This window comes from Triturus cristatus, chromosome 6 (genome assembly GCF_964204655.1).
Source record: "Triturus cristatus chromosome 6, aTriCri1.1, whole genome shotgun sequence".
Classification (NCBI taxonomy): domain Eukaryota; kingdom Metazoa; phylum Chordata; class Amphibia; order Caudata; family Salamandridae; genus Triturus; species Triturus cristatus.
Window position 1 is genome coordinate 254,094,023 of NC_140589.1, and position 576,716 is coordinate 254,670,738.

Genomic DNA, 576,716 nt, shown 5'->3' on the forward strand with positions numbered 1-576,716 from the left:
GTCAGAGTCGCCGGCAGAAGGTCACTGGAGTTCAGTGGAGGTACTGCCAACCCAGCGGTTACAGTCACAGTTGGTGGTATGAATATACTGCTTTGGATGGAGGAGTACTGCTGACTCAGTTACTGTTGCGGTCACTGGGAGCAGGGGTCTGCCGTGGAGTTCTGTAGACCACGCTACCCTAGAAGTCTGGAGGTATACTTAACCATTGGAATGAAGTTCTTTCGGGCCCAGGACTCAGGTACAGCAGGCTGTCATGAAGCACCTGATGTAAGGGTACCAGAGATGCTGGGTGATGTTAGTCGGTGTTCACTGCCAGCGGTCAGGCCACAGGTGAGTTGTAGGGCAGACCGTCAAGGAAGAGAGTCGGTCATGCTGGTGTTGCGATCATAGGCCATCAGAACTACTGGTAGGAGAGTACAGGCTCTCAGGAACGGGGCTGTTACCAGCATCAAGCGTCTTTCTAAGAGGATCCACCAGTTGGTTGAGGGCTTTGGGACTGCAATCTTTCTTTGGCACTGGTGAATCGCGTCAACACAAGTGCCAGTCCTCAACCACAGTGGTTTCTTTACCGGCGAACGTCAGGGATCTTGAGCCTCTAGCCCAAAGAGATGTTTGGGGCAATTAGCAAAGGCTGCAATGTCTCCAGGGTTTCTTGCAGAGTTTGCAGGTTTCAGGAATGACAGACGATCCAGTTTCGAGTCTTGCTTGAAGCTGGCAGGGTTTACGCCGGTTTCTGTGCAGTAGGACTCCGTTCCCAGTCCGTCAGCGGTCTTCTTCCTTCCTTAGTCCATTGAATCTGAAGTCAGGTTCGTGGGGACCCCTTAAATACTAATTTTCTGCGGCTTTGTAGGGGAAGCCAGACAGTAGCTAATGGGCTGCTTACCTATAGGGTGCCTACACCCTGTTTATGCTCACACCATGTGGGGAGTGACCATACTCTGACTTCTAATAGGATACTATCCCCATGCTCAAAATGGCAGATAGTGAATACTGGGTTCTACCTAGCCTGTCCCACCTCAGGGGTGGTAGGGGGAGAGGTGTGTCTACCTCCACCCTATACCACTCCTCCTAATTTACCTAAGTTTCTCACCAGCCCTCCCGCTAAAAATGGGGCAGGACTGGGGGTCGCCATCTGCTTCTAATAGCAGATAGCTGGGGGCCGGGTTCAAAGGGCGGTATGTCCTTTGAACTTCCTTCTTCTACCAAGGCAGATCCTGCAGGGGAGGGAGGTGTGACCACCTTCCCCCAGAGCAGGCTTTGTTCTTTGGCTCAGAGAGTTGGGGCTCTCTACCAAGGGGTCCCGAAACATGTCTGGTAGTGGCAGGCTGGCTAAGACTAGTCAGGAAATACACTAGGGATCGGTAGGTTACAGGGGATCCTCTAGGAGGATCTCCTGGTTGAGGTTGTTAGTAAATCAAACCCTGGGACCAGCTAGGATTTATTATGACAAGATGTTTGGTACCAAACATCCCCTTTTAAAGAGAAGCCATCATGAAGCTAGGATGCTCGTGTTGACGGGTATCCAGTCCATGTACTCTTTCTGGCTTCCCTGTGCACTTACAATACTCCAGAATGGACTGAGTATTGTAGGGAAAACCCTGCCCATGCTGGGGGACCACACCAAGGATATAGTGCATCCTACCTTAGGGCCATTTGGGCCCTCTAGAACTGTGTCTTATCTATACCTAATGTAGTGTTATGAGGCATGACACACAGGGCTGTGTATCATGACGACTCTTCGGTTTAGTCTTGCACCTGGGCACACAGCCTGTCTTAAAGAGGGGTACCTAGGGTACCTTCTTCTGTCCAAATGCCCTTGGTACCAGAGTATCATTTACTAGGGGCTTATAGGGGAACAGAAGCTGTGCCAATTCTGATATATTTTTAGGGCAAAGAGAACAAGAACTGGATGTCAGTACCATGCACCTGATTTCTTGGGCTTCCACAGGATGTTACAGTCTGTTGTAACAACCATGCTCGAACCCATCTGGAAGAATCACCTTGTAATTATGTACAGAAATAGTAATGTTAGTTTGTTTTCCTTTGTACGTTTTGCCAATGCTTGTTGTTAAACTGTGCATCAGTCTTGAATGACAAAAACTCGATGGCAATAATGGTAAAGTATTTTCATTGGTCTTGTGTGCTAAAACTCCTCACAGGTGCACGTTTTGGTAGCAATGAAATCATTAGGCTTTTGTCTTTTGCTCCTGCTGCTGTAAACGTGGGGCACGTGGAATAATTCTTATTTGCACAGTTTAGAGGCGCACGTTACAGAACATGCTGTATTTCTGACAGTTGAGCTCACGTTCCCTTCAGACAGTTGAGCTCACGTTCCCTACTCACGTTCCCTGCAGGCAAACCAGCATTAAACCAAACACGTGGAACACTGGTTCCTCCGCATGCTAACCCCACCCTCCAGCTACTTTATTTAAAGCCTGAAACCCCTACAAAAGTGCTTACGCTCGTTTTTCTACCAACGCTTACCTGAAGGCAGAAAACTCTCCTCTGTGATCCTGCATCGGCTCCCGAGTCCTGCGAGGCATCCGGTCCGGTCCAAAGTTCTTCCCTCGTTGCCACGGAGACGCCTCAAGCTTCCCTTCTGCAAATCTGGAGTCACATTAAAAAGATTCCTACGGAGAAAAGGAAACAAAAGAGAAAGCATTCAGCAATCAGTGAGTAACCGGCTGGCTACTACAAAATAACTGTAAGTTTCTCGGACATCGTTTCATTATTCTAGTTTAACTAATACTTGGCCAAGTGTTAGAGTTAGTGATTAAACAAGCACAGAACAATGCAAATATAAAAGACAATACTTATCTAAAGTGGATTTTCACTCTGGCGCAGCGCATTCTCCTAATCCAAGGTGCAAAAATCAACCCTACAGAACAGAAAAAAGAGACATTTGGATTGATAACTTTTGGCATTTCTTAGACTATTACTTGTGAGTATTTACAAAGCAACTTTGAGCATCATTCAACAGCACCTTGGCATAATCAGGTTAACCATTCAACAATAATCAAGAGTTTTACTTTTATCTTTGCAGATGTATATTCCACATTGTGTTCAGGTGTAGATCAGAATATTGGGCCAACAAGGTACTAAATATATGTAGATATATGTATATCTAATTCTTGCAAATCTTATGTGCTATGTGCTAAAATCATGTTGTTCTTTATTTATTACTAGAACTGTGTTTTCATGAGAAGCCTGACAAGAGAGCACAGAGCACACTGAAAGTCGGAGTGTCTTTTTGTTTATTATTTTGTCCCAATTCCCCCTTCCCTTAGGAACTTAACTTGGTCCAACTGTGTTAAATATTCAGTTGAGTCCAGAGAAAGTTCTTGGGGGAAGTCGAGAGCTATCCACGCATCTCTCAAGTTGAACAGCCTGCCTTTCAGGTGAGTGAAGGTTAACACAGGAGCAGATGACAATTCCCCAATTCCCAAACTCCACTACAAGCCAAAGATTAATTCACTCTCAGTAAAGAGGGGAAAAGGGGGATGGGATAACAAGAGAGACTCCACTTCCATGCCTCTTCTTCACCTGATCTTAACTGGTTCTGTTAGGCATCTGTAAACACAAATGACAACTATTATTACTTGAGAACCGCTCCCTGAACCCCATACAGTAGTACCACTATGCGTTTCCCCAGCTTCACCTCCGCAGTGGCTAGCTCCTCTCTTAATATTAGTAGCAGTAATACTTGTATTGTTGGATAATACTGTTAATTATGCTCTTTTAATTGTTTCCTTTACAGCTGGTAGTTGTAGAATTCCAATGGTAAGGATAATGTATATATATATACATATATATGTATATGTATATGTATATATATATATATATATATATATATATTTATTTCTACATACGAAGGCGTAGATGGAAGTTATGTATAAATGACTGAAACTGCCTTCACAGATATTAGTGCTATTTCTGTGAATTCCAATGAAAGTCTCTATTTAGACTGTCATTGTATTTTATAGTAATGACTGAGCAAAGGTTGTACTATTTATTTCTTCAGGACTTTGTACTGTCAAAATAATCTTCTCTCTGCTAAATTACGCTCTTACAACTGAAGAATGCAGCCTCTTATGTAGCTAGCTGATTCAGAAAATAAATTTTTACTGCTTAGGAATGTCCATGCTCTGCTGCTCAAAAGTCTTTGCCGGAAATTGACTGCGCACTGAATTATAGTTGATTATAATTGAGAATTGACTTACTTCTCAAATGACACAAAGCTTCTCTCAGAACAAACTCACAAGTACTCGGACCTGCTGTTGAACTGAAATTGAAGAAAAATTCCACCAGACGGCGACGCTGGAAACTCCTGCGGGTGCTTCTTCAAAACTGCAAGAAGGTGTCAGGCGGAGATACGCTAGGAAAAGCTTCTCCCCTGACTAAACTAAAAATCGGAGAACGCGCGATTAAGAAACACAGCCGTTCACCTCTAACAGATGGTTGAAGTGCGCCGCACGTTAAACGTGTGAGCTCGAACACCTGTACCCTACTCAAACTACTCTAAAACACTAGAACTCTCACCCAAGGATCAGGGTTACCGCTGGCAGCCGCCATCTTAAGAGTGTGAAAGGAACCTGCACTGACATCTAAGGGGTGAATCGGCAAAGCCGATTCCAGGGATAATTAAGTAACTTCTTGCGCCTAAAGCCTGCCTTGGGTGGAAAAGGCAATGAAACCGTCCAGCCATGACACTGGAGACCTGGCTGGCAGGGCGCCAGTACGCCTACAGTTGGAAGTTACATCGGTCATCAGACAAAATGTGGGGGCCAACCATCCAAAAAGAGGCAATCATACATGCCCCCCAAACGAAAGAGAAAGAGACCAACCTTCCCCTAGAGAGTCTTCATCATCTAAGTGGAAGAACCTGGAAAGGATATCTGCCTTAGCATGGGCAGTCCCATGTTTGTGTTCCACTACAAAGTGATGCCCTGTAGGGAGATGGATCATGTTAGCAGTTTGGGATTTTCACCTTTTATTTGCATAAGCCATCATCAGAGAGGTCTGTGGTTGGTTTGAACTAGGAAGGGATAGCCAAACCTGTATAGTCTCATCTTATGCAGGGACCAAACCACAGCAAAGGCTTTCCTCTCAATGGTACTCCAATGCTTTTACCGGGGGAGTAGCCTTCTAATAATGAAATCTACAGTCTGGTCTTTACCCTGGTCATTTATTTGGGATAGGACTGCTCCTGTCCCATGTTCGAAGGCATCCGTCTGCACAATGAATTGCTTGGTATAATCTGGAGCTTTCAGAACAAGTACAGAGCACATTGCAGCTTTCAGAGCGTCAATAGCCTTTTGACAGCTCACCTTCTTCGGCATTTGCTTAAAATTTAGTTCTGTGATAGGTGCCACAAGGGGGCTGCATTTCTTCATAAACCTCCTTTAATACCCAGTCAAGCCAAAGAAGGCCCTGACTTGAGTCTGAGTAAATGGAGCCACCCAGTCTGGAATAGTCCGGATCTTGGGTTGTAGGGGTTGAACCTGGCCTACACCGACAAGGTGGCCCAGGTACACAACCTTTCCCTGCCGATACGGCAGGAAAAGGTTGTGTACCTGGGCCACCTTGTTGGTGCCACTTGTGTGCCTTGATAGTGAGGCCTGCACTGTGCAGAGCCTCTAGAACTTTTGCGAGGTGGATCAGGTGATCCTGCCAGGTGGAGCTAAATTCCAAGCCAGCAAGGACTTTGTTCAGCAGCCTCTAGAAAGTGACAGGTGTTTTTTTCAAAGCAAAAGGCATAACAGTGAATGGATAATGCCCATCTGGGGTTGAAAATGCAGATTTTAATTTGGCTCCAGTGGTCAGACCTATCTGCCAGTTCCCTGATGTGAGATAAAAATTACTCAGATATTTGGCTGACCCAAGACTGTCGATCAATTTGTCAGCCCTAGGGATTGGATGAGCATCCATCTTGGTCACTGTATGGAAACCCCAGTAGTCGAAGCAAAACCTCATTTCTTTTTTACCACCCTGGGTATGAGGTTTGGCGACTAACATGATTGGGTGCTTTCAGAGAGTTTGATGACACCAAATTCCAGCATCTTGCTTTCCTCAGCTTTGATGCTTTCCTAGACATGACCAGACTGCCTATATATGTTTTTTTGACAGGGTGGTTTTCACCAGTGTCCATGTCGTGGGTACACCAGCTAGTGTGACTAGGGGTCAAGGAGAAGAGATCAGCAAACTGAGCAAGGACTTGCCTGCAATCAGCCTGCTGGGGGGCAGTTAGGGCGTCTGAAAAGACCACTCCTTCCACCGACCCATCTTTTGGAATGTTGGACAGGAGGTCAGGGAAAGGATTGCTCTCACCTATAACCATGAGCAAGGTCACATCTGCCCTATCATAATAGGGTTTCAGGCAGTTTTCATGGATGACCCTCTCGGGGGTTCTTGCATTTGCCAAGGTCCACCAGATAGGTGACCTCCCCCTTTCCTTTTAGAATCGGGTAGGGCCCACTCCACTCATCTTGGAGAGCCCTAGGAGCCACAGGTTCCAACACCCATACCTTCTGCACTGGTTGGCACAGCCTTTTGTTCATACCATTTCTTCTGGAGCTCCTGACGCGTCTCAAGGTTTTGGCTTACTTTTTTGCATGTACTCGGCCATCCAAGAGCAGAAGCCCAGTACATAGTCCACAACGTTTTAGCGCAGCAGGATTGCAAGTAACTCCACTCCAGCCTGCATACTCTTGGCGATACTGGAGACTAAACAGGACTCTCGAACCTTTAGAGACAAGCGCCAAGTCTGCCTCTCTTTCTTTTTCCTTTATCTATGCCTGGATTGTTCCCTCTTTTTTTAACAATGAAGTTTTAGTCCCTGTCGGCCCACATCCTTTATTAGATAAATTATGCTGCTGGAAAATTGTGTACATTTAATATCTGGGACACCATGCTCGGATGATATTTAGAGACATCATAGTTTTTAAACTTTTTTATTATACATATAAAGTATTTCCTAATTGTAATGATTTTAAATAATCAAACAATAAAGTAAATCAATTAGTCCACTATGTCCTGCTTGGGTTGGAGAGAGGCATCTTCCATCCTTCAATAGTCCCCTGAAAGGATGAGCAAACAGAAGTTCAAATGGGAAGAGCCCAACTTCCTTCTGTGGTAGTTCTCTGTAGGTGCAGAGCAGGCATGACAGCAGGACATCCCTTCTCTTTCTGAGCTTTTCAGGAAGTCCTCTGATCATACCTTTCATGGTCTTGTTGAATTTCTCAACAAGGCATTACACGGGGGAGTTTACGGGGTAGTAAACAGGTAGGTCACCCAACATTCCTTTGATATGCCAGACATGAAGTTAGTACCTCTGTCTGATACTACCTCCTTAGGAAAGCCCACCTTAGTAATAATACCCATTAGAGCCCTAGCTACTGCAGGGGCAGTGGTAGTCCTAAGAGGAATAGCCTTAGGATATCTAGTGGGATGATCCACTACCACCAGAATGTAACTATTTTCTGACACTGTTGGAGGGTCAAGGGGACTAACTATGTCAATCCCTACCATTTCAAAGTGAACCCTGGGAGTATAATTAAGGGGGTCTTTGGGGCCCACCTGTCTTGCCGGTGGCTTGACAAGTGGGGTAGGAGATGCAGAACTCCTTCACCTTCTGGTTCATCCCTGGCCAGTAGAAGAGCCTGACAAGCCTGCTTTACATTTTGTTCTAGCCAAGGTGTCCAACTAGTGGGATGTCGTGGGCCAACGTGAGGAGGAACTCCCTGAATACCTGAAGCACAACCACTCAACGAGTGGTACAGGTTTACAATTTTTGGCCTTGATGGAAAGGATCCCATTCTTCCAGAAGGTTTTGTGGGTACCACTTTCCTCACCACTTTCCTGTGCAACGGCTTGCTGTCGCAGTCTTTCAAGAGTGAAACAGGTTCTCTGCCACTGGCACAGACCTTCTCTAGAGGGTCCTCCTGGGCCCCAAAAGCTCAGCCTCTTAAGACTTCAACTCCTGGGCCTCAGTTACCTCAGGGGCTGACTCATCTTCTCCCTGAGGAGGGAGGTCGAGTGTCAGAGTTGCAGCTGGTTCCCCAGTCTGTGTGCTTTTTCTCTTGGAGGGTTTGGTACCTTTCCCAGGTTCCAACACTTTTTTGCACTCTGAGCTTTGCTTTTGCTCAGGGTTTTGCACACACCCAGAGTGTGATTCCAAGGATCCCAGCATGGATCTTCTGTTCTACCTCAGCCCAGGGAGAGGTCTCCAAATCATTGCAAACATTCAACTTACAGTGTCAGAGAGTCTGCCACCTCTTTCATACCAGCAAACCCTTCCCCCCAGTCAAAGGACACCATCACCATGGGATGGTTTGTCATCACATTGTCAGCATTGGTGACTGGATAGGACCTTCCAGGCATGTATTGATCGGGGGAACTAGAATCTGAGTTACCATGGTGACACTAGCACCAGTGTCTCTCCACTCTTCCATCCTAACCCCATTAACAACAGGATGTGGTCTGTATTTTAGCCTTTTTGTGGGTCAGACAGCTAGAGTGGCTAAATCCTTCTTCCCTACTATAGTTGCCTCAGCAGGCTCTCTGGTGCAGCCAGTTCACACCTGAGATCCCATCTGGAAATTAGCAACTGCAGGTACTGTAGGTGGATTAGAGGCATTCTTTTTGTTTTTACAGCTAGGGTCTCCAGTTCGGAGTCCCAATGACCTACAGTCATTACACAAAGCCTTCTTGGGATCCCAGTTCTTACCCTGGGACCCACCCTTGGGCTGTGAGGGATCTTGAGATCCACCCTGCTAAACAGGTTTTTGGGGGTCTGATAAAGACTCTTTGTTTTTAGGGTTACCATCTTTCCCAGGGGGGGGGGGTGCTTTTGGCCTCTTTCATTTGGTCTCTCCCACCAGTGGTAGTTCTGGTCACCTTTGTTTAACCCAATGGTCTACCTTCTTCCCAAACTCCTGAGGAGAAAGTGGACCCAGGTCTACCAGTTGTTGATATAACTTGTCATAACAATCACTCAAATTACTCAAAAGATGCTCTTTCATGATTAAATTGTAAAGCCCTTTGAAGTTGTTCACCTTGTTACCTGATAACCAACAAGCCTTTTGTTATCACTGAAAAGTCTACAAATTCCACCCAGGACTAACTCTGAATTTTATTTTGTATTCCTCAGTTGTAAGGCTGTAGGCCTCAATCAGAATACCCTTCATGAGGTCATAGGACCTTGATTCTGCCTCAGTTAATGTCAGGAGTCTATCCCTGCATTTACCCGAGAATAATTCCCACAAGAGAGAGCCCAGTACTACTTCTCTTCTTCCCTAGCTACATAAGTTCTCTGTAAAGCAGTAAAGAATTTGATGATAAAATCACCTTTGGCATATGGGTGGACAATTCCTTTGGGGAGTTTTAGGTTAAAAGGCTTCTCTCTCTCCCTATTTCATGGATGCTGGCACCAAAGATGGGTCCTAGGCCCATCTCTCTTCTTCCTTCTTCAAGGTCCATGAGTTGAGCTTATAAATCCAACTTCCATGCAAATCTTTCTAATTCGAGATACACGGCTATGTGCCCTAGTGTTTTCTGTGGGGACATGTTTGTGTCAGTTCTCAGGGGAGCTGGCAGTTCTCTGAGATGGGCGGTTTTAGGTCTTTTGCCAATTTTAATACCGTAGCCTTTACAGACGGTCCTGCACAGGGTGTGGTTCAGGTCCATGTAGAGGGTCAGGTCGAGCTCTTGATCCTGGCTACTGGTTTCAGGCATTATCACTATAAAATGGGGACCTATACAAAAATCTACAAAAACTTTCTTTGTCCTAACTCTAGTACGGATTTTTTAATTCCTGACTACTTCTTTCAGGAACTTAACCAACGCCCTAGCATTTAATTGTAAAACTTTGGAAAAAAGAGACAAATCACCCAAAAAATGACTAAATTAAAAACAATTTTCCGTAAAGTATGGGCAGGTTATTGGGGATCCATTGCGGGGGAGGGCCGGGGCCCCCGTTGGGGTCCGCAAGCCAGCTCCGCCTCGACAGATACTTCAGCTGTTTTGAGGTATAGGGGGAGGGATGGGGGAAGTTGGGGTACACATGATATGTTTGCACTGCACTTTTGTCACACACGGTCACCATTTGCACACTGGCTAATAGTTATCTCACACAAAGAGGTCCAGAGACCTTTCGATGGCACTCCCCACAGATAGGGCGCATCTCCAGGCAGGAGACCTTTGAATAGTGAGCTGGAATGTCAGAGGGGCACTGGACAAGGTCAAAAGAGGGGCCATAGTCCACCAGGCCAAACGATACCGATGCTTCAGGAGATGCATTTAATGGGTACTTAGCTTTATGCCTCCTCCGCTAGGGTTATATTCAAGTGTTTCATTCGAGCTTCACTAGGGGGTCCAGAGAAGTTGTGATTTTGCATCACCGTGGGTCCCTTACAAGCATATCAAGACATGGACAGCTATTCAAAGGAGGTACATACTTATTGAGGGTACCATCCATGAGGAACGGGTGAAGTTGGGCTGTGTTTATCCCCCCCGCCGCCACAATGGGAGTTAGTCGAGCATCTCACGACCCTGTGGGTCGATATATCGGAGAGGTTGGCAATAATAGGGGGAGATTGGAATGACGTAATGGACTCAGCCATAGATAGTTAGAGAGCAGGGAGATATTCCACTGTCCACCAAAATACCAAATTGAACTCCTTGGCGACAGGACTGGGATGGGTGTATTCATGGAGGCAGATGCATGGAACGGAACTGGGATATACATACTTCTCGACATCTCATGATTCGTACTCCCGTCTTGACTATATTTTTGTACCACTGGGAGTTGTCGGAAGGGTAAGGGCAGTGGAGATTCTCCCAAGAGGTCAGTCCGACCACTCCCTAGTGGTTCTGATGGCACAGCTGGGTCCTGAGAAACCGCCTTTTCGTTGGCGTCTTCCCCCATGGCATCTGCAGGACAAGAAATATCGAGAGCACATACGGCAGGCACTTGGGCAATATCTAGATATGAATGTGGGAACGGTAGCCGAGGCTGCGACTTTGTGGGAGGCCATGAAGCCCACCTTGAGGGGGTGTACATTTCATTCTGCGTGGTGGAACGTCGCACACGGCGGGAATCTCTTCTGTGGTCCGAGGCCCGTTGGCTAGAGCAGAGCAGTAGGGGGAGGGAGGGAGTCTGATATGCCTTCAGCTGGTGTTGGCGCGACAACCCCATGCAGATACCCTAATGGATGAGGCCCGCCTTGCATGGCTAGTGTCCCATAGCAGAATTTACCAATGGGACGACAAGTCCAGTAAACGACTGCATAGACTGTGCCAAGGGGCCTTACAGCCCCAGGTTCTCCCAAATATACCAGGCCCAGATGGATGGGTCTTGAGTGACCCATCCCTTATAGCCGAGAGTTTCACTCATTACTTTGCAGAACTATACACCCCTAGGGAGCTCCTGCAGGAAGATGTGATATGTCGTTTCATCCCAGATTTACCGCATCGCGCCCTTTCTGATGAGGCATGAGCTGATCTTGAACTCCCATTCACCAAGGAGGAGATTTGCACTGCGTTGGGAGAATTGAACTCGGGAAAGGCGCCGGGTCCGGATGGGTTCCCATGTGAATTCTTTAGGAAATATTTTTCCAAACTAGGGCCGCACTGTCTCCAAGTGGTCGACGAGACTAGAGATCGGGGCTGTCTGCCGCAGGATTGGAGACACGCGGAAGTGGTTGTATTCCATAAACCAGGCCGGCCTCCAGGCCAACACGCCTCATATCGCCATCTCAGTGCTGAATGTTGAGGCCAAAACTCTGGCTAAAGTGTTGGCTAATTGCCTTCAATCTCACATAACCACCTTGATTCATCCCGACCAGGCAGGCTTTATGTCCCAGTGGGCTACACGTCACAATATCCGACAAGCGCACAATGCCATAGCCACAATCCAGTGAAGGGGTGTGCCGGCAGCTCTTTTATTGGCTGATATGGATAGGGCTTTTGACTACCTCAGCTGGGTGTACTTGTTCGCACTCTTAGACCGCCTAAATATTGGCCCGCGATTCTTGTCATTTCTAAAACTGTTATATACGGATCTCACAGCGTAATACAGGTTGCTGGATCCACATCCTTTATGTTTTCAATTGGAAGAGGCACCCGCCTGGAGTGCCCCCTGTAGCCATATCTCTTCGCTCTAGCGATGGAGCCCTTGGCGGCATGCCTGCGAATGGATGCGCAAGTGTTGGGATTTGAGTGGGACCATGGGCTCTCGGACCGCATCGCTTTGTATGCAGACGATGTCCTATTATTCTTAAGGGACATGAATAGGATGGGGCCAAGGCCGCTTTGCATTATGCTAATTTTTGGTGAATCATCGGGCCTTTTTATGAACCCGGGTAAATCCACATTGTGGGTGCTGGGGGGGAACTGCGAGACTAGGGTCTTGGGCCTCGGCAGTACGGGTGACAACAGAGGGTGTGAAATATCTGGGTGTATTCCTATAAGATCAGCAGAGAGTAGCATAGGATAGAAATATTGTACCAATATGGACACGGGAGGAATAGGGAGGAAATGAAAACGAGGTCACACATGCCTCTTTCTATCTACGGCAGATCTGCAATTTTTAAATGGTATCGCTGCAGCGTCTGCTCTATCAACTGCAGAACCATCCTTATCCAGTGCCTCCTTCGTGGTTTTGTGAGGTCAATGCAGTGCTGGGACAATTTCTTTGGGCAGGGGGGCTTCCAGAGTGGCGTTGCGGACTTGCTTTTAGTCAACGTATTGTGGGGGGCTCGCCACGTTGGATGTTCAATCGTATTACATGGCTCTGCATCTCCTGGTGCTGAATGAATGGTGGTATGGGGACCGGGAAGACCCCACTTATGCAGTGGAGCAGAGGTGTATGGGGGAGTCCACCCTACATAAAAATTAATAATAATACTGCCATTTATAGAGCACAAACAGCTACCTCTGAAGAGGTGTCCCAGCGCTATAGCATCAGGTGGCACGTGAGAAAGCATGCAACGTAACAAAAGTCCTGGGAGATTAATCTTTATTAAAAAGCCATGTTTTAGCTAATTTCCTAAATTGCGTTTCCGAGGTAATCTGGCTGAGGGCATTGGGCAAGGCGTTCCAAATCATGGATGCCCTGAGCATGAAAGATCTACCTCCCATCCATGCTTTCCTGACTCGAGGGATACATAGCAAGTTCTGCGAGCTAGACCTAAGTAGACGCTCCTGCTTATATGCACCTAGCCTATGATTCAAATAGCTGGGGCAAGTACCAGGGAATGCCCGAAAGGCTAGGGTTAATGCCTTGAATTTGATCCTATTGATGACCGGCAGCCAATGTAATTCTTTCAGATGCGGAGAGATATGTTGTCTGAATGGGACACGTTTGATCAATCTCGCAATCACATTCTGAACCATTTGCAATTTCTTTATCTGGTATGCCAGTAGGCCCAGATAAAGGCCGTTTGCGTAGTCCAAGCGAGACGTTACTCTGGCAAGGACCACAACCAGCCGGTAGTTTTCAGGCAAAAGATGTAAGACTTTTCGCAGTTTTCTCAGCCTGCTGAATCACGCTCCTGTCACCTACTGAATTTGGGCTGAAAAAGAAAAATCTGTCTGCCATTCAACTCCCAGATTTTTTGCACACTCTGCAGGGGCGGGAGGACAGCCCATTTCCTCCGGCCAACAGAGATCTGCAATGGGTGATGGATTTTTACCAAAAAACAACACCTCTGTTTGGTCCGCATTCAGCTTGAGTTTGTTGTTATTCGTCCATTAAGCTATATCCTTTAAGCAGCTCTTAAAATTCTCAAAAGAATCGCTCGACTAGTCTTTAAAAGGAAATACCAACTGGGCATCGTCGGCGTAGGAGTTTGCCTTCACCCCCAGTTGGCAATCAGTGAGAACAGGGGGGCCAGATAAATGTTAAAAAGTAGAGGGCCAACCCTTACATAACCCCACACCATAAGTGCTTGCAATTGGACTGGTGCGGTTGAAGTGCCACCCTCTGCGTGTGCTTATGGAGGAACGATTTTAGTCACTCCAGGACAGTACCGTGTATCGCAATGTCCGAGAGGCGCTGGACCAATATGAGATGGTCCACCGTATCAAAAGCGGCTGAAAGATCCAGGAGCACCAGCATAGCTGATGCCCCTGAATCCAGCGCCATCCTGACTGAATTCGCCACCTCTATCAGTGCTGTTTCAGTGCTGAAACCAGCACGAAAGCCAGATTGGGTGTCATGCAGGATACCATGGCTCTCAATAAAATTAGATAGTTGTCTCTGCACCATCTTTTCAAGCATCTTGGCTGGTGAGGGCAGCAACGAAATCGGTCTGTAATTATTCAATTCTCCTGCATTCACATTGGGTTTCTTCTTGAGGGGAAGGAGAGTGGCGTGCTTCCATAAGTCAGGAAAGATGCCAGTAGTAAGCGAGGTGTTCCATATTTCAGACAACACCTGGATAGAAGAGTTAGCCAGCTCTTTCCACAATTTCGGTGGACAGGGGTCCTCTGGTGAGCCAGACTTACAGCCCTGGATCGCCGCCAGTGCATCCTTCTGTGAGATCTGAGTGAATTCTGAGAAGAAGGACCTGGGTATCTTCCTTTTAATTATGTCAGATTTGACCGTTTCAACTATAGCCGAAAAGGAATTGTAGACCTTACGGATTTTGGTGTAAAAAAATCCGATATTTTCTCACATAATTCCACCAAAGGTTGTGCGTCAGTCAACAGCTCACGAGGTTTAAGGAAAGCGTTTATCACCTTAACCCCTTCCCTGTGGGGGTAATTCCCCCACGGTGCGGGGGGGCCGCGGCGCCGCTGTGCTCGTGATGAACTCAGCACATCATGACTCACAGTAGAGCTGAGCTCATCACGACCCCACCCACTGATTAATTCTCCTGCACAGGCGGGGAATTAATCACGCGTGGGCAGGCCGCGGCTGTTATGACAAACTCAGCTCGTCATGAGCACAGCTCCACTGTGACTCATGACGAGCTGAGCTCGTCATGAGCACGGAAGGGGTTAAAAACAGCCTTGCCAGGTTTATCAGCGTTCTCAATTCATTTAGCTATATAATCTCTCCTCGCTTCCTTCATTAATTTATGCATTTCTTTAAGCGATTTTTTATATATTGTTTTAGCTGCGCTATCATAGTCCACTCTCCCCCGTCTCTCAAGACGCTTACATCTGCTTTTCATAGCCCTTAGCTGCTCTGAAAACCAAGGGGCAGAAGGTGATTTCCTAAAGGATTTCATAATTTTTGCTGGAGCAGGGGATTCTACTGCAACCGCAACCCAATTATGAAGGGTCACAGAGTCTACATTAGGGTTGTTAGAAAGTGCAAGTTGGCTGGCCAGCTGCTCCGGGCTTAAAAACTCAGCTGTCAGCCTTTTCCAATTTCTTATCATGAAATATCGAGAGCTATCCACTAGATGGGGTTTAGCCAAACTAAAGGAGAAAGGCACTAGGCAATAGTCAGACCACTCCAGCTGGCATGGGGCTTTAATTTCCAAGGCTGGAATGTTGGAAACAAATCCAGGGTATGCCCTGCTTTGTGGGTAGGGTGTTTAACTCGTTGGGGTAAATGTGCTCTTTCAAGAGAAGAGACTACCTGCATAGCTCGCGCGCAGGAGGAGTCATTAACATGTAGATTAAAGTCCCCAAGTACTATGAAGTTGGAGAATAAAAGGGATTTCTGCGTGATATAATCGCAAAGTTCAAGGTGAATATCAGGCATGCAGTCAGGGGGTCTATAGATTAACAAGCCTGCAAAGGAGGTTGTAGGGTTGGTCTTATTACAGAAATTAAGGCCCTCAATCACATCCTTATTCTCCAATGCTGAGCAAGCTATCTCCCAGGCATCCTAATTTAATTTAATTTAATTTAATTTAAAACATTTATAAAGCGCAGCGTGCACCGAACGGTTTCTTGGCGCTAGTGGAGGGGATTGGCTACAGAGACAGAAGGGAGCCCGGGATTGGGCCGGAGAGGGGGTTTACACAGGGAATGCCTGATTAAAAAGAAACGTTTTTAGATCCTTACGGAAGGATAGATAGTGGGTAGACGCACGTAGGTGGTCTGGAAGGGAGTTCCAGAAAGTGGGGGCCAAGGTGGAAAAGTTGGACCCACCCCACTTTTTGCGTCTGAAGCGTGGGATTTGGAGAAGGGACTTGGAAGAGGAACGAAGTTGTCTAGAGGGAACGTATTCTGTTATTAGTGAGGAGATGAAAGCAGGTGCGGTGCCTTGACGAGCCTGGAAAACCATGCAGGCGGTTTTGAACAGAGAACGTTCCTTTATCGGGAGCCAATGAAGCTCCCTGAGGAGGGGTGTGGAGTGGTGGTAGCGTGGGAGACCAAAAACCAGTCGGGCGGCTTGGTTTTGGACCACCTGTAGCCTCCTTAGGCTGTATGCTGGTATGCCGTTGTAGAGGGCGTTGGCGTAGTCCAGTCGTGATATGACTAGAGCGGCCATGATCATTTTGAGTGTCTGGGGGGAGAAGAAGCGAGCGACAGTGCGGATAGTTCGGAGAGTGAGGAAGCAGGAGGAGACTACGGAGCTGATTTGAGAGTGGAGGGTAAGCTGATTATTCATTTTAACCCCCAGAGTTTTGACCGTGGTAGAAGGAGTGGGGGCAGGACCAAGGGTAGGGGGCCAGAAGAGAGAATTCCAGGGACTGGAAGAACCTCCGGTAAGAACCAACTCGGTTTTGTCCGGATTCAACTTGAGATGGTTATGGTTCATCCAGTCCCTGATAAATGTCATGGTGTACTGGAAGCTGGAAACAGAGAGGGGAGAAGAGGATAGATCAAAGATGAGCTGGAGGTCATCCGCGTAGTTAAACACGGTGACCTCCAGCTGTTGAAGAGCGAAGATGAGGGGGAAGATGTAGAGATTGAATAGTAGGGGGGACAAGGAAGAACCCTGGGGGACACCACACGTGACGGGGAGTGGGATGGTTGTAAAATCTCCGAGCCGGACCGCCTGAGTGCGGTCCCTCAGGAAGGAGGAAAGCCACACCAGGGCTGCTCCCTCAATTCCAGCCGCCTTGACACGGGACAGTAAGATGGTGTGGTCTACCGTGTCAAATGCGGCCGAGAGATCGAGGAGTACCAGGGCCTGGTGTTTGTTATAATCCATACCCTTCCTGAGGTTGTCCAGGACTGATACCACGACTGATTCAGTCGAGTGCCTAGGTCAAAAGCCAGCCTGGCGGGAAGCCAATCCCCCATTGGCCTCTACATGGGTGCTGAGTACCGTGGTGACATAACGTTCCAGCACCTTGCCCAAGTAGGGCAGCAGGGAGATGGGGCGGTAGTTGGCTGAGATGGATGGGTCAGCGCCAGGTTTTTTTAGGATGGGCACTATGGTGGCTAATTTGAGCGTAGGGGTCACTACTCCCTGCGCTAGGGAGCTGTTAAGAAAGGTAATGGGGGGTTCAGGACAAGAGGAGTAGATTCGTTGGAGAATTCGCGCCAGACATATGACTGCCGGAGAGCCTGACTTTACTTTGGGGAGTAAGTCTAGGAATACCTCTTCAGTGATGGGGGGGATGGAGGTGAGAAGGTTTTGAACAGTAGGAGGAGAGGGGTCGACATAGGCTGATGAGGGGGGGGGGATGTTGGCTTTGATGGTAGCGATCTTATCGAGGAAGTAAGTGTTTAGTTGATTACAAAGGGGCTGGGATGGGGGGATTTGAGGTGAAGCCTTGTCGGAGTAAGCCAAGTCCTGCACTATGCTGAAGATCTCCCTAGGTTTGTTTTCGGCAGACATTATTTTGGTTGAGAAATAGGAGGTTTTGGCGGAAATGATTGCGATCTTATAGTCGGCGAGTGATTTCAGATAAAGGGATTTGAGTGAGGGACAATAATTTTTCCTCCAGTGCCTTTCTGCCTGTCGAGCGGACAGCTTTAGTTCTTTTAGGTGGTCATTAAACCACCTGTTAGACTCCTTTGGTCGCCGGACGGAGATGCGGCGCAGGGGAGCCACTGAGTCACAACCTCTAGCCAACCAGGTATTGATAGTGTTGGCTTGGGAGTCGGACGAGAGATCGGAGAGGGATGGGGTAGAATTCTGAAGGTGAGACATAAGAGTGGGAAAGTCAACTCTATTCCAATTCCGCGCCCAGGTGTTTTTAGCGTGGGGAACTTTGGATATCGGGTTGAGAGAGACGGAGAAGGAAATAAGGGCATGGTCGGACCAGGGACAGGGGGAGACCGTCACCGGGGAAACTGGAAGATTAAGAGACCAGACCTGGTCAAGAGTGTGACCGTGAGAGTGAGTGGGGACAGAGATGTGTGGTGTGAAATTTAAAGATGTGAGAGTCTCTGTGAATTCTTTCGAGGCTGTACACTCAGAAGGGTCCGAGGGCCAGTAGTTGAAATCCCCTAATACCAAGACCGAGGCATAATTGACCACCATGTTGGCCAAAAGGTCTTGAAAAGCCGGCAAGAATAGAGGCAAAGACTGGGGAGGACGGTACATTAGGAGACAGGTGATAGGAGGGGAGAGGGCGAGGGAACGAACAGTGAGGAATTCAGTGGAGGAGATGGGGGGAGAGGGGATGGGTTGAAAATTTAGTTCCGACCGAACAATGATCGCCACTCCACCGCCAACCCTACCTGCTGGGCGGTCAGCGCGTAAGGCCACATAGGAGGGGGGGAGGGTAGCCAAGAGAACAGGCAGGGAAGAGTCACAGAACCAGGTTTCGGTCAAGAGCAGTAAGTCAGGCTTTTCAGAATCAAGCAAGACAAAGCGCTCATGATGGTGCTTGACCGCAGACCTGGTGTTAAGCAAGAGGATGGATAGTGACGGGGTGGGAGGGGAAGGACCGGGTGGGAGAGGGCATTGCGGGAAACAGACGGGCGGAGAGAACGGCAGAGTAGGAGTGGGAGAGGGTGCAATCCCTAGAGAAGTAATATGCCTGCGGACAGAGTCCGAGAGTGGCAAGTGGCCCTGGAGGGTGATAAGCTCCTCAGAGGAGTAGGAGATAAAATTGGCATGGAGTCGTGCCCCTAGCCCCGTCCGGCCGCGGACGGGCGCAGACGGGCTTGCCTTAGGCGCGCCTTCGGCGCGCAAACGTCGCGCTCGTCCGCTGCGCTTCCTACCAAGACACATGCTTTATGCCGATGGGTCGGGGGGGTTGGAGGGGGTGTGGCCAGCCGAGGGGGCGTGTCTCGCCTCGCCCTCGGGAATGGCGGCCGAAGGAAGGGAGTCGTTGCAGCGAGTAGCGCTGTTTCTGAGAAGCCAAATGTTCAGGTAGGTGGGGGTAACAGTTAAAAAACACAGTATCACATCACAATGATTTTAAAAGTAATTAGTCCCCGCTCCCGGCTTTTCGCCACAGGAGCCAATCGTGAATACGGCACCTAGCGTTGGCGCGCTCTATTTGTATGTTTGGCGGGGGGCGTGGCCAGCCGAGGGGGCGTGTCTCGCCTCGCCCTCGGGAATGGCGGCCGAAGGAAGGGAGTCGTTGCAGCGAGTAGCGCTGTTTCTGAGAAGCCAAATGTTCAGGTAGGTGGGGGTAACAGTTAAAAAACACAGTATCACATCACAATGATTTTAAAAGTAATTAGTCCCCGCTCCCGGCTTTTCGCCTCAGGAGCCAATCGTCTCATCAACCTCGCAGTGGATAGCACGGATTGCCAGCGCAAATTGAGTGTGGGTGCTTTTTTAAAGTTAGAGCAGCGCGCAGAATTGGCAGCGCGTTTTTTAAACAGAGCGCGCGTTTCCTCGTGTAATTACATTGTCTTTTTTAAACATTTACTAGCGTTAACGATCGCCAGAGTAGCACTTACTTGCACTCTAAACTGTGACCTTCACTGCGCTTTTCGCAGGCCGTTAGCCGTCAGTCCGGGACACTGCAGCACCGCCATCTTGGGGGTAGTGTAGAGGACTCTGGAGAGGCGCCACTTCCGTGTGTGCTCTAGTTGGAGACACAGGAGGCGGGGCCCCTACTTAAGACGAGGGGAACAAGCAGTTCGTTCCTTGACATCGTCTCATCAACCTCGCAGTGGATAGCACGGATTGCCAGCGCAAATTGAGTGTGGGTGCTTTTTTAAAGTTAGAGCAGCGCGCAGAATTGGCAGCGCGTTTTTTAAACAGAGCGCGCGTTTCCTCGTGTAATTACATTGTCTTTTTTAAACATTTACTAGCGTTAACGATCGCCAGAGTAGCACTTACTTGCACTCTAAACTGTGACCTTCACTGCGCTTTTCGCAGGCCGTTAGCCGTCAGTCCGGGACACTGCAGCACCGCCATCTTGGGGGTAGTGTAGAGGACTCTGGAGAGGCGCCACTTCCGTGTGTGCTCTAGTTGGAGACACAGGAGGCGGGGCCCCTACTTAAAGCTGCTATGACAACGCGCAGCGGTGACGCGCAGCGGAAGCGCCGTCTCAGCGCCGGAGTCACGCCAGAGTCCAGCCCGTCTGTGCCCGTCCGGGCCCAGACGGGCACAGGGCAGGATACTATGGCGAAACCTAAGGATGCGATTCGTTCCTACGATCGCACAGAACTCATGGCTCTTCGGCATGCATTGCCTAACAGCGAGGAACTTCTTTCGCGACGCTCTTCCTCCTCTTTCGTCAATGAGGTAAGGAGAAATCCCTTGGCCCCTACAGGTAAAAATGACCTGGCGATAGGTCTTCTGAATTGCAGATCCCTCCCGCGTCATGCGACAGAAGTCAGTTTGCTTATCCAAGACTCTGCCCTAGACGTTCTGCTGCTAACGGAAACGTGGTTGACCCCTAGTTCCGATGCAGACATCGTGGAGGCCCTTCCGCCAGGCTACCTGATTTGTCATGTAGATAGACCAGAAGGGCGTGGAGGTGGCCTCGCCATTATTTACAGGAGTCTGTTTGTTTGCAGGGCACAGAATGGCCAACTCTCGGATTGTGAGAGCTGCCATTTTTCCCTCAGGATATCCCCGACTGTGTCCATATCGGGCCTGCTGATCTACCGTCCCCCAGGTGTCGTGGGCAATTTCGTGAGCTCCCTAGTTGAATCAGTTACGACTCTGGCCACATCAACGGCCAATTTTATGGTGCTGGGCGACTTGAATCTCCACTTCAACGAGCCCACTGACCAAACAGCTCTGGATCTCCAGAGCGTTTTAAAAGAGTGTGACTTGAACCTAATCAATTCTGGGCCCACTCACGAAAAAGGACATTTACTCGATCCGATGTTCTCGAACATCCCTCGCCTCACGGCAAAGCCCGCCCTCTCTCTCCCTTGGTCAGACCATTTCTTGGTCCCAGCCTGTTGGCTAATCGATCCACTACCGACACGTACCAAACAGGCTTTCCTGGTGGACCGAGCTTGGTCCAGATTGTCGGTGGAGAAGTGGACCTCGAAATTGGAAGAGACGATCCCTCCTTGCGCGTCGGATCCAGCCACGGCCGACTCCAACATTAACAACTGGCTATCCGCCTCCCTTGATACTCTGATCCCGAAAAAGAGAGTCCAAAAGAGGGAGAAACGGGTTGGCTCGGCTCCGTGGTATTCGGTAGAACTACGCACCCTTAGGAAAGGATGTAAAAGGATGGAGAGGCTATGGAGGAAGAACTGGGACGATCATAGGAGAGAAGAATATCGTGCTGCAATGAGGGGCTACAAGTCAGCTGTACGACTTGCGAAAGCTCTTTTCTTTGAAGATCGGATTAAATCCGCCTCTAGCTCCTCCAGGGAAAGTTTTAGAGTGCTCAGAGAACTGCTCAAAGTTCCGGAGCCGGTTGCCATGCATGAGAAACAAAAGAGCACGGAACTAGCGGAGTTCTTTAACACGAAAATCGAGAAAATTCTAATCTCTCTTCCCCAGCCCAGGTTATCGCAGGACCACGGCAAACGAACTGGGGGAACTCAGGATAGAGATAGCGCTCCCGGCCTGGACATCTTCGGCCCAGTGCTAGTGAGCGACGTCATCAAAACTCTATCGCTGATTAAAAGTGGCTCCCCCATGGACCCGGTCCCTATGAAGTTTCTTAAACAGGTAACAGCGGCCATTGCAGCCCCTGTGACTGATCTAATGAATGCCTCTTTCACCCAGGGCCTGGTCCCACCCACTTGGAAAATGGCAGTTGTTAGGGCTCTATTAAAAAAATCCAATTTGGATCATACGGTCCTTTCGAATTTTAGACCTATTTCATTGCTGCCGGGCCTTGGCAAAGTCGCTGAGCGACTGGCCAACAAGCAGCTGTCTGCCTTTTTGGAGCTGAATGGTCTTCTTCGGCCCTCTCAAACTGGATTTCGCCCGGGTCAGGGCACCGACACAGCTTTAGTGGCGGTCGTGGATGAGGCCAGACGGATCCTAGACACAGGAGGATCAGTGGCATTGATCCTCCTGGACCTCAGCGCAGCATTTGACACCGTGAGCCATCAGTTGCTGATACAGCGGCTGGCTGAGGTCGGGGTGTCTGGGATGGCTCTGCAGTGGCTGAGTTCTTTCCTATCGGATCGAACGTACCAGGTCTGGGATGGATCGGAGAGATCTAAATCAATCCCCCTCCAGTGTGGAGTGCCACAGGGCTCCTCGTTGAGCCCTACATTGTTTAATGTTTATATGGCCCCGCTGGAGGATGTAGTCTCCCCCTATAACATCAAAATCGTCAGTTATGCTGACGATACGCAGCTAGTCGTTTCTCTGTCCCATCTGGCCGACAACCCGGACATTTTGAAGTCCTGTCTTGTGGATGTCCACACTTGGATGGGAGAGTCCTCCCTCAAACTAAACGGCTCAAAGACGGAACTACTGCTGCTGGGGAGTAAATCTACCCTCCTTCCCCCACTCAGCTGGCCTGGTTGTATGGGTGAACCTCCTGCCCCCAAGGAAGCTATTAAGAGCCTTGGAGTCTGGTTAGAACCGGACCTGTCACTCCGTACCCACGCCAAGAAAACAGCAGGAGTGTGTTATGCCTTACTTAGGTCGGCTCGGAAAATCTTCCCTCTTCTTCCGTTAACATCAAGGAAGTTGCTGATTCAGGGTCTCATAACATCTCGACTTGACTATAGCAATGCTATTTTCTTGGGCGCCCCTGAATCTACCTTTAAGATCCTGCAACAGGTCCAAAACGCGGCGGCAAGGCTGCTCATGGACATCCCGAGGATGCAATCTGCGAAGCCGGCTCTAAAGGCATTGCATTGGCTCCCTGTGCGGGAGAGAGTGACTTTTAAGGCACTTTGCTTGGCTCATAAAATCCTTTTAGGGAAAGGCCCCCTCATCCTAAAGAATCTTGTCACGGCTTACAAAGCAAGCAGAACGCTGCGCTCAGAGAGGCAACATCTCCTATTTGTCCCTAGAGTAAAAAAGGCCCGCGCTGGGGGAAGAAGATTCTCCTTTAATACAGCAAAGCTCTGGAACTCGCTCCCGCTTAAACTACGCGCTGAGACCTGTACATTGCGCTTCCGCAAAGGTCTTAAAACCTTTTTATTCCCTGGATAACGTGTCATTGCTGTTCTCCATCTTGGATTGGATGTTTGTCGGGAAGCGCCGGGATGCCCAAGGGTAGCTGCGCGCTATATAAGATTTTAAATAATAATAATAATAATAATAATCGTGAATGCGGCGCCTAGCGTTGGCGCGCTCTATTTGTATGTTTGGTGGGGGGCGTGGCCAGCTGAGGGGGCGTGTCTCGCCTCGCCCTCGGGAATGGCGGCCGAAGGAAGGGAGTCGTTGCAGCGAGTAGCGCTGTTTCTGAGAAGCCAAATGTTCAGGTAGGTGGGGGTAACAGTTAAAAAACACAGTATCACATCACAATGATTTTAAAAGTAATTAGTCCCCGCTCCCGGCTTTTCGCCTCAGGAGCCAATCGTGAATGCGGCGCCTAGCGTTGGCGCGCTCTATTTGTATGTTTGGCGGGGGCGTGGCCAGCCGAGGGGGCGTGTCTCGCCTCGCCCTCGGGAATGGCGGCCGAAGGAAGGGAGTCGTTGCAGCGAGTAGCGCTGTTTCTGAGAAGCCAAATGTTCAGGTAGGTGGGGGTAACAGTTAAAAAACACAGTATCACATCACAATGATTTTAAAAGTAATTAGTCCCCGCTCCTGGCTTTTCGCCTCAGGAGCCAATCGTGAATCCTTCAAGATAATTGCTACTCCACCTCCTCTTTTTTCTCCTTCCCTATTTGCGCAGCATATTTTAAAGCCAGATGGAATAGCAAGTGCCACTGCAGCAAGAGTATCATCCTCCAACCAGGTTTCTGTCAAAAACATGATCTCATACTCCATCTCTGCCAGAAGTAACCACAAGTCTTTCACATGCTTTGGCAGGGACCTGCAGTTTATTAGGCATGCCATCTTGTACTCGACGTCTCTACGTAACTCTCTACCGCCGGCCACTCTGGTGGTATTTCAGGTGTGGAAACAGTCCCTCCATAAGATGGGGTGGTGGAATAAGCTGACTACGGAAACCCCACTGTGATATAATGGTCATTTGCCGCAGCTGGCGGCGTTATCTGGCTTTCGAGGTTGGGATAATATATGAATTTGCACTTTAGGATATGTGATGCGGGGTTCGGTACTGAAATCATTTTAAGACCTTCAGCAGAAGTACCAGATGCCAAGAACCCAGTTCTGTAAATACCTTCAATTTCGGCATGCTATTTATCCTAGCATCTCGGTGTTAGAGGCTCTTCCTGAATTCGGTCCGATTGAGGCCAAAGTTTCCATGGGTAATTTGCAGGACCATAAAATATCGAAGATCTATCAATCACTGGTGACCCATAGCTCCACTGCACTGGATAAACTTCGAGAGGCACGGGCTGGGGACATTGGCCACTTAGATGGAGACGATTGGATGGACGCATTTGCCTCTCCTAGGGGAGTTGTGTCTTATTCAATTTAAATACCTTCACTGGGTTTATTATACCAGGCTCAGTCTATGGAGGGGGGGCCTGGTGACATCCCTCATATGCCTACATTGTGGTCGTGAGGAGGGGTCACTAATTCATACAATTTGGCACTGTACAGCACTCACGAAACTTTGGAGAGAGGTATTGGTCTGCTCAGCGGAGGTGTTGGGGTGGGAGCTCCCCTCCTTACCAAGATTGGCCATTTTGCCTATCATGGAGGGATTAGGAGGTAACATATATAAGAGGCTTCTATTACTGCTGGGGCTGACACTGGTTAAAAGAGATATAGCAAGGCGGTGGAAAGCGACAGCCCCCCCTTCTCTTTCGGCATGGAAAAATGGGCTGGATTTTAGCATGGGGTTAGAGATCCTGATATTCAAAGCCAGGGGATGCCCACAAAAGCACCCCAAAACCTGGAAAAGGTGGGCGGATTATTGAGGTCTAGACTTGGACCCAGTGACCCCGGTGGATACATCTGTATCAATATTGATATGCAGGCTTCTGGGGTAATGGATCAGATATGTGGTGAGGTAATTGATTTGTCGGGATGGGTGATGTGGTGGCAACCGAAACGCATGTGTGTGTTAGTGCAACGGTGGGGGTTCAATACGTCTACGTTTTATTGTGGTTCATGACTATGATGATGATAATAATGTATAAACTGTCAAAGACAATAATTTGCAATGTTTGTTGAGGCAGGTGTTTCCTGGGTTAAGGAGCACTGCACTGTATATGACCACTGGCATAATACAATTTGTTTAAAAAGCAAATACAAAGTCATCGATCCCCCACTGCACCACTAAAGGTAGGAGACTGGTTATCTGTTCAGTGTACTAAAACAAAGTACACTATGTAGGGAATCCCAGAATCCCCATTAGGTGGTATAGTGGTAAAATAGATTTTACTAATGGTCTTTTTGTAGTAGTGTGGGCGAGCAGTTAGGCTTATCCTGGGGTTGTGCTAAACATTTGTTGTCACAAATACAGGCAATAAATGAGACACACACTCAAGAATAAACTTGAGACCAATTTGTATAAAGATAACAGAGATCTTTACAAATATTAATGAAGGAATATACTTTGTAGAGTAAAATACTTCAATAAATACTTTGTATACTATAGGAATCGAAAAAAGGAAATGCAGTTCAAAGGTATGCAGTACTTTTGGTATTTAGGCACTTGGCAGTCAATACCATCAACATATTTACCCTTGCGGTCGGCAGAGAGTAATGGAAGTGAATGGAGTTCAGCAGACTGCCAACACAGTAACCGTCATGGTAACCAGCAGCACGTCACTTGAGTTCAATGGAAGCACCACCAACCCAGCGGTCGGTTTTGCTGGGATGAAGTTGCTGCTTTGGATGGAAAAGTACCGCTGACTCAGTTACCACTGCGGTCACTGGAAGGAGGGGTCCGCTGTGGAGTTCTGTAAACCACGCTACCCTGGAAGGCTCGAGGTCTGCTTCACCGTCAGGGTGAAGTTCTTTTGTTATGTTATGTTATTTGCACTTATTGAGCGCGCGATTACCCTCGGGTGTCCTGGCGCTAAGTACTGGTTACCTGGGAAGCTAAAAGAGAGCTACTGCAAGAAGAGCCATGTCTTCAGGCCCTTACGAAAAGACAGAAGATCCGGGGCAGTCTTAAGAGAAAAGGGAAGCACATTCCATGCTCGAGAAGCACAAAGAGTGAAGCTCCTGCCTCCCTAATTAACTTTTTTTACCTTGGGGACTTGCACTTGTTTAGCACTGGTGGAGCATAACGCTCTACCAGGTGCGTACCAGTGGAACTTTTGCTTAAGAGATTCAGGACCGATGCCATTAATGGCCTTAAAAACTATACAGAGTGCATTCAAGCGGACTCTTTGTTTTATCGGAAGCCAATGTAATATCTTAAGCTCTCCTTTCACGAAAGCAAATTTAGGTGTTCTGGACAGCAGTCTGGCTGCTGCGTTTTGGACTAATTGAAGCCTATTCATGTGTTGTTTTTGTATGTTCAAATATAGGCTATTACAATAGTTCAAACGCGACGTTATGAGGGCCATGACTACTGTCTAAAGATTGCTCTCGGTCAGAAAGGTCTTAATTTTCCTAATGATTCTAAGAATCATGAAGCAAGCTGAGGTCACCAGGCTTACTTGATCACCCATAGTGAATGTGTTGTCCACTAATACCCCGAGGTTTTTGGCATTCCTAGTAGGTACAGGACAGGGTCCCAGGTCTTCCGGCCACCAGTCCGGTGTCCATACCAGTGGATTATTCCCAAACTTTAAGACCTCAGTCTTGTTGGAATTGAGCTTTAAGCAATTGGAGGACATCCAACGAGATATAGCACTCATGCATTCATGGAAATGGTCCCCAGTCTCTTTCTCCTCTCCCCTGGTCAGCGACAACACTATTTGTGTCGTCAGCGTATGAGGTGAGCTGAAAACCAAATGATCTGATAACTCCTGCCAATGGTGCCACATATATATTAAAAAGAGTTGGGCTAAGAGAAGAGCCTGTGGCACCCCACAGGGGAGTGTAAATGGTCTAGAAGAATAGCCTTCCAGATTCACAGTTTGAGACCTGTCAGCTAGAAAAGATCGTAAAAGTTTCCAAGCTGGGCCTTTGACACCGATCTCAGACAACCGGTCCATCAATAATTTATGATGGACCATGTCAAAGCCCGCGGACAGGTCTAATAGAATTAGTACTGCACTACCTCCTCCATCAACGGCCTCTCTAATTTCCTCAGTGGATTTCAACAGAGCCAACTCAGTACTATGATCTGCCCTGAACCCATATTGCGACGGGTCCAATGAGTTATTGCAATGGAGAAATGCACTGAGTTAGAAGTTCATCTCCTTTTTCAAAGTTTTAGCAGGAAAGGGGAGCCGCGAGATTGGCCTGTAGTTATTGGGGTCCTTTGGGTCCAGTATCTGCTTCTTCAAAAGTGGAGGAACACAAGCTTGCTTCCAGATGGTAGGAAATATACCAGATGAAAAAACATTGTTTAACAAAGTAGTCAAGGCCATTCCAATCACTTCAGGCACTTTTTTAATGATCCACGCAGGGCAGGGATCACTAGGGGCTCCTGAACGAATCGAGGTCAGGACCTTGATTGTCTCTGATACCTCCAGTGGTGAAAATTGATCAAATTCCAATGAAAGGACCACTACTGCCAGCTTTATTCATATTAGAATTCAACTGTGCCATTTTATTAGCTTCAGTGAAAGAGGAGAATATAATTTCAACTTTATGTTTGAAAAAGTCTGCAATTTTTTCGCAAAATGGTAAGTTGCTATGGCTCCTAGGGGTAATTGGAATAGACAATTTTTTAATAATGCTAAAAAGTTCCTTTGAATTGGACTTAGCCAAAGCTATCTGAGTAGAGAAAAACTTTCTTTTAGCTTCCAGTAGCAATTGTTTATAAATAGTGATGCAGAGTTTGTATTCTTTCTTATCTGCTTCACTATAATTTTATCGCCAAGCCCTTTCTAACAATTTACAGTCCAGTTTTTTAGCTTTAAGTTCTTCAGAATACCAGGGAGCCGATGGTATTGCTCGTTTAGGAATCCACTGTTTCCTGTGAGCTAATTGATTACAAGATGTGGCAAGCCATTGATTGTAGGCCGCAGCAGCGTTATCCACTCCCGAGGGAGGAGGTCGCATCGAACTACTAAGGGAATTACCAAATTTATTATTATCCAATTTTCCCCAAGCTCTGGTCAAAATCTCCTGAGCTGGTTTAATATTGGCTAAATGACTTCCATAGCCATTCAGTTCAAACTGAATGGCACATGAGATGGGAAGAACTGAAGTACAGACAAGATCATGGTTGTTTGAGTAGATGCTATCAAGAGTATGTCCTTTATCATGCGTAGGGGCCTTCACCAATTGTTGGAGGCCTCTGGCACCCATAATTTGCTCCAACCGATTGGTGTCAGTGTCCAAATGGTTTTCTAAATAAAAATTAAAACCACCCATTACTGTGTAGGATTCTAAACATAATCCCTCTTCAAGCAAGGTGCCTACTGTCTCCAAAAATCCATTTTTAGGACCCGGTGGGCGATATAATTATAGACCTTTAAAGGTTCTATAGTTTACCGAGTGAATGTTAAAAGCTAATGCTTCACATGTTGTATTGGAGATCGGGAGAAAGTTGGGCCCCAAGGAGTCATGGTAAATGACAGCAAGCCCTCCCCCTTTTTTATCTAACCTATCCAGGGTATAGCAATGAAACCCAGGAGGGGTTGCCTTCACTAGGTCAGGTCCAGAAGCATTGTCTGTCCATGATTCCGTAATGAAGGCCAACTTTACCTTTAAATCCTCTAACAATAACGCACATTCTGTGCTATGCTTGATTAGAGATCTAGCATTTAGTAAAATACATTTTAAGGCACCTCCACTGATTATGTCCATCTTATTGCCTATCACAGCGCAAGGACCATGTGCTGGTAGGTTATGAATGCACGGTAGTTGTTGCTGGCATCTAAGGCAGGAGAGACTCTCCATACTTTTATCCATGTCAATTAGAGGATTAGAGAGACAACATAACCTACCTTTGGCTGGGTTTAGTCCATGTAGCTCTTTATTGGTAAGCTTTATGAGTTTTGGGGCGAACTGGCCAGGGGAACTGGCCCTGAGCCCGGCCGGCGCGTGGATGGGCGCAGACGGGCTTGCCCTTGGCGCGCCTCTGGCGCGCCAGCGGCGTGCCCGCTGCGCGCATCCGCTGCGCATCCATGTCCGCATGCAGGCTAAATAGCCCTGCTTTCACACACTAGATCGCTGACCTGCTTTTGCCAATGATTCGACGGTTCGAGCCCACCCTCCTCCAGTCACACTTTTAAAACGTGGTGCCAGTAAGTAAAATCAAAATATGAGCAGGATTAAAATGCAAGAGAGCAATTAAAATAAGCCTAAAATCTAGAAGAGGTCTCACCTGGCGAGCACTCAACACAGCTTCGCCAGGGGACCAGCGCTGCGCGTTCGTGTCAGTGAGCGGGCTAAATAGCCCCGCTTTCACACACTAGACGGCTGACCTGCTTTTGCCAACTACCCAAAACCCTCAGACAACAAACCCAGGAAAAACCTTTTCGAAAACTGCTAAAGACCTGGATCTTTAATCTCCCGGACGATCACTCCAAAGCTTCCATCTAATCCTCTTGGACTGGCTCACTTAGGTTCCCTAGCGCCAAGATGCTCCCTCCGGAGCGAACGTCGCGCTCTATAAATACCCCACAAATACAAATACAAATACAAATGATTCGACGGTTCGAGCCCACCCTCCTCCAGTCACACTTTTAAAACGTGGTGCCAGTAAGTAACTGGGGCCCAGGACTCCAGTACAGCATGCTGTCACGACCATGCTGTCATTATCCTTATCATGCTGTGAGTATCCGAGGTCTTGGGTGATGTTGGTCAGTCTTCACTGCCAGCGCTCAGGCAACTGGTGAGTTGTAAGGCAGACCATCACAGAAAAGAGGCAATCGTGCTGGTGTTGTGGTCATAGGCCATCAGCACACTGGCAGGAGGGCACAAGCTTTCAGGAACGGGGCTGTTACCAGCGTCAGACATCTTTCTGAGAGGATCTATCCATCATCCATTTTAGGGTGGCCTTGGGGATTACAACCTTTCTTTGGCAGTGGTGAGCTGCGTCAACACAGGTGCCGGTCCTCAATTCACTGTAGGTTCTTTACCGGCGGATGCCAGGGACTAGAGCCTCTAGACCAAAGAAAGGTTTGGGGTTGGCTCCGTAGCATGACCTTCTATGATCTGACAAGTGAAGGGTATCCCTCCCTCTTGCCCCTTACAGCCTGTCCTAAAGACATTTGTGCTCCACTTACCCCTCGGGCACCTCTTAGTGCTCCTCCCTTGGACGGCTCCAGCCAGAACACCGACAAGTAGTGTCCCTGTAGGAAAGTAGGATCTGCTTTCATAGTTATCCCCACTTTTTGCAGGTGTTATGCCATTTTCTGACAGGGATCCTGCTAATCAGGTCCCCAGTCACTGTAATGTTTCTTTATATCTGAGATCACTGCACTTAAACCTATAAGTCACCCCTATGGCAGGCTCTTCAGTCCTGGGGGCAGGGTGCTTAGTTACAAGTGGGAGGGTGCCCCTGCATGAGTAGGGAACCCCTACAAACCCTGGAGTCCATTTTCCAGGCTTTGTTACTGCAGTCAGCCATGTAATACATATAGTGGGCATCAAGTCAATTACAAGCTGTCTAACTATATATTGTCTGCCCTGAAACCGGTCATCAAACATGTTGGAATCTTACCCCATACTGATTAAAATGTTGAATGTAGGATCCCATGCATTGGGGGGCTCCTCTAGGGTGCCCTCCTGTATTCCCGTACCAGCCTTTCAGAGTCTAACAGCAAGCTAGAGCTGCTTCCGACCACAGACCTGATTCTGCCCTCCTGCTGCTGAGCCAGGCTCGAGCAGGGGAAGGTAGAACAATAGGTTTCCTGTCGCAGGGAGGTGTGACCACCTCCCCAGACAGGACTTAGTGCATTGGGCTGGGGTGGGGTCTTGCCAGCGCCACCAGACTGCTTTGAAGGGCACATTTGGTGTCCTCCTTGCATACTGCAGTTTGAGCCAGTTCAGGGAGCCCTTGGCTCCAGCTTCGGTGCAAAACTAGACAAAGAACATGGAAGTATCCTCCCCTCTGTCCAGCCCCTCCTCTGGGAGGAACCCTTGAATCATCCCAACCCTTTCCCTAGGGTACTTAAGGGCTTACCTGTGGGTGGCTCTTCAGATTCATTGTGGGACAAGATTCAAACTCGAAACCACTTCAACTTCAACCGTCTGGGCACCTTAGACTTCATCTGAAACTGAGACTGCATCAAGGAAGACTCCTGCTGCTTCTGGTCTCGCTGTTCTGCAAGTCTTCTTCATCATCTGTGCCTGTGCTTCATCCAGGTTCCTCTCTAGGCCTGTGGGCATCGAAGACACCCAAAGGAATCTCCCTTGGAGTGAAGGAGTCACTCCCCTGCATCTGCAGGCACCGCATTGAAGCTGACCGGTCTGCTGCTCCGGACGCCTTACGAACTCCGAAAGGCTCAGCAACGCAAGTGGTGGTTATGCAACTACCGCGAGGTCTGACCTGTCCTTTCAGCAAGCTGGAAGCCAGTATTCCTCGTCAGAACTGCTAGAACAGGACCCCTGTGCACAACATCAACTTGCCTTTGCCAACGCTAGTTGACTTTGTCCTTCAGAGATATTTGGGCTTTAAGATGCTCCAGCCTCCAGAATCTCCTCCTGCCAAGATCTTTGTCCTCACCACATCCTCTGCACAGTGGGTCTGCATCTTTGGTGAGCTGCTTGAGGTCCTCTGGTGACTCCTGTGCTTTCGGCCTGTGGGTCCTCTTGAGGGTCTCTTTTAGCTTCAGTGGGCTCCGCTGCTTGCTCAGGGTTTGCTCTGACTCTCCTGCACTTGGTGAGTGCCTTGGACCTTGCTGGTCCCAACGCTGCACCTTTTTTATTTACCACATCAGTTTCTGCTGTCAAGGCTTGTTGGTGCTCCCGCAGGACACCAACACCCTGGTTCTCGACTTCATTCATGGGACAGCTTGTGAATGGCTCCTGGTATTCCACAGCATTGTCTGGTCCTCACAGCTGCAGCGACAAGGTCAGCGTCATCTCTCCTGCATCTTCTGTCATCAGTGGTCATTGGTGCTCTGTGCATCCTGGTCATTCCCAATTGACAGACTCTGTCCCCTCTGCGTGCAGGTTCTCCTCTTCAAGAGTCCATCCTTGGATTCCACCGGACTCTTTCACCATCTTCGTCTGCTGCATCTTTTCTGAAGTCCTCCATTTTGGTCTACAGCGGTTTCCGCTTCGCATCTATGCACCAGGCTTCCCTGGTGTAGATGACCTGGTTCCTGAGGTATCCACAGGTGGGGTGACTCTCCAACCTTCTGTCTTCCAAAGGGTTTCTTCAGGGTCCACTGGGAAGGGTTCTTCTTCTTAACAATTGTAACCGCAACTGTCCCATTGACTTGCATTGAGTATGCAGCTGTGTTTCCACTCTGCACACAGCCTCTGTGGGGTTCCCGAGTACTTACCTCGGGTGGTTACTTGTTTTCCCAGCTTTTCTGAGTCTTCTGTTCCAAGTGCCGACTTCGGGCGCAGTTCACATTCCACTTCTTTAGTATATGGTTTGGTCTCCCCCTTGAGACCACTGTGTATTTGTGCTTACTTACCTGGTTACATTTGAAATATTGTGTGTATTGTGTTGATATCTTCGGGTAGGAGATATGCCAATGTGTTTGTGAGTGTGTATAATAAATATACCTATTTTTATAACTACACTGTGCGTTTTTTTTTAATTTAACCTACACTATATGATTAGTTCTGGTAAAAAAAAAGCTGTTTAACACTCCTTCTAGACTGAGCCTGAAGGCTGCTCTCCACAGCTACCACTTAGAGAGCTTTCTATGGTTGTCTAACACCCCTAAAATCACCATATGGGTTGTCTGAATTAGTGAAAGGTGCTTCACTTAAATAAATGTGCACCATATACTAAGATAGCCTCCTACAGTCCCATACTCAGTTCCATCATCTTACTTCATAGAGTTCTACCCTTACGGTGTGTTACTGAACCCCCTCCATAAATATCTGCTGGTTAGCTGTCGCATACTGTCCTTCCTGAAATGCATTTTATATATGCAGCAAATCTCACAAAATCTTGTAATGCAATATGTTATTTACTGCTCGTCACTACTGTTTTCTGTTTCTGTACCATTATATTTAAACTCAAAATAAAGGATTTGAAATTAAAAAAAGGAAGGTTTGGGGCAATTTGCGAAGGCTGCAAGGTCTCTGTGGTTTCTTGGAGGGTTTGCAGGTTTCAGGAAGGACAGCCGGCCTGGTTGCCGAGTCTTGCTTGCAGCTGGCATGGTTTTTGCAGGTTTCTACACAGCAGGACTCAGTTCCCAATCTGTCAGCGGTCTTCTTCCTTTTTCTTCTTTGGTCCGTTGAATATGAAGGCAGGTTCTTGGGGAGCTCACTAAATAAATATTTATGGGGCATTTTTGGGGAGGCCAGGTAGTAGCCAATGGGCTGCTTCACTTTAGGGTGCCTACACCCTGTTTCTGCTCACCGCACATGGGGAGTGAACATACATTGACTTTTAATAGGCTACTATCCACACCCACAAGATGGTGTATAGTGTAAAGTGGAGTTTACCTCACATGTTTCACCTGAGTGGTGGTACACGGGGGAGGTAGACACACCTTCTAATTTACCTAACATTTCCACCAGTCCTCCCGCTAACAGTGGAGCAGGGCTGAGGATCACCATATGCTTCTAACAGATAGCTGGGGGCAGGGTTCAAAGGGCAGTATGTCCCTTGAAGTTCTCCGCCCAGAGTAGGCTTTGTTCTTGGACTCCACAAGCTGTCTACCCAGGGGTCCAGAAACATGTCTAGTAGTGGCAGGCCCACTAAGAATAGTCAGGAAGCACACCAGGGATCGGTAGGTTTCAGGAAATCCTCTATGAGGACCTCCTGGGTGAGGTTATTATTAATAAATCCAACACTGCAACCAGCTAGGATTTATTATGACAAGATGTTTGGTAGCAAACATCCCCCTTTTGCAGTGAAGCCATTATGAAGCTTGGCTACTCGTGTTGACAGGTATCCAACCCATGTACTCTTTCTGGCTTCCCTGCGCACTTACATTATTCCAGACTGGACCGAGTATTGTGGGGCCTTGCTTGGGGCCCACGCCTAGGATATAGTGCACCCTGCCTTAGGGCTATTAAGGCCCCCTACAGGGGTGACTTACCTATACCTTAAGCAGTGTTACGAGTCACAACACACAAGGCTGTGTGTCAAGTTGACTCTTCAGTTTGGTCCTGCACATGGACATGCAGCCTTCGATAGCAGCACTGCCTTGTCTGTATGAGGGGTCCATAGGGGACCTTCTTCCTTCCCCATATCCTAGGTACTGAATTACCATTTACTAGGGACTTATAGGGGAACAAAAGCTGTGCCAATCGTGGTACATTTTTAGGGGAAAAGAGATCAGGCGCTGGGGACCTGGTTGGCAGGGTCCCAGCACGCATACATTTAGAAGTTACATCGGTCACCAGGCAAAAAGTGGGGGCTAAACATGCAAAAAGAGGCATTTTCCTACAGTACTCCATATCAATCGTGTCAAACCCCACTTTGAGAGGTCTGAGCTCACAGTGCTGTTGGTGACAGATTAAGAGGAGATAAAACCTCTCCTTGACCACTTAGACACCAAGGAGAAAAATGGGTATGAGGAGGGAGTAATCATTTCCTCCAGTCTCACTCCTGAACAGCAGAGAGACAGCCACCGAGTGTTGTGACAGTACTCCTCTCTGTTCTCCCTTATTCCTGAGACTTCCAGCTGTGTACCCATGATGTGGACACTGGACAAACTCCTTGTTAAGATTAAATCTTACAGGTTGTCGGATAAGGTTAGGGCCAGCATTGAGTGAAGTCTCTAAAATGTTGGAATTGGGGGTGATTGAACCCTTCACTAGCCTGTGTCAAGTCTGTGGTGCTGGTAACAAAAGCTGCCCCACTAGGCACCACACCTTGACTGAGGTTCAGAGTGGATTATGATGTCTTAACTCAGTGACAAAGACAGATGCTCATCCTATTGCCCACGTTGATGAGCTTATTGACAGGTTAGGGTCTTCCCTTTATATAAACACCTATGATCTTACATCAGGGTACCGGCAGATTGTGCTAACTGAAGGTGCCAAGAGAGGTCTGTCTTCTCCACTCCAGACGGCCACTAACAATTCTGTGTAGTTCTCTTTGGACTCAAAAATGCCCCTACCACCTTCCAGAGTTTGGTGAACCAGGTCCTTGCTGGCATGGTGGCCTTCTCAGCTGCTTACCTGAATGACATAGCTGTCTACAATAGCAGCTGGAAGGGCAACCTCATTGAACTCTAGCAAGTGCTTCAGGCTTTGCAACAAGCAGGCCTGACTACCAAGGCCAATATATGCCAGCTAGTGCAGGGGTCTGTGGTGTACATGGGACCCAGGTGGGCAGGGGTAAGGTGCAGACCCCTCCAGGCCAAGATAGAGACTATTGTGGCCTGGGAGTACCCCAAGACCCAGACTGAGGTTAGAGCATTCTTGGGCCTCATTACTGGGGTGTCTGGTGACAGAGGTATGCACCCTGTCCAAGCAGCACAGTACTAAAGTAGGATTGTCAACGGAGATGGCACCATTGTTGCCCCCTTGACAGAGCTGACTTCTAAGAAGCAGCCCAGAAATATGATAGGCACAGAGGCATGCCAAAAAGCATTTGACTTGCCGAAGGAGGCCATGTTTACAGCCCCTGTGCTCAGGCCCCCTGACTTCTCCCAGGAGTTTATCATTCAGACAGATGCCTCTGAACATGGCATAGGGACAGAGTTATCACAGTTAAATGAAGAGGGCCTGGAGCAACCTGGAGCCTTCATCTTCAGGAGGTTACTCCCCAGGGAACAAAGGAGACTAGCTATAGAAAGAGAAGCTTCCTCTGTGGTCTGGGCACTGAAGAAGTTGAGGTCGTGCCTGTTTGGTACTCACTTCCTGATTCAGACTGGCCACATGTCCCTCAGGTGGCTCATGTAAATGAAGGGTGAGAATCCAAAACTGTTGAGGTGGTTCATTTCCCTACATTGAATGAACTTCAGGGTGGGACACCCACCAGGCGGAGACCATGCAAATGCTGATAGTCTATCCAGGTTCTTCCGCCTTAGTGGTGAGAACTCCCCAGAGTTTGGGTAGACCTCCTCACTTTCAGCTGGGGGGGCACATGTTAGACCTGTCATCCTTAGGGCGGTCTTCCCCACAAACGTTTTGCCTGCCTACCTCCACTTTTTGCTCTATTTGTTTGTATGCCTTAGTACTCTGAGCACTTTACCACTGCTAACCAGTGCTAAAGGGCATGTGCTTCTCCCCTAAACTTGGTCACATTGGTGAATACACAAGTGACAAATTTAGATTTCTTGTAAGTCCCTGCCAAACTGGTATACCATATACCCAGAGCCTGTAATCTAAATGCTACTAGTGGGCGTGCAGCCCTGGTAGTGCCACCCACGCAAGTAGCCTTTTAAACCTGTTGCAGGCTTGTCATGGCAAGGCCTTTGTGTGCAGTTTACTGCAACTTCGCCTTGGCATTTAAAACCACTTGTCAAGCCTTAAACTCCCTTTCTATTACACAAATCACCCTGAAGTTAGGACCTAGGTAGCCCTCAGGGCAGGGTGCTGTCCAACTAAAAGGTAGGACACGTACTTTTCAGTTTTACAGGTCCTGGTACTGAAAAACACCTACATTTGTTTGGCACTACTGTAATGCTTACTCTTCTCATAGGCCAGCACTGGGAATTCCTTAAATAACTTTTAAGCTATAATTCCTGATCAGAAAGGAGTAGCTGCATCATGTTTTATATAATTGGAATGGTAATGATAAATCCTCTTTAATGGTAAAGTTGGATTTAACATTACTATTTTAGAAATGCGACTTTTAGAATGTGGGCATTTCTCTGCTCTTAGTGCCTTGCAGTCTATCTCCAATACACGCCTGTGGTGGGGCGACAGCTATACTTTGTGCATTTCCTCTAGACAGCCACAAACACAGGAAGGGTGGGTGTGACAGAGAACACATCGGCATTAATTTGCATTCTGATAGCTTTTCCTGTGCAGGAAGAGAGAGAAACTGACACACCTGACTAGGCAGTAACCTGCTTCCCACACAAAGGGCTGTTAACCCCCTACTGATAGTCTTGAGCCAGGACTGGGAAGAAAGTGTGACCTGTGCACTTGAAGGGCCTGCTTTGAAGTACACTAGGGGATCTGTAAAGGTGTAAGGAGTAAAGACTAGTGTGCTACAAGGATTGTACCTCTGACAGAGGCTTTGGAAGAACTGCATTTCTGCTTTGCTGCCCAGTTTCCTGCTGAGGACAAGGACACGCACTGGACCCATCTCACTTGAACCCAGAGTGACTCCAAGGGCTTGCTGTTTTGCCCCTTGTTCTAAAGTCTCAGGGCTATCAACAACTTCCTCAAACACTGCAACAGCACCTGAACTCTACCATCTGTGAGTCCTGCCCTGTCAAGTGGTGCCAATCCAGTCCTGTGTCCTCAAAAAGTGACATCATCTGTACAGAACCATTAAAATAGACACAGTGATGATTTTGCACCGATTGGAACCAACACATTGCCCTTCAACGCAGATGCAGGACTTGATTGACAACATCACTTCAGCGGACTGTCCAGCTTGATGAAAACACAGTTCCAGCTCGTAAAGGGGTTCGCCGATGAAGCCTTCATCGCCTGTGAGGTTTGGAACAGACGCATTGAGTCTTCGACTTGGACCCTTCCTCTATCCAAGGTATTTTTTCAGCGGGCCCTTTGTGAGTCCTGTAGATGGTCAGCCTGTACTTTGGATTTACCCCCATCCAGCGCAACCTTACATGAGTAACCCATAAGCGCTATTTGCTTCTAAGCAGTAGAGTTTGATTGATTGAGAGTGAGTGAGTGAGTGAGTGAGTGAGTGAGTGAGTGCGTGAGTGCGTGAGTGCGTGTGTGTGTGTGTGTGTGTGTGTGTGTGTGTGTGTGTGTGTGTGTGTGTGTGTGTGCGTGTGTGTGCGTGTGGTGTGTGGTGTGTGGGTGTCTGTCTGTCTGTCTGTCTGTCTGTCTGTCTGTCTGTCTGTCCTTGTGGGGACTTGGGTGTGATAACACACTCACGCTGTGGGGACTTGATTGCACTGTGGGGACTTGAACCCAAGTCCCCACAAGGCAATGTCTTCTAAATTACAAAAAATGACTTGAGGAACATCTGTGTCAATTTTGACAACTTTTTTAAAAAGTGTCTTGTGGGGACCTGTGTTTCATCAAGTGTGTTGATATTTTTGCTCAGGTCTGCCCCTGTAGATAGGAGGCGGTACTGCAGCCTTAAACACACTTTGCATTTAAACACACTTTGCTTACTGGAAACACATACTGGCAGCAGGAAGGACAGACTCTCAAAGGAAAAGTTGCATACTCAGGTGATTATCCAAATATTTTTCATGCAAATTAACCATTTATTTATTTATTAAAATAAAATGTTGTTTTACATGAAGCTATTGAATTTAGATTTTTTTGTGTCTGAAAATTGTTAGTGGTTATATAAACACTGCTAAAAGGCAATTTTTGCCAGTTTTGAATCCCAGAATACTTAACAATTGCCGTTTGATCCTTATCTGCAATTAAAGAATGATGATGCACTACACTACAATATAATATAAACTGATTTGATAGTATTTAGCAAATAATCTAAAGGTTTTATGTTGCTTTGCCTTTTATTTTTTACATACCACTATGCACTATGGAATATGTTCTTTTATAGGATGGCTAGATGAGTGAGGGACTAGTGTCGCATTGCGCTTATGCCCATTGCATGGCCAAGTTTATTTTTAACAGAAAAGATATGCTTTTATAGAATTAGTGAACTTGTTAGAAGATATGTTTAAATACAGCCAAAATATGTAATTACATTTAAATCATTTAAATTGCTTAATTTAAAAGCTGTTTATAAAGCTTTCCTAATGAAAACAGTTTATCGATATTCCTAAGGCTGGGTGAAAAACAATCATATAAAAATAAGGTGATGTTTGTGATTAGTCAGCATTTTGGTTTATTTTATTTTTTTGCAATTTTATATAGCGCACACTCGACCAAAAGGTATTGGAGCGCTTTAAATGAGCACCAGATACATTACAAAAGGACATATTTATTTCTGTTTTAGGCATGGGAGATTAAATGATTAAACTCATCAGACCTTAAAAGAGAGAAGTGCATGTTTGGCTTGATTCTAAAATCTTCGAGCCGTTTTGAAAAAAAGTATTGAATTCTCAACAGCATCTGTAAATACTCCCTGCTTTGATAGGAAACTCAAGGAAGGACTTCAGGATGCCTGATCAGAGATGCAAATGCACCTCTACCCATAACAAAGGGGCCAAAAGCACAGCAAGAGACCCTTGCTCTCTTAAGCCTGACTTGGGGAAGGTCCTGCTTCTAACACACCTTTCTACAGAGAGGCAACAGGAAAGGGCTGAGGGTTGCGAACCCAGGCTGTCTCTGCACAGCCACAATCTATGAGCAGTTAAACAATTGCAAGCATTACACAATGTATGTTTTTAAAGGCGCAGCAAAAGTGAATGAGTACACATTGTTTCATTTGTACTTAAATTACCACAGCTCCGCTGTGAGCTTGCGCAGACTAAAAGTTTTACATGTCTCTCAAATCCCTTCATAAACTGAACGTTTGGAGTTACTATTCTGCATTTTTTAAGCTGTTCACATCTTCAGTAGTGTGCACTAGAAATGGGAATATGGAAGGAAAAACAATTTAAATGGCTGGGAACTGGAACCCATAAGGGGGCAAGCAAGGAGAAATCTGAGAAAGGAGATCGTGGGAGGTCTGGAGCATGTGAAGTGAGGAGGGAGAGAACATGGGAAATCAACAGCACTAGACGAGAGGAGAAAGGAAATGCAAAGATCAGAGAAAGGAAAGGAATGGAAGGGCTAAGGTGGAATATATGAGAAGAGAGAAAATTAACGCAGCTCATATATCTATTGCACCAGTCTGTACACTATTAGAATGAACAGTAATGCTGAATACCACTACACAGTGTATCATTAGGGTTACTTTAGAATTCCACATTACATAGACGCCAATGAATTTTCTGTACTACCAAGTCTGACTATGCTGTTTACACGAAAGAAATACACACAGGACCAAAAATGGTTTTCATAAGGATGGGTGTAAAAAGTGCAACTAACAAACGCACAATAGTCATTTGGACATGTACAACGTATGTGCACATGTCCTACCTACAGCCACAAAGTTAAAAATACCAATGTATTCTGACAAAAATCGATAAAACAAAGGGTTATGTTGGAGGATGTGGTTAGGCCTGCAGGAAGTTAGAAGGCTGGTACGTAAACACAATTTGGTGTGGTATGATATGAGTATTTAGATAACAGTTATTACCCTACTGAGGGGCTGACAGGTAGAATACTACTCAGAATGGTCAAACATTAGAAATGTTGTCATGCGAGAGTATTTACAGATTGCCAGGAATAGGGATTACAGGTTGTCATTCTGTTTGTGACAATCTATAATGCAGTTTTTCTTGTGTCACTTATTAAATATATAGATGTTAGATTTATATCAAACTGATCTAAAGGTATGTTCAAAACATTAGTAACTCTGTCACACACACAGAAAATGTTCAATTGCCATGCTTTTGTCACACAGTTGTCATGCCATTTCTGAAACATTTAAATAAGAGATGTAGGTCTCAAATTAAAGAGCCCCGGATAATTCATATGAGTGGTATCTTCTTTTTCTAGAAAAATAGGAATTATGAGGTTTATCGTAAATACAGCACCCCTGCAATTTCCCCACATACATTTTGGGAGGTCAAATGTCCTACACATACTAGGGCAAAAATGGCCAGTAAGTACAGAGCCATGTGAATGTTTGGGCAATTAAGACTTGCTTTGTCATTATTCAGCATTTCTTTTTAATTGCCAGTCAACCGGGGGAAGGGTTTTTTCCTCTATTATCTATGACACACTATTAAAGTCACTGCTACACATTACACTGTAACCAGGGCCACTGGAATTCAGTGGCATAAGGTCATCAAATTATGTGTCAGGTTAACTTAATTATGTAGCAAGAAAAGGCATATTATGTAGCATAATGCTGCAGGTTTTATGATGGTATTACTTGATTATTTTGCCTTTTTGGGCCATGTTAACACTGCCTTAGCAAAGGTTTCACCTCATTACTACCACTTTAACCTCAAATACAGTAAAACCTACTGAAAGATGACAGTCCACCTCTGCAAACGGCCTTCCATTGTGCAGCAACACGTCTCCGCTTATTTATCAGTTTGAACTAGAAATATTTATTTGTTAAAATCTATCTGTAAATTATGCAGCAAATGAAGGATTATGTGGCAAATACAGCAAATCTACAATTATGTGGAAATCGCTGCAGCCACAGAATCACAGAATTTCGGAGGTGTAATGTGCAGTACTAATCGTTTGTACTGGATACCTATCAGAGAATGAATCACAAGGGATTAATGAAGTATATGAACCTGTTCCAAAACAAGCACCAAGCACTTTATTGCACGGGGCAGCCGGGGACTACATCCCCCATCATCCTTAGTGTCAGGAGGCGCCCGCACCATCCCCTACACGCCGGAGGTGCATAATGGCATACTCGGGCTCCCGCGGTGGGGGACGCGCGCAGGTGTGCCCGGGCAAAGGACTGGCCTGTCTGCGCCCGTCAGCGCCAGGAAGAGGGAGGGCTGGGGCCCCCCCTTTCACCTAACAACTAACACCCTTATGCATCAAGCCAAAATCCAGTCGGTAAAATACCGATTCCTTATTAGCTCCCGGTATTAAGTAAAAAATACCCAATCCCAATGCATCAACCCAAAAGCAGAAATCGGTATTTAAGGAATCCTTAAATAGCGATTCTTTAAATAGGGATTCCTTAAATACCGATTCCTTAAATAGCTCTTGCATTTAAGGAATCCCAAAGTGAGATTCCTTAAATGCAATGCATCAAAGTTAAAAAATTAGCGATTTCGCTAATAAGGGGAGCAAATTACCATGAAGATGAACTGCATGGTAATTTGCAAAAACTTTGAAAAATGCACTTTTGTGCATTTTTCAAAGTGTCATGTTGCGCACACACATGCCCTTAGAGCATGTGTGTGTGCAACATATGTGCACATATCATTTTCAGGGGTGCAACAGGGTGTCCTTTTGACACCCTGGCACCCTTGAAAGTGCTCCAGCTATTAGCGATTCGGTAATACCGAATCGCTAATACAGAATGGCTTTACATTCATTCCTATGGGCCTCCAAGCCCATAGGAATGAATGGGTAGGTATTCCTTATTACCGATTCGGTATTACCGATTCGGTAATAAGGAATGTTAAGGAATCGCTATTTGAATAGCGATTCCTACATGCATAGCCTTTTGCTATTCCTTATTAGCGATTCCTTATTTTCCGCTAATAAGGAATCGCAAATGCTAATGTTGATGCATATGCCCCTAAGCGACTAAGGGGCATATGCATCAACATTAGCATTTGCGATTCCTTATTAGCGAAAAATAAGGAATCGCTAATAAGGAATAGCAAAAGGCTATGCATGTAGGAATCGCTATTCAAATAGCGATTCCTTAACATTCCTTATTACCGAATCGGTAATACCGAATCGGTAATAAGGAATACCTACCCATTCATTCCTATGGGCTTGGAGGCCCATAGGAATGAATGTAAAGCCATTCTGTATTAGCGATTCAGTATTACCGAATCGCTAATAGCTGGAGCACTTTCAAGGGTGCCAGGGTGTCAAAAGGACACCCTGTTGCACCCCTGAAAATGATATGTGCACATATGTTGCACACACACATGCTCTAAGGGCATGTGTGTGCGCAACATGACACTTTGAAAAATGCACAAAAGTGCATTTTTCAAAGTTTTTGCAAATTACCATGCAGTTCATCTTCATGGTAATTTGCTCCCCTTATTAGCGAAATCGCTAATTTTTTAACTTTGATGCATTGCATTTAAGGAATCTCACTTTGGGATTCCTTAAATGCAAGAGCTATTTAAGGAATCGGTATTTAAGGAATCCCTATTTAAAGAATCGCTATTTAAGGATTCCTTAAATACCGATTTCTGCTTTTGGGTTGATGCATTGGGATTGGGTATTTTTTACTTAATACCGGGAACTAATAAGGAATCGGTATTTTACCGACTGGATTTTGGCTTGATGCATAAGGGTGTATGGGGCATATTATCAAGGATGGCGTTAAAAATTATCGCCGGTTTAGCGGCAGAAAACTGCTGCTAAAGCGGCGATAAAGGGCTTGATAATATGCCCTTGAGAATTCCAATAGAAGTCCATGTTCTGGTGTGAACAGTTTGAAAAAAGTTCCAGGATGGATATTGAAAACTTGCAAGAATTCAACTTTATTTAGCCTCTTCTTGTATTAGATGGGTTTTCCTTCTTGTCAAACCTTTACCAAATGTCAGGTTAAAGTTTTTGGTATGGAATTGCATTCAACAGTTTCCTAGGGAACGTTTTTGGTGCATCTGCAGGAAATATGCACCTTCGTGACGTATGCCTCTATCCCTTTAATGTAGCACAGACTGAGCCACAACTTATTACAGACATGCGCTCTAAGGTTGGGCTTACATATTTGTTGTTTTATCTATGTATCTTAGCAGTGCTGAAGACCATGTGCCACCCACAGGCTAGCCCCTGGGGGTAGTCGTTCAAAGCAACTCAAAGCACTGTTTGTGTTACTTTAAGGGTTACTCTCCAGCACAATACAGGTTTGCACTGGAAAGTAAATACTTTATCAACTCTATGTGCAATTTTGCAGCAGCACAAAGTGTTACTAAATCTTCCATACAGAGTCAAAAAACCATTGAAGAAATAGGCTCACTTGGTATCTCTCAACAATGACTCATGAAGGTGGCCTTAGTCTGGAACTATTGCACTCCCTAAAATTGCAGCTCCATCACCTTGATAACCAGCACTTCCTAAGGCTCACCACTAAACAATACATGCTGCAATTCAATTAAATAGCTAATGTAAAAACTCTATTGCCAAGGCCAACTCTTTCCAACACAATCTGAACAGTATGAAGCTTGAAGCCTTCAGCAATTGCTTCTCGAAGTGATGGAAACCATGCAGAAGTACTTGTGATGACATTTATTTTAGCCCACTTTGAATGAAAACATGCCCTGTCACTGGACACTTTGCCTCCACCAAAATGTGGGGTCCTCTGAAGACAAGCAACTGGTACAATGAAAATCAGAAAAGTCGACTCGGGGCACTTAAAAACTCTGTATCAAATCAGCCAACTATCAGAATACAGGGCTTGACATTTTTACTCCAGAGGCTATAAAGCAGTGTGTGCCAGAAAAAATAAAACTCACTTCCAGGCCAGCACCACTGATCCCAATAACTCTACCATCAGGGGCTTTAAACATGCCATTATGAAGGTATGGTACAGGAATATTATTGCCAGAATATCTAGTCATAAAAACGTTGGCCTCGATATTGTTCATAAAAGTATTGTCATATTGGAGTTAATACAAGAACATCTACACACAGTGAGATAATATGTTTTAAACAATATGTATAACATAATAATGTTTTCAGAATTATGTTTATCACAATATTCTGATAGGCAACCCATTATTACTTCCATATTAAAGAAACTCACTGCTGATCAGGAGGATGGTGCAAACTACCAAGCCATCTACAGCCTTGTCTGTGTTTCAAAGTCAACCACACCTATTGGTACCCACCAAATATGATAATTGATTGACTCATTTATTATTTACAGAGAACATTTTACCAATCCAGGCAGAGTAGTCTGGGGCACTGCTTCCTGGATTGGCACCCAGGGTGATAAGATAGATGACTCGCTCGCTGTTGCAGTTAGTGTGATGTTTTAACTCCAAAGGTCTTGCTGTTCTTGTAACTTTGGTCTGGGCACTGGGCGATGGTAGCCCGGTGACAAGTCTCTTCATGATCACTGTATCTTTTACATCATTCATTCACACCAGTGTGCTATGTTCCCTCTTAGGTGCGCTTGTGCACCCGCGCATATAATAATAGTGAACGTCTATGAATATATATTTAAATATCACTATAATATATGTACATTTAAAATATTTGAACTGCTTAAACTGTTCCTGGAGATTTCCAAATTAAAACAGTTTGTTGCCATTCTTAAGGGTGGGTGACGAACAATCATAACAGCATTGGCAAGCGAATAGGACTTGCCTATGCAAGAACTATTGACTTTGCCAATGTGTTTCAGCCATTTTGTACACGGGCATGACTGCTGTTAAACATGGCTAAAGGTTAGTGGCATAGAGGAGAGTGGCATGGAGTGGATTGTTGTAGAGTGGAGTGCCATACAGTTGAGTAGAGTGTGGTAGAGTAGAGTGGTGTAGAGTGGGGTGGAGCAGTGTACAGTAGAGTGGAGGGCTGTGGAGTGTCAGAGTGGAGTGTGGTGAAGTAGAGTGGAGAACCGTGGGGTAGAGTGGAGAGTTGTGGGGAGTCATGGAGAGGTATAGAGTAGAGTGGAGTGGCATGGAGTGTTGTGGAGTAGGGTGGACTGATGTAAAATGAAGGGGCATATGGTGAAGTGGAGAGTTCTGGAGTGGCATAGAGTGGAGGGGAGTGTTGTGGAGTGTCATGGAGTAGAGTGGCATGTCATGGAGTAGAGGGTTGTGGACTGGAGGGTCATGGAGTAGAGTGAAGTGTGGTTGAGTAGAGTGGAGTAGGGTGTAGTGGAGTAGAGTGAAGTGTGGTTGAGTAGTGTGGAGGAGGGTGTAGTGGAGTAGAGTGAAGTGTGGTTGAGTAGAGTGGAGTAGGGTGTAGTGGAGAAGAGTAGAGCAGAGTGTTGTAGAGGGGAGTGGCACTGAGTGTCCTAGAATAGGGTGGCTTAGAGTTGGGTGGAGGGATGTAGAGTGGAGTAGATTTCAGTAGTGTGTCATAGAGTAGAGTGGAGTGGCATAGAGTAAAGTGGCATGGAGTACATAGAGCGAGTTGCTTAGAGTGTAGAAGAGTGTCCTACGGTGTTGTGGAGGGGCATAGAGTGGAGTGTCATAGAGTGGAGAGTTGTAGAGTGGAGGGACAAGAGTGATAGGGCGTAGAGTTTCATGATTAGAGAGTCATAAAGTGGAGTGATGTTGAGTAGCGTGGAGTAGAGTGGCATAGAGTGGAGTGTCGTGGAGTATCATAGAGTGGAGGAGAATGGAATAAAGTGCTGTAGGGTGGAGCAAAGTGTCCAAAGTGGAGTGGCATAGAGTTCAGTAGAGTTGTGAACATTAGAGTAGAGTAGAGTGGAGTGGCGTAGAGTGAAGTGGCGCAGGGTGGCTTAGAGTGGAGGGGCGTAGAGTGAAGGGGCATACTGTAGGGTGGAGTAAAGTGTCCTAGAGTGGGGTGGCGTAGAGTGGAGTAGAGTGTTGTAGAGTGAGTGAAATATCATAGAGTGTTGTGGAGTGTCGTAGAGTGGAGTAGGATGCAGTGGAGTGGAACAGAGTGGAGTGTTCTAGAATGGAGTGATGGAGAGGTTTGTAGAATGTAATGTCGTAGAGTGGAGTGGCAGAGAGTGAAGTTGCTTAGCATATAGTGGTGTAAAGTGTTATAGACTGGAATAGAGTAGAGTGGTGTAGCATGACATAGAGTGGTGTAAAGTGCAGGTTCATTGAGTGGTGGGGCATAGAGTGTCATAGAGTTGGGTGGTGTGGAGTGTCAGAGTGGAATGTCACCGAGTGGAGTGGGATAGAGTGGAGTGTCGTAGGGTGGAGTGTCAGAGTATACTGTCGTAGATTGGAGCAAAGTGTCGTAGATTGGAGCAAAGTGTCATAGATTGGAGTAAAGTGTCGTAGATTGGAGTAAAATGTCGTAGATTGGAGGAGAGTGTCATAGAGTGGAGTAAAGTGTTGTAGAGTGGAGTCTAGTAGAGTGCAGTAGAGTAGCGAACAGATGAGTAGACTGCTAAACAGCTGAGTAGAGTGGCAAACAGTTGAGAACAGTGGCGTAGAGTGGCGTACAGTATATATAATAGAGTAGGTTGGTGAAGAGTAGCGTACAGTGGAGGGGTGCACAGTGGATTGGCCTAAAGTAGAGTGGAGCAAAGTGTTGTAGAGAAGGGGGGCACAGAGTGGCATAGAGTGGGGTGGCATGGAGTGGAGTATTGTATAGTGGAGTATTGTATAGTGGAGTATTGTATAGTGTGGAGTGGCATAGAGTGAAGTGTCATAGAGTGCAGTGTCGTAGAGCAGAGTAGCCATAAAGAGTAGTGGTGTAACATAGAGGGGAGTAAAGTGTTGTAGTGTGGAGTAGAATATAGTGGTGTAGAGTGGCTTAAAGTGGTGTAGAGCAGCATACAGTGCAGGGATGTAGAGTGGAGGGGCTCAGAGTGGAGTGAGGTAAAATCAAATAGATTGGAGGGGAGTAGAGTGTCACAGAGTGCCATACAGTGGAGTCTCATAGAGGGGCACTGAGTAAAAGGGTGTAGAGTGGAGGGCCATAGAGTGAATGGGTGTAGGGCGGAGGGACGTAGAGTGGCATGGAGAGTTATAGAGTGTAGCGTCATAGAGCAGAGTGTTGTAGAGTGGAGAGTTGTAGAGTGGAGGGACATAGAGGGGAGGGTCGTAGAGTGGAGGGTCAAACAGTGTAGGGTCCCAGAGTGGAGTAAAGCACCTTAGACTCAAATTGATTGGAGTGAATTGGCATAGAGTGGAGTCACATAGAGTTACATAAAGAGTTGTAGAGTGGAGTGTCTTAGAATGGGGTGGGTAGAGTGGAGTTGAGTGACCTAGAGTTAAGTGGCTTGGATTAGCGTAGAGGGGTGTTGAGTGTTCTAGAGTGGAGTGGAATAGAGTATAGTGTCATAGAGTGGAGTGACGTAGAGTAGGGGTTGTAGAGTGGAGGGGCTAGGAGTGTCGTAGAGTGTTGTGGCATAGAATGGAGTTACATAGACTGTCGTCGAGTGTAGTGGCATAGAGTGAATTATCTTGGAGTGGAATGTCATGGAGTGGAGTGGTATAGAGTAGAGTGGGACAGAGTGGTGCATCGTAGAGTACAGTGGCATAACATTAAGTTGATTAAAGTGTCATGCAGTGAGTAAAATGCTGTGGAGTAGAGTAGAGTAAACTGAAGCATATTAGCATGGAGTACAGAGTGGAATGGAATAGAGTGGCATGGAATGGCATTGAGTGGAGTGCCTCTGAACAGAGGGGCAGTGTGGAGGGACGTAGCGTGGAGGGGCATAGAGTAGAGGAGCATAGAGTCGAGGGGCATAGACTGGATTACACTGGAGTGGAATAGAGTAGTGACACATGGAGAGGTGTGGAGTAGAGTGTCGTGGAGTATAGTAGAGTAGTGTGGAGTGTCATGGAGTGAAGGGTTGTAGAATGGAGGGTCGTAGAGCAGAAGGGCGGTGTGGAGGAGAGTGGATGGGCAAAGAGTGAGGTAGAGTGGAGTGTTGCAGAGCGGAGAAGTGTAGGGAGGAGAGGCATACAGTGGAGGGGCATAGAGTGGTATAGAGTCATATAGTGGGTAAGAGTGGAGTGGTATAGAGTGGCCTAGAGTGAAGTGCCATAGAGTGGTTTAGCATAGAGTGGAGTAGAGTGTTGTAGAGTGGAGTGGCGTAGAGTGGAGTGTCAGAGTATACTGTCGTAGATTGGAGCAAAGTGTCGTAGATTGGAGCAAAGTGTCGTAGATTGGAGTAAAGTGTCGTAGATTGGAGTAAAATGTCTTAGATTGGAGGAGAGTGTCATAGAGTGGAGTAAAGTGTTGTAGAGTGGAGTCTAGTAGAGTGCAGTAGAGTAGCGAACAGATGAGTAGACTGCTAAACAGCTGAGTAGAGTGGCAAACAGTTGAGAACAGTGGCGTAGAGTGGCGTACTGTATATATAATAGAGTAGGTTGGTGAAGAGTAGCATAGAGTAGCGTAGAGTGGAGGGGTGCACAGTGGATTGGCCTAGAGTAGAGTGGAGCAAAGTGTTGTAGAGAAGGGGGGCACAGAGTGGCATAGAGTGGGGTGGCATGGAGTGGAGTATTGTATAGTGGAGTATTGTATAGTGGAGTATTGTATAGTGTGGAGTGCATAGAGTGGAGTGTCATAGAGTGCAGTGTCGTAGAGCAGAGTAGCCATAAAGAGTAGTGGTGTAACATAAAGGGGAGTAAAGTGTTGTAGTGTGTAGTAGAATATAGTGGTGTAAAGTGGCTTAAAGTGGTGTAGAGCAGCATACAGTCCAGGGATGTAGAGTGGAGGGGCTTAGAGTGGAGTGAGGTAAAATCAAATAGATTGGAGGAGAGTAGAGTGTCACAGAGTGCCATACAGTGGAGTCTCATAGAGGGGCACTGAGGGGCACTGAGTAAAAGGGTGTAGAGTGGAGGGCCATAGAGTGAATGGGTGTAGAGCGGAGGGACGTAGAGTGGCATGGAGAGTTATAGAGTGGAGCGTCATAGAGCAGAGTGTTGTAGAGTGGAGAGTTGTAGAGTGGTGGGACATAGAGGGGAGGGTCGTAGAGTGGAGGGTCATACAGTGTAGGGTCCCAGAGTGAAGTAAAGCACCTTAGACTCAAATTGATTGGAGTGAATTGGCGTAGAGTGGAGTCACATAGAGTTACATAAAGTGTTGTAGAGTGGAGTGTCTTAGAATGGGGTGGGTAGAGTGGAGTTGAGTGACCTAGAGTTAAGTGGCTTGGATTAGCGTAGAGGGGTGTTGAGTGTTCTAGAGTGGAGTGGAATAGAGTATAGTGTCATAGAGTGGAGTGACGTAGAGTAGGGGTTGTAGAGTGGAGGGGCTAGGAGTGTCGTAGAGTGTTGTGGCATAGAATGGAGTTACATAGACTGTCGTCGAGTGGAGTGGCATAGAGTGAATTATCTTGGAGTGGAATGTCATGGAGTGGAGTGGTATAGAGTAGAGTGGGACAGAGTGGTGCATCGTAGAGTACAGTGGCATAACATTAAGTTGATTAAAGTGTCATGCAGTGAGTAAAATGCTGTGGAGTAGAGTAGAGTAAACTGAAGCATATTAGCATGGAGTACAGAGTGGAATGGAATAGAGTGGCATGGAATGGCATTGAGTGGAGTGCCTCTGAACAGAGGGGCAGTGTGGAGGGACGTAGCGTGGAGGGGCATAGAGTAGAGGAGCATAGAGTCGAGGGGCATAGACTGGATTACACTGGAGTGGAATAGAGTAGAGTGACACATGGAGAGGTGTGGAGTAGAGTGTCGTGGAGTATAGTAGAGTAGTGTGGAGTGTCATGGAGTGAAGGGTTGTAGAATGGAGGGTCGTAGAGCAGAAGGGCGGTGTGGAGGAGAGTGGATGGGCAAAGAGTGAGGTAGAGTGGAGTGTTGCAGAGCGGAGAAGTGTAGGGAGGAGAGGCATACAGTGGAGGGGCATAGAGTGGTATAGAGTCATATAGTGGGTAAGAGTGGAGTGGTATAGAGTGGCCTAGAGTGAAGTGCCATAGAGTGGTTTAGCATAGAGTGGAGTAGAGTGTTGTAGAGTGGAGTGGCGTAGAGTGGAGTGTCAGAGTATACTGTCGTAGATTGGAGCAAAGTGTCGTAGATTGGAGCAAAGTGTCGTAGATTGGAGTAAAGTGTCGTAGATTGGAGTAAAATGTCTTAGATTGGAGGAGAGTGTCATAGAGTGGAGTAAAGTGTTGTAGAGTGGAGTCTAGTAGAGTGCAGTAGAGTAGCGAACAGATGAGTAGACTGCTAAACAGCTGAGTAGAGTGGCAAACAGTTGAGAACAGTGGCGTAGAGTGGCGTACTGTATATATAATAGAGTAGGTTGGTGAAGAGTAGCATAGAGTAGCGTAGAGTGGAGGGGTGCACAGTGGATTGGCCTAGAGTAGAGTGGAGCAAAGTGTTGTAGAGAAGGGGGGCACAGAGTGGCATAGAGTGGGGTGGCATGGAGTGGAGTATTGTATAGTGGAGTATTGTATAGTGGAGTATTGTATAGTGTGGAGTGGCATAGAGTGGAGTGTCATAGAGTGCAGTGTCGTAGAGCAGAGTAGCCATAAAGAGTAGTGGTGTAACATAAAGGGGAGTAAAGTGTTGTAGTGTGGAGTAGAATATAGTGGTGTAAAGTGGCTTAAAGTGGTGTAGAGCAGCATACAGTCCAGGGATGTAGAGTGGAGGGGCTTAGAGTGGAGTGAGGTAAAATCAAATAGATTGGAGGAGAGTAGAGTGTCACAGAGTGCCATACAGTGGAGTCTCATAGAGGGGCACTGAGTAAAAGGGTGTAGAGTGGAGGGCCATAGAGTGAATGGGTGTAGAGCGGAGGGACGTAGAGTGGCATGGAGAGTTATAGAGTGGAGCGTCATAGAGCAGAGTGTTGTAGAGTGGAGAGTTGTAGAGTGGTGGGACATAGAGGGGAGGGTCGTAGAGTGGAGGGTCATACAGTGTAGGGTCCCAGAGTGAAGTAAAGCACCTTAGACTCAAATTGATTGGAGTGAATTGGCGTAGAGTGGAGTCACATAGAGTTACATAAAGTGTTGTAGAGTGGAGTGTCTTAGAATGGGGTGGGTAGAGTGGAGTTGAGTGACCTAGAGTTAAGTGGCTTGGATTAGCGTAGAGGGGTGTTGAGTGTTCTAGAGTGGAGTGGAATAGAGTATAGTGTCATAGAGTGGAGTGACGTAGAGTAGGGGTTGTAGAGTGGAGGGGCTAGGAGTGTCGTAGAGTGTTGTGGCATAGAATGGAGTTACATAGACTGTCGTCGAGTGTAGTGGCATAGAGTGAATTATCTTGGAGTGGAATGTCATGGAGTGGAGTGGTATAGAGTAGAGTGGGACAGAGTGGTGCATCGTAGAGTACAGTGGCATAACATTAAGTTGATTAAAGTGTCATGCAGTGAGTAAAATGCTGTGGAGTAGAGTAGAGTAAACTGAAGCATATTAGCATGGAGTACAGAGTGGAATGGAATAGAGTGGCATGGAATGGCATTGAGTGGAGTGCCTCTGAACAGAGGGGCAGTGTGGAGGGACGTAGCGTGGAGGGGCATAGAGTAGAGGAGCATAGAGTCGAGGGGCATAGACTGGATTACACTGGAGTGGAATAGAGTAGAGTGACACATGGAGTGGTGTGGAGTAGAGTGTCGTGGAGTATAGTAGAGTAGTGTGGAGTGTCATGGAGTGAAGGGTTGTAGAATGGAGGGTCGTAGAGCAGAAGGGCGCAGTGTGGAGGAGAGTGGATGTGCAAAGAGTGAGGTAGAGTGGAGTGTTGCAGAGCGGAGAAGTGTAGGAAGGAGAGGCATACAGTGGAGGGGCATAGAGTGGTATAGAGTCATATAGTGGGTAAGAGTGGAGTGGTATAGAGTGGCCTAGAGTGAAGTGCCATAGAGTGGTTTAGCATAGAGTGGAGTAGAGTGTTGTAGAGTGGAGTGGCGTAGAGTGGAGTGTCAGAGTATACTGTCGTAGATTGGAGCAAAGTGTCGTAGATTGGAGCAAAGTGTCGTAGATTGGAGTAAAGTGTCGTAGATTGGAGTAAAGTGTCGTAGATTGGAGGAGAGTGTCATAGAGTGGAGTAAAGTGTTGTAGAGTGGAGTCTAGTAGAGTGCAGTAGAGTAGCGAACAGATGAGTAGACTGCTAAACAGCTGAGTAGAGTGGCAAACAGTTGAGAACAGTGGCGTAGAGTGGCGTACTGTATATATAATAGAGTAGGTTGGTGAAGAGTAGCATAGAGTAGCGTAGAGTGGAGGGGTGCACAGTGGATTGGCCTAGAGTAGAGTGGAGCAAAGTGTTGTAGAGAAGGGGGGCACAGAGTGGCATAGAGTGGGGTGGCATGGAGTGGAGTATTGTATAGTGGAGTATTGTATAGTGGAGTATTGTATAGTGTGGAGTGGCATAGAGTGGAGTGTCATAGAGTGCAGTGTCGTAGAGCAGAGTAGCCATAAAGAGTAGTGGTGTAACATAAAGGGGAGTAAAGTGTTGTAGTGTGGAGTAGAATATAGTGGTGTAAAGTGGCTTAAAGTGGTGTAGAGCAGCATACAGTCCAGGGATGTAGAGTGGAGGGGCTTAGAGTGGAGTGAGGTAAAATCAAATAGATTGGAGGAGAGTAGAGTGTCACAGAGTGCCATACAGTGGAGTCTCATAGAGGGGCACTGAGTAAAAGGGTGTAGATTGGAGGGCCATAGAGTGAATGGGTGTAGAGCGGAGGGACGTAGAGTGGCATGGAGAGTTATAGAGTGGAGCGTCATAGAGCAGAGTGTTGTAGAGTGGAGAGTTGTAGAGTGGTGGGACATAGAGGGGAGGGTCGTAGAGTGGAGGGTCATACAGTGTAGGGTCCCAGAGTGAAGTAAAGCACCTTAGACTCAAATTGATTGGAGTGAATTGGCGTAGAGTGGAGTCACATAGAGTTACATAAAGTGTTGTAGAGTGGAGTGTCTTAGAATGGGGTGGGTAGAGTGGAGTTGAGTGACCTAGAGTTAAGTGGCTTGGATTAGCGTAGAGGGGTGTTGAGTGTTCTAGAGTGGAGTGGAATAGAGTATAGTGTCATAGAGTGGAGTGACGTAGAGTAGGGGTTGTAGAGTGGAGGGGCTAGGAGTGTCGTAGAGTGTTGTGGCATAGAATGGAGTTACATAGACTGTCGTCGAGTGTAGTGGCATAGAGTGAATTATCTTGGAGTGGAATGTCATGGAGTGGAGTGGTATAGAGTAGAGTGGGACAGAGTGGTGCATCGTAGAGTACAGTGGCATAACATTAAGTTGATTAAAGTGTCATGCAGTGAGTAAAATGCTGTGGAGTAGAGTAGAGTAAACTGAAGCATATTAGCATGGAGTACAGAGTGGAATGGAATAGAGTGGCATGGAATGGCATTGAGTGGAGTGCCTCTGAACAGAGGGGCAGTGTGGAGGGACGTAGCGTGGAGGGGCATAGAGTAGAGGAGCATAGAGTCGAGGGGCATAGACTGGATTACACTGGAGTGGAATAGAGTAGAGTGACACATGGAGTGGTGTGGAGTAGAGTGTCGTGGAGTATAGTAGAGTAGTGTGGAGTGTCATGGAGTGAAGGGTTGTAGAATGGAGGGTCGTAGAGCAGAAGGGCGCAGTGTGGAGGAGAGTGGATGTGCAAAGAGTGAGGTAGAGTGGAGTGTTGCAGAGCGGAGAAGTGTAGGAAGGAGAGGCATACAGTGGAGGGGCATAGAGTGGTATAGAGTCATATAGTGGGTAAGAGTGGAGTGGTATAGAGTGGCCTAGAGTGAAGTGCCATAGAGTGGTTTAGCATAGAGTGGAGTAGAGTGTTGTAGAGTGGAGTGGCGTAGAGTGGCATGGAGTGGAGTAGAGTGCCATAGAGTGGTATAATATAGAGTGGAGGAGCATAGAGTGGAGGAGCATACAGTGGAGGAGCATACAGTGGAGGAGCATAGAGTAAAGTGTTATTGAGTGGAGTAGAGTGGAGTGCCATAAAGTGGAGTGGAGTAGAGTTGAGTGGAGGGGAGTGGCATAGCAAAGAGTTGAGTAAAGCGTCATAGTGGTGTAGCGTGGAGTGTTAAAGAGTGGAGTAAAGTGGCATGGAGTGTAGTAGAGTGGAGTGGCATTGAGTGGCGTACAGAGGCATAGAGTGTCACAGAGTGAAGTGTCATAGAGCGACATAGAGTGGAATGGTGTAGAGTGTTTTATAGTGAAGTGTCACATAGTGGAGGGGCATAGAGCATAGAGTAGAGTGGAGTGAGAGTGAAGGTTTGTAGAGTGTCATAGAGGAGTGGCATAGAGTGGAGTGGTGTGGAGTAGTATACAGTGGAGTGGTGTAGAGTGTAGTGTAGTAGAGTAGAGGGCAGAGAGTGTAGCAGAATGGCATAGAGTGTTGTAGATTGGAGTGTTGTAGCTTAGGCTGGAGTAAAGTGTCAGAGTAGGGTGGTGTAGCAAGGGAGAAGTGGCATAGAGTGTCAAAGTAGCATCGAGTGGCATGGAGTGTCGTGCAGTGTCGTAGAGTGGAGTGTCAGAGTGGAGTGGTGGAGCATAGAGGGGAGTAAAGTGTCAGAGTGGAGTGGTCTAGAGTGGAGTAGAGTTGTATAGTGTCTCAGAGTGGAGTGCTGTAGAGTGGAGTGGAGTGGAGTGGAGTGGAGTGGAGTGGCCTAGAGTTAAGTGGCATGGAGTGTATTAGTGTGTCATAGACTGGAGTGATGTAGAGTGGAGGGGCAAAGAACAGTGTCATAGAGCGGTGTAGCATACAGTGTTGCAAAGTAATGTAGAGTGGAGTAAAGTGTTGGAGAGTGGAGTAATGTGCCGTACAGTGGAAAACGACACCAACCCAATCCTGGATCTCCTTAATCTCAAGCTCCAAACTGATAGCAAATCCACCATCAGAGGCATCCTCGCCTACAGACCTCCAGGACCACGCCCCAGCTTCTGCAATGCCATTCCCAACTTCATCTCCCTGCTCGCTATAGACTCCAGGGACTAAATCTTCCTCCGAGACCTAAATTTCCATCTCGAGGACCTCAACAACACCAACATGGCCATCGCCCCCACTAATCCCAGCATACACAAAAGATCCACCAAACAGGCCAGTTTGTACACCATGGAACTAAGAACCATGAAACGCAACTGCAAGCGACTAGAACGGAGATGGTGCACTAGCAAAGATTCCACAGACAGAGCCACCTTCCAGTCAGCCCTCAACCACTACCACCAGCACCTGAAGGAGACAAAAAAGAACGTCCTGGAGGACTGCAGCAAAGCCATCCCAAACCACAGCCCAGAACTCTTCAAAATCATCAGAGAGTTCTCCAACCCCTCAGCCACTGAAATCATCATCACCACTTGCCAGGAACTTTGCAACACCCTGCAAACTTCTTCCATGACAGTATCTCCACCATCTACAAAAACTTCGGACTCCAACCCACCCCCTCTGACCTCCTCTGCCACCTCGCTCCTACAAATGAGAGCCCTGACCACCTACTCACCTCCTGAGACCAGCTTACCAGAGAGATCACCACAGCTTCCACAAACCCCTGACCCACCACATCTTCAATCTTAGGAGCAAGAAAATCAGCAGCAAGCTTACTGCCATTTTCAATGCATCCATCACCTTGGCCACCTTCCCTGAATAATGGAAGCATGCAGAAGTCAAACCCCTTCTCAAGAATCCATCTATTGACCTCACCGAACTCAAGAACTACCATCCCATCTCTCTGCTACCCTTTCCCACCAGAGTCCACGAAAAAAGCCATCAACTGCTAACTTGCAGAACACCTGGAGAACAACAATCTTCGGGACACCTCCCAATCTGGATACCGCACCAACCACAGCACCGAAACTGCCCTGATCGCTGCCTCCAATGACTTCAAAACTCTCCTTGACCAGGGAGAAATGACGGCCTTGATCTTCCTCGACCTCTCTGCAGCATTCAACACTATATTCCACCACACCCTAATCAAAAGCCATCATCCCATCAGAATCCAAGGAGATGCCCTCAAATGGATTGCCTCCTTCCTCACTGGAAGAATCTAGAGAATCTGCCTGCCTCCTTTCACTTTGGGACCCAAGAACATCTGCGGCATCTCTCGAGGCTTGTTCCTCAGTCCCACATAGCTCAACACTTACATGACCCCTTTGGCCAACATCATTAGAGCTAATGAACTAAACATCATATCCTATGCAGCCGACACCCAGATCATCCTCTCACTCTCAGAAGGCCTCACCACCACGAGGGCCAACTTCCGCAGGTGTATGATGAGTATCACCGACTGGATGAAAAACAACTGCCAGAAATTCAGCACAGACTAAACAGAAGTGCTGATCTTCACCAACAACACCTCCCCATGGAAAGACTCCTCATGACCCCCCAAATTAGGACCCTCGCCCACTCCAACAGACCATGCTTGCAACCTCAGCATCACCCTGGACAGCAAACTCACTATGAAAATCCAGTTCAACGCAGTTTCATCAGCCTGCTTCCTCACTCTTTTCATGCTTCAGAAAATCTTCAAATGGCTCCCCGTCAATACAAGATGAACCGTCACTTAGGCCCTAGTCATCGGCCGCCTTGACTACAGCAACACACTCTATGCAGAAATCACCACTAACCTCCTGAAGAGACTGCAAATCATACAGAACTCAGTGGCCAGACTCATCCTCGACCTCCCCAAACAGACGCACATCACCTTTCACCTCAAGAAACTCCACTGGCTCCATACAGAAGAGAAGTCAATTCAAGATGCTGATCCACACCTACAAAGCCCTACACTGCCAAGGACCAGCATACATCACCCACTGACTGAATGTACACCAACTCTGCAGACACCTACACTCCTCCTCCCTCTCCCTAACACACAACCCCTGCATCCACCGAAGCAACAGTGAAGGGTGCTCCTTCTCCTACCTTGCTCCTTAATCCTGGAACGACCTCTCCCTTCACCTCCGGACCTCGATCTCTCTCCTAGAATTCCGGAAAGCACTTAAGACCTGGCTGTTCAACCGAACCCACCCGAAGCAGCAAGTCCCTTAGCACCCTCACAGATGATTAGCCACGCTTTCTAAATCCTGCTTGATTGAGTGATTAATTGGCAGTGATAACCTAGAGATGTTAGCAGTAACCTTAAACACCTCAGAAAAGTGTGTAGGAAATGGGAGCCACTTTAAAGTATTGACTAATTCACCTCCGTATGAAAAGAGAAAACCTGATTCTGAAAAATATGATTATTCGCAAGAAATTAAATACAGTTATAAGGAACTGGAACACTATAGCGAAAAATGTTAGAGACTATAGGGGCACTAAAAGAAAATAGGGATTAATCTGAAAAGACATATTTGTGGACCGATCTACGCTATTAAAGTAAGAGATCCCTCAAGCCTTTTGGGTAGGATATATAAATAAACTATTTGGTATTCATAACAGCATAGCTCCTGTGCTCATATTTGACTGTTCAGTTCTTATTGCAATTGAGGTGAGAAATTAAAAAGTGAGAGTGACTACGCTAATTGATTAATGGAATTTTTCTATAGCCGTAGGACCAGAAGGCCTAATTAAAAAACAATATGAAGCAAGCTCATGTTTGGTGCACTATGGTCTTAGTCTCACTTTTTCATGTCCTACTCGCAGGGCTTCCATACACTACAAGAGTGGAAGGGAGCACTATTGGTGCCTATATGTAAGAGGCTCAATAGGTTAATGCTTTGTATCACAGACTGCCTGTCCTGCTATGTCCACCTACCAAAATAATCTCCAAGATACTCTATTATGAATTACATACTTGGATAGCCATGAAGGAAATATTATCTAATAAATAGAAGAGCATGTTCACAATGTACAGTGAAGTGGCAATAGCACTCGTCGTTATCCAGAACTTTATAAGAATGTTTTTCTGTTGCATAGTGTGTTTGTCAACTTTTTTAGTCCTTTTGAGTGCGATGCCCAAAATAATTCTCTACTTGTCACGTGTCTGCAAGAACTAAAAGGTTCCCTACTGGGTCTTAAATGTTACAATGATGTGTGACTTCGATATGGTCGCACATAGCCCATGTCCTGAAAGGTGCCAAGGGTTGTTTGCATTCGGAGGCTTGTAGTCCTGCATATGCAATCAGAAAAATGATGCACTAATAATTCTTTACTCTAAAGAATAAAGCCATGATTTCATAGTCTGCTCTCAATGAGCACAGCGTTTTTTCACTCAACTTCGGGTTTAAGGAGAAGCTTGCGACGATCCAGTGCTGAAAAATCGTAGCACTTAATGGAATGTCTTTAAAGCAAGGTCAGACATTTTGCACATAAAATTCACAATAGGGTAGAAGCGCAAGCACATTCTAGACAGTTCCAGGTGTGCACGTTGCAGATAATCTTTTGCAGTAATGCATGAGTACAGTTTGTTTTTTGAATATTAACAGAGTTAATGTAGATTGTCTTTTGTTTTCACTATTTTAATTATTCTCCGTTTCTTCAAGAAATTGACTTGCAGACTATGTTTAAAAACAATTTCCAGGTCAGTCTTTCATGTGCTTAAATGCACCTTCTCCCTGGCCTAAGACTAGAAGCTCCCAGGGCCGTCACTGCAAACCCTTTAACATTACACTTTCGAAGGGGACAGCTCTATCCGTCCGATCCCTGCTCCATCCTCTGTGGCAACCCCTCCCCCTCCTTTCGATGTGCAAGGTGAGGGCTTACTTTGTCATTCTTGAGGCCCAGGAAGAGGTGCGAAGGAGCGCTGTCCCGCGCAGCTCTGAATGACAAAGAGCCGAGACCTTGACACTGCCAGCTCCAGCTGAGCAGCTTTGACTTCTGACCCCAGTGGCTGTAGATTTCTACCGACTGCAGTAACATCCCAAACTGGAGTCCACTAACATTAGTGCATAACACAATTTTAAAAGCAAATCATACTTTACGGTGGAAAAAGAAATAACCAAGTAACATTCTTTGCCTTATGTGATGAGGCTGGGCCCCACATCTGCAAATCCTCCCGAAAAACAAATGCATATTGCAATTCGATGTGATAATTTTTTTCATCAAGCAGAGCAAAGATAGCTCGGATTTTTACATTCATTTACGACAAATGTTGAAAATGTGCCAAGGTTTGTGTGTGTTGTTTTAATGGTCTTTTTTCCATATAATATACCTTTTAAAAGAACACCATATGAGTAGCATTTCTTTAAATTAAAAATCTTTTATATCGCGTGGTGTTCTGCTCCAAGGTCAATGACATAACTGTACATTAGTAGGTAGTATCTCTGCCTATAATAAAAAGTTGCATGACTACTGCTCATATCACTAACTTCTATTCTTGCCCATCTGGCATAATTTTTAGGCCACACATGGGGAGAAAGCATTTGGCCAGAACGAAAGCTGCTGTTGCTCACTCCACCTGTGTTTTTTTGTGATATTTCTTACCTCGAAATGTGTCCTCACATCAAAATTGACATGAGAACACATTTCACGCTACAATATAGCATTAAACGATGGATTTGTATTTTGCATCATTATGCTTTATTGCTCATAATTTTCCTAAAATTCCATGTAATTACACAAAAGCAAATTTCACATACCCCTCGCATTTATCTCATTTGGCAGGATCTTTGCCCAGTGCATGCTGCCAATTAGAATTCTAGGCCTCCTCTGATTGTTCCCCGTTTTGGAGTACATGAACGCAGAACGCCACTGCGCCTAGAACCATGTTGCTTACTATAGATATGTCGTATTCCTAACAACATTATAATTTGTGTGCCTATTTCTCACAGCTCGTGCTCCATCCATAGGCCCTGTTCCCCAAAACAAAATACAAGCACCTCTCTAGTAACTCGCGCATGATAAAACATTTCCCACATACAGTGATAAATGCAACACTCTGTGAGCCACGCACTCACTGATGGTGTTTCATGCTACCCGTCCAAAAATGTGCTTTGGCACCCCACGTAGGAGTATGAAGCGCTGTGTAAGTGCTATAGTACAATACAATGCAATGATAGCAGCACCCCAGTCCTTACTACTGGGAGCAGGCTGCTGTTGGCTCTTAACCCAGCCTATGCCTGATACCACTGAACTGCTGTGCTTGTGCTCTATGCTTGGCTAGAATTTGGCTGTAGTGATCTCTTTTAGTCTGGTGCCACTCTACCTGCTTCACTAATAATAGCAGTGCCCCTGTGCTCTAACCTGGGAGCAGTTTGCACTGTGATCCTTAGCCATCTGGGCCATAGGAGTATGTTGTACTGGGCTCCTTACATTATTATTCCTGGATTGACTCTACCTGCAGCACTAATGTTAGTTGCATTCCTGTGCTGGAAGCATACTGCAGAGGGATCCACAAACATCTAAGCCTCAGCGCCACTGCACCTGCTCAGTCCCCATCTCTGGGGTTTCCTATCAGTTCTCTCAGAAAAACAAACTTTAATAAAAGTGATGATTGGTTACCGCATTTACATCAGCCAATCGTATAGATCCCTATTGAATTCTTTCATGGAAAATCCTTAGGTAGCTCCACTAGGAAGCTTGGCTGTGTACAGCGGAGTGGTATAGAGTGGCCTAGAGTGTCTAAGAGTGGGGTGGCATAGAGTGGTGTACATTAGAGTGTCATAGAGTGGTGTGGTGTAGAGTGGAGTGGAATAGAGTGGAGTGTCGTAGAGTGGGGTAGATCGAAGTGGCATAGTGCAGAGCAGAGTGTCGTAGAGTGAAGTGGCGTAGAGTGTTGTAGAGTGTCGTAGAGTCGAGTAGACCAGTGTGGAGTAGAGTGGAGAGGCATGAAGTGGAGAGGCATCGAGTGGAGAGGCATGAAGTGGAGAGGCATCGAGTGGAGAGGCATCGAGTGGAGAGGCATCGAGTGGAGAGGCATCGAGTGGAGTGCCATAGAGTGGAGTGGAGTGCCATAGAGTGGAGTACCATAGAGTGCAGTGGAGTAGAGTGGCATAAAGTGGAGTGGCATAGAGTGCAGTAGATTGACATGTGGTAGAGTGGAGTGTCTTACAGTAGAGTAGAGTGCCCTGTAGTGAAGCGACACAGAATGTCATAGAGCGGAGTGGCGTGGAGCGACCTAGAGTGTCGTAGAGTAGAGTGTCTTGAGTGATGTAGAGTGGCGATTTCCTTTTCTGTGCAAACTGTAATGTAGATGAAAGACTAATTTTAAACATTTTCATTTCAAAATCTTTAGGTTTCGATTGTAGAAATGCCACTTGACCAGCCACAAGTGGATTTTATTCTAATCATATGGGGCATACGCATTTTTAGGAGTTTGGGAAAAGGTAAACATTTTATTTGCCTGATATAACAAATCAAGATAATTAGTTTGTACAATCCAGCTGGACTTAACATACATATTCTTTATATCAATCAAGTGGATGTGCTGAAATCATTTTGTTTAACAGGATTTCGTGTAAGTTAGTTTGACGGTAATATGAAAATGCTGTTTTGATTAAATGCAATATCAGTTAATGGGGATATACCAAAACAGTATATCACAACTTGTTCCCAAAGAAAATAGCACTCCTGAACTTGCCATATATATTTAATCAACACACTACAACAAAACATCTAAGCTGAACTACCAGCAGCTAAACCCCTGATTCCAAATTCAAGCATTTAAAACTCCCTCATCTACACTGTTGCGTGCAAAAAAATGTAGGAGATGCACATGTGGCAGCTTGGCAAATGTCCTGAAGAAAAGCTGCTCACACCTCTGTCACCGAATGCTGTGCTTAATTTGTAATATAATAAGTGCTGGTGCCCAACATTTTGTCCCCGGCTGGCCCCATCAAAGGTTGGGGAGTCGAATACCAAGGCATAGCTCTGCCTTTCATTACTTTGTGTCAGTTGGGCGTTACAGTGGATGACAACTCATGAGTTTTTAGAAAGGAATCGAAAACGTATCTGTTCCCCTAATCACCTGTAATTACCCTCACTCCAGTCAGCATTGCTAGTGCTGGGAAGCTTGTTGTCGGGTAGCCATGCGCTTAATAAAACTGGTGAGCAGAATAGAACATGGGTGGCACTTGGACGTTCCCATGAATCCACTCATGTATTTTGCCGAAAACCTAGATTTATAAGGACTTGTAAACCTGGGTTTGCACCAAATTGGTGTATTTACCTGAAAGAGATGTAAAGAGGAGAAAAATCTTTATTGCTCCTTGTTACTTTCTCTATTCATGTTTGGTGCATTCTGCAGCGCACATAGAAAGAGGAATATGTCCCTAAGGACTGTTTTTGTAAAGGGAGGTGTCCCTTGCTTCACCAAAACAATCCTGCCCGTAATGCAGGCACCATTACATCATGTTGCAAAGGAGCCTGTATTGGCGATAGTTCTTGGGGCCTTGACATGTACTTCATGCTACTGGTTAAGTATATCCTAAGGGGGCCCCATATATGTTTTGTGTAGGTTTACTTGGTTGCATGGATGACATTAGGTGAGTTTAGTTGGCAAGTCTATTTCTCACACAGAAGACACTGGCCCAAGCTGACTCTGTTATTATTGAAGTACAAAAAGTGAAATTAGAAATGGTGAAAGAGTCCATTCAGAAAACAAAGGTGGTCACAACAGCTGGGCTCTGAGGCCTATTGTAGTAATCCCTAGATGGCTAAAAATTAGCGAGTTATATTAATTCCTGGCTTTCAGTACCAGAAGTACCATCCAGCTGGAAACATTTCCCTTCTCAAAGCAGAAGCCTAACAGTGTTGTGCCAAGCCCAACCTGCACTTAGCCCTATGCCTATCTCATAGCCCTAGGATTGTGCCCGTCTCATATGCGTGCACTGAGGAACTAAGCATCACTTGCAAACATATTAAGAACTATGTGATCGATTCTTGCATCTGTGGGCAGTAAGTATTAGTCACATATGCATCTCATGATACAGAGCAGGATCCGGACTGGATTAGTTACGTCAACCTGGTATGGGACTACTTGAGACCTTAATGAGGGGGTTTGACAATAGGAGTATGTGTAATTAAGTGCCAGAGTATGAGCGAGTCAGTATATGAATGAGAGTGATTGATTAAAAATGAGCGAGAGTAAAAGTTGGAGCCAGAGTGATTGAGAATGAATGATTGCTAGTGAGTGAAAATGTAAGAGTGACAGTGAGTGAGAATGAGTGTGTATGAATAAATGTAAGGTGGTGTGTTAATTTATTGTTCTGCTTGCAAGTCTACCACTGGCCCTGAAATACCAAAGGTAATTATTGGCTTATAAATGCCCCCCAGGCAAAATACTAGCTGGCATACTGAAGGCAATTCTCACCATAGCAGGTGGCAGGCATCTGTGAAACAATATAGGTACCGGGAAAGTATAGGCGATTAATGAGATCCATGATAAAATACTGGCACACATGGAAAATGCAGGACCTGGCACAGTTGAGGAACTGTTTGACTTGAAGCCAACCATTTCAAAAGGCTGACACTAGCTAGCTGGAGGTAGTTCTTCACCTAAGGGAGGACAACTGTGGCATAAAGGCATGACAATCATGAAAAAATGCGGTCACTGACACACTAGAGGTATTATTTCAAAACAGATGTTCCCCTCCCACTTCCCCCGCCCAGGTTTATGGATGGCATTAATGGCAAAACTTTGTCACTGCCATATTGTATGTAATTATTGGCATGCCGGCATCCATGGCATGTAGTGGGTAGCCATCTACACTTTGAAAAAAACGGAGAGCATCAAGATTCATTGATTAGGAACACTATAAAGGATTTTAATATTTAATGAGTGTCCCTGTGGATTTTGAGAAAATTAATGGTAAAATTGTGCTTCAAATGCAGCATTTGATCCCATTTTATTTAAAATGTTCTCAAGGGGAGACACCATAAATCAGACCTGAAGCCTTATATAAGAGGTCTGACTCACTCACTTCGCTCGCTACAATTGAGGGCAAATATTACTCCCCATCACTTTCAAAGATCACGCCAGCATCCTAATATTGGGCATTTCTGTGTAGTGTTGTCATAGTAATCATACAGCTATTTGGGAATTTCAGCGCTGTCAAATACTGTCCTGCCATTATGATATAGTTATGTGGCCTCACTTACTGGGAAGATTAATGGCATGGTCTCTTCTTGTGATGCCATTAAGGTAAAAGGGTGTGTCATGCATACATGCCAATAGACCCGATTCAGGCGGGAGACTACTGATTTTCAAGTTAAAAATTGCTTTATTTTAGCTGTCTGTCGCCTGAAATTGCATTTTCTAAAGTAGAAGTGTGAGAAAGTGCCATCTTTCTTGCATAGTATGCCCCCACTTTCGCTGAATTGCTGATGTACTTTGTCTGAGTGTGCCCTGGGCTCCTGCCAATCAAGTACCCAGGGCCTGTGTTCCTTCGTTAAAACTGCATTGACGCCTAAACCCAATTGGCATCTCTGGCAACATGTCAGCCCCTGGTAAATGGTACCATAGGTATCCAGGGCACTGTGACCAGAGAAGGACCCTAAGGGCTGCAGCACTTATTGTGCCACCCTTAGAGACCCAGTACCCTGACACACACACACACACACACACTGCCTTTGCAGGCTGAGTGTCTTGGTGCAGAACAAAACAAAGAGTTGACATGGCACATGTCCCTGTGTGCCATGCCCACATACACACTGCCCTGGTATACCTCAGTCACCCCTCTAGCTGGGTGCACTATGCCAGTGGTGTGTTTAAAGGTGCATGAGCCCTGTACCCCTACAGTACCCAGGGCCATTCCTGGGCATTGTAAGTGCAGTGCTGCCATTAAGAGTATATGGTGCTGGGAGGTCATCATCACGAACTTCACAGCACCATGATGGCTACACTGAAGACTGAGAAGTTTGGTATCAAACTTCTCAGCACAATAAACCAACACTGATGCCAGTGTGGGATTTATTGTAAGCTGCACGACAGAGGGCATCTTAGAGATGCCCCCTGAACCTAAACAACAACCAGAGTCCTGCCTGAGAGGCTGCCTAGGCTGCCACCCAGCAGACATGTTGCTGGACCCCTGGGTAGAGAGCTATCCGCTCTTGCGGGTCTGCAACAATGCACATCCTGGGAGAGGTGCTAGGTCTCCTCCCCCAGGATGGGCAGGGGAAGCTTCAAAGGCATGCCGCCTTTGTGAGCTTCTCCAGGCCACTTGCAGTACAGAGCAACTGGCCCCCACCGGTTCTGACCCCTACTCTGGCAGGAAGATCAGCGGGAAAACCTAAGTGAGGAAAGGGGGTGTGCCAGCCTCTGCCAACCCCACCCCTCAGGTGGGGGAGGCGAGGTGAAGCACAACTCCTGGCTCTCGCCATCTTGAGGATGGGGAGCCCTACCCAATCAGGACTAGGCTCCTGCCCCCCTCCCACTGGAGAGTGGCAGGCTAGGGGGTGTACCCACCCCAGGGAAGGGACCCATTGGTCCCCGACCTCTACCTACCTGTAACGCCCCTAAATTTAGTGTTTAGGGGCACCCTGAACCTTCCTTCCGCAGATCCCGAATTCGAAACAAGCAAGAAGAACAAGAAGAAAGACCTGCCATGCAGCTGCTAAAAAGAGGACAACACCAACTGACTTGGCCCCAGTCCTACAGGCCTGTCGACCCTCGAACCTGCTCCTGCTAAAACCCGGCGTCTCCAGTGGTCAGCAACCTCGAAAACCCCAGAGGACCTGGCTGCCATGTGCCTCTAAAAGGCTGGGACTCCCACAAGCAGTGGTTCTGCTCAAAGCAAGTAACAAACCCCTGGTGCCAGCCAGGAACCGTGACTACTGCACACTCTGCACCCGCCAAGCCCGGCCTGTTCCTGAGTGAACAAATACCCCGAGGATGTCCCCCGGCGACTGTGACCAAGAATCCAGCACCCAAGGACCCTCCTTGAGGCTCCAGACGATGCCCGCAGCCTCAGAACCAGGGACCCCTACAACCGCGACCAGCAGAGGGTAAGATTTCCCCACGCCAAAAGGCACCCCTGCACCCGGTGCCCTGCGGCCCCCTGTGCCCAACTCCTGGGTGCCTACCTAACCTACTGCTTCCCAAATACCTCTCGAAGTGGTGGTCGCACCTGACGAATCTCTGTCCCCGAGCTTGCAGCCTTTGTTCATCTGGTAACTTCTCCATTGCAATACATTGAGCGCCCGATGGCTCAAAAGTACCCTGCACCCAGCCGCCCGATTGCCCCTGGAAGTGCAAAACCTATCCTATCTTACTTCCCCACTTGCCCTGTGTAAGTGACCAGAAGCCCAGCTCCCACAGCCGCGTGGCCTGCCTGCTAGCAGCCATCAACCAAAGGCCCCCTGCCCGCCATAGGCTAACATTGGGCCTAACTCCCTCTGCACCCGGCTGCCCTTGTGCCGCTGAGGGTGTAACAACTGTACCTACCTGACCCTGGGAGACCCCTGAGTCTTTGCCCAGAATCTTAACTCTGCCAGTCGAGAACTTACCTGAAAGACGATAGCCTACTTTTTCTCCATAGGGTAACATTGACTGGTTTAACTTGGAAATTCTTCTAAGTGTCGAGTTTTGAAACATTAAAATATTCACTAAAAATCAGCCGATCAACGAAAATGAAATTACTCTCCTGTTATCAGGAGAGATCCTAGTGCTGGATCTTGGTGCCCAGCACTGACCCTGAAAAGTAATTACAACCATACTTACCAATAACTTGATTTTCCTCCATAGGATAACATTTCCTGGTTTTTGTCAGAAATTCTTCTGTGTCGATTTTTGAAACATACAAATATTCCTTAAAAATTGCCTGTGTAAAAAAAAAGATTTCTTTCAACTGTTTACAGGGATTGCACCAGGGTTGAATCCAGGATCCAACCCTGAGTAAGAAAATCATACGCAAATTAATTGAAATTGCATTTACTTACAAACTCCCATTGAGCTCAATGTTATAATTGTGTTGCCTATTGCAACAACTGTAACTATAGCATTTAAAAGTCTATTGCTTATTGAAAGTGTACAACTACAGCATTTTATTCTGAGAAAGTATTTTGATACCTATTGTTGGTTCTAAAATAAAACTACCATATATTTTTATATACAAAACAATTGGCCTAGAGTTCAGTTCTTGAGTGTGTGAGACCATTTGCTGATTGAGTGTGTACAACAAATGCTTTACACTGTCCTCTGATACTGCCTTACTGCTCGACCAAGCTACCACTTTAGAGAGTAAGGTTATATCTAACTTTAGCCTCTGCCAAACCTCTGGGCACTGTGGACTCTATGCACACTGAACCTTACTTTGGTTCAGTATATACAGAGCCACTTTCTTACAAGAAGTCAATGGGGAATTTTAATTCTCCCGATTTTTTTATTTTAAATCTCCCACGTCCCTGTCCTTAAGTGTTGGCAAGTATGGTCATGTCACTTTCACTAAAACCTGGCATTTTGGTGAGTCAACGTCCATGTGAAGTCTTTGTCGCAAGTGTAGCAATAAGTGCATGTTTAATGCTGAAGCCACATTGTAATCACATTATTGCACACACAATGTACAATAAACACATGCTGGACATATGCAGATATGCAGGAGCCACATGCCCGAGACTGCAGCTATGCAAAGAATGCACAGAAAGCACACTATGGTGTTTGTTGCTATGAACATGGCACTCCATGGAACTTCTGTTATGGAGGGATGCGTACCGAAGCTGAGCATGAGGAGCAGGTGCCACTGAAACCATGCATGATGCACATCTTTACACGCTGTCTGGGAATGTTAGACGCTGCAGATGAGGTTAGCAACTAAAATTTCAAGGCAATCTTTTGACAAAGGTATAATGAAGATAACAGTAAAACACAAAATGAAAACAAATGATGGTGTACAGAATGTGTGTCTATAAAACGGGTGACTCAGTGAGTAAGAAAGTATTAGTATTGAAAAAGAAATAGTACAATATTAAAACTAGAACAGAAAACGGGGGATGGCAATTGGTAAATTATGCACAGGTCACTGTACCCCCAAGCCGTCGTGTGACTGAATGGAAATGAAATTTGGATATTGCCAAACAGTAACAGAACAATGTTCGATGCATGCACGTGCACTGGAGGTGCTTTCGCAGATTCCTGACTTTACCTACTTTTCCAGCTGTAGGTAATGTAGGATTGTGGATGAGAATTTGACGGTAACATTGCAGCAACCTTTCTTCCTCTGAAGATAAGAAACACTTCCGTGCCCAGTTATTTGAGGCATCCCTCCCCCATACTCCTGTTGAGCTGTGGGTAAGAGTCTCTTTTGTCAACCTTTGCTGTCAGACTGTGGCAGAGAATCAGGTGTGAATGTGCTCTATTCCGAGTTCAGCATAAACAAGCATTTACAATGCAACGGTCTCGCCATTGTTAAAGTTAGAGCCATTGGCATTGCTCATGACATTATTTTTGTTTATGCTGGCACGCAAATTTCAATACACAGCGCGAGGCTGCTAGGCTGTCAGCATACACGGCAACGGGTGTCTTGTTACCCACTTTAGTTATGTTGCAGCTTTAGAGACACATTTGATCGCAGGTCCTATGAACGTGTATCATGTAAATAATACCATTCACAGCCCAAAGGAATATGCGGGATACATTGTGACTTATAAAACCATACTGCACGATGCTTGTGCAACCCTTGGCCCTGCACCCGCTGGCAAACTTAAACCAGCCACTTCTGGGAAACAACATATCAAGATAATAACGAGTACTTTCAAGTCCACGGTGCTGCAATGCATGGACTGAATGACGGTGGCCGTGTTGGGCCGCCGCGAACAGAGTCAATGCAGGCTGCCCAAAACAAAGGACTGCGCGGCCCAACACGACCGCCGATGGCCCAACGCGCCTCAGGCCGCAGGACAGCACTCCCAGCAGGAAATAGATGGATGTATTGGGCTACAGCAGATCACCTCTCCCGGGGCCCCCGCAGACCCCAAACGGAAAGCCCAATGGCAAGCCAGCAGTCTCCCAGGGTCACAACACACAGAGACAGCCCAGGTCGTCCCCAACCAATGGCGGTGCAGACCGTAACCAGGCATGGCTGCCGATGGTCCAACGTGCCCTCTGGTCACAAGCCGGCAACCCCGGCAGGGAACGGAGCAGTGCGGCATATCTCTCCACCGGGGCCCCGCGTAGATCTCAGGCGGGGGGCCCAGGGGTAAGCCGGCAGCCACTCAGGATCGCAGCACACAAGGTGATTACAGGCCGGCCCTAATTAACACGGTCACGGCCCGCGACTCGACTCAGCTGCCTATGGACCGGTATACCTCTGGCTCCAGGCCAACAGGCCAGCGCCCCAGGCGAAATTGTGTCGAAAGCAGTGGGACGGTTCCACCGCCCAGGTCCCTTTAATGTGCTGGCCGGGGGGAGTGCACGCCGCGGTACGATGCGACAGCCGAATTACAGGCCGCGTGCTGCTGCTCCCCTGGCAGTGCCACCACTCACCGTCCTCCCTTCACAGGCCGGGAGAGGTCAATTTGTTCATAGGAGCCGCTGAATACGCATCCAGCAGCGGAACTCTGTCCTCTGCACGCACTGGAGACGGCGTGCACGCGAGGCCAGGGATCAGGCCTGCGCATTGAAAATGTGTGCCACAGCTCCTCAGAGGCACAGGGGAAGATATCCACAGGTCCTGGGACATCAATAGGCAAGGGCGTCACCCAGGGACCGCAGGAGAGCTCGTCAGGGCCGATGGCAGCAGGATAAATGTCGGTTTATTGTGGGGCTACGGGAACTCTACAGAAGTACGTCCTTCATGTCTGACTGCTTAGCCACGCCCCCAGATCGTTTTCTTTTTGCCGTCTGGTTCGGACGTGTGTGCCTATGCTCTGGGTCGAGAGCGTCACGTTGCTCTGTTTGGTTCATGCTCACCCTCGTAAGTATTGTTTCTGATCACGTATTCCATCTTGCATTTCGATATATTGAAGCCTTTCTGTTTCTGCCTGAACTGCTGCACAAAATTTCCAGACTGAATGACGGCGGGGTACGGAAAGCCTGTTTCAACATTTATGCGTAAAACAAATAAGCCACAAACCCCACAGTATATACACTATGGTCAGACAAATATTAAATAACCCAATGATGAGTGAGTGCTTTTACCTGAAAGGGGCCTTGAAACGCCGAGCAGCAAGGAAGAGGCGACCCCACATCCCGCTCCGATAAAATGGACGAATCTTCCGACGCTAAAAACAAAAACAAACACGCCCACCACGTGTAAAAGGGGCTGAAAGGGGCGGGGCTTAAAAAAAGCGAAAGAATCAAAAAAACACGCCCACGATTCCAAAAAAGACGGGGCTTGTTTGGAGAGACAAAGCTCTTCTCCAATGGCTGACCAGCATTTAAGAGGCCAGCCAATGGAGAAGAGGGGAAAAAAAGGGGCGGGTTAAAGCCCCACTCTTAAAACGTTAAATCTCGCGAGCGAGACTGCGCAAGCGCAGCCTTCGCTAGCCGAGACATAAAAAAGGGTCGTGCGCTTGACGCTCCCAGCTCCATTCAGACCTGTTCCACTCCCTGGCACCAGCGCCCACAGAGCAGCAAACAATCGAAGAGAAACCCGGCAGCACAGAGCTGCAGCTGTGGGAAGGGAATCCGCTTGGGCTGTATGTATTGATGTCTGCACCCCTTAATGAAGCCATATGCAGACAAGATTAGCAACTTCAATTCCGGGTTATATTAAACTGTAACTTGAAGGAGATATTTCGTACTAGTTTATAACATGTTCTCAAGTGGAAAAAAAAAACATTTTCAGAACCGCATTTATTTAACTCTTTCAACCTTTTACCATGCAATACGACTAAGCCTACTTTAGAGGCAGGTGTCCAACAAAAAAATGGCAAGTGCACCTAATCATATAACTCAATTTAAAGACTATTTTCTGTTTTACGACAACACATATTTATCATATCAGGCCCTCTTTCGCCATATATACAATGCTGTGATGCTGCAAGTTGCTAGTTATCTACATTTTACTGCTACAATAATTTGTTTACAATTATAAAATGTTTAGGGCTCAGGTAATGGGCACAGCAGTAATCTGAATTTGAGAAATCTAAATCAGAGTGCTCCAAGAAGGATGAATATTCACACGAAAAGCATAATTAATGGCTTAGCATAAAGCCAGGTTATTTGTAGTTCCATGTCTGTTAAATGCCTGTATACAAATAAGCATCCAAAGTCTGTAATGTAGATTGTGAACAGTGAATAACGAATCTTGACAGAATAATGTAAAATCCTAGATTTCGCACCTTGTCACCTGGGTTGCAACTGAGTGTTCTGCGCTAGACAAAAAACATTTTGCAGATTGTGTACGTCGCTTTATCTGCACTCTTCACTATTACTCTCCAAGTTCCTATCAAATTTCAAATTCAAATTTCAAAGCTTTATTCGATATTCTGTATTAAATTCATAAAAGCATATAAATAAAAAAAAAAAACACACACCAAAAAATCACCAAGGTGAAAAACAGGATTAAAAAAAAGTGTTGATACAGATCGAGCATATCGTATTTGGTAAAAACAGATATAATAAAAACCATATAAAAACTGATGTGTACATGAAAAAAGTGCATTACATAGACTTTCTGAATTTTATCAGGAGTTTTAAAAAGCTGGATGTAGCGTGAGCCACTGAGTGGTTCTCTAGCTGTTGCAATCTCACATAAGCAGCTCTACAAGAGCGGAGGCCCCACTCTTTAAGGATTGGTCTCAAAATAATCCTTTGTGGAACAGAATAAAATTTACAAAATAAGAGACAGTGCAAATTAGATTGGGGCGATGAATCATCACAGGGGCAGGAGGGCAAGTCCCTCGACCAATTATTGCAAGATGGAAAAGTAACAATGCAGAAGAAAGTACCAAATCTAAAGCGTGTTAGCAACATCCTTGAGAAACAGGTTAGGTCACCAACGAGGTACATTTGCGGCCCAGGTTTGATGGTAATTTCCTGGTATGTCAACACAGTGTTTTTTAGTTTTTCTATAGTTCCTAACACATCCTGGTTTCTGCATTACAGTCACCACGGATGCTGCACATACTTTTCTGAGTAAAGCGCCTCCTTTTTGAGAAGCTCCTGCTACAATGATAGTGTTTTCAGTACAACGTCTAGCTAGTCCTGGAAATTACAGATCTAAGCTTCATTGAACAGATGATTTGCTGATGGGTTGCAGTCAGCCACTGTGGATTGAGGCAAGAGGAATTATGGGCAGAGGTAGACAATGACAACGTGAAGTGGGATGCTGGCGTGGGCATACATAAACATAGAGTGGTGAATGGAGAACACATGGACACAGGGGAGACAGGGGAAATTAGACAATAAAACATGGATCAGATAGACACAAGGGCATCCCATAAAACAGGGAGACATAGATGCGAAAACAGACACAGGAAGTCAAAAGAACATTGAGCTGCATAGACCGTGATATGGTGCGATGGACATGGACAAATATTAACATAGGGAGACATGGACATAGACGTGCATATGGGAGGCATGGGGACAGCAGGAAAACACTTTTGGACAGAGAGAGACAATTGCAATGAGACAGGGTTGCATTGATTCCAGTACATTGAGACACAAACATTGGGACATGAAGAAATGTGCCCTGGCGAAGAGACACCGGAACAGGGAGTCACAAATTCCAAGACATGTCCTTAGTTCAGGGCAATTGTAGAGAGACGGTACAGATAGCAAATCAAACATATATCACAATGGGACATTGTAACTTTGACACTAGTTTAGGGAATCAAAAACCTTTAAGATAACAAGAGAGAAACACTAGGAAGATATATAAGGGCCTGATTCACAAAGATAACTTTCACTTTTGAAAAAATGTAGAATTTTGAGAAAGTCTACTGTTTGGCTAATCACAAAATTAGAGTGTAAGTTACACTTTTGAGTACATTTACACTTAGATTGTCTGAATAGCCAAAAATCATTAAACTTATTCAGAAGTGTAAATGACTCAAAAGTATAAATTACTCAAAAGTATACAGCCCCCAGCCCCTTTGGCTTGGAGGAGACATGTATTGGGAATTGCCAGAAAGTAGTAAACATACTCAAACGTTTAATTACTCAAAATTGTGAACAGTCAAAAAGTAGTAAACTTACTCAAAAGTTTAATTACTCAAAATTGTAAGTTACTTTTGTAAATCAGGCTGATACACTTGGGCGCAGAGACATGGGAATTAGGACCAGGGGCCATATGTATGATCATTTTTAATGGTCACATACGGAGATGAGGGGCATCTGCGACTGCTAAAAAGGGTTGTTGCATGTATCAACCCTATTTTGAAAGTCAGTAGCCTGTCACCGACAAGCAAAATAGGATTTGCGAGTTGGTATTAGGAAGGGGTGTGCCAAGGGCATCCCTTCCTAAAAGCAAGTCGCAAGGGCATGTACGATTGTATTGTGACCCAAATGCAGTTGCAAAACAATCGCAGTTTACTGCCTACTTTGAGTAGGTGGTAAGCCGCTCGCAAACTGGAAGAGGTCTCCAAAGGACCCCTTCCCAATTGGGACTGGCCGCAAAAATGTTTTTTTAGAGCAGGGAGTGGTCCCATAGACCACTGACTACTCTTAAAAAAGTGAAACTGAAACATTTCATTTTTTTTTTGAAACGCATCACATTTTCCTTTGAGTAAAACAGGCTTCATTTTTAAAAAAAGTTGCTCTATTTTAAAAGCAAACAAAGACATGGGGGTCTGCTGTCCCTAGCAGGCTACCATCCCTGTGTTATTGCCCATTCCCAATGGGTCGCAAATTGCAACCTGCCTCATAAATATTGATGAGGTAGGTCAGTTGCGACCCCATTGGGAATTGCAAAATGCGTCTGAGACACATTACTACATTTTCTTTTACGACTCACTAATTGAAAGTCGTTAAAATTTACAAATTGCGAGTCACAAATGAAAATGGTCGTACATGTGGCCGAAAGTGGCATAAATAGCACTTTTGATCACACTGCAGCATAACCCAAACAACCTTCAGCTTTCAACAGTATTGAACAATGTAAGTGCAGCAGCCTTGCTGATAAGTGTTGGTAATGTACAATACAAGTGCAGCAGTACTCCTCTGATGTGTTAGAAATGTGCAATGAAAGTATTGCACTACTTGCTAGTCTTGGCACACACTGCTGAGAAGTGTTGGTAGTATCCCATAAACATATGGGAGCCTCAGTGAAAAAGGTGTCCCTGGCAGTTCTGAACTGGAAAAAATACGTTAAACTGTCCACTCAAAATAGGTTGGATTGTCTGAATCCAAAGTATCCAACTCAGTCGGGCTGTCGGTATAGCGTTTCCACTGGCACATCCTGCGCAAACACTGCTATCGGAAACATAATGGCCGCCCTGACTATAAATAAAGCATCAGTTTGGCAGACAGGGTACTATGCCACTTTTGGTTCAGGGTGCCCTCTCTGCCAAACTCAAAATCAGTCGATGGTCTTCCAGCTAACCTGCAGACTTGCACATTTCTGCTACTCATATTCAATGCTGTCACGCTAACTGCACAATACTTTCGTTGCAGCTCATTTGTTGGGACACTCCTAGTTTCACATCTTCCTTAAAATCATTACAGCTAGGAATCATGATGTAATATGTGCTTTACAAATGTAGTCAGTGACAGGATGCGTAGTAGTAAATTCCCAAAAGGTAGCTCAAATGTTTGAGTGTCAGTCTCAGAAATATGTTTTTAATCGATCTATCACAGGTATCAAATGAATAAGACAGCTTGTGAGGTTAATGTGTCTGCTGTAATTGTGCAAAACGTACCTGCTGTTGATATACAAGAAAGGATTTGATTAAATATCATACCACTCAGTAGTATGATTTTTCAGGGTGGGTCTGCCTTTTGGGAGGCAAGTGATTTTTTAGGGTGGGTATGTTTTTTTGGATGGCAAGGGAAATTTTAACGTTTAGGGTGGGTGTGGATTTTTGGGGGCAAGGGATATGTTAGGGTTTTGGGTGGGTATGGATTTTTGTGTGGTGAGGGATTTTTTAGGTTTTAGGCTGGTTATGGGTTTTTGGGTGGTAATGAATCATTTAGGTGTAGTGTTTGTATGGGTTTTTGGGTGACAAGGGATTATTCAGGATGGGTATGGGTTTTTGGGAGGAAAGTGCATTTTTAGGGTTTGGGGTGGGTGTAAGTTTTTGAGTGGTTAGGGATTTTTCAGCATTTGGGATGGGTGTGGGTTTTTAAGTGGCAAAGGAATTTTTGTCAAACATATTTTATTCGTTTTTATGCACAAGATACAATAGATAACAGGGGTTTCAAGGCATCCTCACATGTGGGCACTAGGTGCAATGAGGCTGTAAGTAGCTGCTAACACTGAACATTCCAAATCAGTCCAACCCAGTAGCATTGGAGTGCTAAAGGGGATTACAGTTTCTTATATGGATGGTTATGGGTTGTATCCAGAAAAACTATTGATGATAGCCAGTGTGGTAATAAGTGTCCCATCTTTCTTTTGCAGTGAGAATAGCCCAAATACCTTTTTCAAAGGGAGGCATTGGACAGCTCATGGTTATAAAATAACAATCCCCCAATTGGGGAAAAACAGGAACAAGAAAACAAGAGTGAAAAAACAATCCCCCCCTCCCTCCCACCCCCCCCTCACGGACAATGGTGGCGGCAGCTAACGCACAGCCGGGCTGGCTATGGCTGTGTGAGGCAGATCATAATTGGAAGAGATGAAGGGCCCTAAGCGACGAGGGGCATACAGCGGATGGTAGACCACGTGAAAGGAAGGCAACCAGCGGTCCCCACTGGAACTCAAAGTTCTTAAAGTTGTCTTGAAAGATAGATGACATACGCTCCAAACTGAGCAGTTTCCACAGCCTAAAGTGCCACAGGGAGATCGCTGGTGCCTCCTTCCTTTTCCAGGTGGCAGCCAGGGTAGCTTTTGCTGCGCCTATGCACAGCCACAGAATCGTTTTGTCTGCCCGAGTTTGATATTCAAGTGTAGAATCACGGAGACCCAAAAGGACCCCCGCCATGGTGGTTGGAATGGGGTACCCCAGTTTATCTTTAATATGCGAAAGGATTTCCTCCCAGAAAGGGCGAATAGTCGGGCAGTCCCACCAGATATGTTTAAAGTCTCCCAGTAGTCCTCACCCTCTCCAGCATCTGTCAGAGGTGTTAGGGAAGATCTGTTTGAGCCTAGAGGGGTGGAGGTACCAGTCCATCATGGACTTTAGGTGAGCTTCCCTTAAATCTGAAGAGTGATTAAAGCGTGTAATGTCTGTCCATGGGTGTCCCCATTCAGTATCCGAGATGGGACGTTGTAGAACGTCTTCCCAAGCGGACATGTATCTCGGTCTCGGGGAGACCGTAGTGGTGAGAAGAAATTGGTAGAGGAAGGAGATCGTCCCTCTCATAGTGGTGGTCTTGGTGAGGAAGGATTCGAAGCGTGTAAGGGGACGGGTGGCTGCATCGCGTATTGGTGGTGTTAGGGCCCAGTGCATCGAGTGTAGTGGTACCGTTCTGTGGGTCCCAGGTTATAGTCCCGCTGACAACTGTCAATGGTGAGAGGGTCATAGTTATGAAAAAGATGGGTCAGAGCAAGGCAGCCCCTCTCTCTCCAGGCGTCAAAAGGCCCCTCTTGGAGTCCCGGTGGGAACTCTGGATTAAAGTGGAGCGGGGTAAACGGAGAGGGAAAAGAGGTCCACCTCTCGTCTCCCGCCACGGCGTCCCACACCTTTAGCGTAGTGCGCGTGGGTGTTGCAATGTACTTGTTTGGGGGTCTATCTTTTTTAGGGAGCCATATTAAATCCCAGATGGTTCTGCCAGTCACGCTACGATCCATGTGCAGCCAATGTTTATCTGATTCCCCTTTTGACCACTCGACCAGAACCCGAAGCTGGGCTGCCTTGTAGTATAACTGGAGGTCAGGGAGGCCCACTCCCCCCTCTGCAAAGGAATTTTTAAGGTTTAGAGTGGGTGTGGATTTTTGGGGGGCAAGGAAAATGTATGGTTTTGGCTGGTATGGGTTTTTAGATAAGTGAAATTTTAGGGATTATAGTGGATGTGTGTTTTTCAGTGGTAAGATACGTTTTCGGGTTTAGGTTGGGTATAGTTTTTTGGGTGACCAGTGAATTTTTATGGGGTTAGGGTGGGTATGGGTTTTTGAGAGGCGAGGAATTTTTTAAGGTTAGCGTAGGTATGGGTTTTTGGGTGGTAAAGGATTTTTGGGGTTTAGGGTGCATGTAGGTTTTTGAGTCATAAGGAATTTTTCAGCAATTGGGATGGGTGTGGGTTTTGAAATGGCAAAGGATTTTTCAGGGTGGGTATGGGTTTTTGGGAGGCAAGTGAATTTTTTGTGTTTAGGTTGGGTGTAAGATTTTTGGTGGCAAGGGATATTGTACATTTTACAGTGTGTATGGGTCTTTGGGTCGCAAGGGAAATTTGAACGTTTAGGGTGGGTGTGGGTATTTGGGTGGAAGGGATTCTTTAGGATTTAGGGTGGGCTTGGGTTTCGGGTGGCAAGGGAACATTTAGGGATTAGGTCTGGTATGGGTTTTTTCGGTGGTAATTAATCATTTAAGGTTCAGTGTTTGTATGGGTAGTTGGGTCACAAGGGATTTTTTATGGTGGGTGTGCGTTTTTGGGTGGCAAGTGAATTTTTGGGGTTTAGGTGGGTGTAGGTTTTTGAGTGTTAAGGGATTTTTAGGGCTTAGGTGGATGGGTTTTATGGGTTTCAATGGAATGTTTTGCATTTAGGATGGGTGCCGTATTTTTGGTGGCAGGGGATTTTGAAGGATTTATGGTCTGTATGGGTTTTTGAGTCAAGGGGATTTTTAGGGTTTAGGGTTGGTGTGGGTTTTTGTTCGGCAGGGATTTTTAGGGTTTAGGGTGAGTATAGCTTTTTAGGTGATAAGGGCTTTTAGGGTTTAGGGTGGGTATGGTAGTTTTGGTTGGCAATTAAGTTTTTAGAGTGGGTGTGGGTATTTGGGTGGTAAGGGATTTTTTAGGGTTTAGGGTAGGTATGGATTTTTGGGTAGCAAGGGAAATTTTAGGGTTTAGGGTGGGAATAGGATTTTAGGTGCAAGGGAAATTTTAGGGTTTAGTGTGGGTATAGGTTTTTAGGTGGCAAGGGAAATTTCAGCATTTAGGATGGGTGTGGATTTTTGAGTGGTAAGGGATTTATTAGGGTTTAGGGTGGGTATGGGTTTTTGGATGATAAGGGAATTTTTAGGGATTAGAGTGGATGTGAGTTTTTGGGTGGTAAGGTACTTTTCGGGTTTAGGCTGGGTATGTTTTTTTGGGTGGCCAGTGAATTTTTATGGCGTTAGGGTGGGTTTGGGTTTTTGGGAGGTGAGGGATTATTTAATGGTAGGGTTTTTGGGTGGTAAGGGAATTTTTGGGGTTAGGGTCGCAAGGAATTTTAGAGTTGTAGCCTGGGTATCATTTTTTTGGGTGGTAAGAGAATGTTTAGGGCTTAGGGTGGGTATGGATCTTTAGGTGGCAAGGGATATTTTAGGGTTTAAGGTGGCAAGGGAATTTTTATTTTTAGGGTGGGTATGGGTTTTTGATTGGCAAGGGATTTTTTAGGGTTTAAGGTGGGTATGGCGTTTTGGGTAGCAAGGAAACTTTAAAGGTTTAGGGTGGGTGTGTATTTTTGGGGCAAAGGAAATGTTGTGGTTTTGGGTGAGCATGGGTTTTTGGGTGAGAAGGGAATTTTTAGGGTTTAGGGTTGGTATGGATTTTTGGGTGGTAAGGGATTTCTTAGGGTTTAGGCAGGGCATGGGTTTTTGGGTGGTAATGAATCGTTTTAGTGTAGTGTTTGTATGGGTTTTTGGGTGGCAAGGGATTTTTCAGGGTGGGTATGGGTTTTTGGGAGGCAAGTCAACTTTTAGGGTTTAGGGTGGGTGTAGGTTTTTGAGTTGTAAGGGATTTTTTAGCATTTGGTATGGATGTGGGTTTTTTAGTGGCAAAGGAATTTTTAAGATTTAGAATGGGTGTGGATTTTTGGGGGAAGGGACATTTATGGTTTTGGGTGGGTATGGGTTTTTGGATGATAAGGGAATTTTTAGGGATTAGAGTGGATCTGTGTTTTTGGGTGGTAAGGTATGCTCTATGATCCTCCTCCTCACAACTGTGGAAGAGAACACACTTAACATCATACAGAATACAAGTGGGTCACTTATGGTGAATAGCCATCATACAGCTTGATACACAGTGATGGGTAAGCTCAGAATTTCTAGGAATCTCAAGTTATCTCCCAACTAGTCTGTTCAACAAAAGGTTGTGTGTCATATTCTCAGTGGAATCCTCCTATACCTTTTACAGGTGAATTTCCAGTATATCCCATTCCATAAGGCTCCCCTGACCTACTCTCCCATATACCAATCTGTGTCTCCCTCCGCATTAAGCCTGCACCCAGTGGGCAAATTCCCTCATCAACTGCCTCATGATGGGTAGTCTGCTGGTTATCTACTTTGATACTACACATTTCTTTGCCACTACCAATCCCAGCTTTGTTACTTTACTGTTGGAAGGTGGTTCTGACACTTTGGGCCGCCCGGATTTTTCACTATTTGAGCACCTATTTGTTGAGCTGTTACTGTGGGAGAGCCTCATAAGTTGGGACTCACCCACAGTGAACTCATGATGAAAGAGACTGCATGTGGATTTTACTGGTGTCCCCCTAGCTTGACTAGGCAGCTGCACAGCAGATGCAGTAAGGGGCACCGGGCTGGTTACATGCAGACATGTGTACATGCATGTGCACACGTGTGCGGGCTGCACAGGGTAGACTCTTGGCATGCGCAGCCCAGGAGAAGATACAAAGAGAATGTTGTGGCAGGACTTATGCAGAATTGGGTGGTGACATGGAAAAGGCTCTATACAGTGGGAAGAAACATGCCAGGGAAAGTCGGTGTGCTTTACAGTGTTTATCCTATTATTCTCTTATGAGGATAGGGAGCACATGGGCTAGTTTCACTTTCCTAGGGCCTACAAATTCCAGACATGCACCAAATTCCACTGTAACCTATGTGAGTGGAAGTATTCTGCAGAGTCATATTTATACTGCTTTTGGGTCATCCAGAAATTTTGTATTTCTCTGAGTCAGCTCATAATCAGGGTCTGGCTGGGGGCTGACCCAAGCAGCCTGCATTAATGACCTTTCTTCCAGGAGCCAAGACCTCCTCTCCACGAAGAGAAGATGGGTGGAGTTACAGGGTAATCATCAGCAGTTGTCACTGGGTGCCAGGCACCAAGCTGCATCAGGGAGAAGGCAGCACTGGGGGGGAGGGGGGGGGGCTATCAGAGACCATGTGGCAGGATACCCTGGACGCCGCCATTTTGAACAAACCCAGAGGCCTGGGCAGGAAGGCGGGAGCAGGGGCAGAAAAGTGTGGTGTCGCTATGTGATAGGGCAAACAGAGACTTCCTGTCAGCCCCAGAATCCTGAACAGCGCCACAAGAAGAGTCCAGGACCAGTGCGCAGAAGCAGGGGCCTCTGCGCAGGGAGAAGAGAGGCCCAGGAGGAGAGCCAGGCGAAAGGCTGGTGCAGGGAGCCAGTAAAGACAGCTCCCTGCTGAATCCACCTTCCGTGTGACCAGGAGGGCAAAGGAAAGTGCTCCCAGTGGCTGGGGTGCGCCACCAGGAGCAAGAAGAGGCCAAGATCAACAAAATCGGCCGCCTGGGGGCTGACATACACCCCCCAGAAGGTAGGTGACCTCTGGAAGGACCGACGACAAAGTGCGTGGGGCTCCGCCATCAGTCCATGATGTGCCCCCCAGGGTGGGTCAGGTCCCAGGGGCTGCCCCCAAGAGAAGTAAAGTTGGGGTGCACCGTCGCGCACCCCGTGAAGGTACCCCCGCGCGGGGTGCCAGGAGCCCACCCTTACCCCGCAGAACATGGAGCCGGGGAGCTCCATCGTGCTCCCTGTGAATATGTGCTGGGGGAGGGGCCCAGGATCCCAACTCTGGGCCCCCTGTGAGGAAGGAGGCAGGGGAGCGGCATAGCGCCCCCGCGAAGATGACAGACGGGGAGCGCCGTCACACCCCCCTGCAAAAATGTGCCCCAGGAGAAGGCAAGGAGCACCATCTTGCCCCCCCTCAAAGAGGTCTCTAGGGGCCTGGGACCCCATCACCAGGCCCCGAAGCAAAGCCTGCATGTGGGGTGCCAGGAGCCCACCCTGCCCTCCGCAGAAGAGCGCAAGTCGGGGAGAGCCAGCACGTTCCCCGTGAAGGTGGCACCGGTGGCCCGGGACCCAATCTTCAGGCCCCGAATGGAAGGTGGAGGAAGTGCCGTTGCACTTCCCCGCAGTGGTGGAAAGGCACTCCCCCGAAAACCTGCTAGCGGGGGAGCAGCTTCCGTGTCTGCCCGCCGGAGCGGGCAGACCAGAATGCACACGCTGGCTCCGCGACTGCATATGAGGGTGCGGGCCGGGAGGGAGCAGGCAGGGGCAGCCGGGGGTGGGCTCCCCGGGCTGCCCTCCTTCAATCTGCCAGCACGGGGCTGCCTGGGTGGGACCGGGCCCAGCAATGAGGAGAGGAGCGTCCAGGGGTGGGCTCCCCGAGCCTCGAGAAAAACTCACCGGCAGCACGGGGTCCGATCACCGGACCTCCAACGATGTCGTGGAGTGGCCGGGGGTGGGCTCCCTGAGCCGCGGGAGCCCTCACCAAAAGCATGGGGTCCGGGTGGGACCGGACCCCCAACGATGTTGTGAATCGTCAGGAAGAAGGGCAGTGCAGCTCTCCCGGAGCAGCGGGGGAGCCACTGCTCTAATATGCAAGAGCACCCATAATGCCTTGCAGGTCTGGACCGGCCTTCAAGGGAAACACGGCAATTGCTCTAGTTGTGGTGGTCCCAGGAGGACGGAGTCACCACCACAGGTGTGATGAGGTGCAGGGGGAGCTGCAGGAGGATGCAGCCTCCCCCAGTCCAAAGAAGAGGAGTCCCTCCCTAAGTTTAATGGGGACATGAAAATAATAACCCCACAAGGGCTCAACCAGCATTTGAACACCTCATGGGCTGGAACATTTGTTCTACAGCTGGGGGTGTATTGCGAAATGCACCAAGGGATGAAGGACTGAGCTGGTGAAGAGGAATAATTGCACCACAAATGCATTTAACCACGTTATTTCTTTCAGAGGGACTGAATATCACATGTGCAATGTGAAGTACCTGTGTAAGGTGATGTCATAAGCAAAGTGGGGTTATGTTGCCAGACATTCCTGCTAGGGTGTCTGGCTGCATATACTTAATCCTGTGATTTCATCTGTGATGCCTGTAGGGGCTGTAATTGTAATGCATTCTAATGATCCACAAATGTGATGAGTACTGTAATTTTAAAGTGATGCTTAAACATGTGTTCTTGCTGCTGTGCTTAGGTGAAGAACCCAGACTGGTAGCCCTTAAGACGTAGAGGTGTATACTTCATGGTCAGTAGGAAATGCTCCGTCAGGGTTGTGTATCACCAGGGCAGGTGTACCTATTTTAAATGCTTGTTGAGGTAATGGGGTGGGTCGCCACTGGTATGATGCCAGTGCGCAGGGCCCTCACTCCAGGTTATGTATAACTAACTGCATCTGGGGGCATACATGGGAATAGTGGTACTAGACCCCACCTGCGGGAGGATTGGAGATGTTATGCAATGTCACAAAGTAATTCCAACAGCTTATGTATATTTGTAAATTAGTGCACAGTATTGAGTAGTATGCGTGTTTAATAAATGTACTCTTACTTTTATAAAGCAAAGTACAGACTGGACAATCAATTATTGCGTGTTATTTCTGTGCACCTGTAATGGTGAATACTAGCCCACACCACCTCCATTGAGTAAGACTCAGACTGCTCTGCAACGCTACCCTCTGAGAGTCAGGCGCTACAATTGGGTGTTTGGTTCCCAGTGAAGGACAAATGTAGTCATGTTATTTGTGCAGGCCTCACAGATACTGCCTCGTTTTCCAACATTTACTCATGGTTTAAGCATGTCTGGGGCGGGGCACAGAGCCAAATAAGCATAACTGCACCATTGGCTGCAGTGACACTCCAGTTAGGTCAACCAGCACTACAACCACCATTCTCCAGAAATCCTGTACCTTTGGCAGGTCCTTCACATGTGAAGATTAATACCCACTGCCATTCTGCATTTAGGGTAGCCCTCTGTTGTGGATGGATCCAATTTGTGCAGCTACCGTAGCATTACATAATCTCTATGCATACATTTATGAATCAAATTCAATCTTGCATTATGTGTGGCCTGTATGCAGTTGCTATGGATACTCCCCCCACTTGCACTACTGCAATTCCTCTTCCATATCACATTGTAGTTTAAGATTAGCTATACGGTCGCTAACGTCGAACCAGCAACATATTTAAGCTTGAGATCAATTTACCACTTCCATACATATCTGGCATCATCTGGTTTAATATATGTGTTTCAGGCTCCTGAAGGAATCCCGGCAAAGCTTGCTGCTGACAGCCCAGCGTACGCCAGAAATCAGCTGCTGGCCACACCCCACCTTGGCAAAAAGCCACATACATGACCATTCAACCATCCTCGTACAATTCTAGCAAACACTGAGGGATATCACCTCCACCTATGTCCTAGGAAAGTGGGCTTCAAGGCATCAAGGCTAATCCTAGCCCTCCTGGATCCCCCGTACAGAAATCTAAGCAATTTGTCTAATCTGTGAAAGAATGAATCTGGTATGCGCATTGCCAGATGCTGCAATCTATACAGAACCCAGGGTAATACTATAATTTTACTGATTGCTATGCGCCAATCAAGTACATCAGGAAAATGCAGCCATATGCACACACTACGGTCAAAGCCAGTCAGTAGTGCACCTACATTAAAGTCGTATATTTCAGTAACACTGGAGCTCAAATATCTGCCTAAATATTTAACCGGGGTCATCTGGACCCTTATGTTAGGAACGGCCTCTCTTAGCATATATCATTTAGAAGGGTATAGTAGTGACTTGCTAGCATTCAAATGGAAACCCGAGTGGTGCCCCACCTCAATATTCGTTTTGTCCATTGTATGCCATGCGACACATAGGTTTTTAATAGTCAAAGAAAATATAAGTCGACATACAATGAGATTATCACACGCCTGCCTTCCACTAATATACCATCGTCACGATAGTTAACATGTACTACCTGTGCTAGCGGCTCTATTACCAGAGCGAATATCATATGAGAGACATCCCTGTCTCATTCCTCTTTCCACTGCCCAACTGTCTGATCATTTATGGCCAACTTTCACTCTGGCTCTGCTGCCTGTGTACAGCAGCTCCACCCATTTAAGGTAATCAACCCCCGGATCATAGCGCTGCAGTGTGTCTCATGAAAATCCAGTCCACTGTATCACATGCTTTGTGGGCGTCCAAGCTAGCAATGGCACACTGTTCATCCCCCCTTTGAGTCCCGTTTTAGAATAAGAAATACCTTCTGAATGTCAGTGGAGGTTGTGTGACCTCTCACAAACCAAGCCTGGGCGAGTGTACAATCACTTCCACTGCTTTCGCTAGGTGTTGAGCTAAAGTCTTCCCCAGAATCTTGGCATTGACATTTATCATAGATAACCATCTATATGATTCACAGTCTGTGGGATCCCTCCATGGATTAGGCAATTCAACACAATAAAAGCGTCCTGAAACTAGCCTGGGAGAATCCTGTTCCCATTGCTTCCCTATACATGGGCAACAGAAGGGCACTCAGTAGCTCTTCATATGTTTGATGAAACTCTACTGGTAATCCATCATTTCTAGGTGCCTTACCCGTGCTAATTTTTCTTTTTTAAATCCTCTTTATTAAACAGAAGTGAACTCTTGCTCAGATTACAAGAAGTAAAAGAAAAACAAATTTTACGTCATTAAGAAGACTTAGATTAATACACAGGATTAGTTCACATAGGGTGTTTATTATCACTGTGCTGTGGAGAAGGTAACGAGTGGCCAAGCGGAGAGTACTCCCTGCCCAACCTATGTAGAAGTGTCTTAGAGTAATATGCCCTGTGAAGTATCAGTAATTGAATTGATCTGAAGCGGGCCCATATGACTACCTTTCTACGGCTTTGGATAGTCTCCACCCAGTTGTCATCCTCCAATGTTCCCATGTCCCTGGTCTCCTGCAAGTCAGTCAGCAAGTCAGGGGCATTGTTCATTATTTTCCGATACGCCACAAAGACAGCCTTAGTCTCCAACAGGGCAGAAAGGAAATGGTCCTCCAAAGGCGCTGCTTCTGATAGTTGGTTTTCCTCCAGGATGTGTCAGCATAAGGCGTGCCCTAACTGTAGATATCTATAATGCTCGGTCTCACTCACCTCGTACTCTCGGCACAGGACCTCAAAGGTTACTGTCACCTGTTCCCTCAACATGTTCCCCAAACGGCTGATATCTATCAGTGCCCAATTCCTGAAACCCTCCACAGCCCCAACCACCTGCAAGAGGTCACTGTTCCGCAATGGGGTTCCCCCACACCCAAGTATCTCGACACCTCTCTCCACATTTGCAACACTGTTTGAGTATGAGCAGGCAGGACACACTCGCTAGAAGATTTACACAAGGCAGCCTCGCAAATCCTGTTTACCATGGCTTCTCTGCCCACACGGAATGCCGGCTCGGCCTGATCTGCAAACACCGAGTCATTGACGGTCACTAATGCCGCAGCCCAACAGTATCTAAGAATGTCGTGCATGGCCAAACCCCTTTTGTAGACTCCCCACTGTAGTTTACGGTGCACAATACGGAAGCTACGGCCATCCCACAGGAGCAGTCTGATCTCATGATCTAGCCACTTAAAAATGTCTGGGGGGCCCTTGTAAGGAGTGTCCTGGAGAACATAGGGGAGATGTATGAAGGTCATCATTTTAAAAGGGGCATCCCTATCCATTAGTGGCAACGGTAGGGCTGTCATTTTGCCACATCTCTGTGGAACCTACCTAACCAGTTAGTACTCAAATCTATCCTGGGCTCTATGCCGGTTGCCCTTCAGGTGCATCTCTCTTGCAAAAGTACCAGGTCAGGGGCGTGCCTACACAGGTACTGGAGGACTATGGTGTGCTTGATCCTGCTACCCAAACCAATGATGTTCCAACAGTTCTGTGCCCCCCTCCTCTGCTACCCTGTAATGCAGGCTCAAAACTGCCCACCTCCCCAACCTGCAGAGCACCTGTTGCTCAAAGAAAACTTCTAAATCCAATGGGCCGGCCAGCACCCTTTCAATGTTCGATGTGGAGGGAGATCCCGGGGAATTGCCGTTACTTTGAGGTGACTCACTTCCTGATTGGGTCACATAGAACCGCCATATTGCTTGGGCTTGCGGTCTAGCCTTCCGCCACTCAACCAGGCCGGGCACTATAAGGGGAGGAAATGGTGCGAGCGCGCCGCTGGCACGCCAAAGGCAAGTCCGTCTGCACCCGTCCATGCCTCAACCACGCCAAGCGCCACAACTCATGGCCCTGGAATTGTAGAACATAACCACATCATTGGGTATTCCCGTGAAGAATTATTGGCCTGAAGACAATGTAATACTTCTGATATAGCCAGATGGTCATCTGAAAGTCTGACTCTTTTGAGCACTTTGTCTTCAGTGCCCACAGACCCAATCCAGTCCCCTCCAATAAGTAAAAATAACATCCACTGCCTGCTCTTAAACACTAGATCTCTGGTGAAACATCAATTAGAGTTTCACGAGCTTGCTCTTACATTAAACATAGACATTGCCTTTCTAACAGAGACATGGGCAGACGAGAATTCTGACCCTGATAATATTGCAGCTACACCTCCTGGCTACACTATTTTTAGATCAGACAGGCAACACAAAGGAGGCGGAGGTTTGGCGATTTTATACCGAGATAATTACAAGACTAGATTTGAACCATTACAAACTGTGGATCTTGAAGCCATGACCTTCTCTACTGAACCTCCAGACTCACTCGCTATCAAAGGAGTTCTTGTATACCGCCCCCCAGGAGATAGGAATTGCTTCATAGATAAAATCTGCTCCGTTATGGAAACCTTAATCACTAATGAACATTTTATGGTGTTGGGAGATTTTAATTTTCATTCAGAAAATATGGAAGACCCTAACTCACTTAAATTTATTGACCTCATCGACTCATTTGGACTGCCCCTAGTCAGTAAAGGTCCAACACACAAAGCTGGCCACATGTTGGATGGCATATTTTCCAATTGGGAGAATCTTGTGATATCCCCATCCCTCTCATTAACCTGGTCAGATCACTGGGTGGTTAATTGGTCCATGATGGTCACAATATCAGCACGGCACAGACCAATGGTACAACATACCACTAGCAGAGCCTGGCATAAAATCAAGCCAGATGCTCTGGCTGAGGCAATTGCCGCTGCCCCCTGCCAACTGGAGCAGGATGCAGTCGCAGATTGCAATATTGAAACCCTCTCTCGCTGGCTAAATGCCATGCTGGACAAAATAACTCCCATCTGCAGGATATCAAGAAAAAGGAAACTGTCCCAACCCTGGTACAATGAGAACCTAAGACTATCTAGACAGGAATGTCGTAGACAGGAACAAAGATGGAGAATACATTATAAGGTAGAGGAGAAAATTGCATACAAAGTGAAACTTGCAAAACATAAAAAAGACATTATAAAAGCCAAAACAGACTATTTCACTAAACAAATAAAACATGCCTGTGACACCAATAAAACTCTATTTTCGGTGATCAACAGACTGGTTAAACCTAATAAGGTCAGCCATATGGAATCAAGTAAGGATTTTTGTAACTTGCTAGCGAGCTTCTTTCAAAAAAAGGTGATTATCATCTATGACAATTTCACAAGTATTAATATTCAGAGCAAGTATAAATCCAACCCCAAGAAAGATATAACTAGCTTTTCTGAATTTAAAAAGCTGGTCAGATGAACAACTAATAGACCTTATTTTAACAATTAAGTCTGGTTCTCCATATGTCCCCTGCCCGCCCAGCATAATGCATCTGATTCCTACACAATTAGCAGTGTATCTGGGCTCTATCATTAATACAGTATTTGTCAGTGAAATTTTTCCCACTCAATGGAAATGTACCTCCATTCTTCCTCTTTTAAAGAAAGACAATCTTGATAGCTCAGAACCCGGGAACTATCGCCCCATTGCAAGATTACCCTTTGCTGGCAAGTGCATTGAAAATTTACTGAACAAACAAATTACTGAACCCATTGAGTCTAATTTATTATTAGACGAAACACAACACTGATTTAGGAAGCATCACAGCACTGAGTCAGCCTTAATTACTGGCACTGAAGATATCCGGTCAATTTTAGACGGAGGAGGAACGGCCCGCTGGTGCTGCTTGATCACTCGGCGGCCTTCGATACGGTCAGCTATGAAATCTTGGCTGTCCGTATGCCGGAAGCAGGAATAAAAGGCACTGCACTTGAACTCTTAAAATCCTTTCTAAAGAATCGGCAACTAAATGTAGCAATAGGCTCAGTAACCTCTAAATATTTTTCCTTACCACGTGGAGTTCCGCAGGTCTCTGCCCTGAGTTCCACACTTTTTAATCTATATGTAGCGCCACTTGCCTTGATAATAAAAAAAGCAGGATTTGTCCTAGCTTCCTATGCTGATGACACACAGATTGTGGTGTCTTAAACAAATGGAGAAAAGCACCCGGACGAGGCCTTTAAGATCTGTATGAAGAATGTGAGTGACTGGATGGACGTCAACTGTTTGAAGTTGAACGCGTCTAAAACAGAGGTTAGCATCTTTGATAATAAACCCTCCCTCTGGACACCTGACTGGTGGCCACCTGTACTTGAGGTGCTACTGGTACCCACCGCTAATACTAAGGATCTGGGCATTATTAATGATAAAGAGCTAAAATTTAAGGCCCAAGTCAGTAAGGTCACAGCCATCTCCTTCTCTATGCTATAAGATTAATTAATAAAATTAAGCAATATATGCACCAGAGGATCTCCTGAAAACAGTGACTCTGGCTTTGGTCTTCTCCCGCCTAGATTACTGTAATAGCCTTTACCTTACCATCAATTCAGGCCTGATCAACAGGCTTCAGATTGTACAAAATGCGGTGGCACGCCTCATCCTAAAAATCCCTAAAAATGTCTCAGCAAGAGAAGCCATAAAAAAAATTACATTGGCTTCCAGTCAGGCAGAGATTTAAGTTTAAAGTCTTATGCCTGGCTTTTAAATCATTACACAATCTGGGACCAACACATTTTAGGAACTAATTAAAATAGTATGTTCCCAATAGAACCCTACGGTCTGGAACAGCCAGGAACATGGCAATTACCCCCTTCAAGAAAGCTACCAGGGGAGGCAGGAGCATCTTTAGATCAGCAGCAATGCTGTGGAATACATTACCCATTACTTTAAAAACAGCACCCTCTTTGATCAATTTTAGGAAAGGTTTGAAAACTTGGTTGTTCACACAAACCATCTGAATCGTTCAACATGATTCCTGTTCTGTACTAGTGTTCTTACTGTTCTTAGATCATGTATAGCGCCAAGACGCCTCCGGGCATGAGTTGCACTTTATACATTTTAATTCAATTCAATTCAATTCAATCAGCCTATGGTACAATGTATAGAACATGCCAACTGCATCCCCACTAGTACATAGTTGATCCACACCTCTGTACTGCAAACATTACTAGTGGAATACCCCTTCCAACACCAGGCAGGTCAAAGCAGAATACCCACAGTACTTGTCGCCGACTTCCTGAGCTGAGCCCCGTTGATCACATATATAACTGTTCAGGTCCTGTCCATATGCAGGCTCGAGGTGGCCCGCTCCGAACTACCCCAGAGGGTAGACAGGATGTCATCTACTCCAGGGGATCTGTACCCTGCTGTGTATGTTCGTTGGCTTTGTGTCCCTTGTCTGGTCCGTCTCCACAATGTCCCGGCCCGTGTTCTCGCTTGCTCCTCTGGCCAGGGGTGAACTGCCCACCCAGACACTCCCAAGCCTCCTCGGGGGTGGGGGGGTTGAGGTGGGGGAGGTGAATGGTGAAGTGCCACGATTTAGCCTCTGCTATCACCCTCAGGCATGCCGGAAAGAGAATCATCTTTTTGAGGTTCATCTCAATGAGAACTTTTTTAACTTCTTTAAAACTTCACCTTTTTTGCTGCACATGCACTGTGAAGTCAGTGAAAAAAAGGATTGAAGTATTCACAAACATTCGGTCGCCATGTGATCGAGCAGCCTGTAGAATCCCTTCCCTATCACAATAGTTAAACACCCTCGCAATTATTGTCCTTGGAGTGACCCGCGGCTTTGGTGGAAGTATTGGCGCCCTGTATGCACTTTCAATCATAACAAAGATAGGTACTTGGGTAGGAGTGTTGGTAAGAAGGTCCTCATCCTCCAGGAAAAGTTCAACGCTGGGCCCCTCGGCCCCCTTCGGGATTCACCACCTTAACATTATTCCTTTTTGCTCTCCCCTCCTGGTTCACAAGCTTGGGGGCGACAACAGCATGTTGCTTAGTGAGGAGTTAAACCGGACTCTCAAGTCACTTGGTCATCAATTGCAGATGGTTGATGAGACTTGGCAGCAGTGACCTCAGTAATTTTTTTTAAATCCAGCCGGAGAGAGTGATATCTACTGATACTTCATATAGTTAAGGTTCCAGTGAGCCCTTAAGATCCTGGATAGCTGCCATATCCCCCAGTAAGGGCTTGCATACTGGGCACAAATCAGCCCTCGGGCCATTCACTGTGTCTCCCCCCATTGTTGCCCCAGCACAAGTCTGGGCAACGGCGTATTTGTCCATTTTATTCATCTCTGTGGGGGGAGGCCCTTTGTTTCTCACCATGTCAAAGAAGTCCTCAACCTAATGGGTCCCAGTTCTTCTGGCGTCTCAGCCCCCTCACCACCTCGCCTCTCAGGAAGAGTTGTCTGGCCCCGGGGTCAATCCACCTGCCCCACCCAGGAGCTCCCGAGTTCACTGACACAATGCTTGAGGTATTCACTGCCAGTCAACTCTCAGTTCAACATTCAAGGAGTCCAGCTCTCCTGCAAAAACATGGCACATGCACCCAGGGGGCCCCGCTGGGCCACCAGCCATGCAGGGCAAATGGTCATCAAGGCAGACTTAAAATCTCTGAATGTGCCCATTGGTGCCACTAGGTGCAGAGCCCATACCCTAATCAACAGTAACTCATTTGCCAAAGAAGGGTCTCAGAACGTATGTGGGGTGAGCAGAGGGCTAGCCAAAATGGGAGGAGTACTTGCCATTTACAGGTCCAGGCTTCAGGGTTGACCGGGGACCTCCTCGGTAGGTCCCAAAGAGCAGATTGCTGCACGCTGGTCCAGTCTCCAGAATTCTGAATACCAGGGGGCCTTGAGAAATACCCCATTAGGATGGAGGAATCACTAGCAACAGCAGTAGTTTGGGCCCGTGTGCAGTAAGCCTCCAGATCATCGCCTACCTGCTTCAAGGCCAAGTCACACCAGCTGCTGCTGGAAGCTACGCGGTTCTGTCACTGCTCCACTCGCTCTGCGGTGAAGTCAGCGTGAGGCAACAGATTACTCCCCAAGTGTCAAACCTCTCAGAGTCATACAGCAGGGAGGGAGAGGCTGAGGCACTCAGCTGACCCACCATCCCTCAACTGTCACAGCAAGCCGCCTCAGATTATGCCCTCCCCCGGCAGCACGTATAACTCTGGCGCTGGGGAAGCACCACAACCGTCTCCCTCGCTCCTCCATTGCTCCCCCGAAGCTTATGTTATGTTATGTTATGTTAAGGGTTTGTTGAGCGCGACAGCTGCCCCAGCAACGGGGCGTCCCGGCGCTAAGAACCATAGCATGACCTGTGGGGGGGGGAGAAGGTTTATAGGGGTGGGAAGAGGTGGGTTTTGATAGCTTTGCGAAAGGCGGCTAGGTTGTCGAGACAACGGATGTGGAGGGGAAGAGAGTTCCACAGTTTTGCTCCCAGCAGTCTGAAGGAGCGGCCCCCAATGCGGCAGAGTTTCGTGCGGGGGACCACTACTAAGTGCTGCCCCGTAGAGCGTAGATGGCGTTGGGGGGTGTACGGTGTTAACAGCGGGCGGAGGAGTTCAGGGCCATCCATTTTCAGGATTTTAAACGCCGTGGTCAAGGCTTTAAATTGGATGCGGGCTTCTACAGGAAGCCAGTGGAGTTTGTGTATTGTGGCTCTAGCCGAACACCTTCTAGGGAGGCCTATTATTGCTCTGGCCGCAGCGTTCTGTATTCGCTGGAACCTGATTGTCTCGGCTTTATTGGTGCCCAAGAGTAGGACGCTTGCATAGTCCAATCTAGCCAGGATGGTAGATTGGACAATGAGCTGCCGTGTTTTGTGGTTGAAGAAGCCTAGAATAGGATTAAGGCTTCTCAGCAATCCGATGCAGGTAGCCGCTACTTTTTTTGTGTGATTCTGGTAGTTCAGTGCAGAGTCGAGCCATACACCCAAGTTTTTGACCGAAGATTTAGGAGGGGGAGTGGGGCCCAACAGGGGGGGCCACCAGTGGTCAGTCCAGCAGCTGGAGTTCCTGCCTAGGAGTAGCACTTCGGTTTTCCCTGCATTAAGTTGTAAACAGTTTGCTGTCATCCAGTTGGCGACTGCGGACAGTCCATCCCTGAATCTTGTGGCGGAAGTGGAGGGCACCTCTGTCAAGGTGATAACCAGCTGTGTGTCGTCGGCGTACGACACCAGCGTGAGCCCCCATTCCCTAGCTACTGCTGCAAGGGGCTGCATGTACAGATTAAAAAGGGATGGACTGAGGGAAGACCCCTGCGGGACTCCCTGACCTATAGTCTGAGGTTGGGAGATAAACGGGGGGGCAGACACACAGAAGGACCTGCCCGTAAGGAATGATCGGAACCACTCCAGTGCTAGTTCTTGTATTCCAAAACTTTCCAAACGGCTTAGAAGGATATTATGAGAGACCGTGTCAAAGGCTGCGCTGAGATCGAGTAGTATCAGCGCAGCACTCTGACCGGAGTCCATAATCTGCCGGAGGTGTTCAGTGGTGGAAAGGAGGGCAGACTCCGTACTGTGCCCAGGCCTAAACCCGTGTTGGGAGGGGTCTAAGATGTTATTTTATGCTAGGTGGTTCATGAGTACTGTATTAGCGTGGGTCTCTGCCAATTTGGATACCCAAGGGAGCAGTGATACGGGCCTGTAGTTCTCCGGTTTAGTGGGATCTAGGGTGGGTTTTTTAATAATAGGCTTTACCCATGCTTGTTTCCAGCCGGTGGGTACTGTGGCCGATGAAAAGGAAAGATTGAGAAGTGTGGCCAGTGAGGGGAGAAAGAAATCTAGGGCTCCTAAAAAATAAGCTGGTCTCATGGGGTCAGAAGGGGCTCCCGATTTCACCCTTCTACAAATTTTAGCTAGATCATCATGAGTGATAGCTGGCAGATGTGTAAGCCTGGATCCTTTAAAGGGACAGTTAGGGGGGCTGGTGTAGATGGAGGAGTTAGGTGAAAAGGAATTATAAATTTTCCTCACCTTGTCAGTAAAGAATGTAGCGAGGTCTTCACACTGTTGGGTGGAGGAAATAATCGAGGCAGGGTTGCCCCCGGTTTGTAGCTTTTGGACTAATTTAAAAATTGTTTTTGTGGGGTTAGAGCTGGACTCAATTTCCCTGGCATAGAAGGAAGCACGGGCGATGCGTATAGCTTTATGATATATTTTGAGAGTGTTCAGATATAAGTTTTTGTCCTCGTTGCTGTATTCTTTTCTCCATTGGCGTTCCTCTCTTTTGCATTTTTTTCTCAATGTTTTTAAGTTCTCGTCATACCATGGATTGGATGGAGTAGAACGTCCTTTAGTCCATTTGTTCGGAATGAGAATATCAAGTCCTTTGGTAATCCATGCTTGGAAGGCGGCATATGACGCATTAACGTCATTTGTGGTATCAAAGTTCGGTTCTCCTAGTCTGGCCGGAAGGTCTAAGTTTTGGAGTTTGTGCCAGGGTCGTTTGAGGCAAGAGGTAGGCGTCGCCCTGTTGGGTTGGGTCGCGACTGATATCACGACTGTGACGAGGAAGTGGTCCGTCCAGCCCATGGGTTTAGGTGGATCCGCATTAGCTCCCGGGATATTGGTAAAGACCGGGTCAAGTAGGTGCCCAGCGGAATGGGTAGAGGATTGTATAAGGGAGGTGAGTTGTAAGGCTGCTAGGTCCGCCAGGAGGTTGCTGATGATAGGATCCGAGATGGCATCAAAATGAAGGTTTAGGTCCCCTAAGATCGTAAAATTTGCGGAGCTAGCGACCAACGCATGAGCTGACTCTAGGAGCTCCTCTATAAATTTGGAGGAGGGTCCAGGGGGTCTATAGATAAAAAGGCCAGATAGGGAAAAATGAGGGCTAATGGTGATTTTAAAACGGGCACATTCACAACCCGTAATATTTTCCTTTGAGAAGGAGCAAGAGTAAGATGTTCTATAGATGGCTGCAATGCCACCTCCTCTGGAATCTCTATTAATGGAGGTCATAGAGAACCCCTCCGGTAGCGTTAGGTTCGGGATGCTGGTCAGTTCGTCCTTGAGCCAGGTTTCACTCAGGAACATAATGTCTGGGTTTTCGTCTTCTAGTAGAGTTTTAACCTCCGCATGGTGTTTGACCAGGGACCGGACATTTAGCTGGGAAATAATGAGCGCAGTTTGGTTCCTTCTAGTGGCTTTGTATCGGGTAGGTTGTGGCTCAGGGGTGTGAAAGTTACAGGAGTTACACTGAAGAGCAGTCTGACCAATGTAACCCTCAAACTTGTCACAGCGTTGGCCTCGGTTGAGTGAAAGGAGATGATCTTTGTCATAGTAATAGGACGTCAGTATTTGTTGGGCAGGGTGACTGGCGAGAGGCGATGACTTGGCGAGGACGGGCGAAGACGGGCTTGCCTTAGGCGCGCCTTCGGCGCGCATACGGCGCGCCCGCTGCGCCCGTCCGCTGCGCGTACGGTAGTTGCACATTATTTGAGGGGGCAGAAGAGGGCGGGGGGGGTGGCCTCGGAGTGGGCGTCGCCTCGCGCCTCGTTGGAAATGGCGATCTTGTTTGCGTCCTCGCTCGATCCTACACCCAGCGTTAAATCTGCTGTGAGGTGAGTGAGGGGTTTCAACACTGTGGTCCAAAGTATGCCAGGAGACAGTGCAATGTTTAAAATACAAGGTTATTAGTGACAATACAAAGTTTAAAATAGCAGCCTCGTAAAGCTCCCGGCTTCCGCCTCAGGAGTGTACTAGGTTCCAGGTAAAAAACACTCTCAATCAGTGTTTATATACTCTGTGCGGGCGGGGGGCGTGGCCTCGGAGTGGGCGTCACCTCGCGCCTCGTTGGAAATGACGATCTTGTTTGCGTCCTCGCTCGATCCTACACCCAGCGTTAAATCTGCTGTGAGGTGAGTGAGGGGTTTATCCAGACCGGGCTATGCAGGCCAACCACCACTCAGACGTCGATCTCCAGAAAGCAGCCACACTAGGGGGGGCGTGTGCGGGGGTCCTGGCAACTCGTCACCCCAGTCACTTACCAGGTGAGATAAGCCACCATTGTTCAGTAGGCAGGAGCAGATGGGTGAGCAGGTGGCTGGGGATTTAGATTAGTAGCAACAGAGCACGCTAAAAATGCGGCCATCTTGGCTGACTCCTAGCTATGACACCATGCTCATATTTTTGATTGCTCATTTTTTTGATTGCTCATTTGATATCCCTGTCATCTATTGGGGTGTTCAATGGAGCCTGAGTAAACCCTAGGTAGATGTTCCTTGTCCAACACAGCTGTGATGCATGCCTCATCTCTCTGTTCCTGTTTTGCATAGAGCAGCGAGTACAATTCCACAAATAACAATTTTTAAATACCATGCACCCTACCTTGTGGGCTACAAGGCCAATATAGGAATGACTTATTAATATTGAAAAGAGAATCATTACCTTGTGAAAAAGGAATATTTTGACAGGCTGGAATGCAGGTTTAAACTGTAGCATTCAGGCGTTATTGGTAGGCCTGAAGCCACGTTTTCCTGTCACACTAATGGATGATCAAATAAGTGTACATTTAACTTTCCATGCGTGTATTTTTGCCAGTCAAGGATTGGCCCATTTTTAGATGTTTTAGGGGTTACAGCATATACACTGGGTAGTGCCCAGCAGTTCCCGGTGTGAAGAGTAAATACCAGCCATAAAATGCAGGAAAAATTAGGATGACTATGCAAAAAGTGGCATTTTCTCAGATTAGGAAAAATGAACATATTTTCCTTCCTAAACCCTGCCTCAAAGAGGTGTTTTTTTGTTGGTGGTGGAAATCACTGTCTACCACTTTTAGTAGATAAGGCTTTGCATAAAAAACCATGAGTGGTAGCAGGGGAACGCCCATCTACCACCAATGGGATGTCCCCTAGATGCAAATTAACAGAAAGATTAATTTACATAACTTTTAGGGCTACTTTCCAACACAGGAAATGTTTTGCAGTAGAAAGTAAATAGTTTAAGATTTTGCACTGATTTGTGTCACTTTGAGTGGCTTTGCAAGGGCGCTGTGTCTTGATAAATCTGTCAAAAAACATTGGAAAAATGTGAACAAACTGCACCCCAACAATTTTCTCAATTGCTTCTTGATGCACCCAACTGCTGTTTGGAAAATCCAGAATATCTTCAAACTGACCATGTAAAGAAAGTGAACACTGCACTGGGTACTATCGTTTCCCACTCCATGAGCATGAGGATGTGTTGAAGTTCAACAAGTAGTGCACTGAAAAACTACATCATCTAAACTCGGTAGACAGAGTGCCCAAGAGATATTGAAACAAAACAAAACTACGATTTGAATGAATTGGTGTAGAGAGTACCCCAGAGACTACCAATTAGGATGCAGGAGTCCCAAAATTGAATACTTCCAAGTCTACATTGTTGAGGTATATAACTCTTCCAAATAATTATGTTGTATCTACAGGGAGATGAGACCCAAGCAATTAGTCATTAATCTTCTTGGTACTCTAAATTACCTCATGTTGTTCAATACCAACATCTAAGCCATTAGAGTTGAAACCCCCTCCTCTGTCCCACTACCTCAGGTGCCATCAACACCCTTGTGCTCTACATATTTTAAGTTTATACCAGCCACAAAACATGAAATAAGAAAATCCCTGTCCTCCAAAAAAAGTCCTCAGTATCCTCGAACATTTGATGCACTAAATTGTCAATTTGTGTTTCCCTGCACTGACACTCATAAGTAAGTTGCTCAATACCTCCTCTTCATAATTGGCACAGAGCAGTCACGCTTAACTAAGAAGCACTATCTAAAGTATTTGTGTACACAACACACAGTAACACAGTGAACACACCACAAACATACTCCAAACCAGTTCAGAAAATAGATTATTTTATTAATAAAACGACCAAAACAGCAAAATTCCAATGAGTAGAAGTGGACATATGAACTTTCAAAGATTAAGTGTAATAATAGCGCTTAAAAGCAAATGTTGAGTGCAGGCCGGCTACAGGACCCACGAAGGGCCCACTGATCAATAGTACCATAATCTAGTCTCATAGTCCAAAATGTGGGGCAGAGTCGAGCGATGCGTTGATGATCCCCAAGCAGTTTCAAGGTTGCACTGGATTTCTCCATGCAATAGTGGTGATGCGTCAGTTCTGTGGACGAGATGCAGATTCTGAATTGTGGTGGTTCTGAATGTGATGCTCTGAGGCAATCCACGCTGGAGAGGCAATGAGCCGATCTCCAACATACAGTGGCGCTGGTTCAGAAGCGGTGATTCCAAAGGCGATGCAGGGGTTAAGAGTGCAATGAACCAGTCCCAGTCTTTGCAGGTGCAGTGATACATCAATCCCGATCAGCGCAGCTGCATTGATGCAGAGTTTCTTGCAGATGCAGAACTTAAAACTCACAGGGGCACTGGATTGGCACCACTTGGTACAGCAAAACTTACAGTAAGTAAAGTTCAGCTGCTGAGTTGAAGATCACAGTGAAATATTTGATATCCCTTTGACTTCAGAAACAGGAGGCAAGCCAACAAGCCCTTGGAGAGTACTTATGCTCTGGTATGTAGAGATGTAGGTCCATTCCTTCTCACTCCCGTGACCGAAGCAGCAGGCCAACACAGCAAACCAGTTCAGCAAAGAGGCAGCCCCTCCTGGCAGCACAGCAGTCCTTCTTCCTGGTACAACGTCCTCAGTTCCAGAAGTGTTCTCTTTTGGTGGTATCAGAGGCCCAGTACTTATACCTAGTTAGGCCTTTGAAGTAGGGAGACTTCAAAAAGATTCTTCGAAGTGCACAAGACCCTGTCTTTCCTGCCCTGGCTCCAGACTCACTCCAGGAGGTTATGCAATCCTTTCTTCTGTGGGGACAGAACATAGATCTTTCAGGTGTAAAGTATCATCTCCTCCCTACCATCCTGCTCAGGATGACCCATCCACATGCAGATTTCTGCTCAGTCACACCTACCCTTCCTTTGTGTGTGGCTCTGTAGAGGGAATGTAGGAAGCCAGCTGTCATGCACCCCATACATGAATTCCAGAGACAGGCAGAAGGCACCAAATGGTTTAAGAAAATACCAACTTTCTAAACATGGCATTTTCAGAACTGCAGTTTACAAAACCACTTCCCCATAAGTTGTGTTTTTAAATTGTGAATCGAAAAATAAAAAATGTGGGGGTCCGAGCGTCACTTCTAAAATGTAATAAGGCAATCCCAATATTATCCTATGGCAGAGATGGACTTTGCAGTAGTGAAAAACAAAGCTCAAGAGCTTTTCACTACCAGGATATGTTAAATTTAAAAGTATATGCTGTACATTTTAAATACACTGCACCCTGTCCATGGTTTGTCCAGGTCCTGCCTTAGGGGTGACCTATCGGTTATAAAAAGGAAGCTTTGGGCCTGGAAGGTAGGTTAACTTGCCAAGTCGACATGACAGTTAAAAACTGCACACCTAGGCTCTGCAGTGGCAGGTCCAAGACATGTTTACAGTGCTACTTAAGTGGGTAGCACAATCAGTGCTGCAGGTCCATTAATAGCATTTGATTTCTAGGCCCTAGGTACATGTAGTGCACTTTGCTAGGGACTTATAAGCAAATCACGTATGCCAATGGTAGAGTCATAATGTTACCATGCTTTAAGTAAAGAGCACAGGCACTTTAGAACTTGTTATCAGTGAGAAAGTGCCCAGATTCCTAAAGCCTGCAAAAACGAAGCCAGCACAAACAGGAGGTAAGAAGGCAAAAAGTTAGGGGAAACCACACCAAAGATGCCAGGTCTAACAACATATGTGAATATTTTTAATTTAATTAGCTTGTTTCTTGATCACATGACTGGGTGTAGCGGACGTTGGGCTTTTTGTATTCATTGTAGACAGCCAAACACAATGGGGAGCTTAGGTTGTTGTGTGTAGATTTAGATTCCGTATATAGGTTTCCCGATTTATGCACTTGTATAGGTACAATTCATATTGCCCTTATTTAGGCATAGAAAATCCAGCCCTTATTTTGGCACTATCCATGCTAACTAAATACAGGCATGGTCTCCTACATCCGACAATCCACGTCACAACGAGTTCTTGGAAAACCAGACTCTTAAGCCTTTAGGAATTTCCCGTGGTTGGATATTGATTTCTCCAAGAACTTATTTAGTATGCATGAACATCTATTCCTTCGAGGTTCATTCATGACGTTCCGATGACGGACTTTTACGTCAATACAGGCATTCCTAAACACCTTCAAGGTATAAATATACCTGCACTTGCCCTGGCAAACCACAGTTACGGCACGATCCAGCTCGACTGCCTACTTGCGGTTCGCCACAGCAAGTTCGGAAGGAAATCGAGTTCCAGCCTGACGCACTGACCAGATGCTGTCATCCTCTTCGCAGAGAATCCCGCTCCAGTGTTTCTGACTCCCCTTGTGGGGTGTTAGATATTGAGTCCCGGAAAAGAGATTCCAACCTCGCACATTCTAAGGTATGGAGCAGACTAGAACTTAGAGAAACATTTGGCAACTCTTGGCAAAACTAAAACTATAGCCATAGTTAGTTATACTTTAGAAAACACCGCCTACTTCTTACCTCATACTACACTTAGGTTAGGTACACTGGGGTAGAACTATTTAGAAGCATCAGATGAGTATTCCCCTTTTAGCCTGTGTTATTTATGTATGTATTTTAATTAATATATGTCATAGCTACAAACCATGCTATTGCAGTATTATTGCATCTTACTGCTAACTCTGTACAAATTGTACTCCACAGCCTGTCTTACGATTGTAGCAGTTCATAACTCTTGCATGAGAAATAAGACTGTTCAATAAACCCTTTTTATTGACACGCCCATCTCTCTATTTCTGTGCAACTCTGTAGAAACGAAGCATGCACGATTGACTGAGTGAAACTGTTATCTATTGTTTCCACGATTCTGAGATTGTTCCGACTCGAAGGGAAACAAAGTTGTCATGTTTATGGGGTTATTCGAGAAGTTTCTAGTGACCTCTGAGTTAGCTGGCACACACAAGTAATTAAGTTTAATGTACTCGATAGAGACATACTGACCTCAGTCCTATGTCAAAACTATAGTGTATATTATTTCAATGCGCAGAGCCTATCAGGGATATAGGAACTACACTACATGGCGCCCAACGGTTTGGTAAGGCACTAATTTAACTCTAGAAACTGAAGTAACTCAGTCGTGCTTTTCTCAGAGACCCCTACTCATAATACTCCATAAGACGTCTGGAGTGGGTAGGGATAATATCTGCCATAGCTGAGTAGGATAAAAATCCTATGTATTAGCTGTTTGGTTTGTTCAACGTTAAAGGATACAGTGTTCCAAAATATTGTGCACCTTATCTTTGTTCCCTTGAAACTTGCTCTAAAACTTTTATTAAACAATGACCGAAAACGGCACAAACACCGATACTGGTGGAGCTGTACCCGACGATAACGCAGCAGCAGCTTTTGATTATACAGGTAATGAAACCAATGAAAATGCGAAAATCATCACTCCAAATTTAAGGAGAGCCATCACTCTTAAACTTATAAAACATGGCCTAATACCAAGAGGTGGTAGAGCAGTTTTTGTGATAGAGGCACATGAATCTCACCAGACAGAGGTATTATATTCATGGATAGTATTCCCAGAATCCAGTAACTAAAACTTTCACTTCTATAAAGAAGATGAACCACCTGAGTATTATATTCCTTTCGAGGATATTGAAATTCCACTCACATAGCAGGAGCATGATCTCTGGTTTAAAGGTGCCCTAAAACATTACAATCACATTACCAGGTTCGGTCCACTAGGTAGACCAGGAGCAACATGGACGATTTTAGCCAGCTACACACCTCATCCAGACATTGTAGCAATGTCAGATGTAGAATTACTTAATCAGATACAAAATGTAATAGAATTACACAGTTAAACCACAACTGTCTGAAAGTCCTGAAAAGGCCTTTACTAAATACAATCCTACCTCTTCTTAAAAAAGAAGTGGGAAAATAACAAACAACATTCAAAAGAGAAAGATTCTCAATCCCGAGGTAGGTCTCCTCAAAAGGAGCCCTCTGAAAGGAGGTACAACTTCAGGAATAGGGATAATTTGAGAAAACCTGACAGATATCAAGATACTGATACGCGTTCCTCTCGTACCTTTCAGATATCATCACAGACATCCGAAAGAAGAGGACGGTCAGAGAACAAAGAAGAACGCGTGAAGTCCAAAGATGATCAACATGTTCAGAAAAACAAACAAAAACCTCAATTCTCCAAGAAGGTAGCAGGTCTTAAGATCAGACATGCCGAGGATTCTGAGAACGCAATTTAAGAACGTTGAATCGACTCAGACAATGTTGGACAGTGCAGCAGAAATTACAGTAGCTCGCCAGAACCTGAAGGGGCTTCTGGAGACAGTGGACATGAATGAGGACATTCAAGTTGAAACTGCAGACACCAGGGTTAGTTCTCCGCATAGGTTATATGAAATAACACTCCGGATGGAGGGAGACATACCAAGAAAAGTGAAAGCACTCTTTTGGGAGCATCTTTCAAGGGGTTATGATATACTTCTAGCAGAACGAGACTGGCCACCAGAATGTCAGGGAGTGCCCGCATGGCAAAGACATCATTATGCCAGCCTTCTCTAACCATGTTCCAATACATTTAAAATATACTGATGCCAGGATATGGGCAGTGGCCCAGGCCCCAGCATTATATAAGGATCATGTAGATGGAAGAGGACTCACCTCACCACAAAATCCAGTTAAAAAATCAATCAACTGCACAAAGGCAGTACTCAGTTAAGCAAGAATCTAAAAAACAAGTCAGGGAGATCAACTTGAATCAAACAACAAATTTAAACAAGGGTCAAAGTGAGGGACTTGGTTTAAGGACTGAAACACCTCCAATCCCAAATATACACAATGAAACCAACAAGAAGGTGCACAGTCCGTGGCAGAGCAAGATAGCAAAACAATAGTTAATGTAGAGAAACACAAGAGATCCTACAAATAATTGAGACAAGCCCTCCGCAGGAGGTAGGAGTCCATCAGCCCACCCTTATTGGCGGAGCCTCGTCATCTGGTACTCCTGGGAATCACTGTCTAGGCCCATATATGCAGATCCCCAGGGACTCTGCCCAGGTGCACCGGGCAGTGATACCCCAAAAGGAAATCAACTCCTGCCAGGGTCCGTACCCAAGTAGTTGAGGGCTCCAGTGATGTGCAGTGCAAAAGAGTGAAGTGAAGTTAAAAATGAATACTTGGTCAAAAAATATGTTTAATGTGGATCAACCAAGTTTCATGTCTAAAAGAACCTATAGTCTGTTATATATTTCTACAGGCTAGTCTTTGGTTCATGTGAGAGTGTGGTCGACATGTTTCAGCCGCTACGGTGACTTAACCCGGCTTTCATCAGGACCGAAAGAAAGAGCTACTGCAAAACTAATTACAAAGTGATAAAACTAAACCCATACACCAAATGTGAGTGTGGGATACCGGTGTGGCAATTGCCACCCTACCAAAAAAGGCTCAAACTAGAGCGTAAGAACGATGTCTTCATTCCCAGCTTTGTGTGGGAGAAAAGCCTCACCTCACCCGGCTGACTGCTCGGAGAAGGAGGCACCGCTCTGTCCGTCGATACCTCTGACTAGCTCACAAGCTGTCTAGGAGGTCCTAGACAGCTTGTGAGCTAGTCAGAGCCTTTTTTGGTAGGGTGGCAATTGCCACACCGGTATCCCACACTCACATTTGGTGTATGGGTTTAGTTTTATCACTTTGTAATTAGTTTTGCAGTAGCTCTTTCTTTCGGTCCTGATGAAAGCCGGGTTAAGTCACCGTAGCGGCTGAAACATGTCGACCACACTCTCACATGAACCAAAGACTAGCCTGTAGAAATATATAACAGACTATAGGTTCTTTTAGACATGAAACTTGGTTGATCCACATTAAACATATTTTTTGACCAAGTATTCATTTTTAACTTCACTTCACTCTTTTGCACTGCACATCACTGGAGCCCTCAACTACTTGGGTACGGACCCTGGCAGGAGTTGATTTCCTTTTGGGGTATCACTGCCCGGTGCACCTGGGCAGAGTCCCTGGGGATCTGCATATATGGGCCTAGACAGTGATTCCCAGGAGTACCAGATGACGAGGCTCCGCCAATAAGGGTGGGCTGATGGACTCCTACCTCCTGCGGAGGGCTTGTCTCAATTATTTGTAGGATCTCTTGTGTTTCTCTACATTAACTATTGTTTTGCTATCTTGCTCTGCCACGGACTGTGCACCTTCTTGTTGGTTTCATTTTAGATCAACTTGAATACCAGGGGGTGATTGAAACATGCACCTCATCAATGAACAATCCTTTGTGTCCTGTCTCCAAACCAGACAATACATATCGTCTAGTTTTGGATTACAGACACCTAAACTCATGTTGTAAAACATTTGCAGTGCAAAATGCACACAGTACAGCATTAATGAATAACATTGTGCGTAAAAAGTACAAAACCACATTAGACATTTCAAATGGTTTCTTTTGTCAAAATATTGCACCTGAAAGTGAATATTGGACCGCTTTCTCAATAATGGGGACCCAGCATCAATTTTGTCGACTCCCACAGGGGTTCAAGAACAGCCCAGGGTTATTCTCAGCGAGGGTAACAGAGTTACTACAAATCTATGTTGAAGAGGCATTGTCATATGTCGATGATATATATCTGACAGACGATGACCTGGACAGACACTTTAACAGAGTGAACACCAATATATTGGGCTTCGCCTCTGAGGGTTACAAATTCAACTTTAAAAAGTCCAGAATTGCCCTTCTCAACGTCCTTTTCCTAGGATATGAACTTTCAAGTGAAGGCAAAAGCCTGGCAGCCAACTTTTTAGAAAAGTGTGTGCTGCTCCAACCTCCAAAAACGCTGAAGAACTTAGTCGATTCTAGGTTTCCTGAATTTTGGAAGAACTTACATTCTAAACTACGCAGAGAGGGTTAAACCTCTCTATGAATTAATCAAACCTGATTTCAAAACCACAACATGGACACACAGAAATTCTGCGTTCACTTATAACAGACATGTTAGCAACAAAACACTTGCAAACACGCGTAAACGTACGCAACTTAGTGATCCAAATCATTCCAGGTCAATGCGGATTCACCTACTTAACTTTTAACGAAGGTGAAAAAGTACCCATTGCATACAAATCACACTTGTATACACAAGCAGAAATGAAATTCACTTCTACAGAAAAGATTTTGACAGCAGTTCAAACCGCTGTAGCAAAAGAAAGAGCCCTAGCACAGGGGAAACGAATAATGGTCGTGACTCCTGTACCAGCCTTAGAGGCAGTCACTAAAGTGAGCATACTGAATGCAAAAGCTTTACATACAAGATGGATACAATAGGTTAATTCTCTTGCTGCAACTGATGTTGAACATGTTTTTGATTCTTATTTAAAAACACAAGCATTCCTGCAATACGAACACGAATGTCCTCTGCCTACTGAAATTCTCCCTCTTGATCAGTACAAATTCATAAATTACACTGACGGATCTGCACAACCCGCTACGGAGAGTAAACAAGCTTACAGTGCAGCATGCTTGATCGTTAAAGGTCATATGCGTGATGGCAAATTAAGACCAATGGTCACAAAAACGCAATCTCTACGAGATTGTACAGCTCAGCGAGCTGAACTACAAGCATTCAAGATGGCCCTTGAAAACACAGATCGCGAATTCCCCACACTCATAGTGTGCGATTCTTTTTACTGTGTTCAATCTTACAACGAATATTTACAGAATTGGCTTCAAAATGATTTCAAAGATGCAAAAGGTGGCACAATCAAGCATAAGATGCTTTGGGAACAGGTAGTTCAGTTGCGAAACGGACTACAAAACACTCACGTGATACACACGCTGAGTCATTAATGTGATGGCGTTCACGTTGAAGGATATTCATTGGCTGATGAAGCTGCGAAAGTGGCTGTGCAAACAGCTTCCGTAGCTGCAATCACTCGTTCAAAAACTAAATTAGACAGTGAAATAATGCTGGCTGTCAATGCTTCAAGCAAAGGCAGCGGTGCAGCGTTACATAAAAAATTTCCACTCATATATAATTGATGCAAACAGAATCCTTGGAGTGGGGGATAGGGTATTACCATACATGGAACGAAGAGCAGCTTTGATTTACGAAGTACATCTGGGAGAGGGTCTGACACATCAGGGGATCTCTAAAACAATTTTAGAGCTAAAAGAGATGTACTGGTGGCCAGGAATGAATACACTGATTCACACTTTTATCAACGAATGCATAGACTACAATAGAGAGCGCAGTACAGAACGCCACCAGATACCTGACTATAACATAGCCAGCCCAGTTCAGACACCATTATTAGACAGCATTAGACTATCCACGTGCAGGCGTCCTCTAGGACAAATGCAGTCCCACAAACACTAAATCAAGGTACCTATGGATGTTGCCTCAGCGCTCGGCTGACGCTCGAACTGTTATAAAAGATTTGCGAGTCTTTATCTGCACATATGCAATTGGCACACTGCATTCTGACCAGGGCCCTGCGTTTAGCTCTCGAGCTTACAAGGAAGCCATGGCCAGTTTGGGCGTAGCATTGCGCTATTCTTCTCCATTCCATCCTGAGGGAAATTCTGTTGTGGAAAGAAAAAAACGGGACATAAAGCAGTCTATAACAGCTAGGGTATTAGGTTTGGGTGATGGGTGGGTCAAACACCTTTATGGGGTCCAACGCGCACTTAACAACTTGCCAAGAAGTTCTCTAGGGGAGTCACTCCATACGAAGTTCTATTTGGAACTAGAAAGTTGGTACCGGACCTTGATATGCGAGGCACAGTGATAGAAAATAAGAAATTGGATATCAAAGATCGTTTGGCTGTTTTACAGGATTTAAATGAACTGAGAACAAAACAGAGCAACATGCTCCTGAAGCTAACCATCACTGAGGAAAAATCGTCCGTCTCAACAAGGCCTATCTGGATCCCAAAGCTTGGTGATCTAGTGAGAGAAAATATCGCGGTTAAGAAGGAATTTAGGCCTTCATACAGACAACCAGTACCTGTCCTAGCAATCCACGGATCAAGAACAGTACTTTTGCCGCCCCTTGCTGGTAAAAAGGAGAAAAGATTTGTGTCCATCGACCTGATCAAACCACACTATGTGGCCGATACTAAGCAGTAGGCCACGTAGACTCCGCCAATGTAGCAGACGCACTCCTCTAGCTACAATCCAAGAGGTTCAAACTGAGAGACTCATCACCTTTGAAGATTCTACAGTGAGAAATAAAGGACTAAGCAACAATGCCATGGAACTTATACCTCTTGAGACCCAAATGACAGTTCGTCCAGATACACCTGTCTACAATGAAGTAACAAGTGATCAACTGGTTCCAGCCAATTCAACAAATCCTGAAGCAATTCCAACCATTGACAGAACTGCCTCTGGCTATTTTATGAACTTTGATACGTTTTCTGAGGATTCCAGCGAACCTGAAACAACGCCAGCACAAAGAACTTTCAAAGAACAAGCTACAGACTTTTTTTCATTTCTTGAAAAAGAATTATCTGGTTTCACCATTGAACTACGGATTGTTTTGGGAATATTCTTCTTTCTACTTTGGTTAGCTCTGGTATTAACCCTGGGTATGATGATAAATGGAAGATATATTCAAATGGAGACAGCAAGTAAAAGAGTGAACTTACTTCTCCAGCCACACAAAACATCCCATTGTGAAGTAAGAGACTTGTCAGCAGTGAATATCACAGCCGTTCCTATACATGATGGTATAGTTTGGGACCAAACTCAGTATGACATTTTTGGCCCGTCTGAGCTTTTGAAGATTCCACATTTATTTAAGATTTCATTAAGTGACTTTATTACCTCTAGTACCTTTTCTGGTGATTGGGACTTTGAGACTGTTAATAGCATTATGTCTGATCTAGAGATGTCCACTGTATTCATGAATCATGAATATTTAGAGTGTTCATCGGACTATGAACAAATGTATTGTTATAACCACTATGGTCATCATTTCTTGCATAAATCTGCAACGCCTAGAAATGTATTTATGTATAACCAATGGGAACATTGTCCTACACCTCCAGAGGGTAGCTCAAAAACTTTTGCAATTAAGTTTCCATATTTTTCAGGCTACAACTTGTCTAATCCGGCCATGTTTTACTTTACAAATGTGAACAAGACAGGAACAAAAAATATGTTAACCAATACGAAACAGATTTATTCTGCAGCCTTTATTGCCCAACTGTCTAGACAAGGTTTCGAATTTTGGAAAGACAACATTGAGACAAAGACTGTCTGGGGTAGAAAAGATTGGCAAGTACAGGGGGTAGAAGCTTTATTTAGGGCCTGTATCATCCCTGAGCAAATTATGTTTTTGAATGACACTGTCCAGCAAACGTCTTGCCTTGGATTAGCCAAGATCAAAGACCTGAACATACCTATACCTGCAAGAAATAGCACTACACCGGGGGAGGTCGACGTACATAATATTTTGCATCACAACAGATAAGATCCAGAATGGAAAAAATGGTTGCTCTGGCCCACAGACACAAACAACTGTCAAGATCGATTCCTGAATAAAACACAGGGTTTCACTATCAATAGGCCAAACCCACGCTATGTTCAATGACAGCATCCAGGGGTAGTAACAACATACAGTGTAGGGAAACTCTGCCTTGACTGGCTACAGAAAGCTACACTGAAGGATGTTAAACAACACTTAACTTTATTTCAAGAAAGCGCAGACCTTAGGGAATTCTTGTTAGGACCAAGAAAACCACGTCAAAAACGTTTCGTATATGCCGGTATCTAAGCTGCTTATAATGAAGCATGGAAGGTTACCCAAGCAAAGACTGCAGAACGAATACGAGAAATTGATTGTATTAATTTAGAGAAAACTCTCTCTGTAGTAGACAATAGGTTAACGACTCTGTCATCCAGAATATATTCATAGGACAGCATTGTGTCTTCTGTCATAGACATCATGGAACAAGACTTAGTCATGTTGCAAAATGGTCAGTCTAAACTACGTTCTATCATGCTATTAGGCTGGACGCTACAAGACGTGCGTGCAGGCTATGTGCCTTGGCATTTAATCAACTCTATATCACTGATTTCAGAATTCAATCTCACTGATAAACAGATCAGACTGGCACAAAGGGGGGCAGACTAAACTATGCTGAGCATTGAAAAACTGGTAAAGTTACCATTCACGGTGGCAGAAAAACCAGCTACTGAGTGGATCATACATGGTAAAATAACTCTGCCTGTTACAACTTTCTTTCCATTTTCAATATTGCCTAAAACATATACCAGTTGGCAAATATAAAAGGTTGGGTAAAGGATACATCAAGACATCCTGGGATTTACCTTCAACACATAGATGTTGGAGTGGGGTGTTTCTTAGCGGTGAAAACTGTGAACACACACTAAGCGAGTCACTCCTTTGTCAGGGTATTAACTTACACGGGGCCTGTGATGGTCCCACTACAAACTAATCCTGTCACCTGCAAGGTTCACCGGCTGCAGTGATTAATCCAATTTTTCGCCAACTTTCTAATGGGAGTTACATTATGTTGAATGATCACAGCTGCTATTGCATGTTGCCAGGTATTCCATATCTAGTTACGGTTACATCCAGGGTCACTTGCTGTATGCAAGTCTTGTTTCCACAAATAGATACAGTCAGGGAGTCGCCTTTATGGCCTTCACTGAACATCTCTTCTATACAAATTGATACTCTTAGCAGAATGAAAGCCATTCTTTTACAGAAAACAGTGCCACTGACCTAGGCCAGAGAAACCTATGATCTCCAAGTCTCAAGGACTTCTGCGGAGATACATACCTTTTTGTATACAAACTGCCCTGTATACATCTCAGAAATATTAGGTCGTATCTTAAACATGTCTGATACGAGCGGTATTGTACATGTATTTAAGAACGTGTGTGCAGGACTGTTAGCACCTTTTCAAGCAGTCCTCCGAATCTTTCCAAACTTTGTGCACTCTGTGTTTGGCGGACTGCCGCTCCTTTTAGCACTCGCTGCAGGGATCCTATTTTTGCTCCTACTGCTACGATATGGCAAGCCAAATCACCAGTGTCACTCCCAGCACCATAGAGAGAGCTCTCTTGGAGATGAAGTGTCGTGAGCGCACCGTCCAAATTTTGGGTTTACCTCGTCTACGAGAATTAAACACCACATGGATTCTGTCATTCAGACCAATCTGGAAAGATTGCATCTTACCTGTTCTACGCTGCCTGCTCTGCAGTGAAGAATACGTGCTAGACATCTGTCTAACACTCCAATCAGTCATGCCTACGGATGTCGATACTCTGCTGGACCCAGTAACGGCCCATGCTCTGTGTTGTCCCCAGTGGCTTCCAATCCTGATGACGGCATTCATTGAGATCTCACAGACGCAAATTGCTACTGCTGAGGTACGTGAGGAAACATCAGGCACACAGGTAACATCCGATTCGAACATTGCTGATGCGACCAATGCTGAAGGCGATAGTTCACATCTATGTGCAGTTAATCTTCTTAACAAGGTATTCCAACTTTCACCTACAACGGTAGACGACTTTTTGTCTACAGGATTAGAAGATTTCATGTTTTCTCCAGGCCCACAAACTGACTTTTGATTCAGGCACACAGTGTTCCGTTGAGACTCTTAATTTGGCCTTTGTTCTTTTCAGACAAGGGACTAACTTTGGAACTTTTCCCTATGATTAATTAAATTTTTCTAAATTTGTTTTTTTTTCACTTTTTGCCACAAGTAATCTGCTTATAGTAGAACTATTCACAGAGAACAGAATTCTTTGAAAATCTTCCAGGGACATTATGCCACCTTGTCATAAACAACAATTGATTTATGTAACCTGATATGAAATGGTTTCGGCCCTTTTTCTTCTGTATTAACGAGCTATTTCATCAAATGTATATATTTATGATTCATTCTTGTTGGCGTTTTTCAAATACACGCATATGCTTAGAATGAAACATTGCTTTTAATATGTACAGTACCTTATGCATAGCAATGGTTTTGTAATGCATTTTTAGGACATACGTTTTTAGATATCTTTTAGCGTGTTTATATATAATCATGCGATACTCTCTTTTAGACATGTTTAGTATGTTTATGATTTAGTAATGTCGTTCATAAGAAACTGGAGTGGGTGTTGTGTGTAGATTTAGATTCCGTATATAGGTTTCCCGATTTATGCCCTTATATAGGTACAATTCATATTGCCCTTATTTAGGCATAGAAAATCCAGCCCTTATTTAGGCATTATCCATGCTAACCAAACACAGGCATGGTCTCCTACATCCGACAATCCACGTCACAACGAGTTCTTGGAAAACCAGACTCTTAAGCCTTTAGGAATTTCCCTTGCTTGGATATTGATTTCTCCAAGAACTCATTTAGTATGCATGAACATCTATTCTTTGGGAGTCCATTCATGACGTTCCGATGCCCGACTTTTACGTCAATACAGGCATTCCTAAACACCGTCAAGGTATAAATATACCTGCACTTGTCCTGGCAAATCACGGTTCCGGCATGATCCAGCTTGACTGCTTACTTGCGGTTCGCCATGGCAAGTTCGGAAGGAAACGGAGTTCCAGCCTGATGCACTGACCAGACACTGTCATCCTCTTTGTAGAGAATCCAGCTCCAGTGTTTCTGAGTCCCCTTGCGGAGTGTTAGATACCGAGTCGCGGAAAAGAGATTCCAACCTTGCACATTCTAAGGTATGGAGCAGACTAGAACTTAGAGAAACTTTTGGCAACTCTTGGCAAAACTAAAACTATAGCTAGCTATACTTTAGAAAACAGCACCTACTTCTAACCTCGTACTACACTTAGGTTAGGTACACTGGGATAGAACTATTTAGAAGCATCAGATGAGTATTCACCTTTTAGCCTGTGCTATTTATGTATGTATTTTAATTAATATATGTCATAGCAACAAACCATGCTATTGCAGTAATATTTTATCTTACTGCTAACTCTGTACAAATTGTGCTTCACAGCCAGTCTTACGATTGTAGCAGTTCATATCTCTTGCATGAGAAATAAGACTGTTCAATAAACCCTTTTTATTGAAAAGCCTGTCTCTCTATTTCTGTGCAACTCTGTAGAAACGAAGCATGCACGATTGACTGAGTAAAACTGTTATCTATTGTTTCCACGATTCTGAGATTGCTCCGACTCTAAGGGAAACAAAGTTGTCATGTTTATGCGGTTATCAGAAACGAATCCCTTCTTGTGTATTCGAAAAGTTTCTAGTGACATCTGAGTTAGCTGGCACACACGAGTAATTAAGTTTAATGTACTCGATAGAGATATACTGACCTCAGTCCTATGTCAAATCTATAGTGTATATTATTCCAATGCGCAGAGCCTATCAGGGATATAGGAACTACACTACAAGGTGTCACTGAAAGGGCCATCACTGGCAGGATCGGAAGGTGGAACTGGGCCCAGAACCACTTATACTTGAAAAAGCTGTGGCCCATTTTCACACAAATGGCTGCATACCTCTTGTAGATAGCCAGGCACCAGGGCCAGGAAGATAGGTAACCTGTGCACTTTGCAGGCATGCCTCAAGAAACTTCACCCCACTTCAAAGGCACAGCTGGTAGCAAAATACTCAACCACAGACACCAACTCATCAGTACACTTCTGGACCTGTGGATACTCTTCGAGGAAGGGCTGTTGTGTTGCTGAAAGGACTGCCACTCTGCTGGAACTGCTGCCCTGCTTTGCACACATGCTGCCTCTTGACTGGGTGAGAAGAGAATTGGACCAGCAACTTCACCCTTGAACTCAAGAGAAACTCGAAGGGCTAGTCGGCTGACCTCCTGATCTGAGCCTCAGGGACATAAAAGGCTTCCCAACATCCTGTACCTGGACCCAGCTGCAGCGATTTCCTGCCCCCCCCCCTTAAGTGATGCCCCTCATGTCCTGGACCCTTGATGTGGCTCAAGGAGATTAATTCAAGCTTTTGGGTTCTTTGTGATTGTGAACAGGCCCGTTCACACCGCAATCCCATGCGTAGCTTCGGCAGCCTCCTCTTCTTGCTACAGCTACGACTGCGAGCTGAGAGCCTGGCCTGCTCTTTGCACTACACCAACTGCTGACCGCAACGCTCTCCCTGCTTCTTGAGGCCCTCTCCATTGCAAACAAGACTCTTCACACAAATTCAAGAAGGTAAATTTCAGCAGACCTAACCGAGAGACTGTAGCTGACCTGTGCTCCATTGAGGTCAGCCTTAAAGTGTGACTTTAACCCGGTCCAGCACAACCAGAGGTCCCTATTTGGTACTTTGTGGGTTTTGGCGCTATTTTCACTAAAATCTTTAAAAGTTCATAACCCCTGTTCTACTAATTGGATTTTTCTCATTTTGGTCATGTTGTATTTATTAAATTATGTTTTATTTTTCTAACTTGGGGTGGGATCCTTTTTGTGTAGTGTGTTTTACATTATTAATGTTCAAAGTGTTGAATAAATACTTTACACATTTCCGCTACGTTAAGCAGCACTGTTCTGTGCCAAGCTACAAGGGGGTTGAGCTTAGGTTAACTTGGGGTGCCCTTCTGTCTTACTCTGACAAGGATTGTATTTGCTGCTTGACCCGGGCTCACACCTCAGTCAACCAGTAACCCATTTTTCCACAATGTGCAAGGACCAACTCCGTAAAACGTTCTCCCAGTGCATCTTATACTGGCTTACTCATAATCAGCAGGTTGCTAAAACATATTTCTTCAGGCATGCATTAACCTTAAGGCAGACAGAAGCCTTCCTCTAAACTTGCCACAACTACCTCCTTCTCAACACTGGCCTGCAGGTTGTAAAACCATCTTGTTCACCACATGGAAAATGCTTACAAAGAGTACCAAGGTTTTACCCTCTTCTTTAAACCACACACAGCCACTATATTCTAGCTGGAACTGTTCTATATATTTCCTCAACTGTTATGAGACATGGTCTCCGAGCCAACCACTCTGACAATACCATCTAGTAGGTTTGTAGTGTTTCATAAAAACACCAGCTAAAACAAACAAATAAATAAATATTGATGCAATATGGGTGAAGTGCGCCTGCTGCTGTGTTTTAAAATACTTGTAGAGTGCTATCACATTATTGTTTTTCTGAAACTATGTTGCACACATAAAATGGCAATTTTATCCACATCGTGTAGGATATAGCGCTTCAAAAATAGAATACCACGATGTTATGGGCTGTATAAATTATTCTGAACCATTTAGAGTTGATAGTACTTTCCATTGGAAAGAACGACTATTATAAGTTAGGTATTTCAACCTAGGCTACAAGAAGGTCAGGCTTTTGGCTGCAACTCCCTTACACTTTCCCTGTCATATCTCTTTTCTTCTTTAAAGTATAACTTCTGGCAAAGAGGAGATTTCAGTAAGAAAGCTCACCTACAAGGAAGTGTACCAGGTGAATGACATTCATGGAGGCATCCAATGCCACCACTGACGCTTTCCACAATTATGATGTATGCAGCATATATAGAGAAATGACAAAAATGTGATACTGTGACATTTAAATACCTGCTTATCTATTGAGCATGCAGGTAATCTCTTTGCGGAAGGAGGCTCCTCAGATTCAAGTCTGTATGGTGTATGTGGAGCAGACATTGAAAACATGTCACATACATTTACCTTGTCAATCGTGGACAGATAAGAACACCAATCGTTTGGAGATTGAGGCCATAGAAACACGCCATCAATTTGCAGATTGATGCATCATTGAATTTTCATATTAATGCCTTGCCCCACGATTATCGATATGTGTGTGCATCGATGCTGCGCCTTTGAGTGGATACTTATGGCGTGTGACTGATGTCCTATTCCACTCTAGGCAGTTTCGAGATCATAATGGGTCTTTGGTATTGTTGTAACTTGAATTCCTATAATGCATCCTTTCCCCTGTTTACCCATTCCCTGCTGCTCAGCCAGTTTGAATGTGATGTGTGTGGTAAGTTAGAATTCTTGATGCGGTAGTGGAATGCTAGAGCGGAGAGAGAGACAGTTGGAATGTGTGGGCTGAGCAGCAAGGATGCTGCTCCTGGTGCTGCTGATCTTATTATCCTACTTACCATCCTGTAACTAAGCTTAATAAACCTCTTACAATGAATCTACTTCATGGCTACCTATGGGCTTCTTTTGGATTAGAACAGGAGTGAAAGGCCTTTTTTGTGCTTTCTTCTGCTTATTTGCTTTTCATTACATCCTTTCAAGTCATTTCCTATGACCCATGTATGTGTATTCGTTTTATGACTTTATTCCTTTAATTACTTTTGTTCTATATTGATTATGCACATCTGATTCTCTTTCATACATCTGATGTTATTATTTTTAATTGGTGTCATGGGCAGTTTGTAAATGTTGAGAATTTGTAGGTTGATTGGTCCATCAGCAAAATACATAAAGCATGCGGTGCCCTGCAATGTGCGTTTATGTGCCCTTTCATTTCCGCTCTCTTTTCATGGTGGTCTTCCATTGATGTTGCATTTGCATCTGTTATAAGGCCTGGCGTAGCCAATACCCTATTTTATAAACAAATACAAACAGGAGCTTTGGATCGGTCCATTTATGCTGTGAGCTTGTTTGAACTATCCTTTAGATGTTGACCCATGGAATTTTGAGTATGTACTGGTGCTTTGCTTTGAAAAGTTATGCATGTCGGAGTTGCGCTGGATGGGGTTTTCTTCCATGAAACCAGTGATGGCTAGTCCGTAGGGGACATTTCCCTCCCACGGCAAGCTGCAAATTATCAAAGGCATTTTGTTCTTCTTTCAGTTTGTATTTTATTTTATGGTAAATTGTTTGCCTTGTCTTCAAGTTTATTTCTCCTTTTTATGGGACAGGGCCGCAGCACTCCCTCTAAATGTCAGGCGTTGGGTGAGGACCTAACTAATCCAGTTGATTGGGAGGAATGAGATGCAAGATGAAATAACGTGAAGCACGCAAGTTTGGCTGACCCGTGACTTCCTATCTGTTAAAATGAAGTATTCCAAGTAGACGTGTCTTGTAAAAATAGATTATAGATTTATTCTTTAAGTTAATTCCTCAGATACAGGTTAAACAAAGAAAAGATCCATATTATGCCCCACCAGGAGCAGCCTCCTTGCTGCTCAGCCCATCCACTTCAACTAATTATCCCTTAAACACAAACACTCTAAGCATTCCAATGACCTCACTATTGGCTGAGGAGCAAGGCAGAGAATCACAATAGGGAGGATGCATTAAACAACAAGTATATTATAACACATCTCCCCCCTTATAATGATTATAAACAATCAAATGTATGCAAGATAAGACACACATACGACATGTCCAATAAATTAATCAGAAATTACATGCCCATCCAAACTAGGAAAAATAGGAAAACACAAATAAAAGTGTTCCATTCTTTAAAACAGTGGATGCACACCCACATGAACTCACACCCCATACACAACTTAGCACAGGGAATATCTCACCCCTCAAACAGTGGGTAACATAACTTAACCCACCTCACTTCACACAAGCAGGGTATCTATCACCCCGATAAACAGTGGGTATTTCACACCACCTCGCCTCACTCCCAAGACAACAACACACAGGGTATATCTCACCCCTCAAACAGTGGGTAATATATAACAACCCACCTCGCCTCACAACAAGGCAAAACTACACAGAGGTTATCTTCCAACCCTCAAACAGTGGATATCTCACACCACCTTGCCTCACACTTAAGGCACAATACTAACAGCAGGACCAGGGACTCCCAACCTTCTACTGCACTTACACAACTCACGACAGAACAAAAAAGGGTATGACCCAACCGATACCATAACAGGGTATCCTTAAACCCAACACAATCACAGGGTAACTCTAAACCCAATACATTCCCGCTAACATAGGGAAACTCAGACAAATGTAGCACACAACGCACAGTTTAAAGAACTCACACAAGGCAACAATAACACACAGGGTATCATCACAACCCTTTCACAATGGGCACCACAAAACCCACCAAGGAAAAGAACAACACACTTAAATAAAACATGGCAAACCATTATATCAAAATTGAGCATGGCATACATTTGACACAACCATTAGAAACATGCAAAATATTGAGCATGTGCCACCATGAACAACCAACAATGTCTCTTATTACCAACAGTGAACAAAATCTCACTCGAGTCGACCGATGTAATCGGCTTGTGAAACACTTCACCTCACAGATTAATTCAATTTCAGAGTCAAACAAGAACTTTGCCTCGGGCGGCTGCAACAGGGACTGCAGGATTGTTGAAGGAAACACTTTAAACACTACCTCTCCGAATGTTTTCTTTCCTGATGCCCTCCACTTCAGCAATGTCCATAGTCCAGCATGCACATCCATCCGAGAAAGTTGATGACGACAATTACCACCACAGCTGTACAAACCTAATGACACATACAGCAGGACTTGTGTAACAACAAACCCAAAGTGCATCTGGGGTGAGGGAACCAGAGGCATGGGGTACTGGGAGTCAGCAACCTCCAACATACATTTTTAAACACAACAGAGCTGCTCCCAGTGGGGTGATCTAAGTGCAAATGTTTCTTAGGTTGTGAGTGCAGGCATCTCACAAAAAGTGAAGGACTGGTCTCACACACCACCAGGTGTCATGCTTCATCATAGACCAGTCCTCGTCCTCTTAAAACTTGGTTTGATAGAGGGCGGGCATACACCTGACGACAGGGATGCACTTCTAAACTAAGTAGGGGTCCTTACAGAAAAAAGTGAGTTAAAAAGCCATTAGAGATGTCAATTTAAATTTAATATTGCTGGCATCTATATGATATTTAAAAATAGGGTTATCGGTGACTAGGGGATGTTATTGTCCACCCACCGATGTCAGTAGGGTCGACATGTTTCTGCCACATGGCCCAGTGGCATTCATCAGGACCTAAGGGAAAGAGCTGCGGGCTTCACTCTTACTAAACTGTCGTGAGAGGGTATCCAGTGTGTGGGATGACAAGATCACACTCCACTACGACATGGCCTCGGTATCTAAAGCCTGTAAGAAAAAACAACATGTATAGCGAAACATAGCAAATCACATAGAATTCGATTAACACTCCGACTCATGCATAGGTTACTAATTGTGAGTGGCGACGAGTGCAGAGCTTAGTGTCAGTCATCTGTACACTAGAAGAAAAATTGAGAAATGTTTCTCCATACGGCTTACCCTAAAGGATGGGACAGAGTGCCCCATAGGAGGATGAGGGCAGGAGACCCCTTTGGTCCAGCGCTAAAAACACAAATAAATGAGGAGAAAAAACAACATGATGCCAGTTGTTTACAAGGTGTTGGCAGTTGCTTAGTGGAACATGAACTGAAGCGCCAAAATATTTCAGAATCAAAGTACCTGAAAAGAAAATGGCGACACACTCATTCACACATTCATACTCTTACTGATACGTGATGCGATCTCCGCTGCTGCGCCTATGTGTCTGCTCCTCCTCTCCTCGTTGTAAAGTGAGTGGTGTGGCCTTTAGCTTTATATAGTGTCAGCGCTAGCGACATTAGGGTCAAAGATGGTAAATTGTATCTAATTAGCTGCCGGAGAGTAGGATCCGGTGTCTCAAAGAGTCGGGCTGAAAACGATCAGGATCGCTGCCTGACCTTCCAAATATGGGCTTCCGGTGCGAGCCCGGCCATCTATTATGCGTGCATTGAGTCATGTAGCACCCATGGCGGAGTCTGCATCATCTAGGTACTGGGCGTGGAAGCTAAAAAGTGTCAAATTCGGCGCATGCGCGTAGATGCCGGTGTTACGCGCATGCGTCTGAAATGGGAAGTGTGCGCTGCCCCGGAGCGCTTAATCCCTCATGCTTGATTTACTATGGAGTTACATAGTGCATAAGTATCTGGCACAGAATGTGGCACTACAGAGATGTCCCAGTCACGGGGGTGTTTTGCATATTAACTGAATGTGAATGGTGACAAGAGTGGTGGGTCAAAGACACAGCGTGAGTAGCAATAAAGTGTGGAATCTTGTACCAGGAGTAGGTGACTGGCAGACAGTGGACAGGCGAGTGCCTGTTGTGCAAGGTAGATACCCATGGATGGAAGTATGGCTCACTATGAGTTTTTAAATGATATTAGCAGAGATAAACCTCTTAAGTTGTAGGAGATTTAATCTGGGCATACATCTCACTGGTCAGAGCTGTTGTATGCACAGAATATGTATATAGCATGTACATACAGGCAGGAGTGGGTGCATGCTGGGTGATATATGGTGATTACCGTAAAGGAATATACAGTTTATTGGGCTAATTGTAACCATGGGATCTCATCATTGAGCCCTTCTTTCCATGTACGGAGGGGATATATCCATCTCTGCTCCCTGATGTGCAGTGGTCTTGTCAGATCCGTTTTATGTTTTTTCATTACTTCAAGGATCACCCATTTGAGGTATGTGTCCTTATGATTATGTTCCAGGAAGTGTCTGGTGAGTTTAGTGTTGGTCTTCTTACACCGTATGGTATTGCGATGTTTGTTGATGCGGGTCTTAATTTTTCGTGTGGTCATGCCCACATATTTCAAGTTGCATGGGCACGTCAGAAGATACACCACATTTTCTGTGTTACAGTTGGAAAAGTTGTTCAGCTGCCAAAGGAGCATTATGCCAATGTCTACCTCCTTGGTTGTCAAAGTATATGGACAGGCCACGCAGTTACCGCAGGTGTAGTGTCCTTTGAGTTTTTGTCTTGATATTGATATGGGAAGCGACCCCTTGGGCAAGGGTCGCTTCCCTGGGGGATAATTTTTGCACAGACTTTTCTGCCCCCCCTGGGGGCAGATTGGTCCACTTTCGGTCAGTTTCTGCCCCCAGGGGGGGGGCAGAAAAGCCTACTAGACACCAGGGATGTAGTTTTATTGATTTGGGAAGCGACCCCTTGGGCAAGGGTCGCTTCCTTGGGGGCATAATTTTCTGGAAGACTTTTCTGCCCCCCCCCCTGGTAGCAGATCGGTCGACTTTCGGTCCGTTTCTGGCCCGGGGGGGGGGCAGAAATGCACACTAGACACCAGGGAATTTGTGTAAATAAAAATGGAAGTGACCCCTTTTGCAAGTGTCGCTTCCAGGGGGCAATTTTTATAATATGTATTTGGCCCACCCGCCCCGGGACAGAGTAGCCTTTTTTTTCCTGCTGTTTTCTGCCCCACCTGGCAGATAACCCGATTGACCATTTGGGTAGTTCCATAGCATGTTGTAATGTTTATTGTTATATATTTTGTGAATTGCAATAGTAATGTTTTTTTTTACTTTTTTGTTCTAGGTGAAGGCTTTTGCTCTTTTCAGTTTGCCGTGTTGTTACTGGTGGTTCTGCTGTTTGTGTAGTTTGGTAAGAGACTCTTTTTTGTACAATGTAAATGTGTTTGATTTCTCTGCATGAATTTTTTTTGCAAATGGTGTAATAATAGCAGTATGTGTGTTTTTTGAGTGTCAAAAACTTTTTGCATTGGTGCTCGATGTGTATTTTGTTGTCTTGTGAGTAATTTGTTTTTTTTTCTTCTTTCTAGTTTGATATCGTTGGTTTTTGCTGTATCACTGCAGAGTTGGTTTCTGGTGAGTGCAGCTGTCTCTTGTAATTTGATTGTATAGTTTTTGAGTACATTGATCTTTGTGATAAAGGTACACATTTCTTTACTTACTTGGTTTGCACATTGTTGGTTGTTGTTGACTTGTTTGTGCAGTCTTCTATTTTAGTAAGTATAATGGCTAGCCGCAGGATTACTGCTCAGCAGGTTGTTGGTTTGCTGTTTGAGGCTTCCTCTGACCATGGTTCAGAGACTGACTCTGCATCTGAGGGAGAGGAGGCAGGGGACGATTCTGGCAGTGAGTTGTCTCTCCGTATGGAGTCATCGGATGATGAAGATACTCTTAGTGCGGATGAAGTGCCTGTGTTAGAGGAGGAGACTGATGTGCCGATAGTGCGGCAAGAGGCATCTGGGCTGCAGCCTGGGACTGCAAGGCTTCCCGTTGGTGTAGTGCGGCAAGAGGCTTCTGGGCTGCAGCCTGCGGCTGCAAGGCTTCCCGTTGGTGTAGTGCGGCAAGAGGCATTTGGGCTGCAAGGCTTCCCGTTGAAAGTGATGACCTCTGGGTTGCCCCTGGCATGGTACAGCCGGCATTGCCAGAGTTTACTGGTGTTCCAGGGTCTAGAGTGAATACTGAAAACCTTTTGCCGGTAAATTTTTTTCAGTTGTTTATGGACGATGTGTTTTTGGCAGAGATTGTTGAGCAGACTAATTTGTATGCCGAACAGTTTTTGAGGGACAACAGTGCCAGTCTTAAGCCACACTCTAGAGCTACCCGGTGGACTCCCACAAATGTTGAAGAGATGAAGAAGTTCTTGGGTTTAACTTTTTTGATGGGCTTGCTAAGGAAGCCATCAATGTCTTCATATTGGTCTAGCAGTCCCTTGATGGCAACGTCTATTTTTCCGGCAGTCATGAGTCGTGACAGGTATTTGCTTCTGCTTCGGATGATGCACTTTGTTGATAATGGTTTAGCGTTGCCACGAGATCACCCTGACTGTGACCGTCTTTTTAAGATTACCTGTCCTTGATCACTTTTTTGATCGATTTTCTGAGATTTATGCCCCTGGTAGAGAAATTGCAGTGGATGAGTCTTTGGTGTTGTTCAAGGGCCGCTTGGTTTTTAGGCAATACATTCCTAGTAAGAGGGCACGCTATGGAATAAAGCTGTATATGCTGTGTGACAGTAGGACTGGATATGTCTCTAATTTCAGGGTGTACACCGGTAAGGAATCTAGGTTTAACCTCCCTGGTTGTCCGTCCACTTTTGGAGTGACTGAGAAAATTGTTTGGGAACTTGGTAGAGGATTTTTTAACAAAGGCCACCATTTATATGTAGATAACTTCTACACTGGTGTGCGGTTGTTCAGGGAATTGGCCAAAGTGGACACTGTTGCTTGTGGCACAATCCGCTCTAACCGTAAAGGTTTCCCGAAAGAACTTGTTTGTCAAAAGCTTGTGCGGGGACAGTGCAGTGCGTTGCGTTGCCAGGAGCTTCTTGCTGTGAAGTTTACAGACAGGAGAGATGTCTACATGCTGACTACCATCCATGATGAAAGCACTGCACCTGTGACTGTTTGGGGTCAGGTCGCTGAAGCGCGCAAACCTGTGTGCATTTTAGACTATAATAGGCACATGGGTGGTGTTGACAGAGTAGATCAGAGGTTGGAACCTTACACTGCTCTTCGTAAGGCTTACATTTGGTACAAGAAGTTGGCTATCCATCTTTTCCACTTGGCAATGTTTAATGCTTTTGTTGTGTTCCAGGATTCTTGCCCTGAGTCAAAGATGACTTTTGCTAAGTTTCAGGAGTCTGTAATAGGCAGCCTTGTTGTAGTGGAACAGGCAAGTGTTCCTAGAGTTGGAGTGGTGGAGGATGTTGCTAGATTGAAAGAACGCCACTTTCCAGATCACATTCCTCCCACACCCGCAAAAGATTTTCCCAGTAGGAGATGTAGAGTCTGTTGGCGAAGAGGTTCGCAGAAGGAGAGTCGTATGTACTGCCCCGACTGTCCCTCTCATCCTGCACTGTGTCTCCCTGCTTGTTTCAGAGCGTACCACACGCGAAAGAATTTTTGGGAGCATTCATGAGTGGTAAAGTGAACTGCCTGGTCTGTATTCTTTGGAAAATTTGATTCTGTTTCAAGGTTGGTGTTAGTGCAATGTATTTAGTTGCTAATTTTCTGTTAGAAGATTTGTATCTATTTGCAATTTGTTTGTGTTTTTATTTTTTTCTAAAAAAATCCTAAATGTGATGGTGGTGTGTGTAGGCTTGCGCTTGGCTGTTGGTGTGTGTGGACTGGCACTTGGTTGGTGGTGTGCGTGGAATGGTGCTTGGCTGGCGGTGTGCGTAGACTGGCGGTGTGCATGGACTGGCGGTGTGCGTGGACTGGAGCTTGGCTGGCGGTGTGCGTGGAATGGTGCTTGGCTGGCGGTGTGCGTGGACTGGTACTTGGCTGGCGGTGTGCGTGGACTGGTGGTGTGTGCGGACTGGTGTTTGGCTGGTGGTGTCCGTGGACTGGAGCTTGGCTGGTGGTGTGCGTGGACTGGAGCTTGGCTGGCGGTGTGCGTGGAATGGTGCTTGGCTGGCGGTGTGCGTGGACTGGTACTTGGCTGGTGGTGTGCGTGGACTGGTGGTGTGTGCGGACTGGTGCTTGGCTGGTGGTGTCCGTGGACTGGAGCTTGGCTGGCGGTGTAGGTGGATTGGCGATTGGCTGCCGGTGTGCCTGGACTGGCGATTGGCTGCCGGTGTGCCTGGACTGGCGATTGGCTGGCGGTGTGCCTGGACTGGCGCTTGGCTAGCGGTGTGCGTGGACTGGCGCTTGGCTAGCGGAGTGTGTGGACTGGTGCTCGGCTGGCTGTGTGTGAGTAGTGACTTTCTGCTGGTCACTACACACACTGCTAGCTGAGTGCCACTCCACGCAATCCATCAGCCTGTGTAGTTGCTGTGTCTGGATTGTGGGCGTGTGAAAGTGATGGGCCCTTGAATGGCGCTGTGTGCTGGTGTGAGTTTTGTTATGTGATGGGCCCGCGGCTGGCGGTGTGAATGGTTTTGTATGTCTCACACGTATGAAAGGTGTATCAATGGCCTGTAAAGAGGTTGGTGCCTTGTCGTGGCTTTACAGCTCACGAGCTGTGAGTCAATAGTTCAGTTTCTCACCCTTTCAATTATTGCCAGTGCATTTCATTTCTGTGAAATCACTTGCTAATACAATTGTATCTACTGAACCATCACTCACCCTCGTGCCAAATCCAACCAGTATGTGTGTGTGCTTGCGGATTAGATGGCTGTGCAGTAATATTTGTCTTTCTGAAGCAGGGTGTACCTTGTCCCTTTTTGGTGAATTATGAAATGTGTTGCTTTTGTGCCTGGTGGTGCGAATGGTCTTGTTTGTATCACGTATGAAAGGTGTGTGAATGGCCTGTAAAGTGGTTGGTGCCTTGACGTGGCTTTACAGCTCACGAGCTGCGAGTCATTGGTTTGGTTTTTTGTGAATTTAATTATTGACAGTGCATTTCATTTTTGTGAAATCTCTTGTTAATAAAATTTAATACACTGAACCATGACTCGCCCTCGATCCAAATCCAACCAGTATGTGTGTGTGTGTTTGAGGAATAGATGGTTGTGCAGGAATCTTTGTCTTTAGTTTCTCTGCCAAGGTACACTTTCCATGCAAGAATAACCCACCAACTGTAGATATTGTCGAAAACCCATGGGAGTTCATGGTGATGTCTCTCTTGTGAATTGAAAAAGATTTTCTATCCCCAATGTCCTGTAAACCTCAAAATGTCTGCCACATTTTCTTTGCAATATTATTCCAAAATTCTCACGCTGTAGTAACAATAGTTAATCTGGTTTTGCAAGGGGGGTCACTTTGGTTTTTGGCCCGGTGCTCGGCGGCCATCTAGGGAAACCTACCAAACCCACACATTTCTGAAAACTAGACACCCGGCGGCTTCCAGGGAGGTATGGATTGCGTGGATCCCCCAACGTTTCCTTACCCAGAATCCCCTGCAAACCTCAATTTTTGCTGAAAAAAATCACTTTTTTCACACATTTTGGGGTGGGAAAGTCTTGGCATCACCGGGCTCACACAAATTTACCACCACCCAGCGTTCCCCTAGGTCTCCCGGTAAAAATGGTGCCTCACTTGTGTGGGAGGCTCAAGTACCCGCGGCAGGCAAGGGCCCAAAACGTAGTGAGGCGACATCAAAATGGCCTATCGCAAAACCACCTGGTTTTGCAAGGGGGGTCACTTTGGTTTTTGGCCCGGTGCTCGGCGGCCATCTAGGGAAACCTACCAAACCCACGCATTTCTGAAAACTAGACACCCGGCGGCTTCCAGGGAGGTATGGCTTGCGTGGATCCCCCAACGTTTCCTTACCCGGAATCCCCTGCAAACCTCAATTTTTGTTAAAAAAATCACTTTTTTCACACATTTTGGGGTGGGAAAGTTGTGGCATCACTGGGCTCACACAAATTTACCACCACCCAGCATTCCCCCAGGTCTCCCGGTAAAAATGGTGCCTCACTTGTGTGGGAGGCCCAAGTACCCGCGGCAGGCAAGGGCCCAAAACCTAGTGAGGGGACATTTGGGATAGGCAATGTTGATGTCGCCTCACTACGTTTTTGGCCCTTGCCTGCCGCGGGTACTTGGGCCTCCCACACAAGTGAGGCACCATTTTTACCGGGAGACCTGAGGGAACGCTGGGTGGTGGTAAATTTGTGTGAGCCCGGTGATGCCACAACTTTTCCACCCCAAAATGTGTGAAAAAAGTGATTTTTTCAGCAAAAATTGAGGTTTGCAGGGGATTCTGGGTAAGGAAACGTTGGGGGATCCACGCAAGCCATACCTCCCTGGAAGCCGCCGGGTGTCTAGTTTTCAGAAATGTGTGGGTTTGGTAGGTTTCCCTAGATGGCCGCCGAGCACCGGGTCAAAAACCAAAGTGACCCCCCTTGCAAAACCAGGTGGTTTTGCGATAGGCCATTTTGATGTCGCCTCACTACGTTTTGGGCCCTTGCCTGCCGCGGGTACTTGGGCCTCCCACACAAGTGAGGCACCATTTTTACCTGGAGACCTGGGGGAACGCTGAGTGGTGGTAAATTTGTGTGAGCCCGGTGATGCCACAACTTTCCCACCCCAAAATGTGTGAAAAAAGTGATTTTCTCAGCTAAAATTGAGGTTTGCAGGGGATTCTGGGTAAGGAAACGTTGGGGGATCCACGCAAGCCATACCTCCCTGGAAGCCGCCGGGTGTCTAGTTTTCAGAAATGCGTGGGTTTGGTAGGTTTCCCTAGATGGCCGCCGAGCACCGGGTCAAAAACCAAAGTGACCCCCCCTTGCAAAACCAGGTGGTTTTGCGATAGGCCATTTTGATGTTGCCTCACTACGTTTTGGGCCCTTGCCTGCCGCAGGTACTTGGGCCTCCCACACAAGTGAGGCACCATTTTTACCGGGAGACCTGGGGGAACGCTGGGTGGTGGTAAATTTGTGTGAGCCCGGTGATGCCACAACTTTCCCACCCCAAAATGTGTGAAAAAAGTGATTTTCTCAGCTAAAATTGAGGTTTGCAGGGGATTCTGGGTAAGGAAACGTTGGGGGATCCACGCAAGCCATACCTCCCTGGAAGCCGCCGGGTGTCTAGTTTTCAGAAATGCGTGGGTTTGGTAGGTTTCCCTAGATGGCCGCCGAGCACCGGGTCAAAAACCAAAGTGACCCCCCTTGCAAAACCAGGTGGTTTTGCGATAGGCCATTTTGATGTCGCCTCACTACGTTTTGGGCCCTTGCCTGCCGCGGGTACTTGGGCCTCCCACAAAAGTGAGGCACCATTTTTACCGGGGGAACGCTGGGTGGTGGTAAATTTGTGTGAGCCCGGTGCTGCCACAACTTTCCCACCCCAAAATGTGTGAAAAAAGTGATTTTTTCAGCAAAAATTGAGGTTTGCAGGGGATTCTGGGTAAGGAAACGTTGGGGGATCCACGCAAGCCATACCTCCCTGGAAGCCGCTGGGTGTCTAGTTTTCAGAAATGTGTGGGTTTGGTAGGTTTCCCTAGGTGCCGGCATGGCTAGGGTTAAAAAACTACAGCTAGTCACTTTGCCCAAAAAGGGTCATTTTTCACTGCAAAATTGAGGTGTGACCACGTTGCGTTTTGCGCCGTTTCCTGTCGCGGGCACTAGGCCGACCCGCACAAGTGAGGTACCATTTTTCTCGTAGGACTTTGGGGAACGCGAGGTGGGTGTAAATTTGTGGATCCACGCAGATTCCAGAACTTTCCATCCCAGAAATGTGGGGAAAATGTGTTTTTTTTGTCATTTTTTTTACGTTTGCAAGGGATTCTGGGTAACAGACCATGGTGGGAGGCAGTCAAGTCACCCCATCCTGGATTCCCCTGGGTGTCTAGTTTTCAAAAATGTATAGGTTTGCTAGGTTTCCCTAGGTGCCGGCAGGGCTAGGGTTCAAAAACTACAGCTAGTCACTTTGCCAAAAAAGGGTCATTTTTCACTGCAAAATTGAGGTTTGACCACGTTGCGTTTTGCGCCGTTTCCTGTTGCGGGCACTAGGCTGACCCGCACAAGTGAGGTACCATTTTTCTCGTAGGACTTTGGGGAACGCGGGGTGGGTGGAAATTTGTAGATCCACACAGATTCCAGAACTTTCCATCCCAGAAATGTGGGGAAAATGTGTTTTTGTTGTCATTTTTTTACGTTTGCAAGGGATTCTGGGTACCAGACCATGGTGGGAGGCAGTCAAGTCACCCCATCCTGGATTCCCCTGGGTGTCTAGTTTTCAAAAATGTATAGGTTTGCTAGGTTTCCCTAGGTGCCGGCAGGGCTAGGGTTCAAAAACTACAGCTAGTCACTTTGCCAAAAAAGGGTCATTTTTCACTGCAAAATTGAGGTGTGACCACGTTGCGTTTTGCGCCGTTTCCTGTCGCGGGCACTAGGCCGACCCGCACAAGTGAGGTACCATTTTTCTCGTAGGACTTTGGGGAACGCGGGGTGGGTGGAAATTTGTGGATCCACGCAGATTCCAGAACTTTCCATCCCAGAAATGTGGGGAAAATGTGTTTTTTTTGTGATTTTTTTACATTTGCAAGGGATTCTGGGTAACAGACCATGGTGGGAGGCAGTCAAGTCACCCCATCCTGGATTCCCCTGGGTGTCTAGTTTTTCAAAAGTGTATAGGTTTGCTAGGTTTCCCTAGGTGCCGGCAGGGCTAGGGTTCAAAAACTACAGCTAGTCACTTTGCCAAAAGGGGGTCATTTTTCACTGCAAAATTGAGGTGTGACCAAGTTGCGTTTTGCACCGTTTCCTGTCGCTGGCACTAGGCCGACCCGCACAAGTGAGGTACCATTTTTCTCGTAGGACTTTGGGGAACGCGGGGTGGGTGGAAATTTGTGGATCCACGCAGATTCCAGAACTTTCCATCCCAGAAATGTGGGGAAAATGTGTTTTTTTTGTGATTTTTTTTACATTTGCAAGGGATTCTGGGTAACAGACCCTGGTGGGAGGCAGTCAAGTCACCCCATCCTGGATTCCCCTGGGTGTCTAGTTTACAAAAATGTATAGGTTTGCTAGGTTTCCGTAGGTGCCGGCAGGGCTAGGGTTCAAAAACTACAGCTAGACTCTTCGCAAAAAAAGTGTAAATTTTCAGTGTGAAAATGTGGTGCGTTCACCTTAGGTTTTGAGCCACTTCCTGTCGTGGGCACTATGCCTACCCACACAAGTGAGGTACCATTTTTATCGGGAGACTTAGGGTAGTTCAGATTTGTAAAGCAACTGTTATTACCTATTGATTTTTGATGCATTTCTCCCTTCCAAATGAAAGACATTGTGTAAAAAAAAAAGTCATTTTGAAAAATGACCAATAATTGTCATGCAAGTATGAGTATTCCCAATTTCGAAAATGTGCAAATATGCACTGTTTCTAAACTCTGTAATTTGTTCCCATTTCAGAAATACATAGGTGTCTTTCATACCGATTTTTCCATGTATACATTTTCCCACAATAATTGCTATATACCCGGAACAAAAAAAAAAAACATTACAAAATGCTGCTCAGTTTTTTACTCTGGGTTCGTTGGGCTCTTGGTGAACCTACAAGTCCTATATATCCCCACAACCAGGAAGGTCCACCGGATGTAACGGTACATTGCTTTCAAAGAGATGTCATAATTCGAAGAAGTTACAGGTGAAAACGTTGACTCAAAAGGCTGCTTTTTTCAACAAATTTTTAATTTTTCCTATATTTACCTGTAAGTTTCTATAAAGAAACCTTGATGGATCTACACAAATGACCCCTTGCTGAATTCAGAATTGTGTCTACTTTTCAAAAATGTATAGCTTTCCAGGATCCATTATTGCTTTTCTACCCATTTCTACCCTTATCTGGAAGGAGGTTCAAAGCACAAAAAATAGCAAAAATAGGGTATGTCCCAGAAAAATGTCAAAACTGTGTAAAAAATGTTGGATTTCTGACAAAAAACTGTCATTCCCTAAAAGCTGGAGAAATTGTGATTTCAGCCCCACAAACCCTTTTTTGATATCATTTGCAGAGAAAAACCCAGACGCTTTGCAGCCACTTTTCCCCATTTTTCACAAAAAAAACAAAATTTTGCTGTATTTTGACTAATTTCTGGGAACCCTCTAGGAGAATCCACAAACCCTGGGTACCTTTAGAATCCCCATGATGTTGGAAGAAAAGGACGCAAATTTGGCGTGGATACCTAATGTGGTCAAAAAGTTACAGGGGCCTAAGCGCGCACTACCCCAAATAGCCCAAAAAAGGCTTAGCACAGGAGGGGAAAAGGCCTAGCAGCGAAGGGGTTAAACACACAGCAGGACCCCAAGTTCCTCAGATACCAAAGAAGAAATACCGGTTCGCTTCTAAGGAAAACAATATGGCGGCACATACTTGATATTATAATAATCAAACTGGAGGGAGAAGGAAGAGCTGCTGATCCACTCAGCTTCCTTGTCACAAGTATATAATAAATCAAAAGGGAGTGGATCACTAGTCCCAAAGAACCAGGGTGTGCAAAGGCAGTAAAGGTACTGTTTAAAAAACCCTCAATCACGTTATAAACGTTTCGGATGTTAGCGGTATATTTTCGTTCTCCGCTTCGTTATTGGTAACGTGACAGCATCATCATTGGGTTTGTTGTAATGCTTTCTCCACCTGGAGATCGTACCACTGGTTGTGTTGGTAGTGATCGTAAATGAAAAAGAGTGAGTTTGGTGAAGTGTTCAGTGGTGAAAAAAATGGAAATATTTAAAATCCAACAGGGCTAGTAAAAAATCTTTAATTGTACTAGATGTTGGAGAGTTTAGTAGATTCCTCAGTGTGCACTCAGGGGTGAGTTAGGACCCTGTGCATTCTAAAAAAGTGTCATTAAAAAGGTCGACATGTTTCAGCCCTTGTTGTGCCCCGAAGGGTCACACGGGCTTTCTTCAGGACCTAGGAGGTGAGACAAAGACCTGAAAATTCACAGGATCTTTAGGGTGAAAGGATTTTGGGTTAATTAATCCCAAAAGTAACTGTTCATTTGAACCTATAGTTGTAGTTCCAAATAGCAAGGTGGGGAAGGAAAATAAGGGGAAGAAAAACAGACCTTGTTAGAGTAAAAATAATTATTAGTGAGGATAAAAACAGTTTATATTAACATATTTCTCAAAAATAGACAGCCAACAGTCCGAAAATATTGGTTTTTTTAGTCTACAAGGTTGTCTGCAGCAACTGGAAAATGGCAATTTTTATGTTTGGAGTCAAGACACTAAAAGCGTCCCGTTTCTCATATGGCAAAATTCGTCCCTCCTTCAAATACTAGTAAGAGAATCCACATTCCATCTTGTCATATATGGTGTATTGAGCGCTCATATGTAATAATATCAAAAGTGCATCTGAACGTATCAAAATAATCATTATTGGATCAGGCTAGTTAGTAGACGTTAAAGGTGACAACATTAACATGGAATGGATAGCCTGTGAGGTCCAAAACTAGCTTACGCGTGTAAATACGGCTAAGCATAAGGAAATGCAAAAGGCGCGTAATAATGGCAGTAGTTCTGTATTTATTCGAGACAGTAGCGCTTATGTATTTACGAATGGCTCAGAAACGCTCATATATTTACGAATGGCTCAGAAACGCTTCGTTTTTTTACCAGATAGGTTATAGAAACAAGGGGAGCGGCACAATATTTTCCGTAATAATGGCAACAGTTATATTCTTACGCAAAGCAGTGGAGCTTATGTATTTAGAGGTGGTTTAGAAACTCAAAACGGCTTTTAAACTCAAGAGGAGCGGCACAATATGTTCCATTGTGATGGTCTACATACAAAGGATATACAAGTGGAGATGTTAAAAGCTGGAGCCCAAAGTGAAAGATAGTTACTGGCGCCAAATGCGATGTAAAAGAGCTTCCGTACCTGTTTCCCGTTACTGTGGGCAACAGCGGGTATGGAGTAGGGCGGTCGCTCGCGCTCTTCAGAGATAATAAAGAAACAGAGGGAGAGGGAATTGTCAAAGTATTGGTCAAGTAATACGTTACGGTTCTGTCGTGAGGTTGAATCCACCATCTTGCTAACCTCTTCGGCGCTGGACGAGGCTTCTGTGCTGACTCTGCCCTAGTTGACCCGGTACTGCCGGTAGGGCCTGGGAGCTCGCGTTATATGTGATTTAGAGCGCGTAGAAATAGTGGAAGGACTACTACGAGATGAACAACGTTGAATGAAAATACCTTTACGGTATGTAGTAGTCTTTAGTGATTCAGTATAGACAAAAAGGTGGAAATGGTGACATTGACGTATGTTGTTTTTAAATGTATGCAAAAAAGTAGTTATACAGAAAAAGGTGTTGTCGAAAAAACTGTTAACGAAAAAAAGGCTATAATCACGCCTGATAGTAACCTGTACCTCATTGTCAGCAGGAGGTATCCTCTGACGGGATAGTATATTATAAAGTCTCAGAATGTATAAGTAATGCCATGATTAGGTGTACCATCCCCTAAGTATTAATGAGGGTGGTATATGTTTGGCATGGTTTTGTATATAGGGGGTGTCTATTTTTGTCAATAAAGTTTCAGACAAAAAATCGGATCATCATTTTCTCAATACACTCAACCATGGTATATTGTCGTTCAAACCTTGGGTATTCGTACAAAGTCGATGGACCCATCTTTGTTCTTTTTCGAACAATACCTTCTCTGCGTGGTTGTTCTTGATAGTAAGGGTTTCCAAGATTACCCAACGTAGATCGTTGACAGTATGTCCTTGTTCCAGGAAGTGATTACTCATCTTTGTAGTGCTTCTCTTGCACTTGATGTTACTGCGATGTTCGCAGAGTCTCTGTTTCACCTTCCTACAGGTCATACCGATGTAGCGCAAGCCGCATGGGCATGTGATCATGTAGATAGCGTGGGTGGTGTTGCAGTTAGTGTGCGCTCTTATGGTCCAATTCAGATTGGGTGATAATTGTAAATTTTTGGTTGCCGTTGTCAGGTGGCAAACTGAGCATGACCCGCATGGAAAATGTCCTGTAACCGGTGTGTTGTGCCAAAGGCCTTGTTGGGTCTTTGTGGCTGGTTTTTCCAAAGGTCTCGTGTGTACGAGTATGTCTTTTAGGTTCCTTGTCCTTGTTCCTTGGTCAACTAGGGCAGAGTCAGCACAGAAGCCTCGTCCAGCGCCGAAGAGGTTAGCAAGATGGTGGATTCAACCTCACGACAGAACCGTAACGTATTACTTGACCAATACTTTGACAATTCCCTCTCCCTCTGTTTCTTTATTATCTCTGAAGAGCGCGAGCGACCGCCCTACTCCATACCCGCTGTTGCCCACAGTAACGGGAAACGGGTACGGAAGCTCTTTTACATCGCATTTGGCGCCAGTAACTATCTTTCACTTTGGGCTCCAGCTTTTAACATCTCCACTTGTATATCCTTTGTATGTAGACCATCACAATGGAACATATTGTGCCGCTCCTCTTGAGTTTAAAAGCCGTTTTGAGTTTCTAAACCACCTCTAAATACATAAGCTCCACTGCTTTGCGTAAGAATATAACTGTTGCCATTATTACGGAAAATATTGTGCCGCTCCCCTTGTTTCTATAACCTATCTGGTAAAAAAACGAAGCGTTTCTGAGCCATTCGTAAATATATGAGCGTTTCTGAGCCATTCGTAAATACATAAGCGCTACTGTCTCGAATAAATACAGAACTACTGCCATTATTACGCGCCTTTTGCATTTCCTTATGCTTAGCCGTATTTACACGCGTAAGCTAGTTTTGGACCTCACAGGCTATCCATTCCATGTTAATGTTGTCACCTTTAACGTCTACTAACTAGCCTGATCCAATAATGATTATTTTGATACGTTCAGATGCACTTTTGATATTATTACATATGAGCGCTCAATACACCATATATGACAAGATGGAATGTGGATTCTCTTACTAGTATTTGAAGGAGGGACGAATTTTGCCATATGAGAAACGGGACTCTTTTAGTGTCTTGACTCCAAACATAAAAATTGCCATTTTCCAGTTGCTGCAGACAACCTTGTAGACTAAAAAAAACAATATTTTCGGACTGTTGGCTGTCTGTTTTTGAGAAATATGTTAATATAAACTGTTTTTATCCTCACTAATAATTATTTTTACTCTAACAAGGTCTGTTTTTCTTCCCCTTATTTTCCTTCCCCACCTTGCTATTTGGAACTACAACTATAGGTTCAAATGAACAGTTACTTTTGGGATTAATTAACCCAAAATCCTTTCACCCTAAAGATCCTGTGAATTTTCAGGTCTTTGTCTCACCTCCTAGGTCCTGAAGAAAGCCTGTGTGACCCTTCGGGGCACAACAAGGGCTGAAACATGTCGACCTTTTTAATGACACTTTTTTAGAATGCACAGGGTCCTAACTCACCCCTGAGTGCACACTGAGGAATCTACTAAACTCTCCAACATCTAGTACAATTAAAGATTTTTTACTAGCCCTGTTGGATTTTAAATATTTCCATTTTTTTCACCACTGAACACTTCACCAAACTCACTCTTTTTCATTTACGATCACTACCAACACAACCAGTGGTACGATCTCCAGGTGGAGAAAGCATTACAACAAACCCAATGATGATGCTGTCACGTTACCAATAACGAAGCGGAGAACGAAAATATACCGCTAACATCCGAAACGTTTATAACGTGATTGAGGGTTTTTTTAAACAGTACCTTTACTGCCTTTGCACACCCTGGTTCTTTGGGACTAGTGATCCACTCCCTTTTGATTTATTATATACTTGTGACAAGGAAGCTGAGTGGATCAGCAGCTCTTCCTTCTCCCTCCAGTTTGATTATTATAATACTTAGCAGCGTGCAGCTGTGGGAGTTTCCTTTTTCCTCTCCCCCCTCCCTCCCCCCAAAGACATTGCCTGTGGTAGGCCATCATGTCCGAGAATCTAGGCTTGAGCTACTCCACGGAAGAAATTAATGCGATTCTGTCCCTTCCCTCGCTACTACATGACAGAGACATCACACAGACCCTAGCCCAGACTACCGACTGGGATGAGCTATCAGAAACAAAGAAAGAACAAGTGCGCACAGCCATCCATGGCGTAATTATGACAGAGTACCTACGCGCCAACGCAGCACCAAGAGGACTTTGGGTAAACAATGCCCCACGTATCTTCCTTCAAGACCTAGTCTTTCGTAAAGATTGGTCTTCCATCTCTTGGAAGTGCACCCGAGACTACCTAGTCCTCATAATAAAAACCGCCACACGCCTCACAGAAGAACTGACGATCAAAATACAAATACTAGAAACGAAAATTAAGAGCATGGTGCAATTAACTGTATACAAAAAAAGGTTGGAAGAAATCAATAAAGAAATGAACGAAACAAAAGACTACATTACACAGAACAAGATCCAGAAATTGGGGAAGGATCTGAAAAGATTCTCTATGGAAAAGATGCACCCCTACAGTGCAGAGGATTATAAAGTCCCGGATGACACTTTCGACAATTCAAGTATTTCGAGCACAGGCTCGACGAATAATGGCTCTGACTGGAGCGGAGAGGAATCTTATACACCGAGGAGGAACAGAGGTCAATACAGACGCCAAAACAGAAGAAGACCAAACACCTGGTTTAATCCTTACTTTGGCACACAGACACCCCAAATGCCCTTTACACCTTTCAACCCCAACCTTCCAGGCTGGGCTAACCCTTTCTATCCAGGTCCTCCACCTATGGGCCCTCCAGTAATGTCTGACATGGGATCCAACTACACGCATAGACCGCCTTTTTTAGGGAGAGGCCAGACAACCCACAGGTCAAGACGCAAAGGGGTCACCTGGTCAGACCAGCAACACCAAGTCCACACGAGGAGCATGACGGGCGCAAAAGCAGGGACAAGCACAACAACCTGATCTTCAACCTCACTAACGTAACACTCACCAAAGAACAAGAGGATGTTCTTAATAAAGGTCTTAGTTACGTACCCACACCACCCGTAGACATCTTCAGACTCCAGTGTGAAATGGCAGAATTCTGCAGGAAGATCAAGCTGAAAGCCTTCTTCAATGGAAAAGAAGAAATAACAAAGGACGGCGATACGACGCTCCGCCGGAAATCCAACTTCTGCCCACTTAACCACCAAGTTCCAGTAGAAGTACTAGCCTTTGAACAGGCTATAATGAAAGAAGTGGGGGATCTAAAAGACCAAACTAGAAGACCTTTCATGAACATATCTAACGCTGAACAAAGAGCACTAGACACATTACGACAAGATGAAGAACTAATAATCAAACCAGCGGATAAGGGAGGTGGTATTGTGCTTCTCCCCAAAGAGGGGTACCATCAACAGTGCATTGAATTACTTTCTGACGAAAAGTTCTACGAGGTCATCAGGACAGACCCAACCCAACGCTTACAGAACACCATTGCCATCATGGTTGATGAAGCAGAAACCAACAATTGGGTCTCCAAGACTGAAGCAGAATTTTTGATAACCAAGACACCAAGAATGCCTTACTTCTATTCTTTACCCAAAATCCATAAAGAACGACGCCCGCCACCCGGACGTCCGATTGTTTCTGGGATTGGTTCTATTTTAGAACCGTTGTCACAATTTGCTGACCACTACTTGAGACCATTGGTACAAAAAACTCCCACCTATTTAAAAGACACGAAAGACCTCCTGAACCTCCTACAGAATCTACAATACTCACAGAACAGAATGTTACTAGTGGGACTTGATATCGAAAGTCTGTATACGAGCCTCCCGCAACAGAAAACTCTGGAAACCTTAGAGACACTTCTCTTCGGCCAACAATGGGAACACAAGACACCGAGACATTTCGTACTTGAGTGCTGTAGGTTAGCACTTACAGAAAACCATTTTGAATACAATAAGATCATGTATAAACAGCGCCATGGTACTTCAATGGGCAGTACCTTTGCGCCGAGTGTAGCAGGGCTCTATGTCAGCAATTTTGAAACCACCTACATCCATGACCCCTCCAATCCCTTCCTGAGCCACATCGTCTTCTGGAAGCGTTATATAGATGACATCCTCCTGATATGGGAAGGAGACAATGAAGATCTGTACGAATTCCACCAATGGCTAAATACCAGGGATGACTGCTTGAAATTTACATACACAGCAGATCCAAATAAACTCGACTTCCTAGATGTCACTATCTTCATCGAAGGGGACAAATTACAAACTAAGACCTATTTCAAACCCACAGCTAAAAACAGCCTGTTATCATATAACAGCTTTCACCCACGTCCGTTGAGGGAAAACCTCCCGTATGGACAGTTCCTGCGACTCAGAAGAAATTGCAGTAACATCAGAGACTACAAGAGTCAAGCAATGGAACTAAGTGATAAACTACAAACCAGGGACTACCCCATACACATTATCAAAAAATGCCAGAAAAGGGCAAGGAACCAGCAAAGGGAGACCCTCCTAGACACCACAACAAAAGAACCCACTATGGATCTGCTGACATGCGTGAGCACTTACAGTACTGTGACAAACGATATCAAGAAAATCGTCAACAAAAACTGGCGAACTCTGACTTCGGGAAACTTGAAATGGCCAAAACCCAGATTCTCAAATAAAAGAACAAGGAACCTAAAAGACATACTCGTACACACGAGACCTTTGGAAAGACCAGCCACAAAGACCCAACAAGGCCTTTGGCACAACACACCGGTTACAGGACATTTTCCATGCGGGTCATGCTCAGTTTGCCACCTGACAACGGCAACCGAAAATTTACAATTATCACCCAATCTGAATTGGACCATAAGAGCGCACACTAACTGCAACACCACCCACGCTATCTACATGATCACATGCCCATGCGGCTTGCGCTACATCGGTATGACCTGTAGGAAGGTGAAACAGAGACTCTGCGAACATCGCAGTAACATCAAGTGCAAGAGAAGCACTACAAAGATGAGTAATCACTTCCTGGAACAAGGACATACTGTCAACGATCTACGTTGGGTAATCTTGGAAACCCTTACTATCAAGAACAACCACGCAGAGAAGGTATTTTTCGAAAAAGAACAAAGATGGGTCCATCGACTTTGTACGAATACCCAAGGTTTGAATGACAATATACCATGGTTGAGTGTATTGAGAAAATGATGATCCGATTTTTTGTCTGAAACTTTATTGACAAAAATAGACACCCCCTATATACAAAACCATGCCAAACATATACCACCCTCATTAATACTTCGGGGATGGTACACCTAATCATGGCATTACTTATACATTCTGAGACTTTATAATATACTATCCCGTCAGAGGATACCTCCTGCTGACAATGAGGTACAGGTTACTATCAGGCGTGATTATAGCCTTTTTTTCGTTAACAGTTTTTTCGACAACACCTTTTTCTGTATAACTACTTTTTTGCATACATTTAAAAACAACATACGTCAATGTCACCATTTCCACCTTTTTGTCTATACTGAATCACTAAAGACTACTACATACCGTAAAGGTATTTTCATTCAACGTTGTTCATCTCGTAGTAGTCCTTCCACTATTTCTACGCGCTCTAAATCACATATAACGCGAGCTCCCAGGCCCTACCGGCAGTACCGGGTCAACTAGGGCAGAGTCAGCACAGAAGCCTCGTCCAGCGCCGAAGAGGTTAGCAAGATGGTGGATTCAACCTCACGACAGAACCGTAACGTATTACTTGACCAATACTTTGACAATTCCCTCTCCCTCTGTTTCTTTATTATCTCTGAAGAGCGCGAGCGACCGCCCTACTCCATACCCGCTGTTGCCCACAGTAACGGGAAACAGGTACGGAAGCTCTTTTACAACGCATTTGGCGCCAGTAACTATCTTTCACTTTGGGCTCCAGCTTTTAACATCTCCACTTGTATATCCTTTGTATGTAGACCATCACAATGGAACATATTGTGCCGCTCCTCTTGAGTTTAAAAGCCGTTTTGAGTTTCTAAACCACCTCTAAATACATAAGCTCCACTGCTTTGCGTAAGAATATAACTGTTGCCATTATTACGGAAAATATTGTGCCGCTCCTCTTGTTTCTATAACCTATCTGGTAAAAAAACGAAGCGTTTCTGAGCCATTCGTAAATATATGAGCGTTTCTGAGCCATTCGTAAATACATAAGCGCTACTGTCTCGAATAAATACAGAACTACTGCCATTATTACGCGCCTTTTGCATTTCCTTATGCTTAGCCGTATTTACACGCGTAAGCTAGTTTTGGACCTCACAGGCTATCCATTCCATGTTAATGTTGTCACCTTTAACGTCTACTAACTAGCCTGATCCAATAATGATTATTTTGATACGTTCAGATGCACTTTTGATATTATTACATATGAGCGCTCAATACACCATATATGACAAGATGGAATGTGGATTCTCTTACTAGTATTTGAAGGAGGGACGAATTTTGCCATATGAGAAACGGGACGCTTTTAGTGTCTTGACTCCAAACATAAAAATTGCCATTTTCCAGTTGCTGCAGACAACCTTGTAGACTAAAAAAACCAATATTTTCGGACTGTTGGCTGTCTGTTTTTGAGAAATATGTTAATATAAACTGTTTTTATCCTCACTAATAATTATTTTTACTCTAACAAGGTCTGTTTTTCTTCCCCTTATTTTCCTTCCCCACCTTGCTATTTGGAACTACAACTATAGGTTCAAATGAACAGTTACTTTTGGGATTAATTAACCCAAAATCCTTTCACCCTAAAGATCCTGTGAATTTTCAGGTCTTTGTCTCACCTCCTAGGTCCTGAAGAAAGCCCGTGTGACCCTTCGGGGCACAACAAGGGCTGAAACATGTCAACCTTTTTAATGACACTTTTTTAGAATGCACAGGGTCCTAACTCACCCCTGAGTGCACACTGAGGAATCTACTAAACTCTCCAACATCTAGTACAATTAAAGATTTTTTACTAGCCCTGTTGGATTTTAAATATTTCCATTTTTTTCACCACTGAACACTTCACCAAACTCACTCTTTTTCATTTACGATCACTACCAACACAACCAGTGGTACGATCTCCAGGTGGAGAAAGCATTACAACAAACCCAATGATGATGCTGTCACGTTACCAATAACGAAGCGGAGAACGAAAATATACCGCTAACATCCGAAACGTTTATAACGTGATTGAGGGTTTTTTAAACAGTACCTTTACTGCCTTTGCACACCCTGGTTCTTTGGGACTAGTGATCCACTCCCTTTTGATTTATTAGGCACATACTTGATGCCATACCGGGTGGCCCACTGCGCGTCAAAGTTGCAGAGCGTCCCTAAGCAGTCCTAAGCTGCTCGGATACCATTATGTCAGAAAGGATCCCATGAAGACAGCACTGCAGGGCTGGAGGAAGCAGGCAGGATCGCGTGCAGGAAACCATGCACTGTTTATTTTTCAAACCACAGGGACAGCGGTTAAACAGCTGTTAGACCTGGCATCCTTGGCGTGGTTTTTCCTGACTTTTTGCCTCTACCTCCTATATTTTTGACACTGTGCTGGATTTCGTTTTGCTGGTTTAGATGCTTTGGGCACTTTGCCGCTGCTGATCAGTACCAAAGTGCAAGTGCTCCCTGGTTAAATTATTATTGTGATTGGTTATCCATGATTGGCATATTTGTTTTACCATTAGGTCCCAAGTAAAGTGCACTGAGTGTGCCTGGGCTAGTGATTAAAATGCTACTAGTGGGCCTGCAGCACTGATTGTGCCACCCACATGAGTAGCCCTAAAATGGTGTCTCAGGCCTGCCACTGCAGTGCTTGTGCGCAGTCTGTGAACTGGCATGTTGTCCTGGCGAGTGTACACACTTGCCAGGCCTGACACTTCCCTTTTCTTACATATTGGACACCCCTATGGTAGGCCCAAGGTACCCCCCTGGGCAGGGAGCAGTGTATGTGAAAGGTAGGACATGTACTAGTGTGGGTAACATGTCTTGATAGTGAAATACTGCCAATTTCGTTTTTCACTATTGAAAGGCTATCTTGCCCATAGGATAACATGGGGAATGCTGTGTAACATGTTTACCTGCATATCTTCCCATAACGGCAAGATAGCCATATGGAATCTGGTATCCCTGAACTCAGAATTTAATAACACATCTTTTAGTGAAGATGGTTTTTACATTCTAAGCTTGGAAAAAGCAATTTTAGAAAGTGGCTATTTTCTTGTTCAGCCTTTCTGTGTGCCTCTGCCCGTTTGTGGATTGACTGTCTGGTTTGTGAGTGACAGGGGCTGGGGTGGCTCCAGGAGACTGGGTGAGTCGGCACTAGGCTGAATAGACCTATCTGCATGTAGAGTGGTGGGGAGGAGTAGCACCTGGGTCTGAATAGGGCTGTGTCTGCCTTCCACAATGCTGGCTCCACCTCCTGCAGTGCGTCTGATGGCCCTGGGCCACACTCACAAAGGAAGAAGATGTGCCCTGGCAGAGTGCACCCAGAACTGGTTTGGACTGGGTCCAGGACCCCTCACACAGAAAGAATTAAGACTTTTGGGGTCTAAAAGTAGAGCTGAGACCCTTGTAAAATTAGATTAGGAAACGTCGTGATCAAGAAGGAATCCCTGCCAAAGAAGAACAGCTAGGAAGAATGAGGAACAGTGCTGCCATTGCTGAGTGTCTGGGAGCTGGCCTGCAGTTGCTGTGAATGCTGAGGAAGAGGACCAAGGGACTGTCTGCTGTGTCCCCCGTACTTGAAGAGGAGCTGTGCTGTGTGGTTTGCCCCCTCTGAAGTCCCTCTATCTCCAAGGGCCTGGGAAGAGTTGGCCTCCTGTTGTAAACTCAGAGACACAAAAGTTTACAAGAAGAAACCCTTTTTATTAACCTTGAGTGTGTGTCTCTGCTCCCAGACTGTGGCCTCCTGAACTTTGCCCTGCCTGCCTTTGTGCTCGGTACTCGGTGTGCGTATCGGCACACAGCAGGAGCTCTGCGCGAGGTGCTAATCCTCTGAGGGACAGTCTTAAACCTCGAAGGGGGCCGAAATCACCGCCACCGGCTCGCGGTCGAAAGTGCAGTACTGAGGGCTGGTATTGTGTCACCACCGGCCCCCGATCTCCAAGGTTATTGCGTGGCACTTGGTAAATCACTGCCGCGGCCTGCCCAAGGCCGGGTCCGTAATCTGAGCAGAGCCATGTTGCAGCCCGAATGAAGCCAGAGGGTTGCCTGGCAACCGGGACTCCCACCACCACGTCAACGCGACGCAGAGCCGAGGAAGGAAGTCCCGGCTCCACGGACACCGCGCTGCAAGAGGCCTTGTCTCCATTGAGGCCATACCAGAAAAGAAGGGCTCCAGTCTCGTCGGAGGCCCACAAAGGAGGAAACTTCACTGCAACAACTCCCCAGGTAAAACGCTCCCAGCTGTGCTTTGTTGGTGCGAGGCCAGGAGCGGGTGAAGAGCCAGAGTGGGGCGGGGCTTTGAGATTGGGCTGGCGCCCCGCCTAGACAACGTGTAAATCCGCTGGTGACTGGCACGCGTCTTGACGAAAAGGGTGATTTCGAGCAAAGAAGGCAATATTAAGGACAAGCGTCCGTCTGATGTTTAAAGGCAGTGTCCTTGTTGTGACTGGCGCGCACTCGCGCTTTTGTAAAAAGTGATTTCCCTGATCCAAGTTGAGCACACAAGTGTAGCACATTCCGTGCTATGGCGGGGGCATTTTGTCGTGGACAGCACCAATTTCTACAGTGATTCTCCTTAAGCCTGGGCATTGAGGAACACCGTATTTGCATTTTGTTTCTGAAGTAACTTTCTCCACGCTAGCAACAAGGGCACAGCCATACTGAGCCTACAGGAGCTTTTATTCTTAACAGTACCTTTTCTACACAAAATAACATTGCTACAGTGAACCTCTTTATTGACAACCCATTATTGGGTAAGAATCTATTTTTGTATGTGTTTTTTATGTCATTTTGACTAATCCAGACAAAAGTGATTTATATTTTTATAAATAACTTTAAGAGTGTCCTTTTGTGGTGTCTCATTATATTACTGTGAGTGTTGGTACAAATACTTTACACATTGCCTTGGGGATAAGCCTGTCTGCTCGTGCCAAGCTACCAAAGGGGTGTGCAGGGGTTATCAACAGTGTGTATCCCCCTTACCCTGACTAGAAGCAAGGGTCCCTATTTGGACAAAGGTACTTACCTCTGCCAACCAGAGACCCCCAGATCTAACATTGGTGGTCAGCGGTGAGGATTTGAACTTGTATTTATACTGGACCCACAGTGATTGGTGTACATCACTAGATTAGTGCAGACCACTATGAAGCCACATACTGAGAAGCCACATACTGCATTTTTCTTTTTGGTTCTATTTTTGATCTGGTCCTAAAGACTTCCACGCATCATGTCTCAGAATGGGAAAGCAGCAAGTGAAAAGGCTGAATTGGAGTTCCACATTGGGAATTTGTATTCCTATGAGGCACAGGGTCAAGACTGATTTGTATATGGCCATGTCTGAACTGGGATGGCGTGGTGAGCAAAATAACGATGGATTAAACCCAGATCTGTGACTGGGGGTGAACGTTTGCCAATGTGTAACATTCCGTCCATCATCTTGTGTGTTTTGCTGTTCGCCCTATGTGGGAAGGGTATGCCCAGACGTGTGCGTCCCGTGCTCACTACGCCACTGGAGTCAAGCTATCCTGGCTGAAGAGGGGTAAAACCCTCAAACCGGTCCTAGGATGCTTGATTCCGGGCCAGGGAAGACATGGCTTGGTACTTCGGGCTGGACTGTTCCCTTGAGGCACAGGGTCAAGACTGATTTGCATATGGCCATGTCTGAACTGGGGTGGCGTGGTGAGCAAAATAACGATGGATTAAACCCAGATGTGTGACTGGGGGTGAATGTTTGCCAATGTGTAACATTCCATCCATCATCTTGTGTGTTTTGCTGTTCGCCCTATGTGGGAAGGGTATGCCCAGACGTGGGTCCCGTGCTCACTATGCCACTGGAGTGAAGCTATCCTGGCTGAAGAGGGGTGAAACCCCGAAACCAGACCTAGGATGCCTGATTCCGGTCCAGGGAAGACATGGCTTGGCAGTTCGGGCTGGACTGTTCCCATGAGGCACAGGGTCAAGACTGATTTGCATATGGCCATATCTGAACTGGGGTGGCGTGGTGAGCAAAATAACAATCGATTAAACCCAGATGTGTGACTGGGGGTGAATGTTTGCCAATGTGCAACTTTACGTCCCTCATCTTGTGTGTTTTACTGTTCGCCCTACAAGGTAGACCAGCTTAAACAATTCTGCAAAGATTTGGGATGTCCCACAAGTAGCGCTAAAAAGGATGAGCTACAAAAGGCCTTGAAAGCCTGGTGGGAGGCCAAAGGAGCTGCAGGAGGAGATGATGCAGATGAGGAGGTGGATGACCAGGAGAATGGGTTTGGGGCACAGAATTTCGGGTGCCAAGAGCAACCGGCAAGGCTGCCAGCATCCATTTGTTGTGTCCAAATAATTATTCCAAGGGCCACACTTACCATTGGCCCGCAATATTAGGTAAGAAGGAGCAGTTGGCAACGTGGAAGGTTCAAACGTTTATTAGCCACCACAGAACTCTATATAGAGGAGCCTCGTCGATCCTCACCCATCAGGTGCGCCGAGGAAGACTGCTGGCTCCTTGACAGTAACACACTTTTATACATTATCAGTACAGCATACAAAACCATATATGTGGAAAAGTACCAGTTAGTCCTGGCGCCCCTAATGAGCTTATGCCTATTTCTAGTTTCGGTTACACATACAAAGGGTTACTATCTTTACAGAGAAGGTCGAAAGGGTGACTCCCTTCTCGTCCCAGGCCTAGAGGAATTTGCCTGATACTCCCTTTTAGCAGATGTGACCTTGCTTCTCAGCAACTCAGCCTGTCTCCTAATTAAATGCAAGGAAAGGGGAAAGCAGAGGGTGTGCGGAAAAGACCACGTGACTTCCAAGTGAGAGAGAGAGCCGCAATCCAAGATGGAGGCGGTTCGGTTTCTCGGCCCTTTTTGTCGTACTAAACATAATCGGGGATCTCGAACCGTTTAATACACCACAACGAGGTAAACTATCATTAGATATACTGCGCTAATCATATCGTAATATCTTGAATACCTCACATTCCACAGGGAGTCTCTCCCAGGAAGAGAACCAGAGGATCAGAGAACATGAGTTAGAAGTTTTGAAACTACAGAACCAAAAAGCAGCAATGGAGGAAAAACGATTGCTTTTGGAGAGTGAAAAGAGGGCAGAGGAGAGCAAGCACGCTCTGGCCCTAGAAGAAAATTAATTGCTTTTGGCTCATGAAATGAGCATGAGGGAGCTGGATATTAAGGCCAAGCAGCTGGAGTCCAGTTCAAATGGTGGCAGCGCACAGCCAGTGCAAGGGGGTACGATAAACATATCCAAGGATGTAGTGCAAAATTTCCAGAAGGAACAGGATATTCATGTATGGTTTGAATCATATGAGCTTGCTTTGAGGATGCATGATGTGCCTGAAAAAAGTGTGGGGGGGAGGGGGGAGCCTGTGGAAACATTTTGAGGTGTATCAAATGAATGTCTATGAATAAGGGAAGACAGGGAGTCAAGGTCATGTTGACCAGAACGGTGAGGATTCAGGATTAGTCCCTAAAAAACAGAAGGGATAATTGGTCATAGGTGGCAGGAGCATTAAATATAAAGAACAGGTACATGACAACACAACATACAATATTTGATATAGCTTGGGAGAAAGCAAACCAGGGTCTCGTATGCAAAAAGGCAGGACAAGGGACACTTGAGTGAAGCTTTTAGACTGAGTCGTACAGATATGCTGTCACTCACAACTGCTGTCCTCCGCCATTCCACGAAGACTGCTTGAAATGTGCTTCTGGAAACCATAAGTGACAAGGGATACGTGGCCTTTTTTCTCTAGAATCTCAGTAGTTGGAGTGTTATGTTGTTATTCACTGCACATGTACTATGTGAACAATAACTTAACAAATTTCCATTGATTATCAGTCTTATTAACGATCATAGTGTATCATCAGAGCACACTGCTCCTTAAAAGTCGTCCTTATTCATTTGCACATAACAAAAACAGTTTGGGTGGGTGCAGGAAACCAGTCAAACACAACTTGTGTAGTTCACGGGATATACATCTAAAATATCCCTGTTTGGAGGCAAGGGAGATAAAGTAGAGGGAGAAGGGTTGATTGGGGCGGCGACCAGATTCATACCGGGGTAGTCAAAGTTAATCATTTCTAATGTAGCAGTAATTCTGAGTCATGGGTAAGGCAGCTCTGTGGGAGGAGTTAGAAAGAAATTAATGTGTATGCCAGGCAAAAATCTCCAGAGCCTATGATCATTTGTGTGTAGCAATCACTCGCAAATAGTAGTGTTTAATGTTATAGCAGAGAAGTGTATTTTGACTGCAGTCCAGAGACATGGCTCGGGGGCTTGTGATTGTAGTCCTGCCCTCTCTGGTGATGGCTGCGCAGAGATGCGTCAGAAAATGGTGGTCCCAGTGGATGCCTTCGTGATAACACGCTCTAACATGATCTATAGGCTCTGAAAATGTTACCGGTCACACAGATGAATTGGCACATACATCTGCACACGTGACAGATAAACACTGGTCATGTGGCGTTATCTGCGGAGCCCTTTTAAACGTTATTAAGCGCGAAGCAAGCTAAGTTGCAGGGATAGATGCAGGTCACGTAACAAACCTGATCCCTTGACAAAGTAAGTGCCTTAAACTCTTGACACCATATGATTAGCAGGACCATTTTACAGATCTTACTGCAAAGCTAACTACTTGTTGTTTCCTTTCTAGCGCTGGACTTCAGGGAACATCCCTACCACAAAACCCTGTGAGGCCTCATTAATATATAAGCCATGTATGTAACTGACACTATTACCACTCTGTGTGCGCATGCCTTACACTGTCAATTTTAAGTTTGATTTTAATTGTATTTCTTCATCTGTCTATTGTGTCCATTAATAGTATACATTAGTGGCTTTGAGAAATTAGAATTGACAACTTGCGGGGTCAATGACACGCATTGGCATGCTTTACCGCACTCTAAAGGAATATTGTGCCTTGACAATAGGCCATCCAACATGGAATGCCTTTTAAGTTCATGACTATGACACTTATTCTCTCTTTTCAGGTATCACCTATATCGAGGAAAGTGTCTGAAGTATAGCCTGTATTTTTGCATGCATGCTTCCTTAAAATTGTTATGAATGCAGAGAAATAGACTGGCAAGCTCAACCACACCACACTGGGATTTATTACAGCAAAAACCATGTCCTGAAGAAAGCCTATTGACCCTCTTGGCTAGTTACATGACAAACATGTCAACCTTTTGATGTCAAGGACCATTAGATCCTGATGACATTCCACTGCTTTTAATCCTGGCCAAGACCTTACTCATTAGATCATAGTTTTAGGATCTATGCGGCAATTTTAATTTACTCACAAAATCCCTTGCCTTTCACCTTCTAAGTGCTCCGCTTACCAACATCAATCAATCCATTTGTAGAGCGCGCTACTTACCCGTGAGGGTCTCAAGGTGCTGGGTGGGGGGGAGGGGTGCTGCTAGTGCTCGAACAGACAGGTCTTGAGAAGTCTCCTGAAGGTCATCAGGTCCTGGGTCTGTCGCAGGTGGATGGGAAGAGTTTTCCATGTCTTGGCGGCGAGGTGGGAGAATGTTCTGCCACTGGTGGTCGTTCGGTGGATGCATGGAACGGTGGCAAGGGCGAGGTCGGCTGAGCGGAGCTGGTTGTTCGGGGAGTAGAAGGTGACTCGTTTGTTGAGGTATGCTGGTCCGGCGTTGTGGAGTGCTTTCTGAGCGTGGGTGAGGAGCTTGAAGGTGATTGTCTTGTTGACGAGGAGCCAGTGCAGGTCTCTTAAGTGGGCAGTGATGTGGCTGTGGCGGGGGATGTCAAGGATAAGGCGTGCTGAGGCATTCTGTATGCGTTGAAGTCTTTTCTGGAATGTGACTGTGGTTCCGGCGTAGAGGGCGTCGCCGTAGTTCAGCCTGCTGGTGACGAGGTCCTGGGTGACCTTCCTTCTGGTTCCGGTGGGGATCCATCTGAAGATCTTGCGAAGCATGCGGAGGGTGTTGAAGCAGGAGGAGGAGATGGCGTGGACTTGCTGGGTCTTTGAGAGTTATGAGTCCAGGATGTATCCCAGGTAGCGTGCGTGGTCGGTAGGGGTTGGGGTAGCTCCCAGCACGGCCGGCCACCAAGAGTCGTCCCAGGCAGATGGGGTGGAGCCGAAGATGAGGACCTCTGTCTTGTCTGAGTTCAGTTTCTGGTGACTGTTCTTCATCCATTCAGTGACGGCCTTCATTCCTTTGTGGAGGTTGGTTTTGGCGGTGGCGGGGTCCTTGGTGTATGAGATGATATTGGAGGTCATGCGAACAGGCGATGTTGGCGAGCTGTGCCATGTAGGCTTTAAAAATGGTGGGGCTGAGGGATGATCCTTGGGGTACGCCGCAGGTGATCTTGGTGGCTTCAGAACGGAAAGGGGGGAGGCGGACTCTCTGGGTTCTGCCGGTGGGGAAGGAGATGATCCAGTCCAGGGTTTTGCTGTGGATCCCTGCATCGTGGAGGTGTGTGCATAGGGTGCGGTGGCAGAATGTGTCGAAGAAGGCCGAGAGGTCCAGGAGGATTAGGGCCGCGGTTTCGTCGTTGTCCAGCAGGGGCCTGATGTCGTCGGTGGCGGCGATGAGGGCAGTTTCAGTGCTGTGGTTGCTGCGGAATCCGGATTGGGAAGAGTCCAGGATGTTGTTCTCCTCGAGGAAGTGGGTCAGTTGCCAGTTGCCAGTCTTCTCGATGACTTTTGCCTGGAACGGGAGCAGGGAGATGGGCCAGAAGTTCTTGTGGTCCTTTGGGTCCGCCTTGGGTATCTTGAGTGGGGCGTTGATCTCGGCGTGTTTCCAGCTTTCCGGTGGTCTCGAAGGAGCTGTTGATGATCTTCCGGAGTTGGGGTGCGATGATGGAGCTCGCTTTGTTAAAGATGTGGTGAGGGCAGGGGCCGGAGGGTGAGCCGGAGTGGATGGTGTTCATGGTTTTGATGGTGTCGTCGTTGACGTGGTTCCATGAGAGCAGGAGGCCAGTTTGGTTGGGGGTGGTGAGTGTGTAGTGTCAGCGGGTCTGGGTGTTGAAGCTGTTGTGGATGTCTGCGATCTTGCGGTGGAAGAAGGTGACTAGGGAGTCGCAGAGGTCTTGCGACGGCGGGATGCCGCTGGAGCTGGGGTTGGTGAGTTCTTTTACAATGTTGAAGAGCTCTTTGCTGTTGTGCGCGTTGTTGTTGATGCGTTCCTTGAAGGAGGTCCTCTTGGCGGTTCAAATGAGTTGGTGGTGCTTGCGTCTGGTGTTCTTGAGGGCTGCGTGGTTGTCTGGTGTCTGTTTGTGGCGCCACTTCTTATCGAGTCTTCAGCAAGTCTGCTTGGATGCCTGGAGGACGGTGGTGAACCAGATGGCTCTCCTGTCGGTGCGCCTCTGAGAGTTTCCTGATTGGGACAAGAGTGTTGGCACAGTCGTCGATCCATTGCCTGACATTGCGGGCGGCTGTTTCGGTGTCGGTGGGGCCAGCTGGTGGGTCTCGGGCAAGGGTGGTGATAAGTTGGTCTTCGGTGACCTTATTCCAGCTGCAGTGGGGGATTCGTTGTGGGTGATTGTGCGTGGTGTGTTTCTTGAAGGCGAAGTGGATGCAGTGGTGGTCGGTCCAGTGGAGTTCGGTAGTGTGGCTGAAGGTGACGTGGTTGCTGGAGAAGAAGATGGGGTCGAGCGTGTGTCCGGCAAATTGGGTGGGTGTCGTGACGAGCTGTTTGAGTCCAAGGTTGGTGAGGTTGTCGAGCAGGGTGGTGGAGTTGCTGTCGTTGGCGTTCTAGAGGTGGAAGTTCAGGTCACCTAGGAGGATGTAGTCTGTGGAGGCAAGGGCGTGCGTGTTGACGACATCGGTGATGGAGTCGCTGAACTGTGGGCGGGGTCCGGGGGCCTGTATATGAGGGTTCCTCTGAGGGTGGTGTTGGGGTCGATGTGGATCTGGACGTGCAGGTGTTCAGCAGTGCTGAGGGTGTATTTGGTGCTGGTTGAAATTCTGAGGGTGTTCCTGTGGACGATGGCGATTCCACCTCCTGGTTTGTTGGTGCCGTCTATGCGGGTGAACTTGTAGCCGTCCGGGATGACTATGGCAATGTTGGGTACCGAGAAAGGGTTCATCCAGTTCTCCGTCAGGAAGGCTACGTCCGGGGAGGATGAGTCGAGTAGGTTCCAGAGTTCGATGGCGTGCTTGCGGACAGAGCGAGTGTTGAGAAGTATGCATCTGAGATGGTTGTGACCTGCCCTGGTGGGAGGGGCAGTACGTGCCAATGTTCGGTGGCTGGTGAAACGGCAGCTCCGGCAGGAGAAGGGTCGGTACGTGAGCTTCGGAGTGGCTTGGAGGCAGGTGGATGATCGGCTGGTGTTGAGTTTGTTGAGGATGTTGACGTCGGGCATCATGGCTCTCGCGGGGGCCAGGAGGTCTGGCTCTGGGCACGGTCAAGGCGCAGACGGGCTTGCCTTAAGCGCGCCTTCGGTGCGCTAGTGGTGCGCCCGCTGCACTCGGCCGCCATTAAGAAGGGAGGTGGGAGGGAGGAGCAGCTGGGAGGCGGGTCCGGGGCCAATGAGCGAGCAAGGGGGGGTTGAGCCGCAGGGGACTCAGGGGCGGGAAAGGGGAAGAAATAAGAGATAAAGGAGATAATAAGAGAAATACAATGAATATTAACTAAATACAATGAGTGCGGAAAGAAAATACAGTGAGAATGAACAAAGTGAAAGAAAACTGCTGACAGTCAGATGGGGAGAACAAAAACGAAGGCAGAGGACTGGTGCGAACTCGCGGCAGCAGCGAGGGCGGGAAACACGGGCACAAACCGGTGGAGCTGTGCGGCGTGGGGAGCGACCTGCCTGGAACAGGGTCAAGGGTCGTGTAGAGCCCACCAATCACACTGGGTGATGTTGGTCCGATTATGAAGCAGGCCACAGGTGGTACCTGTGGGGTGAGGACCCAACAAATATATCCAAGAGATGTGGTGAGAGCAGTAATTTACGTGTGTACCAGTAAGCGATGTTGAAGAAAATATATATATATCAGTAGAGGACAGGAAAGGTTTGATTTATTTGTGACCACCTTTCATGGATTTGGGTTTCGGTAAAAGGACATTTGGCCCAGCATTTACTTCAAAGAGTGCAAACAAGCCCCTTTAAGGAAGATGTTGTGGCCAGAGGGCACCTTTTGTAGACAAGCCTCAGTACCAGCCAGCAGCTTCAACAACCCCACCTGCTCCTCCCATCATAGGACTATATCGTGAGCTTCCTAAAGTTCTGGTTGAAGGACGTCTACAATTTTTTGCAAGACGTGGACGATTTCAATATCAGACAACTGTGTCTTAGAAGTCCCAAGGACCGGATTCAGGATTCGCATTGCAGGTTAAGGGATCCTTATCTTAATAGACTACTACATTCAACAGTCAAGGTAGCTTCAACTTATAAGGTTGAAGGTATGTCTTCCTGTGCCTCTGTTCTAGGTGTGTGTGTGTTTCCTTGCTCCCTCACCTGCTTGCAAAAATCTACAAGTGTAAAAACCTCACTTCTGGGCATTTCATGAATCTGTATATGGTAAGGGATTGTCACCAGCTGGGAATTTTGTAGCCACCATTAGACCTGGCATCTTTTGGCGTGTTTCCCCTGTCTTTTTGCTTCATGATGTCCCAGTTTTTGCTGGTTTTATGTCTTCACACTTTCTCACTGCTGTTCAGTGCTAAAGTGCAAGTGCTCCTGTGGTAAACTGCGTTATGGATTGGTGTTTCCATGATTGGCATATTTATACTAATACATCCCTAGGAAAGTGCACTGAGAAAGCCAGGGCCAGCAGATCAAATGCTGCTAGTGGGCCTGCAGCACTGATTGTGCCACCCGCCCAAGCAGCCTTGAAAAGGGGTCTCAGACCTGCCACTGCAGTGTCTGCGCGCAGTTTGTATCTGCCATGTCGACATGGCAAGTGCACCCACTTTCCAGGCCCTAACCTTCCCTTTCTTGACTTGTAAGTCACCCCTAAGGTAGGCCCAAGGTACCCCTGTGGGCAAGGGTTTATGTAGGTTAAAGGTAGGACATGTACTGGTGTGTGTGGCATGTCCTGGTAGTGAATTAAAGCGCATTGTGTTTTTCACTACTGAAAGGCTATCTGTCCCATAGGATAGAATGGAAGTTTGCTTAGAACGCCTTTTAAGCATATCTTCCCACTGGGACAAGATAGGGCAATGGAGTTTAGTATGCCTGGACTCAGTATATGGTTTTTATGTTCTCGGTTTGAAAATACTACTTTTAGAAAGTAAGTATTTTCTTGCTCAGTCATCCTATGTGCCTCTGCTGGGTTTGTGTATGGACTGTCTGGCTTTGGAGTGACAGGGGCTGGGGATGTGCATTCTCTTTAGACAACCACAGGGGGTGTCAAGGTGTGTACTGCCTTTCCTGGATGAGTAAGGGCTGGGCTGAATAGACCTGGGCTGCAATTAGAGTAGTGGGAGATTTCCTTGCACCTGAATGGGCCTGGTCTGCCATGGATAATGCTGTCTCCACCTCCTGCCAGGAAGCCGGGCCAGATAGGACAGAACTAATTTGGGCTGGGCACAGACACTCTCTGCCCCGAAGAACAAAGGGAAATGCAGTATAAATATTGAGGCCCAGAATTTTAGAACTTGCTGGAATCAAGGAAGCTGCCATGAAGAAGAGCTGGAAGAACTGCCAGGAGGAGTACTGCCCCTTTGCTTTGTTGTTGCTTTGCTGGTTTGGCCTGCAGTTGCTGCTTCTGCCTTGGGCAGTGAAAGGATTGGACGGAACTTTCTTTACTTGTGCTGAGCATCTCCAAGAGCTTGAAGAAGAGCTTGCCTCCTGTTCTGAAGTCTCAGGGACCGCAAAGACTTAACCGACCTTTGGGTACCTCCTCTGGAACCGTGGTTTCAGTTGCCACAGAGGGGGAAATGCAACAGACTCCGTCACTGGCTCTGAGTCCTAAAGGCACTGCAAAGCCTAGACCCCCCCCCCATGGTATTTGTCACACTTTATCAATTCCTCATCATACTCCTCATCATCAGGGCACCGTCCTAATCTCGCAACGCAACCCTGGTCTCACCGACGAGAACGACAACCGCTGCCGCCACTGAGCCACTACTTGCAGCATGACCTATGGGCACCGCGCTCCGCACCACTTCGCTTCACTTCACCATCCTGGTCCCACCGACGCTGTCGCTGCGCGCTGACCATGACCGCATAAGTTTCGCATTGCAACCATGGCCAAGACCGGCCCGCACCGTGTCGGCCACAACACAAAAGGTACTGTTTACGAGTCTGTCGATGCCCCGGACGGAACTGTTGGACTCTGTTTTTTTACAGCACCGCAGTAGCACTAGACAGAGCTATTGACTTCAAGGAACTGTGTTTTTAAAGTATTCTTGCAAAGTGCACATTTTTAAAGTATTGTATGTTGGATTTCTGTCTTGTTGGTCTTGATTTGGCTATATCAAAATATTGGATATTTTTCGTAACTGACGTTGTGTCCTTTTGTAGTGTTCTCACTGTATTACTGTTGGTTATGTGCACATGTTTTACTACTGCCTCAGAGATAAACTTAACTGCTTGTGCCAAGCTACCATAGGGGTGAACAGGGGTTATTTCAGTAGTGTAAAACCATTGCCAACTAGAGTCCTCCATTTCTAATAGCCACAGATATCTATGCACCCATGCAAAAGTGAAATACAATTTCTTGCATAATTGACTAAATATTTGTGCATCTGAACTTGGACGGGATTAAGCCTTTAAAAATGGCGGGGCTGGGAAAACCAGAAAGCATAAAAAAGATCTTATTTGAAATTAATAATCAGGAACTTAACAAAACTTAGAACAACCCCGTTCCACCACATTTAGCTTGACATTGCACCTAGTTCCAGGTTAACCACAACCATTGACTTTAATTGTTGATTTGTTATTTTTTGCCTTTAAGGTCTCAAAACTATGACAATGAATATCATTGGTTTGCGTAAAATAATTTGACATTTTGCTTAGTTTTTAATTTTTCTAAGTTTTATTACATTATTTTGGTACTGCCTAAAACATACATTTGACAGGAGAAAAAGCCTGCATCTACTAGTGACAATACTACCAAGGATTGAGCAAAGTTTCTCATTCAATCTGTCTTTTGACCTAGCAAGATATTCCATTATTATGTTGGTGAGTTATGAGTTCCCAAATTAATAATTCAAACTCTCACAATTTGCATTAGTACAAAGCGTTTGGAAAAGCATTAGGACTAAATGGCACCCTCTTTGGGAAATAAATGATGTGGTAGATAGCTGGAATAGGAACATGATTACCTTCATTCTTATATTAAAAAAGCCCATATTTAAGTCAGAAAGCACAGATGCTATCAGTTACTTCAAACAGTCAGTTGTGCATGTCCCTTCTTAAAAAACGAAAATGTATCCTTATGAAAAATCATCCTGTTCAGGGAGAAGGTGTAAGCAAATCTAAGAAAATGTAGCTAGAAGCAGAGTAGGTGTAGGAGGGAGGCATGCTTATCAGAAGAAGCAAGGGGAACCCAAAGAGTTTGGTATTACTGGATTTATAAAGCTGTGTCCACGTCTATTTCCTCTGGAATGACAAGAGCTTTCCCAACTGACAGATGATACTGTGCTCAAACTAAGCTTATTAGACTACATCACTTATTCATTGCTAGTGACTGGAGATAAAAAATCACACGCTAACAATAACTGTCCAATCCTCGTGCATCCTTTGATCGCTGGAGGGGATATAATGTTTAAGGAGCATAACCTCCAAGCCATCGTCTTGTTGGTCACCACACGTGTGAAGTCCAGCAGGCTCCTGTTTTTATGCTTTCAACCATACCTACAAAGCTCACACTTGGCCACTTACATATGTGAAAGGGGCACGGGACCCACGGGTCTGGAACTTTAGATGGCGGTCAGCTTCAAAGCAGTTCCTAAAACAGATCTCAGGGGAAAAAACGGTCTCATTAGCATAATTAGACGGCTGCCAATGTCAGTGTATCACAGCCCAGGCAGAGAGGACAGTAGTCACTCTAAGAAAGGGTACTCTTTGTGTGCCTAATCGACCGCAGACCCCAGCCCTGTGGCCTTGTAACCTTAAGATGAGAGAGTAGGGTTGTCAACCTTAAGCCTATCCTGTAGGGCTTCATATAAAGGAAGTTCTTAGCCACTCTTTTCTAGTCTTATAACTTAATGTTGATATCTTTTCTATTGGTTCTTTTACTTCTTTTCTACTTGGCAATTTGAATTCACTGGCATATTTTGTCCTATTAATTTGTTAAAAAGTAGATAATCACCGATATCTTGCCATCTTTTATTACAATTCATGCACAACAGTTTCATCGATCTACATTTTATATTATACAATTAGTTTACAAACTCTTCATCTCGTTATTTCATACTGTATTTCTCAATGCAAGATATCTTTTCTGAAACAAAATACCAAAGACTAAAAAACACTATAAAGTCATTCTAGTTCATTCCATACAATAACTAACTTACTTGGCGAGTCCTTAAGAGAGAAAGGGCAGCAATGCCGCTTTACCAAATACAGTCCAATACAATTATGAGTACTATCCCTTGCCGTCCTCTTATCTCGAAACACTCTGACCAATGGTTATGGACTTTGCAAACACAGTTTTGGCTGCTATATGCTTTGATCGGGATACATACATCTCTTTGCTGTCTTCAAAATGAACCTGTCATCTGATAACACAATCATCTATATAGGTGTCTGAAAACATTTAAAGGTAGTGTATTTTTCACTAATTATGTAATTACTGAATATATTAATACCCTTAGTAACTGAGCCGGGTTCACGTCTGCAGAATTTGCCTCACCTGCTGCCAATCACATATTGGGTACACGTAAATTTGCTAAAACATGTTAGTGAATTGAAATGTAATGTACGTGATTTGACAATAAGATTGAATAAATATTGAGTGAGATAGCAATATAGCTCTAGGATTACAAAAGGTGGCCGAGGGAAAAATGTTGGGCTATAAATGAACACGCATTGGCAAAGCCAAAAGGTTTGATATTTCCATGAAGCCCGCATAAATAATAATAATAGTGGCAGGTCTGACCACCCATGTCATTGGCCAGAATTTAATCTGTTCTGAAATTCCAGACTGTGACCAGAATGCTATGCCTGCACGTCTTTCCACTAACAGCTATCCCACAAGCAAAAACAGTTTGCAGTACTTCAAGAGTATTGCTAAGTATGGCGAACGGCAGTACAACAAGACCTGACATTAGTTTCATGCCAGATGTGGGTATCTCATCCGGTTATTTTTTTTCCATTATTGGGTATATTTAGATCAGAATATATTTTTCTGTATTTTTCTGTATATATTTTGCTCACACTTGGTTTCAAGGAGACCATGATATGGGATAAAATTGTCTGGCCTGTTATAAAGAATACTCCAGAATTGCTGCACATTTATTTATTTATATATTAAAGTGTTTTCTATAGCGCAAAGGGGACCCAGTAGGGTGTCAGAGCACTTAACAGAGATATAGCGGCCCCGAGAATAAACTTACGAGTGAAGAGCAATACAAAACAGTGGACAGGAAAAGATATAAGCACTTACAATAATACCTGAGACTGAAAGAATACCTCTAATTACGTATTTTTACCATCAAAGGACTAAGGATTTAAAGTTTAACTCAGCGTTTGCCTCAGTAGCTTAACCTGATAGGGGACCCTGGAAGAGGCTGTATGGATCCCAATGTGCTTCACATGATTTTAATATAGCAATTGTACATTGAAGGTGTGGACATTAGGTAATGTTAATGTTAGTTCAGAAATGTATCACTAATGAGCACAGACATGGAAAGCTTGTTCAGTGCTATGGGGCTGGCCATTAGCCCGATTATGAAGGAAAGTAATAATGTGCATGTCAGTGAAATGCAAACTAAGGGTGGGCAGCAAACTTCGCGCAGCCGGCGGAGTTCATGGAGTTTTGCAACTCTGGCTCCACTTAGAGCACGGAGTTCAGCAAAAATTCCACCAACCGCTGCATGGTGGTGTTTACTGGCACTCAACCCTATTTGGCCCCAAATTGGATTGTGAAGGAGGCGTAGGCGCTACATTACACTAGCGCACAACACTTGTGAAGAGGTCATTTTCACTAGTTGAGACAGAGAAACAAACGTCACTCTGCAGTAAACCAAAGAGGGAGCAGATCAGTGGGCTGTTGAAAACATAGGTGGGTGCGCGGTCCGTTGCATTTTGCGCTCAAGTTCTAAGGAAGTTGTTGTCTCTGCAATGTATTTTGAGTGTCGGCGCAGTGTTACTGACGAGTCAACATAGTGCAAACGAAGGCAGGTGCTGTCAGAAATACAGGTAGCTACCGCAAAGGTAAGCGCCTTGGGATCGCTGTCGTTCTGTTGCTAAATCCATCAGCACTCATAACACGCACATATGTATGAAAGTAAAGTAATGCTTTATTGGCAAGAACTACAAATGCACAAGTTTGGCACAAGACTTTCCCCTCCCTCGCCTCCTACTTCCATTTTTTTCCTTTCACCTAGGCACGCTCGCCCTGCCTTTTCTTCCTCTCCTCTTTGCCGAGGTCATGGTTTGGCACAGCCTTTCCCCTCCCCCTTCTAGTTCTTTTCCTTATCCCAGGCCCACTCTCCCTACACCTTCTCTCTGCCAGTTGTAGACTGAGCTGGCTGTGTGTGCCGGGTCTATAAAGGCGGTCTGAATCCACCGCAGTCTCTGTTAAGAGATGTTAGACTTGGGATCTTTGGCGTGGTTTCCCTGACTTTTTGCCTCTACCTCCTGTATTTTTGATGCTGTGCTGGATTTCGTTTTTGCTGGCTTAGTGTAAGTGCTCCTTGGGTAATTTGTTGTTATAATTGGTTCTCACTGATTTGCATATTTGATTTACTGGTAAGTCCCTAGAAATGTGTACTGAAGTGTGCCAGGGCCTGTAAATCAAATGCTACTAGTGGGTGGGCCAGCAGCACTGATGGTGCCACCCACATGAGTAGCCCTGAAAAGGTATCTCATACCAGCCACTGCAGTCTGTGCGCAGTTGTGAACTGCCATGTCGACTTGGCAAGTGCACCCACTTGACAGGCCCTAACCTTCCCTTTTCTTACATATAAGGCACCCCTATGGTAGGCCCAAGGTACAGCCCTCGGCAGGGTGCAGTGTATGTGAAAGGTAGGACATGTACTGGTGTGTGTGTGAGATGTCCCGATAGTGAAACATTGCCAATTTTGTTTTCATTATTGAAAGACTATCTTGCCCCATACAATAGAATGGGAAATGCTTTGTAACATCTTACAAGTATAATTTCCCATTGGGACAAGATAGACAAATAAAGTTTAGGCTCTCTGAACTCAGAATGTAATAACATTTTGTACTAAACATGTTTTTTAAATGCTGTGTTTTAAAATGGCAGTTTTAGGAAGGAAGTTCTGCATTCCGCCCATCAATTGTGTGTCTTTTGCTTTCTCGCCCTAAGTGCACCAGGTATGTCCAGACGTGGGTCCTGGGGCTCACTGTGCCACTGGAATCAAGCTATCCTGGCTGAAGACGGGTGAAACCCCGAAACCGGTCCTAGGATGCTTGTTTCTGGTCCAGGGAGGACCTGGCTTGGCAGTTCGGGCTAGACGGTTCCCATGAGGCACAGGATCCAGACTGATTTGCATATGGTCCGGTCTAAACTGGGGTGGCATGGTGAGCAAAAGAATGATGGATTTAACCCAGATCTCTTGACTGGGGGTGAATGTCTTGATTTGTTCTGCATTCCTTCCATCAATTGTGTATCTTTAGTTTAAGAAAAGTAGGCATTTTGTTGTTTAACCATTCTGTGTGCCTCTGCCGGTTTGTGTATTGGCTGTCTGGTTTTTGAGTGATAGGGGCTGGGGATGTGCATTCACGGTAGATAGTCAATGGGGGGGTTGAGGTGTGCCTGGCACTTCATGGATAAGTCAGAGCTGAGCTGAATGGGGCTTGGCTGCATTTACTGTAGTGGAAGGAGATTTCCTTGCACCTGACTAGGGCCTGTCTCCCTTGCACAAAGCGGTTTCCACCCCCTGTTGTCATACTGCACCAGTGAGGGCAGAACTGGTTTGGACTAGGCTCAGAGACCCTCGCACAAAGCGAACAAAGACATTTTGGGGTATAAGTATTACACCTAAAACCCAATAACTTTAGATGACTTCTGGACTCAGGAGGAGCCTTTTCCAAGGAAAAGATCTCACGACCTATGAGGAGGAGTACTGCCCCTTTGCTGTGTGGTGTTTGCCTGCAGTTGCTGTTTCTGCCAAGGAGAGGACAAAGACTAGAACTTTGCTTTGAACCTGCTTGAAGATCTCCAAGGGTCTGTGTGTGCTGGCCTCCTGTTCTGAGTCTCAGGGACACAAAGACTTCACTCCCAGCTCCCTCGAACTCTGCAGCTGTGAGTTCTGACCTGCCAGGGGGTGCCTTTTCCAATTCTGGGCCTCTGGAGGTTGTTCCTGCTATTGGGAGCTGGAAGAAACACAAAGAACTGACGAAATGGACGCATTGCTCTTCTTGCGGCTGTTTTTCCGACGCAGCACCTCTGTGCGAGAAGAATCTCCATGTATCGCCGCTCCGCTGCCAAAACCTCTGGAGGTTGTTCCTGCTATTGGGAGCTGGAAGAAATACAAAGAACTGACGAAATGGACGCATTGCTCTTCTTGCGGCTGTTTTTCCGACGCAGCACCGCTGTGCGAGAAGAATCTCCATGTATCGCCGCTCCGCTGCCAAAACCGACGCAACGCCTGTTGCCGCTGCAAGAACTGCCGCATCGAGGGATAGCGGCTGAAAAAAACAATGCAGTGCCACTCACCGCCGCATCGAACACCAACGCATCCCAGATTCACACGCATCGTACATGTGCGGCAAGTTTTCCCAACGCATCGCCCGCAGACCAGAACCATCTTGGAGTGGACGTATCACTTCCCCCTACAGATCGGATTTGACGCATCACTTCTCCTGCGTGCAGCAGGACTGTCGTATCGCCTACCCATGGTCTCAACGCTTCCCATCTCTGCAGCCGTTTGGCCTTGTGAATTGTTACGCATCTACAGGTACTTTATGAGAAATCACACATCCATGATTTTCAATGGACCAAGTTGTTTGAAACCTTTCTGAAGTCATATTCTTATTACATGTATGTTGGATTTTTGTCGTTTTGGCCTTGTTTAGTTTAGATAAAGATACTTTATGTTTCTAAACTGGTGTGGTGTTCATTTGTGGTGTTATTACTGTGTATTTGGAGTACAAATACTTTACACATTGCCTTTGGGATAAGTCTGTCTGCTCATGCTAAGCTACCCAGGAGGTGAGCAGGGTTTATCAAAAGATGTTATCCCCTTACCCTGACTAGAAGCAAGGGTCCCTATTTTGACAAAGGCATACCTCTGCCAATTAGAGACCCCCATTTCTAAAAAGAGGCCTCTAGGGCATTTCCTTGAGGTGGGTGCGGTTGCTACAGCGGTCTCTCAGGCTAAAAGGTCCCAGAAGTACTGGTGTGGGTTGGTTGGATCACTTGGGGATATATACATATATGCAATACCTCTCAGAGTTGGCTCTGTGTAACGGTATGTCAGTAAAGTATCACACCAGTGCTGAGATCGCATGGCATACTCTCCGCGCAGAGGTCTCTTGTTGTGTGTGTTTCTGTGGGTCAGTGACCAGGCCATAACTACTCCGACCTTTCGCACAACTGCATGGAATTTGGTGGAGTTTTTCAGCAACTCTGCGGAATTCTGCAGAGTGAAACTCCGCGGGCTATGACAGGCCTACTGAAAATGCTCAGCGGGATAAACTATACAATAAATGTTTTACCTATGAATGTGATACTACATACTTGCATTAAACATTCGCTACTGCATCAGCGTTTTGTAAGAGGTTTTTGTTAGAGCTATGAGCGCAGATTTGAAAGTACGTCAGCTTAAGCCATTTAAGATATACAGCATGAAGTGCAGCACCGTTAAAATCCCGCAGCCAAATTCTTCCAGTACACTTAAAGGTACATAGCATGCACCTCGTTATGAAAGACTCGAGTGAGCAGACTCTGCTGGACGGCCTTTATTCAGTGTTGCTTATCATGGACACAATAAAACATGTTAGAAGTGAAGGGCTGTGTGAAGGAACAGTTCTGAAAGTAAAAATCAAGTTTTAAGTTCTTTTTTTAACTTTGTTCTTTTTTGCCATGATTTTTGTAAAACCTTCTTTTTGGGGGACTTTCCAGACTGCTGGCAATATCAAAAAAATAAATGTCTAAAAGCAAAAATAGTTTTTGGTGTCAAAAAGCACACACTGGCATAATAGTCCCTGGTACAGAATGGAACTACTCTGTCGATGTGCTCCTCGTGAAAGCTGATGGAAAATCACAATACCATCACTCACTGCAAAGTTAGACAATAGCTGATGTGAGCCTACCCTTTGCCCAATGCTGTAGTGGGTGAAAGAAAAATGTGAAAGATATAACAGACCAATGGTTGAAGAGGGTAAACTGAAAGTGTGTGCCTTTTAGTAACCAGCATTGGCATAGCCAATAGGTCTCGCCTTTGGGACATTATAAGTGTTTAACCATGCAACAGTTAATGTTGGTGCACCACGGATATTGTGCTGCATAACTAAATACTTATAAGTAGGCTGTCCGGATTTCGGTTAAAACTGACTCTGACCGAGATTACCCTACCGATTGCAAATCAGCTGACCCGGTTTGGACCGAGTATTGCTGAATTTTCCAAATTGGATTCACCACTTGGCCATTTGCACCTTTTGGCCACTTGAGGGAGCCAAAGCAGTACATATCGAGATCCCCACTTTGGGAATGCCGGTTTGCCCTAGTTAGCCCTACAGTGTCAACTACTATCTTCTACGGAGGCACCTAATGGCTTTCGGGCAGGATACAACAGCTGGCGGATCGGCCACAGACTTTCTGGCGCGATGGCGGCAATATGACTCGCTGATACTTGCCTACCGCTTTAGCTCCGCCCGCCCCGGTCCATCACGGCTTGTGCCGATTGTGTGGAGGGCGCGGCCGAGCTAGCTGACGTATTTCCTGGGTGGGAGGAGGGGAGGAGGGGAGGAGCTAGCCTGACTCCTCTACTTAAACACATGTGTAGGCGACCGCGCAGCGGACGCGCGCAGCGGGCGCGCCGCTGGCGCGCCGAAGGCGCGCCTAAGGCAAGCCCGTCTGCGCCCGTCCGCGCCGGTACGGGCCCAGGGGCCTGGCCCCCTGGTCCCGCGACTCCCAGAGATAGGATTATCTACACCAGGGAAGAGCTACTCATGTTATCCAAACCACTGAACCCTACATGCAAACATAGGCTAAATGTAGACAAAGACACTTTGAAGTGTGGGCACTGCCAAGCCAGCTTCAGGCCAGAGATACAGATTAATAATACTCACGTGTGGCGTTTGGCCCTGCTCAACTGCAGATCATTGGCCAAACACAAATATGAAATTAAAGATCTACTGGAGGAACATAAACTAGATGCCCTATTCCTTACTGAAACATGGCTTAACGAGAGTTCCACCCCAGATGTTCTGGATGCTTTTAACGTGGACTACAAGATAGTTAGACAGGACCGCTCGGGACGGAATGGAGGAGGTATTGCCATAATCCTTAAAGTCAATATGACATGTGACTTGCAACAAGCTGGAATTGATGACTGTGAAGCCCTTTCATACACGCTATCAACATTAGATGGCACCACACTAAGTGGTATTTTAATATATAGACCACCGGGCCCAGTCACCAAGTTCATACCAAGTCTAGTGGATACAATAGTGCAACCTGCCCTCAGACACAACAAATTTATGGTGTTAGGCGATTTAAACATACACTTTGACAACAAACAGGACGAGGGTATAAACCTCCTGTGTAAAGACCTACTCACACTAAATTTAGCCCAAAGGGTCACGACACATACCCACCAAAAAGGACACCTACTAGATCCCATTTTCACTAATTGTGAAGATGTAATGGTGGGACTTCCTTGTCCTATCCCATGGTCAGACCACTATCTAGTGCCTTTCTCCTTACCTACACACAGAAAACTCCCTAAACAACCCCACCAGAAAATAACTACTAGGAACTGGAAAAAATTTAATCCCACTTCCTTCTCGCAAGCTCTAATAGAAAGGGAACCTAGATGGGACAGGGACACAAATCGTGCAAATGACCAACTAGATTCGTGGATCTCTGAGACACTAAATGAAATAGCGCCATGGAACACCAGAATCCCTAAAAGGAGGGGTACAACTGCACCATGGTTCAATAATGAACTAGCCGTAGTTAAAAAGAAATGTAAAAAGCTGGAACGTATATGGAGGAAGAATTATTGTACCAAAGCGAGAGAGGAATACAAATATGAACTCAAACAATACCACTCATTAATCATGAAAACGAGAGGCACCTACTACACGGAGAAAATTAACGGAGCTAAGAATGCTCCTAAAGAACTATTCACTATATTGAAGTCGCTAAGAACTCAGAAGGAGCCGGATGAAACTCCTACCTCCAAAGAGAATTGTGACAAAGTTGCGGAGTTCTTTGCCTCTAAGGTTAAGAACATTTATGACACTTTTCCTACAGAGGCAAGACTTGGTACTAATACTTTTCAGGCCAACAACAAATACCGTGAAGTAGGCATATTGGACGAATTCACCGTACACAGCCTAGACGTACTTAAGGACACAGCCAAAGGAATAAAATCCGGCTCCCCCCTTGATGCCGCCAGACCGAATATAATTATGGAAGGCGCCAATACTATCATGCCCCACATTATGGACATCATATCCCGCTCCTTCCAAGATGGCATAGTTCCTGACAAATGGAAACAGGCTATTGTCAAACCTCTGAAAAAGAATTCCCGCATTGACCGCACGGTATTAGAAAACCTACGTCCTATCTCTCTACTACCTTTTACAGCTAAGATAGCGGAGAAAATATCTAATAAGCAACTTACTGACCATATAAATAAACATGATCTATTACACCTTTCACAATCAGGCTTTAGAAGTGCACATTCAACGGAGTCAGCCCTACTCTATGCCACTGAAGCACTGAGGAAACATGCTGATGAAGGAGATACCGCTGCACTGATCCTTCTCGATCTCAGTGCAGCTTTTGATACTGTATCCCATCAACTGCTCCTACAAAGACTGGAAGCATGCGGTATCATGGGTAAAGCTCTCTGCTGGTTAAAGTCTTTCCTCTCTGATCGTAGTTTTAGAGTGGCTCACGAGTCTTGTATATCAAAGAGCATGCCTCTCGAGCAGGGAGTACCGCAAGGCTCCATATTAAGCCCGACCCTCTTCAACCTATATGTAAGCCCGCTGGCCGAACAGGTCGAACAACATAATGTGTCTATCGTCTCATATGCGGACGACACACAACTAATTGTCCTACTGTCTCAAACAGATGAACTAGCAGCCACCCGTTTCTCTAACTGCCTATCAGAGGTTGCGAAATGGATGTCAAACCACTGTCTTAAATTAAATGGGAATAAAACGGAGGTAATGATTGTGGGGAAATCACCTACCATTTGGTCATCTGCCTGGTGGCCAGCTTCTTTAGGCCCACTACCCAACCCTAAAATGGAAGTCAAAAATCTAGGTATCTTTTTTGACGCAGAGCTGAATTTCATCAACCAAATACATAGGGTTGTGGGTAAATGTTATGGAGCGATCAAGGTTCTGAGGAAAATTCTGAACCTGATGCCCTCCAATGCTAGGAAAACCATTGTCCATGCAACAATAACTTCACAGTTGGACTATGGCAATGTTCTATATCTTGGAACTACCAAGGGAGGACTTGCCAAATTACAGAGGGCACAGAACGCTGCTGCTCGTTTGGTACTTGGCTTACCCAGAAGAGCTAACGCAGAGAAGGCACTGAAGAAACTCCACTGGTTGCCAGTAGGTAAGAGGGTCATTTTCAAGGCGTTATGCTATGGGCACCGCATCCTCATGAAATCCGGCCCTAAGTATCTGCACTCACTCCTTGAGGAATACAAACCTGACAGAACTTTACGTTCATCGGACAAGGCATTGGCTAAAATACCCAGGATACACAGAGCCAGGCAGGGAGCACGGTCCTTCAGATATCTAGCAGCAAAGACCTGGAACACTCTTCCAATAACCTTAAGAACAGAGACGTCTGAAATACGTTTCCGCAAACAACTCAAAACATGGCTCTATGGAAAAAAGAACTATTAGAGTTCTGATTATCATCTCCTCACTGCTATTTTCTTTCTCCTGTGTCATAGCGCGGGGACACACCGTTTGTGGTGTAACCAGGCGCTCTATAAATGTGTTATAAATAAATAAATAAATAAATACAAGCGCAAGTCCTTCAACTCTGCACTAAACCGAGCGGATCTGCGAACATAAGCGCCCGCTCGCAGGGAGGAGAAAGAACACTCCGAGAGACGGCAGATAACTGCAGGCACTGAGGCCGCGGCAGTGCGAGAAAACCGTATTATTGTTGGACCGCCCTAATCAGAGCGAAGCGCTGGGAAAGCGGGATATCGTGAGCAGACATGCCAACACTCCAGAATCAGGCGGGAGACTACCGATTTCATGGATATTCTCCCGCCTCCCGATTCCTGCAAGCAAAACCCCGATTCCTCGGGGTTTCAGCAGACAGGGCTTGGTATTGTGTAACGTGCTAATTCTTCCATCAATAGTCAGAATTGCGATGCAGGAGGTCTAGAAGAGGTGAAAAACTAACAAAGCCTCATTAACAAGCGAATGGTCTGTGAAGTACTGGGGGGGGGGGTGCGGTGGCTGTGTGTGTGCCCGAAGCGGTTTCAGCCCGGGCTGACGGGGGAGGGGTGTATGCACTGACCGCAACCTGCCAGGCCAGTGCAAACTCTTGCATCCCCCTCTTTCTCTGCCTGCCATTGCGCTCCATGCTTCTGAAAGGTGATAAAAAAAACACGTGAATTTGCTTTCTAATGTCCGATCCTGCAGCAGCACACTTCCAAAGTCCATACATGACAGAAACCCGATTGAAGGCCCCATTCTCCCGATTTTTTTTTTTTTACTTTATTTTAAATCTCCCACTTTGCTTTTCTGAAATGTTGGCATGTATGATCATGAGGCACGCTTTAGAAACCACAGACTGCTACTGAGTGCGCTGTGAACGGGCACAGGAGCGTGCAACACTTGTCTATACAGATCGGATGTAACAGAGAAAGCAACTGTATTAGCCCAGCCAAGAGATTACTGCCAGCAGGATTAAAGTATATTTAAGGCACACTGATGATGAGGCAAAGCAGTATGGACACTGCTGAGCATACTGCTGTTTAACTAACCTCAAATACGTTGTTGTGGAGATTGTGAGGCCTCTATTCATCCTCCCACTGCACCTACACTATCCTTCCACAGTAAAGCGCAGTAGGTGCTGGATCTGGACCCTTTAGCAGGAACGCCGCATTTTGCCCAGAAGGCATAAACAGGACACAGTTTAGTGTGCAAGCGGACTGTGCAGTGAATCCCTGACCAGTTTAAGCTTCACTGTCACGATTAAAAGGTCATGGAACTATAAATCACTGCTTCCTTGAAATTCAGAAGGCCCTACTCTATGCAAAGGGGTAATGTAAGGGCAGGAATGAACACCTGGGCAGGTGACCCTTGGCACGGGAGTATACCCGCCAGTGAGTTCTGCCATTGCTGCTCCAGGACGTGGAAAATTGCGATCATGGGGAAGACTGACACAAAACAAACAGGGGGATGGGATTGTTATGACTGGCATGATTGGGATGCTTCAGTGGGAGGGGGGAGGAAAGGGGGGATGTTTTACTGTTTATTGATATGCAGCACGACACGACAAATATATGAGATTTTGGTACAGGCTACACGCAGGAAGCAAAGTCTGCAAAGAGTACATTAGTGTAAGGTTACCCGATGTACCCATGTCACCGGGGACATTGTTCTCCTCGCTTGGATGTAGTTCAGCAACCGAATGCATTCTGGGACGTGTGGTCCTCGTTCACGTCCGTGGAACTAACGTACCAGAACGCAGAAAAAAGGCCCAGGCCTGGAGCACAGCATTTTTGGTGACCTGGGTCCTTGTGCATAACGCACTTTATCATCCCCACGTTCGACCCTAGGCGAGCGAGGGAAAACTCAACGGTAGCTCAGGCAAAAGCAGAGTTGTCACGGGACTCATGCAGCTAAAAATGTTTGAAAAATCACGACGTGAATTGTGCTACATAAAACAACATTTTTGAATGTCTGTATAATTTATTTATGAGGCGATTAAAGAGGAACACGCGTTTTATGTGGCCAGGACGTTGGAGCCTGGGTTTCAAATCCAAGACAGAGGATACTATGTCGTCCGAAGCTCCCAGTGATATTGTAGGGTAAATTATGAAAAATGATCCGAACTGTGAGACGTTCCTGGCTGCCACAAACGATTCTCTGTAGTTTGTACCTATATACCCTGCTTGGTCTGGTCAGATGGTGACATTCTGGCATTAATCTCTTCAGCACACATCATGATCGCCTTCTTATCCACTTTAAATGTCATACAGTGTGGTCCTTACCATGGCTGGGGCCTGACGAAGAAAGCAAGCAATAATAACAGCAAAGCGTTCCATAAACCCCTGGTAAAACACTGTCTCAGTTGTTTTTTATGGCGCAAAACCACTGAAAAGCACTGTTTTTTTGAGGTATTGAAATCACTGGAAAACACTGAAAAAACACCACCAGAATTTGCCAAAAATAGAAACTGAAAACAGGAAAGCCTACTTATAAGGTCCCAAAAGCAAGACCTATTGGCTATGCCAAAGCTTGTTTTTCTAGGCATGGATGCCAACAGAAACAGTCATCATTTCACCTATTTTTTAGTTAGCAAGGTTTGTTTAAGAAGGAAGTAATGTAACCCATCGTAGTTTTTCCCATTTCAATCTCAATGTTATGGGTTCACTCTGTCAACAAAAGGATTTAATTCACTCATAACCATGAAACTGAGCCCACGTGAGGGAAGTGGGATTCAAAGGCCTGCAGACCAAGTTTGTTCAGAATATCTGATTTTTCAGAACTACTATATTATGCAACTTATAACCACTCTCCGTATTTCAACAACCAGTTCGGAAGAAAAATATATTTTATTGGAAAAGCTTGCTGTGCTGGGGCCCGGAAGCACTGTACGGAACAGAAATTATTACACAATTTGGAGGATAGTACATTATCTTGCTGGTTTTCAAACTTGGGATGTGCAAGTCGCACAAGAATTTCAGTAGCAGGTACATTACCCCACTGAATTATTTTAGCATCTTAGAAAGTCAAAACTCGGTGACAAACAGAATAAAAAGGAATTTCTTACTGCATAATGTAGCAAATTTGAAAAACAGACATATCCTGGACTAATTTAAAGATAGTTTTTTTTGCTTGTGGCTGATCATCTTTGTCACATTTCCAGAGAAAGAAGACTATACGTACCTGAAGGATGAACAATTATTTACAATGTAGGCTATTTCCTTAAATGTATCTGTATTCACCACAAAAAAAATGATCATGTTGGTGTAGACTGTATTTTTTCCTACCGATGCACCTATACATTGTCAATAAATATGGCCTTCGTGATGGCAGTCCCAGCAGCAGACCTACTCTAGTGCCATCCGTTTCACTGTCCTCTATCCAACCGAAAGGTGCGTCCCAGACAGCGATGGACGATGACAAAGCAGTTCTCTGCGCCCTGCCGCCGTCTGTCTGGCAGAACTTATCCTCAAGAACGAATGCGCACCTCCATTCTTCTAAATCCGATAGCATGCTTACTGAAGGTCAGTCAGACCAGGGTCCTCCTCAGTGAGCATCACAACACTAACTAAAACATTAATAGGGCAGTGGCCTAGCCCAGGCATCCGCTGTGCTGAGCAGGCAGCACGCCCGGACACACACGGGCACACACTCGCCCCCTGAACGAGGCGCAATGATTTTTTAAATGGACAATCAAATGGACAATCAATACTCACCAGTTTACGAGCGCGCAGAGTGGGCACAAATAATTCTGCCATTATGCAGGCACGCAGGGACATTATTATGAGGCTCCCTATCAATAAGGCCTGCTCTGCAGTGATTTCAGTGTCACCCTCCAGAAGGTCAGAGGGCAAGGGCAGCTCAGGTCAGCTTTAGCAAACATTCTGGCGCAAACCAGTTAGTTGTACTGGTAAAATGTCAGCTGACCATTTACAAGTGGCTTCGGCTGGCCCCAGATGGGTCTAACTTTTTTTTATTTTCATACATTGCCTTTGTATGTCCAGTGGGAGAAAAACACAGGGAGGACACTACTGGACACAACTGAAAGCCAACGAAAGCTGTGAGACACCAATGACCAATTCGATGACGCACATGAACTTTCTCCGCAGCTGTTCCTTGGATGGCCTAACTATTTGCTGACAACTCGGTCCAGTGGAAGGCACATGCAACTGTCCACCTCACCTGAGTAACGAGCGCGTGCCTCGCTCCTCACTTACTGAAAACCGTGACTTGAAGAAACGGTTTACATCTCTTTCCTTCTTTCATTAAGTTGCTTCCCTGTGAAATGGATCCAAAAAAGAACCAGCGCGCGCCTCGCGCTGAAAGTTAAAAAAAAAAAAAAAAAAGAAAAAAAACACAAAAAACGAGATGGGAGAGGAGGAGGCAGCAGGGGGAGGGGAGAGAGGAGGGGGCATGTGGCTGTTTCCCTTGCGGGAGTGAGCAAGAACCATATGTTAAAGCTCGCTCCCGCAAGGGAATCTCCAAACGTGCACGCGCTGCATTCAAAGCAATGCAATGCGTGCACATTTTGCCTGCAAATTGTGCCGATGGCTAAAGGTCTTTTTCTATGCAGCGCATTCGCGCTGTGTAGGCGAGACCTAAAAACCAAGAGGTCTGCGAAAGCCAGTCCTAAACATGAAACATGATCATGTGGATACTGACACCAGTGCACTCCGTGGAGTTCCTGGTGCCAGAGCGGGCCTCTAACTTCACAGCAAGTTATTGTATGTTGCTGGAAAGCTTACATAATGTATGGCACCTTAATGAAGCCACTTACACATATGTAAAATAACGTTCTGCTCATTGAAGTTCAAGTGTTGAGACTGGAGAAGGACTTACTCTCCTTCGTAATGTGAAATCATATGTGGGCAGGTTAAATAATGCCACTAACAATGCCTGGCACTGCAAGCTCCAAATTATTCACATTTGAGGTCAGCCTAAATCACACTGACAGTCAATGGCTAAAGGGGGTAGACCTATTATCTATTTTTTATGCATGCTGCCTTGTGCGTTGACACACATTGTGAATGACACTTCAGCAAACCGCTAGGAAGAAATGCCAGCAGTGAGCTAGCCTAAATCCCTTTAATGGATATATTACAAAGTATAAATTACTATATTTTTGCCATGAATAATGCAAGCACCATTACATGCCAAATCTGAAGAGAAACAGGGCAGGGAAGCACGGATACCCAAATCCAGGCATGGGACTTTTCTCCGAACACATGGTTGCTCAAGTCTCCAAGGGCGGGCCAGATTATATGTTGACATATACGATTGTAAGAGATTGGCAGTGCAATTCGTATTTATGCCTTTAGCTGTACTTGTAATCCAGTGCATTGTTAAATTAAGATTGCCAGAGAAGATAAAAAGGATTTCAAAATATAGTCATTTCCAAAAATATTGTGTCCATACCTGGGCTTTCTTACCAGAAGACTCATAAATGAAGCCAATGGTTGCCTGGTGGTGCACATACCAAAATCGGACAGTAAACCAAAGGCTGACACATTAAAGTCCATGTTACCACTATTACTGGCGTGAACATCATGAGGACCACTTCTCTAATATTAGTTGTTTCATCAGCGACACAGCTAATGCTGGTTGGAAACTGGTCCCAAATTGTTGGAAGAGTTTAAGCTCAAATATGTGTATGTGTAAACTAGCAGCATTCCATGATCTCATTTTATTTCTATCCTTTTAATCCCAGTGACTGCCCACCATGCTCGTTCTCTTACCAACTCTTCCATGTAAGCTTAGTCTAGACAAGGACCACATCTCTGTTCTTTCTGAAAGCACCGGTGACTATTTTTACACGTATGTCCACCTCAACCATGTGCTGCTCCATCATACCACAACCATGACTCCCACTCCGTCCTAGAGCATCACGTTACTATGTTACCAAAATGCCCATATGGTGGGTATTCTAGTTTTATACAGCTACTAAACACACAAGTGATTTACTGTAGGCATACAGTATTTTTTAGTAACATAAGAGGCGTTTTCTGATCACAAATCCAATCAAACCATGCTTTATTTAACAAGTTTCACCATGTTAGACTTGAGGTTTTTTTTTTTTTTTTACAATGGAACCTGCCTTCGTTTTTATATTTAAACTTGATTCAATTAAACAATTGACAATTTTTAAATAATAAATAAATGTTAAAGTAATAAACACTGTCTTTCCACAGCACTAATAGGAGTGGACTATTGTAGCGTAAGTATGTCGACCCAACAGTTCTTTTTAGATAATCTTAAATGGTTAGAATATCATACCAAAACATAGAAATTCAAACACGTTCCATTTGTCATAAAACCAGAAACATAAATTCCAATCATTTTGCAAACGCTGCTATTTAAAGAACATTATTCTTTCTCCAAATAGTATTTTACCATTTACAGTAACTTTGAAAGCAGAAGGACGGCGAATTAACTGAACATACACATATGAACTACTGCTCTTCACTGCCAGCATTTTTCAAAATCCATACCTAAACTGCCTTTGTGAGGTAAATCGTGTCTCGGAGTCTTCAGAATTAAACCCAACACATATTTCAGTCGGAGGCCAACATCAGATTATGAACTGACACCAAATGAAATAACTATTTTTTCGGAATAGAATGACAGTTTATGAATTCAAAAGTGTCACCAAAATCAGTATAATTATTTTATCTTCCATTTCAAAACAATCTTGTTGATGTATGCATTTATGAGGCAAACATGGGATCCTACTCATATGTTAAAATGAGTAAATCAAATAAAGTGCTAATGACACTCAGACTTGGTATCCACCGGTACTGCAAATGGATGTTGTAAAACGTAAATTCCTGGAAAACAAAAATAAAATCTATTTAGCAATTGTTTTGTCAAAAGCTCTCTACTAGAAAATGATAAACACTGAGTTCTCAATGTTTATTTTTCGGTTTACACTTTGACTTCATTAAGAAACTTATTTTGCATTTTTTTTTTAAACAGTTTAATGGTTTGCAATTAATATTACTAATTTCCCTCATATTCATTTAATACATTTACAGTGTGAAGGGTAATCAGAAAAAAATAATAATAAAAAACAGCAGAAAAAAATTCTCCCCAAGCCATAAACCCCTCCCTAAGCAATCAGGCCATCATCATTAGCAGAAAACGCTATTAGAGGTCCTATCAGTCACACCACAAGCAAATTCTCCAGTAGTACAGGGTAACAGAGGGTCTGCTTTAGATCCACAGCTAAATAGGACTACCAGTTCTAAAATATTCAACCAGGCCAGAGAGGGCTAGAACCAGGCCAGATAGGGTTAGTCCTTTGATTCACTACCCTAATATACTTTCCTTGGGCAGTAATACCTTTGAAGGTGCTAGTGAAGCTACTGCCTATTGAATGCAAGCGCACTAATCTCTGCCCGGAAGGTGCACTTAAATATAGACATGTATATGGGTAGCAGTGATTACAGGTTTTTTTTTCACTAAGGGGTTCATAGTGACAAAATATACAGCGAGAGCTAAGTGCTAGTGGTTTATAACACTCACCACCAAAAGGTGAAAAACATGCCCTTTACTCAGTTACCAATTTACCAATTTATATTGTATAAGGGTTTCAAGTCCGTCCACCAATGTAAACAGGGTTTTAAAAATGTGCATTTTAAAAACAGAAATAAACACGGACAAGAGAAAGCACTGACATCTAACTAACAACTCACTATTTCAATGGCTGACTGTTGACCTAACACATTTATGCAGAGGAAACAATCTTAGAACAAAGTCACCCGGACAGAAGTGGAACTAGGATCGCTTAGGGAATGCATCCCAATAGCAGATACCAAAGGTGCTAGAAGGATAAGTTACTGACCTGTAATCCTAGTTCTCTTCCAGGGTTATACTCATCAAAGTCATAAGCACTGAAAAGTTCCGCATATTTGCGGGACCCTGGAGCATATACAAGTATATTATATATATATACACATATATGCATGTTGTCGACTAAGACACATACCTAGTATCCTCAAAACATATATATATATATATATATATATATATCAGCAAATTCCAAGCAGGAAATTAACAACGTACTCCACGGTTTCCCTATGCTTCAATTTATTGCAGGCAGACGCGTTTCAGTATTTCGCTTTTTTCAATGCCTAGTATGCATATCAGCTACATTGCCCCCATTTTAAAAACCCTTGTACGTTTTCCAATTGGTCATAAAAGAGTGCGGTAAGTGATGACGGACTGTATCAAATGCTTTTGTTACTGTGTCCGCCATATCAGCATGAATGATTCATATCATCTGCAAAGTGAGTATGGCTTTGTGCTCGTACAAGTTCATTATAGTAATGACTGCCACTCAGAAGAAAGAAGCACTCAAGCCTCTCTTCTACAGCATGCTAAATCTCACTCACCACATGGGGGCCAATTGAAGATAGTTCCTCGCCCTGCCGTACTCCCCTTCACCCAGGGGTATATCCACAGGTGCCGGTTTCGTAACCGAAGTCCTTCCATTTGTGGTAAATGACGACTTAGTGTCGATGGGTATCACCTTCCTGGTGATTGGCGGCGGTTCAGGCAGTTACATATCCACTATCCATCAAATGCCACTTCCTGCTGAACAAGACTTACGGGCGGGTGCTGTTGCTGTCACGCAATATTTTGTTCACACAATTCCAAGCAGGAAATGAACAACGCACTCCACGGTTTAAATATGCTTACATTTATTGCAGGCAGACACGTTTCAGCATTTCTCCTTTTTCAATGCATAGTATGCATATCAGTTACATTGCCCCCATTTTAAATATCCTTGTACATTTTCCTAATCGTCATTAAAGAGTACGATAAGTGATGACGGACTGTATCAATTGCTTTCGTTATTGTGCCCGCCATGTCAGCATGAATGCTTCATATCATCTCCAAAGTGAGTATGGCTTTGTTCTCGTACAAGTTCTGTAAAGCAGCACAGCAAATGACGGCAATACAAACCTTCTCTGAATTCGGACGCCCACTGGAGGGAAATCAATTTTTTTTTTAAAGCTATGGAGACCAAAGAGAACCCACTGGAGGGTAAGAATCTGCCAATTACATACTACATATACCAACATGCATCACTGAATCAAACTCACTTGAGAGGCCCACCTGGGCCAAGTTCAATTAACAGCATACAAATGACAATGTAATTGAAGCCTCTGTGAAGTTTCCAGCATTTGCCTATGAGTAAGAGGCAGGAGCCTCGAAACGCGTCAGGCTGCTAAATTCGAACTGGAATGCGGGTGCTTGTTTGCCTTTAAATGAAACCGTATGGTTGCATTTGCAGTCGAGTGCGTCTTTGCTATTTTGGGGCAACTTGGTTTACACATTTCACACTGCAACCCTGCCGTGGAGTGCTGCACCACCTCGGCAATGAATTGAGGGGCTGCGTGGCGTGGAACTATGTTGAACCTGTAAAGCAGCACAGCAAATGAGGACAATACAAACCTGCTCTGCATTCGGAGGTCCACTAGAGGGAAATACATTTTTTTTTTTTAAAAAGATATGGAGACCAAACAGAACCCACTGGAGGGTAAGAATTGGCCAATTACATACTACAAATACCAACATGCATCACTGAATCGAACTCACTTGAGAGGCCCACCGGGGGCCAAGTTCAATTAACAGCATACTAATGACGATGTAATTGGAGCCTCTGTGAAGTTTCCAGCATTTGCCGATGAGCAAGAGGCAGGAACCTCCATACGCGTCAGGCTGCTAAATTCGAACTAGAATGCAGATGCTTGTTTGCCTTTAAATAAAACCGGATGGTTGCATTTGCAGTCGAGCGCATCCTCGCTATTTTGGGGCATCTTGGTTTACACACACACACACATACATATACACACACATATACACACACACACACATCTAAATTTATACATACACTTAAACATGCAGCCTAAGACTATACAACAGGCTAAGATGCCAAAATTGCATTGGATTTTTCATTTAAGATAGGCACGTTTACAAAGCACTATAATATATAAAAACATGCACTCCTTAGTGTTTTGACATAGCCCTTTATTTTCAAGGAAAAAGGCAAGTAATAGTAGGCAACTAGCCCATAGGCTGCATAGAAAGAATCACAACAGTTAAATATACTGGCACCGTGCCTTTAAGACCTTCAGTAGCTCCCTGCTCCCATCAAACACCACAGGTGACAGTTAGGTCAGGTCTTTTTTACAGTGCACTAACATGGTAGGAATCATGAAGCAAGAACGAAACGCTACTATACTACAGGTATTCGTCTGGAGAGGTGGGCGGGTTGCTTATGACTTAGATGAGTATATCCCTGGAAGAGAACTAGAATTACAGGTAAGTAACTTATCCTTCTCTTCCAAGGGATACTCAGCAATAGTCAAAAGCACTGAATAGAATACCAATCCCTTACCCACTATCCTGAGGACGAAACCCATTATAGTCACATCAATACACTCCAAGGAGAACTTATCCAAACAGATTCCTTAGAGAGGCTTGCCCAATTTGAGCATCCACCAGAGTGCCAGAGTCTAAACAATAATGGTGAGTAAATGTGTGCACTGATCGTCATGGGGCAGCTTGACAAATCTCTGCATTGGGTACATTCCTGAGGAGCGTTGTGGTAGAGGCCTTTCCGAAGGTACAGTTAGCCTTAGGTTTACCAGGGAGATGTTTGTTAGAAAACTGGTAAGACAAAGTAATACACAAGAATATCCATCTAGAAATGGACTGTGTGGAAGCTGAAGAACCAGTACTTATGGGACCATAGTCTATAAACAGACCGTCTGATTTTCTTAAAGCCTTGATTTTGTCTAGTTAGAACTTAAAAACCCTCTTAAGGTTTAGCGAATGTAAAGCTAAAGCCCTTTCCGGAGGACTTAAAGAGTTCGGAAAAAAGTAGGAAGAGTGATCGTTTGGTTAGTATGGGAATCCGGGACCACTTTGGGTAGAAAACTCATAAGTTTGAAGAACCACCTGATGTGCCTGGAAAATTATGAAAAGTTCTTTAAAACACAAAGCTTGTATCCCGCCAACTCTGCGAGCAGAGGTGATGGCCACTAAAAAAGCGGCCTTGCATGACAAATGCTGCAGAGAGGCCTTATGAATAGGTGCGAATGGGGAACCCATCAACATTAAGTTCCCATAGAGGGGACGAGGATCTGATTGGTGGGTAGACTTTCTTTAAACCCTCAAGGAAGTCTATATGCTGTATTAGCCGCTAAATTAACTTTTATAGAGGAAAACTGAAGGACTGATTTGGCCAAGTACAGTAGATATGGTAAGATCACTGGCTCCAGACCCAGAATGGGATCATAAATCATTATTATTATTGATGCACCATAAGTAAAATCGCTTCCATTTGAAAGCGTACAACCCTCTGGTGGATGGTCTTCTTTATGATGTTCATACAGTCTGCAGACAAAGCTAGATGCCCATACTGGGGGATCTCAGGAGCCATGCCATCAATCTCAGAGATGAGAGGTTGGGGTGGAACACCTTCCCCCCAATGTTTGGATAGTGAGTCCGGTCAGCATGGTAACCTCCTGTGTGGGGTCTCGGATAGGTGAAGAAGGTCCGGATACCAACACTGGCGAGACCACTATGGTGTAATCAGTATCATTCTGGTCTTAGCCCTGTAGAGCTTGTTGATCACTAGAGAACGGAGTGGAATTAGTGGAAAAGCGTATAGTAATGTTGCGACCATTTGATCAAAAGTGCATTTCCTCTGGAGCCTGGTTGATGGAACCTGGATGCGAAGACGGGGCATTTTGCGTTTGTTGCGTCTGCAAACAGGTCGATATCTGGAAAACCCCATCACTGAAAGATGCCCTGCGTGACTTCGTTGTTTTGCACCCAGTCATGAGCTTGAATAAAGTTCTGACTTAGAGAGTCTGCATGGATGTTGACAGTACCTGGGAGATGAATTGCAGAAATGGTTAACTTCCTTGCAAGTAGTCACTTCTATATGGTTTGTGCCTCCTGTGAGAGGGGTCTCAACCTGGTTTGTCCCTGTTTTTTCAGGTAATACATGGTTGTGGAATTGTCCGTCTGAATCAACAGGGAGCGTGTGTGTATGGACGGGAGAAATGCCTTGAGTGCAAGATGTACTGCTCTCAGTTCTGGCACACTGATATGATAAGTCTGCTCCATCTCTGACCACAACCCTTGTACTAAAGCTTGGAAGTATATGGATGGATAGAAATTAGTTTCCAATTGCATAAATAGTTACTGGGTGAGTGAGTACATGCCTGGATGATAATGTAAATTAACTGGTTCGGAGTCACTCAACATACATCTCGAAAAATTAGCTCTTTTTTTGTTAAATATATGAAAATCTGAAGGATATCAATGGATGGCTCAAAATCTGTTTATCCATATTGGGGGGCAGGCTGCACATAACGGACTCCAGAAACTATTGACAGGTCTAAGCTCTTCTTCGTCTTGGCGAATCAGCTCAGCTGCAGGGTGTGCGGTGTTGTCCGCTCTATTGAGAAGCTACCTTGAGAAGTCTTAGAGGAATGATTCAACCATAGCACTTTTCTGGAGCTAATTAACCTTGTAAAATAGTTAAAACAAAGGCATTCTTTGATGATTCATGATCCTGGTGTGTAAAACACTAAACAACAGCTATCAATCACTTGTAATCCGCATGACATACAGTCTTCGGCTACACACTGAGAACAATAAAATGGCTGGCAAACCTAAGCAATGGGCTCTGGTAAGGCTTGTTCGTATATTGGTTTGATGATACACTAAAGGCCAATGGCAAAATGAATAATTATGGACGGGTTTGCTGCACTGGGCACACATACTATACAAGTTGTTGCATGTTTTGCAGATTTCAACAAAAACATTGTTTCAGGCTTCAATGGATCAAAAGTAAGTATAAAATTCATGTGATGCCACGGGGTGATTTGAGCGTGTTATAAATGGCATTAACTTAACATAACAAAGCTTAACTGGTATCCTTTCCGTTGATGATTGCTGAATAGAGGTGTTAAAAATGTACTAATGAAGGCAAGCATTTGCCAAAGCAGTATTAATATGTTCAAATGATAAAATTAGCAACATAACACTGCTACTGACAATTCCACATTAAGCTCCATAATTTGTCTTTTCTTTATGCTTTATCTTCTCAACCCTGCCAGATAATTTGGTTCTCATTGCCAAGGAATTCCACTTGCCATGGATACAATTCACGTCCAGTCATGAAGACTCCTTCAATCAACATTAGATGAGGGAACAAACAGTACGCTCTATGTCCTAAAAAGAGAAGTGCACTTTGTTAATAAGACACCAAAGGATGGAGAGTAGTGGTGACCATGGGCAGATAGATGCATCTGAAGGGTACAGGAGTCGAAACAGCAGTTGGACAATGGTCACTTACACTGTCCAGGAAGACAGAATGTACATTTGTTTTTTGCTTTTCTCCAAAGCAGTGTTGTCTGTTTTCAAACAAGACTGGTTAACTAGTTTCATCTATGGGTTCTATGAGCTGTGTTCTGGTAGTCGTAGGGGACGACCTTGCAGGACGCACTGTTATGTAAACAGCAAGGAGAAGGGAATTCATATTCAGTTCCTACATCTTTTGCTTCTACTCCACATGCTCTACCTAATTTTCTCTCATCTCAACGGCGGTGGTGAGCCAGGGCTTCCGGCTTTCACTACCATAAAAAGCAACTGCTATTGTTTGGCGCTGTAGAAAGCACTGATTGGTTGCTTGCCGACACAAGCATGTGTAATAACATGTGGATGCTCAGCAGGGTTGTCATCATGAATGCTTTCAAGCTCAGTGGTGTGGTGCGTCATGTGCAACTGAACGAATCCCAGTTATGAGTGTTGGCTCAGCGGTTGCCTGTTTTCATACAACACAACTCCATATCCTTTCCACCCAGGTGCATAATCAGTCACTGCTCCAATTATGACATGACATTAGTGACTACCATTTTTCAAGGTAAAAAAATCTCTCAGCAAAAAAAACACAATCACTAGAAAAATATTGTATTACAAATTCTGCAAAGCTTTCGCTATTGCTGAGTAAAAGCAATTAATCTAAGCGCCTGAAAGAGTGACAATAGAAATTGAGCATAACGAAAGAACAGCTCTCCAGCAGGTCTTGGCTCACGGAATGCCACAACTGAAAAGGACAACGTGGGGTATGTCGAATTGATTCATGAAAAGAACCACAAGGGTAGGCTTAATATTGTTTAGCAAACCTGAAAATGGCATTTACTGAAAAGACAAGAGTTACGCACAGCACTGTGGTCATAGCTGGAAAAAGTAGCCTCTACCAGCATATATATCCAAAATGCGAATTATGATATACCCTCCTACTTATCTCCATCAGTGAAAATGGCTATATGATGACAGAAAAGGTCAAGTCAGAAACAAGGTGCACAGAACACACCAAAGCCTAAGCATAGTCACCAAGTATAAAGAAATACAAAATCTCTGAATAAATAGAAAAACAACTGCATGCGCTAGAAAACCAGACCTAAGCCGGAAATTAGCATGGGAGGCATATTCCAGAGACAGAGGGCGACACTCCTGTCTAGAGGTTTACAATAAAAATATGCTGAAGACGGCAAACATTTCTCAAGTGTGGACGTCTCATGAATGTGGACGACAGTGGTCTTGAAGATCTTGTATGAATAAAATACCAACATTAAATGCAAATTGAGAAAAACGGGGCTGATGGTTGAAGGGGAGGTGACCACTGTTCAAGCAACAGCCACAATCCCCATTAAGGCAAATCACAAAAATTACTAAATTAACCTTGTAGGAAGGTGGAATCTGACTATATGGTTGCCCCCACTTTTTTCCGGGTGTTTTGCTGGTTTATGACTTAGTTGGACTGGGATCCTGCTATTCAGGGCCCCAGTCTATCTGCTTTCTCTGTAAAATGGATTACATGTACATTAGGTACTTATCTAATTGGATTCTGGAGTGCCTTATAAGCCCCTAGTATATGGTTTACTATGTACCTAGGGCATAGGTACCTCAGAGGCCTACCAGGGGCTGAAGCATCTATTATGCCACCCCTGGGAAGCACTCCAAAATGGCACCAAAGGTCTGCTACTGCTGCCTGGGTAAGGGTGTGCTAGCACCCCTTACAGTGGTATAGGCTACCTATATCCACCTATATATACAGACACATATAAACCTACAAGTCACTCCTATGGCAGGCCTTGACAATCCTGAAGGCAGAGTGCTTGGTTTTGTGTGAGAGGGTGCCCAAGCATGAGCTGAGCTCCTCTGCAGCTTTCGGAAATACTTCCTTATGGCTGTTCTGTGATCCAGCCATACCATATACTCTTAAGTGCATTATAACCTCGCAGTAAACGCTAACTAAGGAATGGCTGCATCAAAACATGTTGTGTTTGGTGTCAAACGCTTTGGAATACTACCCCCCCCCCCCCCCCCCACCCCCCGCCAGTTCTGGCAGCAGGGGTAGCATTCCACCCTTCTAGAGGGAGAGACATGTTCACACTGGTCTACCCGGTTAAAACTTTCCAAAGCCCGGGCATCACAAAATGGATGCCACTGCCACAGATACGGGACTGGCCTCCTACTGCAGAGGGAAACTCCGGCAGGGGAGGCCTGGACAATAGGTTTCCTGTCACAGGGAGGTGTAACCACCTCCCCAGACAGGCAGATGTGTATTGGGGCAGGGTGGGTGCATTCAGAGAATGCTTTTGAGACACTGCCTGGGGCACAAAAGGTGTCCCTGTGCATAGCCCAGTTCAAACCTGTTGCAGGGGCACTCAGCCCTTGCTCTGGCTTAAAACTGGACAAAGGAAATGGGTGTAACCACCCCTCTTTCCAAGCCCACCTATAGGTTGGGCCTTAGAATTAGTCCATCCCCTAAACTTAGTATAAGTATAGGAATCCAGTCCCTGGGACTTTGGATTACCCTGGACGAAACTCTACAACATATATCCTGGACCTTCGACTTTCTATCACGACTAGAAGATGGAAGAAATCTCCCTTGTGGATCAAGGAGTGACTCCCCTGCTTGGCAGGCACCAAAGAAGCAACTGACCGGTCTGCATCGCTGAAGCTCCCGCCGGACGCCAAAGTCTTTGCATCACCAGCGGTGGATTTCCAGGTCTTCCCCGAGGCTACCCTGAGTCCACAGCAAATCTGAGACCCGTGGCTATCGTGGGTGACGTGGAACCGTGACCCCTGGACACCGTGATCTTTTGCAGCAACAGCAGCTTCCTGGTCCTCCTCGAAGTTGTGCTTTGGGCTCCAAGTAGCCCCAGCATGAGCACCTCCTGCAACGAAGATTGCTGTCCTCCACTCCATGAGTGACCCGCGGGCCAGTTTCAAGTTCGACCACTCGAGGCTCCTTCGCGATCACTAGCCCGTTGGCTAGCAGATCCCGACGAAGGCAACTGCTTTTCTGCTTGGACTTTTCTGGTTGCTCCAGACGTGCCCTGACTTACCCTCGCTGGGTGAGTCCCTCAGACCTTGCTGGTCTACACCGTAGTCCTTTCTCTGAATTCCTGTGACTTGCGGTTGCCAAGGCTTGTTGGGTCCAATCTGGTCGCCGACACCGCAGCACTCGACAGACTTCGTGGGACAGCTCGAATCCGGCTCGTGGACTTAGTCGACGCCTCCTGGACCTCGTGGCTGAAGAGTCAAGACACTCGTCAACTCACCTGAAGCATCCGACATCTGTGGGCATTGGTCCATCCTGCCCTTGGTCACTGGCTAGTGATCCAGACCCTGTCCCCTCTGCTTTCAGGTTTCTTACATCCTAGATCCAGGCTTGGATCTCTTCGGACACTTTTCCCCTTCACGGCAGCAGCAGTTCTTTGCAGGCTTCCATTGCAATCGACGACGCCACGCAACACCAAAAGAAACCTATGCACCCGGCTTCCCAGGGTGAGGTAACTCGAGTACTCCGGTGCTCTCGTGGGTGCTAGCCCTAGAACTTCTTAAGTCCAAAAGGGTTTGGTCCTGACTTGATTAGAAGTGTCCCTAATCTTTAAGTTTCCAACCGCGACATTGCCCATAGAAGGTAACGGGAACCTGCGGTTGTGTTTACACACTGCATACAGTCCCCGTGGGTCCCCTGTGTCACTACCTTGGGTGGTTCCTTGGAGTCCCAGCGATTCTACAGGTTCTAGGCCTTGTGTCTAGTTCAGTCATGGTTCTTATACCACTTTTTTGGTATATGGTTTGGTACGCCCCTAGGGCCCAAACGTGTATTTGTGCTATTACTGATAATTGCTGACTTGTAAACAAAGTACTTTGAACTCCAGTCTCATAAAGAGACTAGAGGGGTGTGTGTTAACCTAAACACATATATTTTAAATATATACCTGGTGTGTTTGTCCTTTCATTTGATCATTCAAGAGATTATAGACTGGTAAAACAAACTGCTTTACATTCCTTCAAGACTTAGCCTGAAGGCTGCTCTCCATAGCTACCACTAGGATAGCTTTCAATAAAGGTTGTCTTTAACCTATCACCATAAGGGGTTGTTTGGACTGATACAAGGTGCCCACTAGAACTAGTGGACAGCATATATCAGGCCACCTTCTCACAAACCTGTGCTTAACTCTCTAGTAGCTTGGCAGTTTAACTCTTGGCACAAAACCAGTCAGACTTATCTGAGAGGTAATGTGCAAAATATTTATGCACTACTCAGACAGTAATAAATTAAAAAAACAGAGGAAAATTTGCACACCAATTTAGAAAAATACAGCAAATTTTAATACATTTGACACCAAAATGACAAAAAAAAACAATCAATGAAGTGGAGTTATGAAACGCCTCAAAGACTAGGCGCAAACCGCGAACATGGGTTACCACCAAATTGAAGCTGGTGGTAAACAGCTTCAATTTGTACGGTTGTATTTTGGTAGCAAAACATTCATACATGGCACAGTGAGTCGCTATTAGGAAAGAACGTCTTTAACACGCCCTTTACTGATACCGAATTGCAAAACCAAATTGACATTCAGTAACATGTTACCGAATCGCTATTTGGGATGTGTACGTGCCAAAAAGCCTTTTTGCGTTCACAAACAGGCCTACACTGTGAATCAGCCTGTTTGCAGCCAGCAAAAATGTTTGTACATGTGACTTCAAGTCTTTGCAAGGTGGAATAATATCTCTTAAATGGCCAACAGAATGCATATTCTCACTTACATGTTGTTTAAACTGCATGATTTAGAAATGCTTTTATTCCTGTATCTGTTCACCAATATAGGAATTTCACTAAAATGCATTCCCAGTAACAACGATTATCTGAGCGGATTTCAAATTTACATTTGTCGTCTTTATCACATTTGTAATTGAGATTGATACCAGTATTAATGATTAATTACATCTGAAAATTGTTTCTCCTTTGCAAGGCATGTAAAGCCATGCAGATTCTAACTTAGTAAGTTGATGTTGCAGCAGCATCCTCCATAATATTATCCCCAATTATATGGAAGAAGTTGAGACTAAACTGCTCGCTGAGATAAATTATCCTAACTGTTGTAGAATACACAATTGTTAGATCTCCTCCACTCATTGGCAAAATCATTTCAAACTACAATACAAAGATTATGTTGTTCAGCAGTATTCTCGCTGAAGTCTTCCCATTCTAGCATTTTCCTAGAGGAGAACATCTGTCCTTTGAAGGAAACTTGGCCTGAAAGAAACCCTGCATGTTGCTTCAGTACTTGAGCAACAGGGAGTTGGCTTGGACTTTTCCATCATGTCTGAATTCTTTTTAATTTCTACATCAGTGCCAGCCAGTGCCTCTACAGCTTTTAGAATCTCATTCTTTACAAATGGTGAATAAATTGAAATGTTTGTTAGTTCTCTACCATTCAAACTGCCAACAAAACCAACTGACGTCCAGCAGTTTGATTAATTTTTACAATGTCTAATCTAATTGAAAAGTCTCAATACTTTTGATCTATTCAAAGGTCAAAGCTTCCATTCCTTCTTTCCTCTCCTGGAAATATCAAAGAGGATATCCATCTCTTGTGATCTTTCATTCCTGAATTTGCTACTTTATTCATTGGAAGACAAACTTGATCATCACACCTTCTTTGGAATTTAGGTGTCCAGTGATGGTTCTATTGAATGCACTACTAGCTGATTTACCACTGGGTCATGCTGATTTAATACTAATTTCTCTTTCCATTTCCAGACTACAACTCCTACCTCTGCACTTGGAAATAATCAATTCTTTTGGACTGATGGCTCATTTTTTTCAAACTCTGTTTTTTAATTCAATATACTCACAATTCACGGCTGTGCTTTTTTAAAATATATATATACAACCTCTCATTTTGGCTTCTTTTTTGGTCCCATAGGTTGATAAGATTTGATCTGATGACAGTTTTATAGCACCGTAAAGGTATAATCTCCTCTTAACTAAAATAGGTTTCCTTGAAATATAAACTGATTCTTTAGTTGCTTTGTTGGTTGGGACAGTTAGATTATTTTACCAGTCAAATCTGATGTTGGATTTAAACCTACAGTCATCATCCCTCTTTATTTTCCCTTTTTTCAGGCCCATCTCCCTCAGCTACATCTAGCTCCTCGGACAAGGAATGCCCTGCTGGGTTAAGTGTCTCCAGTAAGGTTGGCAAACAGATATTAACTTTCTGTAGCGCCTAAGCAATATCCTTAAGAAAAAAAGATTGGTTATGTTAGTTTTTGTTATCCACTATAAGGGCTTCTCATATGCCCTGTATTCCCTGCATCAAGAGAAGCAAATCAACTAAAGAGAAAGCCCAAGAAGAACCAATGCCTATATTGCTAGTGGATAAGGAAAACAGCCTTCCCTTCCTCCAGAATGTCAACTCTAGGCCTTACATTCATACTCCTCTTGAGCAATGCCACCAAATTGCTGCTCGAATTTAAATTGAAACTGCATTTATGGGTTCCTGATCTATTCTGTTGGGTAGTGAACAAGCCGATATGTTATTTGGGGAAGATGATGAAAAATGTTTTGTTATGAAGTTCCTAGTTGACATTACCAATGGAGAGGGCGGAGTGCACTCTAAATTGAGTAAAGGAGCATGATTCTTGCCTCTTGCAACCAATATACTACTTTTACTTGGTTTTGTTTTTGCAGTTTTGGAAGAATTCATCTTTCCACCACCTGAAATTTTCCTTGGGCATAGAAAGTGGGGTTAGTAATTACTTGAATTCTCATTTTCTCTATAATCAGCTTAAATACAATAGTTAGTTTAGTCAAGGTTTATTGAAGTTGAGAAGGTGACATGGCACAGTATCTCTCAAATTCCAAAGAAGTAAAACTCTTGACAGATACTGCAATATTACTTAAGGGACTGAGTTCTAACCACAGACATATGGCACAAATTATTATACAACAAAGTAACTAAAATACTTAAAAGCACAAACCAATTTGCCGCCCAATGATCAATTAGCTTTACTAAGAAGATCAAGAGATCCTCTCTCTAGAACCAGCTGCATGTCCCACTATTTGTACACAGTAAAATAGAGGTCCTGGTTATCCTTTTAGTTTAGTCTCAAGTACAGAGAACCGGCTATAGCATGGAGAGCTATAGTGACATACTGAAGATATGCAATTGCTTCTCAAAAAGAACAATTGACTGATTTACCACAAATCCCTCTCCACGCACTTCCTACAAAGAGAGGCCAATAAGAGACAGGGGACAGTAGACCATACCCTGTCACTGGTGCTCCCCATGACTGTTTGACAGAAACTGTTAACAGAGACAGATCCAAGGGGGCTATGAAGAAACTTAAAAAATACATGTGCGAAAGTGCCATTTCAGGACACTGTTGTTCGCTCTCTGGCTTTCCACCTTGCCTGTAAGTACTCAGGCAAAAGCACTACATTACTAGCACTCCTGCCTCTACCTTCCTCCACTGCCACAGTTTAAAAAGTCTTCCAATTAGCACAGCATTCAAAATTGTCTTACTGTACTTAATTTGTAAGATTCCAGGCATTTACAACAGCCGTCTGGTATTTTTGCGATACTGGAGAAGCTTTGCCACTGAAAACTGTGGGCTTGCCGATTTTATCTAAAGCAATACACACAACAACAAATAATCGAAGAGAATCAGCAGAAAATGGTCAGTTGTGAGGGTTAGAAAATTCCAAACTTGCATTATTTGTTTACTTTAGGAGGCATATTCACAAACAGCATTAAATTCCTGCATAATTAATAAATATCCATTTCCTTATGTCCATCAACAGATTGATGAGATCTGGCATGTGTTGTGGATCTTTACTGGGGAAGCACTATGTCAATTCACTATCCTGCCTTGCTCGATTTCCTTCCTCCACAAGCCGCACAGACGCCACCTCAACCCATGAGCTGCTCAAATTCAATCCCTCAAGCATCAACAGCGGGTTCCATCAACACCAAAGGGCCCTTCCTCAACGAGGCAAGCAAGCAAGGAGTCTTGGGCGGGGGCACAAGCATTCTAGCTGCCTCTGCGAGGGTCCTTTCTGTTCACTGGCAGTGAACTTGAGGCGGGGGTGTCCTAACACAACACAGGTTATCCAACAAACTGCTAAAATTGCCAATGCTGCCAGTTGGCACAGAGATGCCAGTGGCTACTAAGGTAGTCTCGAGAAGCACCACCACGACTTACCCTTCACTTCCTCTCACTCTGTCTCAGCACCTCGCTGCTACTCCTTTGCCCTCCACTGCCTTCTGCTCCAATTCCTCCCCTTCTTATGTGGAAAAGTCAATACATTTCAAAACATGTGCCAAGAGCGAACAACTACTCCTTGCTTTACAAGACGGGGTTAGATATGTGGACCACTTGCTGCGGGGAGATGCTAATAGGTTATATCCGACTGCTGGCCCAAAGATAGCTTGAGGTATGATAAAACTATACATAGCTTGGCATATTAAAGGCTTATTTTATTAATGGTTCACAAAAGGAAGTTGTAGTTGCTGCAGGGCTATGCATGAAGAACGCAGTCACTGATAATCCAAGCCGAACATGATTCATGAGTTGTTATTCAAGAGAGGTATCAACCTTAAATAGTGGAGACTGGGGGAATTTAAACAGAAATATTAAACATACAGGCTGTTAAGTGGTGGAACAGAAAGGCACAGAGGTCGCAGAAACCGGTCAGACATCTATGCACATACAAGCAACTGTAATTAATCCAAAGATTATAAAATGCAATAATGTGACTTTTCCCAATTTAAGACAAGCATTTGCAATGCAATAGGTCTCGCATTAACGGGAGTTTAAGGTATTGGCAATGCAATAGCTTAAACTCCCGAAATTGCGAGACCTATTGCATTGCAAATATTTGGGGTTTTCACAAAAAAAGCATGTTTGTCAAGTTGATAAACAGATTTTTTTGCACGGTAAAAGCGTCCAAGCCGCGCTTTCCCTTTAAAGTCGGCCACGTACCTTTCTTTAGAAGCAGTTTGTGTAAAGAAAGGGGCTCAACCTCTATGAATCTGTAAGCGCTGCATGGGTGTCAGTAAACAAATTAAATAAGTGCGGACGCTAAATGCAGACAGCGCTGCTAAAATAAATAAGCGTGTTCGCTAAATGCAGACTTCACTGCTTAAATAAATAAGTGTGCCCGATAAATGCGGACCGCGCTGCTAAAAGAAAGAAGGAAATGCGGCCACTATAATTAAAGTGGACCGCCTTTAGTAAACATTAAAATAAAAGCGGGCGGTATGCTGGGAGGTAGTAGGTGCAATAGAGGAAGAGCATTAAATAAAATAGTGCTCACCAACTTATAATGCAGACAATGTAACAACACCAGTAAAAGGTCCAAACGTTATGTGAGGTTACAAATGCAGACAAGGCGTACCAAGGAGGGACTAACAAGCCTAATAATGAATCGGAAGCCCGCGTTTACGAAGGAGAATGACACAAGCCAATTACAAATATGGGCGGAGAGTGGGCATGGATTCTATTCCATACTCCACTACTGCATGCCTCAGGCTCAATCTAAAGAAAGGATCTCCCACACACTGCAGCCTCTCTGCAATAAGGGGGCCATCAGACCTAATGCAAGCAAAATAAACGAGCACCCGTACATCTTTTGTCAAATAAGAGTCACAATTGTGATGCAGTCGGCCATTTACACTTTTGTTTGCTTCACTAATGGGAAAGTGCCCTTTTACTGGACTTCTTAAAATGTTTGCACTAGGTAAAGTCTGATTACCAATTACTAAAAGGCATTCTTTAAAAGCACAGTTTAAAGCAGGGGTCTCCAACCTTTTCTGTAATAAGATCTACTTTTGTTCAATGAAAAACATCCAGAGCTACTAACAGTAATGGTGGCCACCCCTTCTAAGATGGTCAGCAGTGATAACATCAGGGCATTAAGCAGGGTTGCCATCAGTAAAGTTAAACAAGTAACATCACACAGTGATATTCAGCTACGTCATCCCCACCCTGGACAGGCAGCTAGTTCCAACAAACATGTAGGTGAAAAATTCTGTGCTTTAAGCCAAAGAGATCTTAGGAACCGGGCCACATGTATCACCAAAATAAGAAAATTAGATAATAGAAGTGATTTTCTCAAACACCCTGGGGAAAACAGAAAAGCAAATATATATTATGAGCGAGTTTCTCAAATATTATGGAAAAACAATCCCCGGTTTGTCCCTGGAAAACAGAAAAAGAAAGGATGACGTGATTCAACTGCGAGGTCCCTCACTCCAGAAAGCTTCCCCTTAAGTCTTAGGATTGAGGAAAAAAATGAGAAACAGGTATATTATAGCTGCTCTCTTGTGAGGCAGTAGGACACTGTACTACATCTACATGGACTGCAGACACCATTTCTATTCTTCGGCAAAGGCTTCTCCATTCAACAAGCATGCTCAGGGGGCCCTTTAACTATGCAGCAATGTTTTCACAATCCAAAAACATCCACAAACACCTAGCCTGTTCACTTTTCTGTGAATTGGAAAAAATATTGCCCCTAGAAAGACTGTTAGAAGAAAGTTAAGCATCATAATGGTGTAAGGATGGCCCAAATACAAATCATCAGAAGAAATGACATTTAGACGTAAATGTACCCCTGAAATCCTGACTCATACCTTCGTTCCCACCCCTGCAAACACTTGTGGCAGATGAAAAAGTATCGCGAATAAGAAGCTGAATAGGAGCGGGGCTATAATGCTTTGTTTTATTGTGTGCTTAGTTAGTTGCAGTGGGCCCGAAGGGATCCTTTTCTGTGAGTGCTCTGCTGACGTCATTTTGTGAGAGCGTCTGAGAATGAGAACGTCAGCAGTAGGTTACAGGCTGCTCCTTATAGAGCAGACTATCACATTATTGTCAGCTGCATTGCTTTGTTAATGCTACTGCTCCCTTAAAGAGGAAATGTGGTGATTAAAGATGACATTCAGATCAGAAAGAGAATATGTGTTGGGGTAACTTAAAAGTTGAAAAGGATGGGGAGGCTCGGAGCAAAAGCATTACCTTAACTTCTAAATATGTTTGCGTAAACTACTCCAGTAGCATACAAACCATACACCCAACCACCCACTTATTAACTTAACTTAGACTGAAGGGATTTCGAAATGCTACCTACTTTTGTAAAAAAATAAAAAAGGTTTCTCCCACCAGGGAAGCCAGCTCTTTCTATAAATATTGTCAGAGGGATACATAATCAAGCTGTGGTTTGCATAACCTCACATCGCTGCTGACAGGTGTTAAGAGGAAGCAAGCACCATCTCTTCTGCACAGTATCAAAAGGGAGACACGTACTGTAGAATAAAAACATTGTAAACATCTGCATGTTAAAAAAACTCCATGATTGCCTGGATCAGTAGTGGGGTTCTTCGGAGGGATGTGCAAAGTGTATTTTGTTGCAAGCTAAGTCGGACAAAGTTCCAGAGTTTGCCATCAGCGAAGGTTGCAAGGTTTCCTGGCTTACCTTCGCCCGAGCTCATTTTTTTTTCAGCGTAAAACATTTTCATGCTAATCGACCCCAACTAAGATAGAAAATGTGTGCAAAACACTCTTCGGCGTTACCTTATGCGAAGCTTTACTATGCAACATAGAAAATGTTAGCAGAACCCGTCTATGCGAGTTCTCCTTTTGCAGTTTTCTATAAACAACGGCATAGAGCACGGGGGAAAAACACCGACTTCTTCTGCGGAAGCATTTTGTTAATGTTAAATAAGGGTGTGTGCGGCAAACTGTCGAAAGAGTCGAATTTTCCAGGCAAAATTAGGAATAAATAATTGCAGGCTTCGTGAAATAGGGCACATTGCACCGCACTTCAGGAAGGCAGCAAATACATTAAAACAAGTACTACTTGCGCCTGACCAGCCCCTGTAAATGCGAAGAAACCACTCGACCTATCCATGCGTCCCGCTCTGCTGGTCTGCCCTGTTTCATTGAAATGTAAGCTGGCGGCGCAATGGTGCTTTGGGAAAATTATTCACTTCATATAGATGGAAACAGAGTTAACTGTTCAATTTGAGCTTTTGCCTGGAACCCAGAAAGTTTAACAAGACGTCAGCGGTTCTTTCATTTACTTGCTTCCCCGTGAAATGGATCCAAAAAAGAAGAAGCCCGGGAGTGGTGCGTGCGCGAGCGCACCACAGCGAGATTTGTGGCTTCAATTATCGTGCCCGTGTCTGGGCACGATAATTTAAACCACGTGACGGCCGTTGCGCTTAATAGACAAAAATTGAACGTAGCAATGCGCTCGCCTTTGGCCTATTGCGTGCTCTGTTTGTGAAATACACGCACGCACAAGCCAATCCCGTAACATAAAAGAACAAGATTCTCCCCACTGTTTAAAGACGTGCTGGAGTCCCCATATTCATACAGAAATGCACACTATGTGATTCTTCCCATAACTAGTCATGAATTAAGAGCTATTTGTTATAGAGCGGCACTGCTCCCATTGTAAGTTTTATCAGCTTATTGCTGTGCTTTGTATTGTTTTTATGGCTGCATTTTTTTTAAATTGTACGTTTGATTGTGGCGCCTTTTATGACTATATTAGCTTTATAAACTATATTGATGATAACTTTTCTAGCCCCAAACAGGTGTTTCATATTTAGCTCTCAGTGCAATTCATACGAGGGTTTGTTATGATCTTTGGATCAGTACTTATAGTTTAAATAACGTGTCAATCAGTGTATTTGTTACGGGACAGGACATTGACAAGTTTTCATACACTTTTTTAATGGTTTATAAGGTGGACTTTACGATATTCGGATGCTGTTGCGCCGAATGAAAAGAGCTGACACAATAATGCTACTTGGCACTACTGGTATTACTTGTCATCTGTAAGTGCACCCGGGTCTTTAACCTGTGCCTGTTTTTTTTAATTTGTTTTTTTTTTTATCACCAGTTAACCTTTTTAGGTATGGGGCTGGCAAAGAGCCCAGGAGAAAACTGATGAGGTTCTGTGTGTACATCAAACGCCAGAGCTCCCAAGATTCCCACGTCTAAACATGCATGAGCAATTTAAATAGTCCATGATTCTCACTTTGCAGTCTTGCTCATAAAACCAGAACTACAAATCCCATGATGCAAAGAAAAACCTGGAACGGATAAGCTTCTCAACCAATGACATGGGGAAACTCGAGAGCTCTAAATGCTGGTGTGATCACATAAATAACTGGGCATAATAGTCAGTGATGCTCAGGATCAACGAATGAGCACAACAGGGTAACTTCAGTGTGACAAGCAGCACAACGGGGAAGAACAACCGTCCAAGGATCCTAGCTCCCCAACAGCACCGCACTTGCACACGCGTTCACCCTATGCAGTTCACATCACGGCAGTTGCTGCCAAGCTGTCTGGGAGCCGGTGGCCTTTTACCTTCGCTCTTGCCCAGGATCCGGCAGACCAGGTTCTGCAGTAGAACGTTGGGGGAGCGCTGGTCCGGGTTCGCCATTCTAGAGCCTGGGGAGCAGGGCCCGCACACCCACCGGGTCCCTCCTAGGCTTCGGTTCTGCAGTTAACTACGGCTCGTAGCAACGGCGCCATTTTAACAAAACCCGCCGAAAGCAACACCGGTGTTTCGCCCACAAGCTCCCTCCCTCTACTCCCACAACTGACAGGGTTTGCTCTCATCACTTCCCCCTACGTCCAGTACGTTGCAGTGAGCGCGATTACTTAGTTCCGGGGAAGAAATTGGCCGGCGGCTTCCTTTCTCTTGCTGCTGAGTAAAAGCCGAGAAAACTAAAGGAGTGGCAATTTCGAGGTTTCTTGATAGTGGTGAAGCAGGTCGCGGGATGACTGTTTAGTAAGGGACGGATAAAACAAGCATTGGCCGCACGCGCGCCTCGCGCTTTAAGTTTAAAAAAAAAAAAGACCAGCCCGGCGGCGCGTGGCGCGCTTGGGGGCGGGGGAGCGGACCCTTTGAAGTGCTCCCAAAAGGCGGATTGCATGGCGGCACAATGCGCGTGATTGTGCGCGTGCTAGCCATGCAATCCGCTTTTTGGGAGCACTTTTAAAAGCCCCTATAGTGTCGCTTTGCGATCGCTCACGCGATAGCAAGGCGAGACCTAAAAAACCAAGCAGCCAGAAATAGTGTATCCTCATTCAACTCAGGAGCATAAGAGCTAAATAATGAACATGTGCCTACCCATGGATATTGTACTAAATCCACAACTATTAGGCCTCGAAAAATCTACTTGCTCACTCATTACGGCAAATCTGATATTATCAGGGTGAACTACAGTGCAAATATTAAAACAAGGATTTTTATGGCTCACATCCTCTCCAGCAAGATTTTGCTCAGGCTGCATTATCTCCATGCAGTTTCCTACTTTTGGGCTCCATTATGGTAATTCGTCCATTTCTTTAAAGCACTCGATAGACTAATTCAGTATCGGCCGTATTGGTGATTTGTCTGGTCCATCTTGCTTTCGGTGTGTTTCTCACATTTCAGATTCAGAGTTCACCCACTATACTTGTATTACTACTCAATACTTATGGGTAAAACCAGACACCTTAACCTCCCTGTCATAACTGTTCGTACCACTCAAAATCTCACTGTTTACTGACTCGCATACCATAATGGATGAGCCTCATACCACCAAACGAACAAGTTACTTACCTTCGAACAAGTTACTTACCTTTGGTAACGACATATCTGTAAGAAACATAGGCTAGTTTTAGATTTCTTTCCTTAGAATTGCCCCCAGGCGTCAATCTGGATCCGGAAAGTTTTTCGTCAGCAAGTACCCCTGCGCGTTGAAAGGTGGCGTCGGTCTGCTCCGCGTTCGTCGTGGTCGCCGGGATGACGTTGCGGTAGCTACTTAGACGCCGCCCTCGCGCGTTCATGTCAGTTATGTACATGACTTTCCATGACAGAAGCGCAGAGCCATGCAAGGCAATGACCAATGGTGCACAAAACTAGGGCCCTGAAAGGAAATCCTTAACCCTAGAAGTCAGTTCGCAGAACGAAGAGGATGGGTGGGGAGGTAAGGAATCTACAATTAACCTATGTTTCTTACAGATATATTGTTACCAAAGGTACGTAACTTGTTCATCTGAAAGAGACAGTTAGTTATAGATTCCTTACCTTAGAATGGATACCCCAGCAATACCAACCCCAGATGTGGGTCTGCGAACCAAGTTCACACCAGAAAGTCCTGGAGAACAGAACGGCCTAAGAAGCCTTCTCTCCGGACTTGGCTGTCCAGGCAGTAGTGTCTTGTGAACGTTTGCAACGATGCCCACGTAGCTACCTGACAGATGTCATTAACGGGAACTCCACGTCCCAAAGCAGTAGTAGCTGCCATCGCCCTGGTGGAATGGGCGTGCAACCCCACTGGCGGCTCCTTCTTTGCCAAGGAATAACAAGCTTTGATGCACAAAACGACCCATCTAGAAATGGTCCGTTAGTGCACATCCTGACCTTTTTTGGCGCCCACGTAGTCAACAAAGAGCTGGTCATCCACCCGGAATCGTTTTGTGCGATCCAAGTAGAAGGAAAGCGCACGCTTTGGATCCAGACGGTGGAGACCCTCTTCTTCTTTAGAAGGATGTGGAGGCGGAAAGAAGGTGGGCAATGTGATGGTCTGTCCAATATGGAAAGGAGTAACCACTTTGGGAAGGACGGAAGGAAGGAAGGAAGGAAGGAAGGAAGGAAGGAAGGAAGGACAACCGTGTCCGGATGAACAGTCAGAAAAGGAGGTTTAGAAGAAAGAGCTTAGAGCTCACTCACCCTGCGCGCAGAGGTGATGGCCATCAGAAAGGCAATTTTTAAAGTCAGAAGCCTGAGAGGACAGTTATGTAGCGGCTCAAAGGAAGCGCAAATAAGATATGTAAGAACCAAATTCAAGTCCCACTGAGGCACTACGAAGGCAACAGGAGGAAAAAGAGGAGTAATGCCCATAAGGAAGCGATTTACAACAGGGGACTTGAAAAGAGAAGGCTGATCAGGAAGTGTTAGAAGGCGACCTCAGAGGGGCCCGGAGGGGGCCCTGACTGGCCTGAGACCAACCCTCGAGGTATCGTAGCCGGGCACTGGCGGGAGACTCCTCAGGGGAGGAATCTCGTATCTAGGATCGTACACTCGGCACCACACGACAAAGAGACACAACACCGAGAGTTCTTAAGAGCAAATCTTTATCAGATCGGAGGGGTAAGATCTTGATGATCCGCAAGGCAATATATATACAAGTGGAGCGCGGGCTCAAAAAGTCTTGGAGGGGGGTTAGGAGGTAGCAGGACAGTCTTTGGGGGGAATGGATCAAATGCAGGAGCGTATCCGGCGCACAGTTCACAATCCTCGAACTGGGGGATACGCTTGTCGTCGTGGGGTCCGGCGGGACCAAGGGAGTCTGTGGGCACTGCGAGATACTCAGCAGGCTCGAGTACAAGTTCGGAGGTCTTACGATCTTCAGGGAGCCGCGAGTCACTCAGCAGGGCTCAAGCACAAGTTCGGAGGTCTTAAGATCTTCAGGGAGCCGCGAGTCACTCAGCAGGGCTCAAGCACAAGTTCGGAGGTCTTACGATCTTCAGGGAGCCGCGAGTCACTCAGCAGGGCTCAAGCACAAGTTCGGAGTTCTTACGATCTTCAGGGAGCCGCGAGTCACTCAGCAGGGCTCAAGCACAAGTTCGGAGGTCTTACGATCTTTCAGGGAGCCGCGAGTCACTCAGCAGGGCTCAGGTGGTTCCAAGGCGAATCTGCCCGACAGTCCCAGAGCACCCCTTGTTAAAGGGCGACTCCTTTGATGTCCGGAGTCTGTGCAGGCAGGGGTCTTGTCACCTGGGGGTCGCTTGTTGGGGGTTTCCTGCCATTGTCCTTTGATCCTTTCATGGCAGGGTCGGGAGGAGCCCCAGACACCCAGCAGGCGTGGAGCCAGCCCTCAGGGAGGCCGGCAGGTCGATCGAAACCCACCGTCCCAGGGAAGCGCAGAGGTGTGATGGAAACTGCTCCTCCCTCTCTCATCCCAAGGGGGGCGCGATGTCCTCCCGCCGGAGTGGCGCCTGTAGGCTAGAGTCGCACTGGGGCCGGGCGGCCATCTTGGTGCATGCAGTGGGCACGCGGGCCCGGGGTGGCCGAAGGAGGAAGGCCTATGGACGGGGGAAGTCCGGGTCATGTGTGTGTTCTGGTGGGAAGGATCGGCTAGGCCAGGGGCTCGGGGCTGGTGTGAGGTGCAGGGGTCAGGTCTGACTATGTTACGAGGGCCGGGTCCAACACGCGTCCCCCCCCAGCTGAAAGCCGGAGAGAACTACCCATGTTCTTGGGGGTTCTCTTCGCTAAGGCGGAAGAATCGGGAGAGGCCATCGGCGTTGGCGTGGTCCGTACCAGGGCGATGTTCCACGGTGAAATCCATCCCCTGGAGGGAGATTGACCACCGCAGAAGCTTGGGGTTTTCTCCTCGCATCTGCATGAGCCATCGCAAGGGGCGATGGTCGGTCTGGACCCTGAAATGGGTGCCGAACAGGTAAGGGCGTAGCTTCTTGAGGGCCCAGACTACTGCGAACGCCTCGCGCTCGATGGTACTCCATCTCTGTTCCCGGGGCAACAGCCTTCGGCTGAGGAAGGCCACGGGCTGGTCCAGACCCTGGTCATTTACTTGGGAGAGGACGGCCCCGATGCCATGCTCGGAGGCATCAGTTTGTACCACAAACTCTTTGGAGTAGTCGGGGGCCTGGAGGACGGGGGCCGTACACATTGCCGTTTTCACGGCATTGAACGCTTCTTGGCAGGCAGGGGACCACTGTATCTTCTTGGGCTGCTTCTTGGACGTGAGTCCCGTGAGGGGACCGACCAGGCTGCCGTAATTCCGGATGAATCTCCGATAGTAGCCCGTGAGGCCCAGAAAGGCTCGGACCTCTGTTTGGGTGGTGGGGGGTTCCCAGGCTAGGATGGCGTCGATTTTGGGCTGTAGAGGGGCGACCTGCCCGCTTACGACCTGGTGCCCCAGGTAGGTTACCGAACCTTGCCCAATCTGGCATTTGCTGGCTTTCACGGTGAGGCCCGCCTGGCGTAGGGCGGTTAGCACCCTCCGGAGGTGTTGGAGGTGCTCACTCCATTCGGAACTAAAAACTGCGATATCGTCGAGATATGCAGCGCTGAATTTTTCCAGCCCGGCCAGGACTCTATTTACCAGTCGCTGGAAGGTGGCCGGGGCATTTTTCATCCCGAAGGGCATTACGCGAAAGCGATAGTGCCCATCCGGGGTGGAGAAGGCGGACCGCTCCTTGGCTCCCTCTGTGAGCGCAATTTGCCAGTAGCCGCAGGTGAGATCGAAGGTGCTGAGGAACCGTGCAGCTCCGAGCCGGTCAATGAGCTCGTCGGCTCGGGGAATGGGGTGGGCATCGGCTCGGGTGACCTCATGGAGTCCCCGGTAGTCCACGCAAAAGCGGAGTTCCGGGGCGACCCCGGGGGCGGCTGCTTTTGGGACCAGGACCACGGGGCTGGCCCAGGGGCTGTCTGAGGGTTCGATCACGCCTAGGGTCAACATTTTCGAGACTTCGGCTTGGATACAGGACCGGACCCGATCGGGGACTCGGTAGGCTCGGTGTCTCACTGGTGGGCTGTCTCCGGTATCCACGTCATGGACACACCAGTCGGTGACCTTGGGGACCAGGGAGAAAAGGTCCGGAAACTGCCCTAGGAGCTGGCGGCAATCCTCACGTTGCTGGGGCGTGAGAGACGGGGAGAGGTTCACTCCTTCTACGGAGCCGTCCCTCTCCTTGGTGCATAGCAGATCCGGGAGAGGATCCGACTCTTCTTCGGACCCGTCGTCAGTGGCCAGTAGGAGGCTCAGTTCTGTCCGCACAAAGTGGGGCTTGAGGCGGTTCACGTGGAGGACCCGGAGGGGGTCCCGGGGTGACTGGACGTCTACCAAGTACGTGACCGGGCTCTTTCGCTCAACTACTTTGAAGGGCCCGGTCCATTTATCCTGGAGAGCGCAGGGTTTCACGGGGGCCATGACCCACACCAGCTGGCCCGGCTGAAACTCTACTAGTGCGGCGTTCTGGTCGTACCAGCGATTCATCTCCTCCTGACTCGCCTCCAGATTGGCCTCTGCCAATTCCCGGAACCTCCTAGTCTGATTGCGGAGGGTCAGGACGTAACGGAACACGTCTCGGGGGGTGCCTCGGGGCGCCGCCTCCCACTCTTCTTTGACCAGGCTGAGGGGCCCCCTGACGGGGTGCCCGTAGAGTAACTCGAAGGGGCTGAAACCCAAGGATTTCTGGGGAACTTCTCGGTATGCGAATAGGAGGCAGGGGAGCAGGAGGTCCCACTTACGCCGGAGGGGCTCTTCCAGGCCCGCGATCATCCCCTTCAGAGTCCGGTTAAACCGCTCTACCAGGCCGTTTCCTTGGGGGTGGTACGGGGTGGTGAACTTGTAGGACACCCCGCACTGTTGCCATAAGGACCTCATGTATCGGGAGATAAAGTTGGTCCCGCGATCGCTCACGACCTCGCGGGGAAAACCCATGCGGGAGAAGATCCCCATCAGTGCCCGGCCCACCACGGGGGCCGTGACGGTGCGCAGGGGAATGGCCTCAGGGTAATGAGTGGCATGGTCCACCAGGACGAGGATGAACCGGTGCCCCTGGGAAGTTGGGGGGTCCAGAGGTCCCACAATGTCGATCCCGACCCGCTCAAAAGGGGTACTGACGACAGGGAAGGGCTGGAGGGGAGCCTTGCGCTTCCCTCCACTCTTCCCACTGGCCTGGCACGTGGGACAGGACTTGCAGTGGGCTTCTACATCTGCTTTCATTCTAGGCCAGTAGAAGTGAGTCACGAGGCGACTGTATGTTTTGTCCTGACCCAAGTGGCCTGCGAGGGGGACGTCGTGGGCCAAGCCCAGGAGGAGGTTTCGGAAGCGTAGTGGTACCACCAGCACCCGGCCGGACCCTAGCTCCACCGACTTCTGTTCGCTGTACAGAAGGTCATTCTCCCAATAGACCCGGTGCGTCCCCGTCTGGTCGCCTGCGGCCTGGGCCTCTGCCTGTTGCCGGGGCCCGACCAGGGAGGGACAGGTAGCCTGCTCTCGGCAGAACTCCTCTCGGGAGGGGCCCCTTTCGTGGCGCCACTGTGCTAATTCGGACAGATCGCCTAACTCGGTGTCTGGGGTGGAGTCGGAAGGCGGCGGGTCGTTACTGGCGAGCGACTCTTCCGGTGGGGTGATGTGGGGGCCCTCGGCTGGGACCATCCCATCTTCAGTGGTCGGGGTGTCGTCGACGTCCCTCAGGGGGGTCAGTCGAGCCGCCATGGATCGAGTGGTGGCGCACACCCACTCAGGGAGGCCCATCATCCCTAGGTGGGTCTTGCGCTCAACTTGCCCCCAGGGGGAACTTTCCAGGTCGTTCCCCAGGAGACAGTCGACGGGCTGGGATGTTCTCACTGCGACCTTCAGTTTACCGACCACCCCTCCCCACTCGAAGGGCACCAGGGCTACCTTACATAGGTTTTCTGTGTTGTCGGCTGAAATGACAGGGCAAAATACGTTGGGGAGGACCTGGTCCTCGTGGACTAAATGGGTGAGGACACCAGTGATGCTGGCCCCGGTGTCGCGGAGGGCTTCTACTTGGTGGCCATTGATCGTGACGAGCTGGCCATATTTCTTTGTGTTAGAGGGCAGGAGGCTCCCAGGGACCATCTCCCTATCCCCTAAGGACACTAGGGCCATAGCGGCTGGTTCCCACTCCTCGGCCTCCTCAACCTCCTCCCCCAGGGCTACATTGGCTATCTGTCTAGCGGGGGGTGCTGCCTGGTTGGTGCGTGGGGCCATGGGGCATTCAGGGTCGTTGGCGTAATGCCCGGGCTTCTGGCAACGGAAACAAGTGATCGTTACCCGGTGCCCCCGTCTCAGGGGGGGGCCGGATACAGCTGGTGGGGGTGCCGGGAAAGGCGGAGGTTGGGACTTCGGGGGACTAGTCTGGGGCTCTCTCTGCCCTCCCTGGATTCCCCCCCCTCTCTGGCGGGGTGGTCCCTGACTGGCTCGGGGGTACTCTCCTACAGGGCCCGGGAGACCCGGGTGTTGGTCCAGCGATCCGCCTCGACAGCCAGCTTTCTCGGGTCCGTGAGCTTGCTGGCGTAGTTCCACAAAGCAGTTGGCAGCCAGGTGTTCCCATAACATAAGGTCAGTTAGTTCTTCCAGGGTGGTTACCTTGCTGCCCTTGATCCACCCATCGAAGGCACGGCTGAAGAAATTCACATATTCCACCCAGGTGGTACCCGGGATCTTCCTGCAGTCCCGGAACCGCTGGCGGAACATCTCTGGGGTGAGGCCGTACCTTGTGAGGAGGGCCGCTTTCATGTGTTCATAGGAGGTCTGCATGGAGGTGGGTAGGTCGAGCAGGGTGTCTCTCCCTTCGCTCAGGAACCGTCCCGATAGCCCAGCCCCCCAATCCTTCTGCGGGACTCGATGGGAGGTCATGGCGACCTCGTAGGCCCGAAACCACTGCTGAATGTCATCATTCTTGTAATATTCCTTGACCACATCCTTGGGGATGTGGACCTTCTGTTCCGTCGGGGCGGCCGCCTCCCGGTTCCCCGGGGGACGCGCTTCTTCGCTTCTTGCTTTCAGTTCTATCGCCTTCAAGCTGTGTTCATGTTCTAGTTGAAGTCTCCTTCCCTCGTGTTTTCGTTTGAGTTTCTTCTCCTCCAGTTCTCCTTGCACTCGCAACTGTTCTACTGCTAGCTTTTTCTCGGCTAATTTCAATTCGCCCTCAATTTTGAGTTTGGCTAATTCGAGCTCGTGATGGCGACTTTTTTCTCTGTCTGCGAGTTCCTCCGGGGATAGGCCCCCGTCTGGTACGAAGCCTCGCACCTGGTTGCTGCTGCGTTCTCCTTGGGAGGGTCCTGCTTCGTCGTGGGGCTCCACCGCTCCTTCTGGGCGGGAGGCTCCAGAATCCACCCAAGCTTTCAGTGCCTTTTGCATATCTTCTTTGGTGTTGAGACCAGTGGTAGCGATTCTGAGTTCCTTACAGAATTGCTTTAGTTCTCTGTGAGTGTACTCTTCCAGCTGTTCCACCTGGAACACGGTGCTGGCGTCGTCTTCTACGAGAACCACGGCGCTTCCTTCTGCCATCTTTGTCGGTAGTGCGTCAGCCGTTCACGGTACGATCTCTAGATTATGGGCCCGAATCCCGTCGCTTGCCACCAATGTTAGAAGGCGACCTCAGAGGGGCCCGGAGGGGGCCCTGACTGGCCTGAGACCAACCCTCGAGGTATCGTAGCCGGGCACTGGCGGGAGACTCCTCAGGGGAGGAATCTCATATCTAGGATCGTACACTCGGCACCACACGACAAAGAGACACAACACCGAGAGTTCTTAAGAGCAAATCTTTATCAGATCGGAGGGGTAAGATCTTGATGATCCGCAAGGCAATATATATACAAGTGGAGCGCGGGCTCAAAAAGTCTTGGAGGGGGGTTAGGAGGTAGCAGGACAGTCTTTGGGGGGAATGGATCAAATGCAGGAGCGTATCCGGCGCACAGCTCACAATCCTCGAGCTGGGGGATACGCTTGTCGTCGTGGGGTCCGGCGGGACCAAGGGAGTCTGTGGGCACTGCGAGATACTCAGCAGGCTCGAGTACAAGTTCGGAGGTCTTACGATCTTCAGGGAGCCGCGAGTCACTCAGCAGGGCTCAAGCACAAGTTCGGAGGTCTTACGATCTTCAGGGAGCCGCGAGTCACTCAGCAGGGCTCAAGCACAAGTTCGGAGGTCTTACGATCTTCAGGGAGCCGCGAGTCACTCAGCAGGGCTCAAGCACAAGTTCGGAGTTCTTACGATCTTCAGGGAGCCGCGAGTCACTCAGCAGGGCTCAAGCACAAGTTCGGAGGTCTTACGATCTTTCAGGGAGCCGCGAGTCACTCAGCAGGGCTCAGGTGGTTCCAAGGCGAATCTGCCCGACAGTCCCAGAGCACCCCTTGTTATAGGGCGACTCCTCTTTGATGTCCGGAGTCTGTGCAGGCAGGGGTCTTGTCACCTGGGGGTCGCTTGTTGGGGGTTTCCTGCTATTGTCCTTTGATCCTTTCAGGGCCGGGTCGGGAGGAGCCCCAGACACCCAGCAGGCGTGGAGCCAGCCCTCAGGGAGGCCGGCAGGTCGATCGAAACCCACCGTCCCAGGGAAGCGCAGAGGTGTGATGGAAACTGCTCCTCCCTCTCTCATCCCAAGGGGGGCGCGATGTCCTCCCGCCGGAGTGGCGCCTGTAGGCTAGGGTCGCGCTGGGTCCGGGCGGCCATCTTGGTGCATGCAGTAGGCACGCGGGCCCGGGGTGGCCGAAGGAGGAAGGCCTATGGACGGGGGAAGTCCGGGTCGGGTGCGTGTGTTCTGGTGGGAAGGATCGGCTAGGCCAGGGGCTCGGGGCTGGTGTGAGGTGCAGGGGTCAGGTCTGACTATGTTACGAGGGCCGGGTCCAACAGGAAGCCTAAGAAAGGCTGAATTAGCCGAGAGGTAGCCCTTTAGAGTGCCCAAAGAGCCCTACTGGGCGAAAGAAAGGAGGAACTAGAGGACCTCAGAAAGAGCGGCGGAAAGAGGATCTGCGGTGCACAATGCCACAAATTTGTTCCAGCTGCAGGTGTATACAGTCTTAGTGGAGGGATGCCTGGCTGCCAAGATAACATGACATACTTCGGGAGGCAGGTCAAACGACGTTATCTGCCGCCGCTCAATCTCCACGCAATGAGGTGGAGGCTGCACAGGTTCGGGTGGAGGACCGTCCCCTGCTGCTGCGACAGAAGATCCTCCCGAAGAGGCAGTCTGATCGGAGGATCGATGGCCATGTGAAGCACCTTGGGATACCAAACTCTTCATGCCCAATCCGGAGCCACAAGAATGGGTTGGGCCCGGTCATGCCTGATCTTCTTCAGCACTCTGGGTAGAAGTGGTATAGGCGGAAAGGCGTATAGAAGACCAACACTTCACTTGCGATGAAAAGCGTCGCCTATCGAGTGCCGCCTTGGAAATTCCATTGCGCGGAATTGCTGACATTGCGCGTTCTCTTCAGTGGCGAATAGATCTAACCAAGGCTCTCCCCAAGGATGAGACACCTTGCACCACCTTCGAGTGAAGATGCCATTCGTGATCAATCATGCACCTGCGGCTGAGTTTGTCCGCCCTGGCGTTGAACCACCAGGGATATGCCCTAATGTTCCAGCCATGTCCAGAGGCGGAGGGCCTCTTTACATAGAGTCCACAACCCCACCCCGCCTTGTTTGTTGCAGTACCATATGGCGGTGGTGGTGTCCGTGAACACCTGCAATACTCACCCCAGACAGAGGGAAGGAATGCTTTGAGTGCAAGACAAATCGCCTGAAGCTCCAGAAGGTTGATGTGGAGCCCGGACTCCGCCGGAGACCAGAGGCTTCTGATCTCCGCCTCTCCCTTGTGGCCGCCCCATCCCAGAAGTGATGCATCGATCACCACTGTGAACTATGGTTGGGGAAGGGAGAGGGATCAGCCGTCGACCCAGTTCTGGTTCGTGAGCAACCACTGCAATTGGTGTGCAGTGCGCTCCGAGATCTAGATGCAAGAGGACCAGTTTCCCTAATATTGTGCCCATTGGAACTTCAGGTCCCACTGCAGAGCCTGCATATGCCATCTAGCATTGTCCACCAGTAGGATGCAGGAGGCCATCAGGCCCAGTAGCTGGAGGATCATCCTGACAAAAACCTGGGACAGAGGCTGAAAGATCAGAATCATATCCCGATTGTTGGAGCCGGCCTCGTGGCGTGGTCCTGTTCCCCCTCGCTAAGCCGCACGAGGTCCCATGCACCTCGGGGCTCCTCCATTTTGGATTATACGTCACTCCACGTGACCACCGACGTGACCCCGCTCCACCCGGCCTCGGTCCCAGCGAGGCCCGACATCGAGGCGCCAACCCCTGGCCCGGGGGATACTACGAGAACCCTTCCCACTCCCGGCGGAGGGCAGTATCGATGGGACCCCCAACCGTCCTTCCACACCTAGGTGCGAGCGCCCCACAGCTCTCTGGGGCCTGGCGCCTCTCCTGCTGGGCGTCTGGCCGCTCCCTACCCGGCCTCTCCGCCCCCCCCCCCGGGCGCAACGGTCCCGACATCAAAGGGCTCCAGTCCTATATCTGGGGCGACCCGGCAACAAGACAACAGTTGTATCCCGGAGTCAAGAGCCCTGCTGATCGGATCGCGGCTGACCCTACGGAGAAAGACTCATCCTGAACCTACACCCTGAGCCCTGCTGACGACGTCGCGGCTCCACCGTGCTTAAAGACCTTCACGAACCTTTGGGGCCCTGCTGGCGCTGTCGCGGCCCGACCTTGTTGAACTTGCCATCAGAGCCCAGCTGACCTCGTCGCGGCTCGACCAAAGCGGACCTACCCCCGGAGCCCTGCTGACTGTGTCGCGGCTCGACCCAAGCGGAACTACCACCCAAGCCCTGCAGACGCCATCGCGGCTCTCCCCGTCCGAACTACTTCGAGACCAGCACGCAAGGCCTGGCGCAGAGCCTCCCCGTACCTGGCTGGTACTGAGACTGACCCGCTACCCTATCCCCCTAAAGACATTGAGACTCTTTTTGGATCACTCGATCCCACTGTAAATATTGAATGTGCTACCTTTGATAAAGAACCAAGATAAGCAACTGATACAGAGTCCGGTGTGGTGGTGTTACTGGGCCTAGTACGATCTCAGGAGAAGGACGTCTCCTAGGAGGCTTCTCAGCGGCGCTCGGCTATAACTTTGCGGAAGGGAGGTGGCTGGAGCAGTCCCCCCGACTCCCCGGTGGTCCTCCCTCCAACACCGATTATCTGGGACTCGCTGTTTGGGAGGATAGACCAGAAACTGTGTCGACTCCAGAACCGATCCGTTGAAGAGGAGCTTCTGAGAGGGAGTCAGGTGTGACTTGGGCACGTTGATGGAGAGCCCCAGCGAATGCAGGAGGTCGGTCGTAGTCTGGAGGAGGGAGACAACAGCCTGGGGCGAGCCCGCCTTCAAAAGCCAGTCGTCGAGATAGGGGAAGACTGGAACCCCTGATCTGCGCAGATGAGCTGTGACCACCGCCATCACTTTCGTGAACACCCGAGGGGCGCTGGTAAGGCCAAAGGCGAGCACAGTAAACTGAAAGTGCTCTTGGCCTACTGTTAACCGTAGGTAGGGCCGGTGGGCCGGCAGGACGGGGATGTGAAAGTAAGCGTCCTGCAAGTCCAACGCTACCATCCTTAAGGACTCTCGGGCTACGGCCAGGTCCTTCGGCCTCTCCACCACCCGCCCTGCGCAGTCTGCTTTTCGCCCCTTTCGTGGCAGACCTGCAGACAGGACCTGAGCTAGCGTCAACATTTTGAACTTCTCCTTCTGGATACAAGATAGGTCGCAGGCCATTGTTCTTCTTGGGAACCAGAAAGTAGTAGGAATAACAACCACAACCTACTTCTGGGACAGGAACTTGCTCGCTGGCCCACTTCGCCAAGAGTGCCGAAACTTCCTGTTGGAGAAGGGCCAGATGATCCTCTGACATGTGATGGTACTGTGGTGGTATGGATGGAGGGTAGTCTCTAAGGAAGGGACTAGCCCGTTCAGACTATTTGCAAAACCCACCTGTCCAACGTGATGGTGCTCCAGTGGGAGGAGTGGTGATGGCGAATTCTGCCGCCCACTGGCGATTAGTGGCCCTGACAGGTCGGACTAAGGGGGTTTGGAGACTGCGGCAGAGGGGGCTGTGGTGGACTGGCCCGTCCGCTGGCCCCCAGAACCACGGTGGTGGTTCCCACTTCCCCGGCCGCGCTGGGTCTGAACAGCTTGCGCTAGCTTGTGACTCTGGGTGGGACGTGGTGGGGCACCCCTTCTGTAGCCACGAAAGGGGCGAAAAGCAGAATGCGCAGTGCGGGTGGTGGAGGGGCCCAAGGACCTGGCCGTAGCCCGAGAGTCCTTAAAGTGTTCCAGCGCGTTGTCTGCCTTGTCGCCGAAAAGACGACGCCCATCAAAGGGCATGTCCATAAGAGTGGATTAGACATCCCCTGAAAAAACCATTCGACCTCAACCAGGCGTAGCGTCGAAGGGCTACCGATGTCGAAAATGTCCTGCCTAGTGAGTCGGCAGTATCCAGCCCACAGCGGATGGTAAACTTTGCGGAGTCTCTCCCTTTGGCAACTTCACGGGAGAGTACGGCCCGCGCCCCCTACGGGCATTGGTGCAGCACTTGCGCCGCCCTATCCCACACAGAGTTGGTGTAACGCCCAACAGTCATGCAGTGTTTACCGACCGCAGTCCTAAGTTGGAGGAAGAAAACCTATTCTTCCCAAGATGGTCCAGCTTTTTGGATTCCCGATCAGGTGGTGCGTTAAGGAATGTGCCTTTGGAGGTGGATGCTTGGACCACCAAGCTCTCAGGGGTGGGGTGTTGGGAGAGGAAAGTGGTCACCCGGGTCCGGGCAGTGGCGTTGGGCATTCATCCTATCCACAGGAGCCCCTGTGTTGGGCCTGGACCAGGTGCCCAGCCTAAAAGGATGTCAGAGAGGGCTTCATTAAACGGCAGCAGGGGCTCCGAAGAGCTCGCTGCCGGTTGAAACACCTCCGTCAGGAGGTTAGTCCTGACTGCCACCGTAGGTAGCTCGAGGTGGAGGGCCCTGGCTGCCCTATGCAACACCAAAGCATAGGACACTCCCTCCTCTGTAGCCACGGTAGGAGGAGACAACATGCCAAGGTCTGGCGAGGTATCCAGACCACTGGCTTCCCCCAGGTCCTCTCTCCAGGCCGGTTCACAGCCTAACTGGTCAGTTAAAGGGTATCCAGACCCCTTCCAGTACCCTCACCTTCCTTTGGCTGCCAATCTGGCCTAAAAGAGCCAGAGTAGAGCAGGGGCACAAAAGTACCCGCTGGTGCCGGATCCAGCGTAGGTTGACGCCGGTCCAGCTCCGTGTCTACATCGAGGTGGAGGTCTGGGTCGACGTCGGCTGGGGACACAGCCTACGCTGGCTGCGGATGGGGTGCTGGTAGAATCAGCCCCGGGGGAGGTGTAACTAGGTCGACCAGCGCCGATCCGGATCTAGGCCTGGATCCAAGGGGACCATGCGGTGCCGGGGCCGAAGGCATCAAAGGCCCAGGGCCCCCAGCCGAGTCTGCAGGGTCCGAAGACGCGCCGGCGGAGTCGGGCTGCCCAAAGATGGGATGCATTGCTTCATAAAATTGGTGAAGCTGGGTAGGGGTCGCTCCGGGTCCCGGGAAGGGAGGGAAACTGAGTCGACCCTTTGGGCTCCGCAAGTGGAGCTGCGGGAGGGGCACCACCAGCATCTCCCGTTGCTTCGGCTGAAGAACAGGGAGAAGTCGAAGAGCGATGATGCTTCTTCAAATTCTTCTTGTGCTTCGACTTACCTGAGGAGTGTAAAGACTTGGATGAAGACTGGTGGTGGCTCTGCGACCGGTCCCTCAACCTCCCTCGCGAAAAGGAGCTCCAAGGGCAGAGAGCCGACTGCCGGGTCTCGAGAAGCTTCAGGGACTGTTCCTGCAAAGACTTTGGATTCATGGTCTGGCAGTCAGAGCACGATATGGGATCGTGGTTGCAATCCACGCAAAACAGGCACACGGGATGTGGATCAGTCACTGACATCAGACGGCTGCAGAAACCGCAGGCCTTGAAACCGGGCAACCCTCGTGCACCAGGAGTCGAAGAATCAGCAAAAACGGTGTCGAGAAAACTCGACAAAGAGTCAGTCAAAAAGTGACTGGAGGCAACACTCTCTCAGGACCTGCGCTGGCTGGCGTGGAAAAAGAAAAAACTGACGTCAGCGCGCTGGCAACCACAATGCCAACAACGAACACTGAGCCGACCGACACCACCTTTCGACACGCAGGGGTACTACTGACGAAAAACTTTCCGGATCCAGTCTGACGCCTGGGGGTAATTCTATGGTAAGGAATCTATAACTGTTTCTTTCAGATAAAATATTTTGCCTTATGCCATTCCCTAAACTATATCCTCCTCGAAATCTTGGAGTTCTTTACCAGCTACTAAACATCAAAAACATGATCCTCCTAATATTTTCCTAAATACATCTCTAGTTCAACATTTGGTATAATCCGAAATTGGATACATCCCTATATCTGATCATGCACCCATCATTCCCGTAATTGATTTGATTTACGATTGTCCTCATAGCAACATCTTGAGGTTTAACAATTCATGACCTCATAATCCAGCTTATACAACTGTATTTAAAGATTTCAATACTGAGATTTTTGAGGTTCCTACAGCGTCTTTGTCACCTATTTATAATGTCTGGGATGCTTTCAAAGCTACAGCTTGCAGATTTAGAATGAATTTAGTTTTAACACAGAAAAAACTAGGCTTATGACAAATAATTTGACTCTAGACAAGATAACATTTAGAGCATCAATTCTATATGTCATATTCAGATCACACTCTTCATGAGTTAGTTAAAGCCAAAATAGAGTTTAGTAAGTCAACCATAGTTAAAACCTCAAATCTTCAAGTGCAAGATTTTATGGTCATCGCAATTAAACAAGCAAATTGATTGATAACTAGCTTAAAAACAAGAATGTGCGAACCAACGTGGATTCCTAATTAAACGATTCTGGTAATATTTTATATAAAGACAAAGATAGATTGAATCATTTGTGAAATTGCAAGACAATGTATACTCACCAGACTTTCCCATTAATGTTAGTACTATTGACTCTAAATTACACGCAATCCAAAGTTAAAGATCAATGCAATTTGACCTCTCCTAAACAAATCTTTTTCATGTCACATTTTATACAGGCAATGTCACTTTTAACACGTGGCAAGGCTTCTGGCCCTGATGGGTTTACTATTGAATTTTATTAGCATTTTCATGTACATTACTCCCTAAATTACTACAATTGTGTAATTATTTATTCTCTACCGGAGCTGCTTGTGAAACGTTTCAGGAAGCCATTATTTGTCTTATTCAAAAAGAAGGAAAAAAACCTAAAGTTTATAAAAGTTACAGGCCTATCACATTATGTTAACATGGACTACATACTTTTTACAAAATTGTTGGCTCTTTGTCTTGAACCTTTCTTGAATTGTTTGATTGGTAAAAAACAGTCTGGCTTCATTAAAGGGAGATTATCCTCGGATAATGCATGTTTAATTTTTTTACGTTCGGGCCAGGGCCACTCATTTGGATGCAATTACCATTGATGAAGAGAACGCATTTAATAGAGTAGGCTGGGACTTTATTCTTGAAACATTAACATGGTATGGATTTCTGCCTAAATTTAACTCTAAGCTTTCTTCACTTTATAAATGCCCAAAAGCTGGTCTTCATATTATTTGGTTGACATGAAAAAAAGTATCTTTAAAAAGAAAAGTTTGTCAAGGATGCCCACTTTTCCACTCATTTTTTAGTCTAGCATTAGAGCCCTTTTTTCAAAAATATGAGTTTCCTCTTATTTCTGGTTTCCAATATGGCCCTATTCAATTGAAATTAGTTGCAGATGCCATCATTTTTTTTATATAACTAATCCAGATACTTCTTAACCTCCTCTTTTACTGGAGATTAATTACTTTTCATATTTATCAGGGTATAAAATTAATATTGATCAGGCTCATACCGCCCCATCCCATTACTAAATTTCGAACCCAAACTGCTGGGGAAGTTTCTAGCGGATGGCCTTCGCACATATATACAAGATCTGGTGCATCCGGACCAATCTGGCTTCATGCCACAGCGGTCCACCAGACACAATTTCAGCCGTGCTCACAACGTTGTGGCAGAGGTCCATCGTTTGGGGCGCCCCGCAGCAGTCCTGCTGGCCGACATAGACAAGGCATTCGATTCGTTGAGTTGGACGTACCTCTTTAAGCTATTGGAGGCAGTTAATCTAGGTCCCCGCTTCAGGGCATACAAGAAGTTCCTATATACTGACCTCACGGCATCGGTCCGAGTGGCTGGCCACTGTTTGGCCACCTTCCCCATCCACAGGGGCACTAGGCAGGGATGCCCACTTTCCCCGCTTTTGTTCTCGCTGGCCATTGAGCCTTTGGCCGCATGGGTCTGCCTGGACTCTGTCTTACGGGGTCTGGACTGGTCTCCGGAGTGCTCAAATTGGATCGCGCTTTATGCCGACAACACCTTGTTTTTTATATCAGATCCCTGGGTATCCGGGCCCGGGTGTTACAGATTCTACGGACTTTCGGAGAGACCCCTGGACTCTACGCTAACCCATCCAAGTCCATTCTGTTTCCTATCTGCGGGGATCAGCGGTGTCAGGCTTGGCCCTCGCAATTGATCATTGCGAAAGCGGGATTCTGGTACCTCTGGGTGTTTATTGCGCGGTGCCTAATCGAAGCCTGGACACGCAATGATGCTCCATTGCTTCCCACACTCCGGGATGAGACAACGGTGTGGTCTCAACTCCCCCTCTCGTTATATGGCAGATCGGCCATTTTCAAAATGGTGTCTCTGCCTCGTCTGCTTTATCTGCTGTAAAATTACCCCTTTCCAATCCCCCCCGTCGTGGTTTTGTCAAATCAATGCATTATTGAATACGTTTCTCTGGGAGGGGGGGGGGGGGAAGGTGCGGTTCGGATGGCACTTGCAACATGTGTTCAATCTACCTACTGCGGTGGGATAGCGGCTGCCGACGTTCGGGCATACTACTGGGCATCGCATCTCCTCGTGATAAACGAATGGTGGTATGGCTCACAGGCTGACCCAGCTTATGCAGTGGAACGACTTTTCATGGCTGAAACCCCGCCGTTTTATTTCCTGTATAGTTCCTCGTCTCTGGTGGAGCTTCCTCCGGCATGTAGGACTGTCATTCAGATCTGGAGGCGAGTGGTCCGACAAATGGGATGGTGGGGCAAGCTGACCAGTGCAACATCTCTTTGGCAGGGCTCACAACTCCGGCCGGTCTCGACACTGGTGGGGTTCCATAGGTGGGATGACATAGGGATCTCCATGTTGGGTGACATAATGGAGGGGTCCACTCTCAAGTCCTTTCAGAGGCTACAGGAGGATTTCGACCTTCATAAAACACAGTTTCACAGATATGTGCAGCTCAGACACGCCGAGTCCCCTCTAAAGGGGCCTCATGACTCTTCCGGAGTTACACCCGCTAGAAGGCCAGCTACTTATGGGGTATCTTGGTGCCCTCAAAATTGGACAAATTTATCAAACAATCACTACACACTCCACCACCACTTTACACCGGACTCGGGCGGCGTGGGAGGCAGATGTGCCCACCCTGCCAGACGATGACTGGGCTGAGGCGTAGGCTAGCCCTCGTTATTCCGCTGTCTCCACCCGGTACAGACTGATCCAGTTTAAGTATCTTCACAGGATATACTATACACGTCTGCGCCTCTGTAGGATGGGGGCTATTCGGTACTCCATGTGCTTTCGCTGCGATTCGGAGGAGGGGTCGTTTCTTCATACTGTGTGGAGTTGCGTGGCACTACAGCACTTCTTGTCGGGCATACCGTCCTGTTTGGGGCAGGTGTTGGCATGGGACATTCCTGTAGACCCTATGCTGATTCTCCTACACAGCACTGAGGACATTGGGGGGAACTGATATAAAAGACATCTATTGTTCCTGGGTCTCACACTAGCTAAGCGCGACATTGCGCAGCACTGGAAGGCAACATCCCCACAGAGTATAGGTACCTGGAAAAAGGCAATGGATAGGAGTCTGTCGGTCGAAGTTGCAGTATTTCAGGCACGAGGCTGTCCGCAAAAGCACAAGAAGATCTGGGCACGCTGGGCCACATACCGAGGCATCGACTTGTCTCTCTTGGGTCCTCCGGTATCCCGAGACCCAATCGATAGACTGGTAGTGAGCAACTCACCAGTTTAGGGTAATGGTGTTGTGTAAGGGTTGAAGAGCAGGTTTGCCTTATGTTCATATAATGTTGTACATAAGGGGCAGGGGGAGGGGGCTTGAGTCTGATGTTCTGCAGACCTTCTTGGGGGTGGTTCTATGGTGCCTTGCAATTTTACAATATGTCTACCACATGTTTGATGCTTGCCGGGCTTCGCCCATTTGGCACTTTGGAAAATCAATAAAATTTGTTGTTAAAAAAAATATATATATGAATTTTGATAAAACTGAGGTTCACCACTCAAACACATTTCACAACAAACAAATATTTGAGGTTACTGTTTTTTGTTGGGCTCCTTCTAAAATGTATGGGTATATGTTATATTAACTCTAGTCATGACACCATCACTCTTAATTTAAACAATTATTTAAAAATAGAAGCCAGCGAACCATGTATATTATTTCTATGATACCACTTAACATTCCCACTTCCACTTTTAGGAAAATTGATGCCATACTTTCCGAATTTTTATGGAATGGTAAAAGATCAAGGGAAGCTTTATCTAAACTTAAGAAAGATTGCCAACATGGTGGGGTTAAATTACAGAAATTCCCTTTTCATCATCATGCATTTAAACAAAGCTCATTTTGTTGTTGACTAATCCTGGTTTCTTTTCACTTCTCTGGGTTGGAGTGGAGAAATCTCATCTTAACCCATTTTCATTTACAGAATTTTTGTCTTTTACATTTTACCACAGAGAGTATTTACTACACTTTTTAACTTGCCTGTAAACCTTATGACCCCATTTTAAGCTAAGGTATATCACAACAGGAGCTTGTCCTCCTCCATCTGGTTTAGTAAATATAATAAAACCAAAAACCAAATCTTTATATTGGCGGTCATAGAAAAATAAGTATAATGGGTGGATTCATTAATTTTTTCAGAACTCCTCGCCTTTATTTTTACTGAATTTCAGTCCAACACTAATTGCCCTCTGTCTTTCAGAAGTATTTCAAAAGAAGTTGTGGAAGACTTCTCCTCTTTTCATTCTCCTTCCTTAATGTCACTCTTTGACAAAAACCACATACTCCTACTAAAGGCTAATCTCAAGGCATCCGTTTTATATAAATGTATGTCTCTACCCTCCCTTACACTTAATCTGAAACTGAATTACTCTGGGAATGGGATTTAAATCTCTTCAGGTCTGTTGTGTTCTGGGACAAGATTTGGCTGATATTACATAAGGATGGAAGAGTTGCAAATATAACACAACCATTGTATTTTATTTATAATTGTTTTTTCCTCTCTACAAAATAACTTTCGAAATGTATAATACTGCTGCATCCACTTGTTGGTACTGCAATAGTATGCATTGTGATTTCATGCATATGCTATTTTTCTGTCCAGAAGTTAATATATCTTGGAGACAGGACTGGAAATAAATTAATGCAATTTTCCAGGTTAATAATTCCTTTGCAAAAACACTTATTTAGAGAACGAAATGGCTGAGATATGGCTTCAGTAAGTATCTTTTAACCACTTTATTGGTCTTTAGCTCAATATTACTTTTCGTCAAATAAGCAGTAATTGGATATACTCACTCAAAACACTAATTTAAAGCTTGGCGATTCTCTTTGTTATCATCATAGACTGGATGCTATCTGCATCATTCCAATGTCACTGTTCATTAAACGGGAAAGTTTATGGTTACCTGTCACTATTTTCTCACCATTTTTGGCGACATTTTAGGAAATAGTTAAAAAGTGATTATAAACCACCTTAAACAGTTTTATCTTTTCTGTTGGTATGTTTAAAATAAAAAAAAAATTGTTCATAGCTAACACAAATAGGTTTCTGGTTAGTCCTACATAGTCTACATCTACCTTTCTCTAGTTGCAAATAGGACTATTTCATTTAACCCATTGCATTAATGTTTTTTTTTATTTCCCTCTAAGTATTACTCATATGCTGCTTTTCACTATCTCTCTTATTATATTTCTTGTTCCTTTGTGAATCTTTTCTATATACTCTATGAATTTAATAAGGAATTTGAAACAAAAAAACAAACAAAATATTTATATAATATCAAAACATATTGGAACACTTTACTTGGTGATGAACAAATGATAAATATTTCCTGAAACCCAATTTCCACGCCATAGAGTTTCTATGCTACATAGTTTTATGAGTAAAACTGCATGACAGTGGAAGTCTGTGGTTATGTCTATCGAAAACGTGCTGTCTATAAATTACATTGTACTATCACATCATGTTATAGTAATGAATGAATTGCTTACCTTCGGTAACAATGTATCTGGTCTAGCCACATATTCCCTAACTTAGAATATCCCTAGGCGTCAGACTGGATCCGGAATTTTTTTTCCCCAGCAGTACCTCTGCACGCTGGGGGAGGCAGCCTCACCTGGCTCCGTCCTGATGTTGTCTACGGAAGTGATGTCATTGGAGCCATATAGGACCCAGAGCGTGCTGACGTCAGTTTTCCACGGTGAAACTTTTCTGTGCCACAACGCGGAGCCACAACAAAAACTGCGAGAGTATAGGAACAGTGTGTAAAAAAAGAGCGAAAACGAGTACTCAAGACATGTAGATTCTGAAGTGGGCGAACAGAGCACTTGCACCAGCAAAAGTCAAATCAAAGCGAAGAGCCGTGACCCCCCCCCCCCCTAAGAGGCAACGGCAGTGGAGACGAATGGCATGACAAACGAAGAACAGTTTGCAACTACAGTATGGAACTGTATGAAAAACAGTCTGTAACCACAGGATGCAACTGTAAAGGACCACAAGACTGGAACAACATGACTCACGGCAAATGACCAGAAGTGAACAACCACATAGAATGTTCACCACACCCCCCATAGCCAGAAACAGCTTAAAGAAACCCCACCCTAAAACAACTTGGTTAAACAAGCAGCAAGGTTTCATTAAATGCACGAAATGTAAGGCCTGTGTACATGGAGTAAACAGAGCAATATAGACTAGGAGTATCCAATAAAATCTGTAGGTTTCAGGGGTAAGTTTACATGCAAGACAGAATTTGCTGTCTACGTACTGCAGTGCCCGTGCGGCCTGCGGTACGTGGGCAGCACATTCTTAGAGGTCCATAAAAGGATTCTGCAACATTTGAGGCCAATAAAGAATGGAGATCGAACCGGGCCATAGCTCGACCCACCGAATCAGTGGTGTCCATGGCCAACCGAATGGAAAATTGCGCCATTTCTCATCCATCACGAATCAACCGTTCAAGGTCAGTCCGAGGACCCTCCGGAAGAGAGGCAAGAAGGCACTCGACTGAGTTCCAAATGGCAGAAGTAGCCCGTGCAAACACGCAAGATGTGTTCAGGGATCTAAGGCCTGCACTGGTGGAAGCAAAGACATGGCGGCCACATGACTCCAACCATCGAGATTCTCAAGTGGGAGGGAATGACGGAGGAGGGGCAGAAGGCAGCGAGACCGAAGCCGCCTGAATCACCAGCCCTTGAGCCCTAGGGTGGAGGGACATACAGACAGTGTCTTCTGGAGCAGGGCGATATCGATGTGCAATAGCACGATCCACCGGGTCCCCCGAAGAGGGCCTCGCCCAAGTCCCCAGAAGAACATCGTACAACGACTCACCAAGAGGCAACCAGGGCTCCACTTCAACGGTGCCCTGGTGGAGTAAATCCAGCAAGGGATCCGAGGGTGGCTGCACTTGTAAAATGTATGTAGCCCTGCGACCCACCCTCGCAAAAGCCGCACTAGCCACCGTGGTCATTCGAGTTGGAGACAACAGGTCATCAGTAGGGGACGGCATGAGGCTAATCCTGCCACCAGAACGTGAGGGCTCTACAGCCTGAGGACATCCAAGGCCCTGCCAGTGCATAGGGTCTCACCCAGAAGGGCAGCGAAACCCTGGGGGTGGCAATCTATAAGGGGCCTCCTTAGATTCGGCTCCCACATCCTCCACAAACCGATGAACCGCCGGGGACGGCACCGATCGACGTTGCCTCGACGTCGAAGCACCCCGAAGGAGCCTCCTCTGTTTGGCGTTGGATCGGCGTCGACACGACCTCCACCGAGGTGGGAATCTGCGGAGAGGAACAGAGTCGACTCGGAGTCGAGGACTGCGCAGCAGACTTAGCCGGCGCAGGGAGCCTCACAGGGCTGTGCGGAGACGTGGAAGGATTGGACGTGCAAGAAGGATGCCGCTCCAGTCAGTGTCCCGATGTCACAGTGACTCCGGAGCCGGATTTAGGGTGCTCAACTGGTGCAGAGGGAAAACCTGCTGGCAAAATCCTGATCTGAGCCCCTACCCCCTCTATAGGGCCCGAAGGCACGCCAGGGAGAGTGGATGACCCAAAGATGGCTCGCATGGCTCCAGAATAGGCTTCCATCTGGGCCCGAGTCGCCCCAGCTCCAGGAAATAGTGGGTAAGTGGGGGTCGACTCCTTGGAGGCCGTGTCCGGTGGAGACGGGGAGCATCGGGCCCCGCCGTCACGTTAGGTCAACGACCTCCGGGACTTCTTTTTCTTGTGCTTACCTGCGGCAAGAGATAGACGTCCGTGGGAATGACTCCGCAAACCTGTCCCGAACGGCCCCCCAGCCCCCGCACGAGAAGGAGACCGGCGGTGGGAGGACTCCGAACAGGACATCCGGGCGGACAGCAACTTCATGCGCCGTTCCCGTAGGGACTTCTGCTTCAGCCGGCGGCGCACTCCTCGGAGTCGTGGTGCTCTCCCAAGCACCACATGTGTGGATCCGTCGCCGACATCGGCCGTGTATAGGATTCACACGCTTTGAAGCCCGAAGGCATCACACACTGATCCCAGACGCCAAAAAGCATAGAGAAAGCCTGGAAAACAAAACAGGCCAGAGGTAACCGCTTCTGCGGATCCGCGTTTGGACACGGAAAAGAAGCAAACTGACAGCACGCCAGGGGGGCTTATATGGCTCCATTGATGTCACTTCCGTGGACAACATCAGGACGGAGCCGGGCGACGCCGCCCCCCGGCGTGCAGAGGTACTGCTGGGGAAAAAGTTTCCGGATCCAGTCTGACACCTGAGAATATTCTAAATTAAGGAATCTGCGGCTAGATGTCTCTATCAGATTTATTAACTAAAAGTAAGAGTTTTTAAACATGAACTGAGAAGCATTCGTGCTTGAACTGAAAGGCAAGTGAAGGGTCAGGTTTACGCTCTACGTGGGCTAGATATGAATTATACATGGAGCCAAAGATTAGTGTATAAAATCAAACAATAGTTTTTTTGTACAGCAGACATGCTGAGCTCACATATTTGAAGGTGCTCTCATATGTCATAATGATGAAAAAGGCGGCTCTGTGAAATAAAATATTTCCCTAGGATCAACAATTTGAGACCAGTTTATGGGTCAACAGCATTCCAGTTACGTCAAGTACATTATTCAAGTCATTAGAACATCAGATCTGGTATCATATTTAGGATTTTTTTGAGGCCTGACAATGCTAAATTATGGGGAGAACACCTGCTACCTTATTTACAGCCACACCTTTGATAGCTATGTTGAAAGCAAAGAAAGGAGGCCGTAATGCTAGTAGTGAACTTGCACATGAAATTAATAGGACCTATCAATTCCGTGGCAGAAATATTTCTTGGAAATATAAAAAAAGTGTTTTAACTTTATTGTCCCTTTTCCAGAAATACAGCTCAACCCCAAAAGATCAGAAAGAAATGGTGCTGTGCAGGTGTGTGTCTCAAGTTGACGTTTCGGTGGAAAGTAACATCCTTGGAAGAAATCTACAGAAATCCAAGGTAAAACCCAGTTAAGAAAATGAGAACAATGCTAAGGAAAAGAAATAAGAGAACAAAGTACCGCAGTTTGTCAGAACGAGAGCCAAGCGGAGGATTCAATTCCGCCAGCGGAAAATTGCTAGGAAATTTGGTAATTCTGCATTACTCTTGTAACGCAGAATTACTGATTAATTCAAATTCCACCACTCAGCAGAATTACATTATGCAGTGGTTTCTACAATGTAGAATTCACTGCATACCACTCAGCGTCCAAGCATACTCAGCAGTGAATAAAACCTTCAATCACTGCTGAGTATGCAAAGGCACTGAGTGGTATTTAGATGCGCTATTTTCATAATGAAAAAATGCACCCTTGCATCCTTTTTTTAAATTAAAATCTTTCTAAATACCCATTCCACCCCTTTGTGGAACCTGGCAGAATCAAACTCCGTCAATTCTGCCCATCGCAGTCAAAACGTGAGCAGGAGACCAGATGTGCTTCACTGGCATGAAAGGTCAGCTAGCTAACACAGTAATTAGAGGTGTAAGCAGCAGACAGGATGCACTTCCCTGGCTCAAAAGCCCCGTTAGTTCATTCTCTCACAGCATCAGCAATTGTCAGGCTGTGCTTTGCTCACTAGAAAGGCCAGGCCGCTGGTGTAGCCTGTCAGGGCATGAGCCCCTGAAAGTGTACCCTTCACTTACTTGAAATGCAACACATGTAGCACAGTCGGTTTAAAAAAGATGACAGAATGTGCGCATCACTTGGCAAGCCAGGCAGGCAGTGCAGTCTGCCAAGATGCACGTGCCTCATTTGAAGTGCCAGACAGCTAACGATGTCTGTCAGGGAGAGAAGTGGTGAGAGGATGTGCGTCCATCTTCCTGAAAGACCTATCAGGTTCTTACATGCCTATAGGTTATGCTACTAATTTGGCCTTTGATCTTTCAAGCAAGAGAAGCACACCATGCCGCTCGTTCAACCCTGGCAGACTATGTTACGTGCTTGACATTTTAAGCGAGGGAAACACTCCGTTAGTTCACACACTGAAAGACGGCCTGCCTGGCACTTTCTAATGAGGGAAGAAAGGACTGTCAGCAGCTGAACCCTGACAAACCAGGTTACCTGTGTGACATTTCAGTCAAGAAAAAGCATCCTATCAGCGCTTTAAATCCCGATAGACTATGCTGCCTGCCAAGCTTTCAAGTGAGGGAAGCACATGCTGCATTGCTTCACATCCTGACACACTGCAATAGTAGACTGGCATGTCAAAAAAGGGAAGCACATCCAGTCAACCTTCATTGTCAGGCATTCTGCACTACCTCATTCCCCGACTGTGCTACCTGATTTGAATTTTAGGTGAGGAAGCGCATGCAGTCAGTGCTTTCCGCCTTGATGGACCGTCTTACCGGTCCTGGTATTTCAAGCAAGGGGAAGCGCATCCAGTTAAATCTTCACAACGAAACGAATACGCTATCTTCCTCAAATTTCAAGCAAGGAAACACATCCTGTGAACACCTCAGATCCCCAGAAACTTCCCCTACCTGCCACACTTCAAGTAAATGAACGACTGCCTGCATTTCATGTTTGGCATTTCAAGCAAGAGAAGGGTGGCATGTCTGGGATTTATGCTCAAGAGACTTGCGTTCCCTGTATGGCATGTTAAGTGAGGGAAATGTATTCGGACATTGATTCATTCACTGAGAGACTGCTCTTGGGACATGGCATTTTAAATGAGGGGCGTGCCAACGAGCAAGAGCTGCAGATCATCATGTTATAGCTGGTACAGAGAAAGCACTAAGGCATCATCCTATGGCATCTGTGACAGAGTTTATACCCAGAGATATTAGAAGGAAACATTTGACTTACTAGAAGGTGGAAAAGAAGAGAAATTGCCTTGGCAAAACACCAAGACACATCCTGGCCAGCATTGATGAGTCATGGAAAAACAGGAAGAAATTCTAGTGTGCTAGATGGTACCCAATATACGCTGGGGTGGCGTGGCTTGGACAGCCAACATGGCAGCAGCATAATCCCCTAGCTCTGATCTGGCCTAATAAATATCAGTTCATGCCTTTTCTTTGGGGCACCATTGGGTACTCCTGGTCATGCGAGAGGCCTGTGCGGCGGTGGTGCACCGGGAAACCCCTTGGCCTTGTGAGCAGTATGTGAAAGCCGGTAAAGGCAAGCTGTGCGCAATGCTACGTCGGCCCCACGGGCCCCTCCGAGGTATCATGGGGTACCGGCAGTGAGCAGCAGAGCAAGAAGCAGCTCTAAGAGTGCCTGGCGGCCGTACAGCATGATCAGAGCTCTAGTGCTGCTGGTGGCGTGTGACAGCAACAGCAGGAGAAAGCAAGTATTTGGTGTCCCAGGCCTCCTAGAGACGTCTTGACTGGTGGGGCCCCCCACAACCCTGGGTGACGAGCGGGGACTTGGAGAAGGGCCGAGGCAGAACACATGGGTGCACAACGGCACCTGGCATGGATGGACCTGGTGGCGAGTCGACAGGGGCCTCCAGCCATGCAGAGGCCTCTGCCATCAGGTAGTGAGATTGAAGCAGCGCCGGCGCAGTTCATCGTCCAACGGGGAACGCAGCCCACGAAAGAGTATGCAAAAGTGTCTGGCTGAGGTGGGAACCTCGAACAGACCACAACTTTGACGCGGGGAGCACAATACCCAGAAGGGAAAGACTGCATATCGGGGTGCAAGTCGGCGTCCGACGGGTGGGATTGCCCAAAAGGCCCAGATAGCAGTGTCAACTGAACGCATGGCGCCACAGACCATGCTTACGCCTGGGAAGAAACCAGGACCACACAGGAGACCTTTGCTGCCTATAGACTCTTAGCATGCAGACACAGACAATGGTTCAAAGACTCTGCGCATCGGGTCCCAGCCGTGGCCTGAAGGGGAGGCCAGCCATGTTGAACAAAGGGGTGGGGGAGAATCACCTGCAGCAGGTCCTCTGTACCGGACCAGAATGAGGCCTAGGCCTGGTGACACGGGCCATGTTACCTCTGGAGTGGAAAATGCACTCACCAACACTGCTGGACAAGACACGAGTGATGGGCAAACCCAATATGAAGACACTGTCTCGAGGGGGAGGCCACAGGCGGTGAACCGTGTGACGCTTCAATTCACAATGGACAAAAAAACCAAATATGAAGACACTGGCATGAGGGGGAGGCCACAAGCGGTGAACCGTGTAACGCTTCAATACACAATGGACAAAAAACCAGAAGCCATCTCAGACTCCAAAATTGCGCTCCAGCAACAGACTGGGACAGTGTCTGTAGACCTAGGACTACTATGCGCAGACCATCAAAAAATGGCAGATAAGGTCGATTATGCTAATCTGGTCATTGAAGAATTGCAACTCGAACAACGCACCTTAATGACACAAGTAAAAGATCTTCTAAAATGCTTGACCACGCTGGAGAGACGCTCTGAAGATGCGGAGGGCTGAAACCGTCACAGCAATATCTCCATTGTGGGACTCCCGGAAGGGGCTGAAGGTGTGGACATTATCACTTACCTGGATAAATGGATAAGAGAGGAGAACGCCCAAGGACTGCTCACCCCCTTCTTTGCGCTGGAGTGGGTGCCCAGAGTGCCGGGGAGGCACCTGGCCCTGGGTCGACCCCCTCGGCCTCTGGTGTCAAAACTACTCCATTACAGACACAGAAACCTTCTATTACAGAGAGCAAAGACCAGTGATCCTTTCAGGCTGGAGGGTGGTGTGGTGACACTTTTCCGTGACTTTTCCGTACCTGTACCGGCAAGGAGAGCCTCCTTCCTTTCCATCAAAAAAAAGAGCTGAGAAACGCTGGCATATAATGATCACCCATATTTCCACCTGCCTGAAAATCCAAATAGACGGCACAACTACTTCCCATACGAACCCTGCTGGGCTAGCTTGAGAAATACTAAGCAGAAAGAAGGGAGCAGGGGGATCAGCAAGCGGACACCGTGATCCAAGGGCCAGTCCAAGAGGAGACACCGTGAGGGCTTCAGGTCGGGGCTCGTTGCCAGGCCGTCCCATGCTCAAGCTAACCGTAATATTGCAGCAGCGGTATTGGCTGGGGCCGAGCTTCAGAACAACAGCTTTCCGAACTCTGGAGACGAATTGCACATGGAGTGGTCCCAATAGGAGACAGATGCGGACTCTGATGACACCATCCTCAGAAAAGACCGTATAGCTAAAGTAACTCCCCAGAGAGTGGAAGAGCTACTATGAAGTTGGAAGATGTAACAATGTGATGCTGAATATACAGAGCCTGGGAGGGAGGGCGGGCTGGAATGGTTAAGATATCTAATTTGCCCACGATGGACATCTGAACATATAACTGACAAGGTATGCGTGGTGTCTTCCGTCGCTGGTTTCAGAGGTGGGGTGAGGCTGCGGCCGCTCTGTCAAAGAAATGTCTGAAGCTGTTGGTGCAGCGCGAGTGGACTATGACAATTACTCATAAATGCATTCACTCCACTCAGCGCCTCGGGCTGGAGTCGGACCGCGTAGGAGAAGAAACGTTGAGCCGAGGTGGTTGGAAGATGCCAATTTAATTTGTTAGCCTGTGAAATAACAGTTTACATTACCGTGCTATCAAAAGTCGTTCGGTGCTGATGAACTCTTTTAATATGATTTACTCACAGGGCATGAGATCCGGAATGGCCGCAGCGTTTGACATTGTCCATGCAAAGGAATGTGACACGCTGGAACACAAAAGTGTTGCAACGATGTTGATGCGATGAAGTTTTTGGTGCAGAGAAAAAAAGATGTGAAGATCTTCCAGATGCGTTACGCTTCTCCGATGTTGCGAGAAGACTCGACGCGTCAGCTGCAGTGGCGTCACCCTTTATGCGATGCGACGACAGCGACCTTGGCAGCGGCACTCTTCTCTGACGTTTGCGGAATGCTTACGCTCGATGCGATGTTGCAGCGGCGACACCCCTATACGCGATGCGACGACAGCAGCTCCGACGGCGGCACGCTTCTCCGTGGATGCGAGGCGCTTTTCTTGATGCGGTGCAATGTGACAGCTATGATGGCTGCGATGGCGACATGCTTCTTCCTCGATGCGAGACTCTTCTCTTGATGCGGTGCAATGCGTCTGCTACGATGGCGACACGCTTCTTCGGAGTTGCGAGACACTTCCTGGATGATGCGAGACGCTTCCGCTCGATGCGATGCTGCAGCGGCAACACACTTTACGCGATGCGATGACAACAGCTCCGATGGCGGCACGCTTCTCCTCCTTGAGTCGCGCTACCAGCTCCTTGAGACACGCAGTCCCTCAGAATGCCCAACAGCAGCAGACACTTACAAAGAACTCTGGGGAGCTGCGGGGTGAAGTTTGTTGTTCCTGAGACTTCAGCAGGAGGCAAGCTCTATTCCAAGCCCTTGGAGAGCTTTTTAGCACAAGTTGAAATAAAGTCTTTTGTAGTCTTTCTCCTCTCCTTTAGCAGCAAGGCAACCACTGCAGGCCAATCCCCCAGGTCAGGGACAGTACTCCTCCCTACAGCTTTCCCAGTTCCTTCTCCTCAGGCAGAGGTTCTTCTTGTCAATCAAGATCTAATTTCTTGGGAGCCGGGTCCCAATACTTATACCCCTAATTCCTTTGTTCCTCTGGGGTAGAGGGGGCCTTTGCCCAGTCCAAACCAGTTCCTGAGCACTTTGTCGACATGACTCTGCCTTTCTATTCAGGGTGCAGGGCAGAGACATCAGCCGCTCCACAGGAGGTGGAGCCAGCATTGTGGTGGCAGAGCACAGCCCTATTCAGAGTCCAGGTGCACTCCTCCCACCTATCTGAATGTCAATCTCTCTATTGACCACCAGGCTACCTAGCCCTGCCCCTTTTGGTTTCCCCAACCCTGTCACTCACACAAACCAGACAGGCAGATACATATCATAGCAGAGGCGGGCTGAAATGGTTAGGCAAGCAAATACCAACTTTCTAAAAGTGGTATTTGCAAACACAGAATATTAAAATAAACTTTACTAAAAGATGTATTTTAATATTCCGAGTTCAGGCATACTAAACTCGAATTTCTACCATGGTCCCTGGGTCTGTTAGGATCATAGGATGTAACAATTCTAACAGCCCATTCTGGCCTATGGGAACAGGTAGCGAAAATGGCTGTAATTCACCATTAGGACATGCCACACACATCAGGGCTTGTCCTACCTTATGCTTACAATGCACCCTGCCCTTGGGCCTACCATAGGGGTGACTAATGTGAAGTTAAGGGAAGGTTTAGGGACTGGCAAGTGGGTGCACTGGCCCAGTCAGCAGGGCAGTACCAGACTGCATGCAGGTTCCGCAATGGCACAACCAGTGCTGCAAGCCCACCAGCAGCATTTGTATTTACAAGCCCTGGGCACCCCTGGTGCACTTTACTGGGGTCTGACAGTAAACCAAATACGCCAATCATGGAATCCAACCAACATATACATTTTAAATAGGGAGCACTTGCGCGGTGGCACTGGTTGGCAGTGGCACAGTGCTCTGAGCAGCTAACACCAGCAAAACACATGAGGCACAGCGATAAAAAGTGGAAAGGAGACTCACGCCAAGGTGCCAGGTCTAACACGTGTCCCCTCCAGCTGAAAAGTGGGGAGAACTACCCAACCCCAGGGAGTTCCTCATCACTAAGGCGGAAAAATCTGGACAGACCGTCATCATTGGCGTGATCTGTACCAGGGCGATGTTCCACCGTGAAATCCATACCCTGTAGGGAAATGGACCACCTCAACAGCTTTGGATTCTCACCCCTCATATGCATCAACCATCTGAGGGGCCTGTGGTCTGTCTGAACCCGGAAGTGAGACCCAAACAGGTAGGGTCTTAGCTTCTTCAGTGCCCAGACCACAGCAAATGCCTCGCGCTCAATAGCACTCCATCTCTGTTCCCGTGGAAGTAACCTCCTGCTAAGGAAGGCTACAGGTTGATCTAGGCCCTCCTCATTAATCTGTGAAAGAACAGCCCCCACACCATGCTCTGAAGCGTCTTTCTGAACGATAAACTCTTTGGAGAAGTTGGGAGCCAAGAGCACGGGCGCCGTGCACCTAGCAGCTTTCAGGGCCTCAAAAGCTTTCTGACAGGTGTCAGTCCAAATCACTTTCCTGGGCTGCTTCCTAGAAGTCAGCGCTGTCAAGGGGGCAACAATGTTGCCATACCCCTTGACAAACCTCCTGTAGTACCCGGTGAGACCTAGGAAGGCTCTCACCTCTGTCTGGGTTTTGGGCGACTCCCAATTCAGGATGGTTTCTATCTTGGGTTGAAGGGGCGCCCCCTGGCCACTCCCAACCTGGTGCCCCAAGTACACCCCGGAACCCTGCCCGATCTGGCACTTACTCGCCTTGACCGTGAGGCCTGCCCTCCGCAGCGCCATCAACACTTCCCAGAGGTGGCGCAGGTGTTCTTCCCAAGTGGAGCTGAACACTGCGATGTCATCCAGGTAGGCAGCACTGAATGAATCCAGTCCAGCCAACACCTGGTTGACCAACCTCTGGAAGGTGGCAGGGGCATTCTTCATCCCAAAGGGCATAACCCGGAACTGGTAGTGCCCATCTGGGGTGGAAAATGCTGACCTCTCTTTGGCCCCCTCGGTCAAGGCGATCTGCCAGTACTCAGACGTTAAATCAAACATGCTGAGGTAGTTGGCAGCCCCTAGCCGATCAAGGAGCTCATCAGCTCTGGGGATGGGGTGTGCGTCAGTCCTGGTGACTGAATTGAGTCCTCTGTAGTCCACACAGAACCGGAGTTCGGGTGTGGCTCCCGGTGCTGCAGCCTTTGGGACCAAGACCACTGGGCTGGACCAAGGACTGCTGGAGGACTCAATTACCCCGAGTGCAAACATCTTGGAGACCTCCTCCTTGATGCATGCCCTCACCCTGTCAGTCACCCTGTAGGCCTTGTGCCTTACAGGTGTACTATCCCCAGTGTCCACATCATGGACGCACCAATCAGTGACACCGGGAACCAGGGAAAACAGATCAGAAAATTGTCCCAGCAGCTGGCGACATTCATTCTGTTGCTCAGGGGTCAGGGCGGAAGAGAGGATGACACCATTCACTGACCCATCTTGCTCCTGGACTGACAGGAGGTCAGGAAGAGGCTCGGTCTCCTCTTCTATCCCAGCATCTGTTGCCAAGAGCATGCCCACTTGGGACCTCTCCAAGTGGGGCTTGAGGCGGTTGACATGAAGGACCCTTAAGGGGTTCCTTGGAGACCGCAAGTCCACCAAATAGGTAACTGGACTCTTGCGCTCCACAACCTCAAAGGGACCGGTCCACTTATCCTGGAGCGCACAAGGCTCCACGGGGGTCAAGACCCACACCTTTTGTCCAGGCTGAAGCTCTACCAGAGTGTCATTCTGGTCGTACCACCGCTTCATCTCCTCCTGGCTGACTTCCAGATTTGCCTCAGCAAGTTGCCTGAATCGCCTAGTCTGATTCCTGAGGGCCAGCATGTAGCTATATACATTCTGGGGAGGTTTCCTGGGAGATTGCTCCCAGCCTTCCTTGACCAGACTTAGAGGTCCTCTCACTGGGTGTCCGTACAGAAGCTCAAAGGGGCTGAACCCTAGAGACTTCTGTGGCACCTCACGGTACGCAAAGAGAAGGCATGGCAAGAGGACGTCCCACTTACGCCTCATGGGTTCTTCCAGACCCATTATCATGCCCTTGAGGGTACGGTTGAATCTCTCAACCAACCCTTGGGGGTGGTAAGGTGTGGTGAACTTGTAGGTTACACCACACTCTTGCCAAAGGGATTTCATATATTTGGATATGAAATTGGTACCCCGGTCAGACACCACCTCTAGAGGGAATACCACTCTGGAGAAAATTCCCATCAGTGCACGTCCCACCATGGGGGCCGTCACTGTCCTCAGAGGGATGGCTTCCGGGTGGCATGGTCCACCAGGACCAGGATAAACCTGTTGCCCATGGCTGTCCTGGGGTCCAGTGGCCCCACAATGTCAATCCCCACTCGCTGGAATGGGGTACCGACCACAGGGAATGGCTGGAGTGGAGCCTTCTGCTTCCTCCCACTTTTTCCACTTGCCTGGCAAGTCTGACAGGTCCTGCAGTGAGTGTCTGAACTCCTGCGCATTTTAGGCAAATAAAAGTGGGTGACAAGCCTTTCAAAGGTCTTGTCCTGCCCCAAATGTCCTGCCAATGGCACATCGTGAGCCAGCCCCAGTAGGAAGGCTCTGAAGTCCTGGGGTACCACCAGCGCACGGGCTGACCCAGGCTCAGCAACCTTAGGCTCTGTATATAGGAGGTCGTTCTCCCAGTAAATGAAATGTGACCCAGACTGATCACCTGTGGCCTGGTCTGCAGCCTGCTGCCGCATACCCACGAGAGAAGGGCATTCTTTATGTGCCTTACAAAAGTCCTCCCTGGAGGGGCCTCCTTCCTGCTGCCAATGGGTCAGCTCAGGCAGGTCCCCCAGTTCAGCTATCTGTTCCCCGGTAGGCTCCAGGGCATCCTCCCTCAAGGTCTGCTTCCTCCTGGCCCGTGGGAACTTCAGGGGCCGGTTTCCCGCGCCCCCTGCCTCTTCTCTCTAAGGCCGGTCCCTGGGCCTCCCTCTCAGGCTCCAGGACCTCTTTAGCACCTCTACTTGCTGCCATGGACCGTGTGGTGACACACGCCCAATCCGGCACACCCAACATCTGCAGGTGAGCACTACGCTCCACCTTAGCCCAAGGTGAGCTCTCCAAGTCGTTCCCTAACAGACAGTCTACAGGCATGGCGGGCCTCACAGCTACCTGAAGAGTACCAGAGACCCCCCCCCCACTCAAAGGGAACCTGAGCCACCTTGCAGTGACTCTGTGTTGTCAGCGGCAACAACTGGATAGAATGCTCCTGGGACCACCTGCTCTTGAGACACCAGGTGACACTTGACAGCTGTCACACTGGCTCCTGTATCTCTGAGAGTTTCCACCCTACGGCCATTAATGGTCACCCACTGCCTGTATTTCTTAGTGTTATCAGGCAGCTGGGTTTGGGGGACCATCTCACAGTCTCCTAATGAGACAAGGGACATCTCTGCGGGACCCCACCCACCTTGGACTGCCATCTCCTCCCCCATGGCTACACTAGACATCTGCCGGGGGGGGAGCACCAGTGGGTGCTGGTTTACCATACAAAGGACACTTTAAATCAGAGGCAAAATGCCCCATGTTACCGCACTTGTAACATTTTATGGGCCCCTTTTGAACAGGTGGACCTGTCGGGGCCCCGGTCGGTTTCTGGGGTGGAGGAGGCCGAGAACCTTTCCCTTGGGGATTACTTTGGGGCCTTCTTGGGAACTCCCTCTGTTTACCCTTGTCCCCCCCACTCTTCTACTGGGGACCCTGCCCACCTTTAGCGGAGTCTCCCACTGGACCCTGGTGGACCCTGGTACTGACCCAGCGGTCCGCCTCCTCAGCAAGCTTTCTAGGGTTAGTCAGCCTACTATCAATCAGGTGCTGGCGTAGCTCAGGAAAACAATTACTGGACAAGTGCTCCCATGCCATTAAATCAAGAAGCCCTTGAAAATCATCAACCTTGCTACCCTTCACCCAACCATCCAGTGCTCTGCAAAAAAAAGTTACATACTCCACATACGTACTGTTGGGAATCTTTGTACAACCCCATAACCTTTGCCGATACAACTCAGGGGTCAACCCATACCTAGTCATCAAAGCTGCCTTCATATGGGGATAAGAATTATAATCATCTGAAGGCAAGTCTAGCAGTGTGTCCCGCCCCACACTAAGGAACCTTCCCCAAAACACCGCTCCCCAATCCTTCTCAGGGACCCGGTGGGAAGACATGGCTACTTCATAGGCTTTGAACCACTGCCCTATGACATCATTTAAAAAAAATATATTTTACCACATCTTTGGGTATGTACACCCTTGATTCTACCTGCACTGACGGTGTGCTGCCACCAGAGGGAGTGGGCTCTAAACTCTTGGCCTTTAGATCCAATTCCCTCAAAAACATATCATGTTCCATTTGGATTTTTTTCTCTTCCAGAGCCAGCTTTTTGCTTTCCAGCTCCAGTTGCCCATTTAATTTGAGCTTTGCCATTTCCATTTCGTGCATCCTACCCTCTCTTCTATCTGCCAACTCCTCTGGAGATAGACTTTTAACAGAAACACTGCTACCGGCAGGGGTAGGGGTTCTCCTTCCTCTTGGACCACTGGCCCTTCCAGCTGCTCCTCTGCATTATCATCATCAGTGGCATTCCTTGCTTCTACCCAGGCCCTCAGCGCCTTGTAGAACACTGCCTTGTTTTTACATCCAGTAGTAGAAACATTAAATTTCCTGCAGAAGAACTTTAGCTGTGATACTTTGTAGCTTTCCAGTTTCTCTTCTTCCCATTCCCATTCATTATCAACAGAGACTATGGATGCTGCTTTCTCCACCATGGTTAAGCTTGGCAGTACTCAAAAATAGACAGTCCCAAAAAGAAATCTACCAACAAGTATTGGTTGCGTTATGGTCTGCACTCACTAAGTAGTGTTCACCAATCACTGTACATGAGTCACAAATGCAAGTCCAGAATCCTAACCGCTGCGCACCAATGTTAGAATCCGGGTTCTCTGGTTGGCACAGGTAGGTACTTGTGTCAAGCAGGGAACCTTTCCTCTAGTCAGGGTAAGGTGGTACACTCCTAAAATAACCCCTGCTCACCCCCTTGGTAGCTTGGCACGAGCAGACAGGCTTATCTCAGAGGCAGTGTGTAAAGCATTTGTGAACACATACAGTAACCAAGTGACAACACTACAAATGGACACCACACAGGTTTTATATTAAAAATAACGATTCTTTATATAGAGTTACCACAAGACCATTAACCGACAAAAATACACAATACTGTTACTTTAGATGGTAGAAGGTTGCTTAGTTTTTTTAAGTTCTTAAATGCGACACTTTAAGGCAATGTACCTTTTAGATGCGACACGCAGGGCAACGAAAGTGTTGCAACGATGTTGATGCGATGAAGTTTTTGGTGCAAAGAAATAAAGACGTGAAGATCTTCCAGATGCGTTACGCTTCTCCGATGTTGCGAGAAGACTCGACGCGTCAGCTGCAGCGGCGTCACCCTTTACGCGATGGGACGACAGCGGCCTTGGCAGCGGCACTCTTCTCTGACGTTTGCGAGACGCTTCCGCTTGATGCGATGTTGCAGCGGTGACACCCCTTTACGCGATGCGATGACAGCAGCTCCGACGGCGGCACGCTTCTCCGTGGATGTGAGGCGCTTTTCTTGATGCGGTGCAATGCGACAGCTATGATGGCTGCGATGGCGACACGCTTCTTCCTCGATGCGAGACACTTCCTGGATGATGCGAGACGCTTCCGCTCGATGCGATGCTGCAGCGGCGACACACTTTACGCGATGCGACGACAACAGCTCCGACGGCGGCACCCTTCTCCTCCTTGAGTCGCGCTTCCAGCTCCTTGCGACACGCAGTCCCTCAGAAGGCCCAACAACAGCAGCAGGCACTTCCAAATAACTCTGGGGAGCTGGGGGGGGGGGGGGGGGGTAAAGTCTGTTGTTCCTGAGACTTCAGCAGGAGGCAAGCTCTATTCCAAACCCTTGAAGATCTTTTTAGCACAAGTTGAAATAAAGTCTTTGTAGTCTTTTCTCCTCTCCTTCAGCAGCAAGGCAACCACTGCAGGCCAATCCCCCAGGTCAGGGACAGTACTCCTCCCTACAGCTTTCCCAGTTCCTTCTCCTCAGGCAGAGATTCTTCTTGTCAAGCAAGATCTAATTTCTTGGGAGCAGGGTCCCAATACTTATACCCCCAATTCCTTTGTTCCTCTGGGGTAGAGGGGCCTTTGCCCAGTCCAAGCAGAGTTCCTGAGCACTTTGTTGACATGACTGACTTTCTATTCAGGGTGCAGGGCAGAGACATCAGCCGCTCCACACGAGGTGGAGCCAGCATTGTGGTGGCAGAGCACAGCCCTATTCAGAGTCCAGGTGCACTCCTCCCACCTATCTGGATGTCAATCTCTCTATTCACCACCAGGCTACCTAGCCCTGCCCCTCTGGGTTTCCCCAGCCCTGTCACTCACACAAACCAGACAGGCATATACACATCATAGCAGAGGCGGGCTGAAATGGTTAGGCAAGCAAATACCAACTTTCTAAAAGTGGTATTTGCAAACACAGAATATTAAAATAAACTTTACTAAAAGATGTATTTTATTATTCTGAGTTCAGGCATACTAAACTCGAATTTCTACCATGTTCCCTGGGTCTGTTAGGATCATAGGGTGTAACAATTCTAACAGCCCATTCTGGCCTATGGGAACAGGTAGCCTTGCAATAGTGAAAAACGAAAATGGCTGTAATTCACTATTAGGACATGCCACACACATCAGAGCTTGTCCTACCTTATGCTTACAATGCACCCTGCCCTTGGGCCTACCATAGGGGTGAATAATATGAAGTTAAGGGAAGGTTTAGGGACTGGCAAGTGGGTGCACTGGCCCAGTCAGCATGACAGTACCAGACTGCATGCAGGTTCTGCAATGGCAGACCTTAGATACATTTTACCAGGCCGCTTCTGTAGGTGGCACAACCAGTGCTGCAAGCCCACCAGCAGCATTTGTATTTACAAGCCCTGGGAACTCCTGGTGCACTTTACTGGGGTCTGACAGTAAACCAAATAAGCCAATCATGAAATCCAACCAACATATACATTTTAAATAGGGAGCACTTGCACGGTGGCACTGGTTGGCAGTGGCACAGTGCTCTGAGCAGCTAACACCAGCAAAACACATGAGGCACAGCGATAAAAAGTGGAAGGGAGACTCACGCCAAGGTGCCAGGTCTAACAAGCGACCTCTGCTATACAGGAATGCCAGAGCAGGGAGAGGGGTTTTAAAGCATGAAGCTTCAAAGGGGGAAGAGAACAGGGAGGGGAAGCCAGGTCCTTCTACCCACTAGCCCCTCTGAGATAGCAAGATGGCAGGAATTTGTAGATGGTTGGGGAGGAGAGCTATGGAAATTACCCATACTGGAGGTTGGTGTAACTAGCACAGGGGAGAGATGTGGCGCAGCAACCAGAGCGGCTGACTTCAGAGCACAGGGCTCACGGTTCAATCCCCATGGCCTGCTCAGCATCCTGTGCCTCTGGGCAATAGCTCACTTAATCTCCCAGGCCGCCTCTCAGTGCCTGGATACCATTAGGGGTGATGAGTTTGCGCTTCACAAAAATGGAATTATCAGGTCTTGCTCCTCTGCTGAGGTTTCAGCCATACTGAATTTTGGAGGAATAGTGCTTTCTGGGATAAGATTATGCCACACTTTGGAAGTGGTCATGCTTTGGGGTGTTGCCTGACACCTCATTGGACAGGAGTGCCCTCCTGCTTGACCGAAGAGAACACTGAATAAATATGCAAGAGGAGCAGAGCCTCTCAGATCTGCTGCCTGGTACTAAGAGAAGAAGACCTGCCAAGCTGGAAACTTGATTTGCACCATCAGTCCTTGCTTTCCGACTGACTGTGCCTGCTGCATTATCTGGAACTACAGCCCTTTGGATGTACCTTGCTTCAAGAGGAATAAAGAGTAGACTGCCTGCAAGCTACAGGTTAACAGAGCTCATCTGGACCATCACCACCCTGAATCCCCTGCCTGGAGTGTGTCCAGTGGATTTGTAAGAGTTTTGTCCAGATGCATTGTGAGAATTGTGATCTCAACCTTTCAAGGACCATCTTGAGGCTTCCAGCACCTTGGATTTTGTTTTGGACAGTTTGGATTCTTCAGCGGAACTTTAGGAAGACGTTCCAGAAGTTGGGAGCAACTTTGGAAAAAAGCTCCTTAAGGGGACCAACTCAACCCCAAGAGCTAAGCTGGCCACCTTCAACTGCGAGCCGGCCTGGCCTGCTAGTTCGTCCTGCTGAAAAGCTCCAGAGGTCCGACTTCCGGAGTTTGACAGTGAGCTCCCTGAAAAGCAAGCCGGCGAACCCTCATAGAATACGGACTGGTGAAGAGCATCTAGGGACCCCTGCAGACAAAGCTCCAGAAAAGTTTTTACGTTTGTAGGCAAAATTTCAACCAAGGCCTACCGCAAGGGGTATCCGAGCAGGGCTCCATCGCGGCTGGTCTGAAACTTTGATTTTGTCCCGGTCAAGCACCACCAGATGTCCCAGACTGGCACTATAGGTTTCCAAGTGCTATACAGTGCTAAATTAAAAAAAAAAAAATCATATCATGTTCTCGACACTGGATCTTTGTCATTTTGTTGTAATTTTAAAGACAACAATGTTTCCTATTATCATAAATTGATGTGGGAGTTTTATTGTGTGTTATGTCTTAATTATTTAATGAATTGGTATTTTTTAATGTTTTACATACCTGTCTCCTAAGTTAAGCCTGCCTGATCGCAGCCAAGCTACCCAAGGTTGAGCGTGGGAATGATTTATTGAGACCTTTACTGAGTGGTAGACTGTGGTAGTGTTCTTATTGCCAGTGGTAGATGTATATTCACCACTACTAACAACCCACTTTCCAACAACAACTATGGGTGCTATTACTTTAGAGCAATTTACAGTAGTAAAGTCTGCTTTTTTGCTTTAGTGAATTAAGGTGAATGTTATGGGTGTACTCATTCAGGATCTGAATGCCCAATAATTTCTTTGGGAACAGAAGACTGGCATCTCACAGTTAAAAACCCAATGATCTGAAGGGACCTTCTAAGAAACTGATATAAAATGTTAGGATGTACACTTCTCCCTGGGTCTATGAAGTGCGGGTATTAAAAGTCATCGATTTGGTGGAAAGAATGTTTCAAAAGCTGCATCCTAAGGAGAATCTGGATTACTAACATTATTAGATCTGTCCGTAGTGATCGACACTGTTGATCATCAGAATCTGCTAGGCTACTGAAATGTAGAACTCAGGAAGAAAGTCTTAAACTGGTTCTTTGTCTACATCACCAACCATTACAGATTGCCAAGATTGGCAAGTGGATGTCGAACACCTCAATCTGTGATATGAAGAGAATCTGAACAATTGGTACTCTTCACCGCTTTATTTTCAACTTGTACCTGGCACACCCTAAGTAGACACTTCACATCCTCAAGCATCAATATACGCCAATAGCGGAGGCTATGCAACTACATCCATTAGTGTCATCTTCACCTGTCAAACCGGTCTCAAAATACTGCAGCACTGGATATCTGTCAATTTACTGACCTGAACCCACAACACTGAATACCTCCTCATCAGTCCAAACCCCAAAAGCAAAATAAATGTACTGGTAGCCCATAGAAACAATGATCAATCTCAAAACTGCCCGCCTTTCATAGAAAGCTGTCCCCCCTCCCCCCACTGAAAATTTCAACACATGTAGCCAATCTACTGACCGTCACAAGGGGAAAATAAAAAGTAAGAAATAAAGACACTGCTTCTCGAGATTCCTAGTTTCAGGACTTCCCAACCGTAAAACAATACTTAATCGGAATAACAACCAATCTCTGCAAATCACTACCTGCTCAGAATCCAACTTACCCCTTGTCATTCTGAAAGCAACTACAAACACACCTTTTTTACAAGCATTTAAACCATATCTTTGTGCCCTGTAAACCCAGTTTCCCTACTGCATGTTGCTAAATGACTGCTTGTCTGTTGCCCAGTGCCCCCTTCTCCCAACAGCTTCGGTTCAACATTCCTACCAGATATTTCTCAAATTGGTTTTGGTTTTATATGTTGATTATTATACAAAGCCAACTAAAACAAGTTGGTATACATTTGTTATATACAACTTAAATAAAAATTAATGCCTTGACAGGAAAACATTATGTGCAGTGACGATCACACTGTCAATATATGTAATTCGGTTAACCAAATAAGATTTCTAAAATGTCTCCCTGAAATTAGTGATGCAATGACGATTGATGTGGTTATAACAGAAGAAAATGACGTTATGTTAATTGGGGTCAAATACCTGGATTGGGGACATGCAGTCATTGAAGTAAGAATTCTGGTGCATAAATGACAGCCATAAGTGCAGTCATTAACCCCTTCAGTGCCCGCCCCTTTCCCCGCCCTGTGCCGGCCGTTGAATTAGCGGGCGGGGTCTATTACGAGCTGGACTCGTCATGGGCACAGCGCCACCGCGGCCCATGACGAGTCCAGCTCGTCATGGGCACTGAAGGGGTTAAAAACATGTGGCGCAGGGGCAAACGACTCTGAAAACAAAAAAAAAGAAAAACTGTGTACAGTGTTTGCTCTGTGTGTGTTGATTTGTCTCAGTGATGATGAAAGGAACAATACAGTCAGGGATTAGGTAGGCATATGATGGGCAGAGCCACACATATGCTGGAGACTCATTTTTGTGCAGGCTCTGGTCACTTCAATTGAAACAATTAAGAATGGCCCACACTGGGAAAGAGGGCGCTGGACATAAAAGTGGCATTGTGTAAAGTTACCAAATTACAACTGATATACATGGACAACTATAAAAATATAGATGTCAAAGTAAACACAATAATGGCTCATAAATTATTTTGAGAAATCCTCTCAACTTTCCTGAATTCTATGTCAGGACTGGAGGCAAGGATTATGCTAATCTCACTTTCCTTTTAATACAAAATTTCCAAACAGCAGCCATTTTGAAGTTAACAACTCAAGAAAAAACTAATGTTCCCAGAAACCCTAGGGAACCATATCAAGTCCTTCTTCTAATGATGTCACTGGTGCCAATATAGTCCATCTTCGGTGTCCAAGGCTCCTCTTTCTTCACTGCTGCAGCCCAGTTAAGTCTTCTTGGCTCACTCTCTGCGATGTTTGCTTTTAAAATTGTGGCAGTTCACTATACTTTCTGATATTGTGCGCACAGAACTGTTTCTCAAACACAGGTTCTTTGTACTCAGTGCGCCTGATGTGTCTAGCTCTTAATAACAGGCACTGCAGTGTGGTCCACCACCCATTAGGGGGCGCAGCCGCACGTCACATCTCAACGGCTCTGTGACGTGCGTTGCCTCATACAGCTGTCAACACTCGCCGCTGGAGCCCTGTCGTACCGCAGCCTGTCAGCCTGCCTGCCTGCCTCAGACGCCCCTCGGGGTCTGTATTTGCCACTCAATATCTCAGACACCCCTATGGGATCTGTATTCATTCTATTGTGCGACACCATACGGGGTCTGTATTTTGAAGGTCGGGAGGACCGTTTGGGACACATTCAGGTAGTACTTGACCCAGTGTCCGGGTGGGGGATAAGTGTCCCTTGGGTTTGTTCCCATATATTGTGTGCCCCTGGCCACCCATATCCTCCGGGTCCGCCCCAGAAACGTTTACACGCCCTGCATGTGTAAAACCCAGGCTCAGCCTACAGCGCATGGGTATTCCCAAGGGCCCCTACAGTGTACTGTTAAACCAGTCTTGGGGCTTCATTTTTATACACCACTACACACCATGGAGTGTGATGTTTATCAGGAGGAGAATTCCTTATCCTTCTTCTAACAGGACGATGATTTCTATGAGGCGGTGGACACCTCGATTTATAAGGTTGTCAATGCAGCCATGGAGCACCTTAGGCTACGACTCTCTGAAAAAACTGTTCACAAATGCACAAACCTCCTCCAACCACCCCCTCAGGTGCCTCCGGTCCCCCTTCCGCCAGCCCCTCCTCCCCCAGCACCCGGGATACCCCTTCTCAGGGGACTCGCCCCCTCCCCAAGAAACAGTGCCAAGAAGGGGTATATCATGATGCATCTTAAGAAGGCCTTTCTTGACCTAATGCTCCCGATTGAGCGGTCAGGGGACCCAGTAGATAACTATCATGGACCTGACCAGCTTGCCCCAGACCAGCCAGACCCAGACGAGTCCCACAGGGGACCTGAAGAAGACGCGGGCCCCTCCAGTCCCTGGTGCCCTTCTCCATACCCTAAACCCAAACACGGGAGAGATTCAGATATGCTTTGACCTGGGATAGAGAATATCACCAGGTCCCACTGGGCTCCACTAGATAATGTAGCGAGGTACGTGGCAGCATGGCTCCGCAAGCCCTTAGAAAAGAGTACCCTAGCTGGAAGGGAAGGTTACCCTTACCCAGGACAATAAACCCAAAATGGCTTCTTCATGGCAAAATTTATTAAGCACTCTACAAAGGGCATCATTGCTCTTGGAGTTCATGCCAAGATAAACTTCTTGACGCCATAGGGTCCATGTCTAAAATCTTGGACATGGTGGAAAAGGCAAAGGCATCGGTTGCATCATTACGCCAGATGACCTTTCAGGATGGACCCAGCGCGCAATTGTGTTTAATGGGCAACTCAAATTGCGTGCTCTCCAGGGAACATTGACGATCTTTGCTGATTAAGATTGACCCCAAACTGAGCGATCTGACCTCATCGGAGGCAGGCCCAGTAGCCCAAGGGGGGGTTGTTCGGGGACTCCTTCGTGTAGGCAAGTTTGTGGCGACCTTCACATCACTGGATAAGGCCCAAGCTAATATCAGACGCGTCTTTACCCCAAGGGTTTTCCAAAGGGCCGGTCGTGCTAGGGGGTGCACGACCGGTCACTCCTACCCTACATTCTCCTCCAGGGAACAAGGTTCTGGGAGTAGGCAGTGGCAGAACAATGCTCACTACACAAACATCTACCCTCACAAGAGGTCAGGGATTCCGCAGGAGAGGGGTATTTAAGGGTGACAATGACAACAATTCCGACAAAGTGTAACTTCTTTTGCCCAGGTCAGGATAGGGGGCCGTCTGGCACTGTTTCTCCCAGCATGGTCTTCCATCACATCAGACGCACAGGTGTTACAGATGGTACAAGGGTTCCAGATAGAGTTCTAAAGGATGCCACATCAGGAGTCCAGACCACATCTCATCTGCTTCTCTCAGCATGCCACCGAGCAAATAGACAAAGAGGTAGGGGAGCTCTTACAAACAAAGTACCAGATGCTGCTCCCCCACGCATCCCAACAGCTAAATCAGCAAAATGTTTCTAGTGGACAAAGCAAATGGTGTGTTGAGATGGTTAAAAACTTTAAGGAGTTCAACAAGTGGCTGGTATACCGCCACTTCAAGCTCAACAGCATCTACCTCCTCAGGGATGTTCTCCTGCCCGTGGGTTGGATGGTGCGCCTGGATTTGAAGACACCTATGTGACTATTCCCGTTTTCCCTCCTCACCACCAGTTTCTCCAATTTGTCTGGTGCACCCAGACCTTCGAATTCACCAACCTCCTCTTCGGGCTGTCGTCTGCCTCTGATGTTTCACAAAGGTCGGCGAACCAACAATAGAGTTCTTTCGGGCCCAGGGGATACGACGCGTCTATTTGGACGACATTTTACTATTGACCCAATGCCCCCAAAACTTACTCTGCAACTCCGGACTGCAGTAAATATCTTGCAGTGATCAGGCTTTGTAATCAATGGAAAGAAGTCGCTCCTCTCTCTGACCCAACAAGGGTTTGTTCTACGGTTCACAATAGACTCTACTACAACCACCCTCAGCCTTCCATCTCGGAAAATGGCAAATATTTGACATGAGTTACAACAGACCTTGGCCAAGCCTCAGACCTCTCTCAGGCAGATAGCGTGCCTGGTTGGTCTTGTGTCCTCATGCCTTCAGCGATATTCCCTGGCCCCCTGCACTACAGAGCTCTACAGCACCTCACGGCCCATCATCTATGCAAAAGTCTTACGTACTACTAATCAGACCCCCGTCAGACAAAGCAAAATAAGAAATCGGATTCACCCCAGACTTGGTGACAGAGTCTGACGTCAGCCTCTCCAGATGGGGCGCTCAGTGTGGGGAATTCTCCACACAAACAGCTTTCATATCAATTGTTTAAAGCTCCTTGCAGGCTCGTTTGCAGTGCGTTGCTGGACAACGGACGGGATCCAATCCTACGTCCTACTGAAGATGGACAAAGTCTTCGCAGTACAATATATCAACCACTTGGGCAGTACCAGGTCAAAAGCCCTGGTGGACCAGGCAAAGGATTTTTGGATCTTTTGCCTAGAGATCACATCTGCGTGAAGGTGGAATACATTACAGGTCAATCGAACTAGGTGGTAGATTGGCACTCCCACAACTTTCACGTTGCAAGATTGTGGAAGCTGGACCCACAGGTCTTTTGACAACTCTCCAACAGATGGGACACTTTTTCGATTTATCTTCTTGCTTCACGTCTCGACGACCAGCTGTCCTGGTTCTTCAGCAGGATGCCGGATCCTCAAATAGTGGCAAAAGATGCATTTCGCCAGGATTGGTCCCAGGAGACTGGCTATGCGTTTCCCCCCCATTTCAATGATTACCAGAATGTCGGCAGAGGCACAACACCAGTGGGCGGACGTGGACTTGGTGATACCCTGGTGGGACGCTCAAGTATGGTTCCTGGTTCTTCTGAAACTTTCCTGGGATTCTCCAATCCCACTCCCCCTCTTTCCTCGGGTCCTGCTGATTCCAGATCTCACACCACAAAGATTGCTGATAGAATGTTCCCTGCAGCTGATGGTCTGGCGGATTGCAGGCAAAGTTGAATGCTGCCAGTGCTTTCGAGACATGCTGAACTCTTCCTCTCTAAGTCATGGGCGGATAGTACCACAAAACGTTACCAGTCAGCCTGGACGCAATGGGTGCATTGGACTTTGCGAAGGGGTGTGTATTCCGTGGGAGCAGGAGTTATCTAGATCTTAATTTTTTTTGTCTAGCTTGGCTGAAGAGGGGCTAGCCTATCAGTCCATTAACATATTCACGTCTGCCATCTTGGCAGGACACACTCCGATTGATGTTAGCCCCGTAGGGGAGCATCCTTTTGTTTGCCACTTACTTAGGGGGATACGGCTCTCCCTTCCCCCAGAGCCCCGGTATTCAGTACGGTGGAATGTCAATCAGCTACTTAACCTTTTTTTTAATCTTTCCAACTGAAGAGATTTCTGTCAGGAAAAGAGCTGTCGGCAAATATAGCAATGCTTCTTTGCCTGGTCTCATGCAGGCGGGTGTCAGATGTAAGAGCTCTGGACTTTTCAGGCAAGCTTTTTTCCCCAGAGGGAGTGTCATTTACGGTAAGTAGACAGACCAAATCTAATACTCCGGTAATATCATACGCTGCCTTTACAGATGAAACAAAGCTATGTATGGTTCAATGCCTCAAAGCATATGAGGAGAGGACAGTGGAGTTCCAACCTCCAGGTGAACTGCAACCCCTCATTGCTTTATGCAAACCATACGAAGCGGTGTCTTCACCTATTATAGGCCACGGGGTGCAGTGGGTTATTCAGGAGGCTGGTATCAACACTAAAATGATGGATGAAAACAAGATGCATGATAATTCCAGTTGAGCATGATTATCACAAAGAAAGTGAGATCCCTGGACACCAAAGATGGACTATACTGGCACCAGGGACATGCATTAGAAGGATTTGATATGGTTCCCTAGGGCTTCTGGGAACATTAGTTTTTTTATTGACTTGTTAACTTCAAAATGAGTGCTGTTTGGAGATTTTGTATTAAAAGCGAAGTGCGATTAGCATAATCCTTGCCTCGGTGTCCTTAATAGAATTTAAAATTACCTTCATTGTTGTGAGGCAACTTTTTATTGCTGTTTTATCCTGGATAAACCACTATTGCATTACCTGTTTCAAGGGTGTTGTGAACCACCTAATTCCACAGCTGCAGCAGGAGTTAACACTAGGCAAATTTTAATATTATTAATGTCCCTCTCATTCTAATCTTGGACTGAATGTAAGAGGATATGTTGACAGACATGCAGGCGATGGAAAGAATGATAAATTATAAAACTGGTAAAGAAAAAAGTGGGCGAGAAAGTAGAGTTTCGGTACAAAAACAAGATTGGAGGAAATGTGTCAGGAATGATGTAAGGTAAGGAGGATAGAAGAAAAAAAATTAAAGCAAGCATGGAATGATGGAAAAATGTAAGTAAAGAAGAAAATGAAAATAAAGTTGGAAGAAAGAAAATGAAATTGAAGACGAACGCTAACCGGAATGATGGACAACTAGATGGAACAATGGAAAGATGAAAGAGAGGATGTCACAATGGAAGGAAAGAAAGATGGCTGGAAGGATTGATCAGTGGAAGAAAAGGTGGAACATACATAAAGTGCTATATTCTCTCCTCCACTACTTAAGGAATGTAATGACATCAATGATGCTTTATGCAAAGTGGAGTCAGAGATAATAAGGGCTATTGACACGATCGCCCCGAGCAAAACAGCAACAATCTATGATAGAACGAGCCTTGTTCCATGGTATTCTGATAGCTTAAAGACGGAGAAAGCCGCCTGCAGAGTGAGAGAACGTAAATGGAGGAAATCAAAATCTGAGGAAGACAGATAGGCCTATAATATAGTACATAGGATGTACCTTAAGAACTGTAACATAGCAAGACGAACATTTTTAGCCACTCGAATAGATGAGGCAAAGGGCTCGTCGAAAGAACTCTTTAGGATTCTTAAGGAGTTTACTACTCTAAGATTAGGCAATCCTACTTGCCCCCCTACACAGGAATTCTGCGATAAGCTTGCTATGCATTTTAAAATTAAGATTGACAATATCTAGGATTCTTTTGAGCAGGTATCGGAGAACAGGGAAGAAATCCTAATCACAGATAACTCTTCGCTACAGAGACTGGAGACCTTTGCAACCATCACTAGGGAGCAGGTTCTACCACTACTGAAACACATCAAGGCCCCCCGTCTGATATAGCCCCTCCCCACATTGTATCTGACTTAGCAATAGAGCTAGTAAATCCAATTAATGAAATCTGTAACCTCTCTTTAGTAACCTCCTCTTTTCCGTCTAGATGGAAAAGAGCATTTATTAAACCTCTGCCCAAAAAACCATCAGCAGACTGCGCCGATTTACCAAAACTACAGAACTATTTCGCTCCTTCCCGGCTGCTCAAAAATAATGGAAGCTCTGATCAATCGTCAACTTTCAGATTATCTGGAACAGCATGACCTCTTGGACTCCTCGCAGTCGGGCTTTCTTGCTGGTTACAGCACAGAGTCCGCCCTGGTAGAGGTTAAATATACTATCAGCCTGCTGCTAGACGAAGGGACCCCCACAATGTTGGTCCTTTTAGATCTGTCAGCAGCCTTTGACACCATCTCTCACAGAAATATTTTGGATAGACTGCGAGAGATTGGTGTCACTGGGATGGCATTAGAGTGGCTGCGGAATTTCCTATCGGATAGATCTCAATGTGTACAACTGGACACCTTTGTCTCCCAGACTACATTGGTGGAAAAGGGGGTTCCTCAGGGCTCCATTTTAATCCCCACCCTGTTCAATATCTATGTGTCGTCTCTGACTACCATTATAAAATCTTGTGGCTCCCAAACCATCTCCTATGCGGACGACACGCAGGTGATAGTCGCCATAGAGAAGGACCCCACGGTGACCAGAGACAGATTTAAGAGCTGTATGATGAAAATAGCCACATGGATGAAAAACAACTACCTGCAACTTAATTCCAACAAAACTGAGATCTTATTCTTTGGTAAAGCGGAGGATTTGTGGACAGATGAGGAGTGGTGGCCTGGGGAACTTGGAGTACCCCCTCCCCAAAAAAAGGGTAAAAAAATCTGGGCATTTTAATGAATAATAACTTATCCATGGAAGAGCATGTTACGACTATCAGGCAACTGTTTTGGACTGATGCGCATTTTAAAAAAGGTCTTTCCTTGGATTCCTCTCTCCGCTAGAAGGGTTTGGATTCGGGCGCTTCTAGTCAGTAGACTAGATTACGGAAATGCTCTCCTATTGGGGATGGGGGAGGACCTGCTCTCTAGGCTACAAGTCGTTCAAAACACGGCGGCACGCCTAGCTTTAAATATACCCCCGCGTACGCCATCTTTACCTTTACGAAGAGAGTTACATTGGCTTCCTATAAGGAAAAGAGTACTATTCAAACTTTAATGCCTAGTTTTTAAAGCACTTTTTGGACAGGGACCTAAATGCCTTACGAAGAAATTAGAATGGTATACCCCGGCACAACAGTTAAGATCCAGTGGTCAAAAGCTCCTTCAAACGCTGAGAATTAAAAAAGTTAAGATGGGTGGCCGAGCCTTTTCCCATCTGGCTCCCAAATACTGGAATGCGTTGCCATTAGATCTGCGATCATGTCCTACCTTGATTATTTTTAAGCAACATGTAAAAACTTGGCTATTTAACTGAAATTCTCTGCTTTTAGACGCCTGCCTCCCATGCGCCGAGAGATCCCCTTGGGGATGATTCGTGCGCCATATAAATAATAATAATAATAATTGCATCACAAGCCACTTTTTTTATTTAATCAAATTTTCCTTTGGGTTGACTCAAACTCTCCTTCAGAGGTGAATGCGGGTTACTTTACTACCATTCAAGAAGTGGTTTAAGGTGGGGGCATTTTATTTTTCTGGCTACTCCCTTGACATGGATTGTCCCTACACCCAACTTATTCTACTACCTCTTTTCACCATTACTGCACTGGTTAGGTTTTTGGGCCATTCTCTTCAGTTATGTATCTACTTACTGTGCCTTTCGCCCCAACAGAAAAAACTCTATGGGATTGTCAGTTAGTTCTGAAGGATACTGATTTCTGTTTGTTGGGTGCATGGGTAGTGCATATCATACCCTGTACCTGGGGAGCCAGGCACTTGAATTCAAACAACAACTAGATGTTAATAGTTTGATATATCGGAGTTTAGTAAGTCTGAAATCTGTGAAATTTACATGACCGGCTGTAACAACACAACAAATCCTATAGGAATCTCAGCTTTTAGATATATGTTGATGGCTGAATAACATTGAACTCTGAAATGCATGCAAATGTATTAAGAAAATTATACTTACAATTTAAATAATCATTTATCAAACTTCGCCATTCGCCTTTTATGTTCTATTTGTTCTGATAGTTACTTTTGAAGCGCCAGACAATCCACGAAAGGTAGAAGCTTGTGCTGGGTCTTGAATTCTTTCTTTCCTTGACTGCTGAGGGCAATTATCACTTTTACTATCTTTTTTACTGTTGTAAGTGCTAGTTTCATCTCTTAGATTCACAACATTTAAAGGGGCGCTACTATGTTTCAGATTGTCCAGCCGGGAATTCTCTGAAAGGTTAGTCTTACTAGTGCCATGTTTAATATGTGAAAGTCTTAAAGCATTATTTTTTGCCCAAGTCATCTTAACTGGCTTTTTAGTGTTATCACTGGGTTTTGTGCCCACAGGTGTATCAAAATCAGGGGTCTTTCTTTTTGATCGCACAGCATGCCCCGCAGCTATAAGGTCATCAGCTAAATTGCTTCGTCCATGCGAAATATCCACATCTAGTGTAAGACCATGTTGGTATTTCTTAAATTGTATCTGAAGTTCTTTTTCCTTCAAGTAATTTTGAAAGTAAAGGATTGCTTTTTCTGTCCATTTTTCTAAATTAACAGGGACCACTTCACTTAATGTGCATGGATAAGCTAGTCTTGGTAAACAAGCAATATTTTCAGGAATAATTTTTAGTTGATCCATGTCCTTGGACAATACTTGAACAGAACATCCAAAGTCGATAAATGTTAGTAAGACAAAGTCTGCAGAAACATTAGAAACCTCTGCTCTGCACCACTGTTCCTTTAAGTCAGATGTTATTAAGCAGTGAGAACCAGGAGTGACCTGTTCCAATGGTAATATTGCCAAGTTATCTGGTAAGTCACACAGTAGTAGGCACAACTCTGTCATGATGTCAAATGAGTCTTCCAACTGAACGAAGAAATTGAAAGGGTCTGTGGCTGCACTTGCAAACCCAAGGTATGATTTAGCGCTGCTGCGTGTAATCCATGGAATAGAATGAACAGGTTGTACTGGAAATGAATGAGAGCCCTCCAAGTTGAGTGGCTCATTTTTCACTGTAGAATAAGGAGCCACACCTGAATACTGCATAAGTAGTTGGTCACCTACCAGAATCTCAACTTCCCATGTAGAAATGGCTTTCGAGTATCGCAGAAAAAGAATTTTCAAGACTTGAGAGGATAAGGAGTTCATTACAGATTTGAAGAAACACCTCCCAGTTCTTTTAAGCCATACCCATTTGCAAGCAACAGTTTGTTTGGGTATGCTTTGCAGAGTCCCGTTTAATATCTTTGCATTAGTCATGGACACCTTTTCAGTTCTACCATTATCCACAAACTCAACTAACATCATCTTCTCTTCAGAGAATACTTCCTTCACTTCAGCCCTAAACCATTTTAGGCTTTTTTCAGATTTTGTCAAACACATGATTCCATCCTTGATGTTTCCAACAGGCAGTGAATTTCCTTTTAACTTTGCTGCATTATCAAGGAGCACAGACAAGTATGTTGATTGGTTTTCTCTTGCCAGTAATGTCACGTAGAAAGTTCCACAATCAGACATACTGCTCAATTTTACTTTTTCTAACTGTCCAGAAGGTACTGTTTGATTTGGAATATAGCAGACATTGATGAGGTCGTCACCGGCCACCTGTAGATTTGCTTTGTCACATACATCAGGCAAAGTGGATGTGCAGACTTTGGGCCATTTTATTTCACTTTGCTTTAGCGCAAACTTATTTTTACTTTGTTCTTTGGTCTTGCCTAATGGAATGTTCTCTGGCACAATGTCTTCTTGGAAGGGCAGAAATTCCTCACCAACAGTCATGTCATAATTTATGTTAACTTCCCACCCATGTTCACACTCCTGAACAAAATGAAAACGAACAGGTTCATTGCCGATGGGCAATTTTTGGGAATCATATGGCAATTTTTCCGTAAAAGCAGCGCCATCAGGATTTGCACACCTACTTCCACTAAGAAATGCTGGGTGTGCAAGTCTTGGAGTGGTTAGGAATTTCACTGGAAGGTTGTACAATTCTGAGCAACGTACTACTGATGAATTTCCATAGTCTATAAACTCTACATCAAACATTTCATCTGATTTCACTTGTTTAACAACTGCTCGATATAAAGCAGCATCTTTTTCATACTCTGCTATAACCAGATCACCTGCTTTAAATGTTTCTTCCTTGGAATGTATTAGAGTGAGAGACTGAGAATTAAGCTCTTCTGCTATTTGTACTATAATATGTTCATCCTCCGCAAGATGAATGTAGAAATTTGATGGACTATTTACGTGAGACACATAGCCTAACACCTCAGAATTTGATTTAATATTTGGCTTAGGAAGATTTGTATATTGTGGTTTTGAGGAATACCTACAATCTTGCTGAGACTTACCACATTTCTTTGATGTAATCATGTTTGTATGTGAAACAAACTGTGTTCTAAAATCACTGGAATGACCGTCTGGTGGTTTATTGAAAGAAGCATTAAAAATAGCCATGCCGGTGCTCAAATTCAAAGGATTACTCGTATATGGACCATCCTTGCTTTTGATTTCATCTTTTTTTTCAAAAGGGTCTACGTTTTGTAACCCTTCACTTTCACTATCCACTGCTACATACACTGGAAATTGAACAACAGGTTTTATTTTAGTAATTGAATTACTATTGGCTTGTCCTTGCACTTCCACACAATCGGCCGAATGCATCGTCATCAGTTCTTTAATTTTTTTATTTATGTTTAGACATCCATCATAAAGTTCCAAAGACAGTTGCCCATCCATCTCCCTAGATATGATAACTGCCTTCAGAATCTTCCCCAAACAGTTTTCTTCAAACCACTTCACTACTTCTAGAGGAGGCAAAGTATCTGTGAAATCTGAGAGGTAACATTTCAAAGCTTGCATTGGTGTGTATAGTAACTCTGTGGCTTCTTTTGGAATAGGAAATACTTCGTGTCTTTCTACTGTTTGCTTGTTTCCAAAATCTACAAAGTATACCATTAAATGTGAAGATGATTGCATCGAGCATGCAAGTGCTCTGTACAAGTTACCATCTTCAAAATACTTTGCTATACAGAGTCTTAAATTGCTGTCTCTGGAAGAACCAACTGAATCGCCAATCTGTGCAACTCTACTCATCAAAGCATCTATAGTTTCACTGTTTCTAACAAGTTGACAATAGAATTTCTTTGGGCTATATATGTGAGTTATATATATTTCCTCTTCAGTTCCCATTTTAATGTTAAAAGAGGAGTACGTAAAAGTAAAAGGAGAAATGGAAGGTGAAAGTGGTTTTGAAGAATCAAAAGACCGAGCATAGCCTTTATCTATAAGAAATTCTTTTGCAGTATGAAAAGGGGTCTCTAAATCAACCACATTGCATAGGATTTTAGGCGTCACAAGCATCAGGGAGTAAATTGCGCACTTCAGCGAACCACCACTTGCTGAATCAAGGAAACTTCTAAAACCTGCACATGCCTCTTTAGTCCAATTCACTGGATCTGCATTTAAGGACTCTACTAGGTTGTAAAGGCTGCATCGGAATGCCTGACCTTCCAGAAGGAGAAAATCAGGGATGATACTTTTCAGATCTTCAACTTTAACTCTTTCTTCGAAACCATAATCTATGAATATTACATCTACTTCTTTTGTTGAGATTTCTTGAATCACAGATGCTCTGTACCACTTCCCATCCTCTAATCGCTTAGCAACACAGGCCATCTTTCCAAATTCATATGGCTCTCCTTGAACTCTATAGTGACTTTGTATTTGCTTCATTAAGCTCCCCAATGCTTCAGATTGAGTCTGTAATTGACACCAAAACACTCCTGGTGAGCACATGTGAGAACAAACAACTTCAATAACGGATCCGGGTTTAAAAACATGTTGATCGTAATGGCATATAGGTTCTTTATCTCTTAGAGCACTCATATTTTTTGAAAATATATTTCCTGAACTTTGAGGAGAAGACACAGGCTTTTCTGATACACAAATGACTTCTAATGCTATACTTTGTGGTTTACTCTTTGTGATAATATTGATTTGGGCGGATGTGTTCTTTGTGGTTTTCACTCCTTTTAAGTCTGATACAGATGTGCTTTCAGCTTTGGACAGACGAGAACAATCTGGAGTGGATTCCCAATATTCAGCATATCCAGCTTGAACCATCAGTGTAACAACATTAGGTTCCTCAGAAGTGTTTGTAAGGTGCAGGTCTACAACATATTTTTCATTTTGTTTTCCAAGTACATGAACCATGAGTGATTTTCCAAAAACTGCACTTTTAAAGAAGTCAGTTGCACTCTTTACCCACACTTCTTCAAGAGAGCATGCATGGGCAAGTGTACAACACATAGCTACTGCCGGGAAGTCATGAAATTCTTCAAACAATTTTTTCACATGACTATCAGGGATGGTTTCAGTGTTGCCAAAATCTAAAAAATAAACTGTTATTTCCATATCATGCACTTCAGATATGACCGCTCGGTAAAGGTTCATGTCCTTGCTATATCGTGCACAACAGAGCATGCCAGGCTGTGGATTTTCAAGAAGCATGTCACAAGCTTCACACATGGCATACTTTTCTCCAATATTTTTTATCATTTTTAAATATGCAACTTCCTGTTCATCAATCCGAACCCAAAAGTTAGAGGGATTTAGTACATACTGAACATAAGCTATGTAGACAGAATCTACTTTCATTTTCATTCTGGGATACAGCACTTTTAAACCCATTTCATTTTTATTGGTGCAGTCTCTTTCCATTTCTTGAGGCGCAGCAATCTCCACTGCAGAAGGTTTCTCATAACAGATTTTCTTTTCTTCCTCATTAGCAAAGACTTTATAGGGAGATTTAGGGGACCGTAGTGGGGGCAACTTATTTTCATGCCGACTTGGAGAAGGAATTGGTACATTCTTATTGAGTAATGTAACATGATATAAATGTTCTTCCTTAGAAAACTTGTCTACATGCACTAAAATAGTTTGCCCTAATAAAGCATGTTTAAATTCGCTAAGTTGGAAAGTTCTATGATTTTCATCTTGCAAAGTTAGACAAGATAAAGCGCATGGAAATGACATCATTGGAAATAAACGAAATTCAGGTTCAAGCTTGTGGACAGACTTGGAAGGCACAGATTCACTATACCCAAAGTCCATAAACCACACTTTCAATTTATCATCAGAAAGCAGCTGTTGTATAACTCCTCTGTGCCACCGTCCATCTTTCCGCTTTGCAGCGCACAACAATCCAAAATGGTCACATACAGCTTCTTTACTAATGGCTTCATAATGTAAGAACATAGCTGATGTTAAATTATCTAACTCTTGAATCCATGGTGAAATTCGGCAGTGAAACTGAAGTGGGCCAACAGCAGCAGTTATCTTGACTTTCTCTGTTGTATCAACAGAAAGACAAGGTCGTAAATGATCCACAATTTGTTGAAAGGTTGGAATAGTCTCTATGTAATCTGCTTGAATATGTTTTTGCTGAAGTAAATCTGGAATTTGCTTTTGGAAGGACCCTATTGGAAATTCCTTCAATATTTCTACAATGAGATTGAATGTATCTTTGTCAACATACTGTGCTAAACTCAATTTGACTACATCGTCAATTACTTTTGGTACTTCAAGGAGGACAACTTGATTGGGTAAAATAGCTTGAACATGACCTTTCACGTGTATTCCTAGGAGTGATGAAAAATAATTTGTAGCCTTGGAGGTCCATTTTTCCTCAGGTGGAAGAATGTTGGAAAAAATACCACAAACAATTTTTGGAGGCAGCTGGAAAATGTCACCACAAGCGGATGCAATGTGGGTAATATCAACCTTTAAAACCTTTCCAGTATCTATGAGGAAAACCTCAAACATTTCTCCTTTATTTTCCAAAATTCTTCCTCTGTGCCATTCCATAGAATCTTTATCTTCCACTAAGCAGAAGTCGCCAGCCACAACATTGTCCTTTACCTTGGGAACATTTTGTATCTCTTTCTGTAATATGTGGTAGTCAAATTCAAATTCAGAATTGTATTTGCCCTGAAATTCCACTAACACCTCCTTTGGTTTGCACTCTACTACAGATATCTTAAGGTCCATATCTAATGGAAATTTCGGCAGCAGAGGTACGGAATCCATGAGATCTGCAAGACAAAAAAAAAAAAAGTAAATGTTTGAAAGACTTCAGTCATTAAATACAAACTACAAAGATGAGTACAAATGCTGAAATATAAGAAAGTTACTTAGAATAGCACCCTCTGGGGTGTGTGTGTGTGTGTGTGTGTGTGTGTGTATTAGATTTATTTTAAATCCCTATGGTCTATGAACTGTGCTCTTGTTAGGGGCAGTTTACCTGTGTTTTTACCATTAATACGTCTGGTCAGGAGGATTCTACATGTCCACAAATTAAAAAATGTATCCCAACTTGTTATAAAATAAACTTTCAGCCTAACGTGAGCATTAGTTAAATGTACTCGTACTGGGAAGGAAACCCAGAGTTAAAACTTAAGGAAAAAGACACTAGAATGTCACAAGGTATTGGAATTCTTCTCTTCCACAGGCACATGAAATACCAGTGCCAGCGTGTGGATCTCCAAAAAAGTGCTAGTAATCCTTTCTGTATGTCAGGGTCACCTGCATCAGTTTAGACTCTGTTCAAGGACTCAAAGGTACAGATGTCTTTTGCTGTGGTAAGTCAAGAATCAGTTACCAAAGATACAACTGTAGCTTTGACCCCAATAAAGTGAAGCTGTTGCTTTGCTCAAGCAGGATAAACGATCTGATCTAGAAAATAGGAGGTACTTCTGGAGCGGTGTGGCAGCATTGCTTTGTACGCACAACATGTGCAGTATTATCGAAGCTAAGCAGCCACAAAGCTGTCTTTAACATTTATTTGGCACATTAAGACCCACCTACCAAAAGAAGCAATTTAACAATGACCTAGTATGTGGGAAGGAGGGCGCTTGAGAAATTGCCACAATAATTAAGGCTCTTTACTCTAGGACCATCACAACAAATTTCACAACAGTGTAAAAAAAGCATGAATTCATTTCTTAACACGGTGACTGCTGCAATTTCGGCCAGGAGATTTGCGGATTACTTAATTTCAAGTAATGTATACTAATGCACAATAGCCCTTCTGCAGTAAAACGCTCTACATCACCAGTTTAAAGGCATCTGTCAAGGCTATGTTTTTCTATGTTCATTCTATATGCTCCCATTGTGTCACATGGAATCCAGAAGAAACCAATTTTAAGCCCCTCTCCATAGATTGTTTAACCTATTTGTTTAAGTCAGCTAGTCATTACTCCGATAGATCTAAATAGAGGAATGGTTTAGCCTCAGGTGCATTAAGATTGTGGATGCTCATAATTATTCTGTTATAGATAAAATTGAGAATTCTGCATAGTTGTGGATTTGAGATTGTCTTTCACTGTCTATGAGGCATTTTGACTACATTGTTCTCAACTGACCTCACCACAATCAACTTGCAAAACTCTTTAGCAGACCTGCAAATACCTAATAAACAGAAAAAGCTTAATGCTATTTAGATTAAAATGTAAAAAAAAGAGTTGATGAATAAAAGATTTAATTTTGGAAAGTCTATGTTAGAAAGACACCAATAATACAGCAAATAAGGAGTTATATTTGATACTCTAACATGATTAAAAACATGGTAATCGCTCAAGCGAGATATGGACCATCAATTGTCCCGGAGGATGTTTGAAATAACTGCAGGGGAATTTCAGTTTTATCAGTCACACTAGTTTATGAAGCCAAAGTGGGTCCATCAATTCAATCAACACTGATATTTGATAAAATATTGTAGAGAATATTGAAGGACAGCCAGTATTTATAAATAACTACAAATCAGCCAAATCAAGTTTTATTTGAAAGGCATTTATGTATTTTCAAGAAATTCATCAAAAAAATCAAGGAGTGATAAGGAGTTTTTCAAAAAACGAGACGAAGAAGAATGAATAGACCCAAGCTGTAAAGAAAACCAAAAGAGAACAAAGGAAAAGACAGTGAAGGAGAATGTGGGCATCAATGGTATATTGGTTGTTGTTTATCAAAGACAGCAGTTTATATTCAGTACAATCATATACACAGGGAATTAATTAGTGTATCATAATTACAGAAAACTGTTGGCCTTTGTACATGTGTTGATGGTGTGTCAACCCTTGAAGGGATACCAGGATCTCATCAGGACTGTTTTGACCTGAGGTTGGCTGGTATTGTGGAGAGTCAAATCTGCATGGTAGGGACCCATTCTGGGAATGCAAGTAACTATTGGGCCCGTTTAGTAAAGGCGGCTCCTATCGAGGACTTGGAAGGGGCGAATGACCCCTAATTGTTTATTGCAGAGTGGAAGAGCAGCTAACGTGGGCTCCCGGTCAGAGGTGCTGTCCATCATAGACAGCATCTCTGACAGTGAGAGTGGTCTTCAGGATAAAAGGGAAGCCTTGCAAATAGGAGCACAAATTGGCCCTACATGGACATGGTCAGATTGCTCAGAGCCATACCCATTCCAAGTGATACACTGATTAATTCACTGTGTCCATGATTGTACTGAATATAAACTGCTGTCTTAGATCAACAACAACCAATATACCTTTGATGTTCACATTGTCCTTCACTGTTGTTTCCTTTGTACGATTTTGGTTTTCTTTACACCTGGGGTGTATTCATTCTTCTTTGTCTCTTGTTTTTTTAAAGAAACTCCTTATCACTCACAAATTGATTTTTTGATTAATATCCTGGAAAAACATTTTTATCTTTAAAAGAAAACCTGGTTTGGGTGAATCATGGTTATCTATAAACACTGGCTGTACTTCAATATTTTCTACCATTCTTTATCAAATATCAATTTTGATTGAAGTAAGAATATTGACATAAAAATTGATTCCACACAGTATGGTCTGTGTGACTAACTTGTTTTCGGAAATGAGTCCAATGTGAACACTTGTTCCAAGGATCACTTGATACCCATGTTCACATGGACATAAGGGTTGCTCTTGTTTTTGTTTAAGCATGCTAATGGAAAAACAGCATAGTTTATCAGTATTATTAAAAGAGACAGAAATTGTCACATCGTTGATATTCATTTTAGAGGATCAAGAGTTGTAGGAGACTTGTACACAAATTGGTCGCACACTGCTCGTCACACCAGCAAGGTGTAGGAGACTTGCTGATATACTGGAAATAATTCATTACAGTGAGCAAAAATGTTTGTGTTTTGCTTCTCCGATAGGAAGTAAACAAGTATAAGAAAATATTCAAGTTTCAAACATACTGACATGACCCATATCTTAAAAATCGGCCCAGGATGTAATACCAACAGTAAGCGACAGTAACCATTACCTCAGACTATCAAACACTGATAAGTCCTCAGTTTTTAAATGTCATTTAATAACTACTTTTGGTACTTTTTAATCTATCTGTTTTTCTGTGATGGATCAGCCAACCTATATTTTTATAAAAGGAATAGGCCTACAAATAAATAACCAAGGAAACACTGAAACATAGTCTATGATGCTGGGATGAGCTAGAACTGGGAGTGTATGGCAGCACCATGATGGGAAGCATCAGGAGTTGAATAGGGAGGAGAGCCACCAGGCCGGGATTTGCACACAAGCATCCGGAAGGAACTTAATGGGAAGCACAATAGGGCAGCATCATAGGAGGTGCGGGGCACCAAACGTGTATTAAGTGGTCCAACAGCAGAAGGAGGACAGTAACAAGGAGGGTAGGGTAGAGCTGGATCCAAGATCGCTTGAGATGGTATGACCAATATGGAGTTCGGACGACCCAAACTGTGAGAAGGAAAATGCATTAGGTTTGCTCAAGAGTCCTGACAAAAACATTAAACAATCATTGGCAAAATCAATAGTTCTCGCTTCAGCCAGCAGTTCGTGATTGTATTTTTTTCTGCAAGCATGTGTTACTGAAATATAAAACAAAAACAGGCCGCTACCTAAACATGGAGGCCACTAGACTCCAATAAAAAGGGACATTTTAGGAAACACTAGCCATTGCATATAATTGTAATTAAACAGAATGGTTGTATCCTGGACATGGTATAGAAATCCTTTTTAATTTTAACGCACATAATAGGAAAATATGATTCTTATAGGCACAAAGAAAAGTTATCATTGACTTTAAATTGCTCTAACCCGAAGACATAGTTTAAAAACACATGGAGGACTTAAAATACAAAAAAGGCTATAGAATGAAAGAAATGGCACTGGCAAAATAAAGTATTGGGTCAGCAGCTTGGCACTGAAGTGCGCTACTTTACAGGCAGATGAGCACATGATCAGGGGAACTACCATCTCTCACAGAGCACGAGAGCCAAATATCTGACCCATTTCATCATGCAGTGTTGAGCAGTCATTTAGCTATCGATCATAGCACCAGTGGGCACCATGAGACCCTGCTCTTAGTAGAGTTGATATCCACTATTGTATCAATTACATTATATCTAAACTGACACGAGAACATAAATCAACAGGGATTTTCATGCATCTCCACACACTCCTCATTGAACCCTACAGAACTGCCACATTTTGTTTTTTGTTCTCCTTTATATTAGGTACCCTATGGAGCAGTCAACTGATGTGGAACCATTCATCATGAGTTGTAAACCTGTGGTCCACGCACTTGATTAAATCGGTGCAATCCAGGAAAAATTCAACATATAATTTTTTATTGGGATTGGGTTTTACTGGAACTATCACCAATAAGCAGCAGCTTGACTTTGTCCTTTAACTGATGAAAATTGAGCATATTTAAAAATGGGTAAAAGGTCAATATTAAACTCAAATTAAAGAATTTGACACCTATCCTGTTGCTGCTACATCAATGTGCTGGAAACTATCAATTTCAAGGGTGAAGTAATAGAATAAAAAACAAAAATACATATTAAGCAACTATAAAGATTAGGCAAGGGGACCTTCTTTAGTGAGCTAAAGAATGATGATGGATTTAACCCAGATCTGTGACTGGGGGTGAGTGTTTGAAAAGTTTCAACACTCCGTCCATAATCTCCTGGTATGCCCAGACGTGGGTCCCTTGCTCACTTTGCCACTGGATTCAAGCTAGCCTGGCTGAAGAGGGCTGAAAGCACAAAACCGGTCCTAGGATGCTTGTTTCCAGTCCAGGGAGGACCTGGCCTGGCAGTTCGGGCTGGACTGTTCCCATTGGGTGCAGGGTCAAGACTGATTTGCATATGGCTGGGTCCAAACTGGAATGGCACGGAAAGCAAAAAACTATGGATTTAGGTCCAGATCTCTGAACTGGGGTGAATGTATGACAATGTTCTGCATTCTGTACATCAATTGTTCTTTTTGCATTTATCAGCCTATTGTCACCCTAGACCTGTTGGAGTTCAGGCAAGGTAGGAAGGAACATTTCAGTACCAAATTTGGGGGTAAGGTGGATGAGGGAAGGGTATGGGAGTCTAAAAGTCTCTCCTACTTCAAAGGCTGGCACCAGGTATTAATATTCAACACTCAGACCAACTCTTCAGTACACTCCTAGATCGGCGGAGGGCTCCCAGAAGAACAACCTTGTACTTAAGAAGACTACTCTGCTGCTTGAGGCCTGCTTTGTACTTCTGAATCAAAAGGTACTAATGAACTTGCCCCCCAACCTGTCAATGAGCTCATCAGCTCTGGTTATTGGATAAGCATCAGTTTTGGTAAATGAATTAAAGAGGCCCCTGTAGTTCACATAGAATCTCAGTTATTGGTTGGTGTTGGGGGCTGAAACAAAGATCACTTGCTAGACCAGAGACTATAGGAGGGCTCAATCACGTCCAGTTCCAACATTTGACACCTCATCCTTGGTGCTGGCTTTCATTTTGTCAACCCTCATCTGGAGCCAATTAAAGCGGGTGACTAGATGGTCAAAGGCTCGGACCTCCCCAGATGTCCTGCCAAGGGAAAAACATGAGCCAAATCTATTAGGAAAGCCCTATTGCACTGCACGATCACCTGAGCCAGGTGGGTTGCATACTGCAGGAAGACCATTCCAAGCTGATTCTTTTGCAAGTTACAGAGGGAGTACCACACTCTTGATGGTCTTAAGCCACAGGCTTAGGGCCAGAAAAATGGCGACACCACTGTTATTAGGAGAAAGGTCTCTTCTATAGGGAACCTGAGGTTCCTGAGCCTAGGTCAAGACCCGGCTCAGGGACCTCAGGTTCCCTATAGAAAAGACATACGAAGACTTCAAGTCTAAAACATAAAATTTTGTATTGCTTTCTGTATAAAATATATAAGATATGAATATATGATGAATATCACACAACTGGCTATGGTGCCAGTGAAGGATCTTATCGGAATAGCTAGGGCATAAGTTCATGGTATTTTAGCAGATAGATTCTCACAAAGACAAGGTACTCATCAAGGATCCCTCCTATCAACTCTTTTTTTTTCATTTAACAATTTAAGCTTTTCTAGAGATCATTAGAGGCCGTCCTATGTTCAAATGTACCCAATTCAATTTATTTAATGACAAGCCTGAAACTTAAGTGGATGATGTTATGATACATGCAATGGTAAGCGAACATACGCATAAGCCTCTTGCTGCTATAGAATCCAACTTCATAACTAAGGCTAAGAAGAGAAATGGTCTTGGAGCACAACTGGTATAAAATATCTACTGATTAAAACCCCAGGTTTTCAAATGTTTCATAAAGGGGGTTAGGCAAAGGTCAGCACAGAAGCATAAAGGCATCTTATTCCAAAACCTAGCAGCAGCAATTGAGCTAGCTCCAGCTCCAAAAGACTTGTCTGTATTCAGGGTTGTGTAAAACAAACACTGACTACTCCCCTGATCATCCAATACAAACCGCACCACTGATTTTGAACTGTGGGTAGGTCCAACATCTTCTTGGAAATAACTTGGCATCTTAACAGAGCACTGCAGTTGCTGAAAAGATGTTTGCTTGAAGAGGGTAGCAGGGAGCTCCATCAAAATTTGCCAGATTCTTGCAGACTAAGGGAGGATCTTTTTCAATATAAGGTTAACGACTGCTTACATACATTTGATAGAGACAAAGCCCCATGTTAGGGAGCTATTGAAAATAATGCAGACATCAATAAACTAGTTAACGGAGTAGGGTTTGCAGTGCTGAGGTCACTGGGAGAGGTTGATGGCAGGGACTACGAGAAAAAGTTCAAAAAATGAGAGGTAGTAAAGGGAACAAAGGAAAAAGATTGGGGTGGATGGCGAAACATGAAACAGCTTGACATTTTCCAGCAGGGGGTGATGGGGCAAGGGGTCACACAGGTGTGGGGCGAATAGCCTGTAAGCTAAAAGTTTCTTTGAAATTAAAGAATCTTGTTGTCAAAATAGGATAAGATTTTGCAAAAGAATTGTTTAGTTAAATTTTAGGCAGAGGAAAGGCAATACGAAAAGTAATACTTCTTAGCTTCCTGGATTTTCTGTTTATATGAAGCCAACAGTGACAGGCAGTAGTTTTTTCTTTTTTTGAATCTGTGAATAATATTGGTGCCATTTCCTTTCAGCCTGCTGACTTTTGGCTTTTTTTTCTTTGAATTATGTTGAAAACCAAGTGAAGGTGAGAATTCTTGCATGAGAAAGGCAATTATATCTGGAGTACAGAGGTGATGTTACAAGTGGTTGAAAACCACTGGGCATCCCTCATTAATGCGACAATTTTGGGAAGTGGAAATCTTGGCTCTTGAACAATTCAGAGTATTTGTGTTCTGGGGAGACCTATTACAATCTATTGTGTCCATAAACCTCTGGTGAAATTGTGGACTACGGAAGGCAGTTAACACATTGGCTAGAATAGCTAGATCTTTGAGCATATGCAGGATTTGATGTACAAGATCATATGCATGCAATCTGGTGGCAGATTTTCTGTCCAGAAGGCCTCATCAACTAGAAAAATGAGGACAATAAATGGAAGGGGTTTCATTTGGCTGTAAATCACGTTAGTGGTTTGCCAGCTCTAAAAAAGGGATGAATGGGAACAAGAGTGTAGAGAAGACACAATATTGCAGGAGATTGCTGAATTCGTTAAGGACCAGAGGCCCAATAAGAGGAGTTTATCTGACAAAGTTAAACTTTTTGGGGAAGTATGATCAGAACTATCTTTTGATGGAGTAATTTTGAGAATGAAAAAAACTGTTCGTCCATTTAACCTTTGAACAGTATACTGCAGTTGTGTCGCAAGAGCTATTTTGGCATATGACGTACTAAAGCAGTGATAAGGAATTTGTTTGAAGGCTGTGAGTGGATTCTGAAATTGAAAGCATGGTCAGGAAATATATGGAGTGCTCAAGAGCGGATAACTCTTTACAGATACTTGAACATCCAATTAATGAGGGTCATTGTCCGAAATATTCCATGGGAATCCATAGCCATCAATATCATGGGGTAGTAGGACCATCACTTAGATTTGTCATGGTAGTTATGGATGGCCTGTGGTTAAAGTGGTGCACAATGCAGATACTGATGCCGTTTTAGTATTCTTTGACCAGGTTTTTAGTTAAGAAGGCATTCCTGCTACGATTCTAAGTGGCAATGGAGTGCAATTTAAATCGAACGCAAGTAAGCAGTATTGTGACAGGAGAGGAGTGGAAGTGAAGACAACAGTTCTTTATAATCCTAGTGGCAATGGCATAGCAGAGAGGTTCAAACATGTCAAAGGGCATAATTCAGGCTGCATGTGCAAGTAGTTGGAATCGGGAGGTCCAATTGATGAAAGCCATATGGGTCTATACTGTTACCAGACATGAGGCCACACGATTGTCACTTATTTTTTATAATGAGGGGCAGGAATCCCAGAACTAAAGACAATCCTGGTTGGTTATTTGTGAATGTGTTGAACCTTGGTTGGTGGAAGTGATCAGAGGTACTATAGCAAGGGGGCATCAGAGAACCAAGCCATGACAATTGAGAAGTTATATTCAAGTAACGAAAGGCAGGTCCTGCAGGTCGATGTCTGGAGTCTTCACTGACTCACAACACTCTAAGCACCGCGCTCTACAGAAAATCCATTTCAAGCAATAACAATTCCATGAATGAAACCAAACCATGCAATTACACATATAACACATCCACCCCCTTTCAACAAAAAGCAAAAGAACAAAGGAAACCTAATAAAATAAATATTGACTTGGAAATAATGAATAGTTTATTAAAAACTCCCTCAAACCTAAAATGGAATAAAAGGATGTTTAAGACAAAAATAATATAGTATACAAAACAATATATACACAGCAGTATACCGCAGAAAATAGAACACACAACAGAAAGATTCCGCAATATTAAACACTCTTATCACCATTCCCCTCCACAATGTATTCTTTGAGCCATGCTAGTGGCTTCCTTTCTCTTTTAGTCCCAACCATCTGATCATCAAACTGAACGCCATCCTTACAAACACCATCTCTTGCCTCCCTGTACCCATACAGTTATCAACCACAACACAGTTCTCATCAACAGTCCTCTCTGTAATATTCTCCGTTACCACCACTTCTTTGCCAACTTCATTAAAATGTATGCATGTGCCTGAACTCAGTGGTATTTCATCATCTAAAGCATCATCCAGACAAGGGAATTCTTTTTTTGGTTCATCAACACTATATTCCACTAGTCTTGTGAACTCAATGCCACCCATTTAAGATTCCACACTTTACCACTTGTCGCCTTGACAACCTTCTTTAAAACTTCCACAACCATTTTAGGATTAAGGAATTTACGTTCCCCCTTCTGCAACCATGCCTGGTTTTTTTTATGCGCACCCAATTCCCCACTTTTATATCAACCTGTGGAACTCCATGCTTACAATCATAGTACGATTTGCTTCTCTAGTGCACTTCAACCAATCCCCACTTGGTCAGGGAACCAATTTTCCACAACTACACTACTCAACCACCCAGGGTTGAATTGTGTCCTGGGTCCCTTCCCCTCATCAACACAAACTGGGAATATCCAGTAATTTTGTTAGATGCCATCCAGTAGGCCCACACAGCCTTCATCACTTGCAGCTCCCATTCAACATTTGACATTACAGCAGATTGAATAACACCTTTATCACTCGGTTAAAACCATACAGTTCCCACTGGGATTATAAGGGGATGAGGTTCTAGGTTTCCCTCCAAACCTTTCAAAATACTCCTTAGCTGTATTGGATACAAATTGTAACCCTGTGTCACTAAGAATAGTGAACAGAATACCCTCTGAAACAAAATAGCATATACAAAATTAATTACAGACTCAAGTGTCTGCTCTGTCCACAAATCCCACCACAGGCCATCTGGTAAAAAGGTCTATCTACCACTAGTCCCACCAAATCTACTGCTACAGACTCTAGGGCTGTTTGGGTAGGTCACATACACTCATGGGGGGCTGGGGGGGGTCTTAGAGTGCGTAATGATTTGTCAGCAAAACCACACTTAGGACATTCCCCAACATATCTTTCCACCACATAATCCATACCATGCCACCAGAAAAAGTTTATTTTTGATTGTTATGGCAGCCTTTGTCCTAACCACCACAGAATGCCCTTCATGACAACAATTTATTATAGTTTTTATAACTTCCAGAGGAACTATTCTGTCCCCTCTTAAAATCACTTTATTATCCCTTGAAAGTTCCATTCAGACCTCCCAAAATGGTTTCACCTCTCTGCTAAATATCTTTCCTTGGCGAAGAATTCAGAATACACTTGGCTACTTCTAACAAAACAAAATCCTTTTGGTATTTTTGCATACCACTGCTCTTTCTTCATCGCTGGCGTGCCACAATCATGGACTAATGCTACTCAAAAATCATCCCACGCATCACTCACATTGTTCTAAAGGAGCAGGTAAACAAGATAAAGAATGGCAACAACACTGTCCTTCCCAGGTATACATTATTTTTATTATTAAGGAGTTTTATATAGCGCTAGCCAGACCCAAATGTATTGGAGCGCTTCACAACACTTTGTAAAGAGGAAAACACATAATATAGCAGTATTAAACAGGATGCCTTAAGGTGCAGTAGAAGACTTTGCGCGTTGTATAACGCTAGAGGCTGGGAAGCTACAGTCTCGTAATAGTGAGCACAGTAGTTCAAGCCACGCATCCTTCTGATCAGGGGGGATAATGGGGGAAGGAGTCCGGCTAGGAGTGAGGTAGAGGTCTTAGTTTCAAAGTGTCATTGTGCCATAGTGTGCACGCTTGTGAGTTTTGGTGGCAATCTATCCATTTGGGAGAGTACGCTTGAGGAAGAGGTCTTCGAGCTGCCTTTTGGATTTTAGAAAAGAGGGGATGGTACTGATATGAACTGGGATGGAGTTCCACATTTTGGGCGCATTTCCAGAGAAGGATCGGGCTGCGGCTTTTTGTTTGCGGTTTTTCGGCGGGATGAGGAGTAGAGTGTTGGAGCTCCTGAGGCTCCTTGTCTGACCAGCCTTTGTGAGTTTGGAGGTCAGGTAGGCAGGTTTCCCCTGTGTGGAGGGCTTTGTGCGTGAGGCAGGCAGTTCTGAAATTGGCATGCATTTCAACTAGGAGCCATTTCAACTCTGAGTGCGGGCGAGATGTGGTCATATGCTTTTACTCCGGTGACCATTCTTGTTGCTGCATTACGAGTTGATCGGAGGGGAGCTAGGTGTGATTTTGCTGTGCCTGTGAGGGTTGCATTCCCGTAGTTTAATCTGGAAAGTACCAAGGATTGTGTCGCTTGTTTGAGGTTGTTGGTCGGGATGAAGGGTTTTATCTTGTTGAGTCATTTCAGGTTGAGGAAGGCGCCCTTTGCAGTGTTCTTGATGTGTTTGTCCATGCTTCGTTTAGGGTCCAGGGTGATTCCCAGCGATTTAACGGAGTCGGCCAGGGAGAGATTGTCGTTGAGAGCATCAATTGCTTTTAGCCATTCTGCGACTTGGGGGTTCTCCGTGTTGTTGGAAATGAGGAGGATTTTCGTTTTGTCTTGATTCAATTTCAGGTGGTTTAATGAGAGCCAGTGTTGGACTTCTCTAAGAGTGTTTTTGAGTCTCTGGATGTCTTCGATGGAGGAGGTTTCAGGATTGATCTGGGTGTCGTCCACATAGAGTTGGAAGGGAATGGTGGATCTTTTGAGTATAGTGGTGAGGGGTTCCATGTTTATGTTGAAAAGTTGCGGAAAGAGGAATGATCCTTGGGGGACGCCTCTGCTGACAGGGTGAAGGTCCGACATTACTTTTTTAAATTTGACTCTTTGAGAGCGATTCTGGAGAAAGGAGCCGAACCAGTGTAAGACCACCTCTTCAGCACCTAGCCTTTCTTGGAGTACCTTAATGAGTAGTTGGTGGTCCACTGTTTCGAAGGCTGCCGATAGGTCCAGGAGGATGAGTAGGGAGCATTGGTCTTTATCCTGGGACTTGTGTATATCATCCATGATATTAAGGATCGCTGTCTCTGTGCTGCACCCTTTTGTGAAGCCCGATTGGTGGGGTCCACGAGGGTTGATGCTGTCCATGTGTTGAGTCAGTTGAAGAAGAACGCACATTTCCAAAGTTTTGGCCAGGAGAGGGAGATTGGAGACGTGTCTGTAGTTGTTCAAGGCATTGGTGTTCAAGCCTGTTTTTTTTTAGTAGTGGCGTGACTTGGCCAACTTTGAGGCAGTCCGGAATGACTCCGGTGCTCAGGGAGCGGTTTATGATCCTAGTCCAGAGCGGTGCTAGGGAGAGTTTTAGCTTTTTGGCCAGTTGGGCAGGAATAGGGTCCAAGGCGTGTGAGGAGGGTTTAGAGGTGGACATCAGTTTAACTATCTCTATTTCCGATATGGGGTTGAATGATTTCCACTGGTTGGGGGGGGGGGTGATTGGGTGTGTTGGCATCTGTTCCTGGAGCCGGGTTCCTATGGACGAGGTTGCGGTTGACGTCCAGGGAGAGCTCAATCTTGGAGATTTTGTCATTGAAGAAGTTGGCAAAGTTCTCACACAGGCCATTTGAGGTCTATCTTGTGGATACGGGAGTGGGCATGGAAGTTTGTTGCCTGATGAGGGTGAAGAGCTCTTTGGGTCTGTTTTTATAGTTTAAGGGCATTGCGGAAGAAGAAGGTTTTTTTGCGCTTGAAGTGGTTTTTGTACTTCTTGCGTGTTGATTTGAGTTGGTCCAGGAGGATTGGGGACAGATTGTTCTGCCAGAGTCTTTCTGCTGCTCGGAGTGGTCTTATTTTGGCGTTTAAGTCTGTGTTGAACCAGGATCTTGTGGGACTGGCCCTGGCTCTTTTTTGTTTTAAGGGGGCTATTTGGTCCAGAATGTTGATCATAGTGGAGTTGTAGTGAAGGGTGAGTTCTGTAGTGGATAAGTCGCCAGAGGAGATTTGGAGGAGAGAGCTGATCCTTTCTTCCAAAACGTCCATGGGAATCTGCTTTAGATTTCTTACCCAGTGGGGGTGGACTTGCTTGGGGGGTTTGCGTAGGATCGATTGGTTGATGTGGAATAGGATGATCTGATGGTCAGACCAGTCAACGGGCATGGTGCGGTCAATCGTGACAGCGTCAGGTTGGGGAATGATGGCATCCAGGATTGATCCTTTGTTGTGGGTTTCTTCTAAGCAGTGTTGGGTGAGGTTGTTGTTATGTAGGAGTTCGTTTAGGTTATGAATCAGCAGGTTGTTTTCCTTGTTCCAGTGAAGGTTGGGGTCTCCTAGAATTAGGTTACTGGCGTCCTGGAGTGCGCAGTTAGATATCAGATCTGATGGGTGTTCTCCAAATGAAGTGTTGCCTGGCGGATGGTAGAGGAGATGGCAGGATAGTGTTTTGTTTTCCCTCGTCTTGATGTTGGCGGTAAGACATTCAAAAGTGTTGTAATTGAGGGCTTCAGTTTCCGTCACAGACATTGTGTTCTTGTGTACGATTGCTATGCCCCCTCCGCGGTGGATTTTTCTGTCTTTGTTGAGGATTACAAAGCCTGGAGGCTCAAGCATGTCCATGATTAGGGAGGAGAACTCGTTTAGCCAAGATTCGGTCATGAACGTGATGTCTATGTCGTGGGTCAGGATGGATTCAGCCAGCTCTGTGGCATGTTTGATGGCTGATCTGCAGTTAATAAGCATGCAGTTGGTGCTGGTCTCTCCGTTTTTGAGTTTCTTCGCTGGGGAGGCCCTTGGAATGATCGTGAGGCATGCTGGGGGTCTTGGAGATTTGGGTGGAGAGCAATCTCTTCTAACTCCAGTGATGACCTGGATCTGTGGATTAGGGGTGGCAGTCGGGGAAGTAACGTAAGAGGAAGAAAGGTCTAAAGCTTCACACGTGGACACTGTAACTCTTTTGGGTCTTTGTGCCGGGTCAAGGAGTGGGGTTGTGTTCCAGCAGGGCCATGGAGCCCTGTAGGGCCGTAGGGTTTTATTGTTGGTAGTGGTGGGGGACGGGTGTGGTCTGGGCCTACGGAGTGAGGAGAGGCTCATTGTGATTTCTTTGAAGCCTAGTAATACCTTTTATAGTTGGCTTTCTAGCAAGGCGAGACGTAGCGCCCTTTACCCGGTAGGGGGGAAGCGGGTGTTCTGGGGAGGGACGTCTTGAGACGGCAGGAGCTTGTCATTGATAAAGTGGATTTTGGAATTCGCGTTGTCAGTGTTGTCTTTTTGGGTAGTCATGGGCATGGGCTGAGAGGGTTTACGTCGAGAATTCAGAGGCCTCAGCTTGCGTGTGGGAAGCGAGAGGGAGCTGGACGACTTAGATTGCGGGTTGGAGTAGCTAGTGGTTTGTTGAGGGGGGCAGAGTGAGGCGGGAGGGGGAAGGTTTCAGGCCACAGGGGGTTGGGGAGCCTCACGTGTGCCTTACCTTTTGCTAATGATTGAAGGGGGGTATGGAGAGCGCGCGGTCGGTGCGGGTGGGACGGAGTGGAGGTAGTGGTGTTCGGGGGAGGGGTTGGTGCAGTAGGCACCGGGAGCGGGATTGGATTTTGGTAGCATCCAGCTGGTCAGTCTGTCCGGGAGTAGGAAGTTGTTCAGGCTGGGGTGCCATGTGTGAGAGGAGGCGTTGCGTAGCGAGGGGAAGAGTGAGTCAAATGCATCTAGGTTGCCGTTGGTGGCTTGGATCAAATCAATACTGTGCCGTTGGAGTATAGGGTCACAACGGTGAGGCCACTCCGCATGAGACGGTTGCGGATTGTGGTCGTCAGTTGACAGCTGTGGGGGGTGTTCGTTGTTTTGGTTACGAGGAGATGTGTTCTGAGAATGGTGTTCCAGTTTTCCCGTCTATTTTTCCGTATGGAAAATTAGGTCCATTTTCCGCTGCCCTTTGGCAGAGCAGTGGTAAATGTCCGCAAATAGTGTTTCTGGGTGTTGTCTAATCAGCCTGTGTTTAATGTTATTTTTGGTTTTAGGGGAGAGGTTGGGGGAGAAGGTGATGGAGAAGGAGTTCGGGCCGTGTGGTTTTAGGTGGTTTTGTGTGTCACGGTAAGGTGAGATTGGAGTGACGGGTAATATTCTGTCTAAGATGGAAAGGGGGGGGGGGGGTGGCCTCTCGGAGCTTCTGCAAATAGCGTCTCCTAGGGAACCGGTGTCCAGGACATTCCAGCTGTGCCTGCAGAGGCTGAGGGTGTCGCTAGGTGATTGGATTGTTGGGGACTCACTCTAAGAATCAGGGTTGTCTTTGGTAGAGAGGGGGGGGGGGGGGGGTAACTGGAGGTTGCCAGCTAGCGGACAGGCCTCAAGTTGGTGTCAGGGACCTGTAATTGGATTACGTGGTCTGTGTCATTAGACTGCTGAGTCTGACGTGGTAGTCATATAGACAACTGCATTCTCGTGGATAGTCTGGCAAGTCTCGTGAAAGCATTCACTGTTCCTTCCGTTAGCAATCTCACCAAAGACTTGTCACACTGTATGATTAGTGGTTACCCCCATATGAACACTCTAAAATTGTCCAATGCCCATGCACATACCAAGGCTTCTCTTTCAATTATAGGATATTTTTCCTTAGCTGAGGATAATGACCTTGAAGCAAAAGAAATCACAGTTTCTACACCATCCATATTTTCCTGTGTCAATACAGCAACCAGGCCATTATTGCTGGCATCAGTAGTAATAATGTTAAATCTTTCCGGATCACAACAGCTTAAATTAGCTGCATTGGAAGTGCACGATTTGACTTCCCTGAAATCCTCCTCACAGTTTAGTGTCCACTCACATCTAGTCTTGTTTTTCAGCAGTTGACTGATATTGTAATGGCATTCAGCAAACCTGGATATACATTTTGCACAGTACTGTGCCATGTCCAAAAAGGGTTGGACTTCCTCTTTACTGCTTGGTGGTAGAAATGTTTCAATTGCATCCACTAGAGAAGGTTTGGGCTGGACTCCACCATACCCAATTACATGGCCTAAGTAAGTTACTGACCTGTGACGAGTCATATGGCAATGTGGGCAGAACTTGCCCAGATCGGGACCCTCGGGCACGAATTTGGTAAAGGCAGTCATTCTAGTAGTGGGGAAGACCACGCCCCCCAATCAGATACGGACGCTAATAGGCCAGCCACTGAGGCACTAGGGTGTCACAAGCAGGAAGTAGCAGAGGTGGCTCAGGACGGAGTACCGGAGAAAGAACAGACGGGAAAGAAAGGTGGAAGATGGCACCGTGGAAAGAGACCTGCAGGAGAGGAGGATACGAGCATCTATGCAATGGATGGCCCAATCAACACCCTTGACGTGGCGCAGCAGCCAGCGACCGTGAAATCCAGCCAAGCCCCAGGAAAAGGCGATAGAGACAAGATTGCCGTGACTCATGGACAGAGTCATGGACCCAGCCGAGTACTGAGAAAGGGTCCTCACAAGGTAATCTCTTGGGCCCAGGCGTGGGGGGGCACTAATGGGTTTTGAGGGTAGGAAGGAAGGCACAGGGCGGGATCTTGGGTGCACAAGTCCATCCAGGAGTACGGTCCTATAAACTGAGTAAAGGGGGTGCACGGGTGCATGTGTAGCAGAACCGGCAGGGCAACTGGTTTGATACATTGTATGGTGTGGTGAGGCTAGATGTCCCAGGGAAAAAGGCCTTTGACTAACAATCTTTCCTATATATGTTTTCCATGGGGGTCAAATCAGACGTACCAGAAAGGATAAGACCTCACTCCAGAGTATCCACTCCAGACGGAAAAACTAATTTGTGAATTCGAACTTACCATTATCTGTCTTCAGTACGCCTAACAAATATCTCTGTCATGAAAGAGATAATAAACCTTCCCCAACGTCAACTCCTTTTGTCTGGGTCATCACTGTTACCCTGTTACAGAACCTTTCCACAAATTTACATTTAGAGTGTTCAATCGTTCGGTGGGGTTTCTGTAAAATACTTTACATCTTCTGTAACCTTCCATCATGAACTTATTTGTTCTACCAAAAACCAAGATGTCATCCTGGAAGAACTTAATGCCACGATCCTTGAAGAATAGCTTCTGCTTCAACCTCTGGAACACAGCTGCAGTGGATGCTAGTCCAAAAGGCATCCTCTTGAGCTGGAAACAACCCACTACCATTTTAAATGCTGTCAAATGACAAGAGGAGACTAACGAAATCTGGTGGGATGCTAATGACAAGTCAATTGTGGAAAATCACTTTGCATCCTTGAGACATGCCACCATTTAATTCATCTTAGGAAGGCAAAAACAGTCCACCACAATGTTGTCATTTAAATGGGAATGGTCCATACACAACTTGATCTTATGATTGCTGTGGCGTGCCATGACCAAGGAAGAAATCCATTCAGAAGATTCCATGGGCTCCATGAAGCCCCCATGGCCACCAATTTGTTCAATTCATTGGAAACGTCCTCCTTTACTGTTATAGGGAGACTTCTAACCTTTTGGATTTTAGGAACAGCATCCTTTTGAAAACACCATCATGTGTTCAAAGCTCTGTAAATTTCCATGGTCTTACTAAACACCTTAGAAAATTTGTCGAGCATGGCTGTCCAGACTAACTCCTTCCTCCAACTACTAGTACTTTCTCCTCGCTGTTAGGATCAAGCGCAATGTGAAGGTTTCCTGGACTATTCATCCTAGCACAGATGGACCTCTCTTCACTGCATACAGCTTCCTTTAGTGGTTCTATTCTTGAAATTGAAAGTTAATCATCGGTAACCCTGCAAGTCAATTTTCTCACCGCTATAACTCTCAGGTTGCATATATGACTCTAACAGCCTTGTACTAATCCATTGGATATATTTGTTTTTCCAAACCTCCTCACTTACAATTGTGTATTTTGACAAACCTCCTCACTTACAATTGTGTATTTTGAGCCTGAATCTGCATATATCTTAATCGCAACACCACCAATGGACACGTTGCACTCTGGTTTATCATCTGATCATCAATATTTAAATTGAAACCCCCCCCCCTTTAAACTCATCACATTGGAGGACTTTGTGTCTGTATCTTGTTCCTCTTCTTACGATCTCCTGCACTCAACTATACATTTGATGCTTTTTCTCTTTCTCCTGCAAATTTTTGCGAATGCCAAATGATCCCATAATTGCTGCATTTTTGTTTCATAGCAGGGCAAGAATTGTCATATGCCAAATTGTACTTGCTGTCTCACCTATAACATCTGAACCCCTCTCTGCCAATTGTCTTGCCTTAACTTTACTTCCCAACAGTTTTATCCTTCCCATGAACATATAAGTTGTTCACCAGGTCATGCTCTTTCCCTCCTAGCTTTAATGCACTGGTGCACTTCAAAACATTTCCGCTTTCGTTACAATAGCTAAAATATAATCTAAAGGTGAATCTCCATTTAACCACAAATGCTACTGTATCGCCGGGTTACATGCGTGCATTACTAATTGATCTTTTTATGTGGGCACATTTAATTCTGTTGCTGGATGTGGAAGAACAAGTTCCCACGGGATCTTCCATACCTGCAATCAGTCTTACCCATTCCTGCAGGGGTTGCGCTATTGGAGACTTAGTGAGCATTTCACTTTGGGATGTTGCAGAGGGATTTTGCACAGTTTTAAACTTAGAGAGTGATTCCCGAATTTGGAGCGGCATCGTTCTATTCCCGATACAGGTATGTACAAGGGGATCACTACATGTCCCCATGGAATTCAGACTGGGACATTAGAATATACTAAATTATGACATACGATACCTTTTGGATCAATTTTTACTTCGGTAACGCACCGTTTGTCTCTTAGGTATCCCCCCCAAGGACAGAGGTCAGAAACAGGTAAGAGCCTTGGGCCTCACGTATGTGCATCGTATGCATGCATAGCCAGGCAGGGATACATTAAATAGCCCTGACAAAGGCCCCATACCCATTTCGGCTCCGAGTGCGGGCCGAAACATGTTGGCACTTACATACTAGGGTTAATCTAACAAACTAAATTCAACAGAGACTCTGGAATAACTTTTTATTCATACCATGCAAATAAAGGCATTTTTGGGGTATACCTGTAGAGATTCTTAACTCTTGACTCCCCTCCTGGACCCCTGCTTATCCAGCAATATTTTATCTAAAAACTCCCATTCCTTGGTTGCGTCAATCATGGTGTTTGCACCATACCAGTGTGTGGATAGGCGTCGATGATGAAGCATGAAACGATAACGTTGGGGCATCTACTCCAATATCTTTGGATACCCAAGAGATGCTAGGAAGTGGAATCTTCCTGGAACAGGATCCTTATTTTTCTTTCTTCAAATCAGTCCAGTTGCTCTTGTATGTGAAGACTTTGGGAGAACGCAGCTGGTCTCAGTCTTGTGAGAATAGTCCCGGTAATTGTGACAGTTGCAACACAGGCAGAAATTTCCAACGCAGGGCAGCTAGTGAGAAAGTCAAACACAGGTCAGTCTATTTTGGTTCTAGTGTCACGGAAGTGGTGGAGCGCAGAATTTCCTACTACCTTAGTACCCCCCTCGATGCTCAACCGGCGGGCACGAATGCTGTGCTCACCGCGGCCCAAAGCTGACCTTCGGGCTGCTTCTTGGCCAGTCTTAAGCAGATCTTAATGCAGAGTACAATCCACCCCAACTAAGTCCTCTTCAGCAAGGACTTTCCTTTCTTTGATTTGGAGAAACCCACAAAAAGCTGATGGTCCACTTGACAATCCGTACGCCAATCTATGCAATAGCTTGGACCCCATTTGGGATTCAACTGATGGAGACTTACTCCTGGTAGACTCATCGAGTCCCAAACATAGAAAGGAAACTACAAACGGTTCTGTTGGGTAGAACACTTGCTTTAAACCTATTCAGTATTAATCATGCATAAATGAGTCGAATACATTTCTTTATAGACTTCAGGATGGAACACGCATGGATTTTTTTATATATTAAAATAGTTTTTTACTCTTTGAATCATGTAGGGCTGTCAAATTCAATAATCATCAAATGACATCAGTGACATGAAGATAAAGTGACTAAAGTGCATCATAGTGACATACGTGACTAAGTGAAATTATACACATGTGGTAAAAGACATATAATATGAACACAACATACAAAACAGCTGAAATGAAGTCTGTCCTTTCCAATTTTTAACACATCGTCTCTGGTGACCCCGAAATAAGCTTTTTTATTATTTGGCCCGGGAGACCTGGTGGACATAGACTGAAATGAACGTTGACATTTCGACTCTGTAGTGTGCGCAAATAGGTGAGCGTCACAGCGGGTCTTCCTTAGGACGAGCAGACAACAAAGAAGGACAGCTAATTCCAATTATAGCTAACCACTCCCACGTCAGGTTGAGCGTTAGAGGGTAGATACAAATTCAAAGCATGCAACAATGTCCATGAAGTCTTCAGCTATAAGATTTGACTGAGAGAACAAGAGCGGTAGTGCACTTACCACACAATGTTTTACCAAGAGAAACCAGCTTGAGGTTTGGAGTCTCTTCAGAGAAAATTATAAAGGAGGAGTAACAAACCACCAACTCAGTTTGGATCTGGTGGCTTGTGTCAAATTCTACTCAACTCGTAGCAATTTGGGTTCTTCTTAGTAAGATTCTTCATAATGGACTTCACTATGAATAGGTCTCCTGCGGGAAAACACAACATTGTGTGGTAAGTTTGCATGAATAATACTGCATAGGTTTAAAGCAAGGGTTCAACCCGACAGAACCCTTTGTAGTTTCCTTTCCACGTTGAGCAATCCATGAGCCTACCAGCTTAGAGGAGTAAGTCTCCATCAGTTGAACTCCAAAAGGGGTCAAAGCTATTGTATGGATAGGCCCAAAACATGTCCTTAACCGCATCCTTCACAGACAAACCAGCACTACACACCAACAGCATCGTCACTTTTACCAGTTTGTTGACCCTCTCAACTAATCCATTACCTTGGAGATTATACAGGGAAGAACAGGCATGCCTCACATCAAGGGTGTCCAAAAATATTTTAATTTCATATGCCAACAGGTGTATACTATTTTCTGTGAGTAGAACTGAGGGTATGCCCTCCCATCTCACTCAGAAGATCAATAGTAGAATTAGTTGTAACACATTTCAATAAAGCTACCTCCACCCACTTGCATTTTGCATTCACTAAAACAGCCGCAAGCCTATCATGTCCAGGAAGGAAAGAAAAAAAGCGCAATAAAGTCTAAACAAACATTCTCCTATACCTCCCTTGCTTCAGACAAATGCCGTTCCTCATGCAATTTTCCTAAACTCACTCTCAACTGTTTTTCCGAATCTTTGAAAGTGTCACAATTCTCAACCCATTCTTTCACTTGGTTGTCCATGTGGGGCCACAAAACATTTCTCTGATTTCTTGGTGGTTAATGTATGGCCTAAATGTCCTTATGTGCCAAACTGATTAACCTAGTCCTGAGTTGCGTGGCACCAACCTTTAATTTCTCATCAACAAGCAATCATCATGAATAGATAACTCACCAACCACCTTTAAAAATGATTTCACACCATCAGGCAAAACTCTTTCTCCTGACCACCCCTCTAACTATCTTCAACACACACTTAAGTGTTTAGCCTGCTCAATGGCTTTGATCCAGTCTTCTTTTGAAATGAAATTCCCCAATCCTTCAGTGATATCCTAAAGGCTGGCAGCAACTTCCTCAGTAACTAACTCAGCCTTTTCCACAGCTATATCAGGCAATCTTAACAGACAGTCTGCCACTCTATTCTTCCATCTCGGAAGATATGCCACGTTATATTCATACTCCTGCAACTTAACAACCAACCTTGCCAGCCTCCCTGAATAATTTTTTGTACCCGAGCTGCCAGCACTTTGAGTAGAGGTTTGTGATCTCTTCTGAGGATAAACACGCCTCTGCAACCAAACAATGTCAATGGAGGGTAGTCCACTGACAATCAAGGGGTAAGGGAGGTAAGGGAATAGATATCTCCTCCCGACTAGAAATCCACTATCCTACATGTATATATCCAGAACTACGCTCTAGAGGTAATAAAATTCTTGCGTGGCGAACACCGCAGATTGCGGATAGGAAACAAATCCTTTTGTTATTTAACCCTCACACACCCTATTGGTGTCATGCTTCATCATTGGGTTCACCCCGACTCCTAAAGGTCAGAGTGGGCTCGACCGTATTACAGGGAGCTCTTAAGCTATGTAGGCCAGGGAGACTTAAAGATAAAAATCTAGTGGATATTAAAAAACTGTAAAAACGGTCTTTCTTGGAGTAACGACCCTCATAATCTGCCAACATGTTTCTGTGAAAAAAAAGTAAGGGCCACAAGGATCTTTCATCAGGGCTCAAATGGTTCCCTCCCAGGCACTGACAGTGAGAATAGATTATATATATATATATATATATATATTCACTGAAAAAACCATAGGTTTCACACATGTTATAGTTAGCGGAAATTTTACTGATAAAAAACCAGTGAAATTCCCCCGTTATAGTTTGTGTAGGCAACTATAACTCACGCGACCGCAATCCTCTGCTGATGCTAATACTGTATTTAGACACTTATTTGCCCATGTCTTCTTCCATACATTTTTAGCTATACATATATTTCAAATATTTTTTTTTCATAAAGACACATATGTCATCAGCAGAAGATTGCAGTCGCGTGAGTTATAGTTGCCTACACTAACTAGAACGGGGGAATTTCACTGGTTTTTTATCAGTAAAATTTCCGCTAACTATAACATGTGTGAAACCTATGGTTTTTTCAGTGAATTTGCAAGGTTTTTTAAATGCTAATTCCTAACTATAACGTGTGTGAAACCTATGGTTTTTTCAGTGAATTTGTACGTTTTTTTAAATGCTAAGTTACTTTACGCCATTCGTGGCGTGCGCGCCCACTTAACGCAGTTCGTTCCGTGCGCGCACGGTGCGCTTCGCGCACCGTGCGCGCACAGTAAGCACGCGGTGCGCTTCGCGCACCGCGCGCCCACTTTACGCAGTTAGTGCCGTGCACGCACGGTGGGCACGCGGTGCGCTACGCGCACCGCGTGCCCACGTTACGCTAGATGGGCCATGTACGCACGATGCGCTTCGCGCACCGTGCGCACATGGAGGACATATGATGCACTTCGTTTTGAAAGGTAATATTTTAATTTTTCGTAATTTTCATAAGCCATGCACAAATGGTGCCCTTCGGGCACCATTTGCACACGGGGTGGAGAGAGTGTTGTTAATTTTTTCTTTTATTATTTTTGTTTAAAATATTGTGGTTTTTCACACCTTCAATAAGCCCTGCACATTTGGTGGCATGCGGCCACCAAAATCACAGGGGGTGGGGAGAGTGTGGATAGTGTTTTTTTTTTTTACATTTTTTACCGTACGCGTACGGTAAGCGTAATCGGCGAAATTAGCGAAAAAATAAAAATTGCTTTTTTGGCCTTGGGGGGTCTTTGGGGACTCCCTCAACATGGCTATGTGTGTGGGAGCTGTCTAAACAGCCCCTTTATATGTTTATTGGTTTTATTTAACAACCTAGCTCTCAGTGCGAGAGAGAAAATGGCGGCCGCCGCTTCCTGGTTTCGGCTGTTTCGAATGTTTACTAAGATCTAAGAGCCAATCAGAATCGCGCTCGCGCACGCCACCGTACGCGTACGGTAAGCTTACGGTAAGCGTACCGTAAGCTGGCTCAGATATATATATTGATTTAAAGGCTATTTTCTCAGAATCTACTGAACAGATTTACACCAAACCTACAAAAGGCACTTCCTTGACCTGAGGACTACCTCTCTGCCAAATTTCTAGTAATTCTGTTCAGCCGTTCGGGCTGTAGCCCTGTCTAAAGGTCCTATGGAAAAATGCATGGGAAAAACGCGTTTTGGGACCCCCCTTTTATCTCAGCCCCCGCTTGACGAATCCCCCCCGAGACTTTCAGGGTAGGAGCGGAGCGGAGCGCCCCACCTATTTTGAGAAATTCGCGAGGATTCGTCATCCGGCGCCAAAGTTATTCAAAATAGAATGTTGCGGATTTCCTATGGAAAAGGGGTCCTAACTATAACTACCTACTGGCGACCGCCAGTAGGTAATATGATATATATATATATATATATATCCATATATCCCCAAGATGCCCACAGGCAAGGCCGCACTCTACAGACAGTTAGCAGTACTATTCGTAGGTCAGGCTGTCCACCGCATTCAATTGATTTCCAGCTCTTGTGTCAAAAGTTCTAGCCTGACATGTTTCAGAGCATGTTTGCTCCTTCCTCAGAGGCTTCGACCAAGAAATTTGTGCTGATTTGGACTCTTCCACATAATTTATAAGCAATTACCCGCCCTCTAATGGGCGCTCAAATGAGTTCCAACGCAATGCCTCCGCTAAAATACGGTCAGCCATAATGCACAGTTCGTTTTTTCATGTTTCCACTCACTAGAAACACAGCATCAGCTCGCAGCCTCAGGGAATTCTTCCTTTAGCTCCCAACTCGCCACACACTGGAAACATTTTCACAGAGGGCAAAAGAATACGGCCTGCAGTGTTTAAAAGGAACCACGTGGGTTATTCAAAAGTCAGAGACTCCTCCCGTGGTCAAGGCTTGCAGAAGCAGAAACGTTGGGAAAAGGATGCCTATTGCCTTCGTGCGGTGTGCCTCTTTGTAGTACAAGGAGGGTTTTGTGGTATTTATTACTGGAAGCCCCGCACCAGCCACACTGGCCGCCCTTCATGGTTCCGGTTCATTTTGCGAGGAGATAGACAGACAGATAGATAGTCCTGTCCGCTCTCTTCTCAGTGGGGATATAGGCACGGACCTCTCACCTCCAGGAATCAAATAACAAATCCCATTACACGAAGAGTGGGTGAAGCAGGTGGTTTATTTCCCAAAATTTAAACCAAGAAAATAACAGGACCAGTGATGATATATATACACACATATATACCACACCCACATACACGTTTCCAAGAGCTAAACGAACACCTTGATGACAATAAGTGGCATATGATTAAGACTCGTGGAGTCGAAACGCGTAATGCCTGGCTTATCACGGAATAAAGCAATTTTAACCAGCGCTGTTGGTGTGGCCTGTATTACGCTACTAGAAGAAGCGTGTGTTTCATGTGGAATATGAGAGGTGTCTAACACACCTGAAACAGGCCCCGATCAGAGAGGTAGCGGCGCTCCTTCTGTCAGGATTTTGTTTGTGAGCTAACGCTTTTCAGGAGTGCCCTCCGGCTGTGACATTGAACAGGGCTGAGGTTTCGATGGAAGGGCCACGTAAAGTGGCCCGCCTCAACTGAAAGAATGAACTTTTAAACAGCCAGGGTTTGTTGAAGGAATTTTTCCTGAGCACCTCGCGCTTGACAAAACTTGCCTAAAAGGTGGATTATGAATATAAGAACAACTCGGTGGTAGCGAGACTTACCTGTGATACACTATCACCGAGGTATGGAACTTTTCCTTGAAAGCAAAGTATTGCACCAGGTACACAGTGAAACAAGTCTTAGCTTTGCCAAGATAAACATTGAATACTATAAAAGAACGAGGCAGTCACAGAGTATTATGGGAAATGTAGTCCCGGTATTTTGGTAAAGAGTCCTATAATATTTGCAACAAAGGAAGACTTTTATTGGACACCACTATGGGGGTTAAATGTTGAACCTGATGTAAAATAACAGTACTACCTTTGTTACATCACAAGAATTGTGGGAAAAATTGCACATATAACGAAAATTTGGACTGCCTCTTTAAAAGTATTAAGTGGACAGCTGTCCGTTTTCAATGTCTATAAAGTTACGTTTCCAAGAGCTAAACGAACCCATCGATGACAATAAGTGGCATACGATTAAGACTTGTAGAGTCGAAACGCGTAATGCCTGGCTTATCACGGAATAAAGCAAATTATATATATATATATATATATATATATATATATATATATATATATATATTCACTTAAGAAATCATAGGTTTCACACATGTTATAGTTAGCTGGACATTTCGTGAAAAACCAATGAAATTCCCCCGTTATAGTTAGTGCAGGCAACTATAACTCACGCGACCGCAATCCTCTGCTGATGATATTACATCACTGTATTTAGTCACTTATTCACCCATGTCTTCTTCCATTAATCTTTAGCTATACATATATTACAAATATTTATTTTTCCGAAAGACACATATGTCATCAGCAGAGGATTGCGGTCGCGTGAGTTATAGTTGCCTGCACTAACTATAACGGGGGAATTTCATTGGTTTTTCACGAGTGAAATGTCCAGCTAACTATAACATGTGTGAAAACCTATGGTTTTTTAAGTGAATTTACAAGGTTTTTAAAATGCTAATTCCTAACTATAACGTGTGTGAAACCTATGGTTTTTTCAGTAAATTTGTACGGTTTTTTAAATGGCAAGTTATTAATATATATATATACATTTTTTTTTTAAATTTTACCGTGCGCGCACCGTGCACGCGCGGTGGGCACGCGGAGCGCTTCGCGCACCGCGCGCCCACCGTGCGTGCACGGTGCGCAACGTTCACGGAATTTTTTCTGTTTCCACCGTGCGCGCACGTTGCGCGCACTCCTTTTTCGCGAAAAAAATAAAAACTTTTTTGGGCCCTTGGGGGTCCTTCTGGGACCCCCTGACAAATACTAGGGGGTCAGGAACTGTCCAGCCTGCCTCCTTTTCACGTTCTCAACCTTTGTTTTTCACCCCCTCAGAGTGCGAGAGACAAAATGGCGGCCGACACTTCCTGGTTTCGACCGATTCGAATGTTTACTAAGATCTAACAACCAATCAGAATTGCGCACGCGCACGGCGCGCGCGTATAGATATATATATGCTTTTAAATGCTATTTTCTCAGGAAATACTGAACAGATTTACACCAGACCTGTAAAAGGCACTTCTTTGACCTTATGGCTACCTCTCTGCCAAATTTCACGTAATTCTGTTCAGCCGTTCGGGCTGTAGCTGCGACTAAAGTCCCTATGGAAAAATCCATGGGGAAAACGCGTTTTGGGACCCCCCCTTTTTCTCGGCCCCCGCTTGACGAATCCCCCCGAGACTTTCAGGGAAGGAGCGGAGCGCCCCATTAGTTTTGAAAATTTCGAGAGGATTCGTCAACCGGCGCCAAAGTTATTCAAAATAGAATTTTAAGATTTCCTATGGAAACTCGGTCCTAACTATAACTATCTACTGGCGACCGGCAGTAGATTATTTATATATATATATATATATATATATATATATATATATATATATATATATATATATATATATATATATATATATATATATATATATATATACACATACATACAAGTAGAGAAGGTGCTCCTGCTGGATTACCGGGACCCTTGGAGGTTGACATACATTCCGGCGGAGCCAGCCGGCGAAAATATCCAATTCAAAAGCCACGATTCAGTATGCTCTCAGTAAAGGAAGACGAAGTCCCCAGTGAAATTGCAGGTCAGGTTTAATTCACACAACGCGTTTCGGCACGCAGCCTTGATCACGTGTGAAAAGAAGTGAAACCAACAGTCTTACATCTCATTGCGGTCAAATGAAAATGGACAACAAAATAGGACTAACTCCGCCAACCAGACACAGACAAAGCCGTAATCGGCGGCCATCTTAGACTGTGCACGAACCTCAGTAGGTAAACAATACAAACAAATTAAAGTAAAGTGCATGGTCATAGTACTAGGCAGAGAAAATGAAAGATATAAATAGTGCCTGCTGAGTAAATCCCAAAGTGCATTCATACAAATATATGAGTATCTGGCACGATGCAAAATACATCACGGAAATATACTGCTGTCCACATCAAGGGATACAAAATTGTTGATCAGTGTCAACACGGTTTGTAGGTGGAACAATCACTCGTAAACTATAATGCAAGTGCATAGGTCAAAGATGCTAATGGTTACATGTCCGTCTGCTAGGTATTAACAAGAATCCATGTTGGAATGTGATAGGAGTGCAGAGAACGTGTTAACGTATAAATTCTGCGCTTAAATACACTGAAATAAATGTGAAGGAGGCAGGATCAGTGAAGGAGTGAGTGAGGTAAAATTGCCCAAGTGGGCATCGAACTCAAACATGATAATGTTGAACTCCACATTACAGACATGTCATTAAAGTCTCTGAAAGTAACACATAAGAGATAAATATAAGAGCTGTTGGTTAAGGATACAAATTGTGAGACTCATGGATAGTGCAGGTGAAATCAAAGGGAAAAGGGTAGGATGCCCGTGCAGGTGCTGTCAAGGGATGGGGACCCTTTCTTCTCTCCTGTAAGAAATACAAATAGATAAAATCTAGATTAAAAACATGAACTGTGGAATGAAAAACGTCATTCTAAAGAGGAGGTTGTCAGAAGAAATAGCAGCAAAGATTGTATATAAGAAAAGTTATGCAGTAGTTGACATCACGTACAGCATACATCGTCAAACATCAAACAAAAGAACATCTCTAGAATTACGAGTCAGTTTTAAGATGTATTGACATTTCCTCATCCATGTTAAGGCCTCCAGGGGTCTTGGTTTGGAACTCTATAATATACCTGGATTCTCTGTCTTAGGGCCAATACCCTATCTCCCCCACGAGCGTTCTTGGGTATATGTTCCAAAATAAGGTAACTCATTTCTGCTACATTGGAGTAATGTCGATCAAAGAAATGGCGAGCTACGGGATATTTGGGATCATGGTTTGTGATCGCTCTTTGGTGTTCCAATATCCTCTTTTTGGCTGCACAGGTAGTGCTACCAATGTACCAAAGATTGCATGTACACATGATGGCATAGATCACAAAATGGGTGCTGCATGTAAGAAATTGAAAAATCTTTTTGGTTACCCCTCGATATTCTAGTGATGCTTTGTATTTGCTGTATTTACAGGCTTTGCAGTGGCCACATGGGTAGAAACCTATCAATCCATGATCTGTGGTGGTGGGATAATTCATAATATCATTTCTGACCACCCAGTCACGTATGTTTTTATCTCTTCTATACGTGATGATGGGTCTGTCAGTGATGAGATCCCCTAGTGTGTTGTCTGCCTTAAGAATACTCCAGTGTTTGGAAACTATATGCTTTATTTTCTGAGAGTCAGTGTTGTAAGTTAGGATGAGGCGGGTCCCCGCCTCTCCTTGTTCTTCATCCACTGCACCAGTATCTTGTAAAGTCTCCTTGCGTTCTACTTTGTCTGCCCTGTCTCTGGCTTTGTTGAGGACCCAGCGTGGGTAACCTCGATTCAGAAACCTGGCAGTGATGTTATCTCTTTCCTCAAAATAAGAAGCAATGTTGTTACAGTTACGTTTTTCTCTCAGCAGCTCCCCATAGGGGATACTCCACTTGAGTGCCTCTGGATGGCTGCTGAGGGCATGAAGCACACTGTTGCCCGCAGTGGCCTTTCGGAACAGGGCAGTAACTACCTTCCCATGTTCAATTTTGAGGCTAACATCTAAGAACTCTGCTTTATGGGCATCGATGTTCCCAGAAAGTACAATGTTGTATTCATTGGCATGGAGAGTATCAATAAAGATCTCAGCCTCTTCTTTTTTGCCATTCCAGACAATGAACAAGTCATCTATGTAGCGACGCCACATGAAGACTTTGGAAAGGTGTTCCTGCAATGGGATCCTGCTCGAGATGACATGCTCCCAGTATCCCATGAAGAGATTGGCAAAGCTGGGAGCAAAGCAAGAACCCATTGCAGTACCGTTCACTTGCCTGTAGAGGGCGCCATTGAAAGAAAAAATGTTGTTTTGGAGACAGTATGTTATCATCTCCAAAATCATGAGGCTATGCTCACGATATTTTAATGGTCTCTGTTTGAGGAAAAATTCACATGCATTGAGACCTTGACTATGGTCAATTATTGTGTAGAGTGATTGCACATCTAACACAATAAAAAGATAACCGGGTTGCCATATCAAGTCATCAATCTTGCCTAGGAAGTCTTTCGTATCTCTTAGGTAACTGGGCAGAGATACCACATATTCCCTAAGAAAATAATCAACATATTTAGAGATGTTTTCAGTAATGCACCCGATGGAAGATACAATCGGGCGTCCTGGGGGTTTGATGTTACTCTTGTGCAATTTGGGTAAAAGGTATAAAATGGGTACCCTGGGATGATCTTTCTTCAAGTAACAAAACTCCTCCCACTCTAGAAGGCCCTTGTCTCTCCAGGTAACCAATTTATCACAAATACTGGTGATACTCTGATGGTAAATATCCCAGTTGGCTGGAGTATAGAAGTTAGTGTCTTCAAGTTGACGTAAACCCTCAAGGATATAGTCCTCTCTGTCTAAGATCACTATATTGCCTCCTTTGTCAGCAGGACGTATGATTATCTCGGTATCAGAGGCTAGAGATTTCAGTGCCTGTCTTTGTGCCCAAGATAAGTTGTTAACATTGGTGGAATATTTTTTGTTTTTACTAAATCTCAATTCAGTGAGTGATTTGATAATGCAGTCTTGAAAGGTGTCAATGTGGTCATGTGGTAAGGTGGGTATAAAGGTGGACTTGGTTTTGAAGGGGGTTTTTTCTATCCTACCTGTGCTAATTTCCATGTCATTTAACAACTGTGTGGCATTGGTCTCTGTTACCTCCCCATTCTCACTATAGGCTAATTCGGTCATGGCGATTAAGGTGTCTATATCTCCAATGGCCAAATTGTCGTTGTTATTGACTGTGTTAGCTCTATTGTTGGTATTAGGGCTTTGTTTTTTCAATATGTGCCATTTTTTTAGTTTCAATTTGCGCACATATTTAAACAAATCAATCCTAGTTTCAGTGTACTTAAATGTAGAGGAGGGACAGAAGGATAAGCCAAGGCACAAAGTTCTTTTTTCAATGTCACTCATGGGTCTTTTCGAAAGGTTAACTACTGTCAAATTTACCATGGTCATATCCATTAGTAGTTCCTGTTTGAGCGGGTTCTGCGGCTTCCCATGGTACCCCTTCCTCTCTCTGTTGAGCCATCGTTGTGCGAGTCTTTTTTCTATTCCTGCGTTTCCCCTGCCTCTTCCTCGTCCACGTCCTCGTCCACGTCCCTGTGTTTTCGGTAGTTGGTTTTCTCTTGTTGTTTGACGATCCTTTTGCAGGACCCGAAATTCGTCTAAAAAATTGACTTGTTTGGGGTTGTGTTCTTCTCCCGATGTGTTGCCTCCAGAAATGTCAGATTCAGTGTCACTCAACAAGATGTTATCATTGATTGAATTGATGGAATTGGTAGTCACGGCTACATTGCTTGTCGTGGTAGTTTCTTGTACTTTGTAGAGATGGTCATATTTTTTACTGAAAGTTAAAATCCTTCCACTTTCATAGTCGGCATAGTCCCGGTTCATCTTTCTAGATTTTCTTGCTTTTATTTCTTCCTCATGCTTGCCGAGACGTTCTTTCATAGGATCTAGAATTTTGCTGAGTGCATCACTGTCCATAAGTTGTTGATCTGTTTTAATAAGTCATCTCTATCTTGCCACGCATATTTAATGAGTATTTCCATCATTCCTTTCAAACTCAGTGCTGAGTGTTGTGACCACTCTTCTAGCATTTTGGGATTTGGGGCTTCATAAGTTGGAGTAACAAAGATCCGCAATCCTCTTGGTACCATGTTCTGGTCTACATAGTTTTAAAGGGAAATAGCTTCCCACCATTTTGACACTTCCGCTCTTTTCATTTTTTCCAGTTTTTTTATTTTATCTTCCAGCGCCTGTGTTGGTAAATCATTCTTATTGACCGTGCCTTGTCTGGTGATGGCTAGGTTTTTTCTGCTGAATAGCGTCAGTGCTGCCGCTCTCCTATCAGCCTCCTCCTAAATGTTGTCTGATACCTGACCAAGAAATCTTGGAAAAGGGGGATCGTCTTACAGTACCCTTCCACAGAATACGGAAGTTCCCTCTGCTGCCAAAACAGTTTTGCTAAGAGAAGCCCCGGACTGGTAGCATCGCATGCCGGGAATACACTGTATGATCGGTAATCGTAGTGGAAGTCCACTAGTGCGAGAAACCGAATCCAGTGAAGAAATCTCCTGCTATAGCTATACTAGGTGCTAAGGTGTAGTCAAGTACGCATACGACCGAGGGGTAAAGTCGCCCAGCTAGTCGTTAACCCGAGGTGGTGTAACTGTGGTTACACGCTCTCCAGCGATACAACTCCAGTCCCCCACCTAACAGGACGAACATTCAACGGGCAGGCTTACCTTGGGGTCAGCTGTACGATGAATTCTCCGAAGTCGGAGGTCTGCACACAAGTATTCTAATGTCCTCTGCAGCCGGTCCAAAATGTAATCCTCGATAAGTTATCCAAGTAGAGAAGGTGCTCCTGCTGGATTACCGGGACCCTTGGAGGTTGGCATACATTCCGGCGGAGCCAGCCGGCGAAAATATCCAATTCAAAAGCCACGATTCAGTATGCTCTCAGTAAAGGAAGACGAAGTCCCCAGTGAAATTGCAGGTCAGGTTTAATTCACACAACGCGTTTCGGCACGCAGCCTTGTTCACGTGTGAAAAGAAGTGAAACCAACAGTCTTACATCTCATTGCGGTCAAATGAAAATGGACAACAAAATAGGACTAACTCCGCCAACCAGACACAGACAAAGCCGTAATCGGCGGCCATCTTCGACTGTGCACGAACCTCAGTAGGTAAACAATACAAACAAATTAAAGTAAAGTGCATGGTCATAGTACTAGGCAGAGAAAAGGAAAGATATAAATAGTGCCTGCTGAGTAAATCCCAAAGTGCATTCATACAAATATATGAGTATCTGGCACGATGCAAAATACATCACGGAAATATACTGCTGTCCACATCAAGGGATACAAAATTGTTGATCAGTGTCAACACGGTTTGTAGGTGGAACAAATCACTCGTAAACTATAATGCAAGTGCATAGGTCAAAGATGCTAATGGTTACATGTCCGTCTGCTAGGTATTAACAAGAATCCATGTTGGAATGTGATAGGAGTGCAGAGAACGTGTTAACGTATAAATTCTGCGCTTAAATACACTGAAATAAATGTGAAGGAGGCAGGATCAGTGGAGGAGTGAGTGAGGAAAACCAACTACCGAAAACACGGGGACGTGGACGAGGACGTGGACGAGGAAGAGGCAGGGGAAACGCCGGAATAGAAAAAAGAGACTCGCACAACGATGGCTCAACAGAGAGAGGAAGGGGTACCATGGGAAGCCGCAGAACCCGCTCAAACAGGAACTACTAATGGATATGACCATGGTAAATTTGACAGTAGTTAACCTTTCGAAAAGACCCATGAGTGACATTGAAAAAAGAACTTTGTGCCTTGGCTTATCCTTCTGTCCCTCCACTACATTTAAGTACACTGAAACTAGGATTGATTTGTTTAAATATGTGCGCAAATTGAAACTAAAAAAATGGCACATATTGAAAAAACAAAGCCCTAATACCAACAATAGAGCTAACACAGTCAATAACAACGACAATTTGGCCATTGGAGATATAGACAACTTAATCGCCATGACCGAATTAGCCTATAGTGAGAATGGGGAGGTAACAGAGACCAATGCCACACAGTTGTTAAATGACATGGAAATTAGCACAGGTAGGATAGAAAAAAACCCCTTCAAAACCAAGTCCACCTTTATACCCACCTTACCACATGACCACATTGACACCTTTCAAGACTGCATTATCAAATCACTCACTGAATTGAGATTTAGTAAAAACAAAAAATATTCCACCAATGTTAACAACTTATCTTGGGCACAAAGACAGGCACTGAAATCTCTAGCCTCTGATACCGAGATAATCATACGTCCTGCTGACAAAGGAGGCAATATAGTGATCTTAGACAGAGAGGACTATATCCTTGAGGGTTTACGTCAACTTGAAGACACTAACTTCTATACTCCAGCCAACTGGGATATTTACCATCAGAGTATCACCAGTATTTGTGATAAATTGGTTACCAGGAGAGACAAGGGCCTTCTAGAGTGGGAGGAGTTTTGTTACTTGAAGAAAGATCATCCCAGGGTACCCATTTTATACCTTTTACCCAAATTGCACAAGAGTAACATCAAACCCCCAGGACGCCCGATTGTATCTTCCATCGGGTGCATTACTGAAAACATCTCTAAATATGTTGATTATTTTCTTAGGGAATATGTGGTATCTCTGCCCAGTTACTTAAGAGATACGAAAGACTTCCTAGGCAAGACTGATGACTTGATATGGCAACCCGGTTATCTTTTTATTGTGTTAGATGTGCAATCACTCTACACAATAATTGACCATAGTCAAGGTCTCAATGCATGTGAATTTTTCCTCAAACAGAGACCATTAAAATATCGTGAGCATAGCCTCATGATTTTGGAGATGATAACATACTGTCTCCAAAACAACATTTTTTCTTTCAATGGCGCCCTCTACAGGCAAGTGAACGGTACTGCAATGGGTTCTTGCTTTGCTCCCAGCTTTGCCAATCTCTTCATGGGATACTGGGAGCATGTCATCTCGAGCAGGATCCCATTGCAGGAACACCTTTCCAAAGTCATCATGTGGCGTCGCTACATAGATGACTTGTTCATTGTCTGGAATGGCAAAAAAGAAGAGGCTGAGATCTTTATTGATACTCTCAATGCCAATGAATACAACATTGTACTTTCTGGGAACATCGATGCCCATAAAGCAGAGTTCTTAGATGTTAGCCTCAAAATTGAACATGGGAAGGTAGTTACTGCCCTGTTCCGAAAGGCCACTGCGGGCAACAGTGTGCTTCATGCCCTCAGCAGCCATCCAGAGGCACTCAAGTGGAGTATCCCCTATGGGGAGCTGCTGAGGGCAAAACGTAACTGTAACAACATTGCTTCTTATTTTGAGGAAAGAGATAACATCACTGCCAGGTTTCTGAATCGAGGTTACCCACGCTGGGTCCTCAACAAAGCCAGAGACAGGGCAGACAAAGTAGAACGCAAGGAGACTTTACAAGATACTGGTGCAGTGGATGAAGAACAAGGAGAGGCGGGGACCCGCCTCATCCTAACTTACAACACTGACTCTCAGAAAATAAAGCATATAGTTTCCAAACACTGGAGTATTCTTAAGGCAGACAACACACTAGGGGATCTCATCACTGACAGACCCATCATCACGTATAGAAGAGATAAAAACATACGTGACTGGGTGGTCAGAAATGATATTATGAATTATCCCACCACCACAGATCATGGATTGATAGGTTTCTACCCATGTGGCCACTGCAAAGCCTGTAAATACAGCAAATACAAAGCATCACTAGAATATCGAGGGGTAACCAAAAAGATTTTTCAATTTCTTACATGCAGCACCAATTTTGTGATCTATGCCATCATGTGTCCATGCAATCTTTGGTACATTGGTAGCACTACCTGTGCAGCCAAAAAGAGGATATTGGAACACCAAAGAGCATTCACAAACAATGATCCCAAATATCCCGTAGCTCGCCATTTCTTTGATCGACATTACTCCAATGTAGCAGAAATGAGTTACCTTATTTTGGAACATATACCCAAGAACCCTCGTGGGGGAGATAGGGTATTGGCCCTAAGACAAAGAGAATCCAGGTATATTATAGAGTTCCAAACCAAGACCCCTGGAGGCCTTAACATGGATGAGGAAATGTCAATACATCTTAAAACTGACTCGTAATTCTAGAGATGTTCTTTTGTTTGATGTTTGACGATGTATGCTGTACGTGATGTCAACTACTGCATAACTTTTCTTATATACAATCTTTGCTGCTATTTCTTCCGACAACCTCCTCTTTAGAATGACGTTTTTCTTTCCACAGTGTTGCAGGGATTCTGCGTATATACAGAACTTTGCGTAGAACCCCAGGACCTCAGTGAATTGTGGTGTACCAGAAACTCACCTCAGAACCCAGAACCCAGTATCCGGCTAGCATAAGTGTCCCATTCGTTATCCGAGATTTAGCTCGGCGATCCCAATGAAAAGACAACCCAGAACAAGCTACTCAGTGTACTCTCAGGAATGGTGGGAATCGGAAATACCTGTTTGTATATTATTCTCACATCAGTCCACAACAAGAATCAACAGAGACACGGTGAAAATAAAAAGAGTTTATTTTTATAGACCACGTGTCCTAAGATGCAGTACTTTGGCTAATACAAGCAGACAAATGATTAAAATCAAAACCATCAGCATCGTTACAATACCATAGAATATAAAAGGGGTGATCATGTTATAATGACAGTGGATACTACCACCTTCCCTTTACTAAGAAGCTAATATTATTATTATGCTAATAGAAGGTCTCTTAGGCTTGAATAGGGGACCCCATACCTCAAAGATCAGCTTAGTGAAATCACATCACAGGAGCATCAGGAGTCTTCTCGCAGGAAGGCTCGTCTTCGGTCTGAATATTAAACATGAGGGCTGTAATATTAAAAGCACCAACTTTCAGGTATTTTGTAGCTGCCTGTGTGTTATGGCTAAATAATGGGTCGATCAACCTAGAGTGGAAAACATGCATTGTCTAACAACCCAGACTGTTTGTCACATCATGTACAGACCAAGGTCGCTGCGCAGAGCTCTGGATGGTAACAACAGATTGCTCTCGTGTGAGGCAAAGCTCGAGTCAGCAGTTTGTTTAAGCAATAACATGTGAACGCAGTGTCGTGCGCAAAAGCAGCAAGATGGTTTTCTAACATCTAACGTGGTTATGCTAACTTAACAATGTATGTACGTATTAAGGGAGTCCTTACTACAACAGTTCATGTTTTTAATCTAGATTTTATCTATTTGTATTTCTTACAGGAGAGAAGGAAGGGGCCCCATCACTTGACAGCACCTACACGGGCATCCTACCCTTTTCCCTTTGATTTCACCTGCACTATCCATGAGTCTCACAATTTGTATCCTTAACCAACAGCTCTTATATTTATCTCTTATGTGTTACTTTCAGAGACTTTAATAACATGTCTGTAATGTGGAGTTCAACATTATCATGTTTGAGTTCGATGCCCACTTGGGCAATTTTACCTCACTCCTCCACTGATCCTGTCTCCTTCACATTTATTTCAGTGTATTTAAGCGCAGAATTTATACGTTAACACGTTCTCTGCACTCCTATCACATTCCAACATGGATTCTTGTTCATACCTAGCAGACGGACATGTAACCATTAGCATCTTTGACCTATGCACTTGCATTATAGTTTACGAGTGATTGTTCCACCTACAAACCGTGTTGACACTGATCAACAATTTTGTATCCCTTGATGTGGACAGCAGTATATTTCCGTGATGTATTTTGCATCGTGCCAGATACTCATATTTGTATGAATGCACTTTGGGATTTACTCAGCAGGCACTATTTATATCTTTCCTTTTCTCTGCCTAGTACTATGACCATGCACTTTACTTTAATTTGTTTGTATTGTTTACCTACTGAGGTTCGTGCACAGTCTAAGATGGCCGCCCATTACGGCTTTGTCTGTGTCTGGTTGGCGGAGTTAGTCCTATTTTGTTGTCCATTTTCATTTGACCGCAATGAGATGCAAGACTGTGGCTGTGTGCCGAAACGCGTTGTGTGAATTAAACCTGACCTGCAATTTCACTGGGGACTTCGTCTTCCTTTACTGAGAGCATACTGAATCGTGGCATTTGAATTGGATATAGATATATATATATATATATATATATATATATATATATACATACATACATACATACATACATACACACACATATATATATATATACATATATACATACACACATATATATATATATATATATACCTGTGCTGCTTTTTTCTGTTATTATTTATATTTATTTTATTGTATTTCATTTTATTTTACTTTCCACACCAAGCATTTATAAGTAAGGCATTTAAATTTGTTTTTACATAAATGTAAAGAAAAATTATTTTTTACAAATGCCGGCCTCAATGTGGAGTGAGTCTGTTCTCATGTGTACCTATGACTCTTTCTTCTATGTCTATCTTAAAACCTGCTTGGTCATGCTTGGTTGTAAATGCCTTTATATGTAGCCACTTCCTTTCCTTGAAGTGACTTTGACAAAGACCGTGAGGTTGAAAACGCGTCAGTCAAAAAATGTTTCTCTTCCTGAAATCCTGAGTGCGACTCCTACCTTGTTGTTGTGAAGCTAGAGGGTTTTCTCACATTTCACAGCGGGTCCAGCGCCCGCCTGCTCGCACCAACCCCAGCTGGTGGATGTGGTCAGATGAAAAGCTGGTGCTTTGATGTATGTTTACTTTCCCGATTCCCGCCGCCGCTACGGAGAAATCTGTGTGCTGAACCTAACAAGCATCGGGACTGGTTTCCTGGCAACGTGAGGAGCTTCCAAGGAGAGTGGGTCGCGGAAGCGAAGGAAAATTGAGTTCAGCGTCGGCGGACTCTTTCCGCTCTCAGAGGCTCTGAAGCACGTCCAGTATGTCCCGTCTCTATGGTCGAAAGCGGCAGGGGTGCTCCGATCGCTGCCTGACCTAGTTGTGTCTGACTAGGTAAGGACGCAGGAACGGAGAAGGATTGCCACAGGAAGAGTTTATTGTTTTGAATATTTGCGTGGCAGGCCGTGCTGTTAGGTTGGCGGCATGTTGGGAGAAAAGACTGTGCCGTGACAGGAGTTCTCTTGGAGTATTTCTACGACGGGATTTCTAAATCGCTAAATCACCAAGTGAACCAGAGGACAGTGGTTTGTGTCGACTCCGGTAGCGGCTCACATGAGGAAGTAGTTTTAGCCGCACTTGTAACTTTTGACTGTCCCTTTTGATTGTAACTGCAACTTTTAACCACTGCAGTAAATTGTGATCTATGGTTACTACCTCCTTCCCGCAACACGATCCCCGCCATATATCGGCACCTACAAAGGACTAGTGGTACTGTATTAAGCACAGCCACGGGGTATTTTTGTTTGATTGAGAATACCAGCGATTACTGGTAGCTGCTTTTTCTTAGCCGACTACCCCCGCTGCATGACAGACCCGGGAAGTGATTGCCGGGACCAACTGCGAAAGTACATAGATCGAGGGATCGGTGAAATGGAGATATCTGGCTTGATATTTTGCATATGAAAGGTTTTGCCAGAGGGGATTAACGTAAGCGGCTATCTGCCGGCATGATCCATTCATCATGAGTGAGGCAATGCGGAAACGGATGGACGTTGCCAAGTCATTATTTGCCTTCACTGAAAGTGATACTAATCTAAATGAGGGGGCAGGAGGCGTCTTACTGGGCGGCAGCGCATCTACACTCAAACAGGAACTATACAGATTAGAGAAATTGTGCAAGAAGGAGATCAACAGGAGTTGGGAGGTTATTTCGCTCCACAACTACATCGAGGTGGAGCGCGTCCCACGTGGACTCAGATTCTGATTACACCTACTTATCAGAATCCCAACCCCAAACTCCTGGAGGAATGGTCTGCACTCATGGCCTCCACATGCAGGCAGATGCTGGAAATGCTAGCCAAATACGCAGCCCTCGAGCTGGAACAAGTGGAGGCAGAAATCAAAACACTTCGAAAAATGCTGGACAAGCATGAATCTCAGAGTGAGATCGTTTCCTTTCTAAAAGATATGCACGCCAGGCTTCTTAAGTATGAAGAAGGCATCAAATCCAAGAAGCGCTGGAAATTTATAAGGGACCGCAATGATTATGCCCAAGCCCGCATATTAACCTTTGGTCACAAATATGATTCAGCAAGGAGAGATTTTGCGCAATCCGAGATGACGCGCACTGTGGAACCTGGAACCTCTGAATCAAGCTCGGATGTTCCATCGGATCTGGACGAAGCACCTGGCACTTTGGCACCGGTATGAGGCCCCTTCCTTCACTGACTGAATACCGTTTTTTACAGGAGAGCCTGGGTGGAAGAAAGAAAGCACCCAGGGGAAGACGAAAAGGCAGAAACAACGTGCAAGAAAAAGCCAAACTAGGAGAGGAGGCGAAGGCCAAAGACAACGAAACGCCCTATGGGAAAGGACAACGGTGTTCCAAGCGCAACAAATGATGGGTGAGCAATCTAATGTTAACAATCCCTCTATCATTAACATCTCTTCCCACAACCTTACTAATGAGGAACGTGCTTTGTTAGAACTGGGTTTATCCTTTTGTCCCACTGCGAATTTTAAGTTCCCAAGAGCGCGCATTAACATTTTTGCTGTTTATAAGGAAATTAAAACTTATCAAAGTCCACTCCTTGAAACAAGGTGGGCTGTCCCTGCCTTAACACCGTTACTCAGTACTCAGAGCCCGGCACCTGACCCCTTGACTATATGTGACACTGATCTTTTGGCAGCGGCAAGAGAGATTGAGCAGGGCAGCAAAGACTGGGACACGGATAGGGATCTTTTGATCAGTGTGGGAATCACTATTGATCATGAATCTAGGAATGATTTTAAGCCCAAATCCAGATTCATTCCAGTGACCCTCCATGATGGAATCAATACTTATCATGAGATGATTCTATCGGAGCTCATGCAGCTCTGGGAGAAACAAAATAATTTCTTTGGCAATAATCTCACAGCTGAACAGAAGGTGGGCCTACTATCCTTGCAGAATGCCAATTCCTTTGTCATTAAGCCCTCTGACCAAAGGGGGGGGAACGTTGTATTGTGGGACATCAATAAATATAAGACCGAAGCAATACGGCAGCTGGAGTTCTCAGGCAGCTATTTAAGATCAAGCCAAGCTGAATACAAGAATACCATTGTCCAATATCATCAATTATTAGAGACATGGCTTGGTCAAGGGACCCAGAGACATAATGAATTTCTCTTTCTGATGACCGAGAAACCAGCAGCCCAGTGTTTTACATGCTCCCTAAAAGGTACACAAAGACCTTGCCAATCCACCTGGGCGACCCATCATTGCAGCCAACCAAAGCTTACTAGAAAACTCCTCCATATACCTTGACTTCTTCCTCTGTGACTATGTTTTTAATTTACCATCCAATTGTAGGGATACTATGGACTTTCTTTCCAAAATACAAGGCATCCCTTGGAAATCCTCCTATGTACTTGCCACCATTGATGTGGTGTCATTGTACACCTGCATCGAACATGATCTAGGCCTAGAAGCATGTAAATATTTCCTACGTAATAGACCCATGTCTATGTTTGATCACACTGGATATGCTGCATTTTTGCTTGCATAACAACTGTTTTTTATTTGGGGACACATGGTACAAACAGTACACAGGTACTGCGATGGGGAGTTGCTTCGCACCTAGTTATGCCTGTATTTTTATGGGATGGTGGGAGGCGGAACATCTCTGGCACCAAGGCAATGGATATTACTCAGATAATGTAATCCTGTGGACCCGCTACATTGACGATATTTTTCTGATATGGGATGGTCCACAGGATTTAATTGCTGGACTTTCCATTAATAGCCTCAATCTCAGGTTCACCAGTAAGATTAATACCACTTCCACTAGAACATCCAGAAATTCAATAGAAGTTCTTGATGACACTATACACACAAGCCGGTTCAGAAAGGCTACTGCCGGGAACAGCATTCTACACGCACAGAGTCACCACCCAGAAGGCCTTAAGAGAAGCATCCCTTACGGAGAGCTCCTCAGAGCAAGACGCAATTGCAGTACCCCACAGGCATTGTCCAAGGAACCAATAAACATGGTTGACTACTTTAAAACACGGGCTACTCAGGTAAAACTATTAGAGCAGCCATTGAGAAATCTTCCAGTAGAAACAGGGACAGTCTCCTGATCCCAAGAACACGAAGAAAGGACAAACAGGAAGTTAGGCTTATCACTACTTTTTCTAATGCATCCCAGGCACTGCATAAAATTGTCAGCAAACATTGGCACCTAGTCAGGCAGGATTCAGTTATAGGTAAGCTGGTTAGCCCTAAACCACACATCACTTACCGTAGGTGCAAATCCTTACAGGACACACTGGTACATAGTCACCTTACACAACAAGCCAAGAGAACAGGCACTTGGCTGAAGGAACTCCCCAGCTTCCACAAATATGGCCAGTGCAAGGCTTGTGCTAACAGCCAGAATGTAAAAAGTTACCCGTTACCAATTGGAAGGAATGAGAAAATACTTTCTTTTATTTATTGCAATACTGAATATGTTGTTTATGTTGTGACTTGCATTTGTGGTTTGCGCTATGTTGGTAGCACTGTGTTTCCTGTGAAGAAGCGTATACTTGAGCATCTCCGCGCCATCAGAAATAGGGATGTTACCTACACTATTGCTAAACATTGCGCGCTAGAGCATGGAGAGATTACTGATGTCAGCTCGAAGATCTCATTTTTTGGAATCGACAGGGTTGCAGTACATCCACGCGGAGGTGATCGAGAACACCGCCTGCGACGTTTGGAATTTGAATACATCATTCGCCTTCAGAGTAAGGCGCCTGGCGGCCTCAATCGAGAGGAAGACCTTCATGTTCATCTAGGATGAGGAGATATCATATACCTGTGGTGCCCCAACATTTTGAACACTGAATATATACTCTTTTTTCCTTTGGCCCACTTGCAGTCCCCGCCCTTTCCTTTCTCCTGCCATTCCATCTCTATAGACGTATTGCTTTGGCAAGTCTAAATTCAATTTCTCCCCAAATATTCCTTCGGCCGCGACTTCTTCGAGCGGCTGCTTGGTTGAATGGTATGCACAGCCGCCACGTCTTGATTCTTTATACACTGGGGGTGGGTTTTTCCCAGCATGATCCAAGCTTTTCCTTAGATAATTTTTCTGCTGATACACTCTTTGTGTGATTTTTTATCATTTTGTCATTCATGTTTTTACTTTAAATCCTTAGCCTAGCCATTTAGCGCCCACCCAGAGTAGTTGTCTCTTGCGGAGCCTTTATATTTATAGAACCTCCCATTTGGTAGGTACTATTTATGACACTTCAATTGTTTAGGTTTTGGTGTTTATTTCCACCAAGGCTATTTTGTTCGCATCTGCAATGCCACTTGGCAGTTTCACTTGCTCTGGACGTGCACCATTTCATCTTGGTACACAATCGATGGGATTATTCTTTCTTTGGCACACAGCGGTTTAAGCTTGCGCTAGTATGTTGGCCTGTGCTGCTTTTTTTCTGTTATTATTTATATTTAATTTATTGTATTTCATTTTATTTTACTTTCCACACTAAGAATCTATAAGTAAGGCATTTAAATTTGTTTTTACATAAATGTAAAGAAAAATAATTTTTTACAAATGCCGGCCTCAATGTGCAGTGAGTCTGTTCTCATGTATACCTATGACTCTTTCTTCTATGTCTATCTTAAAACCTGCTTGGTTGTAAATGCCTTTATATGTAGCCACTTCCTTTCCTTGAAGTGACTTTGACAAAGACCGTGAGGTTGAAACGCGTCAGTCAATAAATATTTCTCTTCCTGCAATCCTGAGTGCAACTCCTACCTTGTTGTTGTGAAGCAAGAGGGTTTTAATATATATTATATATATATATATATATATATATATATATACACAAACACAATTCAGTAATCGTAGATAATGTGTGTGACCGCACCCAACATGCAAGGGTGCTCATATTCCAAAAGTTGTCTAATCGCTAGTGCATGATAGTGACCCTGAGCTCAAATACCATCATTAGATCACATCTCGCCTAATAGGCGGTGTGCGTGAACTGTCGCACATTTTTTATTTTATTCTCATTAATGCATATCTCCTTGTAATAATCAAAGACGCTCAACCACACTGACTCATCTCCGATCAATAAATTCCATTCATAATGTATGCCGGAATTCTGTGTCAATCATAGTATGTGGCGTGCCAAGCATGGAGTAATCGTATGTCATACAAATCATCGGTGTGCACATCACTCATACAATAGTGGTGAAAAAGGCATCGCATTTGGTTCAATGACAAAGGACGTCTAAATTCCAATTGGTGTGTCCAATGGCGCTCAAAAATCCTTACCCTAATTCGGGGAACAACTGGTATCTCATGGATAACGGCACGGGCAGCCTTGTAGTCACACGCTGTTGGGAGAGTGAGAAACTACACCGTTAGACTCCCGCCAACATTATACAAATAGCACGCGCATTACCTTAATCTGACGTGACAGTAGTGAAACTGACTTACAACTTCAAAGGTCCTAACCCGTGGGCCACCAATTTGGTCTCCGTATATCCCAGCTCTATATATGCACAGAGCTGGTCTGAGAGCTCGCTTAAATGTACAAGCCAGACTTTCCGGATACGGGCGCGTGTAAAGAGCGGGGCTTATGCGAGATGTCATACGTGTGTGTGTGTGTGTGTGTGTGTTCGTGTGCGCGCGTGTGTGTGTTGACAGGAATACAGGAAACCACGGACGCTCATGGGGACTATAGTTGTGTTCGTGTGCACTACTAAAACATTATACTCCTATAGCTGAAATAGTGCTGGACAACAATTTTAAGGCTAAATCAAAATGAATATGGAGGGGGGAAGATTGAATCCTCATTCATGAGAAACCAAGCCCGTGCCCACAAAATATGGGTGTGTGTAGTGTTTAGAGATGTATCCTACTAGGCTGTGATCTGACTTAATGTGGAGATAGTTGGATCGTGCAACGTGCACAATACTCAGAGTATATACCATAGTATAGTATTGGTAATATATATTATCTAACTAGATTTATCAAATGCAGGGCCAGAGGGACGAGCTGCCTTCTTTTAGGTATTAGATTTTCTGGAAGAGTACTCTTAAAACCAATACTCGGAACAGTCATGCCAGATTCAGTGATCAACCATATCTCTCATTATAAACTGAAACTGAGTCAATTATAGTGTGCTCAAACCACAACCATATAATGACGTGTTGGTTCGTGCAATGTTAGCAAGGGAACACCTATGTTTAAATGGAAATAAGGGTAAATGGAGGGCTTCTGGACATTCACTACCAGATAACTGTTGGTGATCACAGGTAGTGACCCTGTGTAATTAGAGGGTAACCCAGAGTGGATTTAAAAATGACCGCTTCCATGATCCCATGTATTGATTCAGTTTCTGTTCAACATGTTTCATGGTAATGAGTTGTTCAGTCCTTTTTTGTCTGTACCTATTCTATAGACCCATCGTTGTTCTCTCTCCAAGAGTCTCTTAATGAGATTAGGGCCCTCTTTAACTTTTTCAATTATGGTCCATTGTATGTCTTGGTCGTCGTGATTCATTTAAACATAGTGGGCCGTCTGTTTGGTCGCTGGAATTTTACGTCTAATGGTGCTTCTATGTTCACCAATCCGTAGCTTGATTTTTCTGGTTGTCATCCCAACATACATAGAGTAACAAAGGAATATGATCATGTAGACCACGTTAGACGTATTACAGTTAGTGTGGTCTCTTTGCGCCCAATCAGACTTGAGACTTAGGTTAATGCTAGTGGTGTGCTTCGTAAAGGGACTTGCCACACAACTTCCAGAAGGGAAGTGACCCTTCACAGGTGGTTGATTCCACAAGGTCAATTGCCTCATGTGCGTGTTCCCAGTTGTCCGTGTGAACCAGTGTGTTCCGGATGCTACGATTCCTACTGAATGAAAACATTGGTTTCTCATATGTAAGTTTGTTAGACGTGCGAATGTGTCAATTTCCGTTAATGATTTTCTTTGTTATTGGAGGAGGAACTGTGTGTGGTAATACACATGAGTGCTTTGGTCTCTTTCCTGATGTTGGTTTCCAACAGGGCTTCACCTGGTGTACTGTGTGAAATCTTCTTGGCTTGCTTGATGACCTTCTGGGGGTAACCCTTCTCCTCCAATCTCCTGGTGAGGTTTCTGGCTTTTTCATTGTAGTTCAGGTTTCGAGCAGTTTTCTCGTACCTGAAGAAGAGAGATAAGTATTCTCCTCTTTTTATGATGCGCGAAGGTTACAGCTATCTGTTCCTTCAAAACAGACAGACAGATAGAAAGACCGATATAGTGAATCACTGTCAACGCCAGGGAGGGAATCATTTGAGCCCTGATGAAAGCCCAGGACCCTTGAGACCATTAATTTGTTGGCAGATTATTTGGGTGATAGGACCATCACTCCAAGAAAAACCCGTTTTTACAGTTTTTTTTTAATATCCAATACGTCCCCGTGAATAAAAGGGATACCTGGGGAACGACGTAGGATTTTTATCTTTAAGTCCCCAAGGCCTACATCTCTTAAGAGCTCCCTGTAATACGGTCGAGCCCACCCTGACCTTTAGGAGTCAGGGTGAACCCGATGATGAAGCATGACACCAATGGGGTGTGTGAGGGTTAAATAACAAAAGGATTTGTTTCCTTTCCGCAATCTGCTGTGTTCAACACGTAGGGATTCTATGACCTCTAGAGCGTAGTTCTGGATGGATACATGTAGGAAAGTGGATAAACACGCCTCCCCATAAAACACTCTAAAGTAGGAAGTAGTCCAGGCAGCAGCTAATTCTTCAAGTTCAACGACTGAGTAATTCTGTTCCGCATCGGTCAGTGAACGTGAGGCAAACGCTATGGTCTTTTCCTCCTAGCCAAGCATCTGTGATAAAACAGCCCACATTCCTACTGTGCTGGCATCCACCATGACAATGGTTTTCAAGTCACTTTGATAAGGTACTAACATGTGCAATATTGTCTTTCCGCCCAGATGAATTTCTTACCCTTCCTCAGTAACTCTCTCAGAGGCTCCATTTTATAAGCAATATCCTGTACAAATTTGGAGTAGTACACCGTTGAGCCCTTGAAGGACCGAAATATAACTTTATCATGTGGTGCCTCTGCATAAACAATTGCGCTCACCAAATTGACTTTGGGCTTTACCCCCCTCCCTTGTGATCAATACCACTGCCTCTTCCTTCTGCCCACAATGGTCTATTATATTGCCACAGCGTCTCTTGCCAGTCCTGTATTGTTGGTTTGTTGCCCCTGCCCCCCTTTCCACTGCCCTCCATAGTCTGTTGTGCGCCACTGCCCTTCCTGCCTGTCCAGTGTGGTCAAATTGTTGCCTCTGCACTCTCCTACCTGCCTTCAATTTTCAGAGTCTGTGCCCCTGGCCTCTGCCTCTCAACAGTATCCCAATGAACAACTAGATAGCTAACATTCTATATTTATTACAAAAGAGTGGAACGCCCGACTTCATCTTGATGTAATCAAAGCTGTAATACCTAGAGCATTTCCTTTAGCAATTACACATATGAGAGGGTCTTATTTGCATCAAAATTATGGTTAGTGCTCTAAAAAACTAAAATGAGGACATATTTTCTGAGTTTTCAAATAGGGACAAAGCACTTTTAAATTATTTGTAATCTTTATGTTTTTTTATCCAGTTGACCACTTGATTCAATGTTGCACTTAGGGGAGAGGAGGTGGTGTTACTTCCAGAGCTGCAGACTTTGCAACTGGAGAACCAGGTTGGAGTTTCTGCTTCAGCTCAACATTCTGTGATTCTGGTCAAATCACTTAATCTCCTCATGTCTACAACCAAAATGAATTTGATCTTGTGTGATGTAACCAATGCTCATGTAAAGCACTCCAATACCTGACAAGTCTGCACTATATAACACTGCAAAAACACAAAATAATAAGTGTTTTGCACACTTCTGTCATTGGGCTACACGTGGGCTACATCTGGGTGATATTTGTGCTGCATTTGGGCTCTTTTGTCTCTGGTGGCCATCTTGGAAGATTTATTTGTTATGAAGTTTCCTAATTTCCTCATTTACTGCAGTCTCCACAGTAGGAAATGCTTTCAGTTATTTACTTTGATTCCATCAAGAAGGTATTCAGATATGTCACACATTTGCCATAAATTCTGAATGTTAGCACGCTAGTTGCTCATTAGTTCACTGTAGTAAAGCTACCGCTCACCAGGGAAGTCTGCTGCTGGTATTCAAAGTGCATGTTTCAGTCTGCATGTCAGAATTTTTTTATGAAATAGAAGAGGATTAAAGAAGTCAAAATGTGCCCTCATTTTTTTTTCTTCAGCACTAATCATAATTTCTATGGCAAAATGAACCCCCTCATTGAGTTCCTTTTTAAATTAAATGTTTTAAGTGTTACCAGTTTATTCCAATCAAGATGGCTTCAGGTGTGCCATACTTTTGTCATAAGTAAGACAGTAAGCGCTCTAGTTGTTCTTAAGAACACTCTGGGACATTCTGTCATTGGGCTATACTTGGGCTACATCTGGGTGATATTTGGGCTACATTTGGGCTCTTTTGTCTCTGGTGGCCATCTTGGGAGACTTATTTGTTATGAAGTTTCCTAATTTCCTCATTTACTGCAGTCTCCTCAGTAGGAAATACTTTGTTTTTTACTTTGGTTCCATCAAGAAGGCATTCAGATGTGTCACACATTTGCCATAAATTCTGAATGTTAGCACTCTAGTTGCTCATTAGTTCACTGTAGTAAAGCTACCGCTCACCAGGGAAGTCTGCTGCTGGTATTCAAAGTGCATGTTTCAGTCTGCATGTCAGAATTTTTTTATGAAATAGAAGAGGATTAAAGAAGTCAAAATGTGCCCTAATTTTTCTTTCTACAGCACTAATCATAATTCCTATGGCAAAACGAACCCCCTCATTTTGTTCCTTTGTAAATTAAATGTTTTAAGAGTTACTACTTTTTTCCAATCAAGATGGCTTCAGGTTTGTCATAAGTAGGACTGTTAGCGCTCTAGTTGTTCTTTAGAACACTCTGGGAAGCAGCAGTAGAACACAAAGGAATCAACTGACAGTCTCTGCCCTTGTTGGATGTACATGTTTTACTGAGAATGTCAGACTTCATTCTCACATGACTGAGAAAGATAATGTGAATTTACAGAAAATAAGCTCTCAGTTTAGCTTATAGATCACCTTCCAAACCTCTGTGGGAAAAGCATGAGAAAATAGTTCTCTCAAACATGATTCATGATATCACAGCAGAAGGCTTTTTCACATTGCAAAATCACCTTAGAACACACCACAGATGTGGATTGTGGAAATTTTGACATTTTTGCGCTCTCCGCGGAACGCGAAAATGTCAAATTATCGCAATTTCCACAAGCGGAACGGAATTTTCGCCCAGGCCTAGTCTGCACATGGAAACAGAGGGCTGGGGACAAGGGGGCAGGAGCAGCAAGATGACCATGGAGGTCAGGCAGGATGGGCACTAGAAGCAAGACACACCATGGAGAGCAACAGTGAGAGTATGATAGCATTCACACAGACCATCGAGGGAAGGTGGGAGGGGGTCAGGGACAACTAGCTAAAAAGTTGTAAAAAGGGGCGTGGCCTCTGAACACCTCTCTGCAACTCCCTCAGGCCATGCCCCCTTCCTTCACCATTGTGCAAACGCGCCCCGTGGTGAGTTGTAAGTTGGGGAATTCATTCTCATTCAATACTGAGGGTCACTGAGGGCCAACTAGACCAACAGGTATCTCCAGTATACGCCAGGGAGATGCGTTGCAGACAGGTGTTCAGAGGCCACGCCCCTTCTTACACCTCACTGCAACGCAACTCTGTGGTACTTACTGGAGGTACCTAGTGGGCTAGTTTGACCCTAGGGACCCTTAGGATTAAAGGGGACTTAATCTCTCAACTTAGAACGGCCACAGGGCGCGTTTACACAGTGGTGAAGGGAGGGGACGGGGCCTGAGGTGATGTGTGCAAACACGCCCTGTGGCGCGTTTTGAGTTGGGGAAATAATTCCCCTTCAATCCTGGAGGGACCCTGGGGGCCAACTAAGCCACCAGGTGCTTCCAGTAAGCGCCACTGTGCTGCGTTGCAGAGAGGTGGTCCGAGGCCGTGCCCCTTTTTACACCTCTCTGCAACGCAGCTCTGTGGCAGTTAGTGGACATACCTGGTGGGTTAGTTGGCCCCCATGGACCCGCAAGATTCAAGGAGACTTTATCCACCAACTTAAGACGCCCACAGGGCATGTTTGCACACATCACCTCAGGCCCCCCTCCCTTCATCAGTGTACAAACACACCCTGTGGCGCGTTTTAAGAGGTAGTTTTAATCCCCCTGCCCTATTAAATACTAGGGGCTTACAGAGGAGGTCATGCTAATCACAAGGATACCCCAACGCATAGTGTTCCCTAGTGTATGTAGGTGTTTTCACTGTATTCTAAGTGTCTTTTAGCAAAGCACTGGCTCTAGGACTGGATAGTCAGTCAGTTACCACCAGTCCCGTCTGAAAAAGTTGAGGGTACAGGATGATTTTGTAACAAGGTTTCTTTCTGCTCCTCAGTTTGTTCTTATGCACGTCTTCCTTCTTCCTGCAATTTTATTCATCTATGAGGACTTCTGTTGCTTCTTTCTGCATTTCTTTTTTTCTTTGTGCGTTTTTTCTTCTTTCTTCACGTGTCCTAACTCTGCAGGCATAGTTAGAAACTAGCATTTAAAACACCTTAGAAATTAACTGAAAAAAAACCATAGGTTTCAAGCACGCTAAAGTTAGATATTAGCATTTAAAAAACCATTGAAATTCACTGCAAAAACCATAGGTTTCAGGGGCATTCTAGTTAGCTGGACATTTCGCTCGTACAAAACCATTGAAATTCCCCCGTTATAGTTAATTCAGCTAACTATAACTCGCGCGCCCGCAATGCACTGCTGATGACGTCACATATTACATCACTCATGACATGGTCAGTGACATCACTCATGACATCACTGATGACATCTCAAATGACATCACTGATGACACCATCCTTGTGATAGACCTCCTCTCACCCTAATATAACCTTTGATACACACATACAAAAATAGAAACTCAAATTTTCAAAACAATGGACATACCAAAACCAGTTACACCAACCCATTCAGTAATTCTAAGATCTACATACACATCCACTCATTCACCAACAGTCCTATATAGTCACTCATATATGTACTCACTCATCATATGTACTCTTACACCTATACATCCTGTTACACACCACCACTCATCCATAGAGTTACTCACACACAGTCACTCATGCTAATAAAGAATCAAACATCCATTTACTTGCATATACAATTATACACACACCACCACACTTACTTCTACAGAAACTTACACATACTTACTTCTTTTGAACAATCACTTATAGAAACACATACTTTTTCATACAGGAACTCTTCCAATCTCTCACTCTCACATATACTCACTTATATACACCAATTCTCACATATACTAGTTTAAAATATATGTAGTTACTAATAAAGACACTATTGAGACATTCACTCACTAACACACCCATACACACAAGCATCCACCCATACACTCCTGCACACATACGGTCTTCAACACATACAAATAGTGACTCACTCATTCATGCACGTATGCACTAAGTAATACCCCCCCCACTGAACCATACAGACACTCAGACACTCATACTGATACTCGAAAAACCAAGTAATTACCCATATAGACACTCATGTAGCTAGTCACCAACCCATGCAGCCACTTATACACAAAGTGACTGATACAGATATTTATATACATAAACATTACTCACTAACCCAAGTATTCACTAAGATACACTTAATCAGTCAATTACACAACCAATTTTTCATTAAAAAAAATCATCCATTTAGACACTTATATACCCATTTATTCTTCCATCGACCTTGAGATACACATACATAAAACGTATTTAATTTTCAGAAAAACACACATTCATTGGATGATGTCATGAGTGATGTACTATGTGACGTCATCAGCAGTGCATTGCCGGCGCGCAAGTTATAGTTAGCTGAACTAACTATAACGGGGGAATTTCAATGGTTTTGTACGAGCGAAATGTCCAGCTAACCATAACGCCCCTGAAACCTATGTTTTATATATATATATATATTCACAGAAAAAACCATAGGTTTCAGGCACGTTATAGTTAGGAATTAGCATTTAAAAAACCTCAGAAATTCACTGAAAAAACCATAGGTTTCAGGGGTGTTATAGTTAGCTGGACTTTTCACTTGTACAAAACCATTGAAATTCCCCCGTTATAGTTAGTTCAGCTAACTATAACTCGCGCGCCCGCAATGCACTGCTGATGACGTCACATATTACATCACTCATGACATGGTCAGTGACATCACGCATGACATCACTGATGACATCTCAAATGACATCACTGATGACATCACTGATGACATCATCCAGTGAATGTGTGTGTTTCTGAAAATTAAATATGTTTTATATATGTATATCTCAAGGTCGATGGAAGAATAAATGGGTATATAAGTGTCTAAATGGATGATTTGTTTTTGAAAAATTGATTGTGTAACTGACTGATTAAGTGTTTCATAGTGAATACATGGCTTAGTGAGTAATGTTTAAATATGTAAATATCTGTATCAGTCTCTCACTTTGTGTATAAGTGGCTGCATGGGTTGGTGAGTAGCTACATGGGTGTTTATATAGGTTATTAGTTGGTTTTATGAGTATCAGTCTGAGTGTCTGCATGGTTCGGTGGGGGTATTACGTAGTGCATAGGTGCATGAATGAATGACTCACTCTTTGTATGTGTTGAAGACAGCATGTGTGCAGGACTCTATGGGTGGATGAGTGAGTGTATGGGTGTGTTAGTGAGTGAATGACTGTCTCAATAGTGTCTTTATGAGTAACTACATATGTTTTAAACTAGTATATGTGACTATTGGTGTATATAAGCGAGTATATGTGACAGTGAGAGATTGAAAGAGTTCCTATATGAATAAGTATGTGTTTCTATAAGTGATTGTTTAAAAGACTAAGTATGTGTAAGTTTCCGTAGAAGTAAGTGTGGTGGTGTGTGTATAACTGTGTATGTAAGTAAATGTATGTTTGATTCTTTATTAGCATGAGTGACTATGTGTGTGAGTACCTCTATGGATGAGTGGCATTGTGTAACAGGATGTATAGGTGTATGAGTACATATGATGAGTGAGTACATGTATGAGTGACTGTATAGGACTGTTGGTGAATGAGTGGATGTGTATGTGGATCTTAGAATTACTGTATAGGTTGTTGTAACTGGTATTGGTATGTCCATTGTTTTTAAAATTTTAATTTCTATTTTTGAATGTGTGTATCAAAGGTTATATTAGGGGAAGAGGAGGTCTGCCACTCTATCACAAGGATGATGTCATCAGTGATGTCATCAGTGATGTCATTTGAGATGTCATGAGTGATGTCACTGACCATGTCATGAGTGATGTAATATGTGACGTCATCAGCAGTGCATTGCGGCCGCGCGAGTTATAGTTAGCTGAACTAACTATAACGGGGGAATTTCAATGGTTTTGTACAAGTGAAAAGTCCAGCTAACTATAACACCCCTGAAACCTATGGTTTTTTCAGTGAATTTCTGAGGTTTTTTAAATGCTAATTCCTAACTATAACGTGCCTGAAACCTATGGTTTTTTCTGTGAATTTCAAAGGTTTTTTAAATGCTATTTTCTAACTATGCCTACAGAGATAGGACATGTGAAGAAAGAAGAAAAAATGCACAGAAAGAAACAAAAGAAGTGCAGAAAGAAGCAACAGAAGTCCTCAAATACGAAGATAAGTGCAGGAAGAAGGATAACGTGCAGAAAGAACAAAAAGAAGAGCAGAAAGAAGCCTTGTTGCAAAATCATCCTGTACCCTCAACTTTTTCAGACGGATACTGGTGGTAACTGAGTCTGACTAACCAGTCCTAGAGCCAGTGCTATGTTAAAAGACACTTAGAATACAGTGAAAACACCTACATACACTAGGGAACATTATGCGTTGGGGTCCCCCTGTGATTAGCATGACCTCCTCTGTAAGCCCCTAGTGTATAATAGGGCATGGGGATTAAAACTACCTCTTAAAACAGGCCACAGGGCGTTTTTGCACACGTTAACTCAGGCCTCGTCCCCTCCCTTCACCACTGTGTAAACACGCCCTGTGTCCATTTTTAGTTGGGAGATTAAGTTCATTTGAATCCTGAGGGTCCCTAGGGTCCAACTAGCCCACTAGGTACCTCCAGTAAGTGCCACAGAGCTGCGTTGCAGAGAGGTGTAAAAAGTGGCACGGCCTGGACCACCTCTCTGCAATGCAGCTCAGTGGCGCTTACTGGAAGCACTTGGTGGGCTAGTTAGCCCCCAGGGGCCCTCAGTATTGAAGGGAAATTATATCCCCAATTTAAAACGTGCCATAGTGCGTGTTTGCACACGTCACCTCAGGCCCCGTCCCCTCCCTTCACCACTGTGTAAACGCGCCCTGTGGCTGTTCTAAGTTGAGAGATTAAGTCCCCCTGAATCCTAAGGGTCCCTAGGGTCAAACTAGACCACTAGGTACCTCCAGTAAGCGCCACAGAGCTGCGTTGCAGAGAGGTGTAAAAAGGGGCTTGGCCTCAGAACACCTGGCTGCAGCGCAGCTCCCTGGCGCATACTGGAGATGCCCGTTGGGGGCGCGTTTGCAGAGTGCTGCACGGAGGGGGCATGGCCTCCGGCACGATGCCAGTCTTTTATTTATTTTAGTTTTTTAAGAAGGGGGGCTGTTTGGTTCCCCTTCTTATTCTAATTTATTGGCCCTGATGACCCCATCCCCCAGGGCCAGTCTCCTAATTATATTTTTTTGACCCCAATCCCCAGGGCCGGCCACTGTTTTTTATTATTTTAAAAAAATATATATTTATAGACACACCTAGGACATGCTGGACAAACCGTACGTACCTATCACCATGACGATTTGCGTGATATTCATTAAAAGGCGACTATGCATGCAATGAATCCACGTGGAATGTATTTACACCACTAGTGAAGCTCTGACATGTCTGATGCCCTACCGTGCCTAATCCTGGTAGACACCCTTGTCGTTTATTTATACAAACATGGGTAGCTATTGACGTGCACATTTAATACACATGCACACCAAGCCATTCAAAGGGGATTCGACAAAAATTCGACCAAAACTATGCAAGAAACCCCCCTCACGGTTAATAAAACACACATCCACTGCCGGATGTGTAATACTTTTTATTTTACTCTCTGGAAAGGGGACGAACATCACTTGAGAGTCACAGCGTGCTCCTGACAGAGCCCAATGCTGTGTTACACCCATCATTGCCTGCCGAGTGCCACACACCTCTGTGTTGTATTCCACTAGCTAGTGCATATGCTATGACACTCTCTAGCCCATGTGCACTGTAACACCACCCCGTGAATATGTCATGCCACACTTGTCTTTGCACGGGTTATATTGCCCCATCTAACGTGCCTTTCTCGATGCCTATGTTATAACGCACAGTGCTATGCCATACATATTACAATCTGGGATCCATATCTTTGTCACAGTGCATATGCAACGTTACACTCCCCAGCACATATTTTATATTACAACTTTAGAGACTAGTTAGGTTACACAACACTGCCCTGTGCATATTACACTCCAAGGCGCATATCGCATAGCACGCGCTAGTGCCTGTGCTATCTCGCGCTCTCCCATGAATCTGTCATTGCGCACAATGTATTGCATATTATATTTCACGCCCGGTTCATCTTATATCACACTTTTTGGTGCATAGTTTATACCATACACTATATCTAGTTTTCATTTTCAATCGTGCTCTCAGGACTATGTTCTATATAACACTGTGTTCACCTACCCTTTTCACGGGCATTACATTTTGCGATAGGGGGTGGAGGGTCAGGGGGTGTTTCTGCCAAGTGAGCCCGGAGTCACAGTCACAAACGTCCTCTTCTTCCTGAATAAAAGTGAGATTATGCTGCATACTTGTTCATATTTTAAGTAGTTCGCACAGACACAATGTTTTAAAAACAATAAAGTTCCTAATACCCGCCTTCTCTGAACAGTTAGCTTGCTGCCCCATCCCCTTCCTCCCTATCCTCTGTTGTGTGAATCCATGGACTAGCCTCCTCCCTCCTGCCATGCATGGTCTGATGTGCTGCCACTGCCCTCAATTTAGTATGATGTACCAGTCCACTCCTCCTGCCCTCCATTGCCCAATTCTCTGCCCCATCATTGACCTCCTGCTTAAACTCTGTGCTTAGCTTGCTGCCCCTATTCTCCTTCCCCCTGCCCTCCGATGTCTTTGTGCATGCCCCTGCTCCATCCTTTTTGCCCACCATGTCCCATGGACCTGCCACTCCTATCTACTCTGAGTGTTCTGTTGAGCTGCCACTCCCCTCCCACCTGCCTAGCATTGTCAGATGACTGTAACCTGTCCCTGCCACCTCCACCCTGCCTGTCCACATGCCATGCCCCTATCCTCTTCCTCCTGTCCTACATGGTCCATTGTACTGCCACACCCTTCTGCCCTCCCTGGTCTGTTGTGCTGCAACTGCTCCTCCTGCCTGCCCCGTGTGGTCTGTTGTGAGGTCCCTTCCCCTGAACTTTCTTGTCTGTGCACAGGTCCTGACCCTTCCTTCTATCCTCCATCGTCCTTTGTGCATGCCCCTCCACCCTCCTTCTTGCCCATCATAGCCATTGTGCTGCCACTAACCCTCCCACTTGCCATGCATGGTCTTCTGTGCTGCCATGGCCCCTCCCACCTTCCCTGTGTGGTCAGTTAGCTGCCCCTGACCCCCTCCCACCTTCCCTCCATGGTCTGTGTGTATGCCATCACAGTCTCACTGTTGCTCTTCATGGTGTGTCTTGCTTCTAGTGCCCATCCTGCCTGACCTCCATGGCTATCTTGCTGCTCCTGCCCTGCCCCCTTGCCCCCAGCCCTACTCCCTCCCTCCTGGCTTGTCTGTTCCATTGTAATGCCCCTGATCCGTCCCTCCTGCCCTTTATGGTCTGTTATACTGCAGCTTTCTCTCCTGTCTGTCCATTATGGTCAGCTAGCTACCATTGCCTCTTGCCCCTCTGTTCTCTGTTGTCCATGTGCATGGTCCTGTCCCCTCCCTCTTGCTTTCTATGGATTGTTGTGCTGCACTCCCGTCCTGCATGCCCTGTGTGGTGTATTGTGCTGCTGCAAACCCTGATGCCTGCCCTGCAGGGTCAGTTTGGTGCACCTCTCCATGTCCCTCCTGTCCTCTGTTATCCAAGTCCATGTCCCTATCCCATTTCCTTCCATGATCCAATGTACCATACTTGCGAACATTTTGAACTTGGTAAGAGGGAGATTTTGAAAAAAAACTGGGGTATTGATTTTCCCCTTTGAGTTACATTGAAAAAGAGGATATTGTAGACAGGAGACAGATCAAATAAAGCCCATTTGAGCTTAAAAACATTGGACGTTTCCTGGCTGAATCGGGTCTGTTGGCATGTATGGTTGTACTACCATTGCCTCTTCCTTCTGCCCACAATGGTCTATTACATTGCCACAGCCTTGAAGGAGGGTAGATTTTGTATCACAGGGGGCCCCTGGCCCGTTCTGTCCACACCTGAAGTATGAGACCCTTGTCCTTGCCCTGCCAGCTGCATTTGTAGGCCATATTAAATTGACCAGCGGGTCCTGTGTTGCTATATAATTATCCTGAGACATCCTTACCACTCAGCCAGCATAAAACCCCTGTGTAGGCCCTTCTGTTCAATATGTAGGCCTCTTTGTTAAATTGACCATAGCTCTGCAATTTTAGTGTAGAGCAGTCTGAAGGCAGGTCTGCGAGGCCTTCTGATCCAAACTAGTAGCCCCCACCCTACCCGAGTGCTCCGTGCTCGGTATCAAAGTTCAACATCCCCCTGAAGCTGTCGACATACAGTAGGCTGCATCCTGGACTGGTACTTGCTTCCTGGGCAGGTTTCCCGCTTTTAAGGAAGTGGCAACCGCAGAGCGTCAAGTTAGGAGAACTGAGGAGATTTTATACATGAATATATTGAATTCCCGTACAATACCCATTATTTTCTGCTTGCTCTATGGAACTTACGATAAGCGATTGGCCTGAGAGACACCTTTTCACCCAGTCCATTGTCAGCATTAAGTGGGTAAATGACGAAATGTCTGGTAAAATCTGCAGACGAAGCTTTTGGGTAGCATACGTAGGTAGATGTAGCGTGCAAAGGAGCCCACAAAATGATATAAAAAGGGAGCACCCACAGATATCGACGGACTACCTCGCCGTCTGTATGTAGGTTAACAGGCAGTGCAGGTTTTCCCCAAGAGCTGGGAGCTCTTGTCTTCCTTTGCTTAAAATGTCTTGCTCTGCTTTGCTTGAAGTATCTTATTCTATTTTACCTATATGAAATGTCATGTTATGTTTAACCATTGTTCTCTTTACTTTTGCATTTAAAAGATTTTGTATTGTAATTGCAGGAATGCTTGCTCTAAGAGTAAACGTGAGTGTTCCTAGGTAACATTTTCCTTGGTGTAACTTGTTTCTCATGATGCATTTATAGATGTGTTTTCTCTCTCTCTCTGTCAGTACATTAATTGAGATACAGAGAATATTATGACAGCTGTATGATTATCTGGATTCTGTATTTTGTACTTTATGTCTCTATTCTGCGGTTTCTTTGAAGTTGCATCTTCTCATTAAACTGCCATTGTATTCTGCCTCCAATTCCATGTCTCATATGTCTGTTTTCTTCATTTTTGGAGCAAGCGTTCCTAGGCACCCCGGCTCAAATTAAGGTGCCCCTTTTGTCCCTGACTCACTCTCCTGCTCAGTTCTGTGGTGGCTCCCGGGGATCTGGGGACCGCCCCTAGCTTCCTTGACCCGTAATAGATCTTCCCTCCAACAGCCTCTCTTGCAAGTCCTGTATTGTTGGTTTGTTGCCCCTGCCCCCCTTTCCACTGCCCTCCATAGTCTGTTGTGCTTCCACGGCCCTTCCTGCCTGCTCAGTGTGGTTAAATTGTTGCCTTTGCACCCTCCTACCTGCCTTCAATTTTCAGAGTCCGTGCCCCTGGCCTCTGCCTCTCAACAGTATCCTAATGAACAACTAGATTGCTAACATTCTATATTTATTACAAAAGTGTGGAACGCCTGACATCATCTTGATGTAATCAAAACTGTAATACCTAGAGCATTTCCTTTAGAAATTACATATATGAGAGGGTCTTATTGGCATCAAAATTATGGTTAGTGCTCTAAAAGACTAAAATAAGGACATATTTTCTGAGTTTTCAAATAGCGACAAAGCACTTTTAAATTATTTGTTATCTTTATGTTTTTTTATCCAGTTGACCACTTGATTAAATGTTGCACTTAGGGGAGAGGATGTGGTGTTACTTCCAGAACTGCAGACTTTGCAACTGGGGAACCAGGTTGAAGTTTCTGCTTCAGCTCGACATTCTGTGATTCTGGTCAAATCACTTAGTCTCCCCATGTCTACAACCAAAATGAATTTGTTCTTGTGTGATGTAACCAATGCTCATGTAAAGCACTCCAATACCTGACAAGTCTGCACTATATAACACTGCAAAAACACAAAATAATAAGTGTTTTGCACACTTCTGTCATTGGGCTATATTTGGGCTACATCTGGGTGATTTTGGGCTACATTTGGGCTCTTTTGTCTCCGGTGGCCATCTTGGGAGATTTATTTGTTATGAAGTTTCCTAATTTCCTCATGTACTGCAGTCTCCTCAGTAGGAAATGCTTTCAGTTTTTTACTTTGATTCCATCATGAAGGTATTCAGATATGTCACACATTTGCCATAAATTCTGAATGTTAGCACTCTAGTTGCTCATTAGATCACTGTAGTAAAACTACTGCACCATGGAAGTCTGCTCCTGGTATTAAAAGTGCATGTTTCAGTCTGCATGTCAGAAGTTTTTAATGAAATAGAAGAGGATTTGAGAAGTCACTCAAAATGTGCCCTCATTTTCTTTCTTCAGCATTAATCATAATTTCTATGGCAAAATGAACCTCCTCATTGTGTTCCTTTTTAAATTAAATGTTTTAAGTGTTACCAGTTTATTCCAATCAAGATGGCTTCAGGTGTGCCTTACTTTTGTCATAATGAAGACAGTAAGCGCTCTAGTTGTTTTTAAGAACATTCTGGGACATTCTATCATTGGGCTATACTTGGGCTACATCTGGGTGATATTTGGGCTACATTTGGGCTCTTTTGTCTCTGGTGGCCATCTTGGGAGACTTATTTGTTATGAAGTTTCCTAATTTCCTCATTTACTGCAGTCTCCTCAGTAGGAAATACTTTCAGTTTTTTACTTTGATTCCATCAAGAAGGCATTCAGATGTGTCACACATTTGCCATAAATTCAGAATGTTAGCACTCTTTTTGCTCATTAGATCACTGTAGTAAAGCTACTGCTCACCAGGGAAAACTGCTGCTGGTATTGAAAGTGCATGTTTCAGTCTGCATGACAGAATTTTTTAATGAAATAGAAGAGGATTTGAGAAGTCACTCAAAATGTGCCCTAATTTTTCTTTCTGCAGCACTAATCATACTTTTTATGGAAAAATGAACCCCCTCATTTTGTTCCTTTTTAAATTAAATGTTTTAAGAGTTACCACTTTAATCCAAGCAAGATGGCTTAAGGTGTGCCATACGTTTATCATAAGTAGGACTGTTAGCGCTCTAGTAGTTCTTTGGAACACTCTGGGAAGCTGCAGTAGAACACAGAGGAATCAGCTGACAGTCTCTGCCCTTGTTGGATGTACATGTTTTACTGAGAATGTCAGACTTCATTCTCACATGACTGAGAAAGATAATGTGAATTTACAGAAAATAAGCTCTCAGTTTAGCCTATAGATCACCTTCCAAACCTCTGTGGTAAAAGCATGAGAAAATATTTTTCTCTCAATCATGATATCCCAGCAGAAGGCTTTTTCACATGGTGAAATCACCTTAGAACATACCACAATTCCTAAAATGAGTATGGTACCATCAACAAATGATTTATAATGTAACTAAAGTCTTAAAACCTTCTATTAACTGCAATGCTTTTTAATGAGGTGCTATCATGTATATTGGTCCCAAGATGGCTGCCAACACTTCTTGGATGAAGTGCTGACAGCCAATCAGATCTCAGGATGAGATGTGTGGTTAGGCTCCGCCCACATATATATATGCTTTTAAATGCTATTTTCTCAGGAAATACTGAACAGATTTACACCAGACCTGCAAAAGGCACTTCCTTGACCTTATGGCTACCTCTCTGCCAAATTTCAAGTAATTCTGTTCAGCCGTTCGGGCTGTAGCTGTGTCTAAAGGTCCTATGGAAAAATGCATGGGGAAAACGCGTTTTGGGACCCCCCTTTTTTCTCGGCCCCTGCTTGACGAATCCCCCCCGAGACTTTCAGGGTAGGAGCGGAGCGTACGGTAAAAAAAAAAAAAAAAAAAAAAAAAACACTATCCACACTTACCCCACCCCCTATGCTTTTGGTGGCCGTAGGCCACCTAATGTACAGGGCTTATTAATAGGTAAAAAAACCTAAATTTTGGCAACATGAAATTATAAAATCGAAATAAAAAAAACACTATCCACATTGACCCCACCCCCTGTGCTTTTGGTGGCCGAAGGCCACCAAATGTACAGGGCTTATTAAAGTTGATAAAAACCGTGCACGGAACGCACTGCGTTAAGTGGGCGCGCACGCCTCGAATGGCGTAAAGTAACTTAGCATTTAAAAAACCGTACAAATTCACTGAAAAAACCATAGGTTTCACACATGTTATAGTTAGCGGAAATTTTACTGATAAAAAACCAGTGAAATTGCCCCGTTATAGTTAGTGCTGGCAACTATAACTCACGCGACCGCAATCTTCTGCTGATGACATATGTGTCTTTATGAAAAAAAAATATTTGTAATATATGTATAGCTAAAAATGTATGGAAGAAGACATGGGCAAATAAGTGTCTAAATACAGTATTAGCATCAGCAGAGGATTGCGGTCGCGTGAGTTATAGTTGCCAGCACTAACTATAACGGGGCAATTTCACTGGTTTTTTATCAGTAAAATTTCCGCTAACTATAACATGTGTGAAACCTATGGTTTTTTCAGTGAATTTGCAAGGTTTTTTAAATGCTAATTCCTAACTATAACGTGTGTGAAACCTATGGTTTTTTCAGTGAATATATTATATATATATATATATATATATATATATATATATATATATATATATATATATATATATATATATATATACACACACACACACATACAGTTCCACAAGTTACCCACTGGTGGGCAGGGCGCACTCACTGATCGACGCTTCATATGGGCGAAGAAAAGTCAGGCACATCCAGCGTCTGCAGTGACCTGACGCATTTCGAGTATTCCACTCTTAATCCTAGGTTTCTCTGCTGCACAAACAACTGCCAACAAAATGGTTTCCAGCGATCTCCCTTTATCAAACTCTGGTGAGTACAGCTTTGCATACTGGGACTGGAAGTCCATACAATAAAACCCAAGTGGGCTGAAGGCAATTCTTGTGTACATAAATGTTCAATCATGGTTGCGAGGTCACTGCAGACGCTGGATGTGCCTGACTCTTCCTCGCCCATATGAAGCGTCGATCAGTGAGTGCGCCCTGCCCAGTGGGTAACTTGTGGAACTGTATATAATTCGGCCGACCCGGTCGAGGGGCGCACCGCCGCGAAGCAGGCGGCTCTGCTGCTGGACTGGTTTTCAGCGGAGCGGAACATACAGACGTATGGCTTGATTGGGAAGTGTTCGTGTTGGCGCAACCATGATTGAACATTTATGTACACAAGAATTGCCTTCAGCCCACTTGGGTTTTATTGTATGGACTTCCAGTCCCAGTATGCAAAGCTGTACTCACCTGAGTTTGATAAAGGGAGATCGCTGGAAACCATTTTGTTGGCAGTTGTTTGTGCAGCAGAGAAACCTATGATTAAGAGTGGAATACTCGAAACGCGTCAGGTCACTGCAGACGCTGGATGGGCCTGACTCTTCCTCGCCCATATGAAGCGTCGATCAGTGAGTGCGCCCTGCCCAGTGGGTAACTTGTGGAACTGTATATAATTCGGCCGACCCGGTCGAGGGGCGCACCGCCGCGAAGCAGGCGGCTCTGCTGCTGGACTTGTTTTCAGCGGAGCGGAACATACAGACGTATGGCTTGATTGGGAAGTGTTCGTGTTGGCGCAACCATGATTGAACATTTATGTACACAAGAATTGCCTTCAGCCCACTTGGGTTTTATTGTATGGACTTCCAGTCCCAGTATGCAAAGCTGTACTCACCTGAGTTTGATAAAGGGAGATCGCTGGAAACCATTTTGTTGGCAGTTGTTTGTGCAGCAGAGAAACCTATGATTAAGAGTGGAATACTCGGGGGCGTGGCTTGGACGGCAGTCGAGATGGCCGCCTGACTCCGTCGCTCCGTTGGTCCGGGGGAAGATGCTGCCCTTCCCGTGTCCTATGGGGATTGTTTGCGACTCAGGCTGAGCGTATGCTGCCGCGCAAGATGCCGGGCACAAGAGGAGCCCTCTGACACCAGCTGCGGTCCCTGCATAGGCGACCTTTGAAACATCTTGCCTCGCGGTGCGAAGCGAAGGAAAGGAAACAAGATGGCGCCTCCCCGCTAGTCCGAGCGGAGTATCCTCGTTCGATAGACCCGTGGTCTGCCTGCAAGTACCCTGCTTGTTCCTTATCTGATGGCTGTTTATTTTCACTGTTGGTGCCTTGCTGGCATGGTTTACTGGGCGCCTTTGCTGTTTTTGAGAGCGGATCGCCACTGCATCAACATGCCTGACCTTAAAATGGCGGCGGCGGTGACGGCGAGACGGAGCAATATCAAGCATTACTAACTTTAATTACTAGCATTAACTATACCAACTTATCCAGCGCTACTCTGACAAAGCCTTCCACAGAGGGGGTTGCCCGCAGATTTGCCAGCGCGACCCCGGTTCCAGCTCGTCCCAGGTCACGGTCTGTGTTTGCCCAGTCTCTCTCCCTGATAGCAGCGCGCTACACCGGAGCTTGACTCCCACTGCTCCCACTCCTGGTCTCATGAGCTCTGAAGCGCTCTAGGGTTGGAGGCTTGGGGAGGGAAGGATCCGTGAGTCGGACTTTGCCACGCTGTGCCCCGTGTCCCGTGCGCCCTGGGTGTGATTCAACCGGCGATTCAGCGGAGGGTAGGCTTGGGTCACCGGCCTGGGTGCGACTTTGGCCCTGTAGCTGTGGATACTTGTCCATCTTATTAAGACTCCTGCGGCCCCAGAGGCTCTGCCGCACGGCCTTTTGGTGGCTTACCCTCTCACGCCCCTGTGATTAGTCGACCGACTGCAGAGTTGTGTTCATTTGGCCTGCAGGTCTCACGGATACTATGCGATTTTCTTAAAGCCAGCCTTTCTCACCTCCAGTGCTCGGCGCTGTTGGAAGTCGACAGTCAATTTTGTCAATACAGTCAATACAGTCAATATTGCAACAGTGCAGGCCGGGGGCACAGGCCAGCTACACAGGCCAGCTAGTTATCCAATTGCTGCCACGACCTCCAGAATGGCTGATCGCGACTCTTAACTGGTTCACAAGAGAAACAAAGGGGAACCTTCACAGTCAGACTCTCCTGTCAAAATGAAACCAGATATCAATAGCACCTTGGAACGAATTCTGAAAAAGCTGGCCGATGTCCATGACTTGGCCAAGTCGACCAAACAAACTACTGACACCATACAACTGGAGATAACGGCCATCAGAGCAGACATGAATGCAGTGAACAGGCTTTCCGCTGCTGAACAGAGGATCAGTGATGTTGAGGACATTGTTTCCAAGTCAAGTAAGGAGATGAAAGCCTTTTCGAACACATCCTCCATGCTCCTAAGACAGACGGCCGAGTTGGAAGACCGCAACCGTAGGGGCAACATCCAAATTCTTGGGGTTCCGGAGGGTTCAGAGGATCCTCTGGGCTCCTGTTTAGCCTTTCTGGAGGATTGGATTCCTAAGTTCACTGGCATAACGTTTGACCAGCCCTTTGAATTAGACAGAGCACACAGAATCCCTTCATTCAAATCCTCCTCTCGGCAGGGGGTCCGCCCAATCATTTGTAAACCTCTCCGTTTTCGCCATGTAGAAGCATTACTGGCCCATGCCAGGAAAAATCACAACCTCAGCTGGAAGGGTAACAAAGCGCCCACGTTTATACGATCATTTTGATGGTTTTCACAGTTGCTTCCTCATTTGCTCTCCTTTTGCTTTCTTTTCGTCTTCTCTTTTCTTTCCTTGCCTCCTTCTGCCGGTTTCCTCTCTCTATCTGGCGCCTCCTACTCTCTAGACATGATAAGTGGCCTATGTACCGTATGCTTTGTTCGGGATGGGATTGTCCGGGTTCCAGATGTGGTATGCAGTTATGGTTGTATGTTTATATTGGCGCCCACATCGGGCCTGCACTGGGGTCATTAGAATTTTCACATTTTTCCTTATGTCAAGACCCACACTTGTTGAATTCACCATATAGATACATTACTCATGGCCATTGACAAACAAGGGATCCTTTTGAGTGATCTGAAGATAGCTTCCCTGAATGTCAAGGGCCTTAACCATCCTGTGAAGAGACGTAAGGTCTTGGAATATTTAGCCAAAACCAAAAGTGATATAGTGCTCCTACAGGAGACTAAGCTTTCCGAAGTAGACAATAATCTGGTGAAGGGCAGTTGGATTTCGCAATTGGCATGCTCATCGGCAGTTAAGAAGAAGCGAGGGGTCTTAACCTTGATCTCGAGATCTGCTAATATCACGCTAGAATCCTCCCAGCACGATGATGAGGGCCGCTTCTTGCTCACTCACTTGAGGAGGGGCGAAGACGTAATCCATGTGATCAATATTTATGGGCCCAACACAGATGATCCCACCTTTTGGTCGGACGTGTCCGACAAGCTAGATGGTATCCCTCGGGAAGATTTGATAATAATGGCAGGAGACTTCAATCTCCCCCTGGACCCGATAATTGATACAGTCCACTTGCCAATACCACCCCACAAGCGCACACGCTGAGCTCACCTCTATTTGCTCAAAATTTAACCTTAAAGACTCCTGGAGACTCCAACACCCAGACTCAAGGGATTATACTTTCTACTCGCCCCCCCACAATTCATACACTAGGATTGATTATATCCTTGTGTTCGGTGCATACACCAGCCTCATTGAGTCCTCTAATATTGCTCCACGATTGATTTCCGACCACTCTTGTATCTCTCTTACCCTGACCGGTAGCCACAGAGAACAAACTCCCAAACGGTGGCGGTTTAACAATGATGTCCTATCGGACCCTGAAGATAAAAAAAAGATTACGGAGGCCATTTCAGAATACCTTGACCACAACAAAGTGTCTGATACTAATATAAACACGCACTGGGACGCATTGAAGGCCACTATACGGGGGACAATCATTGCGATAAAAACTAAAATAAATAAACGATTGAACCAGGGACTTCTTCAATTGGAACGGGAAATTAGAGACTTAGAGACCGCCCATATTTCCTCCTTGAATGACTCCACTCTACTCTTAACTCTGACACAGAAGAAGTATGAATACAATAAGATATTGAGTGAACGAGCGGGGGTGTGGATTAATAAATTTAAGGCATTGAATCTCTGCGAGGCCAACAAGGCGGGGAAACTCTCGGCTTCATATCTTAAGCATAGACAAAATCAACACGTAATCTCTTCCATCAAGGACGCTAATAACCTAACCCACACATCTCACAAGGCCATTCTTAATACTTTCAAACAATTCTATCAGGACCTATACTCAAATAATCAGATTTTCGACACTGAGAAGTGCTCTACCTTTCTCCGTGATCTTAATCTGCCACGCCTCTCAGACGATGACTCTGCCATGCTAGCAATGGAAATCAGTAGCTCGGAACTAGATAAGACGGTCAGGTCCTTGAAGGAAAATAAAGCCCCAGGGCCGGATGGCTTCACGGCATCCTTTTATAAGTCTTTCCTAACCCAATTAGGTCCTGTTATGAAGCAGGTTTTTAATCATATGGCCGATACTGGACATACACCCGACTCCATGACAGAAGCAAACATTGTAGTCCTCCCCAAGGAGGGGAAGGACCCTGTTCTCCCAAAGAACTATCGGCCAATCTCGCTTATAAATGTTGACTGCAAAATTTATGCCAAAATTCTTGCGGTCAGACTCAATTCGGTCCTCCATAAATTGATAAGCAACTCCCAGGTAACCGTTTATCTAATGACAACACACGACTGTTATGCCATGTATTAGAAAACGCTACAACCAAAACTGTGCCCTCGATTGCCATCACATTAGATGCCGAGAAGGCCTTCGACAGAGTCTCTTGGCCATTCCTGGAGCGTTGTCTGCACTCCTTTAGCTTGGGTAAGGACTTTATTAAAATGATTATGTCACTCTACCTAAAACCGACTGGACGTATAGCTGTCAATGGGGTTCTTTCGGAACCCTTCCCCCTATATCAGGGCACCAGACAGGGATGCCCTCTGTCTCCATCACTTTTTCTTCTGGCGCTAGAACCCCTTCTTCAGGCTATCAAACTTAACAGGGACATTGCGGGTGTGGATATCAACGGCATCCGGGTCAAACTGGCCGCGTACGCGGATGACATTTTGATAGTTACAGAGCGTCCAGACTCCTCCATTACTGCCCTAATGGAGACGATTGCGGAGTATTCTCTGCACTCTGGATACAAACTTAACAGAGATAAATCGGAGGTTAAACCACTGAACGTTTTTTGTACTAGCGACATCCTGGGGGACTCTGGGTTAGCATGGCAGCCGAGTTTCATCAAATATCTGGGGATTGAATTTGGTAATAACATCATGGACACCCTGTATCAAAATTAAAAGGTACTCCTACAGAAAATTAAAACACTCCTGGAAACCTGGTCCCCTAAATTCATCACGTGGTGGGGGAGAATTGAAACTATCAAGATGATGGTTACTCCTTTAGTCAATTATCTCATAAGTATGTTGCCATTGCTACTTACCGATTCCTTTCACCATAAACTAGATAATCTTCTAACGTCCTTTCTGTGGCGTGGTAAATAAGCCAGAATCAGCATCCGTAAATTGAGGCTTGACAAGTCTATGGGCGGCGTTAACCTGGCAGACTTTCGTTTATACCAATATGCCTTTCTAGCGAGGCAGGGTTTGCTCTGGGTCTCTCCACCTGATCACTATATGCCGGTGTGGTTGGAGGTGGAAGGAGCTCTATTACAGAACATACGTCCTCTATCGGTTCTCACGGCCAACCGCCTTGTTGCCACCCACTCCAGATCCATCTTTAGGAACACTAAACTGGCTCTCTTAAAAGTTGACAGGTCCTTGGAGGTTGGTATGAGGGGATCCGATATGGAGTCACTTTGGCTTAACTCCAAGTTCCTTTACAATGGCGAGCCTTTACTCCTTGACTCTTGGTGTAGAAGTGGTATCTTTTTTCCACGCCAATTGACGGATGGCACATATCCTCTGACATTCAGGGATCTCCAAACCCGCTTCCACTTGGCTGATATCGAATTCTATAATTTCCTGAAGGTGAGGGCTGCCATTACGAAATCCAGAGTGTCTCCCAGCTCCCCTTCGCTTCCCACCTTTGTGGCAAAACTTAATAGGCTTGGTCATCAAGTCTCCCAAATCTATCGACTTCTGCGCCCAAAATCCTCCAAGCTTAATTCTAAGGTGGTAAGCTACTGGAACGAACTGTCTGATACTCAGCTATCCGATGTTTCTTGGCCCCAGTTATGGAGATCAGTCACACGTAATAAGATTTCCCCAGTCCTTTCCCAAACGAAATTTTGGCTATTACACAAAGCTTTTTGGACACCGGCCAGGCTGTTTTCTGTGGGGATCCGGGATGACGATGTGTGTTGGAATTGTAAGCAAGACAAAGGGGATTTGGCTCACCTTATTCTGCACTGCCCGATTGTGAAACCCTTCTGGGATAAGGTCTATCTGTTTTTGTATAAGTTATTTAACTGTCTTCTTCCTAGGTCCTTATCATCCGTGGGGACTGCTATTTTACAGGAGGACTTGCATTCCGAGGGGGATCGTGATCTCCTTGATCTACTGTTGATTTCTGCAGTTAAAATGATACTTACCAATTGGAAGGACACCAGCAAGGTCTCTTACAAGTGCTGGATGAACTGGGTCATTCATCTCAGGGGAGCAGATAATATTGTCCTACAACAGTCACCCTGGAAATCCTCCACGAGGAACATATGGTCTACCCTGGATGACTATTTTGCTTCTCATAAGCCGCCATGAACTCACTTTCTGGATGAAAAAAATTTGCATGTCGTCACCATACCATGGCTACTGACTAGAACGGACACTTGATGCTGCATTATGTTATATTTTTTGTGAAGCTAGAGGCGTCGGATAACTCTCCCTTCTCTTTTTCTTCCCCCTTTTCTGTCTCTCCATTCACCCTCTTCCTTCCTTTCTCTTTCTTTTTTCTTCCTCCCCCTCTTCGGGAGTTGGAGATTTCGGGGGGACATCACGGGCATGGTGTTCGTCTAATGTTGACAGCTATCTGCTGACCCAGTGAAGCACAGTCATGGGTATTCTGGGGCCCTTGCCCTGATCCCAACTCCTGTTCTGTTTTCTCTTTTCATAAACCTTTCAATAAAGATATTTGAAATAAAAAAATAAAATAAAAAAAGAGTGGAATACTCGAAACGCGTCAGGTCACTGCAGACGCTGGATGTGCCTGACTCTTCCTCGCCCATATGAAGCGTCGATCAGTGAGTGCGCCCTGCCCAGTGGGTAACTTGTGGAACTGTATATAATTCGGCCGACCCGGTCGAGGGGCGCACCGCCGCGAAGCAGGCGGCTCTGCTGCTGGACTATATATTTATTTTATACAATGACTGCCTGACAAGGACTGACACTGATTGACTGACACTAACTGACTACTCTCTACTACTCGTTCTCTACTGCTCGCTCTCCTCTACTGCCGCTCTACTACTCTCTACTACTCGCTCTCTACTACTCACTCTCTACTACTCACTCTCTACTCTCTATTACTCACTCTCTACCTCACTCTACCACTCTCTACCTCTATCCCTCTACCTCTCTATCCCTCTACCCCTACCTCTACACACACATATGCACATATATATATATGCATATATCCGCATTTATATATATGTATGTGTATATATATATATATATAAACATATATAATCTGCATATCTATATAAATACAAATATAAATGCATGCATACATATACATATATGCATACATATGCATGTTATGTACATGAAAGTTTGAAAAACACTAATAAAAGCAAAGCTAAAAAGCCACTTAATTTACAAACAGAATTGCTTTAACTTAAACGAGGGAGAGACCAATTACATTTTCAATGCTTATTTACTTTGGTTCCATCAAGAAGGCATTCAGATGTGTCACACATTTGCCATAAATTCGGAATGTTAGCACTCTAGTTGATTATTAGATCACTGTAGTAAAGCTACAGCTCACCAGGGAAGTCTGCTGCTGGCATTGAAAGTGCATGTTTCAATCTGCATTTCAGAATTTTTTAATGAAATAGAAGAGGATTTGAGAAGTCACTCAAAATGTGCCCAAATGTTTCTTTCTGCAGCACTAATCATACTTTCTATGGCAAAATAACCTCCCTCATTTTGTTCCTTTTTAAATTAAATGTTTTAAGAGTTACCACTTTAATCCAATCAAGATGGCTTCAGGTGTGCCATACGTTTGTCATAGGTAGGACTGTTAGCACTCTAGTTGTTCTTTAGAACACTATGGGAAGCTGCAGTAGAACACAACGGAATCAACTGACAGTCTCCGTCCTTGTTGGATGTACATGTTTTACTGAGAATGTCAGACTTCATTCTCACATGACTGAGAAAGATAATGTGAATTTACAGAAAATATGCTCTCAGTTTAGCTTATAGATCACCTTCCAAACCTCTGTGGGAAAAGCATGAGAAAAAAGTTTTTTCAAACATGATTCAGGATATCCCAGCAGAAGGCTTTTTCATATGGTAAAATCACCTTAGAACACACCACAATTCCTAAAATGAGTATGGTACCATCAACAAATGATTTATAATGTAACTAAAGTCTTAAAACCTTCTATGAACTGCAATGCTTTTTAATGAGGTGCTATCATGTATATTGGTCCCAAGATGGCTGCCAACACTTCTTGGATGACAGCCAATCAGATTTCACGATGAGTTGTGTGGTTAGGCTCCGCCCAGATATATATGGGATTTTGATTTTCTCAGGAACTACTGAACGGATTTACACTATTTAGGCAAAAGGCACGACTCTGAACCAAGGTCTACCTTTCTGCGCCAAAGTTGGTGTAATTCCGTTCAGCAGTTCGGGCTGTAGCTGCGACTAAAGGTCCCTATAGAAAATTGCATGGGGAAAACACGTTTTGGGACCCCCCCCCCCTTGACGAATCACCCAGAGACTTTCAGGATCGGAGCGGGCCACAAGTTTTGAAAATTTCACCAAGATTCGTCAACCAGCGCCAAATAGAATGTTGCGGATTTCCTATGGATAATAGGCCCTAAATGTAACTACCTACTGGCGACCGCCAGTAGGTAATACACAAAATATATATATATATATATATATATATATATATATATATATATATATATATATATATATATATACACACACACACACACAATATACATACACACACAATATGCATACACACACACACTATATACATACACACACACTATATACATACACACACACACACACACACTATATAGACACACACACTATATACATACACACACTATATACATACACACGCTATATACATACACACACAATATACATACACACACAATATACATACACACACAATATACATACATATATATATATATATATATATATATATATGTATACATATATACATATATACATACACACACACTTGTGTCATAAGGTGGGACAGAGTGGTGGGCATTCCGTAAGTGGCGTTGCCATTTTGATGAATTTCTCAAGGCAACGCCACATACTGGTGGACAACCTAGAGTGCGCCCGAGGAGGGAGTTGTGAGACATGCGTGCTTCAAATATAAAATTACTCATCCACACATAGTAGAAAATGAGATAGGGTTAACACATTTTCAATCAATTATTATCTGTTTGACTGCAATGGCTAACAGGAGATCAAGTATTGTATACTCTACTCTATTGAGAGTAAGGAGAAGCATGGACACTAGTGAACCTAGTATCACTGTAGGCAAGTCTAGTGTAAAAAGTTTTTAAATATGCTAGAAAATTGATCCAACACTTTCTTTCATTTATTAATCTGCAGCTGAAGAACAGGTTTTTGACGCCCCCTGGCATTTCTTTGCAGTTCCAGCATATGTTTGATTTGACTAGATGAACCCTGGTAGGTCTGCTTGGATTCTAGTATGCCCAGAGTAGAATGAAGATTTTAGGAGTGTAAAGAAGGGTGTCATTGTATGTTGTAGCACTTCAGTTGATATGATGGCCCAGGTTTGTTTGTTGGTGGTTCCCTCCCAATGCTTTGAAAAGGTTTCTTCTGCTTTGAGGAGAATGAAATGTAATAATTTGAATATCTTGGAGGCGGCACGACCTGATGATTGCTTTGAGTATGGTGCTTTTTTCCGGGTCACGTATTGGGCTGATTTTAGATATCTTCGCCTTTAATTTTTAGAAATGATAAAAATTCAGATTGATCAGGTTTGTGGTCATTAAAGCCAGCGAATGAAAGTTTTTGAAGGCAAAGAATAGACCCTTGACCAGTGAACTCCCTTTTTCATCTCTGTTGTGACCATTTATGGTGCACATTACAATTTTAAACTATTGTGCCTGTCCCTTTCTGCAGGGTCATGCCACACTTTGCATTCTGTTGCTGAATTATTTTTTGTTGGCTTTAAGGACTCTGGTCTGATAACCAGTGGTAAAGTAATTGTGCACTTTCTTGAAAACAAGATACAATTAGCCTACACCCAATTGGCACATACAATTTACTTACAAGTCCCTAGTAAACCTTTACCCAGGGCGTGCAAATTAAATACTATAAGTGGTTTGCAGCACACATTGTGCTATGGCATTTAAAAAGTAAAGCATGAGTAAATATGTTTTACATGATCTGATAGTCAAACTCCTAAAGTCAAGTTTCACTGTTGTATGGCTATCTCTCCCATAAACTAGCTCGTGATTACCTTATTGCACTTAATAAGTGATAACTTTAGTTTGGAAATAGATAGAGAAATGCTTCTTCCTCTCAAATGAATTGTAATTTAAAACCCTATTTAAAGAAAAAGTGGTATTTTACATTACTATTCTGAAAATGTCACACTTAGAAAGTTGGTAATTTTCTCCCTAAACCAATGGTGCATTTCTGCCAGTAACAAAGGACTGTGAATGTCTCTCCTGCAGTGTTATATGTATTCCTCCTCACATGGGGAGAAAAGGGTGTTAGATAGGAAGTTCCTCTGCTGAGCAGAAAGTCCTGGAGCGGCTGTACTCATTATTTATGAGCTTCAACGGTTAGCCTCAAGCTTTACCCAACCCATTCCTGTCTTCTAAAAGCTGCCTGTCCTGCCACTGACAAATGCAGCTCATACCTAGATCTGCCTGCCTTTGGGTAACCATGACAGCTTGGAGCCAAACCCAAGAAAGGGTAGACGAATGGGGCATCCACCACATTCCATCTGCCACTGGAGATAAAATTGGCTCCTTCAGAATCCCTCATCAGAATGTTGCAGGCCACGTCGAAGATTCAGACGAAGAAGATGGGCCCTACTTGCCTTGAACCCAGGCTCCCCAGAAGTGACTCCAAGTGTCAGTTGGCTGACCTCCTGTTTGAGCAGCAGGGATACGATAGCAGCACCAACTGGACCTGCCTGAGCGTTGCCGTTGACCTCTTCTGGAGTGAGTTATGATGCCCAAGATCCTGTACCATTGGCTGGCATCAGAGTTTACTCACCCTGAAATTTGTTGAAAATACAGACATTTTGGGCTTGAAGTGAACTCCTTGTGCTGAACATCGACCATTTGCAGCGAACACCACTGCAAATCTCCAGGAAAATCTGCACTTCACGCCAACACTCATCAGCCACCAACACGAAGCCCCAGCGACAAACTGCTCTTTATGCTAAAACACTTACCGTCAATGACACCCGACCTGCTCCTCGTACTAACAACCTTCTTGAGGCCCCACCACCGAGAACAGCTGCTCATGTGGACTTAGAAAGGCAACACTATAGCGGGACAAACCTGGTCCTTGTATCCAACCCGCCCTCCATCGTGGTTTGTCTGAACTTGTGCCTTACCCCCGGTCAAGAGTGACTCATAACCATGAGTTTGCAATTCGCTTTCTGGTGCTATTTTCACCTGGTGTCATTTCATTTATTAACTTTTACCCTATTTTTCTAAATTGATTTGGGATTATTTTTTCTTGTGCTGCGCTTTTACTTTAATATTGTGCTCTGCTGCTGGCCTCCACTGAAGTGAGTTCTCGATCTCCAAGTGGTGCCCTCCAGGTCCTGGATCAGAGTGTACTCAAACTTGTCCAACTAAGGGTTACCCCACAACCGACGCAGCATGAAGCAACCCGACAGGACCTCACATTGCAGCACCTCGCAACTCTTGATCGGCGGTCTCATCGGAATAGACACAAAGCGACGCAGGATCTTGCATCGCATTCCAACTATAACCGGGTACACTTTGCGGCGTGCTAAACTCGGTGCTGTACAGAGCCGGTGCTTATCGCAGTCAACCTCAGCTTGCAACTTTGTCACGGTCCAGCATGGCCAGATACCCCAATTTGGCACTTTCAATCAATCAATCATTTGATTTGTAAAGCGCACTACTTACCCGTAAGGGTTTCAAGGGGCTGGGGGGGGTGGGGGGGGGGGGGGGTTCTACTGCTACTGGTCGAAGAGCCAGGTCTTGAGTTGTCTCCTGAAATCCTGAAAGTCAGCAGGTCTTCGGCTTGTCGTAGGTAGAGGGGGAGGGTGTTCCAGGTCTTGGCGGTGCTGTGGGAGAAGTACCTGCCTCCGGAAGTGGTTCTACGGATGTGCGGGACCGTGGCCAGGGCGTGGTCAGCAGAGCGGAGTTTCCTGTTGGGTACGTAGAAGGAGAGTCGACTGTTGAGATAGGCTGGTCCGGTCTTGTGGAGTGCCTTGTGTGCGTGGATCAGGAGCTTGAAGGAGATTCTCCTGTCGACGGGGAGCCAGTGCAGGTTCCTCAGGTGGGGGGTGATGTGGTCGCGGGACGTCGAGGATCAGGCGTGCAGAGGCGTTCTGGATTCTCTGCAGTCTGTTGATGAGCTTGGACGAGGCTCCGGCATAGAGGGCGTTTCCGTAGTCGAGTCTGCTGCTGACTAGGGCCTGGGTGACTGTTTTCCTCGTGTTTGTCGGTATCCATCTGTAGATCTTGCGGAGCATGCGGAGGGTGTTGAAGCAGGTGGAGGAGATTTGTTTGGTCATGGTGAGTTTTGAGTCGAGGATGACTCCCAGGTTGCGTGCGTGGTCGGTGGGGGCCGGGGGGGGGGGGTGGTCCCCAGTGATGCGGGCCACCACAAGTCGTCCCATGCTGAGGGGTTGGACCCGAGGATGAGGATCTCCGTCTTGTCTGAGTTCAGCTTAAGTCGGCTTTCCTTCATCCAGTCGGCGACTGCTTTCATTCCCTGGTGGAGGTTGGATTTGGCGGTGAGAGGGTCCTTGGTGAGGGAGAGGATCAGCTGCGTGTCGTCGACGTAGGAGATTATGTTGAGGTTGTGCTGTTGGGCGATGCGCGCTAGTGGTGCCATGTAGACGTTGAACAGCGTCAGGCTGAGGGAAGATCATTGTGGGACGCTGCAGATGATCTCGGAGGCCTCGGACCGGAACGGGGGGAGGCGGACTCTCCGAGTTCTGCCGGAGAGGAAGGAGGTGGTCCAGTCCAGGGCCTTCTCCCGTATCCCTGCATCTTTGGAGTCGCATGTGTAGTGTGCGGTGGCAGACGGTGTCGAAGGTGGCGGAGAGATCCAGGAGGATGAGGGCCGCCGTCTCGCCATTGTCTAGAAGGATCCTGATGTCGTCTATGGCGGCGATGAGGACGGTCTTGGTGCTGTAGTTGCTGCTGAATCCTGATTGGGAGGGGTCCAGGATGTTGTGGTCTTCGAGGTGACGAGTGAGCTGGGTGTTAACTATCTTCTCAATGACCTTTGATGGGAACGGAAGCAGGGAGATGGGTCGGAAGTTCTTGAGGTCGCTCGGATCCGCCTTGGTTTTCTTCAGTAGGGCGTTGATCTCTGCGTGCTTCCAGTTCTCAGGGAAGGTGGCGGTCTCGAAGGAGAGGTTGATTATTTTGTGCAGGTGGGGTGCGATGGAATTGCTGGCTTTGTTGAAGATGTGGTGTGGGAGAGGGTCGGACGGGGATCCGGAGTGGATTGTGCCCATGGTCTTGATTGTGTCCTCGATGCTCACGTTGGCCCAGGTTGTCAGGGTGTCGTGGGCTGTGGGGTGCGGTGGGTCCGGTGCGGCGAGGTCTGCAGGGGTCGTCCGGGGTTTGAAACTGTCATGGATGTCGGTGAAAGAAGGTGGCGAGGGAGTCGCACAGGGCTTGCGATGGTGGGATGTCGTTGGCGCTGGAGCTGGGTTGGAGAGTTCCTTCACGATGGTGAAGAGCTCCTTGCTGTGTTGTGTGCGTTGAAAGCTTTGAGCTTTCTGGTGCCACATTTACCCACTGAGCACGACCTAGGGAATATTGGTGTGTCTAAAAGGGCAATCTAGCTAATTTAGGATTCCATTTCATATTCAGATGTGTTACCCAAAAACATGTCTTGATCAAATTAGCTCTGATAACACCCTAATTTGGCCTTTGAATACGATTTTAAATTTGAAAAGGTCAATAAAGGAATGTTGGATGGACATGTCTGTTAATTGATTGCAAAGTACAATAAAACCATTCCTTCAGGTTACCGTCTCTATGGTGAAGTCATGTGAGATGAACATTTTGCATCTACTCCATATTATGGCCTTTGATTTGCTGAGATCGATAAAATTTGACAGCAGTGTACACCCGGATATATGCACACATAGCAGCGGCACTACCAATAAATGCAATATTGATGTACACTGTAATCTATGCACTCACAATGATATCAATGCCAGTAAAATGCAATACCAATGTAACCTATGCACGCAGTAATTGCAATACCAGCAAATCAAATGTCGATGTACACCATAACTTATGCACTCAGAATGATATCAATCTCAGTGAATCCAATGTCGATGTATGATGTAACAACTGTACCTATAATGAGAATATCGGTAAATATGATATCAATGGCCGCCATGGTACACAAACGCTCACACAAACTCCTATCATTGCTGTCAGATTCATCCAAGATGATCTCCCCATCAACTCTGAGTCAGAGATACGTGGGCAGACAGGCCCTGCAACTCAAACTCAAGCCTACTGATTAACAGGTCATAGGTGGGGTTAACCTTTGTCCAAAGACAAACGAACAGGCAGAGAAAACCCTGTCCATCCTACAGATGGGTAGTCACATCACAAACATGATTGAGGGGATTGGCCCCCAAAGGCGTGAGTTCCCAAAGTTAGATGCCAGTTGTATTTAGGAACACTCAGCCAATCAGGACACAACATGTACACTGCAAGGCGTGAACACACACTCACCACACCGGACATCTGGCCACGCACACACTGGTTGTACTGGTTGTGTATGACTGATGCTTTTCAAACCCTTCCCTCATACTCTTCCCCCTCCTCTCTCTCCACTATTCCTTTTCAATCAAAATAATAGACTAACATGTACACCGCTCCATTTAATTTCATATTTCCCTGTACGAATTCCCCACTAATCCTGTTCAAGTTTGGGGCTCGCGTGCTACCCCCCAAAAAGTGCTGCAACACCTCATCAGGGATAGCAAGAGCTATATAGATGCAAACCCTTCAGTTTTCTATCCCTCCACTATCTTTTTACAATCGAAATAACAGACTAACATGTCCAACGCTCAAATGAAATACATTTTCATATTTCCCTGCACTAATTCACCGCTTAACATTCTTGGGTTCCTGAGTAGCATGCTACTGACCGAAAAGTGCTTCAACAACCCCATCAGGGCTAGCAAGTGCTATATAAATGCAAACCTTTCCCTCTCTAACCCTCTAATATCCTTCTCAATCCAAATAACAGACTAACATATCCACCGCTCAAATGAATTTCATATTTTTCTATACTAATTCACCACTAATCCTTTTGGGTTCCAGAGTAGCATGCTACTCGCCGAAAAAGCGATTTGATGCCTCGTCAGGGGTATTAAGCGCTATATGAACAAGTTACTTACCTTCGATAACATATGACATATGTTAGTTATAGATTCCTTACCTTAGAATTACCCAGGGGTCAGACTGGATCCAGAGAATATTTCTCTTGGCAGTACCCCTGAGCGTAGTTACGTGGCGTCAGTCGACTCCGCGTCTGTCGTCGGCATCGTAGTTGCCAGGATGACATTGCGTTGTCTACTTAAGACGCCGCATATGCGCGGTGACGTGAGTTCTAACACACCTTTCCACACCAGAAGCGCAGAGCCATGCAAGACAATGACAACTGGTGCTCCACAACTAGGGCCCTGGAAGGGTGTCCCTATCCCTAGAAGTCAGTTCGTAGAACGGGGAGGATGGGATGGGCGGTAAAGTATCAATAAATAACATAGGTCTCTTACAGATACATCGTTACCAAAGGTAAGTAACTTGTTCATCTGAAAAAGACTGTTAGTTATAGATTCCTTACCTTAGCAAGATACCCCAGCAATACTATCCCCGGAGGAGGGTCTACGAACCAAGTTCACACCGCAAGGACAGAACGAGCAAAGTAGCCATCCCTCCGGACCAGACTATCAAGGCAGTAATGTCTGGTGAACGTGTGCATAGATGTCCACGTGGCCGCCTGGCAAATGTCAATAAGTAGGACTCCAAGTGACAAAGCAGTAGCTTCTGCTGTGGCTCAAGTGGAAGGAGCTTGCAACCCCACTGGAAGTTCCTTTTTAGAGGAGCGTAGCAAATCTTTATACAAAGGACAACCCATCGTGAGGTGGTACACTTTAGGACAGCAAGCTCTTTCTTGACACCTACATAGCCAAACAAAAGTTGATTGCTCACTCAGAAATCTTTAGTGCGGTCCAGGTAGAAGGACAACACAAGTTTACGGTCCAGATGGTGGAGCCTCTCCTTCTGCTCTTTGGAAGGGTCCGGAGGTGGGAAAAAGGTGGGCAAAGTAATGGTTGTCCAATGTGAAGAGGTGTAACCACTTTTGGAAGGAACGAGGGTCTCGTTCGAAGAACCACTTTGTCCGGATGCACAGAGAAGAAAGGGGGCTTAGAAGAAAGAGCTTGAAGCTCCCTCACTCTGCGAGCAGAGGTGATGGCAACAAGAAAAGCAGTCTTCAGAGTAGGGAGCCTGATAGGACAACTGTGGGTAAGTCAAGACTAGGTTCAAGTCCCACTGAGGCCTTATGAAAGGAGATGGAGGAAAGAGGTGAATAATACCCTTAAAGAACATGATAACAATATGGGACTTGAACAAAGAGGGCTGATCTGGTAGCAGAAGAAACCAGACATGGCTGCCAGACAGCCTTTAAGAGTGCCCAGAGAAGAGCCCTGCTGGGCCAAAGAAAGAAGGAACAAAAGAACCTCAGAAAGAGGAGCGGAGAGGGTCTCCACAGCCTTTGCTGTGCACCATGGCACAAAGTGGTTCCTTCAACAGGCGTATACTGTCTTAGTGGAGGGACACCTGGCTGACAAGATGACATTACAGCCTTCAAGAAGAAGGTCAAAAGCTTCAACTGCTGCCACTCAATCTGGACGCAAAGATGTGGAGGCTGGACAGGTTCTGGTCGAGGACCATCACCTGCTGCTGCGACAGAAGGGGCAGTCTGATCTGAGGATCAATAGCTATGCTCAGGAGATTGGGGTACCAGACTCCTTGTGCCCAGTCCGGAGCCAAAAGAATGACTTGGACCTCGGTAGCAAAGTGTCCGCGACCCTACCCCGCCCTGTTTGTTGCAGTACCACATGACGGTGGTGTTGTCTGTGATCACCTGCACTGCCTTCCTGTTGAGGGAGGGAGGGAATGCCTTCAGTGCCAAGCAAATCGTCCGATGCTCCAACAGGTTGATATGGAGCGCGGACTCCACTGGAGACCAGAATACTCTGATCTCCACCTCTTCCAGGTGGCCACCCCATCCCAGGAGTAATGCATCGGTCACCACCGTGAGGTCTGGTTGGGGAAGGGAGAGGGATCTGCCTCTGACCCAATCCTGATTCGTTAACCACCACTGCAGTTTTTGCGCAGTTCCCTTCCGAGATCTGGACGTAGTCAAGGATATTCCCCTGATGCTGCGCCCACTGGAACTTCAGGTCCGACTGCAGAGCCCACATATGCCATCTGGCATGATCCACCAGCAGGATGCAGGCCATGAGGCCCAGCAGCCTCAGGGTAATTCTCACCGAAATCCGGGATAGAGGCTGAAACATCGGTATCATAGCTCGAATATCCCGGACTCGCTGCTCGGGAGGAAAGGCCCAAAACTGCACTGTGTCCAGGACAGCTCAGATGAAAAGGAGTGACTTGAAGGGAGTCAGGTGTGACTTTGGCACGTTGATAGTGAACCCCAGCAAATGCAGGAGGTCTGCCACAGTCTGGAGGAGAGAGACGACAGCCAGTCGTCAATATAGGGCAAGACTGGAACCCTTGATCTGCTCAGATGAGCTGCGACCACTGCCACTTTCGTGAACACCCGAGGGGGCACTGGTAAGGCCGAAGGGGACCATGGTGGACTGAAAATGCTCGTGGCCTACCGTGAACCGTAGGTAGCTGTAGTGCTAGAGGCACTCTTGTGGTCGGACACCCTGTGATGACCTTTGACTACCAATATTTTAACTTACTTTGGTGTGTTATTTTGTCCTAGCCTGAATGTACGATATCCTGCTAATGCTGGTTTCTCTTAAAAGTTTCTTTCTTGTAATCTTGCAGTCTTTCAGAGGGAGCGGTCACGGAGTAGGACAGCCTTGCCAAGAACAGAACGTGTGGGATGTGAATTTGAAAGCATAAGAGGGAGAGAGAGGTGTGGAATGTACTTTTTGGTCTCGAAGTGCAGTGATGCACAAATGTGCTCGGTGTTGTATATTGAGAGATGAAGTATGTGAATCTATACGCAGTTGTTCACAAATGTGCATAGTGTTGTACATTGGTAGAATTATGAAGTTCTTACTATTGGCTTTGACATGGCCTCATGTCATCCTGTTTTCTGGCTCTGCCTTGCTTCAGCTTTTTCTGCATGCACAGCAGCGTTTGCAAGTTGTTTGGGTTAATAACGTTCAAGGATTTTTTTTGTGAGAGATTGTTTAATGTACCCTGAAGGCTTTTGTGAGCTTCATCAAGATAAAGGCTGGAACATGCAAGATTGGAGAAGGGGACGTGAGAACTCCTTCCTGCCAGGGAATGCTTGCTTGGAAGTTGGCCAGTTCTGGTAAGATTCCTCTGGCACTGGGGGAGGTCTCTCCCGAACCTTCTAGTGTGTTTAGAGATTATAAAGCTGAGGGTTGATGACTTAGAAACCAGGATTTTGGAATCCGAACGGATGTGTCTACTTCGGAGAGTGGAACCCTCTTTGCTGAGGCTCTCAAACCCAGCTGTTTAATTCCCCCAGTCAGGAGTGGGCTGAGATGCAGTGTTTGCACCAGGTGAAGTATTGAGTTTTGACTAGTGCCATTGTGATGCGTGGTTCCAGTGGCTGTGGTCATTTGAAGTGCTGAGTTTTGGTTATTGCCATTGTGATGTTTGGCCAGTGGCTTTGATCATTTGAGGTGTTTTCTTTGTGATGTGCGAGTGAGTGGAGGTGGACATCCAAAGTAATCATTTGATGTATATATATCTTTCTGATCTCTTGCAGGACGTCTCAGTATATTTGCTTGAGTCTTACCTCATTATTTGCTTCTTGTTTATTAATCATTATTATTCATGCATTTAGCAGTTATTTTTACCAAGTGTGTTATTATTGCTTGCATATAAACATATATATCTCTACATATATTTTAATGTTGTGCATTTGGCCTCTGGGAAAGCCTTTTTGTTCGAGAGCATTGTATAAAATAAACCCCCAAGCCTTATTCTAAAAGAGAAAGTCCTTGCATTTTGTAAAATAAAACCCTATCCTAAAGGTGCTGTGTTATGTCTCCTGCTTCGCCGAGTGTTGACCCACTGTGTGGAAGATTCTGTATTATCTGAAAGGTGAAAGCAAGACAGTAGCGTCTGTGGGCTGGCAGGACGGGGATATGAAAAAAAGACATCCAGTCCAGTCTCCAGGGTCGAGGGTAGATAGTACCCGAGCCATGGTTAGCATGTGGAACTACTACTTCCGGAGCAAGCGGTTGAGGGCCCTGAGGTCTATGATAGATTGCAGGCCACTGTCCTTCTTGGGCACCAGAAAGTAGCAGGAATAGCAACCACAAACTACTTCTGGCGCAGGGACCCTTTCGATAGCTCCCCTGACCAAGAGAGCTGAAACATCCTGGTGGAGAAGTGCCAAATGATCCTCCGACAGAGATCGAAAGACGATGACATGGAGGGAGGGATAGTCTCAAAGGGGAGGGAGTAGCCCCTTCGGACTATCTGCAAAACCCACCTGTCTGACGTGATGGATTCCCAGTGGGGGAGGTGATGGTGAATCCCGCCACCCACTGATGGACCTGAAAGGTCAGACTAGGAGGGTTTGGAGGCTGCTGCAGGGGGGGGGGGCTAAGCTGGACTGGCCCACCCACTGGTTCCCAGACACGCGTAGCTGGGTCCCACGTCTGCAGCCACGCCGAGGCTGGGCAGCTTGCGTGGACTAGTGGCTGGACTGGGTCGGACGTGGTAGGGTGAACCCTTCCGTAGCCATGAAAGGGGCGAAAGAAAGACTGTGGCGGACGGGAGGACGCAGCAAGGCCTAAGGATCTGGCCGTCGCTTGAGAATCCTTAAAGCGCTCCAGCGCAGAGTCTGCCTTGTCACCAAAAAGGCGACGGGCATCGAAGGGCATGTCCAGCAGAGTTGAATGAACATCCCCCGAAAAACCAGGCGTTGCGCCGAAGGGTTACTGACGTGGCAATCATTCTGCCCAGTGAGTCGGTGGTATCCAGTCCACAGCGAGTCGCACATTTTGCTGCTTCTCTCCCATCTTACACGGCTTGGGAGAGGACAGCCCAGACCTCCTCCGGGCACTAGGGCAGCACCTGCGCAACGTATCCCGGATGGTATGGGAGTATCAGCCCAAGAGGAACGTGGTATTCACAGACCACAGGGCCAAGCTGGAGCAAAAGAACGTGCGCTTCCCAAGATAATCCAGCTTCTTGGAATTGCTGTCTGGGGGGAGCAGAAGGGAATGTGCCCTTGGAAGAAGCAGCTTGGACCACCAATCTCTCAGGGGAAGGGTGTTGGGTGAGGAGAATGGGATCACCCGGAGCTGGGCAGTAGCAACGGCGGGCAATCGTCTGTTCCACCGGAGCCCCTTTGCTGGGCTTGGACCAAGGGCTCAGAAGGAAGTCTGTGAGGGCTTCATTGAAGGGCCATAGGGGTTCTGAGGAAGTTGCCGCAGGTTGAAGCACCTCTGTCAGGAGGTTAGTCCTGACTGCCACTGTAGGGAGCTCTAGGCCCAAGGCCTCAGCAGACCTACGCACCACCACTGCATAGGACGCTCCCTCTTCTGTAGCCACGGTAGAAGGTCTGGTAAGGTGTCCAGACCACTGGCGTCACCCAATTGCTCCCTGCAGTCCGGTTCTTCCAGCTGGTCTGTCAAAGGGTCCAGCGACCCCTCCCAATCCTCATCACCACTCTCAGGGGGATAGGGAACACCTAGGATGAACAAGGGAACAAAAGTACCCCCCGGCGTTGGGTTCTTCGCCTTCTTCTTGTGCTTCGACTTAATCGAGGAGTGCAAAGACTTGGACGAGGTGTGGTGGCTCCGCAACTGTTTTCAAGGCCTTCCCCCTCAACCGAGACTGGGAACGACACAGAGCCACCTGCCGGGCCTCCAAGAGCTTTCGGAACCGCTTCCGCAAAGACTTCAGATTCATGGCCCGGCATTCGGAGCACAACTTCGAGTCGTGCTCCAGATACCAGAGGCCCACGAGGTGTGGGTCCATCACAGACATCTGTTTGTGACAGACTTTGCAGGGCTTGAAGCAGGTCTGACAATGGGACACCCCTCGCGCACTAGGAGGCGATGACTCAAAAAAAGAAGTTGACGAAAGTCAAAAAAGTTTAGACAAAAAGTGACTAAGGGATAAGCTCTATACGGATCTGCGCTAGGCTGGAGCGGAGAAAGAAAGAACTGATGTCAGCGCGCAAGGACGGCGTCCAAGTAGACACCGCAACGTCATCCTGGCAGAAGCAGAGTCAACCGACACCACCTATTGATGCGCAGGGGTACTGCTAAGAGAAAAATTCTCTGTATAAGGTCTGACACCTAGGGGGTAATTCTAAGGTAAGGAATCTATAACTAACAGTCTATTTGAAACACATGCAATTACAATACAATACATTACACCTGCCCTGCAACTCACGCTGGACAAGATACTGGCGGCCATAGAAGACTCAAAACAAATGCTTCAACAGCAGATTGGAGAAGTGGTGACACAAATGGGCCTACTTAGGGCTGACCATCACAAATTGGCAGACATGATTACGGCCACAGATGCAATTGTGGAGGAGATCCAGCCAGTGCAAAGGTCCTTCCGACATCCACTTGGTGCCCCAACGGACTGCGTTAAAATTCTCAAGCACAGAGCAAAAGATGACGATGTCCGGATTGCCAGAGGCAGAAGAGGGTAGCGGCATGATTGCCTTCCTCAAGCATTGAATTAAATCAGATTTAGCACCCTCTGACCTTTATTCACCCAGAAGCAAGTACACAGGGTCCCAAACAAACATCCAGCCCTGGGTTGACTGCCACGTGCTGATAACACGCAACATTAAGAGTAAAGTGAAGACATAAGCACCTCTCTTGTGACGAGTGAAAAGCATGAAGATTGTAAAATTTGGATTACTTTAGATAAAGAATTAAATAAACATGAAAACATGAGAGAGCAATAACTTTGTGGCATTTGTTAGATGCAACTTTAAGCACGCTGTGCATCCGGTTTGGGGTGGCAATCCACTCCAAATTTTTGTGATTTTTCGTAACATCGTGGTTTGGGCTGACCACGTTTCCGGGTTGCACGCCTTGGATGAAAAGAAATAATGCAAGTTGAAAGAAATGAAAAAATTTGAAAATAGGTGTGCACTCTGTCGCTTTATGAATGGATCTTATTACTTTTCGGCCCAACAGACGAGTAGCACCCATCGGAGGAACATGATGAACTTGACAAATTTAAAAACGTCACAAGAGAGACAATCGTACAAACATTTTTATTTAAATGGGACATACATTAGGATTGCAGTTTTCGTTTATTCAAATGTTTATTTAAAAATGCAGAGCGTGCCGCAGCATTATACGATCTTATTAGTGATGTCTAGATTACTTTGGTCAGAATATAAAATAAGCAACGTTTTTGACAACTGTGGGAGGGCGGGGTACTGTTTTCGGAACACTTCACATTACAGCGGGAGGAAAGGATAATAAGGGAGGATCATTTTTTGAAGCATGGCATGGAATTACGCTTGAGGGTGACAGCGGGAGGAGTAGGTACTAGTTGAGAGTGGAGGGTAAATGAGAACCGGAGGAACATTTAGATTTATTTCTCATGGTACATAATGGTGAACGTGGCGCATTATGGGAGATGTAGGTATTCGTTGAAATTGAAGGGGAGGAGATTGGAGGTTGAAGTATTGGAGGACGTGTAATCAATTGCAGGTGCAGTGTAGGGGTGGAGACAAACAAGGTTAAAAACAGAGAGGAGAGAGAGTTGGACGCTTTGTTCAGTTGGGAGTGTCGCTGTTAAAGGAACAGGGAGGATGGTTTCACGGACTGTTTTGAAAGGTAAAGGATTAGAATGAATGCTTAGTAATGCGGGCGCCAGTTAATTCTTAAGTGGTATACGTTTGAATATCACAGAGGATGGAATATAGCACTGAAATGTAGGAGGGTCGGGACAGTAAGAGTGTAGAATAAAGGGAGTTTTTTGTGGGTGTCCATAACACGGTAATGTTGAATTAGGAGTGCTAGTGGGAAAAACGTTGGTTACTGGCCAACATCACAAAAAAAGTAACTTTGAGGTAAACATGCAGTCTAATTGATGTATTTTACATTTGTAGAAAACCCCTGACGAAGGGCCGGATAATAGGCCCGAAATGCATTGGGAAACACAAGATCTATGATCGTGGATTAATTTATGTACACAGTCGGGTTGCAGGATAAGGCCTGGATGGGCATTTCTTTAACATTAAGAGTAAAGTGAAGACATAAGCACCTCTTTTGTGACGAGTGAAAAGCATGAAGATTGTAAAATTTGGATTACTTTAGATAAAGAATTAAATAAACATGAAAACATGAGAGAGCAATAACTTTGTGGCATTTGTAAGATGCAACTTTAAGCACGCTGTGCATCCGGTTTGGGGTTGCAATCCACTCCAAATTTTTGTGATTTTTTGATAACACGCTATCAGCATGTGGTGGTTATCCCGGGGGCAAGGACTTGCCCCTTACCTTAGTCCACGACTTAGTGGATAGCGATAATACTGTTGCTGGGCTGCTCGGGGTTGGGCTCAGTTTGTCTTTTTATTTTAGTTTTGTACATCCTAATGTCTGGGATTTGTCCGCGTGGGTGAGAAAAGCCCAGGAGAGGAGGACTGAGGCCCAGGGCACGCACACTTATCACGGCAGAACCACATGAAGGGTTTATGGTAATGTTGTGGAAAATTAGATGAATGGGGAGGGCAGCTAAGCATTCCAAGGTCCACGATTTTGAAGCGAAGTTCGTGTCTATATCGCCTTACTTCAGGAGATACACCTTACTAAAACTGAGGCACAGTGAATCCAGCGACACTGGCGAGAGCAGGTATATGCTATTGAGTACTCCGCATTTCTTCATGCGCCCGCCATTACCTCCAGAAGTACCCACCACTTTCTGGCTTAACAGCAAAATTTCAAATCTCAGTATCACTCTTGTTTGACTTTTCCTGTTACCGCTAGAGTGCAGCAGAGGGTCGTCATCGCAGGAGCAGGAGCGAAAAGCCGTGCAAACGCCAGCCGACATTCTCCGTGGTCCGCCGCTCGTGAGGCTTTAAGGGCTTTAAGGGCTCCGAGGTACCTTACCCCCTTGATACTGGAGGGGCAGGGATAGGTCTGAGGCCTGAGGTGGACCGTGGCGGACCGAGGCCGAGGCCCGTGAGGAGGAGCTGAACCCATCGTTTTCCCGGCATCACCCAGCTGATTAGCCGCGAGAGTCTCTTGCCGCGGCCGGTACCGCGATAAAGGATTATAAAAAAAAAGCGGCCGGAGTGAAATCCTGCTCTGCTCTGCTTTAGCGGCCGGAGCCGCAAAAAGGCTTCTTTCTCGCAAAGCGAAGGTCTGCCCCCTCTGTCAGCAGCAGTGGCAGGCGGCGCAGGTGTGGTGAACTGAGTATAAGGCAGCTGACTCCAGGGCTTCTCCTTCCCTCTGCTCTCCTCCTGCGACCCAGGACTCCCCAGCCTGGTTGAGCGCATTTGATCTGGGCGGCCGGGTGATCCTGTGTTGTGCTCTTTTGCTGTGTTGCTGCTACGTCAATTAACGACCTGCCCCGCCACAGCTGCCATTACCGCTTTCGCTGCTGCGGTCTTTTCCGGCCTTTCCCTGACGGCTGCTGCCACTAACCCTGTGCTTGACTGCTACCGCCGCATTGTCGTTACTGTACCTCCCCCGCTATTCTACCCTTGCGGAGCTCGGCTCGGCGCGGGACTTGGGGCAGACAGGCCTGGGAGGTCTGGGAGGTGAGCTGTATTGGTGTTAAAAGTAGAGGTGGTGGTGAAGGGCAACCCCCAAAGTATAAGAGGACGGGGGAAAAAAAAGCGACAAAGATCAACAAAGGGTCAAGGGGTCCTCCTGTTTGGGAGGTGTGAGGACCCCTTAGACGTCATTGGTATAATTCAAATCATAACTTAATCATCTCTTATTACGTCATTGAAATTTGCTGAATTCACATCAAGGTGCTGGTCAATGATGAGATCTGGACGCCACGCGGTGCTCTGCCGAAGTTAAAACAGCGTCACAATCCCAATGCATTAACCAAAGTGGGGTCACAGTCAAAATCAGACGAAAAAAATTAGAGGGCTACTACATCAGGGGACTGCCTGACTGAATTAGCTGAGCTGAGTGTACCACCTTCATCCCCCGTAGCCCCAGGGAAGATTCAGAAGATTGCCAACATTGACGCTCAACCGTCAATTAAGAGTTACTTTTTCAAGTACCACACTCAAAAGAAAAATAGAACTCAAAATAAGAAGGATAATGGCAACTCTGGTGTTGATTGCAGATCATCTTCATTTACTTCTCTTGTATCGTCACCATGTTTAAATAGTGCTCAATTGGGTGAAGATCTTGAGCTCAGGGGGGCGCTAGGTGGCGCTGGACCGACATGGCCGCACTTTTGTGAGGCTCCAACCGGCCAGGCAAATCACGATCCGGTACGCCGATCCTACAGGCCAGCAAATGACCCGATGACCATGCCGGCGAGTGCGTGGACACCTTAGGCCTCTTCCGGGCCAGTTTGGTGGAGAACGGCAGCCGGGAGGAGGAGAAATCGGCTCCTGTAGACCCGCGGCGACGGGACCATTGAGAGGGGCGGAGCGACGAGACGGACTCGGACGCTGCTCCAGGCCGGGGATCTTCGGTGACTGCTGGGCCACGGAGCTGGTGCAGTACTTGGACGCTGTGACTGCTGCGGACGCACCGGAGAGCGGGCCGACATCATCGGACAGTCTGGTGTAAGTGCTGGTGTGCGCTGAGCCTCGGAGGCGGTGAGATCGCTCCCCGCGAGCTGCCGGGGAGAAGCCTGCTGCGGGGCCCGGGGCGGCCATTGGTGACATTGGATCCCTCGAGCTCTGACGCTACTGAAGCGCTGCTGCCTGCGCTGGGTCCCGGATGCGCCTCTGACGGCCCCATATCTACCCCGGTGAAGACTGTGTTGGCTGGCGCGGGGCTGGGTGAGCGCCCGATCTGGACGTGCTTGTGAGAGGCCTACCCAGTGTGACACCACGACCCTGCCCTGAGCGCGTGCTTTCCTGCCGCAGCAGCGGGCCCGACGGGTGTGTGGCTGATTCTACGGGGGCTGGGGAGGCGCGGAAGACGCAGCGTTCCCTACTGACTGGGGGTCTGCGCCGATCACTTGGTGGCTATTCCCCGCCCGGCTGTGCCATTTGTTCCCGGCGGGCTGGCGTGGAGTGGTGACGCAGAGAGGAGTGTGCGCGGCCTGTGTTTGGTACCGACAGCGTGCATCGTCCAACCCACTCCCCGCTTGAACTGACCCCAGCGGGGGCAGCTACGATGGGTAAGACGGACACGAAGCAGTCAACGCTACCCTTCAGCTCCGTGAAAGGGAAAAAGACACGCGCACAGAATGCGGATGGCGGGGAGACGGACCCCGGCGTGGAGGATGATGTGGACTGGAAGTCCTTGCTCTTGGGCATGCAGCGGAGCCTAACCTCCATTGACGCAAAGATTGATAATATGAATGCCAGGCTGGACACGGTGGTGCAGCGACTGGATCAGCACGGGGAGCGGCTCGAGGAGGCGGAGGGTCGGATCTCGGTGTTGGAAGATGGAGCCGGGTCTAACACCACAAAACTCTCCCAGATGGACCGCCTCCTCAAAATCATAGCGGAGAAAAACGAAGATTTAGAGGCGCGTTCCCGGAGAAATAACGTCCGCCTGGTTGGCCTGGCGGAATCCAGTGGTGGTGGCCGCATGGAGGAGTTCATAGAGCGCCTACTGGCAGATAAATTTGGACGGGACGCGTTTTCACCTCAGCTGGTGGTGGAACGGGCCCACAGATCCTTGGGTCCTCGACCGATCCCGGGTGCTCCGCCGCGCCCGGTGATTATCAAGTTCCTCAACTACCGAGACCGGGACACCCTGCTGCGCCTGGCGCGTGAGCAGCAACCAATCCAGCACGAGAACACTACACTCTCTTTCTTCCCGGACTTCACCCAGATGGTACAGGAGGCCCGCCGCAAGTTTGTGGGAGTAAAGAAAAAGCTGCAACAACGCAACATCCCATACTCAATGCTTTATCCCGCTAAGCTCAAGGTCACGCATCATGGCAAAGTCCACTTTTTCGTTAACCCACAACAAGTAGAAGACTTCCTACGGGACCGTGGGTCCTCTGCGTCTCCGAGGCGCAGCCCCGGGGCGAGATCTGGATCCCGGTCCCCGACATCGGCTCCGGACTGATGAGTATTACACCATGTCGTCATAATGTCTACTTCTGTCTTCTCTCCTCTGTGTCCCTCTCACTTCTCCTTCCCCACTCTTGGCTGCTCCCCCCCCCCCTTACCTCTTCCCCAAATTTACTCATGCTTCCTTTCTGACTGTAAGGATGGACTGGCGGACTTCGCAAGCTGGACTGTTTGGCTACACGGGAAAGAGTGTCCAGTCCTTTGATTCCTGTCCAAATTGGGGAGGGATGGGGGGAGAATATGAAATTTGAGTGTCCCACTCATATCGCCACTTGTTATTCAGGAGGAGCTGGCGAGGTTGAGGTGGCTGCTATTTGCCTTGGCACTCCCCCTCCCACCCCACTTTCGCTCCCAGCCCTTTGGCGGCGGCGGCATAGTGGGTGAAATATCGGGATAGGGGAGGGTAGGTCCAGCTCACTGGTGCTACCCACAGAGGGAATACCCCATACGGATGGCTTTGTTTGATGGGGGGGTCGGGGGGGGTATGGTTCCCGGCAGGATTGGGCTGTCGCGGTGGGAGGGGGTGGGGTGTGGGAGGGATGGGTTGTTGAGGGGATTGTTGATTGATAATTTTTCCTCTGACGAGTTTGTTGAGTCGGTAGGAGAGGGTGAGGGGAGGGAATGTATATACAGCATTACACTGAACCATTGGACCAATCACACATATGCATTGGAGTTGATGACACGGCAATACATGTGGTGGTGCCTGAAGTCGGCAGTGTGTCGCCTAGTGGGTCTAGAGTTGGATGTGCGGCTGGCAGTTCGGGCATGGCTGAGAGCCGATCCGCAAACGGGCATCTGGCGTCAGTTGGTGTGACTGCCCAGGAGGGTGATAGGACTCCGCGCGACCCGCATAGTAGAGTGAATGTTCTGGCCTGGAATGTACGGGGGTTGGGTGACCCGCGCAAGCGCCGCCAGGTTCTGGGGTATCTCGATCGCCATCAAATACATATAGCGCTGCTGCAGGAAACGCACACGGACCCCCGGGGCGTGCCTCCCTTCGCGTCCCGATGGGCGTCTTATAGCCTATTCTCCTCTTATTCTACCTATTCTAGAGGAACGGCCATTCTGGTCAAGAAGCACACCCCCTTTGTGCCCCTAGGGGAAAAAACGGATGCCGAGGGACGGTTCTGTGTCGCGTGGGGCCGCATGGGCAACGCCACGATCACTATCGTGTCCTCCTACGGGCCCAATCTGGATGAGCCCACCCACTTTATCTCCCTATGGGAAGTTATATTGGGGGTAGGATCCACTCACCTGCTCTGGGGGGGCGATTTCAATGTTACCTTGAATCCGTCTCTTGACCGTTCCAATGTAGATACTCCCCACCACCCCCGCTCTCAGGCATATCTCTCTGACCTGCGGACCCATCATTTGCTGATAGACGCTTGGCGCCAGATACACCCAGATACGCGGGAGGGTACGCACTGGTCGGCGCTGCACTCCACGTGGGCTCGTTTGGACTACATACTGCTTTCTAGGGGCCTAGGGTCCTCTCTGCTGGTGGCGAGGCACTTACCTCGTACCTTTTCAGATCACGCACCGGTACTGATCACTCTGGCCAGGACGGGGTTGGTCGGGGCACCGCTCCCATGGCGCATGCAACCTAACATCCTCCGGGATGATCTATTCCTGCACGAAATGTCCCAGGAAATCACGGACTTCATAGATCGCAACAGAGGGTCGGTGGATAGCGTTGCGACGATATGGGAGGCATTCAAGGCCACTATGCGAGGGGTGTGCATCTCGAAGGGTTCGGGGGTGCTTCGCTTTCTTCGCGCCACTCTGGCTTCCCTGGAGCGAGACCTGGGGGCGTTGGAGACTGCCCCGGATTTCCTGGAGAACCCCGGAGCGCAGCTAGAATATCGCACTAAGCTCTCGGAATATAAGCGTACCGCGGAAAGGGAGGTCCATTTCAGAGGGAAACACTTCAAGGCGCGGGCATATGGGGAAGGGGAGCGACCCGGCAGATTCCTTGCGGGGGTTCTTCGCCCTCCGCAGGGCTCTAATCACATACTGGAGGTCAGAGCCTCGGATGGTTCCATATGCCGGGATACCCCCTCTATACTTTCCTCCTTTGTCTCACACTATTCGGGCTTGTACACATCCAGACGGGATTCGCCGCTGGAGATGTCCGACTATCTCTCGGAGCTCACTCTCGGATGGTTGTCCAATGCCCAGCGGGACCTCTTGGCGGCCCCTATAGGCCTAGCTGAAATCAAGGAGGCCATAATGCAGACTTCCTCCGGGAAGGCGCCTGGCCTGGACGGCTTCCCTATCGATTACTATAAAGCCTTCATTGACCCGCTTGCGGCGGTCCTGCGGGAGGTGTTCGAGGAGGCGAATGAGACTGGCTCGCTGCCACCCAGTATGTCAGAGACCCTGATAGTTTCGCTCCTTAAGCCAGGGAAACCCCCGGATTCCTGCGACTCCTGCAGGCCACTTTCTCTCCTCAACAGCGACGTGAAGATACTAGCCAAGGTTCTTGCGAACCGTGTTAACCTCCTGATTGGAGACTTGATCCTGCCGGATCAGTCGGGGTTCGTCCCAGGCAGGTCTACCTCCCACAATCTGCGGACCCTGTTCTCGGTACTGAATAATGCGGACCCCTCTCTCGCTTTGGTGGCGGTGTTCTTGGATGCCACCAAGGCGTTCGACTCGGTCGAGTGGGACTACCTCCATCTGATTCTGCGTAACATGGGCATGCCCATAGCCTTCTCCAGATGGACCCAAATCCTGTATCACCGCCCAATGGCAAGAGTTCTTATTAATGGGCGGGTCTCAGAGCCTTTCCTGGTCACTAGAGGCACTCGGCAGGGATGCCCACTATCGCCGCTCCTTTTTGCCTTGGCAATAGAACCCCTGGCGTCCCGGCTCCGGCAAAACTATCTCGCGGCTTCCTTGCGCTGTCAACAGAGGCAACTCTTGGTGTCGCTCTACGCGGACGACCTCACGCTGTACATCAAACACCCCCGGGAACACTTGAACCCCATTCTCAGAGAGCTTGTCCGGTTCTCGTTGTATTCGGGAATACACATCAACTGGGGCAAATCGGCGGTCTTCCCCTTAACTGCCGGGGTGGACAAATTCCCACTTGACTTCCCTTTGGAGTGGTGTGACACTGACGTGAAGTATTTGGGGGTGTGGGTCTCCAGGGACCGACAGGAGGTTATGCGTATGAATTATGGCAAGACTTTGGAGGACATACGTACAAGCATAGTTCGGTGGCTGACCTTACCGCTGACCATGGCGGGGCGCGTCTCACTTATCAAAATGGTTATACTTCCCAAACTACTTTATTTATTCCTTAATATACCGTTTCATCCGGGGGGCTATTTTTTTAGGGCTCTGCGGACGGAACTCATCCGTCTGGTGTGGGGGGGTAGGAGGCCGCGACTCCGATGGTCTGTGCTCACTCGCCCGTACATGCAGGGGGGCCTCGATATCCCGGATTTTGAGCTCTACTACAACTGCGCTCAGGCGCACTACGCGTATTATTGGTACCACCCTACCCCCTACATGCCACAGATTGCGGTAGAACACTGGTTGGCGGACCCTATCCCGCTGGAGGGCGCGGCCCTCGCGGAGATCCCCTCGTCTCGGGCGGATCGGAATCCCGTTCAGGCCACGGCTCATGCTTGGAGTGCACTGGCAGGCCATGTTGGTGTACCGTTTCTTTATTCCCCACTGATGCCTCTGGTCTACCATCCGGCTCTTCCACTCCTTGAGGAAGGTCTGTTCCAGCGCATCAAACTAAAAACGGGGATCGCGCGGTGGGGGGACTTATTCCATGAGGGTAGGTTTCGTGACCTCCCCCTCCTATTTGGGACGGTTGTCCCAACTCCCCTAGAGGTCTTTGCGTTTATTCGGCTGCGCAGTGGCCTGCAAAAAATACTGCCGGCATATCCGGCAGAGCCTGCAATCCTGGAGCCGTTCCATTGCCTTCTCGACTCCACCTCCCCGTCACACATGGTCTCCTTGCTTTACCGGCGCATCTACTCTCACGGACGTGGGGACGTTCTGAGGTCTCGGGCCGGCTGGGAAACTGAGATCGGCGCAGAGTTCACGGATAAACAGTGGGAGTACTGCTGTCTGCAAACAGAGATGATCTCCTCGAGTAGCAGGTTCCGCATTATTCACTACAAATTCCTACACCGCCTCTATTGCACCCCAGTCCAGATGCATAGGTTTCATCTCCGCGACAACGATCGATGCGATAGGTGTCACTCCCCGGGGTCTGATTTTTTACACCTGGCTTGGACCTGCCCGAGTATAGACGATTATTGGAACCAAATCTATGCTGCCTTGGGCGAAATGCTTGGAAACCCGCTGCATCCCTCCCCACTTCAGGCTTTACTGGGATACACCCGAGATATACCCAAGGCGGATCGGCGCTTTGTTACCTGTGCGTTGTTGCTAGCCAAGAGACGTGTGGCTTGTCGATGGGGGAGGGGGAGAAGCCCTAAGTTTAAGGAGTGGCTGCGGGATATGCTCACCTGTCAGGAGAATGTTCTACTGTATGCTGAATTGTTGCCGCCTGCGTCACGGCCCCCAGACATTTGGACCCCTCTGACGAGCTACCTCTCCGCACATGAGGACCAGGATGGGCACTCTAGTGTTGCCGAGGGATAGTGTTGGATGCTTGTAGGTGGCTGGGTGAAGTGGCTGAGGTACTCGTCTGGTGAGATTACGGACCGCAGGGACCCTGGGAGTCCTTGTATTCTTCTCTGGCCTAAGGGACTACTACGATCTAACGTTTGCCTCCAATGTAATGTAATATGTGACATGGTGATATTGCAGTGCCTCTTTTTTTTACCAATCCGTGTGATGCTTGTTGGTTTCCTCTTGCTGTATAATTTTTAAAAATAAAGAGTTAAAAAAAAAGATCTTGAGCTCAAATCTGCCTCGTCTCTACCAAGGCCCCGGCATGAGCCGGTGTCCCTGGTTTCGAACCTAACTGTAGGCCATTCATCTCCATTGAAAGATCCTAAAGCTTTTTCGGGTCAATTTAAGGCATTGGAAATGAGTAGCCCTAAGGAAAAGCTTCCAAAGTCAATTAAAGACACACAAGAACCAGCGCTTATCCTGTCGAAAAATCTACCAGTGTATACTGGAAGGCTGCAAGCACAAGCACAAATTCACCGTGATAATATGGTGGATCAGCTAATTGAGCAGCCTACCGATCTATGTGTGATGGTGAACCAACAAAATTTAGGAACGGAAGAGTCGAACAAAAGATCCACAGAGAGTGGAACTGTTGTATGTTCGGTAATCGAAATCTCCTCGGGTTCGAATCATAACGTCAGTGATGTGGCCGTAGAGGCTGATTATAATGTGTTTAAGCCACTTAATAAGGGTGGTGGAGATGATTTACTAAGCCCGATTGAACATCTTTCTTTAACTGGGGAAGCTCGTCCTATTAATTTGGATAAATCCAGTATAATTTTGGAAAATAGCTTTTGTATCAATAAGTCTGTATTGATTCCAGGTGTGGTTAATAGGAGCAATAAGGTTAAGTTGGATATTAATGAGAAATGTAAGTCTTTTAACTCTGCAGATTTATCTTTTCTAACAAAGTTTCATGGAAATTTTCAGGTAAAATCAGATACCCTGGAAAATAATGTTAGTAATTCTGAGTGTGGAGCATGGGATTGTATGCTTAATACTATGGATTCTATAACAAAAGCCCTTAATTTCCACTCTGACAAGTTAGACATTCAGGTAGATATTTTAAATACTTTAGCAACTCACGTTGTAGGAATTGACGCGAAGCTGTTTCAATTAACTAAGCTGATATCTAAAGTTCGAGCTGATAAAGAAAATCAGTTAATATCCTGCACGTGTGCCCAACTGATCGATAAAATCTCTGATCTGCCATCAATTGTTAGTTCTATGGTCCATAAAGTAAAACTATTATCCGGTAGGGAAGTTGGGACGAGTGATGATATAAGAAATATTGAAACCATAGGAAAAAATCCTCCGGTCCTAAAACTTTCGCCTCCGCGGAAGACTAGTGTTAAAAGTGGGGCCCCCGGACCCGTAGCTGGTAATATTGAGGTACCCTTAGAGGCATTACACTCCCCTAATTTAAAGATAAATCTGGAGGCAAATAATAGTAGCTCAATAGTAACTACGGTCACCGAAGTAACAGGAGTCCCTGAAGTATTATCAAAAAGGGCGAGGAAAAGATTGAGAAAAACACATAACAAGGCAGTACGGGATAAAAAAATAACTAATGGGGTTGCAAACAATAGCGGCCCATTAAACTTGAATTCCGGTCCCGCAGCCCTCTTCCCAATTTTTACACCTTTGACTACACCTCGAGCCAATAGAAAGGTTAAGCCATGCAGTAAAGCTGGAAGTGAAGGGATAAAGGAAGAGCCTATTTTAAATGTGGGGTCTAAAACCCAGACACTGTCAATCCGAGAGAACCAGGTAGGGCGAGATAAGCATATGCATGATTCACACTCTTATCAGGGTTCTGAAAACCTTTTCCAGAATGAGATCATCCCAGTTCAAGAATTAATAGGGTCTAATAATAATATACATACCTATCCAAAAGAAATAGAGTCCGTTTGGTCTAGAGATGAAGGAGTAGTCTCAAAAGGTGAGAAACATATGGCCATTGAAACAATTATAAACCTTTCCCTTACGCACAGGGACCAGATTAGTCCGAGAATACAGCCCTGTGTACATGACCAAAAGCTACCTTATGGAAAATTAATAAATCCCCCTCCTTCGCATCCTAACAAGAATGAACAGGTTGAGGGTTCCAGTACTCTGGTTCAATCTAAGCCAGGGCAGCCTGATCGTTTAATTCGACCGGATAATCCCCTGTTGGTGACTGCTGGGAATATGGATCAATCGGATTCAAGGTTTAGGAGCAATACTGATCGATCCGGTCCCCCAAATTACAGGATAGTTCCCTATTGGTGTCTGCTGGGAATATGGTTAGATCGGATTCAGGGCTTAGGAGTAATATTGAATCACCCAAACTGCAAGCTGAAAATCGAAAAGTGGTGTTCTGCCCCCTATATTCGACTCGCGGTTCACATGATATTTTGAATAGAGGGAATATTCTGAAATTACTAAAAGCAACTCCTGATCTTAAGGATGTTGCAACCGAAGACCTGGATTCTGTAGAGTTTAAGATAGATGGTGGTAATAGGGAGACAACCATCACGACTTGGCTAAAGGATGATATTGTAAAGAAAATATTAGCGAATTCTAAAAACTTTGCATGTTGGGGGATTAAAGTATGGAGACTACACGGTCTGCAATACCCGACCCCACTAATACCCATAGTGAAAAAGGAGGCCCCAAAACAAACTGCTGTTAACCAATTTAGAGTATTGAAAGGAGCTTCAGGTCCATCTTCAGCCCTAAATAGGCTAGGTGGCATTAAAATTAAAAGCTGTCAGCCAGGGTCACGTGTGTGTGAGGAATCAAAAGGGGTTCATGCGGCAGCTGATGACTGGAGTTGGCTTCCGGCTATTCTATCTGGAAAAAATTCAGCAAAGACTGATTGATGTTGGGGTACTTCATTCAATGCACCAACATCAGTCAGAATTTGTCGGGGTACTTCATTCAATGCTCCAACAGCAGTCAGAATTTGCTCTTGGAATACAAACGGATTGAATACTCTTGTAGAAGATGTAAATGTTGTAAGTTTTTTAAATTTGTTCGATATGTTACTTCTGCAAGAAACGTGGAATTTGGCCAGCACACCGCTGATCGGCTATTACGAATATTTGAATGCAGCGTGTAGGGAAGCTGCTTATGGTCGACCAAGTGGAGGACTTTCAATATATGTTTCTTTAAATCTTAAATGTTGAACACTATGAAATAGACCTTCAAGTTAAATGGATTCAATGTGTTAAATTAATAGCCAGTCAATCGTTGATCATTTTAAATGTTTATTTAAGTTCGAAAAAAAAGGTGCGATCACTTCAACTTATTGAGTTATGGGAGATGGTGAAAGTGCTATATTATGATCATAGGGATGCTCAGATGATCATCTCGGGAGATTTTAATACTCATCTTTTATTGTATAAAAACCGGGAAACCCTCTCAGATCTTCTATCCCAATGGTCTAATTGTGAATTTATTAAATACAATTTAACGATGTTGTATGATAGGGAGCATTTTCCAACATTCAATAAAGCCGACTGTCTTTCCATAATTAACTATACGATATTGTCAGATAAACTCGCAGAACAAGTTCAAAGCTATGAGGTTGTGCCAAGGATTGAGGGCGACCACAATCCGCAAGTTATTACGATCAATTTACCCTTCGAGTATTTACCAGAGACTAAAATATTAAGATCGGCCCCGGTCACTTTTAATTTAAAAAGGTTAATATGGAATGAGAAAACAGAGAAAGATATTATTGACTTTCTCTCTCTTCTAATCCTCAATGCGCGGGTCGAATACTCTGACGGAATCTCGATGATTGCCCTTTGGCCCACCTTATGTGAATCTCTATTGAATAAATTCCCCAATAGGGGACAACCTGGGGGTGGAATTTTGAATCCTAGGAACCCAGGTTGGTTTTCCCATCGTTTATTATATCTGAAACGGTCTCTTAATAAATCAATAAGATCAGTATATAGAAAAGCAAAGGGATCTTGTTACTTCATAACATCGCTTAAAATCAGCAATTTAAAGAGGGGTTACAAGAATGAAATCTGGAGGGCTAAACAATTGTATTATGAAGAGTCATGGGCTAAACTCCATTACGCATGTAAATCTAAGGACCTGAGAATGTTTTGGAGCATAATTAATAATTTAGAAAATGGAAATTTTAGAAATACAAGTGCCAATATAGATGAATTAAGCTGGATACATTTTTTTTATTAATAAATTAACTTCCCGAAGCCAACTGATAGAGGAGTTTGAATGTCTTGATTACAAAGGTAAATTGGAGCCAGTTGAAGGGTGTGACCCTTTTGGTGTAAGGGACACACCAGGCTCTGAGAATATTAAGTTATGGTCGGTAGATAAATTTAAAAAGGTTTTACTTAAAGTTAGATCAAATGGAGCCCCTGGACCTAATGGAATGCCGAACGCTATTTTTAAAGTCAAAATTGAGTATTGGCCAGAGTTATTAACGGTCCTCTTCAATGAAATTCGTAAGACAGGCTGTATTCCGGATTCATGGAGGGGAAGTATAATACAGCCGATCTACAAAAGTGGGCCCCAGGAGAATCCTGCAAATTATCGTTTAATTACCCTCACAGACGTAGATGCTAAAATATTCGCAAGTTGTCTGTTAGAGGAGTTGGAGTCTTGGGCGGAAAAAGAAGAATTGATTCCAATCTTTCAGACAGGATTTAGGAAGGGAGAATCGACTCTTACCAATTTGATTTTATTGTCTTTACTAGGAGAAAGAGCCATATGTAGGAAACAAAAATTGTACATTTGTTTTATTGACTTAAAAGCCGCGTTTGATTCTGTACCCAGAAATATTCTTTGGAAAAAGCTAATGAATTGGGGTATATCAGAAACTCTTTTAAAAATGATTAAATTATTGTACTCAAATACCTGGGTGCAGGTCAAAATCGGCAATGGTAGACATACTACCCGCCGCCTTGAGACAAATCTTGGGTTAAAACAAGGATGTGTGCTCGCTCCTTGTCTTTTTAATTTATTTATGTCTGATCTCCCAACCCATTTTAATGACGTAAATTCACATTCCCCTTCTGTAATGGGTAAAGAAATTGAATACTTACAGTATGCTGATGATACTATTTTACTTAGCCAAACTATGATAGGATTAAAAAGATTAATACATTCTTTTAATATATATGTAACCCAAAATGGGTTAACAATTAATATAAAAAAAACAAAAATTATGTTATTAGGAAAAGGCAAACTTGGGGTACAGGACTTGAGTATCAATGGTTTGTCTGTGGACTGTGTAAAAACTTCTAAATATTTGGGAATTACATTTGATGATCGACTATCATTCAGACAGCACTTCAATAACTTAGAGGCTAAAGGCTCCTCACTTGCCTTCGCACTTCGAAAGTTAAGAGATAAATTAGTATGCCCCAATTATGACCATCTACTTAAAGTCATGAAAGCAAAACTTATTCCCTCCCTGGATTATGGGTCTATTATTTTTAAGGGTAGAGACGTGAAAGTATTGGAGGCCATAGTTTCAAGGACATATAAATCAGTCTTTAGGATTCCTAGTCAGATTTCATGTGCCAATTTAAGATTGGAATTTGGCTTACGGAAACAGCTCTTGGTGCGTAAAGCATCATTTGTAAAAACACTATTGGCATTATCTCGAGCCAAGGAGGGCACGCTGGCCAATATGTGCTGGAGCGAGATTTCGACCAGTGAATACTCTAGAAGCTGGCAGGATTATTTAGCTGAGTGTCTCCTAAAATTCGAATGTCCCAAATTGGAAGACGAAACAAAGAGTAAAATGGATTATAAAAAAATAATTAATTCAACCGTCGCCTTGCTGTCAGAATTGTCGGATAAATAGGAGTTGAGAAAAAAAAAAACACTTTTGGTCTATTGCCAATTGTTTCGACAAAATGATGGCCCAACCTTATTTACTTTTTCATCACCAAAAACCCTTAATTAAGAAGAAATTTATGTTACTAAGGTTTGGAATTTATCCAACCAAAGATGGAACCCCTAAATGGGAGTTCAAATGGGCATCAAATATTTGCCGGCTGTGTGGGCAGCATGACGAAACCTTGCTGCATATTGTAACACTATGCCCAAAAATGATGAAGGAACGGAAAATAATTTTAAAACCTATTTTTAAAGAAATGGGACTTAGGACTTGTAGATCGGCATTAATATTTTGCCTAAGTGGTGTCAACGTCTATATTATACACCAATTTGTAAAATTTATACTTGCAGTGGAAAAGAAATTATGTAAGGTTGACACCCAAAGTATATGTTGAATTTGTTAAGGCTGTAAATGATGATGTTGCTGTTTTTAAGATGATGATGAATTAGCTTTATGGCACTTTTTAATTGTTTGTTTTTATAGTACTACTTTTAGATAATGTACTAATTGTTTGTTTTTAGAGTACTACTTTTAGATAACTGTTCCATTTATATTGTTTATTATTTTTATAGAATGGCACATGTGCACTTTATCCCTGAAAACAGCCACGTCCTGTAAACTATTTTAAAAATGAAATAATAATGTTGAATTATCCCGAACTGGAAAAAGTTAATTGATTGTGGTCAACTTTATGCATTGTATCCTGGAATGTTCAATTAGGTAATGTGTTTGGTTTGTATTTATTTCTGTCCTTTTTTTGTAATGGTTTTAATTAATCAACAAATAAATAGATATTCATTCAAAAAAAAAAAAAAAAAAAAAAAAAAAAAAAAGAGTACTCCGCATTTCTTACGGAAGTGCTGATCTGGAACAGGGGTCCCCTTTGAGATATTAACCGTTGCTACTGACAAGAAGGGCAGATATTTTCTGATAGATGGGAGGCTGGAGGGTAAACAATTGTTGATGGGCTCTGTATTAGCCCCAAATCAAGATCATCTGGCTTTTTTTCACTGGCCTTTCTCCGCGGCCAAGTACATTAGCAGTGGGGAACATTCTTCTGGGGGTAGGGTTGTAGGTTTCCTGTGTGAAGGACACGGACCCGACTGCTCCACTCTGCCCTGTCCGGAGGCCCCTACTTGCAGGCCAGTGAAGGCTCTTGCCGACTTGATGGGGAGGTGGGGGAATGAAGATGTGAGGACAGTGCACATTGGCTTACTCATGGAATACTCCTTTTATTCTTCCCTCTATACACTACATATCCGATTGGACAGATTTCTTTCTACCAGTCCACTGTATCCCCTTGTCCAACATTAAGAGTACCTTCGCCGCACTATATCAGACCACAACCCGCTACTGATGCATCTGCTGCTGGAGGAGGGCAGACCAGCAGTTACCATGTGTTGTCTACATCCCAGTACACTGGAAGCCCATACCTAACAGGATGTCCTCCACAAGGGCATGAGAGCTTATTTTGAGTGCAACCAGGGAACTGCATAGGACTGTCTTGAGGAATGTGAGGCCTTTAAGATGGTGGTGCAGTGGGTATTGTCTGGATGACTTTGTGGGCATCATGAGAGACCTCGAGCCGGATTGGACTACCCTGGAAGACACTATTCAACATGCAGATTGGTCTTGAACAGGACATGAGGTCATGGCTGGAAGAGGCTAGAGAACAGTATAGTGTCCTTTTACAAAAACTCTGATGCCATGGATACAAGGAGTATATAGCTAGGGACCAAGAGAGTTAGAGTTAGGCAGGGCACTTACTGGTGTGGTTGGTACCGCCGGAATGTCTGGGTTCTCCATTTACCCAGTTGAGCTTGCCAGGTGGAGATCTGGTGTTCTCTCAGTCAGCCCCTCTCTGAACTTTTATGTGACACTTTAAAGGAAGCAGGCTGGGTGTGCACCAGAAGCAATTCATGTCTTTATTCACACCTGGCGACTGCACGGACTCACCGAGGAAACAGTGGTGGGAATTGGAGATTCCATAACACCCCAGGAGAATAAATGTGCCATCCGCGACATGGCACGGGGAAAGACGCCGGCCCAGATGGCCTACCAGCAGCATTTTACTCTGCCTTTGCTGGAGTGTTTGTGACAAGGCTGGCTGCCATTTATGCCGCAGTCTGGGAGAAGGAGAAAATCTCGTCCTCCACTAGGGATGCAATGGTGTTCCCCCTCCCTAAGAAACAGACACCAGGGGCACTTGTCACGGCCAATAGGCCTTTGTCCATGTTGAACATGGAATTTAAGGTCCCGAGTAAGATCCTGGCAATGCGAATGCACCGACATAGGCACATGCTGATCCACTCGGACCAGTGTGCCTTTATACCAAAACGCATTACCTCCCTGAACTAGCAACATCTGTACATGCTCCTGCTCTGAATCGGCCTGGTGGGGAGCAGAAAGGATAGAGGTCGGTGGACCTGGAAAAGGTATGTGACATGGTGAACTGGAGAAAGTCATGCTTAAAATAGGGTTGGGACTTACCCCACTGCCAGGGTGCAGACAGGTGGTTACATCAGAGACTCCTACGTCATCCACCGGGGTACCAGACAGGAATGCTTGCTGTCTCGACTCCTGGTTGTGCGGACCATCAACCCCTTGGATCTACTGTGCAGGGAGCAAGGTTGGGGCATTGCCCTAGATGGAACTGACCACATTATATCTCTGTATGCTGACGACCTACCTGTATATGTTGCGAACATAAAGACTGATGTCCCATGCATGCTGGCATGGTCTCCAGACTGCGTCTTACCAAACCTAAAACAAATGTTTTTCCCCTGAAATTGAGACAGACAAGGCCTCCTTCACTGGGGCTGGATGTCTGGTGGGCCCCCCACATTTTCAGGTATCTGGGATATAGATTTTTCACACACTTGAAGACACCCGGGAGGGTATCCTGGGGCCCGCTTTGAGCTCCTAACATGGGTGTGCAGCCTTCTGGCTAAAGCTGAACCGCACCCCACGGATAATATTTACCGTGATCATGTTGCCCCAGGTGATTTATAATCTCACTAATCTTTCTGTATGGAATCCAGCTGGGTGGTTAAGACAAATTGACTTACTCCCCGAGAACTCATATGGGATGGGAAACGCAATTGAGAGGCCCTGGACATATTAAGAGTCCAATTTGGGGAAGGGGGGAGGGTCGCTGTGGTCACATTTTGAGGTCTAATATCTAGCTGCCCAGCTGCAGTGGATTGCCAGATGGTTGAATAGCATGAATTTGCCAGAACTTGGGCGACTCGGGGAGGAGCCCCACCAAGAACAATAATAGCGCGACTCTTGCACCAGATGCTCGGCAGAGGGAAGGATAGCCTCTTGTTATCCATGGCTTTCCGCTGTTGGTGCTGCTGTGTGCGGCGAGCGGAAGATTCCCCTCTTTATGCCTCGGACCTCCAGCTGGAGGGCGTGCCCCACGGGGAGACCCCCCTTTCTTTTCAGCAGGTCAAATGGTCGGTTGGACAGAGGTGGGACTGGTCACAGTGGGTCACTGCTATGAGGCCTCTACTCTGAAATAGTTGACAACTCTGACTGGGGCGTGGCCAAGATGGCGGCGACTGCAGACACTTTGTAATCGGGCCTGCCAAAAATCCGGCAAAATACCTGCAAACGTCTGCCACACATAGAGGCAACTGAAGTGCAGCGCCTCCGGACAACGCTGTGCCCTCCTGTAAGCCGAGGCTACTTGCATCGGAGCCTGAAAGGCGCGGCGGACAGAGCCACGACCCTAAGCTGCTGTGACTTGCTGGCTGCGGCCCGGCCTTACAGACTCAGCAGACGGTGTACGAGACCGTGCAAGTCCCCAACAGCGAGCGATCACGTCCGCAGCAGACCGTTGGACGACCGGTGCCCGCCCCGGTAGAGCACCGATGATGGTGAGGCCCGGCTAAAGATTTCAATAAAAGACTGCGAGTTGGAGGGCCGGGGGCGGCCGGCACTGGGCCTCTGCCAAAAGGCCTAACCTGGGCCGGCAAACTACCGCGTCCACTGGTCATACAATCGACGACCGCAACCTCCCCCCTTTGTCCGCTAAAAAGAAATACGAGACCCTCCACCAGCACCACGCGGCTCATCGCAAAACGTATGCAGTCGGGAAGCTCGTACGGCGCCCACTTGCGTGGCTATTCTTAAACACTCTGCTCTATATTGACAAATATAGGGGCATATACACCTCTAAACAAAGGCTGAACGGCAGCAGTCCTGCCCATAAGTACCTCAACAAGAGAGTGATAGACTTAGTTTTCCAACGGGGCCACTGTTACCTGCATTACTGGTCGACCACACAGCGTCCTAGCTCTCAACCTCGCAATGGGAAAGCCCAGAGAGTCTAAGATGCAGCCTCAATCAGGAGACGCAATAACCCAGGCAACTGGCACAGAAGGCATTGCGCAAACAGCAGCTCCGAAACCTGTAAACCACACAGGTCACTCGCATCGGGTAAATGAGTTAATGGCAGCGGTCCTAGATTTTAAGTCCACATTAGGCCGCAAAATAGACTCGCTCTGTGTCGAAATGAGATTCGTACATGAAGATAACAAGAAATTAAAAGACAGATTGGAGGAATCGGAATAGGCGTTGGCATCCCTGCGACCCACAGTGTCTACGGTAACGGACCAGATCAAATCACTCCAAAAATAGGGGGCATACCTGAAGAGCCAGGCAGAAGACCAGGTAGGTAGCTCCCGCAGAAACAATGTATGCATAGTGGGCCTACCAGAGCGAGTCAAAGGTCAAAGTATGGAGTTGTACCTCGAAACCTTGTTCTCCATGGACATTCTCAATGGCAAATACTCCAACTTCTTTTCAGTCAAACGGTGCAAAGAGTACCGGGTGCCCCCCTCCCCCGGGCAACCACCCCCCTTCCGAAGCATGTGGCCAAACGATTGTTCAACTATTGCGACAGGGATCATATCCTTCAAGTGACAAAGGCCCATGGCAAATTGAAAACGCCATGGTACATATACACCCAGACTACATGCTATCAGTACAACACCGCAGATCCTCCTACTTGTCAATAGGAGACTCCAAGACCACGAAATACAATATTCGCTGCAATACCCCGCCATGTTAAGCATTAGGCACAAAGACAGCAACATCCTCTGCTATACTCCTGAGGAGGCCTGGACCTGGATAGAAAAGAATGGTCTTGCACACGCCCCAACCGTATCATCGGCAGGGGCCCCACCACCCATGGCAAAACCCCCAAGCACACACAGGAACAGAGGTAAAGGACGAGCGCAACATCCAACCAAGGCCCAGACAGCAAGAGAGTGAGGGCAAACCATCAAACAGGAGGAACATCATGGTAACCCTGAATTCCCCTCAATATCGGAGTCTGAAATAAACACTACTTCAAAACAAGAACTTCATCTAACAGACTCGCAGGATGCGGCACTGTTGGAAGGAGGCCCAATAGTTACCAGGCAAAATAATGAACAGCTTGGGTGACTCCCCATGCAACATCCAAAGGGACCACACAGCATAATGGATGCAGATCACCATCAAAGGATCCAGTAAACTAGACTTTGGGCAGCAGTCGTAAGAATGAACCATGGCTATAGCAAGCATGAACTATGGCGTCCATCATTTGTTTGCGTAGCACTTTTCACCCGAAGTGGGATGGGTATGCCCAGACGTGGGTCCCTAGCTCACTGTGCCACTGGATTCAAGCTAGCCTGGCTGATTAAGGGTAATACCCAGAAACCAGTCCCAGGATGCTAGTTTTCGGTCCAGGGAGGACCTTGCTTGGCAGTTCGTTCTGGACTATTCCCATGAGGCAGAGGGTCAAGACTTATTTGCATATGGCTGGGTCTAAACTGGGGTGGCATGGTGAGCGAAAGAACGATGGATTTAACCCAAATCTCTCGACTGGGGGTGAATGTATGGTTTATTCAGCATTCCGTCCATCATTTGTTTGCGTAGCACTATGGTGGCCACTATACAGTCGAATGCGAAGGCCTGCTACGCCCCCACGCACGAAGAGTGGCTGATATAGGACTCCTATGTCTTTCTTTTCTCTTTCCGCTCATTTAATATTTCTTTCTACAAAATATCCTTTCATGCATATTCTTTTTTCTTTCCTTCTTCGTTATTTACAGTTTAGTCTATTCGCATTTCAGTGCATATGGCCTCTTGCCCATTGGCAAGCCGGCCTGGGGTAGGGAGTTGAGTATCACAAATGTTTATTGCAATCTGTCGGTTACGTTCCACCACACACTATGCGCATCACTCGCACCATTACCTTAACAAAAATAAGGGTTTAGACATTAGGGAGACGATCTGGCCTACGTGGGAGGCAATCTGGGTGCAGTCATATTTTCTCGCTCTTAGCCTCTAGCAAAGAAGATGAACAGTAACAACTACCTCCTACTAACTTGGAATGTAAGGGGACTAGCCAGATGTGTTAAACGTCACAAGGTACATTAATACCTACGCAGACATAAGATCTCAGTGGCACTGATCCAGGAGACACATCTCACCACGCAAACTCTCACATCATTGCGCAAGCGCTGGAGGGTACAGTGAGAGGGACTACATACTCAGGATATGTTCCTGCAAACAATGATCCAACATTTTGGGATGGGGATTATAACTGTGTTCACGATCTAGAATTAGACAGCTCACACCCGCCTCTCCCAGGAGCGCAATCCATTAGCCTAGCACAACACATGAAGGACTGGGCCAGTAACATGCAATTAAGCAAAGCCTGGCATAGCAAACATCCCATAGCACAAATTTACTCACACTACTCAATGTTCCATGACCTACACATGAGAATTGATGCAATATACTGCTCTGCGACTATCATATCCAAGGTGTCACATGCGGAGCACTTAGCCCGCACAATATCTGACCACTGCCTATTACAACTGCAGCTCTCGTGGGAAACACATAGAACCAGCATTCCGACTAGGCGCCTCCATTTAGAGGCACTCAAAGATGCAGCCCTACGCACATCCGTAACACAATCCATCAACTCTACTTTCAAACGAATGCAAGCTCTGTTACATACGCATTAAGGATAATGGGGTGACCCAGTGTCCCTCAGAACCTGGGTATTGGTAATATAGAAAACAATGGGTTTTCACACTTCCTTTTTCACAGTAAATGAAAAAAAATATTTCAGTTAAGAACACACCAAGAAAACACAGGTAGAGTTGATTTACTCTTATATTTTTCAAGAAGTATTGTATATTAAAATGGATGTCACAAATACAAGTAAATTGCGAAAATACAAAGCTAACTATTGTGAGAAGGTGCCATGTGGTGACTGGTGAAGTGAACAGTACACTATATACAAACCATACATATGTGAAATAAATTATAAGAATTTTGAATTTTTGTCCTGCCCCCTTATTTAACACATATAATGCACGATGCAATACTGATTGATTATTGGTCAAGGGAACTGTGTAGATGTGTGATGGGAAAGTGTCGACGTTTCGACCCTGGACACGGCAAGGAGTGGTAAGCGTCACTGCGGGTCTTCCTCAGGACTACGAAAGGAGGAGTGGACAGCCACAAAGGCAGAAACTTCAATCAAATGAAGTTGCGCGAAAAGGCGATCTATTGAAAGATCAAAAGGTCTAGACGTAGCGGGGATCCAATATTGGTCTCCAAAATATTAATTCAATTAGTTAGGTTCAGTCGCAGAGCATCAATTGTGCGAATTCTTCCTAATTGAATAAGCTGAAATCCTCCAGCATCAGGTTGGAGTCTTAATCATGGGCGATGCCACAGAAACACATGACATCCACCAGCCGGTTGGAGTCCCGTGTTACAGCCTTCACTGTATAAATGCAGCCAAGAATCAAAGTCAAGTGCTTAAGAGTAACGTGCATCTGTTTGTTCTTCCTCCGAGGATTTATTCCTGTAAAAGTTTATGAGCTCCGTCCATCATCTCCTTGTGTTTGCTTTGTTCGCCCCAAGTTGGCGGGGAATGCCCAGTCGTGGGCTTGTTTATTTTGCCACTGCTTATTTTGCCACTGGATTCAAGCGAGCCTGGCTGATGAGGGCTGTTAGCCCAAAAACGATCCCAGGATGCTTGTTTCCGGTCCAGGGAAGACATGGGTTGGCAGTTCGGGCTGGACTTTTCCCAAAAGGCACAGGATCAAGACTGATTTGCATATAGCGTCAGTGTCTGAACTGGGGTGGCGAAGTGAGCTAAAGAACGATGATGGATTCAACCCAGATCTGTGACTGGGGGTGAGTGTCTGAAAAGTTTCAGCGCTCCGTCCATCATCTTCTTGTGTTTACAATAAACCGATGTTGCGCAACCTCCTATTAGGGCAATATGTGCCTCAGATGGCCAACTGGTAAACACACAGAAAACGATGAATGATTCCTTCTATAAATACTATGCATCCCACTACAAAGCTCCCAACCCCGGTTCCTCTTCGATCATCCAGCAGTTGTCACACGCAACCCTCCCACAGATAAATGCAAGCCCAATACGCATCGCTTGAGGCCCCTATATCCGAAGCGGAGATCCGAGACCATTAAACTGTTAGCTAGTGGCAGCACCCCGGGATCAGATTGATGGCTATCGGAATTCTATGCAACTTACTCTGGACAATTTGCTCCCCGTTTATGCACTATATACAGGGAGGCATTCGAACGGTGGGAGCTCCCACCCTCCCTACGAGTGGCAATATTGCTAGTTAGGGACCTACTCCAAATGGTCTCTTATCGCCCACTGTAATAAATCTTGGGAAAAATATTAGCCAATAGATTATTGGAAGTAGTACAAATACTGGCCTATGACAACCAGAATGGGTTCATCCCAAGGAGAAATACCGGTTTAAATCTACGTTGGCTCTTTAAATTGCTGGAGTGGGCACGAACAGAAGCAGATTTGCCATGGATAGCTGCCTTAGACATCGAAAAAGCATTCAATACCCTGGGATGGCATTACCTACTGGCTGTGTTGGCTAGATTTGGCATGGGCCCCAACTTCCTTTGATGGGTAAAGATATTATATCCAAAGCCGCAGGCCGGAGTCAAGACAGGTTGCACAATTTATCCTTCTTTTGAAATAGAACATGGAACGAGACTGGGATGCCATCTATCGCCCATTATTTTTGGCCTGGCCATGGAGCCCCTGGCGTGCATGCGCCGCTACTGTGTCCTAGACTGGGGCATACAAGCGTATATGCAATGGCACATTGTTTCAAATGATGCGTTAATCTATCTGCGTGGCCAGAACACAGTTCTGCAGGAACTAATAGAGCTACTAGACGAGCATGACCGAATATCTGGTCTACGGGTCACTTGGTCTAAATCCGTAGTATTTCCAATGAAGTCCCGGTCTATTGATCAAAGACGTACTCTACCCTGAACCCCACTCACCTGGGCTTTTGACACCTTTAAATATTTGGGTGTCCAAGTATATCACTCTTAGGCAGACCTGATAGAAGGTAACTTGGGAAAAGCAATTACTAGAGCCCACGCTGTCCTCCCATTCTGGACGAGTTTACTTTTATCTCCCATGCCCGAGTCGCCATCTCTACTATGATCCTACTTCCTCGACTCTTATTTTTCTCAACCCTCCCCTACAGACTACGGCATACGTTTTTTAGGGACTTAAGAGTCACTTCTTGTGTCCCTGATTTAGGGTGGCTCTAGGACCAGTGGCACTACAAAAATTATACCTTCCTCGATCTGTATGGGGCCTAGGGGCGCCTAACTATGAGCATTATTATGCAGCTGCACAAATCCAATGGCCTATGAGGTGGCTTGCGAGTAGTAACCTAGTTGAACTAGACCCCTGGGCTGTAGCACTGCGACAGCCAGCCATGATAGAATGGCAATTAGGCTCCAAAAGACCATTACAGAAAACGCAGGGCAACCTCCTGATGTCAGCAGCTAGACATGGCTGGTCGAAATATGTATTACCTAGTCACCAGCCCTCACCATATGCTCCAAACCTCCCTCTCAAAGTGCTCACAAGCCTTTATACTTGCCATAGGCGCCCTGAACTGGAAACATGGCGGACTGCAGGACTTGATACATGGAGGGATCCATTTGTAGACTCGAATTTATGTGACTTCAAGAGTTTGATGGATGATTATGGGGTACCGCCGGGGACATTCCTGCTCTACGCAACACTGACACAGCAACTCCTCCTGATATGGGGTAACATGCGCAATGAACCCACTACATCCATGGGGTACTGCAAAACTCTGCTAACGCATGGACGGGGTAAAAAGGTGTTCACAACAGTTTACAATTGCCTCAGACCCGACTCGACACTCTTCCTAGCGCCACTGCACGAATACTGGGACGCGGCACTGACAAATAGTGTCACTGATGAGCAGTGGGCACAATGCATAAGCTACCTTAAAAATATATCCACGAATGCTAGGCTGAAATATACGCCATTTAACTACCTCCACCACATGTATTTAAAACCGCATAATAGACTAGCACACATGTAGTCTACTTCCAATGACATCTGCCCTCGGTGCCTAGCTGCGGACACGACATTCCCCCGTATGGTCTGGACATGGCCCGGGCTCAGGACATTTTGGAATGACACAGCTGGGACATTGACAGAAACAGCTGGCACTCCGATAGTAGCCCAGGCCCTACACTTTATACTTGGGATCACGAAACCTAACGCCTGACGCAAGGGTCTTAATGCATTCCTAGATCTGGTGCTGGGTCTGGCAAAATGTAGACTAGCCATGGCTTGGAAGTCACCTGCAGGCACTAACACGCAAGCATGGCTCCTAGCAGACGACGAGACCCAATTGACTAATGCCCCGTGAAAGCCCCTATAGGCTAACCCTATGCAATGGCGAGATTATTTAACCACTATAGAATCAAAATTGAGCACCACAAACCCAGTTTCATAATAAAACATACCACCACCCTACACCTCTAGAAGAAAAGGCCATAAATGCGATATACATAATAGGATCACCTATTGATCACACTCGAGAAGCTGGGGTTGGCGGAACCATACATTATCGCACAGAGCACAGATCTCCCCCTTACCATTGCCAAACATATACATAGGTACACATACCGGATTGCATACGGGCAGATACAAAATTTAGATTCACAGCAGATACGAACGGACAGCTTCGGACAGATACCATTACTAATGTTAATGATGTTAGAAAATAATAGAATTTCGGAATAGAATGTCAATATGGGTTCATGATCACAGTCAATACTACGGCTTGGCACCCCAACAAAGCTGTTCTTGCAACCGCATGTGAAATAATGTGCATATTGTCATTGATATAACATACTTGTACAAATTGTTGAAAATCAATAAAAATTTAAAACAAATGAAATAAAAACTCTGACTGAGGGACATGGTTTACCACTGGGTAAGCTCCTTAATTACAAACCAATTGTCCGGGGCAGTTAGGGCGAGACATATCGGACCATGCCTGGGTAAGAATGTTGGAATACCTGGAGAGGGTCTCCCGTTAAACCGGCCACAAATGTATACAATTCTCTCCATCAAACATACCTTACTCCCCAAGAAGCTCCCAGCTATTTATGGGGAGAAACCAAGCGCTGTACCAGATGTGCATCGCATCGGAGGAGGCAGACTTATGTTACATGACCTGGTCTTGCACACATCCGGGAATTTTAGACATCAGTAGTGCAGAGGCTGGCAAGATGCTGCAGAGGGACATTGACCTGTGCTTTGGAAATGCGCTTAGTGGGGTCCTTCATTAGACAAAAGCCCAAGAAAGTGCAGAACCACTTCACTGAACAGGCACTAGTGCTACCTAGGTAACAGAAACCATGCCATGAAAGTCGGCGATGGGTCCAATAGTATCTTGTAGGGAATTCTTGGTTAAAGAATGTGCACAGGCAGAAAAATTGGCTTTGCGAAGGGAGGAAGCAAGTAGAGTAGGGAGACACCCCATTGCACACCTCTGGTCTGAGGTATGAGAGCCTTCAAAAACCCAAATTAAAGGATTATGACCTCCTCTGACGCATCGGATTCAGAGACCGGTGGCAAGTTGCCTGCCCGGCAGATCACCTGATTAACCAACATGGCTGCACGTTGCATAGGTGGGTAGAGGGTCCTCCATGGGGGACTGTGGACCGTATTGCGAGTTGGCCTATCTTTGGGAAACTAATCCCTGGTGATCTGTGTACACGCTGTCTTCCTGAGTGTATGCTGGAGTATCCCAGGCAGGCACCCTGACCCTGAATGCAGCAAGTAAACGACTCACTGATTACTTAGACCCACTGTTTTAATTGTTTGGTTATGGTTTAAAGTATGTTCTGTGATATATGGAATAGTGTATGTTGTACCAAACTTATCCAGAAACAATGTCATAAATGGAGGGCTATGCCTTCCGGACAATTGTAAATTCAGCAGACTATGGAGGCCTGCATATGACTGTAACTGTTGTGATTTCGGACACCGCATGGACTTGGTGTATCCTGCTTTCTCAATGCTGATGACACTTGTGTACAGTTGGATGTGTGAAAACGTAATAAACATTTTAAGACAAATTAAATAAGTGTGCCTTATTGAATCTCAACTTTGGAAACACTACTATGGCCTCAGCAGTTCCAGTTTAACTGAAATAATACTAGGCCTGAGGGGTGAGCTCACGTAGTGCAGAAAACTCTGCTCCGCATATTGCAGCAGAGTTTTTTCCCCACTAGTGAATGGAAAGTTGGCGAGCGCGAGCTACAGCTCAGGTAGAATTTCTACCAGAGTGGCAGGAAGATCAGCGCAAACAGCAGTTCGCACTGCACTCCGCCACTTGCGGAACTACGCTCAGGCCTGAATAATTTGCCTTAAAAAAAGAGGATGAATAAGAATAACTTTCTGGGTCTATTGTCACATTATTAATTATATTTTCAGATTGTTTAGTAGTTCTGAAGATTGACTATAAATGCTATCTGAAGAGAATTCTCCCCAATAAGTAAAAGATCTATACATTTTGTAAAACATATTCCCATTGCAAGAAGTTGATGGGTCTTAACAATGAACAAGTGTCATAAAAACATGAACACACCAACATTGAGGTTAAATAAAGTATTGCAGACAAAACATTGTAAGGATCATTTACAACCTTGCCTTTGTATATAAAAAAATGCAATTAAACTGTTGTTATGTAAGATATGGTGTAATAATATTTTATAGATAGCTAATCTTTGTCCACTTATACGAAGGTTTTTCATGCAATTTAAATTCGGGCAAATTACAATAGGAGAAAATGTTAGGATAAAAGAGATGGGATCAGCTCTCAGCCCGATTGTCAATTTTGTGGAGCCAAGATACAGGACATGATTCATGTTCATGTTCTGTCCTACTCTGCTGTACTTGCAAATAAAATTCATTAGGCTTATATTGAAGATATTCAGTAGAAACAAACGAAGATGCATTTTATTTATTGTTAAATCCTCCTACAGTGAATATTTGCTATTGCCTGATAAAATTATTTGGTCCATTTCATAAATTGCAATAGGGTTTTTAGCTAACGTGTGTCCTTTAAGCATTTTTTACAGAATGAACTGTAAAATGAAATTTAGTATAGTTACTTTTTTATATTGGTTGAGACCTATGATTATTATAATAATGTTTTTACCCAAAATATATCCACTTATGTATTTTATTTGGATGAAATATGTTGTTTCTGTGGAAGCACTTCTGAAATAAATAAATACAAATATAAAAAAGTATGGAAGATAGGAGAAATTCTGAGCAATGAGCACATCTGGAGGGAAGGGCTGATGCCCTAGCAGGGCGATTTAACTGAGGGAGAAAGAGATAGGCGATCACTGAAATTTTTTTTTTTATTTTTTTTATTTTTTTTTATAAATCTGTTTATTTAACATAAAGAAATTTGGTCATGTTATACAATCTCGTTCAGTTGTCTCACAAGGTATACGTGCATCAGTTTACACAAGCGTCAGTACGTACTGTTCAAAGTATAAGGCGGAGTTATATTACATACATTGTAGGTCACACTGTACAGTGGTCTTCTGGGGAAGAAACAACTGGTGGTTCACATATCCCCCCCCGGTATGCATTCTACTTTGTCCAAATCAATAACCATTTTTTGGGGTACCCCCGTGCAACATATACAGTTTTCTCACGGACCATGCACCAGTCCATATCTTCCGTCCATTTCTTTAAGGTGGGAGGTGCAACGGCCCCCCACAGTTGCGCTATGTTGCGCTTGGCCACTGTCTGCCCAAGCGTGACCCACAACCTCCCGTGTATGGGTAGATCTGTGGGCTCCCACACATTCAGAAGGCATCTCTTTGCCTCAGGTAACACGGGCACCCCCAAAACCACACTCATTACTTTCAGCACGCACCGCCAGTAATTATGAATGACTGGGCACTCCCAGAGCACATGTAGGAATGCGCCCTGCGTTCCACAGCCCCTCCTGCACAGCCCGTCCTCACTACAGCCCATGTGGATTAATTGGGTACCAGATAAGTAGACTCTGTGCAACACCTTTAGCTGTATTAATTTCAACTTTGCAGAGATGGCCACCTCCTTAGGTGAGGAGAGTGCCTCCTGCCATTCCTCATCATCCATCTCCAAACCATCTCCTGCCCATTTCTCCCTGAGTGCTGCGAGGGGATCAGGAGTGTGGTGGATGATCTTTTTGTATGTGAGAGATATACATTTGTCGGGTAGATGTCCGTCTAGCAGTCTATCCTCGAGTGGGGATGCCTCAGGGATCTTCGTGCCGGCGCATATGGTGGTCTGCAGGGCACGTCTGATTTGCGTGTACCGGAAGTGTTCTGATGCCGCCATTTCGTATGTCTGTTGCAGTGTGGCAAATGGCACTACGCCCTCCCTCCCCCACAGGTCCCTGATGTGTGAGATGCCGATGAGGTCCCATTTTGCAAACCCTTTCGTCCGTCCCAGTGTACCCAGCCTCTCCGTATCCCATAGGGGGGTTGCTAATGTAAGTTTATTGGCCCATCCCAGGGCTTTAGTTGCCATATGCCAGACCTGGACCGCATGTTTAGTTGGGCCCGTGAGTGGGTATTTGTTCGGTCTAGAATATAGGGATCTTGTGAAATCACCCCCCCGTAGTAACCACCGATCCATCCCGTATGCTGGGTCCTCTCCACTGCCGTACTGGCAATGATTTATTGCGGCCAGGTGTGCTGCCCAATAATATTTCTTGATGTCGGGGAGGGCTATACCTCCGTCATAACACCCTAGCGTGAGCTTGCTTCGCGCAATTCGGGGTCTACCGTCCCACAACAAGTCTCTCTGTAAGGACTCGACCTCCCTAAAGAAGGTTTGTGGTACAGCGTCTGGGTAGTTTTGGAGAGCATACAAGAATCTAGGCAAAGCCATCATTTTGAAGAGTGCAGCTCTCCCAAGTAAAGATAGGGGCAACTTCTTCCAGACCTCCACGTCTCGCCTGAGCCTTTGCAATGGAGGCATCAGATTTTGGTCATATCGTCTCCTAGCGTCAGTGGTTATGAATATTCCCAAGTAGCGGAAGCCCTCTTTCGCGATCTGAATTGTGCATTCCTTCGGGAGGGCGGGGGCCGTTCCATGGAGCATGTAGATCACCGATTTGCTACAATTAATACGAAAGCCTGAGTTTCTTCCGAAACTGGAGAAAGTGTCTAGGATCACTCTGAGGGAGCGGGCAGGTGAGGCTAGATAAAGCAGTATATCGTCTGCATACAACGATATCCTGTCCTCCCAACCCTCAGTCCACCGTAGGCCACGGACGGCCACGTCTTTTGCGTATCCAGGCCGCTAGCGGCTCAAGTGATAGAGCGAATAGCAATGGTGACAAAGGGCAGCCCTGCCTTGTACCCCTACCAAGTGTGAAGACTGATCACTGAAAATTGAGTAAGAGCTATGTGTTGCTGCATTGCTACAGGCCAACAATTGTAATATGTGGGCACAGAGGAACATTTGCTCTTAAGACAAATAGTAGAACAGCATGGGAAAACCTGGAAGGGCATTTTCAAGGATTAGGGAACAATATTGAGGGAGGGTAAGTCATTAGGCCCTGGCAAAGGACAGAAGGGTGCAAATGGCATGCTAGTGCAGACTCTTGGGGAAATTTGGGGAGATCCAACACCAAAGGGAGGTCTGCAACCACGGAGCACATAATCAGTGCCCCTGGCATAGTAGGAAAGGTGGAGGGGTACACAGTGAAAGACAAAAAAAAGCAGTGGCATTAACACAATGTGGTTGGTAGAAGCAGGGCTTGACATCTGGAATTGAAAATGACTGGTCAAGTGGTAGGCAACCTTACATTCATATTCCAATATGAAGGAAGAACACAGTGTCTCAGATGTCCATTGTGGCCTCTCTCGCCCCATTACTGAGAACAAAAAGTGGGGAGCGTGTGGCAGCAGAGACAGCACTTCTGCATCAGGAGTAGTAATAGTGGGAGAATAAAAACCTTATTGTTTAAATTACTTAAAACTGGTATAATTATCAAACAATGAATATTTTGTTTTTTAATGCAAGTAATTAATAAATACAAATATTGAAAGTTTAAAAAATTTAAAAGGCAAGAAGTATCTTTGGCAACATAAATTAGTTAACTATGTGTAAAACGAAGGAAGGTCCTTAGAAGCAGCTGATGCTTTTTAAATGTGAGCCATTGTCCCCGATTCTCAGTTCTTTAATGGCACTGAATAGTTTGTTTACATATTTGCCACACCGAGCAAAACAGTTGAGTCTCTGCATTAGGAATCAGATATTCTGGATGGGTGCCTCTAGTGGCCCCAGACACTACCAACCTGTAGTGGAGCAACTCAAAAGTGTGGGGGGCAAAAATATCCTGATGGACACAAGCATTCCTGCGACCCTACAGAAAATGTTATTATGTGACAGACCAATCTTTTTATCCCACTTTTCCTACTTTTTCCCTCAGATACATTAACCGCTCTCTTACATCTTTGATGCCGCTTTCAAACAGAGAGAGGATGTGGCCTAACGCCTAGAGCTATCGACCTCGAAGCTGGGGAATCCAGTTCGAGTCTCGGAAGGGACGCTCAACATCCTTTGACTCTGGGCAAATCACTTAATCTCCATATGCCTACCAAAATGAATGTGTCCTTTGGTAATGCAACTGTAAAGTGCTCAGATACCTTCGGGTCATGTTCGCGATATATAAAACTCCAAAAAAGGAAGGGAAAAAAAAAAAAAACATTGGCCCAATCGTTTGGTCATATCTCCCAATGGACATCCCTTGTACTCCTAATCTACATCCCTCCCTCGATCTCGTCGTACAGCTTACAGAGCTTGGGCCTAGTATTTAGGGAAGCCACCCCATGCCAACATGAATACTCATGTGCTGATTGGAAATGCCAATGCAGAGAAGATGCCTTGTGCAATGTTCAAAGTCCCCCCCCATATCATATCATCTATGCCAGGGGTCTCCAACGAGTAGCTCGGGAGCTACTGGTAGCTCGCCAGTACCTTCAAAGTAGCTCTCAGAGGTGAAGTCAAGCCCAGTATAAAATTCAGAGAGTAGGTTTCTATTAAAGAAGGCAGCACTGCTCATCTCAAGACCCTTAGAGTGACAGTCACCAAAACCTATGGCAGTAACTCATACTTACACTCAAACACACACTGTATCGGCATATAGGGCCTGCCACTTGACACTCTGTATCCAATCTCAATATAACTAAGCCACAAGGAGATTGACCATGTACTAGTCCCTGCTTTATCAATCACAACGTGTGTGTGAACAGTAGACCATGAAAGAAGTAGGCAGCAGAAGCATGCGCAGTAATCAGTGCTGACCCACCAAACTGTGGGACTGCAGGAGTCAGAGTGAAAATGTGACAGTTGGGTGCATGATCAGCTCAAGACCTGAGGAGAACAGGGCATGATCCAGACCAGACAAAAAAATAAAGAGACTCATCAGCATTTATGGGCGTTCATAATAAACACTATTGTTTCCTGAAAGCTATGCCTGGTGTCAAGCCCCAGCAAATGTGTAAGCTAGCCACCATTATAAGGGTGTTATCTCCGATATAATTGTGTCAGTTCCTGGCATAATAGTGCCAATGGCATAATAATGGTCATCCTTTACTATTTTGGGTATTTTTGGTCAAGTTGTGGTATACTGGCAGCCATCATTTACATACTAGGAGCATGACTGGCCTACATTTACCTATTCCTGAAATATTAATGGTCATGACTGATATATGGTTTCTGGCTTTTCTTCTGGAAAATTGAGTTTGTTTGCCCAAAGTGGAAAGTGGTATTTGATAGAAAAATTTACATTTTCAGAAACTAAACTGATGAATGATAATTCAAGTTAAGCTGGGGAGACCTACTGTTGTACTTATGTCCTTTGTGCCGTAGGGCATGTCAAGATTTGAATGTTACTTCATAAATCAGGAGATTTGAATGTTGCTTCATAAGTCAGGTGGAGGCATTTTATATTGATGGAACGTTTTCCTGGCATTTCTGATGGTAACCGCACCTGGAGTACTTGGGTGATAACTACAGATAATCCTGCTTAGGGTGGTCATAGTGCAGTCACTGTTTTATAGTTATAAAATTGGGTAGTAGCTCAGGAAGACTTTCTTTGAGCAGAAGTAGCCCTCACTACAGAAAAGGTTGGAGACCCCTGATCTATGCAGAGCAGAGAACACTGATATGTGCAAAGACAGCCCTGATTGCGGTCAGTGATGACATAAGTGCCCTCAATCATAGTTTTGAGAGCCAGGCCATGGTATGGCATATTCACACAATTAAAAAAAAGACAAAGAGGTGGTTCTTGCTTCTACATTACAGCAGACATTATGCTCCAGAACAGGTGCAGAAGCATTCTGAGCACCAGGGGAATAAGGTGAACACAACAAGGCATGAGAGTCTCATGAATTAATTCTACCTCCTTAAAAAAATCTAGACCCGGTGATTGCAAGTCTAACAGACAGCAGTGGAGACATGTTTGTGAATGTGTTTACTGGAGGGAATTAAAAGGCATGTTGCCCTTCCCCAACAGCAACATGCAGATGTGCATATAAATACACCCATATGCAGGCAAAGGTCAAAAAGCAGGCAAATACAGATGCACAAATGCTCTTTGGTTTATGAATTGAAATGTAAACACAGCTGCCATACCTAGTTATTGCTAATCTGAATTTCCTAGTGTTGGACACCAGACAATAAACAACACTTCCCTCAATAGAAACTGTCCTATATGTAACCGCTACCGGTCTGGTCAGTCTCTATCATGAGCCCAAACATAAGAAACCACTTGTATGTGTGTACAATTGTTAGGGTGGAAAGGTTCACTGTACAGAGACCTAGTGTTGGAAATTGGGTTACTGATTGGGGGGGGGGGGCAGTTCTGCTCAAGATGGAATATCAACCTATATCAAGGTGAAACAAGCAAACCCTAAATTAACCTTAGCTTAACTCTAGTTAGTAGCTTGGCATAAAGCAGTCAGGCTGAACTTGGAGGCAATGTGTAAAGTATTTAGGCAGCACCTCAAACAGTAATAAAGTGAAAACACAACACAAGGAAAATCCCACACAAATTCAGAAAAAGAGAGTAACATTTAAAAACTATTTGGGAACAAAACACAAATATGATCAGTAGAACCAGAGATAAGCAAATCCAATGTTTTAGGTCAAAATAGTGCCTAGGAGCACAAAGCACCAACTATTGTTATCTGATCGTGTAGGACCCGGACAAAGTCGCAAGTTCAGGCAAACAATAATGAGGCACAGGCCAGATGCAGGGACCAAGTTAAGCCTGCTGAACAAAGTGCCGTAGATTCGGGTTGAGGAGCATTGCGAGATCCCACGTCAAGGATGCATTGTAAAGCGGCGGTTCAGAGGAACTGGAGTCCTGCATTGTCATCAAGGATGCCATTGCTAATGGGCCTGCGATGTATCTTGGATGCAGTACTTCACATCACGCACCGGCGGCTTCGAGGAGACTGAAGGTTGCGATGCAAGGTCTAGTGTCAGGGATGTGTCGCGTTGCGGCAGTTCTAAGTGGAGCTGCAAGGAGCTCCATCGTGCAGCATTGGTTCCAAACACAGGTGGTCTGACAGAGCACCTTTAGACCCACTTCCAAGTGTCCAAGACTAGGATGGCACCACTTGGGAGGCAAGACTCACAGATGACTGAATACAGGCGCTAGGTTCAAGGTGGCGTAAGCCTTTTCTGTCCCCAAAGCAACTGGTCTGGATGCCAGCCAACTATCCCTTGGAGTCACTCGTGGGATCAGGATGCAGATCAAACCTTTTCACTCAGGGACCAGGGCAAAAGAGTAGCAGCAGACATTCTTGTAGAGCAACACAGCAGTCTTTCTGAGTCTTCCACGGGTCCAGAGGAGCATTGAAGAATTGAATCTGAGGGTCCAATATTTATATCAGTTAACCCCCAGAGGTGCTTGGAATTTCCTGCTTCCCTGGCCTGGCCCCTGCTTGACTGAGGTCACAAAAGACTAGTGTCAAACCCTCTGTGAGAGTGCTCATGCAGAGCTTTTGATATGTGCAAGTGTGGCAGGTGACGGATCCTCCCCCTCATCAATCCAGGGATGGTCCATCCTGCCAACACCTATTCTCTTTTGTCTCACTGTCTGGGAACAATTCACAAAGACAAACTGTCAGTTACACATATTCCAGTAACCCAGGATACCAGCTGCAGATACCAAATGGCTAGGGCAAGAAAATTGCAACTGGAGGAGGAGCCTAGCGCGCATCCAAGATGGTCGCGTGAGCACAGGGCTCCCCGGACCCTCGCTGCTCCTCGGAATTTATCCTGACTTTATCCTGACTTGGCTGTTGGAATCTGGAAGGCGAATTCTGGCTGTACGTTGACCTTCTTTCAGAAACCGAATCGGACCTGGGAATCCTGATCTAAGGTGGTTTGAACTTTCGAGGCCCAATCGATGGCTGTGCCCGGTGCGAGGGTGAATCTGTGGAGCCGGGGCGTAATTGAACAACAGCGGCAGCGGATCTGTGCCAGTGGCCGCTCCATTACTTTCGGTTTCACTTTTGGATCCCTGAGGGGCTGGAAATCGTAACTGCTTGGAGCGGCTGGGTGTTTATCTCTGCTGGATGCCCTTGTCCCCGCCTGCCACCAGTGTGCCCGTTGACTTTGGTTTCCTCGCCCGGCCGCATCACGGTCTCTGGTGCGGCTCCTGACTGAGTGGCCGGTGCCCCCTTGACGCTTGGCCGGTGGTCCCCGTTGGTGAGCGTGGTTCTCATGGGTGGCAGGGGGGGCCCCGAGGGGCGTAAGACTAAGACATCCCTCCGCGGGGGACCGGTCCAGACGAACAACATGGACCGCTATACTCAAGGAAGAGGGTCCCCTGGAGCGGCCGGTGCCCCCCCCGGACGACGCTGGTGGTGGCCCGTCCGTTTCTTCGGATCTGTCCCTGCAGGACATTATGGGCGCCATTAACGGCATCAAGGAGACTATTGCTACGCAATACGAGGCCTTGGCCCGTAAAATCGACACAGTGGCTATTGATGTCGCACTGATTCGGGCGGATCTCTCTAAGACCAACGAGAGGGTTCAATCGCTTGACGTGCGGACGTCCACCCCGGTTGCGGATGTGTCGGACCAGCGGGCCACTCTCGGCGACCTCAAGTCGGCCAACGATCTGATGGCCCGGCGGCTGGAGGACTTTGAGGGACGGGCCCGCCGCAATAACATCCGCGTCATAGGCGTCCCGGAGACCTCCGACAACCATCCGGTGGATCTCATGGTGGAGGAGCTCATCCTCAAGCAGCTTGCCCCCGCTGGCCTGAGTAAGTTCTTTGCCGTGGAGCGGGCCCATCGAGTTCCGGGCGGTCGGCCGCGGCCGGGGGCCCCCCCCCCCCCGAGGCCTATTGTTGCCAAACTTTTCTACTACAGAGACCGAGATGTGATTTTGCAGGCCTCGCGGGCCCATGGCCCGGTCCGCCATGAGAATGCGTCTATTAACTTTTTCCCGGACTTCACCCAACTTGTCCAGAAACAGAGGATGGGCTTCCAGGGGGTAAAGCGTCGCCTTCGCGACCTGGGTCTCAAGTACTCCATGCTTTTTCCTGCTAGGCTCCGAGTGGAACACGACGATCGGACTACCTTTTTTGACTCTCCCGCGACTGTGAGTGACTGGCTTGACTCGCTGCCGGGCCGCGGGGACCGGCCTGGGCCCTTTGCTGGTACCGAGGGTGGCGGGTCTCCCTCGGAGTGACTTTGGTCCTTGACTTTGCCATTTTGTACTGTTCGGCTGGGTTCAACTTCTTTTTTGCATTTTGTTTCATTATGATCTATGTGGGGGGCGGTCGGGGACGGGTCCCTCTCCTCCTCCGGGGTCTTTCCGTAGAATGGGGTTTATGGGGCAACAGGCACACTGCAAGTTGGGGTGGTTTTTTGGGTCGCAGGGGTGCAGGGTGGGGGGATTTGGAAGTGGGGGGGGGTTGGGGGGTTTTGATTTGTGTGTTTTGTTTTTAATGCGAGGTCTTTGTTCTGTTCCAGTTTCGGGCGTTGCGCTATCTGCTGGGGGACCCTTGATCGATTGGAGGGGATGGGGGGGGGGGGGGGGGACGGGTTGAGGTTGATGTCATGGAACGTCAATGGATTGGGGGACCGTATCAAACGGGGTGTTGTGCTGCAGTATTTGCGACGTATGTCTCCTGATGTGGTGTTTTTACAGGAGACGCATCTGGTGGGTAACGTTTGTCATGCCATGAACAGGGGGGGTTACCGACTCGTTGCCCATTCTGGTTTCACCACTGGCTCTAGAGGGGTTGGCATTCTCCTGCGTTCTTCACTTCCGCTGGAGATCACCAGGGTAGTCCCGGACGATAGAGGGCGCTATGTGGCTTTGACTGGGCGGTGGGAGGGGCAGTCCCTTTCCTTGGTCTCTGTCTATGTTCCCCCGGGCCTCCAGAACTCCACCTTTTCAGACTTGGGTCGAATGCTGCTTGAGCTTCCTGACAGTCTTCTGCTTATGGGTGGGGATTTCAATTCGGTAGTCTCAGGCGACCGGGATCGCCACCCGCCCAGGGCCCTCCCTGCTGCCCAGGCGTGGCTTGGCGGATTCTTGGAGACCTTCGGTCTGGTCGATTGCTGGAGGTTAATGCATCCTACACAGTGTCAGTACCCCTTTCACTCTGGGGCACATGGGAGTCTCTCCAGATTGGATTACTTTCTTATGCCCGCGGCCCAGACTGCCCGGATTCGAGAGGTTAAGCACCTGGCCCGGGGTATTTCTGATCATTCCCCACTGTGGTTGCTTTTTGACACTGGGACGCGGTCTGCTGGGCGGATCGCTCCTATTAACCCTTGGTACCTGCGGAACCCCACGATCCGCGATAGCCTGGTCAAGTCGATTGACCAATACTTCCTTGAGAATGATGGGTCGGTGTTGTCCACAGTGTCCCTGTGGGAAGCTTTTAAGGCAGTACTCCGTGGGCAGGCCCTATCCCAGATAGTGGCGGCTAAGAAGGTTAAGATGGAGGCGGTGGTGAAGCTGGAGACCGACATCTTGGGGTTGGAGGCGGCCTTGGAGACGGGTGTCACTCCGGATGGGCTACATGCCCTCAGCCTGAAGCAGTTCGAGTATAAGTCCCTTGTCACTGACGCTGCCAAGACCATGTATAGGGAGCAGCAGGGTAGGTTGTATGATGCCGGGGACAAGGCTGGTAAATTGATTGCTTGGCTGGATAGGAAGGAGAGAGTGAATCGTGTGGTCCCAGAGCTCCGGGTTGCGGATGGAGTGTGTGTGACTGAGCCTGGCGAGATTGTGGAGTGTTTTGCTGACCACCTCCGGGCGGTGTATTCCCCGGTGTCTGATAGAGATGAAGACGACTCTCGTCTTCTACTACGGGATATTGCCCTGCCCGGCTTATCCGTCGAGGACCGTGAGCAGTTGGATGCCCCCTTGTCCGTCGATGAGATTGCTACTGCGATTAGCTCCCTTCGCTCGGGCAAAGCCATGGGCCCCAATGGCCTGCCGATCGAACTATATAAACTACGCCCGGATAAAATCGCGCCCTTCCTTCGTCGTATGTTTCAGGAGTCGATCGAGAGGGGTTCCCTTCCCGCCGACCAGCGTCTGGCGACTATAGTCGTGATTCCCAAGGAGGGTAAACCACGTGACCGCTGTGCTTCGTATAGGCCTATCTCCCTCTTAAACGCAGAACCCAAAATCCTTGCTAAAGTCCTCGCCAACCGCTTGCTGAGCGTTATCTGTGATCTGATTCATCCGGATCAATGCGGCTTCATCCCCCACCGTAATACCGCTCTTAATCTGCGGCGTCTGCACGGCGTCCTAGCTAGGGCGGAGTACTTTTCTGAACCAGCCGTATTGGTTTCCTTGGACGCCACGATGGCCTTTGATACCATCGAGTGGCCATTCCTCTGGGCTGTCTTGGAGAAGTTTGGCTTTGGGGAGGGATTTCTTAGCTGGGTGAAGCTTCTTTATGCCGGACCAATGGCTCAGGTGGTTGTCAATGGGCGGGCTTCCCAGCCTTTTGCTCTCGGGAGGGGCACTAGGCAGGGGTGCCCGTTGTCCCCTCTGCTTTTTGCTCTTGCCTTGGAACCGCTCGCCGCCTGGCTCCGCTGGGAGCCCTCGATCAGAGGGATCCGGTGGGCCCCGGGCTTCGAGGATCGGGTCTCGCTGTACGCGGATGATATTCTTCTGTACCTCACCTCGCCGCGACAGTCGCTTAATGTTCTCTTTGATGTCCTTACTTCCTTTGGGAGAAACTCTGGTTTGATAATTAACTGGTCCAAATCTTGCGTGTACCCTATCTCTGGTGGCCTTCCCCTTTTGCCGCCTCTACTTCCTATCCAAACGTCTTCATCCGGCTTTAAGTACCTGGGGGTATATGTTTCGTTGGACCCGGCGGTCCGCTATGAGCAGAACCTCCTGTCTCCACTCCGACGTTTGAGGGTGGATACGGCTCGGTGGTGTAGGTTGCCCCTGTCTCCGCTTGGTCGCGCGGCCCTGTTTAAAATGATGTCCCTTCCCAGATTTCTTTACGCACTTCAGAACTCCTTTGATGTCATTCCGGTGGCCTACTTTCGGGAGGTGGAGAGTCTGCAGAGGAGACTGGTTTGGGACGGGCGGGCGCGTATCGCTCTGGCAAAGCTTACTCTCCCCTGGTATGACGGGGGCATCGCGCTTCCTGACATTAGACGGTACTATTGGGCCTCCCAACTGTCGGCAATTAACCATGCCACGTATGCTCCTGGTCTGAACCCGGCGTATGAGATGGATAAATTCCTGCTTCCCGGCGGTAATTATAACAGAGCGCTTTACTCCCGATCGGCTGGTAGGACCCTCACGGGCCCTACTAGGATTGCGGTACGGGTGTGGAAGGTGGCGAATGTAGCGATGGGCTGGAGTGAGCGTTTAACGTGTGCTACTCCCTTGTTTGCCTCAGACTGCCTGGGGAGCCTCTGGACGACGAAAGGCTTTGAGCACTGGGACACGATCGGCATTAGCAAAGTGGGGGATCTGTGGGTTAAAGGCGCGGTCAAGACCTTCGCGGCGCTCCGGAGCGAGTATGAGCTTAGTGAGAGGGAGTTTTTCCGCTACGCTCAGGTTCGGCATGCCCTGCTCTCGGTTTTTGGGGAAGGGACCACGGTCCCTGTTTCTTCGCCCCTCGAGGACCGCATACTCGACGGTCACGTTCCCGATAGTACTATCTCTTTGATCTATAAAAAATTGATAAATAATCGGGCTGACCTCTTGGTGCGTCTACGGGAGGCATGGACGGGGGATGGGGTTGAGTTGGACGACAAGGACTGGCAGTCCGCGCTGTCATCTCCTAAGGAGGTTGCCATCCCGGCCCGTCTCCGTTTGGTCCAGCTTAAGATTCTCCATCGCGTTTACGTGACGGGTCCCCGATTGGTCTCGATGGGGTTTTCGGAGGACGGGCTCTGTAAGCGTGGCTGTGGGCTCAGTGCCACCTTTCTCCACATCCTGTGGGAGTGCCGCGAGGTGGTGGAATACTGGCGTCAGGTGCATGAGGTTATGAGGCGAGTCACCGGGGTCACGCTGTTGCCGGAGGTGCGTCGCTGTGTTCTGAATGTGTGGGAGCCCAATGACTATAACGCGGCCCAGACTCGGTGGGCGGCCCTGGGGAACATGATAGCAAAGAGGGACATAGCGCAGCTTTGGGGTTCGCAGCGGCCCCCCACCGTGTCTGTCTGGAAGGAGAACATGGACTGGTGCATGTTCAGGGAAAAGACTGTGTATGTGGCTCGTGGTAAACCCGGGGCTTGGAGTAGAATTTGGGGGCAGTGGAATGTGTATCGTGGAAGTATTTGTGCTCCCCCCCTGGTGGAAACGTCTGAGGTAGCCTTGTCCCCCCGATCCTTGATGGTTCCTTAATTATCTGGCACATCTGAGTATAGATTTGGTATTCCCGTTTCTCCCCCCCCCCCCCGACCTCTTAGTTCCCCTTCTTCTTGACTGCCATCGGGTGGTCGGGTATGGAAGTGCCCCTGCTGTGGTCCGACGCCCATCTCATGTCTTCTTGCCTCGCTTTTTGTTTTAAGTTGTTATTTATGTTAAAAGGGTGTATCCTGATTTTCCTTTATGTGCAGTCTGATCTTCTGTAGGGTGCGGAGCCCCGGTGGGCCAGTCATTGTGTTTGCACTGTTTGAACTTTTTACCTACTAGCGGCCGGCCCAGGCGGTTGTAGGCCCGTGCTTGTACCCTTCTTTCTGCACAATAAAAATTTTCACAAAAAAAAAGAAAATTGCAACTTTTTAAAACTAACATTATCGGAATTGTAATATAAATCCAACTGTACCATTAAAGATGGGTTTAAATTACAATACTTTAGACACCAAACTGAGCATTCCTACTTGCACCCAATTGAAGTTTAGCACTTATTAAATGTAATAAGCCAACCCAATGTTATCCTATGGGAGAAGTAGGCCTCACAGTTGTGAAAAATAAATGTAGGAGTTTTTCACTATCAGGACATGTAAAACTTAAAAGTACATGTCCAACTGTTTAAATACAGTACACCCTGCCTGTTTGGGAAGACCACCCCAAAGCTGACAAGTATAACATAGAGCAGCCAGCCTTGACCTGACTGCATGTGTACCTTGTATCCAGCAAGGAATTTAGTAGTAAAATTAATGACAAACTGTCATTCATTCCACAGGTCTAATCTATGGTTATCTCCTGCTTCTCCCTGATGAGATCGCTGCATAAATTCCTTGATCTTTTGCCCAGATGTCCCGTAAAACTGTGGAGCATACAATCACGTCTAGATTGGACTAATCCAATGGGATTCACCTCAGCCTTCCCTACAGGCTGATATACAAAACACGGATGTTGCAAAATTCAGCAGCCAGTCTGATCCTGGGTGTTTTACGGACAGCCCGTATCTTTCACCATTTGTGGGAGGTACACTGGCTCCCGGTACAGAAGAGGATTATTTTAAAGTCGTTATAATCCTAAACAGGGCTTTCTATGAACAGGGTCCACAATAACTCATTTCTAGATGTAAGCGCTTACAAGAGACTTGCGTTTAGCCTCTGCTATTCTCCATTCACAGGTTTCGCTGTTCAGGATGGGGAGGCATTACTTTTCATTGTTAGCCAGGGAGGCATGAATTTGGCTTCCTCTTTCACTCTCCAGGATCTCTCACCAGTCTTTCATAAGGCTCTTAAAACTCATCATTTTACATCTTAATTAGCTAATGTGACGCCTTGCCTTTTTAGTTTTCAGCACTGGAACTCATCCTTACTTTTATTTTGCCCATGGTGTTATGCTAATCTAAGTGTATACCACCTATACAAGAAACCCACGGATACAAATTCCTTGCCACTGTTGCTGGGAAATGAATTTACCTTACAGAAATGAAAAAAACAAAAGGCATTTGGCAAAATAGGAACAAGTTGGTTTAATTAAACGCAGCGGGCGGGAGAGTATCGTCAGAGTGTGTCTAAAGAAAGTCTCGCTCAGTACAAAGTTTCAGCCGACAATATATACATCTTGTGAGGTACAATAAACCAATTCTGCATTCTTGAAAAAGCATCTTAGTCATAATAACAAGCTTGGTCATCTGATAAGGACGCAGATAGCTCTCGACCTCTGGGAGAGCTAGTGTTCAGATGTCTGATGTGTGGAGCGCATGATTACTATTTGTGGTGTGCAGGTTGTGTCCAGATTGGTTGAGTGTTTCTAGCTACATGTGGCATCTAGCTTTGTGGTATTTTTAACCAAACATGTTTTATTGGGGCCAATTTCCTCTGACCTGTTTGTCGTGTAACTATCTATCTGTGGGATCAATCAGGGTTTTCTCTGGGTGCGTGTGTCTTTTGGCTAAGTGATACGCCACCTGTGACCCGTCACTCGATAGGTGTGGGTTGGGGTCGCAGGGCCCGTCTGACCACGTATCTCCGACTCCAGGGTGATGGGGAGGTCACCTTGGGTGACATCACTAACCCACTGAACATTAAAGAATGTAAATGGCGGGACCCACTTGACAACATCAACAATGGACTCAATGACATTAGACTATTATTCTTGGTACATTTTTAAAGGATTTCACTTGACAGTCCATGTATGAGAAATTGCAAGTTTCACTGTACCATTTGAGTAGATCTACATGTGTGACTCTTATCATTGTCCCTAGGTATGGCACACATAACATGACATTTTGATCGTGCATAACAGAATTTGACTGCTTTTACCACTGTTTGGTGGGTCTGAATTTACAGTCCCTCCTTGCATACCTTTTGATGATTAATGGGTCATACCTTACATACCATGTAGAAAACCAGTACAAGTGCTGGGGTGAGTGGCGTACACTGCCCTTGGCATGAGATTTTAAGGTTTCTGGTCTGGTTTATATGATAGTAAGTGACCACTGTATGTACATCAGAACAGCCAATCCTTATACAATATGAGTATTCTTTGATAGCAACACAGGATATTCCTACTGGAGACGTTCTCCTGAGTAGAGAGTGGGCGTCCAGCCCAAATTTAGGGGGATACAGGTGTACAAATAACCCCAAGAATTGACAGGAGCAGTGATAAAGAAGCTGCGTCTGCACGTCTTCTTGACACATCCCAGAGGTGTGTGTTTGCAGAGAATTGAGGAGCACAGAGGTTTCCCATTGGCGACTTTCTCCCTCGATTACGTTGCCTACTATGTGGTGGGTGTCATAACTAATCAGGTTTCACACAAGTAGGTATGTGACTTGTCCGACCCAATTCGTTCCTTACAGCCAAACAAAGAAGGTGACTTTCACACACTGATGGAGGTTGTTCGAGTCTCTCAAGGAGCGGATGCATTAAGTTGAGGAGTGCAGCAGTCTCCCACTAGTGAGTTTTTCCTTGGAATTTGTAGCCCGCATTGTGGTGGGTGGCATAACTGACCAAGTTTGGCCAGATTAGAGCTGTGACTTCTCTGTCTTATTTGTTCCCAACAGCACTATCAAAACAGCGACATATACACACGATGGATGTTTTTTGAATAGCATAACTAACTTGGTAAACAAGTAAGTCAAATGGTATGACGTAGCTATGTTTGTTCACATTTTTGGGAAGACGTTAAGGTTTTGGAATTTAGTAGTTCAATGCTTGCTCACCGCAGCCGATAGGGGTAGGATTTACTTTGTCTGACCCAGCTTTATGTTGACTTGGCAAATTTAAAACTTCTTAAATATATGTTTGTGGTTTTATCTTTTTAAACTAGCTTTTTGTGCACTTGCACTTTCCCTGACTCTACCTGCTCATAATTTTTGCTGCTCTGGTTCCAGACACACTTCTCCCAGAGTCCTGGTCCGCTGTGGCCGATACGCCGATAGTGCAGAGTGCTGGTTTTATTTTTGCGCTCCTCACTTCTGCCCACTCACTTCTGCTTCCTCTGCGGTCCAGTCTGCATCAAAGGCTTTTGCCTATATATTCCCAATGCAGATGAACACGTGCAGCGAGCACGCCGGTGGCGCGCCAAAGGCAATGCCGTCTGCGCCCGTCAGCATCTCAGAGGCGTCCGGCGCTGGCTATGGTGCCCAGTTCCCCACAGACGAGATTCTCCTACTGCATTACAATAGGAAAAAACTGCTCAGCCTTAGGCGGCAACCACAATGTCAGTGCAAAGCGGCAGTTCCGAGCTCTGAGGAAGGCTTTCGATGCAAAGAGTGCAACTGGCATCTCCTCCAGCCCAGAGAACTCGCACCCAAAATACTCACTCTTAAAATATGCGTAAAAACAACAAGAAAACAGAGGCCTTGAAGGCCACCCTTTTAAACTGTCGCTCTATGCAAAAGCATGAACTATACATTCATCCAATATCAGCGAACCCTTGGCTTCCTCCAACTCTGAAAGCTGGGACTAGGCGCACTCTTTCCCGCCTGGGGTTAAATACCATAGGGGACTTGTTCCCTGGCAGACGCACATTCTCCCATACAGAATACCCCCGCTTCTCGACAGCAACATTTATGGATCAGTTTGTACTGGCCCGACTACAGAGCATACTTAGGGATGTAATTACAACCTATCCGATAGAACCAGGGGAGTTTGGCCCGCTCACGTCAGTCATCACAGATCGTAGTGGGGAGCATATTACATCCAGACCAATCAAGGCATGCCTCGCACAGATGCCACAACATGACACCAAGGTTAAGGGCGCCTGGGAGGCTGACATAGAGCAACTACTCACCGATAAGATATGGAAAGGATGCTGTAAACAAACCAAGCTGGTCTTGTGCAACCACAGATTACTCCACTTTAAGATACTTAAACGGCTTATGTCACACCTCAGCAGATGGTCAGGATAAATAGCACCAGTTTCACGCATTGTCCCAAATGCAATACACAAGCGGCATCATTCATACACATGACTTAGTCATGTAACATAATAAACACCTACTGGCAGGAGATATATAGTTCAATACAGCAAATGGTTGGGACACAACTGTCACCTTCCCCATTGCTAGCACTAATGGGATATGTGGCTATGCTGCCCTAAAGCGCGTGAAGATCTGTAGCAATAGCAATGCTCTAAGCAAAACACAAAATAGTTATTCGCTGGGGCACTAGGCAGAAACCCAGTTAAAAGCTGGCTTAAGAGCATGTCATATTGTAATATCACAAGTGAATTATACGCTAAACTACAACCACCCACATCCCACCCTATGGACATATGACAGCCTTTAAGGGAATACCTCTGTCAGCAGGAGGAACGTGACACACAACTCAGTCAAGGGAGACAGAATTCGGAGCAAGGTTTCTAAACAACCGGGAAGTAATTTAGGAATTACATGGGTAGGCAGCGCTAACTAGTGTATTCTAGTGCTTCCGTTGTACCTTATCTCCCCATCAAAGCATTGCAGGTTTTCTGATTTATAGACCACCTGGTGCAATTGGAAATATTACTACGCTCAAAACAGCCACCACCTCACTGGCCCTAAAATATAACAACGGTCTCATTCTGGGTGACTTCAATATACATATGGATATAGACAAAGACCCTCCAACAACCTCCTTCCTGAAGATACTGCAGGCCTGCAATTTATTTCCATCTATTTGTTCGACCACCCATGAGAAGGGCCATGCCCTAGACCAAATCTTTCACAACTTTGACATATCGGTAAGCCTACCCCTACCCATTTCCTGGTCAGACCACCTCCTATTAAAATTCATCATTCCCAACTCTGCCACAGCCCCTCGGGCTAACTCAGGGCACAGGGTCCCTAATTACAGGGCGTTCCATAAAATATCCATCCCGATGTTAGCAGACGCTCTCGGTCGTTCCTCTCCGAGCGGTCTGGCGGCTCCAACATGGATGCCCTCCTGATAGATTCATGGCTCCGTGCCAATATGGAGGTAGTGGTACCGGTGGTTTCCCGCTCCTCAAGAGGTCGGCCCAACCAGCTCCATGGTTTAACGACTCTCTCAGATCCAGCAAAAAGAACTGTAGAAAATGGAACGGAAATTACGTAAATATTATCGACCCGAGGACAGGTAGGTGTATAAAGATAGTCTAAAAGCTCACTACATTCTCGTGAAGAAGGCCAAGAAAAACTTTTTTCAAATCAAGATAGAAAATGCCCAAAATAAGAGTAAGGAAACCTTTAGCATAGTCAAGTCCTTTACCTCCCCGAAAGCCAGCTCAAAGGAAGGGCCTTGCACAGAAGAATGGCACAAAAAGATTTCCGTGATCCCACAAGCTTTCACTAGCATCTCAGAGGAAGAACTGACCTTTTACCACAGTGCAAATAGCAAATTTCACTTTTCGGATCCCCGGTCTTTACCAGCTTTCCCTGAGCTTCAACTGGAAGAATCACGAACTCTCCTCCAAAGCATAAAGTCTGGCTCTCCTACCAACCCCTGTCCAGCAAATATCCTGAACTTATTAGCTTCCACCATAAACCCCTACGGTAAGCCAGCTCTTTAATGCTTCGCTCACCTCCGGCAATATGCCAAAACTATGGAAGCAAGCAAAGATTCTTCCACTTATAATAAAAGGCTAATGTCAAACTGACGGACCCAGCCAACTACAGGCCAATCTCCCTTCTTCCGGCCCTCTCTAAAGTATTAGGAAAGCATGTAAACAAGGCCCTCCAAAAACACATTGAAGATTGGAAGTTTCTTCACGAGTTCCAGTCCGGTTTTAGGGCTAACTACAGTACAGAGTCCGCTCTGCTGGAAGTGCCTGAATTTATCAAAGGTAAGCTGGACCAGGGAGGCAAGGCTGTTCTGATACTACTCGATCTATCCGCGGCCTTTGATACGGTCCCACATGAGAGGCTCTTGGATAGACCTGCTAACATAGGCCTGAAAGTGACCGCCCTAACATGGTTGTCCTTGGAAAATAGATCTCAGGACATCTGGCTTCCCCCTTTCTAATCTCCAGTTCCGGCCATGAATATAGGTGTCCCGCAGGGCTCCATTCTCAGTCCTACCCTTTTTAACATATATCTATCTCCCCTTGCATTTCTGGTAGAGGAAGAGGGCGCCAAAATTGTTTCGTATGCAGACTTTAACGGGGCAATGATTAGGTTTTGCCTCACAAAGGTTTTTAACTGGCTGAAGATCAATCAGCTAAGGTGTAATCCTGACAAAACTAAAAGTTGTTTTCTTTGGTAAACCGGAAACGCGCGACTGGAGCTCTTGGTGGCCAAAAGATCTGCCGACCCCGCCCACAGAAAAGGAGAAAGTAAAAAACTTAGGAATTGCCATAGACAAGACACTCTCCATGAGCTTTCAGATCCAAAATCTAACTGGTGCCTTCTTCGGGATACTCCGTATGTTAAAATAATTCCTGCCGCTGTTACCACTTGACAGCAGAAAGATCGTGGTGCAGGCTCGGGTATGTCTAACTCACTAAATCAAAAAGTGAGCACTCCTATAAAGCCTTGTATTTAGCTTATTTTGGAGAGGTGCTCTCCATGGGGGAGGAATTAATGTATGTGGGGATCAATCATTATGCATAGTTCCTCTCCAGAACATACGTTCAATGAAATTAAACACCCTCATGGATGCGAGGAAAAAGAACAGGAGCATTGGCCAAAGAATAATCCGAGCAGACCTCACCTCAGCCACAAAGAAGCAAGAACTTAGGGCACAATGGAATATGCAACCCATTGAGGGCCAACATAAATGTGGCAAATGTTCAGTTTGCAATAATACCATTGAAGACCAAGAGTTCACGCATGATTCAAGGAACAAACACGATACAATGTAAGTCTTCGAGGCTCGCTTCATTGTATTTGAAACGAACGCGCAAGCAGCAGTTTTAGAAAAGTATTTTTGATACATTGTGACTCTTCACATAAACTTGAACAAAGGTAATTCACGCTTTACCAAGCCAATAGCGGAATAAGGGAGCTCACGCACGTTCCTTGCTCAATTTGACCGGACTCATATTTCTGCAAAAAGTAAGCGATTTTGTCCTGAAATCCAATGCTCTCAAACACCTTAATCGTCTTTGCTAGAGAACCTTAACCACATAAAATTCTGTCTGGTTTTTCAGATTTAACACTATTTTAAACTGGTACATTGAAGATACGTCACCACACATTTAGGAAGACTGTATCCCATACTTCAAGTATAAATATCTCACAAAAAAACAGACATATCATGGTAGAGAGAAAGGGTTTTTAATCACACTGAATGTTCTTTCCCCTGTATTAATTTCAGATTACACTCTCAGCCCTGACGAAAATCCCTGAAGTGCAACAGGGATTGGAAACGCGTCGGCATTTCCTTGCATCCATGAACATAGATTTTGGAGAGGGACTATGCTTAATGATTGATCCCCACAGACATTAATTCCTCCCCCATGGAGAGCACCTCTCCAAAATAAGCTAAATACAAGGATTTATAGGAGTGCTCACCGTTTGATTTAGTGTGTTAAAGACGTGCTGGTGTAATTTTTCACATAATCTTTTGATATAGGATTGTAATGTATTGAAATTGATTTTTCACAGTCAGCTTTTGTTTTTTGCACAAGTGATTGCTTAAAGCACATGTTTTCTCATTTTCTACGTAATTGTGTTCTCATTTTGTACAGAATTGTGCATCTCTTAATATCTCAGACATGATTGAAATGTTCTCAAAAAGTGTTTTCTAAATATGTTAACGATGGCAAAATGATTAAGCCAGGTTCAAAGACTATAGGTATTGGCCCTTAGTCTGCTGAAATAAATAGCAACATGTTAGAAATGGGGGTCTCTGGTTGGCAATGGCGGGCGCCAATGTCCAAATAGGGACCCTTCTTCCTAAGTCAGGGCAAGTGGGCTATCCCCTTTGACAACCTCTGCTCAACCCTGTGGTAACGTAGCACGAGCAGTTAGGCCTATCTCAGAGGCAGTGTGTGAAGCATTTATGACCACATACAACACAAAAGGACACAACCCAGGTAGGTATAGAAAAATAATATCTTTATCCAACAGTTTAACTCGAAATTCTTAAAGCGTTTCAACAACTACAATTCACGTCAACCAGTAGGGACTCCAAAAGGCAATACGTATTCACCAAAACGTGACACTGACTGAGTTCAAGGCTGGGGCCTACGCGACCCGTTGTGCACCAGATACCGGTCAGTGAAAGGGTGCACTGCACGCAGCTTCTCGAAGAAGCGGAGTCGATGACAGGCGGACTCCCAGCGCCCACCAGTCCGGGCTGCAGAGGTCCATAGCGTGCACCCACAATGATTCGGGCTCTCTGAGACAGGCGGGCTCTCAGAGGCAGCAGCATGCGGCGGGGTGGTGGTGGCGATGACTCACGTAGTGCGGCTCCGTGGTGGGCTCACAGCGGCAGCAGCTCTCTTAGCTGCGGCGGTCCACGAGACGATAGCAACAATCCTCGACAAAGGTGAACAAGGTGCAGGCACTCAGCGGCCACAGCTCTCTCTTAGCTGCAGCGGCCCACAGGACAAATCACGATGGTGCAAAGGGTGCGGGCACTCAGCGGCAGCAGCTCTCTCTTAGCTGTGGCGGCCCACAAGTCGAATCACAATGATGCAAAGTGGCAAAGGGTGCGGGCACTCAGCGGCAGCAGCTCTCCATTAGCTGCGGCAGCCGACAGGACGAACCACGATGATGCAAAGTGGCAAAGGGTGCGGGCACTCAGCGGCAGCAGCTCTCTTTAGCTGCGGCGGCCCACAGGACGCACCACGATGATGCAAACGTTGGCAAGGGTGCGGGCACTCAGCGGCGGCAGCTCTCTCTTAGCTGCAGCGGCCCACATGAATCCAGCGAAAGGTTCAAGGGTTCAGATTCAGACGGGCTCTCAGCGGCGGCAGCTCTCTCTTAGCTGCAGCAGCCCACACAGATCCAGCGAAAGGTTCAAGGGTTCAGATTCAGGCGGGCTCTCGGCGGCGGCAGCTCTCTCTTAGCTGCAGCGGACAAAAGACTGATCCAGCGACAGGTTCAAGGATTCAGATTCCGGCAGGCTCTCAGCAGCGGCAGCTCTCTAAGCTGCAGCGGCCCACACGGATCCAGCGAAAGTTACAAAGGTGCCCAGTCCATGGTCCTCATAGTAGAACTAAAGGCTCCGGATTAAGTGACGTAGGCCTCACCTGCAAGCAGAATTCCTCGCACAGGAATTCAGACAGGTGAAGTCTAATGTCCCTGAGACTTCTGCAGGAGGTGCTCTCGATTTAGGCCCTTGGGTAGTTTCTTCGGCGAGCTTGGTGAAAGTTTCAAAGTCCTTTCCTCTGTTCACTCGGACAGAGTTTCGTCTTGACATCCAGAAGGAACACACCCGGACAAGTTCCAGCACAACATTTTATACCTAAAAAGTCTTTGTTCTCTAAGGTCGCAAATCACCGACTCCAGTCAGAAGCAGTTCGGTGGGGTCAGGAACACTTGGTTTACGAGGTGACATCCTGCCCTTTCAGAATGAGGGGGTCTGCTATCAGACGCCCAGTGGGAGGTGGATCCATCATTCACCTTGCCAGGTAAGGTCCTGCTCGGATCAAAGAGTCACCCCTCCCCAGGCTCTGAATACCGATCTCTCTCTCCAGCCAGGTCTGACCCAGCTGGCCCTGCTGCTCCAAAACCAGACAGCCAATACACATTCTCGCAAAGCCTACAGTAAAGCTTAGGCAAGAAACTACAGAGTTTTCAGAAGAGGCATTTCTAAACATGAAATATATAAACGGTCCTGAGCACAACCATATCAAACTCGAAGTTCCTATCAGGTTCCTGGGGCCAGATAGGATGATAGAAAGAATCCTCAACCGGCCCAGTCTGGCCTATGAGAACGGATCGTGTCACAGTAGCGACAATGAAATGGAGGTTAACTCACTATTGGACATGCTACACAGATCTAAGCATTATGGTTATCCTAAGTCATACAGTCATTTACATTTACAGTCATACAGTAGTGGCACGGCGCCCAGAGCATCTAAATCCAGCCAACATAAAAAATAGGAAGAGGAGAGGGGAAGGGAGACCCACGCCAATGATGCCCGGTCTAACACATGTTAAACGTGGTAGCCAGGTACCTTTGTTTTCTTTAAACTTTCTAAAAGTGGCATTTTCAGAATTGCAATTTAAAATCCAATTTCACCATAAGTTGTGATTTTCAAATTGTGATTCCACAGACACCAGACTTGGAGGTCTTATTTCTTTCCAATTTGGAATTTACACCCATTAAATGTAATAAAGTAATCCCAAAGTATTCCTATGAGAGAGATAGGCCCTGCAGTTAAGAAAAATTACTTTGAGTTTTGCACTATCTGGACATGTAAAACTTAAACGCACATGCTACTTTCTAAAAGTATGCAAAAGAAAGGTTAGGCTTTGCAAGAAGTTTCACTTGCCAGGTCGACATGGCAGTTTAAAATTGCACACAAAGGCTTTGGAAGCCTGAGACATGGTTATGAGGTTACTTAAGTGGGTGGTACATTCAGTGGTGCAGGCCCACTAGTAACATTTAATTTACTGGCCCTGGGCACATGTAGTGCACTTTACTAGCGACTTAGAAGTAAATTAAATATGCCAATTGTACATGAGCCAATGTTACCATGTTTAAAGGAGAGAGCACATGCACTTTAGCACTGGTTAGCAATGGGAAAGTGCCCAGAGTACTAAAGTCAACAAAAACAAGATCAGAAAAAAAGAGGAGGAAGGCAAAAAGTGTGGTGTGACCCTTAAGACAAGGCCATATTCCAACAGTATGAGTGCTTGTTTTATTGCAGCTGTATGAGAGAGTGAAGAGAAGGATGAGTCAGGGGATTGAATGGATGTATAAATGCAAAGATGAGTGTGTATGACAACTTATTGAGTGTATGTAGCCATATATATTGGCCCTTAGTCTGCTGAAATAAATAGCATCATGTAAAAAATGGTAGCCAGGTACCTTTGTTTTCTTTCAACTTTAGCACGTCCCACCTGGCCACCTATATGGACGTAACCGCCCATTTGATACTCACTTTTAGAAAGTTGGCATTTTCTTACTTCAGCCATTTAGTGCCTTCTGCCTGTCTCTGGTTCAGTCTGGGTTGGGGGGGGGGGGGGGGGGCAGCTAGGCTTGGTGTATTCCCTCTAGACAGTCACACTCAAAGGAAGCATAGATGTGACTGATACAGCTTCCATATAAAGGGAAACAACGGTTCCTGTGGACTCATAAAAAATGATTCAAGCAATATAATTTGCACAATCGCAATAAAAAGAGGGTAGAATAATGTCAGAAGGCAAGGAACCACCAACACATTTGTACAATTATGACTTGTTTTATAAACACAACAGACTTATTATATACATTTTTTTAATTTACAATAGAACAGATATTTGTGCACTGTGTCGCAAAGTGAAAAATGGAACCTAATCGTAATTGACAGGGTGTATATTTATATACACGGTTTCCATAAATCTTAAAAGGCGACCATTCTTGTATAATTTCTTTGTAAACAGAAACTGTATATAATAATATGCGCTGGCCAATGGTTCGCTCTTTCAGCTTGTCGACGGTGTTTCGACCCTTTATCAGTACGGGGTCTCCTCAGGACTAGTGATGCAGAGACATCTATAATGAAATAATAAGAGCGTAAGGCCCATGTACCGGCACAAATGCGAGAAATAAAAAAGGGGGACATGGAGTGTGAATTACCTGGATTGCTTATTGCGCAGCCTTGTGAACTAGTGATGTGCCACAAGTGAGAAGTGAAAGGGTATTACTCACAAGAGGACCCGTCCGGGTACTGCCGAGGGGAAATGGGAGAGAAGGAGAGTATGGTTAAGGGAAAGCGGGGAGACAGGGCAGGATATGTGATGCACTTTGATTCAAAAGGTGCTCTTACCTCAGTGTGAGGAAAGACTGGCAGTCAGGGGTACGGTTTGGCTGACAGGCTCTTTACATCAACTCGCCATAGCGGTATGGTTAATCCCTGGTAAATTCTGGAAACAGTGACAATGCACTGTGTCGGTCTATGGATTTAATAAAAGGGAAGGTTGGTTTCTAGAGAAGGCGGTGAGCGTAAGGTATTGCGCTCTTCAGTTATAGTTATTCTTACCTGGATGATATTCTGTGCACGATGAATTATTATTATTATGATGTAAATTTATAATGCGCATGGCTGCCACAGCAACGAGGCGTCCCAGCGCAGCACAAGAACCAGAAACGAGAGCTAGAGCAAGTCACAGCAGTTAAATGGTAGAGAGGGGGAAAAGCCAAGCCTTACGGAAAACCAGGTGGTTAGAAATAGTTCTAGTAGGTGTCGGAAGTGAGTTCCACAGTTTGGCTGCCAAGTATCGAAACGAACGGCCCCCTGCCCTGGCCCTCCACACTCGAGGAGCCAAGACCAAAGTTTGTTCAGCAGATCGCAGTGAGCGCTCAGGTACATATGCCTCCAACAAATGTAGAAGGCCCGGCGGAGCCTGTTTTGCTAGAATCTTATGTGAGATACACAATGCTTTAAACTGTATCCGCTTATCCACTGGCAGTCAGTGAAGTTTGGGAAGCACCTGGGCGACTGAACAATGCTTGGGTAGTGAGACCAGGATCCGTGCTGCTGCGTTCTGGACCCTCTGGAGGTGGTTTACGCTAGCCCTAGTTGCTCCCAAATATAGGCAATTGCCATAATCTAATCTAGAAAGGACAGACGCCTGGAGGATAGTCTGCCGCACCATGGGGTGGGGGAAACCCGAGCAATGGCTTAAGACCCCGCAGGAGTCCAAAACAGACCCCAGCAACGGTTTTTGTTTGTTTCTCAAAGGTCAGTCCTCAGTCAAACCATACCCCAAGGTTTTTTACAGTGTCCTTAGGGACTGGGGCAGGTTTTAAACGGTCCGGCCAGTGAAGATCAGTCCATAGCTCCCTATCTTTCCTGAATAGCAGGATTTCTGATTTCCCGGAGTTCAGTTGTAGGCAGTTCACTGCCATCCAGTCAGAAATAGCCAGCAGATCGTCCTTGAAGTTATCTAGATTGGTGGAACATTTCTTAGAGAAGGCTATCATCAATTGGGTATCATCAGCATATGATACCAATGATAGCCCCCTTCCCTTAGCCAGCTCCGCCAACGGGCTAACGTATAGATTGAATAATAATGGGCTCAATATAGAGCCCTGTGGTACCCACTGGTGTAGAGCACACTCCTGTGAGGCGAAGGGAGGCGCCGAGACTTGAAAAGATCTTTCTGATAAAAATGATTTGATCCAGGCCAGGGCTGAGTCCCTGACCCAAATGTCCTGCAGACGTTTCAGGAGTATTTTATGAGATACCGTATCAAAAGCGGCACTTAAGTCCAAGAGGACCAAGGCCGCTGAATCCCCTACATCTAAATGGCTCTTAATCGTTTGACACAACCAGAAGCGCAGATTCGGTACTGTGCCGGGGCCTGAAGCCGTGTTGCATCTGTATTCCCAAGCTGCGTGAGCTTCAAGGACGGTACAATGACACTGATCGCTTTGGAAGACTGCTCCTTTATGCAGTGTTTCCCACCTTTCTGCATTGAGAACTGGCAGGCCTTGCTAGGGATAGTGGAAAACACCGTTCAATCCGGTTCTCGGTATCCGTGAAGGATAGAAAGTAAAGAAAGACCTCCATGTTCTTGTGGCACAAGTGTAAATGCCGCGCTGCTGTTAAATGCAAGTGATATTGTGAGGCATGTAATATTGTGAGGCATTAACTATGCAAAGGGAACAGATACAGGAATTTTGATCATGATCAAGGACAGTATCATAATTATTAGTCATCATTTACAAAAATCATATTTTTGAGAGAACTTCATATTACATTACATATGATTTGGTATAAGTAAACCATTTGTTAGGAATAGTGTGAGAGATAAAATTAAACAGTGAAAATTAAAATACTTCATATTTCATACCAAACTGGCATTTCACCTCTGGTCTTGGATTAGTACACGAATAATCAATATTAAGTTCTTATTGGAGGGTGGTGACATACCCCCTCCATTCCTCAGCAGAGTTAAGACCATCACTATTGAGTTAACCCTGTCAATCCAACGACACTCATTGCGTTATAGTATGTGTGTAATGTCACCTCCCCTCTCTAGTAGCGACATCAATTACTTGCCATCTTAGTTCGTCTGCAGTGTGATTTTTCTCATTGTAGTGCAACACCAGAGGGGCATTGGGAACCGATCTACGTACGCGACTACGGTGTTGGCTAATACGTGCTTTGACCGGTTGTTGTGTTTGTCCAATGTATGGGAGTCCGCAGGGACACCAAATACAGTACACTACTTTTCGTGTGTTACAGTTGGAAAACATTAATAGATCATGCTTCACATTGCCATGTTCAAATGTGGCAGTGTTAAACGTGAGATCACAGGAGACACAATTGCCGCATTTGTGATGCCCTTTGATTTTGGGAAGGCCCCAAGCGCTGATAAGTGTATTGGTATTGTTAATCTTGATATTTTTCCCTCTCTTGTATGCAAATAGTGGCGTCTCTATTGTGGGGTCAACACTTTGGATTATGTTCCAATTTTTTGTGATCAGGCTGCGCACTTCATTGGTGTGAGTGCCAAAGGTCATAACGCATACAATCTTTTCAAGATTTGGTTTTGTTTTTGTTTTTAGCAGTTCCTCTCTAGGGCAATGCCAAGCCCGTTTAACTGAATTCTTCACTAGTCTATTTGGATAGCCTCTCTTGACTAGTTTCATTCTTAATATTTCAGCTTCTCGCATATAGTCAGCTTTATATGTGCAGTTACGCCGCACCCTCAAAAACTGGCCAAATGGTAAGCCATCTCTTAAGGCACCTGGGTTGTTGGCTGTGATAAGATAGAAGGGTGTTTCTTTCAGTAGTCTTTCTGTGGAGGGAGGTGTAAAGTGTGCCACTGTCATGGTAGATATTTAAGTCTAGAAATGCTATACTGGATTCATGTACCGTGGACGTGAATGAAAGATGAGTTAGGATAGTGTTGAGGTATGTGACGAAGTTATTAAAATCAGTTTCACTGCCTGCCCAGAAAGATATCGTCTATGTAATGTATTTTTTATTGCGATTGTGCAAATTATATTGCTTGAATCATTTTTTATGAGTCCACAGGAACCGTTGTTTCCCCTTTATATAACCACTACCCTGGTTCCGTTAGGGAGTAGGGTTCCCCTGTCCTTTCTCTTTTGATACAGCTTCCAGGCAGGACAGGAGGGGGAAGTTGGGCACAGCCACACACTTAGACATGAATAGACTGTGTCCTATCCACACACAAAGGGCTGCATTCCTCTACCGTACGGAGTACAGAGTCAGAGCAGGAAGGCAGGACCTCTGTGCACTTCAAAAGTTTTCTTTGAAGTCTCCCCCACTTCAAAGGCACAAAGGAGTATAAGTACTGGACCTCTGACACCATGATTTTAGTACACATCTGGACCCGTCATCACTCTCCCAGGAAGAAGATGATAAAGGACTGCCACTTTGCTGTTTGCTGTACCCCTGTCCTGCTACATTGCCCTGATGCCTGAGCTCTTTACTTGGGTGAGAAGTACTCGAACTGCCTCCCTTGAACCCAGAGTGACTCTATGGGCCTGTTTTTAGGTCTCAAGGACACAAAAGACTTACAACCCACCTGCTTCAATACTTGGACTCCACTACTTGTGAGTCTGCCCAGTCAAGTGGTGCCACCACAGTCCTGGACCATTGGAAGTGGACATAGGCGTTTGCTCCAGCGGAACCAGAATCAACGCAATGCCGCTGCTGCAGAAACAGAATCAGCACGTCCCTTTCGAGAACCAGCACATCGCCTCCACAACCGCCGGTTCGGAACCAACGCATCTTCACAACTGTGTAGAGAAGATCAATGAATCTCCTCCCCAGCTTGGAGAAACCTGGTGCATTGCATTCAGAACTGCTGCATCTCAGAACCATCACATCCCCGCTGTAGCTTAGAGAAATCCGACGCATCACCCCAACTGCATGGGGATCATTGACGCATCGCTTGGATGCTCCCCACATATTCATCAACGCAAACCAAGGATTAAGGCACTTTTGTTCAGCGGGCCTAAGTGAAACCCCATATCCGGCACGTGCTCAATCACGATTGGCTGAACGCTCTACATACAAGTCTAGTCAAGTTTATTTAGCATAGTTGCTTAAAACCAGTGTATGAAAGGACACCATAAAAGTGATAAAATATTCTATAGACAAATTGTAGACCATCGTGGATTACGATTTAAGTTCTTGAGTGTGTCTCAATCTAAAATTATGCATTTTTGAAGCTGTAGCCCTGGATTAAGAGTCCTCTACCGGCAGGGAGTGATTGGATATTAAAATACTGTAGAGCCATGCAAATAAAAATAAAGCAAGGTAAAAGCATGAATTTTTAGTTTGTCTGCAAGAGTGAAAATTGAAATTCTTTATTGCGCGATTGATAAAAATCTTTGCAATTGAGCTAAGAATACAAACGAAGGCACCTTTACAAAACCCATAAAACAACTCATTTAATTACGATAAGGTTTAAAACCGTTTAAAATTTAGCAATGTGTTTATGCTTTTGAGTTAGTACTATTTACTATAAGCGAAAATTGTAAAATCTCTTGAAACTAGCCTAGATTAAAAATTGAAACCCAAGGGTTTCCATTTAACAAACGTTAATTTATACTCTTTCTACTTACTATACCCTAAAGGTTCACAACAAATCTAATAAAAAAGACTGCTTAACAGATAAGGATTGAATTTTGGGTTTTGGTGTTTTTATTCGATTCATGTACTAGCAGGAGGGTTTAGCATAGTTTTTGCTATTTTCATAAAACGGACCAATCTACAAGCTAATTGAATGTCTCCTCCTGCAAAGCAGGCTTTTAAGGCTTGTCGGCGAGTTCGCAGGCGTCTTTGGTTCCAGAGTTGTTTAAATAATAGCCTTTGCTCTTTCTCTAAACCTTTGCAGCTGCACAGTAAATGCAAGACATCCTCTTTTTGATCACCGCAAAGTCTGCAGTTTGTTGCAATTTCCAAGCGTTTCAAAGGGGGGGCGGGGGGGATGTTCTTTTGCTGGTATAACTCCCATCCTCAACTGCAAAAAAGATTCCTTCACAGCCCGTGAAAACCCTGTTCCCAGGTATGCTTGTGGTAGAGACCTGGTATAGCTCTGGATGACACACCACCCATGGGCCCTCCTGGTAAGTGTGGTTTTATCTTCTTCCAGGGATAGTGTCTTCACTGTTTTGTTTACGAGCTGCTTAAAACATTTGTGAGTCCCATTCGCTTCCTAGAGTTCTTGTAGTGCGAGAGAGCTTATTGCTGCCTGAAGATAGGCCATTGCTGGGCAGTCTTTATTCCTTTTCAGCTCTTTCCATAGATATAAATTCAAAGTACCTATCTCAGCTCCCTTTATTTTGTGCCAACATTTGGCGTAGGCACCCTTGCGTGCTATTTGTTGTTTGTGGAGACCGAGCTCAAGCCTTAGTTGCGCTGGCTAAGTGTACTGTGGGAGGTTGACTAATATTCGCATTCCTTTAGACTCCACCTTATCTAAGATGGTCTCATCTCTCCCTCTCATACATTCACTGCAAGAGTGTTTTGAGTCAACTGTGAACTGTATTAGTCTGAGAGACGTTGCCTCAACCCACTGGCATCTTTTTAGCCAACAGTGTCAAAAATAGTACTAAAGATCAGTTCAGCTGCGGGTCATCTGCTGTGATGCAGGCCAGAGCCGACTGCCTTCGAGTCTGGATCCCTCTTTGGTTAAAGTGAGCTTTAACAAGCTGCCTCCTTTACTTCCAGAGTTCTTTGAAGGTGGACAGGAGGTGCAGCAGATCTTCCGTGGATGTTCCACTTTGGTGGCATGTGGAACCTGCACAATCCCTAAGCCAGTATGGGAGGTGCTGAGTGCAAGGAAGTTGCCCCAAGCGATATTTCAAGAATTGGATTTTAACTGTTTTTGAATATCCTAGGTTGAAGTATTTTTGAGGGGCCAGTCCTGTGTAAGTGAACAAAGTCATACAGCCACGGGCCCTCTTCGCTACTGTGGTTTTATCTTCGATCAGTGATGGAAGTTTTAGGATTTCCATACAAGCTTTTTGAATGGAATATTGCTGATGGAGTCTTGTGTTGCACAGGTTTTCTTTAAGATAAGGTGTGGCAAGTAATGAGTGTCTCTGTTGCATATCTATCCACAGATAGTGATTAAAGGTTTCTGGTTGGGTCTTCCGAATTTTGTTCCAGGTGATGATGTAGGTTACTGGCTGTGGTCACTCAGGTCATGTATGACTCTCAAAGAGTGGATACATGTATTGTTTTATTAAGTCAAGTAAAGTAGCAGAGGTCAGGTGAGTACGATACGGAATGAGGGGTTGGAACGGAAAAAAGGGGTACTCTCAGCTGGGTTTTTAACAATGTCTTTAGTAGGGTCAGTTCTTCACTGTGCCCTTCCAGGAGAACTCCTTTCTCTCAGGCTCCTCGGTTCTCGGTGGCCTGGTTATTGGCCGTCCAAGAAGAAGAGGAGCGGTGGTATTAGTCCCTCAAAATAAACACAGGGAAAAGGTCAAGTGCCTGTATAGCTGGCGTGATACAAGGGTCAACAATCACCTTCACCCAGGGTGCTCTCACTTCAGTGTTGCAGACTCTTTACCACGAGTAGCAATCACTTACTTTAGTGCCTTGATTCGCCCACACCTCTGTAGTGCTTAGTGTCCATGCACATGCAGAAAGTGCCCTCCAAACCCTAGTGGTGCCCCTTTCTCCACCTTCCTAGGGAAAAGAGGTTAGGAAACGGTACTTGCCTTGAGCTGGGGGGAGTCACACCGCCCTGCTCTCCTTCTGGCCTTTTTGACTCGAGCATAGTGCCTCCTGGTGCTGTACTGCTGCTCTCCGCTGACCTGCTCTCCTCGCAGGTCCCGCTCCGGTCCCAACAGCCTCCGGTGTCTCCTGCTCTTGCCTGTCGCCGTTCCTCCGTCGTCTTCCTCCTTTCTCCCTCCTCGTGGTCCTCCTTCTCTCCGCTGTCCTTTTCCATCCTCGCACACCGCGTTGCTTCCGATTGCGAAGCTTGACTGCTTACCCCCTCTTCCGGGTGTCCTGCACCCACCGCCATGTTGGGAATCCCGCCGGTAGACTCCACGGGATTACACTGGCCTTGCCAGGGACTGTTTTTGTAGTCCAAACTGGAGCCTGATCTGCGCCAGCGAGGTTTGATTTGGAAAGCCGAAGATGATTCTGAATGTTCTTGTTACTGTGCTATCCAGGGTTTTAGCATCCCTGCCTCTGTAGTTCGCTGCCGTAGGCCATCATTGGTGTAAGTTTGGCTTGTGTGACTCGGACTATGGAAGCAGCGATGGGCCATTCAGTTTTGCACTGTTTCTCTAATGCGACTGCCAGCACAAGGCCCTTTCTTCTGATCAAATCCCTCTGGGTGACAAAGTGGCCTCCCTTGTCTATTATCATGCCTAATTATTTGTATTCCGTTGCTGCTTCAATGCAAGTTTTCCCTCAGTACCAGGCCGGCGTCTTTTGAAATTTTTGCTGATCGTCATTGTCCTTGTTTTCTTTAGATTGATGTTTGGGCCATTAGTATCAGAGACTTGCTGAGTGGTGGTGAGGAGGCGCGTCAGGCCCACCTGCCTTTGGCTGACCAGGACTATGTCATCCACGTAGAGCTTGACAGTGCTAGACCTCCTAGTTTGAGGGCGTGTGAGTTACAGGAATTTAATGCCAGTACCAAGTCTGACAAGAAGAGATTGAATACATTGTAGCCAGGCCGCATCCCTGCTCGAGCCCTTTGTATGTGATTAGTCTCCAATCTTTACCTGGACCCATGTGTCAGTATGGAGAGCAATTAACAGGATCAGCAGAGTCTGTGGGATCCCCCAATGGGCCACTTTACTCCAGAGTTTGTTGCGGTTCACTGGATCAAAAGCTGCTTTATAGTCAATAAAGCGTAGGTGTAACGGCATTTTTTATGCTTTCACATTATCAATCATCAGTGACATGGACAAGATGTTTGTTGTTCCGACGGACTTTGCAAAACCTGTCTGATTGAGCGGTATAATTAGTCGCTCACTGGCCCATGACAGGAGTTTCTCTAGTAGTGGTCCTGCAAAATATTTCGCCTCATTATCTAAGGGAGTGACGAGGCGAACATTATTTGACTTGTAGTTGAATTTAAATATTGGGGAGATTATTGAGCCCCCCAGGTAGGTGGAAATGTGCCGATCTGCCCTAGGTCGCTAAAAGGAGGCTCAAGATCTTCGGCCCAGAGTTCAGCATACTGTTTAAAAAGAGCCCGGGGGATTTCGTTGGGGCCAGGGCCCCCTCCCTCCTGCCTTTGCTAATTCTCCTTCTGATTGCAGCGATGTTGTGGGCTGGAGAAGATGCTAGTGTTGTACTTGCATCTGTTGGTGGAGTCACTGTAGAGCTCTCTTCCTCAGCATGTGCAGCCGGCAGGGTCACTCTTATGTGCCTTGAACACTTTGGGGGCTTGGCTAACCGCCGAGCATGTCGGACGCGGGATAGAACAGCTCCGCGTTGAACCTGCTGGTCAAGGCCGACACTAGCTGAGGCCGGGGCCCCCCAGTGCAGAAATATTCTGAAAGGGCAGCAGAAAATAGCCTGTACCAGCGGAGCGGAAAATGTTGGACTTTGCGCGGCTCCGACGCTCTGGAGCACGTCGAGCATTTTGGCGCCCCGAGGGTGAAAGGTTGGAGGCAGAAGAAGACGTCCCGACTCTCGGCACAGAGTCGGAACCACAGACACTGGGGCAGAGGGAGAACTGTGACAATCTTATGCAGTCCTGCGAGCAGCAGTGTCTTGTACGGAACCGATGGGTGGATGCAACGGCACAAGATGGAGGAGATGGCTCGGCACAATCGCGCTGCCCGGAACCCAGTGAGTTCATAGTGCGCAAATCCATAGTGCTGCTTCTGGAGGGTTCGGCGTGAGATTATTGATTTCCCGAATAACCAGCCAGACATGCGTGGTGCAGTTCCAGGACACTTGGCGCAGCACAGGAGTAATAGGAATAGTGCCGCCTGCCTGTGAAGCGGGGTGGCATGAATTTTATACGGCTGGCCGAAGAGGAGAAAACGCGGTCACCATTGGAGTGTGCCCGCAGGCCCTTTTGTGCATCTCCGCGGCACCTGTGTATGCGGGAGACCTGTGATGTATGTGGGTCGCTTGTTGAGTGGACGCTGAGAAGGGGTAACTATTCGACATGCAGTGGAAGCAAACCATAACTGCGCTACAGGGCACGTTAGTGGCGTAATAGAGCGACAGTGAGCTTGCGGGACCTCCCTATGTTGCGGTGGGAGACACACGGCTGAGCTGGCTCATACCATCGCATCTGTGTTGCATCAACGGCATAATATACACCTATGTAGGGGGCATTCACAGCCAAACACGCACAGAGAGGCTCCTATGTTGCAGATGATTGGACTCTGCCAGGCCTGGTGAAAATTACAAATCCACCACCGAATATACGCTTTGCCTGTGTCTTAGCTGCGGCTGTGTGGTATCAAGCCTATCATGCAGCCTACTTGTGAGGTCCGGAGTTGATTTTTGGCCAGTGTTGTTTTTGGCCTTGTGAATTTGACCGAGCTTTCAGGCGCCGCCTGGGACTGAGAAGTGGAGCATTGCCGGAGCATGCAGGTGGCTGATTGGAGCAATTGGTGCAGACAGTCACTTGCCACTCGAAAAGATGGGCTGCCCAAATGCTTAACAGCCGGATCCCCCTACACAGAATGATCCCGAAGAGGGGACCCCATGTAATACGGCTGAAAGTGGTGGCTCTGGAGGTTTTCTGCCTGCAGCACAGGAGGAGCAGATCGACAAATTAGATTTAATTTTGAAAGATCAGTGACACCCGTGTTGCCCTGGAAACGCAGGTTGGCACGTTGTCGGTGGGACTCAACTTATTGAAGGCGGACCACAAGAATTAGGCGGAAAAGGTGAAGTCTAATAGGTTGGCGCTGGATGACCTGATCCCTCAGCAAACAATACTCTCATCTCAGTTGGAGAAAATGCAGCGCCAAATTAAAGGATTGCAGGACAGGGTGGACGATGCAGAGGGAAGGTCACGAAGAAACAACGTCAGGATATTAGGTATTCCGGAGAAAAGTGAGGGGGCTAACCCCACTGCTTTCGTGGTGAAATGGCGGAGACACCATGTTGCAATGGAGGGACTTGCAGATCATTTCAGTGTGGAGCGCGCACACCGCCCAACCTGGGAGACCGCCGAGACCGCTTATTGCGCGCAAATTGAACTATAGGGATCACGACACGCTTCTGAGGTCAGCCAGGGAAAAAGCTCAAATACTCTTTGAAAACAAGACCATCTCATTGTATCCAGATTTCACGCTGGCAGTGCAGAAGGCGCGTGCAACTTTTCAAGACGCCAAAAAGAACCTGAGAATGCATCACCTAAAATATGCTTTACTTTTTCCTGCTAGACTCAAGGTGATCTATAACCAAAAGCAATTTTTTTTTCGACAACCCTGAAGAGGTTGCAGATTGGCTGGAAATTACATTTTCCTCTCAGCTGTCGCAGTCACCTGCTCAATCGACTGGAAGTGGGGCTCAGCTTCCGCAGCGTCCAGATGGCGCTACAGGGTCTAAGAACGCTCAATCGGGGTCGAGTCGCGAAGGTCCCCCAACTATGTCACAGATCGCCGAGAGCCACCCTTATGACCGCAGCTGCGATTACAGCGCTGGACGAAAAAAAAAAAAAAACGACGGGCGGGACTTCGGACTCCTCCGAAGACGCGAATGAACAATCCGACACAGACTACAGTCTGGCTTTGTTTCCACTAGTAACCCCACAGACGGCAAATAAATATATACGTTGAGGTTTATCACAGCTGAACACTGGTGACGTATGCCACAATATGATTGTATAACTGTGACATGCAAATTTGAATTAAGGATGGGTGACTATGTTTATAACCGGTGGGTTGGTCAATGTCTGGTAGGTTGGTCCAGGACTTAAACGTTAAAAGTTTACCGAAACCTAAGTCCTCCATGAGAACTGAATGGGTTATACAGTGGGCTGGTGGGTCCCGGCTTTCAATTTCACTTTTATTGTACAATATGTACTATAACTGTATGGCCGCCAGCGGGATATAATGATTCGGTCATTGCTTCAAATTAATGTGTGTACAAGCTTTGGTGGTTGCTGCCCCCCCCCCCCGGCAACTGCCCCACACTTTGTTAAGTGTGCAATGTTAACCATGTTTGTTTCTAAGGTTTGGTCCCTTAAGGTTAAAGACGGGAACCGTGTATATTTGTTTAGGGGTAATGTAGGCTCAGCTGGGTCCCTTGCACGCACTGGATCGATCGGGGCACTGATCAACTGCAGACATTTACTTATCCATTATAAACATGACACAATCTAACAAATATATATATGTCAACTGGAACATCAAAGGTCTAGGATCCATTCAGAAAAGGCATAGACTGTTAGCGCAACTCAATCGCAGAAAAGCTAATTTGGGGTGCTTACAGGAGACTCACCTGGTGGAAGCGGAAGTACTTAAACTGAATAAGAAAGAGGGGTCAGTTTTTTTATACCTCTTACTCTGCATTCGCGAGGGGTACTGCAATATGGGTTTGAATTGGCGTCCCTTTTAAACCAATAGAGCAAAGGAAGGATGTGAATGGTAGATATATACTAGTGAGAGGTACGTTGGATGGTGATAATATTGTTATAGGAAGTATATATGCCCCGAACTCAGATCAGGACAATTTTTTAGAGACTATTAGTACAGTGTTGGTGGGGTGGGAAGCCTACCCCTGGATAGTAGGAGGTGATTTTAATATGGTGTTAAATGTAGCATTAGATAGGTCCCATCCTCCGTTGCAAAATACTAATAGCAAAAAACTCTGCAGAGTTGGGCGGCGGGGTGGGGGTTGGGAGATGCATGGAGAATGTGCCACCCCACTAGCAGAGAATATTCTTTTTTTTCTGACCCGCACGGCCTCCATACTAGAATAGACAGAATTTTTTGCACACTGAATTTGGTGGCATCAGTGAGTGATGCCACATATTTGGGAAAAACCTTATCTGATCAGAATCCACTGGAAGTCACAATACAATGGGGCAGGGTATCAGCACCGGTGCCAACGTGGAAATTACAACCTACACTACTAGAGGATCAGGTCTTTTGCACTGCATTGTCAGATGCAACTAAGAATAATTTTGATGAAAACATGAGCTCTCTCAGTAGTTATCAAATTGAATGGGATGCGTATAAAACTGTAATAAGGGGTGTAGCAATTAGCAGAAAGGTAGGAGTGCGTAATACATCGATCCAGCCCCTTTCAAAATTAGAAGCCCAAATGGGAGAATTAGAACAGAAAGCAGCAGCCCACAATTCACAACAGAGCACACTTCAGGAAGCGAATATACAACATGCCGAACTGCTAGAGGAGCTACGTATAATTGATCATGCTCTGTACATACAAAAGCAGCATGCAACAGCTGACAGAGCAGGCCCCTTATTGGCACGATTATTAAAAAGTGCCCGGACAACCTCCCCCATCTTGAAGTGAAAACACTGGAGGGTTCCATTGTAGGCACACAACTAGAGATAAATGATGCTTTTCAAAATTATTATGCAAAATTGTATGACTCTCCGGGAGAACCAAATTATATAGAATATGATTCCTTTTTTAAAGAAATACAACTACCACAATTGATGGCTGAGTATCAGGAGGACCTGAAAAAGCCGGTAATAGTGCAGGAGATTAGAGTTGTAATAAAACCGCAACCACGAAACACAGCGCCGGGTAGCGACAAGCTACCTATTGAATTTTATATGGAATATAAAGACATGCTGGCCCCATGGTTGCAACAATTATATCAAACATCTCTAGCCACAGGGACGCTGCCAGTTACCACACTGCAAGCGTTGGTGGTCCCTCTTCCCAAACCAGGTAGAGACTCGGTAGAGAGAGGGGGATATAGGCCGTTCTCGCTATTAAATACGGACTACAAAATTTTAAGTAAAATACTTACGAATCGTTTGACCTCTTTGATTCCCAAACTGATACATATCGATCAGTGTGGTTTTGTGCCGGGGAGGAGCACAGCTTTGAACATTAGGAGGCTGCATCAAATAATGCAAAAGCACATCTACATTGGAGGGCAGACAGGGTTGTATCGCGTTGGAACTTCGCCAGGCTTTCGACACCTTGCATTGGAGTTACATGCGGTATGCACTTAGAAAATTTGATATCCCTGTAGAATATACTAATTGGGTGAAGCTACTCTACACTAATCCCACGGCTAGAGATCGTACAGGATTTTAGGTGTCCAAACAATACTCCGTTGCACGGGGCACGAGACAGGGATGTCCCCTATCCCCATTTTTTTATTGCCATTGGAGCCGCTATTATACACTGTTCGTAAAGTGGCGAGTCACAGGGGCATCACTATAGACATGAATAAACATATAGGTTCAGCGTATGCAGACGATAGAATACTGTATCTTAATGACTTAAATGACACATATGAACCACTACCGACTGTTTGACACTTTTCAAAAGATTTCGGGGTTGTCAATAAATGAGAGCAAATCGTAAGGATATAGTTTTAAAGATAACGCACCGGTAGAAGCACTTCGATTTGGGCGGTGGACCTTCCAAACAGCACCTGTGACCTTTAGATATCTGGGTATTCAGATCTACAGGGAACCACAAGACGGTAATTTAATGTGAACAATTTCATCACTTAGGTCCCAAATAAAATTTTGGATTTCTCTTCCCATCAGTAGCGGGTAGAGTGGCACTCAGCAAAATGGTGGTGCTGCCCTGGTTATTATATTATTTCACAAATCTCCCAATATTAGTCCCGACTTTGGCGTTTTGCCTGCAAGATAATTTACTGATTGAGTTGATATGGGGGACGGGACGCAGAAGGATACGTTTAAAGAAACTACAATTAGATACTAGATGTGGCAAACTGGAGGCTCCAGACCTGCAAGCTTATTGCTATGCGAGCCAGCTACAATGGTTAACTTATTGGACGGTGGACAAAAACCTGCATGAAATTGCAATGTTGCGCCAGTCGCGGGAGAATGGCAGTTTACACAGGCTATTGCTACCAGGTGGAAGGACACCTGCAGGTGCTCCCCATCTACTGAAAGTGGCGTTGGCATATCGGAAAAGGTCATTACGTTATACCAGGAGACTGCCCGTATGCCCCTAACATTCCATTGCTGGGTTTACCAGTGCAATCAGGCACTATCACTAGCCGAAGAGTTAAGGCATGGAGTGATGAGGGGGTTAATAATATAGGCAATTTTTTTGTGGATGGTACTCTTGCACCGCACAATGTATTTGTTAGAGTCCATGGTGTGCCTCACACATTATTTTTGATTCGTGCACATATTATGCGCTATATCCGCAAGTTATGGGCCACGACAGGTCAGGAACCATTGATGCATGATTTAACGAATCTGCAATACCTAATGGGGAGGTTATATAGAGGTGTGCACACAGTAGTAAACACTCTCCTACAATCCATTAGGGATAAATAGGACATAGACTTGGGTCATGCACTCACTGACAAAGAATGGAAGACGATATTGGAGTATCCGAGAAAAACCTCCAGGAGTCCGAAATTTAAGTTCATACAGTTGATGATTGTGCATAGAGCCTATCTAACGCCACATAGATTACATGTAATGTACCCTGAGGTATCGGACTGCTGCCCAAGATGCCATGCCCCACAAGCGAAATTGTTCCATATGTTATGGATCTGCCCTAGAATAATACATTACTGGTCAGAAGTGCACAAAATACTGAATGCAATTGCACCAATACGGGAGGATGACTCGCCAGAGTATTATATATTGGGGTTGGGACCTAAAGGCAAGAAGTCTGGCCCTGTACACAAATTCATGAACCTTGCTCTTATATTGCCAAAACGGAATATTACAAGGCGATAGAAAGCTGCAAAGCCACCTATCATTGCAGAGTGGCACAAAAAAATGGTACGATGGGGTAGGGCAGAGGGCGCCGAACTCAAGCGTGAAGAGCAAAGAGGGCTGCGTAAAAGGTTGATATCTCTAGATTGGAATGTAATGATGGAAGGGTTTGCCGCCATGACAATCCACACAGAGTGATACTACTAGTTGCGTTTTCAGATGTTATGCACTGTTTTGTTGATGTAACAGGGGGCTGTTGCTTTTTCATTTAATTGGTACATTATAGTATTTATTGCTGTATTAGGCAAAACATGAAGATGGGTTGGAGTGCTTCGGATCTAATGGTACGTGCTAGTAACATTGCATAGTATTGGCTTTGCAGTTGAGTCAGTGGGTGGGATGGGGGGGGGATCTTTTTTCTAGGGTTTTTGGTATCGTCGATTATTCATTTTTCTTGTGTTAATATATTGGTGGCAACTGTATTGAAGACACAAGATTGTCACTCTATAATATGTAAGAGCTTTACAGGATTCACGATAAAGCACTCCAGCGGGCACAATGGAGGTATACAAAGTTTGATGTAAGCCATGCTTTTAACATATTGATGCTATACTTTGTAATAACATTACTGAATTATAATGTGATGTACTGTAAGACCTTGCCACTAATGCAATGGTGTATCATGATAATTTTATGTTAAAAAAATTAATAAAATGTGTCTTGAACACTCTACTTTGTCCCGGTCTGGCGTGACCAGTTAACTCTAAGTGCCAACTGCTTCTAAGCATTATTGTTAGGTTTATTCTTTAAACATTCATATCTCGAACTCTACCGTTTGGATTTTTGTCGTTTCGGTGTTGTCTTTTTAAATAAAATCAGTCTTTATTTTACTAAACTGGTGTGGCGTCTTTTTGCGGTGTTTTCACTGTGTTATTGTTTGAGGTGTTGCACAAATAACTATTTTACACATTGCCTAAACTAGCAGAGGTTGACCACAGGATAATTTAGGGTGTGTTGTGACCTACCCTGACTAGGATTGTAGTTCCTGCTTGGACATGGTGCATACCTCTGCCAACCAGAACCCCAATTTCTAACACATACACTCAGCACCATATGTAAGACAAGTTCTGAAGAATACATGTTGAAAAACGAAAACATGCTGCTTTTTAAACACATGGGCATATATTTGTACTAACAAACCTAAACATAGCAGCAGGCATCCATCTTGCGTAGGTATTCTAAGTAGCAGTTAAACTTTTAACCATGGTCGCCCATGTAATCAGCACATTTAGAACGAACATGCTGGTCAACTTGGAATGGTAAACCAATGATACACTATGGACATCAGCATTACATAATCATCTCCTGGTTTAAAATAAGTGGCCACATGGAATGTGGCGTGCTGCAGATGAAGTGAGGGTACAAGCAACTCAATAGCACTGCCTGGAGAGCTGCAGTGTACCCTAAGAAACATTACAATAAAAAGAGAAGAAGCAAAGAAATGAAAGGGAAACTATTAAATGCGACATAAGAGGAGAAACTACAAAACTAAAGGACTGGCCAACCAGCACTGACACTGAAGCACATTCGTTTTAAGGTGGATGTACACATGTGATCAGAAAAATGCCACCATTCACAAGGCAAAAGAGCCAATTCCTGATACAGCATGAACTATTACCTCAAGCAGTTCACTTGAGGATAGAAGCAGAGTGTAAATGATACTTAGACCTATGGCAAAACATAGTGGACCCAAAGGTCCTCTTTGTACCTTATTTAATCAGTTTTTTATTACAAGATCCACGTAGACATCTATGAAAAGATTCTAGCAAGAATTAGTACAGTAAAAAACTTTTCCCCCCTAGGGTTTATTTGAAGCAGTAACCAACACCAAAATCCATTTTCTACAAAGATAATTTATAACCTGTAGAGTTTCATACATACAGAGGAATGAAATCTGGTCTTATGTGCATGTTGGTTTTAACAAATGCTTTTCACAATCAATATCTCAAAGCAGAATGTGCTTTTCATAACTTGTCATACTAAACAAATTTGACCTATGGCAACAGAAATATTGTTTCTTGTACATCAATCAGGCCTGTAGCGGTTATCAGTGGCTTTAAACACCATAAACAAATGAGGCATTATGTACGGAGCAGAAGCATTCCCACAAGGCAATTATCAGGCACGCAGTCATAAAATTACATAGTGCTGGACTTGACCCTCTCTGTCAGGTCACCCCCGAACATTTTGTCTTTGCCCTCCACTATTGCTGAAATTTGTTTTGTTGATTCTGGGACTCGTTTCAAATTACCACTGCTAAGCAGTGATTAAGTGCTTGTATTTTTTCCTTCAAACATGGTAAAATTGGCTTACACATGTTTGGAATATTTAATTTGCATATAATTACCTTGTAGAGTGGAATACAATATACCTAGTGCCTGCAACTTAAAAACTACTAGTTGGCCTGCAGCACTTATTGTGCCACCCATTTAAGTACCTCTGTAAAACATGACCAGGCCTGCCATAGCAGCCTGAAAGCAGTTTTAACTGCCAACTCGACTTGGCAACATAACACCCTTGCCAAGCCTTAAACTCCCCTTTAATTGCATAGACGTCAACCATAAGGTAGGCCATAGGTAGCCCATAGTGGAGGTGCATTGAAATTAAAAGGATGGACATGTACTTTTAAAATTGTACATGTCCTGCTAGTGAAAACCTCCTAAATTTTTATTTCACTAATGTGGAGCCTACCTCTTCCATCAGATCCAATTGGTTGCCTATGATACTTAATAACTGATAACGTTTGATTGGGAACAGGTAACCACTTCATGTTTGGTGTCTGAGTAATTGTAATTAAAAAGGGAAAAGTTGGATTTTAAGTTAGTTTTGAAAATGTCACTTTTTGAAATTTGGTATTTTCTTGCCTTAACCATTTGGTGCCTGCAGCCTGTTGCCAAGTCACATGACTGGGCAGAGTTGGCAGTTGGACTTTGTTTATTCCTCCCAAACCGCTCCACAATAGAGGGATTAGGTGTGTCTGGATGGGCCATCAACTGCAGAGGTGTGGAATTTAATAAAATATCTACTTGTCCATGGGGCAGGTTGCTTCATAAATCTACTTGTCCTGTAACAAAATCCACTTGTCCCTTTGAGGCCATTTAGTGTGGCAACAAATTATGGCTGCAATCTCATTATATAAGAGCTCTAATATAGCCTCTCTAATTATGCCAGGGCTCATACCAAAGTAGTGTTTGAATACTTTCAATCCCCTTCTGTTGCCACGTTTCCACAGAGCTACATACTGGGGTTGGAGGTAGTGGTAAGCAAACATTTCAAGTTTAGAATGCCCTTTTGAGTCTGTGTAAACCTACTAAATTGCATATTTAAAGCATTTTCAACAACTCTTCTCTAATCTTTTCCCATACTGAGAAAGGTTGAAAATTTACTCCTGACAATGGCAGACGTAAAGCTTCTTCCAGTTGGGAAAAAAGTGGTTGGAGGGAAGGTGAACTTGTAAACACTCACTACACATGCAGATTTGCTCATGCTAAAATGCATTGGACAAATATTTTCTAGGAGTACTATTTCTGGTCCTACTTCTGTAAATTCATAGGAATTCATAAAAGCTGCACTTAATGCTAGGACATACACCATGGGTATACTTTTGAGTCTTGCTTTAATAACTGGGCCCCTAATCTGGTCTGGCGTTTACCATGGCCTTTAAAGTTTATTAAAATTCTGTCTCTCTCTGTACCGGCTTGCTTCACTGTAAGTGACAGCATTCTGCTCTTTCACAAGGAGCATATCAGCAATCAAAGTAGTTTTGTTCACTGCCAGTAACTACTGTGGCAGTGTGTGTTTTTGTAAGACCAAAAAATGTTTTTGCAGTTGCTAATGTTTGTTATAATGGTGAGGGCCCAGCAGCTCCCAAACCAATTATGGTTTTTTTCACAAAAACCATGCCAAACAATTCACGCCTTGACACAACTAAAAATCTGACCACAAATTTCAGACCTACAGGCTTTGCCAATGCTGGTTTATTTGTGTTTACCATAATCTTATTGAAACTGGTTACACTGATTTTCCATTATGAATATTTTTGGGAAATACTTGTGTGCATCTACACAAGTTACTAAATGATGCTGTAAAGAAATGGTAACTGAAATGTTCCTACTTTCATTTTTTATGAACATTCTAATTTGAAAGCAAAGAATCATCAATATTGCTTTCAAGCTCCTGCAAATATTTGCATTAAATCAGAGAACATTCTGGTAGCATTATACATAGCCTCATATTGCTAATCTTTGAAAATGTATATACACATTTTATACTGGAACCACTGTCAATAGTGAACTCAGTGCTTACAACATTTACTTAGAGTGCTCACCCTAATAATTAAGGCTTTCGAATAATGAAGCATAAATACAAGTTTGAACAGCATTAACATTTGGACAAAAATATCACCTCAACTGCAGACAGTGCCCTTCCCTGATCCATAATGTGGTACTACAAACTGGCAGCCAACAGGTTTGTGCTGCAGGGGGTTAGACCTACTTGTCGCAAGGACAAAATACACATGAATACTTGTCCTTGACCCCAAACAATATGTCCTGGGCGTCTGGCTATAGGAATTCCACATCCATGAACTGACAGGATGGGGGGGTGGGGGGGGGGGGGGGGGGGGGGCGTAGCTGCACACAGATCTACTTGAAACTGAATAGGCTGCACCCTGCCTTCACTCAAAGGACTTGTGACCCCTGCATTGTTCATACAGACAGTTTGGCGCCAGTGCAGGGGAGTCAGGAAACTGCAAGCACTTCAAAGGGAATTCTGTAGAAATTTCTTCAATGTCAAAGAAGGCACCAGGTATAAAAATAGGACCCTCAGACCCACTCTTCAATACACCTCTGGCCGGACCTGTTCAAGTCTCAGAAGGACTGCTGTGCTACTCCGCAAGAAGGACTGCTACTATGCTGCCTGATTAAAATGACTAGACCCCCATCTTGAACCCAGAACACCCAGAGTGACTGAGGGCTAGTTGGCTGGCCTCCTGATGTGAGCCTCAGAGATAGAAAAGGCTCAAACTACCTTGAACCCAGTACCTGGACTCGGTCTGCTTGGAGTACTACCCTCCAAGTGGTGCCATTTAAGTCCTGTACCCTCGGAAGCGGGCCTGAAGTTGTTCTTCCCGCACAGCTGTGGTCAGAACCGATGCAGCCCAATGCTTCTCCTTGCAGCTCCACTTCAGCACACTTCACCCCCAATGTCCGATCTATTATTCAGCCCGCAGTCTCCTCAGAACCACTGCGTGTGACACATCCTCGAGGCAGGTCTTTGTATTGGAAGCCCCTTGAAGGCACTCTCAACAATGACACAGAACCCTACATTGAAGCCCTGTCTCTTCTTCGGAACTACTGGTGCACGACACATTTTAAAACACAGGACTTCACATCACAAGTCCGTTGATGACTCCAACCTCAACGATAATGCAGGTGTCAGCATCGCAGCCTCAAAACTACTCAGTACTGTCGCTGCACAACGCATTATGTACGCGGTATCTCGCAACCTCCACAACCAGGATTTGAGGAACTTTGTTCAGCGAGTCCATCTTGGACTTTGTATCCAACTCGCGCGCTCCATCGTGGTAGGTCTGAACCAGATAACTGCAGTTGGCGCTTCTTGCTTCTAGGCACTTATTTCACTTAAATCTTTAAAATTGCATATCTTTGGTTCTACCTATTGTTTTTTTGTAATTTTCGTCTCTAATAATTTATCAAGCTTTACTCTATTTTTCTGAAGTGGGATTTTTCTCAAGTTGCGTTTTTATTTTAATACTGTTTGAAGTGCTTCAATAATACTTAACACATTGCCTCCAACTTAAGCCTGACTGATTTTTTGCCAAGCTACCAGAGGGTTAAGCACAGGTTAATTTGTAGTTTTCTTGTGTTTTATGCTAACAGAGATTGTGGTTGCTGCTGGAGAGGGGTTTCGCTCCCCTCAACCAGTTACCTATTGCTGGCTAAGCAAAATACTATTTCTCCTAAGAGGGCAGAATAAGGATTCCGACAGTACAAATCTTCAATATCTGCCGTTTGTCGAGGCGGGGGGGGGGGGGGGTAAAACCTGTGAGATTCAATTTATCAAAATACTTATCTGTGAGAACTAGAGAAAATAGAGTCAGACATTTTAAACATAGAGGATATTGGATGGAAAATCCATCAAGGAGTGGGGGGCAGAAAGAGATGGCAGGATCTACGAGTGGGGAGATAATGCCGGCAAGTTGATTGCCTGGCTCGATAAGAAAGAACGAGCCAGCAGCTTAGTCTCTGAACTAACGCTTGTAGGCAGCAACGCAATTAGTGACCCCATGGCGATAACGGAAACATTCGCTGACCACTTTAGCACAATATATCAATCCACAACGTCCCTGGGGGGAGGAAGATTCTAGAGCCCTCCTGCGAGATATAAGACTGCCCACACTCTCCTCTGACGATAAGCTTTATTTCAATAGTCCTATAACGAATGCAGAGATAGCGCAGGCCATTCGAAGTCTTAAAATCAGGGAAGGCCATGGATCCCAATGGGCTCCCCATCGAACTGTATAAACTATGCCCAGACCTACTCTCCCCATGCCTAAAGGCAATGTATGAAGAAAGTAGAAATGTGGGCACCCTCCCAAAAGACCAGCGTCTAGCCTCTCTGGTGGTTATCCATAAAGAAGGGAAACCTAGGGATCGATGTTCTGTGTACAGACCCGTCTCCCTTCTTAACGCGGAGCCCAAAATTCTCGCAAAACTACGAGCTACCAGGTTAATCAAGGTCATAATCAGTTTAGTGCATGCTGACCAATCGGGTTTCATGCCTCAGCAGAACACGGCCCTGAATTTGTGGCGAGTACATGGTGTCTTGGGTAGGGCTAGCACGATCCAAGAAGACGCCATTATATTATCCCTTGATGCCTCGATGGCATTTGACACAATAGAGTGGCCGTATCTCATGGCAGCGCTTGAGAAGTTGGGCTTCGGACCCACTTTTGTATCCTGGATTAGATTACTATATGCGGCACCTCACGCGCAGGTAGTATATAATAACAAGCGCTCCAGGGCCTTTGATTTGAACCGGGGTACCCGTCAGGGGTGCCCGCTATCACCGCTATTATTTGCTCTGTCCGTGGAGCCGCTGGCAGCGTGGATCCGGCAGGACCCAGTTATTCGTGGACTGAAATGGTCGCAGGACTGGGAGGATCTCATCTCGCTATAGGCAGATGATATTCTCCTATTTTTATCCTCCCCCTGTAGATCACTTAGAAGTATCCTAGATATTTTTGCATTATTTGGACGGCACTCCAGGTTTTCCATTAATTGGGATAAATCACTACTGTATGTACTTCAGGGCGCCCCCCCTCGTTTGTTTGACGACTGCCCTGTTCAGATCGCGCAGGGTGGATTCCGTTATCTGGGAATATTTGTTACCCCAGACCACAAATTGCACTAGGACAGAAACCTGCACCTACCTCTACAGAGGTTGCAGCGAGATATTACTACATGGAAGACGTTGCCTCTCTCACTCCTGGGGCGGGCAGCATTATTCAAAATGATGTCTCTACCCCGCTTCTTGTATACATTACAGAATGCCCCTTATCCGGTGCCGGCCAGTTATTTCAGGGAAATAGAAGGTCTTCAGAGGGAATTGATCTGGAGCGGGAGACCTCGGATAGCACATAAAAAACTGGTCCTTAACTGGTATGACGGCGGCATAAGCCTCCCAGACATTAAAAAATATTACTGGGCAGCACAACTTGCTGCAATCAACCAGGCTACTTACCGCGACCCATACGATCCAGGATATGCCATAGATAGATGGCTCCTGCTGGGCGGGAACTTTCAGGTGGCACTGTACTCCCCGCGGAGGAAATTGTCGCTCACTGGTCCAACCGCACACGCGGCGAGGATCTGGCATGACATCCAAAAGAGTATGGGCTGGAGGGATAAATTGACTCTTGCCACCCCTCTTTGGGACTCGGAACAACTGGGTCGGTTGCGGGACTCCAAGGGGTTTGATAGGTGGGCCCTTATAGGCATATCGCATATAGGGGACCTTTGGTCCATGGGAGAGGTGCTATCATTTTCTGCACTGAAACAGCAATATGACATGGCCGATACAGAATTCTTCCGTTATCTACAGATCCGCCATGCCCTCTATGTGAACATATTAAAGGGTGCGCCGCTCTCTGACTCCTCCCCGCTGGAGGATAGACTACTGGATGGCTAGCTGCCGGAAAAAGTTGTTTCCCTTACCTATAAGAAATTATTGCACAATACCCCTGAGCCCCTTGAGAAGCTTAGGGAGCACTGTTTGGCAGACAGACTCGAAATAGACGACGATGAATGGCGGGACGCGTTCGCGTCCCCCCCCGAGAAGTGGCTATCTCCCCCCGTTTGAGGCTGGTCCAACTTAAGATCCTTCATAGGATCTATATCACAGGACCACAGTTGTTGCGCATGGGGAGAGAGGGTGGGAGTGAGTGCCTTAGAAGGTGTGGGCAGGAGGGCAGGTTCATGCACATCCTGTGGGAGTGTGACCATATTCAGAGATTTTGGCAGGCTATACATCGGACCTTTGGGATGGTCCTGCATAAAACCATACACCCCGAAGCGAAACGATGCCTCCTTAACATATGGGAGCCAACGGACCTTACCACCTCCGAGAAAACTTGGGTAACCCTGGGTCAAGCAGTCGCAAAACGAGACATAGCACAGAACTGGGGATCTGACAAGCCACCTACACTATCAAAATGGAAACAGAACCTGGACTGGTACATGTTTCGGGAAAAAACAGTGTACACTGCCCGGGGGTATCCCAAAAAGTGGTTCTCCATATGGAGCGCCTGGAATGCTTACTGAGGTGAGATATGTGAGGCACCTGTGCTACCAACAGACGACGCTGACCTGTCTTCGTAAGTCCAAGCATTGAAAACTTTTGTGATGTAATTAGCTATATGTGTTTCGTAGAGGAATTAAAATTGTGTGTTTTCTATTGGAATGCCGCTGTCTCATTGTACATATGTACTAAAAAAAAAAGAATAAAAAAAAAAAAAAAAAAAAAAAACATATCTGTAAGCTTCAATACACAATATTAATAATCAACCCTTAAGTACCTATCAACCTTAACATGTGAGGCCTACTGCCTTTATTGTAACTTTACATTGTCAATAATCAAGCTCATAAACTTTATAATTGGCTTACCACCACAAGCAACTCATATCTACGGTGTTAGCTCATTAGCCTTCCCACAGTGCAACCGTCAGGTATATAGTAATAAAATTACAAATATGTACAAAATACAGTTGTCAAAACAATACAAAATCCCAAGTAGTAGAGCCTAATAAGAATTAGCATAGTGCAAATCATCTATCCTCATGGTTTGTTTAAGTGGACTACCAGCACAAAAATCCTTCTCTAGTACAGTAATCTTCAGGATTCCATGTAACAAAGTGCCTGCCTACAACCTTTAGCACATTGTAGTGACAATCCTTCGGCTTGAAAACCTATTTTCCACAATAAGCCCAACTTGCTTTGTCATAACTTTTCATTATAAACCGATCACACCTACGGAATCTGATAAAACCTTTCCCATTTAATTGATAAGGCCTCAACCCTTTAACAATGGCTTGACACTATATACAATCCAGGCTTACAGACGTGTGCAGAACCTACAGCAGTTATCATTGGTTTGACTAAATAACCAACTCAGGCCTATTGTACTGAGCATAATCTTTCTCACAGTTTAGCCATCAAGCATACAGTCAGGAAATTGCACAAGTATACCAAATTACAGTTGACAACGCAAAACGGTATCTCCCTTAACAGACTTAACAGGGATTCTCACAGTGCAAATCATCTATATTCATGGTTTGTCAGAGGTGGTAACCAACACCAGAAAATCCCTGCCTACTAAAATAATCTATGAGATTCCATGTAACACAAATCCTATCTGTAGGCTTTAATTCAGAGTAATACAACTCAACCTTATATGCCTATTTATTTAAACAATTTTAATATATATGCTTTCCACAGTCAATAGGTCAGGCCTACAGCCTGTATCATAACTTTTCTAGTAAACAATTAGGCATATAGCCTTGGACCTTGGTCGTCATAACCACCTTAACCCCATTGTACATAGCGTAAGCTTTTCACAGGCCAACTATCCGGCATACAGTCATACAAGAACAAGCATATACAACAGAGGTTGACAACATTTTCTTTAACAAAAGCTAATTATGTTTAATGAAAGTCATCCCACGCTACTAATATTTAATTAGACCTTTAATCGTGACATTAGACAAGATTGCACGAGTAGCCACGCCACCATATGAAATATTATCAGAAGCGATCACTTCAGTGCATCAGGCACAGGTGCCATTAGTGATGTAAAAAATGTTTTGTTAGTGAGCAAGGAGTCTACAATCTAATACATACCAACCATATCTACAATCCTCCAAGCACCAAGAGAATAATAATAATAAGTTTCCCCATGGTAACACAAGTTATCATTCAAATATCAGCTGTAAATACCCATTTGGGAAATTCAGCCATTTTCTTCAAACATCAGTTTATGAGTAACCCTGGGCGTAGTTTGCGAAGTAGCGCTACGCATATCTACGCGCAGTGCACTTCGCAAGCTACGTTTCGCACTGATTGCACAGTGCCGGATGCTTGTCCGCACTGTGCAACCAGTGCAAACTGCATCTTGCACAGTGCAAGCGGTCGTTTTCTGCCGCTCGAGTAGATTTTGTACTCGAGCTGCAGCTTTCTCAACGTGGACTGGTAGTTTCTCATCGCGAGCGGTCGCGAGCATACGCGACCACTCGCAATGAGAAACCTGACCTCCCCGCGTTGAGAAGCTCGCCAGGAGGTTTATTTTCCACGCTCGCGATCGGCAACTTGATGTTGCTGATCGCGAATGAGGAAAAAGTCTCGCCAGGATGTCATTTTGCTTGCTCGCGGTCGCCAACTTGACGTTGAGGACCGCGAGCAAGCAAAAATGACCCCCTACGCGTGTTTGCACTGTGCTACGTGCAATTCGCGTAGAGCTCAGAAGCGCAAACTACGCGAGCGTAGCGTAGTGCTTTGCCCAGGCTTATTTATGAGTTCTGAAAATACACTTATTTACGCCTCAAATAACCACTTTTCAATTTTGGGATACTTCTATTAAATGAATCAAGCAAAAGCTTCTAATTTATTACAATGGGCTTCAAACTGGAGAGCTTCTTACAGGCACCTGGAGAGCTACTAGTAGCTCACAAGCTACTCGTTGGAGAAGCAAGTATACAAAATGACAGTAAGCAAAGTAATATACTATCTCTCCTGAGAGAGCCTAATAAGTATTATTGTAATGCATATCTTACATCACAGTTTGTTTAGGTAGATTCCAAAACCACTGCCTACTAAAACAATATATGAAATTCCATATAACAAAGTACCTGCGTACACACAAGCTTTAGCACAGTGTAATAACAACCCATCCTTACAATCCTATTGTCTTAAATGCATGCTTTTCGCCACCAAATTAACTCAGTCTTGCTGCTTAGAGTATAAACTTTTTGAGAAGCATAAAAGTGTAAGATAAGCAGTCGTTTTAGTGGAAGCACACAAATTCATCCCAATCAAACCCTGTCCTCAGGGGACCAACATGTAAATGAGGCATAAGCTCCTCTCTCAGTAGGACTCTGAAAGTTCTTTTTTGCTGATCACATAAGCTCAGGAGAGTTGCACTGTTGAGCTAGACTAAAAACCCATTTAGATTAATGACTGCAGTCCAGCAATCTGTGCTGCTGCCGGAGAAAAACACCATAAATTATCTAGCTATCTAAAACTTTTGGGCATATGTACAAAGAAGTGGCGGAGCCGTCATGGCTTAGCGTCACACTCCGCCTCTTCAGAAACACAAGGCTGCACCATATTTACAAATAATATAGTGCAGCCTTCCATTTCAACCTTCGCTGGTGCATCACTTAGCAGCCTAGCGCCAACACAGGCACCCTTGCACCATAGTGCAAGGGTGTCTGCGTGCAGGGGAAGATTGTTTATGTGCAGGAAGGTTTCCCTTCCGGCACATAAAAAATCTTAAAATTACATTTTGTCACTTCTCTGTGTGCTGCTTAATGCAGCACACGTGGAAGTTACAAAATGTCATTTTTTTAAAGATTGTTTATGTGCAGGAAGGATCACCTTCCGAAACAAACAATTCAAGGCAGCAGACATGGAATAAGTAAAAACGAGGAGAAATACATTTCTCCGTGTTTTGCCAAGTTAACACCAGTTTTTCCCTGGTCTTAATTTTGGCGCTGCCTCCTATTTACGCCACCCTTATAAATAGGGGGCAGTGTCAAAATCAATGGGTGTTGCGGTTAAACGCCCACCGCAACACTCATTGCCCACCCCTTTCACGCTAAGCATACGTGAATGGGGGCCTTATATACACAAGGCAACGTTAAGCCACATTAAGTGGCTTAACGCTGGTTTGTAAATAAGGCATAGCCCCTATTCCAAACAGGAACATCGGAAAAAGTGACGTTCAATGGCGATAGGGGCTCGTACAAATGCCCCTTTGTGTCTCTGCTGCTGAAAGTTCAAGGCAGCTGGATAAATAAACAAAATAATCACAGCTGCCTGGAGGGCAAACACTTTCTTAGTGGAACCATACAACTTCTGCCCCATAAAAACATGTACTTCTGACTCCCAGCATGGGGGGTGAGCCAAACCCCCTTTCCTGGTTATTCTCATAAATTTTTAAGGCGACATCTTCGCTGTCAAACCAGACCAGAAAGAAGGGCAATGTATGACCAGAAAGGGCAGGGAGCATAGGGCTTAGAGGGGAGCTGCAGCAATTTGACGTAGTGAAAGTCATACATTTCCCAAGTAGGTAAGCCAGAAACACTATTGTACGACCTGCAATTCCTCCCAACTCATATTCAAAAATTAGGCCATGTAATCCAGGCATCGCAAATAGTTTTCTGAACCTGGCTCGAAAGTGAAAAGGCACAGGTAATTGGAAACTCTCAAAACATTCTGTGCATCAGAAGGCCGAGACAAGACCCCATGTGTTAAATATGGCAGCTGAAATCATTTGAAAGAGTTGTTCCTGTCTGTTTTTGGAGACTGTGGGCAGTGCAGTCTTGGTCAATCTACCTAATCAGGTTAAAAACGTATTTACAGGGAAGGATAATAATCACAACCATGATAGCATTTCCATTTAAAACCAGGGAGAAGAGTTGCTTCCAAGTCCTCAACCTTGTGTCCCAGCGTGAGAATCTAAAATAATTACCAGATGAAAAGTGAGTTAGGAAGGCACAATAGCCAGGAGCTAATTATCCTTAAAAAATTGACAGCTTGTGTTGGTGCACAAGAGTCTTAAATTTTAACAGTATTAGAGAATAATATTACATTTAAAGACCAAAGTGAAAGCACAACTATACAATCGAGCGTATCCACTTTCTGTTGCCCAAACACTACAATTTAGACTAGCTAAGGCTTTGATTTCCTGCATAAATAAATGAACACGAAAAAATATGAAACACCCCCATATACAGACTATACCCAATTGTCAAGGGAATTGTGTTCATATATGACTGTAACTAATACTAAGTGGAAGAGATGCTATTGTAGCTTTCAATGTTTCATCTTTCAATCTACAAATCCCTGAAAGCATTTACGTTACCTTAATCCACATGGAAAATCCAGCAAACCTGGCAAGATTAGCCACACTTCCCCCTCTATTAACATTTGTATGACGCTGGTCCCGATTTTAGGTATTCAATTCTGATTAGCGAATGTTTGTAACAGATATTAAATCTTAATGAAGTCCAACAACATGTGAATGTTTGTTAACTACTGCTATGCATTTTACAAACCATCAAAATAAATCTATAGTTACAAGTGCCCTGTGTATATCTTATTATGTGATTTCCTCCGATGGATCTGTAAAACTGACCCTGTGCCCTGAATGCTTGGCCTAAAGTCTGGCCCCTTGTCCTGAATTTGTCAAATTACATCCTATAATTTGCCTTCCTTCCTGGTGGTCACCCAAGCCTTGAGTGAACAAGTATTCCTACCAATCACATATGTATGGTGTACAATTAATTGTATAGATACAGCTAAAATGATGATGCGCGTTCTTTCTGGATATACTGGGATTAAGTCAAAAGATGCTGTTGTGTTTCCGCTATAGTGTACCTATGCGTTATTGTGAACCTATGCGAATTTTCACCCACAAAGTACACCGGAATATGCAGAAAATCTGAAAGAAATCAACACTCTGAGTGTTGGGGTGGAGTACATGTGCAACTGTGGGGCTTATCACCTCTCTTGGCCAAAAAACATTGACTGTGGCAGTTTATGCATTTATTAAACCCAACCACATTCATCTAGGCTAGATTGAGGGCCCAATTGCCAATTCTAGAACACTGCAGTGTGCCCAAACACAGCAATAACCTCTTGGAGGCAAGGGAATTTCAGATAACAGTTTCGAGAGCACCGAAGACGGCTGTGCCAACCACCTCGAGAAACAAGCGCCTTACAAAACACAATAACTGTTACCGGGGACTGGAGAAAGTCACTGAATTTGTTCAGTCCGTTCTACTGTGTAGTAGAGGAATTGTCGACCCCATTAAAACGCTTCAACAAATCGGAAAATATACGCCCATTTGCAACCGCCAAGGGAACAGCATAATAAAACAAAACAGAAGTAGGGAAGGCGAAACATAAAGCCAATACCTGCATTAAGGTGAGCACCTTACAAGTGTCGTCCGTGAAAACAGCCTATGGTGGACTACCGGTCTTTTAACGTATATCATTTGTCTGTAGTTTCGGCACTCCTCAATCGCATGACAACCAAGCCCACGGCTAAACATATTCTGCGAGTCATCTGGGAGTGGGTGGTACTGCTTCTGTGTCAGGTAACCTAACGTTGAAGAGGTGGAGACACGTCAGCCAATCCAAGTGCGCCGCAGAGAACTCGAAAGTGCTGATTGGCTCTGGAAACCGCATGGGTGGCAGTTCGAGCCGTCCTCCCTGTCGGACGGTGCTGCCCATTTTGGGGCTGGCTAAACTTGACTGAAAGTCGTCTGAAGTATGTCAGGTATGGATTTAACGGTGAAAGTTATTCTGTTTTCCGTCGGTCACGCTGCACTCTACTGTTAGGATTTTATTAAAGAAGGCGGGGGTCAAGATGGAGGGGAACGCAGCAGCGGGGAGCAAGGCCTTGGTGGTCATTGCGAGCGATGGTTGGGCCACCATCTTTCTTTTGGAAAAATACTAGCTGTTTGTACCATGGACTTTATGGCGTTGTTTATTTTAGTTGTTAGTCTGGGATTATGAGGCAGCCCCAGAACCCTTTTTAAAGTGCTTTCTTATTTTTCCAGTTTTAGGTTTGTAGTGATAAGGAGAAAAAATACGAGCTTTAGTTGACCATATTATGCATTTGACGTGACCATATTATGCATTTGACTGGCATGTGTAGTGATGTGGGCCTTGGACCCACATGCTACTTAAAAATATGTCACAGAGGCAGTGGTTACACTCGTTAACTGGCCAAGAACACGTGCACCCGGGCCCATTTATTTGCAGGGTAACGTCACTCGTGACTCCTGTGGTGGATGGTTGTGGGGTGAATGTGTGTCCAGCTCTCTAGGGAGTGGCTGGTAAATTCAGTGCCTGCTGAGACTCTAGAAGGTGTCCATCAGGACACTACATTCCTCCCAAACTTTGTTGAAAAATAAAACTAACACCAGTCCAACCTGTGGGGGTAAACAACAATCAAATAAACACCACAGGGTCCATCTGCCTCTAGAATCGTGCAGCGGGACAACTTCTGAAATGGGGCTGGTGACTCGGACTGCAGCAGGACATCTTCGGCAGGTCCTCTGTAATGGCGGAGGAGCATCGCTCCACTGCCTGGCTCAGAGACAGCAAATGTAAAATAAAACGATGCTCTTGCATCGTTTTATTTTACATTTGCCGACTCTGCCACAGGTGTCGGAAGGGGTGGGTGTGGGGCATGGGAGCGGGAGGAGGAGAGCTATGTGCACTCCACTCCCTAAGTGTGCATATGTGTTCTGGCAGGCTGTCTTATTGACCAAAACACACATGCACACTTAGGGTTTCTCCACCCCAGCTTCATTGAGCAGCTGGGCTGGAGAAAATCCACAGACTCCATGGTCTGAGCAGGTTGTCGTCCCTGCCTGCTCAGACCAATCCCCGCGCTGCTCTGCAACAGGGGGATTGGATGGGAGTCTGAGTCGCAGGGGCTGTGGGACCCAGGAAGAGGAGAGGCGGGGAATGCAAAGCTGGAGGCGTTTTATATATTTTTTAATATTGTATTTGCCACGTGACCCCACCCACCAGACCACCCTTTGTTTATGGCAGCCGCCGCTGCTTACACTCATAATTCAACTTGAGTGGTTCAGGACACAAATGCTGTCTTGGAGATGTCAGCCACACTCCAGCAGCATACCAGTTGGAACCTGTCTTTTGGCTGAATTTGCTCTACTCCACTGACCTTGAGGATGATCTGTGGTGGATTCTAACAGTTCATAAAAACAGGGTGCGTCATGAGCATGGTTGGAGTCCTTGGTGAAGGTTCAAAAAGGTGTTGCTTAATCGACTGAAGTCTCCATTAGATGACCTTGCTGTATCCTGTAGTCCAACAGTGTGGCAATATCAAGTCCAACTCTCCCGCCTGTGGGAGGCCCCTTGTATGGGATTCCACAGGACTACTTGTGGGCTTCGCTGGGGCTGCATGTGTGCCTATGTTGGGACAGCTGCAAGACCACCAAGGAGCCAGTGCCTAGTCTCTTAAACAAACCTCAGGGGTGGATGGGTCTTAGTCAAGACGAGCTCTCGCTGCAGGAATTCAAATGAAATCCAGGTTAGCGGATAGTCTTTGGCTCTTCTTGTCAGCTAGTGTGGCAATGGTGTAGGACTCCAATCCATGTGTTTGGTACCATAGGGATGGTAGTGTTTGATGCACTTGGCAAGGACTGGCATGATGGCGTTGCCAGCTGTGTGGTGAATCTGGATGACATTTGGTGACGACTTTGTTCTTGAGTCGATCACCGGGAGTGGGGGTGGCCAGGCACTTTAATTTCCTTTGAGGAGGCATCTGCATCCTTGCGCTTGGATTTCTTGGGTTACTAAGCCGTCGGTGACAGTGGTGTGATGGACACGCTAAGAAGCGTGAGGCAGAGACTCCGTTTGCACATGTTTGCGGCTTACTCTCGATCTCCGGCTGGGCGGTCCCCAGGTCGTTCTAGTTGCTTGCTGTTTGTGTGTCTGGATACGCTTCCACCCCAGCTCGAGTTTGCTTCAGTTTCGGGCCTGACCTCCCACAACTTTTCCTCCTGAACATGTTCGGTCGTCAGGTTCCTAGAGTAGACCAGCCAGTCACACCTCCATATCTTCCGCAGGGTGTGGTGGCATGCTCATGACAATGATGATGTGGTTGCCATTAGACCTTGACGACAGGTAGTGATGATTCACTTGGAGTAAGGATGTTCTTCTCCCTTGGCATCTGCGAGCGGGAACAGGTATGCAACTCTACTCAAACTGCCGACTCTCAGGAACTGATGGTCACACTGGAAAGCGCAGGGGGAGAGACGTGGGTTATGCTTTCTGGCGGCTTACATGTGGTTCTCCCATTGAGCTGTTTTAAGGGACGTTGTTCGGCCTTGGTGGCTGTCTTGTGTCTGCGTGTGTACACTTGGCTTGTAGTGGTACGAGTCCTTGTACTTTTCCCCTTGTTATTCTCTCCAGCGCACCTGTGTTCATCCAGTTCTTCCTGGTGACGGGATTGTCACTTTTCTTTTCAGTTCTTCCTCCGGGTGCAGTGGCATGCACTAACTTCCATGCAAGTCAACAGGGCCTATCAACTTCAATGGTCTCTGGACCATGCAGGTGAGACTTCTTGCCTCTCCTCTCTCTCCTGGGTGATGTTGTGTGTTTCCTCTTCAGGGAGCTTCTTGACGCTCCTACTCCGGGTGTTCCCTCTTCTGGGAATGGCTTCCACAGGCAGTAGGCAGCTGGTGTGGTGGCTTGCCACTTGGAGTGTGCGATTCTCCTCTTGCCTGTATTGGGCCACTGGGAACTCCATCTTGACTCCATCTTGAGGCAGTGTGGGGGAGGGCAGTCTTCTCTTCTTTCATGATGTGGCGTCGTGCTACGTTCTCTTCATGTTGCGGGGGTTGCAGCTTGCCACTTAGAAATGTGCGGCTCTCCTCATGCCTGTTATGGTACGATGTACAACGCCAACTTAAGGCAGTATTGGGGCATTCCCTTGACTGTCACTGGCCCACTGGCATCGATGGTGCCGTGGAGATGCAGAGTCTCTCCCTCCTGCATTAAAGCCACACTAGGCTTTTGCTCGCCGCTTTTCTCCGGGGAAACACTGGGCATGTGCAGCGTCTCTTTTGCAGGCACCTGGCGGGCAACCGGGCACAAACTGCAACTTGCTTTGTCTTTGTGAGGGGGCCCTTGCTCTCCTTACTTGCGGTGGTGGCCGTTTACCACTGGGGGCATGTGGCACTGCTTTTCCACGCTGGGCATTGAGGTGCTGGACTAGGGAACACTGTGCATTATTGTCTTCAGTTCTTGAATACAGGACTTGATCGTGCTCTTTATAATCTGTGCAGTACCACACCTTGCCACTAGGTGATACTGCAGAGGTTCTCCTTGGAAACCCAGCCTTCCTTTGCTGTGGGCTGTGACACTTACTTGCTGAGAGGGGAGGCTATCCTCTGGACAACAGAGCAAGGTGAATGGTATTTTGCAGGGCTCTCAGTCACCCCGGGCGGCTTTGTCTCCAATGAGTTTATTTCTAATTTTAAGCCACCGGTTGCGATGCCAACACGCTTCCCCTAGGTGGCGCTTCAGGCACGGCAAGAGGCTGCGTCAGCTTACTGGATGCTGTGGGCCTCACGGGGCACTAAGACAGCAGTGTAGGGGAAACTTTCAGTGTTTGTGTGGTTCACTGGGCTCTTGGCAGCTTTCTTTTCACAGGCTGCGGCAGGCTTTCGCTAACTGCGGGCTGCATGAGGGCTTACAATGCAGACTGTGTAATGCAGGTATGGCAGGGCATCATTTTTGGTCTCTATCCATGTATTGAAACAGGAGCCGCCGGGTCTGATGTCATCGACATCATGACAATTTGAAAGCAACCTTCAAAGATACAGTGTTTGGTCGTTTGGTGCCATTTTGAACAAGGGTAGTTGATGGTTATATTTTTTTCTGACGTGACTTTGTTGGGGGAAAAAAAACCTTTTTTTGTGTAGGAGTAGCTTATTGACAAGACTGGTATCGACAGTCATCTTGATACACAGCACTGAATTTTTGGATAAGAAGTTAGATTCTAGAAAAGGGCCCATTATAGATATACGAGAGAAGATATAACCGTTATTGATAAACTATGGTCTACTTTCTTCTTGACAGGAAGCGGGTGCCCTCCTATTTGTAATCGGGGGTATTTCATATACCTCAGGGTGGATAATTATTGTTAGTAAGTACCTATATAGGGTTTGTAATTGCAAGGATAGTCCTGGTTTAATTTATGGACGCAAACTAAAGAGTAATGAGTAATATATTCTGATATTTATTCTTGTGTAGATATGGAGGAGTGCGTGTTTTTAGATTGTATATAACATGGTGGAGGTGTAAAAGCTATCCTTGATATTAACATGAAAGGCATGTTTCTCTGTTTCTTATTTTGCCCTCAATTAGTATGGGTGAAATAATTACGGGGATTTCACAAAAGTTAGCACACTTTCTTCGGTGAAGGCACTATCTTTGGGACAATGTGGCACTGTTGGTTTTAATCACATCGTAGTGATACCTCACATGTAGATAAGTTGGTCCAATCGTTGTCATTGTATTGATTAAATCATGGGCTCTGATTTCATTTTATATATATATATATATATATATATATTCACTGAAAAAACCATAGGTTTCACACATGTTATAGTTAGCGGAAATTTTACTGATAAAAAACCAATGAAATTCCCCCGTTATAGTTAGTGCAGGCAACTATAACTCACGCGACCGCAATCTACTGCTGATGCTAATACTGTATTTAGACACTTATTTGCCCATGTCTTCTTCCATACATTTTTAGCTATACATATATTACAAATATTTTTTTTTCATAAAGACACATATGTCATCAGCAGAAGATTGCGGTCGCGTGAGTTATAGTTGCCTGCACTAACTATAACGGGGGAATTTCATTGGTTTTTTATCAGTAAAATTTCCGCTAACTATAACATGTGTGAAACCTATGGTTTTTTAAGTGAATTTGCAAGGTTTTTTAAATGCTAATTCCTAACTATAACGTGTGTGAAACCTATGGTTTTTTCAGTGAATTTGTACGTTTTTTTAAATGCTAAGTTACTTTACGCCATTCGTGGCGTGCGCGCCCACTTAACGCAGTTCGTTCCGTGCGCGCACGGTGCGCTTCGCGCCCCGTGCGCACAGTGAGCACGCGGTGCGCTTCGCGCACCGCGCGCCCACTTTACGCAGTTAGTGCCGTGCACGCACGGTGGGCACGCGGTGCGCTATGCGCACCGCGTGCCCACGTTACGCTAGATGGGCCATGTACGCACGATGCGCTTCGCGCACCGTGCGCACATGGAGGACATATGATGCACTTCGTTTTGAAAGGTAATATTTTAATTTCTCGTATATGTTATAAGCCATGCACAAATGGTGCCCTTCGGGCACCATTTGCACACGGGGTGGAGAGAGTGTGGATAATTTTTTTTGTTTTAGTATTTTTTTTTTAAATATTTTAGTTTAACTCATCTTTACTAAGCCATGCACAATTGGTGCCCTTCGGGCACCAATTGCACACGGGGTGGGGAGAGTGTGGATAATTTTTCTTTTTTTATAATTTTTTACCGTACGCGTACGGTAAGCGTAATCGGCGAAATTAGCGAAAAAATAAAAATTCCGTTTTTGGCCTTGGGGGATCTTTGGGGACTCCCTCAACATTGCTATGTGTGTGGGAGCTGTCTAAACAGCCCCTTTACATGTTTTTGTGCTTTAGATTTTAAACATCACTCTCAGTGCGAGAGAGAAAATGGCGGCCGCCGCTTCCTGGTTTCGGCCGATTCGAATGTTTACTAAGATCTAAGAGCCAATCAGAATCGCGCTCGCGCACGCCACCGTACGCGTACGGTAAGCGTACCGTAAGCGCACCGTAAGCTGGCTCAGATATATATATTGATTTAAAGGCTATTTTCTCAGAATCTACTGAACAGATTTACACCAAACCTACAAAAGGCACTTCCTTGACCTGAGGACTACCTCTCTGCCAAATTTCTAGTAATTCTGTTCAGCCGTTCGGGCTGTAGCCCTGTCTAAAGGTCCTATGGAAAAATGCATGGGAAAAACGTGTTTTGGGACCCCCCTTTTATCTCAGCCTCCGCTTGACGAATCCCCCCGAGACTTTCAGGGAAGGAGCGGAGCGTAGCGCCCCACCTATTTTGAAAAATTCGCGAGGATTCGTCGACCGGCGCCAAAGTTATTCAAAATAGAATGTTGCGGATTTCCTATGGAAACGTGGTCCTAACTATAACTACCTACTGGTGACCGCCAGTAGGTAATATATATATATATATATATAATTATAATTTCTTTTAGGAATCCCCAGAGTGTAGAGAACACTGGTTTATTATCTGGCGGGTCCTGATGAAGGTGGTGTCTATTTTGTTTGTATGCCACCGAAACGCGTTGACCAAGGCCAATTAAACCCTACTATATGCAGTTGTCTTGAAAACGGTCACAGAGACTGAAACCAACATTATGTCTCAGCTTGTACAGATATATGTGATTGTGAATGGGATATGAATGTAGTATATAAGATTTGAATGTATGAGTTTTGACTGGTATATTTGTGTTGGTTCTCTATCTGGGGTTGAATATGTTGTTATATGAAGAAATAATTTTGTATTATAGAGATTTTTGAGTATATTGTAAATATGTACCTTTGATACGTTCATAGGATTAAAATAAATGATGATAGCATAGGAATGTTGACGAAAAGCAGGAAAATAAAACATAGTTAAACTAATAGCAAGGTGTACAAGTTAATGATTTTTACTTAGGTTTGTCTTTATGAACAGCCCATGTTAGAATTCATTATTTGAATCTTAGGAAAGAGAATATAGGTCACGAGGGAGCTTGTTTATTTTGGCACCGCCGCCACTGTTCATGCCACTTTCCTTACATTTGGTGGGGCGCCTCCTGCAGAGAGACAGGTGCCGGGGCACTCAGAGCAGGTGGGGCTCGCCAGCAGCAGGGTCATGCAGCAGGACGTTGCTCGCCAACCGCAGCACTTTGTCATGGAGATAAACTCCTCTTTTAGAACCAAGTGCGTGAGGATGGGGGGGCATACATGACGGCGCAGCTTTTAGCCTCACCTAGTTGTTTTTCAGCAGCGTCTTACCTTGAGTTTCTCCAGCTGTCATTCAGGGGGTGTGAGCCAGGAGGGCTGCTTGCGTGTGATCCTTCTCTTTCCCGCGGCAGCAGGCAGGTAGCCATCAGGGGTGAGTTGTGCTCTGCTCACTTGCCAGAGATTCTGCTTATGCTCTCAGAGTTACTTTTTTCCCTCCTCGCAGAGACAAAGGGATGATAGTCTCGGGCAATAGCATACATGCAGCAGCAAAGCACTGGACAAGCTCCAACTTGCAGGAGCTGCAGCGGCATGCTGGGAGCAGTCCTGGTGCCTAATACATTAAGGGGCACACTCCACTTGCTCCTCACAGCTTTATTGATGCCCTCTCTTTCCTTGAAGGGCCAGGACGTAATGCTGCTTGCTTTTCTCTGCCTGCCTCACGAGTCTCACAGCAGATGGGCGGCAGCATGAGGAGTGAGGTTGGAGGCAAAGAGTCTCAGGTCTCTCCTCCTTCACGGCAGAGATAGACCATGTGGCGCTATCCACTTCTAGGGGCTGGAACATGCTCCTCGCTGAATCCTCATTAACGGTGCCATTTCCCTCCCCCTTTCACAGTGATGAAGGGTTTACCCTCATCTTGGGAGATGTGCCCGCTTCCTCAGGTGGGCTGCAGCGGTGGTGCTGACCCCGATCTCCTCTTCAAACACTGAGACAAACTGCTAGGTAGCAAGGCATGGGGTCAGACCCCTCGTCACCATTGTAGTGAAGTGGGCCCTGGGCCCACATGCTACTAACATTTTTGAAACAGAGACAGTGGTTATATTTGTTAACTGGCCACAAGCATGTGCACCTGGGCCCTTTTATTTGCAGGGTCACTTCACTTGTGATGCCTGTGGTGGATGGGTGTGGGGTGCAAGTGTTTTCAGCCTGGGGAGCGGCTGTTAAATTCAGTGCCTGCTGAGACAAAAGAACATGTCCAGCATGGTGTGGTAAGTGGCCTTCATTCAAAGCCACTGTTGGAATGTGACTGCATCTTGGGTGAAGGCTACCTTCACCTCCAACAATCCTGAGAGAATGTGGAAGTTTGAAACGGTGGCCAGTTGCTGGAGTTAGCTGGATGGTTTGGATGTTACTCTCACGACTTGTCTTCAATAAAGCTGGATATACCTGAAATTATTCACGATTCAAGTGTACGTTTCTTTACACTAGCGGCGACGGGAAAAGACATGTAGAAGACATCCTAACATCCTTCTGTATATTTGGGCTGGGTATTTGGATCTGCTATAGGAAGCCGGTTTGGAGTCTACTGCTTTACTATGTCACTATTTGGATGCCGGCAGGGTATTTGGGTTCTAATGCTGCCCGATATTGCCTGAGTGACCATGAGTACTTTAATTTAAAATAAAGGCTATTTGTCTGCGAGGTTCTCTAATCTCGAGCCCAGACTATGCCTCTGACGCACAGTTCGCTACTCGCCCACACTTATGGAACTTACCTTACTCAGCAAAGGGCTCTGCAGAGGCTCCCTTCATTGCATGGACTTTTGATTCCCTATTGCTACTGTGCCGTCAGCAATTCTAGGCACTCCTGGGCAGTGCAGCATATTTTTCCTGGCCACAGTGTTACCTTCATACGTGCCATTTCTTCTTCTGATGCACACGCCAGATGACTTCAAGAACAGTGATAGCCACTCAAGTCGCAGCTACTGTGATACACGCACATTCTGGGGCATATAGCAGCAGTTAATAAGGAGCTCTGCTGTGATACGCACACACTCTGTTTGCTTTTGTTGTGTATATTTAGCTCGTATGACAACTACTGTGATAGGCACACATTTTGTAGCGTAGTTCATCTATAAGAAGCATTACTGTGATACGCACATATTGGTGATGCTCGCTTTAGCGATTTACTCCATGTTTTTCTGGGGGATACACACAGACTTAAGTGCATTGGAGTCCATTTGAACAGCATCTTGCTACCGATCCATCTCGTAACGCACTGTCTTAGTTTGCAAAAATTGCCTGTCGTCATCTTCATTCATACGGCTACAGGCACGCCTCTTTATGCAACTTTCAACTGTGTTCCACTCATTTTTATTCAGGGGTCTCACTAACTATAAAGCCTTAGATGGCGTTCTCCGCAATGGCGGGAGGGAAAAAATTCCTTTTGTTATTTCACCCTCACACACCCTATTGGTGTCATGCTTCATCATCGGGTTCACCATGACTCCTAAAGGTCATGGTGGGATCGACAGTATTTCAGGGAGCTCTTAGGAGATGTAGGCCAGGGGGACTTAAAGATAAAAATCCTACTCACCGCCAGGTATCCCTTTATTAATGGTGTTGTAGTGGATATTAAAAAAGGTAAAAACGTTTCTGGATAGGAGGTTATTGTCCTAAGACCCTAAGAGACTGCCAACATGTTTCAACCCAAAGAAGTTGGCCAAAATTGGTCCTGGGCTTTCGTCAGGGCAAATTCAAGATTCCCTCCCTGGTGTGAGTCATAAACCATATTAGCTGACCTATATTTAAATTTTGAAGGTGCAGGAAGCTGCAACCTTCCTGAAAATTGTTATGCAGTGAAAAACAATTGTAATAGGGAGAATACTTATCTTCCCCTTATTTTTCTTTTTTGTGTGGGACCCGACACACCAAATAGGTTTATTCGCTGGGCAGGACCAGAGGAGTACATATTACTACCTGGCTACCCCATTGGGAACCCGTTGATACTTATAGTTCCATCAAGTTGGGCGGAATTTTTTCACACAAAAAAGAAAAATTCACCATCACCCAAATCAAGACAAGTAAAGCGAGTCAAAATGAGAAGAAAGAGGGGCGCAGGCACTTAAAAAAGACATTGACCTATTAGTAGAAATGTTCAACTGAATTCTATGTGAGGACCGGAGGGGAGGATTTTGCTTATCTTTCTTCACTTTAATGATTGCAGCCATTTTAAGAAAACGCCTTAACAAAACTACAATCCCCATGAAGCCTTGGGAATTTCACCAAACAAAAAAACAATAGAGTTCCACATAGCGACAGTCTCTTCCTTTAGCCTGCAGACCGCGATATAGTCCATCAACGCTGTCAACCCATCCTCTTTCTTCGCTGCTACGCAGCCAGAGATAATTGCTTGACCTATTTGATAGTGATTGTTCTGTATGATGTTTTATTCATGCTGTGTTCAATTCGTTATTGCTGCACTGCCTTCTAGTGGATTCCGCGGACCTGTTTGGTTTTCTCTGGTAATTGTTTGAATTTTTTCTTGTTGCCTCATTGTACTTTTCCGCGCTGATGCGGACAGGTTTGATTGTGCATGATAGCCGCAGGAGCGTTCTTCGCTGCCTCTCTGAGGTGCAGCGCTGCGGTGCGTTCCTCCCACCAGTTGAGGGTGTCTGACTGTCGCCTTCGGCCGCGATGTCCTCTCAGGATTCCGCGCATTCCTCAGTTTCCCGAGCAGCACGCCGCGGTTGGGAGCCTTGGTTGTCTAGAGAGTGACGCCCTTCGTTTTGGAGGGTCCGTACTGCCATTAGGCAGCTACACTGTTTAAGCCCTGGCTGGGATGGTATTGAAGCTAATTTGCCTAATACACTCCTACGGGAGTCTGTTTTTCTTTCAGGACGCTGTACTGCAGGGACCCTTCCAGACACATTTTCCCCCTTAAACTGCCTCTTAATGCACCTAGGGTGTATGGTCCCTGGGGCTTGGACCCTACGCTGTGAGTCTCTCACAATAAAGTTTATGCTGACACCCAGACCCCCTTCTAGCTGGTGCTCTGCCTAAGTGCTGCATATCTTTATTCCCTTTGCGCTGCAGTGACACCAAGGGACAGCTCCTGGTCATGGAACCCTTTGATGACTTCCAGGGGGAGGAGGGCCCCTTGGCAGGGCTTCCCTGGGATGATGATTTTTATGATGCGGTAGGCGCATCAATTCATAGGGCAGTGTCCGAGGCCATGGCCCCTCTGGAAGAGCGGCTTATGCGCTAAATAGCCCAGGCCTGTGAATGTATTGCGGGGCATTTCTCAACCCTCTCCATCTCGCCCGACACCTAAGCATCCTCGCGAAGCGGGGGTGGATATAGACGCCTTCACTAAGCTGAAGCAGGCGTTCTTGGCCAGTACTGTGCCCACCCCAGTTTCCCCACCCCTGCTGATGACAAGCATAGGGACACGGATGACGACGCAGGTCCAGCGCGCCCCTCCTCTCAGCCCCCGGCCAACCCTCCCCCCACAGTGGACAGCCAGGGTTTGTGCTCTGACATGTTGGTTCCAGACGAGATCCTTCACCCTAGGTCTTCCGAATGGGTCCCGTCCAAGAAAGTCGTGCAGTACGTGGCGGTCCGCATTCGAAAGCCTCTGGAGAAAGATTCTCGGAACAGTTTGCGAACAGAGTGCCCCCGGCCCTCCCTTGACGGCAAGGTGGCTTTGATGCCAGAGATAGACCCCTAAATGGCTACTTTCTTGCAAAAATGTATTAAAGATCCAAAAAAGGGGATAGACAGATCTTGACTGGCTTGGCTGGACACCCTGGGCCCTCTAACAAAGATTCTAGACATAGCGGAAGAGACCAAGGTGTCAGGTTTCCTGATCTCCCCTGACACCCTCTCCGCCTGGACACAGCGTGCGATCGTCTCTTTCTGGGAAATGCGAGTTGTGTGTTATCTATGGAGGGACGTTGCTCATTGCTTATTATTAAAGTCGACCCCAAGCTGGGGGACGTGGCCGATTTGGAGGCAAGCCCTATCGTGCAAGGCGGTCTTTTTGGAGAGCCGTTTATCAAGGAATTGGGACGTTTTGTAAACGCCTTCACCTCCCTTGATAAGGCACAGTCCTCCATCAAAAAGGTTTTTCACTCTCCGGTTTTCCGGGGAATGGTTGAGGCAGGGGCCGCTTGACCTGCCGGTCCAATAACTAATATCCCTCCAGAGGACAAGGCTCCCACCAAGGCAAGTACCAAGACCAGGCCAGGTTTGGTAACTTCTACTCTACCAGAGGAAGTTGGCAGGGTATGCCCAGACGTGGGTCCCTTGCTCACTTTGCCACTGGATTCAAGCTAGCCTGGCTGATTAGCCAGAAACCGGTCCCAGGATGCTTGTTTCCGGTCCAGGGCAGACATGGCTTGGCAGTTCGGGCTGGACTCTTCCCATGAGGCACAGGGTCAGACTGATTTGCATATGGCCATGTCTGAACTGGGGTGGCGGAGTGAGCAAAAGAATGATGATGGATTAAACTCAGATCAGTTGACTGGGGGTGAGTGCTTGCAATGGTCAACACTCCGTCCATCATTCCCTTTTGGTTTTGCTTTGTCAAAAATAAAAGCCATAATTGTATTGGGCAGCGGAGTTTGTATGTGGAAATACGATCCGACATTAATAGGGAATCGCCCAGACAGGAAATATTTAGGATTTGCAAGAGACGGGTATATAAAAAGATCATCACCTAAAATGTACGGAGAAAAGAGTAAAATGTCGTTTATGCAGAAAATTTAAAATTATTTTTTTAAGAAAGATAAACCCATTAACACTCGCGAAGGAATTCTTATCCCACCACCGAAGACGCCTGCCTCATTTATGATGATGGAGAGAGGTTACCATACCAGTGTGTGGTTAGAAAATTGGTAGAATACACTAAAAATTATGGAGTGTTAGCTTTTCCAGAAAATGGTACATTCAATGGGAGAATACTTCATAATTTGAGAATGCGGATGAATGAATTAGAGCCCAGACCTAGATTAACACAGTATGAGGCATTAGACAAATGGGAAACTGAGTCATTTGAGATCTAGAAGTAGTAGAAGTCATAGAGGATTTTTCCCTAAACAAATGTGTGATTCACGAGAAAGTCAGATGAGACAAGCAATGATTACGGAAGGACTGTATCCTGTATTAATGGCCGAGGAACAGTCAGAGGGCAAGTGTACAGAGTAAACTAAGCATTTAACAAGGACAGGTTGTGGGGAATCAGAAGATGAGTTTATGGAGGACATCCTAACGAAAAATCCTCCACCATATCAGGAAGGTCCGAGTATAACTACTCCAAGTGCCCCTGTTTTGGGAACACCTTTGGTTCCACAAGTTATACATGATTCAATGAATGGAAGGGTACTTCAGGAAAAGGAAAGAGAAGCAATAAATAAAAATAGAGAAGAATTGATACAGAAAATAACCCAATTGAATACACACCCTGAAGCATTGACTATACCAGTGACTATAGGTCCCGTTGTCCCATTGTCTGGGGACAAGGGGAATTGTCCCAAACCACCAGTTATGACAACTCCCATAACCAAACCTTGAAAAGAAAATATAATAATTGATGATCAAGCCAGTGAATGCGATTCGGTAATTTCATTAATGGATTTGCCGATAAGAGGACAGATAAATGAAACCCCGGGAAGAGTTATTTTTAGCTGTTCAAAAGAAATACGGTTAGAAACATCCACAGGAACCAAAAGTGCCACAATAGCGTCCCCGGAAGAATTAGAGAGGTGGGCACAGGGAATAGACAAACCAAACCAACAAAGATTTTAGATATTTACAAATTGAAAGTGGAATGGAAAGAAATGATAGCTGAAAATGTGGTATTAGGTAGGCTAAACACTTACAGTGAAGAAGTTATTGTTAATTTGTAGAAGCATCACTAGAAATGCAAAGGTGTTTCATGAGACATTGAAAGATGTTGCCTCTTAAATGGGAATTGAAATAGGGAGATCTAAAGTATTACAGAAACGATATAGAGCAGAATTTACTGAAGGATTTGGAAAATATGAATGTGTTCGGAAGAAAATTACAGGTTAAGGAATTGATGACCATCTTCCAAAAGTGGGGAGACTTAGACAAATGGAAAGCTAGGTGGATGAGGAAGAAGGAGGAAGCACAGGCAAGTCGAACAGCATCTGAATTCTTGTTGAAAGAATCAGGGAAGCAGAGAGATTGTGCCCAATGAGAGAAGTTCCAGGAGAAGGATATGTACATGTTACGTGGACTCGACAAGATATTTTGTCATTTATTCATGATTTTCCAAAGTTGAGAGAAAAAACAGTTGAATGGTACAGGCAGGTTGAAAGGTTTGTGAAAGTTTCTAAAGTTTTGTTGAAAGATTTGGATGATCTATTTGATATGGACAGAATGTAAAATCACAGTTGATTGGCCTAGTGATGAATACCGAAGAGATGAAAAAACGGGAGTCCCTTCAGAAGATGTAATGAAGAAATCTCACCAGGTGATCACTTTCTTGAAAGGGAAAATTCCACCAAAAGAAACAGACTGGGTAAAGAAACATTGAACAACCCAAGACATAAATAAGTCTGTACATGCTAATTATGAACGCCTCTTATAGGTATTCAAGCAGTATAGCAATTTGAGAACATTGGAGATAAAAGTATGGGTCATATTGTGTATCAGTTTGTGTCTGGCTTAAGACCAGAGATTTCCGAAATGATTCAACAATACATGTTGTGCTGGTAGGGAAAACCTGTCGATGAAATTCTAAAATATGCCAAGTATTGCGGAGACTATATTGAGAATAGACGTAAAAAGTTGGAAGAAAAAGTAATGTGGGCACAAGTAAAATTGGCAGAACATCAAGAGCTTAAATTAAATAGTCAAAATGTGGATCAAGTGAAAGGACAGGGTCAGAATGACAATAATGGGGGGGAAACCAAGAGGATGGATGAGTAGAGAGGAAGCGAACAAGAAATTTCCTTGTCATGGGTGTGGAAAATTGGGCATTGGAAAAACGAGTGTAAAAATATTCAGAATATTAATGGCCCAAATCAAAGTTTAAATCCACAGATGCAGAATGAGGTGATAAGTCAACCACAGCAGGTTGTTAATCAACAGTCAGTTGCCACCTGCCCCTATGCCAAATTTTGTGAACAGAGCAAAATACAGTGCGGACAGCGGATTTCCAGGAGAAAGTGATATGAAATGTTTTGTAACTTCACAGTTTATTTTGCAGAACAGTCACCTTCATAGAGATGATCAATGTTGGTGCCTGAGGGGGAAGGAAGAGGAGTGCGTACTTGGCGCATCCTTACCGGTAGATCAGTCAGGTCCATATATTGATGGGAAGGTAGAAGGAAAATATATTACCCTTTTGTTGGTGCTACCCGTTCTACTGTGAGTACAGCAGACATCCCAAACCTACCCCTCTCGGGAGAAGCCATACAAGTAGTAGGCGTTTCAAACAAACAGATTAGAACCCCAATAACAGAACCCATGGAGGTGCGCATTGGCAATTTTCAGAGAAATGCACACATTTGTAGTGTGCGACTCTAGTCCAGTGAACTTGCTAGGAATGGTTTGTTGTGCAAAATGAACTGCACAATTTTTTGCACACCTGATGGTTTTGCAATTCAGACCCCTGATGAAGACGCTGTCTATAAAATAATGCTGGCAAAACAAGGCACAGAAGTAGATAAGATGCATTCAATATTGACAAAAGATGATTTACCAGATGAACTAAAAACGACTGTGAATCCAGAGGTGTGGGATTTCACTGAAAAAAAAATAGGGTTAATGACAAATGTAGACCCAGTAAAGCTGACTGCAAAAGAAGGTGCAGTTTACCCAAATACTAGGCAATACAAAATGAGCCCCGAAGTTAAAGCAGGTGTTGCCGCAGAAATTGATCGAATGATTCAGGGATGTGGAATTCCTATAGCCCGACGCCCAGGGCATATTGTTTGGGGTCAAGGACCAGTTTTCATGTGTATTTTGTCCTTGCGACAAGTAGGCCCAACCCCCTGCAGCACAAACCTGTTGGCTGCCAGATTGTAGTACCACATTATGGATCAGGGAAGGGCACTGTCTGCAGTTGAGGTGATATGTTTGTCCATATGTTAATGCTGTGCAAACTTGTATTTATGGTTCATTATTCAAAAGCCTTAATTATTAAGGTGAGCACTCAAAGTAAATGTTGTAAGCACTGAGTGCACTATTGACAGTGGTTCCAGTATAAAATGTGTACACACATTTTCAAAGATTAGCAATATGAGGCTATGTATAATGCTCTCAGAATGTTCTCTGATTTAATGCAAATATTTGCAGAAGCTTGAAAGCAATATTGATGATTCTTTGCTTTCAAAATAGAATGTTCATAAAAAAAATGAAAGTAGGAACATTTCAGGTACCATTTCTTTGCAGCATCATTTAGTAACTTGTGTTGATGCACGCTAGTTTTTCCCAAAAATATTCATAATGGAAAATCAGTGTAACCAGTTTCAATAAGATTATGGTAAACAAAAATAAACCAGCATTGACAAAGCCAGTAGGTCTGAAATTTGTGGTCAGAGCTTTTGTTTTGTCAAGGCGTGAATTGTTTTGGCATGGCTTTTGTAAAACCTTATTGGTGTGGGAGCTGCTGGGCCCCCACCATTATAAGAAACGTTAGCAAAAGCAAAAATTCTTTTTGGTCTCAAAAAACACACACTGCCACAGTAAGTACTGGCAGTGAACAAAACTACTTTGTGTGCTGATATGCTACTTGTGAAAGAGCAGAATGCTGTCACTTACAGTGAAGCAAGCCGATACAGAGAAAGAGAGAGAGAGAGACAGAATTTTAATAAACGCAAAAGGCCATGGTCAACGCCAGACCAGATTAGGGGCCCAGTTATTAAAGCAAGACTCAAAATTATACCCATGGTGTATGTCCTAGCATTGAGTGCAGCTAAACAGCTTTTGTGAATGCCTTTGAATTTACAGAAGTAGGACCAGAAATAGTACTCCTAGAAAATATTTGTGAAATGCATGTTAGCATGAGCAAATCTGCATGTGTAGTGAGTGTTTACAAGTTCACTTTCCCTCTAATCACTTTTTTCCCAACTGGAAGAAGCTTTACGTCTGCCATTGTCAGGAGTAAATTTCCAACATTTCTCAGTATGGGAAAAGGTTAGAGAAGAGTTGTTGAAAATGCTTTAAATATGCAATTTAGTAGGTTTACACAGACTCAAAAGGACATTCTAAACTTGAAACGTTTGCTTACCACTACCTTCAACCCCAGTATGTAGCTCTGTGGAAACGTGGCAACAGAAGGGGATTGAAAGTATTCAAACACTACTTTGGTATGAGCCCTGGCATAATTAGAGAGGCTATATTAGAGCTCTTATATAATGAGATTGCAGCCATAATTTGTTGCCACACTACATGGCCTCAAAGGGACAAGTGGATTTTGTTACAGGACAAGTAGATTTATGAAGCAACCTGCCCCATGGACAAGTAGATATTTTATTAAATTCCACACCTCTGATGATTAAGCCCGGCATTTTAAAAGAAGTAATGAGCAGTCCTTGTGATTCACCTATAATTGGCATTAAAAAGCCTAGCGGAAAATACCAAATAGTGCAAGATTTACGAAAAATGAATAAGATTGTTGTGCCTTGTTGCCCAATAGTACCAAATCCAGCAGTGATTCTGTATCAAAAAACATGGAATGCAGGATGGTTTACTGTAATTGATCTATGCCAAGCATTTTTCTCTATTCCTTTACACCCAGACAGCCAGTATCTCTTTTCATTGAATTGAGGACCGTATTTTAGTATGGAATCGAGTTCCTCTAGGGTATACAGAAAGTCCTTCAATTTTCAATCAAATTTTGAAATAGTGTCTAGAAACACTAGTGATGCCCAGAAGTTCTATTCTGGTCCAAGATATTGACGCCTTGCTAATTTCATCAAAGTCACAAGATGATTGTGTTACTGATTCATTTGCCTTGATAAATTATTTGGCTGACGGAGGACACAGTGTCTCCAGAGAAATTACAATTTAGTTGAACTGGAATCAAATATTTGGGACAACAAATAGAAAGAGGAGTGAGAAAAGTGACCCCTGAAAGAATAAAGATAATAAAAACAAATGCAGTTACCACAAACCCAGAGAGAAGTCCGAATGTTTCTTGGTGTAGTGGGGTATTGTAGGCAGTGGATTGTAGGTTTTTCTTTGTTAGCTAAACTACTAATACAGATGACACGGAAACGGGCAAAGGACCCAGTAGTTTGGGATGATGTAAGCATGGAAGCTTTTGTAAAATTACAAAATTGTTTGTGTGAAGCCCCAGCTCTAGGTATGCCAGGTTAAACAAAATAATTTGCACTTTTCTGTTGTGAAAGAGAAAATTGTGCCCTTTCAGTGTTAACCCAACAACATGGTTTGATGAAACGTCCAGTAGCATACCTTTCTGCTACTTTGCACCCTGCAGCGTCTGCATTACCTGGCTGTTTAAAAGCAGTAGCTGCTACTTGCATGAGTCTTGAACAAAGTGAGTCCATTGTGATGGGACATCCTGTAAAGGTATTCGTTCCACATTCAGTGGAGATTCTTTTGACTAGAACACGAACATAGTACCTTACCCTTAGTCGGATGACTAAGTACGAAAGAATCATTTTAGGAGCAGAAAACGTGACAGTGGTCAGGTGTACTATACTAAACCCTGCTACTTTGTTACCAGATGTACGTGGGGAAGAAGTAAGAGATGAAGTTGAGCACGATTGTCTGGATGTCACTGAGTTATGCACCAAGCCACGTCCAGACATAGAGGAAGAGCCCCTGAAAGAATCAGAGCATGAGCTATTTGTAGATGGCTCGTGTATGAGACATGAGGAAGGAGGATTAAGCACCGCTTATGCTGTATGCACGTTGGCTGGAATAGTCGAGTATCCTCTATACCAGGAGTCAAGTCTGCACAAGTAACTGAATTGATAGCTTTAATTAAAGCATGTAAAAGGCACTTTGGCACAGGAGTTTGGTGTAAAGTGCAGGTGCTTTCTGCCCTCCATAGGCTAGTATTGGGAACTCCCCCCACCCCCCATGGATAAATCTTATATGAAACAGAATAAATATGTTATGTTTGGTGTGGTTGAACGGAAAATAATATATGCTGCGCAATGGTGTACGCAGGTATATTTACACTGTTTTAGAAATTGTCACTTTTAACAGTCGCCATTTTGGTGTGCTTTGTAGTGACAGGGTGCTCTACACCTCCCCCCAAAACCAGTTGGGACTGGTTTCCCCAGGGAGCCTTCCAGAAGCTTCTGGCCTTTTCCAGTAGGTGGGGTGAGGGTTGTATATATAGAGGAGCTAAGACTCCATGTGGTGTGCTGTACTTGGACTTCGACTTGGAGGGGACACTCTGCCAGGAGGTACCACCGCAAGGGCCTGCGTACTGGCCCCTGTGCCCATCAGTACCCCTCTGCTGTCCACAGGGCCAGGGAGAAACCTTTACTGGAGTGAAGACTGCTCTGCCAGGAGGAGTGCCACATTATGGGGGTTGACTGTTCCAAGGAACTGCTGTCCTGTGATGATGAGTTACCCACTGCCTGCTGATCTTGCCCAGCATTGACTGCTCTCTCCTACTTGCCTAAACCCAGCACCTGGTGAGCGCTAACACTTTCTTCTGTGGGGCCCTGGACTTGGGAGGTCCCTAGCGCCTCGTGAGCGCATTGTCTTCATTGGCCGGAGGTGAGGAGCGTCTGTCCCCTGCGCGCCTGAAATCGGCAGGAGCCCACCCCGCGTTATACTTCAAAATAAGCGGGAGCCTACCCCGCGTTCGTGTCCCCAGGAGGAGAATCCATGATCCCAGCGGGGCTCCCATGTGCCAGGGAGAGCCCTGCGTGGCAAGGGAGAGCGGGTGCCCACCCCGCGTGCTGCCCGGGAGAGTGGCTTATTTTGAAAATACAGCGGGAGCTTGCCCTGCTTATTACTTTGAATTGGGCGGGTACCCACCCCGCATGTATGCGCACGGTTGGTTGTCTGAACTGAGCGTGTGCCCACCCCGCGTTGGTGGAATTCTGAAAACAGGGGAACCTACCCAGCTGGTGTATTCACTACCCCGTATTGTCCCTGCGCGAGGAAATCGCCGTTGAGATCACCGCCGCGACCCGGAAGCCTAAGCCTGATGATGGGTGGGGCCGGAGAGAGCGCTGGAAGCCCCGGCCCACAAGGAAGAGCTGAAAGTTCGGAGCCGACGGGCTCCACACCGAAGTTCCGGGTCCCAGGAAGGGGCGGGGTGAAGTCCAGCGAGGTGCCGGTTGCAGCAAGAGGCCAGCAGAGACCCAAGACAGCCCCGGTGAGTTGGGGGCTTCAGGAGGGCCCAGTGTGGTGCTCGCAAAGCACCAGAGCAGTCGGGCCGGTGGACCCTGAGCGGCCCCGCAGGACAGTGGGCCGCTCCACCTTTGGAGAAGAGATCGCGGGTCAGAGGATGCAGTGGACGGCTGCTGCCTGTTTTGCCCAGCCCTATGGGGTGGGGCTTTAACGTAAGGAGTGGTGCCAGTGCTTGTTTTGGGACCTGGGCTTACTTCACTTTACTCAACTGCCCCGCCAGACAGCGGGCAGTTGCAACGCTTTGGGGTATTTCCAATGTGCCGAGTCCCAGAGAGGGGGCTCTCCAGGCGCAGTGGTGCCACAGGCTAACCTACAATGTTGGGGACATTTATAATTTACACAGCTTTTCCTAATGGCTCCCCGGCTGATTGATGCATAGTGTATTTGATGAGGCCTGATACCGTTTTATGCCTCAGGCTAATGTGCCCCATCCCTAAGGTTGTGTTATGATGGTTTATGCACCAGGATTGATTTATGCCTAATGATATGGTACATTGCTACTGATGTTATGTGCAATGTAGCTACACTGCTGGTTATGCATAATGTTTACCGGCTTACTCATGACGATGCCAATGTTAATATGATTAGGCCACAAACTTTATGTTCATGATTCATGCCTCATATAATGTGTTTTACGCCTAATGAGACACATCATGTTTTTAGGCCTAATGTTCTGCCCTAGGGTTCGCATTGATGAGATGCCCAATGTACCTATGTTGGTGCACTTACGCTGATGATTTGGATGCAGACTATGTTTTATGCCTAAGGTTGATGCCCAGAGGTATTGATGTGTCCCTGGATGGCCCCTATGCACATTATTGGTGTTCGGTATAATGTTATCACCACGGCCTGTTGATATGTGCAACTAAGGAAGGGGTTATTGCTTCATGTGGGCTCTACTGATTATGTTTTATGCCCATGCTCATGGTTCATGCAAATGTGATTTATGCCCAAGGGGTTGCTCATGCTTTTATGCTAATGATGATGCCTCTATGGTCACATGTTTTATGCCTAACGCATTTATGCTAATGAGGTTATGCCCACAGGTGGATGCCTACTACAGACGAGATTCATGCCAATGAGGTTCTTATGCCTAATGTTATGCCTACGGTGCTGGTTAGGCCCCTAAATTACTACTCAGATTATGCATACTGCATTTCTATGCCAGACTTAATGGTTCTTATGATGTTCCAGGTTCAGGCCGGATTTCGTTTCATGACATATGACTATTGTGAGGATGCCTTATGGTTAGGCCAAGGTTTATTGCAACATTGCTAAGTTCATGGTATTGCCAGTAGGTACTGGCTGTTTTACATTTACTACTGATAGTTACATTCACTATGTGTACTCTGTGATGGTTCTGGCAGCGCCCCGATTGGCGCTGCCCTGTATATAATCCCCTGTAAATTGCTACCTGGTGACAGTTGGCACAGTGTTATAGGTGCTTGTGATTATGATTCTAATGTGTTTGCCTAATACACAAGTTATTTTTACACAACCTGGTGTCGAGTCTCGTTTGTAGTGGGCCTAGTGTGTCGCCTGTGAGTGTGGACTGGGCAGATGCTTTACACATTGCTCCGGAGTTTAGCCTACCCGCTCCGCACCAAGCTACCCCGGTTCTAACAGAGTGAAAAGGAGGAGTGGATAAAAACAGGGTGGCAAAGGAGAACAGAATATGACGTGTGGGTTTGCCAAGATGGCAGACCAGTAATGCCAAATTGTTTACTATCTCAAATGGCCCGAATGTATCATGGAGACACATATGTAGGCAGGGACGCCATGATCAGGCTCTTTAGACAGGATTTGTTTAATCCAAGATTTAGGGCTGTCGCAGAGAGTCTTTGCCAGAGATTCTTAACTTGTTAAGAAATAAACCCAGGCAGAAAAACAGTGGTCAATTAGGGAAGAATTGGGAAGGCAGAAGCACCATTTGTGAGGTTGCAGGTAGATTTTATCCAACTATATGTCCTTGTCATAGTTTGCTTGTTCTCACGGTGGGTGAAGGCATACCCTACTACATGAAATGACCACATAACAGTTGCCAGACTACTGTTGAGGGAGCTAATTCCGCGGTTTGGTTTTCCAGTAACTGTGGAATCAGATAGAGGATCTCACTTTAATAATGAAATAATGTGGTTATTCTGTGAAGCATTTAAAATTTAACAAAAACTGCACTGTGCATATCGCCCAGAGGCTACTGGAGTGGTGAAACAAATGAATGGCACAATCAAATCAAGACTGGCAAAGGTGTGTGCATCCACATCACTGTGTTGGCCAGATGCATTACCTCTTGTTCTGATGGGACTCAGAAACAGTCGTGATAGAAACACAGGATTGAGTCCCCATGAAATTCTCATGGGAAGAGCAATGAGACTAGCATTTATACCTGGACACAAACTGTTGAGTATAACTGATGATCTGGTACTAGATTATTGTAAAGGATTGGCTGACCTAGTGCGTTCTGTCTCTCACCAGGTTGGAGAAGACGCAGTTGCCAGGCAGCCGGATCAAGAACATGGTCTAAATCCCGGGGACTGGGTAGTAGTGAAGAATCACATCCGAGAGTCGTGCCTAGCACCCAGGTGGGATAAGCCGCGACAGGTCATACTGGTTACAACGACAGCCGTGAAATGTGCAGATTTGCCTAACTGGATCCATGCCAGTCATACCAAAAGAGTACCAGCTCCTGAGGAAAGGGAATCACAACTGACACAAGCAGTTGAGGGCGCTGAAGGTTGTACAGGCGAAGAACCTAGAATAACAGATTCTGAAGTAGCTGTTCAAGAACAACCAAGCACAAGTCAGGAGGAATGGATACCAGTGGTTGACATACCTGAAGTGATTATTAAAATGAGAAGCAGAACCAGACTAGGAAGACAGGAAACTAGAGAGGATCAGACAGGTGTAGAAAAACACGCTCAGGAAAGGGTGAATAAAACTGTTGAAAACCCTGAGCAGAATCAAACAAGGAGAGAAAAATATACTCAGACAGAGGTGAACCAATATATTCACAGATCTGAGGAGGGACAGACAGGACTAGAAGAACACGTTCAGGCTGCAGAAAAGCAAAGTGCAGTAAGACCTGAGCAGGACCAGTTAGGATCAGAAGAACAAGTTCAGGAAGAAGAAGAAGTCAAAATAAGATCTGAACGGGACCAGATAGAGGAAGAAGAACACGTTCAGGCAAATGATGTCACAACAATAATCCCTGAACAAGGACAGATCGAGAGGGACTCTGAAGATGAAGATAATAAAATTGTGCCACAACATAACGAAAATAAAAGAATACTTGAAAGAGACGAGGAACGTGAAAGTGCAGTACAAACCAAAAAGGTCAGAAAAGGTGATAATTAGCCAGGTGGTGTTAAAAGATTAAAGTATCACTTAAAAACAATGAGTGAAGAACCTGAGCAAGTAAATGAAGTCTCTAGTCAGTCTGGGAAATTGACTGGAAAACCCAGGCGAAGGAGTCAAAGACTGCGAATTTTGAACAATAAGTTCAAAGGTCCTGAATGGACCTATGTGATTCTTGAAGAATTCGAAAATCTAGATCTGAATGAAGAAAGTGACGAAGAATTGATTGTTGAACAGATTGATGAAGGAGACGTTATACCTATTTGAAGATCAAATAAATAAAATTCATAAAAATAGAGCAGAGAAAAGAAGAGGAATCTTCTTAAATTAAAATGGCTGATGATAGGGTTGCTGGAAGACCAAAACGAAATTGTAAAAAGAAGTGTTGTAGAATATGTATTTATAGGATATGTTTAGTACTTATATTCTGGTTAGTATTAACCGTAGCAATCCCTTATTTAGTGGTGACAAAAGAAAAATACAGATACTAAAGACAGAGTGGCTAACATAAAGGGAAATAGAGTAGAACCAGAAGCACCAGATGAGGTAGATTTACATCACACTGTGACAAATAATGAAACTGCTTTAAATTTATTCCCAAAGCTATTAGTTCAGTACGTAGACATCATGGATATTAGTGATTGTTATGTATGTATGAAATTACCAGCATCAGTAGCAGAAGGTGTCACCTATCACCATTTACCATTAACATTTTTGTATAACATTTAATGGAGTATATTAGCTAGTTTATTTTATAGAACAGGAAAATTACAGTATTATTATTCAAATTTAGATGTGATATTTTCAGAGGTTCCTATTCGCAAGAGTATGAATCCAGTTCTTAGTACTAAAGATGCACAGTTTATGGGTGAATATTTCTTAACTATGAAAACAATAGATATAGCAGAAGCACACAAAATCAATCTAACATGTTCATTACACAAAGAAGAAAATATATTTTTGAAGTTAGTAGAGGAGAGGAGACCGGACTTCCAAAGAAAGGCTTCTGAAAAGAAGCCGCAGATTCCTCAATGGGCTGAGAAAGAGGAAATGTATACAGATGGCAAGACTCACGCTGCGATGTTCCTAGATTTTGAAAAGAAAGGGAAGATCTGCCTCCATAGATTAAAGACTGACTATAACAATGTATTTATTGGTTCCAATGAATGTGAACATAACTTTTTGGTTATCGGAGGATGGGGACGAAAAGGGGGAACGGATCCAGTATTTCCTGGAATTTATTATGTGTGTGGGAATAAAGCTTATTTTAGGCTGCCTTCACGCTGGTATGGGAGTTTCTATTTTGGAATAGTATTCCCTAAAGTCTATCATGTAAAAATAATCTCTGGAAGCAATGAAAACCCAAACTAACTAACCCGTAGGAAAAGAGCTAGTTTTTCAGAAATAGTAGGCGATATATTTAGTGCATTGATACCTTCAGTGGAGTCATTCTGAATTCACGAAAGATTTGTCAGTTGTCTACAGTAGTTGATCGTCTGTTGACTGATACTGCTGGAGGGTTCTTATTAATCAATACCAAAATGGTTGCAATTAGATCAATGGTTTTGCAAAATCGACTTCCTCTTGATATATTATTGCCAAAAGAGGGCGGAGCCTGTAAAATGCTGAAAGCGCAACATCGTTGCACTTATATTCCAGATAAAAGTGTAGAAATTGGAGGATACATTATAAATATATCGAAACTGGAAGAAGATTTGAAACCACTGGAAGTTGACAGTGTATGGAAGAAATTAACAAATAGTATTACCTCAATAGGGACTTGGTTTACCAATATAGGCAAAGGTCTAGTAGGCCAAATAATACTACCTATATTTGGAATAATAATACTAGTCTTAGCAATAATGACATGGTACAAATGTTGTAGAACGAGAAAAACATATGAAGTAAATGAAAGGGGAAAGAAAAGAAAGTATGAAGAAATTCAGTTAGAAGAAGTGAAAGGCGAATTATAGAAGAAAATGAAAAATTTAAAAGATAAAAATGAGGAAGGAAATGAAAAGACCTGAAAGGGAATTCAGATGTGTTAAAGTTGGCATCTGGTTTGGTGATGGGTAATTTAGTGATGGTACACATGCCTTCAAAGAGGGGATTGATGGAGAAAGGACTCTTATAAAAGTGACTTGCTCGGATGCAATCCTCTCATATAACTCGTAACACTGTATGAATAAAGTATTGTGTAAATTAATATGCACCTCATTACACATTTTAGCAAGATGAAGCTTGCTTGTGTGTTTTATTCTAGATCTGAATGAAGAAAGTGACGAAGAATTGATTGTTGAACAGATTGATGAAGGAGACGTTATACCTATTTGAAGATCAAATAAATAAAATTCATAAAAATAGAGCAGAGAAAAGAAGAGGAATCTTCTTAAATTAAAATGGCTGATGATAGGGTTGCTGGAAGACCAAAACGAAATTGTAAAAAGAAGTGTTGTAGAATATGTATTTATAGGATATGTTTAGTACTTATATTCTGGTTAGTATTAACCGTAGCAATCCCTTATTTAGTGGTGACAAAAGAAAAATACAGATACTAAAGACAGAGTGGCTAACATAAAGGGAAATAGAGTAGAACCAGAAGCACCAGATGAGGTAGATTTACATCACACTGTGACAAATAATGAAACTGCTTTAAATTTATTCCCAAAGCTATTAGTTCAGTACGTAGACATCATGGATATTAGTGATTGTTATGTATGTATGAAATTACCAGCATCAGTAGCAGAAGGTGTCACCTATCACCATTTACCATTAACATTTTTGTATAACATTTAATGGAGTATATTAGCTAGTTTATTTTATAGAACAGGAAAATTACAGTATTATTATTCAAATTTAGATGTGATATTTTCAGAGGTTCCTATTCGCAAGAGTATGAATCCAGTTCTTAGTACTAAAGATGCACAGTTTATGGGTGAATATTTCTTAACTATGAAAACAATAGATATAGCAGAAGCACACAAAATCAATCTAACATGTTCATTACACAAAGAAGAAAATATATTTTTGAAGTTAGTAGAGGAGAGGAGACCGGACTTCCAAAGAAAGGCTGAAAAGAAGCCGCAGATTCCTCAATGGGCTGAGAAAGAGGAAATGTATACAGATGGCAAGACTCACGCTGCGATGTTCCTAGATTTTGAAAAGAAAGGGAAGATCTGCCTCCATAGATTAAAGACTGACTATAACAATGTATTTATTGGTTCCAATGAATGTGAACATAACTTTTTGGTTATCGGAGGATGGGGACGAAAAGGGGGGTTCTTATTAATCAATACCAAAATGGTTGCAATTAGATCAATGGTTTTGCAAAATCGACTTCCTCTTGATATATTATTGCCAAAAGAGGGCGGAGCCTGTAAAATGCTGAAAGCGCAACATCGTTGCACTTATATTCCAGATAAAAGTGTAGAAATTGGAGGATACATTATAAATATATCGAAACTGGAAGAAGATTTGAAACCACTGGAAGTTGACAGTGTATGGAAGAAATTAACAAATAGTATTACCTCAATAGGGACTTGGTTTACCAATATAGGCAAAGGTCTAGTAGGCCAAGGGTTTGTTTTCCACACCATTCTAGGTAAATATATTTCTGTGTAGTATATCATTATACTACTCTCTCTATCCTCTCCTTTCTGAAGTACTGTCATTGTGAAACTTTGTTCTAATTTAGGTGACTGATTATTGACATTATTGACTTTTCTCTTTGGAGAAACGGAGTTTGTACTGTATTATTGAATTTGGCTCACATGAATTAACTAGATAAACATTTAAAACTTCTCCCGAGTCTGTGGTTATTTCAATATGGTAAAGAATATAAATTCTAAATGTCATTTTACCATCAACTAGTTTCAACTAATAGGTCCATTGACCAGAGGAAATAACTTTTTGATCAGTGAAAGATTAGTTAAAATTTGACAGATAACTAATCTCATAAAAAGGCATTTATAAAACTTGGCCCCCAGCGGTAATTACTAGCCTATGTGAATGTGTGTTTATGGGTCCAGGTGAGTATATGGTGTTTGAGTACCTGAGGTTGGTAACCCACTTGCAAAAGCGGTGGATAGTGAGGTGGTACCGATTCCCCCCTGGGGAACTGGTGAGTCGCTCGGCCCACCCACACCCCCCTGTCATCCATAGAAAGATCACCCGAGAGAGAAACCTAGAAGGGAAGTAAAAAAAAAAGAGCAAATATCAGGGAAAAAAAGTTGAATGACCTGAGCAAAAACAGAAAATTACACCCTCCCTGAGGTCCTTCTTTAAGGTTCAACCACTGATACTAACACTGAAAAAACCAACACAAGCTGGGCCAGAGAAGGTCAGAGGCAACTGGGGGGCAGCAGCAATGGAGACAGGGGAGGTAGTGGGTAGTGGGAAGTGGGGAGCAGCCCTGTCAGGAAGAGACCCCTGAAGTTGTTAGTTTAAGTGGATCTCGGTGTCAGGCAGGTGGTAACACTCAGGTCACGGATAAAAATCATGGAGATTGCATACCAGTCATAAGCCCTAAAAATCCTGAAAGCGGAAACCAAGTAGTAACTTCGGTTAGTTCTCTGGAGGCGATGCTTGTGGCACTCACGGTAGACATCAAGAAAGGGTTTGCAGTGTCTGAAGCAAACCAGTGCGAGATACGTGGCTTCTGTGAGACATTAGAAAAAAAGATGGATACATTATCTGATAGGACACAAACACTCGGGAACACAGTGGAGGAGAGTGGGTCAAGAAGGTCACGTTATACGCAGATGACCTCATGGTCTACTCCTCTGATCTCGGGGCAGCCTTGCCGACTATTTTACGTATGGCATTGGATTTTGGCGAGGTGTCGGGGTACTTAGTTAATGTAAACAAAACGGAGGTTATGGTATGGAATAAGAGAAGTGAATCTCAGTTGATGAAGGAAATGCGATATCTGGGCCTAAAGATAGTGCAAGATGTAAATGCAATTGCAGATACTAATCTGAGGAGAGTGTTAAAAGAGATTGTGCAACTAATGAAGGGATGAGCACACCTCCCGCTAACGATCCTATTGAGGGTGAACTTGGTCAAGATGACTATACTGCCAAAGATTACTTTCCTATTTAATACCATACCATTACACTTTGATAAAGCCTCCATACAGAAAATTTAGCAGGCAATAAATGCATTTATTTGGGCATATAAGTGGATCAGGATCTCCTGGAAAAAGCTGCGGAGAAAGAGGGAGAAGGGAGGATTATCCCTCCCAGATATACAATATTATGCATGGGCCTTCCAATTGACAAACTCCAGAATGCTCGCAAAGACGCCTGATGGATCTGTAATAGGGTTAGTGTTTTCAGCAATGCTAAAAGTAAGCAAGGTCGAAGTAGATGGCTTCCTTTTTAAATTTGGAGACCCAAAATACTTCACAAAAATTAAATTAAAGGTATTACAATAATTAGCGAAGATGTGGTATTATGTTTGACTTTTGAAACTAGACTACTACTCACACTTTGCCCCGATCTGGGATTCGCCAGGGACTCCGGAGTGCCTTAACCATAAACTGGCGGTACCCATAAAAAACACGGATTAAGGATCTGGGGAGACCTGGCACACAATGGGAGCCTTCTAGCCTGGCAAGATCTAAATGGGTTGATGAAGGGCAGCCTTTTAAAGTTTAAATACACACAACTAAAAAGCTGGGAATAAAGTAGAAAATCGACATTGGGAGTAGGTAACATCTTGGAGGAACAATTGGCCATAAAACCATCAGGAAGTAAGGAAGTTGTATTCTGATACTGGCAAATACATGACACTATGGATGGATATTTTAAACTGGCAGAGGAATTGTGGGGAAGACACTTGCCAAGGGAGCAGTTGCAGAATATTTGGCAAGTATCTATGCGCACACTTTACCTCATTGTCAAGCCTGCTTTTTTAAGGAGAAACCACTTGTTTTCACTTCACAGGGTATACATAACACCTGAAAAATTGTCAAAGATGGGGAAAGGAAGTCAAACCAGCTGTGCAAAATGTGGCTTGGAAAAAGCGATAGATGTCCATATGTTTTACCAATGTCTGGTAATCAGAGAATTTTGGGACAAAGTGGAGATTACCATATCTGGTATTTTGGGACGGCAAATGAAGGTAAGCCTATCATTGGTTATTTTTGGTGTGGTGGATGGCCTCACAGGTTTTTTTTAGAGACCTGCTGTTTTATGCAGTTCCACTTGCTAAAAGAGATCTGCCGTAAGTGGGTGGGAACCGCACCACCGCAGCATTCGGAATAGCTGGAGTCCCTTTTATATATGTCCAGGATGGACTTGCTAGGGAAAGAATCTAAGACGAAAGGCTTCTGGAAGCTTTTACAAGTATGGATTGCGAGTCTGGAAATGCTGCAGCAAAACGTGGGGGGTAATGAAGATATATAAAGTGTAAATATGTCCAATGATTACACCGGTAAAACTCCCTGGTGTGCTGCAGAGCCCCTCCGTATCTTGTCTCCGAAAGCAGCTGCCGGTGTGAAGTTAACACTGTGAGAGAGAGACTACCGCAGGCAGGTTAAATGTCCAGTGTGTTGTGCCCTTCAGTGGTTGGTCTTTCTCTTTTCCGAAATAAGGGTGGAAGAAATGGACATGGTTCCTGAGGTGAATGAGGACAAAAACAAATGCTGGGAATAACTTTAATTAATCATTAGTCAGAAGCAAAACATAAATGACAGTACGTCTAATAAAATGAAGAGCAAAGTGTCAACAAGTGTTAGTGTGCACGAGGGATAAATGGTGATTTGGAATATACGGCATGTAATACATACATTTTTTGGGTATTTTTTTCTGGCATTGGAAAGTTTTGTCCTATCTGCGCCTTCGAGGTCAGTGTGTCAAACCCTTGAAGAGCCTCTGTTTCCCTCCACCTCTCCATCAGCCTCATGCATCAACCCAAAATCCAGTCGGTAAAATACCGATTCGGTAATAGCTCCCGGTATTAAGTAAAAAATACCCAATCCCAATGCATCAACCCAAAAGCAGAAATCGCTATTTAAGGAATCCTTAAATAGCTATTCTTTAAATAGGGATTCCTTAAATACCGATTCCTTAAATAGCGATTGCATTTAAGGAATCCCAAAGTGAGATTCCTTAAATGCAATGCATCAAAGTTAAAAAATTAGCGATTTCGCTAATAGGGGGAGCAAATTACCATGAAGATGAACTGCATGGTAATTTGCAAAAACTTTGAAAAATGCACTTTTGTGCATTTTTCAAAGTTTCATGTTGCGCACACACATGCCCTTAGAGCATGTGTGTGTGCAACATATGTGCACATATCATTTTCAGGGGTGCAACAGGGTGTCCTTTTGACACCCTGGCACCCTTGAAAGTGCTCCCGCTATTAGCGATTCGGTAATACCGAATCGCTAATACAGACTGGCTTTACATTCATTCCTATGGGCCTCCAAGCCCATAGGAATGAATGGGTAGGTATTCCTTATTACCGATTCGGTATTACCGATTCGGTAATAAGGAATATTAAGGAATCGCTATTTGAATAGCGATTCCTACATGCATAGCCTTTTGCTATTCCTTATTAGCGATTCCTTATTTTTCGCTAATAAGGAATCGCAAATGGCATTGTTGATGCATAGGCCCCCAAGTGATTAAAATACTGGTCATGCTGATAAAAAAATGGCAAGGGTGACAACCATTTACAGCTGGACCATGGAAGACCTGATATGCCATTTACGATCCAGGCTCTGTTCCGGAGGTTCAGCTCCCTCCGATTATTGCCAGACTAGGCACTGGCCGTGGCCTGGTAGTATGTGGGGTGGGAAGTCCATAAGGAAATCTGGCAGTTTTAGAATTCAGTGACATTGTGTATTCCCTTTGTTATGGAACACTGGTTCCATTTGCAGTTTGCTGCTACTTTGCCTGGCGCCTGACATGTGGTATAGCAGGACAAAGTTATGGGCAGGTCCCATTCATTTCTCCTGGCGCCTACATTTGTCCAATTCCTCTTGGCTCCCATGTTTGTGGCATTCTGCATGGAGCCCATACACAGATTTTCTTAGTTTTTTCAGGGTTTGTTTAATTGAAAGTTATATTATTTTAAAGGAAAGCATTCTTTATTGCTAATTAATTAAATTCATTGTAATATGAGACTAAATATGAATACAAAATAGAATATTAAAATACACAAAACGTCAAGTTAAAAACGATTATCATATTAAAAGATTGAAACGGGGCGGCAATGAGGACTGCAAAAAAATCAAGTTAAAACAGATGAAAACATTAAGACGTTCAAATAGGGCAGCAATGAGTGTGCAAATGGTGGCGCTGAATGCCACAGTTGGAACAAGAGACAAGTTTAAGGATCAACTTTCCAGAAGTCTCTGCTTATGGTGCCTGTGGGTATAAAATAGCCATTGCTTATTAACAAATAAAAATGGTACTTTTAGGTTACAAATTTGACCTGTAATGTTTGTAGTACAAAGTGCGTATAATAAATGGGATACTGATGCCATAGGTGCTAAGAATGGAAATCATTACAGGCATGTAGACAGACAACGTCTGGTGTTCTAAAGTGCAGACTTCGTGAAATTCCTTACTGCTTTCTCACACAATTAGACAGTTTCTGATATTCTAAGGTGCTTTAGCTTCATACTGTTTGTTGCAACTTTTTCGGGGTTAAGCCAATAATACTTCTGGCTTGGGTTCATTCATCAATGCTCAAATTTTGGTATAGAGTTTACGGTGTTTGCTGTAGAAGCAGCTTTGCTGCCTGGAGCAGAAACCTGGGTATTTTGCACGATGGCTGAATGATGTAGCCATTCAAAAGTGTCATTACTGCAGGGCAGCAGGACCTAATTTGAATAGCCTTCAACGCAAGGCATAGCAGTTTTCGCTTTAGGGGAAGAGCAGGGCTGACTCAGATTAAATGGAGTAGGTTTTCTTTACTGTGGCCACATAAGCGGCAGTGGCTATCCTGCCAGACCTCCTTCCAGGTAGGTACAGGGTTGTTTGATGGAAATTCACCAAGTCGGAAGAGCAATAGTGCATGCTGTATGGGTGCTGGCATATGTGTCGTCAGATATGGCTGCGAGCCCCAAGAAGTGTAAGATTACAAGACTGCCATCATATTATTATTTTTCTCTTATGAATACATCTTATTCTCATCACTTAGAGTAAGGGAGTACCCACGATTGGAGGGCCTGCGTTTATGGACTACTAAGTTTCTGTTCCTTATGTTTAGTGAAAAATAATAGGAGAGATTGATCATTGATGGTGTAATCCTGTAGGAGACAACATTATGGTTTGAATTTCTTTTTAGGTTGAAGCCTACCAAACTGTATAGCTGTCAAGTTGCAAAGACACATGGGGACATGCCGAAAGCATACTGTGTAAAGCCTTCTAACTATTGCTTACCATTGGCTTTGTTTTTTGTCACTTTCATTTGCCTGCTCTCTATTTGCTGGCATTTGATTTAGCTTTTCCAGCTTGTGTCTGTCCCTCCCATGGAGCATAGCCTGTTTACCATCTCTCTGATTGGCTCGTTCTGTGCTTCCACCAGTGTCTGCTTTTCGGGATCCATTTTTTCTTTTTCGTGAAGCACTCCATGAGAGTGCTTGTATTTTCCAGCTGTCTTCCTTGTGTGCTTTTTTCCCCACCACCAGTGCTCCAAGTTGTTTCCCCTCCCATGTTCTGTTATGCTCACCTCCCGCAGTCCACATTGTCACTTGCTCGCTTAGTAATACCCCCGCACTCCCTCTGTGTTGCTTTGTCCTTGTCCTGCTACATACCAATGTGTGTCTATCCCAAATTCCATGTTTATCTCTCATGCTAGTGTGCTATTTCCTTCCGTCCCTGCAGCTTCTGCCTGCCTGCCCACCCATCCTCCGTTGTAGCTGTTGCTTTATCCCCACCCACTTTCCCTCCATTACCTCTACCTAATAATGTCAAACGACTTTTACTCTATTCCCTCCATTGCTGTTGTTGCTTTTTCCCTGTCCACTCTCCCTCTGTTCCTACTGTTGCTTTTTCCCCTCTAGTGCTTCTATTGCTTTTTCCCCGCCCAACAGTCCGGCTGTTGAAGCTGTTGCTTAGTGTGCTCTCTTCCTCCTCTTTATTGTTATAGTTGCCTTTTACTCGACCACTCCATTGTCGCTGATGATTAGGGTCTGTCCACTCCCTCTGTTGCCGCTCCTGCTTTTTCGTCAACCCATTGTCCCTCTGTTGCCATTGCTGCTTTTCCTCGCCCAACATTCCTCCATTGCCACCGCTGCTTACTGTCCACCCACCCTCTGCTCCCTCCATCGTTGCTTTTCCTTTTTCACCACCACTCTCCCTCTGTCGCCTCTGTTTTTGTTTTTTCACCACCACCCTCTCAATGCCCCTCTGACTACGTTCTTTTTGGTCTAACAACTGTGAAGCTCAGGGTTGTCTGATGTACCTTATTATGTAATGTTTGTTCTCCTCCTAGTACACTATGATATTAGCTAAATATGATACGCTCAGTTACCCCTTTGCCATTTTCCCTTTACTATGTCCTTCCCTTCCGAAATGTGAAGCGCTCTGATACCCTTTGGGGTCATGTTCGTGCTATAGAAAACTTTGTAAATAACCCCTCCCTCTGTCACCACTGTTACTTAGTGTCTCCTGCAAGCTAAAATCTATTTTATTTGCAGAAAACTGTATTACAAATGCAATGTGCAGAGTATACATTTAAAAATGAAGTATGTTTATGAATGCAAAATTTGTACTAGGTACCATACTTAAATACCATAGACCTATAATACAGCAATGAAGTATTTATTATTGCTAAGTTGGCATGGCTGAAGGTGCCATGATTCTCTGTGATAGGCCCATTAATACAGATTTTTTTAAATTTACTTTGCCGCAGACCTTGCAATTTTGGAAACTACTGTTTATTAGTTAATGTATTGATGTTTGTTGTATTAGACGACTGAGTGTAAGCTTCTCACCACAGGGAGGAAGATTAAAGGGAAAAAGATTTGTGAAGCAAGAAAGGATGTGCCCCAGCATTTAAGGAAACCTGATTAAAAGATGATTGCACTCTGATGAGAAAATGGGGAGTAGACATGTTCCCAGTAGCATGCGGAAATCCTATTGGTCAACATGAAGAAGAAAGAATATCTGTGCTGCAACGTAGAAATTGTATGTTTTATATGAGTGCATGTTCCTAGACTAGTAAGGCAGATTGATTCTTCCTTGACTGCTATTCGAACAGCACATTAGGTGTTCTCTTTCCATGATTTTCTGAGAGGAGGCTCTATCCTGAGTTTCCTGGATATCTCGTTTTGAAAAGTCTTAGTTATTCTTCGATCTGCTATTATTAGAGCTGAGAATATTTTCTAGCTTATTCTGCTAAAGCTTTTTGCTTGTGCTTGATTCTCATATCTGAACTGACACCTTAAACTCCTTTCATATTTATCTTAAGTTAGCCTAGAATAGGGAAGTTTCTTAATAAAACATGCTTGTTACATTTATTGTATTGATGCTTTGTTTTGGTAGAATGAATTGACTTGTTACTTAATATTGATTGACTGATCCAGTTAACCTTCAATGATGACATTTGGATACTTGTATATCAATAAAAGAATGAATAACAAAGAGATTTAAAATAAAACACTTTATAACTCAACTAAACTATCATCATTGACTGAATTAAAGTAATGAGAATTGATCGTTTATGTTGAGATTTAACTTTTAAGTCTCAGCTGACAACAAACATCCATCAACCTGTCTAGCACAGGGTTCTTGGTGAGCGGAACCTTATGCCCCAGCTGTTTAGTGTTCGCACTCCCTCCCCTCCACTGCCATAGTTTATTTTTCCTCGACCACTCCATTGTCACTGTTGCTTAGTGTCTGCCCACTCCCGCTGTTGCTTGTACCCCACCCATTGTCCCTTTGTTGCCACTGTTGCTTTTCCTTGCCCATCCTTTCTCCATTACTGCTGTTTAGTGTCCGCCCACACTCTGCTCCTCCCATTACTGTTTTTATTTTTTTACCACCACCCTACCTCTCACCACTGTTGCTTAGTGTCTACCCACCCTCCCTCTATTTTCTCAGTTGCCATTGTTCCTTTCTCTCCGATCATCCACCCTCCTTCAGTTGCTATTGTTGCTTAGTGTTCTCCCTCCCTCCCCCTACTCTGTTGGGGTTTGCCTGCCTGCCTGCCCTCTGTTTCCGCTCTTGCTTTTTGCCTAGCCACCCTCTTTTAATTGCAGCCACTGCCTTGTCCCCGCCCACCTTCCCTTCATTGCCGATGTTGCTGTTCCTCACTGACCCTTTGTAGTGATAGTCTGTTATCTATTTCCTTTACTGTTCATTATGCCTGCTAATTGTTGAGGAGCAAAGCATGCACTGTTTACTCTTGTAATCTCACAAGCAACAAAGCACACCAGAGAGAAGTAATTATAGATTTCCTTGATCAATTCAACTTTGTTATTAAAGAAGGTTCCCAAACATTTAGTCCACTCTCATATGTGCTGTTTGAACATACAGTCCACAAAAAATAGTCCGTATCCGGAGAAAGTGTTCTGTTATCACTTTTTTATTCCATATACAATCGGCAGCCGACGCGCGTTTCGCCCGGCAGGGCTTCCTCAAAGCTGCAAAATCACATATAAAAAAGACATAATTGTAACAATACATTTTAATATGAATAAAAAGACTATACAAAACATTAAAACCATTGTCCGACTGGACATTGTGACCATAAGTGAATAGGCCAACACCAAGCAAAAAGAAAAAACATATAAAAATCTAAGGTACACCGTAGAGATGTTGTCACCCGTGCACCGAAGAGTGATTGAGACTGGTTCCAAGTCACCACATGCTTTATTAGTGATTCTGTTTATTTAAAAAGTTATATATCCTGCTATCACTTGTTTTTGAAGTGACAGTCAATATAAATAAATGAATGTGAACCTATATGCACCAATTTAGACCGTGTGTAATTCTGTGACATATGATAAATATCCCAATTTTTATCATTACACACAAAAACGAAGGGGTATTAAGGAAAAGAGACACATTGTCCTTTCCTTATTCTCCCTTTAAATCTATATTCTGTTGTCAAAGCCCCTCGCTTTCTTAACAATATAGTAACTTTCTGAAGTCAACCCTTTTAGTCTGCAATGTAAGCGCGCAGGGGGGAAAGGAGAGGATTGTTTAGTAAAGTGTGAGGGTTAACTATCCATTGTATTGCTAGTCTAAGTAGGAGAAATTAGGAGATGTGTGAGCACTTGCATCTTACCAAGTAAATCGCGGTCGTAGTAATATCTATAGTGACTGCAAATCAAACTAGTTTGCTCCAGTAATGTAAAACGAGATCAATCCATAAGACAAGGTACCATGTTAAGTCCTTTCAATAACACCAAAGACGCAAGAGACAGACCCTGTCATTAAGCACTTGCCCAGAAGCACGTAATGTGGTTTAAAGAAGTCATTATCACTATTTGTCGTCCCATTGGAACGTATTGGTTTAAAACAAATCATCCAATCCTAAGGAGATTTGCCATAGCATATTTGAAGCTTACCGAGTGGTTATCAGCGTCCTGAAAGCGTCTCTCCGTAGTGCGCTCCCGTCCGCGTCTTAGAGCTGCGTCATTTTATTGTAAACACGCTACGGCGTGTGCTAAACATTGAAGAGGGACCAATGTTGAAGAAAGTCCTTTTAGTATTAACCCGTGTCGGCCATGTTGGTCAGAGGGGTGAGGCAGGGCTGTGTGCTTGCACCGACTCTGTTTTGCCTCTTTGTCAACGCACTCATCGCCCAATTAACTGAGGTCAAGGTCAACGATGCCCCCAAGCTAGCAAACTCAAAGGTTCCAGCATTGATGTTTGCTGACGACACCCTATTGATGTCTAAGTCGCGAATGGGCATCCAGAGGATATTGGACAGTTTCGCAATTTTCTGCAATAACAGGGGGCTGGAGATTAATACTACAAAAACCAAGTTTATGGTTGTTAATCCACCCAAGAAAACACGTCCAAACCCCCATTTAGATGGTATAGCACTGGAAAGGGTACCTGTATTCGACTATTTGGGTGTCACCCTTACTGAAAACATGGACTGGGGGCCACAAATGGCCAAAGCTAAGCTTAAATTGGCACAGACTGCCGGAGGGATCGCTAAATTACTGAGGGAATCCACCTTTAAACCAACTGGGCCTATCATTGAAATATATAGGGCACAAGCAAGGGGAGCCACGTTGTATGGGGCTGAACTCTGGGAACATTGTCCATGTAGTCTTCTGAGTAAAGCTGAGAACAGTTTCTTAAGACAAATACTGGGTCTCCCTCCTAGCACTCCACTAACCCCCCTGTGGCTAGATTTAGGTATAAGGCCGATTGAAAATGAGGTTACTTTTAGACCTCTAGCTTTCTGGCGCAGGATGTGGGTGACCCCGGAACTGGTAGATTATCAGGTAGAAACCAAAGAGCTACTAGGCCTTCCCGGGGCAGAAAAAATAAATCGCCTGGTTTGCACATATAAGGAAAGAGTGCATAAGGATAGGCAAACCAACCCTCTGGAGCAACCCTGAAGAAACTTGCTCTACAGTTTCACGAACTGAACTGGTGAGAATCTATTGAACTCACAAACTGGAAGTCATACATGGAAACCCGAATCTAGGTGTTCTGACAGTAGAATTTCTCGCTGTGAAAGACGAGTATAAATTAGAACCCTTTTTGGATGACATTTTACCGTTCCCAGCAAGAAAATTATGCCTTCAGTTTAGATTTAGTACCCTCCCTTTTTCCGGGCCTTCACCTCCAAATGGTTTGCAACGGGTCATGGTGGGTGCCCCGCTTGTAACCATTAGGAGGAGACCGAGCTGCATGTCTTATTTTTCTGCCCTGGCTATAAATTGGCAAGACAGTGTTGGCTTATTCAGATGTGTAGGAATATGGGGTTCGTGCGATGTCTGGAGGCATTTAGAGTTTTGAGGTACGATACCTCCAAGCCCATTGTCTTTGCTGTTTCTCGGTTCTTAAACGTAATGTGGCGCAGGCGTTGGGCCTTCTTAGAAAAAGAAAAAAAAGATAATAATAACCACCCCTGCTGCTAGTGTATAGATCATTCTATTGTGCATAATAAGGAGCGAGGAAAAATTTATCTTATTCTTTTAATTATTTTAGACTTTTTTAACCATGAAATGATTATTTCTACATCGAGATATCTTATGTATAACCCTCTCCAAACATATCATCAATTGTATCGATTTTATTAATTTTTTTCAGCATTGGATGGTTATTGCAATTGACTTCTTTCCTATTGTATTTATGCCTGTGCTTTTTAATTTTTGTTATTATTGCACTTGCACTTTTTCGAACTTACAAGTGTGCTCACTGGTCAATGCAGCGAAATCTTCTTTCGCACTCGAAGATGTAGCACCCTGATTCTTATATCTTTGTTCGATGTGTCCTAACCACATACTGTTATGATTTGGATTACATTGTCACGTTTCCGATTATATTGTATACAAACTTTTAAGGTCATATAGACCAAAACAAAGGTATTTTGAAGATACAAATTTTAACTCAACTACTAACGTATGAGTAATTATAAGATTTCAAATGCTGTTTAAAATTAATTAACTGTTTTTGTATTGATCTTATTGAAACTTCCTATATAGTGTTGGTATCTATTAGCTCTTGCCTTTTGCACAGTATACATTTTTTACATGCACTTTATTGGCTTACTGGATTTGGATTTGTGACAGTTTTGAATTTCAGGGCTGGATGTCATTTTACCTTTTTATTCTCTTATTCTAATGAATTGTATGCTGTCTGTTTTGTATACTTTTATGGTTACAAAAGACCGAAATAAAGTTTTTTGACCGTGACAGTGAGAAAGTTACTATATTGTTAAGAAAGCGACTGGCTTTGACAACAGAATATACATATAAAGGGAGAATAAGGTGAGAACAATGTGTCTCTTTTCCTTAATACCCCTTCATTTTTGTGTGTAAGGTTAGAAATTGGAACATTTATTATATGTCACAGAATTACACATGGTCCAAATCGGTGCATATAGGTTCACACTCATTTATTTATATTGACTGTCACTTCAAAAATAAGTGATAGCAGGATATATAACTTTTAAATAACATAGAATCACTAATAAAGAATGTATGGACTTGGAACTAGTCATAATCACTCTTCGGTGCACGGGTGACAACATCTCTATGGTGTACCTTAGATTTTTATATGTTTTTTCTTTTTGCTTGGTGTTGGCCTATTCACGTATGGTCACAATGTCCAGTGGGACAATGGTTGTAATGTTTTGTGTAGTCTTTGTAATCATATGAAAATGTATTGTTACAATTATGTATTTTTATATGTGATTTTGCAGCCTTGAGAAAGCCGTGCCAGGCGAACGCGCGTCGGCTGCCATTTGTATATGGAATGAAAAAGTGATAACGGAACGCTTTCTCCGAATACAGACTATTTTTTGTGGACTGTATGTTCAAACAGTACATATGAAATTGGACAAAATGATTGGGAACCTTCTTTGCTAACAAAGTTGAATTGATCAAGGAACTCTATAATTACTTCTCTCTGGTGTGCTTTGGTGCTTGTGAGATTAGATTGCATTTGGACTACTTTTGTAGATCTAAAAGTGTAACACTCAAGGTGGGTGAGTATTTGGCACCATGTCAGCACCCAATACAAAATGGAATGAGATTGGCATGTTGTGACATTCACTGCTAATATACTTATGTTGATGTGCAGGTCAAGGTAGCATATCCACCTATTTTTCTGATACTGTTTACTCTTGTGTTGAGCTCTATGTTATGTGTTCCTTCTCCATGAATGCCAACTTTGGTTTATCTAGTTGGAGTTGGGAACTGATGTAAAGAGGATCTACATGATGTTGGCTCCTCTACTTGCAATAAAGAAGACTTCAATTTATGTACCTTATTTGTCTCCCATCGCATTCTTTTGGTACATGCACCTCTTCATTTGGCGATGAGCTCTTTTCAGGAACCCATCGGCATTGTTTTCTACTTTTGCCCCCCGTGGCGAGGATCCTGCCTGCTGTCTGGATTTCTCTGAAGCTCCAGAGATTCTGCCTTTCTTGCCCTGTGAATATCGCTTTTCTCATTTCCTATATTTAATGCCAATCACAGGATCAGCTTGTCTACTTGCGCAAGCTCCTCTACGTCATCAGGTAAGTTATCTTCTCTTCAAGCCTGTTTGACGCGCACTACACGCTCGTAGGCAATACCTTTGCAACTGATCTTTGCGAGCTGGCACGCTTCTCGGCAACGCTTAAGCATCTTTCAGTGCTTGGCAATCATTAAGGGGCCCATCTTTCACATGTTACGAGTTCAGAGTCATGTATTCTTTATATTGTAATTGTTCCCAACCATTTAAAGACTGCTGGATTTTTAAAAACTTTAAATGGAATTTGCTTTATTCGTTTTCACTATTCAAAAGCTTTCAGATATTATTTATGATTATTTTTTTTTAAAACAGGATTAAAGAACAAAAGTTTATTTTTGGATTTTCTACGTAGCAAATTTGAAATTTTGTTGAGCGTTTCTTTTACCAGTCCATCAGGAGAATCTAGCAAACTAGTTCATTTAAAGCCCTTTCTACACCTGCCAGGAAAACCTCCTTTACCCTGGAAACAGTGGTCTAAAGTTTTTGAAAGTTATTTGGTTGCACTTGAAGATACAAAATATTCACCAAAAAGGAAAGCTAAAAGCTAACATTCTCTTAAATAACTTGGGTTCAAAGGTCAACAAGTTTTCGCGAATTTACTTAAAACAACACAGTCTCTGGAACCAGAAGGTTGGAATGAATAGCCTGAGAATATTTCAAGGTTAGAAAAGAAGCTTACTGAACAACTCAGTGTACTGTTAGAGCATTTCAACTTTTTCTAAAGAAATCAGATTGTTGAAGAATCTGTGGAAAGCTATGTATCTGCTCTCCGTCATTCTGCTTCCAATTGTAATGTTGGTATCACTTTAGAGATTGGCCTAAGAGACCAATTTGTTTTTGGGTGCAAGTCAAAGAAAAGCCAAGAATGTCTTTTAAGCTGTAGAGATCCAACCTTGACTGAGGTTATGGACTTGGCTAAGGCGATTGATAAATCGATTATTTCTAGTGAAATAATGCGAAATGATTGAATTCTCATTCTGTAAATTTGGTTTAAGAATCTTACACTGTAAATTCCTCATCTCTAAAGAAGAAGGGTAACAAGTTTGTACCCAAAAAGGGTTCTGGGTTTTGTTTCAGATGTGGTTCAAAGTTTTATATGAGCAATTTTACAGGTTGTCCAGCTTTAGGTGAGAGGCGTAACTAATGTTGTAAGATAGGGCATTTTCAGGGAGTTTGTCGGAGCAAGAGAAATGCACTTTTATTAATCTCCTTAAAAACAGTAGCCAACGCGTTCCGTCCTCATGGACTTCTTCAAGGCTCTATTTAGGATCCTTCTTAGTGAAACACGATGCTGGTGTTTATGGCGTTGCTAGTATGTCAGATTCCTTATGGAAAGCTTGCTCATTGAGTCCTCTAAGGTTAAACCCAAGCATGCCAGCAGTCCATCAATAGATACGCATTGGCTGCTGTTTTTAAGAACATTAATAAAAGAAGAATATGAATAAAGAACTTTCTTAAAAGCATATCTATTGGATAATGTAAATCATATGTACCGTGTGTGTGGTTCTATATAACAATTGTGCTGAACTATCATGAACAAAAAGTGATACATATTGTTGAATAGTGGTGCAGAACCATTTGAATCTAACCATTTCTTTCTTATGTTTCACATGATCTTTCCAAAGTGGCAAATCTGTCAAAGGACCGCTGTGTGAAGCTATTGTTGGGGGAGTCAGTTTGCAACTGATAGATGATTCTCAAGCCCCCATTCCCATTATTTCTGACACTTTATATACTCAACATTGGGCTGATTCTAAGATCTTGTCACCAACAGATGTTATTCCCAAAGCCTATGGGGACCAAGATAGCACCATGCTAGGATTTTTGGTTGAAAGACTAGAATGTTCGGGAATGAAAGTCATGACAAAAGATTTATGTAACTCTAAAAGGCAAACTTATTATTGACTGGCAAGATCTAGTAAAATTGGGCCTTATGTTAATTCCTAGTTCTAATATTCCAGTGACAGTCAATCCTGGTTGTGTGGCAACTGTTTGTGATTCATCAAAAAAGATTGAATAGATTAAAAGTATTACAAAAGCTTATCCAGAGGTGTGATAGGAACCATTTCTGATTTTCACCACAAAATCAAATTGAATGCACGTGCCATACTGATTTTTCATAAACTCAGGCCTGTACCATTATCAGTAAGGGCAGAACTTCAAGAGTTATTGAACAAATTGGTTTCAGAAGCTTTAATTACTCCTACAGACTCCTCTGAGTGGGTGAGCCCCATCGTCATGATACCAAAAAAAATATAGCGATATTCGTCTAGGTGAGGATTTCCCCACACTTCATAGCAATATCCTGGTTGATTGTCATCCACATCCAAAAATTCAGGATTTATTGGCCAATTGGTCAGAGGCAAGATATTTTTCCCTTCTAGATTTACGTTCAGCTCATCACCAGGTACCACTTGCTGCAGATTCCCAAGATTTGACCACCTTTGTGACCTCATTTGGAGCTTACAAATGTCTAAGGCTTCCATTTGGGCTGGCATCTGCAGCAAGTGTTATCCAAAAGCTCATGGATACCATATTGGTGGGTATTTCTGTTACTCAAGCCTACTAAGATAATGTGCTGATTTTGGGATAATCCGTTGAGGAGCTTCAAAGTTTTGGATTTTTTCAAAAAGTATGGAATCACATTGAAACATGATAAATGTCGTTTTTTTGGTGCAAGAACTTGATTACTTAGATCACCATGTTTCCATAAATGGCATTAAAACCAAAATGTTCCCTGGTAAAGGCTATTTCAGAGGTGGCACCCCCCATGGACAAAGAGGAATTAAATAATTCTTTGCAAAGAATGAATAATACGCTTCATTCAAGGGTATGCTTTTGTGGTTCAACTTCAAAGTAAGCCATTACTTCATATGTTGAACAGAAATGGCTCAGATATGCATCTGCAAGGTTGGTAAGACTTTTGTCGCGACTTCAGGGGTAGAACTTCATGGTTTTACACGTACTGGGGGCAAAAATGTCAGGGCTTATTGCCATTCAAGGTTGCCTTTGACAGATGTCGAGCTTGATTAAATATGATTTTGAATGTTATGGTTAGTCTAGATGATGCTCTTCTATCCTATTCTGGTACTATTACCAAACTTTATTGGATGGGAGCTTTAGATAAGGATTAAGTACTTTTGTTGGTTAAAGAGTTCTTGATAAAAGGTTGGCCCCAATAAAGATTTTTAGCAGCAACTTTGAAACAATTTGCACAAATTCAAGAAGAGCTCATTAGTTTATGGTGTTCCTATGTGAAATAATGAATTAATTCCTACCACTTCCATTAGAGAAAACATTATTGCAGCAGGACATTTCGTTCATTTAGAAGTGGGTGGTACATGTAAAAATGTGAAACAGTTCTTATGTGGCCATTTTGGTGGCCATCTTGGGACACGCAAGTTGCGAATTGGGTTTCAAAATGTACTACTTGTCTAATGTCTGACAATTAGTGGACAACTCGACTCGCACCCCTTCACTCAGTACTGCTTGCAGATGATGTTTGGTCCAAAGTTGCTATTGACTTTGCTGGCCCTTTTGACGTATTGTTCTTGTTGACTATTTCTCTAAGTGGGTCTTTTTTGATTTTGTTTCAGTCTCCTCTCTGGCTAATGTCGTTTCTACAAAAAGTTTTTGATTTAGAAGGCCCACATAGAGAATTAGTGACAGACAATGCAACCCATTCCACTTCCACACAAATGAAAGATTTCCTGTCCAAACATCATATTAAGCACCTGCAAGTTGCACTCTGTGTGCCTACTTCCAATGGTTTGGTTGAGAGAGTGAATAGGTTTCTCAAAGAAGGAGTACAGGCAGCTGTAGCAGACCGTGTGTAATTCTGTGACATATGATAAATATCCCAATTTATATCATTACACACAAAAACGAAGGGGTATTAAGGAAAAGAGACACATTGTCCTTTCCTTATTCTCCCTTTAAATCTATATTCTGTTGTCAAAGCCCCTCGCTTTCTTAACAATATAGTAACTTTCTGAAGTCAACCCTTTTAGTCTGCAATGTAAGCGCGCAGGGGGGAAAGGAGAGGATTGTTTAGTAAAGTGTGAGGGTTAACTATCCATTGTATTGCTAGTCTAAGTAGGAGAAATTAGGAGATGTGTGAGCACTTGCATCTTACCAAGTAAATCGCGGTCGTAGTAATATCTATAGTGACTGCAAATCAAACTAGTTTGCTCCAGTAATGTAAAACGAGATCAATCCATAAGACAAGGTACCATGTTAAGTCCTTTCAATAACATCAAGGACGCAAGAGACAAACCCTGTCATTAAGCACTTGCCCAGAAGCACGTAATGTGGTTTAAAGAAGTCATTATCACTATTTGTCGTCCCATTGGAACGTATTGATTTAAAACAAATCATCCAATCCTAAGGAGATTTGCCATAGCATATTTGAAGCTTACCGAGTGGTTATCAGCGTCCTGAAAGCGTCTCTCCGTAGTGCGCTCCCGTCCGCGTCTTAGAGCTGCGTCATTTTATTGTAAACACGCTACGGCGTGTGCTAAACATTGAAGAGGGACCAATGTTGAAGAAAGTCCTTTTAGTATTAACCCGTGTCGGCCATGTTGGTCAGAGGGGTGAGGCAGGGCTGTGTGCTTGCACCGACTCTGTTTTGCCTCTTTGTCAACGCACTCATCGCCCAATTAACTGAGGTCAAGGACAACGAGGCCCCCAAGCTAGCAAACTCAAAGGTTCCAGTATTGATGTTTGCTGACGACACCCTATTGATGTCTAAGTCGCGAATGGGCATCCAGAGGATATTGGACAGTTTCGCAATTTTCTGCAATAACAGGGGGTTGGAGATTAATACTACAAAAACCAAGTTTATGGTTGTTAATCCACCCAAGAAAACACGTCCAAACCCCCATTTAGATGGTATAGCACTGGAAAGGGTACCTGTATTCGACTATTTGGGTGTCACCCTTACTGAAAACATGGACTGGGGGCCACAAATGGCCAAAGCTAAGCTTAAATTGGCACAGACTGCCGGAGGGATCGCTAAATTACTGAGGGAATCCACCTTTAAACCAACTGGGCCTATCATTGAAATATATAGGGCACAAGCAAGGGGAGCCACGTTGTATGGGGCTGAACTCTGGGAACATTATCCATGTATTCTTCTGAGTAAAGCTGAGAACAGTTTCTTAAGACAAATACTGGGTCTCCCTCCTAGCACTCCACTAACCCCCTGTGGCTAGATTTAGGTATAAGGCCGATTGAAAATGAGGTTACTTTTAGACCTCTAGCTTTCTGGCGCAGGATGTGGGTGACCCCGGAACTGGTAGATTATCAGGTAGAAACCAAAGAGCTACTAGGCCTTCCCGGGGCAGAAAAAATAAATCGCCTGGTTTGCACATATAAGGAAAGAGTGCATAAGGATAGGCAAACCAACCCTCTGGAGCAACCCTGAAGAAACTTGCTCTACAGTTTCACGAACTGAACTGGTGAGAATCTATTGAACTCACAAACTGGAAGTCATACATGGAAACCCGAATCTAGGTGTTCTGACAGTAGAATTTCTCGCTGTGAAAGACGAGTATAAATTAGAACCCTTTTTGGATGACATTTTACCGTTCCCAGCAAGAAAATTATGCCTTCAGTTTAGATTTAGTACCCTCCCTTTTTCCGGGCCTTCACCTCCAAATGGTTTGCAACGGGTCATGGTGGGTGCCCCGCTTGTAACCATTAGGAGGAGACCGAGCTGCATGTCTTATTTTTCTGCCCTGGCTATAAATTGGCAAGACAGTGTTGGCTTATTCAGATGTGTAGGAATATGGGGTTCGTGCGATGTCTGGAGGCATTTAGAGTTTTGAAGTACGATACCTCCAAGCCCATTGTCTTTGCTGTTTCTCGGTTCTTAAACGTAATGTGGCGCAGGCGTTGGGCCTTCTTAGAAAAAGAAAAAAAAGATAATAATAACCACCCCTGCTGCTAGTGTATAGATCATTCTATTGTGCATAATAAGGAGCGAGGAAAAATTTATCTTATTCTTTTAATTATTTTAGACTTTTTTAACCATGAAATGATTATTTCTACATCGAGATATCTTATGTATAACCCTCTCCAAACAGATCATCAATTGTATCGATTTTATTAATTTTTTTCAGCATTGGATGGTTATTGCAATTGACTTCTTTCCTATTGTATTTATGCCTGTGCTTTTTAATTTTTGTTATTATTGCACTTGCACTTTTTCGAACTTACAAGTGTGCTCACTGGTCAATGCAGCGAAATCTTCTTTCGCACTCGAAGATGTAGCACCCTGATTCTTATATCTTTGTTCGATGTGTCCTAACCACATACTGTTATGATTTGGATTACATTGTCACGTTTCCGATTATATTGTATACAAACTTTTAAGGTCATATAGACCAAAACAAAGGTATTTTGAAGATACAAATTTTAACTCAACTACTAACGTATGAGTAATTATAAGATTTCAAATGCTGTTTAAAATTAATTAACTGTTTTTGTATTGATCTTATTGAAACTTCCTATATAGTGTTGGTATCTATTAGCTCTTGCCTTTTGCACAGTATACATTTTTTACATGCACTTTATTGGCTTACTGGATTTGGATTTGTGACAGTTTTGAATTTCAGGGCTGGATGTCATTTTACCTTTTTATTCTCTTATTCTAATGAATTGTATGCTGTCTGTTCTGTATACTTTTATGGTTATAAAAGACCGAAATAAAGTTTTTTGACCGTGACAGTGAGAAAGTTACTATATTGTTAAGAAAGCGACTGGCTTTGACAACAGAATATACATATAAAGGGAGAATAGGGTGAGAACAATGTGTCTCTTTTCCTTAATACCCCTTCATTTTTGTGTGTAAGGTTAGAAATTGGAACATTTATTATATGTCATAGAATTACACATGGTCCAAATCGGTGCATATAGGTTCACACTCATTTATTTATATTGACTGTCACTTCAAAAATAAGTGATAGCAGGATATATAACTTTTAAATAACATAGAATCACTAATAAAGAATGTATGGACTTGGAACTAGTCATAATCACTCTTCGGTGCACGGGTGACAACATCTCTATGGTGTACCTTAGATTTTTATATGTTTTTTCTTTTTGCTTGGTGTTGGCCTATTCACGTATGGTCACAATGTCCAGTGGGACAATGGTTGTAATGTTTTGTGTAGTCTTTGTAATCATATGAAAATGTATTGTTACAATTATGTATTTTTATATGTGATTTTGCAGCCTTGAGAAAGCCGTGCCAGGCGAACGCGCGTCGGCTGCCATTTGTATATGGAATAAAAAAGTGATAACGGAACGCTTTCTCCGAATACAGACTATTTTTTGTGGACTGTATGTTCAAACAGTACATATGAAATTGGACAAAATGATTGGGAACCTTCTTTGCTAACAAAGTTGAATTGATCAAGGAACTCTATAATTACTTCTCTCTGGTGTGCTTTGGTGCTTGTGAGATTAGATTGGATTTGGACTACTTTTGTAGATCTAAAAGTGTAACACTCAAGGTGGGTGAGTATTTGGCACCATGTCAGCACCCAATACAAAATGGAATGAGATTGGCATGTTGTGACATTCACTGCTAATATACTTATGTTGATGTGCAGGTCAAGGTAGCATATCCACCTATTTTTCTGATACTGTTTACTCTTGTGTTGAGCTCTATGTTATGTGTTCCTTCTCCATGAATGCCAACTTTGGTTTATCTAGTTGGAGTTGGGAACTGATGTAAAGAGGATCTACATGATGTTGGCTCCTCTACTTGCAATAAAGAAGACTTCAATTTATGTACCTTATTTGTCTCCCATCGCATTCTTTTGGTACATGCACCTCTTCATTTGGCGATGAGCTCTTTTCAGGAACCCATCGGCATTGTTTTCTACTTTTGCCCCCCGTGGCGAGGATCCTGCCTGCTGTCTGGATTTCTCTGAAGCTCCAGAGATTCTGCCTTTCTTGCCCTGTGAATATCGCTTTTCTCATTTCCTATATTTAATGCCAATCACAGGATCAGCTTGTCTACTTGCGCAAGCTCCTCTACGTCATCAGGTAAGTTATCTTCTCTTCAAGCCTGTTTGACGCGCACTACACGCTCGTAGGCAATACCTTTGCAACTGATCTTTGCGAGCTGGCACGCTTCTCGGCAACGCTTAAGCATCTTTCAGTGCTTGGCAATCATTAAGGGGCCCATCTTTCACATGTTACGAGTTCAGAGTCATGTATTCTTTATATTGTAATTGTTCCCAACCATTTAAAGACTGCTGGATTTTTTAAAACTTTAAATGGAATTTGCTTTATTCGTTTTCACTATTCAAAAGCTTTCAGATATTATTTATGATTATTTTTTTTTAAAACAGGATTAAAGAACAAAAGTTTATTTTTGGATTTTCTACGTAGCAAATTTGGAATTTTGTTGAGCGTTTCTTTTACCAGTCCATCAGGAGAATCTAGCAAACTAGTTCATTTAAAGCCCTTTCTACACCTGCCAGGAAAACCTCCTTTACCCTGGAAACAGTGGTCTAAAGTTTTTGAAAGTTATTTGGTTGCACTTGAAGATACAAAATATTCACCAAAAAGGAAAGCTAAAAGCTAACATTCTCTTAAATAACTTGGGTTCAAAGGTCAACAAGTTTTCGCGAATTTACTTAAAACAACACAGTCTCTGGAACCAGAAGGTTGGAATGAATAGCCTGAGAATATTTCAAGGTTAGAAAAGAAGCTTACTGAACAACTCAGTGTACTGTTAGAGCATTTCAACTTTTTCTAAAGAAATCAGATTGTTGAAGAATCTGTGGAAAGCTATGTATCTGCTCTCCGTCATTCTGCTTCCAATTGTAATGTTGGTATCACTTTAGAGATTGGCCTAAGAGACCAATTTGTTTTTGGGTGCAAGTCAAAGAAAAGCCAAGAATGTCTTTTAAGCTGTAGAGATCCAACCTTGACTGAGGTTATGGACTTGGCTAAGGCGATTGATAAATCGATTATTTCTAGTGAAATAATGCGAAATGATTGAATTCTCATTCTGTAAATTTGGTTTAAGAATCTTACACTGTAAATTCCTCATCTCTAAAGAAGAAGGGTAACAAGTTTGTACCCAAAAAGGGTTCTGGGTTTTGTTTCAGATGTGGTTCAAAGTTTTATATGAGCAATTTTACAGGTTGTCCAGCTTTAGGTGAGAGGCGTAACTAATGTTGTAAGATAGGGCATTTTCAGGGAGTTTGTCGGAGCAAGAGAAATGCACTTTTATTAATCTCCTTAAAAACAGTAGCCAACGCGTTCCGTCCTCATGGACTTCTTCAAGGCTCTATTTAGGATCCTTCTTAGTGAAACACGATGCTGGTGTTTATGGCGTTGCTAGTATGTCAGATTCCTTATGGAAAGCTTGCTCATTGAGTCCTCTAAGGTTAAACCCAAGCATGCCAGCAGTCCATCAATAGATACGCATTGGCTGCTGTTTTTAAGAACATTAATAAAAGAAGAATATGAATAAAGAACTTTCTTAAAAGCATATCTATTGGATAATGTAAATCATATGTACCGTGTGTGTGGTTCTATATAACAATTGTGCTGAACTATCTTGAACAAAAAGTGATACATATTGTTGAATAGTGGTGCAGAACCATTTGAATCTAACCATTTCTTTCTTATGTTTCACATGATCTTTCCAAAGTGGCAAATCTGTCAAAGGACCGCTGTGTGAAGCTATTGTTGGGGGAGTCAGTTTGCAACTGATAGATGATTCTCAAGCCCCCATTCCCATTATTTCTGACACTTTATATACTCAACATTGGGCTGATTCTAAGATCTTGTCACCAACAGATGTTATTCCCAAAGCCTATGGGGACCAAGATAGCACCATGCTAGGATTTTTGGTTGAAAGACTAGAATGTTCGGGAATGAAAGTCATGACAAAAGATTTATGTAACTCTAAAAGGCAAACTTATTATTGACTGGCAAGATCTAGTAAAATTGGGCCTTATGTTAATTCCTAGTTCTAATATTCCAGTGACAGTCAATCCTGGTTGTGTGGCAACTGTTTGTGATTCATCAAAAAAGATTGAATAGATTAAAAGTATTACAAAAGCTTATCCAGAGGTGTGATAGGAACCATTTCTGATTTTCACCACAAAATCAAATTGAATGCACGTGCCATACTGATTTTTCATAAACTCAGGCCTGTACCATTATCAGTAAGGGCAGAACTTCAAGAGTTATTGAACAAATTGGTTTCAGAAGCTTTAATTACTCCTACAGACTCCTCTGAGTGGGTGAGCCCCATCGTCATGATACCAAAAAAAATATAGCGATATTCGTCTAGGTGAGGATTTCCCCACACTTCATAGCAATATCCTGGTTGATTGTCATCCACATCCAAAAATTCAGGATTTATTGGCCAATTGGTCAGAGGCAAGATATTTTTCCCTTCTAGATTTACGTTCAGCTCATCACCAGGTACCACTTGCTGCAGATTCCCAAGATTTGACCACCTTTGTGACCTCATTTGGAGCTTACAAATGTCTAAGGCTTCCATTTGGGCTGGCATCTGCAGCAAGTGTTATCCAAAAGCTCATGGATACCATATTGGTGGGTATTTCTGTTACTCAAGCCTACTAAGATAATGTGCTGATTTTGGGATAATCCGTTGAGGAGCTTCAAAGTTTTGGATTTTTTCAAAAAGTATGGAATCACATTGAAACATGATAAATGTCGTTTTTTTGGTGCAAGAACTTGATTACTTAGATCACCATGTTTCCATAAATGGCATTAAAACCAAAATGTTCCCTGGTAAAGGCTATTTCAGAGGTGGCACCCCCCATGGACAAAGAGGAATTAAATAATTCTTTGCAAAGAATGAATAATACGCTTCATTCAAGGGTATGCTTTTGTGGTTCAACTTCAAAGTAAGCCATTACTTCATATGTTGAACAGAAATGGCTCAGATATGCATCTGCAAGGTTGGTAAGACTTTTGTCGCGACTTCAGGGGTAGAACTTCATGGTTTTACACGTACTGGGGGCAAAAATGTCAGGGCTTATTGCCATTCAAGGTTGCCTTTGACAGATGTCGAGCTTGATTAAATATGATTTTGAATGTTATGGTTAGTCTAGATGATGCTCTTCTATCCTATTCTGGTACTATTACCAAACTTTATTGGATGGGAGCTTTAGATAAGGATTAAGTACTTTTGTTGGTTAAAGAGTTCTTGATAAAAGGTTGGCCCCAATAAAGATTTTTAGCAGCAACTTTGAAACAATTTGCACAAATTCAAGAAGAGCTCATTAGTTTATGGTGTTCCTATGTGAAATAATGAATTAATTCCTACCACTTCCATTAGAGAAAACATTATTGCAGCAGGACATTTCGTTCATTTAGAAGTGGGTGGTACATGTAAAAATGTGAAACAGTTCTTATGTGGCCATTTTGGTGGCCATCTTGGGACACGCAAGTTGCGAATTGGGTTTCAAAATGTACTACTTGTCTAATGTCTGACAATTAGTGGACAACTCGACTCGCACCCCTTCACTCAGTACTGCTTGCAGATGATGTTTGGTCCAAAGTTGCTATTGACTTTGCTGGCCCTTTTGACGTATTGTTCTTGTTGACTATTTCTCTAAGTGGGTCTTTTTTGATTTTGTTTCAGTCTCCTCTCTGGCTAATGTCGTTTCTACAAAAAGTTTTTGATTTAGAAGGCCCACATAGAGAATTAGTGACAGACAATGCAACCCATTCCACTTCCACACAAATGAAAGATTTCCTGTCCAAACATCATATTAAGCACCTGCAAGTTGCACTCTGTGTGCCTACTTCCAATGGTTTGGTTGAGAGAGTGAATAGGTTTCTCAAAGAAGGAGTACAGGCAGCTGTAGCAGACCGTGTGTAATTCTGTGACATATGATAAATATCCCAATTTATATCATTACACACAAAAACGAAGGGGTATTAAGGAAAAGAGACACATTGTCCTTTCCTTATTCTCCCTTTAAATCTATATTCTGTTGTCAAAGCCCCTCGCTTTCCTAACAATATAGTAACTTTCTGAAGTCAACCCTTTTAGTCTGCAATGTAAGCGCGCAGGGGGGAAAGGAGAGGATTGTTTAGTAAAGTGTGAGGGTTAACTATCCATTGTATTGCTAGTCTAAGTAGGAGAAATTAGGAGATGTGTGAGCACTTGCATCTTACCAAGTAAATCGCGGTCGTAGTAATATCTATAGTGACTGCAAATCAAACTAGTTTGCTCCAGTAATGTAAAACGAGATCAATCCATAAGACAAGGTACCATGTTAAGTCCTTTCAATAACATCAAGGACGCAAGAGACAAACCCTGTCATTATGCACTTGCCCAGAAGCACGTAATGTGGTTTAAAGAAGTCATTATCACTATTTGTCGTCCCATTGGAACGTATTGATTTAAAACAAATCATCCAATCCTAAAGAGATTTGCCATAGCATATTTGAAGCTTACCGAGTGGTTATCAGCGTCCTGAAAGCGTCTCTCCGTAGTGCGCTCCCGTCCGCGTCTTAGAGCTGCGTCATTTTATTGTAAACACGCTACGGCGTGTGCTAAACATTGAAGAGGGACCAATGTTGAAGAAAGTCCTTTTAGTATTAACCCGTGTCGGCCATGTTGGTCAGAGGGGTGAGGCAGGGCTGTGTGCTTGCACCGACTCTGTTTTGCCTCTTTGTCAACGCACTCATCGCCCAATTAACTGAGGTCAAGGACAACGATGCCCCCAAGCTAGCAAACTCAAAGGTTCCAGCATTGATGTTTGCTGACGACACCCTATTGATGTCTAAGTCGCGAATGGGCATCCAGAGGATATTGGACAGTTTCGCAATTTTCTGCAATAACAGGGGGCTGGAGATTAATACTACAAAAACCAAGTTTATGGTTGTTAATCCACCCAAGAAAACACGTCCAAACCCCCATTTAGATGGTATAGCACTGGAAAGGGTACCTGTATTCGACTATTTGGGTGTCACCCTTACTGAAAACATGGACTGGGGGCCACAAATGGCCAAAGCTAAGCTTAAATTGGCACAGACTGCCGGAGGGATCGCTAAATTACTGAGGGAATCCACCTTTAAACCAACTGGGCCTATCATTGAAATATATAGGGCACAAGCAAGGGGAGCCACGTTGTATGGGGCTGAACTCTGGGAACATTATCCATGTATTCTTCTGAGTAAAGCTGAGAACAGTTTCTTAAGACAAATACTGGGTCTCCCTCCTAGCACTCCACTAACCCCCTGTGGCTAGATTTAGGTATAAGGCCGATTGAAAATGAGGTTACTTTTAGACCTCTAGCTTTCTGGCGCAGGATGTGGGTGACCCCGGAACTGGTAGATTATCAGGTAGAAACCAAAGAGCTACTAGGCCTTCCCGGGGCAGAAAAAATAAATCGCCTGGTTTGCACATATAAGGAAAGAGTGCATAAGGATAGGCAAACCAACCCTCTGGAGCAACCCTGAAGAAACTTGCTCTACAGTTTCACGAACTGAACTGGTGAGAATCTATTGAACTCACAAACTGGAAGTCATACATGGAAACCCGAATCTAGGTGTTCTGACAGTAGAATTTCTCGCTGTGAAAGACAAGTATAAATTAGAACCCTTTTTGGATGACATTTTACCGTTCCCAGCAAGAAAATTATGCCTTCAGTTTAGATTTAGTACCCTCCCTTTTTCCGGGCCTTCACCTCCAAATGGTTTGCAACGGGTCATGGTGGGTGCCCCGCTTGTAACCATTAGGAGGAGACCGAGCTGCATGTCTTATTTTTCTGCCCTGGCTATAAATTGGCAAGACAGTGTTGGCTTATTCAGATGTGTAGGAATATGGGGTTCGTGCGATGTCTGGAGGCATTTAGAGTTTTGAAGTACGATACCTCCAAGCCCATTGTCTTTGCTGTTTCTCGGTTCTTAAACGTAATGTGGCGCAGGCGTTGGGCCTTCTTAGAAAAAGAAAAAAAAGATAATAATAACCACCCCTGCTGCTAGTGTATAGATCATTCTATTGTGCATAATAAGGAGCGAGGAAAAATTTATCTTATTCTTTTAATTATTTTAGACTTTTTTAACCATGAAATGATTATTTCTACATCGAGATATCTTATGTATAACCCTCTCCAAACATATCATCAATTGTATCGATTTTATTAATTTTTTTCAGCATTGGATGGTTATTGCAATTGACTTCTTTCCTATTGTATTTATGCCTGTGCTTTTTAATTTTTGTTATTATTGCACTTGCACTTTTTCGAACTTACAAGTGTGCTCACTGGTCAATGCAGCGAAATCTTCTTTCGCACTCGAAGATGTAGCACCCTGATTCTTATATCTTTGTTCGATGTGTCCTAACCACATACTGTTATGATTTGGATTACATTGTCACGTTTCCGATTATATTGTATACAAACTTTTAAGGTCATATAGACCAAAACAAAGGTATTTTGAAGATACAAATTTTAACTCAACTACTAACGTATGAGTAATTATAAGATTTCAAATGCTGTTTAAAATTAATTAACTGTTTTTGTATTGATCTTATTGAAACTTCCTATATAGTGTTGGTATCTATTAGCTCTTGCCTTTTGCACAGTATACATTTTTTACATGCACTTTATTGGCTTACTGGATTTGGATTTGTGACAGTTTTGAATTTCAGGGCTGGATGTCATTTTACCTTTTTATTCTCTTATTCTAATGAATTGTATGCTGTCTGTTTTGTATACTTTTATGGTTATAAAAGACCGAAACAAAGTTTTTTGACCGTGACAGTGAGAAAGTTACTATATTGTTAAGAAAGCGACTGGCTTTGACAACAGAATATACATATAAAGGGAGAATAAGGTGAGAACAATGTGTCTCTTTTCCTTAATACCCCTTCATTTTTGTGTGTAAGGTTAGAAATTGGAACATTTATTATATGTCACAGAATTACACATGGTCCAAATCGGTGCATATAGGTTCACACTCATTTATTTATATTGACTGTCACTTCAAAAATAAGTGATAGCAGGATATATAACTTTTAAATAACATAGAATCACTAATAAAGAATGTATGGACTTGGAACTAGTCATAATCACTCTTCGGTGCACGGGTGACAACATCTCTATGGTGTACCTTAGATTTTTATATGTTTTTTCTTTTTGCTTGGTGTTGGCCTATTCACGTATGGTCACAATGTCCAGTGGGACAATGGTTGTAATGTTTTGTGTAGTCTTTGTAATCATATGAAAATGTATTGTTACAATTATGTATTTTTATATGTGATTTTGCAGCCTTGAGAAAGCCGTGCCAGGCGAACGCGCGTCGGCTGCCATTTGTATATGGAATAAAAAAGTGATAACGGAACGCTGTCTCCGAATACAGACTATTTTTTGTGGACTGTATGTTCAAACAGTACATATGAAATTGGACAAAATGATTGGGAACCTTCTTTGCTAACAAAGTTGAATTGATCAAGGAACTCTATAATTACTTCTCTCTGGTGTGCTTTGGTGCTTGTGAGATTAGATTGGATTTGGACTACTTTTGTAGATCTAAAAGTGTAACACTCAAGGTGGGTGAGTATTTGGCACCATGTCAGCACCCAATACAAAATGGAATGAGATTGGCATGTTGTGACATTCACTGCTAATATACTTATGTTGATGTGCAGGTCAAGGTAGCATATCCACCTATTTTTCTGATACTGTTTACTCTTGTGTTGAGCTCTATGTTATGTGTTCCTTCTCCATGAATGCCAACTTTGGTTTATCTAGTTGGAGTTGGGAACTGATGTAAAGAGGATCTACATGATGTTGGCTCCTCTACTTGCAATAAAGAAGACTTCAATTTATGTACCTTATTTGTCTCCCATCGCATTCTTTTGGTACATGCACCTCTTCATTTGGCGATGAGCTCTTTTCAGGAACCCATCGGCATTGTTTTCTACTTTTGCCCCCCGTGGCGAGGATCCTGCCTGCTGTCTGGATTTCTCTGAAGCTCCAGAGATTCTGCCTTTCTTGCCCTGTGAATATCGCTTTTCTCATTTCCTATATTTAATGCCAATCACAGGATCAGCTTGTCTACTTGCGCAAGCTCCTCTACGTCATCAGGTAAGTTATCTTCTCTTCAAGCCTGTTTGACGCGCACTACACGCTCGTAGGCAATACCTTTGCAACTGATCTTTGCGAGCTGGCACGCTTCTCGGCAACGCTTAAGCATCTTTCAGTGCTTGGCAATCATTAAGGGGCCCATCTTTCACATGTTACGAGTTCAGAGTCATGTATTCTTTATATTGTAATTGTTCCCAACCATTTAAAGACTGCTGGATTTTTTAAAACTTTAAATGGAATTTGCTTTATTCGTTTTCACTATTCAAAAGCTTTCAGATATTATTTATGATTATTTTTTTTTAAAACAGGATTAAAGAACAAAAGTTTATTTTTGGATTTTCTACGTAGCAAATTTGGAATTTTGTTGAGCGTTTCTTTTACCAGTCCATCAGGAGAATCTAGCAAACTAGTTCATTTAAAGCCCTTTCTACACCTGCCAGGAAAACCTCCTTTACCCTGGAAACAGTGGTCTAAAGTTTTTGAAAGTTATTTGGTTGCACTTGAAGATACAAAATATTCACCAAAAAGGAAAGCTAAAAGCTAACATTCTCTTAAATAACTTGGGTTCAAAGGTCAACAAGTTTTCGCGAATTTACTTAAAACAACACAGTCTCTGGAACCAGAAGGTTGGAATGAATAGCCTGAGAATATTTCAAGGTTAGAAAAGAAGCTTACTGAACAACTCAGTGTACTGTTAGAGCATTTCAACTTTTTCTAAAGAAATCAGATTGTTGAAGAATCTGTGGAAAGCTATGTATCTGCTCTCCGTCATTCTGCTTCCAATTGTAATGTTGGTATCACTTTAGAGATTGGCCTAAGAGACCAATTTGTTTTTGGGTGCAAGTCAAAGAAAAGCCAAGAATGTCTTTTAAGCTGTAGAGATCCAACCTTGACTGAGGTTATGGACTTGGCTAAGGCGATTGATAAATCGATTATTTCTAGTGAAATAATGCGAAATGATTGAATTCTCATTCTGTAAATTTGGTTTAGGAATCTTACACTGTAAATTCCTCATCTCTAAAGAAGAAGGGTAACAAGTTTGTACCCAAAAAGGGTTCTGGGTTTTGTTTCAGATGTGGTTCAAAGTTTTATATGAGCAATTTTACAGGTTGTCCAGCTTTAGGTGAGAGGCGTAACTAATGTTGTAAGATAGGGCATTTTCAGGGAGTTTGTCGGAGCAAGAGAAATGCACTTTTATTAATCTCCTTAAAAACAGTAGCCAACGCGTTCCGTCCTCATGGACTTCTTCAAGGCTCTATTTAGGATCCTTCTTAGTGAAACACGATGCTGGTGTTTATGGCGTTGCTAGTATGTCAGATTCCTTATGGAAAGCTTGCTCATTGAGTCCTCTAAGGTTAAACCCAAGCATGCCAGCAGTCCATCAATAGATACGCATTGGCTGCTGTTTTTAAGAACATTAATAAAAGAAGAATATGAATAAAGAACTTTCTTAAAAGCATATCTATTGGATAATGTAAATCATATGTACCGTGTGTGTGGTTCTATATAACAATTGTGCTGAACTATCATGAACAAAAAGTGATACATATTGTTGAATAGTGGTGCAGAACCATTTGAATCTAACCATTTCTTTCTTATGTTTCACATGATCTTTCCAAAGTGGCAAATCTGTCAAAGGACCGCTGTGTGAAGCTATTGTTGGGGGAGTCAGTTTGCAACTGATAGATGATTCTCAAGCCCCCATTCCCATTATTTCTGACACTTTATATACTCAACATTGGGCTGATTCTAAGATCTTGTCACCAACAGATGTTATTCCCAAAGCCTATGGGGACCAAGATAGCACCATGCTAGGATTTTTGGTTGAAAGACTAGAATGTTCGGGAATGAAAGTCATGACAAAAGATTTATGTAACTCTAAAAGGCAAACTTAATATTGACTGGCAAGATCTAGTAAAATTGGGCCTTATGTTAATTCCTAGTTCTAATATTCCAGTGACAGTCAATCCTGGTTGTGTGGCAACTGTTTGTGATTCATCAAAAAAGATTGAATAGATTAAAAGTATTACAAAAGCTTATCCAGAGGTGTTTCAATCTAAAATAGGAACCATTTCTGATTTTCACCACAAAATCAAATTGAATGCACGTGCCATACTGATTTTTCATAAACTCAGGCCTGTACCATTATCAGTAAGGGCAGAACTTCAAGAGTTATTGAACAAATTGGTTTCAGAAGCTTTAATTACTCCTACAGACTCCTCTGAGTGGGTGAGCCCCATCGTCATGATACCAAAAAAAATATAGCGATATTCGTCTAGGTGAGGATTTCCCCACACTTCATAGCAATATCCTGGTTGATTGTCATCCACATCCAAAAATTCAGGATTTATTGGCCAATTGGTCAGAGGCAAGATATTTTTCCCTTCTAGATTTACGTTCAGCTCATCACCAGGTACCACTTGCTGCAGATTCCCAAGATTTGACCACCTTTGTGACCTCATTTGGAGCTTACAAATGTCTAAGGCTTCCATTTGGGCTGGCATCTGCAGCAAGTGTTATCCAAAAGCTCATGGATACCATATTGGTGGGTATTTCTGTTACTCAAGCCTACTAAGATAATGTGCTGATTTTGGGATAATCCGTTGAGGAGCTTCAAAGTTTTGGATTTTTTCAAAAAGTATGGAATCACATTGAAACATGATAAATGTCGTTTTTTTGGTGCAAGAACTTGATTACTTAGATCACCATGTTTCCATAAATGGCATTAAAACCAAAATGTTCCCTGGTAAAGGCTATTTCAGAGGTGGCACCCCCCATGGACAAAGAGGAATTAAATAATTCTTTGCAAAGAATGAATAATACGCTTCATTCAAGGGTATGCTTTTGTGGTTCAACTTCAAAGTAAGCCATTACTTCATATGTTGAACAGAAATGGCTCAGATATGCATCTGCAAGGTTGGTAAGACTTTTGTCGCGACTTCAGGGGTAGAACTTCATGGTTTTACACGTACTGGGGGCAAAAATGTCAGGGCTTATTGCCATTCAAGGTTGCCTTTGACAGATGTCGAGCTTGATTAAATATGATTTTGAATGTTATGGTTAGTCTAGATGATGCTCTTCTATCCTATTCTGGTACTATTACCAAACTTTATTGGATGGGAGCTTTAGATAAGGATTAAGTACTTTTGTTGGTTAAAGAGTTCTTGATAAAAGGTTGGCCCCAATAAAGATTTTTAGCAGCAACTTTGAAACAATTTGCACAAATTCAAGAAGAGCTCATTAGTTTATGGTGTTCCTATGTGAAATAATGAATTAATTCCTACCACTTCCATTAGAGAAAACATTATTGCAGCAGGACATTTCGTTCATTTAGAAGTGGGTGGTACATGTAAAAATGTGAAACAGTTCTTATGTGGCCATTTTGGTGGCCATCTTGGGACACGCAAGTTGCGAATTGGGTTTCAAAATGTACTACTTGTCTAATGTCTGACAATTAGTGGACAACTCGACTCGCACCCCTTCACTCAGTACTGCTTGCAGATGATGTTTGGTCCAAAGTTGCTATTGACTTTGCTGGCCCTTTTGACGTATTGTTCTTGTTGACTATTTCTCTAAGTGGGTCTTTTTTGATTTTGTTTCAGTCTCCTCTCTGGCTAATGTCGTTTCTACAAAAAGTTTTTGATTTAGAAGGCCCACATAGAGAATTAGTGACAGACAATGCAACCCATTCCACTTCCACACAAATGAAAGATTTCCTGTCCAAACATCATATTAAGCACCTGCAAGTTGCACTCTGTGTGCCTACTTCCAATGGTTTGGTTGAGAGAGTGAATAGGTTTCTCAAAGAAGGAGTACAGGCAGCTGTAGCAGACAAACTACCTATGGAAGACTTTTTGAGAGAGACATTTTGGGCATACTCCATCACACTGCATCATTGGCATGGGTCCTTTCTGCATATTAGAGGAAAAGGTCACTCAAAAATAATGCTTATCATGATTGAATTACAGACATGCTTTCCAAAGATAAAACCTGCTGGTGTGAGCTCAACAATCGTTTTAAGCATGGCGTTAGGTGTGTAGATTTGCTGGTGATTTAGTGATGATTAAAACTCCAACCAGAGTAAAAAAGGGAGAAACAACATTTTCTGTTCCTCTCAGAGTAATCAGAGTTGCTAAAGGGTCACTTCAAATTGATAGAAGAGGATGGTGGAGTAAAAGAGCAGTAGTGAAACTCTCTCCAGAACAAGCCAACATTATAAGCAAACGCAGAGGGAAATGTGACGCTGATCAAGGTACTGATAACATTTGGATTTCCTCTCACTCTGACAACTTGCTCAGACTGAGTGTCCTCAAGAAAGGTTGACAGAGGTAAGGGACTTAGAGGTTGACTGTACTGTGATGCCATATGATTCAGGTGTTCCTATTTCCGGCAGATATGGTGTTACAACTCATGGTTCTAGAGCATCAGGCAATATATCTTTACCTACTAGATTTAAGGATAATTACATGACTTGATTCAAGTTCTTTTTTGTACTAAACGTATGTACCATATTTTCCCTCTAAGTTTTTGCTTGATATTTGTTTTGTTGATTTGTCAGGAGGGGAATGATGTAGTGATAATCTGTTATCAATCTCCTTTACTGTTCAGCATGCCTGCTCATTGTTACCTAGCAACGCATTTGTAAAGACTGCAAGTAGACATCAGGTAAGTAGAACTGTCTTTATTGTAGAATGCCACTGAGGGCATCCTCTCAGTACAGAAGCTCATTGTTGGAAATACTCCACTCCCACACCGGAAGAGGTTGGTGGTAACGGGGTCTTCCCAGACACACTGTGGTAGCTTGGCTCGAGTGGTCAGGAATCAGGCACCGTGCTAAGCATACGTCATACCCATACAATAACCATGCGTGCATCCGTTCCAAAAACGACTCTACACCGTAAAAATTATGAAAATATCTTGCTTTATCTTCTTTTTCTCTTAGTTGCTGATTAGATAAATAATACACAATCACAATATACAAAGCTTTTTAAATAGTGCAGATCAAATAAATACTGTCTTAATGATTCAATAAATAGGGGTGATCATAAATAAGGAAGGTATAAATATAAGTGCAATACATACAGGCAATTAAATATTCTGAGGCAATAAATACTGTAAACCAATAAATATTGTGCAACAATAAATACTGTGGAACAATAAATACAGTGAAGCAATAAATAGGTTAAATACAATAAATACAGTGCCCTCAATAAATAATTAAAAGCTGACAGTGACACTCATATAATCAGATCACATTTGAGATTACTCTGGGCTGATTTGGCCCAGGCACAGCTTGTGGGGATGTGGAAGGCTTGAGGGTGTCTACTCCCTGGCTTGGACAAGGCTGAGGCCTAAACTGAGGTAGATCAAGGGGGGAATACCAGAGACCTGGCTCTCTCACTCTACACAACCCCTCTGACTTAGTCTCAGCTCACCCCTGGCACAATCAAGCTGGTTCCAGCACCTCTCTAACCCCTAGGGTAGTCTCTCAGGATTCCACAGGGCCTTAGGCGCCCTCTATTCCACTTACTGCCCTTTTTCTGAAGCTCCGACGCCGCTGGAGTCGTGTCGACGCCGTGAGGCGGTTCCGGTTCGATGTCGGCGGCCTCGGCACAATGTCAGTTCTTGACGACGCCGGTAGGCGGTTCCGGTTCGATGTCGGCGGCCTCGGCTCGATCTCGACCTCCGGTTCGATGACGTCGGGCAGTCTTGGCTCGATGTCGACTTCAGGCGGCTCCGGTCCGATGGCGACCTCAGGTTCGATGACGTCGGCCGGCCTTGGCTCGATGTCGACTTCCGGCGGCTCCGGAGTGCGATCCCCACTCCCGACCTCCGGTGCTCCTCTCCTCAGGTTCCGGCGACTCCGGAGTGCGACCTCACTCCCGACCTCCGGTGCTCCTCTCCTCAGGTTCCGGCGACTCCGGAGTGCGACCTCCACTCCCGACCTCCGGCACGCTTCACCTCGGTCTCCGGCGACTCCGGAGGGTGGACTTCACTCCCCCGTCGATGCCGCTCACTCGACCTCGGGTGACTTCCTCCTCGACCTCTGGTACTCTCTACGACCTCCGTCGGCGCCCTCTCTCGACCTCTGGCGGCTCCGGGTACGACGTCTGCTTTTCCAGTCAGCGCCGCTTCTCCACCTCGGGCTCCGGGTTTCAGGCTTCTCGACGTCGGACTCCAGGGAAACCAGTATCCAGGTCAGGATCTTGCTGTTCTTGGATTCTAAGGCCTGTTCCTGCTGTCCAGGTCCTTAAGATGGTTTTTCTTGCTTCTTCCCACACAGGGCTCCAGGCTGGGCTCAGTCAGTAGGGACTAGTATCAAGGGTGGGTTTATGGACCCCACTCCAGGCACAAGTTTCCACCCCTGCTGCCTCACTCCTTCCTCCTTCAGGTTTCTGCTGCTCACTCTTCACCAGTCAGGTGCCAACTGCCAGCTCCAACTGCCAACTCTCTGTCTTAGCTTCCCAACATTCTAAACCGCCTCCAACTGTCACAGGGTTCTGGAATGTTCTGGAAGGTGCTAGTAGGTTCCAGTGGGTGCTGGTGATGTCACAGGTGGCCACCATTTTGTGCTCCAGGCCCTCAGACAGAAGTTTCAGGGGTAGATAAAATGGCTCCCTGAATCTGCAGCAACACTAAAAAGTCTGGTGGTTCCCAAAAAGGAAAAATTCAAACAGGGTTTGAGGCAAAAGTGGGACAAAATAAATAATGATGAGGAGGGACCACCCAAAGGGCTGACAGGTCTAACACGCGTCCCCCCCAGCTGAAAGTGGGGAGAGCTACCCAACCCCTTGGGAGTTCTCATCACTAAGGCGGAAATACCTTGAGAGACCGTCTGCATTGGCGTGGTCCACTCCAGGCCGATGTTCCACCTGAAAGTCCATTCCCTGTAGGGAAATAGACCACCTCAACAACTTGGGATTCTCCCCCTTCATCTGCATCAGCCAACGAAGGGGTCTGTGGTCGGTCTGAACCAGGAAGTGCGAGCCAAACAGGTATGGCCGCAACTTCTTCAGAGCCCATACCACTGCAAAGGCTTCACGCTCTATTGCACTCCACTTCTGTTCCCTGGGGAGTAGTCTCCGGGATAGGAAGACCACGGGTTGATCCAGACCCTCTTCATTGAGTTGCGATAACACTGCCCCAATGCCATGTTCTGATGCATCTGTCTGGACAATGAACTCCTTGGAAAAGTCTGGGGCCCTTAAGACCGGGGCCTCGCACATGGCTTTCTTCAATCTCACAAAGGCCTGCTGACAAGCCTCCGTCCAGACTACCCGTCGAGGTTGTTTTTTGGACGTGAGCTCCGTGAGGGGGGCTACGATGGTACCGTATCCCTTCACGAAGCGGCGGTAGTATCCCGTGAGGCCCAGAAAAGCTCGGACCTCAGTCTGAGTCTTGGGGGGTTCCCAGGCCATGATGGCCTCGATCTTCGCCTGGAGGGGTTGCACCGCTCCCCTACCCACCAAGTGTCCAAGGTACACTACCGACCCCTGCCCGATCTGGCACTTGCTGGCCTTGATCGTCAATCCAGCTTGTCTCAGGGCCTGGAGAACAGCTTGCAGGTGGCGCAAGTGATCCTCCCAGCTGTTACTGAAGACGGCTATGTCATCCAGATAAGCAGCAGAGAAACTCTCCATTCCGGTGAGGATCTGGTTCACCAGGCGCTGAAACGTGGCAGGTGCGTTCTTGAGCCCAAAGGGCATCACACAGAACTGGTAGTGGCCATTGGGCGTGGAGAAGGCTGACCTTTCCCTTGCTCCATCAGTCAAAGAGATCTGCCAGTACCCAGAAGTAAGGTCAAAGGTACTTAGATATTGGGCAGCTCCCAGCCGGTCAATCAATTCATCCGCCCTAGGGATCGGATGAGCATCAGTTTTGGTCACTGAATTCAGTCCCCGGTAGTCCACACAGAACCTCAGTTCCGGTTGGGCACCCGGTGGTGCAGCTTTTGGTACTAACACCACCGGACTGGACCAGGGGCTGCTAGAAGGTTCGATCACTCCTAGCTCCAGCATCTTAGTGACTTCACTATGAATGCTGGCCTTCACCTTGTCTGACATCCGGTAGATCTTGGACTTCACAGGTGGGCTGTCTCCTGTGTCCACGTCATGGACGCACAGGTGAGTCCTACCCGGGACAAGGGAGAACAACGAAGAGTACTGCCCCAGGACCTGGCGACAGTCCTCCTGCTGTTCAGGAGTTAGAGATGGGGAGAGAATCACTCCCTCCACCGACCCATCCTTTTCTTGAGACGCAAACAAATCAGGGAGAGGCTCGCTTTCCACGTCCTCTCCTCCGTCAGTCACCATCATCAAGATGACTTCGGGCCTCTCGTGGTGGGGTTTGAGGCGGTTGGCATGCAGCACCCGCAGGGGCTGACGAGGGGTTTTAAGGTCCACCAAGTAGGTAGCCTTACCCTTCTTCTCCAACACCTCAAACGGTCCTGACCAGCGATCCTGGAGGGCACTAAGCTCTCCTGGTTCGATCACCCACACCTTCTGGCCAGGCTCCAACTCCACCGGGTGAGCATTGTGGTCATACCACGCCTTCATCACTGCTTGGCTGGCTTCCAAGTTGTCAGAAGCTTGCTTCCACAACTTAGCCATTTGGCTCCGGAAGGCCAGCATGTAGCTCACCACGTCCTGGGGAAGCTTTCTGGGAGTTCTTTCCCATCCGTCTCTCACCAGGTTGAGAGGTCCACGTACAGGGTGCCCATACAGAAGCTCGAAGGGGCTGAAGCCCACTCCCTTCTGTGGCACTTCCCTGTAGGAAAAGAGTAGACAGGGTAGGAGGACGTCCCATTTCCTCCGCAGGCTTTCAGGCAGACTTCTGATCATGCCTTTCAAGGTTTTGTTAAACCTCTCCACCAGACCATTGGTCTGGGGGTGGTAAGGAGTGGTGAACCGGTATGTCACTCCACACTCCTTCCACATCGCCCGCATGTACGCTGACATGAAGTTGGTCCCCCTGTCGGACACAACTTCCTTGGGAAAACCCACTCGGGTAAAGATTCCCATCAGGGCCCTAGCCACAACAGGTGCTGTTATGGTCCTCAGAGGTATTGCCTCTGGGTACCGTGTGGCATGATCCACCAGAACCAGGATAAACCTGTGACCAGCTGACGTTGGCGGATCTAACGGACCCACAATGTCGATGCCCACCCTTTCAAAGGGGGTGCTAACGACAGGAAGTGGTTCCAGGGGAGCTTTCAGCTTCACCCCTGTTTTCCCACTGGCTTGGCAAGACACACATGTCCGGCAGTAGGTATCGGACGACACTTTCATCTGAGGCCAATAAAAGTGTGGGACAAGACGGGCGAAGGTCTTGTCTTGCCCCAGGTGTCCTGCCAATGGTATCTCGTGAGCCAACTCCAGAAGGAAGGCTCGATAACGTTGAGGGACTACCAAGGCTCGTGACGATCCGTGTAGGGGTGCCTTGGGTTCACTGTAGAGGAGGCCATCCTCCCAGTAAACACTGTAGTTCCCTTCAACGTTCCCTGCTGCCCCGGGCTTCGGCCTGTCGCCTCAGCCCCTCAAGGGTAGGGCACTCCCTCTGGCCCTGGCAGAATTCCTCCCTGGACGGGCCTCCCTCCACGTGCCACTCGGCCGGGATGGGTAGGTCCTCCAGTTTGGTAACGTACCCCACCGCAGACTCCTGGTCCACCACCTCCGGTGGCCTATCCGTCCTACGGGGTGTGGACGCCGAGGCAGGCTCCTCCTGTCCTCGGTTCTTCCCTTGACTGGCAGCTGGCTGGGCCTTTGTTCCAGGCTCCAGCCGAAACGAACTCCCTCTCCGGGTAGTCGCGGACCTTGTGCTCACACAGGCCCAATCAGGTGTACCCAGCATCTCAGTGTGAGTCCGGTATTCCACCTCCTTCCAAGCGTTGTGCTCCATGTCATTCCCCAGCAGACAATCGACTGGCACGGCAGGGCTTACGGCAACTCGATGTGAACCTGCAACCCCCCCCCATTCAAAGGGAACCTCGGCCACTGGATAGTGGCCTGTTCTGCCGTCAGCCATCGCGGCTGGGTGGAGTACATCGGGAATTACCTGCTCTGGAGACACCAGTTGGCTACGTACCATAGTCATACTGGCTCCTGTGTCTCTCAGAGCCTCCCCTCTTTGGCCGTTGATGGTGACCCACTGCCCATACTTTACAGTATTGGCGGGCACCTGGATCTTAGGAACCATCTCCCGTTCTCCCAGGGACACTAAAGTGACACCCGCCCACTCCCTTCCCTTAGTTAAGGGCATCTCCTCCCCGAGCACTACACTAGCTACTCCGGGGGTCTTTCCTCCAATGGGAGGGGGTGGTCGTTTCAGGCACTTCGGATCTCCCTTATAGTGTCCAACGCCACCGCACTCGTAGCAATGGACAACCCTTGGCTGCTGACTCTGGCCAGGATTAGGGTTTCTGGGTGGGTTAGCCCTAGGGGTGAATCCTGTTCCCTTTCCTTGGAAATTATTTTGGGGGCCTTTGGAGAACTCCTTTTTCTTTTCCCCTCCCTCTTTCTTCTGAGGGGCGCCCTGTCCGGCCTTTTGAGTATCCCCTCCAGTCCCCCTTGTGGACACCCGGGTACTAGCCCAAATGTCCGCCTCCTCAGCAAGCTTCCGGGGACTGGTCAGCTTGCTATCCACCAGGTGTTGACGCAGTTCAGGGAAACATTTCTCGAGCAGGTGTTCCTTCAGTACTAGATCAAACAACCCCTCGTAGTTCCTCACTTCACTGCCCTGAATCCAACCCTCTAGTGCCTTCTTTGCATAGTCCAGGAAGTCCACCCAATTCTGTGTGCCCAGTTTGTGACTACCCCTGAACTTCTGTCTGTACTTTTCGGGTGTTAGTCCAAACTTTCTTATGAGCGCCAGTTTCATGGTGGGGTAGTGGGTCTGCTCATCCTCCTCGAGGGCCAATAATGCATCCCTACCAGCTGGAGGCATGTACTTGTACAATCCCCCTCCCCAGTACTTCTCAGGAACCCCATGGGCCCTTAACGAGACCTCATAGGCCGCTAGCCACTTGGCGATATCGTCACCCACCCCATAGCTAGCTACTATGTCCTTTGGCAGGTAGGGTTTGGGTTCCCTGGTGTACTCTCGTTCTTCGCTGCCACCGTTAGGTACAGGGTGGGCCCCGATTCTCAGGATCTGAAGATCTATCTCTTTCAGCCTTATCTCATGAGCCATCCTCTGTTCCTCCTTCTCCTTCTCCAGCCTTGCTAAGTCCCATGTGAGCTGCCTTTTCTCCCTCCGGTCTGTTAACTCCACTTCAGACAAGCCACTGCTAGAGGCACTGCTGCCCTTCCTGGAAAGTGTCCTGGGCCCCGCTGACAGGTTCCCCACCTCCGGTTGGTACAAACCAGCTCCCTCACTGTCGGGCTCTCTATCCCTGTCCTCCTCCTCAGCTTTGCTTTCTCGGCGTGCCTCCCCCCAAGCCCTTAAGCTGGTTTGGAGTGCACCCTTCTTTGCTCCTGGGGGACAATACACCCCCTCCCGCTGGCAAAACTCCCTGAGTTGGGCCACAGTGTACGTTTCTAAATTCTCCAGTACAAACTCCATCTTGCCCACTCAGGTCAGAGGACAGTTATTTGCAGTAACTATGCAGGGGGGTACCTTTATATAATACCTCCTCCCACCACCAGAGTAAATTTGGAAAAACAAAAACTCACAATTAGGAAGGCCGCTTTGAGAAAACTCCCGGTGTAGGCCTATGGACTACCCACAGTTATTGTTGAGTATACGTAGGCACAGCTCTATCCCACCACTGAACACCAATTAATGTTGGAAATACTCCACTCCCACACCGGAAGAGGTTGGTGGTAACGGGGTCTTCCCAGACACACTGTGGTAGCTTGGCTCGAGTGGTCAGGAATCAGGCACCGTGCTAAGCATACGTCATACCCATACAATAACCATGCGTGCATCCGTTCCAAAAACGACTCTACACCGTAAAATTATGAAAATATCTTGCTTTATCTTCTTTTTCTCTTAGTTGCTGATTAGATAAATAATACACAATCACAATATACAAAGCTTTTTAAATAGTGCAGATCAAATAAATACTGTCTTAATGATTCAATAAATAGGGGTGATCATAAATAAGGAAGGTATAAATATAAGTGCAATACATACAGGCAATTAAATATTCTGAGGCAATAAATACTGTAAACCAATAAATATTGTGCAACAATAAATACTGTGGAACAATAAATACAGTGAAGCAATAAATAGGTTAAATACAATAAATACAGTGCCCTCAATAAATAATTAAAAGCTGACAGTGACACTCATATAATCAGATCACATTTGAGATTACTCTGGGCTGATTTGGCCCAGGCACAGCTTGTGGGGATGTGGAAGGCTTGAGGGTGTCTACTCCCTGGCTTGGACAAGGCTGAGGCCTAAACTGAGGTAGATCAAGGGGGGAATACCAGAGACCTGGCTCTCTCACTCTACACAACCCCTCTGACTTAGTCTCAGCTCACCCCTGGCACAATCAAGCTGGTTCCAGCACCTCTCTAACCCCTAGGGTAGTCTCTCAGGATTCCACAGGGCCTTAGGCGCCCTCTATTCCACTTACTGCCCTTTTTCTGAAGCTCCGACGCCGCTGGAGTCGTGTCGACGCCGTGAGGCGGTTCCGGTTCGATGTCGGCGGCCTCGGCACAATGTCAGTTCTTGACGACGCCGGTAGGCGGTTCCGGTTCGATGTCGGCGGCCTCGGCTCGATCTCGACCTCCGGTTCGATGACGTCGGGCAGTCTTGGCTCGATGTCGACTTCAGGGGGCTCCGGTCCGATGGCGACCTCAGGTTAGATGACGTCGGCCGGCCTTGGCTCGATGCCGACTTCCGGCGGCTCCGGAGTGCGATCCCCACTCCCGACCTCCGGTGCTCCTCTCCTCAGGTTCCGGCGACTCCGGAGTGCGACCTCACTCCCGACCTCCGGTGCTCCTCTCCTCAGGTTCCGGCGACTCCGGAGTGCGACCTCCACTCCCGACCTCCGGCACGCTTCACCTTGGTCTCCGGCGACTCCGGAGGGTGGACTTCACTCCCCCGTCGATGCCGCTCACTCGACCTTGGGTGACTTCCTCCTCGACCTCTGGTACTCTCTACGACCTCCGTCGGCGCCCTCTCTCGACCTCTGGCGGCTCCGGGTACGACGTCTGCTTTTCCAGTCAGCGCCGCTTCTCCACCTCGGGCTCCGGGTCTCAGGCTTCTCGACGTCGGACTCCAGGGAAACCAGTATCCAGGTCAGGATCTTGCTGTTCTTGGATTCTAAGGCCTGTTCCTGCTGTTCAGGTCCTTAAGATGTTTTTTCTTGCTTCTTCCCACACAGGGCTCCAGGCTGGGCTCAGTCAGTAGGGACTAGTATCAAGGGTGGGTTTATGGACCCCACTCCAGGCACAAGTTTCCACCCCTGCTGCCTCACTCCTTCCTCCTTCAGGTTTCTGCTGCTCACTCTTCACCAGTCAGGTGCCAACTGCCAGCTCCAACTGCCAACTCTCTGTCTTAGCTTCCCAACATTCTAAACCGCCTCCAACTGTCACAGGGTTCTGGAATGTTCTGGAAGGTGCTAGTAGGTTCCAGTGGGTGCTGGTGATGTCACAGGTGGCCACCATTTTGTGCTCCAGGCCCTCAGACAGAAGTTTCAGGGGTAGATAAAATGGCTCCCTGAATCTGCAGCAACACTAAAAAGTCTGGTGGTTCCCAAAAAGGAAAAATTCAAACAGGGTTTGAGGCAAAAGTGGGACAAAATAAATAATGATCAGGAGGGACCACCCAAAGGGCTGACAGGTCTAACACGCGTCCCCCCAGCTGAAAGTGGGGAGAGCTACCCAACCCCTTGGGAGTTCTCATCACTAAGGCGGAAATACCTTGAGAGACCGTCTGCATTGGCGTGGTCCACTCCAGGCCGATGTTCCACCTGAAAGTCCATTCCCTGTAGGGAAATAGACCACCTCAACAACTTGGGATTCTCCCCCTTCATCTGCATCAGCCAACGAAGGGGTCTGTGGTCGGTCTGAACCAGGAAGTGCGAGCCAAACAGGTATGGCCGCAACTTCTTCAGAGCCCATACCACTGCAAAGGCTTCACGCTCTATTGCACTCCACTTCTGTTCCCTGGGGAGTAGTCTCCGGGATAGGAAGACCACGGGTTGATCCAGACCCTCTTCATTGAGTTGCGATAACACTGCCCCAATGCCATGTTCTGATGCATCTGTCTGGACAATGAACTCCTTGGAAAAGTCTGGGGCCCTTAAGACCGGGGCCTCGCACATGGCTTTCTTCAATCTCACAAAGGCCTGCTGACAAGCCTCCGTCCAGACTACCCGTCGAGGTTGTTTCTTGGACGTGAGCTCCGTGAGGGGGGCTACGATGGTACCGTATCCCTTCACGAAGCGGCGGTAGTATCCCGTGAGGCCCAGAAAAGCTCGGACCTCAGTCTGAGTCTTGGGGGGTTCCCAGGCCATGATGGCCTCGATCTTCGCCTGGAGGGGTTGCACCGCTCCCCTACCCACCCAGTGTCCAAGGTACACTACCGACCCCTGCCCGATCTGGCACTTGCTGGCCTTGATCGTCAATCCAGCTTGTCTCAGGGCCTGGAGAACAGCTTGCAGGTGGCGCAAGTGATCCTCCCAGCTGTTACTGAAGACGGCTATGTCATCCAGATAAGCAGCAGAGAAACTCTCCATTCCGGTGAGGATCTGGTTCACCAGGCACTGAAACGTGGCAGGTGCGTTCTTGAGCCCAAAGGGCATCACACAGAACTGGTAGTGGCCATTGGGCGTGGAGAAGGCTGACCTTTCCCTTGCTCCATCAGTCAAAGAGATCTGCCAGTACCCAGAAGTAAGGTCAAAGGTACTTAGATATTGGGCAGCTCCCAGCCGGTCAATCAATTCATCCGCCCTAGGGATCGGATGAGCATCAGTTTTGGTCACTGAATTCAGTCCCCGGTAGTCCACACAGAACCTCCGTTCCGGTTGGGCACCCGGTGGTGCAGCTTTTGGTACTAACACCACCGGACTGGACCAGGGGCTGCTAGAAGGTTCGATCACTCCTAGCTCCAGCATCTTAGTGACTTCACTATGAATGCTGGCCTTCACCTTGTCTGACACCCGGTAGATCTTGGACTTCACAGGTGGGCTGTCTCCTGTGTCCACGTCATGGACGCACAGGTGAGTCCTACCCGGGACAAGGGAGAACAACGAAGAGTACTGCCCCAGGACCTGGCGACAGTCCTCCTGCTGTTCAGGAGTTAGAGATGGGGAGAGAATCACTCCCTCCACCGACCCATCCTTTTCTTGAGACGCAAACAAATCAGGGAGAGGCTCGCTTTCCACGTCCTCTCCTCCGTCAGTCACCATCATCAAGATGACTTCGGGCCTCTCATGTTGGGGTTTGAGGCGGTTGGCATGCAGCACCCGCAGGGGCTGACGAGGGGTTTTAAGGTCCACCAAGTAGGTAGCCTTACCCTTCTTCTCCAACACCTCAAAGGGTCCTGACCAGCGATCCTGGAGGGCACTAAGCTCTCCTGGTTCGATCACCCACACCTTCTGGCCAGGCGCCAACTCCACCGGGTGAGCATTGTGGTCATACCACGCCTTCATCACTGCTTGGCTGGCTTCCAAGTTGTCAGAAGCTTGCTTCCACAACTTAGCCATTTGGCTCCGGAAGGCCAGCATGTAGCTCGCCACGTCCTGGGGAAGCTTTCTGGGAGTTCTTTCCCTTCCGTCTCTCACCAGGTTGAGAGGTCCACGTACAGGGTGCCCATACAGAAGCTCGAAGGGGCTGAAGCCCACTCCCTTCTGTGGCACTTCCCTGTAGGAAAAGAGTAGACAGGGTAGGAGGACGTCCCATTTCCTCCGCAGGCTTTCAGGCAGACTTCTGATCATGCCTTTCAAGGTTTTGTTAAACCTCTCCACCAGACCATTGGTCTGGGGGTGGTAAGGAGTGGTGAACCGGTATGTCACTCCACACTCCTTCCACATCGCCCGCATGTACGCTGACATGAAGTTGGTCCCCCTGTCGGACACAACTTCCTTGGGAAAACCCACTCGGGTAAAGATTCCCATCAGGGCCCTAGCCACAACAGGTGCTGTTATGGTCCTCAGAGGTATTGCCTCTGGGTACCGTGTGGCATGATCCACCAGAACCAGGATAAACCTGTGACCAGCTGACGTTGGCGGATCTAACGGACCCACAATGTCGATGCCCACCCTTTCAAAGGGGGTGCTAACGACAGGAAGTGGTTCCAGGGGAGCTTTCAGCTTCACCCCTGTTTTCCCACTGGCTTGGCAAGACACACATGTCCGGCAGTAGGTATCGGACGACACTTTCATCTGAGGCCAATAAAAGTGTGGGACAAGACGGGCGAAGGTCTTGTCTTTCCCCAGGTGTCCTGCCAATGGTATCTCGTGAGCCAACTCCAGAAGGAAGGCTCGATAACGTTGAGGGACTACCAAGGCTCGTGACGATCCGTGTAGGGGTGCCTTGGGTTCACTGTAGAGGAGGCCATCCTCCCAGTAAACACTGTAGTTCCCTTCAACGTTCCCTGCTGCCTGGGCTTCGGCCTGTCGCCTCAGCCCCTCAAGGGTAGGGCACTCCCTCTGGCCCTGGCAGAATTCCTCCCTGGACGGGCCTCCCTCCACGTGCCACTCGGCCGGGATGGGTAGGTCCTCCAGTTTGGTAACGTACCCCACCGCAGACTCCTGGTCCACCACCTCCGGTGGCCTATCCGTCCTACGGGGTGTGGACGCCGAGGCAGGCTCCTCCTGTCCTCGGTTCTTCCCTTGACTGGCAGCTGGCTGGGCCTTTGTTCCAGGCTCCAGCCGAAACGAACTCCCTCTCCGGGTAGTCGCGGACCTTGTGCTCACACAGGCCCAATCAGGTGTACCCAGCATCTCAGTGTGAGTCCGGTATTCCACCTCCTTCCAAGCGTTGTGCTCCATGTCATTCCCCAGCAGACTATCGACTGGCACGGCAGGGCTTACGGCAACTCGAAGTGAACCTGCAACCCCCCCCCCATTCAAAGGGAACCTCGGCCACTGGATAGTGGCCTGTTCTGCCGTCAGCCATCGCGGCTGGGTGGAGTACATCGGGAATTACCTGCTCTGGAGACACCAGTTGGCTACGTACCATAGTCATACTGGCTCCTGTGTCTCTCAGAGCCTCCCCTCTTTGGCCGTTGATGGTGACCCACTGCCCATACTTTACAGTATTGGCGGGCACCTGGATCTTAGGAACCATCTCCCGTTCTCCCAGGGACACTAAAGTGACACCCGCCCACTCCCTTCCCTTAGTTAAGGGCATCTCCTCCCCGAGCACTACACTAGCTACTCCGGGGGTCTTTCCTCCAATGGGAGGGGGTGGTCGTTTCAGGCACTTCGGATCTCCCTTATAGTGTCCAACGCCACCGCACTCGTAGCAATGGACAACCCTTGGCTGCTGACTCTGGCCAGGATTAGGGTTTCTGGGTGGGTTAGCCCTAGGGGTGAATCCTGTTCCCTTTCCTTGGAAATTATTTTGGGGGCCTTTGGAGAACTCCTTTTTCTCTTCCCCTCCCTCTTTCTTCTGAGGGGCGCTTTGTCCGGCCTTTTGAGTATCCCCTCCAGTCCCCCTTGTGGACACCCGGGTACTAGCCCAAATGTCCGCCTCCTCAGCAAGCTTCCGGGGACTGGTCAGCTTGCTATCCACCAGGTGTTGACGCAGTTCAGGGAAACATTTCTCGAGCAGGTGTTCCTTCAGTACTAGATCAAACAACCCCTCGTAGTTCCTCACTTCACTGCCCTGAATCCAACCCTCTAGTGCCTTCTTTGCATAGTCCAGGAAGTCCACCCAATTCTGTGTGCCCAGTTTGTGACTACCCCTGAACTTCTGTCTGTACTTTTCGGGTGTTAGTCCAAACTTTCTTATGAGCGCCAGTTTCATGGTGGGGTAGTGGGTCTGCTCATCCTCCTCGAGGGCCAATAATGCATCCCTACCAGCTGGAGGCATGTACTTGTACAATCCCCCTCCCCAGTACTTCTCTGGAACCCCATGGGCCCTTAACGGGACCTCATAGGCCGCTAGCCACTTGGTGATATCGTCACCCACCCCATAGCTAGCTACTATGTCCTTTGGCAGGTAGGGTTTGGGTTCCCTGGTGTACTCTCGTTCTTCGCTGCCACCGTTAGGTACAGGGTGGGCCCCGATTCTCAGGATCTGAAGATCTATCTCTTTCAGCCTTCTCTCATGAGCCATCCTCTGTTCCTCCTTCTCCTTCTCCAGCCTTGCTAAGTCCCATGTGAGCTGCCTTTTCTCCCTCCGGTCTGTTAACTCCACTTCAGACAAGCCACCGCTAGAGGCACTGCTGCCCTTCCTGGAAAGTGTCCTGGGCCCCGCTGACAGGTTCCCCACCTCCGGTTGGTACAAACCAGCTCCCTCACTGTCGGGCTCTCTATCCCTGTCCTCCTCCTCAGCTTTGCTTTCTCGGCGTGCCTCCCCCCAAGCCCTTAAGCTGGTTTGGAGTGCACCCTTCTTTGCTCCTGGGGGACAATACACCCCCTCCCGCTGGCAAAACTCCCTGAGTTGGGCCACAGTGTACGTTTCTAAATTCTCCAGTACAAACTCCATCTTGCCCACTCAGGTCAGAGGACAGTTATTTGCAGTAACTATGCAGGGGGGTACCTTTATATAATACCTCCTCCCACCACCAGAGTAAATTTGGAAAAACAAAAACTCACAATTAGGAAGGCCGCTTTGAGAAAACTCCCGGTGTAGGCCTATGGACTACCCACAGTTATTGTTGAGTATACGTAGGCACAGCTCTATCCCACCACTGAACACCAATTAATGTTGGAAATACTCCACTCCCACACCGGAAGAGGTTGGTGGTAACGGGGTCTTCCCAGACACACTGTGGTAGCTTGGCTCGAGTGGTCAGGAATCAGGCACCGTGCTAAGCATACGTCATACCCATACAATAACCATGCGTGCATCCGTTCCAAAAACGACTCTACACCGTAAAAATTATGAAAATATCTTGCTTTATCTTCTTTTTCTCTTAGTTGCTGATTAGATAAATAATACACAATCACAATATACAAAGCTTTTTAAATAGTGCAGATCAAATAAATACTGTCTTAATTATTCAATAAATAGGGGTGATCATAAATAAGGAAGGTATAAATATAAGTGCAATACATACAGGCAATTAAATATTCTGAGGCAATAAATACTGTAAACCAATAAATATTGTGCAACAATAAATACTGTGGAACAATAAATACAGTGAAGCAATAAATAGGTTAAATACAATAAATACAGTGCCCTCAATAAATAATTAAAAGCTGACAGTGACACTCATATAATCAGATCACATTTGAGATTACTCTGGGCTGATTTGGCCCAGGCACAGCTTGTGGGGATGTGGAAGGCTTGAGGGTGTCTACTCCCTGGCTTGGACAAGGCTGAGGCCTAAACTGAGGTAGATCAAGGGGGGAATACCAGAGACCTGGCTCTCTCACTCTACACAACCCCTCTGACTTAGTCTCAGCTCACCCCTGGCACAATCAAGCTGGTTCCAGCACCTCTCTAACCCCTAGGGTAGTCTCTCAGGATTCCACAGGGCCTTAGGCGCCCTCTATTCCACTTACTGCCCTTTTTCTGAAGCTCCGACGCCGCTGGAGTCGTGTCGACGCCGTGAGGCGGTTCCGGTTCGATGTCGGCGGCCTCGGCACAATGTCAGTTCTTGACGACGCCGGTAGGCGGTTCCGGTTCGATGTCGGCGGCCTCGGCTCGATCTCGACCTCCGGTTCGATGACGTCGGGCAGTCTTGGCTCGATGTCGACTTCAGGCGGCTCCGGTCCGATGGCGACCTCAGGTTCGATGACGTCGGCCGGCCTTGGCTCGATGTCGACTTCCGGCGGCTCCGGAGTGCGATCCCCACTCCCGACCTCCGGTGCTCCTCTCCTCAGGTTCCGGCGACTCCGGAGTGCGACCTCACTCCCGACCTCCGGTGCTCCTCTCCTCAGGTTCCGGCGACTCCGGAGTGCGACCTCCACTCCCGACCTCCGGCACGCTTCACCTCGGTCTCCGGCGACTCCGGAGGGTGGACTTCACTCCCCTGTCGATGCCGCTCACTCGACCTCGGGTGACTTCCTCCTCGACCTCTGGTACTCTCTACGACCTCCGTCGGCGCCCTCTCTCGACCTCTGGCGGCTCCGGGTACGACGTCTGCTTTTCCAGTCAGCGCCGCTTCTCCACCTCGGGCTCCGGGTCTCAGGCTTCTCGACGTCGGACTCCAGGGAAACCAGTATCCAGGTCAGGATCTTGCTGTTCTTGGATTCTAAGGCCTGTTCCTGCTGTCCAGGTCCTTAAGATGGTTTTTCTTGCTTCTTCCCACACAGGGCTCCAGGCTGGGCTCAGTCAGTAGGGACTAGTATCAAGGGTGGGTTTATGGACCCCACTCCAGGCACAAGTTTCCACCCCTGCTGCCTCACTCCTTCCTCCTTCAGGTTTCTGCTGCTCACTCTTCACCAGTCAGGTGCCAACTGCCAGCTCCAACTGCCAACTCTCTGTCTTAGCTTCCCAACATTCTAAACCGCCTCCAACTGTCACAGGGTTCTGGAATGTTCTGGAAGGTGCTAGTAGGTTCCAGTGGGTGCTGGTGATGTCACAGGTGGCCACCATTTTGTGCTCCAGGCCCTCAGACAGAAGTTTCAGGGGTAGATAAAATGGCTCCCTGAATCTGCAGCAACACTAAAAAGTCTGGTGGTTCCCAAAAAGGAAAAATTCAAACAGGGTTTGAGGCAAAAGTGGGACAAAATAAATAATGATCAGGAGGGACCACCCAAAGGGCTGACAGGTCTAACACTCATCCAAACTGTCACGTCAACCGTCACCCATGCCTTAGGTTCTACCACGAAACGAGTGGATGTCATAGAACACTTGGGCATGGGCTCGCGGCAGGAGAGACCGCGCGAGGCAAGTTGCGAGACCGGAGCAGTAGATACAATACAGGTAATGCAATAGGGCAATTACAAAAAAACATAACACATCTCCTTTTCATCAAATAACAAAAAGTGGAAAAACAGGGAGGGGGAAATGAGAGCAGGGTCCCAGGGATGTGAAAACAGAGCAGGAGGGATGCTGGAACCAAAAACATTAGTCACACATGAAATCGTGTAACTTTCCTGGTGGTTTGACCACCCTACCATGTCTGTTCACAGCTGGTTCCTATACAGATGCACCTCTTAAATGGTAATCATTGTTAACATCATCGCCATTTTGGATGTGGTTGTCTCTGTTGGACACGTGGTTTTGTGGAATTTCCTCAAGGGATTCCCCATTAGAAGACGTTCCAATATTGTCATTCTGAAAGGCACCACCACTCGGAACACCCATTCTGCCAGGAGAAGGAACTTCAGTCTCCTGTGGGTAGGAATCCCTATTGGTGTCATCATCCAGAAGCCAATCGTAATCGGGGGAAGTCGAAGGACTGTGGCTCTCAGAGTAGGGGAGCTGAGGAGCTGTGATCTCTTCCCCTCTGCACATAGATAAAGATGAGACATGCCAAATCTTCCCATCACTGAAGAGGGCAGAGTTATAGAAGATTTTCCTCACCACCGTGGGCTGTAAAAAGTGACCATGCCCCTTTTGACAAAACCAATTTTCCTTACTTTGACTTTGTCACCAACGGTAATGTTTACATGTTTACATGCATGTTTGGAGTCGTAATACTTCTTGCTAGTCATTTGAGAGTGCAACATTTTTTCCTTTATCCTTCCTGTGGACTTAGCAACTTTCTTGGGTGCTAGCCACCCCACGTTATCTTTAGTGATAGGGGTTCTACCTCTTAACAACACAAAGGGGCTTGCACCAGTGGACTCACAGGGACTGACACGGAAAGCCCAGAGGTTGTGTACCAATTCTTTCCTCCACAAGAGGTTATTGTGGATGGCAAGTTGTACGGTGCCTTTTATGACACGATTAAACCTTTCTACTGCCCCATTACCAGCCGGGTGGTACAGTGAAATAGTTTTGTGAGAAATGCCATTTTTCATTACAAAGTTTTGGAAAGCATCCAAGACAAATCGGGGACCATTGTCGGAAACAATGCATTTGGGTAAACCTTCTCTCAGAAACAACTTTTGCAAGAAATTAATAATTGCTTTGGTATCTGCCTTGCGTACGATTTCAACTTCAGGCCATTTTGAAAATGATCAACAAGTACAATAAGGAACATCTGTTCACCGTTTTCCCAAATGGGGCCACAAATGTCTAAACCTAACCTGACCCAGAACATACTGGGGCTAGAAAGGGGTTGTAGGGGTGGCCTAAGGGGGCATTTAGATTTGTCAGAATTCTCACAGGGGGGGCAGTTCCTAACATTTCTTTCAATCTCTAGATCGAAACCAGCCCACCATTAGGAATTTTTCACTCTGCTTTTAATTTTTCCTATGCCTAGATGTCCTTCAAGGCAAATGTCAAGAAGTTTGGAATGCAGCGAAACAGGAGGTATGACTTTACCATTTCTCAGTATAAGACCACCTTCGCATGACAATTCATGTCTTAGTTCCCTGAATGTGCGTAAATGTTTGGGGACATATTTTTTTACGGGCCAACCATCTTTGATATGCCTTTTGATTTCAACTAAATTGATGTCTTCTTCTAGGGCTGACATCCATTCGGACTGGGATATGCAGGGCACCTCATCTAGAATGTTAGCCACGCAGAAAGATTCAACATTGGAGGTAGGTTCACCCATGTCAAGCAAAGGCAAGCAACTTAAGACAGTCAGCGACTGTACATCATAATAGAAGTCCATCATCTTGACGGAAATGCGTGATCAAGCGTGAGGCAAAGTGGATCGTCTATTCCTTGCCAGAATCATCGATTTGGGTCAGAACAGCTCCTAGGCCTCTACCACTAGCGTCAGTGGTGACGATGCTGTGTAAAGAGGGATTAAACCCTTGTAGGGGTGAAGCATTGCAAATGTCATTCTTGATCCTATTGAAAGCTTCTTCATATGCAGTGGACCATTTGAATTAACTTTTTAGTTTAATAAGCTTAGAACTAAGGTTTTGGTGGAGAAATCTTGAACAAACTTTTCTTAGAATTCAGAAAGGCCTAGGAAGGCTCTTATCCCATCAGGTGGCTTCTCATATAGCAGATAGAAGTTCCTTTTCAGGTTTGATACCATTCTCACTAATTTCATGTCCTAAATATGTGACACTAGTTACTGCGAATTTGCATTTGCTAACATCAGCAGTGAGACCATGGTTTTCCAGGATATTTAACACTTTGGTTAATTTAGTGTCATCTTCCTCTCTGTTGGTACCCATGACCATAATGTCATCCTGAAAGATTAGGAGATTGGATTCATCTTTAAAAAGTATTTGCATTAATCTCTGGAACATGGCCGTAGGGGAGGCCCATCCAAAGGGTACCCTTTTACATCTAAAGCAACCAAACGGTGTTAAAAAAGTTGTGAGACTTCTACTGTTGGGGTGTAGTGCAACCTGGTGGTAAGCTGCAGTGAGGTCAATCGTGGAAAACCCCTTGATGCCATTGGTGTAAGATAACATCTCACTGATTTTGGGTAAGGGGAATTGATCAACAAGGATGTTTTTGTTGAGATCACGAAGGTCCACACATAAGCGGATTTTAGTGTTGGATTTCTTAGCAACAACTAAGGGTGTGATCCACTCAGCAGGTATAATATTACCAGACTTTTGTAACTTGAGAAGTTCGGCTTTAACTTCGTTTATGATGGAGAAAGGAATATTCCTTGATTTATGAACGCATAGGACAGCGTTTTTTTTAAGGTTGATCTTGTGGTGGAAGCTTTAAGTTTGTCAGTGTTATCAGAGAACACATGAGGGTACCTTTTAACAATAAAGTTCTTGTATTCGTCACCAGTTTGTAAAGAAAGCGCAGGATCAGGGCTATTAGGGTCAAGAATTATGCCTAACTTCTCTTGATCAATCCATCCAAGTACTGAAGGACCGACAGCAGAAACATACAATTTACCTAGCATTTGTCAATCTTAGAATTTGAAACACAGATCCCTGTATCCCAACACATCAACGAGTTCACCAGTGAATGTTTTGGGTGAAATACCAGGATTGACTAAACGGTTACCTATAACAGGTACACATTTCTCTAACCAAACGTTCTCAACAATTGTATATGGAGAACCAGAGTCAGCGACTATGGAGATTTCCACACCACCAATGTTTAGATCGCACATGGGTTTTTTACTATTAAAATGCACATTTTCATCAACCTGTAAAACAAGGAGGCTCATGTCATCCTCATCAGAGGAATCTATATCATCTTGTTCATCTGGTACGATAAATTTTACAATAGTGTATTTTTTTGTTTTCTTTGACACATTTTAAAGAAATGACCAACTATGCCACATTTTGTTCATTTCTGTTTAAGTGCAGGACATATTTTAGCATTAGCTAAGTGATGTTTGCTACCACATCTAAAACATTTCCTGTCTCCAGATAATTTGGTTTTGGGAATAAAATCCTTCCCTTGTGAAGTGTTCGACATGGATTTTTGAGCAGGGTTGTTAAAGCCCATGACTCTAGCAACAGTTGGTTGATCTTCTACGATGGTTTTGTCCTTTTTACCTTACAAAACTGCTTTAGCACTTCTCCCAGTTAATTCTGCACACTTGACAATGTCAATGACTTCCTGAAGGGAAGATTCACATTTTGCCCATAATTATTCTTGGATGTCATGATTAGCACATCGCATGACAATTTGGTCACGGATGAATTTGTCGTGCAGTGTGCCAAAGCAACAGGAAAGCGCTAAATTCTTTAGAGCAGCAACAGAATCTTCCAAAGAGACTTCAGAACTTTGTTTATGGTGAATGAATTTGAATCTATTTACGGAAACGCATACAGTGGGTTTGAAGTACAAGGATAAATCATCAAGTGCATTTGTATAGACATTCCCTTAATCCTCTGATCTAGGTTTCTTATTAACGCGATTGTAAATTTTCATCACTTAGGTGCCTAAACAGTGTAGTAATATTCTCTTCTTCCTTTCTGGAGTAAGATCTTCGTCATCCTTGAATGTAGAGATGTAGTTCTCAAAATATTCATGCAATTCTTCCCATTTAAGAGAAGAATCCCCTGTCAAGGGAATAAAAGGTTGTGGTGGAGAAAGTTTCGAAACATTTCCTGAGGCCATAGTAAGGAAAATGAAGGTAAGTTAGAAAGAAGAGAGTGGTTGAAAGAATTGGAATGAAATAGTGTAGGTTTAGTAGCAGAATAAAAACGTGAGATGCACAGACAGGTAGAGGTAGTGTAGAGTATTCGCTAGAAATAACAGCAAAAGGTTAAGTGGTAATTGTAGCACAGGTTGGGTCGCAGAATGTGAGAATTGCGCCAAATGTCAATGATGAATGGATGCTCAGTGTGTGTGCATAACAGAAGAAATATGATGTATTGGCTAAATTGACAAATTGCAGGAAGTTAAACGGTGGAACAAAGCGTTTACATAAATTGTAGGATGCGCAGGAAGTGTGCGCGTCACTGATGGAGGAAAATAGCGTGTTGGTTGTAAGATGGCACAAAAGAGTTTGGATACGCAATGGGGTGCGCGTTGTTGAAGAAACAAGCGAATTACAATTGACTGATGCTGGAAATGCTGTGAAGTGTGTGCATCACTGATGAGGAGAACGAGTGCACGTTGGCAAAAATTGTAACAAAGATTCAAGCAGAGTCGCTTTGAAGTGTGCGCATCACTAATGAGAACGAGTGCGCGTTGGTAACAAAAGTTGTTACAATGATTCAAGTAGAATCCCTTTGAAGTGTGCGCATCACTGGTTAAGAGAGACGCACGTTGGTAACGGAAGTGTTAAAATTGATGACGTTTAGATGCACTTTGAAGTGTGCGTGACACTGGTGAAGAGAAACGCACGTCGGTAAAAGGAGGTGCCTAAAATGGCTACCACGTACAGTTACGTAGCTCAATGTAAAATGGTCCGCCACGACATGCGTTTCAATGATGTCAGACGTTATAGTAATGCGCAGTGGGGCCTCAAGTAGAACCTGTGAAAAGAAAAGTTAACATGGCTAGTGGGAGGCGGGAAGGAGGCTTGTTCACGCAAGACGCGTAATGGAGTTTCGCAATTAGTGCTGCGGGCGGAGCTCTGAGGAGACGCTCCAACGTGAAATGAACAAAGACGAGTACGCCCACAAGCATGCAAAGAAACAAGGAAGCTGGAGGTCACCACACCGGAGCAGAGAAGTGCAACAGTAAGCAGGAAGTTGAAGCCCCCAGAGTTCTAGGCAACTTGTCAGGAGGTAATCGCCCAACAGCCAGTCTGCAACATCTAACGCCAAGCAGGAATCGTCAAGATGACAGCCCTTGCAGAAGGGGAAGTGTAGAGGTGCACTCGAGGGTCCGTTGTGGTGTCCAAGCAGCTCATTGCCAAAATTGTAAATACTGCAAGTAGACATCAGGTTAGTAGAACTGTCTTTATTGTAGAATGCCACTGACAACAGTGAGGGTGTCCTCTCAGTACAGAAGCTCAGCCAAACTATCACCTCAACCTTCACCCATGCCCAAGGTTCTACCACGGAAAGAGTGGCCATCATAGAACACTTGGGCATGGGCTCGCGGCAGGAGAGACAGCGAGAGACAAGTCGCAAGACCATAACGGTAGATACAATACAGGTAATGCAATAGGGCAAGTACAATAAACATAACAGCATTCACTGCTTACTCTTGTGTTGAGCTCCATGTTATGTGTTCCTTCTCCATGGTCACTAACTCTGGTTTATCCAGTTGGAGTTGGTAAACTAATGGAGAGAGGTTCTTCAGGATGTGGGCTCCTTTACTTGCAATAAAGAAGACTTCAATTTAGGTACCTTATTAGTATCCCATCGCATTCTTTTGGTACAGGCACCTCTTCACCCTTCCTTCATGCCTCTTTTGCTGACAGTCTCTTACTCTTCTCTCCCTTCTTTACTGGTGTTGCTCAGTGACCACCCGCTCCACCTCCATTTCTGCTTAGTGCCCGCTCACCGCCCTCTGTTTCAGCGTAGTTCCCTCTCGTCCCCCCTCCCTCTGATGCTTTTCACAACTCATGCTCTGTCTTTTGCCATTGTTGCTTAGTGCCCACCCACCCTTTGTCGCTTCCCCACCCACTCTTCCTTGCTGCTTTTCCTGCTGCCCATCTCCCCTCCGTTGCTGCTTCCCCATCCTCACTTGCTGTTGCTTATTTTCCCCCGCTTTCATTTTTTAAAGTGCTTTAGGAAAATTGGCTTTGCCTGTAGTTGTCATTGACAAGACTTATTGGTTTGACACTGCTTGTGCCAGAGCTTTGTGACAATTCATAGTACATCGCCATTGAGAAGGACTTGATATTTGGTCCCAGGCACACAGCACCCCTCCGCCTCCCCACAGCTAGTTTAGACCATTTAATTAGTTCCTCTGTAGTTGCACATTGGGTAGCATAGCAGCTATAACCTTTCTGGTTAAACATTCATAGAGTAGGTTTAATGCAACTAATGTTGAAATTATCTAGGTAATTACTGGACAGACTGCTCGGTCATGTTTTGCAGACAAGTTTCCCCTGACCTTTGATTGGTAATGTTGTATACTATTCAGTCAAGGATATTTCTGTTTTCAAAATATTATATTTTTATTATGTAAAATAACTCCCACAAAGGCAACAGCTTCTCAGTAATTTCACTCTTTAGCTACAGTATGTTTACACCTGGTAATGATGTGACACAATTGATCATGCAGGTCTCTGATGAATCTTTAATTTTAGACACACTTTAAAACTACAGTTGCCTCCTCTCACATCACAGGTAATTCCATTGACGTGGATTTACTAAACATTTTTTCCATTTAATCACTTCTGTGTACTGTCATGTATGCCTGTTAACAGGGCTTTTTTCCTTTTCTAAATTTAACTGTTAGTCACTGCAAATGAGACACATTATGCTGCAACTATAACGAATGTCTGAAATGCAGTTGTGCAAACTGAGGTGATTGTACAGCTTGGTCATGATGACATGCCTGTCATTGTGGTGCATGTCCTACTCGTATCCACCAAGCGACGAACCAATAAGTTATCCTAGACAAAGGACTGTGGTCACTAAGTAGAAAGCACCTAAAACAGTAAATTGCAACTCTGATTGATAAATGTTTGTCCTTAACAGTTCCTATTTTTTAAAGGAAATGTTAAATGTTGCGGAGTGCCTCAAGGGTTGGCATTTAGCCCCACTTTCTTTAACACATACAGAAGTCCACTGTTCAACGTCATCCTAGAAACCATCCACATAGCAACATATGGCTCATCCCCACCTTCCCCTCATTACACACATCCCTCCACACCTTTGGGAGCTCAACTGGTTCCCTGTACACAAATGTGCCTAATTCAGACTCCCCACCCAAACATTCAAAGCACTGCACTGCACAGGTCCAGTCTAACGGAACAAACGCATCTCTTTCTACCGACTTTCTAGACAGCTCTATTCAGCAGAACTCCTACTAGCACATATCGTATGCATGCACAGAAGCAAAGCCATAGGTCAAACCTTCTCTTACATCGCTCCTAAAGCATGGAATGACATTCCACTGCACATCAGAGCCCCCCATTGCTTCCTGAGTCGTGCAAGAAGCTGAAGACCTGACTCTTTAACAAACCCCCAATTCGCCCTATGAGGCAAGTTCCTCTCACCTGCTCAAGTTCAGGATACCCTAGCAGGTGGTAGTGCACTGTAAAACACACAGCATAACAATTCTGTGCAGTAGAGGAAATCGCTGTATCCTCTACTGAACAGAACAGGAAAAATAACTGTTTAGAGAGGCTAGTCAGTGTTGTTCTGGGTTGAGGAAGTGCTGTCTGTCAATAATACTTCTGTCATTGAGGAATTTAGCTGCAAAAACCTTGTTGTCATCTTCCACCTAACTGTGGCACGGGATTGAATGATCTCAATGTCCTAAACAATGGGATTCTCTAATCCTCAGTAATTCAAGAGAAAAGAGGTGGGTGAAGGGAAAATGTACAATTATTGAAGGCCTCTGCCCTCTACCCTTAGCTATCTAAATAATTTTTGGCCTTTTGAATCAATTTACAGGCCTTGTCCATGTTACCTCTATTGGCTGTTGTGTTTGGCAAAATATGTACGTTCCCTCTGCAGTCTCACAAACCTTGTCTCTCACGTAGGACGTGAGTTTTTGTGAATCGTAACATTCTTTTCCCAATAACTTTGGCGTCGGATGACGAATTTTTGCGAAATTTTCAAAACTGGTGTGGTGCTCCGGTCAGCTCCTATCCTGAAAGTTTCGGGGTGATTCGTCAAGCGGGGGCCGAGAAAAAAGGGGGGTCCCAAAACGCATTTTCTCCATGTTATTTCCCATAGGAAATTTTGGAACAGGCTACAACCCGAACTGCTGAACGGAATTACACCAAATTATGCAAAAAGGTAGCCCTTTGCTCAGAAAGAGACCTTTTTTTTTTAAATGGTGTAAATCCGTTCAGGAGTTCCTGAGAAAATCAAAAAATAGAGTTCAAAAAATCAATTTCCCATAGGAAACTTTAGACACGGTTATAGCAAAAACTGCTGAACGGAATTACACCACATTTGGCAAAAAGGTACTGCTTGGCTCAGAAAGCGACTTTTTAAAAAATGGTGTAAATCCGTTCAGTAGTTCTTGAGAAATTAAGAAATAAAGATAGTGATATCTATGGCCGCGGAGGATCCGCACACCCTCCCGATCACGAGCTTCATGCTAATTGGCTGTCAGCACCCCAAACCAGGAAGTGTTGGCAGCCATCTTGTGCCTCGGTAGCATCTTAGCAGCTCCCCGTGTGGAAAAGCAATGCCGTCTCCCGCAGGAGACGGGGAGCTGGCGGGACTGTGGGGGAATTGGGGACCCCCTCCACAGTCCCCAATGATGTGGCCAGGCCCGGGGGGATGGGGTCCCCGGGGCCAGAAGTGGCCAGGGAGGAGGGCCACACGGCCCTCCTCCCCCATAATTTAAAAAAAAAAAGCAAAACAAAAATGCATAGGCAGGCCCCGGGGGATGGGGTCACTGGGGCCAAAATGGCCTGAGGAGGGGGGGCCCGCAGCCCCCTCCAAATATATATATTTTTTTAATTTAAATCGCTTGCCATGCCCCGGGAGATGGGATCCCCAGGGCTAAACATGGCCTCGGGACGGGGGCCACGCGGCCCCCTTCCGTTTTTAATTTTTTTTTAAAAAAGGGGGCAGGCCCTGGGGCCCCCAGGGCCCATAAAATAGAAAAGGAAGGGGGGCCACACAGCCCCCCCTTCTTAAAAAATAAAAATACACTTGATCGTGCCAGAGGCCCCGCCCCCTCCAGCAACACTCTGCAAACGAGCCCTGTGGCGCATTTTTAGTTGGGGAATTAATTCCTCTTCAATACTAGGGGTCCCTGGGGGCCAACCAGGTACCTTCCAGTAAGCGCCACAGGGCTGCTTTGCAGTGAGGTGGTCCAGGCCACACCCCTTTTTACACCTCTCTGCAACACAGCTCTGTGGCGCTTGCTGGAAGGTACCTGGTGGGCTAGTTGGACCCCAGGGACTCTCAGGATTGAAAGGGACTTAATCCCCCAACTTAAAACATGCCACAGGGCGCGTTTGGACAGTGGTGAGGGGTGGCCTGATGTGAAATGTGTGCAAACAGGCCCTTCAATCCTGAGGGTCCCTGGGGGCCAACTAACCCACCAGGTACCTCCAGTAAGTGCCACAGGGCTGTGTTGCAGAGAGGTGGTCCAGGCCATGTCCCTTTTTACACCTCTCTGCAATGCAGGTCTGTGGCGCTTACTGAAGGTACCTGGTGTGCTAGTTGGACCCCAGGGACCCTCAGGATTGAAGGGGACTTAATACCCCAACTTAAAATGCGCCATGGGGTGTGTTTACACAGTGGTGAAGGGAGTGGGCGGGGCCTGAGGTGACGTGTGCAAACACGCCCTGTGGCACATTTTCAGTTGGGGAATTTATTCCCCTTCATTCCTGAGGGCCCCTGGGGGCCAACTAGCCTACCAGGAACCTCCAGTAAGGGCCACAGACCTGCGTTGAAGAGAGGTGGTCCAGGCAAAGCCCCTTTTTTCACCTCTCTGCAACGCAGCACTGTGGCGCTTACTGGAGGTACTTGGTGAGCTAGTTGGACGCTAGGGACACACAGGACTCGAGGGGACTTAATCCCCCAACTTAAAGCGTGCCATGGGGTGTGTTTACACTGTGGTGAAGGGAGGGGGCGGGGCCTGATGTGACGTGTGCAAACACGCCCTGTGGAGCGTTTTAAGTTGGAGAATTAATTCTCCTTCAATTATGGGGGCCCCTGGGGGCCAACTAGCCCACCAGGTGCTTCCAGTAAGCGCCACTGCGCCACGTTGCAGAGAGGTGGTCCAGACCATGCCCCTATTTACACCTCTGCAACGCAGCTCTGGCGCTTACTGGAGGTACCTGGTGGGCTAGTTGGACCCCCAGGGACCCTCCGGATTCAAGGGGACTTAATCCCCCAATTTAAAACGCGCCACAGGGCGTGTTTGCACACATGTCACCTCAGGCCCACCCCTCCCTTCACCAGTGTGCAAACGCGCCCGTGGTGCGTTTTAAGAGGTAGTTTTAATCCCCCTGCCCTATTATGTACTAGGGGCTTACAGAGGAGGCCATGCTAATCACAGGGGTACCCCAACCCATAATGTTCCCTAGTGTATGTAGGTGTTTTCACTGTATTCTAAGTGTCTTTTAGCATGCCACTGGCTCTAGGCCTGGTTAGTCAGAGTCCGTTACCACCAGTAACTGTCTGGAAAAGTTGTGGGCACAGGATGATTTTGTAACAAGGCGTCTTTCTGCTCCTCTGTTGGTTCTTTCTGCACATGTCTTGCTTCTTCCTGCTCTTTTCTTTGTCTTTGTGGACTTAAACAACCTTTGAAATTCACTGAAAAAACCATAGGTTTTAGGGAAAGTTATAGTTAGTTGGACATTGCACTCGTACAAAACCAGTGAAATTCCCCTTTTATAGTTAGTTCAGCTAACTATAACTCGCGCCCCCGCAATGCACTGCTGATGACGTCACATATTACATCACTCATGACATGGTCAGTGACATCACTGATGACATCTCAAATGACATCACTGATGACATCATCCAGTGACTGTGTGTTCCTGTAAGGTTTAAATATGTTTAATATATATCGGGAAAGGCGTATTGAAGAATGAGTGGGTGTATAAGTGTCTGAATGACTGACTGACTGAAGTATTTATAAAGCGCACTTTTGCCAAGGCGTCTTGGCGCTGATTGAGTATGATGCAGACAACAACAGATCTTAAGACCTTGGAAAGAGCCAGGTCTTTATCATTTTCCTAAAAAAGGCCCTATTTGATTCTAACCTGATTATCTCAGGGAGGGAGTTCCATAAGATGGATGTTTGGTAAGAGAACCCTGTTCCTCCCCATCTAACTCTTTTTGTTCTGGGGACAGAGACCAATCCTGTATTGGCAGACCTGAGAGAATGTTGGGGCTGGTATACAGAAAACAAAGTTTGGATGTCAACAGCCCCTCCTCCATAAATAGCCTTATGCAATAAGCATAGGGCTTTAAAGTTCACTCTCTGAAGGACTGGGAGCCAAAGTAGTGCCTTAATCACTGCTGACGTCGGGTGATATTTAGGTAAGCCAAGCAAAATCCGAGCCGCAGCGTTCTGAAGCGATTGAAGGTTTTTGATCTGTCCCTTGCCAGCTCCCAGATAAAGGGCATTACAATAATCAATTCTGGACAAGACCAGAGCTCCGACCACTGTTTTCCGAAGTGACAGAGGAATGAAGGGTAGAATCTTCCGCAGGATTTTAAATATGAAAAAGCAAGCAGAGGAAACTTGATTTATTTGTGAGGCAAATTTAAGGTCTTTATCAAGCCCAAATCCCAGATTCCTAGCCTTAGGCACTGGGACTGGAAAAGTGCCTGCCTCTGGTGGCCATCCAATGTGGCTCCTTACAGAAGGAAGTTGCCCAAACACTAAGACCTCAGTCTTTTCTGTATTTATCTTTGCCATTACATCTGTAAGGCAATTGCGGAACCTCTCAGCTGTTAGCCCAACACTTTGGGTCACAGAAACCACTAGTTGGGTGTCGTCAGCGTACAACACCAACATTATACCATGATCTTTAATTACCCGAGCCAGGGGACTGACGTATAGATTAAATAGTGTTGGCGACAGGGCTGAACCCTGTGGGACTCCACATGGGAGATGGAAAATTCCCGATTGTAGGCCATTCCAGTGGATCAGTTGTTCTTGTGATGTCAAAAATGATGTGAGTAGAGTTAGAGCCACATCTTCAATACCCACATCCTTCAATCGTTGCAGCAATACTGCATGATTTACGGTATCAAAGGCTGCAGTCAGATCTAACAGGATGAGTGTGGCTCTGCCTCCCCCATCCATCACTTTACGGATCTCTTCTGTGGCCATGATTAGAGCTGACTCGGTGGAATGCCGGGAGCGAAAACCATGTTGTGTGGAGTCCAGAATGTTGCTGCTGTCCAAATATTCTGTCAATTCTAGATTCATGGCTTTCTCCAAGATTTTTGATGGCAGTGGGAGACAGGAGATTGGGCGGTAGTGTTTTGATTCTGAGGGGTCTAAGGAGGCCTTCTTTATAATGGACTAATGAATGGATGTTTTAGGAGGTGTGTGACTGACTATAAGTGAGTGAATTAACTTACCTTACTGAATGCATGGGTTAGTGACTAAACTGTGTGAATATTTATATCCGTCTGTCTGTTGGTGGGTAAGCGACTGCATGGGTTTGTGAATAACTACATAAGTGTCTATATGAGTTATTGATTGGTTGTCGGAGTATCTGTATGGGTGCCTGAGTGTTTGTGTGGGTGGGGTGTGTGTGACTCTGTGCATAGATGTGTGAGTGGATGATTCACTGGGTGGATAGTTTGAAGTGTGCATCTGTGATGGACTGTATGGGTGGATGAGTGTGTGTATGGGTGTGTTAGTGAGTGAATGTATATCAGTGGTACATGTGTGTAACTACAAATATGAAAGGCAGTATATATGTGTGTTAGAGTATATATATGGCTATAAGTGAGTGTGTGATTGTGAGAGTGGCTGCATGGATGAGTGTTTGCTTGTATCAGTGATTGTATAAGAACGTAAGAATGTGCTAGTATTTGTATGAGTAAGTGAGCTGGTGTGTGTATAACTGTATAGGTGAGTAAATGGGAGTGTGAAGAATTATTTGCATGACTGACTAGGTGTGTGAGTACCTCTATGGATGAGTGGTGGTGTGTGAGTGTCTATATAGGTGTATGAGTGCATATGATAGTCCTGTACTGAGTGACCATAAGTATGAGTGACTGTACGGGTGAGTGAGTGGATGTGTGTTTAGACCTAAGAATCAGTGATGGGTATGTAGTTATTGCGGTTGGGAGTGTCTATTGTTTTGAGAATGGCAGTCTGTAATTTAGAGTGGGTGTATCTAAAGTTATATTAGGGTGTGAGAAGATGCATGAAATTATCACATCGATGATGTCATCAGTGATGTCATTTGAGATGTCATCAGCACTGCATTGCGGGGGCGCGAGTTATAGTTGGCTGTACTAACTATAACGGGAGAATTTCAATGGTTTTGCATGAGTGCAATGTCCAACTAACTATAACTTTCCTTAAAATCTATGGATTTTTCAGTGAATATACATATATATATATTACCTACTGGCGGTCGCCAGTAGGTAGTTCTAGTTAGGACCTATTATCCATAGGAAATCCGCAACATTCTATTTGGAATAACTTTAGCGCCGGTTGACGAATCTTCGCAAAATTTTCAAAACTGGTGGGGCACTCTGGTCCTCTCCTATCCTATCGGGGTGATTCGTCAAGTGGGGGCCGAGAAAAAAGGGGGGTCCCAAAATGTGTTTTCCCCATGCAATTTTCTATAGGAACCGTTAATCGCAGCTGCAGCCCGAACTGATGAACCGAATTACACGAAATTTGGCAAAGAGGTAGCCCTTCGTTCACACTCGTGCCATTTGGTTAAATTGTGTAAATCTGTTCAGTAGTTGCTGAGAAAATCAAAAGTAAAATCAAAGATATATCTGGCCGGAGCCTAACCACACATCTCATCGTGAGATCTGATTGGCTGTCAGCACCTCATCCAAGAAGTGTTGGCAGCCATCTTGGGACCAATATACATGATAGCACCTCATTAAAAAGCATTGCTGTTAATAGAAGGTTTTAAGACTTTGTTTACATTATAAATCATTTTTTGATGGTGCATACTCATTTTAGGAATTGTGGTGTGTTCTAAGGTGATTTTACCATGTGAAAAAGCCTTCTGCAGGGATATCATGAATCATGTTTGAGAGAAAAGTATTTTCTCATGCTTTTCCCACAGAGGTTTGGAAGGTGATCTATAAGCTAAACTGAGAGCATATTTTCTGTAAATTCACATTATCTTTCTCAGTCATGTGAGAATGAAGTCTGACATTCTCAGTAAAACATGTACATCCAACAAGGACGGAGACTGTCAGTTGATTCCTTTGTGTTCTACTGCAGCTTCCCAGAGTGTTCTAAAGAACAACTAGAGCGCTAATAGTCCTACTTATGACAAACGTATGGCACACCTGAAGCCATCTTGATTGGAATAAAGTGGTAACTCTTAAAACATTGAATTAAAAAAGAAACAAAATGAGGAGGTTCATTTTGCCATAGAAAGTATGATTAGTGCTCAGGAAAGAAAAATTAGGGCACATTTTGAGTGACTTCTAAAATCCTCTTCTATTTCATTAAAAAATTCTGACATGCAGAATGAAATATGCCCTTTCAATACCAGCAGCAGACTTTCCTGGTGAGCCGTAGCTTTACCACAGTGATCTAATGAGCAACTAGAGTGCTAACATTCTGAATGTATGGCAAATGTGTGACACATCTGAATGCCTTCTTGATGGAATCAAAGTAAAAAACTGACAGTATTTCCTACTGAGGAGACTGTAGTAAATGAGGAAATTAGGAAACTTCATAACAAATAAGTCTCCCAAGATGGCAACCAGAGACAAAAGAGCCCAAATGTAGCACAAATATCACCCAGATGTAGCCCAAGTATAGCCCAATGACAGAATGCCCCAGAGTGTTCTAAAGAACAACTAGAGCACTAACAGTCTTACTTATGACAAAAGTATGGCACACCTGAAGCCATCTTGATTGGAATAAAGTGGTAACACTTATACCATTTAATTTGCAAAGGAACAAAATGAGAGGGTTCATTTTGCCATATAAATTATGATTAGTGCTGCAGAAAGAAAAATTAGGGCACATTTTGACTTCTCAAATCCTCTCCTATTTCATTGAAAAATTCTGACATGCAGACTGAGACATGCACTTTGAATACCAGCAGCAGACTTCCCTGGTGAGCAGTAGCTTTACTACAGTGATCTAATAATCAACTAGAGTGCTAACATTCAGAATTTATGGCAAATGTGTGACAAATCTGAATGCCTTCTTGATGGAACCAAAGTAAACAAGCATTGAAAATGCAATAGGTCTCGCCCTCGTTTAAGTTAAAGCAATTCTGTTTGTAATTAGGTGGCTTTTTAGCTTTGTTTTTATTCGTTTTTTTCAAACTTTCATGTACATAACATGCATATGTATGCATATATGTATATGTATGCATGCATTTATTTTTGTATTTATATAGATATACAGATTATATATCTGTATGTATATATATATATACACATACATATATATAAATGCATATGCATATATATATGTGCATATGTGTGCGTGTAGAGAGAGGTAGAGAGGTAGAGGTGTAGAGAGGTAGAGGTGTAGCGAGGTAGAGAGTAGTAGACAGAGAGGTAGAGAGTACAGAGTAGCAGAGAGTGAGTAGTAAAGAGTGAGTAGTAGAGAGTAGTTGAGAGTAGTAGAGAGTGAGTAGTAGAGAGTAGTAGAGTGAGTAGTAGAGAGTCGTAGAGAGAGAGAGTAGTAGAGAGTGAGTAGTAGAGAGTAGTAGAGAGTGAGTAGTAGAGAGTTGTAGAGTGCGTAGTAGATAGTGAGTAGTAGAGAGTGAGTAGTAGAGAGTGAGTAGTAGAGAGTAGTAGAGATAGAGTAGTAGACAGTAGTAGAGTAGTAGAGAGTGAGCAGTAGAGTGAGTAGTAGAGCGAATAGTAGAGAGTGAGTAGTAGAGAGTTATAGAGTGGGTAGTAGATAGTGAGTAGTAGAGAGTGAGTAGTAGAGAGCGAGTAGTAGAGAGCAAGTAGAGAGTGTGTAGTAGAGAGCAAGTAGAGAGTGTGTAGTAGAGTGAGTAGTAGAGAGCAGTAGACAGTGAGTAGTAGAGAGAGTAGTAGACAGTGAGTAGTAGAGAGAGTAGTAGAGAGTGAGTAGTAGAGAGTGGGTAGTAGAGTAGAAGAGAGTGAGTGGTAGAGAGAAGTAGAGAGTAGTAGAGTGAGTAGTAGAGAGTGAGTAGTAGAGAGTGGTAGAGTGAGTAGAAGAGAGTAGTAGCGAGTGAGTAGTAGAGAGAGTAGTAGTGAGTATTAGAGAGTGAGTAGTAGAGTAGTGGAGAGAGAGTAGTAGAGAGTTGTCAGTCAGTGTCAGTCAGTCAATCAGTGTCAGTCAGTCAGTGTCAGCTAGAGCAGCTCTGCTGACCTGGTTCACTGGCTCTAAAGCAGCTCTGCTGACCTGGTTCTCTTGCTCTAAAGCAGCTCTGCTGACCTGGTTCTCTCCCTCTAAAGCAGCTCTGCTGACCCACTTTCTCTGGCTCTACAGCAGGTCTGCTGACCTGGTTCTCTGGCTCTAGAGCTGCTCTGCTGACCTAGTTCTTAGGCTACAGAGCAGCTCTGCTGAGCTGGTTCTCTGGCTCTACAACAGCTCTGCTGACCTGGTTCTCTGGCTCTAAAGCAGCTCTGCTGACCCGGTTCTATGGCTCTAAAGCAGTTCTGCTGACATGGTTCTCTGGCTCTAGAGCAGCTCTGCTGACCTGGTTCTCTCCCTCTAGAGCAGCTCTGCTGACCTGGTTCTCTCCCTCTAAAGCAGCTCTACTGACCTGGTTCTCTCCCTCTAAAGCAGCTCTACTGACCTGGTTCTTAGGCTCCAGAGCAGTTCTGCTGACCTGGTTCTCTGGCTCTAGAGCAGCTCTGCTGACCTGGTTCTATAGCTCTAAAGCAGCTCTGCTGACCTGATTCTCTGGCTGTAGAGCAGCTCTGTTGACCTGGTTCTCTGGCTCTAAAGCAGTTCTGCTGACCTGGTTCTATAGCTCTAAAGCAGCTCTGCTGACCTGATTCTCTGGCTGTAGAGCAGCTCTGTTGACCTGGTTCTCTGGCTCTAAAGCAGTTCTGCTGACCTGGTTCTCTCCCTCTAAAGCAGCTCTGCTGACCTGGTTTCTCTGGCTCTACAGCAGCTCTGCTGACCTGGTTCTCGGCCTCTAGAGCAGCTCTGCTGACCTGGGTCTCTGGCTGTAGAGCAGCTCTGCTGACCTGGGTCGCTGGTTCTAGAGCAGCTCTGCTGACCTGCTTCTTAGGCTCTAGAGCAGGTCTGCTGACCTGGTTCTCTGGCTCTACAACGGCTCTGCAGACCTGGTTTCTCTGGCTCTACAGCAGCTCTGCTGACCTGTTTCTCTGCGCTCACGATGCACGCACCCGACTTCGCAAAAGATATTTAAAAATAATATAAGTTTATCATAAGTACAAATATAATATTTTTATGAATATCTTAGATAATCTCTTGTCCTAATATGTATATTAAAGACACATACATATAATTTTGGAACATAAAATTGTTTTGCGGGAGTAGCGTACCCAGCGCACCCCAGCATGTATATGACGTCACGCGGAACCCGCCATTGCGCAAGCATCTCGTACCGTAATGCGCATGTGTAGCAAATGCGTGGGAGCAGGAGTCGCGGACTGGTCGCATACGAATCGCGCACATCCCGTAATATTAAATGTATATGATGTAACTCAAAAACACGCAGCCGTCGCACACCGTACGCGGATCCTTCACATCTTTTCTAAAATGGCTGCTAGAATCCGCGCACCCACCGTGATGTGTATGCTTTGAGTGCGCGACTCCGATAAAAATTTGGAAAAATGTTTTCAAATTTTTTTTTATTACAATTAAAAATTAAAACAAAAAAATGTATCAATATTTTAGTTTGAATGTTAACATTTTTTTGTGCAATTTTCAGAAAAATATATAATGTTATTTAATGAATAAAGTATTTATAAATAAACAGTTAAAAAACTGTAGAAAATCAGTAAAAAAAATAGGTATAACTACTATCACACTTAAAAATTAGCATTTAAAAAACCTTTGAAATTCACTGAAAAAAACCATAGGTTTCAGAAACGTTATAGGTAGAAATTAGCATTTAAAAAACCTTTGAAATTCACAGAAAAAACCATAGGTTTCAGGGGTGTTATAGTTAGCTGGCCAACTATTACGGAGGAATTTCTATGGTTTTCTACGAGTGAAATGGCCAGCTAACTATAACACCCCTGAAACCTAAGGATTTTTTGGTATGACTTTTTGACAAAGACAGTGTGTCGAAACGTGTCAAGTCAATAAATACTTTTTCTGCTTAAAAAAGGATCCTGAGTGCGACTGTTTCCTGCTTTGCCTGCAGCGCGAGATATCGACATATATATATATATTGCGGGCGCGCGAGTTATAGTTATCTGAACTAACTATAACGGGGGAATTTCATTGGTTTTTTACGAGTGAAATATCCACCTAACTATAACATGTGTGAAACCTATGGTTTTTTAAGTGAATTTGCAAGGTTTTTTAAATGCTAATTCCTAACTATAACGTGTGTGAAACCTTTGGTTTTTTCAGTGAATTTGTACGTTTTTTTAAATGCTAATTTATTTATGTATTATTATTTTTTATATATATTTATTTTACAATAAACTACGTATTAAATTTTATTTTATTTTTTTGGTTTTTCACCGTGTTCTGCCTTCGGGGTCCTTCAGGGACCCCCTGACAAAGGCTAGGGGGTCAGGAACTCTCTACCCTGCCCCCTTTTCACGTTCGCCACCTTCCTTTTTCACTCTCGCACTGAAAACAAACAAAATGGCGGCCGACACTTCCTGATTTCGACCGATTCGAACATTGACTAACATGTAACCACCAATCAGAATTACGCTCGCGCACGTTAGGGTGCTCGCACGGTGCGCGCTTATAGATATTTATATGCTTTTAAATGCTATTTTCTCAGGAACTACTGAACAGATTGACACCAGACCTGCAAAAGGCTCTTCCCTGACCTCTCTGCCAAATTTCAAGTAATTCTGTTCAGCCGTTCGGGCTGTACCTTCGACTAAATGTCCTATGGAAAAATGCATGGGGAAAACGCATTTTGGGACCCCCCTTTTTTCTCGGCCCCCGCTTGACGAATCACCCCGAGACTTTCAGGGTAGGAGCTGAACGGAGCGCCCCATTAGTTTTGAAAATTTCGCGAGGATTTGTCAACCGGCGCCAAAGTTATTCAAAATAGAATTTTCAGATTTCCTATGGAAACTCGGTCCTAACTATAGCTATCTACTGGCGACCGCCAGTAGATAATATGTATATATATATATATCTCTCAGCTCCCAATCCACCTAATATGCTTTAGCACTCCGGGGCGGGTGCCCGTCATAAATGCGGTGGTGGAACCGCGGTTTAAATTCCAGCTCCAAACCTCCAAATAAATGAAGAGACAGCACACTCAAATGAGGAAGAAACACATTTTTATTTCTGGGTTTTCTAGAACAACTAACGCATTTCGGCAAGTGCCTTTGTCAACATTCAGTTGATCGCATTTGCTGTGTATTTAAAATAAACATCATATGTCACTTCCTATTGCGGCATAGTCATAGAAAGAGGACATTTCTGTCTCCTTAGAAACATTGCAAAGATTTTTGGCGGCCATCTTAACATGTCAAAGTTCTAATACTTTTCTGAGTTTTAACCTTAAACATAATTTCTTCAATTTAGAATATCCACAATCCTCCTTATAACCTTCATTTCTTCTCTTTAGAATTTTATAATTACATGCATTTCACCCAGGTGTTCATTTCACTATGTGGCTCGGAATGAGCTTTGAAAGGGATTCTGTATTTCATAAATCTTCCACATGAACAGCATATTGTGTCTTTATATATCACACAATTTAAAATTAAACATACCCAGGATCTCAAAAATGAATGGACGGAGGAAAGCAAAAATATAAAGGGTAAAACATCAATTTCTGGCAGGCATTTGTCTGGTAGTTAATATGACGGCCAGCATACTCTCCCACATATTAGACAATATGGTTTGAATTATTCGGCGCACAATTCATAACATTTCATAATCTCCCTGGATAACAATAGTCCTCTGATATTTAACTCATTAAAGTTAAAGTATCAATCAAGCTCTGGCTGAGCAAATATGCTAGTTATCCAAAATTCATTATTTCATTTATCAATTTCATAAATCAATTTTGGCATTCAAATTATTATCATGTTTATATTGCATCTTAATCACATGATCCAGCAACATTCTCAAATGTCTGTACGACTACATCATTCTCTAGACAACTCTAATTCTTCTCATTGTCAAATCTTCTACCCCAGACCCCAGATGGATGATTAATTCCTCTTCGGTATTCAAACAGAGTGGAATTCTTGTCTGAAGATCTATTATATACAGGGACGCAAGGCGTCTTAGTTTTTTAACTCTGTCCCCACATCTCTCTTTAATGGGAACATGATCAATGCAATGAGAAAATTAGCTGACATCAAATGCTATTGGCCAATAAGTACACAAGAATACAGTGACAGTATTATTTCCTATCATGGGATGATACAACAGTGGCACGATAAAGGAATGTTGGACACAGAGGAACTGTCCTTTCTAAAATGCCCCTATTTGACGATTCCTGCCTTTTTCATCTCCCTAATACTCATAAAAACAGTTCAACTCCATCTGGACGTCCAATAATCTCATCCTTAGGAAGTCTGACAGAACATTTGTCACAGTATATAGACAGTTTTTTATTAGAATTAGTAAAACCTTTACCTGCCTATATTTGGGACACACAAGATTTCATACGAATCATATCAGACATAGTGTGGGACCCGGATATGCTGATGATAGTACTGGATATCACCAGTCTCTATATGAGTATTTCACATGTGCAGGGTCTGGCAGCTACACAGTACTTTTTGAAAGGAAGATCCCTTACGTTTTTTAAGCATAATGCAATGCTGCTAGAATTTATGACCTTTTGTTTGACGAATAATATATTTCTGTTTTACATTTCAGTGGCGAGATTAGCGATATTAAGGTAAATTTTTATAGACCTTAAGATCTTTATAGGTGATGAGCAAATTTGCATCATGCTATATCGAAAACCGACCGCTGGAAACTCAGTACTTGAAGCTAGTAGTGACTATCCTCGTCCACTCAAACGCAGCATACCTTACGGGGAATTGCTGCGCTTGAAAAGGAACTGCACTAGGCCTAAGGATTATGAAAAAGAGGCTGAAAACGCACTTAATAGATTTAGGAACAGAGGATATAATGAGGAGATCTTAAACCAGTCCCAGGAAAGAGCATCAAAATGATTATTATTATTATTATTATTATTAATATAAACTTAATATAGCGCATGGCTACCCTTGGGCGTCCCAGCGCTGGCTGTGGTCACTAACCGAGAACAGTTTATGCCATATTCTGGCAATACCAGGTTTTTAATTGCTTTCTGAATTTGAGATGGTGTGTCAGAGAGTGAAAGTGGAGCGGGAGTTTGTTCCATAAGGTTGACGCATTCTAAGAGAACATGTGCCCACCCGTTTGTACCCTCCGGGGACTCTAGGTACAACCGCCTGAAAATGTTTGGCCAATCTTAGGTCATGTGAAGGCTGGTAAAAGGACATCAGCATGCAGTTAATTTTTGGGCACGTGCCCCATAAGGTTTTATGTGCTATGCACAGTGATTTAAACATAATGCGTTCTTTGATGGGAAGCCAATGTAGGGATTTTATTGCTGGTTTGGCCAACTGTCTTTTTGGGGTGTCACATAGTAGCCTGGCTGCACAATTCTGCACCACCTGCAGCTTCTTAGTGGTGGCTTTTGGGGTGCCCAGATACAGGGAGTTACAATAATCCAGTATGGGGCAGTACCAGTGCCTGAACCAAAGTCCTGCGTGAAGTTAATGGCAGCAGTGGCAGAATTTTCCTCAGGTGTCTTATGATGCCAAAGCAGGTAGCTGCTACTTGTGATGCTTGGTAATCTAGTTTTAATGAGCTATATAGCCATATTCCCAGGCTTTTAATCCTCTTCTTCAGTGTTGGAGGGGGTCCTAAGCATTATGGCCAGTTCATAGAAGGAGAGCTGATGGAGTGACTACCTAGGATCATAATCTCTGTTTTATCTCCATTGAGTTTGAGATATGACTGATCCATGAGTCTAGTTCCTATTGGATGGACGATCCATTGGCGTCACCAGCAATGACGCCGAGCTCCGGTCAAACTCGCAAGACAACTTTGGAGCCACTTCACTCGGATCTGTTGTTTGTGGTCTGTCAGTGGACGCGTCCACGTGACGGATGCGGTCCCTGACTGCCGGTGCCTGCGGAGTAGTCACGAGCACTAGAAAAGACGCGGGAGAACCGGCGTAGCAGGAGCCTTTTCTCTGCTGAACTGCACTGCCAATTTTGCCCAGTTCCCTGCCTGCCGGTGCCTGCGGGAGGAGTTACGAGCGCAGGAGCGCTACAACAGACACGGGAGAACCGGTGTAGCGGGAGCCTTTTCTCTTCTGAACTGCACTGCCACTTTTGCCCAGGTCCCTGACTGCCGGTGCCTGCGGGAGGAGTCGCGAGCGCTGGAGCGCTAGAAGAGACGTGGGAGAACTTGCTGCGCGGGACGCGCGTGAGGACGCAGACTGGGCCAAGACAGGCCCGTCTGAGTGCGTCTGAGCATGTCTGAGTCCGTCAGAGTCCGTTTGAGGCCGGGCCCTTTCCCTTTGATCTTCGACCTCTCATGGACGTGTGTCCTGGACCTGAGAGGTCTTTCGCCATTTAATATCTAAGAGGCTGAGAGGTACTGTTATGTCTTTGTAACAAACATTTATGGAACTGAGAGAAGCAGACGCTATCTAATATCTTTTTGTGATATATTTGGCACTGTTTATTTTCACCCTTAGATTTCTAGTACCTGCTCCAAGGGTCTCAATAGGGAATATACCCCGATAGTAAAGCACTGTTAGAAATGGGGAAAAGAAAATTACTAACTAGTTAGCCTCTACTCACAAAAAAGGCTATTGGAGAAGTACAACAAACACTACTCTCATATCTGACAGGGGCAATGGGAGCAATTAAGAGGCAAATATCTTCAGTAGAGGAGTCACTAGAGGTAACCGCACAACGTGCTAGTGAAGGAAATAAAACCCCGATTGAAGTAGTATCCGGAAAGATAAATACAGGGCTTTCAAGTTCTACTCTCCCTGAGAATGGCTGTGTTGACTACACGATAGATCAAATAATTTCAAGTGATCAGGACTCCTTTAGTCAGCCCCCACAAAAGCGGACAAAGATGCCACCACAGACAGATAAGAGCATTGAGACAACAGGTCTTGCGAAGCCCACTATAGTTAATACCCCTCAAAAATTTAAATCTACAAAAAAAGTGCTAGGAGGGAAAAGAATGGTATCGAAGGCTTTCCCAGAAAGACCTCTGGCAGAGAAAAATAGTAAACTAAAACCAAAGGAAGCTGATATTAGAAACCTAAGTACCCTCGTACATAATTTAGATCTGTTTCTCAGAGGCTCACTCGCAAAAATTGAGGGAAGAGTTAACACGATAGAGCAGATGTTAACAGGTCTTTTAGTTAGAGCAGAATGTAATAAACATCTACCATGTAATCAGGGAGAAAGAGCAGCTGGTAAGGGTGATACAGGCGGGGGCGGTATAATACAGAACAAGCAAGGCCAGTCCTCCCAACCTGAAGATCAGGTCATTTCAAATAGGAGTCAAGATAATCATGCTGACCACCAATGGAGTCTTATCCATAAAAAGGGTAATAGGGAAGTGATAACGGAAACCCATAGCTCCATACCGACTCCCTCTTACCAACATAAGAAAATTAAATCTATAAAAGCAACACCTATTGAGCCACCCTACCTAGACTTACCACCAGCTTGTACACCATATACGATAATACTAGCCAATGCACCCAATTTGAGATCAGAAGAAAATGAATCCTGGGAAAGCCTAAGAAATAAAGCGCTTCATAGGCTAAGTGGAGGAGTAGGCCTAACCCACCAACTCTTCATGGAGTTTAAAATGGCTAGGAGGGTAAACTGGGGAGGAAAAGAACAAAAGATCCTCCCTGGTGATTGCATAGTATTAACGTTCAAAACTCCCGACCTAGCTAAAAAGATCTTATGGAAGGGGGGAAATGGGTTTCTAAATACAGCTGATATAAATATTCTCCCCTTAGGTTATTTCTAAAAACCTGTCAATGTGATGGAGAGGGGTGGCATAGACCGAGTGAATGGAGCAAGTACTGAATACCCTTATAATATTATGGTGAAAAATCGATACGCACCACTGACCTCTTTAGAGGAGATAGATTGACTGAACATCTGTTCCACTGACACCTCAGCAAACGCTCCCCCCAGAGTCACCAGAACTAGACGGGACTGATGAAATAGTTAATAGCCCAGCTTTACTGGAAGGAGGTACCACTAATAGGCCTTCTCTCAAGACTATTTCAGAAACTGATAAGATCGTCGAGATTAATTATAGTGCTGCCCCATTCGAACAACTAAGCCCTCAGTATCAGAGTGTTACACATAGAACAAATAATACCAATAGTACTGAAGTACTGGAGCTTGTACAAAATGTAGAACAAAACAGGCTGTCTTTCCCTAATTTACATATATCTCTACACAGTGACAACCAAATCCAGGCAAGAGGCAGTAAAAATAGCATCACGGTACTTTTCTGGAATGTAGCTGGACTACGGCCCAAATTAGAAAATCACCTCTGGTTTAAGTTTGTGAGCAAATTCGACATCCTTTGCTTATAGGAAACATGGTCCCTGGAAAAAATGCACATTGAAGGTTACAAGTCTTTTAATACACCAGCCTCACCATCGGCAAGTGGGAGGCCAAAGGGGGGGCTTGTGTATATATGTATCAAACTTGTTAAGGATAAATAAATTATGGTTGACCATCTCAGAACCTAATTATCAAATACTGGTCATGAAAACAGATAAACAAGATACTGTTATCTTGGTTAATTTTTATAACAATGTTCAGAGGGAATGCGTAATAGATATCTTAAAACAGCTCAGAAATGCAATGCAGAATATTCAGAACGATAGTAGGTACAATGTATTATTTGTATGGGGCGGGTGACTTTAATACTGCCTGTGTCCACACAGTGAGGATGTATTATGTGGATTAGTAGATGAAAAAGAGTGTAACCTCCCTCATTTTCTGCATAGCCCACAGGGTGATGCTCTAAATGAGATTCTATTTTTTCTGGATATGGGCTTTGCAAACGTACTGAGCTCGCCTCCTACTCCATTTACGCAGATGTTTCATGGGAGATGGTTGAGTACAATTATTGATTTTATAATAATCCCAAACAGGTCTGCCTCTAGGGTTCTAAGCTTCAAAACCCACAAGAATGTGTTAAGTGATCACTTTCCCCTAAGTGTGGATATATCCGTCTCTACAAAAATACGGGCACTTCATTCTAATGGAATTCAACAAATACAGGATTTGGTAATAAGCAAAACAAATGGTTAATCACTAAAATGGGCACAGGTAGAACCACTTGTAATTATTAAAGCAGTGGTAGACAATAGTTTGGAAGAAATTTTGAAATGCTTCGACGAGACTACACCATATAAAGATATATTGGGGTCCTATATACATATAACAGGCATAATTAGGAACACACTGAAAAGGGAACTGAAAAACGGGAAGAAGAAGAAAAGTGAATGGTTTGATAATAACTGTAAAAAGCCTATACTAGTCTAATGCACGCTCTACACAAAAAGGAAAGGGATAGAGCGGAAATAACACGATGTAGGCATGCATATAATCAAGCATTAAAAATAAGGAAAAGGGAAGTAAAAAGGTATGCCTGGACCGACTTACATAAGGCGAGTACAGATAGGGATAGTATCGCCTTTTGGTGTGTGGTCAACTCTCCTTTCTTGAGATCCTAGATGACTCCAAAAATAGAAATTGCTATCGATGAAGGACAATGGGTAGATCATTTCTCTAAAATGTATGCTAAGAAAAAGGAGGTTAGCAACCCAGTTGTCTGTCCTATATCTACTAGCCCCTTAATTGAGGACTTCCCAATTAATATAGACTTCACTTTAGATGAAGTTCAATTGGCTTTAAAAGCTAGAAAGGGCGAGAGGCACCGGGACCAGACTGGGTACCCGTAGACTTATTTGAACAAAATCTAGAGCTATGGGGTCCTTTAATAAAACAAGTCTTTGCAGCAGCTTGTAAAGTAGGACTCATAGGAACCTGGTCTGAGTCACTAATGGTACCAATCTTCAAGAAAGGCGATAAACAGAATCCAACATGCTATCGGACGATTTATTTACTGGACTCGGTGGGAAAAGTGTTGGGTCGCATTATTCTAAACCGTCTTCAGCAATGGGCTGAAGACAATGATGTATTATCGGACTTGCAATTTGGATTTAGGGAAGGCCTAGGAATAATAGAACAGGGCCTTAATTTAACAATCTTAATGGAAAAATACACTAAAGCGAAAAAAGGAAAATTGTACCTAGCATTTGTAGATTTCTTCACTGCATTCGATTGTGTATGCCACAATAAATTGTGGAAGACCCTCGAAGCAATGGGAGTCGAACTACCCTTAATTCAAATTGTAAGAGAATTATACTCGAACGCTAGAGCTAGGGTACGGTATGGACTAAATGGGGAATATACAGCTCCATTTGCAGTAGAGAGGGGGGTTAGACAGAGCTCTGTCCTGGCACCCTTCTTGTTTACCTTGTATACTAACGGCCTTGAACAGGTAATGCTTGAGGGGCGTCAGGACCTACCGCAAGTACAAAATCGATCTATACCCGCCCTACTCTATGCAGATGATGCAGTGATAATGGCCCAAACACCATTAGAGTTACAGCGGGCCCTTGATAAATATAATGACTATATGGAAAGCCTTGAATTAAAGATTAATGTTACCAAAACTTACATAATGAATTGCGGGAAGGCTAGTAGAAAACAAAGGACTATTTTTATTGAGAATAAGAAACTCAAAAGTACAAAAACATACCCATACTTAAGGGCAACATTTTTTTTATTTATGAGAACTACAACAGCCCTTGTAAAGTCTCCACAGAAGTTAGGTACCAGGCCCCCAATGGAACTGATTAAGATTTATTAAGGTAAGTGTGTCAGTGCAGTAATATATGGGGCTGGGATCTGGGGATATTGCAATTTAACTGACATACAGAAAGTGGAAAATGCCTTTATCCGCTATTTATTGGCTGTCCCACAGACAACATCAACCTATATTTGCCACACCGAGCTGGAGTTACAATCCATTACAGATACAATAAGGGTGCAGCCAGTTTTATTGTGGCATCGAATTTGGACCTCAACAAAATGACTTTTAATCAAAAGGTCCTAAGAGATTCCCTTAAACTGGAGCAAGCCCTAGCTATTAGGTGGCTGAAGTTTATTAAAGACTTCATGACGGACCTAGGACAGCTAGAGTTTTTTCACAATCCGTCAAAGATGAGTATTATCTCCAGGAAAGTTTTAAAAAAACAATGCATGTCACACCTGGAAGAACTTAGATATGCCAGTGAGGTTCATAAGTCAACAGTTCAATTAAATCAAATGATCGTTTCTTCTACTGCAATGCAACCATATTTAACTTACCATGGAACTGGGTACGAAAGATTTGTACTTGCACGCTTTAGACTAGACCTCTTTTACCGACTAGTATCATTTCCTATGATAAATGACTGGTCAAAAAATATAGCACTTTGCCCCTGTGATGGATCCTCATCCCAATCGACAATTCATGTTGTTTTATTCGGTAAATATTATTGGGATCAAAGAAAAAGGTGGATCCTACCCATTTTAAAAATGTGGGGCCTGAGGCAATGTCGCCCTGCATTGCAGTTATTGGACAATGAATGCTACACAAGAAATATTGCACTATTTTTAAAAGCTGTTATCAAACTTAGGAAACAACTTTGACTTTTAATATACTGACTTATTTGTATAACCATTTTTAATAATTGAGTCCCATATTGAGAAATGTTTTTATCATGATAAATGTGAAGTAATGAAATTAATAATATTTTGTCGTGTTTGTCACTTTTTTCTAAAAATGAATTTAAATTGAGGGTTTTGCAATAAGTCTAATGTATACCGTGCACTGTGCTTTTATGGTTTTGTAATTCAAAAATGAAAACCGAATAAAGCGAAATTAGAATTTGAATTTGACTGATCCATGCATGTGGCCACTTTTTACAGGCAGGTTTCTATGTTGACTGATACCTCCTTTGGGTGGTTAAATGCCACCACTAGCTGGGTGTCGTCCGCATAGGTCACTATCTGGACCCCGAATGGGGTCGTAGGAACATGTTGAAAAGCATAGGGCTCAATGAGGACCCCTGTGGCACTCCACACATTAACGGGACCTTCCGCGAGGTACAGTTACCTTCAAATACTTGGTACAAGCGATCTGTTAGAAAGGATTTGATCCAAGCTAGGGCTTTGCCTGCTACTCCCTCTTCTCTGAGTCTCTCAAGAAGGATTTTGTAATTAACCGTATCAAACGCGGCGCTCAAATCAAGCAAGATGATCGCCACTGATCCTCCTTGATCCAAGAGTTTCCTTGCTTCCTCCATCACTGTTAGCAAGGCAGTTTCAGTGCCGTGGTTAGGCCGAAAACCAGTCTGCGATGCATGTAGCATCAAGTGCTTTTCCAAGTGATTAATTAGACACTTATTTATATGTTTCTCCACAATTTTGCTGATGAAGGGCAGTAGTGAGACTAGTCGGTAGTTGCTCCATACCTCTAGATTAAGGTTGTTTTTTTTTTAAACAGTGCCCTCACCATGGCATGTTTCCATGTCTTGGGCACTTCAGAGGTCATAATGGATGCATTTAGTACTTCCAATAAACCGGTAATATGGTCTCCTTTACTTTATGCATCACATGTACCGGGGGCGCATCACATGGTGAACCTGATTTTATTTTGGTAAAAATTTGGGATAGCGTCTCTAGAGCTAGGTTGGGAAACTCTTCTAAAATTGCTGGGCCTCCAACCCCCTTTTCTGGTTCAGTATCTAAATTAACTGAGCCATGGGTTGGTGGGAACATGTTATATATATCCAAAATCTTTTTATTGAAAAATTCTGCTAATTCTGCACATCGCTGTGGGGCTGACTCAATGGGCGGCTCAGGCTGAGGGCTGTTGGTCAGTTTTGCAATTCTCGCAATTTCCCTGGGTGGGTTGGCTGCTCCATTTATTTTCTCGTGGAATAGCGTTTGAGCTCTTCTAATTTCATCCTGATACACTTTAATTGCTTCTCTGTATTTCTGTTTTTTTTCTGCACTATAATCTTTTCGCCAAGGCCGCTCCAGTTTTTTGCATTTCTGTTTAAATTCCCGTACTTTGGGGGTATACCAGGCTGATCGCTTTTCTTTGGGCCTTTTTTTACTCCATTTATATGGAATGATGGAGTCCAAGGATGATGTGATCCATTCGTTAAAGTTATTTGACACTCTGCCAGGGTCCGGATCCCCTAAGATGAGTAGGTTCGAAAGTGTGGGTGCCCATTCTTCTGGATCAAGTTTTGCCCATGGTCTGTCTCAGCTTTTCTGGGTATGACTGTTAACAGTTAGTGTAGGAGGTTTCCAGCAAATCGGAATTAAGAAGTGATCCGACCAGGGGACTGGGGAGGGGTTGCCTACCTCTAATCTCTCTATATTAGAGAGTACTTGATCTAAAGTATGACCCTTGTCATGTGTTGGGCCTGCAATTTTTTGGGCGAGCTGCAACCCTTGTAGATTTTGAATAAGACTCAGAGACTCCGAATTATTGGTATCTTCAAGGTTCAGATTTAGATCACCCAGGATAGTGAAGTTCGCAGCCGTACTTGCCAGCGATGCAGCTGTATCAGTCAAGGATTCGATAAATGTCCCGCACGGGCCCGGGGAGCAGTATATCAGATTTCCCGTTAATGAGCAGGTGGGTGCGAAATTGACTCGTAATGCCCTATTTAAAGAGAAGATAACTAAGAAGGATGTAGTAAATGAGTTTAGATTCATTACTACATATTCTAATGATGCTGGAGCAATAAATAAAATCTTGAGATGTCACTGGAATATAATAAAAACAGATACAGTGATTGGTAGGACTCTCCAAGATTTTCCTAAAGTCACGTATAGGAAGAGACGCTCGATCAGAGACATGATTGTCCAAAGTCATCTATCCTCAATAATGCCCAATCCCAGGATCAATGAGATCACAGGATTTTTTCCATGCCTACAGTGTAAAGCGTGTAAAAACAGCATAAGACAATTAGCTACAAAGTACCAGGGTGTAAGAAACTGAAAAAGATAGTACAGTTTATGTCCTGTAATACACCATTTTGTGTATACTGCCTTAAATGTTTGAGATGGAGGTGTCACTGGGGGAACTAAATAAAATAAAATCAGGTTCCCCACTGGACCCCTGCCCGGCCAGATTTTTTAAGCTATAAGCCCCTTGGCTGATATTTTGAATCCGATCTGGAATTCCTCACTTGAGACTGGGGTCTATCCAACTAGCTGGAAAAAAGCTTATGTCCAGCCCATTCTCAAGAAAGAGGATGCTGACCCAGCAGAGTTAAAAAATGTTAGGCCTATTTCTCTTCTTCCGCCCCGGCCAAAATTCTGGAAAAAGAAGTCTAGAGACAACTCTCAGATTTCCTAGAATCAAATAACCATCTTCATGATTCTCAGTCTGGATTTAGGTCAGGTTACAGTACGGAGACAGCCTCACTTGAAGTGGCTGAATCGATCCGTGAAACATTAGACCAGGGAAGCTGTGCAGTGTTGGTGCTGCTGGATTTGTCCGCAGCCTTTGACACGGCTTCCCACAGGATCCACTTGAATAGCCTCCACTATTTAGGAGTAACAGGAACTGTCTTGGCATGGTTTCATTCATTTCTTGAGGGTCTTCTCAACAAGTGATTCTTCATCCCCATGTCTCCAGTTCTTGCCCCATGTTATGTGGTGTTCCTCACGGCTCGGCTCTGAGCCCCACACTTTTTAATGTTTACCTGACTCCCCTCGCGGCAATTGTTGAGCAATGTGGGGTGAAAGTTGTCTCGTATGCAGATGATACCCAACTGGTGTTCTCTTTTAGAGTTCACAACAAGACACCCTTCGTCAATTTTAGACAGTGTCTTTTAAATATCTCATCATGAATGACGGACAGCTGCCTAAAATTGAATACTACTCCACCCTGCTCTTCGTTGTGGTGGCCAACTGAGTTAAATCTGCCTCCACTACCATTTCCCTCTGCCAGGAATTTGGGTTTCAAGTTTGACTCCCAACTCACTGGCAAGGCACAAATTGCTCATGTCTCCTCTCGATGCTTCTGGAAACTGAAGGCTTTGCGTAGATTTCTCCACTTCCTACCTATGGATTGCAGAAAGTCAAAAGTGCATGCATTAGTCACTTCACAACTTGACTATGCCAATAGCCTTTACATAGGTCTTCCGGAGTACTTGATGAAGAGACTACAGCTTATACAAAACGCGGCAGCCAGTTTCATCAGGAATGTGCCACTGCGACACCATTTTGCCCCCCACTTGCATAGCCTACATTGGCTCCCAGTTAAGAGAAGAGTGCAGTTTAAAGCTCTGGTACTCGCACATAGAGCAATTAGAGGGACCGCCCCTCAAGAGACTTCAGAACTATAACCAAACCAGGGCACTCAGATCTAATAGTCGGAATCTTTTGGTCATTCCTCGTTTCGCGAAGGCATTGACCGGTGGCCATGCTTTTGCGGTGAAAACTGCTACCCTATGGAATTCTATGCCTAACCATCTGAGAAAAAATTGATGCGGAAATCATGTTCAGGAGAGCATTAAAGACATGGCTTTTCGGCCTGCCCTAGAGGCTATGGTCTATTCTGGTCTCTTCTCCCCTCAGGAAGGATGCTAGCGCCGGGACACTTCCGTTGGAGGTAGCCGTGCGCTCCATAAGCTTCAATAATAATAATAATGATAATGTCCATGCCGACTCTTATATATAGGCAGGACATTCCATCCGGTCAAGCGTTGCATTTTAGAACATGCTAGGGCAATTGATAGGAAGGACCCAACGTACCCAGTTGCTAGACACTTCGCCACACATCATAATAGCAGCAGGAATCTGCTGGGATACTTTTGCATTGATCATGTTCCCATTAATGAGAGAGGCGGGCACAGAGTTAAAAAACTAAGACGACTTGAGCCCCAGTATATAATAGATCTTCAGACAAGAATTCCACTTGATTTGAATACCAAAGAGGAATTAATCATCCATCTGGGGTAGAAGATTTGACAATGAGAAGAATTAGAGTTGTCTAGAAAAGTCGTACAGAAATTTGAGAATGTTGATGGATCATGTGATTAAAATGCAATTTAAACATGATAATAATTTGAATGCCAAAATTGATTCATGAAATTGATAAATGAAATAATGAATTTTGGATAACTAGTATATTTGCTAATCCAGAGCTTGATTGATACTATGACTTTAATTAGTTAAATGTCAGAGGGCTATTGTTATCCAGAGAGATTATGAAATGGTATGAATTTTGCGCCGAATAATTCAAACCATATTGTCTAATATGTGGACGAGTATGCTGGCCGTCATATTAACTAGCAGACAAATGCCTGCCAGAAATTGATGTTTTATCCTTTATATTTTTGCTTTCCTCCTTCCATTTACTTTTGAGATCCTGGGTATGTTTAATTTTAAATTGTGTGATATATAAAGACACAATATGCTGTTCATGTGGAAGATTACACGCAAAATGTATTTATAAAATACAGAATCCCTTTCAAAGCTCATTCAGAGCGAGATAGTGAAATTAACACCCGGGTGAAATGTCTGTAATTATAAAATGCTAAAAAGAAGAAATTAAAGTTATAAGGAGGATTGTGGATATTCTCGTTTGTTGAAATTATGTTTAAAGTTAAAACTCTGAAAAGTATTAGAACTTTGACATGTTAAGATGGCCGCCAAAAATCTTTGCAATGTTCCCCACAAGATGGAAATGTCCTCTTTCTATGATTATGCCGCAATAGGAAGTGATATATGATGTTTATTTTAAATACGCGGCAAATGCGATCAACTGAATGTTGACAAAGGCGCTTGCCGAAACGCGTTCGTTGTTCTAGAAAACCCAGGAATAAACGGGTTTCTTCCTCATTCGAGAGTGAAGAATCTTCATTTATTTGGAGGTTTGGAGCTGGAATATATATATCCAAACAAAAAAGTTAGCCCCTAGTGAGGATGCCTACACGGAGGGTGAACTTCTATGGTGGGGGGCTACAGCAGAATCAGCTCACAGCGTGTCATCAGGAGTATCGGCTTGACGCGTTTCGGGCTCCCGCCCTTGTTCACAAGCCCCTCGAAACTGAAAACACAGCAACCAAATATGGAGCACACCTGCATTTTATTTGAAAAGTCCCACCCCAGTGGGCGTGTACTTGCACCACAACGGTGTATCCCATTAGATGCATTCTGGTATTTGCAGTCACCACATATACTTATTACCCCAGTGGGTATTACCGTGATCAGTAATAGTGCGATAAAATGTCCACAGACAACCCGATCCTGCTGACATCAAACACCACCCGTATAGAACATCCGCTCCATGTTGACGCCTAGACCTCCAGGCGACTGGATCCGCTTTCCACGGCGGGCAATCCTCGCGACTGAGACAGGCCTCTCAAATCCAAACAAAAAAGGTAGCCCCTAGTGAGGATGCCTACACGGAGGGTGAACTTCTATGGCGGGGGGGCTACAGCAGAATCAGCTCACATCATTTTATCAGGAGTATCGGCTCAACGCGTTTCGGTCTCCCGCCCTTGTTCACAAGCCCCTCGAAACTGAAGACACAGCAACCAAATATGGAGCACACCTGCATTTTATTTGAAAAGTCCCGCCCCAGTGGGCGTGTACTTGCGCCACAATGGCGTATGCCATTAGATGCATTCTGGTATTTGCCGTCACCACATATACTTATTACCCCAGTGGGTGTATATATATATATTCACAGAAAAAAACATAGGTTTCAGGGGTGTTATAATTAGCTGGCCATTTCACTCGTACAAAACCATAGAAATTCCTCCGTTATAGTTAGTTCTGCTAACTATAACTCGCGCGCCCGCAAAGCACTACTGATGATGTCACATATTGCAGCATTCATGACATGGTCAGTGACATCACTGTTGACATCACTGATGACATCATCCAGTGAATGTGGTTTAGTTTGAAATTTAAATATGTATTATATATATATGTATATATATATATATTCACTGAAAAAACCATAGGTTTCACACATGTTATAGTTAGCCGAAATTTTACTGATAAAAAAACAATGAAATTCCCCCGTTATAGTTAGTGCAGGCAACTATAACTCACACGACCGCAATCCTCTGCTGATGCTAATACTGTATTTAGACACTTATTTGCCCATGTCTTCTTCCATACATTTTTAGCTATACATATATTACAAATATTTTTTTTTCATAAAGACACATATGTCATCAGCAGAAGATTGCGGTCGTGTGAGTTATAGTTGCCTGCACTAACTATAACGGGGGAATTTCATTGGTTTTTTATCAGTAAAATTTCGGCTAACTATAACATGTGTGAAACCTATGGTTTTTTCAGTGAATTTGCAAGGTTTTTTAAATGCTAATTCCTAACTATAACGTGTGTGAAACCTATGGTTTTTTCAGTGAATTTGTACGTTTTTTTAAATGCTAAGTTACTTTACGCCATTCGTGGCGTGCGCGCCCACTTAACGCAGTTCGTTTTGTGCGTGCACGGTGCGCTTCGCCCACCGTGCGCGCACAGTGAGCACGCGGTGCGCTTCGCGCACCGCGCGCCCACTTTACGCAGTTAGTGCCGTGCACGCACGGTGGGCATGCGGTGCGCTACGCGCACCGCGTGCCCACGTTACGCTAGATGGGCCATGTACGCACGATGCGCTTCGCGCACCGTGCGCACATGGAGGACATATGATGCACTTCGATTTGAAAGGTAATATTTTAATTTTTCGTATATGTTATAAGCCATGCAAAAAATGGTGCCCTTCGGGCACCATTTGCACACGGGGTGGAGAGAGTGTGGATAATTTTTTTTTTTATTATTTTTTTTTAAATATTTTAGTTTAACTCATCTTTAATAAGCCATGCACAATTGTTGCCCTTCGGGCACCAATTGCACACGGGGTGGGGAGAGTGTGGATTATTTTTTTTTTTATATAATTTTTTACCGTACGCGTACGGTAAGCGTAATCGGCGAAATTAGCGAAAAAATAAAAATTCCATTTTTGGCCTTGGGGGATCTTTGGGGACTCCCTCAACATTGCTATGTGTGTGGGAGCTGTCTAAACAGCCCCTTTACATGTTTTTGGGCTTAATATTTTAAACATCACTCTCAGTGCGAGAGAGAAAATGGCGGCCGCCGCTTCCTGGTTTCGGCCGATTCGAATGTTTACTAAGATCTAAGAGCCAATCAGAATCGCGCTCGCGCACGCCACCGTACGCGTACGGTAAGCGTACCGTAAGCGCACCGTAAGCTGGCTCAGATATATATATTGATTTAAAGGCTACTTTCTCAGAATCTACTGAACAGATTTACACCAAACCTACAAAAGGCACTTCCTTGACCTGAGGACTACCTCTCTGCCAAATTTCTAGTAATTCTGTTCAGCCGTTCGGGCTGTAGCCCTGTCTAAAGGTCCTATGGAAAAATGCATGGGAAAAACGCATTTTGGGACCCCCCTTTTATCTCAGCCCCTGCTTGACGAATCCCCCCCGAGACTTTCAGGGAAGGAGCGGAGCGTAGCGCCCCACCTATTTTGAAAAATTCGCGAGGATTCGTCGACCGGCGCCAAAGTTATTCAAAATAGAATGTTGCGGATTTCCTATGGAAACGTGGTCCTAACTATAACTACCTACTCAATCAATCAATCATGGAACTTATATCGCGCACTACTCACCCGTAAGGGTCTCAAGGCGCTTGGGGAAGGGGGTCTGCTACTGCTCGAACAGCCAGGTCTTGAGCTGTTTCCTGAAGGCCAGGTGGTCCTGGGTCATCCGCAGGTGGACGGGTAGGGAGTTCCAAGTCTTAGCTGCCAGGTAGGAGAATGACCTTCCTCCAGCGGTGGCTCTCTGGATTCGAGGGACGACGGCGAGGGCGAGGTTAGCGGAACGTAGCCGGCGGGTGGGCGTGTAGAAGGTGAGGCGGCTGTTGAGGTACCCTGGGCCTAGGTCGTGGAGGGACTTGTGTGCGTGGGTGAGGAGTCTGAACGTGATCCTCTTGTTGACAGGGAGCCAGTGCAGGTCTCTCAGGTGGCACGAGATGTGGCTGCGTCGGGGGACGTCCAGGATGAGTCGGGCGGAGGCGTTCTGGATACGCTGAAGTCTTTTCTGAAGCTTGGCTGTAGTACCGGCGTAGAGGGTGTTTCCGTAGTCTAGTCTGCTGGTGACGAGAGCGTGGGTGACCGTCTTCCTGGTCTCGGTCGGGATCCATCGGAAGATCTTTCGGAGCATGCGGAGGTTGTGGAAGCAAGCTGAGGAGACGGCGTTGACTTGTCTGGTCATCGATAGGGAGGAGTCCAGTATGACGCCCAAGTTGCGAGCGTGGTCCGTCGGTTCAGGTGCGGTGCCTAGTGCCGGGGGCCACCAGGAGTCGTCCCATGCGGAGGGTGATGGTCCCAGGATGAGGACTTCTGTCTTGTCCGTGTTCAGTTTCAGGCGGCTGATGTTCATCCATTCAGCGACGTCTGTCATCCCTTCGTGCAGGCTGGCTTTGGCGGTGTAGGGGTCTCTGGAGAGGGAGAGGATTAGCTGGGTGTCATCGGCGTAGGAGATGATGTTGAGGTTGTGTTGGCGTGCGATGGCAGCGAGGGGTTTCATGTAGATGTTGAAGAGAGTGGGGCTGAGCGACGATCCTTGCGGGACGCCGCAGATGACTTCGGTGGCCTCGGAGCGGAACGGAGGGAGGCGTACTCTCTGTGTTCTGCCGGAGAGGTATGAGATGATCCATTCCAGAGCCTTCCCTTGGATGCCGGTGTCGTTGAGGCGTTGGACTAGTGTGCGGTGGCAGACAGTAAATGCTGCGGAGAGGTCTAGGAGGATGAGTGCCGCTGTTTCGCCGTTGTCGAGCAGGGCTCGGATGTCGTCGGTGGCTGCGATGAGGGCGGTCTCGGTGCTGTGGTTGGCTCTGAATCCGGACTGTGATGGGTCGAGGGATCCGTTCGTCTCGAGGAAGGCTGCCAGTTGCTTGTTGACGACCTTCTCGATGACTTTGGCGGGGAAAGGAAGGAGCGAGATGGGGCGGAAGTTCTTGAGGTCGGTCGGGTCCGCTGTTGGTTTCTTCAGCAGAGCGCTGAGTTCGGCGTGCTTCCAGCTCTCCGGGAAGGTTGCTGTGTTGAAGGAGGTGTTGATGATGTCTCGGAGGTGGGGTGCGATGGTAGAGGCTGCCTTGTTGAAGACATGATGGGGGCACGGGTCGGTCGGAGATCCGGAGTGGATGGTGTTCATCATGCGTGACGTGTCTTCGGGGGTCACCTCGGTCCATGTCTGGAGGGTGGCGGCGGGGTGCGAAGGTACGACCGATGGGTGCCGGGGTGAAATGTCGAAGCTGTTGTGGATGTTGGCGATCTTGCTGTGGAAGTACGAGGCGAGGGAGTCGCAGAGGTCCTGTGAGGGAGTGATGTCGTTGTTGCCGGTGCTGGGGTTGGAGAACTCCTTGACGATGTTGAAGAGCTCCTTGCTGTCGTGGGCGTTCTTGTCCAGTCGTTCCCGCAGAGATTTCTTCTTGGTGGTGCGGATGAGCTGGTGATGTCTGCGAGTGGCGAGTTGCCGGTGCTGTTCTGTTGTCGGCGGTCTTGTTGAGGAGCCAGGCCTTCTCGAGGGTGCGGCAGGCCTTCTTGGAGTCCTTAAGTTCGTCGGTGAACCAGGGGGCCTTCTTGCTTCTGGGCCTGGTGAGGGGGTTCTTCAGTGGCGCGAGGTCGTCGGCACAGGAGGTCAGCCACTGCGTGAGGTCGAGGGCAGCTGTGTTAGGGTCCGTGGTCCTGACAGGTGGGCTCTGGCTGAGGGAGGTGGCGAGCTGGTCGGCGGTGATCTTGCTCCAGTTTCTGTGGGGAGCCTGCTTCGGGTGATGGTGGACCGTGTTCTTTCTGAAGCTGAAATGGACGCAGCTGTGGTCGGTCCAGTGAAGTCCGGTGGAGTGGCTGAAGGTGACGTGCTTGCTGGACGAGAAGAGTGGGTCGAGCGTGTGGCCGGCGAAGTGGGTGGGGGTGTTGACCAGTTGCTGAAGTCCGAGGTTGGCGAGGTTATCCAGCAGGGCGGTGGTGTTGCGGTCATTGTTGTTCTCCAGGTGGAAGTTGAGGTCCCCGAGGAGGATGTAGGTCGGCGGAGGGGAGGGCGTGAGGGCTGATGAAGTCGGCGATGTCTTCGCAGAACTGTGCGCGTGGTCCCGGGGGTCTGTAGATGAGGGTGCCTCTGAGGGTAGTCTTGGGGTCGGTGTGGATCTGGAAGTGCAGGTATTCGGCGGCGTTGAATACGTCGATGGAGTCAGTCGAGATGCGAATGGTGCTCTTGTGTACGATGGCGATGCCTCCTCCGGTCTGGTTGACGCGATCCTTCCTGATGATCTTGTAGCCGTCCGGGATGGCTATGGCGATGTCGGGGGCTGAAGAGTCGTTAATCCAGGTTTCCGTGAGGAAGGCGACGTCTGGAGATGCGGTGTCGAGGAGGTTCCAGAGTTCCACGGCGTGTCTGTGGACGGAGCGGGTGTTGAGCAGGATGCACTTGAGGTGGTTGCTGTTGTCCGTCTTGGTGGGCGTGGTGCTTGTTTGGAGGCAAGAGAAGTTGCAGGATCGGCAGGCGAAGGGTCCATGGGTGCGTCGCGGGGACGCTCGGTAGCATCCGGGGGCTCGGGCGGTTTTGAGTGCGATGAGCGTAGCGAAGTCGTAGATCCTGCGGGGGGGCTGGCGGGCGCGGGGACCAGGGGGTCTGGCGCTGGGCGCGGTCCAGGCGCGGACGGGCGCAGACGGGCTTACCTTTGGCGCACCTTCAGCGCTCAATCGGTGCTCCCGCTGCGCGCGTCCGCTGCGCGGTCGCAGAGGGGGCGTCATAAATAAGGAGCCGGGAGGGAGGGTCAGCGGGAGGCGGGAGCGGGGTGGCCAATGGGCAGGGAGGGGGGGCGGGACTGAAGGAGGAGGCGGGAGTGGGAGTGTGCGCCTGGGGCAGCGGCGCCGAGAAAACGGCGGGAAAACCGGCGGGAAGCGACGGAGCCCAAGGAGTGACCAGGTAAGTGGCGGTGGTCAGCGGGCGTGAGGAGTGAAGGTAGCGGCGTGGGTAGCGACCAGGAAGCAGCAGGCGTAACCTGGGAGGCGGAGGCGAGATGCAGGCAGCGGCGTCAGGTAGGTGGTGAGGAGCGGCAAACAGGCGTCAGGCAGCGGAGGCAGGTAGGTAGCAGCAGTGGGAGGGAGCGTCCGTCTGTGAAGGCACCGCCAGTAGGTGATATATACCAATCTGTATTGAAGATTGAGTGGATATATAACTGTCTGGATGGAGGATTTAGTAGCTGTCTGACTGTTTGTTTAAGTGAGTAATTAAAAGTGTCTCACTTAATACATGGATTAGTAACTAAACTATGTGAATATGTGCAGCACTCTCTCTGTTGTTGTATAACATGCTGCATCAGTTGGTCACTAACTACATGAGTGTGTATATTAGTTATTGATTAGTTGGGTGAGTATTTGTATGGGACACTGAGTTTGTGTGTGGTTGGATGGGGTGTGTGTAACTCTATGCATAGATGTGTGAATGGTTGATTGACTAGGTGTATAGGTTTAAGAGTGCATGTGGAAACAGTTGTTTGGGTGACTGAGTGTATTTATTTGTGTGTTGGTAAGCGAATATATGTTTTAGTTGTACATCTTCAACAAAGTAAAAAAATAAAAGGCGTTGTATGTGAGAGTTGGTGTATATAAATAAGTATGTGTAAGAGTCCGTGATTGTGAGAGTAACTATATGAATGAGTGTATAATTGTAATGGTGATTTTTTAACATATTAACTATGAGTTACTATGTGTTTGAATAAATGAGGTGTTGGATAATTGTGTGAGTAAATGTAAGTGTGATTATTATTTTCATGAGTGAGTAGGATGACTGCATAACCGACTATGATTACTGCTGATGTGTCAATGTCTATATATGTGTATAAGTGCATTTGATAGTGTTCTAATAATTAGTGACTGCATGTATAAATGATTCTGTTGTTGAATGGGTAGTTGTGTGTGTAGACTTAGGAATCAGTGAGTGGGTATGTGGTGACTGGTATTGGTGTGTCAGTGGTTTCAAATATGGTACTCTGTATTTTACAGTGAGTGATGAAAGGTTATACTAGTGTATGATGAGGTGTATCAGATTGTCACGTGGATGATGTCATCAGTGATGTCATTTGAGATGTCATCAGCGATGTCATCAGTGATGTCACTGACCATGTCATGAATGATGCAATATGTGACATCATCAGCAGTGCATTGCGGGCGCGCGAGTTATAGTTCGCAGAACTATCTATAACGGAGGAATTTCTAGGGTTTTGTACGAGGGAAATGTCCAGCTAACTATAACACCCCTGAAACCTATGGTTTTTTCAGTGAATATATATATATATTCACTGAAAAAACCATAGGTTTCAGGGGTGTTATAGTTAGGAATTGGCATTTAAAAAACCTTAGAAATTCACTGAAAAAACCAAAGGTTTCAGGGGCGTTATAGTTAGCTGGACATTTCTCTCGTACAAAACCCTAGAAATTCCCCTGTTATAGTTAGTTCAGCTAACTATAACTCGCGCCCTTGCAATGCACTGCTGATGACGTCACATATTACATCACTCATGACATGGTCAGTGACATCACTGATGACATCACTGATGACATCTCAAATGACATCACTGATGACATCACTGATGACATCATCCAGTAGGTATGTGTTTCTGTACAGTTTTAATATGTTTAATATATATAGGGAAAGGTCTGTTGAAGAATGAGTGGGTGTACAAGTGTGTGAATGGATGATTTTGTAGGTGCGTAACTGACTCTTTAAGTGAGTCATTAAATGTATCTTACTGCAGACTAGTGACTAAACTGTGTGAATGTCTGTATGTGTCTGTGTGTAGGTGTATAAGTGGCTGCATGGTTTTGTGAATAGCTATATGAGTGTCTATATGGGTTATTGATTGGTTGTCTGAGTATCTGTATGGGTGCCTGAGTGTTTGTGTGGGTAGGGTGTGTGTGACTCTATGCATAGATGTGTGAGTGGGTGATTCTATAGGTGAATGGTTTTAAGAGTGCATCTGTGATGGACTGTATGGTTGGGTGAGTGTATGTATGGGTGTGTTAGGGATTGAATGTATATCTCAGTGGTACATGTGTGACTAACTACATATGTGAAAGGCAGTATATATGTGTGTAAGAGTATATAAGTGGGTATATGTGAGAGTGTGTGATTGTGAGAGTGGCTGTATGGATGAGTGTGTGCTTGTATCAATGATTCTATTAGAGCGTAAAAATGTGGTACTATTTTTATGAGTAAGTGAACTTGAGTGTGTTTAACTGCATAGGTGAGTAAATTGGACTGTGTTTAATTACTTGCATGACTGACTAGGTGTGTCAGTACCTCAATGGATGATTGGCGGTGTGTGAGTGTCTATCTAGGTGTATAAATGCATATGATAGTCTTGTACGGAGTGACTAAGTATGAGTGACTGTACAGGTGAGTGAGTGGAGGTGTATGTAGACCTAAGAGTTAATGAGTGGGTATGTAGTTATTGGTATTGGAGTATCTATGATTTTCAAAATGGCCGTCTGAAATTTTGAGTCGGTGTATCAAAGGTTATATTAGGGTGTGAGAAGATGCACTAATTTATGTTATGTTATGTTATTGATTTTTATATAGCGCGACAATTACCCGGAGGCGTCCTGGCGCTGTCTAGAAAGATCCTGAGGAAGCTGAGTCGGGGCAAATGGAGGAGGAGAACGGGATTATTCATTACGGAAAAGCCAAGTCTTGAGTTCCCTTCTAAAAGACAGCAAATCCGTTGCCGACCTGAGGTACAAAGGAAGTTCGTTCCAGGCCTTGGCAGCCCCGTAAATAAAACTTCTGCCTCCCCAGCGAGCTTTCCTGATTCGCGGGACCTGCACCAGATTGGCTTCTTTAGAACGTAGGTTTATGCCTGGCACGTACCAGTGTAATCTATTCTTTAGGAAATCTGGGCCTAGGCCATGCAGAGCCTTAAAGGTCAGGGTCAGGGCCTTGAACTGAATGAGGGCTATTAACCGGTAACCAGTGCAAGGTTTTTCTTCCTACGGACGCAGAGGCAAATCTTGAAGCGCCCGTGAGGAGACGGACAGCAGCATTCTGTAGGATCTGAAGTTTGCTTAATGCTCTGCTTTGCGCATTTAAATACAGACCGTTACAGTAATCCAATCTGGCAAGTACCAGACCCCTGACCACTGTTTGTCTACTGTCCAAGGGAAGCAGAGGTAGCACTTTCCTCAGCATCCTAATGGTGTACATGGTCTTGTATGTCACCTCTTTAATGTGAGAGTCCAAGGTCAATCTATCATCCAGGATTATGCCGAGGTTTTTTGCTTTGACGACCGGGACTGGAAGCGTGCCAAGAGAGTCCGGCCAACAAGCGGGGGTCCAGAAATTAGTAATATTTCCGAACAGAATAACCTCTGTTTTATCTGAATTTAGTTTGAGGCAATTCATTGCCATCCAACTCCCCACTGCTAGCATACAGTCCTGCAGGTGCTTTTCCGTGTCAAGCTCACCCCCTGGGGTCAAAGAGACCACGATTTGGGTATCATCTGCGTAAGAAGTGATCCCAAATCCATAAGGGCTGATCACAGGGGCTAAGGCGCTCACATAAATATAGAATAGCGTGGGGCTAAGTGACGACCCCTGAGGGACGCCACAGGGTGTGGAAAAAGGTTTAGAATGGAATTCCCCCAAGGTGACCACTTGTTTCCTGTCTGTGAGAAAGGATCTAATAAGGTCCCATGCTTTTCCACCAATTCCGCACATGGATGATGTCATCAGTGATGTCATGAGTGTCATTTGAGATGTCATCAGTGATGTCATCAGTGATGTCACTGACCATGTCATGGGTGATGTAATATGTGACGTCATCAGCAGTGCATTGCGGGGGCGAGAGTTATAGTTAGCTGAACTAACTATAACAGGGGAATTTCTAGGGTTTTGTACGAGGGAAATGTCCAGCTAACTATAACGCCCCTGAAACCTTTGGTTTTTTCAGTGAATTTCTAAGGTTTTTTAAATGCCAATTCCTAACTATAACGCCCCTGAAACCTATGGTTTTTTCAGTGAATTTCAAAGGTTTTTTAAATGCTAATTCCTATCTATAACTTATCTCTGAAGATATAATGAAAAGCATTCTTTTTTAAAAGTAGGGTGCACATTAGTTTTGTGGAAAAGCATCTTTGTGATTGGTTAAGAAAAAGCAGTTTCAACGTGGAGTACATATCAAAGGATAAAATTTGCTCAGATCAACCACACCTGCTACTTGCATTTGAAAGGCACTGTTCGAACTTAAAACAATCGTCAACTTTTAACCTGCACGTGTCGTTAAATATTCAAGAAAATGTTACAAAAAAATATCGTTAAGTTTTAAAAAATTGATGAACTTTTAATCTGCACGTGTTGTAGAATGTTCTAGAAAGTGTGTTGATAGAATACGTTGCACTTCTGATTTCTATGTGTTGTTCAATATTTAAAAAACGGTTCATATGGAAAATTAAAAAGAAACCAATAGAGAAGTTTTGAAGCCTAAAAGAATCAAGGAACTATTCTAATTTATTCTTTACATGTATTTATGTGTGCAGCAACAAAATTATAGACACAACAGCAGTAGGAAGAGGAAGAAGCAGGGAGTGGGGGGAGGGGGGAGATGAGCAGAATGGCACACATGCACAATTAAGTACAACACACATATAGACTAACAATGGCCAAAATGAAACACACCAACAAGCAGCACAAGTCACACAACCCGCCAACATCACACCACTGAGCGAGCATAGAAGTGAAAACCACGCTGCATTCCTACAGGATGTGTACAAAGGCCAGTCGTTGGTGTTGTGGGATGTCTGCGACCGTGGTCATCATGGATGAGATGCCCAGCATGTGGCACATGGTCGAGTTCACTGTGTGTTATGTTGCCAAACGGCTGCACCTCCCTCCCACGAGCCCCCACACTTTTGTATGGTGCGCTCTTGTATCTCGTGCACTCGTACAGCACACCATTGTAATGCCTATTTGCGCATGTCCTGCTACATTCCAACTACAACATCACAGTGCCGTTTGGAGGTGGTGCATGCCAGTTTACAACATCAACTGGTGCGGCTCTTATAGCAGGCCACACCAGAACACAGAGACACACTTACCGCACTTCCTGTACACGGACATGTCCGAGACACCCCGTTCCCCTTGCCGGATAGGCACACCCCTGCACTGACCTGTGAACCCCAGACCAGCACACGCCAGTTGTGCATGCAGGAGGATGCGTGCGTAGCTACACATCCAGGCTCACTGCCAACGCTGAGGTGACAGCACACTGTGATGTTGCAGGGCTCGTGCCTATCATGCTAAGACAATGACCACAGGGACACACTTACTAAGATGTGGGTTTGGGGGGCATTGGCGGTCCTGGAGTTGTTGAGCTGAGTCTTCTGTCCCTCATGGGTATCCCTGTATCATGCTCATTGACTCTATGGTACCTGTGGGTGTTCTGGTGTGGCTCTTGACTGTGTTCCCTTTCATGGTGCAGGTAGTTGTCCTGCTTAACACCAGCAGAAAGCAGGTGTAAAATCCCTGGTGCTAACGTGTCTTATCGCCGGAATTTGTTTCGCATTGCAATTGGTGTGAAAGTTGTGATGGGATTTTTTTCGTGTGCAGAACAATATACGAACTGAGCAGTGTATCTCATCAAGATCCAGCACCTGACGCATTATTCCCAATCAATATAAATACAATGAGATTTCTTAATAGATTTTGTATGTACACTGTAACTGCAGCCAATACCTCAGTGCAATTCAATACAGGATTTTAGTATTTAGAATAAATCGGAAAGGTGCACCTCGTGTCTTTTTGCACGGGAACGGCTACTCTCCATTTCATTATCAGCACTGCAGATATTACCAGTATTCCAGCAATAAGTCCCCCAAAATTTAACACAATGGTGGACTCCATCAAATAACAGTAATAAGAACAAGAAAGAGTCACACAGCAGTTAAGAGAACAACCAAAAACGTTATTATTTTTTTTTCAAACTTTATTTTTTATAATAATAAATATATAAACGAAAAACTATTTTCAAACTTTATTTTTTTATTAACATATATATGAACAATAAACTAATAAACAAAATGTTACAACAATAATAAAAAACAACAAGGCGGAACACTACTGTGGGGACAATGGATGTCGACGACAGACCTGGAAAATAAGAAAGATTGTTAAAAGAAAAACAACATGGTATTCTCAACAAAATACCACAAGAAACAAAACACAGATATATAAAATGCATACAGCTAACAAAATTTTATAAGTTTAACTTACAAAAACTGTAAATGTTGCCGCTTTAAAATATTTACCGACTCTGAAGAAAATGTTTTGCAGAAAGCACCACACAAACAACGTTTTTCTTCAGTGGTGAGGAAATTTTTTACTTTTTCCAAGGAGCAAACAAAGACCAATGCCACCTTCGTCACTCGCAAGATTTGCCAAAGAGTTCTGTTACGAGGAGATCCTAACAAAAAATACTCGTGCGGCACAGCAAGTATGATGAAACACCTAAGGACCCTTCTTCCAAACAATCTTGCACGAGAAGAGTGCAAACAGATGAGAAACACTCCTGTTCTGTATCTGTAAAAAAGAATCACAAATAAATGTATATTAATAACTGTCAAATTTATACTATTCCATTACTGTACAAACACATTTTATATAAAAACTGACTATGAAACTATAGCTCCGAACCACAAGTGTGACGATCATTAAAACACTACGTGCATAGTGCATACTACTTTGAAGCAGTTCATGCCCTAAAGCCTACCTCACTAAAACACTACATGCTAACTGACTAAATGATTACAGTAGTATAAGAAGACACACTTGGTGACTCACAGGGTGTTTGCTAGAAGAGTATGAATACTAACTAGGGAATAGAAGGTGTGAAACACAACTGTGTAGGTGATTAGAGGACTGCATCCATACTGCATAGGCATTTAAAGCAGTCCATGTGCTAAGGCCTGGCTCACTGCATGACTACTTGGGTACTGACTGAATGATTATCGTACAGCAAGGAGAGTGCCTAGGTGAATTTATAAGTGCTAGGCTTTTCGCACAGAGAATAGATTAGTACTTGGTACTGAATGGGTCACTAGAGGAGTGCAAAGGCAGTGACAAGTGCTGGACTGTATGGATACTGACTAGGAAATTGAAAGTGTGAAAGACAAGTGTCTAGGTGGTTAGAAGACTGCATGCATAGTGCATAGGGGTTTGAAGCAGTCCATGTGCTAAGGCCTGGCTCAGTGTATGAATACTTAGGCACTGACTGAATGATTAGAGTACTGCAAAGATAGTATCTTGGTGAATTTATAAGTGTTTGGGTTTTAGCACAGTGAATGGATTAGTACATGGTGCTGAATGGGTCACTAGAGGACTGCAAAGAAAGTCACAGGGTATTTCCTGGAAGTGTATGGATACTGACTAGGGAATTGAAGGTGTGAAAGACAATTGTGTAGGTGGTTAGAGGACTGCATACATAGAGGATAAGGGGTTGAAGCAGTCCATATACTAAGGCCTGGGTCACTGGATGAGTACTTGGGTACTGACTGAATGATTAGAGTACTGCAAGGAGAGTGCCTGGGTGAATTTATTAGGATTTGGCGCTGTGAATGGATTAGTACATGAGGCTGAATGGGTCACTAGAGGAGTGCAACGGCAGTGACAGGGCGTTTGCTGCAAGTGAACGTATACTGACTGGGAATTGAAGGTGTGAAAGACAAGTGTGTAGGCGGTTAGAGGACTGCATGCATAGTGGATATGGGTTTGACGTAGTCCATGTGCTAAGAACTGGCTCAGTGCATGAATACTTAGGCAGTGACTGAATCATTAGAGTACTGGAAAGAGAGTGTCTAGGTGAATTTATAAGTGTTTGAGTTTTGGCACAGTCAATGGATTAGTACATGCTGTTGAATGGGTCTCTAGAGGACTGCAAAGTGTATGGATACTGACTAGGGAATTGAAGGTGTAAAAGACAAGTGTATAGTATGTCAGAACACTTTTATTTGAAGCTATCTATTTGGTACTTAGAAACTGACTAAATAATCAGACTACTTCTAGGACAGTGCTTAGGTAAAACTTTTAAATTTTCAGTTTTGCCACAGTGAACAGAATAGTACATGGTACTGCACCTTAGTGTCAAATCCTGACTCATTTTATCAATGCATAAGCAAAGACTAGCTTCTAATGCTACTAAAACTTGACACCATGAGAGGTTTTAAATGAGTTATCTGTCAGCAAATACACGATGTTACCAAATGCTTCTCTCACAGTGGTTCTCAAATGCACACAGACTCACAGTGTAATTCTAGACAACAACCACTATACCTAGGAGTTTAACAAAAATCATTCACTACTGTGGAAATGGTAAGCGAACTGCACACAATCTTCATATTTCATGACTGCACTTTTGTGTCAATGCCTGACTCATTTAATCAACACATAAGCAAAGACTGGCTTCTAATGCTACTAAAACTTGACAACCTGACTGGTTTTAAAACACTTATCTGTCAGCAAATACACGATATTACCAAATGCTTCTCTCGCAATCCTTACCCAAATGCACACAGACTCACAGTGTGATTTTAGACAAGCAACACTATCCTAGGAGTTTACCAAAACTCATTCACTAGTCTGGAAGAGTTAATGGTACTGCACACAATCTACATATTTAAGTACAGCACATCAGTGTCAAAGCATGACTCATTTAATCAACATATAAGCAAAGACTGGATTCTAATGCTACTAAAACTTCTCAACATGACAGATTTTAAAACAGTTATCTGTCAGCAAATACATGATGTTACCAAATGATTCTCTCACAGTGATCCCAAATACACACTAACTCACAGTATGATTCTAGACAAGCACCACTATCCCTATGAGCTTACCAAAACTCATTCACTACAGTGCAAGTGGTAAGGGAACTGCACACAATCTACATATTTCACAACTGCAATTTACTGTCAATGCCTGACTCATATAATGAAAGCATAAGCCATAACTGTCTTCTAATGTTACTAAAACTTGACAACATGACATGTTTTACAACACTTATCTGTCAGCAAATACACAATGTTACCAAACGCTTCTCTCACAGTGGTTCCCAAATGCACAAAGACTCACAGTGTGATTCTAGACAAGCACCAGTATCCCTAGGAGTTTACCAAAACTCATTCACAACACTGGAAGCGATAAGGGAACTGCACACAATCTACATATTTCACGACTGCTCTTTAGTGTCAATGCCTGACTCATTTAATCAACACATAAGCAAAGACTGGCTTCTAATGCTACTAAAACTTGACAACATGACAGGTTTTAAAACAGTTTTCTCTCAGCAAATACACGATGTTACCAAACGCTTCTCTCACAGTGGTTCCCAAATGCACAAAGACTCACAGTGTGATTCTAGACAAGCACCAGTATTCCTAGGAGTTTACCAAAACTCATTCACTACACTGGAAGTGATAAGGGAACTGCACACAATCTACATATTTCACGACTGCACTTTAGTGTCAATGCCTGACTCATTTAATCAACATCTAATCAACGCATAAGCAATGACTGGCTTCTAACGCTACTAAAACTTGACAACATGACAAGATTTAAAACAGTTTTCTGTCACCAAATACACAATGTTACCAAACGCTTCTTTCACAGTGGTTCCCAAATGCACAAAGACTCACAGTGTGATTCTAGACAAGCACCAGTATCCCTAGGAGTTTACCAAAACTCATTCACAACACTGGAAGTAATAAGGGAACTGCACACAATCTACATATTTCACGACTGCTCTTTAGTGTCAATGCCTGACTCATTTAATCAACACATAAGCAAAGACTGGCTTCTAATGCTACTAAAACTTGACAACATGACAGGTTTTAAAACAGTTTTCTCTCAGCAAATACACGATGTTACCAAACACTTCTCTCACAGTGGTTCCCAAATGCACAAAGACTCACAGTGTGATTCTAGACAAGCACCAGTATTCCTAGGAGTTTACCAAAACTCATTCACTACACTGGAAGTGATAAGGGAACTGCACACAATCTACATATTTCACGACTGCACTTTAGTGTCAATGCCTGACTCATTTAATCAACACATAAGCAAAGACTGGCTTCTAATGCTACTAAAACTTGACAACCTGACTGGTTTTAAAACACTTATCTGTCAGCAAATACACGATATTACCAAATGCTTCTCTCACAGTGGTTCCCAAATACACACAGACTCACTGTGTGATTCTAGACAAACAACACTATACCTTGCACTATATGAAAACACATTTCTTCATCTAGAAGTAGTACTACATTTTAGTATAGAAACATAGCATAACTCATTTCACAAATTTATAAACAATGACTGGTTTCTAATTCTACCAAAATATAAAAACTGCACAGTTATCTCTCTACAAACACATGAAAAACACAAATGCCAATCACAGAATGGTTTATACATGCACTCACATTGTAGAGAAAAAAAGTACTCCCTAAACTTTAGCAGGAAAAATACATTAGTCTGATTAAAATCAAAATAGTCCACATACATCCCCTCACAATTAAATAACTCATCTTTCAAGTTCTTTTGTAGATTAAGGATTATTTAGAACATTGGAATGTTGGTAGCTCCATTGAAAAAAATGGAGTGCTCCGGGCTTATAATGGCTGGTATAAGCCCGGAGCACCAACATTCCAATGTGTCTTTGTTCACAGCTCTGGCTGTGAACAAAGAGTTCAGAGAGCCTGAGGGGATTTCAATCCCCTCGCGCTCTCTGAAGGCTTCGTTTTGTTAGAACATTCTGCCCTCTAGTGGCAGAATGTTCTAATAGCCTTATAGCCCTTCGTAGCAGGGCTATACCGGCTTTTAAAGTCCCTCTGCTTTGTTAAAGTCCCTCGCCTTCAGCTCGGGCCTTTAACGCTGCAGCGGGCCTTTAACAGCCGGTATAGCCCGCTACGGCGGGCTATAAGGCTATAATCAATCACTCACCATATTTTCTTTTACATAATCTCTGCACTGTGCACCTCTCAGCAAAAGCAAAGAATGGAAAAGTTTCCCTTTCATTTTCCACGCATATACATGTAAACATCAAATCACAATCCTTCGCCCATAAACTCAAAAGCAAACACACATTTCTAATGGTTAAACATTTCAACCCTTTCCAACTGAAATACATTTCAACCCTTCCCCCAATCTGCCTTCTGCCTGTTACCATAGAAACAGGTCATGGAACACTGCACTGAGGTCACAGGTCACAAGTTCAGCACACAATGTTCCTACACACGACAGGAAGTGTGCTTGACTTTTCAGCATATCAGCTTATCATATATAATGTTCCTTACAATCTGTGTTTGTTAACCAATAACAATCATACCTTTAAAAAACAAAAATATACACCCTACCTTTCAGTGTAGAAAGTTGTTATACAACCAATGATTTCTTGTCGTTTTTCAAAAAACGTTGACGTGGATCCGCGCACCCACCGCAAGAGAATCCGTGCATCCAACGCGATAGGATGCGCACACCGTGCACGCATTTCGCCGCTTTTTTTTTTAAAAAAAGGGGGGCCCCAGGGGGTCCTTCTGGGACCCCCTAAGCACCTCTAGAGGGTCAGAGTATTCCCACTCTGCCTCCTTTATATGTTTCACGCACTTATTCCCCTTGCTTCTTCAGCCTCGCTTCTACCGAGGCAGAAAATGGCCGCCAACAGTTCCTGGTTTCGAATGTAGAGAGACGCTCGACAGCCAATTAGCATTCAGCGTGCGATCGGGAGGGTGCGCGCTCGGTTCGGGGAGGGTTCGCTTACAGTGCGGGTAGGGTCCGCGGATCCTCCGCGGCCATAGATAGCACTAACTTTTTTACCCTAATTTTCTCAGGAACTACTGAACAGATTCACACCAAATATGCAAAAGGCATGAGTCCGAACTAAGGACTACCTCTTTGCCAAATTTGGTGTAATTCCGTTCAGCGGTTCGGGCTGTAGCTGCGACAACAGATCCTATGGGAAATTGCATGGGGAAAACGCGTTTTGGGACCCCCCTTTTTTCTCGGCCCCCGCTTGACGAATCCCCACGAAACTTTCAGGGTAGGAGCGGAGCGGAGCTGGCCAAAAGTTTGGAGAATTTCATGAAGATTCGTCAATCGGCGCCAAAGAAATTCCCAATAGAATGTTGTGGATTTCCTATGGAAAATAGGTCCTAACTATAACTATCTACTGGCGACCGCCAGTAGATAATATATATATATATATATATGTTTCCAAAAGTTTCCCCCAGAGATGAGGCCGCACTCCTCCACAGGTCAGTGACATCACTTTTATTATTAACAGGCTGGTTCCCACTCCGTAATGGTGCCCCCCTGGCCTTACGCGTTTCAAGGACACAATCCTCTTCCTCAGAGGCCAGAACACGAGCAAGCCACATTTACGTGCGTCTGCACTGTCCCATGTAAAGTCATTGAATGCTTTTAATTAGCCTCCGGTGTGCTGCTCTCACATTGCTTCCTGGGACCTGCAGTCCATCAATGCACTTTTAACTCCCTCCAGTGGGTTTGGTGCTCGAGTTATTTTAAAGGGGCCACTTCATAGCTCTCCATTAAGCCCCGAGTGAGACACAGTCTGTTCAATTAAAGTACCTGCTTCGCCGATTGCAAGGAAAAGTTCCCGCACAGACCCAACTTGGCTCCAGGGTGGTGCGTCGCCTCCACGGCCTGGAAGCGCTGTGATTTCATGTTTCCAAAAGTTTCCCCCAGAGATGAGGCCGCACTCCTCCACAGGTCAGTGACATCACTTTTATTATTAACAGGCTGGTTCCCACTCCGTAATGGTGCCCCCCTGGCCTTACGCGTTTCAAGGACACAATCCTCTTCCTCAGAGGCCAGAACACGAGCAAGCCACATTTACGTGCGTCTGCACTGTCCCATGTAAAGTCATTGAATGCTTTTAATTAGCCTCCGGTGTGCTGCTCTCACATTGCTTCCTGGGCCCTGCAGTCCATCAATGCACTTTTAACTCCCTCCAGTGGGTTTGGTGCTCGAGTTATTTTAAAGGGGCCACTTCATAGCTCTCCATTAAGCCCCGAGTGAGACACAGTCTGTTCAATTAAAGTACCTGCTTCGCCGATTGCAAGGAAAAGTTCCCGCACAGACCCAACTTGGCTCCAGGGTGGTGCGTCGCCTCCACGGCCTGGAAGCGCCGTGATTTCATGTTTCCAAAAGTTTCCCCCAGAGATGAGGCCGCACTCCTCCACAGGTCAGTGACATCACTTTTATTATTAACAGGCTGGTTCCCACTCCGTAATGGTGCCCCCCTGGCCTTACGCGTTTCAAGGACACAATCCTCTTCCTCAGAGGCCAGAACATGAGCAAGCCACATTTACGTGCGTCTGCACTGTCCCATGTAAAGTCATTGAATGCTTTTAATTAGCCTCCGGTGTGCTGCTCTCACATTGCTTCCTGGGACCTGCAGTCCATCAATGCACTTTTAACTCCCTCCAGTGGGTTTGCTGCTCGAGTTATTTTAAAGGGGCCACTTCATAGCTCTCCATTAAGCCCCGAGTGAGACACAGTCTGTTCAATTAAAGTACCTGCTTCGCTGATTGCAAGGAAAAGTTCCCGCACAGACCCAACTTGGCTCCAGGGTGGTGCGTCGCCTCCACGGCCTGGAAGCGCCGTGATTTCATGTTTCCAAAAGTTTCCCCCAGAGATGAGGCCGCACTCCTCCACAGGTCAGTGACATCACTTTTATTATTAACAGGCTGGTTCCCACTCCGTAATGGTGCCCCCCTGGCCTTACGCGTTTCAAGGACACAATCCTCTTCCTCAGAGGCCAGAACACGAGCACGCCACATTTACGTGCGTCTGCACTGTCCCATGGAAAGTCATTGAATGCTTTTAATTAGCCTCCGGCGTGCTGCTCTCACATTGCTTCCTGGGACCTGCAGTCCATCAATGCACTTTTAACTCCCTCCAGTGGGTTTGGTGCTCGAGTTATTTTAAAGGGGCCACTTCATAGCTCTCCATTAAGCCCCGAGTGAGACACAGTCTGTTCAATTAAAGTACCTGCTTCGCCGATTGCAAGGAAAAGTTCCCGCACAGACCCAACTTGGCTCCAGGGTGGTGCGTCGCCTCCACGGCCTGGAAGCGCCGTGATTTCATGTTTCCAAAAGTTTCCCCCAGAGATGAGGCCGCACTCCTCCACAGGTCAGTGACATCACTTTTATTGCAGCCAATTAGCATTCAGCGTGCGATCGGGAGGGTGCGCGCTCGGTTCGGGGAGGGTTCGCTTACGGTGCAGGTAGGGTCCGCGGATCCTCCGCGGCCATAGATATCACTAACTTTTTTACCCTAATTTTCTCAGGAACTACTGAACAGATTCACACCAAATATGCAAAAGGCACGAGTCCGAACTGAGGACTACCTCTTTGCCAAATTTGGTGTCATTCCGTTCAGCGGTTCGGGCTGTAGCTGCGACCACAGATCCTATGGGAAATTGAATTGGGAAAACGCGTTTTGGGACCCCCCTTTTTTCTCGGCCCCCGCTTGACGAATCACCACGAAACTTTCAGGGTAGGAGCGGAGCGGAGCTGCCCAAAAGTTTGGAGAACTTTGTGAAGATTCGTCAATCGGCGCCAAAGAAATTCCCAATAGAATGTTGTGGATTTCCAATGGAAAATAGGTCCTAACTAAAACTATCTACTGGCAACCGCCAGTAGATAATATATATATAAATATATATATATATATATATATTCACTGAAAAAACCATAGGTTTCACACATGTTATAGTTAGTAATTAGCATTTAAAAAACCTTGCAAATTCAGTGAAAAAACCAAAGGTTTCAGACATGTTATAGTTAGCTGGACATTTCACTCGTAAAAAACCAATGAAATTCCCCCGTTATAGTTAGTTCAGCTAACTATAACTCGCGCGCCCGCAATGCACTGCTGATGACGTCACATATTACATCACTCATGACATGGTCACTGACATCACTCATGACATCACTGATGACATCTCAAATGACATCACTGATGACATCATCCAGTGAATGTGTGTTTTTCTGAAAATTAAATATGTTTTATATATGTATATCTCAAGGTCAATGGAAGAATAAATGGGTATATAAGTGTCTAAATGGATGCTTTGTTTTTGAAAAATTGATTGTGTAACTGACTGATTAAGTGTATCATAGTGAATACATGGCTTAGTGAGTAATGTTTAAATATGAAAATATCTGTATCAGTCTCTCACTTTGTGTATAAGTGGCTGCATGGGTTGGTGAGTAGCTTCATGGGTGTCTATATAGGTTATTAGTTGTTTTTTTGAGTATCAGTCTGAGTGTCTGTATTGTTCGGTGGGGGGTATTATGTAGTGCATAGGTGCATGAATGAGTGATTCACTCTTTGTATGTGTTGAAGACAGCATGTGTGCAGGACTGTATGGGTGGATGAGTGTGTGAATGGTTGTGTTAGTGAGTGAATGACTGTCTCAATAGTGTCTTTATGAGTAACTACATATGTTTTAAACTAGTATATGTGACTATTGGTGTATATAAGTGAGTATATGTGAGAGTGAGAGATTGAAAGAGTTCCTGTATGAATAAGTATGTGTTTCTATAAGTGATTGTTTATAAGATAAGTTTCCGTAGAAGTAAGTGTGGTGGTGTGTGTATAACGGTATAAGCTAATAAATGTATGTTTGTTTCTTTATTAGCATGAGTGAGTATGTGTGAGTAACTCTATGGATGAGTGGCATTGTGTAACAGGATGTATAGGTGTATGAGTACATATGATGAGTGAGTGCATGTATGAGTGACTGTATAGGACTGTTGGTGAATGAGTGGATGTGTATGTGGTTCTTAGAATTACATAAGAGGTTCTTGTAACTGGTATTGGTATGTCCATTGTTTTGAAAATTTCAGTCTCTATTTTTGAATGTGTGTATCAAAGGTTATATTAGGGGAAGAGGAGGTCTGCCACTCTATCACAAGGATGATGTCATCAGTGATGTCATCAGTGATGTCATTTGAGATGTCATCAGTGATGTCATGAGTGATGTCAGTGACCATGTCATGAGTGATGTAATATGTGACGTCATCAGCAGTGCTTTGCGGGCGCGCGAGGTATAGTTAGCTGAACTAACTATAACGGGGGAATTTCATTGGTTTTTTACGAGTGAAATGTCCAGCTAACTATAACATGTGTGAAACCTTTGGTTTTTTCACTGAATTTGCAAGGTTTTTTAAATGCTAATTCCTAACTATAACATGTGTGAAACCTATGGTTTTTTCAGTGAATTTGCAAGGTTTTTTAAATGCTAATTTCTAACTATAACGTGTGTGAAACCCATGGTTTTTTCAGTGAATTTGTATGGTTTTTTAAATGCTAATTCTTAGCTATAACATATGTGATTCCCATATTTTTTTTTATTGATTTTTTTTTTTTTTTTTTATAAATTCTTATATTAAATGTGTTTCTTTTTTAAAAAACAAGTTTTTTTAAAACTTTTTATTCTCTTAAAACACTGTTTTTTTTCTTTAAAATCTGCAATATTTCTAGATTTTTTTTTTTTTTTTACCAAACAGGTAAGATATATTAGTATAACTTTGAAAATATTATTTTTTTTTTTTTTTTAGTGCGCGTACGGTAAGCTTACGGTAAGCGTACGGTTTACGCAATGTCCGTAATTTATCTACGCTGTTTGCGTATAGTTACGCAATTTGCGTAGCCGCGCGTACTGCGCGTGGGGCGCGTACGCGTGTACGCTACACGCGCACGTTACGCGGAAGTGTTGGGGAGTGACTGTTATGCGCATGCGCGCGAGCGCGTGTCTTTTTTACGCGCATGCGTACTTTTGCCGTAAGCGCACCGTAAGCGCACCGTGAGCGTACGGTTGGTCATGTGATTATGAAACACAACTTTTGATTGGTTGAAACTACTTTCAGTTCTAGAACTCTCCTACACCACACCCATTCCCCTCATTTCTGCTTGTGATCCCTTAGGAGAAGGAGCTGGGTTGTCTTTGTGATACGATGGCAGAACAGCAGAGCCCTTCTGAGAGTGAGGCTAGCAGCACTACCTTGAGGCAGAGAGCGAGGAAACAAAAGACCTCTTTCATATGGGAGTATTTTTCTTTTCCAGAGGGCCAGCAAAAGGTAAATGCACCCTTAGTGACTTGTAAGCTGCATGGCCGTGTACTTTCAAGAGGGAATCCCGACAGGAAGTATTTCTTCGGGAATCACACCATGATGAGACACCTTAAGGAAGTACACAGAAGGACACATGCTCGACTTACTGAAGGTAACCCTTCAGTAAATCAACCAAGCACATCCACAGCAGCTCAGCCTGGACCATCATCTGCAGTGCCGAGTCCTTCTTCTGCAGGTCAGGTGAGCCCTTCATCTGTGGGGGGAGCATCTCCTTTTTCTTCTCCTCAGGAAATTAACCCTCGGTTTCTGCGGGTTGAAATACGGTGCGCCACTTGTCATGATCTAATTTGTTATAGGGAGACCAGTATTTCCCTAGTGAACAATAAAATAGATCAGCACACTTGTCGTACCGTCTAATATTCCCATTCTTTCTTTCCTCTGTCCCTGCATGAACACAACGGCTCTTTTAAGAGCCAACCTTACCTTTCATCTATTTTTTATATATGTTTTTAAAACTTTTTTTGTTTTTTTTTTACCGTACGCGTACGGTACGCGTAATTTTTTTTTTTTTTTTTAAAAACACTAAAAATCAATTATCACATTACAAGGTCCTTGAGAGACTACAAAGAAAAACTGAAAATGTGATTGTGGAGAAGTGGAAAAAAGGGACCATGATATTTTTGACTTACCATACCCACTCAAAAAAATATTTATTCATTTAAATTTTTTTTTAATTGCTTTAAAAATGGTTCTAGTTTTCGAAAATGATCTATCTCAATCTGAAAAAAAAGAAAAAAGTATTAATATTTAATAAAACATTACTGACTGCAACCTCAAACCCCACTCGCTTGTGAATACTGTGCATGATTCCACAGGGTAAGCAGCTGGGTGTGTGCTAAGAGTCTGCTTCTGCACCAAAAAATGGCTCACCCTTTCCATCTAATGCAACTGTGAAATCACCAGAGTAGTACGCAATAAATCTCTGCCTGTAATTCCTCTTTGCACACAGAGTCATGTTTTCATATTAGTCTGAACACGTAATTTCTTTGCCAATTTGAAACCACACTTACTACTCTTTTTTTTGGCAAGTGATAAACACTTTTACAGACTGACACATTATGAATCCACTTTTCAGATTCTTAAAAAAGCACATGTCCAAACTGCTTTTTCAGACCAGCACCATGTGTAACCTGGTTGTCTGCCTACACTCCAGCAAGGGCAACCAGCCTTAGTGATGCTGAATGTATTTGCATTACTGACTGAAACCTCAAACCCCACTCGCTTGTGAATACTGTGCATGATTCCACAGGGTAAGCAGCTGGGTGTGTGCTAAGAGTCTGCTTCTGCACCAAAAAATGGCTCCCCCTTTCCATCTAATGCAACTGTGAAATCACCAGAGCAATACGCAATAAATCTCTGCCTGTAATTCCTATATGCACACAGAGTCATGTTTTCACATTAGTCACAAAACGAAATTTCTTTGCCAATTTGAAAGCACACTTACTACTCTTTTTTTTGGCACTGAAACCTCAAACCCCACTCGCTTGTGAATACTGTGCATGATTCCACAGGGTAAGCAGCTGGGTGTGTGCTAAGAGTCTGCTTCTGCACCAAAAAATGGCTCCCCCTTTCCATCTAATGCAACTGTGAAATCACCAGAGCAATACGCAATAAATCTCTGCCTGTAATTCCTATATGCACACAGAGTCATGTTTTCACATTAGTCACAAAACGAAATTTCTTTGCCAATTTGAAAGCACACTTACTACTCTTTTTTTTGGCAAGTGATAAACACTTTTACAGACTGACACATTATGAATCCACTTTTCAGATTCTTAAAAAAGCACATGTCCAAACTGCTTTTTCAGACCAGCACCATGTGTAACCTGGTTGTCTGCCTACACTCCAGCAAGGGCAACCAGCCTTAGTGATGCAGAATGTATTTGCATTACTGACTGAAACCTCAAACCCCACTCGCTTGTGAATACTGTGCATGATTCCACAGGGTAAGCAGCTGGGTGTGTGCTAAGAGTCTGCTTCTGCACCAAAAAATGGCTCCACCTTTCCATCTAATGCAACTGTGAAATCACCAGAGCAATACGCAATAAATCTCTGCCTGTAATTCCTATATGTACACAGAGTCATGTTTTCACATTAGTCACAAAACGAAATTTCTTTGCCAATTTGAAAGCACACTTACTACTCTTTTTTTTGGCACTGAAACCTCAAACCCCACTCGCTTGTGAATACTGTGCATGATTCCACAGGGTAAGCAGCTGGGTGTGTGCTAAGAGTCTGCTTCTGCACCAAAAAATGGCTCCCCCTTTCCATCTAATGCAACTGTGAAATCACCAGAGCAATACGCAATAAATCTCTGCCTGTAATTCCTATATGCACACAGAGTCATGTTTTCACATTAGTCACAAAACGAAATTTCTTTGCCAATTTGAAAGCACACTTACTACTCTTTTTTTTGGCAAGTGATAAACACTTTTACAGACTGACACATTATGAATCCACTTTTCAGATTCTTAAAAAAGCACATGTCCAAACTGCTTTTTCAGACCAGCACCATGTGTAACCTGGTTGACTGCCTACACTCCAGCAAGGGCAACCAGCCTTAGTGATGCTGAATGTATTTGCATTACTGACTGAAACCTCAAACCCCACTCGCTTGTGAATACTGTGCATGATTCCACAGGGTAAGCAGCTGGGTGTGTGCTAAGAGTCTGCTTCTGCACCAAAAAATGGCTCCCCCTTTCCATCTAATGCAACTGTGAAATCACCAGAGCAATACGCAATAAATTTCTGCCTGTAATTCCTATATGCACACAGAGTCATATTTTCACATTAGTCACAAAACTAAATTTCTTTGCCAATTTGAAAGCACACTTACTACTCTTTTTTTTGGCAAGTGATAAACACTTTTACAGACTGACACATTATGAATCCACTTTTCAGATTCTTAAAAAAGCACATGTCCAAACTGCTTTTTCAGACCAGCACCATGTGTAACCTGGTTGTCTGCCTACACTCCAGCAAGGGCAACCAGCCTTAGTGATGCTGAATGTATTTGCATTACTGACTGAAACCTCAAACCCTTAAAGTATTCTTTATTTTTACCAGTACACCTTAATTTATGGTGAAAACATAGTCCATATTATTTTACATGTTCTTCACATTTAAATTTCTCCCAAAACAGAAAATAATAAACACAACTTCAACAAAAGGAATCCCATTTCTATTATTCATTTCTTAATTTACCATATACATCCCCTCTCAAACTCTAAACTCACCTTTAAAATTAGTTAGTTGTGAAAGAAATGTGGCACTCAAACAGCAGATTATCAGAGCCAGGATCTCTGTTCTTTACACCTCTCTCCTCTCAGCAGAACCAGATAATGGCAAACTTTCCCTCTCTTTTTCCACACATATACATGTTAGTTTCAAATCTCAGTGCTTCCCCCTTTTTTTCAAATGTAATCACACATTTCTATTGGTTGAAAACCAACCCTTTTCCAAAAGTACCCTTCCCCCAACATGACTTCTGCCTAGTACCCTTCCCCCAACTTGACTTCTGCCTGCTACCATAGCAACAGCTCATGGAACACTGCTGTGTGGAGTTAGGTCAGAAGTTCACCAAACAATGTTTCAATTCCACAGAGCAGGAGTGCTTGACTTTTCAAACCTAACAGCAAATCCATAGTACTGTTCTTTGGTAACACATTTTTCTGTACCAATACAAAACATGCTTCTATTAATTTACACATACAGCCTAGTTTTTATTCTAGAATGGTATGAAACAGCCAATCAGTTCTTTTTTTTATAAAAAAAATATGTATGCCTCCATTTCCAAACTGTCTTTCTTTTCATATTGCCATTCTACTGAAAGACACCTCCTGAGTGCATCCAGTTCTCCTTTGAAGATGTTCACAGTGTGGATTGTAGGGCACAGCTATGTCTTCTGGAGTGAAAAGTATGCAGAGAAAACAGATATGGTGAGAGACCTTGCTTTGCCAAATGTAGACATTAAATGGATTGGTCAGAGAGGGTTAAAGTGGCACCAATTGATGCCATTGGTGAAATCCTTCATGCACATCCAACACCCTGACCTCATAATAGTGCACTGTGGTGGCAATGACCTAGGCACTTTGACTGGGGTAGGTCTGGAAATGCTTATGAAGGACACCTTTGCACAACTGTTTTCACTTTTCCCTAAAACTGCCTTTGTGTTTTCTAACATATGCCAAAGGCAAAAATGGAACTGGTCCAATCATTTCTGTCGGCAGATTGACAAAGCAAGAAAGCACGTCAACAAATCTGTTTCTGCTTTCCTCCGTGACTATGGTATGGGTTCCATTTACCACAACAACTTGCGTTACGACATGCAAGACATTTATAGAGGAGATGGTGTGCACTTCAATGATGAAGGGAACAGAGTCTTCCTCTTGAACCTTAGACTCTGCATCGGTACTTACTTGTAGGTACCACTAAAAAATCATTTCATAAACACAACGGCTCTTTTTAGAGCCCCCTAATATCTAAACACTTAAATCTGAATTTCATTTCTTTTTTATTTTTTTTTTCTACCGTACGCTTACGGTAAGCTTACCGTACGCGTACCCCGCGATTTTTTTTAAAATCAATAAATGTTGTCTTTGTACTTTTCTGTCCTTCTTTGACCCCCTTACAAATGTTAGGGGGTCTGTAACTCTCCTCCTTGCCCCCTTTTCAAGATATCACTCTTTTTTTTTTCTGAGTGAAACACACAAAATGGCGGCCGCCGCTTCCTGGTTTTGACCGATTCGAATGTTTACTAAGATCTAAGAGCCAATCAGAATCGCGCTCGCGCACGCCACCGTACGCGTACGGTAAGCGTACCGTAAGCGCACCGTAAGCTGGCTCAGATATATATATTGATTTAAAGGATATTTTCTCAGAATCTACTGAACAGATTTACACAAAACTACAAAAGGCACTTCCTTGACCTGAGGACTACCTCTCTGCCAAATTTCTAGTAATTCTGTTCAGCCGTTCGGGCTGTAGCTGTGTCTAAAGGTCCTATGGAAAAATGCATGGGAAAAACGCGTTTTGGGACCCCCCTTTTATCTCAGCCCCCGCTTGACGAATCCCCCCGAGACTTTCAGGGTAGGAGCGGAGCGTAGCGCCCCACCTATTTTGAAAAATTCGCGAGGATTCGTCGTCCGGCGCCAAAGTTATTCAAAATAGAATGTTGCGGATTTCCTATGGAAACAGGGTCCTAACTATAACTACCTACTGGCGACCGCCAGTAGGTAATATATATATATATATATATATATATATATATATATATATATATATATATATTCAAATATGCTGCAAATCAATCACCAAACAGAAGTATTTGCGAAGAAAATAAATTTATTCCAAAAAGTGGCAAAAATTAATCTTTGAGGGATTTTATGGGAATCGCCATCCTGCCGCGGAACTGCCATCATCAAGAGGCTCGGGTAAGGTGACTTTTGATGTTAATCAATATATATATATATATAGAACAGTAAAATAGCTCTGTAGGGGGCAATATATGTGTGTGACAGGAAAATGTATGGTGTTGTATTTATACTCACTATTTGTCATTTCAGTAAACCCGACTGTCTACACAGAAAGTGACAAGTAAGGTCATTGTATGAAAAAAGAGCTTTTTCAATACATATATACCTTTGAATACCAGGATATTTACCTGAAAAAGGGACCTATTAGAATGGGATCACTAGTCCTGAGGAAGGCCAGACGACCCTCATTGGGTGGTAAAAGTGGCCAAAACATGTCGACATAGAAGCTTTAGGGAGAGACAAAGGGGTCCAAATTAACCCCAGACAATCTCCATTTTTCAATTTTTAAACCTTGATTAAAGACTTTCAAGAGTATTCCTGAGATAGTTTTACACTTACACTATCATTGTCTGTTTATATGTAGTTTACTGTGTGGAGCCCTACACATATATTTCTGTATTCTCCTCCTCCTCCCCTTGCTCCATCCCAGGCGTTGGTCTGACAGGGATGTTGTAGCAGCATACCTCTATGTAGTGGGTGGGGGCATTTTAAAAAAAAACATTGTTTTTCTAGAGAGGGGTGTTCTCTTTCTCCTTTTCCTCTTTGTGTGGGTATTCCTGCTTAGAAGTAGCACATACAATAATCCTCCATGCACTTACAATTGGTGGCAGTGTTGGGATCTACATAAGCCAGTTCCACTTTAATTCAACATAATGATAAAGCTTGTACACAGTAGTACCTACACAGTACAATGGCAGATGTACAGTTAGTGAGTATACACTTTGATCCCATATGCTTATCTCAGTTGAAAGATCAGTGTTTGTTTAGAGAGTAGGTTCCCAGGAAGAAGAAGAGAGGTCCATATTTGTTTTTATTAAGAACCAGATAGGGAAACTGGATGGTAAAAAAGAGGGAAGCTGCAATGACTTTAAGTAAAGGAACAGTGGCAAAGAACCAAGAGAAGGAGTGCTGTGGTGTCAGGCCCTCTCAGCCTCTCAAGGCACATCTCAAGTCTGTCATCAGATTTGCTTTTCAATATTTCTCCCAGACAGACCCCCTTCCCACCGCAATTTCAAGGTACCACTGACACCGAATCCCTGGGTGGGTTAAGTCTAGGTGAGGCCTTGAACTTGCACCTTGGGTGGGTTAGCTGTGGCTGAGGCCTTATACTTGCAGGTGGGTGTTCAGAAAGTTGAAGACAGGAAGGCCAGGGAGCTTGATCGAGAAAGGTTGTGATTAGCCCTCCAGGAAAAAGAAGAAAGGAGGAAGAGAGACTGGAGGAATGAGCCCAAGAGGAATGAGGAGGAGAGCGAAAAGGAAAAATTGGAACCTGAGAATAATAAGTTTAGCGAGAAAGGATAGCTTCATAGAAAGAGAATCGTATGATGGCAGCAGGAATAGCTTTTTGGGAAAAGCTATTCTAATTCAGATTTTCTGGACGTTCGTGGAAAGCAAAGACATTTTTGCATAGTTTTGCAAGCATTAAGATCCCTTGAGGAGCACAGGTTTTAAACGATGTGTCTGAGGCAGTTGCTCTGATTAGTCACTTTCCATAAAAGGTATGACATTAAGAGATTGTCCCCTGTACCACCTGCATCCATAATAAGGAATGTGTTTGCTGTGGCTGAAGGGACCAGAAAGGGGTCTGTTGCATTTAACCTGATAGCAATGAACGTTTGGGAAACAGGCCTTTGATCCTGATGAATTGCCCTGATCCTCCAGACATATATGGCAAGAAACATGTTGATCATTTAGAGTAGAGCTTCACGTCTAGACACCTTATTTCTAGGACTTAGCCACTCTTCACCATTTTTAATAGGGTAGTCTACCTTCTGAATAAAGCATTATTAGGACTGACTAACCTTTTTTAACTTCCATTTCCTGCTACATCCATTACACTAGGCCCCTCACCCCCAAGCACATATCGGCAGGAACAAAAGATCCCCGGCAAAGAGCCCCGGTTTCGGGAGCCCGTCAAGGATTGCAGCGCCGACTTGACGAGGGGCAGTGCTCATATGATGAAGCATGACACCTAGCTCGCTGGGTGTGTGAGAGCTCTAGTTCCACCAAGGGAGCTTCCCTGGCCTTCCACTGATTACTTCTTGATAATTAATTGGTGGCTGAATCTTGCCTCCACCTTTATCCCTATCTCTTCCTTCCTGTACTTGAGGAACTCTGTACCCCGTTTTGGAAAAAAGATCTTTGGCAACCATCGTTGATGTAGGGACGAGAGAGAAGCAAGATGTTGGATGTCTCATGGGCAGTGTTGCTCTTGTTTTAATAACGGGACCAGAAGCATTAATGACTAGGACCACATTAGCTGTATTGACCAGAGCAGAGGCTGCACATTTGTCTCGGGGTGAAATAGGGACACTCCCTGATTTGCCTAGTTCAGAACAAGATAGTGAATAGATCAGGGGCGAATCTCACGAGGCACAGGTCATGCCCTCTATCGCTCTTGCTCTTGCTCCAGAGGGGGAGGAGAATGAGGCACCCGAAGCAGACCAGATGTTTGAGTCCTGGACACTGCAAGAGAGGCAGGGTTTGATAGCTCCCGGAGAACTTAACCTAGTGGAATTCTGCAAGACACAAATTGAAATTCCTATGGTTGTGGGACTTCATAAAGAAGCCCAGGAACAAGTCATAAAGGAAGTGGTGAAAAGACACTATGTTGGCTGGGAGGATGGACTTCTTTATAGTGAGTCAGTGAATCCTGAGGCAGGTGTTAATAGGAGGCTATTGGTTCCTTTGATAAACAGGATTTTCCTGTTTTTACTGGCCTATGAAGTGCACTTAGCAGGACATGTATGCATTAAAAACATACAGGGTAGGTTTGGCTCTCTGTTCTATTGACCAGGTTTGCACAGGGACAAAGAACTTCTGTGTAACCTGTCACACTTGTTAATTAATTGGTAAGTCAAGAGGTAAGACGAGTGCATCTTTGGTGCCACTGCGAGTTGTAGGCATTTGAGTGGTGAGAATTTACATTGTTGGTCCATTTGACCCTCCCCCCCTCAAAATCAAGTAGCAAGTAAATCTTAGTTACGGTGAATCCACAACCAAGACGGTACTTCAGAGGACCACAACTCAAAACTTAGTACCTTGTGCACTCTTTGGAATCTTTTTGCAGTTATATTTTGAAAGACACTAATTTCTGACCAGGCAACCATCTTCTTCTCATTATACATGAGAGATGTAGATATAATCTAGTGTGGCCTACCGCTTCTCCACGACATACCACTCACAAATGGTTTGACGAAAGGTTCAATAAGATTATTACCTGCATAAAGAGGACTCTACCAGAGAACCGCAGGGGGAAATGGGATTTCCTTCTGCCAAGTCTTATTTGACTACAGAGAATTTACAGAGAAAGAATGGCTTTGCATTCATTCCTTTTGAATGTCTGTTTTCGGCACACAGTGGTTGACCTACTCACCATAGTCAGATAAGGATAGGGACTTCTGAGTTACCTGAAAATGATGAGAGGACCATGTGATTGGCTCAGGAAGCTGATGGTGCTATGAATGAGTTGGGTTAAAGAAAAAACTTAAGGCAAGCTGAGAGCTGATAAATCAGTGGGATGACTAGAAAGTCATGCTGACTGGATACCAGGTGAGTTAGGAGATGTTGGTGCTGAAGCTCGTTTGTCCCAGACCTTTGTAGGTTAAGTGATGAGGGCTATAAGATGCAATGCAGAAGATATCTGACGTCCTCTATTTAGTGGACACTAGTGACACGAGGTAACTCGGTAGGGTGTTTCATGTGAACCGACTAAAGCCATACCTTTGGTGAGATTACACAGTAGACATTATGGCTATGGCTGAAAAGGTTGTGGAAGATAGCAAGCTACTTCCTAAACTCCTGCATGGTTAAGTGAAGGTTGGTTCTGTGGATGGGGGTACCACTTATACCTGAAGTAATGCTTGAGCAGCAGGAAGAGTGTAGAGAGATACTGGGATGATTGTCTCTTCTCCCTGATGACAGAGTAGACACAGTTATATCTCCACGACATAGAGACTGGAGATAGTATGCCAGTGAAGAGCAAGATGTAGTCGATGTCTGACCCCAAGTTCAGCAATGCATAAAGCAATAGGTAGCCAAAATGGTGGACTTATGAGTGATTGAGCAATTGCGATTCTCCTATTAACATGACCAGAGAATCTGGATTTCATTAAAGACACGGAGGCTAACATTATGCTTACACTTTTAATTGCGTCACCAGGACAGCCGCATACATCACAAAGGAAATATTCCAAATAGAACATTAACCACAGTAAAAGGCATGAGCCCACAGTATTCTGCCTCTTTTAAATCGCGAAGAAAACAGGATAAGTTCGATAAAATCCTTTGAACTTAGTAAGTGAAGAGAAAACGTCTTGATGATGAAACGTAGGAAGTCACAGAAGGAAGGGCACCGACGATGGAGAAGAAGGAAGAGACTCTAATCCAAAATTCTTTAGAGAGCATCTGCAAAAGAGAGAAAATTAGTGCAAGTATGACAAGAGCAAAAGACTGATGTCAAACAACAATGTATGAAAAACATAAGTCAGGTCAACAATAACAAGTCAAGTCAACCAAAATCTATAGAATTGAACAATAAACATAACAACCTCCAAAGGAAAAGAGGAGAGGGGGATAATGTTAGCCTCCGTGTCTTTAATGAAATCCAGATTCTCTGGTCATGTTAATAGGAGAATCGCAATTTCATTACAAGACCGGAGGCTACCATTATGCTTGTTGGTAGCTTTGTAATACTACGTCAGACACATGCGGGATAGGTTTACAGTAATGATGAACAAAGGTCCGAGCATTAGACCAATCAGCAGCCTTGAGGATATCATCCAACTTACCTCCGGACCAGAAAGACTTACTGGCCATAGCACCTCTGATAGAGTGTGGTTTAAAAATATTAAGGTCGATACCTGCTAGGTTTAACACAATCTTAACCCATCTAGAGATAGAACTAGAAAAAACAGGTTTGTGTGGTCTTACGAAAGAAATGAGCAACTGTGTCGCATTAAGAGGTCGAAGAGAATTCATTCTAGAATCGTATTCTTTCATACAATCAACCACGCAGAGTTTGGGATAATCATCGAAACGAGGATAAAAGATAGAATTGGACATGGTCTTTGTTCTTCTGAAGAGTTCAAAGTTAACTCCAAACATGGTATAGGATCTATTAGATATCTCCAAAGCTTTGACATCAGAGACTCTACGACAGGAAATTAAGCAAAGTAAAGTAGCCAGTTTAATAGAAAGTTTTTTATTGTCTAAGAGTGAATTAATAGGCCAATTAGAAAAAAGGTCAAGGATCAGGTTCACGTCCCAGACGGATTGATATCTGGGTTTAGGAGGTCTTCTGAGTCTTATACTTTTAAGAACCCTGCAAACAATTGCGTTTTTACCAATAGTTTTACCGTTAATAAGGGAGTGACCAGCGGAGATGGCAGATCTATAACAATTGATAGATCTATAACTAAGGCCTCTTTCAAATTGTTCGACCAGAAAATTGACTATGTCAACGATAGGTGCCTGTACGGAATCCAGATTCCTTTCCAAGCACCAACGAACCCAAGATTTCCAAATGTTGTTGTATCGGTAGTGTGTGCCAGGGGCCCAAGATTCGCCGAGGAGAGTTGAAGCTGTTGACGAAAGTCCAGAGAGGTCATTGGATCTCCTGACACTCTCCAGGCAAGAAGGTTCAGTTTCCCTGATTGAACCATGGGGTGAAGATGACCGTCTATGTCTGTAAGAAGGTCCGCAAGGAAGGGAATTAGGAATGGGAAGTCGTAACTCATCTCTAGGGCCGTTGGGAACCAGGCTTGAGAGGGCCAGAAGGGAGTGATTAACACGATTGAGCATTGGTGGAGTCTGACTTTCTGAAGCACTCTTTGAATCATGGAAAAGGGGGGAAAGGCGTAGCTGTTTCTGCCTTGCCAAGGTTGGAGGAAGGCATTCACTGCCAAAGCACCCGGGTCTGGCATCCAACTGTAATAATTCACGATTTGGAAGGTTAGTCGCTGGCAAAGAGGTCTAAATCTAGAGGTCCCCAGTAGAAGTTGAGGGAATTGAAAACGGAGACGTTGAGTTTCCAATCGCTGAAGTCCAAAAGGAATCTTGAGTTCCAGTCTGCCGATACATTGGATTTGCCTGGGAGATATTCGGCTCTTAAGGCGAGTTTGTGTTCCAAGCAGAACATCCAAAGTTTCTTGGCAAGATTGGATAGGTCGGCAGATTTGGTTCCACCTAGCCGATTTATGTAGGCGACGGCGGACATATTGTCCATTTTTAGGATGATAGACCTGCCCTGAATGAATTGTTTGAAGCTCATCAGGGCGTAAAGACCAGCTGTCAATTCCAGAAAATTTATATGATGTAAGGATTCTTCCAGAGACCAAATTCCACCAGTGTTCTGGCCTTGAAAGCATGCTCCCCAGCCACGAAGGCTGGCATCTGATTCTAAAACGAATTCGGGAGTTGATCCAAAAATTGCTTTCCCATTCCATGCCTCTAGGTTGTCTAACCACCAGGTCAGTTCTACCTTGGCCTCCTGGTCTAACGAGATAAGGTCTCCGTACCAGAGGCCCGATTGAAGGGCCCTCGCTTTCACCCTCTGAAGTGCACGATAATTTAGAGGGCCTGGGAAGATGGCTTGAATCGAAGAGGAAAGGAGACCTAGTAATCTGGCTAGTTCCCTTAGGGGAAAACTCTGAAGTTTTAGGATATGTCTTATTTCTTTTTTTATTTTGGATATCTTTTTTGGAGGAAGAAGTAGAAGACAACTTGTGGTATCTACTGAAAAACCAAGGAATTCCAGTTTTTTTGAAGGTGAAAGGATGGATTTGTCTCTGTTTATAATAAACCCCAGGTTTTCCAAAAGGTCCATCACAGTATTTAGATCTTGGAGAATTTGACAGTGGTCCTGAGAGAGGATGAGGATATCGTCTAGATAAAGTATCATGTGAATACCTTTTTTTCTTAAGCATGAAGCGATTGATCTCATTACCTTGGTGAAACACCAGGGGGCTGAAGAAAGTCCGAAGGGGAGAGCTTTGAATTGGAAAAGACGGTTTTTCCAAAGAAATTGAAGGAAGGGTTGGTGGGTTTTGGCCATAGGAATCGTGAAGTAGGCGTCTTTTAGGTCTAACTTTACAAGCCAGTCGTCTTTTAGAAGTAAATCCCTGAGAATATGAATGCCCTCCATCTTGAAATGTCTGTAAACAAGGAATTTGTTGAGGGCTCTTAAATTTATGACGGGTCTCCACCCTTTGTCTTTCTTCTTGACCAGGAAAAGGGTGCTGATGAATTTTAGCATTCCTAAGGGGACTTCTACTATAGCACCTTTCTGAAGCATGGAAGAGATCTCCTCTTCTATAATCTTTTCCTGATCTAGGGAAAGAGGCATTTCTTTTGGGAAAGAAGATTGGTAAGGGGTTTGTGTAAAGTCTATCATGAAACCCCTGACGGTATTTAAAACCCATGGGTCCTGTGTTATCAATTTCCAGTTGTTGAAAAAGAGTTTGAGTCTCCCACCCACTTTCGGGAAAGGGGTGGAAGGAGAAGAAAGAGAAATTGTACTCACTTTGGTTGTTGTTGTCGGTAGGCGCTCCGCGGGATCTGAAGCTTCTAGAGCGAAAACCTCTTCCTCTTTGCGGAAAGAATTGGGGAGTGTTTGGGTTGAAGAAGCCCCTTCCGCCATATCCTCTTCCTCTAGGATAGGGCCTTCTGTTGAATCGGCCGGAAGACTGGCCCCGTCTACCGGCCCTTCCGAAAAGGTTATTAGAATTAAACACTCTCTTCATATTTTGATGTGCTTTATCTAGGGCTGTGAATGTAGAAACGTATTTCCCTAGAGTCTTAATCAGGTCTTCTCCGAAAAGCAAGCCCTTAGGGTTGGCAGAAGGTTCTTTGTCAGCAAGATCACTGAGTTTGGGGCTAATTTTGGTGAGGACCACTCTTCTCCTCTCAGAATTTAGGCTGGCATTTGCGTTACCTAAGAGGACGAGGGCTCTTTGACTAAGACCTCTAACGAGTTCTGTGTCGAGGGGAATGCCATTAATATGGCTTTCTTCTGAAATATCAATGATTCTTGCCAGGGGGCCCAAGATGTCAAGGACCCTATCTTGGCAGCCTTTTAGAGATCTCTCCATACCCTTCCTAGGGTCTCTTCCCAGCTTGAAGAGGTACTTTATAAGTTCTGGGTCGAGATTTGGTGTCTGAGAAGCTCTATCTCCAATGTTGGGTCGGCAACATTCTGCCCTTAGCAGGTTTCTAGCGTCCCTGTCAAGCGGGTTTCTAAGCCACTTAATGATGAATTTACTCACATGGTCGTGAGGGGTCCATTCCGAGCTCCTCGGATGCTTGATGTTAAGGGGAGAGAACATTTCTTGTCCTAGAGGGTCAAGGATGGCATCTTTGGAAGAGTGAGCGAGGTCGTCGTCAAGAGAGCTAAACTCTAAATCATCATGGTCTAAGTCTAGGACATATTCGTCAGGTGAATTAGAGGCATCATCATCAAAGTAAAGATCATCATCATCATTATTGGTATCATTGAGGTCATTTTGAGCACTTAGATATTTTGTGCCGCGATGGACACCTTGATATTGTGTGCCGCTTAGGACACCTTTATGGGTTGTGCCGCTGGGGACACCTTTATATGTTGTGCCGCTAGGGACACCCATGGAAAAAGAGGTATGGTGGCCTCTTGTAAAAGTAGAGGTACTAGGACCTCCAGTGCTCTTCGGGAAAAACTCTATGTTATTACATTTTTTTGCTCTTTTTCCCTTTATAATAGTGAGATCTTCGCTAGTATGTTGTTCTATAGAATTGTCCTCGTCAGATGGGAAAGATCTTTTAGCAGTGATAACTTTGGACAGGGTTTCCAACATACAGGATCTCATCTCCTCGTGGATGATGTCTTTAAAGGCCTCATTATTAAATTTGGGGGTAGGGGCGCTAGCCTCAGCTTCGTCTGAATCAAAGTCAGACATGGTAAAATGAAATTATTATATATCCCTTTTTTTTTTTTATATATAAATTAACAAATAAATCTAATCTCACTCTCTCTTCCCCTTTTTTTTTTTTTTTTTAATACTTAGAATGAAGGTAAAGGGTTGGAAAAATTAATTTGGAGAAAGAGGAGTAATTATTCCTATATTACTAATAGTCTTTCTGCTAAAAGCAGGCAAGAGAACATGAAAAAACTGTGCCAGCGAGTCAACCGTCGTCCTCCGGTGATTAAAATGCGCTCGAGCGCGATCACCGAAGGATATTTGCTTGTTGGTTGCCATGGAACTCAGACGCGTAAGCAGGGACAGCCGGAGGCATAGAGGAATGTTCCTTGGCAACGCGACGACGCTAGCGACGCGTTGCCAAGGTTCATTCCTTTGAATTCAGTGCGACGGTCGAAATGCGAAGGAAGATAAAAAACGCACTTAGCTTAAAATTAAACAAATCGGGAACGATCGGAAAGACGCGTGATCATCATCCCATCTCCATAAATTGGAGAAAGGAAGACCGAAACGAAGGGAAGGGAAATGGGGGTGAGTCCAAAAAACGTTAGCTTAAGTTGAGGGAGAGTGTCTGAAGAATGTGTTAAAATGAGAATAAAACCAGAACAATCTCAATAATATGAAGAGAAATATGTATACAATCTCAGTAATACTAAGAGAAATATGTAAAGCAGTCGTAACACGACAGAAATATATATACAATCTCAGTAATACTAAGAGAAGTATGTAAAGGAGTCAGATACATAGAATAAGAGCAAATATTTATAAAATATCAATACAGTTAAACTATAGCAAGAGAAGAAATGTAAGGGATAACTTATCTGCCTGGAGCCGCATTTAAAAGAGGCAGAATACTGTGGGCTCATGCCTTTTACTGTGGTTAATGTTCTATTTGGAATACTTCCTTTGTGATGTATGCGGCTGTCCTGGTGACGCAATTAAAAGTGTAAGCATAATGGTAGCCTCCGGTCTTGTAATGAAATCCTGTAGTTATTGGTCCAACCCAATGGTATGGGTGACCATCAAGGCAACTGAGTGCCAAGTGAGGCAGTGTAATAAATCAAAGTATTAGTTGAGGGAGGTGAGAACCCACCGCAAATAATAATCACAGTCCCTTTCAGGGTGAGACACAAAAGTTACTAAATAGATTTGTGCTTAACCCTTTGGTAGCTTGGCATAGAACAGTCAGGCTTAACTTAGAGGCAATGTGTAAAATATTTATTCAGCACTCAGTAATAAAGTGAAAACACAACATAAAAAAACTCCCAAACTATTTAAAAAAAACAGAGAATATTTTAATACATAACTATATATGGCACAAAAACAACAACAATCCAATCAGTATAACCGGACAATAGAATTTTTAAAGTTTGAATTAAAAATAATGCCAAAAGGCACCAAGGACTAACAGAGGTTATGTGATCTTGCTAGACCCGGTTAAAGTAAAAGGTTAAGGCCGACTGCGATGGGTTCTCGGTCACATACAAGGACTAGGTTTGTCTCTGTGCAAAGTTTATCTTCTGACTTAGAAACTTTTGTGTAGAAAGAGTGGTTGTCGGTGGGGCAAGCTGTAAGCAGCATCATAAGCATAGGTCCACGACAACAGCTTGCTAAAGAGCGTGGTCCAGTTGCGGTCGTCGACGAAGGCGGAAAAGCTAAGAGTGGCAAAATCCATGCCCAGGAAAGCCTCGGCTTCTATCAGATGCTACTAAGCATCGTTCCTGATGAAATTCGGACTTAGAAACTTTTCTGGATGTCAGATCTCCTTCATCAGGGCAAACCAGCAAGTTGAGTCTGACCGACAATGCAACATAGACATCTGCAGCTTCAGCAGTGAATCCAGGTAGAAAGTTGGCAAACAGTTTTTAAGTCCCACCTCTCTGAAGACAGCAGTAGTACACTCTAATGCCAACAAAGCGCCAAGGATCCGGGATGCACCCAGGGCCGGACTGGGAACCAAAACCGGCCCTGGCAAAGTGCTCGGCCGGCCCCACGGGGCTTAGGGGTGCCGCCGAGCTCTTTGCCAGGGCTGATTTTCGGCCGATTTTGTTACAGGGCCGATTTTGCAGCTATGCGGCAAAAACGGTCCTGTAACAAAAACGGCCCCCAGGGGCCCAAAACCAGCCCCCACCCGTGCGGTGCACCGGGGGATTGCCCGGTGCCCGCTACGGCCCGTCCGGGCCTGAGTGCACCACTTGTGGGTTAGGATAAGTCCAAAAGAGGGCAGCAGCAGGCTCCAGGGCAGGTGTAGTTGGAACTGGTCAGCTGGGTAGTTGCAGGAATGGAGGCCATTAGAAGCTTGTTGTGTCCCTGTAGCTCATGTAGCTCAAAAGGTCTGTCAATTGACCCTTCAGCTCTGTGATCCTGTGTTCAAGGCAAACCGGTCCAGTCTACCTGCAGGGTTAAGACAGCAGGGCCGTCCTTTTTCTGATCTTCACAGGTCCAGTGGTGCTCTGATGGGAGGTCTGGGGGCAGCATATTCTTAGTACCAAGCTGTGGGTGGAAGGGAAGCCTTTGTCCACTACCTAAACCAGTTGTGGTCTGTTCCTGCCTCACATACTAGGTTTGGGGCCAGTCTGACTAGAGAAACAAATGGGAGATAGACCTGGTGTGAGCTTCTTCTACCAGTGGCAAGGTAGACATTAGTTGAAGCATGGGAAGGGGCTGTGGCAACCCCTAGCCATCCTTCAAGGGACGAGTCACCATCCCCACACCTGGAGCCCTTTGTCCACTGTGAGCAATACACATCTCATCACGGGAGCCGTCAGGTGACAGTTGAGCACTGGCAGGTAAGTCTTTTAGTTTTAGGCAGGAAAATTATCTAAAAGTGTAATTTGCAAAATACTAATATCAACTTTGACTTGACTATTGTTCCTATTAAAATGAGTCCTTGAACAATTTGTCTAGCTATACCCAACCTGAATTTAGGACTTATTAAGCGTAATAGTGTTAAACAGTGTTAGCCTGTGGGAGAGCCAGCCCTGCCACAGTGGATTAAATATTAATACATTAAATATACATGTGCTACTTTTTAAATACCATGCACTCTGCCCTATGGTCTATTAATAACAAAAACAACAGTGTTTCAACCGCTACTCATTAGCATAGGCAATTACAAAGAGTGCATAAATCACTTGAGGAAGGAGAAGAAAAGAAAGGGAGACCTCGAACAGGTTTTGTACAGTATAAAGTGTTATTTGTAAGTAGTTGTAGCAGCACTACAGTACAATTTTACTTAAATTACCCATGACAACCAAGTGTGCACTGAAGGTGATGGTGAACGGCTCAGTGAACCAAAGGTGATGGATCAGTGTGAATGGCGAAAAAGCAATAAAAACGAGTTATGAGGTCAATGATACAAGGCAGATCAATACAAGTCAAGTATTACGATTTAGACTGAATTGATTGACCCCATAAATGCTGTGGTTTGCGCTGAGTAGTCAACGGGGTTTCGACCTGTTATCTTCAGGAGAATGGTTACTAAATCCAGTATAGTGCTGAAAGGATAATGCTGCAGTAATCCAGACAATAAGGCTTTTGTATCGTGAAAATACCTGTCATATGGACATTTGCATTTTTGTTGTTAACTGAACCCGCATTTATAGAACACTATTGCAACCAGTTCATTGTTTTTGCTTTATTAAGATCCAGGAAAGCATGTCCACTACAAACACTGTACATTTACAATACCACGTTAATCGGGGTATTCTTACCTAAATAATTTGCAAAACAGCAGAGCTACGTTAATTTGTCATTCCCGAGAATGACGTGGGTTGACTGATTGCCGGCTGGGTATCCCATTCAACAAGTAGAGAAGGAAAGCAAAGCACGGCGTCCATGCTCCCCCTCACCTTAACATACAGGACCTGGTGCTCATCCATGTGTTGAATGGTGCAGGGAGTATACCGGAAGACATTTCGCAAACACAGTGCCAGTCTGGGCTCTGTAAAACAAGGGTCGGTGAGTGCTATCCTCCGAGCTTTGAAGGTGTTGCTGACTTCCCATGTTTAAGCTCAGACTGCTTCATCCTTCAGCTTGAAAACAAAGCTGTACCATCTGTAAAAAGAAGCCCAAAGGAAGTTGTAATTCCTAAAGACGTAGACAGCCTAGGGGAAAGCCAATAGGTTTCCGAAACAAAATGCTAGGTGGACGTGCAGGAAAATGTATTCACTGTTCTCAGTAATAGCATGTTTGTTTGAAATAGGTATTCGTAACCTTTGATTTAGGACAATAATTTCATAAGGAATTATATCATTTGAGCATCGTTGGCCGAGGTTGGCCAAATCACGTGTTACTCAGGGAGGGTTATGAGTTCAAATGAGGTACTGTGAGCTAGCTGGGATTGAACTGATAGGTACTGTTGTTGTAGAGAGACTCAGTTCCTACATTCTGAAGCCTGTACATCTGTTTACCAGCAGAATCCTAGCAACATGGCGCTACCAACTTTGGTCAGGTATTTATTTAACAGGTCTCCTGAGAAGTACTTGTGTGTGCCCTTAGTACCCTATACACCTCTACCGGAGATGTCTGTAGTGTTAGGGATTAATCCTCTCCAGTATTTTTAGGAAATACCTACATTTTTTCTGTTAGTTGTTCAAGCTTGAACCTTTAAAAGGATACCCATGTTTCTGCTCGGTTTCCTTTACTTTATTAGTTGTAGCTAATAATTGCAGTCCATGCACATCTGGCTTTACGTGGACTTGGCAACTTCAGTGGTAATGTACCTTTTGTGGTAGAAGCCCACGATGCATATCATTTTGATGTCTTTCATTCTCGGGTCAATTTTCCAGCCAGCTGTGGATGCTAACACATACACATTTCATACATACACTGACATTGTACCTGCAACTCAATATAGAGCATATCAGCTGTTAGGAATACCACTATCAGAATTGGTTCTCAGGTGCCATAATACACATCCTGGACCATGTCTGAACCGACTCCCTTTGTAATGAAGGGGCCACATGGCCAGCGTTAGCTGGCTATACACCATACCCTCACACATTAAATCTCAATGCTAATGAGCTACTGCCATTAGACAATGGTCTAGTGAGAATTCTAAGGCATTTAACTCAATATGTTTCACACACTTTATTGGCTGTCCCAACAGGCATCTCTAGCAGGGCAACCACAATTGCCTGCTGTACCACAAATTAGCTATGTGATTGTTAATGCAATTATGGGTAAAGTTCCCACGAAAATTTGTGTTTCCCCTTACGAGACCACAAGGTAAATATAGAATATTAAATATGTACTTACGCCTTGGGATGGCTCCCCAAATAGCTGACTGCATCACTTGGGGCATAGTCTTTGCTGAAGTCTATACCATATCACATGGTACTCCATCAATGTCAGTCTTGCCGGAGGTGTTTAAAGAAATACAAAATGAACATGGGGCAGCTTCTGCCTTGGATTTGGGGATGACATTTATGGGAAATGTTCCCGTGGTCTCAATGATTCAAGCCAACATTAAAGGTGAAGCAGCATCTTTGGCTATATGCCAACAGCTCGCGCAGTTTGCACTCATCGACCAGGAACCTGAGCTACCTATTGGTGAGGTGTATACCTCTATAGGTTGTGATAATTTGGGGGCCAGACCCAATAACCCACACCTTGGCAAACCGGGTTCCGATAAGGACACTGCCAAGAAGAACCTGGAGTTTATTAAAAAACGATAGGACGGGAGGGGCATGGCTGGCAGCCGAAAGAAATGTCCGCCACCTTGTAGAGCTTCGGACCTCTGGGGGCTGAAAACAGAAATCTGGTGCATTTATCCGTGCCCTGCCCACTGAAACTCACCTGCAGGTGGGTCGGAACTCTGCCTGCCCTCGTTAGCCAACTTGCCCAGCCTGTGGCACCTTCTCCGCTGCCTGTGGCGGTGTGGTCCCGTTTGTGGCCTGAGACCGGGGACTGATGTGGGTGCGGCGTCCAACGCTGACGTGTGCAGACACGGGCCATGCTGCGCTCAACAACAAAATGCGCCCTTTGCTCCTGTGCGAGCACGCAAATCCGTCTCCAGGAACCTCTCGGCCAGAGACTGCAGCTTTAGCCGTGTGACGGGACCCCTGCAGATCTACGAGGAGAGGAGTCTCGCCGGCCTACTACGTCCCGAAGTGGAAAAAAGCTGTCCTCCACGCCCATTTTGAGGTATTATCCGGTCATCGCGTGCCATTGGGTCACCGCTGCAACCCTTAATGAGACTGTCACGCTCTGACTTGGGTGCGTAGCCGACCCATGAACCATGGTGTGTCTAAATAGACCTTCTGTGTGCTGGGTTGGGGGTGTGAACACCTGCTTCGGATCTGAACGTCGCTCCTGACCTTTGACCCCGCCGCGGATCGCTCCGGCTTGGGGTTATCACAGTACCCTTGAGCAGTGGTGGCATTGATGGGGGGCCAACTAGGGACCCATGCCGCAACTTGACAGGGATACAGACCAGTAACTATCTTGAAGATTGGGGGACGTCATCCTTTCCATCCGCGACCTGTACCCAGCCAGCTCCGGACCCCTGGTGTGCCTAGGCCATAGCTCAACAAAAGAACGCTATGCTTCGCGCTCTGTACTCACCCGGCTCCCGCCCTATTCTCTAATCCCACTCCAGAAACTACAGCGAGACACACCAGATTGCAGGAAACCCGACAGGCCAGGTGTGCCACTAGGTAACACAGTCAAGCGGCGGTGAGTACTGCTTCTGGACGGTCACTGCCCACAGGGGGTGGACGTGAGGGTGAGGCACGATGGGGGGCCGGGGCCAACGAGTGGCCCAATAGTCCAAATTGGAGAAATACGCCTACTCTAAGCCAGACAAAGATGTGAACGATCGTACTGAGGCTGAAGCGGCCACTGCTAAAGAGACTACTCCAGGGAAAGAGATCACACTACAGGACATCATGTCCACCCTAAATAAGGTTCATTCCTCTCTGCAATCCCGCATAGACACTGTGAGCACTGAACTCTCACTTATCCATGCCGATTTCAGAAATCTGAGCTCCCGTGTGACAGAGGTCGAATCGATAACAACCACCATGAATGCGGACACGGCCTTTTTTGAAGAAGCAAGTGCAACGACTGGAACTAGACAACAAGACCATGGCAGCAAAGCTGGACGATCATGAAAGCCGCTCCCACCGCAATAATGTACGCATAGTGGGAGTACCGGAGGACACAGGAGGCCCTGCCCTGGATCTCTTTGTAGATGATCTTGTCAAGACTCACCTGCAGCCCAGGGGTCTCTCTAATTACTTTTCGGTCGAACAAGCCCATCCGGTCCCCGCCTCCGCGGCCTATACTGGCACGCATTTTTAATTTTGGTGACCGTGACAGTGAGAGCTGCCCTGCCACTCCGATTTCAACAAAGTACAATATCCTTTTTCCCCGACTACACCGCGGTGGTGGCCAAACAACGGCGGAACTTCCTAGCGGTGAAGCAAGAACTCAGAAAACGTGATCCCAAATATTCTATGTTATTTCCAGCAAAATTAAGGGTAGAAGCAGATGGAAAAGCGTGGTTCTTCACCAATCTAGAGGATGCACAGGACTGGCTGGAGGGATGGCGTCAGGTCCAACTCCGTGGAAGACCCGGTCGGAACAATGCGCAAGATCAATCAAAATAGCGATCCCTGAATCGGACGGCGGACTCGTTGGAAACAGAGACACGACCAGAGGAGGACTGAACTAGTCAATGCTGAACAACTACTCTGTAAAGCCAGATTGACGCCAGCAAACAAGGATGCCTGATGCAGGGCTACAGATACAATGGGGAGGAAACTATTAGCCCCTTCAGCGGCCCAAAGAGACGGGATACTATTGAGGGGCAAGTGACTGTTGATCAATTGTGAGACTTTATACGGGCAAGAGAACCATGGCATCTTACAAAATTTGTGTTCACAATAGTTGAAAGGGTAATCAATTCCCTGTTTAAGTGCCCGAGGGACACAGTGGGAGCGCTATCCCCAGCCACACAGGAACCGGGTAATGGGTATTAGGCACCCTGCAAAGTTGGGGTGCGGGACGTTCAACAACCGTCTTGCAGGGAGGCAGGGAGGGGGTAGGGATTTACGATTTTCTGGGTAAGTTCATATCTTTTGGTTGTTTTTTTTCTATTTGTTCTTTGACACATGATCTGTCGCCCACTCATACCATTCCTGCACTGTCCTACAGCAATCTGATCGGCACTACGCAAGCGAAACACTGGCCCCACGCCGCGGTCACATGAGCCCATAATACCTTTGGCACCCTCCAGACAGCATCTACCAATCATCTCCTGGAATGTCAATGGTCTTCAAGAGAAGATATAGAGGGGGCTAGTTCTACAGTATCTTAAACGTAAGGCGCCAGCAATTACCCTAATGTAGGAGACCCACTTAACAGGGACAGTCTGCAGAGCCCTAGATATATGGGGTTTTAGGTTGGCTGTCCACTCGGAATTCACGTGTGGTTCGAGGGGAGTGGGAATCCTGCTGAAGAAACAATACCCGGTCATAGTTAAGCACACATATACAGACGATCAGGGCCGTTTTGCGGCGATCTCGTGTCAGTGGGAGGGCATATAGTAAATGTAGTATCTGTCTACATCCCGCCCGCGCTTCACTCCTCAGGTTTCCCGGCACTTAGCGAATTCCTTCTCCCACTCCCCAAGGGCTGCTTAATAATAGGAGGCGATTTCAACGCCACTTTAAATGACATTTTAGATCGTACACCCCCTCGACAGCAACACCGATCACACTCTGCACTAACTGACTTCCTGGACGCAAAGGGCATGGTGGACATCTGGTGCTTCAATTTCCCCCAGACCCAACAATACACTTACCACTTTGGGGCATACAATAGCCTCTCATGATTTGACTACATACTGGCGCCTGCAGCTGAACTGAGAAATTTCCTATCAATAACACATTTGTCAAGAGGCATTTCTGACCACTCCCTGGTTAGCACTCTCTACACTTGGCACTCCACAGCGCAGAACCGCATATTCCCAATATATCCCAGATATTTGAAGGCCCCAGAGATAGGGAAGAGACTGACTGACGCTACCAAACATTACTTCACCGAAAACACACCCTCTGTCTCCTCCCCAACACTTGCACCATATATGGCGGCAATGTATAAAGCCAGCTTAGAAAAGGGGGAACTGCCACGTGACCAGAGGAT

General features: G+C 45.3%; 2 protein-coding genes across 5 annotated transcripts; one reads left to right on the forward strand and one right to left on the reverse strand.

Moving 5' to 3' along the window:
- Window positions 1–170,661: 170,661 nt before the first annotated feature.
- Window positions 170,662–417,991, reverse strand: TDRD15 (tudor domain containing 15). Of its 3 annotated transcripts, none has more exons than XM_085610614.1 (4): window positions 417,836–417,991; window positions 269,156–269,345; window positions 242,386–248,513; window positions 170,662–171,468 (listed from the first exon to the last, which is right to left on the reverse strand). In XM_085610614.1, the coding sequence occupies exon 3, from the start codon at window positions 248,506–248,508 to the stop codon at window positions 242,425–242,427; it is 6,084 nt and encodes a 2,027-aa protein (XP_085466740.1). In that variant the 5' UTR covers window positions 248,509–248,513; window positions 269,156–269,345; window positions 417,836–417,991; the 3' UTR covers window positions 170,662–171,468; window positions 242,386–242,424. The 3 variants fall into 3 exon arrangements, with proteins under 3 accessions (XP_085466740.1, XP_085466741.1, XP_085466739.1); XM_085610615.1 differs by lacking the exon at window positions 269,156–269,345 and adding an exon at window positions 292,620–292,681; XM_085610613.1 differs by lacking the exon at window positions 269,156–269,345.
- Window positions 417,992–418,090: 99 nt separating this feature from the next.
- On the forward strand, window positions 418,091–453,904 carry LOC146816728 (uncharacterized). 2 transcript variants are annotated; one of them, XM_085609161.1, is made up of 4 exons: window positions 418,123–418,199; window positions 420,928–421,012; window positions 447,898–448,075; window positions 452,909–453,904. In XM_085609161.1, the coding sequence occupies exons 1-4, from the start codon at window positions 418,193–418,195 to the stop codon at window positions 452,966–452,968; spliced, it is 330 nt and encodes a 109-aa protein (XP_085465287.1). In that variant the 5' UTR covers window positions 418,123–418,192; the 3' UTR covers window positions 452,969–453,904. The 2 variants fall into 2 exon arrangements, 1 of the variants encoding a protein (XP_085465287.1); XR_014962484.1 differs by lacking the exon at window positions 420,928–421,012 and having other exon boundaries at window positions 418,091–418,199.
- The last annotated feature ends 122,812 nt before the right edge of the window (window positions 453,905–576,716 follow it).

Coding starts and splice junctions, on each gene's coding strand:
- LOC146816728 (XM_085609161.1), top strand. Junction 421,013..447,897: donor ATGGTCTCTGGACCATGCAG/GTGAGACTTCTT, acceptor TTCACTTCACAG/GGTATACATAACACCTGAAA. Junction 448,076..452,908: donor TTTTGGGACGGCAAATGAAG/GTAAGCCTATCA, acceptor TTCTCACCACAG/GGAGGAAGATTAAAGGGAAA.
- TDRD15 (XM_085610613.1), bottom strand. CDS start 248,508: ATGGATTCCGTACCTCTGCTGCCGAAATTTCCATTAGATATGGACCTT.